The 576,716-nt window shown below is 39.1% G+C and overlaps 2 protein-coding genes, 1 non-coding gene and 1 pseudogene across 5 annotated transcripts; 1 reads left to right on the top strand and 3 right to left on the bottom strand.

Annotated features, from left to right (window-relative positions):
* Positions 1-117,960: 117,960 nt before the first annotated feature.
* On the bottom strand, positions 117,961-120,004 carry LOC149266542 (uncharacterized). Its single transcript, XM_089396868.1, has 3 exons — positions 119,723-120,004; positions 118,595-119,613; positions 117,961-118,485 (listed from the first exon to the last, which is right to left on the bottom strand). Exons 2-3 carry the CDS (start codon positions 118,941-118,943, stop codon positions 118,466-118,468), a joined length of 369 nt encoding a protein of 122 aa, XP_089252994.1. The 5' UTR covers positions 118,944-119,613; positions 119,723-120,004; the 3' UTR covers positions 117,961-118,465.
* A 6,525-nt stretch (positions 120,005-126,529) lies between these two features.
* LOC149266541 (nucleotide pyrophosphatase/phosphodiesterase-like) lies at positions 126,530-523,207 on the top strand. Of its 3 annotated transcripts, none has more exons than XM_089430684.1 (13): positions 126,530-126,695; positions 181,357-181,565; positions 285,995-286,086; positions 286,449-286,521; positions 286,687-286,809; positions 296,945-297,037; positions 377,100-377,235; positions 460,674-460,755; positions 460,956-461,088; positions 461,395-461,600; positions 461,700-461,825; positions 519,686-519,995; positions 522,366-523,207. In XM_089430684.1, exons 2-13 carry the CDS (start codon positions 181,362-181,364, stop codon positions 522,672-522,674), a joined length of 1,887 nt encoding a protein of 628 aa, XP_089286810.1. In that variant the 5' UTR covers positions 126,530-126,695; positions 181,357-181,361; the 3' UTR covers positions 522,675-523,207. The 3 variants fall into 3 exon arrangements, with proteins under 3 accessions (XP_089286810.1, XP_089286802.1, XP_089286806.1); XM_089430676.1 differs by having other exon boundaries at positions 126,531-126,695; positions 181,352-181,565; XM_089430680.1 differs by lacking the exon at positions 126,530-126,695 and adding an exon at positions 126,986-127,167 and having other exon boundaries at positions 181,352-181,565.
* A 22,399-nt stretch (positions 523,208-545,606) lies between these two features.
* On the bottom strand, positions 545,607-546,665 carry LOC149266540 (ATPase GET3B-like; annotated as a pseudogene).
* Positions 546,666-546,743: 78 nt separating this feature from the next.
* Positions 546,744-546,823, bottom strand: TRNAQ-CUG (transfer RNA glutamine (anticodon CUG)). The gene has a single exon. It is a non-coding gene; the product is annotated as a tRNA-Gln (tRNA).
* Positions 546,824-576,716: the final 29,893 nt, after the last annotated feature.

Raw genomic sequence — 576,716 nt, 5'->3', positions numbered from 1 at the left:
CCCATATATTGATATGGTTAGATTGGTGGTGGAAAACCTCACTATTGAAGACAAACAATTCAGAAACTCAAGAATGGAACTGATGGGATCATTCAAAGCTGAAGACCTGAAGAAAATGTACCATATACCTGACCCTCAGGACATATATGACAGCTCATAACTCGCCAACTTTGCAAAGAAGAACGAAGAACCTTTCAAGACGATCCAAGGTTGGAGGGTATTGGAGAACAAGTTCAAATTCAATAAAACAGGTATGTATCCTATAGCCTCTTTGGATAACCCCTACAACAATGCAGCTGCTATGTTATGTAGGCTATATGGATTACCTAATAATGCTAAGTTTTCCATAGAATGGATTCCTTTAATTGATGCATGTGTCGATTCCCACAGTATGAATTGGGCCACTATCCTATCTGATAACCTAGCCACTGTCATCACCGAGTATTGTCAAAAGAGATCTTCCTCCATAAAGAACCTTCCTCCATTCTATTTCAGTGCCTACATCATGGATGCCATCTGTTTCTGCATTAAATTTCCAATCATGGGTTGGAAATGGACCTTGCAGGATCCCTACCCTATCCATCTCAACCATAAATAGATTTGGGAATCCCATTACATACCTCATTTCTATAAAATATGCCATGCCATTATTTTTCCATTACATCAATTAATTTTTAATAAGCCCCCAGGTTTTTCTAAAGAAGCTGCTACAAACCTTCTAGTAGTGGGCAAGTATTTTGTTGAAACATGGTTTACATACATCAGGGTTTTTGGCAATACAACAAACCTGCATGTCCTCCCATTGTATGTCACTGATAAATTATTAACAAGAGAAATAGCCCACCATACTATGGGAAAAGGCTTGACCAAAGTCCTGAAAGAAAGCAAGAATTTATGGCCACCTTTTCCTATTCGATGCGGTTCCTTTTCATTAGCAAATTTTAACCATGCAACCAAAGAGTTAGTAAGCCTAGAAAGCCTTAGGCTCCATACTTTGCTGAAAAGGCATTTCGATCCAGACAAATTAGCACATAACATTAATACTGCAGTAAAGATAAAGCCTTATAACCATGAGGCTAATAATTCTGAATACCTTTTATAGTCAGTTGAATCCTTCGAACAAGCATTCGAGTGGGCAAGAGAAAATCTAAGTCCTGGAGATTTTGAAGGCTTTCAGGAGTTCAAAAACAAAAGGCTCAAAATAATTCCTCTACATTTGTTAAAAATCGAGGACAAACCTACACCCAGTGTGACTATCAACAACGAGGGACCTAATTCTCGCATAGAGTCTCAAATAGATACAGGGAAAACACTGGATACATGGAGGGCCCAAGACACAGAGAATACAACCGAATCCAATAGGAGGTCAGCCAAAAAACAGGGTATGAGCAACCCACCTAGAGATATCGGTTCTGAGATCAAAAGTAGCAGTTTGGAATAGGAGTGGGACCAATTCAATAAAAAACTACAAAACACTCCCAAGATGACAGATACCTAGGAAACCATGGAGTATCAAAATCCTCTGCATATTCAAAAAAATACAGAGTCTGAACTGATGGATGAGCAAGCGACAACGTCTCAGCAAACTGAAATCATTCCCGCTTTGCCCACATCAGAAATTGTCTTAAAGGTGACTGAAATCCCTCCTCTAGATGTTTTCTACAGTCCACTGCACAAGGCTGTAGTAAGAAGGCAGAGAAGAAGAAGGAGGGTAGAGACACCAGAAATTCCACCTGGGAATGAATCAATGGACATAGTCTCGAAGGACATCCCTTCCAATCCAGCTGAAAACTTGACCAGACTGTCACAGTTTACAAGGGCATATGCAATGACCACCATGGATAAAGCTACCGAGATATCTATTTTGTTGAAGGAAAAGGAAGAGAAGATTGCACAACTCGAGCAACAGCTCGAAACAGAGAAGGAAAGTGTGAACAGGCAGGCCGCTGAGCAGCTAGCCCAATTGCAACAGAACATGGAGCTGTTGAAGATAAGCCATGAAGCAGACATATTGGTCAAAAACATGCAACTCCAAGACTTGCAGAAAGCCATGGAAAGATATAAGGATGTTCCTATTGTCGATGAATTCATTAAAGAGGTGCTAGAGCTAAATTCTCTCTTATTAAAACAACAAGAACAATTTTGCCAAAAGATGTCACATATCGCTCCTTATTTGATCACCAGTGACCAGCTAACGGATAAGATGATTGACCAAAGAATTGCCCAATCTAAATGACTTGCATAAAAGATGGAAGGAAAGAGTGGAAGTCCAAAGGGAAGCAGTGGTAAAGATAGCAAAGACTGAGTGGGAGGTGTATTAGAAATCCCTTGTCAAGCCACATGGCCAAATCATGACCCTTAACTTCTCACTCCATTCAACTCAGCGGATGTTGCCACCTCTCATAGATGCAATTTTCGCAAGACAGGCCAGAACACAGTTTGGGGCACCTCCTCAAGTCAAACTGATGGCCGATATATGTGATTTAAAAGACAAGCTAGCAGACATAAAATCATTATCATAGCCTCTGCTCATCAAGTCACTTTAATTTTTGGAGTTAGTTAACTACTTAGGAGGAAGGTTGTTTGAAACCTCCTCAAATTTTTGTATAATCTATTTTTGAACATTAGCTAGAATAGTATTTATACCTTGCTCATGCATTTAGAGAAGGGTCCAGAATTTTATCAAAAACATTTGCAAAGAATGCGCTTTTGTAAGTTTGTGGATGCTTTGGTCAAATTATGGAACATGGTCGTTTCTTTTAAATATCATACTACTTTCCTTTGTTGATGCACTATTGTATACTTGGAAGATAATTTGATCTAAAGAAAGAAGTTAGTCTATGTCATTATTCAAATGAGAAAAACTTCACATATATGGTACTTCTATCTTGTATGATTGGTTTTGTTTCTATTTAATTAGTGATAACACTTTATTTTCATGAATTGCATATGATATATGTTATTTATGTTAAGCATTAATTGCACTATTGTGTGATGCCTAGCTGAAATTGTTTATTTTCATATATGCATCATCAGATATATGCAATACAGTTTATACATTTCTTTGACTAACTATTTAGTCAAATAAATTATCTTTATATTTTATCACCTATGTTTTATGCCTGATTGATATTTATTATCACATGTTAAACAAATATATTTTCAGATCTCATTCACACAGAAATACCCGGGTTTATATTAGATTAAGTTAGCTAGAGATTTGCAAGACAGAATAGGTCATTTAGCTATCATTATTCTATTGTAGTCACTTGAAAAACACCCACTCTCATTTTAAAACCCACACTGGCAAACTGGTCCCATCATCCCCAATCGGAGCCACCACTTTAAACGGAAAAGGAGTTGTCTTAAAGTCCGGACCTGGTGATTATCCCCCATGTTGGAGCAGCAGAAACCTGGGGCTTCAACATTTTGGTGCTAGAAGGAGGGCCATTCGACTATGAATGGCATATAAACCTAAAGATCAATCGAAAAACATTCATAAGAGTTAAAACCCCTCCACAACTTCTACACCTTCTAGATCTCACTCAAAATCTCTGGATCAAAAATATCAAGTTGTAGAAACATCTCCCTCATCTCATGAAGTAATAAGACAACCATCTTCTCCAGATTATGCTCCTGAGTCTCTTGAAGTTCATTCTTTGATACAAAAATTGGAATAGATATCCATTTCTGCCAAGAAACAAGAGAGGCCTGAAGCTTCTGAAGAAAGTATTACTTCCTTATTATGAGAAACCGGTGTATTAACTAGATTTCATAGTGAAAAGCTTGGAGTAACTCCTTTTGAGTTTCCCATCCCTCCACGACGTAAGAAAGTTATCACATCAAGATCTGAATTGGATACTAGCGATATCACATCACCCTTCCATCCATTCACTTCTCCATTCACTTCTTCTCAATCCACTTCTTCTCAACAATCCACTTCTCCAATTAGTACTGCTACTAATAGTACTAACCCAATAGTAAGTTCTTTGCCATACATACCAACTTCTAGACCAACCTTCCTATCTTCATAGTCCCCAACTCAAGTTATGGCCAATCAACCTGCTCAACCTTAGATGAATTATGGACCTGTTTTGGTTTCCAATCCAAATGCTCTCCTAAAAAACCCATAAAAATGGTTACCTAAGTACAATCCTGATGATGGTCTTCCTGCTGAAGAATGCCTTAATAAATTTATGCTAGCCATGAATCTTAATGGAGTTGCACATGAATATGTTGTAATCAGACTATTTCCTTATAGCTTCCAAGGGTCCGCTGGATCTTGGTATTTTCCCCTTCCAGCAGGCTCAATAAGGGACTGGGACACTTTTCAAGAAGTATTTCTTGCAAAATTTGGTGATGATAGGACCATAGCATCCTCAATCAATGATCTTTCTAAAAAGCAAACTCAGATGAAAGGATCAAAGACGTCAACTCTAGATTTAACAAGTTACTAAACAAAATCCCAGCCACGTCAAAACCTGTAGTCGATGTACAAATAGAATGGTACATAGTCTCCCTTCCTTCTAATATCATGATTTTTGTAGATAGAGCCAATAAGGCTACCCTTGTAGAAAACATTAAGGAAGCTCTGTTTGTAGAAAGAAGAATTATTGCTTTATAAAAGAGGTCACAGGCAAACGAAAGGAAGTCTAAAAAGGTAACATTCAAATATGATTCAAAAAAGAAAAATTCAAAGGACGCTTTTGATCTTGAAGGCCTTCATAAAGTGCTAAAGACCATGTCCAATGAAATGGTCAAAATCAAGAAGCAAGTCACAGAATCTTCTACTCCCAAGAAACCTTTTCGCTCGTTTAAAAGAAATTCTTCTTCTGCATTGCAACCACCGAATATTATTTCAAATGTTGAATCAGATCAAGAAGCAGAAGAAGACTCACCAGCTGAAGAGGAAGCCGAAATGGAAGAAGAAGTTGAATTAAATGGAATGTGGGATTTCATTCTACCAGTTGAAGAGGAAGCACAAGCTATGCCAGTAACTATAAGAAGTAAAAACTCTCTTGATATGTCTATAACAAATCAGAAATAGAAAAATACTACTCCTATAAAGGAGAAAACAGTAAGTAAGAAGTCTAAGACTAGTCAAACTGATCCTATTCCACTAGATCCCCCAAATGCTTCCAAAACATTGGTAATATTGGATACAGTGGAATATAACATAGTCGAAGATATGAAAAAGACCAGAGCAAATATTTCATTACATGAGCTGACTAAACTCAAACAACAACAGAAAATTCTATTAAGAGAGTTAAAAACAGTTCCTGTATCCCCTCTACCATCTGCTGTAGTTACTCAAGCTACCTACGATATGGGAAAACCTCCCTCATATTCAAATAAAGTAAATCCCACAGATTTAGTTTTAATAGGTGAGAGGTCTATTTCTCACCCACCTCCATTCCTCCTTACTTATGAGATTTTCAACAGAAATGTCCATAATTTCCTTGTTGATTCAGAAGCCTCTTCAAATATTATGCCAAGGACCGTGTGTACTAAATTGAACATTACTCCTAAAAAATCTATAGTACACATAGTTCAATTGGACAGGACAAAAGTAGAGGTTCTTGGAGAAATAACATGAGTTTCAATTAGCCTTTCGTCTAATCCAAAAGTTTCGTAGATAATTGATATTCTAGTGGTTGGTATCCCTGAATTTTATAGCTTAATTCTAAGTAGGGATTGGTCTGAAAAGTTACATGGATACTTCGCAACTGATTGGTCTCACATGTGGTTTCCACAAAATGGTAAACCAAACCAAATCAGAGTATACCGAAAGAAGTTCATGAAATACACAGTCACTGATCTCGAGGGAAGCAATGAACCTGTTGCTTTCACCAATAATATCATTGGAAATTACTCAGTTGAGTCATTTCTGGGATCTTTTAATGCCCAAAGATCTCCTTTTCCAGATAATGTTGTAGTGTCTCAAATAGAAAAAAATTTCATAAACCAATGCTTCCAAGTGTGTAAATATAGTCCATGTTGACTCTCTATTTTGATGGTTCTAAATCTGAAGATGGTGTAGGTTCTGGATGTATTTTAATCAACCCGCAAGGAGAGAAAACCACACTAACCTGCAGACTTGAATTTCAATGCACTAACAATACTGCAGAATATGAAGCATTGATTCAAGGGATGTATAAAGCCATTTGCCTTAAAGTCAAGTATTTTCAAGTATATGGAGATTCTAAAATAGTCATTAAATAGGTAAGAAACACAATTCATTGTGTGTCTGGGCACCTTAAACATTATCAATATCTAACCCATAATCTTACTTCTCATTTCACTGCTTTTAACATTTCTTCAGTTCCCAGATTGCAAAATGCAAGTGTTGATTTACTTGCTAATGTGGCATCCAAGCTTATACCTTCGGAAGAATTTAGTCCAGATAGATTGCCTATAGAATTAGTTTTTAGGCCATCCATTCTTCATAATGTAACAAATTGGAGAGTGTTTAATGATGATGTTGATATAATCAATTTCCTTACATCAAAAGGATCTTATGAGGAACAAATCATATATGAACATAAGCATGACTTGAAAATCAACCATAAACAAGATCAAAACCCGATCCCAAACTCTGTAGTTAAGATGGAAGATCTCTATGATTTAAAGGAAATATTTAAGAAAATTACCAACTCCAAAACTCAAAGCTCTACTCTAAGATTTGAAGTGGTAAACCTAGGTTCCCCTAAAAAACCACAAAATGTCAACCTAGGTCTTGGTTTGTCATCTTAAGAAAGAATATCATTCATTAAGTTGTTGAAAACATATAAAGGTGTCTTTGCCTGGGATTACACAAATCTCAAGACCTATGATAGCTTTGTAATTCAACATACCATACCAATTACTTCTAATGAAAAGCCAGTTCAATAGAAGCTTAGGAAAATTCACCCAAACCTTGAAATTCAAATCAAATCCGAATTGAACAAGCTTCTGAAAGCCAAAATAATCTTTCCTATTAGACACTCAAAGTGGGTATCAAATATGGTCCCTGTGAGGAAAAAGAATGGTGATATTAGGATTTGTATTGATTTTAGAAACCTGAATAGAGCTTGTCAAAAGGATAACTTTCCTTTGCCTACCATGGAGCAAATATTGCAATCAGTTGCAGGTTCCAAGTTAATGTCTTTTCTAGATGGATTTTCAGGATACAATCAAATTCTTGTACATCCATATGACAGATTGAAGACAACATTAAAGACCAAGTGGGTGACATATGCTTATCAAAAGAAGTCTTTCAAACTCATTAATGCAGGTGCTACATTTCAACGTGCTATGGATATTGCTTTCAAAGGTCTGATTAATAAATCAATTGTTATTTACCTAGATGACATTACAGTCTATTCTAAGGATATAAACAATCATTTAAATGACCTAAAACACATTTTTGAAAGATGCAAGAAATATGGCATTTCTTTAAATCCAAAAAAATCATATTTTGCTTTACCAAAAGGCAAACTCCTTGGATTTATAGTGTCCAAGAAAGGGATTTATATTGATCCTGATAGAGTCCAAGAAATTGAAAATATTCCTCTCCCACATAATAAAAAGACCATGCAATCATTCCTAGGCCAAATTAATTTTGTAAAAAGATTTGTTCCATATTTTTCACAAATTGTCCTACCCCTTCAAGCAATGATAAGAAAGAACGTAGTTTTCAAATGGGGTAAAGATGAAAGAGAGTCATTTGAGTTGATCAAAAAAGCCATTATCAATGCTCATTCTTTAACAACTCTTGAATTTCTCAAACATTTTGTGTTATACACTTTTTCATCCGATACATCATATGCAGCAGTTTTAACACGGTTGAATGACCAAAATATAGAGACACCCATCTCTTTTTTCAGTTCCAACTTGCAAGGTGCCGAGTTAAACTATTCAGCTGTTGAGAAACACGATTTTGCTGTTTTTAAAACATTGAAACATTTCAGACCTTTTCTTCTCAAAACCCATACAATGATAGTAGTACCTTACCCTGCAGTAAGACAATTATTAATTCGAAGAGAAGTAGGGGAGAAAAGAGCTAGTTGGGTTACCGCACTTCAAGAGTATGATGTAGAAATCCAGACAGCTAAAATTGTTAGGGGCCATAGTTTTTGCAGGATGCTACCTGGAGCTTCCCACTTATCAGCAAAAGAAGACCAAGGTAATGAAGTGAAAATATCATAGGTAAGCCTCAATAATGCACAATCACAATATGCTAATTTGAAGTTTTATTTAAAGAATATATATGCTCCTATGCATCTTAATTATAAAACAAAGTGTGCTTTAAGGTTAAAATCAAATCAGTATGAATTAATTGATGATGTATTGATTAGGAAAAACTATCATTCAGTATTATTAAGATGCCTAGAAAAACATAAAGCTGAAAAGGTCATGCAGGAATTACATGATGGACCAACTGGAGGTCATTTCGGAGGAAACACCACAACTCACAAAATCCTGCATGTAGGTTATTATTGGCCAACAATATTCAAGGATGCACATGAATATGCAAGAAAATGAAAAACTTGTCAAACTGCAGCCGAAAGAGAAAATAAACCAACATTCCCTTTGCAACAAGTCAATATCCAACAACCATTTGAACAATGGGTATTAGATATAATTGGTGAGATTGTTCCTAACTCTTCCAAGCAACACAAAAATACATCCATACTGCTACTGATTATTTCATAAAATGGGTAGAAGCTATTCCACTAAAGATATTGAATACAAAGAATATTACAAATTTCATTGATTAGTACATAATTACCAGGTTTGGCTTACCCACAGCTTTAATGTTTGACAATGCATCTTATTTTTTTGGAAATACAATGGTAGAATTTACTTTAAAGCGAGGTTTCAAATTAAAGTATTCATCCAACTATTATCCACAAGGTAATGGATTAACAGAATCAACAAACAAAAACCTTATCATAATCATCAAGAGGACTATAGAACAAAATCATAGGAATTGGCACAAAGCATTGACATTTTCTCTTTGGGCAGATAGAATTACACAAAAGGCCTCCATCAATTCTTCTCCTTTTGCTTTAGTTTATGGAAAATAATCTGTTCACCCCAGAAACATAGCAATCCCATCTCTCGCCCTAGTGCAATTCCTTGATGAAAGCCCTTCCTCTTCTCTTCAAGCATGACAATTCCAAATTCTTAAGCCTAAAGAAGAAAGAGAGAAGGCTAAAGCAACCCACTTCCATCATTAGCAATTGGTCAAAGCCTCTTTTGATACAACCTCTTCCAGTCATAAAACTTTTGAAGTAGGTGATCTAGTTTTGAAATGGGACAAAGCACACGAAGAAAAAGATAAACATACCAAATTCCAAATACTATGGCTTGGTCCTTTCCAAATCGTTGAGAAAATTGGTCAATCAACATTTCTTTTACAGGACTTGTCAGGTAGGATGGATTCCTTGCCTGTTAATGGGAAATTGTGAAAAAATACTTTTCCTAGAAGATAAACTCTTCTAATTTTGTACCATATCGCCTTTAAGATTCTTAGGAAAATAAAAGTTAAGTAGTATTTACTTTTGGCTTCTCAAAATAAAATCTTTGATAAATTTTCGATTTTTCACTTCTATAAGTAGGAAAAGTTAAAGAAATAATTAGGACATTTGAGTATCAAAATAAACCTTATTTATTCGGAAAAAATTGACCTCGCTAAAACATTTATTTTATGAAAAAGCTCTTATCTTTATAAAGTGTAGATGTTTTGTTATCAGTCAAGAAAAGAATCTTTAACCTAGTAAGGACTTTCTACAAATAAGTATCTCAAAACTCTATCATTATCATCTGAAACTCTTAAAAGAGCCAATGATTCACTCCATCTGATAAAATTTTCCTTTTTTCAGAGTGTAGTTCTAAAATATGCAAAACTTAGAAGATAATAAGTCTCATTACGAGCTTGTTTACCATGATTATAGGGGAATAGTTAAACTGATATTACCAAAACTACATACCAAAACAGGGTAATAGCTAATGATCTAATCAATCAAAAGACAAGGGGTCTCATCAAGAGCCAGTTTGTTCAGTTTAGTTACAACCAGTGAATGGCATTGTCATTATTAGGTTACCAAGCCTAGACAATGTCTTTTAAGGGACTTAAAAAGAAAGATTATATAAGAAAGAAAAAGGACAAGATCCAAATGAGTTTGAAAGCAAGAGAATATCATTTTGAATTTTGAAAATTGTGTTTAGTCAATTTAGTGTGTCCTAAACTGCTACATAAGTTATCAATCCGGGAGTCATAAACTGATGAAGTGTAGTGCACTGTATGTGCTAGACAACCCTTTTCTTACCTCACTGTTTTCAGTTTTATCTTGTTTTGGGGTTTTGTTCTTGTTGGTCTCCTAAAGTGTTTTAATGCAAATGGAAATCCTAGTCTAAAGTTTTAAGAATACTTTAAAAGATCAAGTGTGGATGTAGAATTGAAGACAAGGTTTATGCTTCTTATGATAATTTCCAAACTTAGAACTTAAAAGATCTCAAAACATGTTGTCTACAAAATCAGAACTTGAATGAGAGTGTAAACATGCAGCTACATAAATCACTAAAAAAGAAGTACTGAAAATGAGGTTACTATCTATGCTATCCATCCTATTTGCAGAATTGAAATCTAATAAACTGCTGCACTCAAAACCAAAGAGTAAAGAAACTAGAAACTAGTCAATGATTTCACCCATAATCACAATATTTCGTCAATTAACTTCTAAAACGGGGTTAAGCTAAAGACTCCGGAAATATCATCATATGGCATGAAAAGAATGACATCTAAATTGCACACTAATGAAAGCAAAGTCAATTAGTTCATCTATAATCACAATATTTCATCAATTAACTTCTAAAACGGGGTTAAGCTAAAGACTCCGGAAATATCATCATATAGCATGAAAGAATTGACATCTAAACTATCTACTTGTAGACTAATGAAATCAAATCAATTACTTCACCTATAATCACATTAGCTCGCCAATTAACTTCTAAAACGCGGTTAAGCTAAAGGCTCCGGAGATATCATCATATAGCATGAAGAACTGATATCTAAACTATCTTAAGCAATAAACAAATCTCACTAAATAAAAGCATAACAACTGGAATTGAAAACTAAAGTTCAAAAGAGGAAGCAAGTCTTAGATCGCCACTTGATGCAAAAAATACATTAAGAAGCTCGAGCATAACCAGACTTAAAGACCTATTCTAAAGTGCATTGATCAGTATTAGTAGAGAATGTAACAAGCTACAAAAACATGTACAGGATTAGAATTATTAAAATCATAAACAAAACATGAGAAATGTATAGCTCAAATGAGAGAAAATATACATGAAAAACTATACAAAACAAAAGAAGGGACCTCAGCTACGCAGGGGCCCTCTGCACAGCTTTGGACTAACACGTTGTTACTTCAAACCACGCTTAAACAACCATGTGAAAAACAGAGTTTTGTATTATGAAACAGAGGAATATGTCTCTCAGTTACACAACAGAAAAATAACGCTATATCAATAGTATCAAGAACTAACTATCTGCATTGCAAACGCTTATATTTATAGAGAAAATGGATAACTGTATCTCAGAGGAATTTGTTCAGCAATAGACACGTGAACAGGACAAAATCTGAGGATTCAGCTTCTTGGTTGCCATGAGCAGTAAATCTATGCGAGGTGGATGTTGGATTGTGTTATGGAGATGGCCTGCAGGTGGCAAAAATGGATCCACAAGTTCAGGAACGGCTTCGGGCTTCTTTTACGTGCAGGAACAGAGTCCTAGTTGACGTGGAACTCTCCGTTGACCACCCTTTGATCGGTACCTTTCCTTACAAATTTGGCTAAGCAAATAGGACCTCATCCATGTGTGGATCATTCCTGAGTTTCCCATGTGTCTCATTTCTCCTACCGACACCTATAACCTACAAAACAATGAAAACGACTGCGGAATTGTGAGTTAGCTTCGGAAAGTGGCTACATTCCGTAGCTGATAAACAAAACCTAGATCAAATAGCACACACAATGATATAATTTGAAAATCACTCAAATGCACTCCTGAAATCAACATGTAACAACTTTTGATAGCTTAGGAGGCAGTGACATGGGAAAATAGAAGAGAAAGGGTTTAAGAAAATGCGTGTAAGAGAGGTAATTTTAGGGCTCAACATACCCCCACTGTGAAGATGTTGCATGTCCTCATGCAACCAAAATTGTAACTATCCTTCCTTCAATTCATCTACTCTGAAACTTTTGCTAAGACATCTAACCTTCTCTTCTTCTTTCTTGTTGTCACTGTTATTCTGGGCTTCATCATAAGACATCTGTATTTGAGATTGATAAGGGCTCTACTCAACCTTCTATTCTTCTTCTTCAATTTTCTATTTTTCTTATGCCATAACCCTAAGTGCAGCATGGTATTGTCATGGATAACTTTGTCCAATTTGTTTTGCTCTTTTAATGTCTCATTCTCCCTTTGGATATGTCTGTTCAAGACTTCTAGCTCATAAATTTCTTGTTTTAATGACTGGATCAAAGTTTCTTGAGTTGTTCCTAGCTGATTAGATGAAGTTCCTTGTTCTGTTGTAGTCTTTTCCAATGATTCAATGAAATCATACATCTGTTGCTGAGTTTGATCAATTTTTGGTGTTGTCTTCCTTGCACTAGTTTCAAAATTTAATTGAGGAGAAGGAGAATACTGTGGACTTTGATCAGGTGGAGTGTTTTCTGGTGACTGATCTGGAGTTTCACCTCCCAGGTCTATGAAGTGAGCTCCTTTGATTTGCGTTTTCTTCAATTTTCCCTTTAATCTATAGCTTCTTCTTAGACCTTGTGAGCTTGTGTCTCCCTTTTCTATGCTCTGTTTCTCCTTTTCTTTTTGTTTTGCCTTAGTTGACTATTCTTTAAGATAAATTAATCTCTCAGAAAGCACTTGCTCTTCTTCTGAAGAAGGCTCAGGAGTCTGGTAAATGTCTTCAATATTCCTTTTTCCTTTCTGTTTTACTTGTTTCCTAATCTCAGTCAATGTTTCAGAAGGCAATTCTTCTTTACTGGTTTCCTTGGTCACACTAGTAGGAGTATCTTGGATTGTTAAATTTGTTCTTTTCCTCCTACTTTTCTTTGTTGAACTCCCCTCAGGCACTTCAGGAGGGTCTTGGAAGAAATTCCTAACTAGGAATTTTTCCCATGTATCTTTCCTCTCTTTCAAATGATTTTTAACTAGGATCCTAATAAGGCCATGATGGTAGAGATGAGGCTCCACATCATCTATATTCTTTTGCACAGTAGTAGACATTTTTCTCAAACTACTCAAAAAGAAATAAGGAAGATTGATAGTTTCATTCTCCAAGAAATTCATTAATAATTTGATATGATACATGTACATGGAGCCATACCTGCCCTCGCATGTAATGGATTTATGAATGATCAACAACAGACTAGTCCATCTATCTTTTAAGGCTGAAACAGGAATTCCTCTTTTAAAAATTGATACGTCCATACCTAGATTACGAAGAATAACCCTCTAGACCTTTTCATCAAAGTCCTTGTTCTTAAACCATCTCTCCCCTTCTTGTGGAAGCTCTGTGGCTGCTGCAATTGATGACTCTTTCACTGGAAATTTGATGTCCCCAATTTCAACTTTTACACCATTGAAAGATCTTGCAAACGTTTTTGTAACTTCCTTATTATGACCTTTGATCTTCTTAATAAACTGCAACAATCTTGCCTTCTTCAATGTGCTCTTAAGCTGCGGGTATCCCTCCATGAATTTAGCTCCTGCGGACTCTGTTCTCACTATAAGACCCATCCCTCCTTCTTATTGTGAAGATACCTCTGTAAATGATAGTTTTACGGGAGCAGAACGGTTATGTGAGCGGAAAATAGAAGAGGGTTGCGGAGAAAATCAGTGATTACAAAATGGGAGGAATGCGGAGCATGAAATGAGAGTGGGTTCACGGAGCAGAAGTTTGTGTAAACAAACAATGAACCGAGGATTGTAAAACCTGGTGTGGAAGCGTGGAGGAAGAGTGTCACTCGTGAAATTTGTGAAAATGAACGGAGTTTGAGTTCATAAAAGGCTGCAGAGTGGAATGTCAATGGAAGAGAGCCATATTCAATCAGCTCACGTCTGCATGATTAGCCATTTTAACAAGTGTAATGAGGATGTACGACTAAGTACGAGTTAAACTCGGGAGTGGATTATGAGACCATTAGGATTGATGCAGAGGATATGGTGGAGTTAAGGCAGCCATCAAGTCAAATCATTACACATTATGGAGCTTGTGATTTACAAACTATACAAATTATGCGTTTGAAATGCTATTTGAAAATGGTTTTGTTCATACCTTGGAATCATACCTCTTTCATTTTGCTAACTTTTAATTGGTTGCCTCTGTAGGTGCTTTTAGGTGCTGATGTCTTCAAAGATCTTCCTCTTCCATACCTGCATCTTGCTTCTATTATTATTTGGCTAATCACTTGATTGTCACTGCAGAGTAACAGAGGATTAGTTGCGGAATCAACAATCAGCTGCGAAATCATAATTCAGCTGCGGAAACTGACATAGTGAATGACATATGACTTGGCGAATGAATGGAAATGAAAAATGACTGTATGAATGATATATGGAAAGGTGAATATAAATATAAACTAAAAGAAATTTTATTGATGGAATGTGGTGGCGAGATGGAGCGAAATGAAATGAAATGGAATGAAACAAACTATGAGTGAAATGATTTTTTTTTTTTTTTGGAAAATATAGGGCGTCAGAATCTTCTGATTTTCGCCTATATTTTCTATATAAGACTGCCAATCAGTGATTGGTTTTCAGGCTTATACATTATTATTATTATTATTATTATTTTTTTATTTTTTTCAGATGATGATGAAAAAAACAAAGACTAGGATGGTGGAGAAGAATGATTCTTCTTCACCAGCCTCATTGCAGAATTATCTTGAAAGGTTTTGATAAACTCCTCCTTTGAGAGTGGCTTATGATAGATCTTCAATCTATGACCATTCACAATGAGAGGAGTTTGATGCTCATCAATTGTTTTGATTCTTACCGCTCCATTGCTAAAAAAAAATTCAATCTCATATGGCCCAAGCCAATGAGTCTGAAATTTACCTTGAAAATCTTTGAACTTTGAATCAAATAGCAATGCCCAATCTCCTTCTTGAAACTTTTTGTCCTTGATGTATTTGTCATGCCACTTAGCTCTCTGCTGCTGAACTAGATCAGTTCTTTGAACTGCTTCTTGTCTGATCTCATCTAGTTCATTCAACTGCTCCAATCTATGCTTTTGAGCTTCTGATAGATCCATTCCCAACTGAACTGCCATCTTGAAGGTTTTAACTTGGAACTCAATGGGGAGCAGGACTTCCTTCCCATAAACAAGTTCATAGGGAGTGTGTCCTGTTGTGTTCCTCCATGTAGTTCTGTAGGCCCATAAGGCTTCAGGAAGCCTTTCTGCCCAATCTCTTCTATGTAGATGCACAGTCTTGGTAATGATGCCTTCAATTACTTTATTTGTGGACTCCACTTGACCATTTGCTTGCGGATGATAAGGAGTGGATTTTCTATGCTTGACCTTGTACTCTTCCATCAACTTCTCTATCATTCTGGATGTGAATTGACTTCCCTGATCTGTCACAATTTCTCTTGGAACACCAAAGCGAGTAAAAATATCCTCATAAATAAAATTAACTACTGAATTTTCAATAGCAGAAATAATGCTTTGGCTTCTACCCATTTAGTGACATAATCAGTGCATACCAATATATACTTTTTCTGCTTGGATGGAGGATTAATAGGTCCAATAAAATCTAAAGCCCATTTTTCAAAGGGTTCGATGAGTACCTGAGGTTGTAATGGCATCTCATTTGAGGGGGTAGGTTTCCCTACCCTTTGGTAGCTATCACACCTTTTGAAATATTGTTTTGAATCTTTGAAGAGGGACAGCCAATAATATCCTAAAGAAAGGATTTTATAAGTTGTCCTCTTGTCAGCAAAGTGTCCACCGCATGGTTCATCATGACATGCTTTGAGAATATTAGGCATTTCATCTTCCCTGACACATCTTCTGATCACAAAGTCTGGCCCTGTTTTAAACAATTCGTTAGAAATCCATGAATATCTTGAACTATCCTGAATAATCTTTCTTATTTCACTAGGAAATAAATGTGGAGGTAGTTTCCCTGTAACCAAATAGTTAGCCATATCTGCAAACCAAGGGGTTTTAGTAGTTACTGCAAATAAGTATTCATCAGGGAACTTATCCTCTATAGGAGAATCTTCTTTGATATTCTGAATCCTAGACAAGAAATCAGCAACTGTGTTTTGCTTCCCAAATTTATCTAACATACTAATATTGAATTCCTATAAAAGCAGGAGCCATCTTGTAACTCTGCCATTAGTAATAGGTTTGTTCATCAGATATCTAATTGCAGAATGATCAGTATGAATAAAAGTTTCATAGCTTGTTATATAATGTTTGAACTTATTAATTGCATGAACAACAGCTAAGAACTCTTTTTCAGTCACAGTATAATTCAACTCAGTGGGAGTCAAATTTTTACTGGTATAGTAAATGGCATAAGGAACCAAGTCTTTTTGTCCCAATATAGCTCCTAGAGCTGTATCTGAAGCATCTGTAGAAATATGGAAAGGAAGTTTCCAATTTGGTCCTCTCAAGATAGGTGCTTCAGATATTCTTGTTTTCAAAGCTTCAAATGTTGATTGGCAATTAGGACTCCACTTGAATTCACAGTCTTTTGTAAGCAGTTTGAAGAGTGGAGATGCTATTTTGGTAAAGTTTTCTATAAATCTTCTATAATATCTAGTAAATCCTAGAAAACTTCTAACATCTTTTTGACAATTTGGAATAGGTAACTTGGAGATGACTTCAACTTTGGATTTGTCTACTTTAATCCCATCCCCTGAAATATGATGTCCCAAAACAATACCTTCAGTAAACATCATAAAGCATTTTTCATGGCTTAATGAAAGGTTTGTTTCTTTACATCTTATAAGGACTTTTTCCAAATTTTCCAAGGCTTCTTCAAACGTATTACTATAGACTATAAAATCATCCATATATACCTTTACACAATCATGGATTAGATTAGAAAAAATTCCTAGTACTGCTCTTTGGAATGTTGCAGGTGCATTACATAATCCAAAATGAAGCACTCGGTAGGCAAAAGTTCCCCATGGACAAGTAAATGTGGTTTTATCCTGATCTTCAGGTGCTACCTGAATTTGATTATAACCACTAAAACCATCCAGAATGAAAAGTACTTTTTGCCTGCTAATGTATCTAATACTTGATCGATAAAGGGCAAAGGAAAGTGATCCTTCAAGGTTTCTTTATTCAATTCCCTGTAATCAATGCACACCCTCCATTTACCATTCTTTTTGGGTACTATCACCAAGGGAGAAACCCATCGGCTATCTGAGATTGGGTAAATGAAGTTCACATTGAGTAATTTTTGGAGCTCTTCTTTCACAATTTCTCTAGGATTTGGATTCATCCTTCTCTGAGGTTGTCTGATTGGTCTATTGTTTTCCTCAATATATATTTGATGGATGCAAGTCTTAGGGTCAATACCTTTCATATCAGTATAATCCCATGCAAATGCAGTAGAATGTTTTTGTAAGATTTTGGTTAGCTCTTCTTGTTGTAACTTTTCCAAGTTTTTGTTGATATTCAATGTTTTACCTGGAAAAATTTCAACTGCAGAACTGCCAAACTCTTCCATAGAGTAGAGAGACATTTGCCTTGATGACAAGTATTCAATATCATAATCTAACTGAAATTGTGTGTGATCATATTCTGAAGATGTTTCAAAGTTTTCTAATGTGTGCGGGATTTGACTATCTTCACTAACCTCAGAGAGAGTAAAGACATGTTGTATAGCATCTTCATTGTCGACCCATTCATTATCTCCTACTTCTGTAATTGCTTTTGCTGGAGGATGCAAAGTAAATTTCTTTGTTGAACTACCATCAGAAATGTACATGTCACCAGATCTACAACTAATAAAAGCATCAGCTGTGGCTAGCCAAGGTCTTCCTAAGATGAGTGGGTGTCCTCCTAGATTATTCTTGGGAGTCAAAATCATGAAATCCACTGGGTATTCCCAAGAATCTAAGGAGACCGAAATATCTTCCAGTACGCCATTTGGTTTGATTATTGATCCATCTGCAAGTTGCAGTAAGGTAGGTGTGAAAAGAATATTAGGAAGTTTAAGTTGTTCCATAGTTTGTCTACTCATAATGTTTATAACAGCCCCTAATTCAATCAATGTATTTGGAATTTCTATTCCATTTATGTGTGTCTTGACAATTGGACTACCTGGATCCACATATTTCTACATGGTAATATTTCCCATCATGATATCTGCTATCTTTCCTACCAAGTGGATTCTTTTTTGTGTCTCTTGGTTTCCTACCTGGTCTTTTGATACTCAACTCCTTTATTGTTTTTGCTGGAATAGAATCTCTCTAATGGCTTGTAGTAAGGGAATCTTGATACAGACATTCTTTAATTCATCTAGGAAATCATAGTCAGGCAACAAGATTTGTTTTTCCACCCCCTTGTCAATTTGTAATCTCTCAGGAAAAGGAGGTGTGGATGTAGATGCAGGTTGCTCAACTATAGGAGTTGTGGGGGTTGACTCTTTTTGTTTTTCTTTTTGAATGGTTGGGTTTTGAAGGGATGCTTCTTCAAAACTTTTATTGACTTTCAGAGAATCCTCCTCAGAAGCATTTTGCTCTTGAATATCTATAGAAGGTTTTTCCTTTTCTAAAATCCTACCAGATCTAAGTTGAACATCATTAAGATCTAGAGGAACAATCATATAGGTAGGAAATTTTTGTCCTTCTACCATGTAAGCATTCTGAGGGTTTTTGTTGTTGGGATTTGGTAATGGTTGGGCTGGTAGTTGATTTGGCTTCTGTTGAAATGGAAGCAAGAGTTGAGGATTTTGATTTTGTTGAGGAGGTTGTTGTTGTGGAAATGGTAATGAAAGTTGTGGGATTTGGTTTGGAAGTTGTGGATTTTGTTGTTGGTTTTGTGGGGGAGGATAGCCCTGATAAGATGGAGGATATTGATAATATTGAGCAAATCTCCCATAAGGATTTTGTACCCCTTGTGCCCATGATTGAGATTGATACTGATTTTGAGGTTGAGGCCAAGGTTGTTGCCAAGAATTCCAATTTGGTGGGGGCTGAAAATTCATTGGATTGTTAAATCCTTGATTTTGTTGCCCTTACCAAGGTCTTCTTGAAATAAAGCAAAGAGATTCAACAGAATTTGGATCTTCCTGAAAGACAACTTTAAGCCCTGGGATTGAAGGACAATCCTTGGTATCATGACTTTCTGAGAAAATCATACATGTTTCTACAACTTTTGCATCTAAGGGACATTCTCTTAGAGCATGTTTCTTTCTAAATTTTGGGCAAAAGATGGCTAAGGCATCAACTTCTATTTTTTGCTTGTTTTGAATTTTGAGGGTGTCTAGCTGTTCACTAAGGCTCCCTAGAATGTCGGTTTTGAACTCATCAAGAATATTGCCAATTTCTGCCCTACTTACTGTCCCAGTTGCAGATTTGTTTGCTATGATAAGAGAAGGATCTCTAAGCCCTTTTCCAGTTTTAGATTTTCCCCTTGGGAGATGGACACATAGTTCTGCTATGTCACTTAGTGGAAGTTGAGAGATGTCTCCCTTCCCCATCATGTTTAAAATATCTATCCATTCATCTCTAATGGCTTTCAATAAAAGGGCTTTCAAGGTTTCCTCATCCAAATTGTTCATTTTTGCTCTCTTTAAGTTGTATTGAAACCTCTCAAGCAAATCCTCTAAGTTCTCATCTTCTTTTTGCATCATTTTGAATACCTCATCCTTATGATTAGTAGGCATACAATAATCCAGATATCTATCCAAAAATTCCTGCCTCATATCATTCCAAGTCCTAATAGATTGAGTGACTAAACCCATGAACCATTTCAGAGCAGCCCCTTTCAATGTTGAAGGGAACAATTTGAGTTTTTGAGAGTCTTCGAAATAATCATAGGTTCGGCATAAGACTTCAAACTTAAATAGAAATGTTTCAGGATCCTCGCTTCGCAATCCATAAAAGTTTGGGAGGACAGATAGTGAAATGTTTTTCATTGTTGTATGGGTTTCCTCATCTACTATAGGGAATCCAAATGAGTTATCTCCTTCCCTATTTCTCCCACTGTTACCTCTACCTCCTCCATTATTTCCTCTACCACCTCCATTATTTCCTCTACCTCTTCCTCTACCCCTTCCTCCAAATAGTGAAAATTCTCCATCTTGTACTTCTTCTGCCATGATAGTTTCTTCAGAATCTTCTGGCTCCTCTATTAATGGTTGATGAGAGAGAGTTTCTGCCTCCTCTTCTTCTCTAGGTGATTCTACTTCTTCCACTATAATAGGCTCCCCTATGGAGGTGAAGAAGGGTTCTTCTCCTAAGTCAGATTTAGTAGATGGAATGGGAGAATCTTCTAATTCAGTTGCTGCCCCTTGAATTCCAGGAATCCTAAGGCTGGGAGTATGAGTCTGGGATGGAGGTGTATCTTGTCTATTCCTTGAAGTAGTTGGAGTTGTAAAAATTGAACTTTTGCCCCTAGCTATAAACCTTCCCCTAGAATCTCTTTCTCTATGCATGTCATTTTTATTTTTTATTTTTGATGATTTTTAATTGGGCTAATAATCCTTTTTTTGATCTTCCAGATCACACTAGGTGTAAGAAGAGAGCATACTCAAGAAATTATTGAACTAATAATTCTCTTTTCTAATCCTCCAGATCACACTAGGTGCAAGAGGAGAGCATACTTCAAGAAATTATTAATTTTCCCTTCTTCTTTTTTTAATGTAAGAGATAGGTTACCTAGTTACACTTCCCCGGTAACAGCGCCAAAATGTTTAGTCAATTTAGTGTGTCCAAAATTGCTACATAAGTTATCAATCTGGGAGTCGTAAACTGATGAAGTGTAGTGCACTGTATGTGCTAGACAACCCTTTTCTTACCTCACTGTTTTCAGTTTGATCTTGTTTTGGGGTTTTGTTCTTGTTGGTCTCCTAAAGTGTTTTAATTGAAGATGGAAATCCTAGTCTAAAGTTTTAAGAATACTTTAAAAGATCAAGTGTGGATGTAGAATTTAAGACAAGGTTTATGCTTCTTATGATAATTTCCAAACTTAGAACTTAAAATATCTCAAAACATGTTGTCTACAAAATCATAACCTGAATGAGAGTGTAAAAATGCAGCTACATAAATCACTAAAAATGAAGTACTGGAAATGAGGTTACTATCTCTGTTGTCCATCCTATTTGCAGAATTGAAATCTAATAAACCGCTGCACTCAAAACCAAAGAGTAAAGAAACTAGAAACTAGTCAATGATTTCACCCATAATCACAATATTTCGTCAATTAACTTCTAAAATGGTGTTAAGCTAAAGACTCCAGAAATATCATCATATGGCATGAAAAGAATGACATATAAATTGCACACTAATGAAAGCAAAGTCAATTAGTTCATCTATAATCACAATATTTCATCAATTAACTTCTAAAACGGGGTTAAGCTAAAGACTCCGGAAATATCATCATATAGCATGAAAGAACTGACATCTAAACTATCTACTTGTAGACTAATGAAAGCAAAATCAATTACTTCACCTATAATCACAATAGCTCGCCAATTAACTTCTAAAACGGGGTTAAGCTAAAGGCTCTGGAGATATCATCATATAGCATGAAGAACTGATATCTAAACTATCCTAAGAAGTAAACAAATCTCACTAAATAAAAGCATAACAATTGGAATTGAAAACTAAAGTTCAGCAAAGGAAGCAAGTCTTAGATCACCACTTGATGCAAAAACTACATTAAGAAGCTCAAGCATAACCAGACTTAAAGACCTATTCTGAAGTGCATTGATCAATATTAGTAGAGAATGTAACAAGCTGCAAAAACATGTACAGGATTAGAATGATTAAAATCATAAACAAAACATGAGAAATGTACAGCTCAAATGAGAGAAAATATACATGAAAAACTATACAAAACAAAAGAAGGGACCTCAGCTATGCAGGGGTCCTCTGCACAGCTTTGGACTAACACGTTGTTACTTCAAACCACGCTTAAACAACCATGTGAAAAATAGAGTTTTGTATTATGAAACAGAGGAATATGTCTCTCAGTTACACAACAACAAAATAACGCTATATCAATAGTATCAAGAACTAACTATCTGCGTTGCAAACGCTTATATTTATAGAGAAAATGGATAACTGTATCTTAGAGGAATTTGTTCAGCAATAGACACGTGAACAGGTCAAAATCCGAGGATTCAGCTTCTCGGTTGCCATGAGCAGTAAATCTATGCGAGGTGGATGTTGAATTGCGTTATGGAGATGGCTTGCAGGTGGAAAAATGGATCCACGAGTTCAGGAACGACTTCGGGCTTCTTTTACGTGCAGGAACAGAGTCCTAGTTGACGTAGAACTCTTTGTTGACCACCCTTTGACCGGTACCTTTCCTTATGAATTTGGCTAAGAAAATAGGACCTCATCCATGTGTGGATCATTCCTAAGCTACCCATGTGTCTCATTCCTCCTACCGACACTTGTAACCTATAGAACAATGAAAACAACTGCGGAATTGCGAGTTAGCTGTGGAAAATGGCTACATTCCGTAGCTGATAAACAAAACCTAGATCAAATAGCACACACAATGATATAATTTGAAAATCACTCAAATACACTCCTAAAATCAACATGTAACAACTTTTGATAGCTTAGGAGGCAGTGACATGGGAAAATAAAAGAGAAAGGGTTTAAGAAAATGCGTGGAAGAGAGGTAGTTTTGGGGCTCAACAAATTGCTTCAGATGGGACAATGAATCATTGTTGGTTAACAGATAATCCTGTCGAGGTTATAAACGCCTATTGGCAACAAAGACTCTATCTGTGATAAATGAGTAAACAATAAAAACTAATCTGTGGAAGACACCTGCTATATCTTTTTAAATCTTAATATTGACTTATGCAAACATTTATATTTTTATCACTACAAGAGCAAAGTAGTTGAATAAACAGGTTGAGTAAGTGATTATGATTCCAGAGAAATGTTGTTTAGTTTATAACTCATGTAATTATTATTCCTATAACTCTTCTAATTTTGAAAGTTCTAGAAATTTCAGAAAACCATCAAAGATAACTGGTTCTCCCAAGTGAATCACCAATTGTTGTACTATGTAACAATCCCCCCATTTATATATAGTAATAGCTAATATTATACATATAAATGGGGACCCTTTTAAATTTTTAGTCTTTGAAAAATAAATCTTAACTCTAAGAAATTGTCTTGAAAACTCTTAGAAAACAATCCAAGTTTAGGATCCTTATCGCAAATCGCATTTCGCATTTTTTCATGTAAATACCTTTAAGTAATCCTGAATTACGATATGCGATCAAACCTCCCACTGCGATATTCCGATCAAAACACCTTGAGAATTCGCAATCACACTTCGCAGAAATCGCAAATAAATAAGCCTTGCCATTATGTCATCCTTTAACAATTTGCAAAATGTGATATTGCGATAATCGCAATCACATTTCGCATTATAAACAGGAAACACTATATTACATTGTTTAAAAGTTGCGATGTGCGAATAAAGCACCAAGCATGGGAAGTAATTGTGTTAATGGACGGTTTGACAGGGTAATTAATGTTTAGCAGCCCGAGGAGAAGTAATGATGTTTCAAGTTATGGCTAGTTAACGCTGAATATCTCATTTGAAATCCTCCCACGATTCAAAGTCATTTCACAGAGCTTTCAGCCTTAATTGCCCTATATCGTCTGCGTTGATATATCTCTTCCATATTAGGCGAGCTTCAAAAGACATGTCATTGCGGAAGGTGATGCAAAAACCAAAAAAACAAAGCATTACAGAGTCTGATCTATCAGAAATGTCTCCTATATTCTCTGATACAATCTGCAGCGCTAATGGGGAAGCAACAACATGGGAGGTCATAGACAACATGCTTGAGGATGATCATCCCAAAGTTACTGTCATAAAGGCAACAACTGACTCAGTAAATTCTTCGGGAGTCCAATTCAAAGATGTTGCCTATTCTTTCCTTCATAGAATAGGAGTGAGAGCGAAAATACTCCCATATACTAATATGGTCATATGGGTGGTGGAAAACATCACTATTGAAGACAGGCAATTCAGAAACTCAAGAATGGAACTCATGGAGTCATTCAAAGCTAAAGACCTGAAGAAAATGTACCATATACCTGACCCTCAGGACATATATGACAACTCATACCTCGCCAACTTTGCAAAGAAGAATGAAGAACCTTTCAAGATGATCCAGGGTTGGAGGGTACTGGAGAACAAGTTCAAATTCGATAAAATGGGTATGTATCCTATAGCCTCTTTGGCTAACCCCTACAACTATGCAACTACTATGTTATGTAGGCTATACGGATTACCTAATAATGCTAAGTTTTCCATAGAATGGATTCCTTTGATTGATGCCTGTGTCAATTCCCACATTATGAATTGGGCCACTATCCTATCTGATAACCTAGCCACTGTCATCACCGAGTATCATCAGAAGAGATTTTCCTCCGTAGAGAACCTTCCTCCATTCTATTTCAGTGCCTATATCATGGATGCCATTTGTTTCTGCATTAAATTTCCAATCATGGGTTGGAAATGGACCTTGCAAGACCCTACCCTGTCCATCTCAGCCTTAAATAGAGTTGGGAATCCCATTACATACCTCATTTCTATAAAATATGCCATGCCGTTATTTTTCCATTGCATCAATTAATTTTTAATAAGAAAGCCCCCAGTTTTTCTAAAGAAGCCGCTACAGACCTTCTAGTAGTGGGCAAGTATTTTGTTGAAGACTGGTTTACATACATCATGGTTTTTGGCAGTACAATGGACCTGCATGTCCTCCCTTTGCATGTCTTTGATAAATTATTGGCAAGAGAAATAGCCCACCAAACTATGGGAAAAGGCTTGACCAAAGTCCTGAAAGAAAGCAAGAAGTTATTATGGCCACCTTTTCCTATTCAGTGCGGTTCCTTTTCATTAGAAAATTTTAACCATGCAACCAAAGAGTTAGTAAGCCTAGAAAGCCTCAGGCTCCATACTTTGCCGAAAAGGCAATTCGATCCAGACAAAATAGCACATAACATTACTACTGCAGTAAATATCAAGCCTTATAATCATGAGGCTAATAATTTTGAAGACCTTTTACAGTCAGTTGAATCCTTCAAACAAGCGTTCGAGTGGGCAAGGGAAAATATAAGTCCTGAAGATTTTGAAAGCTTTCAGGAGTTCAGAAACAAAAAGTTCGAAATAATTCCACTGCATTTGTTAAAAATTGAGGACAAAACTACACCCATTGTGACTGTCAACAGCGAGGGACCTAATTCTCGCATAGAGTCTCAAATGGATACAGGGAGGGCCCAAGACACCGAGAATATAGCCAATTCCAGCAGGAGGTCAGCTGAAAAGCAGGGTACGAGCAACCCACCTAGAGATATCAGTTCTAAGATCAAAAGAAGCAGTTTGGAACAGGAGTGGGACCAATTCAATAAAAAACTACAAAACACTCCTAAGACAACAGATACCCAAGAAACAATGGATTATCAAACTCCTCTGCATTTTCAGAAAAATACAGAGTTTGAACCGATGGATGAGCAAGAAACAACGTCTCAGCAGACTGAAATCATTCATGCTTTGCCCACATCAAAAATTGTCTTAAAGGTGACTGAAATCCCTCCTCTAGATGTGTTCTACAGCCCGCTGCACAAGGTTGTAGTAAGAAGAAAGAGAAAAAGAAGGAGGGTAGAGACACCCGAAATCCCACCTGGGAATGAACCGATGGACATAGTCTAAAAGGACATTCCTTCCAATCCACCCAAAAACTTGACTAGACTGTCACAATTTACACGGGCATATGCAACGACCACTATGGATAAAGCTACCAAGATATCTATTTTTTTGAAGGAAAAGGAAGAGAATATTGCACAACTCAAGCAATAGCTCGAAACAGAGAAGGCAAGTGTGAACAGGCAGGCCACTGAGCAGCTAGCTCAATTGCAACAGAACATGGAGTTGTTGAAGATAAGCCATGAAGCAGACATATCGGCCAAAAACATGTAACTCCAAGACTTGCAACAAGCCATGGAAAGATATAAGGATTTTCCTACTGTCGAGGAATTCATCAAAGAGGCACTAGAGTTAAATTCTCTCTTATTAAAACAACAAGAATAGTTTTTCCAAAAGATGTCTCATATTGCTCCTTATCTGATCACCAGTGACCTGCTAATGAATGAGGCGATTGACCAAAGAACTGCCTGATCTAAATGACTTGCATAAAATATGGAAGGAAAGAGTGGAAGTCCAAAGGGAAGCAATCACAAAGATAGCAAAGACTGACTGGGAGGCATATTGGCAATACCTTGTCAAGCTGCACAGCCAAATCATGACCCTTAATTTCTCATTCCATTCAACTCAGTGGATGTTGCCACCTCTCACAGATGCAATTTTTGCAAGACAGGTGAGAACATAGTTTGGGGCACCTCCTCAAGTCAAACTGATGGCCACTATATGTGATTTAAAAGACAAGCTGGCAGGCATAAAATCATTATCATAGCCTCTGCTCATCAAGTCACTTTATTTTTGTAGTTAGTTAACTAGTTAGGAGGAAGGTTGTTTGAAACCTCCTCAAATTTTTGTATAATCTATTTTTGAACATTAGTTAGATTAGTATTTATACCCTTCTCATGCATTTAGAGAAGGGTCCAGAATTTTATGAAAAACATTTGCAAAGAATGCACTTTTATAAGTTTGTGAATGCTTTGGTGAAATTATGGAACATGCTCGTTTCTTTTAAATATCATACTACTTTCCTTTGTTGATGCACTATTGTATACTTGGAAGATAATTTGATCTGAAGAAAGAAGTTGATCTATGTTATTAGTCAAATGAGCAGAATTTCACATATATGGTACTTCTATCTTGTATGATTGGTTGTGTTTCTATTTAATTAGTGATAACACTTTATTTTTATGAATTGTATATGAGATATGTTCTTTCTGTTAAGCGTTAATTGCACTACTCTATGATTCCTAGTTGAAATTGTTTATTTTCATATATGAATCATCATATATATGCGATATATTTTATACATTTTTTTGACTAACTATTTAGTCAAAGAAATTATCTTTATAAGTTATCACCTCTGTTTTATGCATGATTGATCTTTATTATCACATGTTAAACATATATCTTTTTAGATCGCATATTACACAGAAATGCCCAGGTTTATATTAGATTAAGTTCGCTAGATATTTGCATGATAGAATAGGTCGTTTAGTTATCATTATTCTATTGGATTCGCTTGAAAACCACCCTCTCATTTTAAAACCCACATTGGGAACTGGTCCCATCATCCCCAGTCAGAGCCACCACTTAAAAAAAAAAAAAAATTGTCTTAAGGTCCGAACCAGGGGGTTATCCCCCATGTTGGAGCATCAGAAATCTGAGGTTTCAACAGTAGGAAAATTTAATTTCAAGTTATAAAGAATATGCATTGTTAGATGTAGAAGCATTACAAAAAGTTGGATGGATGACAATACAGAATTTGGTAAAAGTATTGAACAATGATCAAAGATAAATCTTGAGGTAAATTGATAGCTCTTAATTAAGCCCCATGCACATTGGTGAGTTTTCATGTAGTATACCTAGGGGGGATATTATGAGGTACAGAGGGAGGTATCCAAGGAAATAATGTAATAATCGGATGGACCATAGTAATAAATAAAGTGGTTAACCTGTATCATGTAAGGGACCACAAGTAGTTAGCAATAATGTGATAAGCCCAATATATTAGATATATGGTATTGAAAGAACCATGGTAATGACCCATGGTATTGTATATATGAATATTATATAGAGACTAGAGACTCCCAATTGAGAGATGTCAAGGAATATTGTATGGACAAGCATATGGCTTGTGGAGTGTTCTCCTTCCTTAAGGAGTGAATGTATGGTGTTGCCCTATCTCAAGGGTTTAATATTAATAAAGATCTATAGTTTATCTATTTATCTCTTTTTACTTCTGGGTATATTTGTATTTTCATATATTTCTGGGTCAAATCTATTACAAGTGGTATCGGAACACTTTCTTGGGCAAAGCGAAAAATTATTTTTGCAGGAATTTTTTGCGGTGGCAAGTTTGTAGATCACATATGTAACTTTTGTTTTAAAATTTGAAGAAAAAAATGCAGATCTAGATTCTTTGTGAAAAAATACCCAATTTCAAAAACAAAATTGGTTGAATCAGGGTTTGGATGAGGGAGATATCACTGATTTAAAAATCAGCTGTGTTGCAGAAAAATTTTGACGAAAATTCGTGGACGGCGGATCTCTAGTTAATTTTTGTCATTTTGTGGGGGAATTTTTAGAAACTAATTGAAGATTTGAGATCCTCTTGAAAAATTACCCAATTTCAAATAAAAAAATTGGTTGAATCGGAGTTCGGATGAGGGAGATATCGTTGATTTAAAATCAATTCTTTGTTTCAGAAATTTTTGTGATGGCAAGAGAGTCGTAGCGCAAATATGAAATTCTAGTTCCTAGATCAGGATTTCTATCACATGGGAAGATGCAGAATGACTGTTTAATTTCCAAAAACAGGTTATATTAAGGATTCTGAGCAATATTGACTGAACTGTGGCAATTTCAAATTTTCGCCAAGTAAGTGATTTTTGTTTTCAAAACCCTCTTCATGGCTTCTAGCAAGAATTTTTTTACAGGAAAATATGATGGCCCTACTATTAAAGAAGTCCTAGAAATACAAAAGTCATTATGGCTGATAGGTTGGAAATTTTTCATAGTGGCTAATTTTAAAGAGGAGGCGGCCACATGGTGGGAATCACTTAACAGAAAGAAGTGGTTAAACCTGCCCGATGAAGAATTTGAAAAATTATTGTTAGACAAATGGTCTCATGTTGGAAAACAAGATAATGAGAAACATGTGGGGTTATTTTCTACTGGTATCTCCTTATTACAGGTTCATGGATGTATTCAGAAGGAGAAGATCATTGTGTTTATAAATCCTAGTTGCAATCAAAATCTTATAAATGTTAATTTGGCAAAAAAATTGCAAGTTCCAACAAAAAACATGGAAAACACACAGGTTGATAATGAGGATGTTCAAGTTTATAAATATTTAAAGATTTCTATGGATCAGTATGTATTGCATTCTGTTTTTTATGCTTCAGATATGGATAATGTGGATGTTGTTTTGGGATACCCTTGGATGGAATTTGTTGGTACTATCAATATTAATGTGTAGAAAAAATTCCTGAAGCTCTGGGATAAAAGGAAGAAAATTACCTTACAGGATATTTCCATCAATAAACATGTAGAGTCCAAGGAGGCTGAAGTAGAAGAGGTTGCAAGTACGAACACATCCGATGAAGAATCAGTTGTTGAAGTAATATTGGAAGATAATCAACAACAACAGGCGCCACAACATGTACCAGATACCAATCAAGCTCCATTAAGTGGCGAATTAAAGAAAGATACATAGTTGGTTCAAACTTCAGCATATCATCACCCACATCACCCAGCAAGAAAACAACCAACACGATGGAAACAAATTAGCAACAAGGACAACAACCTCCGCACAGCAAATAGAGAGGTGTAAAGATCCAACTATAGCACATCAACACAGAGGAACTGCCAGTATCAACTTCCATCTCAAGTGAGCAAGACACAAGCTAGATCGAGGGTTCACCTTTCTCTTGGATGGCTAGATGCACGTGCATGGTACCAGTGGACAACTTTATTGAGTAGATCTTATTATGTGTTCTTCTTATGTTTCGGGGATGAAACATATTTAAGGTGGGTGGAATGTAGTATACCTAGGGGGGATATTATCAGGTACAGAGGGAGGTACCCAAGAGAATAATGTAATAATGGGATGGGTCATAGTAATAAATAAAGTGGTTAACCCGTATCATATAAGGGACCACAAGTAGTTAGCAATAATGTGATAATCCCATTATAATAGATATATGGTATTGAGAGAACCATGGTAATGACCGATGGTATTGTATGTATGAATCATATATAGAGGCTAGAGACTCACCATTGAGAGATGTCAAGGAATATTGTATGAACAAGCATACAGCTTATGGAGTGTTCTCCTTCCTTAAGGAGTGAATGTATGGTGTTGCCCTACCTCAAGGGTGTGATATTAATAATGATCTGCAGTTTATTTATTTATCTCCTGTTATTTCTGGGTATATTTGTATTCTCATATATTTCTGGGTTAGATCTATTACAAGTGGTATCAGAGCACTTTCTTGGATCTGATCGAAAAATATATAATAAAGCAAAGATACCCAAAAATAACAAGAGAGAAATAGATGAACTTCATATCTTTATTAATATCAAAACCTTTAAGGTAGGGAAACACCATACAATCACTCCTTAAGGAAGGAGAACACTTCACAAGTCATATGCTTACCAATACAATAATCCTTGACATCTGTCAATGGGGAATATCTAACCTCTATATATGATTCATATATACAATACCATGGGTCATTACCACGGTTATCTCAATACCATATATCTAATACCACGAGCTTACCTTATAACTACGACAAATTCAATTATTACATTATTCCCTTGGGTACCTCCCTCTATACCCCATACTATCCCCCCTAGGTATACTACATTCCATCCCCCTTAAACATGTTTCGTCCTCGAAACATAAGAAGAACACAAATAATAAGATATACTCAACAGAGTAGTCCATTGGTACCATGCACGTGCATCTATCCACCCAAGAGAAAGGTGAACCCTTGATCTAGCCGGTGCCTCGCTCGCTTGAGATGGAAGTTGAACCTGGTGGCTCTTCTGTGTTGATGTGTTGTGGGTGGATCGTCGCCCCTCTCTATCTGTTGTGCGGGGGTTGTTGTCCTTGTGGTTAATTTGTTTCCATTGTGTTGGGTGTTTTCTTGCTGGGTGATGTGGGTGGTGATATGTTGAAGTCTTAACCAACAATGTATCTTTCTTTAATTCACCACCTAATGGAGTCTGATGGGTATCTGGTACATGTTGTGGCGCCTGCAATTGTTGCTTATCTACTAGTATTATTTCAACAACTGATTCCTCATCTGATGTGTCCGTACTTGCAACATCTTCTGCTTCAACCTCCTTGGACTCTACATGTTTATTGATGGAACTATCCTGTAATGTAATTTTCTTCTTTTTATACAAGAGCTTCAAGAATTTCTTTTGCACATTAATATTGATAGTACCAACAGATTCCATCCAAGGGTATCCCAGAACAACATCCACATTATCCATATCTGAAGCATAAAAATCAGAATGCAATACATAATTATCCATAGAAATCTTCAAATCTTTATAAACTTGAACATCCTTATTATCAGCCTATGTGTTTTCCATGTTTTTTGCTGGAACTTGCAATTTTTTTGCCAAATTAAAATTTATAAGATTTTGCTTGCAACTAGGATTTATAGACACAACAAGCTTCTCGTTTTGAATACATCCATGGACCTGTAATAAGGAGATACCAGTGGAAGATAACCCCACATGTTTCTCATTATCTTGTTTTCCAGCATGAGACCATTTGTCTAACAATAATTTTTCAAATTCTTCTTCGGGTAGGTTTAACCACTTCTTTCTATTAAGTGATTCCCACCATGTGGTTGCCTCTTCTTTAAAATGAGCCAATATGAAAGATTTCCAACCTATTGGCCATAATGAATTTTGTCTTTCTAGTAATTCTGCAATAGTAGGGCCATCATTTTTCCTGTAAAAAAATTCTTGCTAGAAGCCATGAAGAGGGTTTTGAAAAAAAAATCACTTACTTGGCAAAAATTTGAAATTGCCATAGTTCAGTCAATATTGCTCAAAATTCTTATTATGACCTAATTTAGGAAATGGAACAACCATTCTGCATCTTCTCATGTGATAGAAATCCTGATCTAGGCACTGGAATTTCTAATTTGTGTTGCGACTATCCCGGCGTCACAAAAAATTTCCGAAAAAAATGGCTGATTTTAAATCAGCGATATCTTCCTCATCTGGACTCGGATTCAACCGATTTTTTTTTAATTGGGTAATTTTTCAAGTGGATCTCAGATTTGTAATTAGTTTCTCAAAATTCCCCACAAAAACGACAAAAATTAACTGGAGATCCGCCGTCCACGAATTTTCGTCAAAAAATTTCTGCAACACAGCTGATTTTTAAATCAATGATATCTCCCTCATCCAAACTCCGATTCGGCTGATTTTTTTTTGAAATTGGTGGTGTTGTTCATCTCGCAAGTTGAATGGTTAGATGATTTCAGGCAGAATGAATGGTAGTAGATTGAAGATACGTAAGGAAGACTATGTCGCTAGAGCTTCACACTGAAAAATGAAGGGAAGGAAGTCTTAGTGCCACTTGCAGTTAAAAGTGGGCACGAGACTATAAACTACTCTGCAGGAAGGGACTTCGCCGAAGGAATATTACTGCGTGATACTCAAGAGTATGATGAAGTCTGAGGGAGTTGCGATGAAGAAGAGGTGACTGTGCCAAAGGGGAAATCTAACGGAGTTTGCCAGAAATATGGTCATTGGAAGGAAAAAGGGAAACGTTAAAAGGAAATTACCATTGAGAGGTGCGGGATAAAAGCATTATGAAGCACAGTTGGTTGTATCTAGCCCATAACCACATTAAATGAGCTAAATCTAAGCCAATCATGAGCTTGGGAATTCAAAATTGTTATAAAAACCGCATCGCTGCCACATTTTATACTTTGTTGCCTAGAGAGATTAGAAATTGCACCTGAGTGTAGAAGAGTTATTGCATGTCTGAGAGGAGCTAGGAAGAGTTGGTTAGGATATTTACAAAGAAAGGGCTACTTGGTATCATGGATTCACAAGCTGGAAATTCTGCAGGGGTGTATGTACCCACGTCCCCGATGCGATTAAGGTCACCAAGAAAGGTGCATGTACATCCACAAGCACATGCACATGCACAACCACAACCACAACCACAATCACAGTCGCAAAAGACGAAGGAGAAGAGACCAGCTAAGGTCTCTATGGCAGAATTGAGAACATCACCGTGAAATAAGACGCAAAAGGAAGTGCAGAAGAAGAAAATTGAGGATAAAGGAAAAAATCCCATGCATAAAGGAAAGAAACTAGTGTAGCAGGAGGGACCTTAGTAGGTCCACGATAGTGAGGAAGAAGCTGAGTTTCAGTGGAAGGAGACAAAGGATGTGGAGATTCCCTCTGTGCTCCCAGTGTACATGCCACTGAGAAAGTTGGGTGCAAAGCTAGTTAGGGAACCAAAGGAAGGGAAATTTTCTACCTATATGCCACTATTGCTAGAAGAGGTGCCTTTTGAAGGAGAAGTGTTGGGGAAGATTCCCTAGCTCAAAATGGAAGACTAGGATTTCAATGACAGAAGAAAATACCCACATTTTGAGCCCAGTAGGTACCTGAAGAAAGTCTACTACCCGGAGAGCGAAGTTACAAGATTGGAACCACAATAATGGGTTGTGGGAGTGCAGAGAGAAGGCTTTTGAACATGTTGAATGTGTTGAAGTTCGGTTGAAGCCCATTCAGTAAAATTTGTGTGCAGCAGCTCCTCGAAATGGTACATGATGGTTGCATTTGGCTAGGGACAAGGATCTCGATTAATGATATGCTCATCAATAGAATAACAAAGTTTCCATATCAAGGGAAGGACCCTGTGAATGAATTCGTGGGTAAAAAAAAGACAAGGAGATGGCCTAGATGATGAAGGAAAAGTTCAAATTAGTGAATAAATCCTGCGGATATGAGATAAACTCTATCGAGGATTAGGGTGTGCGCTTCGTTGCACATATCTTAGCAAGGAATATCATTAGGAAGTGTAGGGCCAATGAGGTGCTTATAGTAGTAGTGTCATTGGCTGAGTAGTGCGAGAAAGGAGTCCAGTTCAACTGGGCTTCTTATCTATGTAAAGAGTTTTTGATGGATTGCAGGGAGGCACAGGAAGAAGGAAAGACCTTCCACTATGCCTGGCTACTAATTCTTATTGCACTTGTTGCATGGAAGGAGCCGTAGGATTCTCAATTTCTGACTGTTGAGGTAGATGTATGCGAAGCAGCTAGGTATGCCTCACTCTGGTTTACAAAGGAGCCGATGCTCGCAGCAGAAAATAAGATCTTCTTTGTAGTTGTTAGTTTCTGCCAATCATGTCAGTCATCAGTGATCAAATATGCTCTTACAAGGTTTTGTTAGGGTCTCAAGGTCAAATTTTATTATTTCATTAGGTTTCAAAATAAAATTTGGTCACTAGTTGTTGTGTCTAGGTCACTACCTCTCCCTTCACTTACTCATGGTTTTCATCACTCATCATGGTCATTGTCTTCTTTGAGGTATCATATCTTCATTCAAGTGTCTTAGCTCATGGAATGGTTAAATTCCTCATTATAGGTCATGGTCTAGGGTTTCACTCTATGTGTCATCATGATACCATATGTCAAAACAAAAAACATGTCCATCATATGAGTCAGTAGGTAAATGTAGTTAGCAGCTTAGGGAAAGAAAAATAAAGGTAAAGGTAATGTTTTATTTCAAATAAGACAATGTTGCAGTACACTACCTCATCTCATCATTTCTCAAAGGGAGATATGATGTCATGCCACTACCAAAGAAAAAATCAACTTTCAAGCTACAAAGGACCATCCAAAGAATCAAAAGGGTTTCATTTCAGCATTCACATGTTTAATCATCTCCTTGACAAGTAATTAAACATCTGGCACCTCTTATGCATCCTTCATTTTGAAGAACTCGGTGAAAATCCCTCTCCTAGGGTTTCGTTGTGCTTTTGGTCTCCAAAAGATTTTGCTTCATTGCAGTGAGAACAATCCTAGTTTTTATGTTCCAGGATCCCCACACATACCTTATATACCCCTCCCAACCATTTCCCGTACCCATTCCCTTCATTTCCCCTCATTTTCCCTAAACTTTAGCTCAATGTTGTGTTTTTGCAAATTTCTATGCTAGGACTTTGTTTTGGACTTTTTTCAGACATTTCCCTCACTATTTTCAAGAAATTCCACCTCCATACACTCCCAAAAATCTATCCCTACCCCCAAATATTTTCCCAAGAATTTAGACACCCTTAAACCCCTTCATCTCCCTCCATTTGCAAAATATTCCCTTTTCACTTTGAGGCCATTTGCTGCACAGAGGGACAATTTTTCTTCGAAATATGTTTCTGACCAAATTTAGTTGAATTTTACAAACGTGAAAGATTTTTTTGTTAAAAAATACCAAGTAATAAATACCTCCTTCATTTTATGCACAGGTGTTATGATTTGGTAGAAATTCCCAAACTACAGTTGCTATGGGAGAGTTGCTCAGTATTTTAGTGATCCACTACAAACTTGTCTTCTGAAGAAATGGGAAAGTATTTCTAAAACATGGAGGAGGTTTTTGTTTCTAATATGAAAAAATACAAAAACCTTTGTCACTTTTCACACATGTATCATGGATTGGGAAATAATATTTCCTCATTTCAACCTATTTGTCTGACTATGCAATGCTCTGTTTTAGTCACCTTTTGTTGAGAGCAAATTGTGGCCAATCATAGATGAATCTTGGAAAACAAGAAGAGGTTATTGTTCACAACATGCCAAAGAAAATAAAATTCTCTCATAGTTTCAAAATTATTTATTTTTAGAGAGATATCGCTCCACCTTTCGTCCCTATGTTCGCAAAAATTTGGTAATTTTTGGCATAGTCACCCTGCAAAAAGCATAGCATGGGCCACATTGCGCTTTTTCTAGAGAGCTCCAAATGGAAAAAACTCTACATGGTTGGATATATTTTGACCTATACATCAACTTTGGACACCTGGCAACCCAATTCATCAACTTTTACAGGGTGAAAATGGCCTAAAACCACCTAAAACACCTTTTTGCCATGTTTTTGGAGGCCACACAACGCTTTTTTACCAGTCTTGGGAAAATTGATTTTTCAGGGGTTATTCTTGGTATTTTTTAGTGTTTGAGGAGTGCATTTTATAGTAGACAGAAATATATTTCTAATGAGTTATCATGAATTCAATTTGGAGTTCAGGAAGGCCTCCAAAAGTTGCCTGCAAGTTCACGCTACGCTTTTTATAGTCCACGCTGCGCTTTTCACAGAATTTGCTACACTTTTTCCAGGAGGCTAGTTTCTTCAACAATTCAACCTAATTTGATTTTTTCACTTATGTAAATGATGTAATTAAGTAATCCTAGTGTAAATATGATGTGATAGCAAATGATTATTCTTTGTAAGTGGTTTTGATGTAAATTTGGCCTCATTTATGAGAGTGGTTGGAGTCAAAGTTAATTGAAGAAGTTGTTTTTAACTTCCCTAGACAATAGGGTTTGGTTACAACACCTCATGGAGCAGTTCCTAGAGTCATGGATTCGACCCCTGAGATCAAGGAGATGTAGTTTTGGTCTTTATGTATCATTTTCTCAGTCATAGAAGTGGTTGGACATCAGAGGTGAGAATTTTGCAGCTTGTACTTCACTCAAATAATCAGAGGAGTAGTTGCAACTATTATTCAGGAATTCATGTGTAGTGAGTTTGTGATGTAGTTTTCTTTCTGTGTTACTTTCCTATGAATCAATACATATCTCTTAAACATTCTTAGCTTCTTCAATGGTTTTCCTTATAGTTTATAAGTAGGATTCTTTGTTGTAAAGCTATGTTTTAGTGGAAAATCTTTTATGTGTTCTTTCTTTTTGATTAATGAATTCATGTTTCATGCTCATTAAGACCTTTAACTTCCTCTGAAAACCATACTAAACCAATAAACCCTAAGATCCATCACAAAAGTATTGCTACCTTGCTCCTTTATATCTTTGCTTGATGTAACCCTTTGATCCTGTTGACCTAGCTACCTGGTTTTTCTCCCATATCCAACAACAAAACCTTAAATTTTCCAAAAACTACTTGAGCCTAGCTATCTAGCCTAAAATCTATTCATTTTCTAGTCAAATCATTGGTTTGTGGTCATAGAGAGAGCCCTCTCTGGTTTGGTAGGGCTAGCTACCAAACTGAAAGCTTAGTCTGTGGTTACCTCCATCAATCTCCTCATCGACCTAGGACATTGTGGAGGATAAAAATTTTGGCGTCGTTGTCGGGGACGAAAGATCATATCTTCCTTGGGAAATAACGACAAGGATCAAATCTGATTTGCTGATGGTGAACAGTGATCAAACACAAGAAAGGTTGTGCATCTTCCACCTGGCGACTCCAATGTCGAAGAATCCAAAGGTTTAGAATTTTCATGGCGACTCCAAATCAATTTCAAATTTAATTCAAAGACTCTACTGGAGGATCAACCTTACCAACAGAAAAATGAAAGGACGATATGGGAAGATCAGGTATTCAAGTTGGAATTTCATCCAAGAACAATGTAAACTTTGAAACGGGAACTATAAACTCAAAACGGGAACTCTGGCAAAAAAAACCTTGTAAAAACATCAAAAATAGTGCTCAAAATGAAAAGTGTTGATGCTGGAATAACACATTTTTTTTTAGGGTAAATTTTCAACATGTTTTAAAAATGGTGGTGAAAACCAATTTTTTGTGCAAAAATTGTCCAAAAAACACCCTAAACACGAAAAGTGTTGATGTTCGAATAACACTTTTTTTCGATGGTGAATTTTGGGCAAAAAACACCCTCAAAACGAAAAGTATTGACAGTGGGATAACACCTTTTTTTAAGGGTAAAATTTCAACATTTCGAAATAATGGCATAAAATATTTTATCATGACCTCGAAAAACATTAAAATTTCAAAAAAAATAATGAAAACATAAAATTAAATTAAAAATTAAAACAATGAAAAAACACAAAACAAAAAAAGGTTTAAAAAAAAAAAACATAAATTAAAATATATATTAAAAAAAAAATCAAATATATAAAAAAAGACAAAAAAGAAAAAATCAATCATAAAAATGTAAAAAAAAAAAAAAAAAACAAAAATTAACCTATAAAAGATAAGAATTAAAAAACTAAAAAAAAAAACTTAAAAATTATAAATAAATAAATAGTAAGGAAAACATATTTAAATAAATAAATCTTGTAAACCATAAAAAAAATTGGCAAAAAAAAGAGAAAAATAAGGAAAAGAAAAAAAAAATTGAAATAAACTATAAAATTAAGTAGATAAAAATAGACCCCTTTGCCTAGGGCCACACCACCACAGCTGGAGGTAAAAAAAAAAAAAAAAAAATTGTTTAAATTTTTAATTTTTTTTTTTTTTTTTTTTTTTTTTTTCTAAATTAAAAAATGTAAGCTTAATAAAAAAAAATTATTATTTTTTTAAAATAAAAAATGCATATTTCTTTATAAACTTTAAATGTTTTTTAATTTGAAAATACATATATATTTTTAAAATTTTCATATTATTATTATTATTATTTGAGTTTATTTTTATTTTTTAGTTTTTTTTTAGATGTTTTTAATATTAATTTTACTAGTTTTTTAAGTTTTTTTAAGTTAATTTTTTTTTTTTTTTAATCTAGTTTGTTTTTAATTTTAATTTTTAATTTTTATTATTATTATTATTATTTTTAGTTTTTGTTAATGTTTTTTTTTTTTAATTTTTCTATTTTTACTTACATAATTTTGTACACACACACACACACACACACACACACACACACACACACACATATATATATATATATATTTTCCAAATTCTTTTATGGTTTATGAAATAACTTTTTTTTTTTAACATTTTTATTTATTTTTTGTCTTTTTTATATATATTTTTATATTTGTGTTTTTAAGTAATCAACATTTAAAAAAAGAAAAATAAAACAACCTAAAAATTCGTTTAAGTAATCATAATTTTAAAAAAAATGGACATAATAAATTTTAAAGTGTGAAAAATAAGTCCTCTGAAAAAAAGGTATGCTGCATCAACACGTTTCAAAATCAGCATGAAAATCAGTAACATTTAAAAACAAATATTTATATTTGATACATAAGAAAATTTAAAGCGTCAAAAATATGCTCCAAAAAAAAAGTGTATTCTGCATCACCACTTTTCAAAATCGGGTCATGTTTTTACTACCTCTACGAAACGGATAATCGTATCAGTGATTTAAAGTGCCAAAAACTATGCTCTAAAAAAAATATGTGTTCTGCATCACCCCTTTTCAAAATCGGGTCAATTTTTTGTTATCTCTACGAAACGAGTAACAGTGTTAGTTCCCGTTTCAAAGTTTACGTTGTTCAAGACTTCATGTTCTTTATTGTAAATTTTTTCTTCTCTTTTCCTGAGAATGTCAAGAAGGTTTTTCAGAGTATATTGTATTTGAGAAAAGATCCCATACTTGCATTTGATTCCTTTCCTTTGAAGGTTGTGAATACAAATTCTTCATACACCTTTGATCTTGGTCAAGGCCCTTCTTCTGAATCTTATGATAACCATCTTCAAGTTGATGAGCTTCAAGACATCAAGACTAATCCTACAGCTTTTGTATATACTGCTACACCTTGTAAATTTCCAAATAGATATAAGCCACTCATCTTACCTCCTATACTCCATGATTTCCCTGAAAATTATAACAAATATCTTCCTAGGTTTGATGGATAATATGGTAACATCACTGCTAAAAAACACATTCAGAATTTTGAAAATTTTCTTGACCTTTCTGAGGTTGACGAAGATGATGCTAGTATCAGGATTTTTTCTTTATCTTTGCAAGGTGAAGCCAAGAAATGGTTCAAAAACTTACCAGCTCAAGCATTTTCATTTTCCATCAGTTTGTGAAAGTCTTCCTTGATAGATGGGTGATCAAGAGAAATCCTTTTCTGATCTTAGATGAATATAATCATTTGGAAAGACAACCAAGAGAAACAGTGCAACACTTTTCAGCTAGATTCAATCAAGTGTACCATTTAATGCCTGCTGATATAAAATCGCCTCCCGGTTTAGCTCTCTTACACTACCTGGATGCCTTTGACACGGAAATGGAATTTCAATTGAGAGAAAGGGATCCTACAACACTCGAAGAAATACAAGATAGTATAATAGCTATGGAAGCTAATTTGTTGATCAGAAGGTCAAAGTTGAAAGAAGAAGCGAGGGAGAACATAGAGAAGAAACACCTGACATCTTCAAAAGTGAAGCTTGACATTTTGGTAAACACAATGGAAGAAATGATGTAAAAGATCATCATGAGAGATGAACTTGCTGTTAAAAAACACCATGTCCCACTTATTGCAGAAGAAGAAGAGGTTGTTCACCCTAATAATTTTGCTGCTAATTTTAGTTACCATAGATCAGAAAGTGATTGTTTTATGTATTCATTTATGGAAATGCATGAAGATGGATTTGTATATCAACCCATGGAGGATCAATCTCCTGATCTAATGTGTATGTTTGATGTCATTCCTTATAATGATGAGTTACCCAAGTATGATCAGTATGATGATGATTATGTTGTTGAAATAGAGGCTGACTCTACAAGGCAATCAATGACATGTTTTTGGGAGGAAGAAGCTTCATTACAACAGCTCAAATATAGCACTCAGCCTATGCATATCAATCATGACAATAATGAAGAGAATCCAGAAAATTTCAAAGCAGGTGAAAGGTCTTTGCCTTTATGTTTTACTTCATTTCAATTACTGAGAGAAAACTTTCCTAAGATTAGAAATCAGCAGTCTTTCAGTTGTGATATTGAGCATGAAGAAGACAATGAAATTCTTGATCAGGACTCCTTACCCTTATGTTTCTCCTCATTTGAAAAAATAAGAGAAAACTATAAGCAAGCAGATAAGTGAGTTATCAACAACATAAATGGGTAGCCTTCTCATGAATCAGTTGAGGAGGTCACTTGTGATATGGAAGCTTCTTTCGCTCTAGGATCACAGCCACTGAGTTACATTGAGTTTCAAATCACAGATGAAAGTTCAGAATCTGAAACATATTATGAAATGATGCAGGATAATTCTGTATCATTAAGTTTTGATTAATTTTAGTTTTTGAAGAAAATTTTTGATAATATCTCTAAAGCAAAGAAGGACAAGATTATAGAAAATCATGTAGTCCCATTGGAACCAATGTATGACAAGTTGCAGCAGTCCTCTCAAGTTCTCCTTGATCCAATAGCTGATGTTGTGGATGATATCTGTAGTCAAAGTCCTTCTCCATTAGTTAACTATGAGCTTCAAAACAAAGATGACACGAATTTGATGAGCTTTAGCAGGAATCCCGTTACAACGTTCATCCAAAAATTTGCAGTCTACATCTGTTTCGCTTGAGAATGACAAACTTCATTTTATGAAACAACCAATGTCTAAAAAGGAAGAAGATTCTTGTCTCATTGTTGATCATCAAGAAATTGAAGTCATTCACGAGTTTCAGAATCCTTTTGTGAAGCTGCTGCAATCATCAAGGGAGATGAGCTTTATTATATTTATGGATCATGTACACATGTTAAGTGGACACTTGAGTGGCCTAGCTTTTGTTTTTTCTACCTGGTCAAGGAAAGTACGAGCAGAACTCAAGTAAGTAGCCATTTTCTATATTGGTTACACTGGAGGGATCATATCGCATGATTCTATTTATATATCTTCAGCAGGTGGGTAGTTATCATCAGGATTTGAAGTCCTCAAATCTCGATGGTCTGCTGCCATAAGTAAGTTCAGTCAATATGGTTTTTTATAGTCAAGTCAATTCAGTTAGTCAATCAGTTTTTAGTTTAGTCTTTTTACATTTTGACCCCATGCCCAATGAATAAGGCTAGCTGGTCCACGGTGTTCTTGACACCTCCAAGGAGATGCCATCCCCAGTTGAACCCAATGTTAGTGCCTTCCAGTCATGTCAGTCATCAGTGATCAAATATACTCTTACAAGGTTTTGTTAGGGTATCGAGGTCAAATTTTATCATTTCATTAGGTTTCAAAATAAAATTTGGTCACTAGCTATTGTGTCTAGGTCACTTCTACTCCCTTCACTTACTCATGGCCTTCATCACTCATCATGGTCATTTTCTTATTTGAGGTATCATATCTTCATTCAAGTGTCTTCGGTCACGAAATAATTAAATTCCTCATTTTAGGTCATGGTCTAGGTTTTCACTCTATTTGTCATCATGATACCATATGTCAAAACAAAAAACATGTCCATCATGTGAGTCAATGGGTAAATGGAGTTAGCATCTTAGGGAAAGAAAAATAAAGGTAAAGGTGATGTTTTATTTCAAATAAGACAATGTTGCAGTACACTATCTCATCTCATCATTTCTCAAAGGGACATATGATGTCATGCCACTACCAAAGAAAAAATCAACTTTCAAGCTACAAAGGACCATCCAAAGAATCAAAAGGGTCTCATTTCAGCAATCGCGGGTTTAAGAATCTCCTTGGCAAGTAAGTAAACATCTGGCACCTCTTATGTATCCTTTGTTTTGAAGAACTCAGTGAACATCCCTCTCCTAGGGTTTCATTGTGCTTTTGGTCTCCAAATTCTTTTGCTTCATTGCAGTGAGAAAAATCCTAGTTTTTATGTTCCGTGATCCCCACACATACCTTATATACCCCTCCCAACCGTTTCCCATACCCATTCCCTTCATTTCCCCTCATTTTCCCTAAACCTTAGCTCAATGTTGCGCTTTTGCAAATTTCTAGGCTAGGACCGTGTTTTGATTTTTTCACTCATTTCCTTTACTCTTTTCAAGAAATTCAACCTCCCTACACTCTCTAACATCTATCCCTACCCCAAAAAATTTCCCAAGAATTTAGACACCCTTAAACCCCTTCATCTCCCTCCATTTGAAAACAGTCCCTTTTCTCTTTGAGGCCATTCGCTGCACATAGGGACATTTTTGCTTCAAATATGTTTCTGACCAAATTCAAATGAATTTTAAAAAATTGAAAGAAATTTTATTAACCACAGACCAAGGAACCAAAACCTCCTTCTTTTTATGCACATGTGTTATTATTTCGGAGAAATGCCCAAAACACAGTTGCTACGGGAAAGTTGCTCAGTGTTTAGTGACCCACTACAAACTTGTATTCTGAAAAAATTGGAAAGTATTTTTGAAATCTGGAGGATGTTGTTGTTTCTAATATTCCAAGCTACACAAAAATCTCTCACTTTTGACACAGGTATCATTTATTTGGAGATATTCTTTCCTCATTTCAGCCTATTTGTTTGACTGTGCAATGTTTTGTTTTAACCACCTTTGTTTAGAGAAGATTGTGGCCAATAAGAGATGAATATTCGCAAACGGGAGAAGGTTATTGTTAAAAACATGAAATATAGCAAAAATGTCTCTCATATTTGCAAAATTCGTTATGGTTAGAGGTATAACGCTCCACCTTTCAGCCCTATGTTTGCAGAAATTTGGCAATTTTTGGCACAGTCACCTTGCAAAAAGTGTAGTGTGGGCCACGCTGCACTTTTTCTGGAGAGCTCCAAATGGAAAAAAATCTACATGGTTGGATATATTTTGACTCCTACATGAACTTTGGACACTTGCAGCCCAAGTCATCAACTTTTACAAGGTGAAAATGGCCAAAAACCACCTTAAAAACACCTTTTTCCCACGTTTTTGGAGGCCACACTATGCTTTTTGACCAGTCTTGGGAGAATTGATTTTTGAGGGGCTATACTTAGTCTTTTTTAGTTCTTGAGGACTCCATTGTGTAGAAGACATAAATATATTTCCAATGAGCTATCATGAGCTCAATTTGGAGTTCAGGAAGGCCTCCAAAAGTTGCATGCAAGTTCACACTATGCATTTTGCAGTCCACGCTGCGCTTTTCACAGAATTTGTTGCGCTTTTTCCAGGAGGCTAGTTTCTTCAGCAGTTCGACCTAGTTTGAATTTTTCACTTATGTAAATGATGTAATTGAGTAATCCTAGTGTAAATATGATGTAATAGTGGGTGATTAGTCTTTGTAAGTGGTTTTGATGTAAATTTGGCCTCATTTATGAGAGTGGTTGGAGTCAAAGTTAATTGAAGAAGTTGTTTTTAACTTCCCTAGACAATAGGGTTTGGTTAGAACACCTCATGGAGTAGTTCCTAGAGTCATGGATTCGACCCCTGAGAGCAGGGAGATGTAGTTTTGGTCTTTATGTATCATTTTCTTAGTCATAGAAGTGGTTGGACATCAGAGGTGAGAATTTTGTAGCTTGTACTTCACTCAACTAATCGAATGAACAGTTGCAGCTATTATTCAAGAATTCATGTCCAATGAATTTGTGATGTTGTTTTCTTTCTGTGTTAGTTTCCTATGAATCAATACATCTCTCTTAAACATGCTTAGCTTCTTCGACAATTTTTCTTACAGTTTATAAGTAGGATTCTTTGTTGTAAAGCTCTGTTTTGGTGGAAAATATTTTATGTGTTCTTTCTTCTTGATTAATGAATTCATGTTTCATGCTCATTAAGACCTTTATCTTCCTCTGAACACCATACTACACCGACAAACCCTAAGATCCATCACAAAATTATTTCTACCTTTCTCCTTTATATCTTTGCTTTTTGTAACCCTTTGATCCTGTTGACCTAGCTACTTGGTTTTTCTCCCTTATCCAGCAACAAACCCCTAAATTTTCCAAAACCTACCTAAGCCTAGCTATCTAGCCTAAAATCTATTCCTTTTCTAGTCAAATCATTAGTCGTGATCATAGAGAGAGCCCTCTCTGGTTTGGTAGGGCTAGCTACCAAACTGAAAGCTTGGTCTGTGGTTACCTCCGTCGATCTCCTCATCAGCCTAGGACATTGTGGAAGATAACAGTAGTGATGGCAATGAATATGCATATGGTGTTGAATCAATATCCCATACTGTCACTAAGCTTGTATAAACAATATTATCATATCACGGAGTTCAAGGCATACTTTCATAGGGCATATGTGAAAGCAATGAAGGACCCAATGGAGACATGACATCCATTTCCATACCTAGTAACAGAAGATGATCTCCTCGTGGTAGTGCAGGAATGGCTGGAAGAATGGATGACTCCACCTAATGGAGCGGTTGGAGCAGCAGGAACAAAAAAGGGTACCTCACAAGGTGTGGGTAGGAGTAGAAAATATGTTGATGAAGAAACAAAGGAAACAGGGTGAGGATAGGAACATGAAGAACACCTAAGCGATGCAGGGGTATCAGAAGATTCACCCTTTGTGGTGAAAATGTGGCCAAGAAAGAAGCAGAAGGTAATAAGGTTAAGGGAGCAGTTCCGCTTGTCCTCACTAATCAGGACATCGACGAGATAGCGAAAAAGATCCAAGAGATCAACACAGAAACCTGGGACAAGATTGACGATCATTGCAAAGTGATCTTGGTTGAGGTGCAACAGGGCATTGCAAAGTTGAAGCCGTTGCCATAGGTAGTGAGGCAACTAGAGCAGGTAACCCAACCGTTGCAACTAGAACAAATATTGGAAACAACTTTTAGAGTTAGGATGTTACACGTGCCAGTTGGGGCACTGAAATTTGAAGCAACAACAGAAAAAGGTGAGCCAAAGAATGGCGTAGTGTCCAGATGAATGTTGTTGCACTACCCCTCCAGATGCTACATGAATTTCACCAAGGTGTTACCGCATAATTATAGGAATGAGAGTAGTGTATGTCATTGTTAAAATCAAAGGCGGAGTCAGAAAAAGCATCGATGAGGAAGGAACCAGAGCAATTGGCCAAGGATAAAGTGTTATGAAACCAACTCACAAAAAGATAGAAAAGAGAGATCAACGCCTTAGAATTCAGCCTCTTCGAGGGGGCAACCTCCTTTACATTACACAAATGAACAATTCTTGGATGATACAAATGAAAAGATCTCCTTTCTATATATAGGAGTCTAAGGGGTCATAATATAATCAAAGCCGACATAACTATAATAATGTAAGGGCACAATAATAACAATAGTGGGCTTCTATGGGGCACAATAGTAACAATATGGGCAGTACATGGGTACATCAATATAATAAGGGGGTTGTACTAATAACAATAAGGGGTTACCCTAGTAGTATAGGGGCCTAACATGTCCTTCTCCTTCAAAAAGTGTTGTCCTCAATGCTTGAGTAGTTCTTGATGCTTCTGTATAAAATTCTTATCCTCCCATGTGGAATCTTCAGTGGGTAAGTTCTTCCACTTGATGAGATACTCTAAAATTGATCGATTTCGTAGCTGCCGGGTTCTTGTTTTTATGACTGCTCCAGGTTCCAATATGATTTTCCCTTCCTCTTTAATTTCTGGCAATATTGTTTGAATTGGGATCTTTTGCAACTTTTGAATAAGTGGCCATACTTCTTCATCCTTCTTCCATTCATCCCTTGCTTCGTTTATCCAATCTGGTTGGATAATAGAAATAACACAAAACAATGCTTCCACATCCTCATCCTTTCTTGAGAGTGCATCTGCAACAAAATTTTGCTTCCATTTTCTATAGATGATGTCAAAGTCATAACCCATCATATTTGTGACACATTTTTTTCTGTTCCTCTAAAGATAATAGTTTTTCTAAAAAGTATTTAAGACTAACATGATCCATTTTTACCTTGAAGTGTCTTCCCATTTGGTAAGGTCGCCATTCCTTAAGTGCATGTAGTATTGCCAACATTTCCTTCTCATAAATAGCTTGCTTGAGATGTAGCAGTAAAAATACCCAATCACCTACATCAAAAAAAATTTCACTACGATGTTGATCTACCTGTTGTTTCATTCGATTTTGCACCAAAGTGGCGTTATCCTTTAAAAGTTGGAGAACTTGTTGTTGATGCTCGATGTGATCTTTCACTGCTTGAACCTTTTTCTTCTTGATATGTCCTTCTATCTTTAGAGTTTGAGGAGTGGTAATTTCCTCCAATCATTTACAAGATATGGTCGGATTCATTTCTTGATGCTTGATGTGATCTTTCACTTCTTGAACATTTTTCTTCTTGATATGTCCTTCTATCTTGATAGTTTGAGGAGTGGTAATTCTGACCAATGAATTACAAGATATGGTTGGATTCATTTCTTCTTTCTCAATGTGATCTTTCACTTCTTGCACCTTTTTCTTCTTGATACGTCCTTTTATCTTGAGAGTTTGAGGAGTGGTAATTCTTGCCAATGCTTTACAAGATATGGTCTGATTCATTTTTTCTTTCTCTGGAGTTGGGTCGTGGCGTATATCCTCTTCTTTTGATGTTTCTTGATCCTTTTCTTCCTCCTCTTCATACTCTATGTAAAATAATTTCTTCTCAGCACACTTATGACCTTTAGTGCATTTGCTATCACAATTGTAACAAAGCCCTTTTTCTCTTTTTTCTTCCAATTGTTGTGGTGTAACCCTTGTAGGTTGTGGAAGGCTAGGAGAAAAAACAATTCCATCTTTATAGTTGTGAGGGGTAGACATCCTTGTTTCCATAATTTTACTTTCCAATATGTAACAAAGCCCTTTTACTCTTTCCAATTGTTGTGGTGTTGCTCTAAAGAAGGTGTTGCTCTTTGTATCCTCATAATGTGCTATCATTTCCTCCGTGAAAATTGACCACGTAACAAGTTGTTTATGAGAACAAAGCCCTTTATACCATAAAAATTGATCTGGTTCTAAATATGAAGATGCACTACATACCTTTTGTAACAGTGGTACACCATGTAGATCAAAATATTGCTCCATCTAAAGTATCCAATTTACCGGATCCTTGCCATCAAACTTCCTCATATCGCCTTTTCTTGATTTTAGGAGCTTGATCTTGAAATGACTATAACTCTGTAATTTCGGTTCTTCTAGTTCTGAAATTGCGACCTGCAGTAGCCCTATGCGTCCTCTTTCCAATGCCACCAGTCTGATCCAAATTGGATTCTCCAAGGAAGAGTTATGCCAAATCTCCCACAGTGACCTGATTATAGACTAGTTCAGTAGAGCGAACTTGTACGACATTCCACGTGTCCCTGTTTCGACCTTTGGCTCTGAAAAATATATACAAGAAACTACAGTCCGTCCTCTTTCTGTACCTTCTTACGAAATTTCAATCTGATGCTTAGAGAGAAAGTTATGATGATTTTCCCCAGGTCACCTGTTTGGAATGTAATTTAGAAGTCTGCAAAAAGACCAACTTCGATAGCTCATATCTCCGCAAATATAGTGCGAAAAGCTCTGAAATTCGGATCCAAGTTTCAGTGTGATTTCATCTCAAATGGGTTTTTTTTTTCGCTTTTGAAACGTCACAGAAAAAAAGTTATAGCGAAAATGCCACGATGACCTATTTGGAGCAGTGAAACCCTAGAATCCAAAGCTCTGATACCAAATGTTATGAAACCAGCTCACAAAAAGATAGAAAAGAGAGATCAACGCCTTAGAATTTAGCGTCTTTGAGGGGAAAACCTCCTTTACATTACACAAATGAACAATTCTTGGATGATACAAATGAAAAGATCTCCTTTCTATATATAGGAGTCTAAGGGGTCATAATATAATCAGAGCAGACATAACTATAATAATGTAAGGGCACAATAATAACAATAGTGGGCCTCTATGGGGCACAATAGTAACAATATGGGCACTATATGGGTACATCAATATAATAAGGGGGTTGTACTAATAACAATAAGGGGTTACCCTAGTAGTATAGGGGCCTAACATAAAGAGGAAGCAAGGCAACAATGAGAACAACTAGAGAAGGCCATTATTGAGATTTGTAGCACTTTTCCGGACATGCGGGTCTGTGAGGATGGAGAACCAACAGAAAAGGTCGTGAAGCTCCCCCTCACAATTAAGGACTCAAAGGATACTATAGCTAAGTTGAAATTTGAATATGAAGTATAGATATCAAAGCTGCAAATAAGGTTGCAACTAGTTACGCCACCAGAGGTTCTAGAGAAGAGACAAAGGGACCTCAGCGCAACATTGAAAGGCATATCTGATATGGTGGTAGATTGTGGAAAACTGCTCGACAATATGATGGAAATTTGGACCTCACTGTAGGAGGATCCAAACATCTTGAAGATTGAGGAGGAACTGCAGGCCAAGCATAAGTGGCGCGATGAGATATTGGTAGCCGTGAAGACCTTACCAGTCTTGCAGAAGCTTGTTAGCATTACTAAAGGGAAGAACCTCTAGGTGAAAATATATGATCTTCAAAGGAAAGAACAAATCTTGCAGGAGAGGAATCACCCATGGTAGGAGGAAGCCCTACAACTTTCGCAGGCAGTGGATGAGAGGCTGAAGGAATTGAAGAGAAGGGAAGCGGAAATATTGCAAAAGACTGCTAGCCCTAATACAGAAGCTTTGTTGAAGGACGCATGCCAGGAAGAAAAATTGATGGAAGAAATGGTCCAACAGTACAACGCAGTGTACAACGGGATTGCAACAAAAATCAAGGGCACTGAAGCTAAGTGACTCGGGACGAGTCACGAGTGAGTGTTGGGGGCCTATTGGGCATGGCCCAACTTGGTCCAATTTTTGGGTAAAAGACCCCACAGAAGAAGGAGCAGACCGCGCAGAGCTGGTGAAGATATATTCATCGCGCGGTCTTTTAGGGATTTGGGGATGGGACAAAGACCTTATTTTGTAATGGGTATCAGGTATTAGTCCTTGTTTTGTGGATCCATGGTATGTGGACCATGTTTTTTGTAAAGATGAAATGTATTTCAAAATATGTAATACTTTTTAAATGATATCATCATAGAACATAATAGAAGAGATCATTCGACTATTTTATTCACATTTGTAGTCTGTAGTTTTGGGGAAGGCTCTGTAACTGAGTGCACAGAGGCTTGGAAGAGTTTGCAGTTGAGTGTGCGTGCCACCTATAGCTGGGTGTGCAGGCCAGAGAAGTGCATGTAATAGAAGATCCTTTTAATAAATAATAAAGTTTTGACAAAGTGTTGCATCTCTTTATGTGTTTATTATCTATTGTTATGTATCTGGTTATGCATGATTTTCATTGAATTATGCAAAGAACTGTAAGATATAATGTTATTTGCTAGAGTTTATGGGTTTAATGTGAATATGTTCAATTAATCATCTGCGTGAATTTTTATGCATGCGAAGTTATAAGATCAATATAAAGAACAAGTGAATACATTACGCCATTTCGCAGATATCCCTTCAGTTGCAGAAGACTAGTTCTGCAGCCCCCCATAATTACTTTGGGTGAGGCTGCGATCTTCTTATAGGTCGTTGCCGAAAGGGACAGTAGTTGATGGTTTTGTTGGTGCGCGACACACTCTAAACCTGGGTCAATCCCTCTCAAACCAACACTTATGAAGGTTGGAAAACCCCTATAAGGTCCTCTCCATGCTCAAAAGCCTTCAAAAACTACTTCAAACCACTGATTGTCCTTGGCACCCATAGAGTCAAACCTGAAGAAAAAACCTTCCAGAAGTGCTCCAATCAGTAAACATGGGCTTCCATTGGTTTCAAAATATCCCAAAACCCCTATTTGGGCTCTTCTTGATCTCAAAAAGACCAAAAACGCATGAAGTTATGGCTCTCCCAAGTTGCTCCTACTAGTTGTCCTCCAAATTGGATGAACCTGCAAATTGAGAGACATTTTTGCCCTTTTATCTGCTCGGGAGGCGACAAATTCACCCACAATAGGTGCAAATTATCACTTAGTTAATTCACTCAATAACACCTTAGGTGCAAAACCAGGAACATATGGCGCGCCATAATGCTAGGGATTAGGCCAACAGTCCACCTGCGCCAGCCTTGGCGCCTTTTCTACCAAGTTTGTGGTCGAATGTGAGAGATGTGGCCAAGAGTCGAGGCTAACCACCCACCCCTACCACACCAGCTCTTGAACCTTTAACTGGAGGTTACGCACAGGCCATGTGACTAGGGATCAGGCCTTAAATGTCACCCTCATCACTAAATCCCTTTTCCTTCTCCACCTCCGATCACATGTACTGCAATGGGACCCAGGGATAGGGCATACAACACTGCCCCCTCCGCCAAGTGCCTAACCCTTGTGCACTCGGTCCTATGGGGGTTCTGTGAACAGGGGCTAGGGGTTAGACCCCAAACTACTCCACTCCATTTGCGACCACGCCAAGGTCATGTGGGGATAATACGACTGGGGGTCAGGGCTCACAACCAGACCCCTCTCCTAAACACACCAATACCATAAACTTTAAATACAAGTGGAGATCATATGGGGTAAGGAACACCATGTAGTTGAGTTGGTAGAGAACTGGGATATGTTGTGGCAGGTTGTTGGTTCAAATCATGTTGAGGCCATCTCACCCTTAACAAAATTTTATCCAATGTGGAGGTGCCACATGGCAGCCTTCGATTGGGCCACATGGCAACCTCCCATTGGGCCACCAAACAAACTGTAACCAATTAGATTCGACTAACTCACCCTGTACAATCAAGACACATGGCAAGTTGTGGTTGGTCACATACACCCAGTTGGCATGTTGATGTCATGACATCAATAGTACAGACAACCCAGTCAACGCACCCACAAATAATTTTAACTATTGAGCCAAATTATAATAACATCATAACTTTGCTATGCGACATCGAATTGAGGTGATTCAAGTGTCGTTGGAATTAGAACGACAAACATTATGACTTGACGTTGGTTTTGAAACATTCTAGGCACTTTCATTTTTTGAGCAAAATTTTGATCTCCGTATCATACCACCCCACTAGGAACTTTTGGACTCCAAAAGTTTATCTTCTCATAGCAAACAAAATGAGGAAAAAGCTCAAAAATTTTCAAATCTCAATCCTTAATGTTCTATTTTCAATTGGTACCTTCAAGCTCCAATCGAGGTACTCCACCTATCCTCTACGTGAAGTCCTCACCTTCCTGTCAAGAATCAAGCCACAATTATTAGAACCATGCAGAAACAAAAACATCAATGGATGAAATCGTAACATTCTCTCCAAAACCATATTTCATGGTGCAAACAACTTCATCTTGAAGTTCCATTGTTGAAGACAAACTTGACTTTCCATCTTGGAAATCAAAAGAAATTCAATGCTTGCCATTCACTGATTCAACTTTGCTTTACTGTCCTCAAATTATACTTGTACACAAAAGTACTTTGGCTGCAATAATTCAATGACACATTTGGCTTTTTCCACGAAACATAGTCGTTTCTTGTACAATATTTATCAAAGATTTCATTCACAAAAAGATTCACCTTGAACACTTGTATCAGTGAGTACGTGATGCAACTATAGACATATTAGATGACAAGCATTGTTCATCCCAAAAATTCCTCAAACAATTGGACTCATAAGCAAACCAACATAACATGATATGTTAATGAAAAACATACTTGTTGCAAATAGTGATTGTTGTCACCTACTGCAAAATGTGTTTGCAGTTGCCCAAAGTGAAAAATAGAAGAAAAGTTTGCATTCATCTTCCAGACCACAGAAAGACTCAAAGTCTAAACTAGATCCTCTTCGTTGGATAGTTCTCAAAATAAGGTTTCCAACGGTATGTGCAAGTCCAAGAATGGAATTATGGATTAGAAGATATGGCATGTTGAAGTTTAAGGGTTTTGTTGCCTTTGAAATGAATGGGAAGAGCATACTGAAGGTCCAGGAGATGTCTCAAATCGAAAATCGAAGGATCAGGTAGCATGGCATATCAGAGATTTCAATATTGAAGGTCCCAACACATCGATGATTGCAATATCAGAGGTCCAGGAGATGTCGCAAATCGCAAATGGAAGGATCAGGCAGCATGGCATATCAGCGATTACAATATCGAAGGTCCTGTTAGCGCTTGAAATTTCACCTCAGGCTGAGAAAGGTAAACCTCAAGGCAACATCAAACCATTTAGCCTCGTAGCTAGCCCTACGGGGCAGGAGAAGGCTCTCTCCGGTCTATCTCGTAAAATCTCCAATAGATGAGATGACCAATAAGGTAACACTGATATTAGGCTAGTAAACTGATCAAAGAGTTTGATTTGGGGTTTTTTGGGTTTTTGGTGGCAAATTGAGGAGAGGGCAATTTTGGGTGTGGGGATTGGACACAGTTTCTGCAGGGGGTTCCTTGGGGCGAGGTAGGAGACAGTGTTGATGCCTTTGATTGAGGTGGATGATCAGGAATGAAAGGTGAAGAGCTAAAGAGATCAAACAATAACTTTGAATTCTCTTTAGACAGTAGAAAACATTGAAATTAAACAAACTTAAAAGCATAGCATGGCAAGCATGAATTCTTACTTTAACACTTCATTTGTTTAATGTGAAGAAGTAAAAGAAAGGAAATGAATCACATAAAAATCTTACAAGTACATTGAGAAACACACCATCAACACATGAGTCCACAAGAATCCCAAAGAGGACTGCAAAACCCTGGTCTTCCCTAGCCAAAAATTGCAGAGATACAGTGAATAATACAATGATAGCTTCTCCCTCAAGAGTCCAACCTTCCAACCCCTGAAAATGATTAAGAAAATACATAATATAGGCAAGCCAACCTCTTCCCTTGCCTCTAGGGGTCGAGCTCATCCTTCTAGGAGCTGTTTCAACTAATTCTAAACTGAGCACTAAAATCTAGGCAGTCAAAACAACTTGCCTCTATAAGCTAGGAAACCAATTCATTCATTTAATTTTCACCTATTTCATGAATGAATCTTCTAGAAGAGGTACATAAGTGTAAAAATGTCATAAAAGTACAATAATTACATCAAAGAGCCTAATAATCCACCCCAAAAAGTCAAACAGGGTCAAATTGTGCTTTTCTGAGCTGTACAGTGCATTTTTGGAAAAATCTGCATGACGGGTCGCGCGCCCCTGCCTGACGGGTCGCGCGCCTTTGGAGCCACTTTTGGGGTACTTGAAGGTGTCCAAATTGAGCAAGAGTAGCCTTGTTGGAAAGGTCTGTGAGTCTACTTTCCAACCCAACTGGAATTTTTGAATTTGGTGGTCATTTGCCCTGTCAAAAATCAAATCTCCCAAGGCTGCTTTCTGCAATTCAAAAAAGTGGCAGAAAGTCATTTTTTGCTAGTTTTTTGACTTTCTGGAGGGCCAAAACTTCACGAAATCTTAAGTCCATCCATGAGCATGTGTAAATTTGCATGAAAAGTCTGGAAATGCTAAGTTTTTTTCAAACGGAGTTGCCATGATGAAGGGTCGTGCGGGGGGTGAGACCCGTTAATGGGAAAAACCTGCAAATTGCACAAAAAATTCACATTTGACAAAATTTTCTCCAAATTTCTTGAAATTTGGGCTGGAAGTCCCCAATCAAGTATCATGCTCATTCAAAGAGGCTTTGGCCAAAATTTGGAGTGGATCGGGCCTTTTTCGTCGTTTTAGTGCCTTGGCCAACCTCCTTGGATCTGGCAATTGAAATTTTGACATTTCTCTAAAACCATGACACCTGTGCAAAACGTGAAGGAGGTTTTTCTTCTTTGGCATGTTATGGACCAAAACCTCTCTCAGTTTTCCAAAATTCATCTTTGATTGCTCTGGAACATCATTTGAGTGCGACTTGTCCCGATGTGTGAAACAAGGAATTTTGTCGAAATGGAACGAAATGAAGGGGATAGGGGGCTTCTAAATTCTTGGGGAAATTTTTGGGAGTGGGGAGGGATGTTAGGAAGCAGGGGAAAGTGGAATCTTAGAGATTGAGTGAGGGGAAGGGGTCCAAAAGGGCAAAACACAGGCCCAACCTAGAAAATTGCCAAGTTGTAGCTAGAAACTAGGGTTTGTGCAAAAATGAGTAATTTGGGGGATCTCAGCGATGGGAAGCATTTGATAAGGTACTTTAAGGATAGGGGAAGGTGTATGAACATCAAGATATGAGTTTTGCCGATGATTTGGCCGCCCAAGAGAAATTGCCTTCAAAACCCTAGGAGAGGGAAATGACCTTGCCTAGGCGCAACTGAAGCATGAATAAGCTGTAGAATGACCCTATGGAACTTGACATGATGATGACAACCCTCTGAATGATGATAGACTCAGCTAAATGGTGACATGAATTGGAATTTTGACAACTTTAAGCCCAAAAGCACAATGGAGACTTTTACTTGCAAATGAAGACCTTTAAAAATACAATCATGATCTTCTTGAACTGTAGCAAGCAATAATTTTTCATGATGGAGGGCCTACCTTGCAAAATTTGGCAATTTGTGGCTCCTTGGTGAATTTTCAGGCGGTTTTACAAAGAGGGCGTTGACGGGTCGCGCGCCTCACCCAACGGGTTGCGCGCCTCTGACGGGTCGCGCCCGTTATAATTTTGCACTGGCGGAGGGTGCCTGACGGGTCGCGCGCCTCTGACGGGTCGTGCGCCTAGTCTGACGGGCCGCGTGCCTGTCAAGCTCACAAATTTCACTCAAACTCTCTTGCAATCAGTTGCTCTATCACTTGGATGCATAATGAGGCTTGATAGAGGGAGATTAGGGCTTTTATAGCCTTGTTTGAATTAATTTCATGTCACAACCCACATGGTTTCCTTTTATCCTGAAATTGGTTGATTTGATGCTTTTCTTTGATAATTTTTGCAGGGACAACATCTGAGGGATCTTGGCAAGGGAGCTAGGGTTATATGCTGTCCTTTGAATCATTTTGAATTTTTACACTTTTTACAAAATTTTGAGAAATGACCTTGGCTTTAAAACAGTGTTTTTAAATCCAAGGTGAAAATTAACTGTACAAGATAGAAATTTTCGAAGAAACACCTTGAAAATCATCCCTCTGGCTTGCTGAACACTTATTGACCTTCAGAGACATGACCTTGAAGACAAACTTGACCAAAACCCTAGACCTAGAATTTTGACTTCAAGACAAGACAAGTAAGCTTTAAAAGAGTTTAAGGACTGAAACAACTTTGATCCAGCAATGCCAAGAGGGGGACAAAAACACCAGCTCCTCCATCAGGGTTATGGCATGCCTAATGGAATGCAAAAATTGACACTGATGAGACACCTACTTATGCAAATGCAAAGAGTTTTGATCGCTGATGGAGGGCTACTAGACCGACTCTAACAGGTCCCAGCACATCGATGATCACAATATTAGAGGTCATGGAATATCAGAGGTCCCACACATCGGAGGTCCCGCATATCGCAAATCACACATCAGAGCAATATGGCATATTGGCGATCACAATCGGAGGTCCCAGCAGTCAAGCATATCGGTGATTAGCGATTATGGACATGGAAGCTTTTGAAAAGTTACGAAAATGTAAAGTGTCGATTGTGCATTAAATTGTTAGGAATGTCGAAACAAGTTAACAAAGGATTTCATCACAAAACCAAAGGTGGGAAAGTCCTTTTCTCTCTCCTCCAGCAGGACATGTGGCGACACGGGATTGGCTCCGATAAATGATGTGTGGTGGCACAGGATTGGCTTAGAAAATGACACATGGCAACATATGATCGGTTCCGATAAGGACACGGGATAGCTATCACCAACATGACATGGTATAACAGAAGGACATGTGTCATGCATTTTTGGAATTTTGAGGGGGTACTATGGGGGCATATTCGGGTGACATGTGTCACCACTCATGAAGTTCCACGTGGCAAGGATGATGTCACATCAGATATCGCAAATAGGAGGTTGATGGATATCGACACTTTGCAGTGGTGGACATTTGAAAAATGTCAATAAAGGGGCTCCAAAATAGGGCTAGCGCACGGTCACAAGAAGAGACAAAGAACCAAGGGAGTGGGGCCAAAGGCAAAGCACAAAGAGCTATCGACGATCAGAGGATGAGCATTGTCACAACTCCATATTTAAATCTCTGATTCGAAATCGTCGATAAGGGAGCTTTGATATAACGTCTGGCCCATGGTCATGAAGAGTTAAAGAACCAAGGGCTAGGGCAAAGCACATAGGTCTATCGGCGACCGACGAAATGTCATATCACTCCAAATTAAAACCCTGATTGGAAAATGTCGATAAGGGGGCTCCGATTTTGTGCTAGCGCATGGTCTAGAAGCCTTAAAGGACCAGGGGTGCTAAACTATTTACAAAGGAAAAATAGCCCCTAAGCCAGAACAAAATTCACTAGCACATTAAGGCTAAGCACCAGGTCAGAACCCTCCATCCTATGGTTACAAAAGCAGGAAGGGATAAGTAGAAGGAGCTTATCATATTGAAGATCGGCAATCGACAGATTTGAATTCCGCACCACTATGAAGTTTGCGATATGGGAGTTCTTCAATATTGCACTATGGCGACACTACTGTGCATATCAGGCTCTGATAGTGTCATACAAGGAAGTATAAAGAGATGGATGAATCGGGAATTGTGATTCCACAACACCATTAAGGCCAACATAATTGATTGCTTCCAGCTCTAGAGAGTGGGGAATTCAAGCGGTTAAAGAGGAAAGCGACAGGAAAACTAGCTGAATCATTGAGGTAGATACGTGGCCTGAGAAGAGGCCATAACATGAATGGCATGGGGAATTTTTCCTCTTATCATTATTGAGTTTTTCCTTATTTCTATTTATTTTGTATTTCTTTCATTTTAAAGAAGGAATCAAATCCCAATTGTAATCATTTGGGCAGTAGAGCTATCGCACGCCGAGATAGCTAGTCGATAAGATAGTTGGATCTCTGGCTAAGATATTTTGTAACTGGTTTTCAAAGCTCTCCCTCTCCTTATAAATAAGGGGGAGAAACAATTAATAAGGGTTCCAAAATTCTGCACCTAAGGGGTCCAAATTCTATGATTCCATTTTTGGTTCTATTTCCTTGTTCATGAGGGAATTGAGCAATGTATTGCTAAATGTAATGGACTGGTGAATTAGACTCATTTTAAGTATTAATGAAACTCTTTGGTGATTCCAATCAGAGCAATGCACAATATGTTTTTCTCGTATGTATATCACTTCTTGTATGTTCTTTCTCCCTCTAAAATAGTGTAATCAAGTTACCAGTTTCACTCTTATTCATGGTTGTATGTTTGCTGCTAAGTAGTGAGAAGTAGCTGTGTAGTTATAGATTTATTTGTGTTATTTGATAGCCTACAGTACCTGTAATGTGCATAGATATACCAATTGTTATTTAGTGATAAATTTATCCATGATGCATATAGTTTGGGACCTTAATTAGTGCTCCATTGTTTCTGCCATTCCACCTCTTCATTCTTCCATACTTCTTCCGAAACATTGTTGCTTAGTATTATGTCTTGTTTCCAGCCCTATGCATCGAATTCCCTCCTCTCTTTCCTCCTCTTCACTTTTACTACAACTCCAATATTAAACTGCTTATTTTTGTGTGTCGGCCACCAGAACCAAACATTTCTCTTTGAGATTAGCCCGATTTACCCCTTGTGTATTTAGATCCATGTATTTTCTTGAGTTTACCTTGATGAAGGACCATTGAACTAAGCCCCTTGAATTATCCTTTCAATCTATGTGACAATTGGAGTGAGGAATAAATCCCTACTGATAATCTTTAAAAGCACTCCTCTCTTTAAGATGTCCTAGGCATTGGTCTCCCTTCAACCCAGGGACTGTCTCTAGGAAGCTTCCATATCTCCTTAACCACTTGTGCGACAAGTGATAGAAAAAGTGACAACATATTTTTGGCATCATTTTCGGGGAACGAATCAGAATATTTTTCCCTGGGTACAATTTTTTTTTACATTCCCTCTATCGGGGGAGCAAGGGAAGTGTGGGTTGAAGATCTCTCACCTTGGCAACTCCACTATTCCAATCTTATGGTAAACACCCTGGCGAATCCACTATCTGAATCTTATTTGTAAACACTCTGGTGACTCCATTATTAAGACATGGACGAGAAGATAGAAGAGATGGAAAGGTAAATAAAGGACTCCTTTTATTGACTGGCAAAATTGGAGTTAGAAAGTATAAACCGATAGAACTTCCAGGCTGCTAATCCAATTTTAAACACCCAATACAGAAGGCCTCCCCTACAGATATTTCAAGGGGAGAGGAAAGAACAGCAAGACCACATCTATCCTCCATTATATATAGAAGATGATACGAAGGAGCATATACTAGATGCCGATGAAGCTCAGGGGAACCCGTATTCCTCTTTCTCTAATGAAGAACAAGAAATCAAAATGCATGAAGAAGAGGAGGATGATCTCGATGCAATGCTAAATGATGATGAGATTGATGATTGTTGCGAGCAGTTCGCTTATTTCATTATGGCTCGATTGCACAAGAAATATGATCTTCGGTCATTTAGAAAGAGATTGAGAGGACACAGTCAAAACGAAGGAACTTCCTCCCAATATCCTCCCAAGCTAACTGAAAAGGGGAAGGGGCCTTTAGATCCAAACTGCTTTAAGCCTGAAGTCCTCAAATAATAGAATTCACCCTCCCCCTCCCAGCCCATCTATGAAAAATAAAAAGATCCAAGTAGTGTCATTGGCTGCCCTAACCAAGAAGATATTGGTCAGCAGACTTTTCAAGAAAATGAGGCAACTGCAATTTTCCCTCATCAATTCTATGACTCAGTAGATGACTACATGACAACATTCCTTAGTCAACAACAAATGTTGTTCCTGGGGTATGTATAAAGCTTTTTGTTTGAAGATTTTTCATTGTGCATGCCTATTTTAGTCACTAATTTTCAAGAACACAACCAAATTAGTAGGTTCATGGAGGAGATCAAAAGAACTGAGCCTCAAATATTTATTTGGGGGTAGTGATGTATGCATGTTTTACTTGTTGACTCCCAAGAGAACAATGGCAAAATGCCCAGTACTCTGATGTTGGGCTGGTATCATTGGAAGGCGGACCTCACTTTCCTGAATTGAGCCCTGTGCGTAAGTAGGAATTGTACATAAATAAGCTCACTAGTTGAGTATTTAATTTCCTGTTGTTAGAATTTATATTTATGCATTTCAGTTTTATGAGGAAAGGACTCCCAGAAAATAAAGTTCCATGGAGATCTTCTGGTTTTAAAGATTCATTATTTTTTTTACTCCATGCCTAATGGTGAAGGCTACTAGTCTGTAGGTTCTCAACACCTTGCCAACAAGGCACTATCCACAGTTAGAGCCAATGCTGTCACCTATTGCAAAATGTGTTTGCAGTTGCCCAAAGTGAAAAAAAACAGAGAATTTTGCAGTCATATTCCAAGCAATAGAAAGACACAAATTCTAAATCATACCCCCTCCATTGGATAGTGTTCGGAATCATCTTTCCAATGGTATGTGGAAGTCCAAGAATGGACTTCTAGATTAGAAGATATGGCATGTTGAAGTTTAAGGGTTTTGTTGCCTTTGAAATGAAGGAGGAGCATATCGGAGGTCCTGGAGGTGTTGCAAATTGCAAATCGGAGGATCATGCAGCATGGCATATCAGAAATCGCAATATTGGAGGTCCCGACACATCGATGATCATAATATCAGAGGTCATGGAATATCGGAGGTCCTGCACATCGGAGGTCCCCTCATATTGGCAATCACACATCAAAAAAATATGGCATATCGACAATCGCAATTGGAGGTCCCAGCAGTGAAGCATATCAACGACCAATGATTGACGATTCTGACATGGAAACTTTTGAAAATTTGCGAAATGGTAAAGTGTCGATTGCACGTTAAATCGTCGGGAATGACGAAATAGGTTAGAAAAGGATTTCATCGCAAAACCAAAGGTAGACAAGTCCTTATATCTCTCCTCTAGCAGGACACGTGGCAACACAAGATTGGTTTCAATAAATTATGTGTAGTGGCACAATATTGTCTCTGATAATGACACATGGCAATATATGATTAGTTCTGATAAGGACATGGGGAAGCTAACCTTAGCATGACATGCCAGTACATATGGACATGTGTCATGCAGTTTTAACATTTTGAGGGGGCCTATGGGGGCATATCTGGGTGACACGTGTCACCACTCAGGAAGTTCCACACGGCAAGGATGACATCTCATCAGAGATCACAAATCGGAGGTTGACAGATATCGACACTTTGCAACGGTGGACATTTGAAAAATGTCGATAAAGGGGCTGAAACACGGTCACGAGAAGAGCCAAAGAACCAAGGGCACAGGGCCAAAGGCAAAAAACAAAGAGCCATCGACAATCGAAGAATGAGCATTGTCTCAACTCCATAGTTAAATCCCTGATTGTAAATCGTAGGTAAGGGAGCTCTGATATAAGGGCTAGCTCATGGTCGCGAAGAGTTAAAGAACCAAGGGCTGGGGCAAAGCACAGAGGGCTATTGACAATCGACGAAATATCGTATCACTCCAAGTTAAAACCCCATTTGGAAAATGCCAATAAGGGGGCTTTGATTTTGTGCTAGTGCATGGTCTAGAACAACTTAAAGGACCAGGGGCACTGAAATATTTACAAAGGAAAAATAGTCCTCGAGCCAGAACAAAATGCCCTAGTGCCTCAAGGCTAAGCACTAGGTCACAACCTTTGGTCCTATGGTTAGAAATGCGGGAAGGGCTAAGCAGAAGGGGATTGTCATATCAGAGATCGAAAATTGACATATTTGAATGTTGCACCACTATGAAGTTTGCAATATGGGACTTCTACAATAGTGTAATACAGGGAATTCTAAAGATATGGATGAGTCAGAAGCTGTGATTCTGCAACACCACCAAGGCCACTATAGTTGATCACTCCCAACTCCAGATATTTGGGAATTCAAGCGGTTAAAGAGGAAAGCGACAGGCGAACTGGCCAAATAATTGAGGCAGAGATGTGACCTGAGCAGAGGCCATAACAGGAATGACGTGGAGATATTTTTCGCTTATCATCATTAAGTTTTTCCTTACTTATATTTATTTTGTATTTCTTGCATTTAAAAGAAGGAATCAAATCTCGATTGTAATCATTTGGGCAGCAAAGTTATCGCATGCTGAGACAGCTAGTCGATCAGATAGCTGGAGCTCGGGCTGAGATATTTTGTAACTGATTTTCAAAGCTCTCCCTCTCCTTATAAATAAGAGGAAGAAACACTTAATAAGGGTTCCAAAATTCTACACTTGAGAGGTCCACTTTCTGTGATTCCACTTTTGGTTCTATATTCCTATTCATGAGGGACTTGAGATATGTATTGCTAAATGTAATGGACTGGTGAATTAGACTCATTTTGAGGATTAATGAAACTCTTTAGTTATTCCAATCAGAGAAATGCATATTATGTTTTTCTCCTTTGTATATCATTGCATGTATGTTTATCCCTTTGAAATAATGTAATGAAGCTTTTGTTTTTACTCTTATTCATGGTTGTATGTTTGCTACTAAGTAGTGAGAAGTACCTACATTGTTACATATTTACTTGTGTTATTTGATAGCCTGCAGTACCTGTAATTTACACAGACTCACTAATTGTTGTTTGGTGATAAATGTACCCATGATGCAAATAGCTTGGGACCTTAATTAGTGCTCCACTATTTCTGCGATTCCACCTCTTAAGCTTTCCATATTTCTACGAGAACATTGTTGCTTAGGATTCTGTCTTGTTTCCAGCCCTATGCATCGAATTCCCTCCTTTCTTTCCTCCTCTTCACTTTTACTACAACTCCAATATTAAACTGCTTATTTTTGTGTGTCAGCCACTAGAACCAGACAATTCTCTTTGATATTAGCCCGATTTACCCCTACGTATTTAGATCCATGTAGTTGCTTGAGTTTACCTTGATGAAGGACCATTGAACCAAGCCCCCTAAACTATCCTTTCAAACTACGTGACAATTGGAGTGCAACAGAAAGCCTTATTGATAATATTTAAAAGCACTCCTCTCTTTAAGATGTCCTAGGCACTGGTCTCCCTTCATCCCAAAGACTATCTCTAGGAAGCTACCATATCCCCTGAAGCACTTGTGCGACAGGTGATAGAAAAAGCGACAACAATGATTATTCTTGTTTCACTTTACAAAATACCCAAAACAGGTAATGAACAACAAGTATTTACAATTTACAAAGCAACAAACTATTCAAAACAATATACCCAATATTTTCCTCTCCTAGACTTATGGGTTCTCTTTATGCATCTTCATTGTTCAAAGGTTTCCTTGGGAACTATGCCAGTATCCTCTTTTCCACCTATCGCTTTCGTTGCATTCAACATTCTCCATTCAAAGAGAAATTTCATCTCCTCTAACTCTTGGAGACTTTCCAGATTCTTGCCCATACCTGCAACTTGGTCAGAACCAACTTTGATACCAATTCATCTGAAATTGGAGGAGGACTTCTCCTTCCTAAAAATTGACCGTCCTCTCAAGCTTTGTAAGTCAAAATGGATCTTGTAAAAAACGCAAGTTTTTATGGTCTCTTTAAGGACACTGAGTTAGTTTTCATGTGAACTTTAAATGAGCAACATATCATCACTAAACTCACAAAATAAATCAATAAGAGATACAAAACAGAATTCGGTGACGGAGTTCACCCCTGCTGGGCTACATCTTCGGGCCTGCTAATACAGCTGGACCGCTCCATAGATTTCAGTGATAAAAAGGTACATGAAATGTGTTGACAAATGAATGGCTAGTTTCCCATTCAAGGAAACATTCTCCTGCAAATAATTTTCACGCTAAAAAGCATGACCACCTACAGTCAGTCATGAACATTCAATAAGAAAAGGGCTCTCACATCAAGACCTTGTACTCCAACTGAAAATGAGCATAAATGTACAACAAATCCACATTGAAGTACTAAAATAGAGTTTTCCTAAAAAATACACAATGAGAAAATACAAACATGAGTTGCACCATAGAATTCATAGCTGTTGCAGATAACTTATGAAGGTTGGAAAACCCCAACAAGGTCCTCTCCATGTTCAAAATCCTTCAAAAACTACTTCAAACCATTGATTGTCCCTAACACCCATAGACTCAAACTTGCAAAAAGTCCTTCCAGAAGTGCTCCAATCAGTATAAAAAGGCTTCCATGGGATTCATAATGTCCAAAAACCCCTATTTAGGCTCTTCTTGGGCTCAAAAAGACCAAAAACTCATCAAGATATGGCTCTCCCAAGTTGCTCTTGCTATTCGTCCTCATAATTTGATGAACCTACAAACTAAGTGACATTTTCATCCTTTTATCTGCTCAAGAGATGAAAATTCACTGGCAATAGGTGAAAATTGTTGCTTAGTTAATTCTCCCAATAACCCCTTAGGCGTAAAACCATGGCCACATGGCGTGCCACAAGGCCATGGGTTGGGCCAACGGTTCTCTCTCGCTGGCCTTGTCGCCTTTTCTGTCGGGATGGTGGTCGCATGTAAGTGATGTGGCAGGGGGGTGGGCCTAACCACACGCCCCCGATGCACTAGCTCTTGAAACTTTAGCCAAAGGTTATGCACCAGCCATGTGACTAGGGGATTGGGCCTTAAATGTTACCCCCGTCGCTGAAGCCCTTTTCCTTCTCCCCTCTGGTCACATAGACTATAATGGGACCCGGGGTTAGGGTCTACAACCCCGCCCCCTCTACCAAGCGCCTAAGACTTGCGTGCTCGGTCCTGTGGGAGTTTTGTGACTAGGGGCTAGAGGCTAGACCCCAAACTACTTCGATCCATTTGCGACTACACCAGGGTCATGTGGGGATAATACAACTGGGGGTCGGGGCGGTAAATGCACCAACACCATAAACTTTAAATACAAGCGAAGATCATATGGGGTAAGGAAAACCATGTAGGTGAGTTGGTAGAGCATTGCGTTATGTTGTGGAAGGTCACCAGTTCAAATCCTATCGAGGCCATCCAACCCTTAACAAAATTTAACCAGTGTGGAGGCGCCACGTGGCGGCCTCCGATTGGGCCACATGGTAGCCTCCCATTGGGCCACCAAACAAACTATAACCAATCATATTCGACCAACTCACCCTGTATGATCTAGACACGTGGAAATTTTTTGCTGGTCCTGTATTCCCATTTGGTATGTTGACATCATCATGATGTCAACAGTACAGACTGCCCATTCATCACACCTCCAATGTTTTTTAATTGTTGACCCAAATGATCAAAACATGATAACTTTGTCATGTGACATCGGATTGAGGTGATTCAAGTGTCGTTGGAGTCAGAATGACGAACACCATGACTTGACATTGGTTTTGAAACATTTTGGGAACTTTCATTTTTTGGCCAAAATTTTGATCTCTCAATCAGTGTCCATTGTGTTGATTGCTTTCATGGTTTCTGGTTTATGTTTGATGCTCTAATATTTGATTATGTGTATCAATTTATGCATGGTTAAAGAATAATTAATTGGATAAAATTTTTATAAGTGCCTTCACTACTTATTCACCCCCCTCCCTCAGTAGTGATCTAGTTTCCAACACCCTTTCAATGGTGTGTACAAGCTAGATATGGTAGTTGATAAACAAATTGGAAGAAAGAGAAAAAGAAAGGGTAAAAATATAAATAGTCGCTACGTAGACATCTTAAAATTAGAGGATGTTGACATACTTACTTATGACTTCAATTTAACAAAGAGAGGAAATATTCACTTCAAGACCATAGAGATTATGAAGAGGTTGCTACCTCAAGAAACGGTGTTAAGATGGGAGTTTGTTGAACCCAATCGTAGATCTAAAAGACTTTTAAAAGTTGAAATGATGGGCATGCATGTTGACTTAGATGGGGCATTAGTTTATGAAAGAGAAGAGTATGCATCATCTTCATCGATATCTAGTCATTCATCCAAAGATGTAGATTCTAATGGTCTCCTAGAACTTATGAGTGATTTTGAATCATTGTCTAAGACATTTTATGTAAATGATGTTTGCATGGTAACTTGAAACACATATTTTAACTTCCATATGATCTTACATGAAGCTATGAATCATTTCTATGTGTGTTGGATTATATGTTTTAATTATGAAGAATTCAATTGTTTAGAACATTCAAATTGCAACAATAACTTTGAGAAATAATTTATGTTTCATTCAATCTACCAATGTTGATATTTTGATTAAAAGTAAAAAAATATTAGAAATTAATGTTGAATTTTTAAATTTTACTTTGATATTTCGTGATATTATTTATTGCTCATTTGATATACCATAGTTAAAAAATAATAATAATAATAATAAATAAATTAAAAAAAAAAAAATGCAATTTTAATGCCCATTAAAAGGGGATACTTCGTTTTTATGGTTGATTTTTAAGTTTTTGTAGCAGTGGGACAAGTTGTCTTAGGTTAAGATTGGAAAAAAGCTATACTTTCAATGTTAAATAAAAATTACTCTCTTTCATTCACATGTTCATTTTTAAAGTTTTTTTTAGTCATATAATTTTTTCATAATTCCATAGTTGAAATATGTTGAAAACTTAAGGTTTTTTGTAGTCATGATATTTGGTTTTAATCCCATGGTTGAAAAATTGTCAAAATTTTAAGGTTTTTCTGAGTTATGATATTTTATCTTTAATGTTATGGTTAAAAATAATTAGAATTTTAGGCTTTTTAGAGTCATTATATTCTATCTTTAACAACATGGATGAAAATTATTGGAATTTTAAGGCTTCATGGATAAAAATTGTTGGAATTTTAAGGCTTTTAAGAGACGTGATATTTTATCTTTAACGTCATGCTCGAAAATTGTTGGAATTTTTAAGCTTTTTTGGAGTCTTGATATTTTGTCTTTAATGTCATGCTCGAAAATTGTTGGAATTTTTAAGGTTTTTGGAGTCTTGATATTTTATCTTTAATGCCATTGCTAAAAAATGTTGAAAATGTACCCCGAAAAAAATAAAAATAAAAAATAAACAATAAATAAACATAATAATAATAATAATAATAATAAAATGTTGTTCCAACATCAGCATTTTTTCGTTTTCAGGGTGTTTTTCATCTTTTTTGCATAAAAATAAATGTTTTTTACTATCATTTTTAAAAAATGTTGAAACTTTACCCCCCCCCCTCGCCTCCCCCCCCCAAAAAAAAATCATTCCAACATACACACTTTTCGTTTTCAGATTATTTTTTTCATGCTTTTTGGGGGTTAGGCTAGAGTTCTTGTTTTGAGGTCACAGTTCTCATTAAGTTGGTAACTTTGTTCTGTAAGAAACATTAAAGGTAAGGCATAGGTATGCATCTCTCAAACCTCACCCTTCGAACCTATTCTAGCTTGAGAAAACATTAAAAGTGTAAGAAGGAAACGTTTGATTGCCAGATTTAGTTAACAAAGAAGCCTCAGCCATATTTAGCAGTGAACTTAATTTCTCTCCATAAGACACCCACACATGTGGGAGAATCACAAGACAAAAAGGAAAAGACTCAAGAGGGTGGGTCGATTTCTTACTCATTATGGAATGTGCAGCATGACAAGGTAGGTGGGGGCCAGCTACCCATTGTGCATCGAGCCCATCACCGCAACAAATGACCACCAAAGGTGGGACCCTCTGAGCCTATTGTGCTTGCAATTCCATTTTAAATCTCCAATGAGACCCTGCCATTACTATAGGAGATCAACCCAACTACAACGTTTCCAAGCCAATGAGCTATAGGAACCTATAGGAATCTACAAGCGTCATCTATATGAGACTGGAAAAGCACTAGAGGAAGGCCAATTTTTCCTTGAACACTAATCAAAGCCTCAAGAAGCAAAGGAGATCTTCAGATGAGATGTAAGTGAAAAAATCTACTCACTTACATTTGGCATAAGTGTTCCAAAAAATCTCAATTATTAGAAAAAAACCTTTGTATTTTACAATTTGAACTCCAATAGATGTAGCAGTTGGATGGACTAATTATTTGTTAATAATATGGTGTGTAAAATAAAGGAGGGGTGTATGATGTAATTTTATCTTTCCCCAACCTTGAAAAAAATTCATCTTTTCTCTGCAACAAAATTCCCCATTATACAGGAAACACTAGGCTCCTGTAGCAACATAAGACAATTTTCCCATTCCTTGCTCCATTCTGTCAAGAGTTATATTAATCCATGGGGGCATGATTTAACAGGAGAGAAGCAACAAACACCTCGAGACTCCATCAAAGCCCAGAGGTCAAATAAATTTTTGAAAGTTTCCATAGGCTAGGGTTTTTCGAGAAGGTGAGGGGCTTTGATTATGAAGGTGTTGGAAATAATACTGAGAGGGGGGGTGAATCAGTATTATCAGATTAATCAAACTTTTTAAATGCTCAGAAACATATACGCTACTTCAGTTAAGTGAACCAGCGTGTACACGCTACTGTGACGAAGTAAAACAGCGTATAAGAAGAAAACTCACAATTTAGTTAGCTTATTCTTCAATTAAGTGCATCAGGACATTATTCATCACATTAACAGTAAACATGTGCAGTATAACAGAACAGATAAAAAGCCACACACATGAACACCAAGATATAAGGTGGAAACCCAATGTGGGTGAAAACCACCTGCTGCAAGTTGTCTCTATCTTTCTTTAATATGAAACTTCAGTTTACAATCTTTTGTACTGGTGCAGCCTTATACCAGTACGCAGGCTACAACCTGCAGAAGGCTTCAACCTTCTCTCGTTCTCCAAACTTCCTTGGAAGGGAGCTCCAACCCCCTTTGCTCTTGTACTAGCCAAGATACTAGTACGTAGGTGCTGACCTACAATCTTCCTTCTTTCAGGTATCACTTTTCATACATTTTCAGACTTGGATATTCCTGAAGCACAACATTACAATCTGAAAACCACAATTCATTCAATTTCCACAACAGATCATTGAAGCATAAAACAACCAAACTTTGAATCACTGAACCACTGAACCCTGTCAATCACCAGTTACCAGAACACAGAGCAGACTACAGAACTCTGCAATAACAGTCACCCCACTGTAAACCCAAAATCAAGCTTCAAAAGATATACGCTACTTTAATGAGCAAAACCCGCGTATACACGCTCTTTTACCGAAGCCAACCTGCGTACAGATCTAAAAATAAACTTTCTCAATTTGCAGCTGTACCAGACATTAGTTAGACCCAGAACGTAACATTGCGACAATATGCAGATCTAGAAATACGCATAATCAACCATATCATGATAGTGCATTTCAAACCATTAGATCCCGATCTATCCTTAGATCTAGTCTTCCATCAACCGATGTGATCTCTCCTTGGCTTAGATCAAGCAACTCAGAACCTGCATATCAGATCTCTTTCTCTCTTAGATATTCAAGCCTTGTCGAAAGATGATTTTGCCTAATGATCTTCTTCTCCTTATATAGCCTTAGGCCTTTCTCAATACCAAGAGCCAAAACCATAGTAACACAATACCATCAACTTTAAAACTAGGGATCGACACGCCCGTCGAGACATAATGGTCCGAAATCATAGGCACAACTTCCAAGGACTAACCACCATGAACCAAAGGAACCTTTCCACATACACGCGCTTTTTCTGAATCGAACTAGCGTGTACACGCGACTTGGGCTTAACGAAACGGCGTGTATGAGCTTCCTTGGCATGCTGTACTGAGATCTGTCTTCTGATTAAGTTGCCATCACCTGTACCAACCTGAGCACCTGTACCATCCTCTGAGTGAGTTGCCATCAAGGACAACACTTGAATCATAATGCCAACAATCTCCCCCTTTGGACTTGATGGCAACCACCACACCAAGTCACTCTCCCCCTTTGACATCAAGGGCAAAGGGCTGTGCTCCCCCTGAGGACATGCTGATACCTCTGCTTGGCTGTGCTGACTCGTGCTCCCCCTGACAGTAGGCCAGATCTGCAAAAGATGTTCTTCAACAAGAACCAAGACTTATACACCATAAGGGACCTTCCTATCACCAAAGACTCAATACATACATCCATAACATATCAGAAACAACCAATTATATTACAGCATTCATCCCAGGCATAGTGGGGAAACCAACATAGGCCGTTACATGACCTTGACACCATAAAAGAGATATGACAAGAGAGATACATGACATAGAGACAACAGATCTAGACCAAGACTTAGGAAAGGCACCAGCAGCATCTGATAAACATCTTGTTAGATCAGCAACCAGAATTTCTTTCTGAGCTCCTTCTCCTGAAACCAAAACATCTGAATGCCAACAATGCTTTATGAGACTTTTAAGCTGCTCCCCCTGAACCTGTGCCTGTTGCACTCCCTGAAACTGTGCCTGAAGAATTCTGACATTCCCATTGCTGTTCAGAACTTCAGAGTTTTTCCCTTGCTGTTCAGAACTTCATATACGCGATTTATCCTGTATAAAACAGCGTATGTACGCGGATATTCTTTCTGCAACAAGCGTCCAGCATACACGCGACTTACCCAGCATGAATCCGCGTGTATACGCGCATATCCCTTCCGTAACCTGCGTATACCAACTTTTGTGTAGAACAAACAAACTTCAACAACAGGATGAAGCATCAACTACTCCCAGCTTTTGTCTGAGATATTCAAAAGTTTCCCTGGGCAGTGGTTTGTGAGAATATCAGCAACTTGCTCCTTAGAAGGAACATACTCCAACTTGACCTTCTGCTCAAGCACTTGTTCCCGAAGAAAATGGTACTTGATTGGTATGTGCTTGGTCTTTGAGTGCATGACTGGATTCTTTGAAATGCTGATTGCACTTGTATTATCACATAAGATAGAGACAGGTGGAGTGCAAGTGATTTGAAAGTCCTGCAAGGTCTGCATCATCCAAAGAAGTTGTGTGCAACAAGATGCTGCAGCCGACATATTCTGCTTCAGCTGTAGATAAGGCAATCGAACTTTGTTTCTTGCTGAACCAAGATACTAATCTGGAACCCATGAAGAAAGCACCTCCACTTGTGCTTTTCCTATCATCCACACTTCCAGCCCAATCTGCATCTGTGTAAGCATGAAGAGTGAGATCTGTATTTCTAGGATACCATAAGCCATAGTTTTGGGTCCCTTGAAGATATTTGAAGATTCTTTTGACTGCCTGAAGATGAGTTTCCTTTGGGTTGGCTTGAAATCTTCCAACCATTCCTACTGCATGTGTAATATCTGGTCGAGTACCTGTCAAATAAAGCAAACTCCCAATCATGGATCTATAAGTGGGTTGGTGGACTGCTGCTGATTCATCATTTGCACTGAGGCTGCATCCTGTAACCATGGGTGTACATACTGGCTTTGACTCTTCCATGCCATACTTCTTCAAGATCTGCTTGAGGTATTTGGTTTGAGACAAGAAGATACCTCCTTCATTTTGTTGGATTTGCAATCCAAGAAAATATGTCAATTCTCCAAGAAGTGACATTTCGAATTCTTTCTGCATAACCAAGGCAAAGTTTTGACTCATAGTCTCTTCATTGCTGCCAAAAATAATATCATCTACATAAACAACAAGAATTAGCAATTTGTTATTTTCAACTTTTATATAGAGATTGCTATCTGCTGATCCTTTTGAAAAGCCTTGTTGGTGAAGATATTTGTCCAACCGATAGTACCAAGCCCTTGGAGCTTGTTTGAGCCCATAGAGTGCCTTTTTCAATCTGCATACAAGGTTTGGATCATTCCCAAGAATGAACCCATCTGGCTGCTCAATATATACTTCTTCTTCTAAGTCTCCATTCAGGAAGGCTGATTTCACGTCCATTTGAAATACCTTGAAGTTTTGAAAGCTTGAGAGAGCAAGGAACATTCGGATGGCCTCTAGTCTTGCCACAGGAGCAAAGGTCTCTTCAAAATCTATTCCTTCTTGCTGTGCATACCCTTTACAAACAAGTCTGGCCTTGTTTCTAATTACTTCTCCATTTTCATTTAACTTATTCTTGAAGACCCATTTTGTTCCTATTACATTCTTATCTTTTGGTCTAGGAACTAATTCCCAAGTGTTGTTCCTTTCGATTTGCTCAAGTTCTTCATCCATTGCTTTGACCCAACATTCATCTTTGCATGCTTCTTTCACATTTTGTGGTTCAATGGAGGAGAGTAGAGCCAAGTAGCTTGAAGCTTCTGCAAGTGTCCTTCTTGTTTGTACTCCTGCTTCTTTCTGCCCCACAATCTGAGTTTCTGGATGATTCTTTTGGACATATCTGGATGGAGTCTTCTCTTCTATTCTTGTCTGCTCCTCTGGTTCTTCTTGAGATTCTTCTTCTTCTTGAGGTTCTTCTTCTTCATCATTTCGCCTTTGAGAGTAACCTTCATCTTCTTCAATGTCTTCATGATGAACTTGCCTAGGAATATATCCCTTCTCATCAACCACTATATCAATACTGTCAACAATTCTGCCAAGTCTTTTATTGTAGCACTTGTATGCTTTGCTATGTGGAGAATAACCAAGAAGAATGCCCTCATCTGCTCTAGGTTCAAGTTTGCCAAGTTGCTCATCAGTATTCTTAATATAACATTTGCTCCCAAAGATTTTGAAATGCTTCACGGAAGGAGTTTTACCACTCCAAAGCTCATGAGGTGTTTGAGTGCTGTTTACTCGGACATTTGTTTTGTTAAGAATGATAACAGCAGCATGTGCAGCTTCACCCCAGAAGGTTGCAGGAGTACCTGATTCATCGAGCATAGCACGAGCCATTTGTTGGATAGTTCTGTTCATTCTTTCCACAACCCCATTTTGCTGAGGAGTTCTAGCTGTAGAGAATTCTCTTCTTATCCCATGTTCATCGCAGAAATCGAAAAATTCATTTGATGTGAACTCCCCACCTCTGTCAGATCTGAGGCACTTAATTTTGTGTCCTGATTCATTTTCAGCCAATGCTTTGAAGGATTTGAATTTTTCGAATGCTTCATCTTTGTGCTTCATAAGCCCTAACCAAACAAACCTTGAGAAATCATCAATGAATAATATCAGATATTCTTCTCCTCGAGGTGTCCTTTTCCTAAATGGACCACATACATCTGTATGGACTAGCTCAAGAGGCAAGCTAGCTGATCCTTCCTTCTCTGGAAAGTTAGTTCTGGTTTGCTTTCCAAACTGACAAGATTTGCATATGGTGTTGTCTGGAATTTTGATATCTGGAAGATCGCGAACTGCCTGATATTTGCATGCTTTCCTTATTTGTGAGAAGCTTAGATGTCCCAACCTTCGATGCCATAACCAGTGCTCTTCATCCTTGCTAAGATAGCATTGTTGTTGTCCTTCTTCAAATATGTACAGATTATTTGGAGTTCTTTTGCCTTTGAGAACTGTTTTACCTGTATCAAGATCACGAACAAGACATCCATTCGATCTGAAAATAACCTCGGTTTTTTGATCACACATCTGGCTGACACTTAGAAGATTATGCTTCAATCCATCAACATACAAAACATTTCCAGCCTTGACCTTTTCTTTCAAAGGAGCAATACCTTTTCCTTTTATAGTTGCAGGAGTATCATTTCCAAAAGAAACTTTCTTTCCCTTTTCTAAAGTAGAATAAGATTCAAGTTTTTCTTTATCACCTGTCATATGTTTCGAACATCCACTGTCAATGTACCATAGATTTTCCTGTCCTTCTGCATAAAACGCTATCCCACATCTTTCTGTCTGAGGTTCTTTTATTCTCCATTTTTTGGTGCTCGTGGCTTGTTCCTTTTTCTCCTGAAACCTGCTCCTGCATTCAGATTCTTTATGACCAAAATTATTGCAAATAGAACATTCAACTTCATTTTCAAGAACCGAAAAGTTGTTATAGGTCCTCTTTGTAATCCCTGTCATACTTCTTTGTTTTTGAGCTTCCCTAGTCATGATTGTTTTATATGCAACACATTGAGCTGCTTTGTGACCAAAGTTATGGCAAGAAAAGCATTGTCCATTGAAGAAGCTTCTGCGGTTATTGAATCTACCAGCCAACTGATTGTAATTTCTATTTTCATCTATTCTTGTGCCAAACTGAGAAGATTTTACCTGTGGTTGGTTGTAGCTTTTGTTCACCCTTAAGAAGGATTGTCCCTGATAGTTTCTGTTTGTAATTCGTCCCTGCTTTACCTGATTATCTTCATTGTTCTTCTGCTCATTTCTTCTTGCTGCATCAAGATAACTTTTTGAGGTGGATGCTTGAGAGGTTTCTCCATTATAGCCCAAACCTGTCTTGTTTAGAGGAGACCGCTGCACATTGATAATCTCATCCAAAGTTTCAGATCCTTTGACAAACTTAAGATTAATAGCTTTTTTTTCTCAATTTCTTTTCTGAGACCAACAATTTCACCTTCTAGTTTTTCAAGATGTTTTTCCTTTTCATCAATTTGAAATTGCAAAGTATCAATGATCACACTCTTTTCTTCTATGCATCTCTTGAGTCTAGTAATTTCATTATAGAGATTATCCACATCTACAGCATCCTCATAATCATCATCTTCAAATGCCATTAATAGCTTATATTTATTACCTTGTTCATCTTCATCACTGTTTGATAAGCCATCACTATCTTCATGGGTGTAGTAGCTTTTCTTATTTGCACTTTGTTTCTTATTCCATCTAGCAGGTTCTTTTCCTTTATCCTTATTAGGACATTTTGCAGCATAATGACCTACTCTTCCACAAGCAAAGCATTTGAAAGGTAGCTTACCTCTGAACCTTCCAGCACCCCTTTGAAGATTTCTGACAAAATTTGATTCTTCTTCCTCTTCTTCTGGAACATGGCTTGCTTCATAGTAATCTTCTTTTCTGATGCCTTAAAAGCAGCTTCCCTTCTGTCTGATGGACCTCCCTTTCTCATTTCATAAGCAGTTAGAATTCCATGTAGCTGAGACATAGTGAGAACTTTGAGATTTTCCTTTTCTTCTATTGCAGATACTTTAGATTCAAACTTGGGGGATAATGATCTTAGAATCTTTTGAACTACTATAGTCTCTTTTATTTCTTCACCAAATTTTTCATACAATTAACAATCTCATCTACCCGAAGAAAATAATTAGCCACACTTTCATCATTATACATCTTGAGGTCTCATATTGAATCCTGAGAGTTTGAAGTTTAGCTTGCTTTACCTGTTCATCTCCTTCATAGCTAGTGATCATTTTGTCCCATATCTCTTTTGCTGATTTGAAGTGCATGACCTTCATGAATTCTGTTTGAGATATACTTCCTAATAGAGTACTGACTGCTTTTGCATTTGTTTCATATGCCTTTTTCTCAGCTGGATCTGTAGGAGTAGCTGAAGGAAAAGCATAGCCTGTTTCTACAATGTCCCAAACTTCTGTACCAAGAGATTGAAGATATGCAGTAACTCTTACCTTCCAATAATTGAAATTTGTTCCATCAAAAACCGGTGGCCTGATTGATGCTTCTTTCTCGTAGTTGCTCATGATGAATGATCTTCCTTCAAGCGATCAAGCTTCTCTGAAGGACCTGCTCTGATACCAATTGTTGGAAATAATACTGAGAGGGGGGTGAATCAGTATTATCAGATTAATCAAACTTTTTAAATGCTCAGAAACATATACGCTACTTCAGTTAAGTGAACCAGCGTGTACACGCTACTGTGACGAAGTAAAACAGCGTATAAGAAGAAAACTCACAATTTAGTTAGCTTATTCTTCAATTAAGTGCATCAGGACATTATTCATCACATTAACAGTAAACATGTGCAGTATAACAGAACAGATAAAAAGCCACACACATGAACACCAAGATATAAGGTGGAAACCCAATGTGGGTGAAAACCACCTGCTGCAAGTTGTCTCTATCTTTCTTTAATATGAAACTTCAGTTTACAATCTTTTGTACTGGTGCAGCCTTATACCAGTACGCAGGCTACAACCTGCAGAAGGCTTCAACCTTCTCTCGTTCTCCAAACTTCCTTGGAAGGGAGCTCCAACCCCCTTTGCTCTTGTACTAGCCAAGATACTAGTACGTAGGTGCTGACCTACAATCTTCCTTCTTTCAGGTATCACTTTTCATACATTTTCAGACTTGGATATTCCTGAAGCACAACATTACAATCTGAAGACCACAATTCATTCAATTTCCACAACAGATCATTGAAGCATAAAACAACCAAACTTTGAATCACTGAACCACTGAACCCTGTCAATCACCAGTTACCAGAACACAGAGCAGACTACAGAACTCTGCAATAACAGTCAGACCCCACTGTAAACCCAAAATCAAGCTTCAAAAGATATACGCTACTTCAATGAGCAAAACCCGCGTATACACGCTCTTTTACCGAAGCCAACCTGCGTACAGATCTAAAAATAAACTTTCTCAATTTGCAGCTGTACCAGACATTAGTTAGACCCAGAACGTAACATTGCGACAATATGCAGATCTAGAAATACGCATAATCAACCATATCATGATAGTGCATTTCAAACCATTAGATCCCGATCTATCCTTAGATCTAGTCTTCCATCAACCGATGTGATCTCTCCTTGGCTTAGATCAAGCAACCCAGAACCTGCATATCAGATCTCTTTCTCTCTTAGATATTCAAGCCTTGTCGAAAGATGATTTTGCCTAATGATCTTCTTCTCCTTATATAGCCTTAGGCCTTTCTCAATACCAAGAGCCAAAACCATAGTAACACAATACCATCAACTTTAAAACTAGGGATCGACACGCCCGTCGAGACATAATGGTCCGAAATCATAGGCACAACTTCCAAGGACTAACCACCATGACCAAAGGAACCTTTCCACATACACGCGCTTTTTCTGAATCGAACTAGCGTGTACACGCGACTTGGGCTTAACGAAACGGCGTGTATGAGCTTCCTTGGCATGCTGTACTGAGATCTGTCTTCTGATTAAGTTGCCATCACCTGTACCAACCTCTGAGCACCTGTACCATCCTCTGAGTGAGTTGCCATCAAGGACAACACTTGAATCATAATGCCAACAATCTCCCCCTTTGGACTTGATGGCAACCACCACACCAAGTCACTCTCCCCCTTTGACATCAAGGGCAAAGGGCTGTGCTCCCCCTGAGGACATGCTGATACCTCTGCTTGGCTGTGCTGACTCGTGCTCCCCCTGACAGTAGGCCAGATCTGCAAAAGATGTTCTTCAACAAGAACCAAGACTTATACACCATAAGGGACCTTCCTATCACCAAAGGACTCAATACATACATCCATAACATATCAGAAACAACCAATTATATTACAGCATTCATCCCAGGCATAGTGGGGAAACCAACATAGGCCGTTACATGACCTTGACACCATAAAAGAGATATGACAAGAGAGATACATGACATAGAGACAACAGATCTAGACCAAGACTTAGGAAAGGCACCAGCAGCATCTGATAAACATCTTGTTAGATCAGCAACCAGAATTTCTTTCTGAGCTCCTTCTCCTGAAACCAAAACATCTGAATGCCAACAATGCTTTATGAGACTTTTAAGCTGCTCCCCCTGAACCTGTGCCTGTTGCACTCCCTGAAACTGTGCTGAAGAATTCTGACATTCCCATTGCTGTTCAGAACTTCAGAGTTTTTCCTTGCTGTTCAGAACTTCATATACGCGATTTATCCTGTATAAAACAGCGTATGTACGCGGATATTCTTTCTGCAACAAGCGTCCAGCATACACGCGACTTACCCAGCATGAATCCGCGTGTATACGCGCATATCCCTTCCGTAACCTGCGTATACCAACTTTTTGTAGAACAAACAAACTTCAACAACAGGATGAAGCATCAACTACTCCCAGCTTTTGTCTGAGATATTCAAAAGTTTCCCTGGGCAGTGGTTTTGTGAGAATATCAGCAACTTGCTCCTTAGAAGGAACATACTCCAACTTGACCTTCTGCTCAAGCACTTGTTCCCGAAGAAAATGGTACTTGATTGGTATGTGCTTGGTCTTTGAGTGCATGACTGGATTCTTTGAAATGCTGATTGCACTTGTATTATCACATAAGATAGAGACAGGTGGAGTGCAAGTGATTTGAAAGTCCTGCAAGGTCTGCATCATCCAAAGAAGTTGTGTGCAACAAGATGCTGCAGCCACATATTCTGCTTCAGCTGTAGATAAGGCAATCGAACTTTGTTTCTTGCTGAACCAAGATACTAATCTGGAACCCATGAAGAAAGCACCTCCACTTGTGCTTTTCCTATCATCCACACTTCCAGCCCAATCTGCATCTGTGTAAGCATGAAGAGTGAGATCTGTATTTCTAGGATACCATAAGCCATAGTTTTGGGTCCCTTGAAGATATTTGAAGATTCTTTTGACTGCCTGAAGATGAGTTTCCTTTGGGTTGGCTTGAAATCTTCCAACCATTCCTACTGCATGTGTAATATCTGGTCGAGTACCTGTCAAATAAAGCAAACTCCCAATCATGGATCTATAAGTGGGTTGGTGGACTGCTGCTGATTCATCATTTGCACTGAGGCTGCATCCTGTAACCATGGGTGTACATACTGGCTTTGACTCTTCCATGCCATACTTCTTCAAGATCTGCTTGAGGTATTTGGTTTGAGACAAGAAGATACCTCCTTCATTTTGTTGGATTTGCAATCCAAGAAAATATGTCAATTCTCCAAGAAGTGACATTTCGAATTCTTTCTGCATAACCAAGGCAAAGTTTTGACTCATAGTCTCTTCATTGCTGCCAAAAATAATATCATCTACATAAACAACAAGAATTAGCAATTTGTTATTTTCAACTTTTATATAGAGATTGCTATCTGCTGATCCTTTTGAAAAGCCTTGTTGGTGAAGATATTTGTCCAACCGATAGTACCAAGCCCTTGGAGCTTGTTTGAGCCCATAGAGTGCCTTTTTCAATCTGCATACAAGGTTTGGATCATTCCCAAGAATGAACCCATCTGGCTGCTCAATATATACTTCTTCTTCTAAGTCTCCATTCAGGAAGGCTGATTTCACGTCCATTTGAAATACCTTGAAGTTTTGAAAGCTTGAGAGAGCAAGGAACATTCGGATGGCCTCTAGTCTTGCCACAGGAGCAAAGGTCTCTTCAAAATCTATTCCTTCTTGCTGTGCATACCCTTTACAAACAAGTCTGGCCTTGTTTCTAATTACTTCTCCATTTTCATTTAACTTATTCTTGAAGACCCATTTTGTTCCTATTACATTCTTATCTTTTGGTCTAGGAACTAATTCCCAAGTGTTGTTCCTTTCGATTTGCTCAAGTTCTTCATCCATTGCTTTGACCCAACATTCATCTTTGCATGCTTCTTTCACATTTTGTGGTTCAATGGAGGAGAGTAGAGCCAAGTAGCTTGAAGCTTCTGCAAGTGTCCTTCTTGTTTGTACTCCTGCTTCTTTCTGCCCCACAATCTGAGTTTCTGGATGATTCTTTTGGACATATCTGGATGGAGTCTTCTCTTCTATTCTTGTCTGCTCCTCTGGTTCTTCTTGAGATTCTTCTTCTTCTTGAGGTTCTTCTTCTTCATCATTTCGCCTTTGAGAGTAACCTTCATCTTCTTCAATGTCTTCATGATGAACTTGCCTAGGAATATATCCCTTCTCATCAACCACTATATCAATACTGTCAACAATTCTGCCAAGTCTTTTATTGTAGCACTTGTATGCTTTGCTATGTGGAGAATAACCAAGAAGAATGCCCTCATCTGCTCTAGGTTCAAGTTTGCCAAGTTGCTCATCAGTATTCTTAATATAACATTTGCTCCCAAAGATTTTGAAATGCTTCACGGAAGGAGTTTTACCACTCCAAAGCTCATGAGGTGTTTGAGTGCTGTTTACTCGGACATTTGTTTTGTTAAGAATGATAACAGCAGCATGTGCAGCTTCACCCCAGAAGGTTGCAGGAGTACCTGATTCATCGAGCATAGCACGAGCCATTTGTTGGATAGTTCTGTTCATTCTTTCCACAACCCCATTTTGCTGAGGAGTTCTAGCTGTAGAGAATTCTCTTCTTATCCCATGTTCATCGCAGAAATCGAAAAATTCATTTGATGTGAACTCCCCACCTCTGTCAGATCTGAGGCACTTAATTTTGTGTCCTGATTCATTTTCAGCCAATGCTTTGAAGGATTTGAATTTTTCGAATGCTTCATCTTTGTGCTTCATAAGCCCTAACCAAACAAACCTTGAGAAATCATCAATGAATAATATCAGATATTCTTCTCCTCGAGGTGTCCTTTTCCTAAATGGACCACATACATCTGTATGGACTAGCTCAAGAGGCAAGCTAGCTGATCCTTCCTTCTCTGGAAAGTTAGTTCTGGTTTGCTTTCCAAACTGACAAGATTTGCATATGGTGTTGTCTGGAATTTTGATATCTGGAAGATCGCGAACTGCCTGATATTTGCATGCTTTCCTTATTTGTGAGAAGCTTAGATGTCCCAACCTTCGATGCCATAACCAGTGCTCTTCATCCTTGCTAAGATAGCATTGTTGTTGTCCTTCTTCAAATATGTACAGATTATTTGGAGTTCTTTTGCCTTTGAGAACTGTTTTACCTGTATCAAGATCACGAACAAGACATCCATTCGATCTGAAAATAACCTCGGTTTTTTGATCACACATCTGGCTGACACTTAGAAGATTATGCTTCAATCCATCAACATACAAAACATTTCCAGCCTTGACCTTTTCTTTCAAAGGAGCAATACCTTTTCCTTTTATAGTTGCAGGAGTATCATTTCCAAAAGAAACTTTCTTTCCCTTTTCTAAAGTAGAATAAGATTCAAGTTTTTCTTTATCACCTGTCATATGTTTCGAACATCCACTGTCAATGTACCATAGATTTTCCTGTCCTTCTGCATAAAACGCTATCCCACATCTTTCTGTCTGAGGTTCTTTTATTCTCCATTTTTGGTGCTCGTGGCTTGTTCCTTTTTCTCCTGAAACCTGCTCCTGCATTCAGATTCTTTATGACCAAAATTATTGCAAATAGAACATTCAACTTCATTTTCAAGAACCGAAAAGTTGTTATAGGTCCTCTTTGTAATCCCTGTCATACTTCTTTGTTTTTGAGCTTCCCTAGTCATGATTGTTTTATATGCAACACATTGAGCTGCTTTGTGACCAAAGTTATGGCAAGAAAAGCATTGTCCATTGAAGAAGCTTCTGCGGTTATTGAATCTACCAGCCAACTGATTGTAATTTCTATTTTCATCTATTCTTGTGCCAAACTGAGAAGATTTTACCTGTGGTTGGTTGTAGCTTTTGTTCACCCTTAAGAAGGATTGTCCCTGATAGTTTCTGTTTGTAATTCGTCCCTGCTTTACCTGATTATCTTCATTGTTCTTCTGCTCATTTCTTCTTGCTGCATCAAGATAACTTTTTGAGGTGGATGCTTGAGAGGTTTCTCCATTATAGCCCAAACCTGTCTTGTTTAGAGGAGACCGCTGCACATTGATAATCTCATCCAAAGTTTCAGATCCTTTGACAAACTTAAGATTAATAGTTTTTGTTTTCTCAATTTCTTTTCTGAGACCAACAATTTCACCTTCTAGTTTTTCAAGATGTTTTTCCTTTTCATCAATTTGAAATTGCAAAGTATCAATGATCACACTCTTTTCTTCTATGCATCTCTTGAGTCTAGTAATTTCATTATAGAGATTATCCACATCTACAGCATCCTCATAATCATCATCTTCAAATGCCATTAATAGCTTATATTTATTACCTTGTTCATCTTCATCACTGTTTGATAAGCCATCACTATCTTCATGGGTGTAGTAGCTTTTCTTATTTGCACTTTGTTTCTTATTCCATCTAGCAGGTTCTTTTCCTTTATCCTTATTAGGACATTTTGCAGCATAATGACCTACTCTTCCACAAGCAAAGCATTTGAAAGGTAGCTTACCTCTGAACCTTCCAGCACCCCTTTGAAGATTTCTGACAAAATTTGATTCTTCTTCCTCTTCTTCTGGAACATGGCTTGCTTCATAGTAATCTTCTTTTCTTGATGCCTTAAAAGCAGCTTCCCTTCTGTCTGATGGACCTCCCTTTCTCATTTCATAAGCAGTTAGAATTCCATGTAGCTGAGACATAGTGAGAACTTTGAGATTTTCCTTTTCTTCTATTGCAGATACTTTAGATTCAAACTTGGGGGATAATGATCTTAGAATCTTTTGAACTACTATAGTCTCTTTTATTTCTTCACCCAATTTTTCATACAATTAACAATCTCATCTACCCGAAGAAAATAATTAGCCACACTTTCATCATTATACATCTTGAGGGTCTCATATTGAATCCTGAGAGTTTGAAGTTTAGCTTGCTTTACCTGTTCATCTCCTTCATAGCTAGTGATCATTTTGTCCCATATCTCTTTTGCTGATTTGAAGTGCATGACCTTCATGAATTCTGTTTGAGATATACTTCCTAATAGAGTACTGACTGCTTTTGCATTTGTTTCATATGCCTTTTTCTCAGCTGGATCTGTAGGAGTAGCTGAAGGAAAAGCATAGCCTGTTTCTACAATGTCCCAAACTTCTGTACCAAGAGATTGAAGATATGCAGTAACTCTTACCTTCCAATAATTGAAATTTGTTCCATCAAAAACCGGTGGCCTGATTGATGCTTCTTTCTCGTAGTTGCTCATGATGAATGATCTTCCTTCAAGCGATCAAGCTTCTCTGAAGGACCTGCTCTGATACCAATTGTTGGAAATAATACTGAGAGGGGGGGGTGAATCAGTATTATCAGATTAATCAAACTTTTTAAATGCTCAGAAACATATACGCTACTTCAGTTAAGTGAACCAGCGTGTACACGCTACTGTGACGAAGTAAAACAGCGTATAAGAAGAAAACTCACAATTTAGTTAGCTTATTCTTCAATTAAGTGCATCAGGACATTATTCATCACATTAACAGTAAACATGTGCAGTATAACAGAACAGATAAAAAGCCACACACATGAACACCAAGATATAAGGTGGAAACCCAATGTGGGTGAAAACCACCTGCTGCAAGTTGTCTCTATCTTTCTTTAATATGAAACTTCAGTTTACAATCTTTTGTACTGGTGCAGCCTTATACCAGTACGCAGGCTACAACCTGCAGAAGGCTTCAACCTTCTCTCGTTCTCCAAACTTCCTTGGAAGGGAGCTCCAACCCCCTTTGCTCTTGTACTAGCCAAGATACTAGTACGTAGGTGCTGACCTACAATCTTCCTTCTTTCAGGTATCACTTTTCATACATTTTCAGACTTGGATATTCCTGAAGCACAACATTACAATCTGAAAACCACAATTCATTCAATTTCCACAACAGATCATTGAAGCATAAAACAACCAAACTTTGAATCACTGAACCACTGAACCCTGTCAATCACCAGTTACCAGAACACAGAGCAGACTACAGAATTCTGCAATAACAGTCAGACCCCACTGTAAACCCAAAATCAAGCTTCAAAAGATATACGCTACTTTAATGAGCAAAACCCGCGTATACACGCTCTTTTACCGAAGCCAACCTGCGTACAGATCTAAAAATAAACTTTCTCAATTTGCAGCTGTACCAGACATTAGTTAGACCCAGAACGTAACATTGCGACAATATGCAGATCTAGAAATACGCATAATCAACCATATCATGATAGTGCATTTCAAACCATTAGATCCCGATCTATCCTTAGATCTAGTCTTCCATCAACCGATGTGATCTCTCCTTGGCTTAGATCAAGCAACTCAGAACCTGCATATCAGATCTCTTTCTCTCTTAGATATTCAAGCCTTGTCGAAAGATGATTTTGCCTAATGATCTTCTTCTCCTTATATAGCCTTAGGCCTTTCTCAATACCAAGAGCCAAAACCATAGTAACACAATACCATCAACTTTAAAACTAGGGATCGACACGCCCGTCGAGACATAATGGTCCGAAATCATAGGCACAACTTCCAAGGACTAACCACCATGAACCAAAGGAACCTTTCCACATACACGCGCTTTTTCTGAATCGAACTAGCGTGTACACGCGACTTGGGCTTAACGAAACGGCGTGTATGAGCTTCCTTGGCATGCTGTACTGAGATCTGTCTTCTGATTAAGTTGCCATCACCTGTACCAACCTCTGAGCACCTGTACCATCCTCTGAGTGAGTTGCCATCAAGGACAACACTTGAATCATAATGCCAACAGAAGGAACCTACATGCATTGACATAGGAGATAGACATATTGCTACATGAAGACATTTTTTTTCCCAAAACAACCTCAAAAATATTCAAATGACTTAAAAGGAAAGGAGATCGTAAAAATAAATGTAAGTCATAATCCTTCCCACTCACATTTGGCAAAAGTTTTCAAATTGTCTCAGTTATCCAGGAGAAATTTTTGCATCACATAGTCTAAATTAAAACAGTAAAGCAGTGGGGTGGTCTAATTGTTTTCAAGAACATAGTTTGATAAATGTTGATGAAATTTCATGGGGTGATTAGTTAACATTCCTCTTTTTTCATATCCTTGAAAAGATAAAAGTTGTACATCTTTCCTCTGTTATATAATTCCATGTTGCACAAGAAACCCTAAACTCCTCTAGTATCAAAGACCCAAACAATGTTAGAAGAGGTGGAGATAGAGGAAGAAACAAACGTAGAAACAAAGGCAAAAATAAAGGGTGAAATAGAAGAAAAAACAGAGGTAGAGTCAAAGGTAAAAACACGAGTTATCAAAGCCAAAAATAGAGATAGAAATAACCGAAATAGAGTTCGTTGAGATTCATTTAGCAGAATAAAAGTTTCATACCTCCTGGGACTACAAGAACATCAAAGTCATGAATAAGAAACAAGGGAATGAAAATAAGTTGAGGAAAATGCAAGCTTTCATCCAACAAGGGTGTTTTATCAATCACAACATGGGATGTCAGACAAACCATGAGGGAAATGAATGAAGAAAAGAAGAGGAAATAAGATGAAATGGTTGCTCAAAGGATTAACAACAATTTCAATAGGGGGGTGTGATGGGCCTCCAAATTAGGTACAACTTAAGGCCCATCTAACTTTTTCCGGGCGCATTAAACCTCTCCTTCTACACTTAATAATGTATTTTTCACATTTAATAAGTTCTTAAGAAGGTTAGAGGATTAACATATCTTGAGTGCCTAATGTGTTTATTATGTAGAATATTGAGAATATTTGGTACAAATCACAAGGAATATAGTCAAGAGAAAAATATGGGACCTATCCCTTGCTAAAGGATAACCAAAACTCATCTGGCTTAGAGAAATTACTACTCCTCCTTGTAGTTGCAAGGTCACAGATAGCAATATCTTATTTTCTAGGGTTTTTGGAGGGAAGAAACCCTCTTTTCAAGGAGGCTACCCCTCAACTATTTTTGTATAAATAAGGGGCTTGAGTAGCCCATCAGGGGGAGAATTTTGGAAGTTAGACAACAATAGTGAAGTGAGGGATTTTTCCTAACATTTTAGTTTTGTAGTATTTCATGTATGAGCACATTTTCTGATCAATGAGAAGATTTTTTTGTTCCTAGACTATTCTTTCTTCAAGATCTAAGTCTCCTTGGGTTAGGGCCCAACCCTAGTCGTTATGCCCCCACTTTGTACTTTCATTCTCCATGCATTAGTTCAACTAGTCATTTTTGTGATATCACTTTCAAATATTGTTTTCTACAGGTTGATAAGTTAGTTTGCTTATCAATTTATTTATGCATTTTGCTTGAATTTTAACAACAATTCTTTGATATAGTTAGCATTTTTTTTCATGTAATTAGCTTTCTTATATTACCATCTCGTTGCTTGTTGTCATATATTTCTACAATCTGTTATTAAATAAATCATGTTTTGCTGACCTATAGGAACCTCCAAATTTACTCTTTTGAGGAACAGGTTGATTCATCATAGGCATAAGGACTTGGGAAGGCCTTCTTGATCTCTCCTTAACAATTCTTCAAATCAAATCTAGAACTCATTTTTCGGCTCACGATTTTTCTCCTATAACAGCCCGTAATTCACATCAAAACAACTCTAAATTTGAATAAAAAGCATGATCATCCTTCCTTAGAATATTATAATGCACAGTAGACACTGAATATGGAATTTAGAAGTTCAGACACCCCGTAGAATCCTTAACCTAGTGGATGTAGCAAATTTCTTTATTTTCTACATTTAGGGTTTATTGTTTAAATGCTCTCTTTCAGTTGCAAATTGGTTTACCATGCATAATAGAATAGATTTGATTTTGTTGCAATTTTTTTGATATGATTTGTTTTCACTTTCTGCAAGTAGAGTAGGTTTACTTATTATCCTTTGTTTTTCTACAAATAGAGTATATTTAAATGTTATTCTTTTCCTTTATGTAATTAGAGTAGGTTTACTTTTTTCCTTTGATTTTATGCAATTAGAATAGGTTTACCTGTTCTTCTTTTATTTTCTACAATTTCTAAGGATTCCCTGAAGCATAGATAGTAAAATTGGTTTTTGTACAACCCAATTCTCCTTCAGTTACATCAGATCAATAAAAGAAGAATACATTCCATGTTGTAGACATAGTCCCACTTCTCTCCCACATTTCCATGGAATGGTTATTGAAGACCCTAACACTTTCATGTTTGAATTCCTTGTAGTTTATAGGACATATGATTATACATCAGATGAGCATAAGCTCAATTTGTTTCCTTCTACCCTTAAGGATGTAGCCATGCGCTGGTTCTTGAGCTTGGAAGGACGCAACATCACTTCATGTGGATAAACACATCAAACCTTCAACACCAAATACAAGGATTATTTTAGAGTGAGAGATACAAGGGATGAAATATTTAGAATGACCCAAAGGCTAGATGAATCACTATAAGATTATAAGGAAATATTTCAATTAAGCTACAGGAGGCACATAACTCCACTCTTGATCCATATTCGTTGAAACTAGTCTTGCTCTAAGGAGTTAGAGAAGAAATGATGAAGACCCTCAATATGTTGGCCAATGGAGATATTTATCATCTCAAGTATAATCTTCTAGTGATTCATTTAGCCCTTGGGTCATTCTGAATATTTCATCCCTTGTATCTCTCACTCTGCAATAACCTATGTATTTGGTGTTGAAGGCCTGTTGCATTTGTCTGCATGAAGTGATGCTACCTCCTTCCAAGCTCATGAACTAATGCATGACTGCATCCTTGAGGGTAGAAGGAAACATTTTGAGATTCTGCTCATCTAATGCATAATCAAATGTCCCACAAACTACAAAAAATTCAAACATGAAAGTGTTAGGGGCTCCAATAGCCATTCCAAGAAACTATGGGAGAGAAGTGGGATTGATATTTTTCATTTTTGCTTCCCAGTTTTCCTCCCTAATAGGAAAAACTTCAGCCTACCTATTTCCATCCATGGTATTAGTGGGTGATGGAGGTTCTTCTCCTCCTATAAGCTCCTCATAAATCCTCGCTTGTGCACCTAAAAGGGCCTCTATATCATATGTAGATAGAGTGGGAGGCCCACAATCAACAAGAGAAGGTTGGTTGTTTGTAGGATAGCAACGACGCCAAAAAAGTGATGACCCTCAGTATTACAATAAGAATATTGTAACTCCTAATAGATCTCAACTTTAATTGTCAACCTGGGGTTGTTACAAACTTAAGAGAGGTTAGCACTATGTGTGTAACATGCAATACATTCTTCATTTATTGATCTGATGCAATTGAAGGGAAACTAGGTTTCACATATACCATTCACACTATCTATGTTATAGGAAATACTCAGAAATTGCAGAAAATGAAAGAAGAACAAGTAAACCTATTCTAATTGCAGAAAATCAAAAGAGGACAAGTAAACCTACTCTAATTGTAGAAAAGTAAAGAACAACAAGTAAATATACTATGGTTGTATAAAATAAAAGGACAACCAATAAACCTACTCTAATTACAAAAAGTGAAAGAAAATAATTTCAGTGAAGTTGGAACAATATCAAATCTATTCTATTATGTGTGGTAAACCAATTTACAACTAAAAGAGGGCATTCAAACAATAAACCCTAATTGCATAAAAGAAAGTAGTTTGCTACAACCATTAGGTTAAGGATTATAAGGGGTCTCTGAAATTTTAAATTCCATCTTTAGGGTCTCGTGTGCATTGTAATATGCTAAGGAATGATGATCATGCTTTGGATGAAAATCTAGAGGTGCTTTGATGCAAATTGTGGGTTGTTGCAGGAGTCCTTGTTTTGCTACAAAAGATAGACCTGTGAGCATGAAAATTAGTTCTACATGTGATTTAAAGGATTGATAAGGTAAAGGAGGGCTAAGGAGAGGTCAAGAAGGCCTTCCCAAGTCCTTATTCCTATGATGAATTTGTATATTCCTCAAAAGAGTAAATTTGGAGGCTCTTGTAGGTCTACAAAATAGGAATTTATTGGCTAACAAATTGTAGAAATATATGACAAGAAGTAAACATATAGTAATCTAAGAAAGCTAAATACATGGAAAAGAATGCTAGCTATATCAAAGAATTGTTTTTAAACTTCAAGCAAAATGCATAAAGAGACTAATAAACAAACTAACTTATCAACCTATAGTAAACAATATTTGAAAGTGATATCACAGAAATGACTAGTTGAACTAATGCATGGAGAATAGAAGTACAAAGAGGGGGCTTGAACATCTCAATTGGGCCAAAACACAAGGAGACTCAGGTCCTTGAAGCATGAATAGTCTAGGAACCCTAAATTATTCTCATTGATCTGAAAATGTGCTCATACATGCAAGATTACAAAACTGAAATATTAGGCAAAAGTCTTCACTTAAGTATTGTTGATTTATAACTTCCAAAATTTTCCCTAATGGACTACTTAGGCCCCTTATTTATACAAAAATAGTTGAAGGGAAGCCCCCTTGAAGAGAGGGTTGCTTCCCTCCAAAAACACTAGAAAACATGATCTAGTTTCTTGATGATTTTGTAGTTACATGGAGGAATAGTAATTTCTCTAAGCCGGCTAAGTTTTGGTTATATTTCAATAGGGGACATGTCCGATATTTTTCTCTTGGTTCCATCCCATGTTATATGTAACAAATATTCTCAATATTCTGCACAATAAACACATTAGGCACACAATATATGCTAATCATCTCTAACCTTCCTAAGAACTTATTAAAGCTGAGAAATACATTATTAAGTGCAAAAGGAGAGGTTTAATGTGCCTAGGAAAGGTTAGATGGGCCTTAAGTTGTACCTAATTTGGAGGCCCATCATACCCCCTATTGAAATTGTTGTTCATCCTATGAGCAACCTATTCATCTTATTTTCTCCTTTTCTTCAGTCATTTACCTAATGGTTTGTCCGACATCCCATGTTGCGCTTGATGAGCTATCCCCATGGGATGAAAGCTTGCATTTTACTCAACTTCTTTCCATTCCCTTGTTTATTTTTCATGGCTTTGATGTTCTTGTAGTCCCAACAACATATGAGGTATGAACCTTTGATTCTGCTAAATGAATCTCAACCAGCTCTGTTTAAGCTATTTCTGTCTCTGTTTTTTGGTTTCATAACTATGTTTTTACCTTTGCCTCTACCTTTGCATTTTCTTCTATTCCTTCCACCATTTCTGATTTTGTTTCTTCCTCTTCTAACTTTGTTTGGGTCTCTTTTGCTATACAATTTTATGGTCCCTTGTGCAACAGGGAATTCTATAACAGAGGAAAGATGTACATTTTCTTTTATTTTCAAGGGTAGGAAAAAAGAAGACTATTAATTAATCACTCCGTGCAATTTCATCAACATTTTTCAAACTGTGTTCATGAAAGCAATCAGACCACCCATTGCTTTACTGTTTTAATTTAGACTGCGTAATATAAAAAATTATCTTGAATAGTTGAGTTAATTTGTAAACTCTTTCCAAATGTGAGTGGGAAGGACTGTGACTTACATTTCTTTTGAAGATCCCCTTGCCTTTTAATTCAATCGAGGCTTTTGTGGTTGTTCTAGGCAAAAATTCGGCTTCTTGTAACAATTTGTCTGTCTCATGTAGCATTTCCTATAGGATCCTATAACATCCATCTTGCATGTTGAGAGATGTACTTTACTGTTGTGGTGATGGCAGGTATTCATTAGTTTCTTCTTTTCTTTTTTAAATATTTAATTATTTTATTTTATTTTTTAACAATATTGCACACAAAACAAGCTTGGAGTGCTTTGAGTTAACTGAGTTGGCCCCCACCTACCCCTTCATACTCTGTGTCCTTTATCATGAGTAAAAGATAACAACCCGCTTTATTGAGTCTTTTTTCACTTTTTGTCTTATTTTTCTCCCACACATTTAGGTGTCTTGGAGGAAAAGTGAAGTCCACTGCTACATGTGGTTGAGACTTCCTGCTAAATAAATCTAGCCATAAAGACCTTTCCTCCTTGCACTTTTAACATTTTCTCAAGCTTAGAATAGGTTCAAAGGGTGAGGTTTGAGAGATGCATACCTATGCCTTGTCTTTAATGCTTTTGCAGGTGACATAGATGTTATTGTTGTTGGATTTTGAGGTTCTTTCTAGTGACTTTGATGCTTGTGCTGCATATTTTGGTGTTGTTGGAGATGTTGATGTTGTTACTATGGGTGACTTTGATGCTTGTGTTGCAGATTTTGGTGTTGTTGGAGATGTTGATGTTGTTGTTGCAGTGACTTTGATGCTTGTGTTGCATATTTTTCTGTTGGTGTTGATGATTTTGTTGGAGATATTGATTTTTTTGTTGTTGTTAGTGCATAAGAGACCTTGTAGCTGCTCATAGTGGATTTTCTTGACTTGGAGCTGCTTCTGAAGATTTTAGAACCTATGACATGTTGTCACTTTCTTCAAAATGATAGAGACCTGGGCCTCTAGGGTTTCGGAAGGATGCTATAGGAATGTGTAGTTTCCTGTAGCAATAAAAAAACTCCTTAGACTCGTTACTTCATCTTTCTGGGACACCACAAAATTCTCATAATTAAAAGAGAGGCTAATGGTGGTGTTGGAAATGTTATTGTTGGTGAATAAGAGGGGAAAAATGAGGATGTTGACCTGCTGTGAATAAAAATGAGGGGTGATATATGTTGATGGAATGGATGAGTGTCAGGAAGCTTTTGATATTTTTTCCTGGCTTATACACAAAGGGAATACTCAATCTATGTATTTTTTCCAAATCTAGGCTACAGAATGTGTCCACTTCTTGCAGTAGATTTATTTAGCCAATATCTATAAAAATAAATATTTTATTCTCATGATTTTTATTGAGGTTGTTAACATCACCTTTATGCATCTTCTCATAAAAAATATCAGCCAATGGGTGCACAAATATCTAGAAAAACGAGAAATGGTTGTAGGTGGTGACAACCAATTTCTTGAAAAAGATACATTTAGCCATCACCTTTCTGCTTCTTATCATAAAAAATATTAGCCGATGTATGCATGAATCTAGAGAAAAATGAGAAATGACTATAGGTGATGACAACCAATTTCTTGAAAAACATACACTAGAATTTCTTGATTTTTTTTTGTAAGCTTGGCAGGACTACATCTTCTCCAATATATCACCCTGATCAGGGTGGGGAATTGAACCGGTGACTTCACATCAAGGAGTGCCTTAAAATAACACCTGATCATCATCTATCCAAGTCCCTGTGGATGATTTTTTTTGTATTTATTTAAACTACCATTATGCATTCACCCTCAAAATTTCTAGACCAACGAATGCATGGTTTGCAATATATGGCCAAAACAATTTATGCCCATTTTATTAGTTATGTGACTTCCTATAGCATTGCAGGGTCTTCCTGTAGAAGCAAAGAATAACGAGGAAGAATAAATTGAAAATACTTGGGAATGACGGGTTAAGGTTGTGGATGGTTGGGTAATGGTGTGGAGATGCTTCCTTTTATTTCTGGGGGTGGATACACTTGCACTCGAGGTCAAATTTGTAGGTTGGCATGCCTATAATACATGTACATTCATCAGGGTAAGAAAAACACCTTCTTCTTTTTTTTCCTTTTGAGGCCCATTAGATGACCCAGAGGAGGTTTTCACCTAGGGATCTTTAATTTTCCTCTTTTTCCTCAGACTTAGAGGATGCCTCATGGAGATTTTCAGCTTAATGAGCCCGCCTCAAGTGCCTCAGATAAGGTCTTCACTTGAGGTTTTTCTCTCTCTTTTTTCTTTTTTCTTTTTTATTTTATTTTCTCTAATTCTATCCTACTCTACTTGAAAACTAAAATCGTTTTCAAGTATAGGAATACTTCTAGTGTATCCACGTGCATATTTGAATGACAAATGAAGTCATATGCAGTATATGCTTTGATATATACCAGAATATGAGAGACATACTACTTTGATTGTGATGATTCCAAGAACTATTGAAGAAGGGAGTGGTGCTCCAACTTAATGATTGTACGGAACTAAAGTTTAATATAGTTGTGATGCCCTTGGTTCACTTGCTCGCCTGGATCATTCTATATGTCTTCTTCTTCCATGCCTTTCAAATCTTCTACTCTTTATTGATTAACCTCTTGAATGCATAAAGGATTTGATGATATGCATAGTAAAAAGTCCTCGATCTTAGGTTATAATGGCTGCTCTCCATCAATGTGGGCCATGATTCTTTAGTCTCCTTTGGATTTTCTTCTTCTGGATTTTTTTCTTAAAGAAAACAAGGGAATACATTTTTTACAATGCTCTTCCTGATCTAAGATGAATATCATTTAGATCAAGCTCTGTTGTCTGAAAATTTTGTACCTCAGCAATGGAAGTGGGTTGATTTACTTTATTGTTTGCGTTTGGAAATGATTGTGTAGGTAGTTGAGTGGGAATGAATTCTTGAGATGGTTTTGGTGGAGGTGGATCGTGTTGATATTGGAATTGAGGATACTAAGGATATTGAGGGAAATATAGATCACCCCATTGAGGAGGCTAGTGTTGATATGGCTGAAAAGGAGGAATGACATATTTGGGAGGATAAGACCATGGAGTGGGCATAGACTAAGGTGAGGTGCTAGGTAGATACCAAGGTTGAAATTGTGCATTATAATTGTATTAAAAAAGGAGGGATAGTTCATACCTCGCTGAGTTAGGTCCCTATACTACTAGTGTAACCCCTTATTGTTATTAGTGCAACCCCCTTATTATATTGTTGTGCCCATGTGGTCCCCATATTGTTATTATTGTGCCCCATAGAAGCCCACTATTGTTATTGTTGTTCCCTTAAATTATTATTGTTATGTCGGATCTGATTATATTATGACCCCTTAGACTCCTATATATAGAAATGAGGTTTTTTCATTTGTATCATCCAAGGATTTTTCATTTGTGTAATGTAAAGGAGGTTGCCCCCTCGAAGAGGCTGATTTTGAAGTCGTTGATCTATCTTTTCTATCCTTTTGTGAGGTGGTTTCATAACATATGGTTTGGGGCTTTGTGGCCTCTTTTGGTTGACAAAGTAGATTTTCTCCACTCCTTGGTACACATCTTTCAAAACTGGAAAAGATGGAAAATTTTTAGTTGAATGGTTTTCTTCAGACACAAAACATATTTCTATGACATCTAAGGGGCACACATTCTTAGGATGTCTCTTAGTGCATCTAGTGAAAAATATGACCAATTCCCTTTCTGCATCTTCTTGTTTTTTCTTCATCTATAGTGTGTTCATATGCATGGAAAAGGTGTGCAAGATATCACTTGTAAATATTGCAACATACCTCCTATTTCATTCTTAATGATTGAAGTGGAGGAGGAGGGACTTACTATATCCTTGCTAGATCTACCTCTTTTTCTAGCATCTCTAGCATGGTTTTTGAACATTGTTTTGATGTATTCATAGTTGATTTGATAAATATCTCCATTAACCAACATATTTAGGGTCTCCATCAATTCTTCTTTGACACCCCGGAGCAAGACCGATTTAAATGAATCTGAATCAAAAGTGCAACTATGTGCCCCCTTATAAGTTACTTGAAATCTTTCCACATAGTCTTCTATTGATTCATCTAGTCATTGGGTCATTTTGAATATTTCATCCCTTGTATCTCTTGATCTGCAAGAATCCTTTTATTTAGTGTTGAAGACTTGTTGTGTTTGTCCCCATGAAGTGATGTTGCCTCCTTCCAAGCTCATGAACCAGGGCAAGGCTACATCCTTGAGGTATAAGGAAACAGTTTGAGCTTCTGCTCATCTGATGTATAATCATATGTCCTGCAAGCTACAACAAATTCAAACATGAAAGTGTCAAGGTCTTCAGTAGCCATCCCATGAAAATGTGGGAGGGCAGTAGGACAACTATTTTTCATTTTGGCTTCCACATTGGCCTCCCTAATAGAAAAAACTTTAGGCCGCTTGTTTCCAACCATGGTTCTCCTCCTGAAAGCTCAACAAAAACCATTGCTTGTGCCACACCTAAAAAGGCCTCTAGGAGTGGGGATTTTAGGTAAATCATTTCCTATATTATCCCTAAATCTACGAGGAATGAAAGATATGATTTCTTTTAGATGAAAATGCTAATTCAATATTTTTTTTTTTTTTTTTGTGTTTTTTTTGGCACAAAATGAAGGAGGTGAATCAAATAAGGAAGAAATAAATCCATACTTTGACACTTCCCTGAAAACGACACCAAAAAGTGATGGCCCTTAGTATTACAACACGAATGTTGAAACTCCTAGGGTCTCGACTTTAATTACCAACCCGGGGTTCATACAAACTTAAGAGGGGCCAACACTATGTGTGTAACATGTAATGTATTCTTCTTTTGTTGATCTGATGCAACTGAAGGGAAACTAGGTTGAATAGAGACCACTTCTAGTTGTAGGAAAGCAGTTAACAACAAGTAAACCTACTCTAGGAAAACAACTAAACCTATTCTAGTTGCAAGAAAGCAACGAACAACAAGTAACCTACTCTAGTTGCAGAAAAGTGAAGAACAACAAGTAAACCTATTCTAATTGCAGGAAAGGAAAGAAAAATAATTCAAGCAAGCTAAAACAAAATCAAATCCATTCTACTATTCATGGTAAATAAACTTTCAACTGGAAAGGGCATTCAAACAATAAACCCTAACTGCAAAAAATAAAGCATTTTTTTCTTTAGCCGCTAAGTTAAGGATTCTAAGGGGTCTCTGAACTTCTAAATTCCATATTCAGGGTCTGTTGTGCATTTTAATGTGAAAAGGTAGGATAAACATGCTTTGGATTCAAATTTGGAGGTGTTCTAATGCAATCTATGGATTGCTACATGAAGTCCCTATTTTACTGTAGGAAACATATCCAAGAATAGTTTTTTGCATTCTACTCACAGTTTGAGAGATGAAGGAGGTGAAGAAGGTTTGAAGAAGGGTCAAGGACACTCTCCCAATCCTGGGTACTTTTGATGGATCGATTCATGCAACAAATAGGATAATATGGGGTTTCTTGTAACTTGTCAAGATAGAAATTTATGCACTAACATATTACAAAAATGTGACAGTGAGAAAAGAGATTATGATACAGGTGAGCTAAGTGAACAAAAATGAGTGCTACCCAATAACTATTGTCTAAATCAAGCACTACTATCTCAACTGAAAGTTGAATGGAAGAATGGACTAATAAACTAACTAACTACATAAAATAAAATAACATAAAGGATGAGTTGAATTACTAAATGAAAAGAGTATCACTGCATGAGATAAATTATTTCTAAATTCATCAAAGAAAGATGCATAAAAAAACTTAGAGATAAGCTCATTCATAATAAAAATCATTATGGAAACTAAACAATACTTTTCATTAATCAAGAAATGTGCTCATACATGAGATATTACATAACTGAAAATAACATGCAAAAAACCTTCACTAATATTGACTACAATCTCCAAAGTTTGAATCCCTACTGGGCTAATCAAGTGCCTTATTTATACAAAAATGGTTGAGGGGAAGCCTCTTTGAAGAGAGGGTTGCTTCTCTCCAAAAACCCTAGAAAATAGGATCTAGTTCCCTGATGAATTCACAACTACATGGAAGTGATAATGGCTTTGAGCTAGCCGAGTTTTGACCAACCTTTAATGGGGGACAAGCCCCATATTTTTCTCTTGCTAGACTCTTGCATGATCAATATCAGATATTCTTAATATCCTGCACAATAAATGCATTAGGCACACAGATATGTCAATCGTCTCTTAACCCTCCTAAGAACATAGTAAAGCTGAAAAATACATTATTAAGTGCAGAAGGAAAGGTTAAATGTGCCTAGAAAAGGTTAGATGGGCCTTAAGTTTTACCTATTTGGGAGGCCCATCAAAGACACTCAATTGAAACAAATACAATAACCCCAACTATCATTCTAATAGAATTGAAATAGTATTATTTAGATAGACAATAAATGTGTGCCATGATTTAATGATATGCTCTCAACAACAATGCGCATTATATAAACTTACAAAGATAGGATTATCACAATGAGTGTATGTACGGTATGTTATCACTGAAAATTCTAATGCCAAAATTTCTCAGACTAGCTTGAGGACAAAAGCACATAGATCCTTTTGGCAGTTTCGCAGCGCAGCATGTTTAGGAGGTTTCGTAGCGCATAGTTCATATTTTGCACTGACTGCGCTACGAAATTGGGGAAATACACCAAAAGCGGGAAGAACGGGCTCTGGCCACCGTTTCTTGTTTATAATTTGAAAAAATGTCTTGAAGAATAGAAAGATATCCTAAGGAGCTTGTTCTTACTGTTGACATAGAGCATTTAAATCTGTTTGTTGGCCTTGCTAATGGTGTTGAGTGTTTGGTACAAGTTCAGTCAATATTATCAGAGGATGCTAAAATTGGTTACAATTATGTGCAATAAAGGATGTGCCCCCATGTTGTCTGATTAATCTGAAGGTAATGAGTTCCTATGTAGAGAAGTGCATTCTGAAAATTATGAATCTCTTCTTTGTCTACTTATGAATGATTTTCTATCCCTTGCATTGGATTCGTTTTATGGGGTTGAAAGGGACTGTCCATCAAAGGTATCTCATTTCTTCTTAAAGTTCAGATCTCTGGTTTATCAGAAAAGTCTGACTTCAATTTCATCTTTGGAGGCATCTAAAAATGTTGAATCATTACACAAGGTCAGAGATATTCAGGAAACTAAGAACATAAATGCTAGACGGGAGTTTGATCTCTTTTCATCCTTGCCAGAGTCAAATGATCCTAATGTCAAGGATCCCTTAGCTGATGAAAGTGGCAATTCAAAACCAAATGAAGTTACTCCCTTAACACATTCCAAGGTAAAGAAACTCAAGACAGTCGGATTTTGGCAATAAGCTGTGATTTTTGAAATTACACAGCAGTTTCGCAGCGCGCTGCGAAACCCCTGTAGCAGCCTGTTTCAGCAGAAAAAACTTTGTTTTCTGCGTTTACTAGCAAATTTCCAGAAGGGATTCTGAGCAGCTGAAAACTTAATTTTGAAAACTGAAAGAGGCTTTTATTCCTAACATACCAAACTACAAAAACCTCTTTCAGTTTCTTCAAATTCGTTCTGAGGTGGGAGGAATTTATGTTTAAACTTGCGCTACGAAACTGCGAAACTGCTGTAGGTGCTGTTTTATAAGGAAGATGAGCAGTTTAATGGTGAGGTCAGCAGATTTCTGAAGGAAACGCCAAAGTAATGAAAGAGATATCACTCAAGGCTATCCTAGCTATTCAGAGAATGACAGGTAGACCTTTTGGTAAAGGTAAATTTTTTATCTCAAGTCAAACTTTTGTAAAGCTACTTTATGACAAATTAGGGTTTAGCAGAATGGCATACGAGGGATATCTTTTTGGTTCATACACCTGGCTATCCATGAGGCTTCCAACGCATTTGAAGTATGGTGAGGCTCGTAAGTTTTGGGATATTAAAGGAGCTGGGACATGTTGCTTGATTTTCTGAAGATGGTAGGAGACAGGCACCATAAAAATAGGAGTTTTGATCCTAATGATGAATGATCCATCAGCGCCTTCAGGTATCCAAAGTCAGCGTTCCTTGCACCTGTAGCTCAGTCATCTTGAGCCTAACAAACAAAAGACAGCTATCAAAGATCAAGAAAGGAATCAGGCATACGAGGAGATGAAGTTAGAGTTTTAGTGTGATTAGGACTCTTTGTATTTACAGCACAATACCTTATGTATTTAATAAGTTTGTTTAGAAATAGATAAGGTTAATTAATGGTAGATCATCGAGCTCTCCCCTCATGCTTGTTGAGGAGACTCAAGATAGTTTTAGTTTTGGTTTTCCTATATATAGTGAAAACTCTGTTGTAAGTAGGGTTGGAGATTTATGAAAAAACAGAGTTTTTATCAGCTCATGTAAAAGACTTTGACAGTAATATAAAGATTACTTTTTCTTCCCAAGATTCATCATGTGTTCAATGCTCAGAATATGTGTGGTTTTGTCATTATCCTTTATATATTTTACAGCTCACTAAATATGCAATCACTCTGAATTCACCTAGTGCTCAGACTTCCTGTGTATATTTATGAGTTGTGGTTCTTTTGAGAAATGTTTTGAGTGTTAAACATTATATGCCTTGGCTTCCATGATTGAGTGGTTAATATTTACTGCAGAAGTGTTTGACTCCATGAGCCCAATGGAAGAAGTGTTATTTTGTTGTTCCAACCAGCTTTATTTTCATGAACTGTATGAAGAGTTAGCCATCTGTTCTTGTAATTAAATCTTATCAAAAAGTTGTGAGAGAGCCCTCTCTGACTAAGGAGGCTAAGCCTTAGTCTAAAGCCTGGTTGAAATAGTTACATGAGATCTTGCTAGGTAGCAGCCCTTAGTACTGATTTTGTGATAACACGGTATATGCATCATGCATATGAGGAAATAATGAGTAATATGCAAGGTTTAATCTACTTGAGGTGGGTTGAGACATCATAGAACACAATTATATTATACCAATAATCCTATGCAAATTTAGGGGTATAAACAAGTTAATGAAAACAAGAACAATCCGGGACAAAAGCAAAAAGCATAATGATAACCCCTAGAAATTAATATGGTAGTAGACTTAGACTTGTTAACTAATGGAGCTAAACACTTAGATATACATTGCAAAGCAAATCTAAGTTTCCCTTGAGTTAGAACATAGGCAATTTGACCAACACAACAACTTAGCTCGAAAACATTACTATAGTCCAAACAATTGAGTCAAAATTCTAGAGTGGATGGGTGAGAATGATGAACCAACCAACAACCAATAAAACCTTTAAGGCACCTAATAATTACAAAAATAGGGAATGCAATTACCTAGTGAAAACGTCAAGAAAAATTCGCAAACTTCAATTTCAAAACAACAAAACCAAATTGCACAAATGAATGTTGACAAAGGATTATGACTAGGGCATCAAGTGCCTAAGATGAATCCACATTATTGAATCTTGGTGATGGTTTGATATCAAACCATGGGTGAACAACACTACCCATGCACATAAATGCAAACATTGAATTCTTAATACCATGACAAGTGGGTGGTTAATTTAGAGCTACATCCAACCATACCAAAATGATGTCACATTATGACCAATAATCAATCTCCAAAAACCATGTTTTTTGAAGCCCAAAACTCTAACAACCATCTATCACATAGGTGGGGTCAACAAAGAGCTTAAGAGGTGTGATATGATCACGTTAACCCCCTAATCCCCAACACCATTCCATCACCAATGGAAAACAAGGCCAAGTAACCAAGTAATATAAGGTGTTGCAACCACAACATAATGTCGAAATGGCATATCCAATTGTTGTTACAATCCATGATAAGGCACAAGGGAGATAAACATAATGCATGAACTCAACACTTAGAACATCATGTGTTCTAATGTTTAATATTTACTGCATTTTGGTTTTGTTATATTTATATAAAATTTAATGCTAACCATTGTTTATGTTTCAAAGTTTCCTAGCAATAATTAACTAAAACAATCAAAGGAAGAATAATTACCTCCAACAATCCTACATGGATATTACTGTGTATGTGTTATATTCTTTGCATGACTATTGTCACAAGCTATACATTGCACCAATCATAGGGAGGGGGTCATGGGGGGGCAAAGCCATCCTTTCTTGGGGGGTTCAAGAGTACCCCCCTGCCCCAAAAAATAAATAAATAAAATATTGGGCCTTTTTCTTGTTTTGCTCTATTTTTGGCATTTTTTGACATGATTTTTGCTAAAAATGGTTTTTTGGTGCATTATGGTTTTGCCCATGGTTTTGTAGTTTCGATTAAGGAACTACAATTGTATTTTAATATAGGATAAATGGATTCACAATTCATCGATGTCACTATATCTATATAGAGAGAGAGAGAGAGAGAGATTCTTGGTTTGGGTTTCCAGGATAAAATCTTTGTGTTAATGTGTGTGTTTTCCATTGCATCTTTTTTGTTTGACTAAGAATATGTTTGAAATAATTAATTATAGAAGGCTAAAACCTACATTTGGTATCATACCAATTTTGGATTCAAAGGGATGCCTTTGTGGCTAAGGGGTTTGGCTTGGGCCTGTGATAGGCCCTATTACAGTGCGAGATCTACAAAATTGATTCTTATAGTGAAAGGAAATGGCAAGTAGTTCAAAGATAGAGATCAAGAAATTCAATGGGCAGAGTTTTGAGTTATGGAAGCTCAAAATGGAAGACTTGTTGGTGGACAAAGATCAGTTGATTGTTGTGGATTTGGGTTGTGCACCAACAAGGATGTGAATATAAGACTAGGCTAAATTGGATTTGAAGGCAAAGAGCACAATACGATTGTGACTCTCAGATTCAGTATTACTAGAGTTTCACGAGAAGCTACAACAAAGGCTTTGTGTAACAAATTAGGGGCTTTGTATTAATCCAAGTCCTTGGTGAATAAATTGTTCCCATGGACAAAAGTTGTACAACCTGAGGATGATGGATTAAAACGCAATGATAGAGCATCTGAATACCTACAACAATGTGGTAAGTCAACTATTATATATTGATATTAATATTTTAGATGAGGATAAGTGCATTAGTTTGTTATGTTCTTTACCAAACTCATAAGATAGTTTGGTCGTTGCATAGATATTAATGCAACTACTTTAATCTTTGATGGAATAGTTCATCCTTATTATAAGAGGAGATGAGAGAGAAAAACATGTAAAGCTAGAATAGAGATGCCTTGTCTATAAGAAGACGCCCCAAAAATAGAAATATAAATAAGTCCTTGAGTGGGAGATCTAACTCTAGAGGAAGATCTAAATCTCCAGGAAAGTTCATAGAGGTATCTTGGAGATGTGGAAAATATGGCATTACAAGAAACATTATAGATCCAAAATTGATGAGTAAGGAAAGGGATTTGAAGATGCTCATTATTTAGAAGCAAAAACCTCCTCAAATGAAGGAGGGGATGTGTGCTTGGATTCTTCAAGTACACACATAGATCATGAGGCATGGTTGGTTGACTCAGGTGCATCCCTTCATATGACTCTTCATAGGGAGTGGTTTTGCAAGTATTAAAGATTTGTTGGTAGTGATGTTTTCCTAGGAGATTACTTGACAACCAAAATCACAGGACAAGTAAAATTCATGTTGAATCTCATAGGTGGAGGGATTAGAACACCCCCTCATGTTCTGCACATCCCAAGATTGGCATAAATTTGATTTTTGTAAGAAAGAGCTATGTAGGAGTAAAAATAGTGTTTGAAAAGGATACCTACATGATGGTTTGAGGAGCAATGGTATTGTTAAGGGGAGCTCGGATTGAAACTCTATATAAGTTGCTGGGAAGCACTGTTAGTTATGGGTGCAAAAGTTCCATTGTTCCTGTGTGTGGAGATGAAGAAGAAAAACTCCTACGATCTCTAGAGAAAAGACTATGTTGTGGCATTAAAAATTGGGACATATCAGAGAGAAGGGTCTTTGAATACTTCATGGTAATTGTATGGTAGAAGGTGCATCTAATTTCTCTATGGATTTTGATTTTTGTGAACATTGTTTATATGGGAAGAATATTTGGGTAAGATTCTCCTTTAGTGCTACAAGGTTAGAGGGAATATTATAATTTGTGAATAATGATGTGTTTGGACCTGTGTCAATTCCATCACTAGGAAAATTTGTGTACTATGTCTCATTTAAAAATGACTTCTCAAGGAAAACATGGATATATTTCCTTAGGAGAAAATCTTAAACCTTTGACAAAATTCAAAGAGTTTAAGGTTCTTGTGGAAAATTACAAAGAAGAAAATTAAGGTGCTAAGGACAGATAATGGTAGAGAATTATGTGGGAACGAATTTGAAGAAGTTTGTAAGAAGAGTGGTATAGAAAGGTAGGATACTACACCATACACACCTTAAAAAAATGGAGTTTAAGAAAGGATGAACATGACATTGCTGGAGAAAGCGGGGAACATGTTGAGTGGTGCCAGGTTAGGAAATGACTTTTAGGTAGAGACAATGGCTACTGCGTGTTAGCTGGTAATTAGATCACCCACATTAGCGTTGGATGAAAAAACTCCACATGAGGTATGGATTAGTAAGAAACCTTGTCTTAAACCTCTCAAGGTATTTGGCTATGATGCTTATGTAAATGTTCCAAAGGAGAATATGACTAAGCTAGACAAGAAAGTTGTAAAGTGTATCTTTATTGGATATAAAGATGGTTTGAAAGTTTATAAATTTCTGAACCCATGAACTAACAAGGTTGTGCATAGTAGATATGTGGTATTTAGAGAAATAAAATATGCTCTCAAATAGGAAGTCCTACAAAGAGATAAAGAACCAGAGAAGATAGATTTTAAATTGAAGGATAAGCAATCATACTCTACAAAACAAGAAGAAGAACCACAAACTCTAACATTGAGAAGATTGGTTTGGGAAAGAAGGTAACTAGAAAAGTATACTCGACCAATTTACGTTCAAATTTTACTTTGTTTATTATTGACGATGATCCTATAGTTGTTAGGGAGGCAGAGGATGGAATACTCTAGAAAAAGGCCATGGTTGAAGAAATGGTAGTCTTGGAAAATAATGAGGTTTGGGATCGAGTAGAGTTTCCAACTAGAAGAAAGTCCATTAGTAACAAATGGGTGTTTAAGAAGAAACTTAATGTAGAAGGTAGAGTGGAGAAATACAAAGCTTAGTTAGTAGCAAAGGGTTATTCCGAGACAACGGGAATTGAATTTAGTGATATTTCTCCTGTTGCCAAGTTAACTTCTATTATATTTCCTTTATTTATTGGTGTTGCTTTTGATTTTGAAATAGAATAGACAAACATGAATGCGACATTCCTACATGGGGATTTAGAAGAAGAAATCTACATGAAGCATCCATACTGGTTTGGTGTGAAAGGAAAGAAAGTGTCGGTATGTAGGATGAAGAAGTCCTTGTATGGGTTAAAAAAATCACCAAGGATATGGTATCAAAATTTTGATACTTATATATAGGGACTTGGCTTCACAAGGAACAAAGTGGATCACTGTGTGTATTTCAAATTAGTTAGTGATCATCTTATTTATTTGGTATTATATGTGGTTGATATGCTGCTGATTGGGAATGATAGGGAAATAACCAAGGAAGTGAAAATTCAATTGTCCTCTAAATTTGGCATGAAGGATCTTCATGCTGCAAATTTTATTTTGGCCATGGAAATTTAAAGAGATCAGGAAAACAAGAAACTTTGGTTAAGTTGGAGGAAGTATGTTGAGATAATATTGTAGAGGTTTAATATGCATAAATGTAAACTAGTAAAGGTTCCTATTCTTATAGCTGTAAAGTTATCTACAGATCATTATCCCAAGACACATGAAGAGGAAGAGGATATGTCATGTGTTCTATATGCTAGTACAATTGGAAGCTTGATGTATGCAATGGTTTGTACTAGACTAGACATTTCACATGTAGTGTGAGTATTGAATAAGTATATGTCAAAATTGGGGAGGGAGCATTGGAGAATAATAAAGGGGGTTTTCATGTATTTTTGTGGCACTATTGGATATAGATTGTGCTACCAAGGAAGACCAAGATTGGACAAAGAGTTGAACACACATGGTTTTGTTGATGCAAAATGGGCTAGATATTTTGCTTGCAAAATATATAGCAGTTAGTATGTGTGTAACCTATTTGGAGGAGCAATTAATAGGATGAGCAAGAGACATTATGTAGTGGCACTCTCAACTACAGAAGTTGAATACATGGAAATCACTCATGCAAGTAAGGAAGAAGTATGGTTACAAATAATGTGTTCAAGTATTGGGTTGGTACAACAAGTTGTAAGGATAGATTTTGTCAATCAAAGTGCAATCTTCTAGGTGAAGAACCCAACTTATCATTTGAAGACAAAGCATATTGATGTTCAGTACATTTTGTAAGAGATAGGATTGAAGACAAGAAAGTGTTACTAGAAAAGGTGGACACTTAAAAATGTTACAGATTCATTAACAAAATATGTGAGCACTGAAAAGTTCTCTTGGTGTAAAAAATCAATGGGCATTTTTGCCTTGGATTGTTGATGACATACTCTAACAACCCCTTATGTGCAAAGAAAACAATAAATGGGAAAACATTGGCTATGTATTATATTATTTGCATGATTATTGTCACGTGTTGTACATTGTGTTAGGTTTAGTCAGGGGGTTGCAAGGACATTTGGAGGCAATGCCAAAAAAAAGGTATATTTTTGTGTCCGTTTTTTGTGGTTTTTAGCATATGGTTTTTGTTAAAAGCAGTTATGTGGTGCATGATGGTTTTTCCCATGGTTTTGTAGTTTTGGTTAAGGAACTACGTTTGTATTTTAATCCAAAGTAAATGGATTAATGGTTCATAGATGTCGCATGATATATATATTGTAACAATGTATATATATGTTGATTTTTCTGGTTTGGATCTCTAGGATAAAATCTCTGTGTTAATGTGTGTGTTTTCCATTGCATCTTTTCTGTTTTATTAAGAATCTGTTTCCATCAATTAATTGTACCAAGGTTAAAACCTATAGATATGCCAAAAAAGAGGTGCAAATTCCATGTGAATTAAACCAAGAACAACTATTGAAAGAAGTTGTGACATATCACATAATTATCCACGTGCATTATAAATAAAACATGATCAATGAGCACTTCCATGATCATGACATCACAACCTTAAATATAAGAAAAACATCATGCACATATAATGAGTCATACCACCACATATAATCATAAATACATGCATAACACTATGAAGTTGCCTATATGTGAAATATCAGCACATGCACTGTCCAATCATCCAACAAATATTATTCCTCCAATGCGACAAGTTGGTGGTCCCCTTTGGTTTTTTCTAGGGTATGGTGTGTAGAGGGATATCAATAATGACGGGTCTAGACATAGTTATGATTGAATACTTTGGGTTATATTCTCTTATGTGTTAAATTTTTGAAATTTTACAATTACGGAGGAATTTGCAATGCTTCGTAATTCTGGTATTGTTCACCAGTTACAAATATCATTCCTCTAGTGCAATTATGGTGGTGGCCTTCAATGGTTTTCTTTAGGGTATGTTGTGAAGAGGGATGTCATTGATGAAGGGTCCAAGCATAGATAGGATTCAAGACTTCGATTAAATTCTCTTAGGTATTAAATTTTCAAAATTTTGCAATTACGAAAGAATTTGCAATGCTTTGTGGTTCTAGTATTATTCACCAATTATCATATCGTTAGATATGTGTTAAAGGGACAATTAAGTCATAAAAATGGCATGCATTCAATATGAGTATATTCATTCAAATTTAATCAAATGTTAACCTTATATATAAAATGGATTTTGGTGACAAAGTTCAATGTTATTTTATGGATTTAACTCTACTTCAATAAATAAGAGATTTTGGTGTACTATATGAGACTCCTTTTGTTTTTTTCCTTTCATTCATATTTTTTATATCCAATCATAATTGTCACACTAAATATAGTGAGTCATATAATAAATTTATGCATTATTAAAGAACTAAGTGATTCAATAAAGAATTCATATGAACAAAGAAAGTGAATTCTTCTCATTTCCTTCGATATCAATATAAATTGTTGTATTCCTTTTTAAGATAATCCACTATAGCAAATAGAGTCAATACAAATTCCACGAATGGATTTACATCAAATGATTAGATATTATTCTCTATGTTTTGTAATACAACCACTAACATTAACATGAAAACATAAATACATAACATTGAAGATCGGGATGATAATTTGAAACTAACTAGCATTTGCACCAAATGTTGCAAAGGAAACGCCGTAAGGCATAAATTGAGGAACAATTCCGACATGGGAATGGGAAAATGTACATAAGATGCAGATATGTAGCATAAATGAGATGCTAAAGATGTATAAATTGAAGTTTATTTAGGGTGCTTAAGTCTATATTTTTTTTTTAATTATTGAATTAATATTGCATATAAATCTCATAAAATTCAACCAACTTATAATTGAGGGCTCTGATCTCTAAGTTTGACTTTGGGTCATTAACATGGTAATGCACTGTCTCAACCACTAAACCACATAACAACAAACAAAAGACTACAAAATGTTACGATCATTACTATAGTAAACCCAATGACTCTACACACAATAATTTATTCTTTACTCGAAGAGAATATTGCTTAACCATATCCACAAAAAGATTGCAAGGTGGAAAGCATTATGCAGAACAGAATCTCTGTTATTATAACTTGTAAGTTGTAGCATTGTTCCAACCAATAAAACTATCTTCACATTTTGGAAGATCAAATGGAAATAAGTTTTGAAGAATTCAATAAAAAATGTCCAAGATCATTGGATCACATGATTAATGGTACCCTGTCCTATGAATCTAATATTTGTATGCACTTACAATTAAGGGAGAAAACAAGGTCCAAACAATGTATACCACAAGGACCAATAAATAGTATATTTGCTAATCCTTGCCAGGATCAGAAAAAACAACATTACTTCTCCTTAAATCCTTCACAATCAAATTATACAATTGTTGTACAACACAAGGCCCATGCTGTTGTCAATAGTTCTGATTGAGAATGCGACCAGATTCCTTCAATCTCATACAGTGATTAATGCACCAATTATACAATTGTTGTACAACACAAGACTCATGTTGTTGTCAATCAAGCAATAGTTCTGATCGAGAATGCGCCAGATTCCTTCAATCTCATATAGTGATCAATGCACCAAACACAGATGTACTAGTTGCAACGACTTTTATATCATTTTGCTGATGTTGTCATGTAAAAATCAATGTGATACAATTAAGTCACCTTTAAGAAGAACCTCATTGCAATTTCTATACAAGGATGTCTGTCTTATCATTACTCATTCTAATTTCACCTCTTTTATTGTCAGACTTCACGAATTAGCCTCCAAATGCTTGCTTCATCCACAGACCAGTGAATTACCTTTTATAAATATTTTGTTTGAGCATTGGAACTCAATAACATTTACAAAATTATAAAAAGTTTATCTCCAATCAATTTCTTTTCTTTTCTTTTTCTTTTTCTGATTTCCACTTATTATTGTTATATAAATATCTAAACTCATTTTATAATACTTTAAAAATAGAAATTTTCAGATATTATAATCCCTAAATCCTTTCTTCCCATTCTTAATGACTTTTGCAATTGGAAATAGGGCTTTGCAATTAGGTTCCCTCTGCATTAAACTCTGCAACTGACCCACCATGGTTAGTGTTGGAGTCCTTGGAGGGGTTTTATTCTCTTGAACAAAAGTCAAGTGACAAGAAAGAGTCTGGGCTCCCGGATCTACGCCGGGCCTGTACATTAATACTGGAATCTCTTGTACCTGTTTTGGAAGATCCTATTTTGGGTGTTGAACATCCAGTTCTGCCCTTAAATATAAAGGAGCAAGCCAAAAGTATTGCACATGAATGGAAGTCGAAGATAAACCTTGAAGGAGATGTTGCCAATGGCAATTCGTTGGAGGCCCAGGCCTTCTTGCAACTTCTAGCTACATTTGGAATTGCGTCAGAGTTTGATAAAGATGACTTATGCAAGCTTGTTCTTGCATTTGCACGGTGCAGGCAGACACCTGAACTCTGTCGTTCCCTTGGACTTGAATAAAAAATGCCAGGTTGGTTGGCTAGTGTTCTGTAATGTTAGCCTCAGTGGCTAGGCTGGCAAAATTTCCATCCATTTTGGTAGATAGGCTTTTTGTTGTTTTTCTGGCATTCATGGCTAGCTTGGTTTTTTTGAGGGACTGGTGGATTTTATCAGTATACTTGGTTGTGGCTGATTGAGTTGAAGATAAATTTTGGTAATCCTGGCTGTAGTAAACCTTCCCAACGTTTTTTGTTTAGTCCAGTGAACGGGTTTCTAAGTTGACGGGGTTGGTAGTCTTTTCTTTAGATCTCAACATTTCATATGCAAGGCAGATACTGAGTGGCCTCTACTAGGTAGACATCTTTTTATGAGGTAGAAAGTTGTATGTAAGTTATTTTGTTGATATTAATAAAGGCACCTGAAGATGATCAGCTATGGTAAAGTGTCATAAGGCCTTTCATGAGTGGGGAACTATTTACTTACGAAAATGGTCTCAAGTTGGCATAGCTGTTATCTTTATTTACAAATCCGTTGAAGTTGTCTGTATTGTTTTTTCTTTCACAGTAAACTGTCTTTTGGTATTTCAAATGTTTGTGACATATTCAGATTAACTGAAAATTTTGTGACAATTTCATGCAGATGTTGTAGAAACCCTGGTCAATAGTGGAAAACAAATTGAGGCAGTCAACTTTGCTCATGCAATTGGGCTGACAGAGAAGTTTGCACCTGTTCCTTTGTTGAAAACAAATTGAGGCAGTCAACTTTGCTCATGCATTTGGGCTGACAGAGAAGTTTGCACCTGTTCCTTTGTTGAAGGAATATCTGAAAGATGCTAAGAAAGCTTCTCAGGCAAGCTTAAAAAGCGGGAATAACTCTACTGTTGCACAAGTATGATTGTATTACTGTTATACAAAATGTATGTACGATTGTATTGACATTTATTTTCCTAAGGAAAGAGCTGGTGTAAAGAAAGAAATGGATATTTACCCAAATGTACCTACAACATCACTACCTATTATTGTTTCTCACCCCCTCGAGAATAGATTCACTAATGGATTCCCACAGTTTGAAATAGAATCCAAAGCATCAAAAGGTAAACCTAGGATACCCACTTATTCAAGACATGTTCTCTAGAGACTGTCACTTTGCATTTAAGTAATTTCATTCATCCTCTTATGCAGATCTCAACAAGTTTCCTTCAACCGATCATCTTGGGTACCTGCTTGAGGTATTGGAGAATAACGAAGATGAGCCTAAGCGGGACAATGATGATCAAGAAAGGTAGAGACCCTCATCCATAGTCCACAGTTCTATAAAATAAAGAACATGACAAAGATTTTACTTAGAAAACAAGTTGTCAATAATGGGTTCCTGGAAGTAGTTGAATAGAAGCTACTTTGTTTTGTTTTGGTGATTATTATAAAAAGGTAATGATCAGTGAGTTTCTTTCCTTGCAACAGGTATGGACATAACCTTCCAGAGAGTCCATTTTCAAATCTTAATGGATCCAATGGTATTAAAACAATATTATATACTACAGAGAAAACAATGGGGAACATGCCCACTATTTCCAAAGTTTTAACACAAGCATCATCAACATCTGCTATCGATAAGGAAATTACTTGTTCTATATGCCTGGGTACTTAGAATATTCGTTTTTTTTAGATTGTTATTTCAATGATATATCTGTAATCTAACAACAGACAACAAAATCTGAAACTTCTACCCATAAATCTATGTGCAGATGTCGTTGTGGAGCCGAAGCAATTAGCGTGTAGCCACTTATTTTGTTTCAAATGTGTGCCAAAGGTGAGATAAACCAAGCACTCATTTGCATTATTAAATCAATATATTTTTGAAAGAACATATATAACTGATTCAGGCTGCCATTTCTGTGAATTCTGTTGGTGCAGGTAATTAAATTGTCTGAGGAGTGCCCCGAGATACATCAAGGATTTTATCAATATACTTGGTTGTGGCATCTGTCACCTTTAATACCCTTCCAAGGCCCTATTAACGATTACAGTATGGTGCCCATTCTCAAGCTGTCAAATGAATGAAATAGTAAAAACCTACTGGTTGAAATTGTTCCATGCTTGCAGGCTGACTATTTTGTCAGTCTACTCTTCATTCTTATTCAAGACTTATTCAAGACATGTTCTCTAGAGATTGTCACTTTGCATTTAAGTAATTTCATTCATCCTCTTATGCAGATCTCAACAAGTTTCCTTCAACCGATCATCTTGGGTACCTGCTTGAGGTACTGGAGAATAACAAAGATGAGCCTAAGCGGGACAATGATGATCAAGAAAGGTAGAGACCCTCATCCACAGTCTGCAGTTCTGTAAAATAAAGAACATGACAAATATTTTACTTAGAAAACAAGCTGTCAATAATGGGTTCCTGGAAGTAGTTGAATAGAAGCTACTTTGTTTTGTTTTGGTGATTATTATAAAAAGGTAATGATCAGTGAGTTTCTTTCCTTGCAACAGGTATGGACATAACCTTCCAGAGAGTCCATTTTCAAATCTTAATGGATCCAATGGTATTAAAACAATATTATATACTACAGAGAAAACAATGGGGAACATGCACACTATTTCCAAAGTTTTAACACAAGCATCATCAACATCTGCTATCGATAAGGAACTTACTTGTTCTATATGCCTGGGTACTTAGAATATTCGTTTTTTTTACATTGTTATTTCAATGATTTATCTGTATTCTAACAACAAACAACAAAATCTGAAACTTCTACCCATAAATCTATGTGCAGATGCCGTTGTGGAGCCGAAGCAATTGGCGTGTAGCCACTTATTTTGTTTCAAATGTGTGCCAAAGGTGAGATAAACCAAGCACTCATTTGCATTATTAAATCAATATATTTTTGAAAGAACATATATAACTGATTCAGGCTGCCATTTCTGTGAATTCTGTTGGTGCAGGTAATTAAATTGTCTGAGGAGTGCCTTATCTGTGTGCAACACAAGGGAAACCAGGTATTTAAACTTTCTGCAAGGAGAGATTTGCAATTTGATTATTACCCTTAGGAAAGAGAGCCAGTCCCACACCAAATGTGTCGTAGTTATACAAAATATACATCATGATACTCAGCTTGGTCCATTTCTCAGATGGCACCGGGTCTAAAATATAAAACAATTTGAAAATGGTGCAAATGCAATCCTTTGTACCTATATGAAGATACAGATAATGTACACAGTGCCCCGGGATACATCAAGGTATCCCTTTCATTGTGGCTCAAAGTATCATTTGTTATAAAAAGTCTTTGAATAGTACAATGAATGACGAAAAGATTTTTCACATGATGTGTATACAACTTTCATACATTTGGTGCTGATGGTGATTTTTATGTGGATGAATCATATTTGGTGATATATTATTTGTTTGAATGGACTTTGTGGGACACATATATATAGATAGAAATTAGATTCTTCAATTCACAGACCAATTAACACACGTACAGTTATCACATGCTGGGCTGACCTGCACTCAGGCACCACAATTTGTAGTGCAAGAAAAAGATATTGTTCTACACGGTTCTCTTTTGAAACTTTCCGTCGTTGGGTTTGCTGCAGAAACTGAATGCGTTAGTAGTTACAAGTATTGTCATGATATGTATCAACAAGTGAGTGTGTGGTGGAAAAGGCATAGTTGAGTTGAGACTTTAGGCCTCCCTCTGGCTGTCACAAAACACCCCATGACTAAAGCACATTGAGCACCTTTGTTACATGGTTAAAACGATTGGTAAATTAACTGTCATCCACTTTTTGCAGCCACTGAAGGGACAGAATGAATCTCAACATCTCTTCTGCGTACCATCTGACCCACCTTCCACAAAGCATTCTTACCTTGATGATACCGCAGCTGGCTCTTCTTGCCTATTCAGGGAGGGTTAATTTGCATACTGAATCTTTGGTTTGAGATACGATGTAATCTCTTTTGCTAATATTCAAAGAATATTATATTTCATTAATGGAAAAAGAGATTATTGGCAATTGAGGCTTTGAATATTTTGCCATAATCCACCATTAGCATTTAGGGCTAACCTGTTTAAGGGTGATGATTTCACAAATTGAACTACTAAACCAATGTTTAGATTACAACCCTAAACACTAGGTCTAAACACCCTTTACTCTATGTCAGAAGGATATCAACTCGATATTTCATGTGCCATTCTTTGTTATGGGAAAAAACAATTCTAGCACTAACTCCTCACAAGAAAGGAAATGTCTTCAAGCAACTAAATTTGACATCAGAAACTGAAACATATATATGCAACTATTGAGAATAAGAGTGATTACTTTGTTCATTCGAGGTCGAAACTGAGCTACCTGTCTCAGACAACATGCTGCACAAATGACCATTCTCTTCATCTTCCTCATGTCATAAGCATCTTCCAAAAGTGGATCTGCAAGTTCTTTTACAGAGCCAGCTGCCAGTAATGGCCTTGCCTAAATTTTGAAATTTACAAGAGATTAAGATTCTGAACCAAGACAAAGAAACCAAAAGAATCCAAAATTATCAAATACAAAACAAGCAAGGACACTAGAGCCCTACCCACATAACCAAGCTTTCTTGGCCTTTAGGATTCTTGTCATTGATTGGTTTTCTTCCAGTTATTAGCTCTAGAAGAACTACTCCAAAGGAATACACGTCCATATTCTCATTAACCTTGCCATACATGAAATATTCTGGAGCCAGATACCTGAAATATGATAGCAGCTAGTTTTATGAAGGCTTGATTATAAATGACATTTATTTTCCTAAAGAAAGAGCTGGTGTAAAGAAAGAAATGGATATTTACCCAAATGTACCTGCAACATCACTACCTATTGTTGTTTCTCACCCCCTCGAGAATAGATTCACTAATGGATTCCCACAGTCTGAAATAGAATCCAAGGCATCAAAAGGTAAACCTAGGATACCCACTTATTCAAGACATGTTCTCTAGAGACTGTCACTTTACATTTAAGTAATTTCATTCATCCTCTTATGCAGATCTCAACAAGTTTCCTTCAACCGATCATCTTGGGTACCTGCTTGAGGTACTGGAGAATAATGAAGATGAGCCTAAGCGGGACAATGATGATCAAGAAAAGTAGAGACCATCATCCACAGTCTGCAGTTCTGTAAAATAAAGAACATGACAAAGATTTACTTAGAAAACAAGATGTCAATAATGGGTTCCTGGAAGTAGTTGAATAAAAGCTACTTTGTTTTGTTTTGGTGATTATTATAAAAAGGTAATGATCAGTGAGTTTCTTTCCTTGCAACAGCTATGGACATAACCTTCCAGAGAGTCCATTTTCAAATCTTAATGGATCCAATGGTATTAAAACAGTATTATATACTACAGAGAAAACAATGGGGAACATGCCCGCTATTTCCAAAGTTTTAACACAAGCATCATCAAAATATGCTATCGATAAGGAACTTACTTGTTCTATATGCCTGGGTACGTAGAATATTTGTTTTTTTTACATTGTTATTTCAATGATTTATCTGTATTCTAACAACAGACAACAAAATCTGAAACTTCTACCCATAAATCTATGTGCAGATGTCGTTGTGGAGCCGAAGCAATTAGCATGTAGCCACTTATTTTGTTTCAAATGTGTGCCAAAGGTGAGATAAACCAAGCACTCATTTGCATTATTAAATCCCTATATTTTTGAAAGAACATATATAACTGATTCAGGCTACCATTTCTGTGAATTCTGTTGGTGCACGTAATTAAATTATCTGAGGAGTGCCCTATCTGTGTGCAACACAAGGGCAACCAGGGCTTTAAACTTTCTGCAAGGAGAGATTTACAATTTGATTATTACCCTTGGGAAAGAGAGCCATTCCCACACCAAATGTGTCGTAGTTATACAAAATATACATCATGATACTCATCTTGGTCCATTTCTCAAATGGCACCGGGTCTAAAATATAAAACAATTTGAAAATGGTGCAAATGCAATCCTTTGTACCTATATGAAGATACAGATAATGTACACAGTGCCCCGAGATACATCAAGGATTTTATCAGTATACTTGGTTGTGGAATCTGTCACCTTTAATACCCTTCCAAGGCCCTATTACCGATTACAGTATGGTGCCCATTCTCAAGCTGTCAAATGAATGAAATAGTAAAAACCTACTGGCTGAAATTGTTCCATGCTTGCAGGCTGACTATTTTGTCAGTCTACTCTTCATTCTTAGCACTTGTGTTGATGCATAACAGATTTCACTCAGATAGGAATCCAAAGTTGACAAACAATTTCTCGTGGCTCTCAATTAAGAGTGGAGATACTCATAGGAACAGTAATCCGGGAGCCTATAAACATGGCGCTGAAGCATTATACTCAATAAGCACTCTGTTTCGTCTGGGAAGCAATCATACAGGAGAAGGTGCCCTGGAAATATTATGAACACTATCAATTTCATCAAAATTATAACTAAATGAGATTCACCAAAATTCTAACGTGAGGAAAAAGATGAGATTTGATAATTTTATTAATCTGAAACCAATGAACATAAAAGCAGGTAAATCGGACTTTAAAAGCACATCAGTATAAAACAAGTAGGATGCCAAAGCAGATCCTATACCTAGGCTATCAAACCCAAAAAAACAAAATAAGTATGTAGAAGAAAGAGGCACAAAAATGTGGCATCAAAACAAATGTATTCTAGACACAGATGAATAGAACTTACCGCAACCAATAACAGCCGCAAGCTGAAGGGTAGGTGTTGGAGCATACAGGAAGGGGGAAATAAAATGGAAGACAGTTTGTAAACGAATAGTTGAATGGTGGATAAAGATCAAATCCATCAGACATGTCAGCACGTATTCACGCATGGAACAATCCTCATGATAGAGTGCCCTCTCAAATATAGGTAGAAGCCTGAAAAAAATGAGTCTGGAATTGAAGCAGCAGGAGCATGGTAATTTAAGTGCCAACAACCTGGTCTCTGAATCTTTAGATTGCAATCCATTTCCAAGATAAATTGCTAGTCTAGACTTCATCAAAGCTTCCTCCTCCTCCTTTGCCTCTTTCTCCAGAACATACTAAAAATCACCAAAATGAAATAACCATTAACTTCTGAACATAAACATTAAACGCTAAACCCTAAACCCCCATTTTTAATAATAAATCCTAAACGTTAACACTCGACTACCTTCGAATTATAAAATCTAAAACCTGCACTCTAGAACAGAGCCGTTTGCTATTGGCGTTCTCAAGTCTAAACCCTAGACTCCTAAGTCAGATATGCAGTTTAAAATACATCATTTATACTCTAAACACAATGTGTCGTAGTTATACAAAATATACATCATGATACTCAGCTTGGTCCATTTCTCAAATGGCACCGGGTCTAAAATATAAAACAATTTGAAAATGGTGCAAATGCAATCCTTTGTACCTATATGAAATAATGTACACAGTGCCTCGAGATACATCAAGGATTTTATCAGTATACTTGGTTGTGGCATCTGTCACCTTTAATACCCTTCCAAGGCCCTATTACCGATTACAGTATGGTGCCCATTCTCAAGCTGTCAAATGAATGAAATAGTAAAATCCTACTGGTTGAAATTGTTCCATGCTTGCAGGCTGACTATTTTGTCAATCTACTCTTCATTCTTAGCACTTGTGCTGATGCATAACAGATTTCACTCAGATAGGAATCCAAAGTTGACAAACAATTTCTCGTGGCTCTCAATTAAGAGTGGAGATACTCACAGGGAACAGTAATCTGGGAGCCTATAAACATGGCGCTGAAGCATTATACTCAATAAGGACTCTGTTTTGTCTGGGAAGCAATCATACAAGAGAAGGCGCCCTGGAAATATTATGAACACTATCAATTTCATCAAAATTATAACTAAATGAAATTCACCAAAATTCTAACGTGAGGAAAAAGATAAGATTTGATAATTTTATTAATCTGAAACCAATGAACATAAAAGCAGGTAAATCGGACTTTAAAAGCACATCAGTATAAAACAAGTAGGATGCCAAAGCAGATCCTATACCTAGGCTATCAAACCCAAAAAAACAAAATAAGTATGTAGAAGAAAGAGGCACAAAAATGTGGCATCAAAACAAATGTATTCTAGACACAGATGAACAGAACTTACCGCAACCAATAACAGCGGCAAGCTGAAGGGTAGGTGTGGGAGCATACAGGAAGGGGGAAATAAAATGGAAGACAGTTTGTAAACGAATAGTTGAATGGTGGATAAAGATCAAATCCATCAGACATGCCAGCACGTATTCACGCATGGAACAATCCTCATGATAGAGTGTCGTCTCAAATATAGGTAGAAGCCTGAAAAAAATGAGTCTAGAATTGAAGCAGCAGGAGCATGCCAATTTAAGTGCCAACAACCTGGTCTCTGAATCTTTAGATTGCAATCCATTTCCAAGATAAATTGCTAGTCTAGACTTCATCAAAGCTTCCTCCTCCTCCTTTGCCTCTTTCTCCAGCAGATACTAAAAATCACCAAAATGAAATAACCATTAACTTCTGAACATAAACGTTAAACGCTAAACCCTAAACCCCCATTTTTAATAATAAATCCTAAACGTTAACACTCGACTACCTTCGAATTATAAAATCTAAAACCTGCACTCTAGAACAGAGTCGTTTGTTATTGGCGTTCTCAAGTCTAAACCCTAGACTCCTAAGTCAGATATGCAGTTTAAAATACATCATTTATACTCTAAACACAATGTTAATGGATCCTTAAAACTGAAATCATGAACCCCAACCTATCGTTGCAGTTTAAATTCTAAGATATGAATCACGAACCTCGTCGATCTCTACTAAACTTTAAAATTCAATCCTGAACCTTAAATGAGGTAAATTAAATACCTCTAAAAGACGATCTTGATCGAAAATGGAGCTGCAAATCTTCTCCTCCACAACATAAAGCATCTTCTCATTCGAGGATTTGCCAAACCCTAATTCGAACATTGCTTCCCTGAGGGCATGAAAACTGAAATCTACAATGCATTTGGCGTAATCCACCAAACCCTGGGCCTCGACAACGGAATTGGCGTTAAGGGCTCGGCGGAGCAGCTGAGGCAAAGTTGTTTGCGGGTACTGAATGACAAAACAAAACCCTCAGATTTGAGGGAATCCAAAATTCCGCTCAGGGCCCGCAAATCTTTGCACTCGGACAGAAAATTGAAGCGGTCTATCCGCACTGAAATGGGATTTTCAAACTGAGCAGGCAGCCAGGAAATTTGTCTACAGATAACTATAGAAAATTCAGAAGATGCCAAGGAAATCGAAACTCCAGCGAAGCCATCACTACTGTCTGCGAAGGGTTTTGAGCGGGTAATCTCTCCAGCATGAGATAAACAAATAGGGAGTTCAACCAGCGCTGATTAAAATTCCAACTATAATGATCTGATCCAACGACACAATCTCTTTTAATCGTCTAACACATCAGATCAATGGTCGAAAATAGGACACGGTGGCATATAAGGGAGTTCTTCCCAGAGGGAAACGCCTTACGGCGTAATTAAAAAAATTTCAGGAAAAAATCTTTAATAAATAAAATAAAAATGATGCTTTTTAATTAATTTAGAGATGAATTAAATAAACCAGGACAACCAAAGCTGTATATGAATAAATAAATGAAGTTTTTCTTTTATAGATCATTTCAACTTACGCTTTATATAACTAAAGAGTTTTAAGTTAGACGTATGTTTTGAATCAGGGAAAGCATTTTTTCTCCAAGTTAGTTTTTTCTAAATAGGTGATATATATATATATATATATATATATATATAAAGTTTTTGTATGGGATAGTTTAATATAAATATTGTTATCAAAATTATATTTAATTTTTTATTAAATTGGAATATAGTTTTCATTTTCACAATTTAGATCTCACACTCAACCTCATAATTATGAAGGCACTTTGTTTTTATCCATAAACTATGTAAATGGAAGAGGAAGATAAACAACAGTGAAAGAGGAAGATAAATAACAGTGGATCACTGGTATTCTGTTTATCTTTATTTTAATTTTTTATATATTATATTAATATTTTTGTTTATCGATTTGAATCGAATTTGAATCTTAAATCTTATAATTTACATAATACTTTATAACAGAACCATCATCCAACCACATAAACTTATAACCACATAAACTTATAAAAGATACATGTTTTATTATTTCAAAACATTACATTGCTCAGCTTACTCAGCTCTTTTAGTAGCCAATATGGATGAACCATGATATGAAATTAATAAGGTGCAAAGCCAGTGGTAACTCTTAAGAATGTGGGATGCATTATAAGCAGAGACTAATATTTGAACCGAGCTTTGAATTTCAAAAGTTCAACCCTAAAAAATTAAAACAAGATTGAGATTTGCAAACTAAAAAGAAAAGAACAATTTTACAAACTCTCATCAGAAAACATATCTCCATTCCAATATTGCAGTTCATCATTTCATACCATTATCTGGAAACATGTTTTCAAGGCATCACAGGCTTCCAGAGCATGGTGGGTTTCCGAAAATGTTACAATTTCATTAATGTAAAATTGCCCCAGAAGCAAAAGCTTAGATAACCCCGCCTCATAGAATGCGATGCACAGAAACTGTAGAGAACATTATAATGAATACTGTAAACTAAAATAAGCTTCAAAATAGTACTTCCCTGAAAGTTTTTAATAGATACAATGCTGAGAGATCTTGGTTGCTATGCTGGATAGTCAGATCCCTCTGTGGGTATCTGCAATCACAAATATGAGTAGAACTCATTTTCAGTATGTATGGGCTGAATCACATTGAATTCAGGTGGACAACAAACAAAAACTTCAAATCAAAAACTTCTTTCTTACCAACTACAGTATTGGATTGTTTGCAATAATCAATGGCACTCTGAAGGTCCTCTCTGGAGAAGCTTGGAGAAGAATTCATGGAGGGCAAGCAGCTATCAACATCAAAGTCACTGAATCCCACATGGGTTTGTCTCCCTGATTCATCTGCAATACAGGTAGCTGCAATACAGGGCCCTGCAATAAAGGGCCATCCACACCCCTCATCCATTTTTAGCCGACGATCACCAGTATGAGCACCATCATACTTCTGAGAAGAGATTCTGTGCTTCACCAGCCTCACATACTTCTTCTCCTCCACAACATAAAGCATCTTCTCATTCGAGGATTTGCCAAACCCTAATTCGAACATTGCTTCCCTGAGGGCATGAAAACTGAAATCTACAATGCATTTGGCGTAATCCACCAAACTCTGGGCCTCGACAACGGAATTGGCGTTAAGGGCTCGGCGGAGCAGCTGAGAGCAAAGTTGTTTGCGGGTACTGAATTCAGCTCTTTTAGTAGCCAATATGGATGAACCATGATATGAAATTAATAAGGTGCAAAGCCAGTGGTAACTCTTAAGAATGTGGGATGCATTATAAGCAGAGACTAATATTTGAACCGAGCTTTGAATTTCAAAAGTTCAACCCTAAAAAATTAAAACAAGATTGAGATTTGCAAACTAAAAAGAAAAGAACAATTTTACAAACTCTCATCAGAAAACATATCTCCATTCCAATATTGCAGTTCATCATTTCATACCATTATCTGGAAACATGTTTTCAAGGCATCACAGGCTTCCAGAGCATGGTGGGTTTCCGAAAATGTTACAATTTCATTAATGTAAAATTGCCCCAGAAGCAAAAGCTTAGATAACCCCGCCTCATAGAATGCGATGCACAGAAACTGTAGAGAACATTATAATGAATACTGTAAACTAAAATAAGCTTCAAAACAGTACTTCCCTGAAAGTTTTTAATAGATACAATGCTGAGAGATCTTGGTTGCTATGCTGGATAGTCAGATCCCTCTGTGGGTATCTGCAATCCCAAATATGAGTAGAACTCATTTTCAGTATGTATGGGCTGAATCACATTGAATTCAGGTGGACAACAAACAGAAACTTCAAATCAAAAACTTCTTTCTTACCAACTACAGTATTGGATTGTTTGCAATAATCAATGGCACTCTGAAGGTCCTCTCTGGAGAAGCTTGGAGAAGAATTCATGGAGGGCAAGCAGCTATCAACATCAAAGTCACTGAATCCCACATGGGTTTGTCTCCCTGATTCATCTGCAATACAGGTAGCTGCAATACAGGGCCCTGCAATAAAGGGCCATCCACACCCCTCATCCATTTTTAGCCGACGATCACCAGTATGAGCACCATCATACTTCTGAGAAGAGATTCTATGCTTCACTAGCCTCACATACTTCTTCTCCTCCACAACATAAAGCATCTTCTCATTCGGGGATTAATGATCTGCTGTGCCTCTGCCTTCGAAATACCAACTGCATAACCTGAAAATATGAAGAAAACCCTTGTTCATGCAGCAAAATATTATCGATAGAATAAATTAAATCGGTTGACGGTTCGTAAGGAAGATAGTGGACAGTTATTGCAGGATCGAACGAACAGTCGCAGTGATTGCAGGATCGAACGAACAGTCACGGCTGGCCTTGCTCAATTCAAATCAACGGATAAGGATTACCTAATCGTCTAACACCAAAATCCAATGGCACATATTTTGACACGAAAGCAATTTGGAAAGTTAATCTCAGAGGGAAACACCTTACGACGTAATTAATGAACTATTAGTTTTAAACCTTTTTCTCATTAAACTTTCCTAAAGTCCTTAAAATACATAACTTAAATTGGATAGAGGAAGAACGTATTTCATATCAAAATATTTAGTTAATCGTTTAATTCAATACCCGGTTGACCCGACCATTTATTTATTCCAACAAAATGAAGGTTGCCTATCCCTCCCCAATAATATTAAACTTGGTTTTCGTTATAAAAATGTTGATAAAGGGAATTAGCGTTGGACCAAACCTCATTAATATATTGAAGAATAATGAGAGAACCATAGACATGCTTGTTGTTGATGAGGAGGATAAGTCTCTTATTGTAAATATAACTAATCTACAATGGTAACTCACTCTCTCAAATAGTTATGAACGAGATACGAACGAGATACGAGAGGATTCATCTTAACTACAATGTTTATATAAATGGAGAAGTTTTCACATGTTTTCTCTGTCTCTCCAATACTTAATAAGTATAGGGTTAATATAGATATAAACTATTTTTAATTAAAAGCCTAGATCCATTTTAATTCTGTATCTATCAAACGCCGAGAGGGATCAAATCTCTCAAGGTGAAAACTTGTTTTTGAGTGTAAAACTTGAGAAAAGGTTTGCACCTTGAGAGATTTGATCCCTCTCGGCGCTTGATAGATATGGAGTTAAGATGGATCTAGGTTGGTTTCAGTCGTGTGCAACCAAAGAAAATCTAATGAACATATGATTAACTTTATCAGTAATATGTAAATTCATCTAATATTAATATGATTATTTTAAATATGCTAAATATGTCTGAGATTAATCTGGGCATTTTAATTTTAAATTTGCTTAGATACCTCAGTTTGTTGAGATCATAAATATTGTTAATAACTTTAATGATGAAAAATGATGAAATACAATTTTTGAATGTAAAGTGGCAATGTAATAATGTTAAATGATAGAAAATGTGAATAATAAGAATATAGTCAATTACAAATAGTCTTCATTATGATTAATCTCAAACTATTTTCTTCTACCATTCTTATTGTCACCCTTGTTACTTTTGTCATCTTTTCATATCCATTGTCATATTTCCATATCGATTATATGAAAATGACAGGTTAAATTGTAAACCATTTAAATCTTTAGCTCGAGCTATTGTAGTAAACACCATACCTTGTCTCTCTTTCTCTCCAAAATTAATAGGTTGAATTATTGTAACACAAAATTCAATGTACATTGTCAATAATTTTTTGTGCTTACATTGAAATCAATGCACAATATTAATCCAATCACTTTAAAATTAATGTACCATCATACATCCAATTACATCAATCATAAATATACATCAATCATAAATCAACATCTAATACAAGCAGTCAAATAAGATTAGAAAACAACATTTACACTGAAATCAATGCATCTAATGCAAGCAACAAATAAGATTAGAAATCAAAATTTACACTCAAGTCAATGCATCTAGTGCAAGTAAGCAAATAGGATTATAAACCAACATCTACACTGAAATCAATGCATCTAGTGCAAGTAAGAAAATAGGATTATAAACCAACATCTACACTGAAATCAATGCATCTAGTGCAAGCAATCAAATAGGATTAGAAATGACCATCTACACTGAAATCAATGCATTTCGTGCAAACAATCAATTATGATTAGAAATCATGTACATTGAAATCAATGCATCTAGTGCAAGCAATCAAATATTATTAGAAGTCAACATCTACATTGAAATCAATGCATCTAGTGAAAACAATCAAATATGATTAGAAATCACCATCTACACTGAAATCAATGCATTTAGTGCAAGCAATCAAATAGGAATAGAAATCATCTACATTGAAATCAATGCATATAGTGCAAGCAATCAAATATCATTAGGTATCAACATCTACACTAAAATCAATGCATCTAGTGCAAGAAATCAAATAGGATTAGAAATCACCATCTACACTGAAATCAATGCATCTGGTGTAAGAAATCTTCTTCCCTCCCTCCCCCTTCGATCTATATCAATATCTCCCTCCATCTCTCCTTCTTTGTCTCTCTATATCAACCCCACAAACACACACGCTCTCTCACTCCATATCTATCAATATTTATGTCCCTCCCTCCCTCTCTTGATCTCTCTCTTCTTCCCTCTTTTCACTTTCCATCTATATCTCTATCTCCCTTTGTCTCTCTGTATCACCCCTAAAACATACACTCTCTTTTGCAATCTATCTTTCTATCCCTCCCTCCTCCCCCCCCCCTCTTCCCCTTCTCTCCCTCTCCCCCGCTTCTATCTCTCTTCCCTCCTGTTGTCCTCTCCCCCTCTCTCTCCATCTTCCTTATCACTCCCTCTCTCTCTCCACCTTTCTCTCTCTCTTTCTTTATTCTTACCTCCCTCTCTCTCCCTCTCCAACTCCATCTCTCCTTCCCTCCCTCTCTCCACTCTCTTTCATCCTCTCTCTCTCTCTCTCTCTCTCTCTCTCTCTCTCTCTCTAACTCTATTACTATATGCCTTGCTCACTCCTCTCTCCTTCTCTCCCCCATTCTCTCCATCTCTCCTTCTTTGTCTCTTTATATCACCCCCAAACATACACACACTCTCTCCACCTCTCCCTTTTCACTCCCTCTCTCTCTCCACTTATCACTCTCTATGTATTTATTATTCTCTCCCTCCCCCCCTCCAACTCCATCTCCCTATCCCTACCTCTCTCCTCTTGTCTCCCTCCCTCTCTCCTCCTCTCTCTCGTACTTCCTCTCTCCCTTTCTCTCCTAGCTCCCTCTCTCTTCCCCCACCACTCTCTCTCTCTCTCTCTACCCTCCAATATTCTCTCTTCCCCATCACTCTCCTAATCTCTCTCAAGTCATGCCTCTCGTTCTTCCTCTCTCTCCCTTTCTCTCCTACTCCCTCTCTCTTCCCCCATCACTCTCTCTCTCTCTCTCTCTCCCCCTCCAATCCTCTCACTATCTCCCTCCCTCTCTCCTTCTCCCTCTCCCACCTCCATATTTGTGTCTCCCTCTCTTTATCTTACCCTTCTCTACCTCTCTCACTTCTCTCCCTCTCTCTCTCTTCATTCATCCTCTCCCCTCTCCTTTAGTTTATCTCCATCTCTCCCTTCTCACTCCCCCTATCTCTCCACTTCTATCCACTTCTATCACTCTATGTCTTTGTTCTTCCCTCCCATATATATAACAAATATATTACAAAACTATTACAAAATATATTACCATATATATTAAAATTAACATATTACAAAACTATAATATATTACAAGTAATACACTAAAATAAATGCATATTACAAATATATTACAAAACATATTAAAATTAACATATTACAAAATTATGGTAATGTGGGATTTGATAGATCCATAATTAATTCCCTTAGCATCAATGATTAATAGAGCTCCATGCTAAGATTAATACATCATAAAATCTTATAAATTATGGTATATTAACAACTCTGGTTTGTAGCTCATTAAGATTATAACCTAATCCATTGATTAATTAATCCTAATTGCTTAATTAAGTTTATTCCAACTTATCTATTAATAATTGATAAAATCTACTAATTGATAAAATCTACCTCCATTACTTAAAAACATTAAGGGTTACAATTTATTATAAATTGTAACCCTCAATGTTTTTAAGACAAGTCCAGAAAATCATCTACATCTTTTTCAGCTATTTGAAAATCCATCTAGTGAAATTTTCTTCTTCCTTTTTAAATATTTACATTCATCTAGATTAATCTTAATTTCTTAATTAAGTCTATCCAATTATAAAAGCTAGTTTTTTCATGAAAAACCAGATTTGTAATGAATTCCTAGTTTTACTATTATTCAAGAAAACTCAGTGGTAATGAATTCCCTTTAACCTAGAATTTTTTTTTGTTTGTCTCTTGCATTATTTGGTAAATTATAATATTTGGTATTAATTTCTTTTTTAAATAGTAATATTTGACTTTAATGTTTTGATTACAAGGTGAGTTACCAACTTAACTCCATATGACAAAGAAAAAACCCCAGTTTTGATAGAGGTGAAAATGTAAAAACAAAAACGTAGAAAAAACATAAAATGAGTAATCGAAATCAAACCTAGAATCAATCACAGTTCTTTCAGACACCAAAATCCTTTACCGCAAATATTATTTCCCACTTCCCACAACTCTCGAAATATTTTCTCTCAAATATTATTTCAAACTTACCACTGTCACCAAATGCTTCCTCACAAATAGAATTTGACACTTTGTTTTTGTGTTAAATTTATATAGTTAGGGAGAGACGTCGACATTAGAATAATTAGATTAAATTTTACACATTACATTTACATTTACATGTTTATGTTTTTTTCAAGAGATCTACCCCCATACGTTTACATTTACTTTTACATGTTTACGTTTTTACGTAAGATCTACCTCCATACTGGGCTTTACATTTACGTTTACATTTACATGTTTACATTTTATGAGAGATCTATCCCCATACTAGGTTGTAAAAGACATTAGCATATTTTTATATAAATGGAGAAGTTTTCACATGATTTTTTTGTTCCTCCAATACTTAATAAGTATAGGGTTAATATAAATATAAACTATTTTTAATTATAATCCATGCTCTCATGATTTTGTACACCCTTGGCTATCTAACATGGAAATGGAACTCTGTGGTTGTCTCACATAAGGGATATCAATTTTGGAGCTCATAAAGTTCTCAAATTAACTAGATTTGATTTGTTAGAGGATCTAAAAGGAATAATAATGACAATTATGGTAATCATTTGTATTTCAATGGTAGTCTTGAGAGGAAAATTTAAAATCCTATAATGAAGCATTGATTTGTTGAGGCTCTTTTATAAGATGAAGTAGTTTAACAATAACAAACCTTAGAGCATGGTTGATTGCCTTGACAAAGACCATGGTTTTGGTGTTGGTCAAGCAAGGGCCTAGTCTAGAGCATTGCTTAATGAGGGAAGGTTGTGATTATGCTCATATTACATATGTGAAGGTATGGACTTTGCAAGTCTTACTTATGCAAAGGCAGAGTCCTTACTTGACTAGCACTTGCTAAGGTAACATTAAGGCCTAGTCTCACGTGAGCAAAGTTTGATGTATTCATTTTGTTGATGGTTAAATTTTCCAAATTCTTGTTTTACATATATATGTAGTTATCTCAATATAATATCTATGACAACTATGCTTTTGGAATTCGTAAGGTTTAGGTGAAGTGTTCACTTATTCCTTCTCAAGCCTTTGTTAGAAAAGTTGGTTTTCATTGGTGAACCTTGTTAAATTTAATTCAAAATCGTCATGTTAGTCTTGATTGGAAGGTAAACCCTACTCAATTTTTGTTTTATAATGTCTCACTAGGTTGAGTCTGATTGAAAATTCAAACATCCTTAATAAATAAAAGGCCTAGCTAAGTTGATCTTATTGAATTGAATATTGTCTAACCTAATTGAAAGGAGTTTCACTATATCGTGAGGATTGATATAATAAAACTGTTTTAAGCCAAACCTTTTACTTATTGATATACTCATCACCTATCAAACAAAACACTTGTAACAAAGGTTCATAGCGAACCTACAAATCACTTTAAAAATGGCTTGATAACGGTAAGTTTACTCAAAATAACTTGATGATAATAGATTAAGTCACAATGTGCTATAACACATGCACTCTATTTGATCCAGCGCTATCAATGTCCAAAAAAATCATTGCTCATATCTAATATTAAACTCACATAATTAAATCAAATACTTCAACAAAAATTCACTACTAACTTTATTAATAAATCACTTTAAAAATACTTAATAATAACACACTATAACATACCAACAACATCAAAATGTAATCATATATCAACCATCTCCTCTCAATGAAACCAATGCTCAAGAAAACAAAACTCTTATTCAAGCATTCAATTCAATAACTTATCAAGCCAAATACCGTATAATAAAATGATTAAGGAACATCAAACTTCTAAAATAAGTTAACAGTACCCACCCTTCTAACAAGTGTTTGACCTTTCGTTATATTTCAATTAGATGCAAAATCACGCTTCTATGCACGTTGTTTGACTTTGACTAGAACGCACGCTGTTACGGAACTCCATACAACACTGAATATACCCATCATTGGAATAGAATATTTAACCGAATATATAAGCATAATTGGAACAGAATATTTACCCGAATATTAGTGTTTGTGATTGCTCGACATCATTTTGCAAATCAGAATTCCAAAAGTTATTTTCTATGATCGACACTGTCAGCTTTTGAGTTTCATGGTCCTGTTTTGCATTGGGCGATCATAGATCTTGATAATTTACCAGGTAAGCGGCTTTAGCTGCTCTTAGTTTTCATTTATTGGGAATTCACGTTACATATGCCTCTGATTGAGCTAATTGTGCTTATAATTCTGTAGCGTTTTGTTTGTTATCGAGATTAACAAATTCAGTTGAGTGTAGACTGTATTATACTTTTGTCATGACGTTACATTCGCAGGGTTGCAGCAGGCGATTGATACACGGCCCCATTTAAACGAAACAAAAATAATATCTTAGAAAGAAAACTATTCCTGGCCTACAGGGGGTCGCCTCAGTTTCATTAGCTAAAATATTTAATATAGAGCGGCGCCGTAAGCCTATCAGGGGAAACTGAAAAATAAAACTAGATAGTACTACATAGACTAAGAGCTAATCTGTTTGTCAGCAAATCCATACATTCATGATCTGTTTAACAGTCCATATGCCAGAAAACAAGCGGGGAACACCATGAGGACGCCAAGGAGGTTGATTTGAGCCGGTGAGATGCCAATCCCTTCCAACTGAAAAAGGGGAGCTGGCACCTGTTACTGTCATTGTAATTATGTGATAACTACAAAAATTCAAGACGAACTACCTGTACATATGGAGTCTTTAACTGAAATGCCAGACCAGGGATCTGGCAAGGTATCCATGTCATTGGCAAGAAATTCAACCTATGGAGCTGTATGTGGAGTTGCAGCGATGCACAGGCACTGTGGGGGATCGAACTCAAGACCATCTGCATGTGGATATTGGTACTCAATATCACTGGGCACTGTGGGGGTTCGAACTCAAGACCAGCCGCATGTTCATATTGATACTCAATATTACCTCTCCCTTGTGTCTTCCACTGAATTTTCCGCAGCCAGCCTTCGCATTCTCTGCCCCCCTATCGAGTCAACGCCCTCATTACCAGCCAAGTCAGCCATGGCAACTGAAAGGCTGTAATCTCGGCAAAGTAGCTCTTCACAGTCCAATTTCGGTGGGTAGGGGACCATGTTCTGCATCCGATTTCAAGATCAGCTGTTTCTCATTCCTCCTCCGCATGCGTATTGGCAGGTTTGTCTGTAATCGAAATTCCTGATAGGCAGATGCGCGTAAATGCTAGAGACCTGAAAAGTTTAATTAAACTATAGGCTGTTTTTAGGGCTGGGGACAATCTCCAATTCCTTAGTTGAGGGGGGCCAGTCCCTCCACCGCACATGTTATGGCAAATTTATCAGCAATCCTGATAGGTAGATATGCGTAAATTTTAGAGCCTTGAAAAGTTTAACTAAATAATATGCTGTTTTCAGGGCCGGGGAATATCTCCAATTCCTTGGTCGAGGGGGGTCAGTTTCTTATAACAATCTGTTCAACATGCCAGTGACCACCTCAGAATCTTCATCCGCTATTAGCTCAGTGATCCATATTTGTACTGCGTAATGGTGACGGCTACTCTCTGCTGCCTGGGGTTCTGCTGAATTGTTAGTGTCATAGCCAATATTGGTAGCGCAAGGAAAACTGGAGCGCCTTATGATCCCTCCGGCGCCAGCTTTTCTTGTATTCTCTCCATCAAAATCAAGGTTAAACAAAGGAGGAGATGGGCGAAACCATTTTATTGGACTAGGCCTTCTTGCTTGTTTGGATACAGGGAAAGAATGAAGTGTAGATAGATTAATTCCCCCATCCTTCAAGGATCCTCTGTTCACCTCCAGGGATTCTCCTAACTTCTTCAGCCCAACCTCAGGCTTTAATCTCTCTTACATTACGATCAATTGTTTTCCATATCACATCCATTGAGTGGCCCAGGCATTGGTCTTATGTCACACCATTCTTTGTTTATGACGTATGTATAACTGATATGGATAAAGGGTCTGCATAATTACTAGAAAGGGTAATGACATGATGCATATTAAATCTTGAGATGAATTGCATTAGGGTTTTGCAGCATACTTTACATGGTAAGAATCTAGGGTTCGTAGATCTTACATTTTTGAAGGTTTTTAGTATCTAGGGTTCATAAACACTAGATGGTACTTGGATTGAAAAACCCTAGAATAGTGAAAACCCTAACCCTAATTGGTTGTTCCCTCTAAGGAAACCCTAGCTCTTGACATCTAGGGTTTGCAAATCTAATTTTGAAAGAATAATCTAGGGTATGTGGTAAAACCCTAGCAAGGGTTGAATTGAATAAACCCTAGGGCTTGAAAGTCGAAACCCTAGGGCTAATGTTTTTGCTAAAACCCTAATAAGGGTTAGATCAAGAAATATAGGGTTTGTAACTAGAACCCTAGAAGTTCACCTTTTGAGAAACCATGGAAACCCTAGATTAACAGAATTGACATCATGCTCTTGTCTTTGTATATTTTGCTTGGTTGTACTTGTTAGTGAAAATTGTAGGTACATAATAAAGGAAGCAAAATGAAAAGGATGGAAGAATAATGTGAAAATTCCAAAGTTTGGAATCCTACTGTAGCAACTGATATTATCTCTTCTATTTAAATAAATTAGACAAATTATTTGTAGTTTCTTATGGCAAATATTGAAATAAATACAATGCAACCTTCACAAGTTAAACACTGCGGAAAAATAAATGTAAGGAAAGTTATAGAAATGCTAGCACACATATAAGCACATTAACACAATTATTTTTGGACAATCGTCCCTGGAAAAACCCAATGTGGGAAAACCGGTGCAGTAGATGAGGGTTTCTTTATTAATCTTCAACAATAATTCATGTACAAGATATCAGACAACAAAAATAGAGAAAGAAACACTGAGAGAAATTTAGCAATGAATTTCTCACTCTCCACAACGATTCTTTGACCCCGAAACGAATCCTCTGCCCTTATGCTGGTTTCACTGTGTCATCCTTTGCGCAGTGCCCTGATGGACTACTTCCTCTCTCACGATGGCCCTTTCAGAATTTATCCTGCACTCTCGGACTACTGTTGATGCCCCCTCTCTCTCTCACCTGCAACTCACCCTTTGGCTCTATCTTCTCTTGTTGAACTTCAGCCACTGAGAAAATCGATTTGTTTGGGCAACTGAGTATCTGCATTGGTGTGTGTTCTCCGAGCCCCATCGAGTTTCTTCTTATAATCTCTCGTTGAGACATCAATGACCAAGATTAAAACATAATCGATGGCTAAGATTAACTAGAACTCGATCCATGTCTTCTTCTAGAAGATTCTCACCATGACTTAATTAATACTCTTTAATTAATCAATTTTCCTAAGTTTAGACTTAAGCACCATTAAAAAAAAGAATAAAATTTTTAATTAAGTTGTCTCTAGGTGAAATTTCCAAAAACGATTTGTGGGTTTTGGAGAATACATGTATTCTAGCCTCTCCACAAAATTTCGTGGCTAGAACACATTTGATGCTACAAAAACTAACACATTATATTCGACAGGTCCTCCAAACCTTGCGACAACACAAGTTGTGTGCTAATTTGGAGAAATGCACTTTTGGTATGACCCGGGTTCAATATATGGGATACATCATTGATGAACAGGGTGTGCATGTGGACTCGACCAAGATATAAGTTATTCGAGATTGACCAGCCCCAACCACTCTAACAGAGTTATGCAACTTTCTGGGTCTTGCCAATTTCTATTGCATGTTCGTGTTGGGTTTCTCTCATATCACTTGGCCTTTGAGTCAAGTCACCAAGGGCGGAGTGAAAGCAAAGTTCTTCTGGTCTGAATCCTAACAGAAGGCATTTTCCGAGTTGAAGCATCGCCTCTGATCTGCACCAGTGCTCACTTTATCAGACCTGCAACAACCATTTGAGATTGAGACAGATGCTTCCGTCTATGCTAGCGGGGCATTTCTTATTCAGTGGGGGCATCGGTGGCATATCATAATGAGACACTTTTAGACAGAGTCCGAAAGTATCCCACCTATGACAAAGAGATTTATTCCATTATGTAGGTCTGCCGACAATGGAAGCGTTACATTTTGGGGAAGGAAATGGTCATCCACATAGACCACCGGGCCTTGCAGTTCATAGACGCAAGGAAAGTTGCAGAACGATCACCATCAGAAGTGGTACACATATCTGCAATAATTCCATTAGAACATCAAGTACAAGAAGGGCAACACCAATAATGTTGCAGACCGTCTTAGCCAATCACCGGTTATGCCGTTGACCACTGTGCTCGACTCTTGTGGATATGACACTTCTGAGTGGCTGCATCTTTACAAGAGCGACCCAGAATTCGGCAACATATACCAGATGCTCTTGGAAGGCAACCAAGTTCTAGATTTTCACCTCGAGCGCACACTGTTATGCCACTTGGGACACATCTGTGTTTCTTCAAGCGAGCATGCCAAGATGATTTGGAAAGCGCATGACAATCGGGTTGCTAGACATTTCGGAGTAAATAAAATAGTGGCAGTGCTGCAGAAGTATTTTTATTGGCCAAACCTTCGACAGGATGTTGGGAAGTACATCAGATCCTGCACTGCCTGCGCCATTTCCAAATCGACAACCAAGAAGCAAGGCCTATATACTCCTCTTCCTACTCCTAGTCGGCCTTGGGACTCCATCTCCATGGATTACATGCCAGGCCTTCCTTCTACTAAGCATGGAAACAACTGCGTTTTCATGGTCGTTGACAGGTTCTCTAAGATGGCCATTCTGGGAGCGTGCAAGAAGATTATCACAGTAGAAGCCACTGGTAAGCTCTTCTTTGAACGAGTGTGGTACACTTTGGGATCCCACAGTCCATTATCCCAGATTGGGACAACAAGTTCCTAAGTACATTTTGGTCAAGCCTCTTGTCAATGCTGGATACTCAAGTTCACTGAGTCCAAGGACCTTTCACCCCCAAACTGATGGCCAAATAGAGGTCGTCAACAGGATGATTGTGCACATTCTGTCCACACACATGGGAAGAACGTATCCCCTATGTCCAACACAACTACAACATAGCTCTCCATAGCTCAATTGGCCACAACCCCTTTTAGGTGGGATTAGGATTCTAGCCACTATGTACCATTGATGTGGCCATACCATTTGCAGCTACTCAGGCAGATTTGGTTCATGTCCAGTCCAAAGTTGATACAACTTCGTTGAGTGCATTTAGCACATCCGCCAGCAGGTCCATGACATATTGGACAGAGCCAATGCTAAGTACAAGTAGCGTTATGATCAATATCAGGTACCACACAAGTTCTAGATGGGCAACAAAGTTTGGTTACATTTGCAGAAGGAGCACCTCGTTGGGCCCCACCGCAAGCTTTTCCCACTCCGATATGGGCCATACACCATCACCAAGGCTATAGGGGACAATGCCTTCGAGCTCAACATTCCACCATTCCTTGGCCTGCACCTAGTATTTAATGTGGACCGACTGCGACCATACTTTCCCCCATTGTTGGACACATTCGACGTTGCTGAGCAACTGACACCAACAAAGCTCAACTCAAGCTGCATCGAACATGCCACAATTGATAGGATCATGGACACACATGTTGAGAAATCTAGGACATCGAGATTAGGTGATTTCTCTATTAGTGATAACTGCTTGTGAATGCTTTTTACTTCTTAGATTAGGATCTTCTTTTACTTATGTTAGTATAATGTTATTCTTCATCAAACAACTACCAATGCTTAAATCATAAAGAGACAAGAGACACAGAATATAGGCTATTAGCTAGGGCCAAAACTTCTCCCACTTGAGAGGAAACCCGAACAAATTATTCTTCTTATAGGGACTTCAATTGACGAATACCAAGACCAAGACCCTTGACCTATTTGCCACTCCAAGACCAAAACACAAAGATCCTTCTTCTTTGCTTCTCTTTCTTGCACAAGTCAACGCAAGTCAAACTTCTCCTTCTGCACTTCTCGGATACCCTAAATCTTTGACCTCTTTTCCACAGATCTGTAACTCATACTGCCATGATTCCACACATGTGGGGAGTAGGAACAAGTTTGGAGGTGATTCCTTCCTTCGCTATACTAAGAGGCTTCTCTAGATGAACTCGGCTAGCAATAGCACTGATTTGGAGACCCTTTTCTCGTCCTTTATTACAACAGATGTACGCACTACAGAATCCCTAGTTTCTGCCACACGTGTGAAGGAGATTACCCAAGAAACAATCCCAAAATAGCTCGGTCTTTCTCTTCCCTTACTTGCTGGTTAGTAGGTTGTCTTCTTGTGAACTTCGCACTTGATTTGAGACTGAACTTGCTTCACCAAAATTTTGCTTTTGAAATGAGGCCGAGCTACCTATTTATAGTTGTTTGCCCATGTATATAAGCCGACATGAGTTGAGTGTGAGTCGACATATCTATTTGAGAGATATCATTATTCTTCTTGAAGCTGACTTGTAGGAGGTGACTTTGCTTGGTCTTGGAGGGCCTTCCTATACATTTAATGACTCATACAAAAATATAACATGCCCAGGAAGGGTTCTTCATACATAACATTGACTCAATTTGACTTTTATGACTAGATGACAAAGCCTAAAGGTTCACAATGGGAACCTTAACTAAAATAAAATTCCTTGATCACGAAACCCATGATTAAAGTACTACAAAGTTAATTTTATTTTCTCCTTTTCATGAATTACATAAAATCACAATTTACACATGTCATTATGAAGACTGAACCTAGTTACACTTTTCAACACTCCCTCTTAACTAGGGAGGTATTCATAATGGTATTTGGTCATTCTCAATCTAAAGAATTCTCATAAGAAGAGTCAGATTGGTAACCCATCTGTATAGCATCATATCAACCAACATTATTACACAGCAAGGCCTTGACTAATAGCTCTATCTCTCCACAAGATTTGAGCTCAATGCTGGTGAGACGAATGATGTGTAGACACCCTCATCATTGTCTCTCCCGGAACATACCCCACCCGGATTCTCAGGGTGTGTTCCACCAGGACTATTCTTATCTTGGATTCCCAGTCCTCAAAGAATATTGGTCCTCTACGACCACTCTTATCTTGGATGCCCTAACTCATCCTCAAAGAACATTAGATGCTAGATGTTTACCCAATCCTCCATTCTGTCTTCCCAAGTGAAGACAAGAATGATGTGTCTACCTTTCCCTCTTAATTAGGGAGGACATACCTATTCCAATAAAGGAATGTACTCATTCCTACGAAAGCAATGTACCAAAGCGCTCCCTCTTGGCTTAGGAATTTTGCTTCCAAGTTTTTACCAAGTAAGAAACATTTTTCCAGGCTCCCTCTTAATTAGGGACCTACAACAGCTCCTCAGGTGGAGATGATGGGACAACCAGCTGCTTGAAGAACTCTTTCTCACGATCTCACGAACTTCTTTTCTTTATTAAGGATTCTTCATGTATTGGGACTTCTTCATAGGGCACAGACCATCCATCACTTTCATCCATGAGTTAGTCATGTCATCATCAAAAAGTGATCCATCAGTCCATATCTGGCCTTCCTTCATGCCATGCTGCCTTCTTTCATGCCATGTTTCCTTAAGGATTTTTCATCCTATTACATGGGAATTGGTGGTGGAAGATATCCATAGATCTTTCCTTAGCATCCCTGCATAAGCCCATCTAGATATTGTTCAAAAATAAAGGAATGAACATTAAATCAAAATTACCTTTGTGATGGTCTTTCATCATGACATCTTCTAGTTTGCATCAGCATCCTGCATACACATCGACACATCTCCCAAAGATATATATTGTCAAGGGTCTCTTTCTTTTTCAGACTTCATCAAAGTCTACATATCTTTCTTGGAGATATCTTAGTCAAATCTCTTGGTCTTTGGATGTTGATTTCCTTTACCATGGTTGCATATTCCACGATCTCTTCCCTTCTTTCTTTTACACATTTCATTCCCAAGAACTTCCAATCAGAGTTCCTCTAATTAATGTCAATTGCCTCATATTACATATGAGGACATATTATGTTGATATCATCTAGTGAATGTGTGACCCATGCATTCCTGCATCCTTGAAGGAGGCGATCTTTCCTTTTGATCATGCTCTCAAGATAGAGCATTGATTTATGTTACCTGCAACCATATGACATGACTATTTAATATTGAATATAAGCATACATACCTCATTTTCCTTTGGGTCATCCAGACTTCTTGCAACAACTTCCTTGATTGAAAGAGCTTCAATTATGTCATCATACCATCATCCCATCATCCATGAATTCCACAAGTTTAGAATTCTTGATGAAACACTTGCTTCCCTTCTTGATTAGTGAACCTTTCGATGAAGATTCCATCAGAGAATCTTGAGGATCTAGAGTATCCCCATCCAATGGATGTTTCCCTTTGATTGATGTATGATGAGCTTTTTTCTGGATGACCTTTTCCTTTCCATAAGTGCCACTTATGTTTCTAATGAGGCTCCCAAGAGCTATATCCTTCATAGTTGACTGCCATAGATTTTAATTTCAATCATCTTTCATGCTTCTCTCATATGATGTCCCGAGCTGTTGCTTTCAATGCTGCTATGATGCCATGATGCATCCCATCGTTTTTCTTAGTGAATCATGATAGCCATATCTTACAATAGAAGACTTAGGAAATTAAAAAAAACTTAGGTGAGGAAGACTATCTCAGTCATATTAGAGATCTTTTACTTCCTCTTTCCTGGATTTCTTCTTTTTAGCTTCCTCCACTTCTTCGGTGATATGGGCTTCTTCTCTTCGTCTTTTGTTATTGTCCTTTTTTATCTTAGGACAATCTCTTTTGTAGTGCCCATATTCTTGACACCCATAACGTTGAATTTTAGCTATGTCTCTTTTCTTTTTCCAAGAACCAAACTTCCCAACTTTTCTCTTTCTTCTCGTCATTGTAGCATAAGCTTGATTTTTCTCACCTACTCCCACATTAGATTTGGCCTTTAGTCTAGATTCTTCAGTCTTGCATAGTGACCATAGATCCTGGAATGGAGTAGCTTCTTTCTTCCCATAAATACTTGAAGTAAAGTTACCCCATTCCTCCGATAGGGCATTTAATACCACAGTAGTCATTTTTTTATTAGACATGACTTCTACCAGATCTTGTAGTTGATCCCTGATTTCATATATCCTCATAAAGTATGAGGCTATGCCATCTTCCCTTGACATATTTAGCTTGTAGAGTTCTTTCCTTAATGAGATGACTTCTCCAGCAGTGCTTACGGAATACAACTCTACCAGTTTGTCATAGATTTCTTTTGAAGTTTCGAGTTTTGATACATATGGGATGAGGGGATCCTTGATGGATTCTATGAGAATCCTTTGAGCCCTAACTTCCCCTTTCATATATTTTGCAAGAATTTGAGCATCTTCCATTCCTGGTTTAGTGATTGATCCTTTGACATGTTCCATAACCTCATTTTCAATGAGATTCAGATCTGTCCTTTTCTTCCATGCAAGATAGTTTAAAGTCCCAACCAATTTGTTGCTTTCCTTGCAAAAAGACATTTTGACATATTCAGATGTGGACATAAATATACTTACTTGATAGGATGCTCCTTCTCCTTGCTGCTTCTTTGATGTTGATGATGATATAGAGGATACAAAACTTCTCCTTGATAAATGTAGTTTTCTCCAAGAATGATCCTTGATCCCCCAAAGAGTGAGGTCTCTTTGGATCCTTTGATGGTGATGAGGATCAATGATGACTTCTTGGTGATGTCTTCAATGTTAAGGTCCTTGCTTCAACGAGAGAGAGGTCGCCTTAGATTCTTGATGACAACGCTTTTGTTCAACTTCAAAATGATTGAGAGCGGATCCCAGGAATGCTTCTTTGATTGAGCTAGGGTTTTTACTTTCTTCAAGATGATGATTCGATCTTGATCTTGAAGTGCTTCTCTTGGATGAATAGACTTCAAGTTACCTTGATTCGTAGATCTCTTCAACTTGAGTAGATGTAGGGTCTTTGAGGTCTCTTGAGATGACTTGAGGATTCCAAGACTTCTTGTTGGTATAGATTTTCTTTGATCTAGGGTTATGATGCTTTCATTGTAGATCTTGACTTCAAGATGATCTTCGTTTTGATGCCTTCGAGATTTTATCCTTGAGTGTCCCTTGATAAGATGCCTTTCCTTGACTTTGTTACCTTAGCTTTGATTCCATGTTGAGAAATCTAGGACATCAAGATTAGGTGATTTCTCTATTAGTGATAATTGCTTGTGAATGCTTTTTACTTCTTAGATTAGGATCTTCTTTTACTTATGTTAGTATAGTGTTATTCTTCATCAAACAACTACCAATGCTTAAACCATAAAGAGACGAGACAAAATATAGGCTATCAGTTAGGGCCAAAACCTCTCCCACTTGAGAGGAAAACCCAAACAAATTATTCTTCTTATAGAGACTTCAATTGACGAATACCAAGACCAAGACCCTTGATCTATTTTCTACCCCAAGACCAAGACACAAAGATCCGTCTTCTCTTCTTCTCTTTCTTGCACAAGTCAATGCAAGTCAAACTTCTTCTTCTACACTTCTCGACTACCCTAAAACTTCGGCCTCTTTTCCACAGATTTGCAATTTATACTGCTGTGATTCCACACGTGTGGGGAGTAGGAGCAAGTTTGGAGGTGATTCCTTCCTTCTCTATACTAGAGGCTTCTCTAGATGAACTTTGCTAGTAATAACACTGATTTGGAGACCCTTTTCTCGTCCTTTATTACAACAGATGTACCCACTACAGAAACCCTAGTTTTTGCCACATGTGGTGGAGATTACTCAAGAAACAGTCCCAAAAGAGCTCCGTCTTCCTCTTCCCTTACTCGCTGGTTAGTAGGCTGTCTTCTTGTGAACTTCGCACTTGATTTCAGACTGAACTTGCTTCACCGAAATTCTGCTTCTGAAATGAGGCCGAGCTGCCTATTTATAGTTGTTTGCCCATGTATATAAGCTGACATGAGTTGAGTATGATTTGACATGTCTATTTTAGAGATATCATTATTCTTTTTGAAGCAGACTTGTAGGTGGTGACTTTGCTTGGCCTTGGAGGGCCTTCCTATACATTTAATGACTCATACGAAAATATAACATGCCCAAGAAGGGTTCTTTATACATGACATTGACTCAATTTGACTTTTATGACTAGATGACAAAGCCTAAAGCATCACAGTGGGAACTTTAACTAAAATAAAATTCCTTGATCATGAAACCCATGATTAAAGTACTACAACATTAATTTTTTTTCTTCTTTTCATCAATTACATAAAATCACAATTTACACGTCATTATGAAGACTGAACCTAGTTACACGTTTCAACAACACAGATCAAGAAGCCAGTAGAGGATGCAACTATATCGAGTTGTCAAAGCAGGCCAATTCCTTCACCAGGGCAAGTGGTTCACCAGGGACCAAGTTCAACAAAAAATTCCTCACCTCATGGAGGCTTTGCACACAATGGGGACCATTGCTTCTGAAGGGGGGAGGACTGATCTAGGTGGATATTCGTGACCACCTGCCTCTTCCACCTATACCTCCAATCAGTTTCATCAGTTTCCTTGATTATAGCAGCATTTACTATTTTTAGCAGTTTTTCGGGTCTTGAACTTCCAGAGCTGTTTTGACCCCCTAAACAACTTTTTTTGAGGTTCGCAGCAAGTTTGTCGCTTGACGTAAATCCTGTAGTACTCGGAGAGATCTTTCCGATGAGGTATCGTATGTGCCAAATGAAGACCATATGACCAAGTTACAAGTCCGAGAAGTTTGCTGCCCAACTAACCCCAACGGGGCCCACAAAATCTTGGCATTCCATCTCTTGGGGTTAGGGTTTTGGTTGTTTAGGGTTTCCCTTTGTTGTTCAATAATCAAAAGGCCCTTGAGCCTCATTGTAACATAGTTCAGAGGAATGTAGTCGCCACATCTCTTCTTAGAGATAAGCTACCATCACTCGAGATAGTTTATTTCCATCCTGCTTGTAAGCATCTTTCAGTTCTTTGATATTAATGAAATGAAGATTTATTTCTGCTACATCTCTGTGTTTATGTTTATATCTGTATTCTATTGCGTTCTTGCATAAGTCTGGATAATTTGTATGCTTGAAATGTGGATTTCCTCATCATTGCTACCCATTTGACCATAGCATATGCCTTTGAGAGCTCTTTACCCCATTTTGTTCCATCATTATTCACATGCCACCTATTCATTGAAGAATGTACCAGGGACCTATCTTTCCCCTTGGGGGATGGGAGCACTTAATAGGGTAATTTATTAGCCACTCCTACCTAGGGAGGTAACACTATTATGCTATCAAAGCCCCAAATTTAGAAGGGAAGCCCCATATGAAGTGTCAAATTTCCCTTGACTAACAAGCTTGGTCCACTTAGATGCACTAATGGTTATTGTACCTAAGGGTGAAGATGCAACACTAAACATTGTGTGTAATTGGCAAGTGGTTTTCATCATGGGCTGGGCAACTTAATTGTGGCCCAAGTCCACTACAGGAGCATATGATACCCTACAGGTGAAGTGTTGAGAGCCATGGGACTCTTACTACTTGTAGAGCATCATTTCACTCCATGGGCACCTACAACAACCCCAACAGTCTGCACTTTGCCCCACATTATTCATGAAATGGTGCACTTGGACTAGTGTGCCCTAGCTGGCTTAGCAGTGATCACATGGTTTGGCAGCTAATGTGAGGCCTAGATGAAGTTTGTCTCAACCCTTGAGACATGGGAGAGCTAGCACCATTCTCAAAGCCCTCAACGTTGGAGTAGAATCAGGATATTATATCACTAGGAGACCCATGAGACCCATTTTGTGCCCCAAACACAAAATTGGGGTCCACATGATGATTTGCATGGAGATTTAGGGACCAACCCCTAGATCATGATTAATGGATCCTTCTGCACTCATTTTGACATCAGAGGAGCCTAACGAATGCCCTAGAAGTGCCTACACATGCATAATGTCAACATTTTAGCTTCTTTTGTGGGTTAATTGTTATGTTTTACATTGGCTATGAGGTTGGCTTGTAACCTCACCTAGTATTAGCCCATTATTTTATGACTTGAGGGGATTTAGGCTAAAATTAGAGATCATTAGACATGTATAAATAAGAAAGAGGTCATTTCACTCTCTCATCATCATCACTTGGAGAATTCAAACCTCATAAGAGAATTCACACTTGTTCCTTCTTGGCTATTAGAGATTCTTGGAATGCATTTTGATGTTTGGAAGCTATTTTGGATTGCCTTTGGAGCTATTTCTTTGGTGAAGGGATGGATATACTACGTTATCTTCTAAGTGCCTATTGTTGAAGATTATCTTTTTGAATTTGTCTAATGTATGGAATCGCTGCTTCTAGATATTGCTTGATTGTGCACTAATTTGTTGAAAATAAATTTTAATGGCTATCTAGTTGCGAATTGTATATGTTACTCATTGTATAACGTGTAATGAATGTTCCTTGTGGAGGAGAGTTCTTATAACTCTCCATCAAACTCCATTTATCATTGAGTGGGTAAATGTTGGAATTTTGATACGTAGGGCATCAAGTTTCGACCTCCTTAGCAACAAATTTGGCTTATCTATCACATCCCTCACTCCATATGCCTAAAAAACAAGGCACTAGTCCAAGTCTCTGGTGATCATCTCAAAATATTTTCCATAAATTTCTCTTCTTAAATTCAGTCCTTTGAAGGCTAGAGAGAAAAACTAGGATTTGGAGCGAAAATTTAGGGAGGAGGCTTTTTGGTGGTTCGAGAGCCTAAACATCATGAGGTAGGCCTTGTCTATGTGATCTATCATTTTGGTGGGCATCCACTCAAATTTCATTGATAAAGTATCTTGCCCTAGGTGTTTCCCTAAGAAGGAAACTCTAGTTTCTTCTCCCTCAACGTGAGGATTTTCTTGAGGGTTTGTTGAGCCTTGTCTTAGTTGAATATCATTGTAAGAAACCCTTCCCCTTGAGCCTTGACGTTGTAAATAATGATCACCTTCGAAAAATCTTGAAACCCTAAGTCTTGAGCTTTCTTTTCTAGGGCTTTTTGTTGAGAGTGTTTTTCTTCTTTGAAGCCTTCAACCATTATTGAGTCTCTCTCTTGAATGAGCTCTAGCTGAATCACTTTGTGCCTTATACCTAGCATATCTATTTAAGTGATCTCCTTCCTACTGGGACTCCTCCCATTGGTGAAAGTCTGTAAAGAGCAAGGGGTTTGGGTTGAGGTGACATTGGGCCTCTACCCCATTGTAGTATCTGGTCTAGCTTTTGTCTTGTAGGGTTTCCCTCTACAAGGCCTGCTAAATTTTGTGGTAGCAAGGCTGAAATTTGATGCCTTAACAATCAAATTTCAAGCATTTACCCAATCAACAGAAAACCAAATTTTATGGGAGAGCTACTAGGAGTTCACCACTAGGACAATGCATCGCATGTTATGTATGAGTAATGCATGCAACATTCATCTAGATAGCATTCCAAATTAATGTTCAATAAATTAGGGCACAATTTAGCATAAACTAGATTCAAGTATTCCATACATTAGACATTCAAGAAATAATTAACGATTAACAACACTTACGAGATAACATGTAAGATTTCCATCCATGAGGCTAAAGAATAGCTCCAAAGAATATCCAAAATCAGCTCCAAACATCAAAATGCATCCAAGATATACAAATTTTCCACAAGAGATCAAGTGCGAGTTCCTCTAAAGAGGCCAAAATTCCAATGTGTGATGATGAGAGATCACAATGACATGATACTCTAATTTATATGTGTCCTACTAAGACCTATTTTAGCCTACACGCCCCTCAAATAATAAAATAATGGGAAAACTACAAGCAAGGTCACAAGTCGACCTTGTAGCTCCCATAGAAACAACAATATCTCTGTTATGAAACCAACTCACGAAAATATGGAAAATATAGATCAACGACTTCAAAATCAGCCTCTTCGAGGGGGCAAACTCCTTTACATTACACAAATGAATAATTCTTAGATGATACAAATGACAAGACCTCCTTTCTATATATAGGAGTCTAAGGGGTCCCAATACAATCAAATCCTATAAGAATAATATTGTAGGGGCACAACAATAACAATAGTGGGCTTCTATGGGACATAATAATAACAACATGGGTTCTATATGGGCACAATAATACAATAAGGGGGTTGCACTAATAACAATAAGGAGTTACAGTAGTAGTATAGGGACTTAACATGCCCCTCTCCTTCAAAAAGTGTTGTCCTCAATGCTTGAGTAGTTCTGGATGCTTCTGTATAAAATTCTCATCCTCCCATGTGGAATCTTCGGCAGGTAAGTTCTTCCACTTGATGAGATACTCTGAAATTGATCTATTTTGTAGTTGTCGATTTCTTGTTTTTGTGACTGCTTTAGGTTCTAATATGATTTTTCCTTCCTCATCAAGTTTTGGCAATATTGTTTGAACTGGGATCTTCTCACCTATAACCTTCTTTAAGCATGAAACATGGAAAACTGGGTGCACTCGGGAAGATGCAGGAAGCTCCACTTTGTATGCTGTAGTACCAATCTTTTGTAACAGCTTGTACGGACCATAGTACTTTGGTGATAATTTATTATCCTTCTTAGCTTGCTTGAGGGACATTTGTTTGTATGGTTGTAGTCGTAGAAATACCCAGCCACCTACATCAAAACTTCTTTCGCTGCAATGTTGATCTGCTTGTTGTTTCATTCTATTCTTCGCCAAAGTGAGGTTATCATTGAAGAGTTTGAGAACTTGTTGTTGATGCTCGATGTGATCTTCCACTACTTGAACCTTAGAATTTTCTTTTAAAGATGATGTGATGGATAGTGGATGGTATCCATAAAGTGCCATAAATGGGGTCATTTTTGTTGCGGTAGGGAAGGAAGTGTTATACCACCATTCAGCCAGAGGCAACCACTTGACACATTGTCTCTGTTTATCAGATACAAAGCAAAGAAGATATCCTTCCAAGCATTTATTCACTATCTCAGTTTTCCCATCAGATTGAGGATGATAAGATGAGCTATGAGCTAATTGAGTACCCAAATATTCCACCTCTTGTAGTCTAAAGAAACATTTGGAGATTTTCGCATATAATTGTTTCTCCTCCAATAGTTTGAGCACCCTGTCAACATGTTGAACATGATCCTTCCAAGACTTGCTGTAGATTAGTATATCACCAAAAAATACTAACACAAATTTTCTAAGGAAGGGTTTGAAAATGGAATTCATCAAACCTTGAAATGTAGAAGGTGCATTGGTAAGGCCAAAAGGCATGACCAAAAATTCATAATGACCCTCATGAGTTCTAAATGTTGTTTTTGGAATGTCTTTAGTCTTCATTCTGATTTGATGATATCCTAAACGAAGATCCAACTTGGTGAAGTAAATTGCTCCATGTAATTCATCCAATAATTCATCAATGACAGGAATGGGAAATTTATCTTTAATAGTAAGCTTGTTGAGCTCCCTATAATCCGGACACATGCACCATGATCCATCCTTCTTGTGTACCAATACCACTAGAGTAGAGAAAGAACTTTGACTAGGTTGAATTATACCAACCTCTAGCATTTTTGCAACCATACGTTCAATTTCACTCTTTTGGGCATATGGATATCTGTAAGGCTTGATGTTTAGGGGAACACTTCCTGGAATCAAATGAATAGCATGATCATGATCACGAATAGGTGGGAGGCCTTTAGGAGTCTCAAATACCTTGGAATGATTGTCCAAAACTTTTTGGAGATCTGGAGAAATAGATGATTTCGATGTGGGAACCTCTAGTGAACATAATTGTGCAATTACGCCCCGTTGTTCTTTCTTTAGAAGCTTTGTCATGCTGTTAGAGATGATTATCTTTCCCGATTTCCCTGCGATACACCTTAATTCAACCTCCTTTCCTTCCCAAAAAAATTTCAAGTTCCTGAAAATTAAAAGCTATCGTACCCAAAGATTGTAGCCATTGGACTCCCAGTACAACATCCGCACCGGCCATTGGAATGGAAAGCATTGGACTATTCAAAACATATTCTCCCATGGATAGCTTGCTATTATGGCACTTTCCAGAGAAATTTATGGTTCCTCCATTTGCAACCATTACTTGACACTCTGGTGCTAGATATAGGAAGCAATTCAATTCCTTGGCTATCTTACAATGAATAAAATTATGGGTACTACCCAAACCAATCAACATTATTGCCTTCTTCTTCTTGATATGCCCTTCTATCTTGAGAGTTTGAGGAGTGGTAATTCCTGTCAATGCATTACAAGATATGGTCAGATTCATTTCTTCTCTCTCTGGGATTGGTTCATGGTGTATATCCTCTTCTTTTGACGTTTTTTGTTACTTTTCTTGCTCCTCTTCCCCATTTATGTAAATTAATTTCTTCTCAGCACACTTATGACCTTTAGTGTATTTTCTATTACAATTGTAACGAAGCCCTTTTGCTCTTTTTTCTTCCAATTGTTGTGGTGTCAACTTTGTAGGTGGTGAAAGGCTAGGAGCAACAACACTTCCATCTTTATAGTTATGAGTGGTAGGCTTCCTTGTTGCCATAATTTTGCTTTCAAATTTTGTTTTCAACCTGTATGCCTTCTCCAATGAATTAGGTTCCCAAAGGCGAACCTCATGTTGGATGTTATCATTTAAAGTCCCTACGAAGACTTCAATCCTATGCTTCTCTGGAATATCATTTACCCATATATTCAATTTTTGGAAGTCCTCAATGTGCTCTGCCATTGAACTCTTTTGTTTGAGATTTATCAATTGGCTAAAGAAGATGTTGCTCTTTGTATCTTCATAATGTGATATCATTTTCTCCGTGAAAATTGACTAGGTGACAAGTTGTTTACGAGAACAAATCCCTCTATACCATACAAACTGATTCGGTCCTAAATATAAAGATGCAATACGTACCTTTTGTGACGGTTACACATCATGTAGATAAAAATATTGCTCCATCTGTAGTATCCAAGTTACCAGATCCTTGCCATCAAATTTCCTCATATCTATATTTGGAATATGGTGGGTCTTCAATCCAACATTAGAGTCTATGAAATCATGAGTAACATTTCTTTTGTTCTCATCATGAGTTTCTTCTACTACCTTTTTGACATTAGGAAGCCTTTCTTGTACTGACTTTGTCCCACCTCCCTTCAAACTTTCCATGTCTTTTTTCAAATCTTCCAGGTTTCCATTCAATTTTTCTTCTATACCATTTATATTATTGATCATATCTTCGATCACATTCTTCAAATCATCCCTCCAATTTTGCTTACTAGGTGTTTCTATTTTCTTGATTCGAGTCATTCTTTTTCTTGCTTTTAGGAGCTTGATCTTGAATCTGTTGTATCTCTGAAATTTCGGATCTCCAAGGTCTGAAATTGCGACCTGTGGTAGCCCTCTGCGTCCTCTTTTCAATTCCACCAGTCTAATCGAAATTGGATTCTCCAAGAAAGAGTTATGCCTAATCTCCCAAGATGACTTGATTATATACTTTTTCAGTAGAGCAAACTTGTACGAAGTTCCACGTGTCACTGTTTCAACCTTTAGACCTGCAAACGATACACAGAAAAGTACAGTTCGTCCTCTTTCTGTAACTTCTTACGAAATTTCAATTTGATGCTCAGAGAGAAAGTTATGACGATTTTCCCAAGATCACTTGTTTGGGATGTAATTCGGGAGCCTGCAAAAACCCTAAATGTCTTGGACTGTATCTCCAAAAATATAGCGAACAAGATCTGAAATTCAGGCCTGAGCTTCACCAAGATTTCGGCTCAAATGGGTTTTAATTTTAGAGTTTGAACCTTCGTAGAAAAAAACTTATAGTGAAAATTCCACGATGACCTGTTTGAGATGGAATTCTAGAGCTTGCAAAAACCCTAACTTCCTCAGATCATATCTCCGAAAATATAGTGAGACAAGATCTGAAATTCGGACCCAAGGTTAAGATTTCGGCTCAAATGGGTTTTTGTTTTAGCTTCTGAAACTTCGTAGAGAAAAAGTTATAGCGAAAATGCCACGATGGCCTGTTTGGAGCAGCGAAACCCTATAATCCAAAGCTTTGATACCAAATGTTATGAAACCAACTCACAAAAAGATAGAAAAGATAGATCAACGACTTCAAAATCAGCCTTTTCGAGGGGTAAACCTCCTTTACATTACACAAATGAATAATTATTGGATGATACAAATGTCAAGACCTCCTTTCCATATATAGGAGTCTAAGGGGTCTCAATACAATCAGAGCCTACATAAGAATAATATTGTAGGGGCACAATAATAACTATAGTGGGCTTCTATGGGGCATAATAATAACAACATGGGGACTATATGGGCACAAAAATACAATAAGTGTGTTTCACTAATAACAATAAGGGGTTACTCTAGTAGTATAGGGAGCTAACAATCTCCACACGTGTGAACCAAAGTGAGGTAATTGCTCATGTCATACTAGCGGATTTCCCTTCATGGGCTTGCGTTGGGGGCCTTGAGTGCCATGACAAGTGTAGAGGTCCTCTAAAATCATGCTCTAGGGGTTAGCTCCTAGATCTCTATCAAAATCCTCTTTGGGCTCTAGTTTTGGGCTTGGGGCACAAACATGGGTCTCCAGGTGGTGAATAAGCCTGATTCTGCTCTGATGTTGAGGGCATTGAAGATGGTGCTGGCCCTCCCATGTCTCAAGTCATGAGACAAACCTCATCTGGGCCTTGGATCAACTGCCTGACCTTGTAGTACTGCTAAGCCAACTGTGGACATGCTTGTCCAGGTGTACCATCCCATAAATGATATAGGGCAAAGTGTAGGAACTCTATGGGTGTTGAAGTTGCCCATGGATACAAATGATGCTCTACAATTGTCCGGAGTCCCATGGCTCTCAACGAATCACCAATGGGTGTCAATATGTCCCTCTGGAAGACCTGGACCCTAGTTAAGTTGCCAAAACCTATATATGGAACCACTTGACAATTACACACAATATCTGGTGCTGCAACTTTCACCATTAAGTACATTAATCATAATTGCATCTATGTGAACCAAGCTTGAAAGAAATGTGCAAATTAATACTTCATAAAAGACTTCCTTTCCAAAATTGGGGTTAGAGTCACGTAATGGTTTTACCTCCCTACGTAGAAGTGGTTAATAGACGATCATGTTAGGTGCTCTCAACCCCCAAGGGGAAGTGACATGTCCTTGGTCCACCCTTCAATCAATAGGTGTGATGTGAATAATGATCTAACAGAGGGGAAAAGACTTCATGGCCAAGTGCCATGGTCAAAGGGATAGACTATGAAGGAGTACCTTTGTATAAATGTGAGGAGGGAGCAATCGTGGATGCATGAGTTACCTCGTTCTTTGTTTTTCCATCCCTCTAAACCGCCTTTTACTTTTTCTTGATTCTTCTTTGTATTATTGCTTGTAGCTCAAGCAATGAGAGCTTGCTTTGTATGATGTATAGTAGTTATTACCTCCTTAAGGATGGGGTAGTTCATCGCCCATCAGGTGTTGGGACATGCAATGGTTCCTTGTCTTCCATGCGATAGGGCAACATTGGCCCAGGAACTAGGTGATGGCCATGGAATAAGGTAGAGCTCATGCTTGGCTTTTGTCCACGTGTAATTTGTAAGTCTTGACCATCTTTTCCATTTTGATTTTTCTTTTGTTTTTTTGTGGCCATCATATGCTCTTTTTGTCTTTTTTTAGCTACATCAACCTCCTAGGGTACATTTCTAGGCCCTACCCAGGTATGAGGATGCATGAGTGCCAAATTTCGATGAACCAATGGTCAGTTGAACCCAAAGAAGGGAGGTGGAATAGGGGCTTATAATGTAAGATGGAAAGTAGTAAATATGGAATATGGAGTGATGGGGCTATGCTATCTCAATCATGGCTTCCCAAGTTGTGCCCCTCCTATACCCATTGGGCCATTAGGGAGGTCCCATTAGACTAGGATTGAAAATTAACCCCCCATTTAAGGTGAGGGAACAAGATCACGACCAAGACCCTTCTTTCTTCCAAATTACCCTATAATCCATGTGAAAATACCCAAATACAAACAAGCATAAGCACTCGATTGCAAAATGAATAAAGTACCTTTTCATCAGAATGCCACCTTCCTATATGTGCTCTTGGAAAATGGGCGAGGAAACATATGACTGATGTAGGTGTCAGAGATACGAAGGGCACGTCACATTGGCTACTAGTGGCTCTCAGGGGTTGTTGGCCACCGATTGTAAGAGATGAATAGGAGAAAATTTTTTCCCAGGGGTCACCCACTTTTGGTGGGTAACATCTGGCTCTAACTGGGACATGAGCTCACCGTAGAGCGCATGATCCATGTACTCGAACGAGGATTTCATGAGAACTCCAACAATTTCCTGGGACTGCAGACCTGTGACCTGCGCAATACAATACAACTGATTGGGAGCATGTGCACTGGGCATACTATGATTGCCCATGTTTTTTCATAAAAGAAATAATCCATAAAGTAAATCTATATGCAATTTAATCTAGCATGAGAACATGAGATGATGTTATTAGCTATGCAAAAGGGGCATGAAATGCACCTATAGTACCATGTAATGCTAGTATGCAATGTATGAGCTAATTATAATCATACAACCAATGTAACCAACATATCATCAGATCAACATTGTACTCCCTGCCCCTATGATTAATTATGAGGTAAATCCAAGAAAAAACATAATAATCATGAGACTCATATGCAATATCACAAGGGTGGAAGGGGGGAAAATAAGATGACCCTACTTTATGAAAAGGAGCCATGGATGCAAGGGAAAAAGGGGAATCATGCTCACACCACCGGATCATTCCATCAAGTTTGAATATAGAGAAATGAATGATCAAGCTCGAGCGCTTCTTCTCAAAAGCCTCGTTAGTGATGTAATGCTTCATGGTGTCCTTAGAGACATGATGGGAGGGATGAGGGGATGGCTGGCATGGAGGATCACAACAACTAGTTTGTTCATTACAAGGATCATATTGAAAAGGGGCAACCAACATAGGCTCATCAGTTGGATCACAACAACCAGGTTTTGTTAGTTTTTGATAGTAACGGATAGGTGTTAATCTCTATGGTGTCTAAGAGGCTAAGGAACATGAGATCTCCAAAACCCAAAAGGTTTTGTGAAAAAAATCCTTAGAAACACTTCAATCAGACTAATTAGCCATAATTAAATATTTCCCTAAGTCCAACTTAGGAAAATTAGTTAATTAAATCAGATTAACTAAGGGAGGTCGATTTTGCTCTAGAGACTTCCGAAAAAGTTAATTGACAGAGTAAAGATGATCTTAGCCATTGGTTACGATGTGATCGTGGTTGTTGAGAGTCCAATGAGAGATTATAAGAGCAAGTCGATGGGGTTTGCAGAATATATCGAAATCAGTTGAAGAGTTCGACTACCTAGTTGCAGTGATTTAGCAAGGGCGTAATTGAAGCTAGGGAGACACTGAGAAGTAGGATTTCAGCAAATATTTAGGAGCAGGATTCCAGAGGATATTTCCTCAGATTTTCTAGTGTCTCAGTGCTAGGAAGAGGAGGTCGAAATTATCTATAGAGGAGGCCAAATTAGCTAGTGTGAGTAGCTAGTTTGACAATGCGATTGGCAGAGGAGCTCATTTTAGTGAGCCAAAGCTGGATCTATCATCCAGAGGTAGAGTGAGTGGGCTTAGAGAAGTGTTGGAGGCAAAACGACTTGTAGGGAAGGGTTCCAAATGGCTATTGGATTTTTTCGGAGCAGCAGTACGCATTTATAGTTAAGCAGTGCTAGTAGCCAGGAGGAGTGTGAGATGCTTGGAAGAGGCTAGATCTAGGTTCAGAGGGAGACTCTGAGTCTTTAGAATATTTTGACAGTGGATAAATTGTATACTAGAGCTTTGCTAGTATCAGAAAAGTCGTTTTATCTCTCAAATTGCTGAAGAATAATAATATAAATCATCATCTGCTGCACTGGTTTTCCCTTTGGGGTTTTTCTAGGGACTACTGTCCAAAAATAATGTTGAAAATAACAACAAGAAATGATAAAAATAGAATCTGTGAATTCCAATTTAATTTGTCCTTGAATTAAACTTAGAATTAAAATCAAATTATATTCTCATAGCAACTTGTAATAGTTAACAAGAGTGAGTTGACTTAGTTAACTTAGGAATTTCAAATTGGAAGTCTTTCTGAAGTCATGTATATGTTCTCCCTATATTAGGGGTCTAGGATGAGTTAAGTATGAGTGGTAATTAGTTAACTCAGTTTACTGAGTTAAGTCCAGTTAAATTAGTTCCAAACTGTTTGAGGAACTAATAGCGAGTTAACAGTCAGTTGGTGCACTAATGCACTCAACTAGTGTTACTCCAGTGAACTGAAGATTCCCTCATTAGAAACTCATGCATGTCGATTATGAGAAAGACCCAGTTGAGACTAGAGTGCAAAGGCAGTGTACTATTTGTTGTATAATTTTTTGAGTTTGACAGATGGTGCATGCAATCAGGAACTAAACTTAGAAGGAATTGCGCAATTATGGATGAGGAATTTCCCTTTAAGTACGGGCTAATTCTCTCAGGAATTGTGCAAAGAATTAGAAGCTTGGAGGCTTGGAAATTTTGTTAAGTATTGGCCAAAGGAAGTCATCAAGGGGAGGATAGGAAATACTTGTGTAGGTTAAGCTCAAGGTTGAGCAAAGCTTATTGTATTTATCCCTTTGACCAAGGGCGCAAGGAAATAGGGACTTTGAGAGCTGGTGAATTGACTAAGTGTTGGCCTGGTGATTGCTTATGAGTTGGAGATTGATTTTACTGAGTGTTGGGATTGTTCTTGAGAGAACAAGCATTGTAATTTCATCTTGATTTTTCAGATTAATACAATACAGATAGTGGGGTTTTGAGCTGTGACTTTCCTCGGATATTTATTGTGTTATGTGCCATTGATGTTCTTCCTTTATCAATTATTGTTTGCTCGATCTTTATGTGCTTCCGCTGAAGAAGAGTAGAAGTAGTAGATTCTTGTCTCTTGTTTTAGTAGATTACATGAGATTGTGAATCTACAAGAAATTCTACATGGTATCAACGCTGAGAACAGTATACTAGATGAGATTTTGAAGTTTTGAGTTTTGGGCCGCGAGTTTGCAGAACAAATCTGAATTTTTTGTGCAAAATTTTTAGAAACAAATAGAATATTTGGATTCTTTACGAAAAAGTACCCAAATTCCAAAAAAAAATTGTCCGTATCGGAGTTCGGATGAGGGAGATATTTTTGATTTAAAATCAGCTCTTTTTCTAGAAAATTTCGTGACAGCGGGACATATGAAACAGATTGGTGTGCTAGCCAAGAACTTGTATGCTCTTGAGGTTCAAGATGCATGCAAAGCCTTGAGGAGCAAGGCAAAGGTTAGAGACTTGGTGGTTGAGAGGGAGAGTAAATTACCTCTCAACATGCAGCCCCAGAAGAAGCCTCTAAAGCAGCTTCAGGAAGTTGTGGAGCAGCCACAACTAGAGAAGCTGAGAGGAGACTGAGTGGAGAGATCCACTCAAGCAGAGAAGAAGTAGTCTCAGAAGTAGTCTTAGACAATTGTGGAGCAGCCACAATTGGAGAAACCGAGAGGAGACCGAGTGGAGGCATCTAGTCATGCGGAGACCTCCAGTAGGGGGGAATTTTGAGCCAAGTGGGCAGAGGGATCACATGTAGCCATACCTCCAGGTGTGAAGTGGGGCAATTTGAAGTGATAGTCCCAAGAGCGCTGAAATTGGGCAGAGTCCATTGAGTGGTTTTATCTCATGGATCTTACCTTGCTACGGGAGCCCAAAGTACATAGTAGCGAGAGGAATCAATGGGATCGATGTAGTCAGAGATCAAAGTGACAGAGGTTAGAGAAGTCAGATACTGAAGAAGCGTAGAGAAGGGTTGACAATAGTGCAAAAAGGAAGAGTTAACAAAGGCGCAAAGTTTTCAGTCGAAAGAGACAATAGCTGCCAGAGAATTTGATGACAGAGGTATCATTCTGATTTAGGTTGGATGTTTTTTTGTTCTGGAGTTGCCGGAGCAACAACACTAGAGAGAAGGGTTGCATGCAGAACATTCCAAATGTTTAGGACCGGGATCGAGTTGAATTCCTTTCTTGTTGAGAGGGAGTGTTGAAAATAGCAACAAGAAATGATAAAAATAGAATCCATGAATTCCTGTTTAATTTGTCCTTGAATTAAACTGAGAATTAAAATCGAATTCTATTTTCATAGCAACTTGTAATAGTTAACTAGAATGAGTTGACTTAGTTAACTTAGGAATTTCGAATTGGAAGTCTTTTTGAAGTCATGTATATGTTCTCCCTATATTACAGGGGTCCAGGATGAGTTAAATATGAGTGGTAATTAGTGAACTCAGTTTACTGAGTTAAGTCCAGTTAAATTAGTTCCAAACTGTTTGAGGAACTAATAGTGAGTTAACAGTCAGTTGGTGCACTAATGCACTCAACTAGTGCTACTCCAGTTAATTGAAGATTCCCTCATCAGAAACTCATGCATGTCGATTCTGAGAAAGACCCAGTTGAGACTAGAGTGCAGGGACAGTGTACTATTTGTTGTATAATTTTTTGAGTTGTACAGATGGTGCATGCAATTAGGAACTGAACCTAGAAGGGATTGCGCAGTTATGGATGAGGAATTTCCCTTTAAATACGGGCTAATTCTCTTAGGAATTGTGCAAAGAATTAGAAGCTTGGAGGCTTGGAAATTTGGCTAAGTATTGGCCAAAGGAAGTCATCAAGCGGAGGATAGGAAATACTTGTGCAGGTTAAGCTCAAGGTTGAGCAGAGCATATTGTATTCATCCAAATTCTTTGACCAAGGGCACAAGGAAATAGAGACTTGGAGAGCTGGTGAATTGGCTAACTGTTGGCCTGGTTGTTGAATTTTCTAAGTCTATTCATTAGAAAGTTAATATGTATTCTGCTGGTTTATTTCTTCTACTTGTAAATTCTGAACAAGTTATTTAAAACATTTAAATACCGAAATAAACACAATACAGTCACAACATTTACAGATCATCAACTGAAGGAAAACAAGCGCACAAGTGACACAGTTATTTTTTGGACAAATGTCCCCGAAAAACCCAATGCGGGAAAATCGGTGCAACTATTCAGAGGGTTATATTATTATGCAGTCTTTCTGAGTACAACTGGGTGCCTAACCGGCTCACCCGACAGAGAAAAATACACGACAGCGGTACCTTTATATTCGGAAACAGGTGTTCAGAAAACCTGTCCCACAAAACCCTCTCTGGCACAATTGAAGCTCAGCGCTGGCCCTTCTGGCCTCTGCGTCAGCCCTCTGAGGCACTGCGCAGTCTTTGGGACCCTCTGTGTCACTCTAGCAGCCTCTGCGTGGATGATGCAGTCCCTCTGGCCTCTGCGCTATCTTTCCTGGGTTCTGCATGGCCTGAACTAGCTGCTGCTCTGGCTTTCCCTGCTTCTGCGCTTGTCTCTCAGTACTGTCTTTGCCTCTCTGCCCAATACTCATTACCCGTCGCTGTTGATCACTGATTCAACTTTGCTTAGCAACCCCGCTCTAACAAAATGAATGACTGATCACTCTGGTGTGTTCTCCAATTGACCCTCAAGCCTCCTCTTATACTTTTCCTATTGGTCCTTCAATGGCCAAGATTACATCTCTAATCAATGGCTAAGATGAGATTTGGCTTGATCCATGTCATTTAAAACCTTCTAACCCAGTTTTATATTAATACCCATTAATATTTTATTTTTCCTAAGTTTAGACTTAGGAACTCCATTAAAAATATTAATTATTTTAATATCTTCTAAACCGGGTAGAATTTGTCCAAACCATTTCTGGGTCTTGGAGATCTCATGTGCTTTAGCCTCTCCACCAATTTTCATGGCTAGAGCACATCCGATGCTACCCCAAATCAACACTCCCTATTAGCGAGAATTGTGCATTAGCAATACTCCAACTGAGCATCACTCTGATTATACGGCACCAGTACCTGTGCTGATGCTAGGCTCCCCACCCAACATCCTCTGCACCACTGCATCTTGTACTGTTGCCCATGGCCCCGCCACTGTCACTTTTGCATCCCTACGACAGCTCCCTCTACATCCGTGCTGCTACCGGTCCTTCCTCCCAACACTGCATCTGCACTGCAACCCCCTCTCATCATGCTACATCGTGCTACTGCTAACTGCTACTGCACTGTAACTTAGTTACTGAGAAGTAAGTAACTAATCTACCCAACTTTTGACATCCCTGTTAGGCTAGAAACACTCCTGATGCTGAAGCTCTCTCTACCGCTATCAAGTGCTCCCTCTACTGCCTCTGCGCTGCTGCAACAACTCCCTGCCTCTCGCACCATTGCAAACCTCTTTGTGCCATCCTGCACTGTTGCAACCTCCTCTGTGCCTCTTGCACTGTTGTAGCCTGCTAGCTCTGCGCTGCCCAGGACTCCTGCATTGTAGCACTCTCCGCCGCTTCAGCCGCATCCGTTTCTACCGACATCCTCCAGTCCTGCTACTTCTCACTTCGGGGTTCCCATAGCAAGGTATGATCTAAGAGTTTGGGTACCTCAAGGATCCTGCCCCTCATTGCCTATAGTTCTCCTGACTACAACTCGATGTCTCCCCACTTCTTCTCAAGTGGCACATGGGCACTCATGGCACAATTGTCATCCTCCTCGACTTCTTTCTCCGCCCTCGCTGGCGCTGCCTTCGAGTCAAAAGCCTCTCCCTTACTCTTCTTCCTCGGACACTGGTTCGCATAGTGACCCAGTTCCCCACAATGGAAGCACTTGACCTTGGAGTGGTCCTCCTTTTTCCTCTTCTCTTGCTTTCCCGTAGATGCTAGAGCCGCATCATCTTCCTCTTCCTTCTTGATCCTGACCCCTTTGCTGCTACTTCCCGCCTTGGTCAGCTGTCTGATCTCTTCTTGACGAAGAGCCGCCCATAGTTCTTCCCAATCCGGAAGACTCGTCCTGCCCAGTATGCTCTGGACAAATGTCTCCCAATCCTCGGAGACTGTGTTGAGTGCGGTCCTTACCATCAACTCTTGATCCGACATGGCCCCTATGGAAGTTAGTTGGTCACGGATCTCCTTCAATCGACCGAGGAAGACATCTATCTGCTCTCCCTTCTGCATCTGGTATGACCTTAGCTGATTCTCCAGGAGCATCTTCCTCTGCACGGAAGTATGCTGGTACAATGTCTTCAAAGTGTCCCACATCTCCTTTGCCATTTCCTTCTCGGCAATATGTGGGACCACATGATCCTTGACCCCATCAAGGATGATACACTTTGCCTTAGCCATTGCGTCCTCGTACCTTTCATTAGCTACCGAGTCAACTGGGATAGCTATCACTCTGAAGGCGAAGCCCTTGATACGATGTCCGTCTAGAATGGACAAGTTCCTGGCCTTCCAGACCATAGAGTTGGACACTCCGTCCAGCCTGTCCTGATCTCTTAGCCCATTCACGACCATCTCGCTACTCTTCTTTGTTGACTCCTCCAAGCCTCTCTACTTTTCGCCGAGAAGTTCTCGGTTCGACTCCTACTGAGTCTCTCTACTTCTCATCTGGAAGTTCTCGGTTCAACTCCTGCTGAGTCTCTCTACTTCCCGTTCGGAAGTTCTCGGTTCGACTCCTGCTAAGTCTCTCTACTTCTCGTCTAGAAGTTCTCTTCTGGACTCCCTCTGTGTCCCGATTTCCCTCCTGGATATCCTTCTACCAATCGTCAAGTTGCCCCTCTCCAATCGTCTGTGCAACTGCAACACTGATCCGGATTCCTTGGCTAGAAATTTGCCTCGGCAGCAACTTCCTATACCTTGGTCTTGCCCTGTTAGGTACTGTTCTAACCACAGTACCCCACCAACTTCGCTCCTGCAAACTGGCCACAGCTTCCTTCGCCCCAACAACTGTAGGATTGAGCCTGTTGGCTCTATGCAATCCCGGCATTGGAAAAACAGCTCCCTCAGCCAATTGCGTCAGCCTTCCTGGCCTCTGCGTGGCTCTGTGTGAGCCTCTCTCTGCCCTCCTCAGCCTCTGCGCTGGCCTCTCTCTAGCCCAGACTGATGACGCAGTCCCTCTGTGTCAACCCTTCCTTTGTCGCTTCTGCAAGGATCAACTACTGTCACTCGGGACAACTGATTTTGCTACAAATGCTTTGCTTAGCTGATGCCTTCAGCTCTCTTGTGATCTGCAACCACACTCTGATACCATGTTGAATTTTCTAAGTCTATCTGTTAGAAAATTAATTTGTATTCTGCTGGTTTATTTCTTCTACTTGTAAATTCTGAACAAGTTATTTAAAACATTTAAATACCGAAATAAACACAATACAGTCACAACATCTACAAATCATCAATTGAAAGAAAACAAGCACACAAGTGACATCGTTATTTTTGGACAAATGTCCCCGGAAAAACCCAATGCGGGAAAACCGGTGCAGCTATTCAGAGGGTTATATTATTATGCAGTCTTTTTGAGTACAATTGAGTGCCTAACCAGCTCACCCGACAGAGAAAAATACACGGCAACAATACCTCTATATTTAGAAATAGGTATTCAGAAAACCTGTCCCACGAAACCCTCTCTGGCACAACTGAAGCTCAGCACTGGCCCTTCTGGCCTCTGCGTCAGCCTCCTGCTGACCTGTGTTAGCCCCAGGACCCTCTGCGTCAGCCCTCTGAGACACTACGGAGCCTTTGGGACCCTCGACATCACTCCAGTAGCCTCTGCGTGGATGACGTAGTCCCTCTGGCCTCTGCGCTGTCTCTGCTGGGCTCTGCGTGGCCTGAACTGGCTGCTGCTCTCGCTCTCCTTGCTTCTGTGCTAGTCTCTCAGTACTATCTCTGCCTCTTTGCTCAATACTCACTGCCCCTCACTGCTGATCACTGATTCAACTTTGCTTAGCAACCCTGCTGTAGCAAAATGAATGACTGATCACTCTAGTGTGTTCTCCAACTGACCCTCAAGCCTCCTCTTATACTTTTGCTATTGGTCCTTCAATGGTCAAGATTACATCTCTAATCAACAGCTAAGATTAGATTTGGCTTGATCCATGTCATTTAGAACCTTCTAACCCAGTTTTATATTAATACCTGTTAATATTTTATTTTTCCTAAGTTTAGACTTAGGAACTCCATTAAAAATATTAATTATTTTAATATCTCCTAAACCGGGTAGAATCTGTCCAAACCATTTCTGGGTCTTGGAAATCTCATGTGCTTTAGCCTCTCCACCAATTTTCATGGCTAGAGCACATCTGATGCTACCCCAAATCAACACTGGTGCTTTCTTATAAGTTGGAGATTGATTTTACTGAGTGTTGGGATTGTTCTTGAGAGAACAATTATTGTAATTTCATCTTGATTTTCCGGATTAATACAATATAGATAGTGGGGTTTTGAGTTGTGGCTTTCCACAGATATTTATTGTGTTATGTGCCATTGATGTTCTTTCTCTATCGATTATTGTTTGCTCGATCTTTATGTGCTTCCGCTGTAAAGAGTAGAAATAGATTCTTGTCTCTTGTTTTAGTAGATTACATGAGCTTGTGAATCTACAAGAGTTTCTACATGGTATCGGAGCTAGATTTGTACAAATTTTCTACATGGTATCAAAGCTAGATTTGTAGAAATTTTCTACAAATAATGGTGCCAAAATTATTGTGTGTGTGCATTATTTTCTCAATTCCAGTATTTTATTTTCTGAAGCATATTTTATTTGTGAAGAATTGCAATGAGGTTATTGATATTTTTCATTAATAATTAACAGAAGATAAATAAACTACATAAGTTTGGAGATAGATTTCCAGTTGCTGCAGTTCGTGCAAATTTTACATGGTATTAGAGCAGATCAAATCAGAGAAGCTCTAGATTGAAGTTGGTGCAGATCAGAGGGAGATCTAAAGCAATGAAGAACATATATGCACAGGCCAACCAGGCAATGCTTGTTTCAAATGCAACAATTTGATTTCTAGTCGAGGGAGGTAATCCGGAGGAAGTGTAAGTTGTCTCAGTGAGCAACAACATATAGTGAGGTTACCGGAAGGGATTTCCTGAGCATATCAAATTTTGTAGAGCAGATCTAGCATAAAGGGTTTGTAGTGTAAGGGTTTTGCAGTAGCAGTTCAACGTAGGACTTGGAAGAGAAAGTAAACGAGGATTTCTACCCAGTTTATTGAGTTCATAGCTTTTCTAGAGATGGCCGCAACATGATTGAGATATCAGGACAGGTTGGATAGAGCCTCCAACTTTTGCATCTTGAAGGCCAGGATGCTATTTTTATTGGACAAGCATGTTCTGAAGGAGTTTGCTACAACAATTATTGTTGTGCCAATAGATCCCATCCAGTTTTATGAATACAGAAGCGATAACGCCAAAGCCAAGGGGATGATTCTTGATGGAGACAGGGATCACATCGTTCCACATAATGTAGAAAAGGGAACAACAAAGGAGGTGTTGGATGCCATCATCAAGCTTTATTAGGATCCATTAGAGAACCCAAAAATGATCCTTGTTGACCCCTACTGGTCAACTACCCATGCAGTGCACTCCGTTTTTCTTGACAGAAAGAAGCAGCACCTGATCAGCATGTCCGTGCCATCCTGCCATCATCAGCAGTTTGATCTTTTTGATTGTAAACCCAGTCTGCATGTATTAACTGTAAATAATCTTAGCAGACATGAAGTCATGTATGTAATTTGCCTAGGTGGACCTAACTTTCTGATGATAATCTACGTCCCGGAAGGTTTTTTGTCTCACCGATCCACGGATCGGCAGAGTTTTCCTTCAAACCTGACCCCAAAGCCGGGATTGATTTTGTCATTAGAACTTTAGGAGAATCCTAGTGTGTTGATCTGCTAGATTATCGTTGCGTCGCAGAGCTGGGTGTTTTATGAGGGTCTGTATTAAATGGGTTTGTCCCTTAAGATGTAATTTTGTAAAAGTCATGATGTAATGTGTCCTGAGGGTCGAGAAATGTTTTAAATCCCCTCATGAGTCCTAAGTCCTAGGTCCTAGGTGATGTTTCCGAAGGTTTAGTTCAGTGATCCATTTTAAAATGAATTAAAAAATTAAAAAATGAATAAAAATAATAAAATAATGAAAAATAATAAAAAAATTAAAAAATCAAGCAAAAACCCTAACTAATAAAATAATAATATTTTAAGTTAATAAATCGACGGATGAGATCAAGAGATGTCTTGATCCTCATCAACGGTCGAGATCATTTTTACATGGATCACTTGAACTAGCCGTTAGGATCATTTCCTTTATATAGGGTCTTAGGGGGTCATTTCAAGTCATCTGATCTGTGAGTCTGTACTGAGAAAGCTCTCTTGTAATCTGATTTTCTGATTAATAAAAAGACTTTGGGGTTCAAAACTGGCTGGTGTTACTCTCCGGAATTGCTGTGAGATGATTGTTTTTTTTTTCTGCATATTTCAGTTTTCAGCAGTTAAATATAGCTTGTTTTTAGGGTAGTGTGAGCACAGGTATCTTGTTCACCTGCTAGGGTTTGAGGGCTGCTAGGGTTTCTGAAATAATGGCAGGTATCTCCATTATTTCCTGAGATCTAGCAGCTTTCTCTCTCTCTTTGCTGATGGTTGCTTGAGATGTGCAGGAAAACATTTTTTTGAAGGAAATTTTGTGGGCGTTCGGGGAAGTTCTCGGCTGAACCAGCCAACTCCCGCAAGCACTTTCTGTGCAGAGCCCAGCTGATTGTTCCCTGGGTTAATCATTTAAAGTTTCTTTTCTGTTTTACATTGAGAGATTTTCTTTCTGTTCACAGTGAAGTTCAAAAAATTTCTGATATATTGAAAACATTACTACAACTTATTGTTAAATCTGGCTGTGAATGGGCTCAATCTGTACATTAATCAGTTGTTTCAGGTTTTTTTAAATTTTTTATCTAGGGTTTTGTTTTCTTGTGTTTGCAGCCACAGGGTTTTCATCAAGAGCAATTTTTTTTAGAAAGAGATCAAGGCTGCCCAGATCATAGCATTCAGCTGCCAGGCTTTGGACGAGTTCTGAGATCTTTTCATACGCTGTCTCCTTCTGAGCCATATCTTGTCCCTACTTGATTAAAATCATGGTCAGAACCAATATTTCAATAATATTTTGAAGGATTCAAATACTTGTAACCCGAATCTGCACATGCCTCCTAAAATAACTGGGAAAGGGCAAAATTATGCTCATATTCTTGTGGAGACTCTGCGGATAGATCCATGTACAGGGGTTTCAGCCTCCTTAAATCAACTCTTGGCTCCACAAATCTCAGAAGCAACTGAAGGGGCCGCGAGTTAGCCAGGCACGGGGTTACCATTCGATTGATAAGCATTGAAACTGACAGTCTCTTCCTATCACCGCAAATACACCTGCAATAAAATATCGAAACTATTTCTGCGCTGTCTAGAGCCCTCACTCCTTGTTACCTGCAAGCTTAGACTGAAAAGAGACACCAAAGAGCCAAAATCGCAGGCGTGGGCACTGCGGGATTGCGTTCTACCTGCAAAACGCTCAGAAAATTGTCTTGCTGCTACGGGCCAGGTAAAATCGTTTCCTTTATGCGGATTTTCATGCTCAGTCTTTTCCCTTCGTCGCAGGCACCGTCCCAAACTGCGTTTTTTCTAAATGATATTTGCGTGGATTTCTTCTGCGATTTTTTGGATGCGTCTTAGTGGGTCATTTTATGCATTTGCGGCTTGGTTTAGTTACGTTTAGGTTAGCTTTAATTTCGGCAGCTCAGTGTTCACGCATTTCCGTCGCCACAATCACGATTTTCATTTTTTCGATTTTAATGGTTATGCTTTCATTTAGTTTTAAGCTTAACGTTCACGTAGTTTGTATTTACAATAGATTTTATGTTAGATGTTGATTTCATTAGATAGTTTTTAGTCTTTAAACTTTGGTTTAGTTTTTCTCTTAGGGTTTTAATTTATTTAGATTTTAAATTTTTTTTAATATAGTTGAACATTAATATAAAAAAATATATATATAAAGCAAAAAATGTTTTTGTTAGATTTTTTAATTAGATTTTAATTTGTTTTTATATAGTTTAGTTTTAAATTATTTTAGTTTTTTTTTTTTTTTTTTTCTTTTTTAGAATTTTAATTTTTTAGTTTTTTTTTTTTAATTTTCATTTTTATAATATTAAAAAAAACAATAAAAATTGAAAAAAGATTTAAATTTTTTTTTGAAAAAAATAAAAATTTTGTGGGAAATTTTTGCAAGTCTCATGAGCTTTCGCGTTATGTGTTTTATGCTGAGATGCTAGATTTTCAAGTTTGAGATGCGAAATTAATATCTGGTTGATGGTTTATGATTTCTCGTGGGGATTTAAAGCATTCATCTTTTCAAATTTTCAGCTGCTGGATATCGTTTTTTTTGTCATTCTAAGAGCATTGTGTTTTAGCTAATGATAGATGATTGCTGTTCATGGTCCATCTTTTTATCATTTAAAAAGTAATCATTTAAACATTAACTCCACAAGGCACTGATCTATTAAATCTCTAAACCCATCGAGCCCTTTCTATATCGTATCTCGTGTTTCCCAACCAACTGGTCGACAGTTGGCCTCATCATCTCACAGGGACTACCCCCCTTAGCTGCGGGAAACAGGGTTAAACGGAGGGATCGGGGATCAGAGTGACAGCCCCCGGTCTGAGCGTTGTCGTGTCATTCTGCGCGACAACATTTTTGGCGCCGTTGCCGGGGATACCTTTTCTCGGTGTTTCAACGACTTTTCATGCATCTTCTCATCTTCTCATCTCTCACTTGAGCTGGCAGATTCAATATTTTGGCATCTTTTCATCACATATCAGCAGCATCTCTTCGGTGTGTTTCTTGTTTGGGTGGCGACTCCATTTTCTTATTTTTTCCCAGACAAGAAGCCTACCACATATCTGTTTGTTGATTGCTTCTCGGATCTTAGAATCAGATTTGTTGTTCAAGTGGCGACTCCACTTCTTTCATCTTTTGATTTTCTTGAGCAAAGATCTAGTTCTATCATCCCTTATTGTTCATCATGGATTATTCATTTAAACCATGTCATTTTACTGATAATCTTCATGATCTTCCGAAAGAGGCCATTGGTAAATTACTTAAGTTCTCGGGTGATGATTCGGTCGCTGTTAAAAGGCATTTAAACATGTTTACTTGTGTAATGATCTTATATTGTAGATTTCCTCAATATAATAATGAAGATTTCAAGATGCGTCTATTTGTCCGTTCTTTAGAGGGTGATGCCTTGAATTGGTTTAATAACTTTCCTGATGATTTTTTCACTTCTTTACAAGACATTCTCAATGCTTTTAAAGATAGATATGATAGTCCAAACAGCTTGCCTTCTACTTCTAAAATTGTTGAACAGAAAGAAAGTAATTCAACTGTTGAAGAAAGATTTCAAGGTCAGAATGTGTCATCCACCGGAAATATTGCAGATCATCATAGTGAAAAATCAGGGATAAATGACAATGAAAAGGAGGAGCAAAAGCAAATAATACAAGATTTAAAGATGCTGGTGAAAAATCTGGAAAGCAACCAAACTAATCTTATCAATGATGTTAAAACTTTACGCACCCATCTGGAAAAACGTAATAAGGAGATTGAGGACACGCAAAATCAGCATGCTAAGGAAATTGAGGCCATGAAAACTAAACATGAAACGGAAATTGGAAACATGCAAGCGAATCATGAAGAAGAAATAAATTCCATGCAGCATTGCTTGATGAACATAAAGGAAGAAAATGTTAAAGTAATAAAAGACATGGAAGAACATCATGCCAGATAAATTAGTGCTATAAAGGTTGAACACTCTAGACAGATGGATGCCATTAGAATACAGGTTCAAAAATTTCAGCAATTGGAAAATGAAAGAAAACAGATAACATCAATAGATCAGGAGCCTTCTGACTTGTTGCAACAAGATCCATCTTATTATGAGGAGGTTATTAGTTCAGTTGAAAGATGGTTGATCGAGGATGGACTTAAGAATGATAAAGATCAGATGCGGGCTAAAGAGAGACATATCACGCGTACTTCATCTAATAGTTTCGAGACAGAAAGTTCCAGCTCATCAGTAATTCATCCTGCCAGAAAGAAAAAGCGCAAGAGGAAGAAAATGAGAAGAAGATTTGACGCATCAGACGGCCGCGAGCTGCTTGATTTTCGGATAGGAAAAAGTCCTACCATATGCAAAATTGGACGTGGCACATCCGACAAGCAGCCGACAGATTTGCCTGAAAGCAGGCAAATGCTCAGTATGCACTATATTGAAAACATCTGATGCCGTAGGGCATCCTTTGTATCGTATTTCTAACCCTACTCCTTGTTTTTTCCGCATTTTCGTTTCTGTTTTAGATAGTTAATAAATGAAGAGCTTTTATCTTTATTGTGCTTAACGTATATGCTGATTTTTGGATGGACGCTACTTATTTTTGTGTTGTATGGATGCAGATTCTGGATTCTCACATTCCTGCAAGCAGCAACGTGTCCCCAAGTAGAGCCAGATGTTGACCCCTACTGGTCAACTACCCATGCAGTGCACTCCGTTTTTCTTGACAGAAAGAAGCAACACCTGATCAGCATGTCCGTGCCATCCTGCCATCATCAGCAGTTTGATCTTTTTGATTGTAAACCCAGTCTGCATGTATTAACTGTAAATAATCTTAGCAGACATGAAGTCATGTATGTAATTTGCCTAGGTGGACCTAACTTTCTGATGATAATCTACGTCCCGGAAGGTTTTTTGTCTCACCGATCCACGGATCGGCAGAGTTTTCCTTCAAACCTGACCCCAAAGCCAGGATTGATTTTGTCATTAGAACTTTAGGAGAATCCTAGTGTGTTGATCTGCTAGATTATCGTTGCGTCGCAGAGCTGGGTGTTTTATGAGGGTCTGTATTAAATGGGTTTGTCCCTTAAGATGTAATTTTGTAAAAGTCATGATGTAATGTGTCCTGAGGGTCGAGAAATGTTTTAAATCCCCTCATGAGTCCTAAGTCCTAGGTCCTAGGTGATGTTTCCGAAGGTTTAGTTTAGTGATCCATTTTAAAATGAATTAAAAAATTAAAAAATGAATAAAAATAATAAAATAATGAAAAATAATAAAAAAATTAAAAAATCAAGCAAAAACCCTAACTAATAAAATAATAATATTTTAAGTTAATAAATCGACGGATGAGATCAAGAGATGTCTTGATCCTCATCAACGGTCGAGATCATTTTTACATGGATCACTTGAACTAGCCGTTAGGATCATTTCCTTTATATAGGGTCTTAGGGGGTCATTTCAAGTCATCTGATCTGTGAGTCTGTACTGAGAAAGCTCTCTTGTAATCTGATTTTCTGATTAATAAAAAGACTTTGGGGTTCAAAACTGGCTGGTGTTACTCTCCGGAATTGCTGTGAGATGATTGTTTTTTTTTTTCTGCATATTTCAGTTTTCAGCAGTTAAATATAGCTTGTTTTTAGGGTAGTGTGAGCACAGGTATCTTGTTCACCTGCTAGGGTTTGAGGGCTGCTAGGGTTTCTGAAATAATGGCAGGTATCTCCATTATTTCCTGAGATCTAGCAGCTTTCTCTCTCTCTTTGCTGATGGTTGCTTGAGATGTGCAGGAAAACATTTTTTTGAAGGAAATTTTGTGGGCGTTCGGGGAAGTTCTCGGCTGAACCAGCCAACTCCCGCAAGCACTTTCTGTGCAGAGCCCAGCTGATTGTTCCCTGGGTTAATCATTTAAAGTTTCTTTTCTGTTTTACATTGAGAGATTTTCTTTCTGTTCACAGTGAAGTTCAAAAAATTTCTGATATATTGAAAACATTACTACAACTTATTGTTAAATCTGGCTGTGAATGGGCTCAATCTGTACATTAATCAGTTGTTTCAGGTTTTTTTAAATTTTTTATCTAGGGTTTTGTTTTCTTGTGTTTGCAGCCACAGGGTTTTCATCAAGAGCAATTTTTTTTAGAAAGAGATCAAGGCTGCCCAGATCATAGCATTCAGCTGCCAGGCTTTGGACGAGTTCTGAGATCTTTTCATACGCTGTCTCCTTCTGAGCCATATCTTGTCCCTACTTGATTAAAATCATGGTCAGAACCAATATTTCAATAATATTTTGAAGGATTCAAATACTTGTAACCCGAATCTGCACATGCCTCCTAAAATAACTGGGAAAGGGCAAAATTATGCTCATATTCTTGTGGAGACTCTGCGGATAGATCCATGTACAGGGGTTTCGGCCTCCTTAAATCAACTCTTGGCTCCACAAATCTCAGAAGCAACTGAAGGGGCCGCGAGTTAGCCAGGCACGGGGTTACCATTCGAATGATAAGCATTGAAACTGACAGTCTCTTCCTATCACCGCAAATACACCTGCAATAAAATATCGAAACTATTTCTGCGCTGTCTAGAGCCCTCACTCCTTGTTACCTGCAAGCTTAGACTGAAAAGAGACACCAAAGAGCCAAAATCGCAGGCGTGGGCACTGCGGGATTGCGTTCTACCTGCAAAACGCTCAGAAAATTGTTTTGCTGCTACGGGCCAGGTAAAATCGATTCCTTTATGCGGATTATCACGCTCAGTCTTTTCCCTTCGTCGCAGGCACCGTCTCAAACTGCATTTTTTTTGAATGATATTTGCGTGGTTACCTTCTGCGATTTTTGGACGCGTCTTAGTGGGTCATTTTATGCATTTGCGGCTTGGTTTAGTTACGTTTAGGTTAACTTTAGTATCGACGGCTCAGTGTTCACGCATTTCCGTCGCCACAATCACGATTTTCATTTTTTTCGATTTTAATGGTTATGCTTTCATTTAGATTTAAGCTTAACGTTCACGTAGTTTGTATTTAGAATAGATTTTATGTTAGATGTTGATTTCATTAGATAGTTTTTAGTCTTTAAACTTTGGTTTAGTTTTTCTCTTAGGGTTTTAATTTATTTAGATTTTAAATTTTTTTTAATATAGTTGAACATTAATATAAAAAAATATATATATAAAGCAAAAAATGTTTTTGTTAGATTTTTTAATTAGATTTTAATTTGTTTTTATATAGTTTAGTTTTAAATTATTTTAGTTTTTTATTTTATTTTTTTCTTTTTTAGAATTTTTCTTTTTTAGTTTTTTTTTTTTAATTTTCATTTTTATAATATTAAAAAAAACAATAAAAATTGAAAAAAGATTTAAAAAAAATTTTGAAAAAAATAAAAATTTTGTGGGAAATTTTTGCAAGTCTCATGAGCTTTCGCGTTATGTGTTTTATGCTGAGATGCTAGATTTTCAAGTTTGAGATGCGAAATTAATATCTGGTTGATGGTTTATGATTTCTCGTGGGGATTTAAAGCATTCATCTTTTCAAATTTTCAGCTGCTGGATATCGTTTTTTTTGTCATTCTAAGAGCATTGTGTTTTAGCTAATGATAGATGATTGCTGTTCATGGTCCATCTTTTTATCATTTAAAAAGTAATCATTTAAACATTAACTCCACAAGGCACTGATCTATTAAATCTCTAAACCCATCGAGCCCTTTCTATATCGTATCTCGTGTTTCCCAACCAACTGGTCGACAGTTGGCCTCATCATCTCACAGGGACTACCCCCCTTAGCTGCGGGAAACAGGCTTAAACGGAGGGATCGGGGATCAGAGTGACAACCCCCGGTCTGAGCGTTGTCGTGTCATTCTGCGCGACAACAATCCTCAAAGAGAAGCTAAGGACTGTCAAGATGAACGAAGGTGAAGATGTAACCACCTATCTCACTAGGATTTAGTCTATTAGAGATGAACTCATTGCAGTAGGAGTGAAGCCGACATATGACGAGCTAGTTCGCATAACACTCAATGGGTTTACCAAGGAGTGGCGTACATTCATCTAGGAGATTTCTGGGCGAGATACACTTCCAGTGTGGGAGCGCCTATGGAGTGGTTTCACTCAGGAGGTGTTGAGGCTCAGCTTATTCAAGGGCACTACCAGCAACAGTGGTAACACAACGAAGGTGAAGGAGGAGCAAGAGAATGTCGCTCTTGCAGGAAAAGGCAAAGAGAAGAAGGTTCCTAACCAGGGACAAGACTCGAAAGGAGAAAAGAAGAAAGACTTGTTGATGGTCAAGTGTTTTGGCTGTGGTAAACTTGGTCATTATGTCAGCCAATATATAAAAAGGAAGAAGGACAAGAAGGGGAAGCAGACAATTGCTTAAGTAGAGATCGAGGATTTGTCCGCCAAGTTAGAGGATGAATTCACATTGATAGCAGCAGTACCTCCAGGAGAGTATGACACTCTAGTATGTTAGATCGAGTGGGGTCAGAGGAAGGAGCAACAAGGAGATCTAGATCATATCCAAGGAGGGCTTGATCAGTGGATCATATCCAGTTGTTGTATATGATTCCTTAGTTAGACCAATACCTTTGCTATGGCAGCCTAAGTATTAAAGTAGCAGTAAGATTGACACATAGGATTGCAATGTAGAGGTAGTGCAGTGGCATCAGTAGTGTGAGATTAGAATTGTGCAGTGAAAGAGTAGATTCGTTCAACGACAATATGTAGCAAGTGAATCAAAGTAACATGGTGGACAATGATTACTGGAGTATTTTCTTTGCAGAGGGAGGATGTAGTCTCTCCAGGAGTGCGAGTTGATTGAGACAGAGTGAGTTGTTGGGGCAATAGGGTACTTTGCTAGTCAGATCAATTTGTAGAGGAGAAGTAGTTCCTAATTTAAGGTTCGATTTCCAGTGGAGGCTGAGTTATTTTCCCAGCAGTGCAAGTTTGTCGAAGAGGATGCAATAAATTGCTGGTACACAGCTACAAAGGTCGATTCAGGGACTCAGAGGGAGGCCGAATTGATTGGGAGGGGCCGAGTAGCTTCCAGGAGGTCAGATCAGCTAGAAGGATTGAAGGAATAAATTTCCTAGTTGTATCATAGGTGTCTGTTAGGTCCATATACTACTAGTTTAACCCCTTATTTTTATTAGTACAACCCCCTTATTATATTGTTGTGCCCATGTAGTCCCCATATTGTTATTATTGTGCCCCATAGAAGCCCACTATTTTTATTATTGTGCCCTTACATTATTATTGTTATGTTAGCTTTGATTATATTATGACCCCTTAGACTCCTATATATAGAAAAAGGGTCTTGTCATTTGTATCATCCAAGAATTGTTCGTTTGTGTAATGTGAAGGAGGTTGCCCCCTCAAAGAGGCTGATTTCTAAGGCGTTGATCTATCTTTTCTATCTTTTGGTTAGTTGGTTTCATAACATTTGGAATCAGAGCTTTGGATTCTAGGGTTTCGTTGCTCCAAACAGGTCATCATGGCATTTTCTCTATAACTTTGTTTCTGTGATGTTTCAGAAGCTAAAACAAAACTCCATTTGAGCCGAAATCGTTCTGAACCTCGGGTCCAAATTTCAGACCTTGTCTCGCTATATTTTCGGATATATGATCTGAGGAAGTTAGGGTTTTTGCAAACTCTCGAATTACATTCCAAACAGGTGACCTTGGGAAAATCATCATAACTTTTTCTCTGAGCATCAGATTGAAATTTGGTAAGAAGTTACAGAAAGAGGACGGACTGTAGTTTTCTGTGTAGATTTTTCAGATACGAAGGTCGAAACAGTGAGACATGGCAGGTCGTACAAGTTCGCTCTACTGAACTAGTCTATAATCAGACCATAGTAGGAGATTAGGCATAACTCTTTCTTGGAGAATCCAATTTCAATCAGAATGGTGGCATTGGAAAGAGGATGCGGAGAGCTACTGCAGGTCACAATTTCAGACCTTGGAGATCCAAAATTATAGAGTTACAGTTGTTTCAAGATCGAGCTCCTAAAATCAAGAAAAAGCGATATGAGGAAGTTTGATGGCAAGGATCCGGTAAATTGGATACTACAAATAAAGAAATATTTTGATCTACATGAGGTGCAACTGTTACAAAAGGTATGTATTGCATCTTTATATTTAGAACCGAATCAATTTTTATGGTATAAAGGGCTTTGTTCTCATAAACCACTTGTCACGTGGTCAATTTTCATGGAGGAAATGATAACACATTATGAGGATACAAAGAGAAACACCTTCTTTAGCCAATTGATAAATCTCAAACAAAAGGGTTCAATGGAAGAGCACATTGAGAACTTCCAAAAATTGAATATAAGGGTAAATGATATTCTAGAGAAGCAGAATATTGATGTCTTCACAGGGACTTTAAAGCATAACATTCAACATGAAGCTCGTCTTTGGGAACCTGATTCATTGGAGAAGGCATTCAGGCTGGAAAAGAAAATTGAAAGCAAAATTATGGAAACAATAAATCCTACCACTCACAATTATAAAGATGGAAGTGTTGTTTCTCCTAGCATTCCACAACCTACAAGGTTGACACCACAACAATTGGAAGAAAAAAGGAGAAAACGGGCTTGGTTACAGTTGTGATAGAAAATACACTAAAGGTCATAAGTGTGCTGAGAAGAAATTATTTTACGTTGTTTGTGAAGAGGAGGAATAAAAGGACCAAGAAACGTCAAAAGAAGAGGATATACACCAGGAACCAACCCCAGAGAAAAAAGAAATGAATCCGACCATATCTTGTAAACCATTGGCAAGAATTACCACTTCTCAAACTCTCAAGATAGAAGGACATATCAAGAAGAAAAATGTTCAAGAAGTGAAAGATCACATCAAGCATCAAGAAATGAATCCGACCATATCTTGTAATGCATTGGCAGAAATTACCACTCTTCAAACTCTCAAGATAGAAGGACATATCAAGAAGAAAATGTTCAAGCAGTGAAAGATCACATCGAGCATCAACAACAAGTTGTCCAACTTTTAAAGGATAACGCCATTTTGGTGCAGAATCGAATGAAACAACAGGCAGATCAACATCGCAGTGAAAGAAGTTTTGATGTAGGCGATTGGGTATTTTTATGGCTACAACCATACAAAAAAATGTCCTTCAAGAAAGCTATTTATGAGAAGGAAATGTTTTCAATACTACATGCACTTAAGAAATGGCGACCTTACCTAATGGGAAGACACTTCAAGGTAAAAATAGATTATGATGGCCTTAAATACTTTTTAGAACAAATATTATCTTCAGAAGAACAACAAAAATGGGTCAAAAATATGTTGGGTTATGACTTTGAAATCATCTACAAAAAAGGGAAGCAAAATGTTGTTGCAGATGCACTATCAAGAAAGGATGAGGATGTGGAAGCATTTTTTTGTGCTATTTCTATTATCCAACCAGATTGGATACACGAAGCAAGGGGTGAATGGAAGAAGGACGAAGAAGTGTAGCCACTCATTCAAAAGTTGTAGAAGATCCTAGTTCAAACAATATTGCCAGAACTTGACAAGGAAGGAAAAATCATATTGGAATCTGGAGCAGTCAAAGAAACAAGAACTCAACAGCTACGAAATCGATCAATTTCAGAGTATCTCATCAAGTGGAAGAAATTACCTGCTAAATATTCCACATGGGAGGACAAGAATTTTATACAGAGACATTAAGAACTACTCAAGCGTTGAGGACAACACTTTTTGAAGGAGAGGGGCATGTTAGGTCCCTATACTACTAGTTTAACCCCTTATTGTTATTAGTACAACCCCCTTATTATATTGTTGTGCCCATGTAGTCGGAGTCCCCATATTATTATTATTGTGCCCCATAGAAGCCCACTATTGTTATTATTGTGCCTTTAAATTATTATTGTTATGTCGGCTCTGATTATATTATGACCCCTCAGACTCCTATATATAGAAAGGAGGTCTTGTCATTTGTATCATCCAAGAATTGTTCATTTGTGTAATGTAAAGGAGGTTGCCCCCTCGAAGAGGCTGATTTCTAAGGCGTTGATCTATATTTTCTATTTTTTTGTGAGCTGGTTTCATAACAATGTCGGAGACAAGTACTGTGGATTAGTTCGGCTATAGCATGCTCCCACAGATCAACAGGTTGCAGATACACTTACAAAGGCCTTGGGCAAGGCCAAGTTTGTATTCTTCAGAGAGAAGATCGGAGTAGTGGAGAACACCTTCCTTGCTAAGAGGAAGTCTTAGTTTTTGGTCAACGAACATGTGTTCTAGTCTCTATGGTGTCTAAGAGGCTAAGGAACACAAGATCTCCAAAACCCCAAAACACCTCAATTAGATTAAGTAGCCATAATTAAATATTTCCTTAAGTCTAACTTAGGAAAACTGGTTAATTAAACTAGATTAATTGAGGGAGGTCGATTTTGCTCTAGAGACTTCGGAAAAGTTAATTGACGGAGTCAAGATGATCTTATTAGGCATAAATTAAGATGTGATAGTGGACGTTGAGAGTCCAACAAGAGATTATAAGAGCAACTTCATGGGGTTTGCAGAATATATCGAAATCAGTTGAGTAGTTCGACTACCCAGTTGCAGTGATTTAGCAAGGGCGCAATTGAAGCTAGGTAGACATTGAGTAGTTGGATTTCGGTAGAGATTTGGGCGCAGGATTCCAGAGGAGATTTCCTCGTATTTTCTAGTGTCTCAGTGACAAGAAGAGGGGGCTGAAATTATTTGCAGAGGAGGTCAAATTAGGTAGTGCGAGTAGCTAGTTTGACAGTGCGAGCGGTAGAGGAGCTCGTTTTAGTGAGCCAGATTTGGATCTATCATTCGAAGGTAGAGCAAGTGGGCCTAGAGCAGTGTTGGAGGCAAAACAACTTGCAGGGAAGGGTTCCCAATGGCTGTATGAATTTTCCAAAGCAGTAGTGTGCATTCCAATCAAGCAGTGCGAGTAGCTAGGAGGAGTGCGAATTGCCTGGAAGAGGCTAGATCAAGTTGCAGAGGGAAACTTTGAGTCTCCAGTATATTTTTACAATGGAGAAATTATATATTGAAGCAGTTGTATCTCTCCAATTGCTGAATAATAATAATATAAACCCTCATCTACTGCATTGGTTTTTCCTTTGGGGTTTTTCTAGGGGCTATTGTCCAAAAATAACAGTGTCAAAATTTTTGTGTGTGCATTTATTTCTCAGTTCCAATATTTTACTTTTTGCAGCATGTTTTATTTGTGAAGAATTGTAGTGTGAGTTTATCAATATTTTTCATTAATAATTAATTGAAGACTAATAAATCGCATAAGTAAGGAGATAAATTTCCAGTTGTTGTGGTTCGTGGAAATTTCAGAGGCTGTTCATTAGAAGGAATATATTGAAAAGGGGTAACCAACATAGGCTCATCACTCTCAAGACTAGGGTCCAAGGATGGCTCAAAAATGTCAACGATCATCTCTTCTTGATGACATGGAATATAACTTATAAGGCAAGATAAGATTCCTATCAGCATCATTATCGGTATCATAAATTGGATCCTGTCAAAGGAGTGGCCACTAACATCCCATTTCTTTTCTTCTATATGCAAGAACTTGGAAATGTCAACTTTGAAGGGGTTAATGGGATCAACCTTTTCAAGGTGTTCAAGGAGCACATAATCATGGATAATATCCTTGAAAAGGGAAGGGCTATTCTTAGCTCCATTCTCCAAAGAGCCATCTTCATCATGATTCTCATGACGCCTCTTCTCAAAATTACCCTCAATCTCTCCATCAATGCTTTCATCTTGGAGATCTAGAAAGGACTCTTCATCTTGCCCTTGCTGTTCTTCTTCAACTTCTTTAGCACATTCAATGAGTCCTTCCTTTTGGAGGGCTATGTCAAAGTTTTGACAAGCTTCCTCAGTAGTTTGAAAACTTGGTCCTTTGTATGCCAAGAAGTATCAAATCAATATAGAGAAAGAGGGAATTCTTTTGGGCCCGCATGAATTTTCAAGCCAACCACCTTGCCTAGATCCAGAAGAGACAATAAATAGCCAAATGAGAACATCTTGATGAACCACATTGATGCTTGAAGTAGACTTGATGAATTTGGCTGCATGATCGGTTGTTGTAGATGGATCACCTTCAAACTGTGGTAAACCTACCAAATAATCCAACTCTAATTTATTCATATATTCAGGGACCCATGCAATGTCCAGAGCTGGGTATGGTTTTTCTCAATCCTACGTGTCTCTGAGACTTGCATATCAACCATAAGGGGAGTTGCAAGGGTGAATTTAAGATGCCTTAGTAGATGCTTGCTTCACTCAACAAGCATTGAAATTGGAGTTCAATGAAGAACAAGGGTTTCATTCTTCCAACGGAGTCACCAAATAGGATCTATATTGTCGTATCAGAATGAAGCTAAATTTTCAAATTACAGGGAGGTGTACTTGCATCGTTCTCGACAATGATGCTAAAAAATGTTACCATAAAATCTAGCAAGCCTTGGAAAGGGAAACCCTACAAAGCATAAGCTAGACCAAGAAGCAACAATGGTGTAGTGGCCCACTTTCACCATAACCAAAACCACTTGCTCTTTACGAATTTTCACCGATGGGAGGAGTCCCAGTAGGAGAGAGATCACTTATAATAGATATTCTATGGTTGATGTGTGAAATGATCTTGCTAGGAGCTCTTCAAGAAAGACACAACTTAGGTCCAAGGCTTCACAAGGAAGCAATTCACTTTCTATGATGAGACCTAGAAAAGAGGGCACAAGACCTAGGGTTTGATAAATTTGATGAGTGTTGGAGTAACCAAAGGTCAAGGCTAGGAGAAAAGGTTTCTTACAATGTATACCAACTATGCCAAGGCTCATGAAACCTTCAAGAAGCCCTTAAGTTGAAGGAAGGAGAACTAGGGTTTCCCTCTTAGGCAAACAACTAGGGCAAGGAAATTTATGGATGAAATTGAAGTGGATGCCCACCAAAAGGATAGATTTTGTGGATGGCTAGATCGTGAGACAATTGATGCCCTAGGTGACCTATAGGACTAGACCTAGAGAAGAGGAAAGGGGAGAAGGAAAATAGGTTTAAGGTGATCACCTTTGGGTGGACTAGTGCCTAATCCTTTGGGGAGATTGGAGTTAGGTAGAATTATGACTATGGACCTTTGAATTTTCTAGGTCAAGGAGGCCTCAAAGACAACTTCGCTTGGCACTAGGGCAACAACAAAAGAAGCTTCAAAGACTTTATACTTCATTTTGCAAGGTAAATGGCTTGTCAAGATGAATTTCAGTAATGAAACATCCCTAGGAACATTCATTCATTATACATGGCCCATACATGAAGCATTCACTATCTAGAAACAAAATTTCCACAACTTTGCATAAGAGATGTAGCAAATAAGCCCTAATATAGTAAAATCCCAGCAACAATGTATGAAAAAATTAGAAAGAAAGAATAGTATTAAAATGTATTTACATGTATAAGAATATATCCAATCATCCAAAAACTTGCCATCAAGAAGCTCCAAGACATGAAAATTATCCAAACATCAAAATTCATTCCATGCTCCAAAAATTCATCATCCAAGAAGGATAGTGAAAATCTTTGAAGAGATACTAGTTCCAAATCCAAGTTATGATGAGAAATGAACTCTCATCATTTGTATTTATATACTCCTAATGAATTCGATTTAGCTACTTGGGCTTAAATTAGCCCCTAAAATAAAATTATGTGCAAAACAAATAAATTTTTGTTACAACCCACCAAACTAGCTCATAAACAAAAGAATAAGCCTCTCAAGAGGTCGATGATCAATAATACATATCGTTGGGCCTTTTAAGAAGCTTGATGAAGTTCATAAGTGCTAGAATGATGAATAGGACTCCCAAAAGTAATGGATACGGGGTTGGCCCCTTGTTCTCCAAATAATAAACCTTTGGTGCTCCCAATGGGTGTGAGGGCACACAAGTGACCTCATGGGTCTCCAAGTAGGTCGAAGATGCCTGTAGACCATCTGTAAGGGTTCAGATGATGGTGTAAGTAATGCCACATCAACATACAAGTCTTGGGTCATTTACCAAGTGCATGGTACAATTGTGGGGTTGTCTGGGCATGGTGAACTAGGTGCATCTTACTCGTCCAATAGGTGAATCTCGAGCAATCTATGAACATCTCTGGGGATCCATGGAGTGTTGTCTACTGCTCTAGAGGCCCATGGCTCTCAACACACGCCCTACATGTGCCAATATAGCCCTCTAGAGGGTTAGGACCCCATATAGGGAGTCCAAATCCCTTCCAGTACAAGAAGTCATCAAGGAAATCGAGTTAACAAGCTTACAAACCATGGACAATAGGTGGGGACTTCATAATGGCATGCCCTTCCATAGTGGGCTTTGGCATGTGCTAATGTCTCCAAGCTCCAAATGGGGTTAACCACGTATCCTATTAAGTGGTTTCTACTTCTAAAAAGGATAGTATATCCAAGGTACACCCTTTAAAAGATGGTGGCATGTGATAAATAGATGAATGGAGTAGGGAATGAAAGGGGAAGCCCTGGGTCACATGCTAGAGTACAAGGGTAGCTATACGAGGGAAGCTCACACTGTGAAAATTCCTAAACCCAGAATCCCTACTGCAACAACTGATGATATTTCTCCTACTTGTTAGATTTACATGAACAAGTTATTTGCAGTTTCCTACGACAAACATTGAAATACATACAATGCAGCCTACACCATTTAAAATAATATGCTGAAACAAGAAATTGAATAAGAGAAAGATACAACACAACTGACACAATTATTTTTGGACAAACGTCCCTGGAAAAACCCAATGCGGGAAAACCGGTGCAGCAGATCTGAGGGTTTTATTATTAAGCAGAAGTTATTTCTGAATACAGTCTTTGGATGCCTTGCTGGCAATCCAGTACAGAGAATATCACTCGGCAGAAGAAATTAGTGAGATTAGCTCACTCTATACTGCAAGTCCTAGCGGATCCGATAGCTGAACCAACAAGTTCCCCGACTACTTCTGTGCTGCCCCTGCATGGGCCAGTGTCAGCCTCTAAGGCACTGTGTCACCTTTGTTGGGAATCGATTTGCTCTCAGGAGCTGACTCCAGCCCTCCCGACTCAGAACGTCAGCCTCCTCAGCAAATTCAGACCTTTGCGTGGAAGGCCTTTGCGCTGCTCTGTGTGGGTCTTGCATGAGCCCTTTTGGCTCTGCATCACCCTCTCTGCTAACTACGCTGCCTACTCTGTGTGTCTCTATGTCTCTCTGCTGAGTATTCTTGGCTCCGGAGAAGATCCTCCAGCCAAAACTCTCTCAGCCCCTCTCCGCGTGATCACTACGAAATCACTGCACTGCCTCTAGCTTCAGCGATTTGATCTGACTGATAAACTCTCTGTGTGGCTTCCAAATGACCCTCAAGCCTCCTTAAATAATCTTCTCGTTGACATTCAACGACCCAAATTAGAAGCTAATCAATGGCTAAGATCATTTTTGCTTGATCCTCGTCTTCTTCTAGAAGCTACACCCACAGTGAGATTAATACCCATTAATGATTTTAATTTCCAAAGTTTAGACTTAGGGTCCCAAAAAATAATTAATTATTTTAATAAAACTGTCTCCGGGTGGAATTTCCCAAAACGCTTTCTGGGTTCTTTGGAATACATGTGCCCAAGCCTCCCTGCAAAATTTGAGACTTAGAGCACATCCGATGTTACCAGAAATCAACACTCCTTAGCGAGGAATGTGCTTTAGCAATGCCTCCCACTGAAGCATCACCCTGACTTCATAACATCGTTCTCTGCGCTGCTGATGTCTGACATGCTGTCCACCACCGACTACACTGCTGCTGCCACTGTACTGCTGCTGACACTGCCACTATCAACCTTGCAATCGTACTACAACTCCCTCTGAATTTTTGCATTCATGCTACTACTGGCATTGCCACTGCCAACTGCCCCTGCACTGCAAACTGTTACTGCTACTGCATCAACAACAGAAAAACATCCCAAATTACTGAACATGTGTTTAGCATAGATGCATCTCGATGCTGAAGATCTGATTGCTGCTAGTCCCATGCTATCCCTCTAAAGCCACTGCGCTGTTGTTGCTACTGCACTGTGCCTCCCTGCACTACTGCTATTCTGCACTACGTTGCTCAGACTGGGCGTTCTAGCCACTGCATCTGTCGCTCCAACACTCCTCTGCACGAATTGACATTGGTCCATCCTACTACTTCTAATCTGGGCTCCCGTAACAAGGTATTGATCCGAGAGGTGGGCTCCTCAAGGATCCTGCCCATCTACAGTCCTTTTGAACTACAACTCTAAATCACCCCACCTCCCTCCTAGAGATGCCTAGGCTGTCATGGCGAAATCCTCCTCCTGGATCTTCGTGGGCGTAGCCTTCGGATCGTGCTTCTCATCTTTGTCCTTCTTCCTGAGAGGACACTATGTTGCGTAGTGACCCATTTCACCACACCTGAAGCATTTGATCTTCGAGACGTCCTTCTTCCGCCTCCATTGCTCCTGCTGCCCCTTGGATGCAAGGGTTGCATTTTCTTCCTCCTCCTTGGGCTTCGACCCACTGTTGCTGCTTCTGTCAAGCTTACACTTGACCAAGTCTCTCCTCAGCTCCTCTTGCTTAAGAGCTGCCCACATCTCATCCCAATTTGGCAAAGTTGCCCTGCCCAGGATACTCTGGACAAAGACTTGCCAATCTTCAAAAACAAAATTTAGGGCCGGTCTTACCAACTCGGACCCTTGAGGTGTAGACCCCACAGCTGCTAACTCATCCCGAGTCTCTTGAAGCTTTGTGAGGAATGGATCTATGCACTCCCCCTTCTGCATCTGCGCAGATCTCAGTTTCTGCTCTAAGTACATCTTCCGCTGCTCGGAAGATCCTTGATACAACGTTGCGAAGGCTTCCCTCATCTCCTTAGTAGTCCCTTTGCTAGAGACGTGACAAACCACGTGATCCTTTACTCCATCAAGGATCATCCTCTTGGCCTTTGCCATTTCTTCTCAGTACTTCTTCAACGGATCTGGATGTGCAGGCACAACCACCAGGCTGTCGACATAGGTCTTGAGAGAATACTCATCTAGAAGGAATGACATCCTTTCCTTCCAGATGACGTAGTTGGATGCCCCATCCAACCTGTCCTGATCTCTCAGCCCACTGGTTTCCATCTCTGCCACGAAGATGTCAAATTGATCCTCTTTGCTTCTTACTGTTGTTGCTCAGCCAATAAGAAAACGACTTCTTGGCAGGAAGTCTACTAAGGAAAAATTCCCTCACGGTGCTTCTCCTCTCTCTTCTGACGTCTTTCAGCCCAACAATCTGCCTGTCGAAAAACTGCGTTCCACCAGCTCTTCCTCACATTGAGGATCAGTGCTGCTCCCTCTGCCACGACAAGATTTCGATCTGGAAGCCCTTCCTCTCTGTCAACTCATTCAGAGAGAGACTTTCCTCGAAAATCTAGCCCTCATGGCCTGGATTGCGCAAACCCTCTGGGGATTTGAACTGCTACTATTTTGGTCTCCTTTTCTGCTCAGCGTGGGTTCTCTGGCATTGTTCTTCTTGCTTCACCTGCACTGCTCTGATACCATTTGAAAATTCCTAAACCCGGAATCCCTACTGCAACAACTAATGATATTTCTCCTACTTGTTAGATTTACATGAACATGTTATTTGCAGTTTCCTACGGTAAATGCCTACACCATTTAAAATAATATGCCGAAACAAGAAACTGAACAAGAGAAAGATACAACACAGGTGACACAATTATTTTTGGACAAACATCCCTGGAAAAACCCAATGCGGGAAAACCGGTGCAACAGATTTGAGGTTCTTTATTATTAAGAAGAAGTTATTTCTGAATACAATCTCTGGATGCCTTGCTGGAAATCTAGTACAGAGAATATCACTCGACAGAAGAAATTAGTGAGATTACCTCACTCTACACTGCAAGTCTCGACTAATCTGGCAACTGAACCAATGAGTTCCCCGACTACTTGTGCGTTGCCCCTACATGGGCCTGCGTCAATCTCTAAGGCACTGCATCACCTTTGCTGGGAATCGATTTTCTCTCGGGAGCTGACTCTAGCCCTCCCGCCTTAGAATGTCAGCTTCCTCAACAAATTCGGACCTCTACGTGGAAGGCTTTTGCGCTGCTCTGCATGGGTCCTGCGTGAACCCTTCTTGGTTCTGCTTCATCCTCTCTGCCAACTGCGCTGCCTCCTCTGTGTGTCTCTCTGTCTCTCTGCTAAGTAGTTGTGGCTCTGGAGAAGATCCTCCAACCAAAACTCTCTCTGCCCCTCTTTGCGTGATCACTACGAAATCATTGCGCTGCCTCTAGCTTCAGCAATTCGATCTGACTGATCAACTCTTTATGTGTCTTCCAAATGACCCTCAAGCCCCCTTAAATAATTTTCTCATTGACATTCAACGACCCAGATTAGAAGCTAATCAACAGCTAAGATCATTTATGCTTGATCCTCGTCTAGCCAATTATGCTTTTACTTTTATTTTCAGTAGCATCAACCTCTGGCGCATCATTTCCAGGCTTGACCCAAGGTGTGGGCAAGGAGAATGGGAAAGCTAACCCTATGTGGACCCAGTGGAGGAATGTGGACCCAGGTGGGAGAAATGGTGAATGGGTTACGATGAGTGGAAGGGGAGTAATATATACGGATGAGGGAGCATGACCAGGCAACCAAAATTAGGGTTTCCCATGTAATACCATCCCTAAAGCCAAAGGGTCAGTAAAAGAGATCCCATGGGACTAGGGTCCAAGGTTAACATCCAAAAGAGGTCTAAGGGACAAGAGCACAAACCTAGCCCACTCTTTCCGCCGAATCCCCCCATTAATCTATGCCGAGAAGTGTCCATGATAAGAAAACTACAATACTCAATTACCAAATGACAAGTTATACCTTTAGGTTCGGGAGGCCCACCTTCAAACATATGATCATGACGGATGGGTGAGAGACAACATGGTTGGCTCAATGGCAGAGAAATGGCACAACGAGCTAGTTAGTGGCTGCAAGCGACTGCTGGCCGCTGGCTGAGGACCATCTTGGAGAAATTTTTTCTCCTAGGGATATCACCCACAAAATGGTGGGTAATAGTAATGACGAGGGATGGCCACATATTTGGGTGTATAAATGTAGAAGGGAGCAATTGTGGATACATGAGTTACCCCGACCTTTGTTTTTCCACCCTTTATTATTTTCCTTTTCCCTTTTTATGAATTTTCTTTATATTACTGCTCAGGGCATTAGGAAATAAGACCATGCTATGAGAGATATGTAGTAACTATTACCCCCTTAAGGTGGGGTATTTATCACTCAACAGGGGTTGGGACATGCATGAGTTCCTTGATGGTGTGTGGGGCACTCAAAGGCGCTATGACCCAGGGTGATGGCCATGATGAAGGGGTAGAGGTCATGTTTGGCTTTTGCCGACATGCTATATTAAATGTCCTAACCATTTTTTGCATTTAATGATATTTTTTTCTTTTGTTTCTTGCTTGTGGCCAAGATATGATTTTAATGTTCTTTTAGTTGCATCAACATATGGGGCAATAGTTCCAGGCCCGACTTAGACATGTGGACAAGGGGAGGGGGTGTACCAGTGCCTTGTGGACTTAGTGGTAATGTGGACCCACATAGGGAAGATTATGAAATAGGGCTTGTAATGTGTGGAGGGGAATGAAAAATGTGAAATGGGAAAATGGGACCTTCCTACTAAAATTGGGGTTTCCCAATTAGTGCCCTTCTTGAAGCCATTTGTCAATAGGGGAGATCCCACGGGACTAGGATTGAGGATTATCCCCCCATTTAAGGTGAGAGAACAAAATTGTAGTCAAAACCCTTCCTTCTTCCAAGTCACCCAGTAATCCGTGCCCAATATGCGCAAGGAAAAACAAGCATAAGCAACCGATTGCACAATGAAAAACATACCTTTAGGATTGGATTTCGCACCTTCAAACATATGCTCTTGACAAATGGGCGAGGGGACATATGACTAGTTCAGGGAGCGGAGATCAAATGGCACAACATCGGCTACATCGGTGGCTATATATATGACTAGTTCAGGGAGCGGAGATCAAATGGCACAATACATTGGCTACATCGGTGGCTATCAAGAGCTGCGGGATGAAGAGATGCCTAGGAGAAAAAATTCTCTTATGGGGTCACCCACTTTTGCTGGGTAACAGGACAAAGGGGACCTGAAATGAACTAGAAGGCACCAGCCATTGTTTGACCAAGACATCATGATACAGGCAATGAGAACAAGGCACAGGTCTGAGACACCTAATACAAAACCTGACATGGTTGTTACAATGCTTTAACTTGTGACCTTGGGCTTACAACGGTGGTGATAAATAGTGCAAAAGTTTTTTATGTACCCCTGTTGACATGAGGGGTAACAATACCTAAAATTCAAGTTGAGGTTGAACTTTCAATGCATAATAAATATGATTACAGACCTGTTTATTACCAAAGGTGACAAATGCGTTCAACTTCTTTTTGGTATAGGATGATAAATATCTCCTTGATAATTGAAGTTGAACCCTATAGTTAACACCATTCCTATCCACAATGCCATTAAAAGGAAGTGATATTACCATGGTACTCCAATTTTGGTTCTTTGGAAGCCATTATTCATATATTTAAAAGCATGAAGATATTGACTTAATGATTATATATGATGACCTCTTCTTTTTTGATATTCATGTCACTGCATTTTGTACTTTTAGTTTACTTTTGCTTCTAAAAGATAAATGTAAATAGTATACCTGGCAACATAAATTGACTTAATATAGTCTGTCAACTTCTTTACAATTTAAATGGTAGCAGCCTTCTGGGAAGATTTTGGTTCATGTAACAGAGTTTGAAAAAATGTGTTTCTAAATTCCTTATAAATTAAATTTGATTGCAATATGTACTAATACCACATTTGTTATGTTTAACTAGGAAAGAAAAAATGGAGTTTTTGATGGAGATATATGTGATGAGGCTGACTTGGAGGTTGCTTGGGTTGATCTTCCTTTTGTCAAATATTTTAAGAATGGGTTCTTCACATCCTAATGATAATCAACCTCTTTCAAAAATTGCTGTTCATAAGGTCTCTATTGCAATTCAGAGTTCTGCTTATGTTGAAGCCAGTCCAAGTCTTCTTGGAAAAAAGGTACCAGATAGGTGAAATCTTAAATTCTTACCTACGATATTTTGGCCTTTCAACATTCTCCATATAAATGTTTATATGCATTTATAATATCTGTCTTGTACTCAAGAACAAAGCTCTTTTGCTTTATATGACGGTTTTTAAGTTTCTTCCTCTTAGTTCATGGAAGTGAAGCATGCAACCATTCTTTGAAGTCACATCTATGAGGACTAAGAGCCTCAGAGATTCACTGCTGTCAAATGCATCAAAGAACTAGACTGTCTGCTCTACATTGGTAAACATAAAGCTGTAGAACAAAGTCACAAATATTGGTTTTGCTTTACCATCAATAAGATAGTGCACAGACTGGATTAGAAAGTTGTGCAATTTAGGAAAGGGCTGTAGATTTATTGCACACGATGGACTATTCTTTACATTGTTGTTGACTCAAGTAAATCATGTCTACATGCAAAATCTTTTGTGTTTTTGTTTTTCTGATTCTTTGTCTGGTTGCACCCTTTTGTAAAGGTCTAATATTTTTTGTGGAATTAACCTTGTTAATGTAACGTAAGAGTGACCATAAGCAGTTGAGGTGCAGCTCCTGGGTGTTTTTCATGACATAGAATGCCCCTCATAGCAGAGCAGCTTAGCCAAAGGACAGCTGTAAGTTACTATAAACATCATTTCCCCAATAAAAGAGTGATATATATAGATATAAAGTTTAGGTATGCTAGTTAAATTGAAAAGCAATATATTCAAATTCAAATTTAATCTTTTTTATTAACATCCACCAAAAAAACCAAAGTAGATTAAAGGGACCAGTGATTGCAACCAATAATAATAGCCAAACTAAAATAGAGGGGTTGCGAAGGACCCCCTAAAAGGAGATGAAATTAAATGAAAAATGGGTAGAAGAGTAGTAGGACATGAAATGACATAAGCATAGTTATACAAGTAGGGTATCCCAAGAAGTAAAACTGTATAGAGTGACGGAGATCTAGTGAAGAAATATGGGTTGAACAAAGATACATTAGCCACAAGGGGAGGAGGGAGCTAGCCTGTAATGTCCCTTAACTAATTTTGTCACAGGTTTATTTGTTCTACAATTTTGACAATTTTGGAAGCCATGGGACCCATGAGATTTTTGGGAAAAGACTTAGGAAGGAAAAAGGGGCCGAAATGTTTTGTTGGTAAAGCGTGGGGGCCACCCACATGAGGGAATACACACTACCTTAGAGGGAAGTTCGAATGGCTAAGGAGAAAAAGTCGAATTGCTAGTTGGAGGGGGCCCACATGGGAAAAAGAGGCCCACGAATTATAAATAGAGGAGGCCCAACCTCATTTTGCATCTTTTGCCTATTGAACTCAACCTTAGTTGCTCGAGTTGCTTAGCCGGGTCACTTGCTGTTTAGCAACGAGCTCTCCAAGCGGAGAACTCACCCTCTCTTCGGTGGACCACGAGTGCCACCCTAGTGAGGTTCCATTCTATTATTCTGGAGGAGTGTAGAAGAAGATTCAGGGCGTTAAACTCAGCTATCATTCAACCAGTGCACTTCAGGAGGACGCAGTAGGGGAACACGCAGGAGCTATTCCGAGGGTCTTTTGAGGTGCAAGTGCCGGGGGAATTTTGGTGAAGGAAGTACAGGGAGACACTAGCCTTTGGGAGGTGTTGTCGCACAGATTGTCACAACAACGCTTAGACTGGGGGCTGTCACCCTGATCCCCGATCTCTCCGTTTAAGCCGTCTCCCGAGGCTAAGGGGGTTAGACCCTATGGGATGAATGAAGACCAACTGTGGACCAGTTGGGTTGGGAGACACAACAAGGCAATTTAGCACCTGATTGATTTAGAAATTAATGTACCAGTGCCTTATGGAGTTAATGATTAAATGATTATTTGTTAAATGTTGCAGAAATATGAACCTTGTAAAACAATCATTTATCATCGAAAATCCAAGCGATATAAGCTATTCAATAAACTCAACGCTTTAATAATGATCCAACAATTAAATTTCTAAAGATTGAATGCATTAAACCACGAAATTTAAATGCTAACCAGCTCACGAAAAAATTCACCACTTTTCAATAGCTAATCTTTAAATAAACGTTTAAGCGCATTTAACTATAGAGAAGTGGAACATAGATACCACAAAAGACACCAAAAATGAAATTCCAATTTTCAGTTAAGCTTTTCAAATATATATATATATATATATATATATATATATATATATATATTTTAATAAAACAAAACTAGATAAAAACTAAAGATTAAGAGTGAAGGGTTTGTAGGTCCGATGGGTGTTACGCAGTTTTTTCTGACGGCAAGATGGAAGAGGGCGAATGAAGCTACGTAGGGTGATGAAGAGTGAAGGGTTTGCAGGTCCGATGGGAGTTGCATAGGCGTTTTGCAGGTCCGGATGGAGATGTCAGATAATCGATTTCGATGCAGGTTGAAGAGGAGAAGGACCCGCGCGCAGTTTTTTTTTTGCGGCTATGGCAGCGTACAGGCAGTGTGGAGCTGGAATGGAGGGTAATGGCCAGCGAATAGAGGGTTTGCTTGTGGAAGACTATTGAAGCTGCGGAAGGGAATGGAGGGAGACCTGATGGCTAAGAAATGCGTGAATATGAAAAACGTGGAAGGATGGCTGAGAGATGGATTCACGATGGCAGCAGAAGTGAATGGCAGATTTGTTGAGAGCTGAAGGGTGAATGGTGTACGCAAATGAGGAAGGGAGCTGGAGAATGGATGCAGGGATAGCTATGGCGTATGCAGATGCAGAGGGACAGAGCAGCGTGAGGACGGTGATGCACTGCGGGCAGAAATGATATGGCTGCGTGGAATGGAAGGGATTGGCAGCGTGGAGAGGGTGATGGCCAGTGTTGCAGCCTGAAGAATGCAGATCTGGAGGTTTGAAAAGATCACACCTGAAACAAATTTCAAAGTCCTTTTGCAAAAAAGAAACCCTCCAGGCAGCAGCAAAAAACCCTTGAATTTCTTCAAAAATTGTAAAAAAATTTAAATCAATTTGCTTCAGATTCCCTGATGGAAACCCTGAAAAATTTTCAAAAAAAATTTGTACCTGCAACCTGCAATGGCAAAAAACAGAACACCCAAAAATAATATGTGCAAGAAACAAAACTGAAAACCCTAAATCAGCTAAATAATTACAGTATTTACAGATTAACGACTCTAAGCAGCCAGATTTATCAATAATCCACAGAAATATTTTCAGAATTTTAAATTTAATGTGAGATGCTTCAGAAAACCCTTCATGCATTCATTATAAAAAAAAATTCAAATGATAAGCCCGGGATCAAAACTCGCTGGGCTCTTTCAGAAAACGCAATCCGAGAGTTGGCTGGTTCAGCCGAGAACTTCCCCTAACACCCGGTAAGCTTAAAATTAAGGATATCCTGCACAGCTTAAATCAACCATTAACATAGAGGGAGAAAACAACAGAGAAATTTAGATCAAATGGAGATACCTGCCATTATATTTCAGAAATTAAACTATCATTCAAACCCCAAAGATCAGACAAGATACCTGTGCCTAGATCAATCTTCATCAAGCTACTATCAATGGCTGAAAATAAAATTATGCAGAAAATAAAACATCTTACAGCGTTTCCAGAAGAGTAACACCAGCAAGATTTTCAACCCCAAAATCTTTCTTTATTGCACAAAAAATAACTACAAGAGAGCTTTCTTTAGCACAAGACTCACAGATCAATCTGATCTCAAATGACCCCTAACACCCTATTTAAAGGAAAAATTCCCAACGGCTAGTTTGAGTGATCCATGTCAAAATGATCTCGACCGTTGATGAGGATCAAAATCCCTTTTAATCTCATCCGTCGAATTTTTAAATGCATTTTAATATATTAAAAAATTGAAATTCTGCATTTATTTACTCAAAACTTTGACTTATTATTATTTTATTATTTTAATTTATTTTTAAAAATTAGTTATTTATTTTTATTTTTTATTTTTTTATTTTTTTTTAATTTTTTATTATTATTATTTATATCATTATTTATATTTTTTATTATTTTTATATTTTTTAATTTTTATTATTTTTTTTATTATTTTTATTGGATCCTCGAACTTAGCCTTTGGAAAATTCACTTAGGACCTAGGACTTAGGACTTATGAGGGGATTAAAACATTTCCTAACCCTCAAGACACTTTACATCATGAACTTTACAATTTTACATTTCAGGGGGGAAAACCCATTTGACATAGACCCTCATAGACCACCCAGTTCTGCGATACAAATATAATCTAGCAGATCAAGCAATTTGTAATAACTTAACCAAATAGTTAGAATTATTTCCAAATTACTTTTACATAGACTTGAAGCACACTAGGATTCCCCTAAGATTCTAATGACAAAATCCATTCCGGCTTTGGGGTTAGGTTGAAGGAAAACTCTACCGATCATGGATCGGTGAGACAAAAAACCTTCCGAAACGTAGATTATCACTAGAAAATTAGGTTTGCCTAGGCAGTTTACATACATGACTCAGATCTGCTAAGATTATTTACAATTTACACATGTAGACTGGGTTTACAACATAACATGATCGGGCTGATGATGACAGTCGAATGGCACAGACATGTCGATCCAGCGCTGTCCCTTTTTTGCGAAAAAGGGGGTGTACTGCTATGGGTAGTTGGCACGTAGTGGTCAACAGGAGGATTTTGGGAGCAGGAGCTTGTTGTTTGAGAGCAGTGTGATCTACAACACTCAGGGCCAGTGCAAAAGCTTCTCACTGGGCACACGTGGCAATTTGTGGGTCGAATTGTGGAGCGAGTATTTGCTGGGAGAGATAAGGGAAAGTTTGGGGAGGATTGTTTCAACTATTTTGGAGTGTTTTGGAGGGATTTTTCTGGAGCTACAGGCAGGTCGTACTTTCCAGCAATTGGAGGACGACATGGCTCTTGGGAGGCCGAATTTCTAGGGTCAAAACCAGGCCAAACCCTTTTTGGGTTTTGGTGGGTTTTATTTGAGTGTGGGTTTAATTTGGTAGAATTTTCTGAGCACCGGAGGTGGGGTTTTCAGTAGCATCTTTGCAGCAGACAACACAGTTTCTCTGAGGCAATGCAGGACACCACTGCAGTAGTTATTTTCAGTGTTGTTAAAATCGCGATTTTTTCCTCTGCCCGATCAAATCGCGATTTTTATACCAAAAAATCGCGGACTTTTTTTTATAGCGATTTTTTCGGAAAAAATCGCAGAGGCACGGGGCAGCGGGCTTTTAATAGGCGAAAATCGATTTTTTTTATGTCATTTTGCTGTTTGCGCGCGGAGGAGGAGGAGAAGAGGTGAGGGAGAGGAGCTGGAGGAAATCAATAGGATTAGACTTTCATTTTATTGTATATGACATTATGACATAATGAGATACATTATCATATTTTTTGTTGATATTTTGAGGCTGAGTTGGGACTCAGGACTTACTATTCAGGACATGATTCAATGTTATGTGTGATTTTAGCGCTAGAAATGATATTAAACATCTTATATATTAGTTTTTTTATCATATTTATGTGTCAATGTATTTATTTTATGTTGTAGATGGTTTAGATATTAAAAAAATTGAAAAAAAATGAAAAAAAATGAATATTTTTGTGCCAAACGCTTTTTTCCCGCTTTTAACGATTTTTTCCGCTTTTTTCCCGGCGCCGATTAAATCCCGATCGCGCTTTGTGCAACATTGGTTATTTTTGCCATTTGGGCTTGACATCTTATCACCTGGGCTTGGTCACGTTTGCCATTGAGGCAATCCTAGGTGCACCTCTTCCACATTATTGTACTATTGCTCTAGATCGTAATAAAATGGATTAGCTGGTTATTATTTTTGGAATTTTTATGCGTGTGCACTGAATATTTTAATATTATGGTGTTGTCCTTATTGTTTGCTTTGCATATCACTGTTTTTCCTAGTTTGGGACATTATAGTGGTATCAGAGCTTTGATCTTGGCTCAGCTGCGGGAGACTTTCCTATGAACGAGGAGGTTAGGCAAAACATCACTTACGGGAGGCAGAGGTATAGCAGTAGGGAAAGGGAGTTGGAGATTACTCCCGATCTGGAGGCACGTGGGAAGACAATCGTTGTAGAAGAGATGGGGGAACCAAGGAGTAAGGAAGAAGCAGCATTCAATAACCTCTTGAAGGCCTTGAACAACTTGGCTAGGGGACAAAAAGAGATGCCGGAGGAAATCAAACAACGAAACAGGGACAAGGGCCTCCATCGTGAGTTCCTATTTGGGGAGACTTCAAGAGCGTCACAACAGTACGACCACCCTTCACCAACCACTCACCTGCCAGCCTATAGTGGGCCATACAGAACCACATTGCCTGCTTTCTTACCATCAACACCTAGTGAGCATGGAGGATCGGATGATCAGATGCCCATGGGAGATTTCTTCAGGGAATGGCAAGCCATGGGGGAAGATTTCAAAGTGGCCCTGTCATTTAGAGACTATTGTCAGCTCAAACAGAATGAGAAGGGAAGGTACAATGGGGGACAAAATTCACAAAACTCAGAGCTACAACGCACTATTGGGAGAATGTATTTCCCCACATATGATGGTTCTTCCAAATGCACAACTCGAGCTTGGGTGGAGAAGCTGGATACTTATTTCCAGCTTAATCGGATGACAGAGGTAGAGGCCATCAAAATGGCTACCCTGCACTTGGAGGGGGAGGCGCATGAGTGGTGGTTTCATGGCTTGTCCACATTGGGGCATGCCAGCGTGACTTCGTATGAGGACTTCACATGGAGAGTGGTGGAGCGATTTGATAGGAGGGATCTAAAGGCTCACTTCAGAGAATTGACCCAACTTAGACAGACTGGCCAACTGAAGCACTACATATCAGAGTTTTTGAGGGTTTTAGTTATGGTGCCAGACCTATCCAAGTTTCGAAGAGTGTACACTTTCATAGAGGAGTTGATGGAGGCATTGTATGGATTGGTGAAGTCATGCAGACCCTCGACCTTGTAGGAGGTAGTGACTAGTGCTAGGGACTTGCAAGGGGCCATCCCCAAGACCAGGGCACCATTTCCCTCACGGACTTCCTACCCACCAAAGGGAGGTGACACCAGACCCCCAGCACAGCGGGCAACCCAGGGGTATGGGAAGTTGGATGAGGAGACTAGGAGAGACCTCCGAAGGAGGAAACTATGCTTTACATGTTGGGAGCCATGGGCACCAGGCCACCGGTGCACAGCCGGCAAGGCCCACTATATAGAGGTCTTCTCAGATAGTGATTAGGAGGACGATGTGGAGTTGGAGTTTGGCGGAGGAGATAGCGAGGGTCAGACAGAGAGGGGACCACCACCACCACAACTACCCGGGGGAGCATCTTTCGCACCCACTGGGGGAGTCCTTGCTTCTTTGCATGGGGTTCCCAAGTTTTTGACTTTGAGGATATGAGGCATAGTGCAGGGACAACGTGTCTTAGTCTAAGTAGACAGTGGGGCCACCCACAATTTCATTGATGCCCAGATGGTCTAGAGGAGGGGCATCACTACAAAGGAGTTTGAGGGATTCTCGGTCCTGGTGCTGGGGGACATGACTATGCAATGAAACTGGTATGTTTCCGCATTGATAGTGACCATCGGGAACTATTCGGTGATAGATCATTTCTTCGTTGTGGATGTACCGGACATCAACATGGTGATGGGTGTCCAGTGGCTTTACTCCCTTCATCGGGTCACCACTTGTTAGTGTCAGTATATGCATACTTCCATCAGGGATCAAATCTGCTCTTTGCATTTTCATTTTAGGTGTCTCATACTGAATTTTTGATCATTCCACTAGGTCATGCCAAAATGGTCCACTGATGGTTGTCTTCTTCTCAGAAAATCAAATTTTCCCTCATAAGGTACATTTGCTGACCCATCTCCATGTTGCATTCAGTTATGTTATTTTTAGAGTCAAGGCAGTTATGTTTCCATTAGGTCTTAGGGTTCATTTCCAAGGTCAAAAGTATAGTTTCAAGTGTAAATAAAGGGCAGCAAAGGTATGAGGAAGACCAATAAACAAAGAGTGATTGGTAGGAAGTCATGGTTATTGTACAAAATTTTTATTTCACTGATGTAATTTTCATCTCAAAAACATGTTTTTAAGATGAAAATAGAGTAATATATTAATATTATATATATAATATTAATAAAACAAATTAATATAATTAAAAATTTTAAAAAATTAATGTTAAATTATATAAAAATAAAAATAAAAATAAATAAAAATTATTATTTCAGCCGACAGTTTGTTAATCCAAAAGTTTTATCCGCATCACTATTTATTATTTCTTCGCTGCTCTTCTGTCATCATCATTCTCATATCCTGAAGATGGATCCCATTTGGGATTTGAAACGTTGGTACAAAAATGATAAAACTGTGGATTCTCCGGTCAATGATTCAAAAGAAAATAGAGTATTTTAGTTGATTTTTTTTTTGATGTAATTCAAGTCATTTCATGTAATAAGTGTTCCCATAAGCTGCCCAAGCATTTCTCCTTGCTGCAAGTAATGAAAGCCATTGAAGAAATCAATTCAATCCAAGCATCATCCACCTGAAAAGAGACAAAGAGAGAAAAGTATTAAACAGAGATTTGGAGGAAAGTAAAAATTCCAAAAAACATTATAAAGTGGGTTTTTTTAAAGAAAAATCAAAATCACCCTCTATATAAGATTTCAAAATCCTTTTTCAAATTCATCATATTCATTTGACAAAGAGAAAGAAGAGAGTTGAAGGAGAGAAGGGAGTTGAAGCCAATTGGTGGCTGAGCAAAGAGGAGGCATTGCGCATAGAGCAGGAGGCGTTGCGCATAAGGCAGATTGTGGAGGCGTTGCGCATAGAGGAGGGAGCGTTGCGCATACAGATAGAGCGCTGCGCATAGGGCCTGTTTGCCAGTGCATTTTTGCACGGCGCTGCGCATAGAGCCGGAGTGCTGTGCATAGGGCCAACAAACACCAAAACCACCCTATCAACCATCTAAATCGCTCTTTTGCTATCTAGAGCCTCTAAACAAGTAAGTACACTCCTTGAACTATCCTCCCGACACTCATTTCATGATTTTGAAGTTTGTTTGCTATTTAAATTTTCAAACCCTAGGTTGCCTAAAAAACCCTCCCTGCTTATCATATCCTTTATTCCCACATTCTGTTGACAAATCCCTCCACCTATCCCCTATACCCTAATTCCCTCAAACAAAATCCCTCTACCTATCCCCTATACCCTAATCCCCAAAACAAAATCCCTACACCTATCCCCTATACCCTAAATCCCCAAAACAAAATCCTTAAACCCCTATTTACTAAACAGTCCCTACCAAAAAATACCCTCCTTCTCACTCTCACATCATATATATCTCATCCTACATCGCACAAACTCCTCTCCCCTTCCCCTATCCCTATTCACCATAACTCACTTCTTGATTACCTTCTCTAGGGTTTCAAAGCTTCAAATTCAAAAGACATGGATAAAGAGGATAGAGATTATGAGGAGGAGGAAAACAGTGGCAGTGAAAGCATAGGAGATGAACCTCAACATTAGAGAAAACCACATAAGGGAGGCAGAATTATCAGAGAGGAACCATCAAACATCAGAGAGTTACAGGCTTCTCATATGACTGTCTCTTGTTTCAGGCATCTAGGGTGTTATGAGTTTTGTGAGCAGGTACAAAGAGTTCAACATCATCCTGAGCTGACTAGGCTTTTTGTAGCCAATCTCCGTGATAACAAGGTAACTCTTGCCGGGGTGACATTTACAGTTTCATCCTCCATCATTGTTGATGCTACAAGGATTCCAAATGTGGGGGAAAATGGTATAAATAACAAGATTTGGATGAGCACTACTATGAGCCATACATCAAATCTAGGTACAGGAATGAAAAGAAGAGGACCTTTCCTTTCAGGTTCCTTGAAGACAAGTATGCCCCTATGATGAGGATCATTATGAAGTATTTTACATGTGAGGGCAGATTTTCTAGATTGTACACCTATCATATTAGGCTTCTTATGCACTTCACAAGAGTGAAAATGTTGAACATCCTGTATTTCTTATTCAGGAACATTGAGAAGATGGCCTACATTGTACAGAAAAAGCCATACCCCCAGCAGATGAGTAGTATCTATCACTATTCCTTGATTAAGATGATTGTGCTACATCATCTCAACCTCCTCAACATCTCCTGGGATACATTTATTGCCAATGACATCTTCAATGGTCCTCAGATTCCTCCACCGGTGCCCCAAGAAGCAGAAAGGCCTTCCAGCAGTGCCAAAGTAAAGAAAAGTGAGAAGGCTAAAGAGACTAAAGTTGTTGAGAAGCCAGAAGCCTACAAAACATATCAGAGAGGGGCTAGAAAGTTGTTTGCAGCGGATAGGCAAGTGTTTACTCCACTTGATGTGGAAGGGGCCTTGCCTTCTTCATCAGCTCATAGGCAAATGCTTGCTCCACAAACTGTGGAAGGGGCTTTGCCTTCTTCATCAACACAACAGGTACAACAGGTGCATAAAGGGAAAGAAAAGATGCTGGAGGAAAGCCTCAATGATGAAGAGGAAAGGGAATTTGATTTGATGGAACATGATGGACTAGAACAACCACACGTTTATCATGGCATTAAGATAGTTGACTTGGAGGCTCAAGATGAGGCAACAAATGAAAATATAACCATAAGGGAAAAAGATGCACAGATCCAAGCACTGATGGACAACTTGGTGAGAGCTAAGTATGTCATTTCATACCTTGAGCAAGAGAACAAGCAACTAAGTGACAAACAAGTCCTCATGGAGCTGGAACTTCTCAAAGCAAAGAGGCAAGGTGACAAAGGCAAGTCAGTAATGCAAGAGGAAGAAACCCCAGCCACCTTGACTATAAAACAAAGGCTTGAGAAGGAGATCGAGGAGGATAGAGAAACATGGCTTGACAGGGTCAATTTGCATTTGGAGAAGTTGCTACAAAGGGCCAACAGGGACAATCACATCATTAGGCACATGGCTCGCCATTACAGGACCCAGAACAAGATTTGCAACATAAGAGTCAAGCAAATGAAGACAAGGCTAAAACAAGCACTCAAAGGCAAAAAGGAGGGTGATAGGCTTAGGTTGCTTGCTAAAGCTTCCTTGGCTAACCCAGACACTTGGTGGTGTTCTCCACAAATTTTGAGTAGGTTTTGAGAATTTTTTCCTTTTTGAAGAATTTTGCAATTTTTGACTCAGGAAAATTGGCTCTATGCGCAACGCCACTGGCGCTGTGCTTTTCCTAGGGGCATCTAAATAGGAAATGGTCAACATTTTTGGATTCACAATGATGAGTACATGCACCCTGTGCATTTGCTAAGCTTTTGGAGCAGAACTGGTCAACCAAAAGGTCAAAAAACACCCAAAAAATGACCTTTCTGCCTTCTTTTTGAGCCACAGAAGCAGTCTTGGGAGAATCAGTTTTTGAGGGGTCAAATCAACTCCAAATGGGAAACTAAAGGCAGATTTGGAAAGTAGATAGGACAGGCTTTCCAATGAGCTATCATGAGCTCAATTTGGACATCGGGAAGACCTCCAAAATGGTCCTGCAAAAAGCGTTGTGCATAGAGCTTGGGCGCTGTGCATAGGACAATTTTATGCTGAATGTTCACTTCACTGTGCCATGACTGTAATTTTGAGTTTTCTCTCATGGATGATGTTTTTACTGATGTAAATGGTAACTAGGCATGTAAATAGGATGGGTAGTAGTTGCTTGAAGGTAGATTCATTAGACCCTCCCTTTTAGAGGCAAGTTGTTAGGTTGCCTAGATTCCAGTTTCTTGTTCAGTTTTTGATGGATTAATTCCTTATCCTAAGGATTCGACCCCTGAGGATAGGAGGAGGATTCTTCTGGTTGGGCCTGAAACGTGATATCGTTCAATTTGTTACAAAATGTTTGGAATGTCAACAAGTAAAAGCAAATCATTGTCATCCAGCGGGTCTTTTACAACCTCATGACATTCCTATGACCAAATGGGAGATCATTTCTATGGATTTCATCACTGGACTACCTCTTACTTCTCAAAGACACAATGCCATTCTGGTAGTAGTGGATAAGTTAACAAAAAACGCACATTTCATTTCCGTAAGAGATACTTACGAAGTTGCTGACGTAGCTCGAGTATTCATAAATGAAATTATCAGGTTTCATGGAGTACCTAAGAAGATTATATCCGATAGAGATTCGCGATTCACTTCAAGGTTCTGGACTTGTATGCAGTCACCCTTAGGAATTCAACTAAATTCGAGCACAGCTTATCATCCTGAAACCGATGGGCAAACAGAAAGGGTAAATCAAGTACTTAAAGATATGTTGAGAATGTATGTTATGGATTAGCAATCACACTGGGAAAAATACTTATCCTTAGTCAAATTCGCATACAATAACAGTTACCACAGTTCGATTGGAATGCCTCCATTTGAAGCATTATACGGCAGACCTTGCAGAACACCGTTAACTTGGGATAAGTTAGAAGATCGAGTGATAATAAGATCAGAATTAATCCAAGAAATGGAAGAGCATGTAAGACAAATTAGACAACGGTTAAAGGAAGCACAAGATAGACAAAAGAGTTACGCTGATGCTCACAGAACTGATAGGAAGTATGAAGTAGTGGATCAGGTTTTCATCCGCATCAAACCAAATAAGAGTACTATTTGATTCGGAAAAGGGACAAAGTTGTCACCCCGATTTATTGGGCCATTTAAAGTCATGGAAAGAGTTGGACCTGTTGCCTATCGTCTTGCACTGCCACCTCATTTGCATAAAATTCATAATGTATTTCATGTATCTGTATTAAGACATTATATAGTTGATCAATCTCATAACCTTCAATGGAAGGAACTGCAGGTATCGGACGAGGGAATCATATTGGTTGAACCATTACGTATACTGGAACGTAGAGTTCGACAACTCAGAAATCGTCTAGTAGACCAAGTTAAGGTCCAGTGGGACAAGTATAGCCCTGGATTAGCTACTTGGGAGAACATATGTCAAAAATACCCTAATCTGTGTCAATTTTGAAGAACTTTAAACTATGTTTTGTATATATTTACTTTATTGTAAATCAGAGGCTCAGAACCATTTTGAATGATCATATATAAACATGAATTTTATGACATAATAACTGTTTAAATTCCACTGGTACATGGATACCAAGACGGAATATGTTATTGATCTTACCAAATTATAGTTGTCATAGTAAAGTTTAAAATATTTAAGTGATTTTGCTTCTAATAGGAATTAAGATATTATAATTCTGTTTAATTTATGCGTATCAATATGATTGATGAGATAGAAATCAAAGAATAATTACATTTTAATATGAAAGTCAATGACATGACTAGAATATGGAAAAGTATGTTATACTGTAGTTGACATGTGTGAATTATACATAAGCTATTTGTTTTTGAATATGTTAATGCACATTTTATAAATGCATGGACAGGTGTTTATGATTGCAGATAATATTCGTTACTAAAATGACCATGTGATGACAGAACCTCAGAACAATTAAGGCTCCAAGAGATTCTATGATAGGGCATTAACCCTAATTCTATCGGGAGGGGTGGAGGTGTTTCCCACCGTTTATCCTCCAAACCCTGGAGTTAGGGGAACACTGTGCGAATCACGCTCCCCTAGACATGTGATGATGACTGCCGGATGCCTACTGGGAATCAGGTCGATATAGCCGACGCTATCATCTTTAGAGTTTATGAATGGTTAGGTCAGTATAACTGACGCCATGGCATACTCTAGTAGAGGACGGATAGGATGGAGCGGAAGAGGTTAGAAAGGATAGGATGATTTTAGAATATCCTGGGAACCTGGTTAGGGCAAGGCATGACCATTAAAATCATAAACCTAAAAGTATTCAAGACACCAATTTAATAGTATCCTTACATAAAAAATAAATAAATAAATAAATAAATTTAAACCCGATTTACAATCCTAAAAAGAATGTACTAATTGCTATCATAAGTAATCAGATAAGATAAAAACTCTAACTTCGGGACAAAGTTTTCTGAAGGGGGAGTATGTAATGACCTATCTATAAATATAAAGAACACAAGAATAATAGCAAGCATACGGTGCATGCATATGATAGCTACATATGCATGTGTTGCATACCCCGCACTAGTATTTATATACTAAATTAACTATAAGTAGCAAATATCATGACACTTCTTCAAATAGAGGTTCTACTTATCCATCAACACCCATATTGCTTAATGTATCATGATTAATGGGTAAATACTAAAAACTAAAAGAGAATTATATAAATTATATATTTCAGATTATAAATAAAAATTATATTAATAAATTAATAAATTGATTAAATATATATATATATATATATATAAGAAATTAATTAAAGGAGTATTTAGTATAATGTTTTAATCTTAATATTAAAAGTACTTGAATCATAAAGAAAAATAATTAATCAAACTATAAATGAAATAAACATTTACATAACCATAACAGAGATATGTGATGTGCTACATGGGAGGTGTCATGAGAAGGTTGAGTGGTGGTTTGCTGGTGGAAGAGTGGCCACCGCCAAGAAATCAGATAAAACCACCGAATAGAAGTTTAGAGGGAGAGCGGGAGGAAGGTAAAGAATGGAAGAACTGAAGGAGGAGGAGGATCATAAACTGAAATTATCCACAGGAAGGAAGAGCGCAAATTGTTATGAGGTTCTGGGCATGGGGGAACAGTCTGCTTCGACTCAGAAGCTTATTGGATTGGGTAGCCAGGTTCTACTCAGTTTGGCTGGGTGGATTCGGTCTTTTGGTAACCGTAGCAGAGCAACGGGAGACATTAGCAACCGCAAGTGCACAGGTAAGTACCTTAATTAATTCTGTTAGTTAATTCTGCAAAAACAAAAATTGAAGAAATTAGTTACAGGTTCATGAATCTGCTTTAATGGCCCTTACAGAATGGACAAGCTACATAGGAGCACTCGCAGAATCACATATAAGAATTCTGGATAGAGACAATGAACTTATTTGTGCCTACTCTCAACACGGTATATAATATATATACCCCGAAGGATGGATACCCTATCATTTATGCAAAACACTAGGTTCCACGAAATGGGGAAATGTGTACGAGTTTCTGAAACGGGAAGCGATACAAAACGCGACCTCCCCAAATTTTGGAAACAGGGAAATGCGAAATATATATATATGTGCAATCATAAAGCATAAATGATACATTATAATTTATTACATTTAAACATTAAGATTAAATTTACATCGCATTTACTCATGAATGATCACATAATGAAAATAAAAATATCGGAATATTCAAAAGCAACCTTTATTATATATCCAAATCTCAAAATCAGCCTTTATTTATATTAATATATGAGGCTGCAAGTACAATAAAGACTATAAGGCTGCAAGAGAGAGATCCAAATCAGGATTTTCTGCATCCACATCCCATTCTTTAGAAGGAACACTGTTGTATTGGTAGTCTCCTCCTACATAGTCGAACGACCTTAGTGCTCTTGATTAAATACAAGTTTCATACCCTAGTACCCTACATGCTCTTGATTATTGGGAGTTTCCCCTGCATAGAGGGCTTGGTTCTCTTGATTAAATACAAGTTCCATACCTTAGTACATGATAAAATCCAATGGAAACATTGCAATCCTCCCAATCCTGAAATCCTGAAAAACAAATAAGTCTGCTGGATTTTGAGTGAGATCTAAAATTCTACTTTCTCCATATGAAATCCAATGAGGGCGAAACCACTCTCAAACATCCTGAGTCATTTCATGGTATTGTTAAAAATTTAAGTAAAAGGATGAAAATGAAAAATTTAAGCATTTAAGTAAATTTAAGCATTTAACATTACCATGAACTGCATATGCCTCAAACTTCCTGATGAACTGCATATCAACACTAGGGCAAAAATTCACTTTTATAACTTTAGACACGCATCTAGAAGCAACTAGAAGTCACTAGCATACCCTAAAAATAAATTAAAAACAAATTAAAAAAAACACAAGTAAATGTTGAAACGTGGGTCGTACGGCCATGAAATGCGTTTCCGGCCGTACTGGCCATGTTTCAGTTTCGTGAAACGTGGCAGTACGGCCGGAAACGCATTTCACGGCCGTACCAAACGCGTTTCACCGTTTCGTACCAGTTTCCGTAAGGAAACATACCCCTGCCCCACGTTTCCTGCAACATAGGCAGAACATTAGCCTCGTGAAGTGGTATGGTGGTCGTGCCCTCTCTGGAAATTAAAATGCCCACGAAAGGCCAAGCTATTTATGTTGTGTATATTGCGCAACAAGGCACCCACATGTGACAATCTACAGAAGCGATCTCTTCATGGCCCCTCCTAGTGTGTCCTTTGCAAAAATGCGAAAGAAAGCATTGATCATCTATTTTTACACTGCCCCTCTACTATTACATTCTGGCACAATATGCTTAATCTTTTGAATACAAATTTAACTTGGACTGGACAGACAATTACATCAGCCTCGGAAGCGTGGTGGAATCAAGCTATCCCCACCAAGCTTCGAAATCTCCCTCCTCTGATTTGTTGGGGTATTTGGATATGCAGGAATATGCTAATATTCCATGAGAAGAATCCCAACTGGAATATTATCTCTGCACATATCTCCACCTTATATCATATGATACCCGAGGATGCACCCAAGCGATCGCACATAACTATCATAGCAGAGACCATCGACAAATCTTATCCTTGGGCATTTTTTGATGGATCTGCACAAAATGATGGATGTGGAGGAGGTGCTATTTTATATCTACAAGAGGATCATTACTTCAAATTAAAAATTGGGCTTGGACGAGGCACTAACAACTTTGTTGAACTTTCCAGTGTTAAACACCTTCTCACTTTCTCACTTTTAAGGCTGCAGGCAGCTTCAAATATTTGGAGACTCTAAGCTTATCATCAATTGGAATCTTTACGTCACATGCACACACTGCGGAACCTATTGGATGAAGTTTTACTATTAAAATCTCAATTTGATATCATTTCATGTCATCATATTTACAGGGAGAGGAACCACCTTTCCGATCTACTTTCCAAGGAGGCAATGCTCCAGCCATACAACCAATGGATGATTCAGGAACATAATGGACATGATTACTATCAGTGCTTTCACAGAACTTTTGACGATCAACACTCACAGCGGGATGAACAAACCTTGTTATGGGACGGATATGGTTTATGATAGCACTTTTTTGCTTATTTCAGACTTATGTTTATAGATTATCATTTTGTATATTTATGGGATAGGTTACAGAGATGTAACAGACTTCTTTATAGTATGTGGCTTGCCACCAAATTTTGATATATTCTTTCTATAAAGAATCTACAACATGTAATTTTCAGATGTATTAATGAAAGTTACGATTTTTCCTTGCGGAAAAAAACCACTGGTCAGCAAGCGAATGATACCAAAAATAAATGCCAAAAAATAGTAAAATTGCACTAGAACTTGAAAAAATGCAATTTTAGGGTTTTAGAGGGTTTGATTAAGGAATTTTCAGAAATGATATGTTTATTACAGTAATGAAACAATGATAGATCAACAAGCTAATCAAACCTAGGACAATGCCCAATATATCCAAAAATAGAAAAATTTTGCTGGAAATTGAAAATTCAAAATTTTAGCCTTCTTTAAGTATGATATTCAGAAAATTTTAGATCTAATTCAGAATTTTATGCAGTAAATTCCAGCAAACAAAAAAATCAGATCTAGGCTAGATCCTAGATGCCCAAGAGGCCAAAATTCATGAAAATGAAGATTTTGCAATTCTAAATGATTTTGACCATTTAATTTGTGATTTTAGGGCTTATATATTATTGATTTGACTGCTGTAATAAAACAAGATAAACTAGGGTTCAGAGATCAAACCCTAGGCCTTAAGCCTTTGAAGAAGCACTTGTTCAAGTGACCCAAAATTATTGGATCAAGATGCCACTTGAAAATCAAGATTTTTGAGCCTCAAATCCTGCAGAACCACCAAGTATTTAGCCTTACAAAATTTCAGATAAGGGTTTAGGGCAGATTAGGGCAAAAAGGGCCAAGAAGAGGCAAAACAAGGCTAAGGAAAGCCAATTATTGGGGATAAAAGGGCTAGAATGATAGATTAGGGCTCAAAGATGAAGGAGAAGGCCACAAAGGGCCAACACTATGCCTAATAAGGCTAGCGTTGGGGAGGATAGGGGCCTAAAGGCTTAGAAGGAAGCCCTAGGGCCTATGGCCTAGGGTTTCAACTTTCAAGGCCACAAAGGGTTGCCGCAAGCCCTTAGAGGGATGCGGCTAGGGGAGAAGGGAGGAGAAAGGAGGTTGTGAGAGGAGGAGAGACCGAGGAAGGCTAGCGGAGGAGGGACCAGGGGAAGGAGGCCAAGGGAAGGAGGGATGAGAGGAAGAGAGGCCTGTGGCAGGGCTAAGAGGGCTGAGGAGGAGGCCACAAGGCTTTTTGGGTATGTAGTTAGGGCAAAGAAGGGAAGCCGCAATCCCTAAGGGTCATGACTAGCCCTGGGAGGGATAGAAACCAAGACGCTGAGGGCTAGAGGAGAGACACTGAGGCTTAGGAGGGAAAAACCAGGGCTAGAGGCCTTGAATGGCTTGAAACCCTTCCTCAAATTTTTTTTTTTCAGCTCTTTGATTTTCTGAAAATTCTTTTGTGGGTGACCTTGCAAATTTTTCAAGAGGCTAGATCTAGAGATATTACCCTCAAGGGCCTAGATCTAGCTCTTCTTCCACTTGATCCAACTTGCAAAAGTAAAATTACAACACCCAAACCCCAAATCTATACAAAATAAATCCAACAAGATAGTAAAATCCTTTTCTTCTTTCTTATTTTTGAGGAATTTTCGAATTTATCATTTAATTCCTTTTTAATTAGCTCAAAAGTAATTATTTGGAGCTAATTTCCTCAAAAATTTGACTTTGACTTAACCACCAAGGTCCAAGGGTCCAAATTTTCTTGAAATATACAATATTTCCTTGGTGGAAGACCTTTAAAAATTGATTATTTTAAGACCCACGAATTTTTCCATTTGGAGAATTTATTTTCCTAAGACAATTTAATTTGACTCTAATTAATTAATTTTTTGTCTTAGGATTTAATTTTATTTTGCCAGAAAAATTAATTAATTTACACATGAGGGGATTTAATTATTTTTCCAACCCTCTAATACATAAGATTTTTAATTTCCAAATCTCAAAGAGAGTACAAATTTGGCTTAGATCCTCAAGACACATAACCCATCTGCGACAAAATATGATTTAGTAAACCAAGTGATTTGTAATAAAATAATTAAGTCAACTAGCTTAAATCATTCTCAAACCACTTTTACATCAGAGTCGACTAAAAACACTAGGACTTGCCTAATAATCCGACAATAAATTTCACCCTAGCTTTGGGGTTTAAGGTGGAGGGAAAAAACTCTTCTGATTAGCCGTGTCTAGATACATAGGTAATCAGCGAGGTTAAAAAGCCTCGTAGGATGGAATTCGTCATCAAATTATAGGCTTAACTAGGTTGTTACACAGGCTCACGGTTTTACTAAGATCATTTATATTACATGACTTGTAGAATGGGATAATCATGACACATGGACTGCTGATATGTGATCCAATTTTTATTGAAAAATTTGATACTTTTGTTTCCCTAGAAATTTGACAATTTGAGTGCAAGAGGTAGCAAAAATTTATTGAATATTTGAGTCATTGGATAGCTTCTTCACAAGATGTCATGTCTTGTCTTCATCAACATCCTTCACGACCTTCCTTAAAACATCTAAACAAGCAGGGTCATCATCATATTAGGCTTATTGTGTCAAAGCTTCTGCAACTCCCTCTCAAGTCAACAATTTTCCATACTTTACAAGACCATATCAAATGCTGATCACTGTCCTCGTGTCTTCATCCGGAAGAGCCCAAAAGGTCCATCGCACATCAGGCTAATGCAACCAGACATATGCCATCAACCTGCTTTTCCTACAAACTGAAAACATGAGTTTAACTAAATCAAGTTAGAATCTTAAAACATACATACTTTTTACTTCAATTGGTTGTCTAGTCTTCTTCAAAATGCTCCCCATCTTGATGATGAGGCTTCATCATGTTGCAGCTGTACTGGAAAACTTCTAGGAAGCTTGCACTATATCTAAGAGAGTAGAAAATCTCTGCAATATCATCATGGTCCTTCCAAAGAAATCTTCTCGTGAAACCGGTCGCTGCATGAACTTCTTTTCCTTTTTTCTAGATGACTACTATCAATGCATCGGAGCAATGTATAATGGATTCTTCTGTATGCTACTATCTACGCTGCCAATTCTTTCTATCCATTAATTAGCTTATAATGATGACCTTCTCAACCAGACATCAAGATTCAAAACATAGGATCTGCTTTACTTATCCATCTTCCTTTGCTTTCTTCATGATGTACCTGCAATGTTCATTGACAAGTACTACCAAGCAAAACATGTAATAATTAAAGTATGATGTCAATCTGTCAATCTAGGGTTCTCATGGATTTTAGAGGATGAGATCCTAGGGTTTTCAAGTACGAACCCTAGCTCATGATATCAAATTCAAATTATCATCCATATCTATCCACACTAAGGTTTATCATATACTCTAGACTACACAAAAGTGATAGGGTTTTATGAGGGAACAAACAAATTAGGGTTTGGGTTTCCATATGGCTAGGGTTTTTCATGAACCATCTAGGGTTTACAATCCCTAGACATCACCAACCTTTAACAATGAAGTCTGCAACCCCTAGAACCATATAAACAACTAAAACCCAAACATTTCAAACAAATGGATATGTTGTACATACCTCAAGTTCACAAACCTTTGTACTTCAGGTCACGATCTCTTTGTTGCTTTCAAGAGTGAAGACTTCAAAGCCAAAATTTGTCCATAAAGGTACTGCAACCTTCATTGATGTCATGAGCACTACCAAAAATGTTTTTCACAATGTAACCAACTGTAGCTTCTTAATCTTCTGATGGCAATCTTCCAGCATACTTCATTTACCATTTTTCACAATGTAACCAACTGTAGCTTCTTAATCTTCTGATGACAATCTTCCAGCATACTGATGGTACATGAAGCCGCTAACACATCCTCGAGCATGGAGTCTTCAAAAAAATTGCAAGTACACTTTAGTGGTCAACAACACCCACTAGAGTAAATGATGAATTATAGATCCGCTAAGATCTTTTCGTGGATCTGTCCTTAGGTCCTTTAAACACCCACAAAAATTGGTTTTCTGCCAAACCTTTGATTGGTATGGTCTCCTTATCTCCCTCTTAGAAATGACCTTTGCCAATCACCGTTGGTTGCAAGTGGGTATGATCATTCATACCTCACTATGACAATGTTTCTGCTTACTGTGTACCTTATATGACTCAGCCATCACTTGCATCGACTGTACTATTTGTGCACTCTTCTCCTCCACTGTTTTCCATATGGCCTTGTGCACTCTTCTCCTACACTGTTTTCATGTTATGTTGATTATTTTATGGCTCTAAAATATCCTCTGTAAAATTTGTCAGATGGTATCCATAAAGGAAACTAGAGTTACATTCCTTGATTTTAAATCTCCATTGGATTTGACAGTTGATAGGGTTTGATTGAGAGTATACTCTCTCCAACTCGCTCCAACCAACGTCCTTTGCCTTTGACCTTTCCCTTCTTGACTCTATATACCCAAGGTGGATGGTAGACAATTTAATTAATTAAACTCCGTTACATTAAATATCAAACTAGGATTGTATGCTTATGAAGTGCTTACACTATCTGTGTAGGATAGGGTTATACCTGGTTCCTAAATAAATAAATGCAAGACTATTTTCCTACTGAACTGCAACATAAATGATTGTAACTCTTAATACAAAATGTCTACTAGATAACCAATTGAAAATTCCTTTTACAATTGGCGGATGGAAGAGGGTCGATGGAGCGAAGGGAGCCGAGTTCAGGGAATTGGCGAGGGTTTCTGAAGCATTAGGGTTAACAACGGAGAGGCGGAAAGAGAAGCAACAGTGGAGATAAGGGCAGGGGACGAGCATCCTGCGCGCAACCAAGCCAACAACAGCACAAAAGAGAGAAGGGTAGGTTCATAAATCAAGGAGGAACTGAAAGGCGCCATGGCAGGGGATCCAGGGAGGGGAGAGATCCCCTCCTACAAGAACGTAACGGCGGGAGAAGCAAGTGGAAGCGGACTACGAAGAGAATCAAAGGAAGACAGTAGGGATGCGCCGGTGATGGGAAACCAATGGCAAACAAGATTAGGAGGTAGATGCCTTCCCAGAGCCCTGAAAAAGCCGAGGTTTGTGATCCCAACAACAAACTTGAAGAGTATAGATGCTACATGAGGGACCACGCCCTAATATGTAAGTTTGTGGGGTTCTGGCCGGCTGAAAAAGACCTGGCGAAGTGGATACAACAAAGATGGAAACCGAAAGGACATATAGATCTGAAGCTGGGGGCAAAGGGCTTTTTTACAGTGATATTTGCTAATCTAGAGGACAAGGAAAGAACCTTTGAAGGGGGTCCGTATTTCATGAATAACGCTGGTTTATTCATGAGGCACTGGGAAGACTGTTACAATCCAGATCAAGAAAAGATGTTGGCAGCACCCATCTGGGTTAGATTGTTTGGTTTACCAATAGAGTTTTGGGACCCCGAGATCCTGGAAGGAATAGGCAATACAATAGGGTCATTTGTCAAAGTAGCAGAGACCACAAAGAGAGGGAGATACACATCCTATGCTAGGATATGTGTATACATGAACATATCAGAACCCCTGCCGGAGTACATAGAGTTAGAATACCATGATGAAGTATGGCAGCAACCGATGGATTACGAACATATACCCTTCAGGTGTAGAAGGTGCCATGAATATGGCCATCTCTTTAAACAATGCCCACTGAACGTTGCAGAGGAAACATCAAGGAAAGAAGAAGTAGAAAGGAGAAGGACAGAAGACACAGAAGGAGTGGAGGAGGGTTTCCAGGAAATCCCAATAAAAAGAAGGCCCGGGAAAGAAACGATAAGAAGGCCACAAACCGCCAAAACAGCGCCAGTAGAATGTCAAAACAAGTTCAATGTCCTCCAGGAAGAAGAAGGAGAGATGGAAAAAGAAGAAAGCGCAGAAGAACCTATGGATTCTACCAAAGATACAAAGGAGACAGACTCAAACCAAGGAAACATGGAAAAAGAAGGGATAGAGGGGAACACAGATATATCAATAGAACAATCGCAGATGGAGATTGACCCTCAAAAGGAGAGTGGAAATGATGAGGAGCGAGTAATGAAAAGGCTGTTACAGGACTGGAAGAACTTGGATGAGAGGTTCATCCCGGAGGAGCAAAAACAGTTATACAAAGAGATGTTCCAGAAATACAAGGAGAAGAAGGGAACCCTTCTGACAAGTCAACTGGAACAAACAGGAACGCAGGGAACACAGAGTATGGGAATGGGTAGTTCTGGCAAAGGAGGTAGGAAAAGAGGAAGACGGCCAATGAGCGAAACTATTCAGGTGGTAGGGGAAACTCTGGTAAATTCAGGTAGAGTCATACCTCTCTCAGAGGTATTTCAACAACCATCCAAAAAGTTATAAATGATTGTCACAAGCTGGAACATCAGAGGTCTCAACAGTAAAGGAAAACAGAGGTATCTGAAGGATAGGGTGAAGAAAGACAAACCTAGTATAATGATAATCCAAGAGACGAAGATCAGCTCTCAAAAATTAGAAGAGATAATGAGAAAATATAAGATACACTATGAGGTCATGGGTCAAGATGCGACAGGCACAGCTGGAGGACTGGCAATCCTGTGGAACCCAGAGGAGGTGCAATTCAAAAATTGGGTCAGCCTCCCCCGAATCCTCTCAGGTTCATTCAGAATGATAGGGTCTTCTGAGTGGATACTCATCACCGGAGTCTATGGCCCGCACATCCCAAGGGAACGCAAAAATTTCCTTAAAAACATGCAAACTATCCGCAGGATCTTCCCTGGGATTCCGTGGATTGTAGGAGGAGACTTTAATATGATTAAAACCCTAGGAGAAAAGAGAGGAGGAATAAGTAGACCGGACCAAGACATGGAGGCTTTCAGCGAAATGATAACAGAGCAAAGATTGGTAGATATTCCGACGATAAATGGGGTCCATACTTGGAACAATAGAAGGGGAGGCAGAAATCAAATAGCATCCAGACTGGATAGATTCTTAGTATCAGAACAGATCTTAAACAGGGATGTATTCGTAGAGGCAATGATTCTACCTGCCATGGGTTCTGACCATTGGCCTATTAGATTGGAGATAGATATTAAGAAGAACCCCTACAAACGCCCATTCAGGTTTGAGGCCTTCTGGCTCAGGAATAATCAGTTCATGCCGAAGGTAGAGGAATGGTGGACCCAGAGTCAACAAAGAGGGAGATGTAAGATGCATACCTTTCAGCTAAAGCTCAAGGAACTCAAAGGGAAAATCAAAAAATGGAACAAGGAAGAGTTTGGGAACATTTTAATGGAGAAGCAAAGATTAGAGCGGAAAATGGAAGAGCTACAACAGAAAATTATAGCAGAAGGACGAAACGAGGAGAAGAGTAGAGAAGAAGGAATACTGATTAGTCAAGTAGAGGAACGGAGAAAACAGGAAGAAATTCTATGGAGACAAAAGTCCAGGATAAACTGGCTCCGCGATGGAGAAAGGAACACAAAGTTCTTCCACCAAGCCATGGTTCAACACAGGCAAAGGAACAGAATCTTCTCTATTTTAAACGAAGAAGGGCAAAGAATAACAGAACATGAAGGAATTGAACAGGTATTAGTTGAGTATCACAAAGATTTGCTGACAGAGCCACGAGCCAATAGAGATGAGGCAATAGGAAGGATCTGCAATGAAATTCCCAAGATAATAACTGAAGACCAAAATAAAGCTTTGATGAGGGCAGCAACGCTAGAAGAAGTGGAGGAAATAGTAAAAGGAATGAAGAAAAATAAAGCCCCAGGACCGGATGGATTTACGGCGGAATTTTATCAAGCAGGCTGGCATTTCCTGGGACAAGATATTCTGGAGGTGGTAGAGGAGTCTCGTAGACAGCAAAAGGTATGGCCGAGTCTCAACTCTACCCTGTTTACTCTTATTCCTAAATCGGCTAAATCTGAGAACGCCCAAGGTTTTCGCCCAATAGCCCTTTGTAATGTAATTTATAAAATTATTGCTACCTTGATGGCTAAAAGACTGAAGCCAATTCTTTCTAACATAATCTCCCTGGAACAAACTGGTTTTGTGGAGGGGAGACAAATCCTAGATGGGCTGGTAGTAGCCCAGGAAGTGATCCATTCTCTAAAACAAAAAAAGGAGAGAGGAATGATGATAAAGCTGGATCTGTCAAAAGCCTACGACCGCCTAAACTGGAACTTCCTCAAGGCAACTCTCAGGGCATTTGGTTTTAGTAACAGATGGATAGACTGGATTTACAACATGATATCAACGCCTAACTTCTCTATTCTGCTGAATGGGACGCCAACTACGACTTTTAACGCCACTAGAGGATTAAGACAGGGTGATCCCTTATCTCCCTTCTTGTTCATTATGGCGGCAGATGGTCTGGGAAGATACTTCAAAAAAGAGATGAGGGAAATAAAGATCAAGGGACTAAGGTTATGGGGAAACAACTTGCCTATCACCCACCAGCAGTTCGTAGACGATATCATGCTCTTCTGTGAGGTCTCCCTAAAGGAAGTGAAGAGAGTAAAAAGGATTTTGGATCTGTTTATGGAAGCCTCGGGGATGGAAATTAATAAAGACAAATCATGCACATTTATCTTTAACACCCCAGAGCCGATCAAAGCCCACTTGACCAGAACGTTGGGCTTTAGATCTGGAGAGCTACCAACAAAGTATCTGGGAAATCAACTAGCTCTAAACCCTATAAGAATAGAAAACTGGCAACAAACAATAGACAAACTCAAGAACAGACTTGAGAATTGGTCCTTCCGATCGCTAAATATAGCAGGAAGACTTGTGCTCCTGAAATCAATTCTCCAGGCCATTCCAATATATCCTCTATCGGTGATGGCAGCCCCCAAAGGAGTTTGCGCAAAAATGAAGGAAATTTTTGGAAAATTCATATGGGGAGGACCCAAACAGGAAAAAAAATGGGCCCTAGTGTCGTGGAAAGGTATATCCAAACAAAAAGATAAAGGAGGACTTGGTCTCAGGGACCCGGGCATTTTAAACCAAGTTCTAGGGGCAAAGCTATGGTGGAGGTGGATGAGGGGAGGAAATGACATATGGAAACAAATATGGACTCAAAAATATAACATGCCCTCAACAACAGAAGGTATCCTCAGAGTGGAAGAAGTCCCAAAAGGATCTTCAATCTGGGACCTAGCAAGCCAGAACAGAGATATTATAAGCAAATATGCCTTCTGGGAAATCAGGAACGGAAGTATAGCTAAATTTTGGGAGGAGGCATGGCAACAAAGGGATAGAATGGTTGATATTCAAGTTCTGCAAAACACTTATCAGAAGGCAGTAATGGAGGGATTAAAGGTTGTTAAAGATTACTGGAAAGAAGAGGAGCTGGATGAGACCTGGCGAATCTGGAGGAAACCTGAAGAATGGGACGATAATATTGATCAAGACCAGAAAGAGATACTGATAAAAGAGATGGAATCAAGAAGAATTAAAAATAGAATGGGACCAGATATTCTCAGATGGGGAAAATCTACAAGAGGAACCTTTACAGTCAAAGAAGCTTACTATTTAGCCACTCGACAAGAAGGAGAAGAGGAAGCCTTAGATTGGAAACAAATATGGAGGAATAAGTGGTGGCCGAAAGTAACAGTGTTTGCATGGCTAGTAGGGAAAGGAAGAATCCTGACGTGGGACAAGTTACAGAAAAGAGGCTTCCAGGGTCCCCCCAGATGCAGCCTATGTAAAAAGGAGAATGAGACTCAGGAACACCTCCTGAACTCCTGCCCCTTTGCCCAGCATCAATGGGATGAGGTCAGGAACCTCTTTGGAAAATCTAATAGGGACCCTATGGATATAAAGCAGACCATATTTCAATGGGGAAAGGGTCAATTTTCATGCTCTGTAGTAAGGAGAACATGGAGTTTAGCTGTAGGTTTCGTCATCTGGCTTCTGTGGAAAGAGCGAAATCAAAGGATATTCCAGGACAAAAACAATCCACCAGAAAAGATTTGGGAAAAAACACAAAAATTAATAAGAGAAACTGTTCTGGCTGAGACCTGGGAGGAGGAGGATTGGAAGACGAATCCTGAGGAGGGACGAATCTTAGCCAACCTTAATATAGATTACAACATGATGTATCCCCAGAAGGAAAGACACCAAAGACCGCAGATACAGAGCCATGCGCAGTTCAGATATCCAGGGGAAAACTTCATTAAATTGAATTTTGACGGGGCTTCCAAAGGAAACCCAGGACCTGCAGGTTTTGGTGGTATCTTCAGAGACAATAAGGGACGCACCAGATGGGTGTACGCAGACAGAGGAGGCATAATGACCAACAACGAAGCAGAGATGATGGCTGTATACCAAGGTATTAAAATAGCAATAAGAAATGGATACATGAACCTGGAGATCGAAGGTGACTCGCAGATAGTAATTGAAATGCTTAGGAATCTCAACAATGGGAGGAATTGGGAACAGGTTGCTAAGAGCTGGAGGACGGCAGGGATAATTCAAGACTTGGCAAACATACTGAAACGTATTGAATACAAAATTATTAGTCATGTTAAGCGAGATGGAAATAAAGCAGCAGACTTCCTGGCAAATTGGGGATGCAAAGAACAAGAAGGAAAGGTGGATAGCATCTGGCCAATAGTCATGAACAAACCTGGATGGGAGACTCTCAACCTAATAATCACTCAGGATAGTAATGAATCCACAGATTGATAAAAAGAAGTACCAAGGATCCCCGATCGGGGTGACTAAGGCGGCGAAACGGGAGATTAATGTGAGGACAAGGGGGGGCTATGATAAGCCACCTTGCACAAGGAGAGCATTGCAGGTGGACAGGACGGTTGGCAGACTGGGCATAATTGCAAAGAGCAGCGAAGAGGGAACTATGAAGGCCAGAGGTGGTGGAAGTGACGGCGCTCTAGTGATGGGACAAGGGTCAGCTCGCACAAAGGCAAGCCGAGGAGGAGTGGGTTATTATGGCAAATGCAGGCGACAGAGGGAGGCGGTGCAGCAGCACAAGAAAGGGCGGCAAGAGAGAGGAAGCGGATACGGGTGGAGGCATAAGGGTAGGTATGCAGTTAACGCCCTCGGTGTGAGCGGAGACAAGGGTAAGAAGGTGGAAACCAGAGCAAGAGATAAAGCAGAGAGGGAACAACAGCGGGGTCGACCTCCCGTCCCTAGAAAAACTAAGTGCAAGATAACAGAGAGAAGAATGAGGATGACTGCGACGGTTGAGAGCAGGGGAGGAAGACCTTCGGGGACCGAAGGCAATACGGTAGACTCCTGGGAAGAAAAGGAACAGAACCAGGTGGGCATGGAGGAGGCGCACAACCCAGAACAGGACAGTCAAATGCAGAAAAGGAGGAGCGGAAGGGGGAAAGGGAGACCTTTGGAGGACATGCAACCAGAAGAGGCAGACATTAGAGAAAAGAAAGCCAGAGGGAGAGGAGAGGAAGGCTGTATGGGATCCCCCTCAAGCGCAATTGGTCAGGGAAGTAAGGTAAAGGAGGGCAACAAAGTTGGCGCAGGACGTGGAAGGGGTCATAGAGGAAAAGGGAGAAGACGTCAGGCGGGAAACCAGGAGCGGAGCTTCCCTCCACCGGCAGGAAAAAGACGAGGCAGGAAGACGATGAAGCGACAGGTTCAGTATGCGGAGAGGGCGTATAGTGAAGAAACGAATGCGGATATTAGGAAGATAATCCAACAGTTGGAGGAGGAGGCGACTCAGGAACAGTCGGAAACTGAAATGGAAGACTGGGAGTATCTGCTGCCAGACCCAGGAAATACTAGAGGACGTATGTCCCTGTACAAGCAGGCTCTCCATGTGTATTGGGTAATGAAGAGGCTGCTAGCAAAAGCTATGGAACAGGTGGCTATGGAGATGGCAGAATTGGCCCAAGGCATCCCAAACCTGAAGAAAGAGATGAACAATCTCCAGATAACCCTTCTGATGCAGGATAGTAAGCTTGATGAGATACAGCAACAGTTAAAGAAGCTTATTCCTGAAGCAAAGGAGGAAGATTATCAGCCGGGCGCCATGGCAGACTGATTTTTCAAGATATGTTAATTGTCTCCTTAGTTAGGAAGCTGAGAGCCTGCTCTCCCTTTTGTTATATTTTATAATGCAGATAGGAAACAGTGATAGTCTCTTTGAATGTGTAGTATATTTAGCATGGACAAGTAGACTCAGTAAATTTTGTTTCTGGATGGCAATTAAAAACTTAAGATGGCCAACAGACCCGGTTTCCCTTCGGGGCAGGTTGAGGCCACTGTATGTCTGTACAGGCTTTAACTTGATTTAATATGAATGGTACCATGTTAGCTTACAAAAAAAAAAAGAAAATTCCTTTTACAATCTTTCAGTCATCTCAATGAAATAAAGGTTCTTGTAATCACTAAGGTAATCTTTATTTAATAACAAATTGTGCAATAGTTTCCTTGTGTTATTGAAAGAAAATAACTCATTAAACGTATTGTGTGCTTATACTGAAAGGATAGAAATGAAACTATGCAATATTAACTAGAAACAAAAATATGTAGTATATGTTATAACATAATCAAAACTAAGTAAAAGAAACTATGTAGTGTTATCCATGCACAAGGGGTCCTCTTGGCTTGGACTATGCCACTGGAAATACTACAAACAAAAATTCAAGTTTATATACACATGTAAACGATAAACGTTCAAAATGTTTATATTAAACCCAGGATTGCATTACATTAGAATAGAAATCATATTATATTAGATATTCATTCCCATAGACTTCAATTTACTTGTTTATATAGTTTTACATTGCACAAGCCTAGATCCGTACCCTACAGATTATACAAACAACAGAACTGAAAAATAGAGTATGTGGACCGAAAAGGGAGCATGTGGATCGATCTATCTTGATTGTTGCCTATTAAATTGTTATGTGATCCTCATATCGAGAATTTCATGAGAAGCATACATGAAATTCTTTACATGATCGATTGACTTGGCATTGCCAGATCTCGAAATCTCTGCCACAGTGTCTTGGTTGACTCAAGCATTGAATTGGCATCCTCGCTGGCTCTGTTAATTTGGCAGGTCAGGGACAAATTCCCTCCTTTGGACAACCTTCCTCATCTAGAGAAGACTCTCTTTGCCCTTGGAAGAATTTAATTTGGTCAAGTAAAAATATATTCTTTGAAAACCTACATGTCACAAAAGTATAAGTCAGCCTCGAAATGGAAAAGCCACCTGCAGAACCTTATATAAATACAAGTCAAGGCAACCTCATTTGGACATCTTCACACGCATTTTCTTCAGCTCTTTGGAGGTTCGACTAATTCTGAAATTGTAGGTCTTTTCCCACATGTGTGAGGAGGAGAGAGAGTCTCTTTGATTGGGCCGAAATCTGTCTTTGATCAGCCTTTGAATAACGATGATGTTTTTTTGTTTGGGAAGAGTTTGATTTAGTTTGACTTCAGATTTTGGATCTGATTTCGAGGCTGAATTCTTTGGTAAGGAGAGCGAAGTTTTCTGGGCAATTTTACCATGGTTGACCGCAGATTTGACACTGCCATTTGACCGTAGAATTTGACTTTGATCAATTTTGGAGGTATTTTTGGGACTCTTTTGACTTGACTTTGACCAGCAAAAGAGGCTGAATTTTCTGCTGCCAAGATCAAACTTTTGGAGGCTCTTTGATTGCTGAACATTGACTGGTTAGGGCATCATTTGCTGTTGTGGACTGTTGTTGACTTTGACCGGATTTGACTTGTTGATCAGATTTGACTTTTGGGCTCATTTCTTGGATATTGGTTAGTAAATTGTTGGATAAGTCAAAGGATTGACTTTGACTCTTTTGCTGATGATTTTGGAACATTGCATCTATCTACTGAACATTTGATGACAATCTAATAGAAGAAGAATTTGAAAGGCCTTTCCCCTTTGTGGGGTTTTTCCCTTGTCTTTGACCAAATCTTGTGTCTCTTGTTACTGCTCTTGATTGTCTTCTATTGTAGATTGCATTTTCTATTCTATCTACAATTGCTATTTATCATTGGAAGATTAAATTTGTTTATAAATGATTGCTAATTCAAGAAAGAATTGGGCTAAGTGATTACATAGAATAGTGGAAAATTAACATGGTACTAGAGTCAAGTTGAAGACAAGCCCAAGGAGACAAGAGACTAAAGCAGTCATCTTTGGAAGAAGTTGAAGAAGCCTATTTGACTTGGTCAAGATGTCTACCTATCACTTCAAGGATTCTGAGAAGCTAGGTGACTCAAAAAATTTTGTTGCTTGGAAGATAAGGTTGGAAGTGATATTGGATGAAAATGACGTCTTGGAATATGTGGAAGAAAAAGTACCCGAGCCACCGGAAAATGCTTCTGTTGATGCCAAGTCCAAGTATAAGAAAGGTGAGGTCAAAGCTAAGAAAATGCTTATTAATTCCTTGAAAGATCATTTGCTTACTTATGTTGGAAAATTGAAGAAGTCTAAAGATATCTATGATAGGCTGGTTGGGATGTATGAAGTCAACAATTTAAATCTTATCCTCTCCTTGAAGAATCAACTCAAGGATATGAAGATGAACAAAGGAGAATCTGTCCAATACTATGTCATGAGGTATTCCAACTAAGGGATCAATTGCAGACTATTGGAGAGCCTATATCTGACAAAGAGTTGGTGCTTGTTACTCTTCAAGGTCTTCCTCCTATTTGGGAAACCTTCATTACTACTATAAGCAATAATGACAAGTTCCCGTCATTTGATGAGCTCGTTGGCAAGTGGACTCAAGAAGAAACCAGGATAATCTCTAGAGGGAGGATTCAAAAGCATGAAGAAGGAGAGCCCTCTGCATTTTCCACCCAAGACAAGAAGAGGAAAGGAAAACGAAGACCATCCAACTCTAGAAATCCTTCTCCAGATTCCAGGGATTCTAATAGAAGATTCAAAAGGGAATTTTCAAAAGTTGAATGTTACAACTGCCACAAGCATGCTCACTATGCCCGAGGCTGCTCGGAAAAGAGAGATGATCCAATGTCCAAACGTGGCTTCACAAACAACACGTTTACTAATAGAAGAAGAGGCGATGATAGAAGAAGGGGTGATGATAGAAGAAGTAGAGATGAAAAAGAGATGCTCTTGATGATCGTGAAGAAGGCTATCGTCCGCAAAAGAGATCAAGGAACTCAAGGTATGAAAATAATGCTGCTACTACTCAATTTGAATATATACTTATTTCTTCTCTTTCTAGTTCCTCTCCTTCAGATTCATGTGATAGCTGGTTGGTAGACAGTGAGGCTTCTAGACATTTCTATGGGTACAAGGAAGTCCTCTCAAATCTGGTTGAGAGGGAGTCAAATCTAAAGTTCATCCTTGGGGACAACACTACTCATCCTGTAAGGGGTTTTGGTTCTGCCAAATTTCATTTGGACTCTCGAAAATCCGTTCTTCATGTTGTTATCTATGTTACAGGACTAAAGAAGAACGTAGTTTCTATATCTGCCTTGGAAGATAAAGGGATGAGAGTAGCCTTCATAAGAGGAAAGGTCCTCATCTAGCCTATGGAATCTCGCATGAGGGATGCCTTCACCTTGCGATCTAGAATTGAAGGACTCTGTAGAGTCAATGCAAGACCACTGTGAGTAATGGTCCACGATATCAATCATCAAAGTGAGCTATGTAACGAAGGTTGGCACATCTACATTATGAAGCCTTGCCTAAACTAAGAAAGTTGGTCTTTGGTATGCTTGATGTTCAAGCTAGTCATGATGGAGTATGTCTGGGATGTGCCAGTGAAAAGAAGACAAGGGCTCCATTTCCCTCTAGCAAAAGCAAGACTAATGATATTCTACAACTCATCCACTCTGACCTATGTGGACCCAAGCCTGTGCACTCTCTTGGTGGTTACATCTATTATGTGCTCATTATTGATGACTTCTCCAAGAAATCATGGATATTCTATTTGAAGCATAAGGATGAAGCATTTGACATGTTCAAGGATTTCAAGGTGCTGATAGAGAATCAAACAGGGAAGAGAATCAAAGTTTTCAGGTCCGACAATGGTGGAGAATATTCTTTAAATAAGTTCGTTGATTTTTGCAAGGAGGCTGGAATCAAGAAAGAGACTATTGTGCCATATAATCCTGAGTAGAATGGTGTGGTTGAAAGAAAGAAGAGGTCTATCATGGAAGTTGCCCAAGCTATGTTACATGATCAAAATCTCCTAAAGTTCCTTTGGGGAGAAGGCACAAATACAACGATTTATGTTCAAAACAGGGTTCCTCATCAAACTGCTGATTTGGAGTAGCATCAGATGTGCTCTAGCCACGAAATTTGGTGGAGAGGCTGGGGCACATGAGATCTCCAATACCCAGAAAAGGTTTGGGCAGATTTTAAACAGTTCAGGAGATATTAAAATAATTAGTATTTTTAATGGAGTCCCTAAGTCTAAACTTAGGGAAAATAAAATATTAATGGCAATTAATATGAAACTGTGTTAGAATGGTCCAAAAGACATGGATCAAGCCAGATCTAATCTTAGCCGTTGATTAGGGACTTAATCTCGGTCGTTGATATGTCAACAGGAAAAGTATAAGAGGAGGCTTGAGGGTCACTTGGAGAACACATCAGAGTGCTCAGTCGTTCTATTCTCTAGAGTGAGGTTTGCTAAGAGAGATAGAATTAGTGATCGGGAGTTGCAGCTGAGGGGCGTTGAGTACAGAGAGACAGAGAGGCAGAGATAGTGTCGGGAGAGCAGTGCAGTAGCCGGGGAGAGTGACGCAGAGCCATCTAGGGCTCACGCAGGGCCACGCAGAGGAATCCGAGAGCTGTGTTGGAATTTCTAAGTCTGACACGTTAGAAACCCTTCATGCACTTTACTGATTTATTCCTACCTACTTGTTCTGTTAATTAACAAGTTATTTACCATGTAAATACTGGAAATAAATACAAGTACATGCTCAACACATTACAGATCATCAACTGAAGGAAATAGAAACAAGCACACAAGTGACACTGTTGTTTTTGGACTAATGTCCCTGGAAAAATCCAATGCGGGAAAACTGGTGCAACTATCTGAGGATTTGCTTTATTAAATAGTTTCAGAATACAATTTGGGTGCCAAATCCAGCTCACCCAACAAAGAAAAATCTCGACAACAGTACCTCTCTACTCGGAAGCAGATATTCTGGCTAAAACCTCGAATAAACACTCAGCAGCTCCATAGCTCCAATTTGCCACACGAAGCTCGAACGTCAGCCTCTCTTTGGCCCAATGTTAGCCCAACATCACTCTGGCTTGGCCTGTGTCAGCCCCCTGGCTCTCTGCATCACCCACGCTGGCCCTCTAAGGCACTGCGCAGCTCCTGGCTGCCTCTGCGTGAACCCTTGGTTGCTTCTGTGTCCCTCTCTCCGGCTACTGCGCTGTCCTCTCGGTGCTATCTCTGCCTCTCTGCTTCTGTATTAACTGCCCCTTAGCTGCGACTCTGATCACTCTCTCAACTTTCTTAGCAAACCCACCCCCAGAAAGTCGAAATCTTGATTTCTTGGTGTGTTCTCCAAGTGACCCTCAAGCCTCCTCTTATACTTTTCTCGTTGACCAATCAACGGTCGAGATTAAGTCCCTAATCAACAACTAAGATTAAATCTGGCTTGATCGATGACTTTTGGACCATTCTAGCGCACTTTTATATTAATTCACATTAATATTTTATTTTCCCTAAGTTTAGACTTAGGGACTCCATTAAAAATATTAATTATTTTAATATCTCCCAAACTGTCTAGAATTTGCCCAAACCCTTTTTGGGTATTGGAGATCTCATGTGCCTTAGCCTCTCCACCAATTTGCGTGGCTAGAGCACGTCTGATGCTACCCAAAATCAACACTCCCTCTTAGTGAGGACTGTGCTCTAGTAATACTCCTCACTGAGTATCACTTTGATCGTCCGGCATCGGTCCTTGTTCTGATGCTAGGCCTGTTGCCCATCATCTACACTGCTTCATCCTGTACTGCTACCCATGGCCCTACCACTGCCACTTCTGCATCCGTACTGCAACTCCCTCTGCATCCGTGCTGCTGCCCATGGCCCTGCCACTGCCACTGTTGCATCTGCACTGCAACCCCTCTCATCATGCTGCATCGTGCTGCCCATAGCACTACCACTGCTAACTACTGCACTGCAACTCAATTACTGAGAAGTAAGTAACTGATCTCCCAACTCTGACATCTCCGTCAGGCTAGAAACACTCCTGATGCTGAAGCTCCCTCTGTCACTGACAAGTGCTCCCTCTCTGACCTCTGTGTTGCTGCAACAACTCCATGCATCTCGCATCGTTGCACACCTCTCTGTGCCATCCTACACTGGTGCAACACTCCTGTGCCTCTTGCACTGTTGCAGCTTGCTAGCCTTGCGCTGTCCTGGGAATCCTGCACTGTAGCTCCCTTTGTTGCTCCATCCACATCTGTCTCTACTGACATCGCCAGTATTGCTACTCCTCTTTGGGGCTCCCATAGCAAGGTCTAATCCAAGAGGCTGGGTACCTTGAGGATCCTGCCCCTCATCGCCTGTAGTTCGCCTGACTACAACTCGATGTCTCCCCACTTACACTCAAGTGGTGTGTGTGCACTCATGGCACAGTCATCGTCTGTCTCCACTTCCTTCTCTGCCCTTGCTAGTGCTGCCTTGGTCTCAGAGGCCTCTCCCTTACTCTTCTTCCTTGGACACTGGGTTGCATAATGACCCAGCTCTCTACAGTGGAAGCATTTGACCTTGGAGAGGTCCTTCTTCCGTTTCTCCTGCTTTCCCTTAGATGCTAGGGCAGCATCCTCCTCCTCCTCCTTCTTGATTATGATTCCCTTGCTGCTGCTTCCCGCCTTGCTTAGGCTTCTGATCTCTTCTTGGCGAAGAGCAGCCCACATTTCCTCCCAATCTAGAAGGGTCGCCCTGCCCAGTATGCTCTGGACAAACACCTCCCAGTCTTTTGAGACTGCATTCAGGGCTGTTCTCACCATCAATTCTGGATCCGGCATTGCCCCTATGGAAGTTAGCTGATCTCGGATCTCCTTCAATCGACTGAGGAATGGGTCTATCTGTTCTCCCTTCTGCATCTGGTATGATCGCAGCTGATTTTCTAGTAGCATCTTCCTTTGCACGGAAGTATGCTGATACAACTTGGTCAGGGCCTCCCACATCTCTTGTGCCATGTTCTTCTCGGCAATATGTGGTACTATATGATCCTTGACCTCGTCAAGGATGATACTCTTGGCCCTCGCCATTGCATCCTCGTACTTGTCGTTATCAGCCGGGTCAACTGGGATTGCTATCGTCTTCAAGGCGAAGTGCTTGACATGATTTCTGTCAAGTACGGATAAGATTTTGGCCTTCCAGACTACGAAGTTTGAGGCTTTATCCAGTCTGTCTTGGTCTCTTACTCCGTGTAGTGCCTGTTGTCGCAACGAGTGTCTAGGTAGTGCGACAACACTCAGTGTAAGGGTTGTCACTCTTAATCCTTACTCACTCTGTTTAGACTCTCTCTTAGGCAAGTCAAGGGGGGTAGTCCCTGAGGTAAATGGATGAGGATAGCCTGTGAAAAACAGACTCTAGGAGATTTTAATGATGAACAACTTGATGAATCTTGATTAAATTAGAACAATAGATTAACTGCCAATGCAAACAAGACACGATCACAAGATAGAAACAATTATAGATCAGTGCCATCAATAAAACAAGCTATCTAGAACGATTTTCAATATGTGACGAAAAGTGACAATCATAAATAATCCATATGCAAGAAATTTTAGATTTAAAATTATTTTTGCTGACTACCCAAATCTAGATTTAATAAATTTTCTTCAACAGCCAAATATGATTAAAAATGTTTATCGCACCTTGACCATAGGAAAATCATAAAAATTGCATTTAATGACACTAAGGAACTTTAGCTTAGAATTTTAATTATTTCTTGGGCAATAATGTTTAATGATAACTGAAAAACTTAAAATCTTTTAATGTGACGGAAAAATGAATCAAAAGGGCTAAAAATAAAAATTTCAATGGGCCATAGGCCACATTTAAATTTTTTTTAACGTTAAAGCACAAATCCCTTCGATTTATTTTAAAATCCTTAGTCACCAAAATTTTAAAATTTTTATGATTTTCTAAATGTTTTTTTTTAATAGAATTTTTAGGATTTTGATAAAACAATGAAAAATATAATCAAAATAAAACAAAATAAAAACTAAACCAAAATCGAACTTGGATTTTTTATTTATTTATTTTTTATATGTTTGAAATTTTAATTAAAACAAAACATAACACATTTCATAAAAAAAAATTAAAGCTACCTATCTAACCCTAAACTAACTGGCATACATAAATAAATAAAATGAATAAAAAAATTGATTGTTTTGGCTACGTGTAGGTCAGGCGGAAAGAGAACTAGCGGCGGAAGATAGGATGAGAAGCTTCGACACGGACAAGGAGGATCGATGGCGAGGGAGAGTAGAAATAAGTTCAACGGATTTGTTGCAGGTTGGAAAAGGCTGCGGATGGCAGCGTGAATGCTTTCTACGGGCTATGCATACCTTCGAGGGTTTATCGCAGGTGTTGAATGGAGAAAAGGTTTGAGGCAGCAATGGTGAGATGTGTGGATCTGGACAGGGAGGAGTGATGGAAGCGGAAGGGAGTTTTTTTTTTTTTTTATCTTGCAGGTGGTGATGAACGCAGGGTGCCAGCTCGATGGATCGCAGGGATACGATGGCAGCGAGGAAGCACACTAGCTCGAATGGGTTTTGTATGCAAGTTAAAGGAGCAGTGGAGCCGGGCAGCTGTGTGAGAAGACCGCAGGGAAGAGTGGATGAATGTTAAAGGTAGCCACGGATATGAAGGCCGAGGGAGTAGAAGAGGCATGCAAGGGCAGTGAGATGGAGGTGAGACTGCGTGAGGAAACTAGGAAGAGGGGTTTAGCAGCAACGTCGAGGGTTTTAAGGAATGCGTGGGTAGCGTGGAGGAGAAATGCGTAGAGCTAATGGAGCATGTGTGGAGCTGGACGGATGAGGAAGGCAGCGAGGGTTCTGAGCGGAAGACGCAAAGGGTATGGTAGCCAAATCAGAATGAGAAGGGGAAGCGGAAGGCTGATACTGCAACGTTGGAGATGAGGGACAACTGCCTGAAGGCGAGGGTTTGGAGGTAAATAGTAAATACGCAGGTTTTGAGGGAGTGAGCTGCGAGTGGAAAAGCGTGGATGGAAAGGTTGATAGAATGAGGGGTTTCGAGCAACAAGCATGTGTTTGTCCTTTTGAAGAAGAATGGATGGGCTACGGTGATGGCTTGGAACTTTGACGTGGGTGTTTGCAGCGAATGAAAGCGTTTGAGGAGATCTGCAGGGAGGAAACATACAAGAGAGGGAACTTGTGGCAGCACGCAGGTGAGGGGAGGCAGCAGACGGAACTCAGGCAGAAACTTAGATTTCTCCAGATCTAATTTTTCAGTTTTGAAACTCTTAAAATAATTTCGAAATTCTCCTAAAAGCAACAGTAAAAGACAAATTCGAAATTTTTCTGCTCAGGAAACCCCTTTTTAATTAAAAATTTTAAATTTAAAACCCTGGACTGCAAAAGGTTGAATAATATTCCCTGCAAAATTTGATGGTGTTGAACCCCAGAGACCCAGATCTTACCCTCCAGGGCCTAGATCTGGACTCTGCACAACGTTCAACTTCAGATCTGCAACTGAAATACAACAAAAAACACCCAAACGATATACACAATGACCCAAAAAACACTAAAACCCCAAAAACCCAAGTTAAAAAACTGAAAATAATTATAGATCTATGTACATAAATGGCAAATTTATCAGATCTAGGGAGTGTGAGTCCGACTCCGCTCCCAGATGTGATGATCTGCAGCTTTCAACAGTTAGATCTAACGATTTAGCACATAATTTTTTTTTGTTTGGATTTTTAGAGGAGGTACTAAGCTTGAAACCCTTTATGCATCACCCATAAAAATCTCTTATGATAAGCCTGGGATCAAATTTAAACTGGGCTCTTTAGAAAACACGGATCGGGAGTTGGCTGGTTCAGCCGAGAACTTCCCTGAATGCCTGATGATCAAATAATCAAGGATTTTCTTGCAAAACTCAATTCAGCTGTCAAAATAGAGCAAGAAAACGATAATAAAATTCAGATTTATTAGAGATACCTGCTATTATATTCAAAACTTAAATTACCATTCAAACCCCGGCGACTGAGCAAGATACTTGTACTCAAATCGCTCTTCAGAAAGCTATATCAATGGCCAAAAAGAATATATGCATGAAAATAATCCATCTTACAACAATTCCACGAAGAGTAACACCAGTAGAAATTAACCCCAAAGTCTTTCTTTATTGCTCATAAAAAGATTACAAGAGAGAGCTTTCTGCTTAGTACACGATCAAAAGATCAAATGACACTGATTGACAAATGACCTCCTATTTAAAGACAAATCTTCCAATGGCTAGTTCGAATGATCCTTGTCAAAGCGATCTCGAATGTTGATGAGAATCAAAATTTCTTTTAATCTCATCCGTCAAAATTTTAAATATTGAGGAAATTTCGAATTTTTCAATTAAATGCATTTTAATAAATTGAAAAATTAAAATTTTGCATTTATTTCCTCAAAATTTTGACTTTGACTTAACCCCAGGGACGCAAGTTATAAAATTTAGCAAAATAATCAATTAACCTTAGTCCCTGGACCTGTTAAGATTTATTTTTTTAAAGGATCCACAAATTTTACCTTTGGAATATTTAAATTTACCTAGGACCTAGGACCTATGAGGGGATAAATTATTTTTCTAACCCTCAAGACACTTTACATCATGATTTTTACATTTTTTACATCTCAAGGAGGAAAAACCCATTTGAAAAAGACCCTCATAGACTACCCAGTTCTGCGACACAAATATAATCTAGCAGATCATGCAATTTGTAATAAAATAACCTAACCAAATAGTTAGGATTATTTCCAAATTACTTTTACATAGACTCGATCTAGCACACTAGGACTCCCCTAACATTCTAGTGACAAAATCCATTCTGGCTTTGGGGTAAGGCTAAAGGAAAACTCTGCTGATGATGGATCGGTGAGACAAAAGACGTTCCAAAATGTAGATCGTCATCAAAAAATTAGGTTTACCTAGGCAATTACATACACGACACAGATCTGCTAAGATTATTTACAATTTACACATGCAGAAAGGGTTTACAATATAATATGATCACGCTGATGATGATAGTCGAACTGCACAGACATGTTGATCAAGCATTATCCCTTTTGCGAAAAAAGGGGGTGTACTGCTATGGGTCGTTGACATGTAGTGGTCAACATCTGGCTCTATTGGGGACACGTTGCTGCACTGGAGGAATGTGAGAATCCAGAATCTGCATCCAAGCAACACACAACAAAACATAAGTAGCGTCCATCAAAAAATCATCATACAGGAAATATATAAGCTCTTCATTTATTAACTAGTCTAATAACATGAAAAACACAAATCTAACTACAAAATGAAATACTGAAATAATAGGGCATAAGGTTAGAGATACAATACAAAGATGCCCATGGCATCAGACGCATTCAATATAGTGCATACTGAGCATTTACCTGCTTTCAGGCAAGTCCGTTGGCTGTTTCTCGGATGTGCCATGTCCAATTCTGCATACGGTAGGACTTTTTCCTATATGAAAATCAAGTTGCTGTCACCCTGATCCTTGATCTCTCTGTTTAAGCCATCTCCCAAAAGCAGGCTAAGGGGGGTAGACCCTATGGGAAAAAGGAAGACCAACTGGGAACCAGCCGATTTGGACGACACAACAAGGCAATTGAATACTCGATTAAGGCTCAAAATTTATAATTTAAAAAAAATGATTAATACCAGTGCCTTATGTAGTCAATGAAAATCAAGTAATTAATTAGCTGCTGCTGCTTGTGAAGTGATTTAATGATTGCTTGAAAATATTTACAAAATATCAAACATGTCATGTGCATTATATAATCCAAGCAACGATTAATTTCACTAGATGTAGAATATAGATGCGCAATGTCTTAGCAATTAAACTTCAAAAGATCAAAATTCATTACTCAACCATGAAATTCAAATGCTAACCAACCCACAAAATGATTCACCACTTTTCAATAGCTAATCTTGAAATAAACATTTAAGCACATTTAACTATAGAGAAGTGGAACATAAATGCCACAAAGACACCAAAATGAAATTTCAATTTTTAGTTAATCTTTTTTCAGAATTTTTTAATTTTTATATATTTTTTAATTTTTATAAAATTCTAAGATTAAAATAAAACAAAACTAAAGTCTAAATAAATAAAATTTAAATCTAAATGAAATAAAAATCTAAACTATAAAACAAAACTCTAAATAAAAGCCTAAGGATTTAACTTTTTATGCTTTTGGGATTTTATATATATATTTTTATATATTTTGTTGATATATATATATATATATATATATATATATATATATTGTTTTTTTTTCAACCCCAAAGTCTTTCTTTATTGCATATGAAAAATGACTACAAGAGAACTTTCTTTAGCACAAGACTCATAGATCGAAACCATCAAATGACCCCTGACACCCTATTTAAAGGAAAATTTCCCAACGACTAGTTCGAGTGATCCATGTCAAACAAATCTTGACCGTCGATGAGGATCAAAATCCCTTTTAATCTCAACCATCGAAATTTTAAATGCATTTTAATATATTAAAAATTAAAATTTTGCATTTATTTTCCCAAAACTTTGACTTATTATTATTATTTTTTTTTTTTTATTTTTTTATTTTTTTTTAATTTATTTATTATTTATTTTTTTTAAATTTTTTTAAATTTTTTATAATTTTATAATTTTATATTTTTGGATCCTCGAACTTAGCCTTTGGAAAAAACACCTAGGACCTAGGACCTATGAGGGGATTAATTACTTTCTAACCCTCAAGACTCTTTACATCATGACTTTTACAATTTTACATCTCAAAGGGAAAAACCCATTTGACAAAGACCCTCATGGACTACCCAGTTCTGCGACACAAACATAAGCTAACAGATCAAGCAATTTTTAATAACCTAACCAAACAGTTAGAATTATTTCCAAATTACTTTTACATAGACGTGACCTAGTACACTAGGATTCCCCTAAGATTCTAATGACAAAATTCATTTCGGCTTTGGGGTTAGGCTGAAGGAAAACTTTGTCGACCATGGGTCGGTGTGACAAAAAACCTTCCAAAACGTAGATCATCACTAGAATATTAGGTTTACCTAGGCAAATACATACATGACACAGATCTGCTAAGATTATTTACAATTTACACATGCAGACTGGGTTTACAACATAACATGATCGGGCTAATGATGACAGTCGAATGGCACAGACATATCGATCAAGTGCTATCCCTTTTGCGAAAGAGGGGGTGTACTGCTATGGGTAGTTGACACGTAGTGGTCAACGTCTCGCTCTACTTGGGGACACGTTGTTGCATTGGAGGAATGTGAGAATCCATAATCTGCATCCACGCAACACACAACAAAACATAAGTAGCGTCCATCCAAAAATCATCATATAACATCAAGCACAAGAAAGATATAAGCTCTTCATTTATTAACTATCTAGTAACATGAAAAGTAAATCTAATCCTAAAACAGAAATAAAATGCTGAAATGACAAGGAGTAAGGTTAGAAATACAATACAGAGGATGCCCCATGGCATCAGATATCATCTTTGAAGAACAGCTTGAGCATTTGGCCATTTGCAGGTAAATCAAGTGGTTCTCCATCTAATCTGCTCAAGTGGAATGAGTTTGGTCTAGCAATATCTCGAATAATATATGGTCCCAGCCACAAACTATCGAACTTCTTATGTTTTCCTGGATTTTCATTCTTGCGATTCCAAAGAAGTACCATACCTCCAACCTGCAAAGATCTAGATCGAGAGGATTTATCAAAGCTTTTATTAATGTTAGATTGATTTTTACATATAGTATCAAACGCTGTCCTACGAGCTTCATCTAACTCCACAATCTGATCTATTCTATTTTGAACAACATCTTTATTAGTAGAAAAATGCTGAAGGAGCTGATAAGCTGGCAATTTCAGGTGCACAGGTAAGGTTACATCCAAGCCATAAACCAATTCAAAGGGAGATTTACCAGTAGCTTTCTTTTTAGTGATCCTATCTGCCCATAAAGCATACTTGATTTTGCTATCCCATGATCTCTTATTATCTCCTACTATCTTCTTGATAATGGTTATGAGATTCTTGTTACTTGATTCAGCCAGACCATTACCCTGAGGATAGTAATTTGATGAATGAGATAAGACAATGCCATACTTGAAACAGAAAGACGAAAACTCTGAGGAACTAAAAGCCTTGGCATTATCAGTAGTGATCTTAGCAGGGACACCAAATCTAGTAATGATATTATTTTCAATGAAATCCATAATAACCTTTTCAGTGGCATTCTTAGCAGGAATGGCTTCAACCCATTTAGTGAAATAATCAGTAGCAGTCAAAATCCATGAGTAGCCATTGCTAGAATTTTCATGGAACTTCCCGATGAAGTCCAGACCCCAATGCTGAAAAGGTGCCTCCACAATGACAGGTTGTAGGGGCAGGGCAACAATCTTCTATTTCCCAGTGAATAGTTTATAGGCTTGACAACTTCTAACAAACTTATGCACATCAGAAAAAATTGAAGGCCAATAATAACCAGCTCTTAGAATTTTGTGGGTGGTAGTTCTAGCTGCATAATGACCACCACAAAATCCTGAATGAAATTCAGAAACTAATTTCTTGGACTCAATTTCAACAACACACCTAAGTACTATGCCCTCAGCATTTCTCCATCCAAGGCCATCCTTCATAAGGCAATACTTAGTGGCTTTTAATCTAAGAGCCCTTCTCTTATGAACAACTAAATGGTTAGGACATGTAAGATTTAACAAGTAATAAATAATGTCCTTGTACCACTCATGCTCTCCTAATCTCTGCAACTTAGGCGAAGATAGATTGCTAAGACAAATCAAACCAAGAGCCTTTTCATTACCCTCGGTCAACATTTGAGCCAAGCCTTGGCCTTTGACTAGCTTGGTGGGTCTGATCTCTAAATCATATTCTTGTATTTTAGTAACCCACCTAGTGCGAGTCCCTAAGCAATCGGTTTGAGTTAACATATCTTTAACAGCAGAATGTGGGACAAAAGCAATGATTTTGGAATAACCCACATAGACTTCGATTGAGGAAGCATTGCATCAGAAAAGGGCTTCAGCAACTATCAGAAGAATCAAAAGCGTTGCATCAGAAAAGGGCTTCAGCAACTATCAAAAGAATCGAAAGCGCTGCATCAGAAAAGGGCTTCTGATAGTAAAGGCCTTATGTTGGCGCCATTATCACCATTACCTAAAAAGCATTGGATTGTCGGATGGACTGACATTTCAGATTTCGGCGCGAAGAAGAACGTCAATGCTTCCTTATGTTGGCGCCATTATCACCATTACCTAACAAGCATTGGATTGTGGGACGGACGCAAATTTCATATTTCGGTGCGAAGAAGAACGCCAATGCTTCTTGAACAGAGAAATTTTCCATGCATGGCTAAACCGCCATGTGGTCTAGCCAGTGACGTGTTGTACAAGGAAACTACCATGAAACCAGTTATGTGCTTTACAAGGAAACCGCCATGTAGCTAGTGACGTGTTGTGTTGTGTTGTGTTGAAATGCTTAAGAGATTTGACTAAGGCATAGGCTTGCTTTTCCATGGTATTGTACTTTAATTCAGAAATTTGAAGCGCTCTACTCATTAAAGCAATAGGCTGCTCGTGACCATCTTTGTTTTTCTGTAATAAGACACCAGCAATGGTATCTTCAGAAGTGAAAGAGAAAATCATGAAATCCTTAGAGTAGTCGAGACTAACTAAGACAGGGGCTCTTGCAATAGCGCCTTTTATTTCCTGAAAAGCCTTTTTACCGTCTTCTCGCCAAACAAATTTTACATCTTTCTTCAGAAGACTTTGAATAGGCTTAGCTACTTCTGCGTAATTTGGAATAAACCTTCTAAGAAAATTTGTTTTCCCAAGAAAAGACTGAAGGGACTTAAGATTATGGGGAAGAGGAATCTTTTGGATTGCCTTAACTCTTTCAGGATCAATCTTGATGCCATCTTTAGAAATGATATGGCCAAGTAATTTCCCTTCGGTTACTCCAAAAACAGAGCTAGCCGGATTTAAAGAAATCCTGTACTCTCTAGATCTATCAAAAACTTGCCGAAGATCACTTATATGACTAATACCATCCTTAGAAAAAACAGTAAGATCATCTTGGTAAATTTCGATAAATTTCCCAATTAAACCCTTGAAGGCATAATCCATAGCCCTTTGAAATGTAGCTCCAGCGTTGGTTAATCCAAGCGACATTCTAATGTATTCGGAAGTACCCCATGGTGTGGTGAATGTGGTTTTGTGACGACCCTTTTTTTAACCCATACCTAATTATATCCAGAAAAACCATCTAGCAATGACATCATTCCAGAACCAGTTACTCTTTGCAATAGAGTCTCCATGTTTGGCAAAGGGTAATTATCCTTCTTACATGCTAGATTAAGATTTCGAAAATCGACACAAAGCCTTATTGTACCATTTGTTTTCCTAACAATCACAAGGTTGGAACACCATGTTAAATGCCTCGTTTGAGCGATAATTGCTGCTGCAAGCATCTTTGAAAGCTCTTTTTGAACCAAAGGGGCTAACTTAGGATTAATCTGCCTAAGTTTCTGGCGAAAGGGTTTAGCATTTTCATCTTTTAAGGGGATAGTATGTTCCATGACATCTTCCCTATAGCCTTTCAATTCATCATAAGAAAATGCTAAAACATCTTGATATTCGTGAAGTAAATTGATTAACTTTTTTCTTTCTTCAACACTAGTACTTTTACCAATTCTAACAATCTTTGGGTTCGCATGAGTACCAATGTTTATCTCGACGTATTCGCCTGGGTCCATTTTATTTTCCTCTTTCAACTTTGTGGCATCATGCCGATCAAAGTGTTGTTCTAAAATAACCACATTCCTAGGAGTAGGATTTATGATATGCTCATGATTACCAGATCCATCCTCCTCAGAACTTATCTGAAAATTTTCAAATTCATCCAAATTATCAAGAAAACGAATCACTTGCTTTTCATCATTAAAGACCTGCCAATGCTTTGAGTTATCTGGAACAGAAGGCCTAAATATAACTTCCATTTTAATCTTTTCCTCAATTAGCCCATTAGAGAATTGCAAAGTAGAAGCAGCAACGCCAAGTTCATCTGCCAAACTATTATGTTCTCTTGGGATAGCTTCAAGGTCAAGGGCATCAAAGTATTCCATAGTATCCCATACAACATTTCGATAATTCCTTAATCTTTGATTTTTGCATGTAAATTTGTTTTTAAGCTGCATGATAATTAAGTCAAAATCCCCCTTAATGCTAAGCAACTTAATTCTTAAAGATTTTGCCAATTCAAGACCCAACAATAAAGCCTCATATTCAACGACATTGTTGGTTGCTTCAAATTCTAATCGATAGGCAAACTTGAAAATATGACCAAGGGGAGATTTTAACACTATTCCTGCACCTTTACCATGCCTAGACGATGCACCATCAAAATACATGTACCAAACTTTATCATTGAGATCCCTAATCTTTTTATCAACCTTATCATCAGGAGGAACTATGAAATTAGACATGATAGCATAATTCCCAATGTCGGATTGTTCTTTAATTATCTCGTTATGAGGTCTCTTAGGATCTTCAACATGGAATTTTCTCTTGAGCTCTCTATTAAGTCTCACAAAACCATCACCTCTAGGAGAAGGAATCATAGCATATGACCAATTCATTTGAATACTCCCTCCTAGATCAGAAGCCCACTTTCTGGATAAAAGCATACCCCAGGCATCAGGCACATCAACAACAACAATGTCCATAACAATCATGATGTCCGGGTAAATAGATAAATGAACCTGTAAATCTTTGATTAAACCATGAACTTCAATCTTTTTAGAATCCAATGCACATATATTGTAATAGGGTCTAGAAACTCTTAAGTTAAGCTGTTCCATGACCCTCTTAGTCATGACACAAGTTGATGCACCAGAATCCAACATGCAATTATTCAATTTATATCCATTAACCAACAAGGTGATAAAGAAAGGCTGGTGATCTTTGTTATCTGAATCTAAACTTTGCAAATATATGGGAGCATCGTGATAATCAACTTCTGGGGTCTTCTGTTGAGAAATATTTACTTGAGGACCTTGAATAGCTTTTAGTAACTTATCTCTTTGGGAAGGGATTTTCACAATCTCGGAGACAGGAACCCAGATTTTCGCATTGTTAAACCAACTTCCCAAATCGACATCTAATCCGGAATTTAAACCTGGGTTAAAGGTTCGAGGGGGAATTGGATTCCCGCTCTGATCTTTATCCCTTCTTTGATAAGTTAGACCTTTGTCTCTAGCAATTTCCATTATTTTCTCTGGAGAGGGTTTTTCGCCATACAGCTTAGCCAAAATGTCATCTTCATTTTCAAGATTATTTATACCAAAAACTGATGAAGGATGCATAACATCTCGACTATTTTCCTTAACCTCAATCCAGTCGTTCATGGACAAAGGAAACTCTTTACCCACTACGTTTATTTGATCACCTGCCCCAAACATTCCATTATCCAAAATTCTTCTAACGATGGGGCAAGTAGCCTCTTCATGAAGAGCATCACAAACCCGACAGTAAGGCGGAGCATCATCGACCAAATTAGTAAGTGGATTAGGAGGTCTTTGTTCACTAGATTGACCCTTCTTTTGCCAATTATTATTTCGATTATTATTATTATTTATGGGCTGGAAATTCTGCGTTTGCGCTCTTTCCATTTGGACCAACCTATTCTGCAAAGTAGCTATCTCCTTAGCATGGTTAGATGTTAATTTCGCTTGATTAATTTCCATGCTTTCGATCTTTTGGAGCAATTTCTGAACAAGCTCGCTATCAGGTTCTTGAACCGCTTTTCCTTTAGGTTCTTTTAGTTTCGTAGTAGCCCTATCGAAACCTGGGATCTCAGACTTCCCAGATGCTGCCTTGTCCTTTTCAAGTTCTACTGCTAAGGCTTGGCAATCCCTATAATCATGAAGTTTAGCGCGTCTCAACTCATAGGAAGGCTCAGGGCTAAAGGAGTCAATATAAAAATCTCGAAGAGATTTGTTGGTAGGTTTATAATATTGAGATAACTCTTTAATAATATCATTAAACCTTTTATTAAATTCTTCAGCGGTTTCATTCTCTCTCTTTTTGATTATGCTGATAGCTTTCACGAGGTGTCTTCCTTCTCTCTTATCTCCATACTTTTTCTTAAAGGCACTAACAATCGATTGTAAGGAATCAAATGAATTTTGAGGCTTTTTTGTAAACCAATCTAAAGCATCACCCTTCAAGGTTAGAACAAAAAGGGACATTTTAACATCTTCATGATTAAAATCAGTAGCCCTTGCGTACTTCCCCAGCCATGAACTAAAATCTTTCAGATGCGAATTAGCACTAATTGTGTTATCTCCCTGAAAGACAGGCAATTTATCCATCCCATGCTTAGGAATATCATTGGGATAACCCTGAATGTTAGAAAAGTTACACGGGGCGAATATGTCCATGATGTCATGCTCGACTGGGCTAGTAAAGAGCAAGCGGATATCAGAGAGGGCTTCTTGTCCGAGGTTAACAAGAAGTGTACGAGAAGAGAGTTTGTGTAATCGTACCCTGAGAGGCCTTTCAGGATCAGGAGCAGGATTAAACAAACTGCATGGATGTCTTCTAGTATACACTCTTGCAGATGATATATGAAGTGGAGTTGCCACTCGGATAGAAAGTGAAACAGGGAAAAGCTCGAAAGGAAGGAGCTAAGGACATGAAAAGACGAGAGGAAAGAAACGAGACGAATGTCGAAGGAACCAAGGACAGAAAAACTCTATCCCCGACAACGACGCCAAAAAATGTTGTCGCACAGATTGTCCAGGCAGTGTGACAATGCTCAGACCGGGGGCTGTCACCCTGATCCTCGATCTCTCCGTTTAAGCCGTCTCCCAGAAGCAGGCTAAGGGGGGTAGACCCTATGGGAAAAAGGAAGACCAACTGGGAACCAGCCAGTTCGGGAGACACAACAAGGCAATTGAATACTTGATTAAGGCTCAAAAATTATAATTTAAAAAAAAATGATTAATACCAGTGCCTTATGGAGTCAATGAAAATCAAGTAATTAATTAGCTGCTGCTGCTTGTGAAGTAATTTAATGATTGCTTGAAAATATTTACAAAATATCAAACATGTCACGTGCATTATATAGTCCAAGCAATGATTAATTTCACCAGATGCAGAATATAGATGCGCATTGTCTTAGCAATTAAACTTCAAAAGATCAAAATTCATTACTCAACCATGAAATTCAAATGCTAACCAACCCACAAAATGATTCACCACTTTTCAATAGCTAATCTTTAAATAAACATTTAAGCACATTTAACTATAGAGAAGTGGAACATAAATACCACAAAAGACACCAAAATGAAATTTCAATTTTTAGTTAATCTTTTTCAGAATTTTTTATAAAATTCTAAGATTAAAATAAAACAAAACTAAAGTCTAAATAAATAAAATTTAAATCTAATTGAAAATAAAAATCTAAACTATAAAACAAAATTCTAAATAAAAGCCTAAGGATTTAACTTTTTACACTTTTGGGATTTTATATATTTTTTCTTTTCTTTTTAATATTTTTTTGATATTATTTTATATATATATGTATATATATATATATATATATATATATATATATATTTATTTTCAACCCCAAAGTCTTTCTTTATTGCATATGAATTTTGACTACAAGAGAGCTTTTTTTAACACAAGACTCGCAGATCGAATCCATCAAATGACCCTTGACACCCTATTTAAAGGAAAATTTCCCAACGGCTAGTTCGAGTGATCCATGTCAAACTAATCTTGACCGTCGATGAGGATCAAAATCCCGTTTAATCTCATCTATCGAAATTTTAAATGCATTTTAATATATTAAAAATTAAAATTTTGCATTTATTTTCTCAAAACTTTGACTTATTATTATTTTATTTTTAAAAATTTTTAATTATTTAATTTATTTATTAATTTTTAATTTTTTAATTATATATATATATTTTATAATTTTATATTTTTGGACCCTCGAACTTAGCCTTTGGAAAAAACACCTAGGACTTAGGACCTATGAGGGGATTAATTACTTTCTAACCCTCAAGACTCTTTACATCATGACTTTTACAATTTTACATCTCAAAGGGAAGAACCCATTTGACAAAGACCCTCATGGACTACCCAGTTCTGCGACAGAAACATAATCTAGCACATCAAGCAATTTGTAAGAGCCTAACCAAACGGTTAGAATTATTTCCAAATTACTTTTACATAGACGCGACCTAGCACACTAGGATTCCCCTAAGATTCTAATGACAAAATTCATTTCGGCTTTGGGGTTAGTCTAAAGGAAAACTCTGCCGACCATGGGTCGGTGAGACAAGAACCCTTCCAGAATGTAGATCATCACTAGAAGATTAGGTTTACCTAGGCAAATACATACATGACACAGATCTGCTAAGATTATTTACAATTTACACATGCAGACTGGGTTTACAACATAACATGATTGGGCTGATGATGATAGTCGAATGGCACGGACATATCGATCAAGCGCTATCCTTTTTGCGAAAAAGGGGGTGTACTGCTATGGGTAGTTGACACATAGTGGTCAACACGACTATCTGATGCATCAAATCGCTTTCTCGTTCTCTTTATCTTGCGTCTTTTCTTTGTGGCAGGCTGTATCACTGATGACGTGGAACATTCTGCTTCAAAACTCACATATGAAGTATGTAAGATATGCGTGACACGTCTTTCTTCATTTTGCATCTGATTTTTTTATCGTTTTCAATTTTATCTGGGTCACCTTCAATTAACCACTTTTCAATGGAACAAATGACCTCCTCATAATAAGATGGAGATTGTTGTAGCAGATAAAGAGGCTTATGATCTATTGACGTCTCCTTGTTTCTTTCATCCCCTGACCAATGCTGAAATTTCTGTACTTGTATTGTTATGGCATCCATTTGGTTAGAGTGTTCAACCCAGTGTTGATAATATCGCCGAGATATCAGTGATATTTGGAAATATCGCGATATTTTCGGCGAGCCGATATATCGCCGACAAAATATCGCGATATTTTCGGCTTTTGAAAATATCGCGTGATTTCCGAAATATCGCCGATATTTCGGAAAATATCGCGCGACAATCGAAAATATCGCCCGGTGACTGTAAAAAATTTCTGCACGGCCTATAAAAATCCGATTTTTGTTTTTTTTCATATCATTTTCATTTCTGATTGCTGGAGAAGGAAGGGGAGAGCTATGTGGTTGCTGCCAAGGAGGGTTTGAGCGTTCTAGGCCCTAGTATTGATATGCTATTCATGGTAATGTTAAATTCTTAAAGTAAAAGTGACTTTCTCCTTAATCTTCATTTTCATCATTTTACTTAAATTTTTAACATTACCATGAAATGACTCAGGATGTTTGAGAGTGGTTCCAGCCTCATTGGATTTCATATGGAGAAAGTAGAATTTTAGATTTCATTCAAAATGCAGCAGACTTATCAGTTTTTTAGGATTTCAGGATTGGGAGATTGTAATGTTTCCAGGTGACACCACCTGCCCGGGCTACCCCTGCCACCAGTAGAGGACGTGGTCTACCTCCTATAATTCCTACTTCTAGTTCTTCAGCTTCTAGAGCATAGCAAACTCCACTGCCAACTCCACCAGCACCACCATCTACATCTAGAGGGAAAGGGAAAGCTGTGGCATTTTCTCGCAAGAGGGGCAGAGGAAATCAATAGGATTAGACTTTAGTTATTTTCTTATGTGCTTGTAAGTTGTACATGAACAATGAACATTGAATATTCAAGAATGAAGACCAAGCATATCACATTCTAATTTCTAAATAGTAAATTTTGATTCTATTTATTCTTTTAAAGTGAACTATGAACTTTGAGAAGTAATTATATTTTAATTTGATTAGATAAGCTGCAACCTGCAATTTAATATGGATAAAAAATTATATTTTGGTATATATATATATATATTTTGGTATATATATATATAAAACGTGTCCCCCGTGTCTTGTTTCCAGGTCGTTGTGTTTCGTATTGAATACTCGTATTTACGTGTCCTCCGTGTCTCGTGTCCTCGTGTCATGTGACTTAGCTTAGACAATATTGATGTATTGTCTCCGTGGAGGGTGGAGTCTGAGGAGCCCCTCTTGGAGGAGTCACCTTCATGGTTAGAGCCAGTGGCAGATGATCCATTAGAGCAGGGGCAGCAAGAGGACTCGGAGTCAGAGGAGCAGCAGCACTCAGAGGAGGAGCAGGAGGAGGAGGAGGAGGACACTGCGGGAGCATCAGCATCAACACCATCTGCTATAGATATAGGAGAGCATAGCCCCATACCTAGCACTCATTATTTGACATTAGGTGCAGAGGCAGGGTCAGGGCCTCCTACTACTAGGGGCAGGCCTGGCAAACAGCCCATCATGTTTTCCCGTAAAAGGGGGAGAGGGCAGTGATTTCAAATAGATAGCTGCTAGTTTTATTTGTTGTGCTACATATAACTCATGATGATGAGATACTTTTATATATGTGATGTTATTTTGTATTGGTTCTCCACATTTGAGTCCTTGAATGGACAATTATCAAGGATCAGCAGGATTTGGTATCGCCTTTGATGTATCATTTCTATTTGACATCATATATATTAGTGTTTTCTTCATATTTATGTGCCAATGTGTTTATTCATGTTATTATTGCTTTATATGTTTAAAAATCTGAAAAAAATGAATATATTATGCATTTTTTTATGCTTGCCGATATTTTGCCGATATTTTCGCCGATATTGCCGATAAGATATTTTCTGGACCCTCGCCGATATCTTCCCGATACCGATATTATCAACACTGGTTCAACCTTCATAGCACTGACTTCCCTTGCATGGTCCTCCTCCATGCTCAATAACTTATTTTGAAGACATATTTGACCAGCTTCCACATCTTCTATTACTTTTTCATTCTTTGCTTTCATGCCCATGAAACAATTTTGCATATAGTTTATCTCTTTCTTATGATTTGCTTGCATGGTAGCCAACTGATTATTATAATCGAATGTCATGATGGTCATTTCTTCATCCATAGTTAATAACTTGTTTTGCATAGAATTAATTTCCTTGTCATGATTAGCTTTCATGGTTTCCATCTCCTTATCTCGCTTTTCCAGGTGGGTGTATAAAGTTCTCATATCCTTGACGTAATCAGTTACAAATTTTTCTTGATTAAGCTCCATATTTTTTACCAGCCGCATTAGTTCTTCTATAATTTGCTTCTCATTTTCCCTTTCATTGTCGACACTGATTTGATAACTTGTTCTTGCTTTTCCACTATCATGGATTTGATCTGCAATGGTACAGGTGGATGGCACATTCTGATATGGAGAATTGTCTTGAAATCTTTCATCGACAGCTCGATCATTCACAAGATCACTTTCATTCTATTGCATAATTTTAGGGGCACAAGGCGAGCTATCTTGATAACCATATCTATCTTTAAAAGCATTGACGATGTCTTATAGAGAAGCGAAAGAATCTTCGGGACAATTATTAAACCAATTCAAAGCATCACGCTCTAAAGAAAAGGCAAACAAACACATTTTGACATCTTCATGATCATACTGGGGAGAACTACAATATATGAGCATTATACGAGAAAACCTGCATAGATGCTTTTTAACAGTGACTGAATCACCACCCGAGAACAAAGACAATTTATGAATGGCCACTTCCGGAATATCATGGAGAACATTAGCAAAATGACACGGGGTAAACGAATAATCCATGATGAATAATGAGGGACCAAATGGATGATAGAGAGAGACCCTTGTTCAAGAAAATCAAGAGATCCACAAGAAGCGAGCTTCTAGTAGAAATTCTTGTAATAAATGAAAGAAGTGGAGTCGCCACTTGAACATGAATCTAACTCTAGGATCCAAAAGGCAACAAACAACCAGATATAAGGGAGGGCTTCTCGTCTGAGATAAAATAAATGAAAGAAATGGAGTCGCCACCCAAACAAGAAATGAATAGAGATGTTTAGGTGCTAAAGGTGCAGATGAAATGATTAACGAGATAACGAAAGATAGGGCGATGAAAAGATCGAATGACGCCAGGAAATGTTGTGCCTCTTGACAGGCTAATGAATGGCAGAAAATATGAGATGACTAAAAACGATGAGGAAATGTCATGATGACCAAGGACAGAAAAAACTCTATCCCCGACAACGGCGCCAAAAATGTTGTCGCACAGTGTGTCTAGGCAACGCGACAACACTCAGAGTAAGGGCTGTCACTGTTAATCCTTACTCCGTTTAGACTCTCTCCTGGGCAAGTCAGGGGGGGTAGTCCCTAAGGTAAATGGATGAGGATAGCCTGTGAAAAACAGACTTTAGGAGATTTTAATGACGGACAACTTGATGAATCTCGATTAAATCAGAACAATAGATTAACCGCCAATGCAAACAAGACATGATCACAAGATAGAAACAATTATAGACCAGTGCCATCAATAAAACAAGCTATCCAGAATGATTTTCAATATGTGACGAAAAGTGACAATCATAAATAATCCATATGCAAGAAATTCTAGATTTAAAATTATTTTTGCCGACTGCCCAAATCTAGATTTAATAAATTTCCTTCAACAACCAAATATGATTAAAAATGTTTATCGCACCTTGACCATAGGAAGATCATAAAAATTGCATTTAATGACACTAAGGAACTTTAGGTTAGAATTTTAATTATTCCTTAGGCAATAATGTTTAATGGTAACTGAAAAACTTAAAATCTTTTAATGCAATGGAAAAATGAATCAAAAGGGCTAAAAATAAAAATTTCAATGGGCCATAGGCCATATTTAAAAAAAATTTAACGTTAAAGCGCAAATCCCTTTGATTTATTTAAAAATCCTTAGTCACCAAAATTTTAAAATTTTTATGATTTAATTTTTTTTTTTTTCATATAGAATTTTTAGGATTTTGATAAAACAATGAAAAATATAACCAAAATAAAACAAAATAAAAACTAAACCAAAATCGAACTTGGATTTTTTATTTCTTTATTTATTTTATTTTATTTTTTTTATATGTTTGAAATTTTAATTAAATCAAAACATAACACATTTCATAAAAAAATTAATGCTACCTATCTAACCTAAAGTATCTAACCCTAAACTAAATGGCATACATAAATAAATAAAATGAATAAAAAATATTGATTGTTCTGGCTGCATGCAGGTCAGGCGGAAAGAGAACTGGCGGCGGAAGATAGGATGAGAAGCTTCGACGCGGACAAGGAGGATCGATGGCGAGGGAGACCAGAAATAAGTTCAATGGATTTGTTGCAGGCTGGAAAAGGTTGCGGATGGCATCATGAATGCTTTCTATGGGCTATGTAGACCTTCGAGGGTTTATTGCAGGTGTAGAATGGAGAAAAGGGTTGAGGCAGCAATGGAGAGATGTGCGGATTTGGACAGGGAGGAGTGATGGCAGCGGAAGGGAGTTTTCTTTGTTTTTGTTTTTCTTGCAGGTGATGATGAACGCAGGGTGGCAGCTTGATGGATTGCAGGGATACGATGGTAGCGAGGAAGCACACTAGCTCGAATGGGTTTTGTATGCAATTTAAAGGAGCAGTGGAGCCATGCAACTGCATGAGAAGATCGCAGGGAAGAGTGGATGAACGTTAAAGGTGACCACGTGTATGAAGGCCGAGGGAGTAGAAGAGGCACACAAGGGTAGCGAGATGGAGGTGAGACTGCGTGAGGAAATTGCGCAGGAGAGGAAGGGTTTAGCAGCAGCATTGAGGGTTTTAAGGAATGCGTGGGTAGCATTGAGGAGAAATGCGTAGAGCTAATGGAGCGTGTGTGGAGCTGGACGGATAAGGAAGGCAGCGAGGGTTTTGAGCAGAAGACGCAGAGGGTATGGCAGCCAAATCAGAATGAGAAGGAGAAGCGGAAGGATGATACTGCAGCGTAGGAGATGAGGGACAGCTGCCTGAAAGGTGAGGGTTTGGAGGTAAATACGCAGGTTTTGAAGGAGTGAGCTGCGAGTGGAAAAGCGTGGATGGAAAGGCCTGACAGAGTGAGGGGTTTTGAGCAACAAGCATGCGTTTTTCCTTTTGAAGAAGAACAGATGGGCTGCGGTGATGGCTTGGACCTTTGACGTGGGTGTTTGTAGCGAATGAAAGCATTTGAGGAGATCTGCGGGGAGGAAACATACAATAGAGGGAACTTGTGGCAGCACGTAGGTGAGGGGAGGCAGCAAACGGAACTCAGGTAGAAACTCAGATTTCTCTAGATCTAATTTTTCAGATTTGAAACTCTTAAAATAATTTCGAAATTCTCCAGAAAGCAACAGTAAATGACAGATTCAAAATTTTTCTGCTTAGGAAACCCCTTTTTAATTAAAAATTTTAGATTTAAGACCCTGGACCGCAAAAGGCTGAATAATATTCCCTGCAAAATTTGATGATGTTGAACCCCAGAGACCCATATCTTACCGTCCACGGCCTAGATCTGGACTCTGCACAACATTCAGCTTCAGATCTGCAGCTGAAATACAACAAAAATACCCAAACGATATACACAATGACCCAAAAAACACTAAAACCCTGAAAATCCAAGTTAAAAAACTAAAAATAATTACAGATCTATGTACATAAATGGCAGATTTATCAGATCTAGGGAGTGTGAGTCCGACTCCCCTCGCAGATCTGATGATCTGCGGCTCTCAACAGCCAGATCTAATGATTCAGCGCAAAAAATATATATTTTTTTTGGATTTTTAGAGGAGGTACTAAGCTTGAAACCCTTCATGCATTACCCATAAAAATATCTTATGGTAAGCTCGAGATCAAATTTAAACTAGGCTCTTTAGAAAACACGGATCAGGAGTTGGCTGGTTCAGCCGAGAACTTCCCCGAACGCTCGATGATCAAATAATCAAGGATTTTCTTGCAAAACTCAATTCGGCCATCAACATAGAGCAAAAAAACGAAAATAAAATTCAGATTTAATAGAGAGACCTGCTATTATATTCAAAACTTAAATTACCATTCAAACCCCAGTGACTGAGCAAGATACCTGTACTCAAATCGCTCTTCAAAAAGCTATATCAATGGCCTAAAAGAAATATATGCATGAAAATAATACATCTTACAACATTTCCATGAAGAGTAACACCAGCAAAAATTAATCTCAAAGTCTTTCTTTATTGCTCATAAAAAGATTACAAGAGAGAGCTTTTTGCTTAGTACACGATCAAAAGATTGGATGACACTGACTGACAAATGACCTCCTATTTAAGGAAAAATCTTCCAACGGCTAGTTCGAGTGATCCTTGTCAAAGCGATTTCGACTATTGATGAGAATCAAAATTTCTTTTAATTTCATCCGTCGAAATTTTAAATATTGAGGAAATTTCGAATTTTTCAATTAAATGCATTTTAATAAATTGAAAAATTAAAATTTTGCATTTATTTCCTCAAAATTTTGATTTTGACTTAACCCCAGGGACCCAAGGCATAAAATTTAGCAAAATAATCAATTAGCCTTAGTCCCTGGACTTGTTAAGATTAAATTTTTTAAAGGATCCACGAATTTTACCTTTGGAAAATTTAAATTTACCTAGGACCTAGGACCTATGAGGGGATAAATTATTTTTCTAACCCTCAAGACACTTTACATCATGATTTTTACATTTTTTACATCTCAAGGGGGAAAAACCCATTTGAAAAAGACCCTCACAGACTACCTAGTTCTGCGACACAAATATAATCTAGCAGATCAAGCAATTTGTAATAAAATAACCTAACCAAATAGTTAGGATTATTCCCAAATTACTTTTACATAGACCCGATCTAGCACACTAGGACTCCCCTAACATTCTAGTGACAAAATCCATTCTGGCTTTGGGGTAAGGCTGAAGGAAAACTCTGCCGATCATGGATCGGTGAGACAAAATACATTTCGAAATGTAGATCGTCATTAAAAGATTAGGTTTACCTAGGCAATTACATACACGACACAGATTTGCTGGGATTATTTACAATTTACACATTCAGAAAGGTTTTACAATATAACATGATCAGGCTGATGATGATAGTTGAACGGCACGGAACTGTTGATCAAGCGCTATCCCTTTTGCGAAAAAAGGGAGTGTACTGCTATGGGTCGTTGACACGTAGTGGTCAACAGTGCCATTTCACTGCTCCTCTACTTCCCTCCTGGAAGTTCTCGATGTGACTCCCTCTGAGCCTTGATTTCCTTCCTGGAAACCCTTCTGCCAATGTCGAGATGCCCCCACTCTGATCGTTTGTGCAGCTGTATCACTGATCCGTATTTTTCGGCTAGAAACCCTCGGTAGCAACTCCCTCCTCGTTGGCCTTGCCCTGTTAGGTACTGTTCTGACTACAGTACCCCACCAGCTCCACTCTGCAACTTACCCATAGCCTCCTAAACCCCAACAAACTGAAGGTTAGAGCTCCTAGGCTCTGCGCAATTCTGGCACCAGCAAATCAGCTTCCTTAGCCAACTGCGTCAGCCCTCCTCGCCTCTGCGTTAGCCTAACTTTGCCTCCCTTAGCCTCTGCGCAACCTCTTCTTGGCTTAATCTTGATGACGTAGGCAATGTGTCACCCCTTCTTTACTGCTACTCTGCTAGGAACAACTTTTGTCACTCGGGACAACTGTTTTCTGTTGTTGCTGCTCTTGCTTGGCTGATGTCCTCAGTTCTCCTGTGATCTGCAACCACGCTCTGATACCATGTTGGAATTTCTAAGTCTGACACGTTAGAAACCCTTCATGCACTTTACTGATTTATTCCTACCTACTTGTTTGGTTAATTAACAAGTTATTTACCATGTAAATATTGGAAATAAATACATGTACATGCTCAAAACATTACAGCTCATCAACTGAAGGAAATAGAAACAAGCACACAAGTGACACCGTTGTTTTTGGACTAATGTTCCCAGAAAAACGCAATGCGGGAAAACCGGTGCAACTATCTGAGGGTTTGATTTATTAAGCAGTTTCAGAATACAATCTGGGTGCCAAGTCCAGTTGACCCAACAGAGAAAAATTTCGACAGTAGTACCTCTCTACTCAAAAGCAAATTTTCCGACTGAAACCCCAGATAAACACTTCGACAGCTCCACAACTCCAATCTGCCCCACGAAACCCCAGCGTCGGCCTCTAGGGACTGCGTTAGCCTCTCTCTGGCCCAGTGTTAGCCCAACGTTAGCCCAATGTCACTCTGGCTTGGCCTGCGTCAGCGTCTGGAGGCACTGCGTCAGTTCTTTGGCCTTCTTCGTCACCCAAGCTGGCCCTCTGAGGCACTGCGCAGCTCATGGCTGCCTTTGCGTGAGCCCTCGTTGGCTCTGCGTGCACCCTTTGTTGCTTCTGTGTCCCTCTCTCCTGCTACAACGCTGATCCTCCCGGCGCTATCTTTGCCTCTCTGCTTCTGTATTCACTGCTCCTCAGTTGCAACTCTGATCACTCTCTCAACTTTCTCAGCAAACCCAGCCCCAGAAAGTCGAAATCTTGATCTCTTGGTGTGTTCTCCAAGTGACCCTCAAGCCTCCTCTTATACTTTTCTCGTTGACAAATCAACGATCGAGATTAAGTCCCTAATCAACGGCTAAGATTAGATCTGGCTTGATCCATGACTTTTGGACCATTCTAACACAGTTTTATATTAATTCACATTAATATTTTATTTTCCCTAAGTTTAGACTTAGGGACTCCATTAAAAATATTAATTATTTTAATATCTCCCAAACTGTTTAGAATTTGCCCAAACCCTTTCTGGGTATTGGAGATCTCATGTGCCTTAGCCTCTCCACCAGTTTTCGTGGCTAGACCACATTCGATGCTACCCCAAATCAACAAGTTGTGCAGAGCCTCAGAGAGGCTAGCGTTGCTGACGCAGAGGGCCAGAGGGCTGACGCAGGGCCTCCTAAGGTTGATGCAGACCCATCCGGGGTGACGCAAGGCTAGTGTTGGGCAGAGAGGGGCTGACGCAGTCCAGAAAGGGCAGACACTGGGGTTTCTAGGGCAGATTGGAACTGAGGAGCTATCAGAAGGATATCCAGGGTTTCAACCAATAGATTTGTCGGAAACTAAGAGGTATTACTGCCAAGGAAATTCTTTGTTGGGTAGGCCAGTTTCGACACCTAGATTGTACTCTGATATTGCTTAATAAGAAAACCCTCAAATAGCTGCACTGATTTTCCCACATTGGGTTTTTCCGGGGACATTGGTCTAAAAATAATGGTGTCATATGGTGTGATTGTTTCTGTTTCCTTTAGTTGTTGATCTGTAATATGTTGAGCATGCACTAGTGTTTATTTTTAGTATTTACATTGTAAATAACTTGTTAAGCGAAATAAGAAGTAGGTAGGAATAAATCAGATAAAGTGCATGGAGGGTTTCTAACTAAGTAGACTTCGAAACTTCAACATGGTATCAGAGCGTGATTGTAGATCACAGGAGGACTAAGGACATCAACTGAGCGGAGAAATAGCAACAAAAAGCAACTGTCCCGAGGTGACAGAAGCTGTTTTTAGCAGAGCAACAACAAGGGAAGGGTGATGCAGTGCCCGCGTCATCAAGGGTGAGCTGGGAAGAGGTAGCGCAAAGGTTAAGGAAGGCAAAGGGAGCCACGCAGTAGCTGGGAGGGCTGACGCAGTTGGCTGAGGAGGCCAGGTTGCTGGTGCTGGGATTGGGCAGAGCCTAGGAGCTCCCACCTTCAGGTTGCTGGGGTTTAGAAGGCTGTGGGAATATTGCAGAGTGGAGATGGTGAGGTACTATAGTCAGAATAGTACCTGACAGAGCAAGGCCAAGAGGAGCTGCTACCGAGGGTTTCTAGTCGAAGAACTCGGATTAGTGGTGTGGTCGCACAAGACGATCAGAGTAGGGGGCATCTCGACAGTGGCAGAAGGATTTCCAGGAGGGAAATCGGGACTCAGAGGGAGTCTAGAAGAGAACTTCCAAACGAGAAGTAGAGACTCAAAGGAGTCGAACAGAGAACTTCCAGGAGGGAAGTAGAGGAGCATCATGGCACTACACGGAGTAAGAGACCAGGATAGACTAGACGAAGCGTCGAACTTCGCAGTTTAGAAGGCCAGAATCTTATCCGTAGTTGATAGGAATCGTGTCAAGAACTTCCACTTGAAAGTAATAGCTATCCTAGTCGGCCCCAATGATAACGACAAGTACGAGGAGGCAATGGCGAGCCAAGAGCATCATCCTTGATGGGGTCAAGGATCATGTAGTAACACACATTGCCGAGAAGGAAACGACATATGAGATGTGGGAGGTTCCCAAGAAATTGTAACAACATACTTTTGTGCAGAGGAGAATGCTACTTGAGAATCAGTTGAGGTCGTATCGAATGAAGAAGGGAGAACTGATTGACACCTTCCTCGGAGGACTGAATGAGATTCGAGATCAGTTCACTGCTATAGAAGCCACGCCGGATCAGGAGTTGATGGTGTGGACAACCCTGAATGTTGTCTCAGAAAAATGGGAGGTATTTGTCCAGAGTATACTGGGCAGAGGGACTCTCCCACCTTGGGACGAGATGTGGGCGGCTCTTCACCGGGAAGAGATCAGACGACAGTCGAAGATGGGTAGCAGCAACAAGGGGATCAAAGTCAAGCAGGAGGAGGAAGATGTTGCGCTAACATCTAAGGGAAAGCAGGAAAAGCGGAAGAAGAAAGATCTCTCCAAGCTCAAGTGCTTCCACTCTGGGGAGCTGGGTCATTATGCAACCTAGTGTCTGAGGAAGAAGAGTAAGGGAGAGTCTTCTAAGACTAAGGCAGCGCCAACACGGGCAGAGAAGGAAGTTTTGACAGAGGATGACTGTGCCATGAGTGCACACGCACCACTTGAGAAGAAGTGGGGAGACCTTGAGTTGTAGGCAGGCGGACTACAGGCGATGAAGGGCCGGATCCTCGAGTTGTCCAGCCTCTTGGATTAGACTTTGTTACAGGAGCCCCAAAGAGGAGTAGCAGGACTGACTGATGTGGGTAGAGACAGATGCGGATGGAGTGGCAGAGAGAGCTACAGTGCAGGAGTCCCAAGACAGCGCGAGGCTAGCAGGCTGCAGCAGTGCGAGAGACACAGGAGTGTTGCACCAGTGCAGGATGGCATAGAGAGGTGTGCAACGGTGCGAGATGTAGGGAGTTGTTGCAGCAACGCAGAGGTCAAAGAGGTAGCACTTGTTAGCGGCAGAGGGAGCTTCAGCATCATTGGGTGTCTCTAGCCCAACAGGGAGGTCAGGTTGGGAGATCAGTTACTTACTTCTCAGTAACTGAGTTGCAGTGCAACAGTAGGCAACACGATGCAACATGATGAGAGGAGGTGCAGTGTGTATGCAGTGCTAGGAGAAAGGACTAGCAACAACACGGATGCAGAGGGCGCTGTTGTACAGATGCAGCAGTGGCAGTGGCAGAACCATGGGCAATAGTATAGGATGCAGCAGTGCAGAGGATGTTGGGCAGAAAGGCCTAGCATCAACGCAGGTACCGATGCCGGATGATCAGAGTAATACCAGTGAGGAGTATTGCTAGAGCACAATCCTCGCTAAGAGGGAGTGTTGATTTGGGGTAGCATCGAATGTGCTCTAGCCACGAAATTTGGTGGAGAGGCTGGGGCACATGAGATCTCCAATACCCATAATGGGTTTGGGCAGATTCTAAACAGTTAAGGAGATATTAAAATAATTAATATTTTTAATGGAGTCCCTAAGTATAAACTTAGGGAAAATAAAATATTAATGGGAATTAATATGAAACTGCGTTAGAATGGTCCAAAAGACATGGATCAAGCCAGATCTAATCTTAGCCGTTGATTAGGGACTTAATCTCGGTCGTTGATATGTCAATAGGAAAAGTATAAGAGGAGGCTTGAGGGTCACTTGGAGAACACATCAGAGTGATTAGTCATTCTATTATCTAGAGCGGGGTTTGCTAAGAGAGATAGAATTATTGATCGAGAGTTGCAACTGAGGGGCATTAAGTACAAAGAGACAAAGAGGCAGAGATAGTGTCGAGAGAGCAGCGTAATAGCCGGGGAGAGTGACGCAGAGCCAGCTAGGGCTCACACAGGGCCACGCAGAGGCAGTCGGGAGCTGTGGAGAGCGTCAGATAGGCCAGCGTTGTTGACGCAGAGGGCCAGAGGGCTGACACAGGGCCTCCTAAGGCTGACGCAGACCCATTCGGGGTGACGCAGGGCCAACGCTGGGCAGAGAGGGGCTGACATAGTCCAGAAAGGGCAGACGCTGGGGTTTCTAGGACAGGTTGGAGCTGAGGAGCTGCCAGAAGGATTATCCAGGGTTTCAGCCAGTAGATTTGTCAGAAACTAAGAGGTATTACTGCCAAGGAAATTCTCTATTGGGTAGGCTAGTTTCGGCACCCAGATTGTATTCTGATATTGCTTAATAAGAAAACCCTCAAATAGCTGCACTAGTTTTCCCACATTATGTTTTTCCGGGGACATTCGTCCAAAAATAATGTTGTCATATGGAGTGATTGTTTCTGTTTCCTTTAGTTGTTGATCTGTAATATGTTTTTTTTTCTCTCTAAAAACTAGCTATGCATTATATTATATGTACAAGAAAAATTACAAACTGCATGACATGCCTTCCAGGGCCTGAAGAGTCACCCTGGGAATCCTGACTGTAGACCTTACAGCTCCCTCGCAGGGGCAGCTTCGCCAAAACCAAACAGAATTATCCATGAGAATAAAAGCTCCCACACAGGGGCAGCACTGAACCATATTCTCAAAACAGTAGCCAGATTTATCAAATTCCCTGAAGACCAGACACATTACTGCCCACGCAGGGGCTAACCGCTAAGATAGACTGACCCCTATACCAGACAGATGTAAACATGACTGAGTCACTGGTGTCAGTTATCAAATTCGACTTCCCAGAGTTAAGGCTTGACCATAGACTTGACCATAGACTCAACAGAATTAAACATGACAGAGATAGAAGAAGCAAATGCCAGTAGACATGACCCAATAACAAAATCAAGACATTACCCGCCGCTGCGTTAATCTTGGAGACGAGCTGAAGATGGAAGGAGGGCCGCGAGGTGTGCATCCGCCTCTTCACAGAGGCTCGTGTCTTCAACCACATAAGCCCACCCATCGCCTTCTGCGCGTCCTTCCCACATTTTCCGCCATTTTTCCTCGTCCACACCTGGGGGGGGTGGCCCCACTGGAGGACAGCGGTCGTGCAAGCTTGTTTCCCCCAAGCTTCCAGCTTCAGACGCTGGAGGCACCACAGCGGTTTCCTTTCCGGTAGTCGATTGTTCTCCGAGGTCAATTTCCTTGCCCGGGCCTTCCAATTGCTTCTCCTGCGGGTCCTGGGGGTTTTCATCCTCACCGCCTTCCGGAATTTTGGTAAACAGGATTGAGATGTGGGCATTAACGCCTGCGTTGTCCTCAGTGCTTGGCAGGGTGAATACCACAGAGCCAAAGGAAGGGAGCTCCGGTTTCCCTTCACTGGAACTCCCGACCTCCACAAATTGTCTGATGGGTAGCGGGGTTGCTCGAGCTCTCCTGTGACAATAGCAGCAGCAGCAGTGGTGATGCTCATCTGCTGCAGGGGTTCTTGAGGAGGACCCTCTCGATGGACCCCTTCTGCATGGCTGTCATTCTCGAAATTTAACCATGGTAAGTCTAATGTTTCCTCGGTATGCTCGGGGGTGAGCTTGAAATTGGTAGCAGAAGCAATTTCCTTCCAATTCGCTCTCAGTTGCCCAGCTTTCACCTTGGCTTCCTTCCCTTGAAAACCGACAATTCCATTTCCAGAATTGTCGCGGCAAATTCGCAAATTGCCGTCTCCTTCCAACCCAGCAACCCGAATGGCGGCAAAGACTAATTTCCAGGCCACCGGGTAATGAAAACGTCCTCGACCGAAGCTCGCTGTGCTTCCGCGTCCACCAACTCTCCTCAGACCAGAATACCCTGCTCGACCCATCAAGCCTGTAATATTCTTCTCCATTCCCTCGTTGCAGGCGCTCATTAACTCCGCCCTGCTCCTCCATCTACCTCTCCTCTCCGGCATTGAATGCATTAACAGTTTGGGGGGCTCAATTGCCATAAGACGGCCTTCTTCGGGGAGCCGTGGGATTTACACGAGGCAGCCCATGCGTAGCATGTGGCATGCTCGTCCTTCTTGATTCGACACCCGCATCCGGGGTTTCATTGTCCCTGAGGATGAGACTCTCACATTCCTGCTTGAGTTGATTGCTGGGAATGATGTTCAGGTGTCCCTCAATGAAGGGCTGGTCTGAGTCTACCCCTATATTAGCAAGAAGATCGGCTATCTTATTACCCTCTCTTTTAGTGTGATGAAAAGAGATGGCATTGTAGTTGCATATTTCCTCAGCCACGCAGCTGAGCCTGGCCTCCAATCTCCAGCTATTGGCTACCTTCCTGGCTTGCGACCCACTCTGAATGCGAGTGGCCATGTTTATGAGAATTTGAGAGTCTCCTTCCACAATTAACGGTTGAAGATTGTGTCGTCTAGCTGTAAGTAATCCTTGCCACATACCCTCCAGCTCTGCTGAGTTGTTGGTGTCCCAGCCTAGGTTGCCAAAGTAAATCTGTTGCAAGATTCCTTGGTGATCCCTGATGATTCCTCCAAATCCTGCAGTACCCGGATTACCTTTAGAAGCTCCATCAAAGTTGAGCTTGTATGAGTGCATAGGTGGAGCTTCCCAGTTTCCAACCTCCTTGCCTTTGCAATTTGTTGTCTGCTGTGTGGTTGGTTCCTGTGGCATTTGCAATCCCCAGTTGTTTAGGATATTTTTCTCATTATCTTCAGTGGGGAGATCCTGTTGAGTCCAAGTCTTCAATAGCATAGTTTCTTGGATGTTGGCGTGCACTCTGTTCCATATGTCCTCCTTATTCGAGCTAAGGTTTTTGAAGATGCGCCTATTCCTTTCCTTCCATATGTTCCACAGCAGAATACCTGGGATTATGTTCCATAGGTGGTTGAGCAGCCCACTGTTGTAGGGGCTTTTCGGCCATTGCCGTATGGTGTCTATTATGCCTCCCGCCTCTCTGCATCGTCTTTGACTTCTGAATTCTACCTTCTCCCACATCTGAGTAGCAAGCGGACAAGTATCCAGTAGATGCTTCAGGGTTTCTTCATTCTGATGGCAATTGTGGCATAACGAAGGTCCTTGGAAGTTGCGCTTCTGCAGTTTATCCCATGTAAGAATCTTTTTATGCCCCACCATCCAAAGAAAGTGAGTTATTTTGGGCCAGGTTTTGAAGCTCCATATTCTTGCCCAGAGAGGATCCGGAATGGTGGTGGCACCTTCTAGTAGATTATAGGCTTCAGAAGTGGAGTAAGAACCTTTGGGAAGATAGCCCCATCTGAGTATGTCCTCACTATTGTTGTACCTGATGCTCCTTTTTTTTAATTCGCTTTCAAGAGCTGCTGCTTCCTGTGTACTGCTGGTGTTGGATATATGATTACTTGATTGCCATTTCCTGAAGCCCGTACCCGTATCCGGACTCCAGAATTGATGAACTTTGGCTTGCTGCTGCTCTTGTCGGCCTGGGATTAAGGTTGCCGGAAGAACAGCTGAGAGTTTAGGTAACTGATTCCAAGCGTCGTTCCAAAATCTAGCACTATGTCCATTTCTTATTTCCCAGAAGCTGTGTTTCTGAACCAGCTGGTGATGAAGTTTAGCCGCATTCCAAATGAGTGAACCTGTGCTTGTAGGCGTAAATCTAATAAGCTCTGCTTGGGGCATGTTGTTGGTGTATTTGGCTATCCATACTTTGGCCCATGGTTTGTCCGGATTTGTCAGCCATTGCCACCATATTTTGGCGGTCATGATGATGTTACTGTGCTCAGGATCTCGGATACCAATACCGCCTTTGTGCTTGGGCTTGCAGGTAGTGTCCCATTTTACTAGTGCCCACTTGCGGTTGATCTGTAATATGTTGAGCATGCACTAATGTTTATTTTCAGTATTACATTGTAAATAACTTGTTAAGCAAAATAACAAGTCGGTAGGAATAAATCAAATAAAGTGCATGGAGTGTTTCTAACTAAGTAGACTTAGAAACTTCAACACAAGCCCTGGGCAACAAGACTCCCAAAGAAGTGTTTACAGGTGTGAATCTCGATGTTGGACATCTAAGAATATTTGGCTGCCCCATATACTTTCATGTGCCAAAGGACAAGAGGAACAAGCTGGAAGCCACCAGAAATAAATGTATGTCTCTTGGATATTGTGAAAATTCTAAAACCTTTAGAATATATATATCTGGTGAAAGGAAAATCGAGTTTAGCAGGGATGTGGCCTTCGATGAAGATGCTTCCCTTGGAAAAGCAAGGGACCTTCCTCCGCCTGCTCCTGTTGAGAAGTGTTAAAAATTGTAACGAGGTTCGGTTTTCATAATGACCTAATTGTAATCGCGACATTGTATATTCTTTATAAAGAAAGAAAATAAACTATATTTTTTTTTGGAGTATGGGTTTCATACTCAAGTTTGAGTCAAAAGCATGTTCTCCGTGCTTTTAGGTTTTCTAGGTATTTCTAGGTCTTTCTAGGATAAAGAATAATATTGGTCATGTGTCATAGTCCCATTTGGACTTGTTGTTATAAAGAAATATATTTAGTTTATCAAGAAAAAAATCCACTTTTGTATCGCAAGACCAAGTCAGCCCAAGAGCAGATCAAGTCAGCCTAAGCGTGGGCTATTTGACCCCTCAAGAAGGCTATAAATATAAGGAGCTCGACCTCATTTGAGATACTCATCCAAGTCAAGTTCGGTTTGCAATAACGAAGGAGAAGAAGAGCTAGAAGTGTTGAAGAATGTAACGAGTGTCGATCTTCATAATTGTATTTGTCAAAAGAAAAGAAAAAGAAATTTTATTGCAAAAGAAAAATACTTTTGAAGCACGGGTTTCGTGCTCTTTTATTTATTTTTTAGGTCATAGCCTCCATTGAAGGCTTCTAGGTTTTGTCATGAGTCAAAAGAGTCTTTGTCATATTTATTAGACCCTTCTTGGGCATTTGTATCATGTAAAGAAATTTATATTTGACTCAAAAGTGTCATTTGTCACCTTCTCACCAAGTCGGCCCTGCCCTGGAGAAGTCGACCCGGAAAGAGGGAATTTGACCTTGTGGAAGCAATATTCTCGAATCGTTTGAAGCACACGCTGACAAGTTTGATCTACAATAGAAAGAGGACGAAAAAGATAGTGAATTGCAGGAGAAGAAGACCTAATTGAAGGAAGAAGAAAATTCGAAGTTTGGAGAATCTCTCTCTCACACGTGCAAAGTTTTTAGGGTTTTTGGGCTAGTAGCTAGGGCCAAAATTTCTGAAGTTATTGTAGGTCCGAAATTATGTAGTTGGGGGTGTTGACAAATCTAGGGCATAGAGATTAAGTGATTTCTCTTCTATTAGTAACTGCTTGTGAGTAACTTTTACCTACTTAGATTAAGATCTTCTTTTACTTAGGTTATTAGTGTTCCATCAAACAACTACCAATGTATAAACCAATGTTGCACGAAGCGGGAGCGAAGCGGAAGCGGAAGCGGAAGCGTGGAAGCGTCATTTTCCAAAAATCTAGGAAACGAAGCGTCCGCGGAAGCGTCTGCTATATATATATATATATATTTTTTATTTTTTTGCATTTATATTCAAAACAAACATTCCAAATACCAAATTAATTGTAGAAGACATGAAAACATGCATATTTTTGCATAAATCAAGATAGATATAACATCCATTGTACATTAATGATCTAGAATCTAGATTCTTCTCCTCTTGTCTAGCCTTTGCCTCTACCTCGATTGTCTAGGGATATTAGTCAACATTGCCCAATTTTGATCAAACTACCTAATTCAAGACTTAAAATATGGTAGAAAAAGCTTAACATGTTTGATCGATGATTTTGACTTGATTGAAAGGTAATTTTTTGCTAAGGGTGTGCCGCGTGACAAAGGAGTTCAACAATTAACACCACCAACACCAGGGTACATATAGGGCTTGGTGCTCTTGATTAAATGCTAATCGCATACCTTCATACTTGATATAATCTAATGAAATGCCACAATCCCATTGATCCTGAATACCTGAAAACTGTTAAGTCTGCTGAATTTTGAATAGGATATGAAATTCTATTTTCTCCATATGAAGTCCAATGAGGCTGGAACCACTCTCAAACATTCTGAGTCATTTCATGGTAATGTTAAAAATTTAAGTAAAAGGATGAAAATGAAAAATAAAGGAGAATGTCACTTTTACTTTAAGAATTTAACATTACCATGAGGGAGCATCTGCTATATTTATATTTTTTTTTGCTTTCATTTGTCACCCTAACCCAAGGTGGACCCACCCCCAACAAGCAAACTCACCTAAAATTTAAAAAAAAATTGAAAAAAAAAACGATTTTCTAAATGCTTTTCCGGAAGCTTTTCTGGAAGCTTTTCTGGAAGCGTCCTGGAAGCGTCTGGGAAGCGCCTGGGAAGCGTCTGGGAAGCGCCGTACGAAGCGCGCTTCGGCGCTTCGGAAGCGCCAACGCTTCCAAATTTCCAGGAAGCGTCTAAAAATTTCGGAAGCGCGCTTCCGGCCAAGCTTCCTAGGCGCTTCCGTACGGGACGCGCTTCGGGGCTTGGAACCGGGGGGGGGGGGGGGGGGTTGCTTCGTGCAACTATGGTATAAACCATAAAGAGACAAGAGACACAAAATATAGGCTATCAACCAGGACCAAAACCTCTCACTCTTTGAGAGGAAAACTCGAACAAATTCTTCTTCTTATAGAGATTCCAATTGACGAATACCAAGACCAAGACCCTTGACCTATTTGCCACTCCAAGACCAAGACACAAAGCTCCCTTGATGAAGTCCTTCTTCCTTGAGTCAACAATAGTCAACCTTCTGCTTTCTCCTTCTTCTCGGCTTCTCTTTAACTTCGGTTGCTTCAGACCTTTACTAGTTTCGGTCTCCTTGAAATAGGCCCTCTTTGCAAGGTGATTCCTTCTAGCTTCCCTCGGCTTCCTCTTGTCTTGACTTTCTTCCAACTCGGCTGCCTTATTAGGACTGGTTCTTTCTGCAGCAAGTATCTTTTACTTCCTTCGTATGTGTGTCTTCAAAACAGACCCAAAACAGATCCAAGAGATGCCCAAAAATAACTTCTCTCTTCTTTCTATTTTACGCTGGCCAAGAGGCTTTCCTTTCTGACATTCGCACTTTTGGTTCCCTTCAGACCTATACCTCGCACTTTAGACTGTGATGAACAAAAATTTGCCTCTGAAATGAAGCCGAGGACTCCTATTTATAGTTGTTTGCCTCTGTAATTAGCTGACATGAGTGTATGTGAGCCGACATGTCCTTTGGAGGAGTTAATTAATTCAATAAGGAAGCTGACTTGCAGGGGTGGTCTTATGCTTGTCTTGGAGGGCTTTTATACTAATTTAATGACTCATACAAATGTGTAACATGCACAAGAGGGTTCTTCATACATGACATTGACTCAATTTGACTTTATGACCAATCCTACGGACTCACTATGGGAGTCATACTAAAAATAAAATTCCTTGCTCATGAAACCCATGAGACAAGCATTACAATAATATCTTTATTTTTCTTCTTTTCATCAATTACATAAAATCACAATTACACATGTCATTATGAAGACCGAACCTAGTTACTTTTCAACAGGGGGGTCAAAATTCTGGATTGAAGCTGCATCTAAGATGCTGACACTTGGAGACTTTGGCTGAGATCATCTACTTGAAGGAGGGGCTGACTTGGTGATTGGAGGAGGTCTTTGTCTAGGTCAAAAAAGTCTTGGATTGTCTCATTTTGATTTGAATCTACCAGTGGAAGAGTTGCACTAGGTTTTCCCCTAGATAGGGGTTTTGCCTTGGCTGAGTGCCTACATCTTGTGTTCCTTGTTCTCATGATCGTCATACATTTAATTTGGTAATTGCTTGATGGAAGACAACATAATAAAGAAGTAAAAAAAGCCAACATAAATCACAAGTAATTATCAAGAAAAGAGGAATCCAATGCTAATTCATACATACATTGATTTCTCAACATGGTATTACAGCTAAGGTGAAAGAAGGACTATTTGAAGATCACTTTGTTGGCTATCATTTGAAGGAAGGATAAGCAATCTTGGAAGAGAAGATCACCCTATCAATGGAAAGTTATTTGAAGATGGGACTCAATCTCATGAAAATTGCAGGAAGCTTGGTTGAAAGGATCTTCTACAATCTATCTAGGAATGTCAAGAGTGGAGGATTCTTGGCTGCACTTACAAGTACACTTGATGATGACAATGCATGGATTATTGATAGTGGATCCTCAAGACACATGACAGGAGAAAGTGGACAACTTCATACTCTATCAAAAGGATCATCATCACATGCAGTGGAGCTTGGAGACAACAACAACTATGTAGTCAAGGGCCTTGGATCTACATCATTGAAGCTAGAAAGTGGAGCAAAGATACACCTCAACAACATCCTCTATGTCCCAAGTTTGAAAAAGAATTTACTTTCCATTTCTTGTTTAGAAGATAAAGGAGATAGAGTTTCTTTTGTAGATGGTAAAGTTTTGGTTTGGGGAAAGGATTCTAGTTTTGAAAAGGCAAGGGTTATTGGGATTTGTGAAGGAAGATTATATAGAGTTATAACTCCATCTCCTCAAGCCCTTGTTCATATGGAAATTAGTCCCATCGAACTTTGGCATAGAAGATATGGACACATTCACTATAAGATAATACCCTCTCTAAGTCAAATGGTGAAGGGCATCCCCAACATCAAGGAGGACCATGAAGGAGTATGCAAGGGATGTGCCTTGGGAAAGAATACTAAGAAACCCTTTACAAGTAATGATACAAGGTCTAAGGAGATATTAGACCTCATTCATTCTGATGTATGTGGGCCATGTCTAATAAATATCTTTGAGGCCACAAATATTATGTGACCTTCATTGATGATCACTCTAGAAAGACATGGCTCTATCTTCTCAAGACAAAGGATGAAGTATTTGAAAAGTTCAAGGAGTTTAGATTCGAAGTTGAGACCCTGACCGAAAGAAAGATAAAAACTTTGAGATCCGACAATGGAGGTGAATACACTTCAAAAGAACTTATAGCATATTGCAAAGAAGCAGGCATTAAGAGGGAGCTCATTGTTCCCTACAACCCCGAACAGAATGGAGTAGCAGAAAGGAAGAATAGAACCATTGAAGAATGCATAAGGACTATGATATTTGATCAAGACCTACCAAAATTTCTATGGGGAGAAGCAACCATGACAACAATATACATACAAAATAGAAGTCCTCATAGAATCCTTGATAATATGACACCAAAAGAAGCATTCTTAGGGAAGAATCCATGTGTAGACCATCTCCAAATATTTGGATGTCCTGCATACATTCATGTTCCAAAATACAAGCGAAAGAAGTTAGACTCTACAAGTATAAAAGGTATCTTCGTTGGTTATAGCCTTTCATCAAAGGCTTATAGAATCTACATCAAAGAAGATAGATGAATTGAAGTTAGCAAAGATGTTATATTTGATGAAAATCATGCCTACAAGAGATCCAAGGATATACCAATCGAGTCCGATGAAGAAGATGTACCACTATTTGAAGAAGAAGAGCAACATGACAAGTCACCTACAAACCTAGAGGAAGAAGGACCAAGTGAACCTATTCAACCTACAATTATTCTTGAAATAAAGAAGAGGCCAAATTGGTTAAGAGCTACACTTGAAGATGCCGAAGGACATGGAGCAACAAAAGGAACTTTTAGAGAAAGCAAAAGACCGAAAAGATACTCAAGGTATGCAACATACATGACAAGTTAATCGAAGCAGAACCAACTACCTTTGAAGAAGCCGCTCATCAAGAAGAATGGAAGAAAGAAATGCAGGAAGAATACCAATCTATCATGAAGAATGGGGTTTGGGAAATTGTTCCTAGACCTAGTGACAAATCTGTTGTCACTTCCAAATGGATTTACAAGATCAAACATGCCGTTGATGGAAGCATAGACAAATACAAGCAAGATTTGTTGCAAGGGGTTTCTCTCAAAAGGATGGTATAGATTATGAAGAAACCTTTGCTCCCATTGCCAGGTACACTACTCTTAGATATTTGGTTTCGCTAGCTGCAACTATGGGATGGAATATCCATCAAATGGATGTCAAAACAACCTTCCTAAATGGAACCATGGATGAAGGAGTATATATTGAACAACCAAAAGGATTTGAGATAAATAGCACGGAAACTCATATTTGCAAACAAAATAAAGCTCTATATGGCTTGAAGCAATCTCCTAAGGCTTGGTACGCAAGAATGGATCCCTATATTTTAAGGATTGACTTTGTCAAAAGTTCTGTTGATGCAAACCTCTACATCAAGATAGGGAAAAATGAACCAGTGATTATACTTATATATGTGGATGATTTATTTATTACAGGTCTTGACCACAAAATTCTAGAATATAAGAAGTTGCTAGCAGCTGAATTTGAAATGAAAGATCTGGGACTCATGTACTACTATTTGGGCTTGGAAGTTTGGTAGAAATCCAGTGAGATATATCTTGGTCAAGGAAAGTACATAATCAAAATGTTACAAAAGTTCGGTATGATGGATTCCAAGCCTATGACTACTGCCATGATCACAAATCTAAAGAAGTTGAGAAGCTCCAACTCTAGTCCCATTGATCCTACAAGCCATCGTAAATATGTGGGATCTTTGATGTAATTGGTGAATACCAGACCTAACATATGCTTTGTTGTAAACATTCTTAGTCAATTTTGTTGAGAAATCTAGGGGCGCTAGATTAGGTGATTTCTCTTACTTGATAACTGCTTGTGATGTTGTTTTACTTAACTTGATGTATTTGATATTCGCTTCTTCTTTTACTTGATTAATATTATGTTCTTATCATCAAACAACTACCAAACTATGAAGATCAAAGAGACAAGAGGACACAAAATGTAGGCTGCAAGCCAATGCCAAAATCTCTCCTCTTGAGAGGAAAACCCGCATGAAATTATTTTCTTATAGAATCTCCAAATGACGAATTCCAAGACCTATGACCCAAGACCAAGATCCCTCCAAGACAAGTCAAACCTCTTCTTTGATCAACTTCTCTTCCACAAAGTCAACACTAGTCAAACTTGCTTTCCAACTTCAATTTTTCGGCCCTTACTTCAGAATTCGGTCATTGCTGCAGTACTGCTCTTTTCAGCTTGCCTAAAACTCCTTCAATTTCACATGTGTGGGATGTCTTACGGTAGATTCTTAATCCTATTCTCCTTCGCTTGAAATCCTTCTCCTTCCTTAGCAATGCAGATCCTTTCCTAGATCCTTTGGCTCCCAAATTTCTGCTTCTTGATTGTTTTGAAATTTTGATCTTGCTACAATCACAGTGATGCCCTAGATTCGCACATGTGATGTGATTTAGCCCTAGAACAGTCCCAAAAATTTGATTTTTGCTTCTCCTTTTCTTTCCTAGGTATTAGGCTCCTTTTTCTTTCTTGATCAAACTGTTTCTTGCTTGAATGTGTCAATCTTCAAATGAGGTCGATCGCCTTATTTATAGGCTTCTTGTCACTGCTTGTAGGCTGACTTGTTACTGCTTGTAGGCCGACTTGTCCTTTGCTAAGGACGACTTGTCTTGGAGGAGGTCTTTGACTTGATACGTGATGCTCAAATGGGTCTTATACATATTACAATGACTCAATTGACTTCTTTGACACAATGACAAAACTTAGAAGCATTCAATGGGTGCTTGATCTACAAATAAAATAATCTTGAGCATGAAACCCATGCTACAAAATAACAATAATAAAATTTCTTTTTCTCTTTTCATCAAGTACATAAAATCATGCTTACATTAGACATTATGAAGACCAGATCTAGTTACACATTTCAACAAATTTCAGTCAGAGCCTCGTCATGACCATTGGATAGCTGCCAAGCACATTTTGAGATACCTACGTGGAACAATTCATCACTGCCTGAAGTATGATGGGAAGGAGATTAAATTGATAGGTTTTACCGATTCCGATTGGGGTGGCGATGAGACTGATGGAAGAAGAACTACCGGTGGCTGTTTTAGTTTAGGATCTGCAATGATTTCATGGATGAGTAGAAAACAAGATCATGTTGCTTTAAGTAGTGTTGATGCATGTGAAGTAGGAAAATATGTCGTTTGGTTAAGAAAACTCTTGTTAGATTTGTTTGGAAGGCTATTGGATCTTACAGTGATAAATTGTGATAATCAAAGCAACATCAAGATGTCCGAAGACCCCGTGTTTTATGCCAGAACGAAGCATATCAATAACATGTACCACTACATTAGAAGTTTGGTGCAGGATGGGGTCGTGAAGCTACAATATATTCTGACAGATGAACAAGTCGCTGACATGTTAACAAAATCTCTTCTAAATAAGAAGTTTGAATATTTCAGAAGCATGCTTGGATTGGTTGATATTACAGATTTAGTAGATAGGGAGAGATGAAGCATCTTGAGGCGACAAGATGTTTGGGAGGACATTTGGCTAGCTTGTTAAAATTTGGGTACTAGAGGACAAGTGGTTCCCTAAGGCTTTGATCTTTGGCCTAGGGAAAAGTGTCCAAATTTATTTGTACTTTTGTCCTAAAGTGACTTTATAAGTGGTAAAGTCAATTTAATTTAAAAGTGACTTTATAAGTGGTAAAGTTACATTCTAATTTAAAAGTGACTTTATAAGTGGCAAAGTTACATTCTAATTTAAAAGTGACTTTATAAGTGGTAAAGTTACATTCTAATTTAAAGGTGACTTTAAAAATTTTTGTTTTTGTTGTTTGCTGATTGGCATGATTTTCGAGGTGGAGTTCAAGCACGAAAATCGAGATAAGTTGTAATTTGTGGTTGCTGGAATTTTTACTGTGTATTCCAGTTTTTCTGTAAAAGCATTTTCAAAAATAAAGAAGAGCTCTCAAACTGGTTTTCCCCAAGAGTTGTAGGGGGTTTTTCCAAGGTCACATTGACCCAAAATCATTGTGTTATTTTTTGTATCACTGTCATAATTTTGCTGTGTTTTATTTCTGCAATTTCAGCAGTTGTGAAATCTCTAAATTTGTGTTTTTAGAAAAATATTATCATTTTCAGATTTTAGAATTTTATCGTGATTGGATTTAAAACTAAATGCATGGAGTGATAAGGAAAACTGATAACCAGAGTGGGGGTTGAAATTTCTTCATGGTATCAGAGCTTTGTTGGCTGAAAATTGCAGTTTGGGATAGCAAAGTGAAAATAAGTTGATTTTTACACAGAAAACGGAAACCTTTACCACAGATTTGAAAATTTTAGTTTGATAGGACAGTGAAACATATCTTTGAGTTTGAGAGTTGAAGATAGGTTGGATGGGCAGAACAACTACAATGCATGGAAGTAGAGAATCCAGAGCATCTTTGAAGAAGCAGAAGTCTGGGGCATTATGGTAAATACCACGCAGAACCCAGTAACAGTACCTACTGACCCTGTACAGTTGCCAGAGTTTAACAAAAAGAATGCTAAGGCAAAAAGATTGGTTCTGGAAGGAATCAAAGATCATATCATTCCTTATGCGAGAGGAAAGACTTATGCACATGAGATGCGGACAACCTTGATCAGTCTTTACCAGAACTCAAATAAAAACAAAAAAATGGTCCTAAAGGAAAAACTGAAGGCCATTAAAATGGCTAAGACTAACAGTGCTACCACATACCTCACAAAAATCACTTCAGTGAGAGATGAGTTGGCAGCCGTAGGTGAGATCATTGCACCCACTGAGTTGGTGAGAATTGCTTTGAATAGTCTTCCCAAGACTTGGGAGAATTTTGTGGATGGCATTGTTGCACGGGAAAACCTTCTCGATTGGGAGAGGTTGTGGGATGATTGCATTTAGAGTGAGATTAGAAAGAACCATCTTGGGGCAGCCAAACAGGTGGAGGAGGATGACAATGTGACATTGTTAGCAAGAGGCAAGAAGGGTAGAGCAAAGAAGCAAGCTTCCAACAGTGGAGGCAAAAGCAAAGGTAAAGGCAAGCAATAGAACAAGGAGAAGGATTATTCCAAAGTCAAATGTTGGAATTGTCAAAAGTTGGGACACTATGCTATTGTGTGTCCGAAGAAGAAGAACAAGAAAGGGAAAGACAAACCCATGGCAGCTTCTGCAGAGATAGAGAGCTTCTCAGAGAGATTTGATTGGGAGTTTGGGTTCATAGCTTGTGAGGCCACTAGTGCAGGATCACCTGCCATACAGGTTCAGAGGGAGTGTGCATTCCCCGCTACTAGCAGAGCATCTTCTAGCATTTGGTATGTTGACAGTGGTGCTTCCCGCCACATGACAAGAGTCAGAGAGTACTTCTTAGAGCTTTCAGAGGGTGATATTGATATGGAGGTAGTACTTAACATTGTTAGAGCAATCGGTGTGGGGACATTGAAATTTGATAGGGCACCCAAACCTCCCTTGAAAGTGTCAGATGTTCTATATGTGCTTGGAATGGAGAAGAACTTGATATCTGTCTCAGCACTTGAGGATAGAGGGTATGATGTGTTGTTCAAGAGAGTGCAGGTGCTTATATATCCCAAGGGAACTCCAGCTTCTTCAGCTAGAGAGGTTGGTGTGTGCCATGCCAAGGTGTACAAGTTCTCATTCCAGCCCCCGATGGCATTGAGTAGCAGCACCCGAGACAGGACTGACATCAAATCTAGCAGTTCAGAGTTGTGTGAGATTTGGCACCGCAGGATGGGGCACATGTATCATGGGGCCTTGAGTACATTGTAGGAGATTACCACTGGTGTGCCAAATTTCAGTTCTGATCACCTTGATGTATGCAGAGGATATGCGATGGGGAAGTTTGCTAGATCCCCTTTTCCCAGCAGTGACAGTAGAGCGACCGGTATCCTTGACTTGATTCATACCGATGTGAGTGGTCGGATGTCTCATGTATCCTTGAGTGGCTATGAGTACTGTGTTTTATTCATTGATGACCACTCCAGGAAGACCTGGATTTATTTCTTGAAGATCAAGAGTGAGGTCTTTAAGCGGTTCAAGAGTTCAAAGCTCTTGTGTAGACCCAGACAGGTAGGAAGATCAAGGTCCTCAGGTCGGACAATGGAGGGGAGTATACCCTTGTTGAGTTTGTTGATTTTTGTGCTGAGGCAAGCATTAGAAGGGAGTTCACCGTTCCTTAGTACCCCCAGCAGAATGGGGTTGCAGAGAGAAAGAATAGATCCATTGCTGGGGCTGCCAAAGCCATGCTTCATGATCAAGGATTACCTTTATTTTTGTGGGCAGAGGCCTGCAACATTGCTGTGTACGTGCAAAACAGGAGTCCACATCGTGCCTTGGGGAATGTGACTCCAGAGGAGGCTTTTTTTGGAAAAAAGCCTGATGTTGGGCACTTTCGTATCTTTGGGTTCCTTACATATTCCTGTGTCTCCAAGGAGAATAGGACCAAGCTAGAGCCCACTGCAGACAAGGGCATCTTTGTGGGTTATAGTGAGACCTCGAAAGCTTATCGGATTTATATTCCTGTGCAGAGGAAAGTGGTTGTCAGGCGGGATGTGAAGTTCGAGGAGGAGAGAGCTTTCAGGAGGTCACGGGAGTTAGAGTATCCAGAGTCACCAGACCCTCAGGAGCAGCTGAGTCAGTCACAGGGATCCAGTGGTCAGGGATTAGGAGGTACATCGATTACAGTGTCAGGTCCATCAGTGAGCAGTGGCTCTCAGAGTCAGGTGGGTGGTTCTTCGGGCAACATGTAGGGCAGTCCGCAAAGCAGTTCATGGGGTAGTCCACTAATGGATAGTTTGCACGGTACTTCAGCATCTACAGGCACAGATTTAGGCATGAGGTCAGTTGGTAGGCCTTCAGGAGTTAAGACTTCTAATGATGATGAGGATTCTTTCACTCCAGTGGGAGAAGTATGCTCAGGGAAGAGGAAGCCCAAGTGGCTTCAAGATACCTTGCGCGAGGCCATATTAGTTGCTGGGCCAAAGAAACAGGTTGGAGAGAGTAAACCACTTGAGCGGTTCTGTAGTTACATGGCATTGGTAACAAGCATTGTTGAGTCTGAGCCTTCTAGTTATGAGGAGGTAGCCAACTAGCAGGTCTGGAGAGAGGCCATGATGGAGGAGTATTCTTCTATTATGAAGAACGATGTTTGGGAGGTAGTGTCGAGGCCTGAAGGTAAATCAGTTGTTACTTCCAGATGGCTCTACAAGATAAAGCATGTTGCAGATGGCAGCATCGAGAAGTTCAAGGCTCGATTTGTGGCGAGAGGGTTCTCACAGGTAGAGGGAGTTGACTATGAGGAGACCTTCGCTCCCGTAGCTCGGTATACATCTATTCGCTCCATTATATCGATTGCAGCAGAGATGGGTTGGAAGATCCACCAGATGGATGTGAAGACCGCATTTCTCAATGGCTTCATTCAGGAGGAGGTTTATATTGAGCAGCTGTAGGGCTTTGAGGTGCATGGGAAGGAGTCCCATGTATGTAGATTGAAAAAGGCACTCTATGGCCTGAAGCAAGCTCCTAGAGCTTGGTACTCGAGGATTGATACATACTTGCAGCAGTTGGGTTTCACAAAGAGTGAGGCTGATCTGAACCTATACTTCATTGTGGTGGGTGAGGAGCCTCTCATTCTGGTGTTGTATGTTGATGACTTGATCATCACTGGTGCAGAGAGACTCATTGAGAGCTGCAAGAGAGATCTTGCTTCAGAGTTTGAGATGAAGGATATCGGCTTCATGCATTATTTTCTGGGATTGGAGGTGCGGCAAGAGGAGGGGCATTTCTTCCTGGGACAAAGGAAGTACATTGTGAATATTCTTAGCAGGTTTCACATGGAGGACTGCAAACCCATGCCTACACCTATGATCACTAACTGGAAGAAGCTTCACGCTTCTGATTCCGAGTTGGTGGATCCTACTCTATATAGACAGTTGATTGGTTGTTTGATGTATTTGGTCAACACTCGACCATATATATGTTTTGTAGTTAACACTATGAGTCAGTTCATGTGTGAGCCCAGGAGAGTGCACTGGGTGGCTGCAAAACACATTCTTCATTACTTGCAGGGGACTATGGATTTTGGTTTGGATTATAGACAGGGTGATGGAGTGAGACTGGCAGGGTACACGGATTTAGATTGGGTAGGTTGTGCTTCAGATAGGAAGAGTACTTCTGGGTGTTGTTTTGGGTTGGGTTCAACAGTTGCCTCGTGGATCAACCAGAAACAACAGTCAGTTGCATTGAGTTTAGCTGAGGCAGAGTATATGGCTGCTAGTTTGGCTAGTTGTGAGGCCATATGGCTTCGCAAGATGTTGTTTGGTCTATTTGGTCAGGCATTGAGACCTTCAGTAATTTACTGTGATAATCAGAGTTGCATAAAACTCACGGAGAATCCAGTTTTTCATGACAGATCAAAGCATGTTGAGATCAAGTATCACTTTATTAGAGACTATGTCCAAAAGGGAGCTGTCAAGCTTGAGTACATTTCCACAAATGAGCAGGTAGCGGACATTTTCACCAAAGCCTTACCACGGGGAAAGCATGTCTACTTCAGAGACAAGATGGGAGTGGTGAGGAACACTTTCCTCGGTAAGAGGGAGTGTTAAAATTTGGGTACCAGAGGACAAGTGGTTCCTTAAGGCTTTGATCTTTGGCCTAGGGAAAAGTGTCCAAATTTATTTGTACTTTTCTCCTAAAGTGACTTTATAAGTGGTAAAGTCAATTTAATTTAAAAGTGACTTTATAAGTGGTAAAGTTACATTTTAATTTAGAAGTGACTTTATAAGTGGTAAAGTTACATTCTAATTTAAAGGTGACTTTAGTAAACTCAATGAAGAATTAGAAAGTGAAAAAGTGACTATGGAAATAAAAGGCTAAGTGGGTCTTTATTTAAGTGGGTGAGTTAAAAAATAGAAAGTGAGAATTAAATGCACATTTATTCTCATCCCTAGATCTAAATGAATTTTAGCCATTAGATCTTAGGGTAACCCAAAAGGTCATTTAGAGAATAAAAGGAGAAGAGAAGAGGGAAAGATCATTCATTCTTTCATGAGCATTTGAGAGAAAGAGAAGAGAGAGCAAGGAGAAAATTTTTGAGTAGTGAGGAAGTGAGAGAGAGTAGCAAGAAGACATTTCAACAAATCTGGGTACCAACATTTATTGGCACACATCCCAAGGAAAAACCGTACAGCAGGAAAATGGCACAAAAATCGAGGAAGAGGAACAAGTTTTGGGCACATTTTTTGAGGCTGGCCGTACAACATTTAATGCTGTTTTATTGCTGTAAATTTTTTTGTTTTGGCTGTTTGCTGATTAGCACGATTTTTGAGGTGGAGTTTGTTGACCACTACGTGTCAACTTCCCATAGCAGTACACCCCCTTTTCTTCGCAAAAGGGATAGCGCTTGATTGACGTGTCTGTGCCATTTGACAGTCATCGTCGACTTGATCATATTATGTTGTAAACCCAGTCTGCATGTGTGAATTGTAAATAATCTTAGCAGAGCTGAGTCATGTATGTAAATTGCCTAGGTGGACCTAATTTTCTAGTGATAATCTACGTTCCGGAAGGTTTTTTGTCTCACCGATCCATGATCGGCAGAGTTTTCCTTTAGCCTAACCCCAAAGCCGGAATGAATTTTGTCATTAGAATCTTAGGGGAATCCTAGTGCGTTGATCTGCTAGATTATATCTGTGTCGCAAGACTGGGTGGTCTATGAGGGTCTATGTCAAATGGGTTTTCCCCCCTTGAGATGTAAAATTGTAAAAGTCATGATGTAAAGTGTCTTGAGGGTTAGGAAATGTTTTAATCCCCTCATAGGTCCTAAGTCCTAAGTCCTAGGTCCTAGGTGATTTTTCCAAAGGCTAAGTTCGAGGATCCATTTAAAAATAAAAATTAAAAATTGAAAAAAAAATTAATAATAAAAAAAATAAAAAATAGAAATAATTAAAAAATTAAAAAAATTAAAAAATTATTTTTTTTTAAAAATTAATTAAAAAAAATAAAAAAAATAATAATAATAATAATAAGTCAACTTTTTGAGTAAATAAATGTATAATTTCAATTTTTTAATATATTAAAATGCATTTAAAAATTCGACGGATGAGATTAAAAGATATCTTGATCCTCATCGACGGTCGAGATCATTTTGACATGGATCACTCGAACTAGCCGTTGGGAATTTTTCCTTTAAATAGGGTGCTAGGGGTCATTTGAGATCATTCGATCTGTGAGTCTTGTGCTGAAGAAAAGCTCTCTTGTAAACTTTTTCTTGTTCAATAAAGAAAGACTTTGGGGTTGAAATCTTGTTGGTGTTACTCTCCTGAAGTGCTGTAAGCTGTTTCATTTTTCTGCATAAATTTAGTTTTAGCCATTGATAATAGCTTGATGAAGAGTGATGTTGAACACAGGTATCTTGTTCACTCACTAGGGTTTTAATGGTAGTAGAATTTTTGGAAATAATGGCAGGTATCTCCATTAGATCTAGAATTTAGTACTGTTTTTTTCTTCTTTATTGATGGTTGAAGTGAGCTGTGCAGGAAGTCTAGATTGAGAAGATCAATGGGCGTTTGGGGAACTTCTTGGCTGAACCAGCCAACTCCCACAAAGCATTTTCTTGAAGAGCCCAGCCAGTTTTTAATTCTGGGTCTATCATTTTAATTTATCTTCTGAATGCATGAGAAGTTTTCTGAAGTGCCTCATAGTAGATCTAAAGTTTTGAAAATATTTCTGTGGATTACTGACAAATTTGGCTGTTATAGAGTCATAAATCTATAAATTTTGTAACTGGTTTTTAGGGTTTTTAGTTTTGTTTCTTGATGTTTTGTTTTTGCCATGACAGGGAACAAGTATAGATTTTAAAAGTTCTTCAAGGGTTTCCATTATGCAATCTGAAGCAAGAAGGGTTTAAAGAAATATTTTTAAATTTTTCTTGAGGCTGCAGGCATTGCTGCTCCCTTCAGCCTGCACAAGACTGGCGTATTCAGTGTTCCACGCATCTGCATGCAGCGTCATTTCATCACCCTTCTCAGCGTTTCTCAAATCTGCAAAATCGCAGCTCTAAGCTGCTGTATGCATCCCTACCTCTGCGTATCTCCTGGCTCTGTCCCTCACACGCAGTTTTTCTCTTCCTCGTTGTTGTCCATCCTCCACGCAGCAGCCGTCAGCTCCTCTCTGCGCAGTCTTTTCTTTCCTCATCCCTGTACCTGCAAAAAACGTTGCTACACTCAAATCCGCAGCAGCTTCCTCCACGCCAGCCTTCCTTGCTGCCTGCGTTCATTTCCAGCCACCTGCGTCCCATCCTCATTTCCTATCTGCCCTCATCCACGCTGATTCCTCTTTTGTGTCCCCTCTTTCTGTTGCATCCTCCCCTGCCAAACTCACAATCCCTTGCTGCCTCAGCTCCATTCCGTTGTCCAAACTAATCCGCAAATTTGCAGCTTCAAAACTTAACGCAATTTGTTCCTTTCTTCCTCACGTGGTCTACGCATTCTTTCAACACCTGCAAAACTCACATTCAAACTCTACGCAGTCCATCGCTCCCTCTCCATTACGCCTACCCTCTTCTCTCTTGCCAAGACTGTCACGTCTTCATTCCGCCGGCTATCCAACCTGCAAGAAGAACAACGACGAGTCACCTGCTCAAACGATTAAAAAAAAAGCGTTTCGATTTTTCTCATTTGGTTTGTATTGGCATATCTTAGTTTAGGTTTAAGTTAGATTTAGTTTCAGTTTTAATATTTTATTCCTTTTTTTTATTTATTTTTAATGAGGTTTCATAAAATAAAATAGAAAATATATATATATATATATATATATATATATATATATATATATATTCGACTTTCATTTTCGTTATATGGAAGCTTTTGATTTCTCTTATTCATTTCTTTTAGTTTTAGAATTAGATTTTAATAGGTTTTAGTTAGGTTTTAAATTTAGATTTTAATTTTATCTTAGTTAAGCATTTTCGATTTTTATTTTTATCAAGTTAGAGCTTAGTTTTAGATTCACTAAGTCTTAGTTTTAGTTTTAAATTTAAATTTCTCTAAATTTAGGTTTAGTTTTTTTCTTTTTCTTTTTTTAAATAAAAATAAAAAATGGGGGCATAAAGTAGTTTTCTTTTATTCAGTTTTAGAGCTAGATTAATCTAAAAATTAGATTTTGAATTTTAATTTCAGTTTTAGATTTATTTAGTTTTGTATAATTTTTGACCTTTTAAAAAAAATAAAATTCTCAAAAAGCATAAAATGTATGTTCTATAGTTTATTTTTAGATTTAAGTTTCATCTATTTAAACTTTAGTTTTTTGAGTAGCTCAGTTTTGTTTTATTTGAAAATATAAAAATACAACAAAAAAAATTTGGAAATTTTTTGCCAGATTCAGTCTTGGCTCAAGGGGTTGTCATTTTTGCGATTAATATTTATCATTTCTTTATGTGGTTAAACATGCTTAAACGTTCATTATAAGATTAACTATATGAAAGTGATAACTGGTTAGCATTTAAAATTACGTGGTTATTTAAAGCATTCAATCTTTCGAATTTTAATTGCTGGAATATTGTTAAGCCATTGAGCATTTATCGATTATCTCGCATTTTGGCAAAATTAATCTTTGTTGGGGTTGTTTGATGGTAAATGATTGTTAATGAGTTCATATTTCTGCAGTGTTTGATAAACAATTATTTTGTCATTAACTCCATAAGGCACTGGTCTATTAACTTAATAAAATCAAATAAGTGCTTGTTTTCCCTCGCATCTCCCAACCCAACTGGTCCACAGTTGGTCATCTATTGTCCCATAGGGTCTACCCCCCTTAGCCACGAGAGACAGGCTTAAACGGAGAGATTGGGGATCAAGGTGACAGCCCCCGGTCTGAGCGTTGTCGTGACAATCTGTGCGACAACATTTTTTGGCGCCGCTGCCGGGGATAGAGTTTTTTCTGTCCTTGGTCCTTTCATTTCGAGTTTTTCCGTGTTTCACTTCCTGTTCGGGTGGCGACTCCACTTCATATATTATCTACAAGAGTGTATACTAAAAGACATCCAAGCAGTCTGTGCAATCCTGAAAGGGTCCTCAGGGTACGATTACACAAACTCTCTTCTCGTACACTTCTTGTTAACCTCGGGCAAGAAGCCCTCTCTGATATCCATTTTCTTTTTACTAGTCTAGTTGGGCACGACGTCATGGATATGTATGCCCCTTGCAATTTTTCTAACATTCCAGGGTATCCCAATGATCTTCCATCACTTGGGATAGATAAGTTGCCTAGCTTTCAGGGAGATAATGCGATTAGTGCTAATTCACATTTGAGAGATTTTAGTATATGGATGGCTAAGTACGCAAGGTCTCCTGATTTCGATCATGAGGATGTTAGAATGACTCTTTTATTTTAACCTTGGGGGGCGATGCTCATGAGTGGTTTATTGAAAAGCCTCGGAATTCATTTGATTCCTTACAATCGATCATTGATGCCTTTAAGGAAAAGTATGGAGATAAGAGAGAAGGAAGACACCTCGTAAAAGCTATTAGCATAATAAAAAAAGAGAGAGAATGAAACTGTTGAAGATTTTAACAAAAGGTTTAATGGTATTGTTAGAGAATTACCGCAAGACTATAAACCTACAGACAAATCTCTCCGAGATTTTTACATTGATGCCTTTAGTCCTGAGCCATATTATGAATTAAGGCGTGCTAGACTTAATGATTATAGAGATTGCCAGACCTTAGCTATAGAGCTTGAAAAGGACAAGGCAGCATCTGGAAAGTCTGAGATCCCAGGTTTCGATAGGGCTGCTACGAAACTAAAAGAACCTAAGGGAAAAGCAGTTCAAGAACCTGAAAGCGAACTTGTTCTCAAATTTCTCCAAAAGATTGAAACCATGGAAATTAATCATAATAAGGAGATAGCTACTTTGCAGAATAGGTTGATCCAAATGGAAAGAGCACAAACGCAAAATTTCCAACCTCGAAATAATAATAACAGAAATAACAATTGGCAAAAGAAGGGTCAATCTAGTGAGTAGAGACCTCCTAATCCGTTTACTAATTTGGTTGATAATGCTCCTCCTTACTGTCGGGTTTGTGATGCTCTTCATGAAGAAGCCACTTGCCCCATTGTTAGAAGAATCTTAGATAACGGAATGTTTGGGGCAGGTGATCAAATAAATGTAGTAGGTAACAAGTTTCCTTTGTCTATGGATGATTGGATAGAGGTCAAGGAAAATAGTCGTGACATTATGAATCCTTCATCAGCCTTTAGTATAAATAACGTTGAAAATGAAGATGACATTTTGGCTAGGTTATATGGTGAAAAACCCTCTCCAGAGCAAATCATGGAAATTGCTAGAGATAAAGGTTTAACCTATCAGAGAAGGGATAAAGATCAGAGTGGGAATCAAATTCCCCCTCGAACTTTTAACCCTGGTTTAAACTTTGGATTAGATGTCGATTTGGGAAGTTGGTTTAACAATGCGAAAATCTGGGTTCCTGTCTCCGAGATTGCTAAAATCCCTTCCCAAAGAGACAAGTTACTAAAAGCTATTCCGGGTCAAGTAAATATTTCTCAACAGAAGACTCGGGAAGTTGACTATCATGATGCTCCCATATATTTGCAAAGCTTAGATGCAGATAACAAAGATCACCAGCCTTTCTTTATCACCTTGTTAGTTAATGGATATAAATTGAATAATTGCATGTTGGATTCTGGTGCATCAGCTTGTGTAATGACTAAAAGGGTCATGGAACAGCTTAACTTAAGAGTTTCTAGACCCTACTATAATATATGTGCCATGGATTCTAAAAAGATTGAAGTGCATGGTTTGATCAAAGATTTACAAGTTCATCTATCAGTTTACCCAGACATCATGATTGTTATGGATATAGTTGTTGTTGATGTGCCTGATGCCTGGGGTATGCTTTTATCCAGAAAGTGGGCCTCTGATCTAGGAGGAAGCATTCAAATGTATTGGTCATATGCTATGATTCCTTCTCCTAGAGGTGACGGTTTTGTAAGACTTAATAGAGAGCCTGAAAGAAAATTCCATGTTGAAGATCTGAAGAGACCTCACAACGAGATAATTAAAGAGCAATCTGACATTGGGAACTACGCCATCATGTCTAATCTCATAATTCCTCATGATGATAAGATTAAGGATCTCAATGATAAAGTCTGGTACATGTACTTTGATGGTGCATCGTCTAGGCATGGTAAAGGTACTCGAATAGTGCTTAAATCTCCCCTTGATCACATTTTCAAGTTTGCCTATCGATTAGAATTTGAAGCAACCAACAATGTCACTGAATATGAGGTTGTATTGTTGGGTCTTGAATTGGCAAAGTCTTCGAAAATTAAGTTGCTTAGCATTAAGGGGGATTCTGATTTAATTATCATGCAGCTTAAAAATAAATTCACATGTAAAAATCAAAGACTAAGGAATTATCGAAACGCTGTATGGGATACTATGGAACATTTTGATGCCCTTGACCTGGAAGCTATCCCAAGAGAGCAAAATAGTTTGGCAGATGAACTTGCCGTAGCTGCTACTACCTTCTAGTTATCTAATGAGCTAATTAAGGGTAAGATCAAAATGGAAGCAATATTTAGACCATCTGTTCCAGATAACTCAAAACATTGGCAAGTCTTTAATGATGAAAAACAAGTCATTTGTTTTCTCAATAGTCTGGATGAGTTTGAAGATTTCCGGATAGATTCTGAGGAGGATGGATCTTTAAATCATGAGCATATCATAAATCCTACTCCTAGGAATGAGGTTGCCTTAGAGCAACATTTTGATCAGCATGATGCCACGAAGTTGAGAAAAGAAAATAAAATGGACCCAGGCGAATATCTCAAGATAAACATTGGTCTGGATGAGTTTGAAGATTTTCGGATAGATTCTGAGGAGGATGGATCTTTAAATCATGAGCATATCATAAATCCTACTCCTAGGAATGTGGTTGCCTTAGAGCAACATTATGATCTGCATGATGCCACGAAGTTGAGAGAAGAAAATAAAATGGACCCAGGTGAATATCTCGAGATAAACATTGGTACTTCTGAAAACCCAAAGATTGTTAAAATTGGTAAAGGTACTAGTGTGGAGGAAAGAAAAAAGTTAACTAATTTACTTCGCGAATATTGAGATGTTTTAGCTTTTTCTTATGATGAATTAAAGGGCTATAGGGAAGATGTCATGGAACATACTATCCCCTTAAAAGATGAAAATGCTAAACCCTTTCGCCAGAAGCTTAGGCAAATTAATCCTAAGTTAGCCCCTTTGGTTCAGAAAGAGCTTGCGAAAATGCTTGCGGCGGGAATTATCGCTCAAACAAGGCATTCGACATGGTGTTCAAATCTGGTGATTGTTAGGAAAAAGAACGGTACGATAAGGCTTTGCGTCGATTTTCGAAATCTTAATCTAGCATGCAAGAAAGATAATTACCCTTTGCCAAACATGGAGACTTTATTGCAAAGAGTAACCGGTTCTGGAATGATGTCGTTGCTAGATGGTTTTTCTAGGTACAATTAGGTATGGGTTAAAAAGGAAGATCGTCATAAAACCACATTCACCACGCCATGGGGTACTTTTGAATACATCAGAATGTCGTTTGGATTAACCAACGCTGGGGCTACATTTCAAAGGGCTATGGATTATGCCTTCAAGGGGTTAATCGGGAAATTTATTGAGATTTACCAAGATGATCTTACTGTATTTTCTAAAGATGGTATCAGTCATATAAATCATCTTAGGCAGGTTTTCAATAGATTTAGAGAATACGATATTTCTTTGAATCCAGCTAAGTCTGTTTTTGGAGTAACAGAAGGGAAATTACTTGGCCATATCATTTCTAAGGATGGAATCAAGATTGATCCTGAAAGAATTGAAGCAATCCAAAAGATTCCTCTTCCTCATAATCTTAAATCCCTTCAGTCTTTCCTTGGAAAGACAAATTTTCTTAGGTTTATTCCAAATTACGCAGAAATAGCTAAGCCTATTCAAAGTCTTCTAAAGAAAGATGCAAAATTTGTTTGGCAAGAAGATGGCAAAGGGGCTTTTCAAGAAATCAAATGCGCTATTGCAAGAGCTCCTGTCTTAGTTAGTCCCAATTATTCCAAGGATTTCATGATTTTTTCTTTCGCTTTCGAAGATACCATTGCTGGTGTCCTGTTACAAAAGAATAAAGATGGTCAGGAGCAGCGTATTGCTTTCATGAGTAGAGCGCTTCAAAATTCCGAATTAGAATACAATACCATGGAAAAGCAAGCTTATGCCCTGGTCAAGTCTCTTAAGCACTTCAAAACTTATGTGGGTTATTCTAAAATCATTGCTTTCGTCCCACATTCGGCTGTTAAAGATATATTAACTCAAACCAATTGCTTAGGGACTCGCGCTAGGTGGGTTACTAAAATACAAGAATATGATTTAGAGATCAGACCCACCAAGCTAGTCAAAGGCCAAGGTTTGGCTCAAATGTTGACTGAAAGTAACGAAAAAACTCTTGGTTTGTTTTGTCTTAGCGATCTATCTTCGTCGGAATTGCAAAGATTAGGAGAGCATGAGTGGTACAAGGACATTGTTTATTACTTGATGAATCTTACATGTCCTAACCATTTAGCTGCTCATAAGAGAAGGGCTCTTAGACTAAAAGCCACTAAGTATTGCCTTATGAAGGATGGCCTTGGATGGAGAAATCCTGAGGGCATAGTGCTTAGGTGTGTTGATGACATTGAGTCCAAGAAATTAATCTCTGAGTTTCATTCAGGATTTTGTGGTGGTCATTATGCTGCTAGAACTACCACCCACAAAATCTTGAGAGCTGGTTATTATTGGCCTTCAATTTTTTCTGATGTGCATAAGTTTGTTAGAACTTGTCAAGCCTGTCAACTATTCACTGGGAAACAGAAGCTTGCTGCCCTGCCCCTACAACCTGTCATTGTAGAGGCACCTTTTCAGCATTGGGGTCTGGACTTCATCGGGAAGTTCCATGAAAATTCTAGCAATGGCTATTCATGGATTTTGACTGCTACGGATTATTTCACTAAATGGGTTGAAGCCATTCCTGCTAAGAATGCCACTGAAAAGGTTATTATGGATTTAATTGAAAATAGTATCATTACTAGATTTGGTTCCCCTGCTAAAATCACTACTGACAATGCCAAAGCTTTTAGTTCTTCAGAGTTTTCATCTTTTTGTTTCAAGTATGGCATTGTCTTATCTCATTCGTCAAACTACTATCCTCAGGGTAATGGTCTGGCCGAATCAAGTAAAAAGAATCTCATAACCATTATCAAGAAGATAGTAGGAGATAATAAGAGATCATGGGATAGCAAAATCAAGTATGCTTTATGGGCAGATAGAATCACTAAGAAGAGAGCTACTGGTAAATCTCCCTTTGAATTAGTCTATGGCTTGGATGTAACCTTACCTGTGCACCTGAAGTTGCCAGCTTATCAGCTGCTTCAGAATTTTTCTACTAATAAAGATGTTGTTCAAAATAGAATAGATTAGATTATGGAGTTGGATGAAGCTCGTAGGACAACTTTTGATGCTATATGTAAAAATCAATCTAACATTAAGAAAAGCTTTGATAAATTCTCTCGATCTAGATCTTTGCAGGTGGGAGATATGGTACTTCTTTGGGATCGCAAGAATGAAAAACCAGGAAAACATAAGAAGTTCGACAGTTTGTGGCTGGGACCATACATCATTCGAGATATAGCTGGACCAAACTCATTCCACTTGAGCAGATTGGATGGCGAACCACTTGATCTACCTGCGAATGGCCAAATGCTCAAGCTGTTCTTCAAAGATGATATCTGATGCCATAGGGCATCCTTTGTATTGTATTTCTAACCCTACTCCTTGTTATTTCAACATTTTATTTTTGTTTTAGGATTAGATTTACTTTCCTTGTTAATAAATGAAGAGCTTATATCTTTCATGTGCTTAAATGTTATATGATGATTTTTGGATGGACGCTACTTATTTCTGTTGTGTGTTGCGTGGATGCAGATTTTGGATTCTCACATTCTTGTAGTGCAGCAACGTGTCCCCAAGTAGAGTCAGACGTTGACCACTACGTGTCAACTTCCCATAGCGGTACACCCCCTTTTCCTCGCAAAAGGGATAGCGCTTGATTGACGTGTCTGTACCATTCGACAGTCATCGTCGACTTGATCATATTATGTTGTAAATCCAGTCTGCATGTGTGAATTGTAAATAATCTTAGCAGAGCTGAGTCATGTATGTAAATTGCCTAGGTGGACCTAATTTTCTAGTGATAATCTACGTTCCGGAAGGTTTTTTGTCTCACCAATCCATGATCGGCAGAGTTTTCCTTCAGCCTAACCCCAAAGCCGGAATGAATTTTGTCATTAGAATCTTAGGGGAATCCTAGTGCATTGATCTGCTAGATTATATCTATGTCGCAAGACTGGGTGGCCTATGAGGGTCTATGTCAAATCGGTTTTCCCCCCTTGAGATGTAAAATTGTAAAAGTCATGATGTAAAGTGTTGTGAGGGTTAGGAAATGTTTTAATCCCCTCATAGGTCCTAAGTCCTAAGTCCTAGGTCCTAGGTGATTTTTCCAAACGCTAAGTTTGAGGATCCATTTAAAAATAAAATTAAAAATTGAAAAAAAAAATAATAATAAAAAAACAATAAAAAAATAAAAGATATAAATAGTTAAAAAATTAAAAAAATTAAAAAATTTAAAAAATTTAAAAAAATAATTAAAAAATTAAAAAAATAAAATAAAATAAAAATAAAAATAATAATAATAATAATAAAATAATAATAAGTCAAAGTTTTGAGTAAATAAATGTAGAATTTCAATTTTTTAATATATTAAAATGCATTTAAAAATTCGACGGATGAGATTAAAAGATATCTTGATCCTCATCGACGATTGAGATCATTTTGACATGGATCACTCGAACTAGCTGTTGGGAATTTTTCCTTTAAATAGGGTGCTAGGGGTCATTTGAGATCATTTGATCTGTGAGTCTTGTGCTGAAGAAAAGCTCTCTTGTAAACTTTTTCTTGTTCAATAAAGAAAGACTTTGGAGTTGAAATCTTGTTGGTGTTACTCTCCTGAAGTGCCGTAAGCTGTTTCATTTCTCTGCATAAATTTAGTTTTAGCCATTGATAATAGCTTGATGAAGAGTGATGTTGAACACAGGTATCTTGTTCACTCACTAGGGTTTTAATGGTAGTAGAATTTCTGGAAATAATGGCAGGTATCTCCATTAGATCTGGAATTTAGTACTGTTTTTTCCTTCTTTATTGATGGTTGAAGTGAGCTGTGCAGGAAATCTAGATTGAGAAGATCAGCGGGCATTTGGGGAAGTTCTCGGCTGAACCAGCCAACTCCCACAAAGCATTTTCTTGAAGAGCCCAGCCAGTTTTTAATTCTGGGTCTATCATTTTAATTTATCTTTTGAATGCATGAGAAGTTTTCTGAAGTGCCTCATAGTAGATCTAAAGTTCTAAAAATATTTCTGTGGATTACTGACAAATCTGGCTGTTATAGAGTCATAAATCTGTAAATTTTGTAATTGGTTTTTAGGGTTTTTAGTTTTGTTTCTTGATGTTCTGTTTTTGCCATGACAGGGTGCAAGTATAGATTTTAAAAGTTCTTCAAGGGTTTCCATTATGCAATCTGAAGCAAGAAGGGTTTAAAGAAAAAAATTTAATTTTTTTTTTAGGCTGCAGGCATTGCTGCTCCCTTCAGCCTGCACAAGACTGGCGTATTTAGTGGTCCACGCATCTGCATGCAACGTCATTTCATCACCCTTCTCAGCGTTTCTCAAATCTGCAAAATCGCAGCTCTAAGTTGCTGTATGCATCCCTACCTCTGCGTATCTCATGGCTTTGTCCCTCACACGCAGTTTTTCTCTTCCTCACTGTTGTCCATCCTCCACGTAGCAGCCGTCAGCTCCTCTCTGCGCAGTCTTTTCTTTCCTCATCCCTGTACCTGCAAAAAAAAACGTTGCTACACTCAAACCCGCAACAGCTTTCTCCACGCCAGCCTTCCTTGCTGCCTGCATTCATTTCCAGCCACCTGCGTCCCATCCTCATTTCCTATCCGCCCTCATCCACGCTGATTCCTCTTCTGAGTCCCCTCTTTCTGTTGCATCCTCCCCTGCCAAACTCGCAATCCCTTGCTGCCTCAGCTCCATTCCATTGTCCAAACTAATCCGCAGATTTGCAGCTTCAAAACTTAACGCAATTTGTTCCTTTCTTCCTCACGTGGTCTACGCATTCTTTCAACACCTGCAAAACTCACATTCAAACTCTACGCAGTCCATCGCTCCCTCTCCATTACGCCTGCCCTCTTCTCTCTTGCCAAGACTGTCACATCTTCATTCTGCTGGCTATCCAACTTGCAAGAAGAATAGCAACGAGTCACCTGCTCAAACGATTCAATAAAAGGCATTTCGATTTTTCGCATTTGGTTTGTATTGGCATATCTTAGTTTAGGTTTAAGTTAGATTTGTTTCAGTTTTAATATTTTATTCCTTTTTATTTTTATTTTTAATGAGGTTTCATAAAATAAAATATATATATATATATTCGACTTTCATTTTCATAGATTAGAAGCTTTTGATTTCTCTTATTCATTTCTTTTAGTTTTAGAATTAGAATTTAATAGATTTTAGTTAAGTGTTAAATTCAGATTTTAATTTTATCTTAGTTAAGCATTTTCGATTTTTATTTTTATCAAGTTAGAGCTTAGTTTTAGATTCACTAAGTCTTAGTTTTAGTTTTAAATTTAAATTTCTCTAAATTTAGGTTTAGTTTTTATTTATTTATTTATAAATAAAAATAAAAAAGGGGCATAAAGTAGTTTTCTTTTATTCAGTTTTAGAGTTAGATTAGTCTAATAATTAGATTTTGAATTTTAATTTCAGTTTTAGATTTATTTAGTTTTGTATAATTTTTGACTTTCAAAAAAAAAAAAAATCTCAAAAAGCATAAAATGTAATCTTTAGATTTTGTTCTATAGTTTATTTTTAGATTTAAGTTTCATCTATTTAAACTTTAGTTTTTTGATTAGCTCAGTTTTGTTTTATTTGAAAAAAAACTGGAAATTTTTTGCCAGATTCAGTCTTGGCTCAAGGGGTTGTCATTTTTGTGATTAATATTTATCATTTCTTTGTGTGGTTAAACATGCTTAAACGTTCATTTGAAGATTAACTATATGAAAGTGATAACTGGTTAGCATTTAAAATTACGTGGTTATTTAAAGCATTCAATTTTTCGAATTTTAATTGCTAGAATATTGTTAAGCCATTGAGCATTTATCGATTATCTCGCATTTTGGCAAAATTAATTTTTGTTTGGGTTGTTTGATGGTAAATGATTGCTAATGAGTTCATATTTCTGCAGTGTTTGATAAACAATTATTCTGTCATTAACTCCATAAGGCACTGGTCTATTAACTTAATAAAATCAAATAAGTGCTTGTTTTCCCTCGTGTCTCCCAACCCAACTGGTCCACAGTTAGTCATCTATTGTCCCATAGGGTCTACCCCCCTTAGCCGCGGGAGACAGGCTTAAACGGAGAGATCGGGGATCAAGGTGACAACGCCCGATCTGAGCGTTGTTGTGACAATCTGTGCGACAACAGAGTTCAAGCACGAAAATTGAGATAAGTTGTAATTTGTGGTTGTTGGAATTTTTACTGTGTATTTTAGTTTCTGTGTAAAAGCATTTTCAAAAATAAAGAAGAGCTCTCAAACTGGTTTTCCCCAAGAGTTGTAGGGGGTTTTCCCAGGGTCACATTGACCAAAAATCATTGTGTTATTTTCTGTGGCTGTCATAATTTTGCTGTGTTTTATTTCTGCAATTTCAGCAGTTGTGAAATCTCTAAATTTGTGTTTTGAGAAAAATATTATCATTTCCAGATTTTAGAATTTTATCATGATTGGATTTAAAACTAAATACATGGAGTGATAAGGAAAACTGATAACTGGAGTGGGGGTTGAAATTTCTTCAAGGCCTGTGATGATGTCTAGATCCCAAAGTAGGGAGGGTGGCATTGGTCATGGAGCTCCAACCTTGGATACGCACCTAGTTCCCTGGGTTGGTGTTAGAGCTAAAGCTTGATGGTACCTAGAGTGGTTAAAGCTTGGAACGCACCTTAGTCCCACCTGGTTAGATACCTTGGTTAGGTATCTAATATGTAGCACTGCGTGTGCTATGACACTTTATAGAGCATATTCTATATATATGTAATTATGAATACCTCCCTAGTTAAGGGGGAGTGTTGAAGAATGTACCTAGTGTCGGTCTTCATAATTGTATTTGTCAAAAGAAAAGAAAATGAAATTTATTGTAAAAGAAAAATAGTTTTGAAGCATGGGTTTCATGCTCTTTTATTTATTTTTTAGGTCATAGCCTCCATTGAAGGCTTCTAGGTTTTTTCATGAGTCAAAAGAGTCTTTGTCACATTTATTAGACCCTTCTTGGGCATTTGTATCATGTAAAGAAATTTATTTTTGAGTCAAAAGTGTCATTTGTCACCTCCTCACCAAGTCAACCCTGTCTTGGAGAAGTCAGCCCAAAAAGAGGGAATTCGACCCTGTGGAAGCAGTATAAATAGAGGCAACTCGACTCATTTGAAGCACACACTCACAAGTTCAATATATAAGAGAAAGAGGACGAAAAACATAGCAAATTATAGGAGAAGAAGATCTAATTGGAGGAAGAAGCAAAATCAAAGTTTGGAGCATCTCTTTCTCTCACATGTACGAAGGTTTTAGGGTTTCTGGGCTAGTAGCTGGGGTCGAAATTTCTGAAGTTACTGCAGGTCCGAAATTCTATAGTTGGGGGCCGAAATTCTAGATTGAAGCTGCATCTAAGAAGTTGACACTTGGAGACTTTGGCTGAGACATCTACTTGAAGGAAGGGCTGACTTGGTGATTGGGTGAGGTCTTTGTCTAGTTCAAAAAGGTCTTGGATTGTCTCATTTTGATTTGAATCTACTAGTGGAAGAGTTGGATGAGGTTTTCCCCTAGATAGGGGTTTTGACCTGGCTGAGTGCCTACATATTGTGTTCCTTTTTCTCGTGATCTTCATACATTTAATTTGGTAATTGCTTGATGAAATATAACATAATAAAGAAGTAAAAGAAGCCTACATAAATCAACATAAATCACAAGTAATTATCAAGAAAAGAGGAATCCAACCCTAATTCATACATACATTGATTTCTCAACAAGAAGGACGAGGAAAGGAAGAAGTAGAGTTTCTTGGGCTAAATCTGTTTCTCTCTCTCTGTCCGCATGTGCGAAGTTAGGTTTTTTGTAAAGCTACAGTTGCAGGAGGTCAAAATTGCAAGTCCAAAATTTTGAGGAGTAGTTGCAGCGCTGAAATTCTGGGACGAAGTTGCAGTAGGTCGAAGTTTGGAAGCTTCCTTGGAGAAGACCTTGTTGGGGACTGACTTGGTGCTTGGTAGGGTTGTTGGCTTTGGTCTTTGGGTGTTGGAAGTCTCTTTGTAAGCAGATTCTATAGAAGAAGAGAAACATTTTTCTGGGTTTTCCCCTTAGGGGGGTTTTTCCGTGGCTTGGAACCTATATCTTGTGGACTTTGTCTTGTTGTGATCTTCATTGTTTTTGGTAATTTCTTGATGAACAAGATCTAATAAAGTATTAAAAGGCCAACACATATCACAGGTAATTATCAAGTTAAGGAAAATCATCTATAATTCTTAAGTCTCATGATTTTCCAACATGGTATCAGAGCTAAGGGGCAAGAAGGAGATTGAAGATCACATCTTAGTTGACACTATGGCAAGGGTTATAAGGCAAGGTTTCAAGTTTCTTGGGAATCTCGCTACATCTATTAAGGATTGCATATTGAAGATCATCTCCAAGATTGTGAAGGAAGTAATAGATGGAAGTTTGTTCTTCGCTCTATCTAGAATTTTCAAGGACGAGAATGTATGGGTTATTGATAGTGGTGTCTTTGTAGATATGACGGGAGAATGCAACCAACTTCAAACCCTATCTAAAGGAAACTCCTCTCACTCAATCGAACTTGGAGATAAGAAGAGCTATCCAGTGAAAGGCATTGGATCTACTTCATTGGAGCTCGAGTTTGGTGGAAGCATTCACCTCAACAATATATTATATGTTCCAGGTTTGAAGAAAAACTTACTTTCTATTTGTTTTCTAGAGGATAAGGTGATAGAGTTGCTTTTGTTGATGCCCCCCCCCGAATCCGCTCCTGCCAAAAAAAATTCGCTCCTTGCTTTTCTTCACAAAAAAAATTCGCAAAGACATTTTGAACACAATTTTTTTTCAAAGAAACAAGAATTTTTTAGTGGGGCAGCCTGATACTCTAGCCTATGGCCCTAGTATTGATATGAAAATCATGGTAATGTTAAATTTTTAACATTACCATGAAATGACTCTAGATGTTTGAGAGTGGTTCCGACCTCATTGGATTTCATATGGAGAAAGTAGAATTTTATATCTCACTCAAAATCCAGCAGACTTATCAGTTTTTTAGGATTTTAGGATTGGGGGGATTCCAATGTTCCCATAGGATTTTGTCATGTACTAGGTTATGGAACTTGTATTTAATCAAGAGCACCAAGACCTCTATGTAACTTGATGTTAGTGACATTGGTTGTCGAACTTCTCTCTCATGACTCTACTAAAAATGTACCCATCACTCAAACAAAATCTTGACTTGACATGCTGCATTTTTTCTATCTTATGTTAATGCTTAAAGAGTGATGTTAATGACAAAGGTCCTTGTTACCCACCGTTTTGTGGGTGATATCCCTGGGAGATTTTTTTTTTCTAAGATGGTCCTCAGTAGGCATCCAAAAGCCCATTGCAACCACTAGCTAGCTCATTGTGCCATTTCTCTGCCACCTGAGCCAGCGATGTGGTCCCTCGCCCATCTGCCATGATCGTATGTTTGAAGGTGGGCCTCCCAAACCTAAAGGTATGCCTTGCCATTTGGCAATTGGGTATTGCAGTTTGCTTATCATGGACACTTCTAGGTATGGATTAATGGGGGGATGTAGTAGAAAGAATGGGCTAGGTCTATGCTCTTGTCCCCTAGACCCCTTTTGGATATTAACCTTGGATTCTAGTCCTGTGGGAATTCTTTTATTGACCATTTGGCTTTAGGGAAGGTATTTTACAAGAAACCCTGATTTTGGTTGCGTGGTCCCGCTCCCTTATCTGCATATATTACCCCCTTTTCCACTCATTATTACCCCATTCATCATTCCTCCCACCTGGGTCCACATTCCTCCACTGGGTCCACATAGGGCTAGCTCACCCCTTCCCCTTGCCCACACCTTGGGTTTGGCCTGGAATGATGCCCCAAAGGTTGATATAGCTAAAAAGAAAGATAAAAGCATATTTGGCCACATTCAACAGGAAAATGTACCACAAAATGAAAAAGATGGTTAGGACAAACACATTTAGCACGTGGGCAAAAGGCAATACATGAGCTCTACCCCATCGTCATGGCCATCACCCCGGTTCCTACAGGTTCTATGAGCCTCTTTCATCATATAGGAACCCCTGATTGTCCTAACCCCCTGGTGGGCAATGAACCGCACTACCCTAAAAGGGGGCATCCACTGTTATATCTCATACATCATGCTCTTACCCCTTGAGCCTTGACCAGTTAATCAAAGAAAATCATAAAAAGGAAAAAGGCATATAAATAAGGGTGGAAAAATCAAGGTCGGGGCACCTCATGTACCATGATTGCTCCCTCCTATACATTATAAACGCAAGTGTGGGCTTCGCTTTTATTGGCTACCCTTGTACCTCAACATGTGGCCCAGGTATGCCCCTTTTCATCCCTTCCTTGATTCACCTATTTGTCACATGCCACTACCTTTTGAAGGATGTACCTTGAACATATTATCCCCTTTAGAAGTAGAAACCACCTAATAGGATACTTGGTTAACACCATTTGAAGTTTAGGTGACATTGGCACATCCCAAAGCCCATTATGGAAGGGCAGGCCATTATGAAATCCCCACTTGTGGTCCATGGTTGGTAAGCTCATTTACTTGATTTCTCTAATGACTTGTTGTATTGAAAGGCTAGGGGACGCATTGGATCTTATGCAGGATTGCAAATGGTCTCCATCTTGGGTTTGGTCTCCCTATATGGGGTCCTAATCCTCCATAGGGCTACATTGGCACATGTAGGGTGTGTGTTGAGAGCCATGGGCCTCCACAACAGTAAACAATACTCCATGGATCCCCGAGGATGTTCAGAGATTGCTCGAGATTCACCTATTGGATGAGGAAGATGCACCTGGTTCACCTTTGCCAGCCAACCCCACAGATGTACCATACACTTGGCAGCTGACCCAAGACTTGTAGGATGATGTGGCATCACCTACACCATCATCAGATCCCTTGTAGATGATCTACAAGCATCTTCGACTCATTTGGAGACCCATGAGGTTGTTATTGTTCCCCCACACCCACTAGGAGCACCACATGTTTATTGTTTGGAGAACAAGAGGCCAACCCCTTGACCATCACTTTTGAAGGTCCTCTTCTTCATTATGGCACCTATGTACCTCATCAGGCCTCTTGGAGGGCCCTACGACATGTATTATTCATCATATGACCTCTTAAGAGGCTTATTCTTTCATTTGTGAGCTAGTTTGGTGGGCTTGTCACCAAAAGTTAGATTATTAGCACATTATTTTATTTTTGGGGCTTATGTAGGCCAAGGAGACTAATTTGAACTCCTCATTAGTGTATAAATACAAGTGAGATGAGTTCATTTGCTCATCATCACTTTGGATTGGATCTCTTCTCTCTCTTGAGAATTTCGCACTTTTTCTTGGAGGATGAATTGGAGCTTTATGGATGAATTTTGATGTGTGGATTTGATTGATCGTTTCTTAGAGCTTCTCTATTGTCAAATTGTGGATGGTTGGATATGCTCTATTACATGTAAGTACATATTTTTAATGCTATTCTTGTTTTACTTTGTCATATACATTGAATTGGGATTTTCGCTATTTTTAGGGCTAATTGTTGCATGCATTTACTACTTAAATTGTGGAATTTTGTCTCTATATAGAATCTCTCAATGTATGGACCATGTAATTTGAATGAAATCTCCTAGGGATAATTCTATCAACGAATTCATCTTGATAAGCCATCACCTTTTGCACATCGAAGTATAAAAGCTGCAAGATTGCTTCTCTTTGTCCTAGAAGGCTAGCGAGGTAGTCTTGAGGCCTCCTTGACTAAGAACCAAGGTCCTCATTCATATTTATCATAGACTCCATTCTCCCAAGACTAAGGCACTGATCTACCAAGAGGTGGTCACCTAAAATCAACTCTTTTTCACCTTTTCCTAGGTCTAGCCAAGTTGGGTCACATAGGGCATCATTTTCCCGACAAAATAGCCCTCCAAAAAGTTCGATCTCCTAGCCTCTTCGCATTGGTGTCTCCTCAAGGCATCCTCCAATTTTGAAGCCATTCCGACAGTGGAGTTGTGAGAAAAGCCAAGCCCTAGCTCTGAGAGCAAACTTTGCCCTAGTATCCCCACAACTAGTGCCTCATAGGATCAATTCAACACCTTTAAGTGAAAATTATTTCTTTGATCTTTTCCCCCTCCTTGTCTAGGTTAAGAACATCATTGGTTGTTAAACTCTTACCTCCTAACCTAGGCTGGGTCCACTTGGTCTCGTATGGTCCCATTTCTTTGAAAAGACAATTTTTCAAGAACCATCCTAGATACCAATTTCAATAAGGACTTTAGGGATTAGGAAACTCTTTCACAAGTCATATTCCCTAAACCTAACCCTCAAATCCTCCCATCCTTCTCCTAGAAGACATTGTATCTTGCTTAGAAAGCAAGCAAGCTTTATCCTTCAACCTCTTCTAGAAAGGGATTATTTGGGTCACTCTATATTCCATTTGGTGATTTATTCTTCATTTGTGACCCCATATTTACTGGGTCTCCTCCCATTGGTGAAAGTCCGTAAATAGTAAGGAGTCTTCGCTGAGGTGACAGTAGGCTAAGTCTCCATTTGTTGCCCTTGGTCTAGCATTTGCCTCTTTAGGGACCCCCCTTCAGGTTCCCTGCTAGTTTGAGTGGTAACAGTCCCAAGATAGGCAATGATTTTGATGATATGTAGGTATTTGTTGTAGCATATTTTTTTGGATGCTAGAGTCCATCTAGAGCCTATTTGTTGATGTATTTTTGGTTTAGAGATGGATTGCACTTGATGCTATTTTGGTTTTGTGCACCCTTACATGCTATATAAATGAGAACTTGTAATTTGTGGACCTGTGGTTGATGAAGTAGATGAATGATGTTATATGGTTTAATCCATGTTTTTATGTTTTTTTATCATTAATTCATCATTCTACATGCTTTTTGTTGACATACCTGCATCAATATATATTATATAAAATTCGCTCCCAAAATCGCTCCCAACCCGGGGGATTTTGAAAATGTCACTCCCCGCTCCCGCTTCCTGCTTCAGCGCCTGCTCCCAAGCAACCATGGTACAAAATATAATTATAGTTGGTTCATAAATAACTAAATGCAATCCTATTTTCCTAATGAATTGCTACAAGAATGGTTGTAACTCTTAAAATAGAATCAATAAATGCCACAACGATAATTCTAGTTACTTTAGTGTGATATCTATTGGATCGTCAATTGCAAATTTCTTTTATAATCTTTCAATCATCTCAATGAAATGAAAGTTCTTGTAATAACCGAGGTAATCTTTATTTAATAATAGATTGTGCAATAATTTCACTATGGTATTCAAAGTACATTATTCATTAAACATACTGTGTGCTTGTAACTGAAAGGATAGAAATGAAACTATGCAGTATAAACTGAAATTACGTACTGTATGCTAAAACATAATCAAAACTAATTAAAAGAAACTATGAAGCATTACCCATGCACAGGAGGCCCTCCTGGATTGGACTACGCCACTGGAAATACCACAGACCAAGACTCAAGTTGATATGCACAACATGTAAACAATGAACAATTAGTGTTTATATCAAACCCAGGATCACATTACATCATAATAGAAATGATATTATATTAGATATCGGTCCCTGCAGAATTCAATTTACTTGTTTATATAGTTTTACATTGCACAAACCTAGATCCATATCCTACAGATTCTACAATCAACACATATGTATGTGGACCGGAAACAGAGCATGTTGATCGATCTATCTTGATCGTTGCCTATTAAATTGTTTAAGTGTTCCTCGTTTCAAGAATTTCATGACAACTATATACATGAAATTCCTTACATGATTGGCTAACTTGTCACAGCTAGATTTGGCATTGCTGCATCCCAGAATCTCTCCCACAGTCTCCTAGTTGACTCAATCTTTGACTTGGCATCCTTACTAGCTCAGATATCCTCGAATCTTGGATGATAGGTGTGCAACCATCTTGTAGATTTTTAGAACCATCTCCAAGTTGCAGTTGTTCCTCTAGGTGTACACAACCGTACAAAACTACAAAGCTGCTACAGAAATATACATAGTCACTACAAAATCTATGATTCTTGTAGCAACTTCTTAATAAAATGAGTTTTAATTAAATTTCATGTAAAAAGGTGTAAATATGTGAAGGCAGACAAATTTACCTTAGATATCCTTCTGGTATACATACCTTGGTTATAATGGTATATTGAGGCAAAAAGATCTGATAAGGGGTGCTGAAACAATATAGAGCATGAGTTTAGGTGATAAATGTATAGGTGAAAGTGACAAAAAAAGTTAAAAATAAGGACCCAATTATAGATAAGGCACTAACCTTTGTGTGCCAATCCTTTAATTTTTTTTATCTTTTTCTCTTTTGCATGGTAAACTAGGGTTATGGTTTGGAAAAATCTGTACTTGATAGCTAAAATTTAACTATACATTATTTTGCTAGGGTTAGGATTTGCATATCTCAAATTGAAAAAGGAAAAATATCATTTGTATGCATTTTTCAGCCCTAATTTTGGGCTGACGTCTAGGTTTTGCTAGCTGTTTTGTGCATTTTCAGCCATTGAAAGTTGCTAAAATCTCATTCATTGTTTAATATTTAAATAACCTTTGAAAATTTATTGTATATCATATTTTATGGGATGTTTTTTTTAATTTATGTCATAAATTTGCATGTTGTTAAATTGTCTTCATGTAAAACCCTTATTTATAACAGAAACCTTTAAATTGAATGGTGGTGTGTTTGGAATTTATTTGAGCACCATCAGGACTTATCTTATCCCTTTAGACTTAGCCATAGGTACTTTCAACTCGTCACCTCTTTTTCACCTTGAGTCATTCCTCATTGAACATCATTCTAGGGTATAAATTTAACAGATTCCTAGGATGGTATTTAGCCTGGGATTTCTTGGGTTACTTAATATCTGAGGCTTGTTGGGGAAGCTTTCCTTGTGGGGATAGCATCCAACCACAAAACAGTAGGAGAACGGCCACTAACGTGGCAACAGTGGCTGATCTCATTGTTTCCCTAGACCTAGAGTAACTAGTGAGGCTTTGCACTAGGTTGCTAGATTTTGCAGTAACAACCACAAATGTTATGTTCTATATTTATTGTTTCTAATTTGATTTATGATATCCTGTGATTCTCAAATGAGTTTGAGACATTGTGTTGACTTATACGCATTGATGTTTATATTTAGCTTGTATCTTGTTTTATTGTTTTGCCAGTTTTATATTTTTCTGGTTTCCCATTCATATAATGTTATACAGACAGAGAGGGTGAACAGTTATCTAAAAATTTGGGATCTCTTTTGCAGAAAAACAATTTGAAATAATGTTTCTTGTAAACTGCTTGTTCTCTACTTACATGATTTATTCCACAAATATTGCAGGGAGAAACAGTTCAATGGGTGAATGTGAAATTTGGATGTGCTTCTCCAGCGGCAACAGACTGGATTGGAGTTTTCTCTCCTGCAAAATTCAAGTAATAGAAGGGTTCTTAGATGATATCTGCACTATTGGGTTTGCGTACTGTAGTGGCTATTGCTAGTATTCTACCATTGTATTTTGAAATTCAAACAATGTTTAACTGTGCTTATCACTGCTACTTTGCTTTAAACATTTATAATAGGCACCATATTTTTCCTTATTCTTTTTACTACTGTGGAGGATATTTTAAGTTGAGCTGAAATTCATGGAAATATTGGTGCGAATGAGTGTAGTATTTTCTTATGAGGTTTCTGGTGAAGTTAAACATATTCTCAGATTAGGTTGTTGTTATTGGCAATAGTTGTTTCTCCAAGGAAGAAGTTGAGACTAATACTCTTGCATCGGGAATTGTTTCAGTGGCTCCACCTGTTTTCCGGAAAGTGGACCAGAGGAAGATCAGTCTCCACTATTGTGCACTGCACCTATAAAGGTTGCAAGTTTGTTTCTGTCATCTCTTTCTGCTTTTATAATCAGCGAGGATAAACCAAATAGTTATGAGCTAATTGCATTTCAATATCATATGTCCTTTAGACAGAAAATAAATCATGCCAAAGTTCTTACAAGAATTAGTTGGGTGAATTCTGTCAATTTGCAGTTTCAGTATGCAAATTATTCGACAGCAAACTATGTGAAAACAGGAAATGGATCTTTAAAGCTCCGATTGATCAATCAGCGAGCCGACTTTGCCTTTGCATTGTTTGCAGGTGGACTCACAAATGTAAGTTCTCATCCATTAAGAGAAGATATCTACATATAGTGGATAATAAATTCAAAAATCTCTTCTATAGCAAGTAATTTTGACTTAAATAGAAGTTAGAACTATATTCAAACATTCATACAGCCTTTTCCAGTTAAGTCAAGGTGATGGAGACAGACCAATTATGTAATTTCAAAGCCCTTCTCTATTACTATTTAAAACATGCATCATGTAACTTTCACTGGCTATCTTCAAAACTGTTAAAAGACCTCTTCTTCCTACAATGCGATGAGGGACAGTGGCATTTTGGCTCTCAAGCTCCCAAACTTCGAAATGATGGAGTACCCCACCATTGAAGTTGTCAAGTAGTATGATCATAACACATGGGACATGGTTGATCAGTTCATATGCATTACTTTAACTAGGATCAAGCAGGTGATGAGCCTACAGAATGAGGGCATGGAGGCTGAAAAGGAAAGTGCTGAGTCTACTACTATGTATCCTGAAGTGTTACTGCAAAGGTGTCCAGATGTTTTGGTTGAAATTAAATATTTCAAGTATAGTTAAGTGGTATCCATATCCTTCATTTCCATTATTGTGGTTAAGGAATCTACAACTGTCTTTTGTGTGTGCACACACACCGACTAGATATCTCCTAGACTTGGCATTGAAGTTACTGCAATTGGTCATACACAATGTCAAACCCATATATAGGGTCCAATTTTCCGTACAACAAATTGCTTGTGCCATATATGACTCCAAGTTTCATGTGCACCCGTTCAAAATGGGTTCCCCTTTGATGCTGGTGTTATATGATGTCACCAGTGTCAACTTGTTGAAGAAGATGGATCAGAATTGGATTCTAGCATTCACATCGTTGTTTGTTGATTCAATGTAGGCCCCATGATGAGTCTTTGTCTAGTGAACATATATTATATTTGTACTCTTATATTTTGTGCTTTAATAGACTTTGTACCTTATTCTTATCTTTTTTGGGTGTCTTAGTATAGACTCAATCAATCAATTACCAACTTAATTGCAGTTTATTGGAGACTTGGTAAACTTTGATCACTTTTCACATATTTTTTAAAAATGCTTCATACATTACTTTTGAGAACAACTAAGTATATCATGATGCAAAATAATTATTGGAGAAATCTTAGTTTGCATAAGCTAAAAAGGCTAACATATGAACCTATTGACCCTGCCGCCTACACCTACCTACGAGTTAGTGAGAAAAGCCTTCAACCCCACAAGGTGTGGTTGGTGGCAGGGAACTCAGAGAAGGGGCTGTCACATTAATCCCGACTCTCTCCGTTTGAGCTATCTCCTAGGTTAGCTATGGGGGGTGGTCCCTAATGTAAAGTTAAGTTAAAAGATGTGAGTTTCTAGGAGAGTGTTATAGTGAAAATGAATTACTTTTAAGGATTTATGAGCAAATATGAAGTGAGCAACTTGAAATAACAATGCCAGTCATTAATATGATTAAAAACCATAAAACTAGTGCCTTGTAAGGAATTTTCTCAACAATTTTAAAGATATCTTTGCTCAAAGTAAAATGCAATGCTCTCAAAAGAGAAAACAAAGTCACCCTGAAATGTAAAGAAGAATTGTTAGCACAAGATATGTAAGATACAAAATGCTTTTGAGATAATCAACTTTATAAGTCAAAACATGTGAAACATATCTTGCCAAAACCCAAAAATTAGTAATTAACTTGGAAATGTAAAAGAAAGGAAGTGCTAAACCAAGACATCAATATGCAATTAGACTTGAAACATGGAAAGAAAACACTTGTTTGAAATGATTACAATACTTGCTTTTGGAATAAACTTTTCATGTGAAAACTCAAACCATCAAGATACAAATAAAGTAAATGTAATGGAAAGTGCTCTTGGTTAATTTTATTAATTATCTCTAGAACGAGATTACAATTTAACTCTTCAATCCTCAGACCTCACCCTCACTCAATGATATGGATCTCACAATGAGGAGTCAATAGAGGAGTAGAGGATCCCTAAGATGTCTACTTCAACCAACTTATATTGGAGGTAAAATTTTAATGAGGCTTGGGGCCTTCCTACACTAAAATGCCTAGATGAAATGCAAATTGTGTTAATTCCCCAAATTAAAATAATGATACATGCAAATGCTTCAAAGAGATTGATTTGCAATGCTTGAAAATGAAATAGTGTTCAACATACGTTGCAATTATAACTTCAACTGGAGGAATAAAATTAGCTTACGAGTGTTGCATGTGTTTCATCAATGAATTAAAATGATACAAGTAATTTGCTTGAAAGTAAAATTTGTTTCAAATAGACAATGACAATAAATTGCTCCAATATTCAAGATAACAATGTAGCATAAAATTGAAGCATGTATTCAAGTGCTCATGAAACAATTTACCAAGGTAATTGCTCTTCAAAATCTACCACACAAGAGTTAGCAAACAATCCAAACAATGGCTGCAAAATAAGTTAAGTATTAATGGAAAAATCAACAAGATAAAATGTATATGTACAATTATAATTCACAAAAGGCTAAGCTAAAGAGTGAGAGTAAACTCTCCTCTTTTCTTAGCCATCTTCAAGTTCTTAGATAGCAAATGAAAAAAATGAAGTACAATGTTTTTTTTAAAAGAGATTTAAATTTAGAAGTTCTCGGCTTGTGCACAAGCTATGTGCCGAAATCCCTGCAAAACCACTTTGTAAGATAAGACTATGAAGGTTCAAAGAACAAATGAGAGCTCCTTTATGAATGTATCAAGAGTGGGTTGGTCTCTCCAAAGATTTCCCCTCACGCTTGATTCTGTAATCCGATGTTCCCTCTACAAAACTTCAATCAAGAATTAGTTCCATATAGATTTAGCAATAAACAATGAAAAGAAACTCTAGAGATTTATTTAAAACCAACTAGGGCATTCTATACCTAGAGCATACTTCTAAATCAAATGTCAATGCAAGATAGCTCTACATTAACAAATCTACAAGAACATATGGAAGCAAATTAGATCAAAGCATGAGTAAAAGGAATTATATCAATGCTCAACAATTCATCACAATCGAAAATGAGGAACAACTCATGAATGAAACCCCAAAGTTTTTATTGATATTTTTGAAAGTGTACAAGGCAGCAGCGCTTCCGCAACCACAATAGCTAGTAACAATCTTCTATAATGTGAGAGCCCATGGCTCTATTATATAGAGAGTTGGGAGCAAATCCCAATGAAGAATGACAATGACAAATGGCATTGGAGCCAATCCCAATGTAGAAGTGATTAAACAAGTGGCATGAGGTGACAATCCCAAAGAGAAATTCGAATTTGTTGAATAGAGTTCCAGTGCCAAGTGTAAAAATCGAATTCTGGCAAGTGGACATCATTTTATTCTTCCCTTATGTGTCAAATTCGAATTTTATGGTGGAATGACAAGTGTATATGGGTGGTAACCCATGTGGGGACAATTTCCCACAAAAATCTCCACCAAATATTCTTCCAAATCCTCCCAAATGTGCATTAACTTCACAAATTCGAATTTCCAAGCAGTTTTTTCATTTAATACCAGAAATTCGATTTTATTTGAGCACATGTCCTTTCCTTGATTTTAGGAGTCCACATCACCTCAGGACTTCACTTTAACTCCCCCATAATTTTCCACCTCATTTAGCATGTGTGGATATTTATTTAATTTTTGGCTTAATTAATTGCTAGATTTCCCACTAAACTTAGGAAAAGTGGGTTTTGAGGGTCCAAAACACATTATTAACCCCTCAAAGTGTGTTATAGTAGAAAGTTGAGGGTGAGAGGTGTAATTTTGATTACTCATACCCCATACAACTTCTCTAGACTACACTTATTACAATTTAAATACAATTTTATTTGCAATTTTTGACCTGCGGGAAATCTTAAAAATGACTACTTAGACCTAACCAAATTCCACGAATTTTTTTGTGTGATCTAGTATGGTAATATACATCGACTCTAGACACTAAGATGTGTCAGAGGCTCAACCTTCAAATTGTCACCCCGGCTTTGGGGTAAAACGTGAGTGAAAAAACCTAGAAAATTATCCGCCTCTGAAAAAGAAGGGATAATTAACTAGATAAAAAAAAACACTTTAAGGTGTACTCGTTTGCTGATCAAGTCCCAACATCCTAGGCCTGCTACAGACTCAAAACTCATCATTACTAGTATCACTTATTACAATTCCCCCTAGGGTGTGGAATCTGGGTACAAAAAAGATGATGAAAAGATAGAAGTAGAGTTAAAAAACTCTGTTGACTGATGATATTTGATGGTACAAGTGTTCTCTGGATCATCTTTGGGCATGGAGTCTTCATGTAATCATCAGGTGCCACTCTAGTGGTCAACAAAACCTAGGCTCCCGTAGAGAGTGACTCAACATCAAAACAAAATGCACCAAGGTTAACTCTTAGGACCAAAGCCAATTCTTACTCGAAGCTCCTCAATTCCCGGAAAGGGGGAATGTAACGTTACATTCATGTTTCCACACAGAACCAATTGTAGCCAAATGACCTATGTGCAAAAGCAGTTTGCAGTTGTTCTTAACCATCCAAGAGTCCTCTTGAAGGGGCCCTGTTACAAGATCTATCACCTAGTGCAAAGTTTTACTAGGTGACTTGTTGTTGCACAGATTGTCACGACAATGCTCAGACCGGGGGCTATCACCCTGATCCCCGATCTCTCCGTTTAAGCCTGTCTCCTGCGGCTAAGGGGGGTAGACCCTATAGGAAAATGGATGACCAACTGTGAATCAGTTGGTTTAGGAGACACGAAAGGAAACCAGCACTAAATAGATTTTATTAAATTTATAGACCAGTGCCTTATGGAGTTAATGTTTAAATGATTACTTACTAAATGTTGCAGAAATGTAAACCATGTAGAGCAATCATTTATGATCAAATAATTCAAAAAAATATTAAATTTTATCAAGTGCGACAAAATGCTTAAATGATACTCCAGCAATTTAAAATTTCGAAAGATAAAGCTCGATACACAACCATGAAATTTTAAACGCTAACCAGATATCTCATTTATGTAGCTAATCTTCGAAATGATCATTTAAGCATACTAAATCTCATAAAATGATAAACATTAATTCCACATCAAAACTTTAGCTTTAGCAGAGAAGATAAAACGTGATAAATCCCTGAGCAAACACTGAATCTGGCAAAAAATTTCCACAATATTTTTATGTTTTTCAGCTAAAACAAAAATTAAATCTAAATGAAACCTAAAAAAAATCTAAATGATATTAAAATCTACACTTAAAAGAAAAGAAAAGAAAATTATGTTTTTTAAAACTTTAAACTTAAAACAAAACTAGAAAAAATGAAAAATAAAATCTAATATAATCTAATCTAAAACTAAAAAAAAATCAAATCTAAATTAAAGTCTAAAGCTTTAAACCTAAAAAAATAAACAAAATATAAAACCTAAACCCTAACTAAAGTCTAAAAAGGGACCTTTTTTATGAATTTTTTTATTTTTTATAATTTTTATGATTTTAAAATTTTAAAATTTTAATGTTTTTTAAAGCTTTAAACTTAAAACTAAAAAAAGAAAAAATAAAATTTAATCTAATCTAAGACTAAACTATAAAAAATTAAATCTAAATTAATAAAAGCTTAAATCTATTTAAAATAATATTAACTCAAAGCTTTAATGAAATTCTAAATCAAATAAAACAAAACCCTAAAGAAAAATATAAAATCGATTTTTTTTTATTTTTTATTTTTTATTTTTATTACAATGTAAAGAATTTAAATTTAAATCTAAATAAGAAAAACGTGAACTAAACTAAAGCAATAAAAGAACTAACGCTTAACTTCTAAACCTAAAACTTACGACTCATATCAAAACCAAAAAAAATCGAATTGGTTATGTGGTTGCAGGCTTGCGTGCGGGCTGTAGAGTTTGACGGCGGCAGCGAGGAGTAGCAGCAGCATGAAAGAGAAGAGGCCCACGCAGGTTTGCAGGTGGCCCGTCGATCAAATAAACTGCGTTAACCCTTGAAATCGAACAGCAGGAGAAAACGGGGCGGCGACAGAGATCAAAAATGATGCGTTTGGCAAGGGTGCAGCGAGATGAGGCTGTATGAGGACGCGAAGAAGGCTGCAAGTTGAGCAGCAATGATGAATGCATGAAAAATGAACGCATAAGAAATCCAGTGTATAATGAAACTCAACTCAGAACCCTGGCCCGTAAAAATTAAAACGTGGTCTTGTCTTTGCAGGCTCGTGACGGCGGAGAAGGGAACGATTGTAGGATGGTAGCTCGAGAAAAAAAATGAATGCGTGAGGATGATTGAAAGACTGCGTGCAGATGAGAAAGCAATGGACACAGAGAGAGGGATGACGCTTCGAGCAAAGGGAGCTACGGATTAGTAAGATTGAACAAGAGCTGCTGGAGGAAGTGTGAAAATAGACGCAGGTTGAGAAGGGCCTCAAACAAGAATACGGCTGCAATTTTTCTTTGAAATGCGGATTTGTATAAATGAGTAGCGATTTGATCAGCTGAATGGGCAGCGTGCAGGCAGAGTTAGAATTTGATGGAGAGCACATAAAAATAAACTTCCTGCAAATAATGAAACCCCAGATCTGAAAACAACTGATATTTGAAACCCTTGGACAACAAAATAGCTTAGACAGACCCTTGGAAATCTTCAGAAAACCCTGCAACTTGTAATGGAAAATCACCCAAAAAATAATATGTGCATAAAAACAAAACTAAAACCTATATCATCTAAATAATTACAGATTAACGACTCTTAAACAGCCAAATGTGTCAATAATCACAGTAATATTATCAGAATTTAATTTTAATGTAAGACGCTTCAGAAAACCCTGCATGCATTCATAAAAAATATTTCGAATGATAAGCCCGGGATCAAGAACTGGCTGGGCTCTTTCAGAAAACACAACCCGGGAGTTGGCTAGTTCAGCCGAGAACTTCCCCTAACGCCCGGTAAACTCAAAACTAAGATTTCCTGCACAGCTTACAATCAACCATTAACATAGAGGGAAAAAACGATAGTGAAACCCAGATCAAATGGAGATACCTGCCACTATATTTCAGAATCTAAACTATCATTCAAACCCCAAAGATCAGACAAGATACCTGTGCCTAGATCAATCTTCATTAAGTTATCCTCAATCGCTGAAAATAAAATTATGCAGAAAAATAAAACAATCTTACAGCATTTCCAGAAGAGTAACACCAGCAAGATTTTTAACCCCAAAGTCTTTCTTTATTGCACAAAAAATGACTACAAGACAGCTTTCTTTAGCACCAGACTCTCAGATCAAAATCTGATCTGAAATGACCCCTAGCACCCTATTTAAAGGAAAAAATTCCCAACGGCTAGTTCGAGTGATCCATGTCAAAACGATCTCGACCGTCGATGAGGATCAAGATATCTCTTAATCTCATCCGTCGAATTTTTTAATGCATTAAAAATTGAAATTCTGCATTTATTTACTCAAAAATATTATTTTGTTATTTTTTAAGTTTTTATTTTATTTTGTTATTTATTTATTTTTTATTTCTTTTCAATTTTTCAATTTTTAATTTTTAATCTATTTTTAAATGGATCCTCGAACTTAGCCTTTGGAAAAATCACCTAGGACCTAGGACTTAGGACTTATGAGGGGATTAAAACATTTTCTAACCCTCAAGACACTTTACATCATGACTTTTACAATTTTACATCTAAAGGGGGAAAACCCATTTGACATAGACCCTCATAGACCACCCAGTTCTGCGACACAACTATAATCTAGCAGATCAACATACTAGGATTCTCCTAAGATTCTAATGACAAAATCCATTCCGGCTTTGGGGTTAGGCTGAAGGAAAACTCTGTCGATCATGGATCGGTGAGACAAAAAACCTTCTGGAACGTAGATTATCACTAGAAAATTAGGTCCACCTAGGCAATTTACATACATGACTCAACTCTGCTAAGATTATTTACAATTCACACATGCAGACTGGGTTTACAACATAATATGATCAAGTCAACGATGACTGTCGAATGGCACGAACACGTCAATCAAGCGCTATCCCTTTTGCGAAGAAAAGGGGGTGTACTGCTGTGGGAAGTTGACACGTAGTGGTCAACATGACCTAGACAATGTGCAACACATAGGAGTGTTACCACTATCACTTTAGTAACTACTCCCCTCTCTTTAGTGAAGGGCACATTTCAACACAAGGAAGACTTCCCTAGTAGGGCTTAGGGATCAAGCAACCCGAGGATCTTTTAGGCTAAATGCCCCCATAAGGACCCTACAACAAAAGTCCACTGGATAAGGGCATGACAAACTAGGTACAGACTTGCAATAGATGGATTAAGTTCAAGATTTTGGTTCAAAGGACCTATGGGTCAATCTAAACACTAGTGGTTAACCTAAGGAGTCTCAAATAGGTTACTCCAACACACCAAATAAAAGAAAACTCAAGGTTGCTATAAAAAAGGGTTTTAGATCAGCAAATGGTAGCAGAACAATAGTTTATAATAGTAGCAAATTTACTGGCTAAAATTGTGTAAAAATTATATGATATGAAGGCTAAATTTAAGAGTTAACTAAGGACAAAATTACAACAAATTTTGACAGTTAATAAAGCATGTGACAAAAGATAAGGTTTGACATCAACACTAAAAAATGGCTGATAATGCATACAAACATTTAAATTACCTTTTCTAATGCACTTTTAAACAAGACCTAACCCTAGGGCATACATCAAGTCATTAAATTCTTAAAACGCAAGATTTTGCTGCAATTTAAACGTAATTTACCATGAGACAAAAGAAAACTTATTTTAGTGTTTTAGAAGAATGCCACAAGTCAGATAGACTAGTGCCTTCTCAATCTAGGAAAAATGGAGTCCAGGATACAAACTATTCTAGGGTTTCTTTGGAATGATTCTAAATCCAAACAAAATTAACTCACCCAAGGGTTTGCAATTTAGGTTCTCAATTTTTCAGACAATTAAGGGAAAAAAAACCTATCGCTATTCTTCAAATACTTGGACAAAGTGTTTAGCTCCTCAAGTCCACTTTAGAGATCGCCAGATCTTCTCCATGCATGAGTTTCCAAGCTTGCCCCCTTACCTTTAAGATACATTGATTGATGTATGTAACATGTACGGAAACCACTAGACAAAGGCAAACCACCAACTAATTGGTGTGCTGCAAAGGCATCTTACCTAATGATGCTAAGTGGCTGTCCCAATCAGCTTTTTAATAGCATTTCCCTCATCTACAATAGAATTTGAGGAAAGTTTTATCGAAGCCGGGGGGAAATGATGAGACTGAGTCAAGGGTATGTTATATCTGTATTTTATATTTTGTATATTTCACTTACCTTGACTATTGGTTTCAAATATCCAACTAATGCTTCTTAGGAATGTTAGTCAAATATGATCTCTTGAAAAAATAGTCTTCAAAATTTGTACTTGTATATTTACCTAATGAAAATAGAGTGTACAGCATGTTTACAATGCTGCGAATTCTGTCTTGCATATTTTACTTTCTATGTGTGTTTCATTTTCTCACACATCAGGGATAAATTAAAATAGATGACATTTGTATCATTTATAGGTTTGGTTTAGAAAATGTTAAATGATATATATTTTCAGAGTGGATAAACTGAAACGAAAGATGTATCATGTACATTGACTTAATTAGGTTAAAGTTTGTGGTAAACATCTTCATAGTGAAAATAAAACTCTTAATTTAATAAAATGGAATTTGTATTCTTCCCATCTCTATCTCTTTTGTTTTTACCATTTTGATTCCTGAATAATAGAAATTAAATATAATTCCTTCAATTTGTTTGCCTCAATCTCTTGCAATAGTTGTGGTTTTAGTGAACACGTGAAACACTGTAAATATATTTTGTTTCAGGCAGTGGGAAATTGGATATATATATGCAATTTCTTTCCACTGGACTAAGTTTTTGACCTTTTAGATTAAACATCATTAACATGGAAAATGAAATGAAATTTTGTGCTCTTTTTTTTCTTTTCTTTTAAACTGCCTTAGCTTTCATAAGTAATGTGAAAGCTGTGAAATTTTGTGGCTCACTTCATTATTGACTAATCCTTTATGCCTTGATTGTTGAACAACAGCCGGTGTTACTGGCAATTTCCAACACAATCAGCTTTTTAAACCCAAAAGCGCCTGTTTATCCACGCCTATCTCAGGGGAAGTTGTGGAATGAAGTAAGTAATTATGTTTTTTAATCTAATGTGGATCTTTGTGCACAACTTCTATTTATCATTGCATTATATCTTGCATGAGTATATTCTACAGAGAATTGATAAAGCATGTTTCTTATTGTGGAATTGAGTTTCAACATATTATTTTCCAAGGTTTCCAACCATTTTTTATGGTAGTGAACATTTTTATCTAATTAAAAATACATCTTATATTTACAAATATTAAAGCAGAAAGTGGAAAGGTATATATAATGGATGTCATAAGCTCTTCCACAGTGCTACTAATACAGAGAAATTAAAACAAGCTATCCAGTCTAGAGATTGGGCATCTTTGATCAGCGGATCATCCTTTGCTAAGAGCCGATGGTGTACCTCATCACCACATATAATAAAAAATAGACTGTGAGCTAACCTCATGTTCAAAAACAGACTTGCACCTTATCATCCATAGAATGAATAATGCCGAAATCTGCAGGCGCTGCCATATCCTAGAGAGGGCAGTACGATCTAGAAAATGACATTCTCCAAACAATCTGTTACTCATGATTATTTGGAGATGTTTCTGGTCCCCTTTTTTGCGTTATTTCAGCACTGTTACAGCAGATTTAAATCTAAGAAAGAAATCTGATCTCTGATTTAGAGACTCTGGAAGCTTTTAACTTCAACTTGCATATTGCAAATGTTTTGACAAAGGGGATCTTCAAGGTGAAGAGTTTGGGCAATGTTATCTCTCGGATTCTCCCTAGAGGAAAAGTCCTAACTTTTCTAATAGGAAAACCTAAGGACAGAACAGGGAGGCTGCCCACTGTCACCTCGGCAGCCTTGCCCCTCACTTTTAGGTCTTGGAGGATGGTTTCCTATCTAAGGGGGCATTCCATAAACCAAATCCTAAGTTTATCGTTTTAGTACAAATGAGTGAAGGTGGCTAGGATTTGATTAGGAGATTTAACTTACAGTGCTCTCACCGTGTAAATGCGGCTAGTGTTTCCCCTATTTGACTCTAAAGAAATGAGGACAACTGACAAAATGGACATTGAGTGGGTTCTATGTTACTTCACTGTTTTGGACACCCTCAAGGTAGGTGAACACGTAAGAAGACATAATGCAAGGAAGAGATTGCCTAACTATACACACTGCACACTGCATTTATAAAAGTGAATATATTCCTAAATTGGAATGATGGATCAATCAATGGAGTATTTAGTGGAATGATCAATGGAGTGGTTAGTGGGTGGTTTATTACAGTTTGTCTCCTCGATTGAGGGATTACAATTAGAAACATACAATATGATACATTGCCACTTGTCAACTGCTAATTCTTACCATATATGATACCACCCCATATGGGGCCCTATTGGCATGTTTCTATATTCACCAACACCCATATAGAATATTGTTGATGTGTTCAAAATGATGAGCACTTTCTTAGCCTTCTATTTCCTCAGCTTAACCCTCATGTACTATGGTTCATTTTATTCAAATGCTCTAAATCATAATTAGAATCGAACCACAGTTAACAAAATTACTGATTTCACTTATGAGCCAATGCCCACATGTACCTATGGGAAATTAATTCCACTTGTAGCTGATGTTCTGCATGCAATGATAAGGTAAATAATCAATATTATACCAAATTGAGGATGCTGATACATGGGGAGGCATCTTGGCCATGTGTGGAGGGAAGCCATAAAACCTCAAGGGATATCACAAGGGATATCAGGCTTCTTGACATAGCGGACCCTACCCCAAATACTAAATGTATAAAAGGATTGCAATACAAATATTTCTTCTTGTTTTTACGCCAACTTTTAATTGCTCGATTAATTGACGCCAACTTTTGATTGCTTGATTAATTGACTACCTCAGTATTGGTACTAGTATTCCTTTGTTTTTATTCGACTACTTGTAGGACAAACTTAGACAACATCTATTTGCTTAGTTTAGTTATGTTTTGGCTACATTCTTTGTAAGGAAATTACTTAGTTCAAATATTGAATAATTGAAAAGATTTAATAGAAATAAAATTGGAATCCTCGCAAACATTAATAGTAAATGTGAATATTAATTAAAACGTCATGGCAACTTCTAGGAGATGTCTGTTTTATAATTACACCAAACATTTGGTGGGGTATGAGTCATTTCAATAACTTGTATGTATTTTCAAGTTTTTATTTTACATCATAATATCAAATCAGTATGTTATTGCCCAAATTGTATGTGATGAAGAAGGGCCTAATCTACAAGGTATAATTTGAGGGGCAATTTCTAGGAAGGGCAACACCACCACCTTAGCAACCTATCCTTTGCACTTTAGACTGGTTCTCCTCCAACTCAAGGGGTATCCCTATTGGGATTCTTGAGACCAAGCAATAAAGTAGAAGGTGAAGTTGAGAGTAGCCTTAGTGAAGAAAGGTGTGGAGTTTTTTGGGTTTTTACAATAAGTAATGGAAGAACATAGAGATTAGTGCCAAATCCAACTAGGGAAATGGAGTCAAGGTGAATCAAATGGTGATGAAGTAAATAAGAAGCTCTCCAAAGGCTGACCAATTTTCTTCAAGGATTAGGGTTTGAGACTAGAACCAAGAAGAAGAATAATCCCTCATCCAATTAAGATCAACAATGAACTCATGGTCTACAATAAGGTAACCTTAAATGGAAAAACCTTCACCGTCCTAAATAAACTATGACTTGATGAAATTACATAATACTTCAGCCAAAGAAACATGAAGAAAGACAAAGGAAGAACAAGGACAACCTCTAAACTTCTTCCTTCCAACTGATAAAAGTTATTCTTCAATGGATTGATTTTGAAAGGCATGTAGAAAACTTTAGCATTATGCCATTAATCCTTATGTATCAAATAAAATAAGTAAATAGAGGCTTCAAGAATTGAGAAGATTCATCCACAAAGAGAAAACCACTAACCCCATAAATTCTCCCAAAATTCCAATCATGAGTACAAATGAGGAAGTGCATGTCTTAAATAAATGATGTTAAACTTCCTTTACAATAAAATAATATTATCTCATGTGCTTCCTTAGATCTAGCCTATGAAAAATAAAATTACAACTAACTATTCTAAAACAATAACAAAATAAAAGTGGTCAACCCACATGTTCAATGAATAAGATGAGATAAACCACCAAAGAAGGGTCATTTCCTCCAAAGAAAACAAAAAAGAGGAGGATGAATAATGCCCCTACGATGCCAAATTTAGCCTCCAAAGGCTCCTAGATACATGTAGATACTCAACATCCTCTTCAAAAGTAAATATATACCCTTATAGAAATCCTCCAAGGTGGTTGAATAGGCCTCCAATGGTCAAAACATTCCCAAAGTGGTGATATAAGAGCCTCCAAGGGGTTAGGTCTTTCAAAGCAGCTCCATAAAAGTGTGCTATAATATTTTATAACCTCCAAAATGAGTCTCAAGTGAGTGCCCCATGGCCATACTATGTTAAGGCACATTCATGAAGTATAGGAATGACTTTCCAAGTCAAACACTAGTCATAAAACCCCCAAACTAGCATATTGATGTCCAAGTGCATGGGGTTGACCTTTAAGCTCAACTCATGATAAAAATAAACTCCTCGAGCTAAGGAAGGTGGCCCTCCACATCAAATTATGCCATGACAACACATGAACATCATGATGTCCGCACGTGCGTCAGTGTTATGAACACAAATATATATAAAATAATAATAATCATTATCTTAATGAATTAGTGATTAGGAAAGGACATGTTCCAAAGGACACAAATCTTCATGAAAGGGCATTTGCCTAGATATATATACAGGGCCCTCATTGTACAATTAATCATATCATATCTCTTTTGTACTCAAACATTTATGCATAAATATTATTAATCCCGTGATGGATATTCTCATAGTCTAGATATTTTGAATATTTGTTGTTGATTTGGGGTAGCATCGGATGTGCTCTAGCCACAAAAATTGGTGGAGAGGCTAAAGCACATGAGATCTCCAACACCCAGAAATGGTTTGGGCAGAATCTAACCAGTTTGGGAGATATTAAAATAATTAATATTTTTAATGGAGTCCCTAAGTCTAAACTTAGGGAAAATAAAATATTAATGTGAATTAATATAAATTGAGTTAGAATGGTCCAAAAGTCATGGATCAAGCCAAACCTATTCTTAGCCGTTGATTAGGGACTTAATCTCGACCGTTGAATTGTCAACGAGAAAAGTATAAGAGGAGGCTTGAGGGTCAATTGGAGAACACACCGAGTTGATCAAGAATTCGATTTTCTGGGGCAGGGCTTGTTGAGGAAATCGAAGGAGTGATTAGAGTTGTAGATGAGGGGCAGTGAATATAGTAGCAGAGAGGCAGATATAGTACTGGGAGCGTCAGCGTAGAAGCTAGGAGAGGGTTGACGCAGAGCCAGCTAGAGGCCACGCAGAGGTAGCTAAGAGCTGCGCAGAGCCTGAGGAGGGCCAGCGTGGGAGATGCATAGGCTCCAGAGGTTGACGCAGAGCCCCGAGAGGCTGACGCTGGGCCAAATAGGTTGACGCTGGGCCAGAGAGGCTGATGCAGACCCTAGAGGTTGATGTTGGGAGGTTTCGTGGGGCAGATTGGAGCTGATATCTGTCTTCGACTGAGAGGTGCTACTGCTTAGGGCATTCTCTGTTGGGTTAGCCATTTCTGGCACCCAGATTGTATTCTGAAACTGCTTAATAATAAAAACCTCAGATAGCTGCACCAGTTTTCCCGCATTGGGTTTTTCCGGGGACATTGGTCCAAAAATAACGGTGTCACTTGTGTGTTTGTTTTGTCCTTCAATCGATGATCTGTATGTGTTGAGACTGTACTTGTATTTATTTTCAGTATTTACATGGTAAATAACTTGTTAATTAACAAAACAAGTAGGAAGAAATAAATAAGAAAGTACAGGAAGGATTTCTAACAGTTAGACTTAGAAATTCCAACATTTGTGTGATAACTTTTGTTCATATCATTTGGTATTAAAGCCACTGTGATTAGGCCATTAGAGAAGGTTAGATTAAGATTGGAGTGAATATAGCCTCTAGGGAAGACCAAAATGAATAAATTATTAAATAATAAAAGATTTAGAGTTGAATTCAAAATTATAAAATATTGAATTCAAATAAACTATTAAATAATAATAGATTTAGAAATGGAGTCAAAAACATTTAGAATTAAATGCAATTAATAAATTTGGATGGGAATGTCAGAATGATACTGATATTTAATTATTTAATATTGACTAAAATAATAAATTATTAAATAATAAGAGATTTAGAGTTGAATTAAAAAATAATAAAATATTGAATTCAGATAAATTATTAATTAATAAAAGAGTTAGAAATGAAGTCAAAAATATTTAGAATTAAATAATAAAAGATTTAGAGTTGAATTCAAAAATAAATTATTGAATTCAAATTATTAACTAATAAAAGGTTTAGAAATGAAGTCAAAAACATTTAGAATTAAATGCAAATTAATAGATTTGGAAGGGAATTTGAATTAAAACATTGAAAAATCAAGATGGAGAAATTTAAAATAGGGAATGATTAAATTAGTTAAGAACCTTTTGTTTTTTAATTGTCAAGAGGTCTAAGTTCATCAAAGATTACATCAGGCTTGACCTGTGGCTTGAGAAACCATGACCCAGGGGCATCTAAGCCATCAAAATCACCCGGGGATCGCACCCAGTCTAGGCCACACAACCCTTAACATGATTGGATTTTTTCCCACGGAGTTTCAAACTGGTGACCTTCACATCACAAAGTGACTTAACAATACACCCCATCACCATGTATTCTACGCCCCATGGGAAAATTAGTTAAAAATTTGATTTGAAGGAACTAGTCAAAAATTCTATTTTGTAATAAAAGGCTAAAATTAATATTAATTCAAATTTATATTTGGAATTATAACTTATTTTATTAATTAATTCAACTATAGGAAAATATTAGAGATAAGAAATAACAAAATTTAATAAAGTTTTATTAGAATATATTATTAAAATTTTTATTAGAATATATTATATTATATTATATTATTAAGAGATAAGATTAGAAATAAGTATTAGCAAATTTTAATAATTTTTTTATTAGAATATATTATTAAAATTTTATTAGAATATATAATTAAAATAATAGAAATGAGAATGATTTGGGTCAAAGTAAGATATAAAAAAATTGAATAAGGTGGCAAGATTATATATAACTAGAGTAAGAATGAGAAAGGAATAAGATTAATTAAGGATGCTAAGAGTTAAAGAGATTTAATTAGAAGAAAAAATAATCTTAAAAATGAATAGAAATAAAGTTGTACATGAAAGGAGGGCTGAGGAGAAAGGGATAAGAAACTGTTAGAGAGGAAGAAGAGAGGGGGTACGAGGCTTAAGAAGGTGTTGTCGCACAGAATGTCTAGGCACCACGACAACGACCTAGATTGCGGGTTGTCACCCTGATCCCAATCTCTCCATTTGAGTTGTCTCCCAATAGCAAACTAAGAGGGGTAAACCCTATGGAAATGGAATGAGGGAATATTAGTTGGGAACCAACCAATTTGGGGGACATAGTTAAGCAACCAATACTTGTCTAGATTGCGCAAGAATTTGAAGGATTCAATTTGATTAGAGGAAAATGATACCAGTGCCTTGTGGAGTGAACTATCTTGTGAAGGAAATAAAGTCCAAGTAATGGATGGGAAATTGTTGCTGAATGTTTCTACTATCTTATATGCAAATGCAAAACTTAAAGCTATGTGAAATGTAGGGACTTGGTTAATTTTAGTTAAATGTCTGTTCTAAGTTTGATCCCTTAATGTTTCTATCGACCAAGCTTATACTTGGAAGTAAAATTTTAATGCGCAAGAACTAGCTTAGTATGCAAATGAAAAGTGAAATGATGTGATGGCGGAAGGAGGACCTAAAAAATGAGTTATTTATGAGATATTTCGTGAGTGTTTTTTAACTTAAGGCTCAGAAAAATGCTATTAATGTGAAAGCAAATACTTATATCAGCAATGTAAAATATGAAGTCTGCACAAGTAATTTCGGAAATCACAATAGGAAACCAATGTAAAATGTTGGAAATAAAACACTTTATATTTAGAAATCCATTTGTTATGAGGTACTCAATCAGAGATCATTAGATGCATAAGTAAAACTAAATTAATGCTTCTTGAATGAGCACGTAAAAACAAATGTACTTCAAGAATTAAATTAAGTGTTTAAACTCAGATCACAACAATTAGATGCAAAGTCTGAAATATCAGTTCTAATAAGCTACTCTTAAAACAGATGACAATGCCAACTATTTATTTTAAACCAGTGATCCTATTACCATGCAAGATTCATAATTTTTCTATGCGTAACAGCAAAAAATTCAAATGACAAACTGACAATTAATAATTTAGAAAATTTCTAAGTTAAACTATTTCCAATCTAGTGATGCATTTGATCTTAAAACTCAGAAATAAAATACTAAAAAAGCAGTGAAATAATGTTCAGAAATTTGTTAATTAGCATGCAAAAGCTTCTGAAAATGATTCTATTTCTGAAATGTACTGCTGTAAAAGATGGAAACTAAATTTGCTACTAAACTTCAACTAATTGATACTCTATGCCAGTATTAGTCTTTCTTTCAATCAAATAAATGAAATGGGGTAAGGGTTTAGAGGATGTGCACCAGTCAACCCTTAGGGGCTTGAAGATACTTGGAGATAAGCTGCCCAAGTCATTAAAGATCTTCAAATCCAAATGCCAACTGAAATTTTTTTTTGAGAATTTTTTTGTTAAAAATTTTTAGGGAGATTTTTAGTAAAAATGTATGGTGAGAGAGGGTAAAGGAAGAGAGACTTGAGGGTGAGGGCCGAGAGCTAAAATCCCTTGAGGCCGAGAGGTGGGATGGATAGCGAAGGAAGGGGAGGTCGAGAAGAAGGGGAGGCCGAGAGTTGGAGGGCGAAGGAAGAGAGGGCCGAGAAGGTAAAGGGCCGAGAAGGTAAGGGGCCGAGAGTGAGGGTTGAGAGTGAGGCTGAGAGGAGGATGAGGGAGAAGAGGTAGTGGTGGAGAGGATGCTATGAGGGAGAGAGGGAGGTCGTAAGGCTGGAGGGATAAGGGAGGTCGAGAGCAGGCCGAGAGGAAAGAAAGGGAGGGCGTGAAGGAGAGGGAGGCTGAGAAAAGGAGGCCGTAAGCGAGGCCGAGAAGGAAATAAGTGGGCCGAAAGCTGGAGAGGGTCAGTGCAGGGCCTCTAAGCCCTAAAAAGAAATTTGCCCACGATCTTTCTGAATTTTTTTTTCAACCTGCAAATAAAATGGAGATCAGATCATTCCCTATAGGGCCTAGATCTGTCTCTGAAATCCACAGAAATCATCTGCAATCTTTAGATTTGTTCCTGCACAAACAAAAGATAGAAAACCCCAGAGCGTGTATATACAAAAATATGAAATACCCAAAACCCCAATGAATTAAAAAATTTGAAATTTACAAAGCTACAATAATATTCTATAGAGATAGCAGATCTGCAGATCAAAACCCATTATTAGCTAGATCTAAACAATTTTATACAAATTTGTAAATAAACCGGAGATTTTTAAGAGGCACAAGCCCAAGAAAAACCCTGCAAATACAATATTTTGTAAGATGACTTCAGAAATTAAAAACAATAGGCTCTTTAGATTCTGTGATCTAAGAGTCAGTTGGTCCAGCTGAGGACTTCCCCAAACTCCCAAATCCTAAATAATAACTTCTGCACACTTAGATCTGATTGTTAGATTAATAGAGATTCAAAATAATCATAAAATCATCAAGAAATAGAGATACCTGCTAGTTCTATCAAATCAAAATGATATTTTAAAAACCCAGAAATCTATGCAAGATACGTGTGCATAGATCAATCCTCAAAGGCTATTATCCAACAAATACGAATGGAAGCAGTTGAGTATTAAGAGAAATATTACCACATAAATCTGAAAGAGGAACACCGCGGTCTGAAGCCTTTGCCTTTTATTAACCAGAAAAAAATTACAACTTTCTCGGAGTAAGTACACGATTCAATAATCGGATCCAAATAATGGAAAGAGACCTCTAATATATAGATAAATTCTCCAACAGCTAGATGGCTTGATCCTTGTCAAAGCAATTTCAACCATTGATGAAGATCAAATGATCTTTTAATCATCGTCGTTGAAATTAAGTTACATTTTGAGGAAATTCGAATTTCACTTTTAATTTCTTTTTAATTAACTCAAAAATGATTATTTTGAGTTAATTGCCACAAAAAAGTTGACTTTGACTTAACTTCTAAGGCCCAAGGGTCCAAAATATCTTGAAATTTTCAATATTCTCTTGGTTGGGGATCTCCAAAAATAAAAAACTTTAAAACCCACAAATTTTAAATGTTGGAGGATTTAATTTTTCCTAGGACCTAAATTAATTAAATTTCTAGCTTTAGCATTTTAGTTTATTTTAGCCAGAAAATTTAATTAATTGATTCATGAGGGGATTATTAATTTTTTCAACCCTCTAAAACTTTAGCATTATAGCTAAAATATTATTTACATCAAATATTACATTTCTAACCCATGAAGGGGGAACACCCGTTCGTTATAGACCCTCAACATTTACCCATTTACGCGACACAAAATATGATCTAGTAGACTAAGTGACTTGTAATAAAATAATCTAACCAAATAGCTAGGATTATTTCCAAATCACTTTTACAGAGACTCGATAAATAACTCTAGGACTCATTTAAGATCCTGATGACAAAATCCACCATAGCATTGGGGTTAGGCTGGAGGGAAAAACTCTACCGATCATCTGTGTTTAGAAACACACATGAATCGGTGAGACGAAAAACCTCTTAGGATAGAAATCATCATCAGAAAAATAAATTTACCTAGGTTGTTACTAAAAATTCCTACACTCGAAGGAACCCCTACTGCAGCAAATCTGAATCTACTTCACCTACTTGATTTTAAATTACATTCATCAAGTTATTCATCTGAATACTGAAGCAAATTACTTCTGTAGCCTACACTAATTAATTATTTGATCTCATGAAACAAAAAACAGAGCAAAGAACAAGATACATAGGACACTTATTTTTGGACACAATAGTCCCTGGAAAAACCCAATGCGGGAAAACCGGTGCGACAGTTCTGATGGTTTATTATTATGCAGGAGAAATATTTGAATACAAATCTAGGATGATCTTCTAGCAATCCTTTATAGAGAAAATATTGGCGGAAAATTTGAGTGAGTTTTACCTCACTTCACTCGGCATAATTCGACTGATCTGACACAAGACTAGCTAACCCCGGCTATTTCTGCGTTGACTCTGCATTAGCCCTGCATCACCTTCTTTGCCATCTGCGTTAGCTCTCCCGGCTGTTCTCGCAGTTCGCGGCTGTTCCGGCAGTTTGCGACAGTTCTGGTAGTTCCCGGCAGTGCCGACAATTCTCGACTGTTTCGGCAGTTTGCGGTAGTTCCGACAGTTCTCGGTAGTTCCAACAGTTCTCTGCAGTTCCCATTGTTCTTGACAGTTCTGGATTCTGTGTGACAGGCGAATTTTCTGCATCAACTCTCCTGGCTACTGCGCTGCCTTTGTGTCAGCTCTCCCGACTGTTCCAGTAGTTCCCGACAGTTTCGACTGTTCTGGTAGTTATGGATTCTGCGTCAGCTCTCCTAGCTACCACGTTGCCTCTCTGCAAGCTCTCTCCGCCTCTCTATTCAGTATTTTCCGGAAAGTCCTTCTCCCAGATTCTCTCTGCCCCTTAGCTGCAAGATCTCAGCAATCGATTTTCCTCCTGAAAACTTCTCACCTCAGAAAATCGATTTCCTCAATCTCTCTGTGTGTGTTTCCAAATGAACCCCAAGCCTCCATTTCATACTTTTCCTGCTAAGTCTTCAATGACCGAGATTAAGTCTCTAATTAACGTCTAACATTAAAAGATGACTTGATTCGCCTTCTAGATCATTCTCACCCATATTTTGATTAATACGCATTAATATTTTAAGTTTCCTAAGTTTAGACTCCATTAAAAATATTAATTATTTTAATAAAATACAATGCAGGTGAATTTCACCAAACGGTTTCTGGGTTCTTTAGAACTTATGTGCCTTAGCCTCTCCACCAATTTTCAAGGCTAGAGCACTTCCGATGGTGCCAAAAAATAACACTCTCTCTTAGCGAGGAAAGTGCTCTAGCAACAATGTCCACCTGCATGCTGCTTTGTTTCTGAAGCATCTCCTTTCTGTTGAAGTTTCTAAGTTTACTTAATTTAGAAACCCTTAATGCACTTTTTCTGATTTATTTCTACCTACTTGTTACTTTTATTTAACAAGTTATTTACAAAGTAAATACTGAAAATAAACACCAGTGCATGTTCAACATATTATAGATCAACAACTAAAAAAAACAAGAACAAACACATCACATGACACCATTACTTTTGGACCAATGTCCTCGGAAAAAAACCAATGTGGGAAAACTGGTGCAGCTATCTGAGGGTTTTCTTATTAAGCAATATCAGAGTACAATCTAGGTGCTAAAACTGGCCTACCAAACAGAGAATTCCCTTAGCAGCTATACCTCACAGTTTGAGAGAAATCTCCTGGCTGAAACCCCGGAAAACCCTTTCGGTAGCTCCTTAGCAGAAAACTGCTCTTGCAACCCCAACGTCTACCCAATTTGGATTGTGTCAGCCCCTCTTTGTCTCACGCTGGCCCTGCGTTAGCCTTTGTTGGCCTGCGTCAGCCCCAAGGAGGTCATGCGTCAGCTCTGGGAGCCTCTGCGTCAGCTACACTGGCCCCTCTGGTGCTCTGCACAACACTTGGCTACCTCTGCGTGAGCCCTTGCTGGCTCTGCGTCACCCTCCTTGGTTGTTGCGTTGCTCTCCCGGCACAATCTCTGCCTTCTCTGTTTCTCTGTACTCAATGCCCCTCAGCTGCTCTCCTGATCACTGATTCTATCTCTCTTAGCAAACCCCGCTTTAGAGAATAGAATGACTGATCATCTGGTGTGCTCTCCAAGTGACCCTCAAGCCTCCTCTTATACTTTTCTTGTGGACATCTCGACGGCTGAGATTAAGTCCCTAATCAACAGCTAAGATTGGATCTGGCTTGATCCATGTCTTTTGGACCATTCTAACATAGATTCATATTAATACACATTAATATTTTATTTTCCCTAAGTTTAGACTTAGGGACTCCATTAAAAATATTAATTATTTTAATATCTCCTGATCTATTTAGAATCTGCCCAAACCCTTTCTAGGTATTGGAGATCTCATGTGCCCCAACCTCTCCACCAAATTTCGTGGCTGGAGCACATCAGATGCTACCCCAAATCAACACTCCCTCTTAGTGAAGACTATGCTCTAGCAATACTCCTCACTGAGTATTACTCTGATCATCCGGCATCAGTACCTGTGCTGATGCTAGGCCTTCCTGCCCAACATCCTCTGCACTGCTGCCTCCTGTACTGCTACCCATGGTTCTGCCACTGCCACTACTGCATCTGTACGACAACTCCCTTTGCATCCGTGCTGCGGCTGGTCCTTCCTCCCAGCATTGCATCTGCACCACAACTCCGTCTGTATTTGTGCTGCTACTGGTCCTTCCTCCCAACACTGCATTTGTACTGCACCTCCTCATCATGTTACATCATGTTGCCCACTGTTGCACTGCAACTCAGTTATTGAGAAGTAAGTAACTGATCTCCCAACTGACCTCCCTGTTGGGCTAGAAACACCCACTGATGTCGAAGCTCCCTTTGCCGCTGACAAGTGCTCCCTCTCTCTGACCTCTACGTTGCTGCAACAACTCCCTGCATCTCACACTGTTGCACACCTCTCTGTGCCTTCCTGCATTGGTGCAACACTCCCGTGCCTCTCGCACTGTTGTAGCCTGCTAGCTCTGTGTTGTCTCAGGACTCCTGCACTATAGCTCTCTCTGCCGCTCCATCTGCATCTGTCTCTACCTGACTCAGCCAGTCCTGCTACTCCTCTTCGGGGCTCTTGTAGCAAGGTCTAATCTAAGAGGTTGGGTACCTCAAGGATCCTGCCCCTCATTGCCTGTAGTCCACCTGACTACAGCTCGATGTCTCCCCACTTTTGCTCAAGTGGTGCGTGTGCACTCATGGCACAGTCATCGTCTATCAAAACTTCCTTCTTTGCCCGTGCTGGCGCTGCCTTAGTCTTGAAAGACTCTCCCTTACTCTTCTTCCTTGGGCACTGGGTCGCATAATGATCCATCTCCCCACAGTGGAAGCATGGAGAGATCTTTCTTCTCCGCTTCTCCTGCTTTCCCTCAGATGCTAGGGCCACATCCTCCTCCTCCTGCTTGACCTTGATCCCTTTGCTGCTGCTACCTGTCTTTGATTGCCGTCTGATCTCTTCTTAGCGAAGAGCTGCCCACATCTCGTCCCAAGGTAGGAGAGTCCCTCTGCCCAGGATGCTCTGGACAAACACTTCCCACTCTTCTGAGACAACATTCAGGGCTGTCCTCACCATAAGCTCCTGATCCGGTGTCGCTCCTATAGCAGTCAACTAATCTCGGATCTCATTCAGTCCTTCGAGGAAGGAGTCAATTGTTTGACCCTTCTTCATCTGATACAACCTCATCTGGTTCTTGAGCAACATTCTTCTCTGCACAGAAGTATGCTGGTACAGGTTCTTGAGAGCCTCCCACATCTCAACTGCCATTTCCTTCTCGACTATATGTGGTACCACATGATCCTTGATCGCGTCAAGGATAATGCACTTGGCCCTCGCCATTGCCTCTTCGTACCTGGCGTTATCATTGGGGTCGACTGGGATAGCTATAACCTTCAAGGCGAAGTTCTTGACACGATTCCTCTGAAGCACTGATAAGATTTTGGCTTTCCAGACTGTGAAGTTCGATGCTCCGTCCAGTTTATCCTGATCTCTTACCCCGTGAAGTGCCATGACGCTCCTCTACTTCCCCCTCCTGGAAGTTCTTTGTTCGACTCCTCTGAGTCTCTACTTCTCGTCTGGAAGTTCTCTTCTGGACGACCTCTGAGTCCTTCTTTCCCTCCTGGAAATCCTTCTGTCGCTTGTCGAGATGCCCCCTACTCTAATTGTCTTGTGCAACTGCACTGCTGATCCAGGTTCCTCGGCTAGAAACCCTCGGTAACAACTCCTTTGGCCTTGCTCTATCAAGTACTGTTCTGACTACAGTACCTCACTAGCTCCACTCTGCAATATTCCTGCAACCTTCTAGACCCCAGCAACTGCCTTTCCGTGAATTGCGTTAGCCCCTCTCTGGCTCACGCTGGCCCTGCGTCACCCCGGATGGGTCTATGTCAGCCCTGGGATGCCATGCGTCAGCCCTAGGATGCCATGCGTAAGCCCTCTGACCCTCTGTGTCAGCAACGTTGGCCTCTCTGAGGCTCTGCGCAACTCTCGGCTTCCTCTGTGTGGCTCTGGCTGGCTCTGTGTCACACTTCTTGGCTTCTGCGCTGCTATAAGCAACTTCTGTCACCTCGGGACAGCTGTTTTCTGCTGCTATTGCTCCGCTCGACTGATGTCTTTTAGTCCTCCTGTGATCCGCAACCTTGCTCTGATACTATGTTGAAGTTTCTAAGTTTACTTAATTTAGAAACCCTTCATGCACTTTTTCTGATTTATTGCTACCTACTTGTTATTTTTCTTTAATAAGTTATTTACAAAGTAAATGCTGAAAATAAACACCAGTGCATGCTCAACATATTACAAATCAACAACTAAAAGAAACAAGAACAAACACACCACATGACACCATTATTTTTGGACCAATGTCCCTAGAAAAAACAAAATGTGGGAAAACCGGTGTAGCTATCTGAGGGTTTTCTTATTAAGTAATATCAGAGTACAATCTGGGTGCCGAAATTGGCCTACCCAACAGAGAATTTCTTTAGCAGCTATACCTCACAGTTTGAGAGAAATCTCCTGGCTGAAACCTCGGAAAACATTTCCGGCAGCTCCTCAGCACAAAACGGCTCCTGCAACCCCAACGTCTGCCCAATCTGGACTGCGTCAGCCCCTCTCTGTCTCACACTGGCCTTGTGTTAGCCTTTCTTGGCCTGCGTCAGCCCCAGGAGGCCCTGCGTCAGCCCTAGGAGCGTCTGCATCAGCTGCGCTGGCCCCTCTGGTGCTCTGCGCAGCACTTGGCTGCCTCTGCGTGGCCCTGTGTGAGCCCTTGCTAGCTCCGCGTCACCCTCCTTGGCTGCTACACTGCTCTCCTGACACAATCTCTACCTTCTCTGTTTCTCTGTACTCAATGTCCTTCCGTTGCTCTCCCGATCACTAATTCTATCTCTCTTAGCAAACCCCGCTTTAGAGAATAGAATGACTGATCATCTAGTGTGCTCTCCAAGTGACTCTCAAGCCTCCTCTTATACTTTTCCTGTTGACATCTCAACGGTCGAGATTAAGTCCCTAATCAATGGCTAAGATTAGATCTATCTTGATCCATGTCTTTTGGATCATTCTAACACAGATTTATATTAATACACATTAATATTTTATTTTCCTAAGTTTAGACATAGAGACTCCATTAAAAATATTAATTATTTTAATATCTCTTGATCTGTTTAGAATCTGCCCACACCCTTTTTGGGTATTGGAGATCTCATGTGCCCCAACCTCTCCACCAAATTTCGTGGCTAGAGCACATCCGATGCTACCCCAAATCAACACTTTTTGCACTGCTGCTGCCACAAACACTGTGCTGCTGCTGCTACTGTACTTTTGCTCATGACACTGCCACTGTCATTGTTGCATCTGTACTACAACTCCCTCTCAAACGCTGCATCTGCTATGTTGCTAGCACTGCCACTGCTAACACTGCATCCATATTGCAACTCAGTTGTTGAGAGAAGCAACTGAAAAACATACAAAATTAGTTGAACTTAACTGTGTTCAACATAATACAATGAATGTTGGAATCTAACTGCTGTTGATTTTGACCCTCAGAAATTTCTGTGCTACTGCTGACTCTTGCACTGTGCCAACTGCATTGCTGCCAACCTTGCTCTGCGCTGATCAATTTTTGGTCCCCAGCTACTGCATCTGTCCTCCAAACACTCCATTGCACCATCTGAGACTAAGTCAATTTCGCTACTGCTGAATCTTGGGCTCCCGTAGTAAGGAATTCCAAGAGGTGGACTCCTCAAGGATCTTGCCGGCATGTAGTCCTCCCGACTATAGCTCAATCTCGCCCCATCTCCCTCCTGGAGATGCATGGGCACTCATGGAAAACTCATCCTTGTCAATCTTTGCTGAAGCAACCTTAGGATCATGTTTCTCATCCTTATCCTTTTTCTTCAAAGGACACAGGGATGTATAGTGGCCCATCTCGCAACAACTGAAACATTTCACCTTCGAAATGTCTTTCTTTCGCTTCGGCTTTTGCTGTCCCTTCGATGCTAGAGCTACGTTCTTCTCCTCCTCCATCTTTGTGTCACTCCCACTGTTGCCATTGAGGTTGACCTTTACTAGGTCCCTCCTTAACTCCTTCTGTTGAAGAGTGTTCAGTTTAGCTATGTTCTATGCTTAGAGCAATTTATTTCAATTTTCACAGTTAGCTCAATATCTTTCCAGATTAGCAATCACATTAGTATTAAATTAAATTGTAGATAGAACATAAACATAAATCACAGAAGACAAGCCAAGACAAGAGGACACAAGATGTGGCACTAGCCAGGGACAAACCTCAATGTGGGGAAACCCTTGATCAATTCTTCTTATATGTTCTTCAATAGTTCAGCAGAGAGAGAGAGATAGTACATTTACAATAGAAGTCAACACTTTGACTTATCTAGATAAGAGCATAGATCATCTCTAAGAAGATGATACGTGAGATCAGTTGAAGACGTGCTGCTTCAACTGATTCTCCAAGGTGACTCCCTCACCTATCATAGTGCTGCATCTCGTCAACATGCTGCACCTCACCGTGCTGCACCATACTGCACCCTATGTTGCACTGCTGTCACATCTGCCACTGTAGAAACATGTTGTCATACAACATGTCTCATGTGCTTGCCACAACTATCCATGCTGTCCATGCTTGCCATGCTGCACCATGCTTGCCATGCTATCCATGCTTGCCATGTTGCGCTATGCTGTCCATGCTTGCTGCCCCATTGTGTCACTGCTGCACAATGTCATTGTTGTCCCATTGTGCCACTGCCTCATCATTGTGCTGAACATTGTGGCACAATATTATCTCTATCCCATCATTGTTCTGTCTCATCATACTGCTATCCCAACATCTTACAGTTGTCCCATTGAACATTGCAGCATTATATCACACTGCTGTCCCAACATCTTACAGCTGTCTCATTGAACATTGCAACACTATATTATATTGCTGTCCCAACATCTTACAGCTGTCCCATTGAACATTGCAGCACTATATCATACTGCTGTCCCATGCATTTTAGCAGCGCTATGTAGCCCAGCTGTCCTATAGCCCAACTGTCCTATTTACTTCGCTGCTGTCCACAACACTGTTGTTCCAATGCTGCCTTTACTGCTGCTTATATGGTGACTGGTTAGGGCATCTAGCAGCGCTTACACACCCAGTTATCTGTCCACAAATAGTAGCATATTGCTTCTATTCTCCTCGGCCTAGTTGCTTGCTTATGGTGCACTTAACTGTCTTGTCCCCACGCTGTCCCTTTGACCCTTCACATCAACGTCCTCCTTCTTCTTGAGCTGCCTTAGGATAGCTTCGTTAGGGCTGCCTTTAGGTTTTAGTGAGGGCAGCCTTTAGGTCTGTGTTAGTAGGGACCAACGTATAGGTTTAGGGCTCCTCCATAGCATTAGGGATTTTATTCATGACTGCGTCCTCTAGAATCTAGATTAGGGCAGCGTATTTCTTCTTGACTGCGTCTAGGGCAACTTCTTATCCTCCAACGTTTAGGGCTTCTACTCCTAGATTTCTCTTCCACTAAAACCCAAGACAGGTGGAGAGAAATCAAGATAGAAGTGTGTGTGAGAAATGAATCTCAAGTCATCTCCTTTCATACTAAAACGTTGAGCACATGTGGGGTTTATTTGGTTGCTGGCCAACCTTGACGAATTGTTTTATAACACAAATAAATTCATAACTCCATGAATACTTATCAGAATCAGATGATCTTTAGATCAATCCTACACCTCTCAATGAGAGGGATCCAAAAAAAATATCAGCTGTCATAAATAAGATGACCCACATGGAGTTTGGCCCTAGTTGCCAATTTTAACACTCTCTCTCAACTAGGGAGAACTCCATCCGCTGATCCATATGTCTGACTGTACTATCTCTGCCATCAGTGCCCTGCACTGCTCTGCTCTGCTCTGCTGAACCATGAAGAAGAAGAATTGATCGAGAATGTCTCATACCATTCTCTACTGACCCGAAGTCAGTTTTATTGATCCCAGATCAATATCACAAGAGAGTGTCTCAAACCACTCATACTGATCCCAGATCAATGGAGGTCATCCTAGCATAGGGAGTACGGTAGATACAACGATGCGTCCATCGATAGTACTACTATGGTCCCTAACCCCATTTCCCTGCTCATTGGCCAGATGAGAGGTACTTCCCATGAGTCCCAGACTGCATGGGTAGGATGCCTCGACAGGAGAACCATTCATCCTATCCCTAAGTTGCCTCGGGGTATCACAGGGGAAGGCTAAGCCATTCACCCTGTACACAGTGCACCATTAGGGGAGGGTGAGTCGCCCTATGGTCACTGGTTGCTCCAATAAGTACCCCAAGCCCCCCAGAGCTCCCAGAGCTCAATGCATGCAACATGCAGGACCCTCATAAGAGGGTCTCTCAATGACTCCAAGTTGTTTGGGAAAGTCACAAATTTGACCTTTCCCTAGGGCTTTGACAAAATGTCCGCGACCTGTACATCAGTCTCAATGTGATGGAGCCTCCTCGCTTATCGACGTACCATATCCCAGATAAGATAGTATATGATGTCTATCTGTTGGAGCAATCATAGAATACGGGATTCCTCAAGAATCGAATCCCCCCTGGTTGACACAGAGGATCACGATGGTATCCGTCATGTATACAAACAGCTTGCTGAAGAGCTTCCACAACTAGGCAGCTTCACACGAGATCATACTCGTAGCTATGTATTCGGTTTCAACGGTGCTTATAGCCATCGACTTCTACTTCCTACTCATCCATGATATCGAAGCAGAATCCAAAGAAAACCAACACTTAGAAGTGCTCTTGCGATCCTCCACACTGCCTACCCAGTCAGCATTCAAATTAATCATGTAGCTTCACATTTCCAATAGTGTATCTCAATCCATTAGAGATTGTGCCTCGAAGATATCTCAGAAGATTCTTGGCACAAATCTAGTGAGGCTCAACCATATATGAGCTCATCATCTAATTGCAAAACATATGTCCGGACGGAAGTTCACCAAGAACATCAACGCAAATGAGTTTATGAAACTCATAGGCATTTCCCAAATCAGGTCCGACATCACTACCATATAACTTCTGAATGTTGATTTCGGGTAGCATCGAATGTGCCCTAGCCACGAAATTTGGTGGAGAGGTTGGGGCACATTAGATCTCCAATACCCAGAAAGGGTTTGGGCAAATTCTAAACAGATAAGGAGATATTAAAATAATTAATATTTTTAGTGGAGTCCCTAAGTCTAAACTTAGGGAAAATAAAATATTAATGTGTATTAATATGAATCTGTGTTAGAGTGGTCCAAAAGACATACATCAAGCCGGATCTAATCTTAGCCATTGATTAAGGACTTAATCTTGGCCGTTGATATGTCAACAGGAAAAGTATAAGAGGAGGCTTGAGGGGCACTTGGAGAACACACCAGAGTGATCAATCATTCTATTCTCTAGAGCGGGGTTTGCTATGAGAGCTAGAATCAGTGATGGGAAGAGCAGCTGAGGGGCATTGAGTACAGAGAGGCAGAGATAGTGTCGGGATAGCAGCAAAGCATCCAGAGAGAGAGACGCAGGAGTAGCCAGTGCTCACGCAGAGGCAGCTAAGTGCTGTGTAGAGCACCAGAGGGGCCAACGTAGCTGACGCAGAGGCTCAGAGAGCTAACGCAGGCCAAGATAGGCTAACGCAGTGCCAGCGCTGGGCTAGGAGAGGTTGACGCAGTCCAGATTGGGCAGACGTTGGGGTTTCTGGGGCAAATTGGTGTTGAGTAGCTGCCGGAAGGATTATTCGAGGTTTTAGCTAGTAGATTTGTTAGAAACAAAGAGGTATTATTGCCAAGGAAATTCTCTGTTTGGTAGGCCAGTTTCGGCACCCAGATTGTACTATGATATTGCTTAATAAGAAAATCCTCAGATGGCTACACCAGTTTTCCCACATTGGTTTTTTCCGGGGACATTAGTCCAAAAATAATGGTGTCATATGGTGTGTTTTCTCTTGTTTCTTTTAGTCGCTGATCTGTAATATGTTGAGCATGCACTGGTGTTTATTTTCAATGTTTACATTGTAAATAACTTGTTAAGGAAAAAATAAAAATCTCTAATGTGTGACAACAATCTCCACCTTGACAACAATTAGCCTGATGCCCTTGAGATTTTCTGTTTCATAAATTAGGCAAAAATCTCTAATGTGTGACAACAATCTCCACCTTGACAACAATTAGCCTGATGCCCTTGTGTTTCCTGTGAATGAATCAGATAAAGTGCATGAAGGGTTTTTAATTAAGTAAAATTAGAAACTTCAACATGGTATCGGAGCGTGATTGCAGGTCATAGGAGGACTAAGAGACATCAGCCGAGTGGAGCAATAGCAATAGAAAACAGCTGTCCCGAGGTGACAGAAGTTGTTTCTAGTAGCGCAGAAGCCAAAAAGTGTGACGCAGAGCCAGCCAGAGCCACGCAAAGGAAGCTGGGAGCTGCGCAGAGTCTCAGAGAGGCTAGCGTTGTTGATGTAGAGGGCCAGATGGCTGATGCAGGGCATCCTAGGGCTGACGCAAACCCATCCGGGGTGACGCAGGGCTAGTGTGAGGTAGAGAGGGGTTGACACAGTTCACAGAGAGGCAGTTGCTGGGGTCTAGAAGGCTGCAGGAATATTGCAAAGTGGAGCTGGTGAGGTACTGTAGTCAAAATAGTACTTGACAGAGTAGGGCCTAAGGAGTTGTTATCGAGGGTTTCTAGCCAAGGAACCTAAATGAGCAGTGCAGTTGCACAAGACGATCAGAGTAGGGGGCATTTAGACAAGCGGCAGAAGGATTTCCAGGAGGGAAATCAGGACTTAGAGGGAGTGTAGAAGAGAACTTCCAAACGGGAAGTAGAGACTCAGAGGAGTCGAACAGAGAACTTCCAGGGGGGAGTAGAGGAGCATCATGGCACTACACGGGGTAAGAGACTAGGATAGATTGGACGAAGCATCGAATTTCGCAGTCTGGAAGGCCAGAATCTTATTAGTGCTTAACAGGAATCGTGTTAAGAACTTCGCTTTGAAGGTAATAGCTGTCCCAGTTGACCCCAGTGATAATGACAGGTACGAGGAGGCGATGGCGAGGGTCAAGTGCATTATCCTTGATGGGGTCAAGGATCATGTGGTACCACATATAGCCGAAAAGAAAACGACAGTTGAGATGTGGGAGGCTCTCAAGAACCTGTACCAACATACCTCTGTGCAGAGAAGAATGCTGCTCGAGAATCAGATGAGGTCGTATCAGATGAAGAAGGGGCAACTGATTGACACCTTCCTCGGAGGACTAAATGGAATCCAAGACTAGTTGACTGCTATAGGAGCGACACAGGATCAGGAGCTAATGGTGAGGACAACCCTGAATGCTGTCTCAGAAGACTAGGAAGTGTTTGTCTAGAGTATACTGGGGAGAGGGACACTTCCACCTTGGGACGAGATGTGGGCAGCTCTTCGCCAGGAAGGGATCAGACGACAATCGAAGACAGGTAGCAACAACAAGAGGATCAAAGTCAAGGAGGAGAAGGAAGATGTGGCCCTAGCATCTGAGGGATAGCAAGATAAGCGGAAGAAGAAAGATCTCTCCAAGATCAAGTGCTTCTGTTGATTTGGGGCAGCATCAGATGTGCTCTAGCCACGAAATTTGGTGCAGAGGTTGGGGCACATAAGATCTCCAATACCCAGAAAGGGTTTGGGCAGATTCTAAACAAATTAGGAGATATTAAAATAATTAATATTTTTAATGGAGTCCCTAAGTCTAAACTTAGGGAAAATAAAATATTAATGTGTATGAATATGAATTTGTGTTAGAATGGTCCAAAAGACATGGATCAAGCCAGATCTAATCTTAGCCATTGATTAGGGACTTAATCTCAGCTGTTGAGATGTCAACAGAAAAAGTATAAGAGGAGGCTTGAGGGGCACTTGGAGGACACACTGAGGGAGACCAGTCAATTCAATTTCTGGAGTGGGGTTTGCTGAGAAATTGAACTAGTGGTCTAGAGAGCAGTCAGGAGGCAGCAAGTACGGAATAGAGAGACGGGAGATCAACGCAAAAGAGGCAGACGCAGAGCCAGAGGAAGCCACGCAGAGGCAGCAGAGACTGCATAGAGCCAGAAGGGCCTGCGTCATCCATGCAGAGGCTGCAGGAGTGATGCAGAAGCCCAGAGAGGCTGCGCAGAGCCTCAGTAGGCTGACGCAGAGGGTTTTAGGTTGATGCAGAGGGTTTCAGGCTATAGCAGAGGTCAGTAGGGCCTATGCTGGGTTTAGAAAAGTGCTGGAAGTTTGTCTATTTGTGGGTAAGCCAGTTTGGCACCCTGTTGTACAAGAAAATTGCTGAATAATAAAATCCTCCCTTGCTGCACCGGTTTTCCCACATTGGATTTTTCCGGGGACATTAGTCCAAAATAACTATGTCAATGTGTGCATATGTTTGTTTCTGTATTACAGTGTGATATCTGCAGCAATATTTATTTTAATGTTTGTTGAAATAATTTCATGAATAATTTATGATGAAATAAGTAGGAAAAATAAATCAGTTGCTGCAGCGATAGAATTTTCATAGCTTCCATTGTGGGGAGCTGGGTCATTATGCGACCTAGTGTCCAAGGAAGAAGAGTAAGGGAGAGTCTTCCGAGACTAAGGCAGCGCCAGCATGGGCAGAGAAGGAAGTTTTGATAGACGTTGACTGTGCCATGAGTGCACACACGTCACTTGAGCAGAAGTGGGGAGACATCGAGCTGTAGCCAGGAGGACTACAAGCAATGAGGGGCAGGATCCTTGAGGTACCCAGCCTCTTGGATTAGACCTTGCTATGGGAGCCCTGACGAGGAGTAGCACGATTGGCTGACTGGGTAGACAGATGCGGATGGAGCGGCAAAGAGAGCTACAGTGCATGAGTCCCGAGACAACGCAGAGCTAGCAGGCTGTAGCAGTGCGAGAGGCATAGGAGTGTTGCACCAGTGCAGGAAGGCACAGAGAGGTGTGCAACGGTGCGAGATGCAGGGAGTTGTTGCAGCAACGCAGAGGTCAGAGAGAGGGAGCACTTGTCAGCGATAGAGGGAGCTTCAGCATCAGTGGCTGTTTCTAGCCCAACAGGGATGTTAGTTGGGAGATCAGTTACTTACTTCTTAGTAATTGAGTTGCAGTGCAGTAGTGGGCAGCACGATGCAACATGATGAGAGGAGGTGTAGTGCAAATGCAGTGCTGGGAGGAAGGACTAGCAGCAACACGGATGCAGAGGGAGCTGTCGTACAGATGCAACAGTGGCAGTGGCAGAACCATGGGCAGCAGTGCAAAGGATGTTGGGCAGGAAGGCCTAGCATCAGCATAGGTACCGATGCCGGATGATCAGAGTAATACTAAGTGAGGAGTATTGCTAGAGCACAGTCCTCGCTAAGAGGGAGTGTTGATTTGGGGTAGCATCGGATGTGCCCTAGCCACGAAATTTGGTGCAGAGGCTGGGGCACATGAGATCTCCAATACCCAGAAAGGGTTTGGGCAGATTCTAAACAGATCAGGAGATATTAAAATAATTAATATTTTTAATGGAGTCCCTAAGTCTAAACTTAGGGAAAATAAAATATTAATGTGTATTAATATGAATTTTTGTTAGAGTGGTCCAAAAGACATGGATCAAGCCAGATCTAATATTAGCCTTTGATTAAGGACTTAATCTCGGCCGTTGATATGTCAACAAGAAAAGTATAAGAGGAGGCTTGAGGGTCACTTGGAGAACACACCTGAGTGATCAGTCATTCTATTCTCTAGAGCGGGTTTTTCTAAGATAGATAGAATCAGTGATTGGGAGAGCAGCTGAGGGGCATTGAGTACAGAGAGACAAAGAGGCAGAGATAGTGCTGGGATAGCAGCAGAGCAGCCAAAGAGAGAGACGCAGTAGCAGCCAGTGCTCACGTAGGGCCGCGCAGAGGTAGCTAAGTGTTGAGCAGAGCACCAGAGGGGCCAGTGTAGCTGACGCAGAGGCTTAGAGAGCTGACGTAGTGCCAGCGCTGGGCTAGGAGAGGCTGACGCAGTCTAGATTGTGCGGACGCTAGGGTTTCTGGGGCAGATTGGTGTTGAGTAGCTGCCGGAAGGATTATCTGGGGTTTCAGCGAGTAGATTTGTCAGAAACAAAGAGGTATTACTGCCAAGGAAATCCTCTGTTGGGTAGGCCAGTTTCGGCACCAAAATTGTACTTTGATATTGCTTAATAAGAAAACCCTCAGATCGCTTGCATCGGTTTTCACACATTGGGTTTTTCCAGGTACATTAGTCCAAAAATAATGGTGTCATATGGTGTGTTTGTTCTTGTTTCTTTTAGTTGTTGATCTATAATATGTTGAGCATGCACTAGTGTTTATTTTTAGTATTTACATTGTAAATAACTTGTTAAGGAAAAATAACTTGTAGGTAGGAATAAATCAGATAAAGTGCATGAAGGGTTTTTGACTAAGTATAATTAGAAACTTCAACACTGAAAGTTAAGATCCTCAAGGTAGTCACGGGCTTGCAGTGTATCATTCCACATCCAGAATACAACTCCCTCTTGCTTCTGCAAATGAGAGGGTCTTCACCTGTCAGAAATAGGTCGTCCTCAGAAGGTGCTGGTATAAGAGGTCTATCATCCACAACCTTCAAGCAATGGTTTGGATCTTCTTCACTCCTAGTGAATCTCAGCTTCATCAAACAACTATCAATCCTCTCATACTAAGCCCGGGGTGTTTTGCTTCAAGCCATGGAGGGCTTTCTTCCACCTACACACATGAGATTCCCGATCATGAATCTCAAACCGCTCAGGTTGTTCCAAACCTGTGGACCTGCTACATGAGGGGAATGGTCCCCTTGTAAGATTTTCCTTCAGTACATCTTGGACATGTACCTTGATGCTCTTCTTGAATTCAGGCATCCTTGTCACCATCTGACTCACATTGGGTAGGGCCCCATAATAAGTAGACCTCCAATGCTATAGATGAGATGTGACAACTGACATGGTCCCCAATGGACCATCTTGCGATTTGATACAAATTACCAAACTTGAACCCATGAGAAAAAGCATCTTTGAAAATTGTATTTTTAAACACGTACCTTTCCATCGATGAATGCCACCCTGAAACCTTTGACTTCCATTGTTGAAATGGACATCAGGTTCTTCTAGTGATCATGTACACAAAAGCGATTCTTGTAAATGAATCGAGTTACCCTTATTCAATTGAGGGGTAACATTCCCTACACCCTTTGCGGGATAGGTGGCATCGGCTCCAAGTATCATCCCACAATTGTTTCCATCTCTGCTAAATTTGAGAGAGCACCCTTCTATTTGATGAAGTGCCTTGAAGCACTACAATCAATAAGCCAGATTCCCAAAGAATCTGAAGGAGAGGGCCAATACAAGATAACGGTTCTTTATCTTATCATAAACAACTTTTGATTCTTCATACCTGGGGTTCCATGCTTTCTTTGAAGAGTTGGTTGTTTCCTTGATGACCTGCATTACCTATCATTCCTCCGATCATTGAGGATGTCCCTTGGAATGATTGTTATCTTCATCAAGAGATGTGTCCTTGCGATTCGGACACTCCTTCGTATAATGGCCAAACTTATTACAAACAAGGCATTTGCCTTTCCTTCTGCCCTGAGATCCGGTCTTGCCAATGAAGTGATCTTTAGGTAGGCCATCAAAAGCTTCCCCTACGCCATTCTGATAATATTCACTGCTTAGATTTCACCCTCGATGAATTTGAAGAGGGATGAGGAATCCACTGATCCTTTTGTCCTTTCCCAACTGTATTTGGTGATTGCTCTTTCACTCTTTCTTGGTCTTTGTCTTCACCTCAGCTCTGATACCATGTTAAGTTTAGGTATGTTCTATGCTTAGAGAAATTTATTGCAATTTTCATAGTTAGCTCAATATCTTTTCTAGATTAGCAATCACATTAGCATTAAAATAAACTACAGATAGAACATAAACGTAAATCGCAGAAGACAAGCCAAGACAAGAGGACACAAGATGTTGCGCTAGTCAGGGACAAACCCAATGCGGGGAAACCCTTGATCAATTCTTCTTATATGTTCTTCAATAGTTCAGTAGAGAGAGAGAGAGAGAGAGAGATAGTACATTTACAATAGAAGTCAACACTTTGACTTATCTAGATAAGAGCATAGACCATCTCTAAGAACATGATACACGAGATCAATTGAAGACATGCTGCTTCAACTGATTCTCCAAGGTGACTCCTTCACCTATCATAGTGCTGCATCTTGTCATCATGCTGCACCATGTTGCACCCTATGCTGCATTTCTGTCACATGTGCCATTGTAGAACTATGTTGTCATACAACATGTCTCATGTGCTTGCCACAAATATCCATGTTGTCCATGCTTGCCATGCTATCCATGCTTGCCATATTGCGCCATACTATCCATGCTTGCTGTCCGATTGTGCCACTGCTGCATAATGTCATTGTTGTCCCATTGTGCCACTGCCTCATCATTGTGCTGAACATTGTGGCACAATATCATCTCTATCCCATCATTGTTTTGTCTCATCATACTGTTGTCCCAACATCTTACAACTGTCCCATTGAACATTGCAGCACTATATCATACTGCTGTCCCAACATCTTACAGCTGTCTCATTGAACATTGCAGCACTATATCATATTGCTGTCCCAACATCTTACAGCTGTCCCATTGAACATTGCAGCACTATATCATACTGTTGTCCCATGCATTTTAGCAGCGCTATGTAGCATGTTGTCCCATTTACTTTGCTGCACTAGTTAGCAGCACCATGTAGCCCAGCTGTCCTATTTACTTTGCTGCTGTCCACAACATTGCTATTCCAATGCTGCCTTTACTCCTACTTATATGGTCACTGGTTAGGGCATTTGCCAACCCTTACACACCCAACTATCTGTCTACAAACAGTAGCATATTGCTTCTATTCTCCTCGGCCTAGTTGCTTGCTTATGGTGCACTTAACCGTCTTGTCCCCACGCTGTCCCTACAGCCTCCACAATGTCCCTTTGATCCTTCATGTTGCGGCTAAGGCTCCGTTGTCCACACAACCCTTCACTCTGTCTAGGGCAGCCTCCACGTTGTCCCTTTGACCCTTCACATCAGCGTCCTCCTTCTTCTTGAGCTGCCTTAGGATAGCTTTGTTAGGGTTTCCTTTAGGTCTCAGTGAGGGCAACCTTTAGGTCTTAGTGAGGGCAGCCTTTAGGTCTGCATTAGTAGGGACCAGCGTATAGGTTTAGGGCTCCTCCTTGATAGCGTTAGGGCTTTTCTTCATGAATGCGTCCTCTAGAGTAGGGTAGCGTATTTCTTCTTGACTGTGGCTAGGGCAGCTTCTTATCCTCCAACTTTTAGGGCTTCCACTCCTAGATTTCTCTTCCATTAAAACCCAAGACAAGTGGAGAGAAATCAAGATAGAAGTGTGTGTGAGAAATGGCTCTCAAGTCATCTCCTTTTATACTAAATTGTTGAGCACATGTGGGGTTTATTTGGTTGTTGGCCGATCTTGACGAATTGTCTTATAACACAAATTAATTCATAACTCCATGAATACTTATCGAAATCGGATGATCTTTAGATCAATCCTACACCTCTCTATGAGAGGGATCCAAGAAAAATATCAGCTGTCATAAATAAGATGACCCACATGGAGTTTGGCCCTAGTTTCCAATTTTAACAAAGAGCTGCCCACATGTCATCCTATGAAGGTAGGTTTTCTCTGCCCAATATGCTTTGGACAAAAACTTGCCATTCATCTTAGGCTCCATTTAGGGCTATCCTCACCATCGCGGTTGGCTGAGGAGTGGACCCCACTGCAGCAAGTTGGTCTCTAGTGTCCAGAAGACGCGAAAGGTAGAGGTTCACCCCTTCTCCTTTCTGCATCAAAGTCCCCTGCAACTTCTGCTCTAAATACATCTCTTGTTGCTCGAAAGAGCCTTCATACAGAGAAGACAAGGCTTCCCACATCTCTCGGGTTGTATCCTTGCCCTGCAATTGTGAGACCACATGATCTTGAACTCCATTGAGAATGAGCCTCTTCGCCTTCTTCTAGTCGGCTTTGTACCTCTTCTTTTGACTGTTGTCAACAGGAACAACTACAACACTATTGACGTAGGTCTCAAGATCATATTCCTCTAAAGCAACTAAGATTCTAGTTTTCCATATGACATAGTTGTAAGCACCTTCCAACTTGTCCTGATCTCTGAACCCATGCGATGCCATCTCACCCAACTGTCGACCTGACTCCTCTAGTCACTGCTTAGCACTATTCAACTACTTAACAAGTGAGAAATTCGAACTTTCTGGCAGAAAGTTCTCTGAGGAGAAAATTACCCTTCTATGTGTCTTCGTTCTTTTCCAGCGGATGTCATCCCCGACGGAAACTGCAGCTTTCAAGCACTGCAATGAGGCTCTGCGTCACTACCTCTGCCTCTGCAAACTCATGAACTGGAAATCGTACCTCTCTGTCGTCTCACTCAGAGAGAGATTACCTTGGATCTGCTTTCCGACAAGGACTGTGCAATCCCTTCAAGGGGATTCAAATTGTTGCCAAGTGCAGATTTCGGCCTCACTGCTTAGCACTAGATCTGCTCTTTCTGTTTCAAAATCAATGCTCTGATACCATGTGAAAATTCCTACACTCGAAGGAACCCCTACTGCAGCAAATGTGAATCTACTTCACCCACTGGATTTTAAATTACATTCATGAATTTATTCTTCTGAATACTGAAGAAAATTACTTCTACAACCTACACTAATTAAATATTTGATCTCATGAAACATAAAATAGAGCAAAGAACAAGATACATAGGACACTTATTTTTGGACACAATAGTTCCTGGAAAAACCTAATGCAGGAAAATCGGTGCAACAGTTATGAGGGTTTATTATTACATAGGAGAAATATCTGAATACAAATCTAGGATGCTCATCTAGCAATCCTTTACAGAGAAAAAATGAGCGAAAAATCTGAGTGAGTTTTACCTCACTTCACTCAACAGAATTACAGTTGATCCGACACAAGATTGGCTAAACCCTGGCTATTTCTGCACTGGCTCGACATTAGCATTGCATCACCTTCTCTGCGTCAGCTCTCTCGACTGTTTCGATAGTTCGAAGCTATTCCGACAGTTCACGACAGTTCCGGCAGTTCTTGATAGTTCTAGTCGTTCCCGATTGTTCTGGATTCTGCGTGACAGGGGCTTTTCTACGTCAGCTCTCCCGGCTACTGCGTTGCCTCTACGTCAGCTCTCTCAGCAGTTCTAGCAGTTCCCAGCAGTTCCATCAGTTCCCGATAGTTTCCACTGTTTCGACAATTCTGAATTCTGCGTCAGCTCTCTTGGCGATTGCACTGCCTCTCTGCAAGCTTTCTCCGCCTCTCTGTTCTGTATTTTCTGGAAATTCCTTCTCTCGGATTCTCTCTGCCCCTTAGTTGAAAGATCTCCCCAATCGATTTTCCTCCTGAGAACTTCTCACCTTAGAAAATCGATTTCCTCAATCTCTCCATGTGTATTTCCAAATGAAACCTAAGCCTCCATTTTATACTTTTCCTGTTGAGTCTTCAACAGAAGAGATTAAGTCTCTAATCAATGGCTAAGATTAAAACATGACTTGATCTGCCTTCTAGATCATTCTCATCCATATTTTGATTAATACCCATTAATATTTTAATTTTCCTAAGTTTAGACTTAGGAACCCCATTAAAAATATTAATTATTTTAATAAAATACAATGTGGGTGAATTTCACCAAACAGTTTCTGGGTTCTTTAGAACTCATGTGCCTTAGATTCTCCACCATTTTCAAGGCTAGAGCACTTCCGATGCTACCAAAAACTAACAGTTACATACATTTGTCTTACTAGGATCATTTACATTATAAAATGTAGAATGGGTTTACAAAACTCCAGTATACATATAGCTGATAACGATGAATTTGTGGGGCATCTGAGTGCTCAGACATGATGAAAATCCTTGTGCGAAAAAATGTACAGCGATGGGGTAGTTGACATGGAGTGGTCAACATTTGGCTCTACTTGGGGACATGTTGCTTCATCAAAGGAACGTGAGAATCTAGAATCTGCACCCAAAGAACACACAGAATGACATAAGTAGCGTCCATCCAAATATAATCCAAAAATCATCATATAACATTATATTTATGAAATAGAAGCTCTGTAACAATTCTACAAACATGAAATGTAAACTTAATCTAAGAACATAAATAAAATGCTAAAATGACAAGGTGTAGGGTTAGAAATATGATACAAAGGATGCCCCATGGCATCAGATGATTTCTTTGAAGAACAACTTGAGAATTTGGCCATTTGCAGGTAAGTCAAGTGGTTCGCCTTCCAATGTGCTCAAATGGAATGAATTTGGACCAGCAATGCCTCGGATGATGTAAGGTCCCAACCACAAATTGTCAAATTTCTTATGCTTTCTTGGTTTTTCATTTTTGCGATCCCATAGTAAAACCATATCTCCAACCTGCAAAGATCTAGACTGAGAAGATTTGTCAAAGCTTTTCTTAATGTTACACTGATTCTTGCATATACTATCAAAAGCTTTCCTGCGCGTTTCATCCAACTCCACGATTTGATCAATCTTGTTTTGGACAACATCTTTATCACTAGAAAAATGCTGAAGGAGTTGGTAAGCTGGTAATTTAAGATGGATAGGTAATGTCACATCCATGCCATAGACAAGTTCAAAGGGACTTTTACCAGTAGCTTTCTTTTTAGTTATCCTATCTGCCCATAAAGCGTACTTGATTTTGCTGTCCCAGGACCGCTTGTTATCTCCTACTATCTTCTTGATAATGGTTATAAGATTTTTGTTACTTGATTCAGCGAGCCATTACCCTGAGGATAGTAGTTAGATGAATGGGATAACATAATGCCATACTTAAAACAAAAAGATGAAAACTCCATAGAACTAAAGGCCTTGGCATTATTGGTGGTGATTTTAGTTGGGATATGAAATCTAGTAATAATATGATTTTCGATCAAATTCATTATGATCTTTTCAGTGGCATTCTTAGCAGGAATGGCTTCAACCCAATTAGTGAAATAATCGGTAGCTATCAAGATCCATGAGTAGCCATTGCTAGAATTTTCATGGAATTTTCCAATGAAATCCAGACCCCAATGCTGAAAAGGTGCCTCAACAACAACAGGTTGTAGGGGCAGGGCAGCTAGCTTTTGCTTCCCAGTGAACAGTTGGCAAGTTTGGCAACTTCTAACAAATTTATGAACATCAGAAAAAATAGAAGGCCAATAGTAACCATCTCTAAGGATTTTGTGGGTGGTAGTTCTAGCAGCGTAATGACCACCACAAAATCTCGAATGAAACTCGGAAATCAACTTTTTAGACTACACATCTAAGTACAATGCCCTCAGGATTTCTCCATCCAAGGCCATCCTTCATAAGGCAATACTTAGTGGCTTTTAATTTAAGAGCCCTTCTTCTTTGAGCAACTAAATGATTAGGATATGTAAGCTTTAACGAGTAATAAATAATATCCTTGTACCATTCATGCTCTCCTAATATTTGTAGCTCAGGTGAAGATGAATCGTTAAGACAAATCAAACCAAGAGCTGTTTCATTTCCCTCAGTCATCATTTCAGGCAAACCTTGACCTTTGACTAACTTGGAGGGTCTAATCTCTAAATCATTATCTTGAATCTTAGTAACCCACCTAGCACGAGTCCCTAAGCAATCAGTTTGAGTTTATATATCTTTAACAACAGAGTGTGGGACAAAAGCAATAATCTTGGAATAACCCACATAATTCCTCAAATGCTTAAGAGATTTAACTAAGGCATAGACTTGCTTTTCCATGGTAGTATAATTTAATTCAGAATTCTGAAGTGCTCTACTCATGAAAGCTATAGGTTGTTCGTGACCATCTTTATTCTTTTGTGACAGGACACCAGCAATGGTATCTTCAGAAGAAAAAGAGAAAATCATGAAGTCCTTTGAATAATCGGGACTAACTAAGATATGAGCTTTAGCAATAACACCTTTGATCTCCTGAAAAGCCTTTTTTCCATCGCCTTTCCATAAGAATTTAACATCTTTGTTCAGAAGACTTTGAATAGACTTAGCTATTTCTGCATAGTTTGGAATAAATATTCTAAGGAAATTGGTTCCCAAGAAAAGACTGAAGGGATTTGAGATTATGAGGGAGAGGAATCTTTTGGATTGCCTCAACCCTCTCAGGGTCAATCTTGATCCCATCCTTGGAAATGATGTGACCAAGCAACTTCCCTTCTGTTACTCCAAAAACAGAGTTAGCAGGATTCAAAGAGATTCCAAATTCTTTGCATTTATCAGAAACCTTCCTAAGATGACCTATATGACTAATACAATTCTTAGAAGACACTGTAAGATCATCCTAATAAATTTCAATAATTCTACCAATTAAACCCTTGAAGGCATAGTCCATAGCCCTTTGAAAGGTAGCTCCAACGTTAATTAATCCAAAAGGCATTTGAATGTATTCGAATGTACCCCATGGTGTGGTGAAAGTAGTTTTGTGTCGATCCTCTTTCTTAACCCAAACTTGATTGTACCTGGAGAAACCATCTAGCAGGGACATCATTCCGGAATCCTTTGCAACATAGTCTCCATGTTTGGCAAAGGGTAATTATCCTTCTTACGTGCTAGATTAAGGTTTCTGAAATCAACAGAAAGTCTAATTGTTCCATTCTTCTTTCTAACAATCACCAGATTGGAACACCATGATGAATGCCTAGTATGAACAATGATTCCAGCGACGAGCATTTTTGCAAGCTCTTTTTGGACTAAGGGGGCCAACCTAGGGTTTATCTGCCTAAGCTTCTAATAAAAGGGGTTATCATTTTCATCCTTTCAAGGGATAGTGTGCTCCATACCATCTTCCCTATAACCTTTTAGCTCATCATAAGAAAATGCTAAGACATCTCGATATTCATGAAGTAAATCGATTATATTTTTCCTTTCTTTCTTACTAGTACCCTTACCAATTTTAACAATTTTATGGTCACTATGGGTACCTATATTTACTTCAATAAATTCGCCAGGATCCATCTTATTTTCTTCTCCTTTATTTGTGGCATCAGTTCGATCAAAGTGTTGCTCTAAGGGAACAACATTCTTGGGAGTAGGATTTATAATGTCTTCATAGTCATTAGATCCATCCTTCCTACAACTTACCCGAAAATTCTCAAACCCATCCAAGTTATTTAAAAAGTGAATCACTTGCTTTTCATCGTAAAAAACTTGCTAATGCTCTAATGAATGAATGAATTGAATTGATTTACAATGAGCAATGAAGCTCAATAAATAATACAAATGTATTTACAGAAATAGAAACAACAAGTTTCTACTAAGAAATAGAAACAACAAGTTTCTTCTAAGAAACTGCTAATAAGATCACAGACGATCTTATTCGAATGAGCATTAAACACTAAAATAGCATTATTCTAATACCCTCCCTTAATGCTCAATCTATTTACAACACCTATAGACCCTCTGAATTTTACAAACTTATCAGGACCAAGGGGCTTGGTGAAGATGTCTGCTGGCTGCTCCGTTGTGGGAACATACAACAACTGAACGGATCCGTCTTCAACAAGTTGTCGAATGTAGTGACAATGGGTTTCCACATGCTTTGTTCGTTCATGGAAGACTGGATTCTTGGCAAGTTTGAGCACTCCCTAATTATCACAGAACAAGGGAGTAGGACTTGCCTGGGAAACATGCATATCCGCAAGCATACGTCGAAGCCAAACTGCCTCACAAGATGCCTTAACTGCTCCCCGATACTCTGCTTCTGTCAAGGAGAGAGCCACTGCCTGCTGCTTCTTACTAGTCCAGGTGACAGCACCGGATCCTAGACTAAACACATACCCAGCTGTAGATTTACGGTCATCAACCGAACCGGCCCTATCAGAATCTGTGTAACCACTGAGTGTAGGATTGGAACTCCGAGTGTACAAAAGTCCATAATCAGGAGTGCTACACACATAACGCAGCACACGCTTCGCTGCTATCCAATGATCAGCCTTAGGAGCTGACATGAAGCGTGAAATGTAGCTTACTGCAAAACTGATGTCAGGTATAGTGGCAGTAAGGTAGATGAGGCTGCCCACTAATTGCTTGAATAAAGTTTCATCCACAAGAGGTGAGGATGACTGCGCTGAAAGTTTGAGCCCTGGTTCCATAGGAGTCGTGGTGGGTTTGCAATCCTACATTTTGAACCTGTCCACAAGATTTCTGGCATACTGGGACTGAGAGAGAAAGATGTTGTTCTCAGTCTGCCAGACTTCAACCCCCAAACAGTAATGAAGAAGTCCCAAATCTGTCATATCAAAAGTGCTGCACAAATCCTGTTTGATCCCATGGATCAAATGCGCTGAACTGCCAGTAATGATAAGGTCGTCCACATAGACAACCACACGCAGAATATCATCACCAGTATGCTTGATATATAGGTTTGCATCAGATCGACTCCGCTGAAAGCCATGATCTGTTAGGTACTTATCAATTTTCATGTACCAAGCCCGAGGAGCTTGTCGTAGACCATAGAGTGCTTTGACTAATCTACAGACTTTTTTTTCTTGACCGACAACCTTGAATCCTGGAGGCTGCGTCATGTAGAATTCTTCCTGTAAGTCACCATTCAGAAAAGCACTCTTTACATCCATCTAATGGACTTTCCAACTAAACTGAGCTGCTAAGGCAAGGACGAGCCATATGGTACTCATCTTGGCTGTAGGAGCAAAGGTCTCCTCATAGTCTATGCCTTCCTTCTGTGAGAACCCTCGAGCAACAAGGCGAGCCTTATACTTGTCTAGGGTTCCGTCAGCTTTGTATTTCACTTTATACACCCATTTGCAGCTAATGGGCTTCTTCCCTGTAGGAAGATCAGAAAGGGTCCAAGTGTGATTCTTCTGAAGACTTTGGAATTCAGCTTCCATAGCTTGTTCCTGCTTAGGTATACCCTTAGCCTCTGAATAGCTTTGAGGCTCAAAAACATTGTGTAGGTTAGCCATAAGAGCAAAATTGACTGTAGGTTGTTGTTTGCTCTTATTTCTGGAAGTTCTACCTTCAAGGAGCTCATTATCCTGGAGATCACCAATAGTTTTAGCCCACCATTTAGGCCGGAGAGTAGAAGAACCAATATCAGGAGTAGGTGGAGGAGGCTCAGGAACAACAGGCGCAGCAAGAGGAGGATTATTTTCCGGAGGAAGCTCAGGTAGTGCATCATCAAATACTGATGCTACATCATCCCTCCCATCAGGTGGACCTAATGGAAGAAGAACATTGTGAGGCTGATCCTCAGAGCACTGCTCAGAAGGAGGAGACTGAAAGAACCCTTTGTCTTCATCAAATACTATGTCCCGACTGAAGCTAAGATGACCATTGTCTATATCTATCAGCCTATAGGCCTTGTGGTGATCACTGTACCCTGTCATCATGAGTTTCTGGCTTTTGGAATCCAACTTAGAGCGCTTAGCAGCTGGAATCCAAACATATGCAACCGAGCCAAACACTTTGAGATGACTGATCTTAGGCTTATGGCCAGACCAAACCTCTTCTAGAGTCTTCCCCTTAACAACCTGAGTAGGTGATCGGTTAAGAAGATAGACAGCAGTAAACACTGCTTCAGCCCAAAATTTGTTCGGAACACTCCTGTGTTGTAACATGGAACGAGCCGTTTTAACAACTGTGCGGTTGCGACGTTCGACAACATTGTTCTGCTGAGGAGTGTAGGGTGTAGTGAACTGGTGTTTGATGCCATGGGTATCACAGAAGTTAGAGAAAGCAGAAGAACAAAATTCCCCCCCGTTATCTGTCCTAAGAGTTATGATATTACAACCAAACTCTTTTTCAACTAAGGGCTTAAACTTCTGAAAGATACTAAATACATCAGATTTATGTTTTAGAAAGTACACCCACATCTTTCTACTGAAATCATCTACAATAAGCAAAAAATATTTGCAACCAGTAACTGAAGATGTATTCATAGGACCACAAATATCAGCATGAATTAACTGGAGTACCTTAGATGCGCGCTAAGATTCTCCATCCTTGAATGAAGACTGATGTTGCTTGCCAGCTTGATAGGCGCCACACACTCCCAACTCCTGAGTCTGAATATCAGGTAACCCTGACACAAGTCCCTCCCGAGATAGCTGAGAGAGATACTGAATGTTTAGATGCCCATTTCTTTGATGCCACAAAGTGTTGATGGGAGAAACACGCGCTGCTAGAGCCACTTCTGGAGAATCACCAGTGTTAAGAAGCCTGTATAAGCCATGATCTTCTAGGCCAACAACAACTGTAAGACGAGTTTCCCTGTCAATAATGGAGCACTTGTGTGCACTGAACACCACATCGAGCTGAGGAGAGTTCCTCATAATCTGGCTGACAGACAGCAGATTAATTTCCATACCAGGAACATAGTACACATTCAAGAAGATGAGTGTGCGCCCACCAGACTGGATTTGAACTGTACCTTTTCCAACCACTGTGTACTCCTCACCTCCACCGAATACCACGGAATCACTAAAAGATGAGAAGTCAGTAAACCAGTCACGCCTGTGAGAGAAATGACGTGATGCACCAGAGTCAATGTACCAGGCAGAAGACGGGGCATGCTTTGAGGACCTCTTAGCCATAAAGGCGTAAAAGGCAGATTCCTTCTGTTCGGAATGTTTTGCAACATTCGCTGTCTGATGAGACCCTCCCTGCTTCTTCTGTTCAGAAGTAATTCTCTGTATTCTGGGGTTACTTCGCATACATGGCATCCTTTTCCCGGTGTTGTTCCTGGTGCTTATTCCGATCAGATAATATATTCTTCCCAAGGATTTCAATACTAAATACTTGTGGGAACTTGATGCAACCGAGTATGAAGAAGCTCCAGGAATATACCGTGAGAAAAAAAACGGATACAAAATTATCTCACACTCATAGCACCGTGGAAAGCCTGCCCGACGAAAACAAAAAAACAACTGCGTTTGACTGGACTTTTCCAGTGGCAGCGGCAACAGCTTGGATAGACAACGAAGATATAAAAAAAATTCTAACTGCGTCGTGACACCAGATAAGGGTTCGGGCTCAAATGGCCATATAACATAAAAATTACTCCGACAGAGGAAGTGTTAAAATGTAAACCTGGAAAACAAAATCTAGACCGGCCATAAAAAACCAGTTGCCAAGCTGTGCTGAGGAGGGGCGGTATGTAAGCAAACCTCTAAAGCCACGAGCTCTTATGTTCTCCAACCAATGACTTGGACTCCGACAAGAACTTGACACTGAAGAGACGTGCAACGGATTCCAGATTCCAAAAATCGGAAAGAAGAGGTAGATTTTCCAACCACGACGTCCCAAAAAAAAGAATTCAGAGTCCAAGAGAGCAATTTCGAAATGAAGCACAGAATTTTTCAAGCAATGAAAAATTATTTCGAAAAAAATACCCGAGCTCTGATACCATAATGAATGAATGAATTGAATTGATTTACAATGAGCAATGAAGCTCAATAAATAATACAAATGTATTTACAGAAATAGAAACAAGAAGTTTCTACTAAGAAATAGAAACAACAAGTTTCTTCTAAGAAACTGCTAATAAGATCACAGACGATCTTATCCGAATGAGCATTAAACACTAAAATAGCATTATTCTAATATGCTCTAAGTTATCTGGAACGGAAGGTCTGAAAATAATTTCCATTTTAATCTTATCCTTCACCATATCGTCAGACGACTGCAAGGTAGATGTGGCTACAGCAAGCTCATCGACCAAACTATTCTACTCTCTTGGGATAGCTTTGAGGTCAAGAGCGTCAAAGTATTCCAAAATATCCCACACTGCATTCCAATAGTTTCTCAATCTCTGATTCTTACAAGTAAATTTATTTTTAACTTGCATGATAACTAAATCAGAGTCTCCCTTGATGTGAAGCAATTTAACCCTTAAGGCATTTGCCAACTCAAGGCCCAACAACAAAGCTTCATACTCAGCCACGTTGTTGGTTTCTCCAAATTCTAATCTATAGGCAAATTTGAGAACATGCCCTAGGGGAGACTTTAACACAATCCCAGCTCCTTTACCATGCCTAGATGATGCACCATCAAAATGCATATACCATACTTGACTCTTTAGATCACTTATCTTTTCATCAACCTTAACTTCTGAGGGGATTATGGAATTAGACAAAATAGCGTAATTCCCCAAGTCAGGTTTGTTGGTGATCACCTCATTATGGGGTCTCTTAGGATCTTCCACATGGAATCTCCTTTCTAGCTCCCTATTTAGTCTAATGAACCCGAAACCTCTAGGAGAAGGAATCATAGCATATGACCAATTCATTTGGATACTTCCTCCTAAATCAGAGGCCCATTTCCTAGACAATAACATACCCCAAGCATCAGGAACATCAACTACAACTATGTCCATTACGATCATAATTTGAGGGTGGATAGACAAATGGACTTGTAAATCCTTTATCAACCCATGAACCTCGATTTTCTTAGAATCCATGGCACATATGTTGTAGTAAGGCCTGGAAATCCTTAAATTTAGCTGTTCCATGACCCTCTTGGTCATAACACAAGATGAAGCGCCCGAATCTAACATGCAATTGTACAACCTGTAACCATTAACCATCAAGGTAATGAAAAAAGGTTGATATACTTTGCAAATACACAGGAGCATCCTGGTAGACAGTCTCAGGAGCCTTTTCTTGAGCAACATTAATACGAGGATTCTCAATGGCATTTAACAACTTAGCCTTTTGGGAAGGGATTTTCAAAACCTCGGTGACAGGAACCCAGAATTTGGAATTGTTCAACCATCCACCCAAGTCAATATTCATTCCAGAGGCGGGGCTAAAATTTCGAAGGGGAGCATGATTATCACTTTGATCTTTATCCCTTCTTTGATAAGTTAGCCCCTTATCTTTTGCAATTTCTAAAATTTGATCAAGAGAGGGCATTTCACTGAATAATTTAACCAGCATATCATTGTCATGGTCAAAATTATTGATACTATAGGAAGATGTGAAAGGCTTGACACCATGACTATCCTCCTTAACCCTTTCCCAATCTTCATTTGATATGTGATATTCCCTACCAATGACATTAATCTGGTTACTTTCCCCAAACATCCCACTTTCCACAATTCTCTTAATAGTGGGGCAAATAGCTTCTTCATGCAAGGCATCACAAGCCCTACAATATGGAGGAGCATCCTCAACAAGATTGGCAGATTCAAGGGGATTTGGCGGTCGATGTTCATTAGATTGCCCTTTCCTCTGCCAAGCATTATTATTTCTAGGTTGGGAACTTTGAGCTTGTGACCTTTCCATTTGGACCAACCTAGATTGCAGAGTACTTATCTCTTTAGCATGGTTAGAGATTAATTTTGCTTGGTTAAGCTCCATGCTTTCAAGCTTTTGAAGTAACTTCTGCATAGGATCATCTTCAGATTCCTTAACTTCTTTACCCTTAGGCTCTTTTAGCTTTGTGGAAGCTCTATCAAAGCCTGGAATCTCAGATTTTCCAGATGCCTTCTTATCCTTCTCAAGCTCTTCGGCTAAAGTTTGACACTCCTTATAATTAGGAAGTTTAGCACATCTTAATTCATAAGAGGTATCAACGTTAAAAGCATCAATGTAGAAGTCCCAGAGATATTTATCAGGAGGTTTATAATCTTGAGGTAATTCCTTAACAATACCATTAAAACATCTATTAAATTCCTCAACGATTTTATTTTCTTTTTTCTTTATGATACTTATGGCTTTAACCAGATGCCTTTCTTCCCTGTTATCTCCAAACTTCTCCTTGAAGGCATTAGTAAGAGCTTGTAATGAATTGAAGGAATGATTAGGTTTTTCAGTGAACCAATCTAAAGCATCCTCTTCTAAAGAGAGCATAAAGAGCTTCATCTTCACATCCTCATGAGCAGCGTTAGCACCACCCCATTTGTTAATGAAATGCCTAAAGCAATTAACATGATCTTTAGTGGTTACCGGATTATTGCCTTGGAAAGAAGGCAATTTATCAATACCTGTATTAGGAAGGTCATGCAGGTAACCCTGAATGTTAGCGAAATTGCAATGCAGATACAAGTCATCCATGATGTCTTGGTGAATGGGATTTGAAAAAAGCGAATGGATGTTAGAGAGAGCTTCCCGTCCAAGATTATCAAGGTGTGCACGGGAAAAGAGCCTATTTAATCGAACTCAAAAAACATTTTCAGGATCTGGAGTGGGATTAATCAGGGTACTTGGATTCCTTCTAGTGCAAACCCTTGCAGGAAGTGAATAAAGTGGAGTCGCCATTGGACAGAAATCTAACTCAGACACTTGAGATGAAAGATAAAGGATAGAAGATGAAAGATGAGAATTGTCGTAAATCCAAGGTCCAATAAATCGATCCCCGACAATGGTGCCAAAAAATGTTGTCGCATAGATTGTCTAGGCACCATGACAACGGCTCAAATCAGGGGATGTCACCCTAATCCGCAATCTCTCTGTTTGCGCTGTTTCCACATAATCAGACTAAGGGGGGTAGACCCTATGGAAATGGAATGAGGGAAGATTACTTGGGAACCAACCAATCTGGGAGACACAGTTAAGCAACCAATACTTGTTTAGATTGTGCAAGGTTTTGAAGGATTCAATTTGATTTGAGTAAAATGATACCAGTGCCTTGTGGAGTCAACTATCTTGCGAAAGAAATAAAGTCCAAGTAATGGATGGGAAACTGTTGCTGAATGATTCAAATATCTTATATGCAAATGCAAAACTTAAAGCTATGTGAAATGTAGGGACTTGGTTAATTTTAGTTAAATGCCTGTTCTAAGTTTGATCCCTTAATGTTTCTATCGACCAAGCTTATGCTTGGATGTAAAATTTTAATGTGAAAGAACTAGCTTAGTATGCAAATGCAAAGTGAAATGATGTGATGTCGGAAGGAGGGCCTAAAAAATGAGTTATTTTTGAAATATGTCGTGAGTGTTTTTTAACTTAAGGCTCAGAAAAATGATCTTAATGTAAAAACAAATACTTATATCAGTGATGTAAAATATGAAATCTGCACAAGTAATTACTGAAAACACAATAGGAAACCAATGCAAAATGCTGAAAATAAAACACTTTATATTCAGAAATCCATTTGTTATGAGGTACTCAATCAAACATCATTAAATGCACAAGTAAAACTAAATTAATCCTTCTTGAATGAGCATGTAAAAACAAATGTACTCCAGGAATTAAATTAAGTGTTTAAACTCAGATCACAACAATTAGATGCAAAGTCTGAAATAGCAGTTCTAGTAATCTACTCTTAAAAGAAATGACAATGCCAACAATCTATTTTAAACCAGTGATCCTATTACCATGCAAGATTCAGATTTTTTCTCTGTGTAGCAGCAGAAACTTCAAATGACGAACTGATAATTAATAATTCAGAAAATTTCTGAGTTAAACTATTTCCAATCTAGTGATGCATTTGATCTTAAAACTCATAAATAAAATACTGAAAAAACAATGAAACAATGTTTGGAAATTTGTCAATTAGCATGCAAAAACTTTTGAAAAGGATTCTATTTCTGAAATGTACTGCTGTAAAAGATGGAAACTAAATTTGCTGCTAAACTTCAGCTAATTGAAACTCTATGCCAATATTAATCTTGCTTTCAATCAAATAAATGAAATGGGGTAAGGGTTTAGAGGATGTGCACCAGTCAGCCCTTAGGGGCTTGAATATCTTGGAGATAAGCTTCCCAAGTCACTGAAGATCTTCAAATCCAAATGCCAACTCAGAAATGTTTTTGAGAAAATTTTTGTTAAAAATTTTTAGGGAGATTTTTAGTGAAAATTTATGGTGAGAGAGGGTGAAGGAAGAGAGACTTGAGGGTGAGGGCTGAGAGCTGGGATGGACATCGAAGGAAGGGGAGGCCGAGAGCTGGAGGGCGAAGGAAGAGAGGGCTGAGAAGGTAAGGGGCCAAGAAGGTAAGGTGCCGAGAGTGAGGGATGAGGGGAGGCTAAGATGAGGGCTGAGGGTTGAGAGAGAAAGGGAGGCTGAAAGGAGGGAGGTCGAGAGGAGGATGAGGGAGAAGAGGCAGTGGGGGAAAGGATGCCGTGAGGGAGAGAAGGAGGCTGTAAGGCTGGAGGGATAAGGGAGGCAGACAGCAGGCCGAGAGGAAAGAAAGGGAGGTCGTGAAGGAGAGGGAGGCCGAGAAAAGGAGTCCGTAAGCCATGCTGAGAAGGAAAGAAGAGGGCCGAAAGTTGGAGAGGGCCAACGCAGGGCCTCCAGGCTCTAAAAAAAAAATTTGCCCAGGATCTTTCTGAAATTTTTCTTCAATTTGCAATTAAAATGGAGATCAAATCTTTCCCTCTAGGGCCTATATCTGTCTCTAAAATCCACAAAAATCGTTTGCAATCTTCAGATCTGTTCCTGCAAAAACAAAAGATAGAAAACCCTTGTTGACCACTACGTGTCAACTGCCCATAGCAGTACACCCCCTTTTTCACAAAAGGGATAGCGCTTGATCGATATGTCTATGCCATTCGACTATCATCATCAACCCGATCGTGTTATGTTGTAAACCTAGTTTGCATGTGTAAATTTTAAATAATCTTAGCAGATCTGTGTCATGTATGTATTTTCCTAGGTAAACCTAATCTTCTAGTGATGATCTACGTTCCGGATGGTTTTTTGTCTCATCGATCCATGATCGGCAGAGTTTCCCTTCAGCCTAACTCCAAAGCCGGAATGGATTTTGTTATTAGAATCTTAGGGGAATCATAGTGTGCTTCGAGTCTATGTAAAAGTTATTTGGAAATAATCCTAACTATTTGGTTAGGTTATTACAAATGGTTTGATCTGCTAGATTATATTTGTGTCACAGAACTGGGTGGTCTATGAGGGTCTATGTCAAATGGGTTTTCCCCCTTGAGATGTAAAATTGTAAAAGTCATGATGTAATGTGTCTTGAGGGTTAGAAAATGTTTTAATCCCCCCATAGGTCCTAGGTCTTAGGTAAAATTCCCAAAAGGCTAGTTCGAGGGTCCAAAAATAAAAATATAAAAAAATAATATAATAATAAATAATAAAAAATAATAAAATTAAAAAAATAAAATAAAATAAAATAAAATAAATAAATAAATATTTTTTTTTAAATAAAATAAAATAACAATAAGTCAAAATTTTGAGGAAATAAATGCAAAATTTTGATTTTTAATATATTAAAATGCATTTAAAATTTCGACGGATGAGATTAAAAGGGATTTTGATCTTCATCGATGGTCGAGATTAGTTTGACATGGATCACTCGAACTAGCCATTGGAAAATTTTCCTTTAAATAGGGTGTCAGGGGTCATTTGAGATCATTCGATCTTAGAGTCGTGTGCTAAAGAAAGCTCTCTTGTAGTCGTTTTTTGTGCAGTAAACAAAGACTTTGGGGTTGAAATCTCGCTGGTGTTACTCTTCTGGAAATGTTGTAAGATGTTTTATTTTTCTGCATAAATTTATTTTCAGCCATTGATGATAGCTTGATGAAGAGTGATTTGAAACACAGGTATCTTGTTTGGTCGCTAGGGTTGAATGGTAGTTAAATTTCTGAAATATTATGGCAGGTATCTCCATTACATTTGGATTTTAGTATCGTTTTCTCCTTCTTCGTTAATGGTTGAATTAACCTATGCAGGAAATCCTTTTTTTAAGATTACTGGGCGTTCGGGGAAGTTCTCGGCTGAACCAGCCAATTCCCGGATTGCATTTTCTGAAGAGCCCAGCTAGTCTTGATCCCGGGCTTATCATTAGAATTTCTGTTGTGGATGCTTGAAGGGTTTTCTGAAGCACCTTATCTAAAATTTAAAATTCTAAAAATATATCTGTCACACACTGACAAATCTGGCTATTTAGAGCCTTTAAACTGTGAATATTGTAATTATTTAGCTGGTTTTAGGGTTTTTAGTTTTAGTTCTTGCACATTTTATTTCTCTGTGTTCGGTTTTTGTTATTGCAGGTTGCAGATCGAAGAAAACATCTTATCTGAAGCCAGATCTAGGCCCTGAAGGGTAAGATCTGGCCTCAGGTTCAGTTTCGGGCAGGAATATTTACTTCATATCTAGAAAATTTTGTGGGGTTTTCATCAGACAATTTGAAGCAGCTGATTCAAAATTTTAAGAGTCCTGGTAAATTTTAAAAGGGTTTTCCGGCCATTTGTTTTCTGATCGGTTTCTTCAGATTTGTTGTCTACAGGTTTCATTTTGATTACAAGAAATTTCGAAATTTTTTTAGGGGGCTGCGGCCTTGCCTTGCGTCCTCTGCTCCAGCGTTCTGCCAGATCCATGCTATCTCTTCATTTACTGCCAGATCAGCACACAGTCCCAACTCCTACGCTGCAGTCCCTCAACTTCTTTACGCTGACCCTTTCTCACCCCTCTCATCGCTGCCCCTCCTGCGTTTGTCTCCACTCCCAAAGTGTTTTCTCCCATCCTCACGCAGTCAGCCAGCTCCTTTCAATCTTTTGCTATCCCATTCCGCGTCCATTCAACTTCAAAACCTGCAAAAAATCGCAACCATCCTTGTGGCTCTCCCATCAAACCCTCTGCGTGATTCCTTTTCCCATCTACGTGCTACCAGCAAACCCTCATTCCCCACGCTGCATTTCATTGTCTATTCCAGTTTCATGTGGCTCTTTGCTCCAACCTGCAGATATCTCCACGTAGCTACCTCTTTCAAAATCAGTCCACTGAACCCGTGGCTCTCTACACTTCACGTTTTTTTTTATTTCTTCCGTTCCAGCTCTCCTTCATGCTGCTGCAAACTGTCATTCCCACCGTTGTCTGCACTTGCAAAATAATTTACTTGCGTCCAACTTTACCTTTCTCCTCTCTGCTAATCTGCGGTTCCATCCTTATGCATTTTACTTCTTCATTTGCCCTTTAACGCTGCCATCAAATCATTCTTACCTGCACACACAGTGAAGCATAAAAAAAATCGTTTTTTGTTATGTATGGGTGAAGATTAGATTTTCTTCGTAGGTTAGTGTTAAATTCTATTTCATCGTAAGTTTTCATGTATGGTGGTAGCTTAGGTTAATTCCTTTAATTTATATTTTAGATTAAGCCTAGGTTTGCAATAAAAATCGATTTTGTTTCATTTTGTTTCATAATAGTGTAGGTCTCGATTTTGTTTATTTGGTTTGATTTATAAAAATTAAAATAAAAATAAAAAGTTCAATTTTCATAATTAGATTAGACTTTGATTTTTTTTAGTTAGTCTTTAGTTTTAGTGTTTCGTCTAAATTTCATTTTCTTTTAGCTTAGTTTTTAATCTTTAAGTTTTAGTTTAGTCTAGTTTCATATAAATATAAAATATAAAATATAAAAAAATAAAAAAAAGCCCAAAAGCATAAAAAGTGAATCCTTAGGCTTTTATTTAGAATTCTGTTTTATAGTTTAGATTTTTTTCATTTAGATTTAAATTTTATTTATTTAAACTTTAGTTTTGTTTTATTTTAATCTCAGAATTTTATAAAAAAAAATATATTAAAATATATAAAAATTAATTTTTTTTTGAAAAGATAACTAAAAATTGAAAATTCATTTTGGTGTCTTTTGTGGTATTTATGTTCCACTTCTCTATAGTTAAATGTGCTTAAATGTTTATTTGAAGATTAGCTATTGAAAAGTGGTGAATCATTTTGTGAGCTGGTTAGCGTTTAAAATTTCATGGTTTCTTGAAAGCATTTGATCTTTTGAAGTTTAATTGCTAAGGCATTGCGCATCTATATTTTGCATCTGGTTTAATTAATCGTTGCTTGGATTATATAATGCTCGTGACATGTTTGATATTTTGTAAATATTTTCAAGCAATCATTAAATTACTTCATAAGCAGCAGCAGTTAATTAATTACTTGGTTTTCATTAACTCCATAAGGCACTGGTCTTAAGCATTTAAAGATCTAATCAAATTCTAAAATCGATCAAGTGCTTGTTTCCCCTTGCTGTGTCTCCCAACCCAACTGGTTCCCAGTTGGTCTTCCTTTTTCCCATAGGGTCTACCCCCTTAGCCTGCTTCAGGGAGATGGCTTAAACGGAGAGATCAGGGATCAGGGTGACAGCCCCCGGTCTGAGCGTTGTCGCGCTGCCTAGACAATCTGTGCGACAACAACCCCAAAGCATGCATATACAAAAATATGAAATACCCAAAACCCCAATGAATGAAAAAAATGGAAATTTACAAATCTACAATAATATTCTACAGATCTAGCAGATCAGATCAAAGCCCTCTATTAGCCATATCTAAACAATTTTGCACAAATTTGTAAATAAAATGGAGATTTTTAAGAGGCACAAGCCCAAGAAAAACCTTGTAAATACTAAATACAATATTTTGTAAGATGACTTCAGAAATTAAAAACAATGGGTTCTTTAGATTCTGTAATCTGAGAGTCAGTTGGTCTAGCTGAGGTGTTAAAATTGGCAACTAGGGCCAAATTCCATGTGGGTCTCTTATTTATGGCAGCTGATATTTTTCTTGGATCCCTCTCATCGAGACGTGTAGGATTGATCTAAAGATCATCCGATTCCGATAAGTATTTATGGAGTTATGAATTTATTTGTGTTATAAGACAATTCATCAAGGTCGGCCAACAACCAAATAAACCCCACATGTGATCAACGTTTTAGTATAAAAGGAGATGACTTGAGAGCCATTTCACACACACTTCTATCTTGATTTCTCTCCACTTGTCTTGGGTTTTAGTGGAAGAAAAATCTAAGAGTGGAAGCCCTAGACGTTGGAGGAAAAGAAGGCAACCCTAACGCTATCCTAAGACAACCCTAATGCAGTCCTAGAAGGCATCCCTAATGCTATCCTAAGGCAGCCCTAACGCAGTCCTAGAAGGCAGCCCTAACGCTATCCTAAGGCAGCCCTAATGCAGTCCTAAGAAAGCAGCCCTAGCCACAGTCCAAGCAAGCATCACAAGAACTCATTAAAGGAGCCCAAGGAACTTGGTTAAAGGAGAAAAGTAACTATATGGAAGCCACAACAAGAAGGCTAGGACAATGAGGGAGATAAGGGCTAACCAAGTTGCTGTTAGAGGGCCGAGGAGCTGAGCTTGGAGGCCGAGTTGAAGAAGGATGAACGCAGGTATCTTTGGGGCAGCGAAAAGGTAAGGGAAGACTGTTTTGAGTGGGCTATAGGTGACAATGTGGGATTGTGGTAGGCCGCAATCCCTACCACCTCAAAACAGGGACAGCGTGGAGAGTTTGAGGGCTCAAACATGCCCAGAACAACAACGTGCTAGGGGAGGTGTACTATGAAGGTGTTTTGCAATCCTTGAGGGTTGTTTATGGACTGATATATAGGTGTGTGAGGTCTACCAAATACCCTAACCAGTCACAATATAGGCAACAATGTAGGCAGACTTGGAATAATAGTGTTGAAGGGACATCAGTGCTAGTAAATGGGACAGCGGGGCTACATGGTGCTGCTAAGACACATGGGACATCAAAAAGGTATGGTAAGACACATGGGACAGCAGCAAGGTATGGCAAGGCTATTGGGACATCAACAAGTTATAGCAAGTTGTGATGGGAGTCGGGACAACAACAAGGTATAGCAAGTTGTGATGGGACAACAACAAAATAATGGGACAACAAGCTAGCATGGAATGGCTATGTCACTAATAGTGGGACAACAGTGGCTAGCATGGTGCAACAATGGCACATGGGACAGCAATGCAGCATAAGGTGTAGCAATGTGATGTGTACAACATGGTCATGAGGTCCAGCATTGTGAAGATCGGTGCAGCACAGTGAGGTGCAGCGTGATGATGAGATGTAGCACAATGATAGGTGAAGGAGTCACCTTGGAGAATCAATTGAAGCAGCATGTCTTCAACTGATCTCATGTATCATCTTCTTAGAAATGATCTATGCTCTTATCTAGATAAGTCAAAGTGTTGACTTCTATTGTAAATGTACTATCTCTCTCTCTCTCTCTCTCTCTCTACTAAACTATTGAAGAACATATAAGAAGAATTGATCAATGGTTTCCCCACATTGGGGTTTGTCCTTGGCTAGCGCCACATCTTGTGTCCTCTTGTCTTGGCTTGTCTTCTGCGATTTATGTTTATGTTCTACCTGCAGTTTACTTTAATGTTGATGTGATTGCTAATCTGGAAAAGATATTGAGCTAACTGTGAAAATTGAAATAAATTGCTCTAAGCATAGAAGATACCTAAAATTAACATGGTATCAGAGTTGAGGTGAAGACAAAGCCCGAGCAAGAGTGAAAGAGCAATCACTGAAGACAGTTCGGAAATGACAAAAGGATCAATGGATTCCTCATCCCTCTTCAAATTTGCCAAGGGTTAAATCAAAGCAGAGAACATTATCAGAATGGCGCAGCGGAAGCTTCTGATGGCCCACCTAAAGATCACTTCAATGGGAAGTCTTGATCTAAGGGTGGAAAGAAAGACAAATGCCTTGTTTGTAATAAGTTCGGCCATTATGGGAAGGAGTGTCGGAATGGTAGGGACACATCTCTTGATGAAGATAACAACCATTCTAGGGACATCTTCAATGATCGAAGGAATGACAAGTAATGCAGGTCATCAAGGAAATGACCGACTCTTCAAAGGAAGCAAGGAACCCTAGGTATGAAGAATCAAATGTTGTTTCTGATAAAGAAGCGTTATCTTGTATTGGCCCTCTCCTTCAGATTCTATGGGAATCTGGCTTATTGATGGTAGTGCTTCAAGGTACTTCATCAGATAGAAGGGTGATCTCTCTAATTTAGTAGAGATGGAAACAATCGTGGGAATATACTTGGAGCCGATGCCACCTATCCTAGAAAGGGTGTAGGGAATGTTACCCCTCAATTAAATAAGGGTAACTCGATTCATTTACGAGAATCTCTTTATGTATCTAATCGCAAGAAGAACCTGGTGTCCATTTCGGTAATGGAAGTCAAAGGTTTTAGGGTGGCATTCATCGATGGAAACGTACGTGTTTGAAAATGACATTTTCAAAGATGCTTTTACTCATGGATTTTGGGTTGGCAATTTGAATCAAGTTGTAGGAAGTCCATTGGGGACCATGTCAGTTGACACATCTCGTCTACTTTATGGGGCCCTACTCGATATGAATCAGATGGTAACAGGGATGTCTGAATTCAAAAAGAGCATGAAGGTACATGTCTGAGATGTACCGTAGGAAAATCTTACAAGGGGATCATTCCCCTCATGTAGCAGGTCCACAGATTTGGAACAACCTAAGGGGTTTGAGATTCATGATCGGGAACCTCATGTATGCAGGTGGAAGAAGGCCCTCCATGGCTTGAAGCAAAACACCCCGGGCTTAATATGAGAGGATTGATAGCTGTCTGATGAAGCTGAAATTCACTAGGAGTGAAGTTGATCCAAACCATTGCTTGAAGGTTGTGGATGATAGATCTCTCATACTGGCACCTTATGAGGACGACCTCTTTCTGACAGGTGCAGACCCTCTCAAGTAAGAGGGAGTTGGATTCCGGATTTGGAATGGTAAACTGCAAGCCCGTGACTACCTCGATGGAACTTAACTTTCAGAAGTTATGTGGTAGTGATGCTGGACCAGATTTGGGAAATGCCTCTGAGTTTCATAAAACTCATTCGCATTGATGTTCTTGGGGAACTTCCGTCCGGACATATGTTTTGCAGTTAGCATGATGAGCTCATATATGGTTGAGCCTCTCTGGATTAGTGCCAAAAATCATTTGAGATATCTTCAGGGCACAATCTCTCATGGATTGAGATACACTGCCGGAAATATGAAGTTGCATGGTTATTCGAATGCTGACTGGGCAGGTAGTCTGGAGGATCTTAAGAGCACTTTTGAGTGTTGATTCTCTTTGGGTTCTGCTCGATATCCTGGTGAGCAGGAAGCAGAAGACGGTTGATTTGAGCACTACTGAGACCGAATACATAGCTACGAGTATGACCTCGTGTGAAGTTGCCTGGTTGTGGAAGCTCTTCAGTGAGCTGTTTGTGCACATGATGGTACCACCGTGATCTTCTGTGTCAACCAGGGAGGGATTCGATCATTGAGGAATCCCGTATTCCATGATTGCTCCAGCACAATGTTGCACGAAGCGGGAGCGAAGCGGAAGCGGAAGCGGAAGCGGAAGCGTGGAAGCGTCATTTTCCAAAAATCTAGGAAGCGAAGCGTCCGCGGAAGCGTCTGCTATATATATATATATTTTTATATTTTTTTGCATTTATACTCAAAACAAACATTCCAAATACCAAATTAATTGTAGAAGACATGAAAACATGCATATTTTTGCATAAATCAAGATAGATATAACATCCATTGTACATTAATGATCTAGAATCTAGATTCTTCTCCTCTTGTCTAGCCTTTGCCTCTACCTCGATTGTCTAGGGATATTAGTCAACATTGCCCAATTTTGATCAAACTACCTAATTCAAGACTTAAAATATGGTAGAAAAAGCTTAACATGTTTGATCGATGATTTTGACTTGATTGAAAGGTAATTTTTTACTAAGGGTGTGCCGCGTGACAAAGGAGTTCAACAATTAACACCACCAACACCAGGGTACATATAGGGCTTGGTGCTCTTGATTAAATGCTAATCGCATACCTTCATACTTGATATAATCTAATGAAATGCCACAATCCCATTGATCCTGAATACCTAAAAACTGTTAATTCTGCTGAATTTTGAATAGGATATGAAATTCTATTTTCTCCATATGAAGTCCAATGAGGCTGGAACCACTCTCAAACATTCTGAGTCATTTCATGGTAATGTTAAAAATTTAAGTAAAAGGATGAAAATGAAAAATAAAGGAGAATGTCACTTTTACTTTAAGAATTTAACATTACCATGAGGGAGCATCTGCTATATTTATATTTTTTTTTGCTTTCATTTGTCACCCTAACCCAAGGTGGACCCACCCCCAACAAGCAAACTCACCTAAAATTTTAAAAAAAATTGAAAAAAAAACGATTTTCTAAATGCTTTTCCGGAAGCTTTTCTGGAAGCTTTTCTGGAAGCGTCCTGGAAGCGTCTGGGAAGCGTCTGGGAAGCGCCAACGCTTCCAAATTTCCAGGAAGCGTCTAAAAATTTCGGAAGCGCGCTTCCGGCCAAGCTTCCTAGGCGCTTCCGTACGGGACGCGCTTCGGGGCTTGGAACCGGGGGGGGGGGGGGGGGGGGGGGGGCGCTTCGTGCAACTATGCTCCAGCATATAGACATCAGATACTACCTTATCTAGGATATGGTACGTCGATGAGCGAGGAGGCTTCATCGCATTGAGACTAATGTACAGGTCGCAGACATTCTGTCAAAGCCCCGAGGAAAGGACAAATTTGTGACTTTCCCGAATGAATTGGAGTCGTTGAGAGACCCTCTTATGAGGATCTTGCATGATGCATGCATTGAGCTCTGGGAGCTCTAGGGGGCTCGGGGTTCTTGGAACAACAAGTGATCATAGGGTGACTCACCCTCCCCTAATGGTGCGCTGTGTACAGGGTGAATGGTTCAGCCTTCCCCTGTGATACCCCGTGGTGACTTATGGACATGATGAGTGGTTCTCCTGTCGAGGCATCCTACCCGTGCAGTTTGGGACAGTAACGAATAAAATATATAAATAATATAAATATAATGTAAAAGATAATAATCATAAATAATAGTTAGTTAAGCTAGTAATTAGGTTGAAGAGGCATGTCTAATAGGACATGACTCTTCATGAAGAGACACTTGCTTGGTATATAAGCAAGCCTTTCGTTCTCATTGTAAATCATTCATTCTTATTCATTTTATTTAATATAATATTTATATCCTAAATGGATATCTTGACATTCCAAGTCTTTTTGGAGTAATTAATCTGTAGAAGGAACTTTGTTCGCTTCATTTGGTATCAGAGCCACGTTTGGCTGATCACCAAGCCTTTGGCTATCAACCTATCATCAACCTTGTTGCTGTCATAATTGAAGCATTTCGCCACACATTGGGAGATTCTCCATTTTTTGGGTCTTTGGCCATTTGCTACTATTTAAAAAAAAATAAAAAGAACAAAGAATAAAGAAGAAGGGTATATGAAAAAAAGAGGAAAGGAAATAATATACTCTGAACAAACAAACAAAAAAGTGAAATATATATATATATATATATATACAGAAAAAGGTTTTACATTATTGATAAAAAGTGCATAATAAAGATAAGCGGGAACCCTTTTCAAGTATATTTGATACTTTTTACATGGAGAAGCCCGTGGTTTTAGAAACCAATGGTAATTGCCCGTGGTTTTAGAAACCAGTGGTAAGTTTTACATTTTACATGGAGAACATTAACCGAGGTTTTAGAAACAACCCATGGTAATTGCCCATGGTATTTTAGAAACCAATGGTAATTGCCCGTGGTTTTAGAAACTAGTGGTAAGTTTTACATTTTATGTCGAGAACATTAACTGAGGTTTTAGAAACAACCCATGGTATTTTAAAAGTAAAAGATATTTTGATAACATTGGAGAAAAAAGGTGTGATCTAAATAATTTTAATCGTTCAAATCTAAAGATTGTGACCGTACCAAGAGTCACGTCTCATCCAAATTTTTTGAAAAAAATAAATAAATAAATAAATAAAATAAATAAATTATTATAATTATAAAAAGGGTCACTATATAAGCCTTATATAGTTACATATAAAAGGAAAAGCGGGTCTTAAAAAAGTATATATAAATTTTATATAATTATAATTTTATAATATATATATATATATATATATATATAAATTAAAATTATATAATATATATAATTTATAATTATATATATTAAAAAAAAATATTATTATATAAAAAATTTATTAAAAGAGTGAACAAAAAAAGAAGAAGAAGAAGAAGAGAATGTTTGAAATATATATATATTAATATTAGATTATTTTAAGAGAGAAGTGGAAATATATTTTATAGATTGAAAAAAAAGAAGAGAGATTATATAAAAAGAGAGAAAAAAAAGGAGAGAGAATATATCATATAAAAATTAAAAAATATATATATATATATCGAGAGAGAGAGAGAGAGAGAGAGAGAGAAAAATAAATTGTTGAAAAAAAAAAGGAATATAAAAGAAGTGAAGAAAAAAAAATATGGAATCCATGAGTAAGGAACAAAGACAATCAATCACAAGAGATATAGAACAATTAATTACAATATTTGAGCGACAGATTGAGAAGAGAAAGAGAATGGATTCCTTCTTCGATTCTCTACATCCATCATCACTTCCACAGAATGATGTTATCCAGTGTACCGAGAAAGTGCAGCTAAAAGATCAAGAGAATGACAAAATAGCCAAAATTCAACAAAGCAAGGAAGTGTTAGAATGTGAACATAAAAATCTTGTGGATATACATTACAAAGAAATAATGGAAAAGGACGAAGAAATTTCTCGTCTCAAGGACCACGTTGAAAAATTATTGGCACAAGTGAAGAAGACTAAAGTCTCAAAGAAAGAACTCAAGCAGCATTTATCAGAACAAGAAGAGGAAAATTTACGTTTAAAGAACCTTAATAAAAATTTATTAGAACAAATCAGAGATCTAAAAGATGAAAAAATTAAAATTCAAAACACTGAAAATAAGGTTGATGAATCAAAAAACAAAGAACTTTTACGTCTGAGAAACCATAATCAAAGTTTGCTCAATCAAACCAAGAAACTTAAGGAGGATAAGAAAGCATTAAAAGATAAGTTGGAACAAGTCACTCAAGAAGAAGTATTGAAATCTCTAGTCACAACAGTTCAAGTTGAAAATAAGGGAACGAATACCGATCCTGTGAATATGACAGCTCAAGAAGACAAGTCAGTTGAAGAAACGACTCACGTAGATGTTGTAGTTCAGACAATGGACATCCCATGTAAATGTTCCATAACCAATTCAACAACATCTTCGCCAGAAGAAAATCTAAAAACTTTATATCGGCTTCCGAATCATGAGAATCGACAAATCAACCAAGCTGTGTATCAGGCATTGTTTTACAACCCGGCCGAGTCAACTCCGAAACGGTCGTTTCGAACCGAGCCATTACCAAAATCTTTGACCCGGCCAGCAACCCGGCTCGGTTGACCGAGTCAACTATGACTCGGCCGAGTCATCCAATGACTCGGCCGAGTCATAGTTGACTCGGTCAACCCGGCCGGGTCATGTATTGACTCGGCCGAGTCAATGAAACTACAGCTGGGCAGCGTAAAACATGAAATTTATTCATTTTTTTGTGATTTTTGGTAAAGTTAAAGAACTACAAGTTCTTTTTGAGACAATATTTCAGGATTATGAGAGTTGAGACATAAGATCTTGATAAATTACACCTCAGATTTGAAAGAAGCTTAAAGTCTGTACATAAAATGTTTGTATTACCAGTTTACCACCAATATTATATTGAGGGCAATAAGAACCACTACAATTACATATTGAAATTCAGATCCTCATTATTCCTTAAGGTGATTTGATTACTCGTTTTCTAATTGCCTCCCTTTAAGAAATGAGTGGATACTATCAATGCCTGTGACTCTGTTCACTGCTTGGCTCAGCATGATGACAGTGAAGTGTATTTCTTGCCTATTTGACTCATATTTCAATAGTGAGCACTAGGAAAAGCTTGTTTGAAACTTTTATCTATATGTCACCTCAAGAGATTGGAATTCTTTTATCGTTCAATAAATTTTGGTAAATATCGAAGGAACCATTTCAATTACATGCTGCACTCAAATACTGCCTTGATGCATCTTTCCATGCACTCTGCAACAAATGATATTGATGCAATTTGGATTAGAATTCCAAGGTTCAGGGAGACACTGATAAAGAACTGAAGTTTATCTTTATAGTTCACACCCATTTATTGGAGACCAAGGCCTGATTACACTATCAAGATATTAATGAAGACTAAAAGTATCAGTCCTCTTCCTCTTAACTTCATCGACAATTCATATATACAATTATATTAATTTCCTAATGACTCATCCCCTTCCTGCTTGCTGCTTGCCCAGCACCAGAATAATTGTCCATCCCCATCAATATTTAAAATTATGTTTTTTTATAAAAAAAATAAATATTTAATGTATTTTTTACAATGACCGAGTCATTGAAATCGAGCCGGCCGAGTCATTACCGAGTCGGAGTCGGAGTCGGAGTCGATCCTCGGCCGAGTCGGAGTCCGAGTCCGAGTTGTAAAACACTGGGTAAAAGTATAATCTCCAATATTTAGGAACTCATGGGAAGTACCTCTCATCTGACCAATGAGAAGGGAAATGGGGTTAGGGACCATAGTAGTACTATCGTTGGACGCATTGTTGCAGAGTTGCGGGGGAGCGCCCCCCCCTCGAACCCGCTCCCAATCCGCGCTCCGGGCGGGAGCGACTCGGGAGCGGGTCGAGAGTGCGCTCCCGATAAAAAAATTTGCGCTCCCTGCCAAAATCGGGAGCGATATTGGGAGCGTCGCTCCCAGAGAAAAAATTACAGCTCGGGAGCGATCAAGGAGCGATCGCTCCCGAGTGTTAAAATTTTGCTCTAGGAGCGATTCGAACGATGACGGGAGCGTTCCGCACGGAAAAAAAAATCGCGTACGCGAAAAAAAATCTAATTTTAAAAAAAAAATTATGTTTTAAAATCAGTTGAGTTTAGCTGGAGAGCAAGAGCAAAGGAGCGAGGAGAAGCGAGGAGCAAGCACTAAGGAGCAAGGAGCAAGCCTGCAAAGAGGTTAGTGACTTAGTAATTTAGTATTTTAAACCTTAATTAGGTAGTAACTTAGTTTAGTTTAGTTAGTTTAATTTAGTTTAGTTTAGTTTATTAACTTTATTTAGTACAAAAATCATGAATCTAAATTAAATTAATTAATCTAAATAAATTAAATTAATTTTCATATTCCCATTCCCATTAAATTTTGCAGATTCAGAAGCCTATAAATATCAAACATTATGGACCTGGCTATATGTCTTGGCATTTTCCTCTTCTTGGTCCCTTTTATGGTTATTATGGTGCTGGAGAGTAGGAAACGGAGGGACCAAAATGAAGAGGGGGATGAAGAAGCTGGAGAAAGTGGATTTGATGAAAACCCCGGTGAGGAGGCGCTGGAGGAGGGTGAACATGACTCTCAAAAAACCAAACAAGACCAAACCCCATTGTGGAAATATGTTAACAGGCCTGAAGCAGGGAGAGGGGGTGGAACCACTAAATTTCATTGCCCCCATTGCAACAATAATTATACAGGTTCATACATCCATGCCAGAAAACACCTCTCCGGGAAAAGGCCATGGGATGGAGATAAACAAATAGGAATCAAAACTTGTCCAGCGGTGTTAGCAGCGAATAGAGCCAAATACATAAGGGAAGAGGAGGAAGCCCAATACAAATCTAAAAAATCAAGGGGTTTCTTTGAACCAAGCTCACAATCACAAGCACAAAGAACTCCTTCAGCATCCTCCCAAGGCAGTGGATATGGAGGCACAGGGTCATCAGCTTTAGGGCGTAGAACCATATCAGATTTCCTTGATGAGGGGTGTAGGAATGATGTGGATTCAAAGGTTTACAGGTTTCTCTATGCATGTGGGATACCATTCAATTTTCTTCTCTCACCTTATTGGCACGAAACGGTTTCTGCCATAAATGATGCCCCTAAAGGATAAAAGAGCCTTGGGTATGACAAGGCAAGAACCGTTGGACTTGATTATGAAAAAGCAAAAATATCACATTCTTTGAATAGAATGACAAGTTCTTGCACTGACCATGGGGTGTCCATTGTATCTGATGGATGGACAAATGTAAAGGCAAGCCATTGATAAGTGTTCTTGCTGTGTTTGTTAGTGGTGCCATCTTTCTAACTGCACATGATTACTCAGACAAGTTCAGGACCGCCATCCACATTGTAGAAGCATTACTTGAAACAATTGACCGTATTGGGCCATACAATGTCATCCAAGTCATCACTGATAATGCTCCTAATTGTAAGGCAGCGGGAGCAATTATTGAGGATAAATACCCCAACATATTTTGGTCTGGAAGTTTGGTTCACACATTGAACCTTCTGATGCATGATGTTGTCAAGAACAAAAATGCACAATACAAATGGATTGGTGATTTGTACAAGAAAGGCAAACAAATGATAATATTTATTACAAATCATAGCAATACCCATGGCCTTTTCCACAGTCACTCGAGATTGGAGTTGTTGAAGATTGCGAAGACCAGATTTGGTAGCTATTACCTCACCTTTAGGCGCCTTTTGAAGGTAAGAGAGTCATTGGCTAGCATGGTATCAAGTCCACATTGGCAGGTATTAAAGGAATGGGCTACAAATGCAGCTGACAGGCGAGGTTTTGAACTAGTGGAGGAGGCCGCTCTTGATGGTTAGTTTTAGACAAGTGTGAGGCAAGTATTGGATTTCACCAAGCCCATTTATCACATGATTTGGTTTGCAGATACAGAAAAACCAGTGATTGGCGAGGTGTATGAGCAGATGGATACCATGTTGGGGCAAATAAAAGATATTGCTCATAACAGAGATCTCGACTTGTACAAACTGATTCACGATTGTGTGTGTGAATGGTGGAATAGACTTAATCTTCCACTACGTTGCTTGGCGTATATCCTTACGCCAAAGTACTACTCTACATCTTGGTTGGGCCACCCTGCACCAGGGGGTGGGATTAGGACCAAACCCCATTTAGATGCAGAGGTAACTAGTGGATATTTGCAAGCATTAGAAAAGTTGATACCTGACAAGGAGGAATGTGCAGCTGTCCACCTTGAAATAGGCAAATACTTCAGTGGCACTGGTTTGTTTGGTACCTTCCATGCAATGGAAGACAAAGACAGATTTGATGCTCTCACATGGTGGGAAACATATGGCGGCCATGGACTTTTGCCAAAATTGGCAAAAAGAGTTCTATCACAGGTTGTAAATACTTCTTCTGTAGAGAGGTGTTGGAGCACCTACAGCTTCATACATAATGTGAAAAGAAACAGACTCAATGAAAACCTTTCAGAAAGCTTGGTTTATGTGTACTACAACTTGAGGTTGTTGAGTCATCACTGTGATCGAGCTTATGAGGATCCCACATATAAAATTTGGGACAATCACCCAGAGGATGACAATTTGGAGGATGGTATAGTGCATCTTGAAGCACTGGAAGAGGAACTTATAAGGGATGAAGATGAAGCAGCTGCAGCAGCCATGCCACCTCCACCTCCACCATCTAGTAGCAGTGCTCGAGTTCCGAGTCTTGTTCCTTTGCTGTAGCCACCTCCATCTACACCCTCATGTGGAGGGCATGTGCCTTCTAGTTCTGGTCGTCGGTCTGTGCGGGACACTCCTAGAAGACCACCACGACCTGTTTATACTTTATACTCCTGGAGACTCTCGTGGCAAGGGCCACATGTAGATTTACAGTTTACTTGTCTTTTCTAGTTTCTATTAGTTTTCATAACTGTTGAGTCTTGAGTCCTTGACTCTTGACTCTTAACTCTTTCATATCATAATGATATTTTTTGTAAACAATATATGACTGTGATAATGAAAATTTGAAGTTTGAAGTTGGCAATTATAACTCATTGGTAATGATTGTGAATTATGAATATGATGCTTCGTGAAAGACTAAAGTTGTTTCATTTCATTTCATTATTCATTTTTCATTTTATAACATTTCATTTCATGTTAACAGTTAGAAGTTAGGACTTAGAAATATCTAAGATATTATTTCTTGTAATGGTTAAACTTAGCTTACAAGCAATGTGGAAAAAGTCGAAGTCGGGATTAATTCGGCAAGGATCCAAAAGTTGAAAAACTCGTCAAAGTCGGGAGTTTTTTGAAAAAGTCGGCAAAATTAAAAAAGCACAAAATTATTCATTTTTTAAAATCTTTTTTAACATCTAGAGTATCCACAACATCAAATAAATGCATTTCCACATAAACATGTAAACTAAGCTAATATATAATATGTATATGAAGTCTAGTGCTACATCACATATCAAAATAGTGAATCAACTCCTAAATCTTGAGTCCTGTCTGAGTCTCAACTCTCAAGAGTCAAAATATCAACAAAAAATATAATAAATGTATATCATGAGTCATCTAAAAGTCATCAAGTAATCAGTCACTGAGATCCTCTTCCCCTTTTAATTTTTGTTTCCGCTAACTGTATTAAGAAATAAGTCATGCATTTCTTCAGTGGATTGTAATCTGCTTGGGTAATAAGGTGTCAGGTGGTAGGTCCAATGAAAATTAACAGTGAGTATCACAGTAGATGTGAAAATTAACGCTTGGTGACTCCAAGCTGCTTATTTTCTGAGAAAACAGTAGATGTCAAATTACTAACCTAGCCTTGGCATCTATTATTCAAAAATTCTTGGAGGTAAAATCCACTTCTGATACATAACCTTTCCCCACATTTACAAGGAGTTCACCACTAAAGAAGATTCCCTTTTAAAACGTGCTCTCATTGTAGGAAGGATCTTCGCTGTCACAAGATTTCACAAGTACTTTGTTCCTGTCTGAAAATGGGTTCTTTTTTGAGGCACTGGTTTTGTTTTTTTTGGACAGGTTGTTGTTATTTGATCTTCATGACCTCCTCTTTGTTGTTTCTTCTGGAAGCATTCAACAACTATAACAATGTTTTTGATGGTGTGGGGTTCTTTCTACAGAAGACTGTTGTATGCCTGTCCTTTTGGTACTTTTGTAATCTTTTGAAGGGGCAGTGGTTGTTAGAGTCTGGATCACTGAAAGCCTGGAGGCTTAGCCAATATATACTTTGCTTTCTAACTAGAAATATGAAGTATAAAGATTTGTTTTTCCTTGGAAAACAAAAACATATCTTAACCTCAAAACTAACAGATTACAAATGAGACTACTATGCTCGCAAGAAGTATGACAAACAATACAATGGAATAACTTGAAAATGCATGGATGGAAGCTTCAATTTACAGTATTTCACCTTTGCGGCCTCTTTATCCATGGCCTGGGAAGGGAGGCAGACTTTTCGGGTCGACTCCCAATTAAATCGGGAGTATAAGGAAAAAAATCGTGATTTTTTCCTTTGTGAAAAAGTCGCCAAAAAGTTGGGGGATTAAATCGTTTAGTTCAAAAAATCGCGTTTTTAGGATTAAATCAGGATTTTTTGCAAACTTTTTCCACACTGCTTACAAGTACAACTTTGGTGACCAATGATGATAAATGTTATATATTGAATTTTCAATTTTGAAAGCTTGAGGTTGAAACTTTAAGATTGAATTTGATGAATCATGATTCACGAGACTCAACATGTTGCAGTTGTAATATGTATTTTACTAACTTGTGGACATGGTTGATGAAGATTGTAACTTCTAGATGATTGATGTGATATGGTTCAATGATCAATTTATGTTTTTTATATCTAATTCATCATTCTACATGTTTTTGTTGACATATATGTATCAAAAATTAAAATATATATATATATATATATATATAAAATCGCTCCGGGATTCGCTCCCAAACCGGGAGCTTCTGAAAATGTCACTCCCGCTCCCGTTTTCGCTCTTGCTCCCAAGTAACATTGCATTGTTGTATCTCCCGTACTCCCTATGCTAGGATGACCTCCATTGATTTGGGACCAGTATGAGTGGTTTGAGACACTCTCTTGTGATATTGATTTGGGATCAATAAAACTGACTTCGGGTCAGCAAGAGTAATATGACTCACTCTCTTGGAATTGATTTGGGATCAGTAAGAGTGGTATGACACACTCTCTTCATATGAAACTAACTTCGGGTCAGTAGAGAATGGTATGAGACATTCTCGATCAAGTCTTCTTCTTCATTGTTTAGTAGAGCAGACTAGAGCACAACAAAGCTCAGCAGAGTAGAGCAGTGCAGGGCACTGATGGCAGAGATAGTACAGTTGGACAAATGGATCATCGGATGGAGTTTTCCCTAGTTGTGAGGGAGTTTTAAAATTGGCAACTAGGGCCAAACTCCATGTGGGTCATCTTATTTATGGCAATTGATATTTTTCTTGGACCCCTCTCATCGAGAGGTGTAGGATTGATCTAAAAATCATCCGATTCCGATAAGTATTCATGGAGTTATGAATTTATTTGTGTTATAAGACAATTCGTCAAGGTCGGTCAGCAACCAAATAAACCCCACATGTGCTCAACGTTTTAGTATAAAAGGAGATGACTTGAGAGTCATTTCACACACACTTCTATCTTGATTTCTCTCCACTTGTCTTGGGTTTTAGTGGAAGAGAAATCTAGGAGTGGAAGCCCTAGACGTTGGAGGAAAAGAAGGCAACCCTAACGCAGTCCTAGAAGGTAGCCCTAACGCTATCCTAAGGCAGCCCTAACACAGTCCTAGAAGGCAGCCCTAATGCTATCCTAAGGTAGCCCTAACACTAACCTAAGGCAGCCCTAACACAGTCCTAAGAAAGCAGCCCTAGCCGCAGTCCAAGCAAGCATCACAAGAGCTCATCAAAGGAGCCCAAGGAACTCGGCTAAGGGAGAAAGGTAACTATATGGAAGCCGCAACAAGAAGGCTAGGACAGTGAGGGAGATAAGGGCTAACCGAGCTGCTGTTAGAGGGCTGAGGAGCTGAGCTTGGAGGCCGAGTTGAAGAAGGATGAACGCAGGTATGTTTGGGGTAGCGAAAAGGTAAGGGAAGACTGTTTTGAGTGGGTTGTAGGTGACAACGTGGGACTGTGGTAGGCTACAGTCCCTACCACCTCAAAACAGGGACATCGTAGAGAGTTTGAGGGCTCAAACATGCCCAGAACAACAACGTGCTAGGGGAGGTGTACTATGATGTGTGTTACAATCTTTGAGGGTTGTTTGTGGACTGATAAATAGGAGTGTGAGGTCTACCAGATACCCCAACCAGTCACAATATAAGCAACAGTGTAGGCAGACTTGGAACAACAGTGTTGAAGGGACAACAGTGCTAGTAAATGGGACAAATGGGCTACATGGTGCTGCTAAGACACATGGGACAGCGACAAGGTATGGCAAGGCTATTGGGACATCAGCAAGGTATAGCACGCTGTGATGGGACAACAGCAAGGTATAGCAAGCTGTGATGGGACAACAACAAAACCATGGGACAACAAGCTAACATGGAATGCATATGTCACTAATAGTGGGACAACGGTATGCCACATAGGGCAACAGTGGCTAGCATGGTGCAACAATGGCACATGGGACAACAATGCAACATAAGGTGCAGCAGTATGATGTGTACAACATGGTCATGAGGTCCAACATTATGATGATGGGTGCAGCACGGTGCGGCACGGTGAGGTGCAGCGTGATGACGAGATGCATCATGCAGCACAATGACAGGTGAAGGAGTCACCTTGGAGAATCAGTTGAAGCAGCATGTGTTCAACTGATCTCATGAATCATCTTCTTAGAGATGATCTATGCTCTTATCTAGATAAGTCAAAGTGTTGAATTCTGTTGTAAATGTACTATCTCTCTCTCTTTGCTGAACTATTGAAGAACATATAAGAAGAATTGATCAAGGGTTTCCCCACATTGGGGTTTGTCCCTGGCTAGCATCACATCTTGTGTCCTCTTGGCTTGGCTTGTCTTCTACGATTTATGTTTATGTTCTATCTGTAGTTTAATTTAATGTTGATGTGATTGCTAATCTGGAAAAGATATTGAGCTAACTGTGAAAATTGAAATAAATTGCTCTAAGCATAAAACATATCTAAAATTAACATGAGGACTTCCCCAAATGCCCAAATCTTGAATGATAACTTCTGCACACTTAGATCTGATTGTTAGATTAATAGAGATTAAAAATAATCATAAAATCATCAAAAAATAGAGATACTTGCTAGTTCTATCAAATCAAAATGTTATTTAAAAAACCAAGAAATCTGTGCAAGATACCTGTGTACAGATCAATCCTCAAAGGCTATTATCCAGCAAATACAAATAAAAGTAGCATAGTATTAAGAGAAATATTACCACATCCACGGTCTGAAACACTAACGTCTTTGCATTTTATTAACCAGAAAAAAGTTACAAGAGCTTTCTCAAAGTAAGTACACGATTCAATAATCGTATCCAAATAATGGAGAGAGACCTATAATTTATAGATAAATTCTCCAACAGCTAGATGGCTTGATCCCCGTCAAAACAATCTCAACTGTTGATGAAGATCAAATGATCTTTTAATCATCACTATTGAAATTAAGTTACTTTTTGAGGAAATTCAAATTTCACTTTTAATTTCTTTTTAATTAACTCAAAAATGATTATTTTGAGTTAATTGCCTCAAAAAATTGACTTTGACTTAACTACTAAGGCCCAAGGGTCCAAAATATTTTGAAATTTTCAATATTCCCTTGGCCGGGGACTTCCAAAAATTAAAAGCTTTAAAACCCACGAATTTTAAATGTTGGAGGTTTTAATTTTTCCTAAGATCTAATTAACTAAATTTCTAGCTTTAGCATTTTAATTTATTTTAGCTAGAAAATTTAATTAATGGACTCATCAGGGATTATTAATTTTTCCAACCCTCTAGTACTTTAGCATTATAGCTAAAATATTATTTACATCAAATATTACATTTCTAACCCATGAAGGGGGAACGCCTGTTCATTATAGACCCTCAACATTTACCCATTTGTGTAACACAAAATATGATCTAGTAGACTATGTGACTTGTAATAAAATAATTTAATCAAATAACTAGGATTATTCCTAAATCACTTTTACAGAGACTCGATAAATAACACTAGGACTCATCTAAGATCCTGATGACAAAATCCACCCTAGCTTTGGGGTGAGGTTGGAGGGAAAAACTTTGCCGATCATCCGTGTTTAGAAACACACATGAATTGATGAGATGAAAAACCTCCTAGGATAGAAATCATCATCAAAAAAATAAATTTACCTAGGTTGTTACATACATTTGTCTTACTAGGATCATTTACATTACAAAATGTAGAATGGGTTTACAAAACTCCAATGTACATATAGCTGATAATGATGAATCCATGGATCATCTGAGTGCCTTGACCTGATGGAAATCCTTGTGTGAAAAATTGTACAACTATGGGGTAGTTGACATGGAGTGGTCAACAGAAGGGTTAGAACTTATATTAGTGGAACAAGGCTTAGAGGTTAAGAAATGGATGGTGGGTTTCCAAGAATGGCTTAACAGGTATCCATCTTCTTGGTTAAAATTGTTAGGATGTTTTTCAATTTCTAGGGCTTCCCTAATGACATGGTTGGAGTGGAAGGGGGCAGAGGCTAAGATTTTCATTTTATCAAAACAAATAAGATGCTTGGTATTATGGGAATGCTCAGCAATGGCATATTTTGAAATGCGGTTATGGTAGGTATCAACCATATGTTCTTTAAGTCTCTATTTGAAGGATCTACTAGTTTTCCCTATGTAAGACATTTCGCAAGAGTTGTATTCACTCCAATATTAATCTAACCTACTCTAATGGTAATATTCACTCTTTCTCTATTTAACTTGGTCTAGTGCTCTTCACATCATCTGTCAAGCTTTATGTCCCTGAAGATGGGTGAAGTGTTCACCTGAAACATCAGGCGCATTAACAACAACACATAGTTTACCAGAAGTTATCAACATAAAATAGAAATAAAAAAATAAAAATTGGGTAAAAGCCCAACGTTGTCATTGCCATTGTTAGGTGCAATCATTAGTGCTCCATCCGATGTTGTGGCCTTCCAAGCAGCCCTAGTGCAGTTCGTGTGTCGCCACTATCCAAGTCTCCACCATCCACACTACCTCTTATATTTCAATTCGCACTACTGGTAACACCATACAAGTCACTGCCATCCACCGTACAGTCCAAATGCCATTAGCACAACATTCTTTTTTTAACAATTTGTATGATTTGTCATACCATATGTCGAGATGCCCCCACTCCGATCGCTAGTGCCATTGCACCACTGATCCAGATTTCTTGGCTAGAAACCCTTGGTAGAAACTCTCTCCTCCTTGGTCTTGCCCTGTTAGGTACTGTTCTGACTACAATACCCCACCAGCTCTACTCTGCAACTTACCCACAGCGTCCTAAACCCCAGCAAATTGAAGGTTAGAGCTCCTAGGCTCTGCGCAATTAGGCACTGGTTGAAATGCTCCCCTAGCCAACTACGTCAACCCTTCCGGTCTCTGCATGGCTTTGCGTGAGCCTTTTCTGCCCTCCTCAGTCTCTGCGCTGGCCTCTTCTTCGCTCAATATTGATGATACAGGCACTACGTCACCCCTTCCTTGCTGCTACTCTGCTAGGAACAACTTTTGTCACTCGGGACAGCTGTTTTCTGATGTGGCTACTCTGCTCGGCTGATGTCCTCAGTTCTCCTGTGATCTGCAACCACGCTCCGATGCCATGTTGAAGTTTCTAAGCCTAACCGGTTAGAAACCCTTCATGTACTTTATGATTTATTCCTACCTACTTGTTCTGTTAATTAACAAGTAATTTACCATGTAAATACTGGAAATAAATACAAGTGCATGCTCAACACATTACAGATCATCAATTGAAGAAAACATAAACAAGCACACAAGTGACACCATTGTTTTTGGACTAATGTCCCCGGAAAAACCCAATGCGGGAAAGCCAATGGAGCTATCTGAGGGTTCGATTTATTAAGTAGTTTTAGAATACAATCTGGGTGCCAAATCCAGCTCACCCAATAGAGAAAATTCTCGGCAGTAGCACCTCTCTACTCGGAAGCAGATATTCCGGTTGAAACCCCGATAAACACTTCGGTAGCTCCACAGCTCCAATTTGCCCCACGAAACCCTAGCATCAGCCTCTAGGGACTGTGTCAGCCTCTCTCTGGCCCAGCGTTAGCCCAACGTCACTTTGGCTTGGCCTGCGTTAACCTCTAGAGGCACTGCGTCAGTCCTCTGGCCCTTTGTGTCACCCACGCTGGCCCTCTAAGGCACTGCACAACTCCTGGCTGGCTTTGCGTGAACCCTTGGCTACTTCTGCGTCCCTCTCTCCGGCTACTGCGCTAATCCTCCTAGTGCTATCTCCGCCTCTCTACTTCTATCTTCACTGCCCCTTAGCTGCAACTCTGATCACTCTCTCAACTTTCTCAGCAAATCCAGCCCCAGAAAGTCGAAATCTTGATCTCTTGGTGTGTTCTCCAAGTGACCCTCAAGCCTCCTCTTATACTTTTCTCGTTGACAAATCAACGCCCAAGATTAAGTCCCTAATCAACGGCGAAAATTAGATTTGACTTGATCCATGACCTTTGGACCATTCTAACACAGTTTTATATTAATTCACATTAATATTTTATTTTCCCCAAGTTTAGACTTAGGGACTCCATTAAAAATATTAATTATTTTAATATCTTCCAAACTATTTAGAATTTGCGCAAACCCTTTCTGGGTATTGGAGATCTCATGTGCCTTAGCCTCTCCACCAATTTTCGTGGCTAGAGCACATCCGATGCTACCCCAAATCAACATGTTTGGGGTCCAAAGTTAGCTGTGTCTTAGGCCAATATTATTGGGCAGGAGTCCAAGGTCAAGACGACAACATAGGACTATGTTTGAAGGTTGTTTGGGTTGATTTGAGGGAGGCTGAGAGCTGGAGTTGTTTCCATGGCAGCACTAAGGTAACATTGCAATATCTTCGGCTTATTTGATTTAAGATTCAGATCTATATTTATACCTTGTGTTCAGAACTGGTTAGGGCTCGTTTCAGATTAGTGGATAAGGCATATCATCAAGGTAAGTAGTAAGGCTTGCAACAATTTTTAGGGCACAACTTGTAGGCCTTTAAGAGCCAGTTTTAGGACTGTATAATATCTAGCTCATGTCAGGGATAGTGTCATCAAAGGGGTCAAGTGTAGGTCTGTCTAGTGTCTAGCAAAAGTTTTAGGATCACCCAAGAAGAGTGAAGTCTGAGCATCATTAAGATTTCAGTGCCATCAAGAAAAGAGACAGGTATGTATTGTTATATTTCTTTTGTTGCATTTCTATTTCTGCTAACATAAATTTTAGTATGTTTATTACTATTGTACTAATTCTCTTTGCAGGTAGAGGTAAGTTTTGTTAAAGGGGTGTTGTGTTTATTTGTTTTGCTTTGGGATTGGGTTCCGTTGGGCAATTTGCATGCAACCTGCAGGTAGAAGAAGACTCAAGGACAACATCAAGAGAGCATTCAAGAGCTGAAGTATCAAATCAAAGGAAGCATTGCAGCGGGACATCCTTTGAAGACATGACAGCCATCCGTATATTGTGAAGAAGTGTCAAGGCCAAGAGTCATCATTGTAAAGTTGTAAAAGAGTCATTTGTAAAAGTGCCATCATTGGAAGAGTCATTATTGTAAAAGAGTCAATCTGCCTAAAGTCAAAAAGGCATTATTGGGATGCATAGGAGTCTTTGTTGGGATGATGTCATGGCTGGGTTGCAGGTCATAGTGTGATTGGGTGTTCAGTCATAATCATTGTAAATCATATTGTATCGTGGATCGTTGTCCTTGGTACAGGAATCCACACTCTTGTCTCATTTTAGTCATTATAGGGTGGCAGGGAGGTGCTAGGCAGGTGCATGAAGTTCCCTACAGGTTGGACCCTGTGAACACTTCAGGGTGGTAGGTTGGTCTAGGTTTTTGGGGCATCCATTCAGTTGATTACTGAAGAAAGCAGGGCGTTGGGGCATCCTTCCAGTGGGAGCTAGAGAAGAATGCTTTTCTAGAATTCTAGGAAGTTGTTGCTTTCATTTCAATTGGGGTTGAAGATTAAAGAATTTATTAGAAAAGCATTCAGTGGGTTTTGACCCGGAGGGTCTTTTCCACCTAAAATTTTTGTGCCTACTGTGTTCTTTTATTTACTGTTATTACTGCATAAACATTAATAATAATTGAATATTAACTAATGCTCTGAAAAGATTTAAAAGTGCTAAATTGCTAATTGATAAGAATTACTGATTCACCTCCGTCTCAGTATTTTCCAACAGGATGGTGCTTCCAACTATGTCATCTGGAAGGCAAGGATTCCCTTCCTTCTAGATGAATATGGCCTGAAACCATTCATAGATGCAGTGGTAGCTATCCCCACAGATGCGGACCAGCTGAAGGAGTACAGAAAGGAGATGGTTGGGGCAAAGATGTTGATCCTAGATGGTGTACAGGATCATGTTGTATCACACGTAGTGGCCAAGGGAACAACCAAAGAGATGTGGGAAACACTTTCCACGCTGTACCAGGGCACTTCCGAGCAGCAGAAGATGTACTTAGAGGAGAAGTTGAGATGCACCAGGTGCAGAAAGGGGAATGCATAGACCCCTTCCTCACTAGGATTCAGGAGATCTGGGACTAGTTGTCAGCTGTTGGGGCAGCACCTCAACCCACAGAGCTAGTGCGATTGGCACTAAACAATGTCTCCGAGGAGTGGCAAGTATTCGTCCAAAGCATTTTGGGTAGAGAAACCTTGCCAAGGTGGGACAGGATGTGGGCCGATTTGCAGCAGGAGGAGTTGAGACGAGACCTAGTGAAGAACTCCATCAGTGACAACAACAACAGATTGAAGTAGGTGAAGGAGGAGGAGAATGTGGCCCTCGCATCAAAGGGTCCTAGTCAGGGACAGGGGGAGCAGCGAAAGAAGAAGAAGGACCTGTTGAAGGTCAAGTGCTTCAGATGTGGTGAGCTCGGTCACTACAACACCAGTGTCCTCTCAAGAAGAAGGATAAAGAGGAGAAGCAGGACTAGTAGGCAACATCAACAGAGATCGATAGGCTTTCCTCTAGGCTAGAGGAAGACTTCGCCATGTTTTTTGACATACCCCTAGGAGTGAAGTGGGGTGACTTGGTTTTGTAGCCTCAGAGTGCTACAGATGGGCAAGATTCTTGAGGAGGTCCACCTCTTGAATCAATAACTTGCTACAGGGGCCCATAGTATTCAGTAACAAGATGGATCAGTGACAGTTGATGCAGTCAGATGCCAGAGTGATAGATGCAGAGACTAGTAGCAGTCAGATGCTGGGGAGCATAGTGCAGAGTTGGCAACAATGCAGTTGGCACAGTGTAGAGTCAGAAACAATGCAGATTCTTCAGTGACCGTGCAGAGACTAGTAGCAATCAGAGACTCAGGTGACAGATGCATTATACTAATCACAGTTGATTCAGTGTTTAGGATGCTTTTCAGTTGTAGATGATGCAGTTGCAACAACAACATATGGAGAGGGAGTTGCAGTGCAGATGTAGTGTTGGCAGCAGTTCAGCAGAGTCAGCAGCAACACAAATGCAACACATATCAGAGTTGCGCAGTAGTTGGTGGGCAGCAACAGGTCGACATCAGTAGCGCAACAGGAGATGATGCAGAGACAGGGTGTTGCTATAGGGGGTATCAACACTAGAACACATTCCTCGCTAAGAGGGAGTGTTATTTTTTGTAGCATCGGATATATTATAGCCTTGAAATTTTGTGGAGAGGCTAGAATACATGAGATCTCCAAAACCCAGAAATCGTTTATGGAAATTCTGCCTAGAAATGACTTAATTAGATTATTACTCAGTTTTTTAAATATTTCCTAAGTCTAAAATTAGGGAGTATGACTAATTAATCATAATTAATTAAGTTAAGGTGTGAATGTTCTAGAAACTCACACAGATCGACTTCAAGTTAATCCTATCCATCGTTTAAGATCTAATATTGGCCGTTGAAGTCTCAATAGAGGATTATAAGAAGAAGTCGATGGCGCTTGGAGAAATCACTTGAGTGGTTCGATTTCTTGGCAGATCGATTTCCTGAGTAGCAACAATCATTTGCTGGAGAGAGTGGTAGTGAGATCGAAATAGTGAGAGAGGGGCAGGGACAGTGAAACTGGAGGAAGGATTCCAGATCCGCTGAGTGCATTTGCATAGAGGCAAGAGAGCCACAGTGAGGTTGACGCAGAGCAGCGCAGTAGCCTCTAAAGGCAATTTCGAATTTGCTGGGGAATAGTAGAGTTTCAGTTCTAGAAGCTGGGTAGATGTTCCGGAGGCCAGGAGAGACTTTTTCCCAGAAAACAACAAACCAGATGGCTTGAGGAGATGCTGGTTCTAGATGAGTGTAGAAGTGACTACGATAGGGTGACGCAGTATCTGCGCAGAGCCAGTTTAGATGGCTCAACTTGAGCTGAGGTCAGAGCCCAGATTTGCTTGTGGAGTGAGGAAATTCCTCACTAGATTTTTCTTGCCAATTTTTCTCTATAGGATTGCCAATTTTGACATCCAGTTGTACCCAAATTATTTCACTGTTGCATAATAATAAAACCCTCAACTGCTACACCTATTTCTGTGTTGGGTTTTTCCGGGGACATTGGTCCAAAAATAACTGTGTCATTTTATGTGCATGTGCTAGTATTTCTTCCAACGTTTATTTCTACAACAGTTTAATTTGTGTAAGTTGCAATGTAATTGATTTAGTATTTGTTGTAGAAAACAATAAACAAATTGTTATTAATTAATTTAACAATTAGGATAATTATTTCCAATTGCTAAAATAGGAATCGGGTTTCCAAATTTTCACAAAGCGAAGTAGAAGAGATCCATAGATCGATTTTTTTTTGTGGAGCCATCCATATTTTTTGAGACCTCTCTCTTGGATGCAAGCATAGAAGAGGGTACTCTCTCAGTTGGTGCGAGATTTCTCTTGGACGTCAAAACTTAAGTGAAAATCTTTTGAAGGGAAAGTGAAATTTTCCTGGAGAGATTTCCTTTGTAAAATTTTCACTATAAATTTTGTAAATAATTTTTCTGTATTCGCTTATCTCTTGAGGAAGGGTATTAGCTCATTGAAGCTCATATTTTTGTAAACCCTCCTCTAGATCTAAGCCCTCTCTTTTTTCTAAGAGGGTTTCAATTTTTAATAATAATAAAAGAGAACTTAATTTGAGGGATCTTGGGGTTTTATCCCCTTGGTATCCCACCTCCTCATTTGGTAGGAGAACCTCTTGGATAGCTAGTCACTAACTCATTTCATTTTCTTTTTCTATCTTAGTCATTAGATCTAACTCACTATTCTTGCTTATCTTTTTGCATTGGTAGCTTAGTTCATTTTCTTGCTAATTTCATCATTTAATTTCTAGATCTAGCCTCCAATCTTTCATTGTGCAAGTAGTTTTCATCACTCATCATTTACTTGATCTAACTGGCACTTTCATTGAAGTAGTTTTTAGCAATGTTGCACTAATCGTTATCGGGATTAATTCGGCGTGGGGAAAAAATCGGAAAAAAATCGTACTAATCGGGAAAAAATCGGTAATAATCGGGAAAAAATCGTTTGGTACAAAAATATTCATTTTTTTCAATTTTTTTAATATCTAAACCATCTACAAGATAAAATAAATACATTGACACATAAATATGATAAAAGAACTAATATATAAGATGTTTAATATCATTTCTAGTGCTGAAATTACACATAACAGTGAATCATGTCCAGAATAGTAAGTCCTGACTCCTAAGTCCCAACTCAGCCTCAAAATATCAACAAAAAATATAATAATGTATCTCATATAATGCGTCATAATGTCATATACAATGAAATGAACCAAATAACTAAAGTCTAATACTATTTAGTATTGATTTCCTTTGCCCCTCTAGATGTAGATGTCGGTGGAGTTGGCAGTAGACTCTGCTGTGCTCTAGAAGCTGAAGAACTAGGAGCTACAAGAGGTAGACCACGTCCTCTACTTGTGATAGGGGTAGCTTGGGTCACCTCCTCCTCCTCCTCCAAAACAAAAATAATAATAATAATTTTTTTTCCATGATTTTTTCATAAAAATTGGCCAAAAAAAACCCTGATTTTATCTTCCTTTTGGCGATTAGTGCAACATTGGTTTTTAGCTTCTTGATCTACTTGTCATTTGCTTCATTGAATAAATTGAATTTTCTTCATTGGTCATTTAGCACTCTAAATGCACTCTTTACTAATCAATTAATTTGATCATATAAGTGGAATGGTATTTGCTATTGATAAATCTTAAGACATTTCATCTTTGAAGCTAAGTTGCACGAAACGGGGAAACGGAAACGAGTTTCCGAAATGGGAAGCGATACGAAACGCGACCTCCCCAAATTTTGGAAACGGGGAAACGCGAATAATATATATATATATATATATATATATATATTAAAATATTTAAAAATTATTATTATATATATGTGCAATCATAAAGCATTAATGATACATTATAATTTATTACATTTAAACCTTAAGATTAAATTTACATCACATTTACTCATGAGTCATGAATGATCACATAATGAAAATAAAAATATAGGAAAATCCAAAAGCAACCTTTATTATATATCCAAGGGCAAAATCTCAAAATCAGCCTTTATTTATATTAGTATATGAGGCTGCAAGTACAATAAAGACTATAAGGCTGTAAGAACTATAGAGACAAGTCACAAAAGACTAATCCTCATCATAACAATCCTCATCAAAAATAGAAGCAGCACAATGCTCAACAGTGGATGGTAGTGCTGAAGAAGATGATGCACCAATTCCACTTCCAGATTCGGCCTCAATATTTAGGGCAGCAAGAGAGAGATCCAAATCAGGGTTTTCTGCATCCACATCCCATTCTTTAGAAGGACCACTGTTGTATTCTGGACCCCTACGAGATGCAAGGCGAAGGTTGGAGTGCACATAAACAAGATCCTCTGCTTTCTGTGAGCCCAACCTATTGCGCTTCACAGAATGAATAAAACCATAAGTGCTCCAATTCCTTTCTGCTGATGAAGAGCTTGCCACTTGTGAAAGAATACGAATGGCAAGGTTTTGCAAATGTACACCATTTGCTCCATGACAAATCCACCACCTAACTGGATTCATGGTGCTTCTCTCCTCCAAAGCTGATATATCTGCATAATCATCTATTCCTGCAGCAAAACTGGCAAATTCCTCCTTTACCTCCCTATGTAGATGAGAAGGAAACATTCTCATAAGGGCTTTTTTCACCCCAGTAGCCACCTCTCTATCCTTATGGGGTGCCTTCCTCTTCCCATTGCTTTTAGCAATAAGCTCCTCATCATAAAATTTGGGGTTCAAAGCATGTGCTAAAGTGTGCAATGGAGTATTGAAATTGTTCCACCTATCAACAATGATTTTCTTGATCAAACCAGCAAAATGATCATCAACAAACAAAAGTTGTGGAGACTTCTGCGAAATGATTTCCATAGTTTTCTCAACCATGGAATCCATGCCATCATATACCTCTCCCAAGAAAGTTTGGTCAGTGTCAGCACTCTGGAGAAGCTCAAATGCACGGGTTGTGAACTTTAGCAAGAAATCTACCTTGCTCCACCAATCCTCATCAAGGCACAATCTACGCACCATAGATCCCCGCTCTGAATTTGCTTGTCTCCACTCAATCCAAAGTTGACTCACCACCATAGAAACTAATGCATGCTTAACCTCAACAAGGCGGCGCAACATCACAAAGTTTGAGGCATATCTTGTCTCAGCAACTTTTAACAACTCCAATTTGGAGTACTCTGGAAATATGGCCTGAGACTGGTGGTGGTTGGTGATGAATTTGATAATCTCCCTTGCTTCCCCTGTGAGTTCCTTTATCCAGGAAACTTTGTTGTCAATCTCCTCTAAGATCAGATTCAGATTATGGACAATGCATGGTGTCCAAAAGATGTGGTCATACCTCCCCTCAATAATTAAACCTGCAGCTTTGCAAACCGGTGCATTATCCGTGATAACTTGCACCACCTTGTTAGGCCCTATTTGTTCAATAGCTTTTATAATAACATCAGCAATGTACTGTGCATCTTTCACCTCTCCTGAGCAGTCTTCTGCCTTGATAAACATTGCTCCTTTGGGGGAAGTGGCAATGATATTTATCAATGGTCTGCGCCTTATATCTGTCCAACCATCTGAGACTATGGTAACCCCAGAGCTACTCCAGGAAGAACGAATTGGAGCTAAAATGTCCTCCACAAGGTCCTTCTCATTTTTGAGAAGCTGGGTTCTGACTTTCTCATAGTTGGGCCCCTTGTACCCTTGAGGAGCTTTGTTAACTGCCCTTATCATATCTTGCCAGTAAGGAGAGCGAACAACATTGAATGGGATACCACATGCATAAATGCACCTAGCCACTCTGGAATCAGTTTCTTCTCTTGCTTGCACATTCACCAATCTAGCAATTCTGCTATCCTGAACTGAAGGGGATGCCCCTGGGCCTCTGGTATTTTTGGGTGCTGGTTGTTCATGTTGTTGAGTGTGACCAGCTCTCCTCTTTCTTGCTTCAGCTACAATCCTTGGCTCAATGTTAGATGGAGCTTGAGTAAGGTCATCATGCCTTCTCTTAGTACCATCCGCCTCATCTTGCTCTCTTTGATATGCTCTCCTTGCCAACGGATCTGATGTTTTTGTGCAACCTGAAATCCCCTGTCCTCCTCCATGCAATAGATGTGCCTTCACTCTTGGGTAGGAGCCCTTGTACGTATTATTGCAAAGATTGCATCGCCATTCCCATGAACCACCACCTCCACATCTTTGAAGCTTCGTTACATGCCTCCAAAGAGGATAATATTCAGCCCTTGGGTTGGCCCTAGGGCTTGAACTTGCAGCTGCACTTTGGCTGGAAACCATTGCTGCAAAAATAAATTAAAAAAACAAATCTGTAAATAAAAAAGTTAAATAATAAAAACGTTTTCATATTTTTGGCTGTATAAACCCTAGAAAAATTGAAGAAATAGTAAGAAAAAACTAAGAAATGAATGTGGCTTACCCAAATTAATTTTCTGTGGCTGAAACTACCCTAAAATGCCAGAAAAGAGGAGAAATATGGCTGTAGCTGAGCCAAATCTGCTGCGAAAATAAATTTAAAAAACAAATCTATAAATAAAAAACGTTTTTCATATTTTTGGCTGCATAAACCCTAGAAAAATTGAAGAAATAGTAAGAAAAAACTAACAAAATGAATGTGGCTTACCCAAATTAATTTTCTGTGGCTGAAACTACGCCGAAATGCCAGAAAAGAGAAGAGAAATATGGCTGTAGCTGAGCCAAATCTACTGCTACTGAAATCTCCTGCTGAAATCTCTTTCTTTTGCTGCTGAAATCTCTTTCTCTTGCTGCTGAAATCTACTTTGCTCACCGCTCAAAACACCCTAGCTGAAACAACTGCCAGTCTCCAAGAGAAACGACTTGTTGAATAGTGTGATGAGAGAATGAGACAAACTTCTCTTTTATAAGTTTAGAATAGGCTTCTAGAATTTACTGGAAACCTAAAAAAAATAATAAAAAATTAAAATTAAAAAAAACACATTACAACTGGGAAACGTGTTTCTGGCCGTACTGCCACGTTTCCGTTTCGGGAAACGTGGCAGTACGGCCGGAAACGCGTTTCCTGGCCGTACCAAACGTGTTTCCGCGTTTCGTACCGGTTTCCAGCCGGAAATGCCCTCCCCCACGTTTCGGGAAACGTGGCAGTACGGCCGGAAACGCGTTTCCTGGCCGTACCAAACGTGTTTCCGCGTTTCGTACCGGTTTCCAGCTGGAAATGGGCCCCCCCCCCCCCCCCCCCACGTTTCCTGCAACATAGCTTTGAAGCATTTTGGTTTTAATTATCAAATCTCACTTGGAGCACTTAAGTCTTATGATAATTTAGTGTCTTACTTGCATTTTAGATCTCTCTAAAATTTACCTCCAAGCATAAACTTGGTTGATAGATATTTATGACCAACTTCTCTAACTGTCATTCAGTCTCCCTTAGTTTGAGTTTGGAGCAAAGGTTAAAACGTGTGAACTCGCAGTTCTCTTGTGTCTGATCCCTTGCACGAACAAAGGCATGCAGGTTGCATTGAAGTCCTAGGGGGCTATCATTAATGAGGCCTTAGCCTCCTCATCCTAGCCTTCTTGCAACAACCCCAGTCCTTACCACGTATAAGGAGTTGAGGGGAAGTAAAAACTTAGATTAGACATTTAATTAAAACCAAGACCACTTTGCCTCTCACACTTCTCATACACTTATTTGCATCTTTCACCCATTTGGTTATTGTACAATTTAGATTGTGAGCTTATCATTTACTTGAAGCATTGCATATTCTTGTACTTGTTTATCTCATTGCTAATTGTCCTTTAAATGTTATATCATAATTGAGCATCTTTCCTTTAAGTACAAGTTTTACTTTCTTGCAAGTTCTATTCCATTTTGTTGCTCATATCTCAAATTGGCATATAATCTATTGTGGTTCGATTCACTAACACTTGTCTTGGACTCTTGCAGCTTGCTATTATTGTAACTTGAAAATCATATCTTATTTGCAAGTATTGTGATCTTGTTTTGAGCATATATTTCTTGCAAGTAATATTTAAAGGCACTGGTCTCTCATAATTTGTCTTGTAGGATATCTTGTTGAACTAATTGAATTTACATTGTTAATGTTTATATGCTCATAAACATTTGTACTTGTAAAGTCAATCTCCAATTTCATTTCAAGTTATATTGAATGGTGATGGTCTTACTGACCATCTCCTATAGCTTGTTATCCTTAGCAAGTTTTCCTCTTAGAATCATCTTTAGGGACCACCTCCCTTGGTTTAGCTAGGAGGGAACCTAAATGGAGAGAGTTGGGAATAGATGACAACCCCTTCTCTGAGCGTTTTGCCTTTAAGACCACACTTGGTGGGATTTGGAACTTTTCCCACATTAATCTAGGTGTGCATCTGAGGTGACAACAGGGCAGAAACATAACAGATGAGATCATTTCATTGCAATATTTAAGAAGTTTTATTATGTGTGTTTTTATGGGGATGCCCTTGTAGGGGATGTACATACTATGGACATCCCATTTCCAAAAGAGATGCACTCAATGAGCTACCCAAGTCCAAATAATGTAACATCCCTAGGGTAAAAGTTCATGTAATAAAGTTAATAAAGGCAAAATAAGACCCAAGGTCATGGGTACGTATTCCAATTTGAATGTTAAGAAAAACATCCTAGCGGGTGTTCATTTGGTTTATTATGTCTAAGGGGAAATTGACAAAGGCAATGGCAAAGGCTTTGAAAAGGCAAGAGGCATTAGTTGGCATTTTATTTATGAAAATAATGGAAATTAGGAGAAAAGGAAGGTGAAAGGTCACAGGTTGCATGTGAGGAGGAAAATGAAGGAAAAATAATGGAAATTGAAGAAAATAGAGCCTTTACTAATAAAAAGGCTTTTGAGGATCAATTCACAGTTTTTGTCTGTTTAGTTTTGGAGGTCTCTCTCTATTCTCTTTACCCTCTCATACTCTTGCACACTTAGAGCATTTTTGGAGCACTTTAGCATTGGAGAAAGGAAAGCAGAGGAAGGACAAGGAAGGCAAAGAAAAGCGAAGATCAAACAAGTAATAATTGGATCAAGGGGCTACAACGAGATTACTTGCAGGTATTGAGTTGCATGTATGATTTCCTTGCTAGTTTTGGCATGCATGGTACATGCATGTGTGTATTTGGTTCTCTTGCTATCATTGGCATGGGTTTTTCCAAGTGTGACAATGGTTTTAGCCTTGTCTTGCCATTTCTGGATAGCCATGGTGTGATGGGGTTCTTTTACTTGGTTGAGCTGGATTATCGGATGGTTTCGAAACTGAGTGGGGTGGTCTCAAGAAAATTCTCAAAGGCCTAGGAATCCCTTGACTGGTAAATGGAGGGATACATGGTAAAGCCTGAGGGTGGAGACGGGAAAATTCTTCACGATTTAGGTGGAGAGATCCGAAGGCTTCCATGCTTGTTTAAGGCCTAGTGATCCCTTGATCAGTATATGGCGGGATTGCGGTAAAGCTCGATAGTGTATGTTTATTGTTTGGGCCTAGGAATCCCTTGACCGGTATATGGTGGGATACATGGTAAAGCCTGGTTGTATAGATGAGGATTTTGGGCCTAGGAATCCCTTGACCAGTAATGGCAGGATACATGGTAAAGCCTGAGGAAGCCCTAGTTGTTTTTGTTGTGAGTCCCACATTCATGCTTGGAATATGGCACGAAGGGTGATTGGATGAAAGAAAGATTTGGTTCAGCCCAATCTATGGTCGAGTGGTACGTGGAAGTCCCTAACTTGGCTGCCTTTTGCATATGTTAATAAGAGCTGCTTTTCCCTTGTATTTCATGAGCAAATATACTTGCTATTATGTGGCTTTGATGGCTATTCTATCATTGTTATTCTGCTGGTTATATGTTGGATATAAACATGGTTTTATGATAGACTTTGTTTATGATTCTCATCATGTTTTGATTAGCAAATGAAATGTAAATGAATGTATGACCTAATAGATGATAATGCAGTTATTGTGAGAGGGCATTAGACCTTCTTGACGAATCTCAGATAAGTATGAGGCCCCTATGTTCATATGTGTATTTATAACCTGTACATTACATGTTCATGATGTGTTTGACGAAATACTTGTCATGGTTAGGATGAGTCAGGTCAGGTCCTTGTTCAAGTTTTTCACTAGAAGCCTTGTCTTCTTGTTATTTATCATTTCTGAGGGTTTCATTAAGTTCTAGGCATAAGCCTGGGTCCTAGCCCTAAAAAGTGGCTTAAATCCTGTGGTTGCTGGCACAAAACTGGTTAAAAAAGTCTACAATCACATGGAGGCCTTTTTGTGGGAGAGACTAGAGGGTTTTAGTCGCATAGAGGGCTTGTCATGGGAGTGACTGGGGTTTAGTTCACTTAAAAAGCAAGTTAACTTAGTTGTTGGGCACTTGGAGTGGTTGGTTAGCCTTTGGGGGTCCTGTAGCTCCTAAGAAAGGTCAGTTTGGTTTTGGTTTGTCGATTCCACTTCCTTAACTGTACTTGAGGAGTTCAATCACATCATAGTAACTCTTCGTCACATATTTTTTGACTCTAACAACATAATTTCTAGGGTTTGACATGATTTCACAATTCATTCAACAATGGAGATAATTCTTGCAGCCGCTTACGATTTTTGGAAATAATTAATCTTCTTCGTTTGTTTTTTTTTTCCTTGAAATGGAACTTCATCAATACAAAATACTGGACAAGAAAAGAAAATTGAATGAACTTACTGATTAGTGTATCAGTTGTCTGTCACATGCCCTTTTTCAAAAACTGGTGCCAAGTCTGTGTGCTTTTGATCTATTATTTTATGCACTGGTTTAGTGTTTCTTTCGCTTGATTTCCAAACATTTGTTATGAGAGATTGCTGTTGAAAATTTTCACTCCAGTTCAATTGAGGACTTTTCCTCTATTTTCTTCTACGTTCTACATGTTTCTGAAACCTTTCTATTTTTCCTTTTCTATCTTCCTACGTTGCCGTTAGCCTAGATTTGTTACTTTTTATGAGATGCACTGGGCAAACCTTATTTGCTGTTTGTATCGACCTACTCTCGAATCCCATTGACTTTCTCTGGTCATAAGTGGACATCCGTATAATTGTGATTTCCATTTCTTTTTCTCCAAAACAGAAGTCCAAAATGTATAAGTGACCTTAGCAAAATCTGAAATGATCTAATCAATGCTGCATTTAACAAATGTATAGTGAAAGCAACATGTCATGAGTTTGTAATTGCTTTTATAGGGTTGTTAGAAATCCATGCTTAATGAATTAAAACTTTATTAATTGCATTTTACAGATGGCAGTCACATGGACAAGTGGATACAATATTGATGAGGCAATCCCTGTTGTTAAGTGGGGCCCAGAGGAACAAGAAGAGATGGCATTTTTGTCCCCAGCTGGAACATTGACATTCAGTCGTAACAGCATGTGTGGTAGAGATATACTCCATCCCATACATTTTCTAAAAATTCATCTTCTGGATATACAAATAAGAATGATATCTCATAAATTGCTACATACATACTCTTTCATAAGCTTTCATCGATGTTTGCAGACTTGTAAGTACCAAATTTTGGCATCAGGTTGTGGACAAATTGAGTAGGTATTAATAAAGAAAACAGGAGAGTTGAGACGCACCTCACTTGCCGATACTACTTACTGATCTTGAAATTTTTATGATGGTTACCTATTGTGTTTCTCCCAGGACTGATTAAGAAGAAAAAATTTAGCAAGCTTCTACGCTGAAATAAAATCTCATGTGAAAGCAGGTGAAATGAATGCAAAATAGAATCAATGAAAATTTGTAATTGTTGTAAAGTTATGATACGGCCAGAGACTTTATTCTCTGTAGCATTCTTTTCCATATATTCTTCGCATTATATGTATTTCTAAGTCCTCTTACTCAGCATTGGTTTGCAACTCACAGACCATAATTTAAGCACTACTGTAGTGAATATGCATCAGTATGTCAAACTAGATGATGAGAAATGTTCACTTAAATTTCAATATTCTACTGTTCATATTGAGAAGTATGCAATCTTGCTCTGGATAGCCTCTTTACCCCTAAAACACATAACAACATTTAAATGGGCTCACAAGGTTCGCATGAATGCAGAACTACTCAAGCAATAAATATAAGTGGTGATCAAATCAAATATTGTTTGTGCAATGAACAGTACCGCCCATAGAGAAGGCTGCATGGCCAATCAAACCTCCCATGGAGATCCTCCTCCAAAGGTCAACGTCATATTGTCATAGCACACGGCAACCTTAATGATGCCTTTCATGCGACTCCACCACTTTGTCGGTCAATGAGCCTGTTATCACCCAGAAATTCTCATTTCCTCAAAACCTAAGGGAGTCTGGATAACATTACAAGTCAAGCCACTGTCACCTTGCTTGACCTCTCTCACTTCAAAGTTATTGTTGTCTAACTTAAGGGGGTATCCTTAATTGATGTGTGTATCATATTCAAGTCAATAAATGATTAGAAATACCTCATTTTCATATATTCTTTGCATTATATGTATTTCTATGCCTACTTTTTCAGCTTCACTTTGCAACTTGAAGATCATAATTCAAGCACTATTAACAATTATGCATCTGTATGTCAGACTGCATGATGAGTGTTACCTCTTGAACTTTTACTTATATATGTAAAAGTCCTAAGCACAAAGTGAAAAATCAAGTGCAACTTAGAGGGGCTGCCCACTGTCACCTTAATAACTCCCTCTCTCACTTCAGGTTAGCTCTTTTCCTATACATGGGGGGCTTCCCTGAGGTAGGATTACTAAGGCTATAACAACTAGGCTCAAGGTGAATGTCAAGAGCTAGCTTTAGTAAAAAAAATATATTGTAGTAAAGAAATAAAACAGGGTGATGAAAGACAAGGGACTACTGCCTATCAAATCTTGGGCAGATGGAGTCAAGAAATACCAATCTAAAAGAGGCAGTTTTGTGAATAACTGAGGGGGAAGGGGATGCTAACATCATGCCACAAGCTTAATAATGCTGAAAACAAATACAGAAATAAGTCCTGGGTAGCCCTATTGGTGCCACTATTGAACAAATTTATGAAGGTGCTGTCCTACTATGACATATTAATTCTAGCAACAACTTATTTGGTGGATGACAGATTAATATGTTCGAAAGTACAGAAGCCAAAGGAAATAAGAGGGAGAACCTCCTCACGTTACTCCTATCCAATTGGCAAATGTTCCTTAACAAGGTCTTCAGAATAAGTTCTTTACAATAAATCTCTAATTAATCAACAAATTTTAAAAGCATCAAAACTTTCAGCTTCACATATGATAGAATGAAATCTCCATCATTCTGTTAAGGCTTACAATAGGAACTGTTACAACAAAATCTAACACCCACAAAGTGTAAAGTCCCAAGCACCAAGGTGTTAGCTATGTGTAACCCTGGAAGGATACCTACTGTCACCTTAGTAGCTCTTCCTTTTTGTTTAGGTTGGCTTTTCTCCAACAGAAGGGGGGTATTGTTAAGTAGGATTGCCAAGGCTATGGAGTGGAGGGTCATCACCAGGCTCCATTAGGTGTAAACAAATGTCTTTCTAGCTTAAGAACTGTAAACAGGTTACCTCACTTAGGTATGGGAGGGTCATCACCAGGCCCTATTAGTTGCTTCAAACCTCAAGGAGAGGAACAATCCCTAGGCGTACCCATCAATCAGAAGGTGTAAGTGAAAGACAAAATGGTCTTAGGATTTGACTTCATGGAAGATGCCACTGTGATGTACCATCTATGCAACCAATGTCCTTGAGTAATATAATGTTAAAAGAGAGCAATTGTGGGACCTAAGTTACCCCTTTCCTTGGCCTATTTTTACCACTCCTAGTGTGCGCCTTCTTCTTCAATAATATTATTTTCTTTGCATGGATAGCTTGGGTTACAATCTCTAATAAATGCACAAATACCCCCTTAAGATGTAGCAATTCATTGCTTATTGAGGCTGGGACATTCATAATTTGCTTTTATTTAGATAGGTCATGATATGCCAAGAACTAGGTGAGGGCTAATGAGGGGGGTAGAGCTTAGGCTAGAATTTTGTCGACGCACTTACACATTTTACCAACCATCTTTTTCATTTTTCAATTTTTCTTTCATTGTGGCTACAATGGCTTTTATCTTTTTTCATTTGCATCAACCTCTTAGGGTCAAGTTTTTGAGCCCTTACTCAAAGACATGGTACATAGGGGAAACCAAGAAATGTGAGCAGTAAGCAATCATCCCAAAGAGGGGAGATGGAATAAGGGAAAAGGTGGAAAGTGGAAAACATGGACATGAATCATTAGTCGAGGCCTCCTATTTGTGCCCTTTGTAGACAATGGAAAGAAAAAGCCTCAAGGAGGGTCACACTAAACCAGGGGCAAGTGATAACCACCAAGGTGAAGTAGGGGCACAAGAATATCGTCAAAAGCGGTCATCTATCCAATTTAAATTTTAAACTATGATCCATACTAGAATGCATTAAACCATTAAATGAAAGCACTTGATAAAAAATGGTTACCATACCTCCTATTTGAAGCCCTGCCTTCATAGGATGAACTAACTAGATTAAAGAAATTGTTGACTGAAGAGTGGATGAGAGGCATCTGAGAGTGTCTAGTTGAAGATCAATTTGGGTTGTTGGATAGCAAGTTGGATCAAATGGGGCAAAAATTTTCCCTGCGGGTTAACCACAAGTTGGTGGGTAGCATGCCTAATCCCACACATGGGCGACAATCAAGGAACATACCAAAGCAATACATATATAATGTTTTCACAAGAAGGTTGTCCCAACATTAGTGGGATTGTATGTCAAGGATGCCTAACGGAATGAACACAATGGTGGAAGAATGGCAATGCCCAGTCAATCCGTGGTGTTCACAGAACCTTCACATCAAACTAGTCCCATGTGGCATGACTCACTGGCCTTAGGGTAAACAATATCCATCTTCATCCACAATAATGCTCATCTTAATGCAATAAATATAATGGTTATTTAATAATGTACTCGATTTAGTAAGTCACTTTATATTTATAAAATTATATTAAGATCTAATTGACTTCATGAATTAATGATACAATAAGCAAATAATATGCAATAGTGATAGATGGTTTCGAAATTAGATTTCATCCAAGTAATCCCAATTCCTCTTTATCTTTTTTGATAAAAAAATTGTTAGATTTTGGTCGCATTGGATAGGGGTTCTAGTCTTTATTTGTGTCTAAGAGACTAAGGAACACGAGATCTCCAAAACCCAGAAAAGGTTTCACGAGATAAGCTTGTGAAACACCTTAATTAAATTAATTAGCCATCATTTAAATTTTTCCTAAGTCTAACTTAGGAAAACTGGTTAATTAATGGGAATTAATTAAGGAAGATCGAGAATGCTCTAGAGACTCACATGGATCGAGTCTAAGATGATCTTTAGCCATTGATGAGGATTTAATCATGGTCATTGAAGCTCCAACGAGAGATTATAAGAGCAAGTTTATGGGATGGAGAGAAATATAGTAGTGAGACAATTGACACAAGAGGGGAGCGAGTTCCTCGGTAGATCAAGCTATCTAGATGTAGAGATTCAACAAGCAAGAAGAGTTCGGCCAGAAGGAGAGCATCAGTGATTGAGGGAGCAACAATAGAGAGTTATAGAGGATTTTTGCAGTGCGGGAGAGCTAGCGGAAGGGAGGCTGAATTATTCCGCAGAAAAGTCATCCAGTTATTGCGAGTGAGCTAGAAACCCTAGTGCAAGTGCTGGGAAGAGATCGATTTAGTGGTTGAAGGCCGAGAGACCACCTGCAAGGCAGAGAAAGTCATTCTGGAGCCAGAGGGAGGCTAGACGGCCTAGTTGGAGGTAGTTTCAAGGGTTGTCTTGACTTGCGCAGGCTAGCAATGCAAGCAGGCTAGAGGGAGGCCAATTGATTTGTAGAGGGAGAAATTCTCTCCGAGAAATTTTGCCAGATTATTTGCTAGAGGATTGCTAGTTGGGAATCCATATTATTGTACTTAGATTTTTACTGTTGCATAATAATAAAATAAACTCTCATCTGTTGCACCAATTTTCCCTTTGGGGTTTTTCCGGGGACTTTTCAGTCCAAAAATATTGGTGTCTATTTTATTGTGTGTGTGCATTATCTTCTCAACTTCTAGTTTATTTTTTGTAGTGTATTTTATTTTTGGTAATGATCACAATTATGAGTTTATCGATATTTGTTGTAATAACAAATAAATTGTAGAACAATTAGGAGATAAATTTCCAGTAATTGCAATAAAGGAATTTTCACATGGTATCAGAGAGTTGAAGATTAGATCAGAAGCTCAGAAGTGAGAGGAGAAAAATTGTGCAGCTTCAGAGGGAGATCTGGGCACAATTTATCCAGATCTGTGCAGGTCATCCAGAGGTGCAAATTGCAAAGGCAAAATGTTTGATTTCCATATCCAGGTGGAGGAAAAGTTTGAATATCCTGAGAAGCAGAATTTCCAGGCAGTGAATTTTCCAGATAGAGGGTTCTTGTGAGCAGATCAGTTAATTTGTTGAGCAGATCTGGGCGTAGTAATTTTGCAACAAGGGTTTATAGCTACAGATCTGTGCAGAGAAGGAAGAGAAAAAAACACAGAAAATTATATCTAGGATGTCTTCAGGAGATTTCTCAGATTTCTCTAGTATGTCCCGTTACCGCTCAAACTAGGAGGGGGCCTAATGGGGATTCCTAAAGGGTGAAATGCTAGACCAAGGACAACTAATGGAGACTTAGCCCACTGTTGCCTCAGCTAAGGCTCCCTATTATTTACGAACTTTCACCGATGGGAGGAGACTCGGCATATATGGAGTCACAAATGAAGGATGAATCAACAAATGGATATAAAGTGACCCAAACAATCCCTTTCCAGAAGAGGGTAAAGAATGGAGCTTGCTTTCTTTCTAAGCAAGGTACAATGTCTTATAGGAGAAGGATGTGGGGATTTCGGGGTTAGGTTTAGGGAATATAACTTGTGAAAGAGTTTACCAATCCCTAAAATCCTTATTGAAATTGGTATCCCAGATGGTTCTTGAAGAATTGTCTTTGCAAAGGAGTGGGACCACATGGGACCAAGTGGGCCCAACTTAGGTTAAGGGGCAACAATTTAGCAACCAATGATGTTCTTAACCCAGATAGGGAGGGGGAAAGGATCAAAGCAAGAATTTTCACTTAAAGGTGTCAAATTGATCCTATGAAGCACTAGCCTTGGGGATGTTAGGGCAGAGTTTGATCTCGAAGCTAGGGCTTGGGTTATCTCACAACCACACTGTCAGAATGACTTCAAAATTGGAGGAGGCCTTGAGGACACACTAGTGCAGGAGAGGCTAGGAGATCAAACTTTTTTGAGGGATTCTTTGTCAGGAAAGTGATGCCCTAGGTGACCCAACATGGATAGACCTAGAAGAAGGTGAAAAAGAGTTTATTTTTGAGTGACCACCTCTTGGTAGATCAGTGCCTTAGTCTTGGGAGAAATGATTCTAGGATAAGTATGAATGAGGACCTTGTTTCTTGGTCAAGGAGGCCTTAAGACTACCTCACTTGCCTTCTAGAGCAAAGGGAAGCAACCTTACAACTTTATACTTTGACTTGCAAAAGGTGATGGCTTATCAAGATGAATTTGTTGATAGAATTATCCTTAGGAAATTTCATTCCAAATTACATGGCCCATACATTGAGAGATGCTATATAGAGACAAAATTCCACAATTTAAGCAGTAAATGCATGCAACAATTAGCCCTAAAAATAATGAAATTCCGAATCCAATGTATATGACAAAGTAAAATAAGAATAACATTAAAAGCATGTACTTACATGTAATAGAACATATCCAACCATCCACAATTTGATAATAGTGAAACTCCAAGATAAGATAAACCAAATCCAAACATCAAATATCATCCATAAAGCTCCAATTCATCCTCCAAGAAAAAGTGTGAAATTCTCAAGAGAGAAGAGATCCAATCCAAAGTGATGATGAGAAAATGAGCTCATCTCACTTGCATTTATACACTAATGAGGAGTTTGAATTAGTCTCCTAGGCCTACATAAGCCCCAACAATAAAATAATGTGCTAATAACCTAATTTTTGGTAACAAGCCCACCAAACTAGCTCACAAATGAAATAATAAACCTCTTAAGAGGTCAGATGATAAGCAATACATGTCGCAAGGCCTTTCAAGAGGCTTGATGAGGTTCATAGGTGCCATAATGAAGAATAGGACCCTCAAAAGTGATGGACAAGGGGTTGGCCCCTTGTTCTCCAAACAATAAACCTGTGGTGCTCCTAGTGGGTGTGGGGGCACAATAATAACCTCATGGGTCTCCAAATGAGTCGAAGATGCCTGTAGATCATTTGTAAGGGCTCTAATGATGGTGTAGGTGATGCCACATCATCCTACAAGTCCTGGGTCAGCTGCCAAGTGCATGGTACATTTGTGGGGCTGGCTGGGCAAAGGTGAACCAGGTGCATCTTCCTCATCCAATAGGTGAATCTCGAGCAATCTCTGAACATCCTCGATAATCCATTCAGTGTTGGCTACTGCTGTGGAGGCCCATGGCTCTCAACACACACCCTACATATGCCAATGTAGCCCTCTAGAGAGTTAGGACCTCGTATAGGGAGACTAAACCCAAGATGGAGACCATCTGCAATCCTGCATAAGATCCAATGCGTCCCCTAGCCTTCCAGTACAACAAGTCATTAGAGAAATAGAGTAAATGAGCTTACCAACCATGGACCACAGGTGGGGACGTCATAATGGCCTGCCCTTCCATAATGGGCTTCGAGATGTCCCAATGTCTCCCAAACTCTGAATGGGGTTAACCAAGTATCCTATTAGGTGGTTTCTACTTGTAAAGGGGATAATATGTTCAAGGTACATCCTTCAAAAGATGGTGGTATGTGATAGAGAGGTGAATGAAGTAGGGGATGAGAAAGGGCAACCCTGGGCCACATGTCGGGGTATAAGGGTAGCTAATAAAAGGGAATCAGAGGGAGCAATCGTGGTACATGAGGTGCCCCGACCTTGATTTTTCCACCCTTCTTTATATGCTTTTTGCCTTTTTATGACTTTTCTTTGATTAACTGCTCGGGGCTCAAAGGGTAAGAGCATGATGTGTGAGATATAGCAGTTAATACCCCCTTGTAAGGTAGGGTGGTTCATTGCCCACCAGGGGTTGGGACAATCATGAGTTCCTATTTGATGAAGGAGGCTCATAGAACCTATAGGAACCAGGGTGATGGCCATGATGATGGGGTAGAACTCATGTATTGGCTTTTGCCCACGTGCTAAATGTGTTTGTCCCGACCATCTTTTGCATTTTGTGGTACATTTTCGTGTTGCATGTGGCCAATTATGCTTTTATATTTCTTTTTAGTTGCATCCACCTCCGAGGCATCATTCCAAGCCTTACCCAAGGTGTGGGCAAAGGGAAGGGGAAAGCCAACCCAGTGGAGGAATGTGGACCCAAGTGGGAGAAATGATGAATGGGGTAGTAATGAGTGGAAAGGGGGTAATATATGCGGATAAGGAAGCGGGATCATGCAACCAAAATGAGGGTTTCCCGTGAAATACCATCCCTAAAGCCAAATGGTTAGTAAATGAGATCCCATGGGACTAGAATCCAAGGTTAATATCCAAAAGGGGTCTAAGGGACAAGAGCAGAGACCTAGCCCATTCTTTCCACTGAATCCCTCCATTAATCTATGCCTAGAAGTGTCCATGATCAAACTACAATACTCAATTACCAAATGACAAGGCATACCTTTGGGTTCAGGAGGCCCACCTTCAAACATACGATCATGGCAGACGGGTGAGGGACCACATGGTTGGATCAGGTGGCAGAGAAATAGCACAATGACCTAGTTGGTGGCTGGTGGCTGCCGATTGAGGACCATCCTGGAGAAAAAATTTCTCCTAGGGATATCACCCACAAAATGGTGGGTAACATCTGGCTCCAACTGGGACGTGATCTCTCGGAGAAGTGGACGAAGCTACTTGAATGGGAGGTCATGAGAACTCCAACAATCTCTTGGTTACCGTAGACCTGTTACCTACACATATAATATATGAAGAATATGGGGCAGCATGCTTTCATGACGCCTTATGATCGCACATGCTAAATGTTAGGCGATAAAATCAACAGAAAAAATAAAATGTGCAAAGATGCATATATTCTACCATGAGAAATATCATATGACGTTAGTTCTAATGAAAAAATCAACATGCAATGCATCCTACTCTACAATGCATATGATACAATATCAAGTCCCATGGAAAGAGGTGATACGACTTAATTTGACCGGCTCAGGCCAAACTTCGTCGTTGAGTTTGGCAATGTAATAATAATTATCCCCAACCTTTCCATGAATCTTGATAGGTATTGGGTCTCTATCAACCAAGACTAAATCCCCAACCTTATACTCTTTTTTCAGGCTTCCACCTTTTGCTTGCTTTAGAGATTGGCCGCTTGAGGATACAGACTTCTTGAGCCAGGAGAATAGGAGAAGGCTTCTCGATTTCACATGTTTCATAGTATGGTCCAGGCTTGATCACATGAGGTAAGTAGGTAGGTTCCCTATAAAGGATAAAAGGGGTGCCATCAAATTGTGAAATGGTGGCATATGATAAGTCCATTTGAACATGACCCCCAATGGTAGCCCCCCATTTCCTAGATAATAGCATTCCCCACACATCAAGAATATCAATGACAATAACATCCATGAGGAGGGATATATCGGGATTCCTAGCCAAAGAAACCTTAAGGTCCTTGATGAGACCTTCCACTTCCACAGGTTTGGAGTTAAAACCACAAACCTTTTTGTACGGTTGAGTGATGCTAAGAACCAATTGCTTCATAACTATTAAAGTCATGATATTTGTAGAAGCCTCTGAGTCTAACATACAATTGTGTAAGAAGAGATCATTGATAGCCAAAGTGAGCAAGAATGGTTCATGCCCAGGGTTTCGGTCAAGAATATGGATGTTTTGCAATTCTTCAGGTAATTCTTCTTCTTGAATTCCCAGGGACTTCTTGATTTGTTGTTCTTTCTCGGGAAGTTTCGCAATCTCTTTCAAAGGAACGGGTATAGTCATTCTTCCTACGGCAACTCCTATGTCGATGTCACATTTAACCTCTTTCCCCTTTTCCTTCTTCTTGACGTTTTCTTTCCTTGGAGGTTCCATTTTTGATTGGATTTTGTTAGGGGATCCTTCTTGGGAGGAATTTCAAGGAGAGACTCTTTGGGAGGGGCTTGCTTAGGTGATGGATCTTCTTTAGATGGTTCCTTAGGAGTTGCGGGGTCTTTGTTATTTTATTTTCGTGAGCATTGGACCCCTTTGAAGCTTCCCTTGCTATCATAGTTAAGAATCGATTCTTCCTTTTCCTCTTTAAGGGTGACCTCACTAATGGGAGGATGTGTATACGACCCCCCTAGCAAAATGTTGAAGATGTCAGATTCCACAAAGTTGGCCTGCTCCTCAGTTTGTTCATCCTCACTCTCTTCCTCTTCACTTTCCTCATCCTTAGATGAAGGGTCTGGCTCAACAAGCATTAGTTGGACCCAAAGTGTTTGGAAAATGAGAAGAGCTTGGCCTATCTTCTTCACTTTGATTTTTGGGAAAAGACTTTCCTTTTGGGATATAACTAGATTTTTGGGCCCTTTCCAAGGCGGTGATTTTGTTCATGATAACCTTGTCACGTGCATTGGCTTCTTCAATGAACTTCTCCATCTTGAGGATGGCAAGGAGAGTTTCCTCATGTTGATCTTTGGACTTCTCCTTCTTGATCTCAACTTTGTGAAAATTCTATCACTGCAGCAACTGATTTATTTTTCCTACTTATTCCACAATAAGTTATTTATGAAATTACTTCAATAAACATTAAAATAAATACTGCTGCAGATATCACACCGTAATATAGAAACAAACATATGCACAAGCATTAACACATTGACACAGGTATTTTGGACAATAGTCCCCGAAAAAACCCAATGTGGGAAAACCGATGCAGCAAGGGAGGATTTTATTATTCAGCAATTTTTTTGTACCACAGGGTGCCAAATTGGCTTACCCACAGAGAGAAATAATTCTCCAACACTTATCCCAATCCCAGCGTCAGCCCAACTGACCTCTGCGTGCATCAAAAACCCTTTGTGTTAGCCCCTGCTTGTCTGCGTCAGCCCTGGGCCTCTTTGCATCACTCACGCAGGCCTAGCAAGTGACTGTGCAGTCTTCTGCTACCTCTACGTCTGCCTAAAAAGCCTTGCTTCTGCCTCTCTTGCCTCAGCATTGATCTCCAGTGGTTGATCTCGCCTCTCTGCTCCGTACTTGCTGCCTCCTGATTGCTCACCAAACCACTGGTTCAATTTCTCAGCTAACCCCGCTCCAGAATTTGAACTGATTGGTCTTCCTCATTGTGTTCTCCAAATGATCCTCAAGCCTCCTCTTATACTTTTCTCATTGAAAAATCAACGACCGAGATTAAGTCTCTAATCAGCGGCTGAGATTAGATCTAGCTTGATCTATGACTTTTGGACCATTCTAACACAATTTTATATTAATACACATTAATATTTTATTTTCCCTAAGTTTCGACTTAGGGACTCCATTAAAAATATTAATTATTTTAATATCTCTCAAATTGTTTAGAATCTGCCTAAACCCTTTTTGGGTATTGGAGATCTCATGTGCCTTAGCCTCTCCACCAATTTTCGTGGCTAGAGCACATCTGATGCTACCCCAAATAAACACTCCCTCTTAGCGAGGACTGTGCTCTAGTAATACTCTTCAAGGAGTATCACCCTGATCATTCGACATCGGTCCCTGTGCTGATGCTAAGCCTCCCTGCCCAACATTCTCTGCACTGCTGCATCCTGTATTGCTGCCCATGGCTCTGCTACTGCCACTGCTGCATCCTGTATTGCTGCCCATGGCTCTGCTACTGCCATTGCTGCATCTGTACGACAACTCCCTCTGCATCCGTGCTGCTAGTCCTTCCCCCAACACTGCATCCGCACTGCAACTCCCTCTGCATCCTTGCAATTATCACTCCCATTTCTGCTACTGAAATGCGTTCGTTACCATCCCCATCTTTCTCTGAGGTAGTCAAATTTTGTCCTTCCAAGGGCCTTGGTGAGGATGTCTGCCACTTGTTCTCTTGTAGGAGTGTAGCTCAACTGTACAACTCCACAGTCCCTGACAAAGTGACATCGGATATCAATATGCTTCGACCTATCATGAAACACTGGATTCTCAGAGAGCTTGATGCAACTCTAATTATCGCACATGAACCTGGTCGCCTCCATATTCCTTCTGAATAGGTTCACAAGTAGTTTTCTAAGCCATATGGCCTCACACGAAGTTGTGCTTGCCGCCATATATTCTGCCTCAGACGAGCTCAGAGCCACGGACTTCTGTTTCCTACTGCAACAAGAGGTCATTCCTGATGCAATGTTAAAACAGTACACAAAGGTACTTTTCCGATCCACTAAACTTCCTACCCAATCTGCATCAGTAAATCCACTCAATCTGATATCCTTACTCTTGGTATACAAGAGTCCATAACCGACTGTTCCCTGTAAATACCTGAGAACATGTTTGACTGTTGCCCAGTGCGCCCTCTTCGGTTCCACCATGAACTGACTAAGGGTGTTGATAGAGTAGCAAATGTCTGGCCTGGCATTGACCAAATACATCAGGGACCCTATGAGCTGCCTGTATAGGGTGGGATTGACATCCTTGTCTTCTGATACATCAATCTGCTTCCAGTTGGTGATCATTGGCATAGCCATAGATCTACAGTCCTCCATCCCGAATCTTTTCAAGATTTCTGTAGCATACCTCCCTTGCCCAAGGAATATTTCTCCCTTTTGCTGCCAAACTTCCAACCCTAGAAAGTAGTGTATTCGTCCCAAATCCTTCATATCGAATTTTGTGGCTAGATTCTTCTTGCAGTCCCCAATGAGTCTGGATGATCCAGTCAAAAAGAGATCATCCACATACAATACTAAGATTAACGGCTCGTTCTCTACAAGCAAATAGTAGAGATTCAGGTCTGTGTCACTCTTGACAAACCCCATGTTCTGCAAGTAGTCATCTATTCGACCACACCATACTCTCGGTGCCTGTTTCAGCCCGTACAAGGCTTTCTTCAATCTGCATACATGAGACTTCTTCTCATGAGTGTGAAAGCCCTTTGGTTGTTCAATGTATACCTCCTCTTCTATTACCCCATTCAGAAATGTTGTTTTGACTTCCATCTGATCGATCTCCCATCCTATCTGGGCTGCAAGAGATATCACGGTCCTAATAGATGTATACCTGGCTACTGGGGCGAAGGTCTCCTCATAGTCAATCCCTTCCTTTTTAGCATACCCCTTGGCCACAAACCTGGCCTTGTATTTCTCAAAACTGCCGCCTGCAACGTATTTGATCTTGTAGATCCATCTTGAACCTACCACTAATCTATCTTGAGGTCTTGGCACAACCTCCCAGACATCATTTACCATTATGGAGTTGTATTCCTCTACCATCGCATCTAGCCAAACCTGATGTTGAGCTACCTCCTTGAAACTAGCAAGCTCTCCATCCTGAGCTACTAATGCTTGATATCTATCTGGCTGTTTTCACTCCCTCTTATTGTTTCTTGGTGCACCGATGAAGCCCTCTGCATCTCGCAGAATTTGACGAAGTTCCCTGTTAGTTCTTCCTCTGCCAGCAGGTGCTTCTGTTCGCTCCTCATCCTGAGAATCTTCCTGTCCTGAGGAAGAATTCTTTACTTTTGTTGTTGAAGAGGCTTAACCAATGGCTCCTCTTTCGACTGCTCCTCGAAAGGCATCTCGCAAGATCTTCTGAAAGTCCTGTCCTCCATGAACTTTACATCTTGTCGTACTACTACCTTCCAGCTCCCTGGAAGATAGATTCTGTATGCCTTAGTGTTCTCGCTATATCCTACCAGATATCCTTTTTCCGCAGTCTGATCTAGCTTCTTTGTCTTTTCTTCGAGTATGCAGCAATATGCTAGACTCCCAAAGATCTTGAAATGACTAACTTCAGGTGTCTTCCCTATGAAGACTTTCTTTGGAGTAATCTTGCCCACTGCTCGATGAGGAGTCCTGTTTTGAACATAGACTGTTGTGTTGCATGCTTTTTCCCACAGGAATTTTGGCATATCCTGATCATACATCATGGCCCTAGCTACTTCTACAATAGCCTTGTTCTTTCTTTCTGCTACCCCATTCTGCTACGGATTATATGGAGTTGTCCACTCTCTTCTGATGCCCTCCTTAGCGCAAAAATCAGTGAAGTCCTTATTGACGTATTCTCCACCATTATTTGAGCGCAAAACTTTGATTTTCTTCCCAGTCTGATTCTCCACTAGAGCCTTGAAATCCTTGAATCAATAGAAAACCTCATCCTTGGTTTTCAGAAAATAAACCCAAGTTTTCCTTGAGTGGTCATCAATGAAGGTAAGGAAATACTCGGCACCACTAAGAGCTTTGACAAACATAGGTCCGCAGATATCAGAGTGTATCAATCCTAGTACACTCTTGGCCCTGTGTTTGCTCCTAAGAAATGTTGCCTTGGCATACTTTCCTAGAACACATCCCCTAATACATCATCTCGTTTTGTACTCAGATCCGAAACTCCTGTTACAGTGCTCTTGAGAATTCTCAGAGCTCCATGGTGCAAGTGACCCATTCTTCTGTGCCATAGTTCATTCAAGTCCTCGTCTCCATGACTGCCTATAGTGCCATTGTTGATTCTAGTTGCAATCTATACAACCGATTACTTTTGATCTCGATCTGCACTTTCTTTTTCCAGCTCTGATGTTTGACGTATACCTTTTCCTTGATGAAGTAGACGTCATAGCCCTTGCCTTGTAGTTGCGACACAGAAAGTAAGTTCATCCCCAATCCTGGTACATGCAGTACATTTGTAGCACGGAACCGTTTTCCCGATTCTGTTTGAAAAACTATGGTACCCTTCCCTACTAGAGTACATTTTGCCTTGTTCCCCAGGTGATATGAAAGTTCATCTTCTCTTCTCGATATTCTGAGAAACACTCCCTGATTCCCGTCATATGCCATGAAGCTCCACTGTCTATATACCATACTTCTGATGATGCAGCAAAGTCATACACGCCACTTCTTCTTCCAGCCGGGAAGCCAACATAGAGAAATCGAAATCTCTTTCTCTTGTGCAATCTTCTGAAAATCTATGAGTCCCCTGACGTGGATGCCTCTGCATCGTGGTCTCGACCCATAACTGATTTTCCCTTTCTGTCTCTGATTACTTCCTCTGATACCATGTGAAAATTCTATCATTACAGCAACTGATTTATTTTTCCTACTTATTCCACAATAAGTTATTTATGAAATTACTTCAATAAACATTAAAATAAATACCGCTGCAGATATCAAACCGTGATACTGAAACAAACATATGCACAAGCATTAACACATTGACATAGGTATTTTGGACAACAGTCCCCGAAAAAACCCAGTGGGGGGAAATCTTTGCAGCAAGGGAGGATTTTATTATTCAGCAATTTTTCTGTACAACAGGGTGCCAAGCTGGCTTACCCACAGAGGGAAATAATTCTCCAACACTTCTCCCAATCCCAGCGTCAGCCCGGCTGACCTCTGCGTGCATCTCAAACCCTTTGCGTTAGCCTTGGGCCTTTCTGCGTCACTCACACAGGCCCAACAAGTGAGTGCGCAGTCTTCTGCTGCCTCTACGTCTGCCTTAAAAGCCCTGCGTCTGCCTCTCCTTCCTCAGTGTTGATCTCCAATGGTTGATCTCGGCTCTCTGCTCCATACTTGCTGCCTCCTGACTGCTCACCAGACCACTGGTTCAATTTCTCATCTAACCCCGCTCCAGAAATTGAACTAACTGGTCTCCCTCAGTGTGTTTTCCAAGTGACCCTCAAGCCTCCTCTTATACTTTTCTCGTTGACAAATCAACGATTGAGATTAAGTCTCTAATTAGCAGCTAAGATTAGATCTGGCTTGATCCATGACTTTTGGACCATTCTAACATAGTTTTATATTAATACACATTAATATTTTATTTTCCCTAAGTTTAGACTTAGGGACTCCATTAAAAATATTAATTATTTTAATATCTCCCAAACTGTTTAGAATATGCCCAAACCCTTTCTGGGTATTGGAGATCTCATGTGCCTTAGCCTCTCCACCAATTTTTGTAGCTAGGGCACATCCGATGCTACCCCAAATCAACAAACTTTAGCTCTAGGGTGGTCATTGATATCAACCTTCGAGATTCGTATGTTTTCTTCAACGTCCGTTGTTGTCTCTTTAGTTTCATCCAAAGTGGAAGGTTTCTTATCCCTTAACACATAGGTGAAGTGGGCACCCACTGCTTTTATGAACTTATCAAGAATATTGGCTTTGGATGGCTTCAAATGATCAAGTATATCTTTGACTACACAATCAAAGTTTTAAACGAATACTTGTAAATCTTCCCTTCCCTCGGTTATTTGGTAGAATTTTTTGATATTGAAGGTGCCTTGGGCATTGCATGACCACCTCTTTATGAATAGGTCTTCAAATTCATTGGAGTCTTGTATGCATGCAGGGGGAAAGCTAAGGTACCAATCTCTTGCTTGTCCCTCAAGTGATAAATGAAAAAGCATCATGAGCCTATCTTCATCAAAGATCATTCTAGGGGACATTTGCCAATAGAATTCTTCAATAAAACCATGGGCAGTCCAAGTAGCATCCCCTTTGAATTTGGGTAACCATCGGTTATATTTTTCAGGTAGTGGTTTGGGATCATTACTCAATTTCAAAGGGGCAAAGACACTAACCAAGTGTCTTTCACTCTTGGTCATCTTGGGTTGATCTTGTTTTGGGTCAGTGTTAGAACTAGATGGCATCTTTGGAGATGGATCACTGACCTTCTCAAATTCAAGGAAGAGAGTGGTTCCAACAGGTGATGGAGTTCGCTCTCCCCTTTTTGCAGCAGCCCTAGTTAAAGGAGGAATGTTGTCACCTTCAAGTAAACTAGGGGTTTGGACAATAAGTGGAGTCGCCAAAGGAATGCTTTATAGATGTCATCAATGAATCCATTCCTCAAGGATTCACTAGGGAGGTAGACCTTCTTCCTCCTCGACAACAACGCCAAAATGTTACCGCTCAAACTAGCAGGGGACCTAAAGGGGATTCCTAAAGGGTCAAATGCTAGACCAAGGGCAACAAATGGAGACTTAGCCCACTGTCACCTCAGCTAAGGCTCCCTACTATTTACAGACTTTCACCGATGGGAGGAGACCCGATATATATGGAGTCACAAATGAAGGATAAATCAACAAATGGATATAAAGTGACCCAAACAATCCCTTTCCAGAAGAGGGTCAAGAATGGAGCTTGCTTGCTTTCTAAGCAAGGTACAATGTCTTCTAGGAGAAGGATGTGGGGATTTGAGGGTTAGGTTTAGGGAATATAACTTGTGAAAGAGTTTCCCAATCCCTAAAATCCTTATTGAAATTGGTATCCCAGATGGTTCTTGAAGAATTGTCTTTTCAAAGGAGTGGGACCACATGGGACCAAGTGGACCCAGCCTAGGTTAAGGGGCAAGAATTTAGCAACCAATGATGTTCTTAACCCAAACAAGGAGGGGGAAAGGATCAAAGCAAGAATTTTCACTTAAAGGTGTCAAATTGATCCTATGAAGCACTAGCCTTGGGGATGCTAGGGCAAAGTTTGATCTCGGAGCTAGGGCTTGGGTTATCTCACAACTCCATCGTCGGAATGGCTTTAAAATTGGAGGCCTTGAGGACACACCAACACAGGAGAGGCTAGGAGATCGAACTTTTTGGAGGGTTGCTTTGTCGAGAAAATGATGCCCTAGGTGACCCAACTTGGCTAGACCTAGAAGAAGGTGGAAAAGAGTTGATTTTTGAGTGACCACCTGTTGGTAGATCAATGCCTTAGTCTTGGGAAAATGTGTTAGTATTTGTAGCATTGGATGTGTTCTAGCCACGAGATTTGGTGGAGAGGCTAGAATATATGTATTCTCCAATACCTAGAAATCGTTTCTGGAAATTCCACCTAGAGACAACTTAATTAGATTTATTAATCAATTTTTAATATTTCCTAAGTCTAAACTTAGGAAATATGATTAATTAATCAGAATTAATTAAGTCATGGTGTGAATGTTCTAGAAACTCACATGGATCGACAGGGAAATAATTTGGGCCATCGATTATGTTTTAATCTTGGTCGTTGATGCTCCAACAAAAGATTATAAGAAGAAGTCGATGGATAGATGGAGTACACACCAGTGCAGTTATTTAGCTGCCCAGGCAGATCGATTTTCTCAGTGGCTGAAGTTCAGTAGAGGAGATCGAGCTAGAGGGTGAGTTATAGGAGAGAGAGAAAGGGTATTGGTAATGGCCCGAGAAGTGCAGTACGAATTCAGGAAGAGACAACGTGAGGAGAGACGTAGTTCACTAGAGCACTGCACAGTCATTGCGTAGAGGGTGATGCAAAGACACCAATGTATGGGCAGAGGGTCCATCTTGGGGTCAGGTAGTTGTTGTGGAGAGAGAGAAATTTGTTACTAAATTTCTCTTAGTATTTTTCCTCTATTTTGTTGTCTAAATTCTTGTACTTGATTTACTGTTGAAAAATTAATAAAGAAACCCTCATCTACTACACTGGTTTTCCCACATTGGTTTTTTCCAGGGACAATTATCCAAAAATAACTATGTCATATCTTTATGTGTGTACTAGAATTTCTCTAATCTTCCAGCATTTATTTTTCTTCCGCAATATTTGTTTTGTGAAGGCTGCAGTGTATATGTTTCAATATTTTCTGTAGGAAACTGCAAATAATTTGTTTAATTAATTTAACAAATAGAAGAAATATTATCAGTTGCTGCAGTAGGATTCCGGGTTTTAGAATTTTCACATGGTATCAGAGCGCAGATAGAAGCTAGAGAGCTCATTTATAGAGAGAAAAAGGAGCTCCGTAGCACTGTGTAGGCAGCTGCTTGAAACCCCAGAGGCTACGTAATCCCCTTGGCCAGGAGGGTAAGTTCTTGAGGAAAAGTCTATTTCCCTGAGAGAGTCGATAGAGAAATTAGATTTTCCAGATCAAGGATTGCCAAAGGTAGAGGGAGCAACAGTATTTTTTCGCAGAGTAGATTTCCAGCTGGGACGCAGTATTTTGCAGCAAAAAAATCAATGTTAGGAAGGAAAGGAGAAATAACATAGAAAATCACGGAGAGAATCAACAGTCAGGAAGCCTCAGAATTATCTTCCAGGTTGGAGGATGATTTTGCATGCTTGTCAGGTTTTGCATCATCTGGTGTCTGGTATATTGATAGTGGAGCTTCAGCTCATATGACAGGAGTTAGAGAATATTTCTCTAGCTATCAAGAGGAGCAGATGGACTTCCAGATCACTATGGGCAACAGAACTAAATGTACTCCGGTAGGGAGAGGCACCATAGAATTTCAGACAGAAACAGGAACCAACACCAACGCTACTAATGTACTGCATGTGCCAGGATTGGGTATGAACCTAATTTCAATGTCCCAGTTACAGGACAAGGGGTACAATGTACACTTTGTGGGGAAGAAAGTGTATGTCAAACACTCTAGCTAGAAGAAGGTGAGACAGATTGGAGCTCAGAGCAACAGGTTATACAGGTTGCAGCTCGATTCTCCAATGGCACTGATAGGCAGTGATAATAGTAGTGGGAAGGAGCTGAACGAACTATGGCATAGGAGGATGGGACATTTACACCATGGAGCACTTAGGATGCTCAGAGAAACTGTAACGGGAGTTCCAGTTCTCAGCACAGAGCACGATGATGTGTGTAGAGGATGCGTACTTGGGAAGTACGCAAAGGCAACATTTCCTAGAAGTGACAGCAGAGAAAATGGCGTGTTGGGATTGATACACTCAGATATTTGCGGCCCTATGTCCACTAGAGCTCTTAGCGGTGGCGAATATTTCGTCACCTTTATTGATGATCATTCTAGGAAGACCTGGATCTATTTCTTAAAGACCAAAGATGAGGTCTTTGATCGGTTCAGAGAGTTCAAGGCTCTTGTAGAGAACACGACAGGGAAAAATATCAAGGTGCTACGTTCAGATAATGGTGGAGAATACACAAATAAAGACTTCACAGACTTTTGTGTGAAGGAAGGCATCAAAAGAGAATGGACAGCTCCATATAATCCTCAGCAGAATGGAGTAGCAGAGCGAAAGAACAGAACAATAGTTGTGATTGTAGAGGCTATGATGTATGACGAGGATTTGCCTATATTTTTATGGGCAAAGGCATGCAACAAAGCGGTGTACATTCAAAACAGAACACCTCATAGAGCATTGGGGAAGAAAACGCCAGAGGGGGTCTTCACAGGAAAGAAGCCTGAAGTAAGTCATTTGAGGATATTTGGGAGTGTGGCTTACTGCCACATACCAGATGAAAAGCGCAGTAAATTGGATCAGACTGCAGAGAAGGGGTTCCTCATAGGGTATAGTGAGACCTCAAAGGCATACAAGATCTACATTCCTAGTAGCAAGAAGATTGTAGTGAGGCGAGATGTAAAGTTCATGGAAGACAGCTTTCAAAAGATCTCGAGAAATGCTTGCAAGTGATCAGTCACAGAAGTTCTATTAGTCTAGTAGCAGGGACAACAAGTGGGACAAGCAGGAGGATAGTCACAGGGATCCAGTACGGTGACCAGTACCAATATCTCCTCAGGGGTAGGAGATCCAGGGAGTTCTCAGCAGACGGAGCAACAGGAACAGGATGAGGAATTGATTGAACCTCCCACCATGAGTGGAAGAGCTAGTAGGGAAGTGCGTCAGACCTTGAGGGACACAGAGGAGTTTGTCGTGTTGGAATTTCTAAGTCTAACCCGTTAGAAACCCTTCATGTACATTCTGATTTATTTCTGCCTACTTGTTCTAAGTTATTTACCATGTAAAGACTGAAAATAAATACAAGTACATGCTCAACACATTACAGATCATCAACTAAAGGAAACAAAACAAGCATACAAGTGACACCGTTGTTTTTGGACTAATGTCCCCGAAAAAACCCAATGCGAGAAAACCGGTGCAGCTATCTGAGGGTTTGTATTATTAAGCAGTTTCAGAATACAATCTGGGTGCCAAAACTGACTCACCCAACAGAGAATAATCTCGGCAGTAGTACCTCTCTACTTGGAAGCAGATATTCCGGTTGAAACCCTGGATAAACACTCCAATAGCTCCCAGCTCCAATTTGCCCCATGAAAACCCCAACGTCGGCCTCTAGGGACTGCGCCAGCCCTTTCTGGCCCAGCGTCTTCCCTGCGTCACCCTGGCTTCCCCTGTGTCAGCCTCTGGAGGCCCTGCGTCAGCCCTTAGAGCCTCTGTGTCACCCATGCTGGCTCTCTGAGGCACTGCACAACTCCTGGCTAGCTCTGCGTGAACCTCTGGCTGGCTTTGCGTCCCTCTCTCCTGGTACTATCTCTGCCTCTCAGCTTCTGTATTCACTGCCCCTCAGCTGCAACTCTGATCACTCTTTCAACTTCCTCAGCAAACCCTGCCCCAAAAAATCGAAATATTGATCAACTTGGTGTGTTCTCCAAGTGATCCTCAAGCCTCCTCTTATACTTTTCTCGTTGACAAATCAATGGCCAAGATTAAGTCCCTAATAAACGGCTAAGATTAGATCTGGCTTGATCCATGACTTTTGGACCATTCTAACATAGTTTTATATTAATTCGCATTAATATTTTATTTTCCCTAAGTTTAGACTTTGGGACTTCATTAAAAATATTAATTATTTTAATATCTCCCAAACTGTTTCGAATTTTCCCAAACCCTTTCTGGGTATTGGAGATATCATGTTCCTTATCCTCTCCACCAATTTTCGTGGCTAGAGCACATCTGATGCTAATTTACATGTCGGAGCTCCTAAGACAGACAAGAGACAGCGCAGGTAGCTTGAAAGATATCAAGCTTTGGTAACTCAGGTTACAAAACCCTCCAGCTTTCAGGAAGCCGCACAGCATCAGGTGTGGGTGGATGCCATGGTAGAAGAATGCAGTTCTATCATGACAAATGATGTTTGGGAGGTAGTGCCTAGACCAGAAGATAGATCAGTTGTAGCTTCTAGATGGATCTACAAGATCAAGTACACTGCAGATGGCAGTGTAAAGAAGTAAAAGGCTAGATTCGTGGCGAAGGGGTATGCATAGAAGGAAGGGATAAACTATAAGGAGACCTTTGCCCTAGTTGCCAGATATACCTCCATCAGATCTGTTATATCCCTAGCCGCGCAGTTGGGATGGGAGATTCACCAGATGGACGTCAAGGCAACATTCTTGAATGGGGTGATAGAAGAAGTGGTATATATAGAGCAGCCTGAAGGCTTAGAAACTCATGAGAAGCACACTCATATATGCAGGTTGAAGAAAGCCATATACGGGCTCAAATCGACACCAAGGGCATGGTATGGTCAGATTGACAGTTATTTGCAGTAGTTTAGATTCATCAAGAGTGATGTAGATCCTAATCTCTACTGTTTGATGGTGGAGAAGGAGCCTCACATTCTGATTTTGTATGTAGATGACCTGTTTTTGACAGGATCATCAGGGCTCATAAAGGACTGCAAAAGGAACCTTGAAGCAGAATTCGACATGAAGGATATGGGGTTGATACACTATTTTATAGGATTGGAAGTATAGCAGAAGAATGGGGAGATCTTCCTTCGGCAAGGGAGATATGCTACAAATATTCTGAAGAGATTCAGAATGCATGTTTCTGACCCATGACGATGCCCATGATCACCAATTGGAAGAAGATAGATGCATCAGGGGACAAGGAAGTCGACCCCATCTTGTACATACAACTCATTGGGTCGCTCATGTATATGGTTCACACTAGGCCAAACATTTGTTTCACTGTCAATACCCTTAGTCAATTCATGGTAGAACCGAAAAGGGTACATTGGGCAGCAGCTAGGCACATTCTTAGATATGTGCGTGGAACAATCAGATATGGGTTGAAATATACTTGAGGAGATGACGTCAGATTATGTGAATTCATAGATGCAGATTGGGCAGGTAGTTCTGTGGATAGGAAAAGTACCTTCGGGTACTGCTTCAGTGTTGGATCGGGGATGGTCTATCTGTTTAGCAGGAAGCAGAAGTCAATAACACTGAGCTCAGCAAAAGTTGAATATATGGCAGCCAACACAACTACGTGCGAAGATATATGGCTTAGGAAGTTGCTTGTGAGTTTGTTCAGGAAGAAGATGGGAGCAAGCAGTGTTTACTGTGATAATCAAAGTTGCATAAAACTCTCTGAGAATCTAGTATTTCATGATAGGTCGAAGAACATTGATATCAGATGTCATTTCATCAGAGACTGCATTTAGCATAGGGCAGTCCAGCTACAGTATGTTCCCAAAAGAGATCAGGTAGCAGACATACTCATGAAAGCTCTAGGGAGAGCTAAGTTCATCCAGGAACAGATGGGTATGGTGGAGAACTCGTTTCAGTAGCAGAAACAGATAGATTCTCAATTGCAGCAGCAACAACAGATGAGAGGGAGTTGCAGTGCAGATGCAGTAGATGGCAGCATTACAGCAGGGTCAACAGCAGCACAGATGCAGCTCATATCAGAGTTGCGCAGTAGTTGGCTGGGTAGCAGTAGCTAGACATCAGCAGTGTGATAGGAGATGGTGAAGAGACAGTGTGTTGTGGCAACAATTGAAGCCCTAGAACACTTTCCTCGCTAAGAAGAAGTGTTAGTTTTTGCAGCATCAGATGTGTTCTAGCCACGCAATTTGGTGGAGAGGCTAGAATATATGTATTCTCTAATACCCAAAAATCATTTATGGAAAGTCCACCTAGAGACTACTTAATTAGATTTATTAATCAGTTTTTAATATTTCCTAAGTCTAAACTTAGAAAATATGATTAATTAATCAGAATTAATAAAGTCATGGTGTGGATGTTCTAGAAACTCACACTACACACCATTGCAGTTATTCATCTGCCCCAGTAGATCAATTTTCTCAGTGGCTGAAGTTCAGTAGAGGAGATAGAACTAGAGGGTCAGTTGCAGGAGAGAGAGAAAGGGTATCAGCAGTGGCCCGAGAAGTGTAGGACGAATTCAGGAAGAGACAGCGTGAGGAGAGACGCAATCCACTAGAGCACTGTCCAGTCACTACATAGAGGGTGACGCAAAGACACCAACGTATGGGCAGAGGGTCCATCTCGGGGTTAGAGAGTTGTTGTGGAGAGTGAAAAATTTGTTACTAAATTTCTTCAGTATTTTTCCTCTGTTTTGCTATCTGAATTCTTGTACTTGATTTACTGTTGAAAAATTAATAAAGAAACCCTCATCTGCTGCACCAGTTTTCCTTCATTGGATTTTTCCTAGGACAATTGTCCGAAAATAACTATGTCAATATCATTATGTGTACAATATCAGCACCACCCATTGGAATGGAAAGCATTGGGTTATTCAATACATATTCTCCCATGGATAGCTTGATATTATGGCACTTTCCAGAGCAATTTATGTTTCCTCCATTTCCAATCGTCACTTGACACTCTGGTGTTGGATATAGGAAGCAATTCAATTCCTTGGCTATATTACAATGAATAAAATTATGGGTACTACCCGAATCAATCAACACTATTACCTTTTTCTTCTTGATATGTCCTTTTATCTTTATAGTTTGAGGAGTGGTAATTCCGACCAATGCATTACAAGATATGGTCAGATTCATTTTTTCTTTCTCTGGGGTTGGTTCCTGGTGAGTATCCTTTTCTTTTGATGTTTCTTAATACTTTTCTTCCTGATATTTCACTGCTTGAACCTCCTTCTTCTTGATATGTCCTTCTATCTTGATAATTTGGGGAGTGGTAATTTCAGCCAATGCATCACAAGATATGGTCGGATTCATTTCTTTTTTTTTCTAGGGTTTGTTCCTGGTGTATATCCTCTTCTTTTGACATTTCTTGTTCCTTTTCTTCCTCCTCTTCACAATATATGTAAAATAATTTCTTCTCGACACGCTTATGACTTTTAGTGTATTTGCTATCACAACTGTAACAAAGTCCGTTTGCTCTTTTTTCTTCCAATTGTTGTGGTGTCAACCTTGTAGGTTGTGGATGGCTAGGGGCAGCAACACTTCCATCTTTATGATTGTGAGTGGTAGACTTCCTTATTGCCATAATTTTGCTTTCCATTTTTCTTGCCAACCTGAATGCCTTCTCCAATGAATCTGGTTCCCAAAGGCGAACCTCATGTTGGATGTTATCTTTTAAAGTCCCTATGAACACATCAATCCTATGCTCCTCTGGAATATGTTTTACCCTTATATTCAATTTTTGGAAGTCCTCAATGTGCTCCATCATTGAACCCTTTTGTTTGAGATTTATCAATTGGAAAAAAAATATGTTGCTTTTTGTATCCTCATAATGTGCTATCATTTCATCCATAAAAATAGCCCAAGTGAAAATTGTTTACGAGAGCAAAGCCATCGATACCATACAAATTGATCTGGTTCCACATATAAAGTTGCAATGTGTACCTTTTGTGTGTTTTGCGCATTATGAAGATCGAAAAATTGCTCCATATGTAGTATCCATGTTCTGGGATCCTTGCCATCAAACTTCTTCATATCGATCTTTGGAACATGGTGGTTCTTCGATCCAACGTTAGAGTCTATGAAATCATGATTAACATTTATTTTGTTCTCATCATGAGTTTCCTTTACTACCCTTTCGCCATTAGTAAGCATTTCTTGTAGAAACTTTGTCAAATCTGTCTTCAAATCTTCCATGCCTTTCTTTAAATCATCCATCTTAGCTTCCATGCCATCCATCTTAGCTTCCATACTGTCCATCTTAGCTTCCACATCATTCATCTTAGCTTCTACGCCTTTCTTTAAACCATTCATCTTAGCTTCCACACCATACATTTTAGCTTCTGTTACTTTTTGTGCGAGTGAAATTTGTTGCACTTGGTCTCGTAATTTTGATATATCATGTTGCATTTCTTTCTCTTCTTTATGAGTCATGCTAGAACTTTTAGGTTGCTTACTAGGTGTTTCCATTTTCTTTCTTCGGGGCATCAATTTGAATTCCTTCAAACTAATTTTTCAAACCAAGCTTATGCAAAAATTAAAAAAAACTACCCACCTTTTTTCACTTTGTAAGAGCTCGATATTGAATCTGATGTATCTCTGTAATTTTGGATCTCCAAGGTCTGAAATTTCTTCGTGCGGTAACCCTCCGAGTAATCTTTGTAACCCCGCAAGTCTGATCAAGATTGGATTCTCCAATGAAGAGTTGTGCCAAATCTCCCACGATGACCTGAGTATAGACTGGTTCAATAGAGCGAACTTGTACGATGTGCCTCGAGTCACTGTTTCAACCTTAGGTTCTGAAAATGATACCCAAAAAACAACAGTCCATCCTCTTTCTATAACTTCTTACGAAAATTCAATCTGATGCTTAGAGCGAAAGTTATGACAATTTTCCCAAGTTCACTTGTTTGGAATGTAATTTGGGGGTCTGCAAAAAATATAACTTCCTCAGATTATATCTCCGAAAATATAGTGAGACAAGATCTGAAATTTGGGCCCGAAATTCAGACCAATTCCATCTCAAATGTTTTTTTTTTAGCTTTTGAAACTTTGTAGCAAAAAAGTTATAGCGAAAATGCCACGATGACTTGTTTGGAGCAGCGAAACCCTAGAATCCAAAGCTTTGATACCAAATGTTATAAAACCAGCTCACAAAAAGATAGAAAAGATAGATCAACGACTTAGAAATTAGCCTCTTCGAGGGGGCAACCTCCTTTACATTACACAAATGAACAATTCTTGGATGATACAAATGACATGACATTCTTTCTATATATAGGAGTCTAAGGGGTCATAATATAATCAGAGCCGACATAACAATAATAATGTAAGGGCACAACAATAACAATAGTGGATTTCTATGGGGCACAATAATAACAATACGGGGACTACATGGGCACAACAATATAATAAGGGGGTTGTACTAATAACAATAAGGGGTTACACTAGTAGTATAGGGACCTAACATTCAACCATCCACAATTTGATAATAGAGAAGCTCCAAGATAAGATAAACCAAATCCCAACATCAAAACTCTTCCATAAAGCTCAAATTCATCCTCCAAGAAAAAGTGTGAAATTCTCAAGAGAGAGAATAGATCAGTTCCAAAGTGATGATGAGAACATGAACTCATCTCACTTGTATTTATACATTAATGAGGAGTTCAAATTAGTCTCCTAAGCCTATATAAGCCCCAAAAATAAAATAATGTGTTAATAACCTAACCATTGGTGACAAGCCCACCAAACTAGCTCACAGATGAAATAATAAGCCTCTTAAGAGGTCATATGATAAATAATACATGTCGTAGGGCCCTTCAAGAGGCTTGATGAGGTCCATAGGTGCCATAATGAAGAATAGGACTCTCAAAAGTGATGGACAAGGGGTTGGCCCTTTGTTCTCCAAACAATAAACCTGTGGTGTTCCTAGTGGGTGTGGTGGCACAATAATAACCTCATGGGTTTCCAAATGAGTCGAAGATGCATGTAGATCATTTGTAAGGGCTTTGATGATGGTGCAGGCGATGCCACATCATCCTACAAGTTCTAGGTCCGTTTCCAAGTGCATGGTACATCTGTAGGCCAGCTGGGCAAAGGTGAACCAGGTGCATCTTCCTCGTCCAATAGCTGAATCTCGAGAAATCTCTGAACTTCCTCGAGGATCCATGGAGTGTTTTTTACTGCTATGGAGGCCCATGGCTCTCAACACACACCCTACATGTGCCAATGTAGCGCTCTGAAGCGTTAGGACCTCGTATAGGGAGACTAAAACCAAGATGGAGACCATCTATAATCCTGCATAAGATCCAATGCATCCCCTAGCCTTCCAATACAACAAGTCATTAGAGAAATCGAGTAAATGAGCTTACCAACCATGGACCACAGGTGGGGACTTCATAATGGTCTTCCCTTCCATAATGGGCTTCAGGATGTGCCAATGTCTCCCAAACTCCAAATGGAGTTAACCAAATATCCTATTAAGTGGCTTCTACTTCTAAAGGGGATAATATGTTCAAGGTACATCCTTTAAAAGGTGGTGGTGTGTAATAGAGAGGTGAATGAAGTAGGGGATGACAAGGGGCAACCCTGGGCCACATGCTGGGGTACAAGGGTAGCTAATAAAAGGAAAGCCCACACTTGGGTCTATAATGTATAGGAGGGAGAAATCGTGGTACATGAGGTGCCTTAGCCTTCATTTTTCCACCCTTCTTTATATGCCTTTTTCTTTTTTATTATGTCTTTTATTAACTTCTCGGGGCTCAAGGGATAAGAGCAAAATGTATGAGATATAGTAGTGAATACCCCCTTTTAAGGTAGGCTGGTTCATTGCCCACTAGGGATTGGGACAATCATGGGTTCCTATTTGATGAAGGAGGCTCATAGAACCTATAGGAACCAAGATGATGGCCATAATGATGGGGTAGAGCTCATTTATTGGATTTTTCCCATGTGCTAAATGCATTTGTCCTGACCATATTTTGCATTTTTGTCGTACATTTTTCTATTGAATGTGGCTAGTTATGCTTTTATCTTTCTTTTTCACTGCATCCACCTTTGGGGCATCATTCTAGGCCTAACCCAAGGAGTGGGCAAGGGGAAGGGGAAAGCCAATCGTATGTGGACCCAGGTGGGAGAAATGATGAATGGGGTAATAATGAGTGGAGAGGGGGTAATATATGTGGATAAAGGAGCGAGACCACACAACCAAAATCAGGGTTTCCCGTGAAATACCATCCCTAAAGCCAAATGGTCAGTAAAAGAGATCCCACGAGACTAGAATCCAAGGTTAATATCCAAAAGGGGTCTAGGGGACAAGAGCACAAACCTAGCCCATTCTTTCTGTCGAATCCCCCCATTAATCCATGCCCAGAAGTGTCCATGATAAGCAAACTACAATACTCAATTACCAAATGACAAGGCATACCTTTAGGTTCGAGAGGCCCACCTTCAAACATACAATCATGGCAGATGGGTGAGGGACCACATGGCTGGCTCAGGTGGTGGAGAAATGGCACAACGAGCTAGTTGGTGGCTGCAAGTGGTTGCTCACTGCTAGCTGAGGGCCATCTTGAAGAAAAAAATTCTCCTAATGATATCACCCACAAAATGGTGGGTAACATCTAGCTCCAACAGGGGCGTGATCTCTTGGAGAAGTGGACGAAGCTACTTGAACGGGAGGTCACGAGAAATCCAACAATCACTTGGTTACCATAGACCTGTTACTTGCACATATAATAGATGAAGAATACAGGGCAGTATGCTTTCGCAGTATCTCATGATCACACATGCTAAATGTTAGGCCATAAAATCAATAGAAAAATAAAATATGCAAAGATGCATCTATTCTACCATGCGAAATATCATATGATGTTATTTCTAAAGCAAAATGGTGGGTAACATTGCCACAAAAAGATTCAACATTTAGGAGGCTATGGATTTGTCTTCGAGATTGGAGGATGAATTCGCTTAGATAGCTTGTCTCTTTAGCTCAACTTCACAGGGTGTCTGGTATATAGATAGTGGAGCATCAACTCATATGGCAGGAGTTAGAGAATACTTCTCCAGCTATAAGGAGGAGCAAATGGACTTCCAGATTCAGATGGGAAACAAAAGTAAATGTACTCTAATCGGAGTAGGTACCATTGAGATTCAAAGGGAGTCAGGAGCAAGCACCAGTGTTACAGATGTGTTACATGTGTTTGGCTTGGGTATGAACCTAATTTCAGTATCCCAGTTACAGGATAAGGGATATGATGTTCACTTTGTAGGGAAGAAGGTGTTCATTAAACACCAAAGTTGGAAGAAGGTGAAGCAGATTGGAGTTTGCAGCAACAGATTGTACAAGTTACAACTCGATTCTCCAAAGGCACTAGTTAGTAGCAACAACAGTAATAATAGTAATAGTGGGAGAGACCTGAATGAGTTATGGCACAGGAGGATGGGACATTTACACCATGGAGCACTTAGAATGCTTAGGGAGATAGTTATTGGTGTTCCAGAATTAAGCATGGAACACAATGATGTGTGTAGGGGGTGCGTACCTGGAAAGTATGCTAAGGCAACATTCCCAAGAAGTGACAATAGATCAAATGGTGTGTTACAAATTATACACTCGGATATTTGTGGCCCTATGTCCACTAGATCTCTTAGAGGGTACGAGTACTTCATTACCTTCATCGATGACTATTCCAGGGAAACCTAGATTTATTTTTTGAAGATCGAAGATGAAGTCTTCAGTCACTTCAAGGAGTTCAAAGCTCTAGTAGAGAATGTGACAGGAAAGAAGATCAAGGTGCTTTGCTCAGATAATGGAGGAGAATACACTAATAGTGACTTCATTGACTTCTGTGCGAAGGAGGGCATTAGGAGGGAGTCAACAACTCCATAAAATCCCCAACAGAATGGGGTAGCAGAGCAGAAGAATAGATCTATAGTCAAGGTTGCAAAGGCTATGTTATATGACTAGGACTTGCCCAAGTTTATATGGGAAGAGGCATGCAACACAATTGTGTATATATAGAACAGAGTTCCTCACAGGGCATTGGGGAAGATAACACTAGAAGAAGTCTTCTCAAGGAAGAAGCCAGAAGTAAGTCACTTCAGAATCTTTGGCAGCATAGCTTACTACCATGTCCCAGATGAAAAATGCACTAAGTTGGATCAGATTGCAAAGAAAGGGTTCTTCGTTGGGTATAGCGAAACCTCGAAGGCATACAGGATATATATTCCTAGTAGCAGGAAGATTATCGTGAGATGGGACATAAATTTCATGGAGGACAGAGCCTTCAAGAGATCTCGTGAGTTGCCAGCAGATGATCAGAATGAGCCAGCAAAAGCTCCATTGGTCCAGCAGCAAGGGCAGTCACAGGGATAGTTGCATAGATAGTCACAGGGATCTAGTACAGTCACTAGTACTAGCATGACCTCAGGTGGAGGAGATCCTATGAGTTTGGAGCAGTAGATGCAAGATGAGCTGGCCGATCCTCCCACCACTAGTGGACGTACCAGCAGAGAAGTTTGTCAAATGTTGAGGGATGCGGACGAATTCATAGGAGCTCCTAGGACGATCAAAATAGGATGCAGACAGCTAGACAAGTACCAAGCATTGGTGGCACGGGTTGTAGCACCTTCTAGCTATCAGGAGGCCGCACAACATCAAGTGTGGGTAGATGCCATGGTGGAAGAGTATAGCTCCATCATGACAAATGATGTTTGGTATGTAGTGTCGAGACCTGTGGATAGGTCAGTTGTGGGCTCCCGGTGGATCTACAAGATCAAGTACGCTGCAAATGGCAGCGTGGAGAAGTACAAGGCTAGGTTTGTGGCAAAGGGGTATGTGCAAAAGGAAGGCATAGACTATAAGGAGACCTTCGCCCTAGTTGCCAGATACACTTCCATTTGGTCCGTCATATATCTATCTATGTAGATGGGATGGCAGATTCACCTGATGGACATCAAGACAACATTCTTGAACAGATTGATAGACGAAGAGGTATACATCGAACATCTAGAGGGCTTCGAGACACTTGAGCAGGGCACACGTGTGCAGGCTAAAGAGAGCACTATACAATCTCAAACAGGATCCCAAGGCATGGTATGGTTTGATTGACAACTACTTGCAGAAGATGGGATTTTTCAAGAGTGACGTAGATCCCAATCTCTACTATCTGATGGTAGCGGGTGAGCCACTCATCCTAGTGTTGTATGTGGATGACCTCTTTCTAACTGGGTCATCAAGGCTCATAGAGGACTACAAGAGGAACCTGCCAGTAGAGTTTGATATGAAGGATTTGGGATTGATGCATTACTTCCTAGGCCTAGAAGTATGGCAAAAGGACGGGGAGATTTTCCTTGGTCAATGGAGATATACTACAGAGATTTTCAAGAGATTCAAGATGCATGATTGTAGACCTATGCCCATGCTTATGATTATGAATTGGAGGAAGATAGATGCATCAAAGGACGAGGACGTGGACCCAACTTTGTATAGACAACTCATTGGATCGCTCATGTATCTGGTCAACAATAGGCTAGATATCTGTTTTACGGTCAATACTTTCAGCTAGTTTATGGTGGGACCTAAGAGAGTGCATTGGACAATAGCGAGGCACATTCTAAGGTATTTGCACTACACGGTCGAGTATGGGTTGAGGTATACTCAAGGTGTGTTAGATTTTGTAGCATTGGACACGTGTTCTAGTTTCTACTCGTGTCTAAGAGACTAAGGAATACAAGATCTCCAAAACCCATAAAAGGTTTCGCGAGATAAGCTTGCGAAATGCCTTAATTAAATTAATTAGCCATCATTTGAATTTTTCGTAATTCTAACTTAGGAAAATTGGTTAATTAATGAGAATTAATTCAGGAAGATCGAGGATGCTCTAGAAACTCACATGAATCGAGTTTGAGATGATCTTCGTTGTTGATGAGCTTTTAGCCATGGTCATTGAAGTTCAAACGAGAGATGATGGAAATTGACACAAGAGGGGAGCGAGTTCCTTGGTAGATCGAGCTATCCAATTGCAGAGATTCAACAAGGAAGTGAGTTTGAGCCAGAGAAGGAGAGCATTAGTGATTGAGGGAGCAACAGAGAGAATTCCGAAGGAGTTTCCCAGTAATTTTCTAGTGCCAGAGAGGCAAGAAGAGGGAGGTCGAGATTATTTTGCTAAGAGGCCAAATAGCCAGTTCGAGCAGCAAGAAATGCCAGTGTCAGTGTCGGAAAGGGAGTCGTTTTAGTTACTGGAGGCTGGGAGATCACCTAAAAGGCAAAGTGAGTCATTTCCAGAGGCAGAGGCAGGTTGGACAGCTCAGTTGGAGTCCAATTGCAGGCAGTACAAATTTCCTAGGCCAGTTGTGCGAGTTTCAGGCAGGTCGTGTTGGCAGGGAGAGAGAACGAGCAAGCCAAACCGAGGCCGAGTTTGTCTACAGAGGGAGAATTTTCTCCATATTATTTTTGCCAAATTATTTTACGGAGGATAGCTAGTTGGGTATCCAGATATTGTACTCAGATTTTGACTGCTGTATAATAATAAAATAAGCCCTCATCTGTTGCACTAATTTTCCCTTCAAGGTTTTTTTGGGAACTTTTCAGTCCAAAAATATTGGTGTCTATTTTATTTTGTGTGTGCATATTTTCTGAGTTCTAGTTAATATTCCGTAGCGTATTTTATTTTTGGTGAAGATTGCAATTGTGAGTTTATCAATATTTGTCGTAATAACAAATAAACTACAAAACAGTTAGGACATAAATTTCCAGTAATTGCAATCAAGGAATTTTCACATGATATTGCAGATTCAGAGGGAGATATGGACACAATTTCTCCAGATCTGCATAGGCCAGCGAGAGGTGTGAATTGCAGAGGTAGAAGGTTCGATTTCCAAATCTAGTTGGAGGAAAAGTTTGAATAGCCTCAAAAGTAGAATTTGCAAGCAATGGATTGGTCAGATAGAGGGTTCCGATGAGCAGATCAATTGATTCGTAGAACAGATATGGGCATCAAAGTTTTGCAACAAGTATTTTAGTTGCAGGGGCAGGAAGAGAAAAGCACACAGAAGAATTTCCAGAATTTCTCAGAGGGTTTCTAGATCCAGTTTTCAAGATGAAATATGGGATTTCTAGTTGCAATAGGCCATAACAGTTTTTCCAGTCAGCTGTTGATTTTGGGTAGTATCAGATGTGCTCTAGCCACGAAAATTGGTGGAGAGGTTAAAGCACATGAGATCTCCAATACCCAAAAATGGTTTGGGCAGATTCTAAATAATTTGGGAGATATTAAAATAATTAATATTTTTAATGGAGTCCCTAAGTCTAAACTTAGGGAAAATAAAATATTAATGTGAATTAATATAAAATTGTGTTAAAAGGGTTCAAAATAAATGGATCAAGCCAGAGTTAATCTTAGCTGTTGATTAGGGACTTAATCTCGACTGTTCAATTGTCAAGGAGAAAAGTATAAGAGGAGGCTTGAGGGTCACTTGGAGAACACACCGAGTTGATCAAGGTTTTGATTTTTTGGGGCAGGGTTTGCTAAGGAAGTCGAAATATTGATAAGAGTTGCAGTTGAGGGGCAGTGAATACAGAAGCAGAGAGGCATAGATAGTACGAGGAGGATCAGCGCAAAAGTCAGGAGAGAGGGACGCAAAGCCAGCCAAAGGTTCACGCAGAGCCAGCCAGGGCTCACGCGGAGGCAGCCGAGAGTTGTGCAGTGCCTCAGAGAGCCAGCGTGGGTGACGCAGAGGCTCTAAGTGCTGATGCAGTGCCTCCAGAGGCTGACGTAGGGTGAGCTAGGGTGACGCTGGGCTAGAAAGGGCTGACGTAGTCCCTAGAGGCTGACGTTGGGGTTTTCGTGGGGTAGATTGGAGCTACGAGTTGTTGGAGTGTTTATCTGGGGTTTTAGCTGGAACATCTATCTCCGACTGAGAGGTACTACTACCGAGATTATTCTCTGTTGGGTGAGCCGGTTTTGGCACCTAGCTTGTATTCTGAAAATGCTTAATAATTAAAACCCTTAGATAGTTGCACCAGTTTTCTCGCATTGGGTTTTTCAGGGGACATTGGTCCAAAAACAACAGTGTCACTTGTGTGTTTGTTTTGTTTCCTTCAGTTGATGATTTGTAATGTGTTGAGCATGTACTTGTATTTATTTTCACTATTAACATGGCAAATAACTTGTTAATTAATCAGAACAAGTAGGAAGAAATAAATCAGATAAGTACATGAAGGGTTTCTAACAGTTAGACTTAGAAATTCCAACATGGTATCGGAGCGTGGTTGCAGATCACAAGAAAACTGAGGACATCAGCCGAGCAAAGCAGCAGCAGCAGAAAACAGTTGTCCCGAGTGACAGAAGTTGTTCCTAGCAGAGAAGCAACAAGGAAGGGGCGACGCAGTGCCCGCATCATCAATTTTGAGCCGGGAAGAGAACCAGCACAGTGGCAGAGGGGAGCAAACTCGACCTACGCAGTGCCCGGTCATCTTTCTTAGTTAGGAAGGATTGACACTCGTGGCCAGGAGGTGCGGATTTTGTTGGTGTTGGGATTGCGCAGAGCCTAGAAGCTCTAACCTTCAGTTTGTTGGGGCTTAGGAGGTTGTGGGTAAGTTGTAGAGTGAAGCTGGTGGGGTACTGTAGTCAGAACAATACCTAATAGGGCATGACCAAGGAGGAGGAGTTGTTGCCGAGGATTTCTAGTCAAGAAATCCGAATCAGTGGTGCAGCTGCACTAAGGATCGGAGTGGGGGCATGTCGACATTGGCAAAAGGGTTTCCAGGAGGGAAGTCAAGGCTCAGAGGGAGTCACACCGAGAACTTCCAGAAGGGAAGTAGAGGAGTAGTGAGATGGCAGTGAATGGGGTAAGAGACCAGGATAGACTGGACGGAGCCTCAAACTTCGTAGTCTGGAAGGCTAGAATCTTGTCTGTTCTAGACAGGAATCGTGTCAAGCACTTCGCCTTGAGGACGATAGCGATCCCAGTTGACCCAGCTGAGAACGACAAGTACGAGGAGGCAATGGCAAGGGCCAAGAGCATCATCCTTGATGGGGTCAAGGACCATGTAGTACCACATATTGCCGAAAAGGACACGGCAAATGAGATGTGGGAGGCCCTAAAGAAATTGTACCAGCATACTTCTGTGCAGAGAAGGATGCTACTAGAAAATCAACTGCGGTCATACCAGATGCAAAAGGGAGAACAGATCAACACCTTCCTCGGTCGATTGAAGGAGATCTAGGATTAGCTGACTTCCATAGGGGCCATGCCAGATCAAGAATTGATGGTAAGAACAGCCCTGAACGCAGTCTTTGAAGACTGGGAGGTGTTTGTCCAGAGTATACTAGGCAGGGCGACCCTTCCAAATTGGGAGGAAATGTGGGCGGCTCTTTGCCAAGAAGAGATCAAAAGGCTAAGCAAGGTGGGAAGTAGCGGCAAGGGGATCAGAATCAAGGAGGAAGAGGAGGATGCTGCCCTAGCATCTGAGGGAAAGCAGGAGAAACGGAAGAAGAAGGACCTCTCCAAGGTCAAATGCTTCAACTGTGGGGAACTGGGTCACTATGTGAGCCAGTGTCCGAGGAAGAAGAGCAAAGGAGAGGCTTCTGAGACCAAGGTTGCGCCAGCAAGGGCAGAGAAGGAAGTGGAGACAAATGATGACTGTGCCATGAGTGCTCACACACCACTTGAGCGGAAGTGGGGAGACATTGAGCTGTAGTCAGATGGACTACAGATGATGAGGGGCAGGATCCTTGAGGTACCCAACCTCTTGGATTATACCTGGTTACGGGAGCCCCGAAGAGGAGTAGCAGTGCTGGCGGATGTCAGTAGAGACGGATGAGGATGGAGCAACAGAGGGAGCTACATTGCAGGATTCCCAGGATAGCATGAGGCAGTAGTGCGAGATGCATAGAGTTGTTGCAGCAGCGCAGAGGTAAGAGAGGGAGCACTTGTCAGCAACAGAAGGAGTTTTAGCATCGAGGGTGTCTCTAGCCTGACATAGATGTCAGAGTTGGGAGATCAGTTACTTACTTCTCAGTAATTGAGTTGCAGTGCAACAGTTAGCAGTGGCAGTGCTATGGGTAGCATGATGAGAGGGGTTGTCATACAGATGCAGCAGTGGTAGTGGCAGGGCCATGAGTAGCAGTACATGATGTAGCAGTGCAGAAGATGTTGAGCAGCAAGACTAGCATCAACACAAGGACTGATGTCGGATGATGAGGGTGATGCTCAGTGATGAGTATTACTAGAGCGCAGTCCTCGCTAAGAGGGAGTGTTGATTTGGGGTAGCATCGAATGTGCTCTAGCCACGAAAATCGGGGGAGAGGCTAAAGCACATGAGATCTCCAATACCCAGAAATGGTTTGGGCAGATTCTAAATAGTTTAGGAGATATTAAAATAATTAATATTTTGAATGGAGTCCCTAAGTCTAAACTTAAGGAAAATAAAATGTTAATGTGAATTAATATAAAACTGTGTTAGAAGGGTCCAAAAGTCATGGATGAAGCCAGAGTTAATCTTAGCCATTGATTAGGGACTTAATATCGATTGTTGAATTGTCAACGAGAAAAGTATAAGAGGAGGCTTGAGGGTCACTTGGAGAACACATCATGTTGATCAAGATTTCAAATTTCTGGGGCAGGGTTTGCTAAGAAAGTCGAAAGAGTGATCAAAGTTGCAGTTAAGGGGCAGTGAATACAGAACTAGAGAGGCAGAGATAGTACTAGGAGGATCAGCGCAGAAGCCGGGAGAGAGGGACGCAGAGCCAGCTAGAGGTTCACGCAGAGCCAGCCAAGGCTCATGCAGAGGCAACCAGGAGTTGCGTAGTGCCTCAGAGAGCCAGCGTGGGTGATGCAGAGGCTCTAAGGGTTGACATAGGCCGAGCTAGGGTGACATTGGGCAGACGCTGGGCCAGAATGTGCTGACGCAGTCCCTAGAGGCTGACGTTGGGGTTTTCGTGGGGCAGATTGGAGCTGGGAGCTGTCAGAGTGTTTATTCGTTGTTTCAGCTGGAACATCTGTCTCCGACTAAGAGATACTACTGCTGAGATTATTCTTTGTTTGGTGAGCCAGTTTTGGCACCCAGATTGTATTTTGAAAAGTCTTAATAATTAAAACCCTCAGATAGCTGCACCGATTTTCCCACATTGGGTTTTTCTGGGGACATTGGTCCAAAAACAACGTGTCACTTGTGTGTTTGTTTTGTTTCCTTGAGTTGATGATATGTAATGTGTTGAGCATGTACTTGTATTTATTTTCAGTATTTACATGGTAAATAACTTGTTAATTAATCAGAACAAGTAGGCAAAAATAGATCAGAGAAGTACATGAAGGGTTTCTAACAGTTAGACTTAGAAATTCCAACATCAACTAGTGCGAGCTTCAAGAGCTGCAGATTGTGTGCCAGATTCTGAAGGACTTCCAGAAGGTTGAACGAGTTGCCCAATTGAGGTGTAGCAGGAAGTGCGAGTGTCGGAGCACTTCCAGAGGCAGGAAGTTGCAGATCCGCACATTCTTAAGGGAGTGTGAGTCGCAGAAGAGAGGCCAAGCAGGTGTTGGAGAATGCAGTTGGGCAGCTATTAATTCAATTTATCCTTATTCCTTCATATTTTCTTGTGAACTTTATTTATCTTCTTGTGTTTATTTAGTAGATATTTTCATCAAACATATATCGAGAGCAAAATAGTAAAGACAATGGACACATAAGGTAGGCTCCAACCCAGGGCAAAACCCCTCCAAGGGGAAAACCCAAAAAAACTCTTCTCTTCTTATAGAATTTACTTCAAATGAGATAACCAAGATCCAAACAAGACCAAAGCCTCCTCCTTGCACCAAGTCAGCCCTCCAAAAAGACCTTCCAATTAGGTCAAAGTCAAACCAAATCAATAAGAGACAAATCCTTCCAAAACTGCACCAAACTCAGAATTTTGGCCCCCAACAACAAGATTTCGGATGTGTAGTTATTCTGCGACTTCGACCACCTTTAACAACACAACTACTTCGCACGTGTGAGAGAAAACTAGGGAAAAACTTAGATTTTCCTCCCTTCCACCTTCTGCTTCCTTCTTCCTTGCTTTTCTTGACCACCTTCTTGATCTTTGGACTTCAGATTGAGCTCCTTGATTGCAGATCGAATTTGTGAAAAATGAGGTCGAACAAATTCTATTTATACTCTTCTGAGTGGGTTGAATACCCCTCTCTAGGCTGACTTGTCTTTGGCATGGCCAACTTGTGCTAGGAGGCTTATTTTGACTTTTTTGACTCAAAATAAATTTTTTTATAAGGTAAATCTTGCCTAGATGGGTCTTATAATCATGATGTTGACTCTCTAAACTCATGACAATAAATCCTATGACCTAACAAATCCTAGAAGCATGAGGAACACACTTTTACCTAGAAAACCATCAATAAGAAGCATGAAACCCATGCTCTAAAATAACAATTTTTTTTCTTCTTTTGTTTATTACAAATGATATACATATTGACATGAATACAATGACAATTATGAAGACCGAAACTAGTTACATTTTCCAATTTTCCAACACTCCCTCTTAACTAGGGAGGTATTCATAATTGTGCACCTAGTACAACATCATTCTCAAACTGAAGAGTTCTCATAAGAGGAGTCAAATTGATAAGCCATCTTTAAGCTTCAACATTATGACTCACATTGTCAACATAGTAAGGCCTTAACTTGACAAGCTCTTTCTTATACAAGAGCATCATGCTGGTAGGCTTTACGTGAGATACCACACTACCTCTAGAAGGCACATACCCCATCCGAATGTTCACTAGGTATGTCCTTCTTAGGACTATTCATGTCTTGGATTCCTAGTCCTCAAAGAATATCGGTCCTCTTCGACCACTCGTCTTGGATACCCGTCCAATCCTCAAAGAGTGTCGGTCCATTTCCTATCTTGGATTTTTCAAGGAAATCACAGATGCTTATCCAATCCTCTATCCACCATTCTCCCTCCATAGCCTTCACTTAGACTTATGGTTGTTAGTCTTGGTCAAGTGCATGACACATGAAGAAGAGAATACAAAAATGATGTTCAACATCACTCCCTCTCAACCAGAAAGTAGATTCCCATTCCCTCTTTATTAGGGAATATATCCTTGTTCCTATTTAAGGAGGCTCCTTTACTCCCTCTCAAATATAGAGGAGATTCTTCCACTTCCTCTCAATTGGGAAGTCATAACCACAAGCTCTCTAGCTTGTCTTAATAGCTTTTCATATTTGCATGGCTCCCTCTTTCTTGTTTGTATCTCATCATATTGAGCTTCTTCCTTCCTGGATATTATGGAGCCATCTTCTTTCTTTAATTTAGTGACAGGGTTCAGGCCATCAATTTTGCTCATCACTTTCCTCCAATCATCATTAATGAAGACATTGTGTTGAGCCTTGTCAAACTTCGAGCTAGTCATAACTTCCTCTAAACATGAAAGTGATATTTGTTGATGAACATCAGGTTATCTTATTTCACTCCTACCTCTCAGTTCTAAGGTGATGATGTGAGCACCTTGATTTCTTAATAGCCAAAACCATATACTCAATTCATATGTTTGTTGAATTGAGTTTAACATCCACAATTGAACTTGCCTCAATTGTCATCATGCATTCCTGTAATATTCTCCCAGGTAGCAAAACAATATGTTAATCAGATAACCAATATCAAAATGTTAAATATCAGACTTACCTTGTCATGATGGCCCTTCTCATCAAAGCATAAGTTTACTTGAGTTCTTTGAGATCAACATCCTTTCGCATGATCCATCTCCATATGAATCTTTCTCCATGCAGTCATTTTAATCAGGGTGCCCATGGATCGAGCTTGATTACCAAGCTTTAATATCTTCTTTGGAGTTGTCATTGTTAACTCTCTTTCTTTCTTCTGGAAACTATGCTTGATGTTGATCAACATTGTTATTATGCCATGCAATCTTGTGAGAGAGTCTTGATCTCCATCCATTTCACAGCATGTGAAATTTCTATCGTCATGTAGCCTTATGGAAGACTTGCCGAACACATAACTAACTCTTCCTTCATGATTCTTGTAGATCATACCCTAGAGAAGAGTTACTTAAAGTATGCCTACCTTTGCTTCCATACAATCATCTAGCCATCCTTTGCACGAACTTGTTTCTTGTACCTGTCAAATATAGGTTTCTTTTCCAAAGAGGAGAAAGACTTTTATTATGTCTTTCATACTGCAATTTGACCATCAACATTCCTTCATCCTTCTAGAGTATTGTTTCCATATTAGTCATGTCATAATTCTCCTTCCAGGAACCTTCCAAAGATGATGGTTCTTATAGGATCTATCTTTGTAAAATGACTACCTCTAACATAATGTTAGAAAATGCTTGGATGAACAATAATATGCAATATGGTCCCGATCTTCTCATTCTTTTAAACTAGATGATTTCCCTCAAAGAAACTTGATTATGTAGATTCTAATTTCTCTACTATCACATGCTTCTATTTATGATGCCATGCATTTACAAAAACCATGACTCTTCTAGAGTAAACAACAATACATGCTACTCTACTTTCTACTTAATAAAAGAAAGACAAATATTCACAAAGAATTTCACTGAGATGAGACTTCCTTCAATAATAGTGATCCTTAGGATCTTCTCCCATTAGGGGAATTTTGAAGTCTAAAATGGGTCTCCTAAGGAAATTATAAAATAATAGTGAAAATAATAAAATAAGATTAGATTACATCATCAAATTTTAAAGGGAAAAAAAAAAGAAAAAACTATTTTTTTAGCTTATCTCCCTATGGGTTTACTCAAATTTCAAGTGGCAACACTCGTTGGATGCAAAATTTGATTCCTCATCCAAGGAGTACCCATGTCACATACTTTCAATGGACCCTTCTACATGAAAAATGAGAAATACATGAAAAACGTGATTGCAATCACGTTTTTCATGTATTTCTCGTTTTTCATGTAGCAGGGTGTTGATTTGGGGTAGCATCGGATGTGCTCTAAGCCTCAAAATTTGCAGGGAGGCTTGGGCACATGTATTCCAAAGAACCGAGAAAGTGTTTTGGGAAATTCCACCCATAAGTGATTTTATTAAAATAATTAATATTTTTTATGAGGACCCTAAGTCTAAATTTAGGAAAATTAAAATATTAATGGGTATTAATCTAATCAGGGGTGAAACTTCTAGAAAAAGACACGGATCAAGCCAAAATGATCTGAGCCTTTGATTATGATTTAATCTAGTCCGTTGGTTGTCCAACAGGAAGATATAAGAAGGGGCTTGAGGGTCATTTGGAAAACAAACATAGAGATTGAGGAAATCGAGTTTCTGAAGTGAAAAGTTCTCAGGAGAAAAAATTGATTGAAGAGATATCTTGCAGTTGAGGGGCAGGGATAACAGCTTCTGGAGAGAGAGATTCTCAACCGGAGATATATTAGCAGAGAGAGGTAGAGAGTGATCCAGTGGCCTTGATGCAAAGGCTAACACAGGGCCAGAAGGGCCACGCAGAAGCAGCACAGAGGGAGAGAGAGAAAGTCAAAAATCAGAGTAGAGGGTCAGTTTCAGCAGTCGGAAACTGGGTTGTGAGACCGGGAGGCTGAGAGCAGTGACTCTAGGCCACTGATCGATTCCCCAGTTGGGTGAGAGAGGGTTGACGTTGGGACAACAGAGAGGCAGCACAGAGCTAGTGCAAGGCCTGCTAGGGGCACCTCATCCAACAGCCAGAACAACGAGACTTTTTCTCAGTGATTGTGTGAGGTAAAACTCACAAAGCTTCTGCCAGTATTTCTCTCTGTAACTAAATAACCCTGTGAGGTATTTAGTGACGTATTTAGAATTTTCTATTGCTTAATAATAATAAACCCTTAGAGCTACTACACTGGTTTTCCTGCATTGGGTTTTTTCGTGGACTTTTGTCCAAAAATAACTATCCTATGTGTTTCTATTTTCCTTGCTCAGTTTCTATGTTTCATAATCATATTTAATTTGGTGTAGGCTACTTCTATAATTTACTTCAATGTTTCATGAAGAAATCTGAAATAATCTTGCAATGTAATTTACAATCTAGGTGAAGTAGATTTAGTTGGTTGCAGTAGGATTCCTGAGATTGTTAGATCTAGGAATTTTTACATGGTTTTAGAGTTGTTGATGTGAAATAGGAAGAGCAGATCTAGCACTAAAGTAAGGGCCAACTTGCTACAGCAAGCAGCAGTTCGAATCCCCTAAGGGATTGTGCAGTTCTAGCCAGGAGGGCTATATTTTTGTGGGTCTCTCTCTCAAAGTGAACCGACAGAGAGGTAAGACTACCGGATCAAGAACTTGTCGAGGTAGAGGGAGGTACGCAGAGCCATGCAAAGCTAGAGGGACACAGTTTTATGCAAGCTGAGTGCTAGGTAGAAAGGTTGTCAGAGGAGGAAGCAAATCACATAGTGAGGGAATACTTCCTCAGTGATTTCTTGCCGACGAAATGAGTATTTCTCATGTGCTGAGCAGTAGAGGACAAGTAGACTTACTAGCTCCATCAAGGAGTGCGTAAGGCAGACTAGGAGATATGCAGTAAGGAGAAAGAGGGAGTTGTTCGACATTTTTCGGAAGATAAGGCAACAAGTGGCTTGAGGGATCAGGACAAGTTGGACGGGGCTTCCAACTATACCATCTGGAAGGCTAGAATGTCTTTCCTTCTAGATGAGCATGCCCTCAAGACGTATGTTGATAATGTGTTAGCTGTCCCTACAGATGCAGATTCGTTGCAGAAGTACAAGGCTGAAATGTCAAAGGCCAAAAGGATGATCTTGGATGGAGTCAAGGATCACGTGGTGTGCCACGTTGCCAGCAAAGGAACTGTTAGGGAGATGTGGGATGCCTTGGCCAAATTGTATCAGGGATCTTCTGAGCGGCTGAAGATGTACATAGAACAGAAGTTGAGGTCTGTGCAGATACAGAAGGGAGAACATGTGGATCCATTCCTCACGAAACTAAAGGAGACCCGTGATGAGTTGTCGGCTGCAGGGCACACACCTCAGGATTCAGAGTTAGTGAGATTGGCTCTAAATTCCATCTCGGATGAATGGCAAGTCTTTGTCCAGAGTATCCTGGGCAGAGCAGCATTACCAAATTGGGACAAGATGTGGGCAACTCTGAAACAAGAAGAGTTGAGGAGAGACCTACTCAAGGTCAAACTTGACGGAAGCAGCAACAGTAGTGGGTCGAAGCCCAAAGTAGAGGAGGAGGATAACGCAACCCTTGCATCGAAGGGACAGCAAGGGCAACAAAGACGAAAGAAGGACGTCTCCAAGGTGAAATGTTTCAGATGTGGCGAGATGGGCCACTATGCATCCCAGTGTCCTCTCAAGAAAAAGGACAAGGATGAGAAGCATGATCCTAAGGTCGCAGCCGCAAAAATTTAACAGGAGGAGGAGTTCGCCATGACAACCAAGATACCTCCAGGAGGGAGGTGGGTTGATATAGAACTGTAGTTCGATAGAGCTACAGATGGGCAAGATCCTTGAGGAACCCACCTCTTGGATCATCACCTTGCTACGGGAGCCCAATAAAGATCAGTAGTAGCGGGATGGAGGAGTTTTCAGTCGGTGCCATGGAGTGTTGATTCGATAGATGCAATAGTTAGTAGCGCAAGAATGTGAGCAACGCAGAGCAGAGAGGCAGCAGTGTGAGGAGGCACAGTGCAATGCTTCAGCAATGCAGTGCGGGACTAGAAGTAGTCAGGATTTCAGTACCGAGGTGTATCCACTGGATACTTGTCCAGTTTTTGGGTGTTTTTAGTTGCTTCTCTCAGCAACTAAGTTGCAGTACGGATGCAATGTTAGCAGTGGCAGTGCTAGCAACATAGCAGATACAGCGTTTGACAGGGATTTGCAGTATATATGTAGCATTAACAGTGGTAGTGTCAAAGGCAGCAGTATAGTAGCAGCAATAGCGTAGTAGTTGGTGTACAGCATGTCAGACATCAACAACACAAAGGACGATGCTTCAGAGTTAGAGCAGTATGCAGTAGTAGTGTATTGCTGGAGCAAATTCCTCGCTAAAAGGGAGTGTTGATTTCTGGTAGCATTGGATGTGCTCTAAGCCTCAAATTTTGCAGGGAGGCTTGGGCACATGGATTCCAAAGAACCCAGAAAGTGTTTTTGGAAATTCCACTATGAAGTGATTTTATTAAAATAATTAATATTTTTAATGAGGACCTGTTGCAGCAGCTGCAACACCCTCCAAAATTTTGACCTGCATCCAATTTCGAAGCCTCCCTTAGATTTTTATTTGATGTTTGCAAGCACTCGGGCTCACCCTGTGGGCTCGTGTTGAGTCTTTGCACCCTCCTCACTTGATCGTTCAATGAACAACTTTTTGCATGTTGGTCACAATGTCACTCTTGCAACCATGTTCTGGTCATGCACAAGGGCGTGCTTCGTGTGTACAAGTTGTATTTGCTATGTAAACATCTGTCGCACTCACACGAAGTTGTATGCACTGTCGCGCAAGCATCGTCGCGGTCGTTCAACGATCTATCACAAGCATCGCGCTTGTCGCTCGCACCGTTCATGTTGAGTATATGTTGTCTTGATGGTTTGAAGCATCTTGTCGTCGAGTCATGTTGAGTGTGTGTTCACAAGGTCGCGTATGCACAAATTCACTTGCTCACACACTTAGTCGTGTTGCTGAAGTTTTGACGATCGGATCACCCTCTAACAGCCAGACCTCCACACCAGAATCGACTTGACCTGCTGTCACCCAGAACAGCGCAAAAGTGTCCAACAAGCCATCACTCAGCAACATTGCAGCTCGACATGGACACCACTAGCAGCATGAACATACCAGCACTGTCGTGTCGAGTCGTGTCATGAGTCATGTCGGCCACATCACTACTGTGGGCCATACGGTGTAAATCAATGTAATGTAACATGGAAGTCCAAGAGACCCACATGTCATATGAAGAGTCATGTAAAGTTGAAGAGTCAAATAAGTCAAACAGTCATGAGGGAAGTCGAACAGTCACAAGGGCCAGTTTTACCCTTGGCTATAAATACCCCCTCATTTGTACATGCAAAAGACTTTTCACCTTGGCTCCTCCCACATACCCTTGAGAGTTTGTAGTCTTTTGTTTGGGGAACAAGTAGTAGCACAAACGCCCCTTTCACGGGGCTAGTTAGTGATGTATGGTGTATCAATGTGTCTTGGAACTTTCGCTTAATTCAGAAGCCTGATAACAGGCCAGCACGTTTTCACACATGTATTGTAACTGTTTGTAAGACTAATTTTGAACACTTGTAATGCATGTTGCTTTAATCTGTGTTAAACAATTGAACTCTTTCGGTTGCTCTACCACATATATTGATGAAAATTTGTTGTATAAGTTGTTAACGTTGTCCTGTCTACGTGGGTTGCCTCACCGGACATCGGACAGAACCTTTCCCATAAGCTTGTTATAACAACCATCGCACTCGCGCAGACTGCCCCGCTGTGTGTTGTACGTGCTATCTCCTCTTGTGTGTTGAGACTATCGCATCCGTGTGGATTTCTCCTCCAGAAGCTGTGCAAGTCCTGTTGTGTTGTGTGTCTCCGACAAAGTTGGGATTTCCTCCCTTTCGACTAGAGACTCACCTCCACCCTCTCCCCCTGCGGTGAAAGAACCTTGACACAAGTAACACTAGCATTCACCAGGCACGCGAACCTCGAAGATAAAACAGACCGCTGTCAAGTGTTGACAAGTAAGAGCCAAGGCAAACCTTTAAGATAATGGCAACCGGGCCATCATATCGAATGGGACTCCTACACCAAACGGTGTGAGGTCTATTTGGGACTTCATACCGGGGAGATTTGCTAGATGTTGGCGGGCCCAACACCATCAACATTTCTGGCACTAGAAGGAGGGTCGCCAAGTGTTTATTGTTGAATGTCCTCTCACCCCCAGTCATCAATCATCTAGTCAAGGCAGTAACTCGCACTCCCGGTCACCTATGCGCGACTCTGAAATTGGTTACTACTCACCTCCCAGGATTGAATAAGAAATTTCGTATCAGCACCTTCACTCCATCCATCCCATCACCTGTCAGTTCGCAAAAGCAGTCAGACTGATCCCAGGAATACAACATCTTCCATACGCATCAAGAAAGCCAAAAACCACTCCCACAGGGGTTGTTGTATCATCGGTGGAAGAAGCAGTTCTTGCCACACTTGAAGGTCTAGTAGAAGCTGTTGAGAACAGAGAGGAACCTTCAGTCTTCCAACAGGGAGAACGAGACACCCTTGTGATCTTGGGCTCAGACTCCGGTACAGGAGGTGGAGGGGAAGGCAGCGGAGGAGGCGGAGGTAGAGACGAACCAACAAACTCAGAGTTGGAACCGTCAGATTCTGAAGAAGAGGAGGAGGACGAAGAGCAAGAAGACACGGCTGACCAAAATCTAGAATGGTTGACTCAAGGACCATTGGCTCTCTCGGGTGCTTTGCACAAGATGTTGAAGCGGTCAGAGAGAATGATCACAAAGTTTGACCCTGACAGCACAGTGAAGGCAGAAGATCACTTGGACAACTTCTACCTACAGCTGCAGACCCTTGAGGTACGGTACGATGATGTTGCATGTAGATTGTTCCCATGTACCTTGGATGGTCGCACAACAGCATGGTATCACAACCTTCCTGTCAACTCCATACATAACTGGGGTATGTTCAAACGTATGTTTCTGGAAAAGTTTGTTGATGACAAGACCCCAGCCATGTTACTCAAAGAATTGGGAAGCTTGAAGATGGAGGGGAAAGAAAAGGTAAAAGATTTCAATTAGAGGTTTCTACACATATTGAATAAGTTTGCAGTGGACACGAAACCTCATGACTCCATCACTGTCGACTACTACACGTCCGCACTGCTGACCAGCATTGCGCAGTTCGTCAAACGAGCTGTGAAACCAACACTGTTAGAAAACTGCGAAGAGGCAATCGTTGTTGAAAAGGACCTGCGCGCAATTGGAGTCATCAAGGATGACGAACCAACAAAGGACTCTAGAGATGCGAGCAGGAAGCCACAGGCTGCGGCAAGCAAGGGTAAGGACAGGGAAACAAGTGATATTGAAACCCTTACTTGTCTTGTCAAAAACTTGACAACAGAAGTGTCCGAGCTCAAACAACAAACAATTGACACATCTACGAGCAGCCGACTGCCCAGACAGAGACAAGGAAGCATGTCATCAGGCAACAATCGCTTCTCGACTAAAACTACACAAAGCTCAGTGTTCTAGCTCGAATAGTGCGCGAACAACGAATTCTGTTCATTTCATGAAGATGATCATTCATAAGGGTCTTGTTCGGACCAATGTTGCACGAAGCGGGAGCGCGAAGCGGAAGCGCGGAGCGCGGAAGCGTCATTTTCCAAAAATCTAGGAAGCGAAGCGTCCGCGGAAGCGTCTGCTATATATATATATTTTTTTGCATTTATACTCAAAACAAACATCCCAAATACCAAATTAATTGTAGAAGACATGAAAACATGCATATTTTTGCTGGACAATGCTTGTACAATGCTTGTTACCAATAACCTATTTTGCTTGACATTAGGGTTTCAGCATATAAATATTATCCCTGCCTCTGAATTGTAATGATGCCATACATACAACTGAGACAAATTATGTCATAGTGCCAAGATCAACACTGTGTACTGTGCGAGATCATGAGCATATATATTACTATGCTAAGGGAGACCATACATAATACTGAAATACTACCAAGGTGCCATACAATGTTGAGATGCCATACATATTTGATAGTGATGACATGAATAACTCCACTGATGTCAATGATGCCATAATTCTGAGGTGACATACATAGCTGGAATGATGATAATGATGTCAAATGTACAATAGTGAAAATTATGATGCCAACGAATATGTATTGCATATGAAATATCAACGTATATTATTGTGCCTAGACCATCCAAAGATACTGTAGAGACCATACCAGATAATACAGGGCGATTCCAACAAGGTTGTAGATTATACGCAGAGAAGAGTCATAGGTATTACAGTGATGCTGAGATTAACAGGCTGGGAGGAACCATACAACAAAGACAACAAATGTAACATATATACATGTGCTCTACTGAACCCAAACTACATACCCCCGTATACATAAAATTGTGTGGAGACTTGCGTATCGATTGTGCCAAGATTTATATGTCATAATGCCAAGGTCATAATATATATAATACACAAAATTAACCATAAGAAAAGCGCAGAGCCGAGACTATACATTAGAGCGTTAACAATAATGAACCTCTGTGATGAATCACAATGTAACAAACCTCCGAGATGATGAACCATAATATAACCTCTGCGAAACAAATATATGTGATGATGTTGTTACAGTCATGCAAGATTATCTATTCGGTGTAGCGACCCAAGATCAATGTCGAGATCATGTCTGGAATAGCAGAGCGAGACCAATGCAAGGATGCGAGACTGTGTAAGGTGCGAGGTTATGATTCAGAACAACAAATGGCAATGGGAGTGTTGAAGTAGATGCGAGAGTCGTTTCTATAGGAGAAAGAGATCACATGCCAATCCAAAATGAGAACTTTGTAGTCATCCGAGCGAGAGAAAGAAATTAAAAAAAATTTAAGTTTATTTTGCTGCCCGCGCGGAAATTTCCGGAAGCGCTCGGGTTGCGTGCGGGTTGCGTGCGCTTCCGGGCGGGTTGCGTGGCGCTTCCGGATGCCCGAATCGCCCTCCGAAGCGCGGATCCGGGGCAACGCAACCTAAAAACCAGGAATCGTTTTTAAAAAACCGAATCGCGCCTCATAAAAATTGGAATCGCGCTTCGCCTGGAGATTCCGGAACGATTCCGTACGGGTCGCGATTCCGGCTTAGGATCCGGGGGGGGGGCGATTCCTGCAACTATGGTTCGGACTGGAAGCGAGTTGCAGTCTCAGTATGCAACCACGCACTTGATGTAGCGAGCAGTGCGCAGGGACAGTCGGGAGATAGAGACAGTGATGAAGATGTTGTGCCTGATGAGGCATCAATGTCTAGGCATGTGGTGAACATGTATCAGTGCTTGCAAGCAGCGCAAAAGACAAACACCAAGAAGCAGCCCCAAAAGCAAAATGATCGTTACAATCTCAGAAGTAAGGGGGCTCCCCCTACACTTGGGGAAGTGAAACAAAAGCTTGAACTGCTGAGGAAGGTTGATCCACTAGTCGTCCAAAAGCAGAAAACAACAAACCAAGCCGAAGAAGACAGCGGCAGACAAGAGTACGTACATGAGCGGCAAACTGTAGAACACTTCGCCCGACAACACGAACACTAGTCTTACCCTGGACATCTCGGTAAGTCTACCCCCTCTGGATTACAACATTGTGGAAGACATGAATAAAACTCGCGCAAACATCAGTTTGTTCGAGTTGGCTAAGATCCAGAGTCAGCGGGACATCCTGTTGCGTGCACTGGGGCAGACATCAACGGACAACGCAGCCTCTACCAGCAAGGGAGCAAGCACACCTCCTGGATCACTTTCAACTATGCTAAACACACTCCGGATGGAAGAAGAAAACTCTGTTTGCCCTCCATTCTTTCTTTCATTTGAAATATTTAACTGTAATGTTCACAACTGTTTGGTTGATTCTAGCATGGCAGCCAACATCATGCCACTCTCCATTGCCAAAAAGATCAATGCGCAATGGAGCAAGACATCCGCACAGATCATCCAACTTGATCAAACATTTGTACCAACCATTGGTGAACTTCGGGATGTGATCATTTGACTATCTCATGACAGCCGAGTTCACCAGTGCATAAACATTGTTGTTGTGGACATACCAGAAGCGTATGGCTTACTACTCAGCAAAGACTGGTCTAGCAAGCTGAATAAATACTTTGCTACAGATTGGTCGCACATGTGGCTCTGTACAAGGGAAAAAACAATCGAATCCAGGTGTTATCCGAGAGATACATGAGGCACAATGTCACTCTCGTCAATGGCGAGAACGAACCATTGGCCTTCGTAGAGCTCATGTTCGGCAACTGCCTCTTGGCAACAACGCTGGTGTGTTATCCCGCACGGCCAACTCCAATCCCACCAAACACGTAGTTGGGTCTTCTTCCTTGCCCAACTGATGGAAATGAAACATGTACAATACATTGTAGCATTAGTAGCAGTAGCAGTAGCAGTAGCGATAGCAATAGCAGTAGTGCAAGTGCGTTGGATGGTCCATGTACAAATGAGTTGTGGACCCTGTACTTCGACGGATCAAAGACACAGGATGGCTTAGGAGATGGATGTGTCTAGATTGATCCAAAAAACAAAAAACATTTGATTTCAAGCCGCTTGGAGTTCGAGTGCACAAACAACGTTGCTGAATATGAAACACTCATGTTGGGCTTGCAGAAATCCATTAGCCTCAACATGGTCACGCTCAAAGTGGTAGGTGATTCAGAAATAGTGGTATAGTAGGTACGTAACACCATTCATTGTTTATCACCTCATCTCAAAAGTTACCAGCAAGAGGTATGGCGACTAATCTCTAACTTCCAAGCATTTAATATCATTGTTGTACCAAGAACGCGTAATGCAGCTGCCAATGCTTTGGCAAACACAGCTTCTAGAATGTCACCACTTAGGGATAGATTTACTGTTGAAATTTTGTATAGACCATCTATCCCAGATAACATAACTAATTTACGCGTGTTTGATGATGATCAACAGATACTGCATTTCATGGCCAATGCTGATATCTTCAAGGATGCAGCGATAGACGAAGATGAGCACGAGCGATCTTTGCAAGTTGGGAGGGAGATTAAGAAGGGCCACCTCATCCCCAAAGGTGTGGTGTCTTTGGAAAAAGTCTATGACTCGAAAGAACACTTTCAGGGGCCAAGGAATAGTGAAACCCATAGCTCTACTATGATGCATGAATTGATTAACTTCGGGACAGAACAAGATCCGAAGTTTGTCAATCTCGGTACATGTTGCATGCAGCAGGAGTGGCAAGCCTTTGTCTGCTTGTTCAAACAGTACTGGGATGTGTTTGCGTGAACATATGATGATCTGAGAACTTATGACACTCTAATCATCCAACACACCATTCCGATCAAAGAAGGGGTTAAACCATATCAGCAGAAGCTGAGGAAAGTACATCCGTCACTTGAACCCCTCATATAGAAAGAGCTCACCAAGCTGTTGGATGCACGGATCATATACAGAGTTTGTCATTCTACATGGGTTTCAAACCTTGTTCCTGTACGTAAGAAGTCTGGGGAAATCCGCTTGTGTGTTGATTTCCGGAACTTGAACCGCGCCTCGGACAAAGACAACTACCTTGTGTCGTCTATGGAGCACATTTTGCAAACAGTATCTGGGGCACAGATGTTTTCCTTACTTGACGAGTTTTCAGGATATAATCAGGTTCTGGTAGCGGAACCTGATAGACTCAAAACTACCTTCCGTACCAAGTGGGGTATGTTCGCATACAGACAAATGCCATTTGGGCTCGTGAATGCAGGCGCAACCTTTCAGCGCGCCATGGACATCACCTTCCGCAGACTCATCGGACAGAGCGTAGTGGTGTACCTCAATGATGTGACTATGTTTTCAAGAAAACGGGAAGATGTTATGAAACCAGCTCACAAAAAGATAAAAAAGATAGTTGAACACCTTAGAATTCAGCCTCTTCGAGGGGGCAACCTCCTTTACATTACACAAAAGAACAATTCTTGGATGATACAAATGAAAATACCTCCTTTCTATATATAAGAGTCTAAGGGGTCATAATATAATAAGAGTCGACATAACAATAATATTGTAAGGACATAATAATAACAATAGTGGGTTTCTATGGGGCACAATAGTAACAATATGGGCACTACATGGGTACATCAATATAATAAGGGGGTTGTACTAATAACAATAAGGGGTTACACTAGTAGTATAGGGGCCTAACATGCCCCTCTCCTTCAAAAAGTGTTGTCCTCAACGCTTGAGTAGTTCTTGATGCTTTTGTATAATACTTTGTCCTTCCATGTGGAATCTTTAGCGAGTAAGTTCTTCCACTTGATGAGGTACTCTGAAATTGATCGATTTCGTAGCTGTCGGGTTCTTGTTTTTGTGATTACTCCAGGTTCCAATATGATTTTCCTTTCTCTTCAATTTCTGGCAATATTGTTTGAATTGGGATCTTTTGCAACTTTTGAATAAGTGGCCATACTTCTTCAGCCTTCTTCCATTCATCCCTTGCTTCGTTTATCCAAACTGGTTGGATAATAGAAATAGCACAAAACAATGCTTCCACATCCTCATCCTTTCTTGAGAGTGCATCTGCAACAAAATTTTGCTTCCCTTTTCTATAGATGATGTCAAAGTCATAACCCAACATATTTGTGACCCATTTTTTTTGTTCTTCTAAAGATAATAGTTTTTCTAAAAAGTATTTAAGACTATCATGATCCATTTTTACCTTGAAGTGCCTTCCCATTCAGTAAGGTCGCCATTTCTTAAGTGCATATAGCATTGCCAACATTTCCTTCTCATAAATAGCTTGCTTGAGATGTAGCAGTAAAAATACCCAATCACCTACATCAAAACATTTTTCACTACGATGTTGATCTACCTGTTGTTTCATTTGATTTTGCACCAAAATGGCGTTATCCTTTAAAAGTTGGAGAACTTGTTGTTGATGCTCGATGTGATCTTTCATTGCTTGAACCTTTTTCTTCTTGATATGCCCTTTTATTTTTAGAGTTTGAGAAGTGGTAATTCCTTCCAATCCTTTACAAGATATGGTCGGATTCATTTCTTGATGCTCGATGTGATCTTTCACTTCTTGAACATTTTTCTTCTTGATATGCCCTTCTATCTTGATAGTTTGAGGAGTGGTAATTCCGACCAATGAATTACAAGATATGGTTGAATTCATTTCTTCTTTCTTGATGTGGTCTTTCACTTCTTGCACCTTTTTCTTCTTGATATGTCCTTCTATCTTGAGAGTTTGAGGAGTGGTAATTCTTGCCAATGCTTTACAAGATATGGTCTGATTCATTTCTTCTTTCTCTGGAGTTGGGTCCTGGGGTATATCCTCTTCGTTTGATGTTTCTTGATCCTTTTCTTCCTCCTCTTCATACTCTATGTAAAATAATTTCTTTTCAACACACTTATGACCTTTAGTGCATTTGCTATCACAATTGTAACAAAACCCTTTTTCTCTTTTTTTTTTCCAATTGTTGTGGTGTAACCCTTGTAAGTTGTGGATTGCTAGAAGAAACAACACTTCCATCTTTATAGTTGTGAGGGGTAGACTTCCTTATTGCCATAATTTTACTTTCCACTATGTAATAAAGCCCTTTTACTATTTCCAATTATTGTGGTGTTGCTCTTTGTATCCTCAAAATGTGCTATCATTTCCTCCGTGAAAATTGACCATGTAACAAGTTATTTACGAGAACAAAGCCATTTATACCACAAAAATTGATCCGGTTCTAAATATCAAGATGCAATACATACCTTTTGTAACAGTGGTACACCATGTAGATCAAAATATTGCTCCATCTGAAGTATCTAATTTACCAGATCCTTGCCATCAAACTTCCTCATCTTGCTTTTTCTTGATTTTAGGAGCTCGATCTCGAAACGGTTGTAACTCTGTTCTTTCGGATCTTTAAGTTTTGAACTTTCGACCTGCAGTAGCCCTCTGCGTCCTCTTTCCAATGCCACCAGTCTGATCCAAATTGGATTCTCCAAGGAAGAGTTATGCCAAATCTCCCACAGTGACCTGATTATAGACTAGTTCAGTAGAGCGAACTTGTACGACGTGCCACATGTCACTGTTTCGACCTTTGGCTCTGAAAAATATACACAAGAAACTATAGTCCGTCCTCTTTTTGTACCTTCTTACGAAATTTCAATCCGATGCTTAGAGAGAAGGATATGATGATTTTCCCCAAGTCACCTGTTTGGAATGTAATTCATGAGTCTGCAAAAAGACCAACTTCCTCAGATTATATCTCCGCAAATATAGCGCGAAAAGCTCTGAAATTCAGACTCAAGGTTTAGTGTGATTTCGTTTCAAATGGGTTTTCTTTTCCGCTTCTGAAACGTCGCAGAAAAAAAATTATAGCGAAAATTCCACGATGACTTATTTGGAGCAGCGAAACCCTAGAATCCAAAGCTCTGATACCAAATGTTATGAAACTAGCTCACAAAAAGATAGAAAAGATAGTTGAACACCTTAGAATTCAACCTCTTCGAGGGGGCAACCTCCTTTACATTACACAAAAAAACAATTCTTGGATGATACAAATGAAAATACCTCCTTTCTATATATAGGAGTCTAAGGGGTCATAATATAATCAGAGCCGACATAACAATAATATTGTAAGGGCATAATAATAACAATAGTGGGCTTCTATGGGGCACAATAGTAACAATATGGGCACTACATGGGTACATCAATATAATGAGGGGGTTGTACTAATAACAATAAGGGGTTACACTAGTAGTATAGGGGCCTAACAGAAGACCACATATGCCATCTAAAGAAAAAATTTGAGCGATGCTGTAAATACGGAATTTCCTTGAATCCCAAAAAGAGCATATTTGCATTGTCTGAGGGGAACCTCCTTGGGCACATTGTAGCAAAAAACGAGATCAAGGTTGATCCAGGTCGGGTTCAAACTATTACACAGATCCCTCACCCAGCCAACAAAAAAGCAATGTAGTCCTTTTTGGGAAAGATAAACTTCCTCCAGAAGTACATCTCTGATTATGCGCAGATATTAAAACCAATGCAAGCGATCCATGATCAAGAAGGATGCAGTTTATAGTTAGGGCAAGAGGGAAAAGTACGCATTCACCCGTATCAAACAGGCTATTGCAAAAGCGCCTGCACTCTACAACCCAGATTTCAACAAAGACTTCTTGCTATCCACCTCTGCCTCCGACGACTCACTTGTTGTAGTACTCACTTAGAAGGATGAAATGAACGACGAATGACCCATCTCCTTCATGAGCACAAGCATGCAGGGACCCAAACTCAACTACCTCGCCATTGACAAACAAGCATATGCAGTATACAAGGCGGTGAAACACTTCAGACCCTACTTGCTGAAAAATCATTGCATAGTCTATGTGCCTCACCCAGCAATCTGCTCATTGCTCGTACAACAAGAGTTGGGTGAACGACGTGCAAACTAGAACAAGCTTGCAAGAATATGATATTGCCATGAAGCCAGTTGACACTGTCAAGGGTCATGGTCTTTGCAAACTCGCAGCTGAGGCAGTACACACACAGGAGGAAGAAGCAGAGCTCATCGGTTGGGAGCATGAAATTGAAATGTATGATGTAGTGCGAGCACCACCCACTGTAAATGGAAACTCTTGGTACGAAGATGTGTGCCAGTACCTTGAGCACGACACCATGCCCTCTCACTTTTCCATCAGACAGAAAAGGGCACTGTGCCTCAAAGCTTTAGCCTATCAAATGGTGCACGAAGTGCTTTATAGAAACCACAGTAATGGAATCTTGCTCAGGTGCCTAGAAGCACATGAATCAGAGAAGGTTTTGCAAGATTTGTGTTGATTTGTGGTAGCATCGGATGTTCTCTAGCCACGAAAATTGGTGGAGAGGCTAAAGCATATGAGATCTCCAATACCCAGAAATGGTTTGGGCAGAATCTAACCAGTTTGGGAGATATTAAAATAATTAATATTTTTAATGGAGTCCCTAAGTCTAAACTTAGGGAAAATAAATATTAGTGTGAATTAATATAAAACTGAGTTAGAATGGTCCAAGAGTCATGGATCAAGCCATGTTTAATCTTAGTCGTTGATTAGGGACTTAATCTCAGCCGTTGAATTGTCAGCGAGAAAAGTACAAGAGGAGGCTTAAGGGTCACTTAGAGAACACACCGAGTTGATCAAGAATTCAATTTTCTGGGGTAGGGCTTACTGAGGAAATAGAAGAAGTGATCAGAGTTGTAGCCGAGGGGCAATGAATACAGTAGCAGAGAGGCAGAGATAGTACCGAGGGCATCAGCGTAGAAGCCAAGAGAGGGTTGACGCAGAGCCAGCTAGAGGCCACGCAGAGGTAGCCAGGTGCTGTGCAGAGCCGAAGGAGTGCCAGCGTGGGAGAAGCAAAGGCTCCAGATGCTGACGCAGAGCCCCAAGAGGCTGATGCTGGGCCAAATAGGCTGACACTGTGCCAGAGAGGCTGACGCAAAGGCTAGAGGTTGACACTGGGAGATTTCGTGGGGCAGATTGGAATATCTGTCTCCAACTGAGAGGTATTACTGCCAAGGGTATTGTCTATTGGGTGAGCCATTTCTGGTACCCAGATTGTATTCTGAAACTGCTTAATAATAAAACCCTCAAATAGCGGCACCGGTTTTCCTGCATTGGGTTTTTCTGGGGACATTGGTCCAAAAACAACGGTGTCACTTGTGTGCTTGTTTTTTCCTTCAGTTGATGATCTGTATGTGTTGAGACTGTACTTGTGTTTATTTTCAGTATTTACATGGTAAATAACTTGTTAATTAACATAACAAGTAGGAAGAAATAAATCAGAAAGTACAGGAAAGATTTCTAACAGTTAGACTTAGAAAATTCCAACATGGTATTAGAGCCAAGTTGCAGATCATAGGATAATTGAAGGCATCAGCCGAGCAGAGTAGCAATAGTGGAAACAGATGTCTCGAGTGACAATAGCTGTTCCTAGCAGAAAGCAGCAAGAAAGGGGTGACGCAGTGCCTGCGTCATCAGATTGAGCCAGGAAGAGGATCAACGCAGTGGCAGAGAGGAGCAGACCTGACCTACGCAGTGCCCGGTCATCTTTCTCAGTGAGGAAGGATTGATGCCCGTGGCCAGGAAGTGCGGATGTTGCTGGTGCCGGGATTGCGCAGAGTCTAGAGGCTCTAACCTTCAATTTTCTGGGGCATTAGAGGTTGTGGGTAAGTTGCAGAGTGAAGTTGGTGGGGAACTGGGGTCAGAACAGTACCTAACAGGGCAAGACTAAGGAGGAGGGAGTTGCTGCCAAGGATTTCTAGCCAAGAAATTCATATCAGTGGTGCAACTGCACTAATGATCGAAGTGTGGGCATCTCGGCATTGGCAGAGGGGTTTCCAGGAGGGAAATCGAGGCTCAGAGGGAGTCACACCGAGAACTTCCAGTAGGGAAGTAGAGAGACTCAGAAGAGTCAAAAGAGGAGCAGCGAAATGGCAGTGAATGGGGTAAGAGATCAGGAAATACTAGACGGAGGCTCAAACTTCGTAGTCTGGAAGGCCAGGATCTTGTCCTCAGGAATCGTCTCAAGCACTTTGCCTTGAACACGATAGCAATCCCAGTTGATCCGACTAAGAATGAAAAGTACAAGGAGGCAATGGCGAGGGCCAAGAGCATCATCCTTGACATGGTCAAGGACCATGTAGTACCACATATTGCCAAAAAGGATGCGACAAATGCGATGTGGGAGGCCCTGATGAAATTGTATCAGCATACTTCCGTGCAGAGGAAGATGCTACTAGAAAATCAGTTGCAGTCATGCTAGATGAAGAAGGGAGAACAGATAGACACCTTCCTCGGTCGATTGAAGGAGATCCGGATCAGCTGACTTCCATAGGGGCCACTTCGGATCAAGAATTGATGATAAGAACAACCCTGAATGCAGTCTCAAGATTGGGAGGTATTTGTCCAGAGCATATTGGGTAGGTTGATCCTTCCAGATTGGGAGGAACTGTGGGTGGCTCTTCGTCAAGAAGAGATCAGAAGGCTAACCAAGGCAGGAAGCAGCGACAAGGGGGTCAGAATCAAGGAGGAAGAGGACGATGCTGCCCTAGCATTTGAGGGAAAGCAGGAGAAACATAAGAAGAAAGACCTCTCCAAGGTCAAATGCTTCCATTGTGGGGAACTGGGTCACTATGCGAGCGAGTGTCCCGAGGAAGAAGAGCAAGGGAGAGGCTTCTGAGACCAAGGATGAGCCAGCAAGGGCGGAAAAATAAGTGTAGACAGATGATCACTGTGCCATGAGTGCTCATATGCCATCTGAGAGGAAGTGGGGAGACATCGAGCTGTAGTCAGACGGACTACAGGCGATGAGGAGCAGGATCCTCGAGGTACCCAACCTCTTGGATTATACCTTGCTACGAGAGCCCCGAAGAGGAGTAGCAGGACTGGTAGATGTCGGTAGAGACAAATGCGGATGGAGTGACAGAGGGAGCTTTAGCATCAGGTGTGTTTCTAGCCTGACAGAGATGTCAGAGTTGGGAGATCAATTACTTTCTTCTCAGTAACTGAGTTGTAGTGTAGCAGTTAGCAGTGGCAGTGCTATGGGCAACATGATGAAAGGGATTACAGTGTAGATGCAGCAGTCGCTGTGGTAGGGCCATGGGCAGCAGCACAGAGGCAAAGGGAGTTGTCATACAAATGCAACAGTGGCAGTGGCAGGGCCATGGGTAGTAGTACATGATGCAGCAGTGCAAAGGATGTTGGGCAGTGAGGAGTATTACTAGAGCACAGTCGTCGCTAAGAAGGAGTGTTGATTTGGGGTAGCATCGGATGTGCTCTAACCACGAAAATTGGTGGAGAGGCTAAATCAAATGAGATCTCCAATACCAAGAAATGGTTTGGGCAGAGTCTAACTAGTTTGGGAGATATTAAAATAATTAATGCTTTTGATGGAATCCCTAAGTCTAAACTTAGGGAAAATAAAATATTAATGTGAATTAATATAAAACTGAGTTAGAATGGTCCAAAAGTCATGGATCAAGCCAAATCTAATCTTAGCCGTTGATTAGGGACTTAATCTCTGTCGTTGAATTGTCAATGAGAAAAGTATAAGAGGAGGCTTGAGGGTCACTTGGAGAACACACCGAGTTGATCAAGAATGCGATTTTCTGGGGTGGGGCTTGCTGAGGAAATCGAAGGAGTGATCAGAGTGGCAGCTGAGGGGCAGTGAATACAGTAGCAGAGAGGCAAAGATAGTATTGGGAGCATTAACGTAGAAGCCGGGAGAGGGTTGACGTAGAGCCAGCTAGAGGCCATGTAGAGGCAGCCAAAAGCTGGGCAGAGCTTGAGGAGGGCCAGTGTGGGAGACGCAGAGGCTCCAGAGGCTGACATAGAGCCATGAGAGGTTGACGTTGGGCCAGAGAGGCTGATGCAGACCCTAGAGGTTGACGCTGGGAGATTTCGTGGGGTAGATTGGCGCTGATATCTGTCTCTGACTGAGAGGTACTACTATCAAGGGCATTCTCTGTTGGGCGAGCTATTTCTGGCACTCAGATTGTATTCTAAAACTACTTAATAATAAAACCCTCAGACAGTTGCACCAGTTTCGCCGCATTGGTTTTTTCCGGGGACATTGGTCCAAAAATAATAGTCTCACTTGTGTACTTGTTTTTTCCTTCAATTGATGATCTGTATGTGTTGAGACTGTACTTGTATTTATTTTCAGTATTTACATGGTAAATAACTTGTTAATTAACAGAACAAGTAGGAAGAAATAAATCAGAAAGTACAGGAAGGATTTCTAACTGTTAGACTTAGAAATTCCAACAATTTGCATGACGGACCAGTCGCAGGTCACTTCGCGCGAAATACCACTGTACACAAAGTTATGTGAGCTGGTTTCCACTGCCCCACATTATTCAAGGATGCACATTCTTACGCCCGCAAGTGCCTGGTCTGTCAGCGATGTGCCAACAGAACATGAAGGTCAGTAGCCCCACTGCACCCTGTTGCATTGACTAAACCATTCCAACAATGGGGCTTGGACATCATCGAGGAGATTTTCCCACACTCATCAAAACATCACCGCCACTTTTTGACAACAACTGATTACTTCACGCGATGGACAAAATCAGTTCCACTCAAGCAAGTGAACGACCAGGAAGTCATTAGCTTCCTCCAGCAGAACATCATCTCACGCTTTGGCGTTCCGATATCACTTGTATTTGACAATGCAACTTACTTTTCATCTTTGAAGCTTTATGATTTTGCATTGCAAAATGGTATTGTGCTGAAACATTCATCTAACTACTACCCGTAGGGAAACGGTCTCGCAGAATCCACAAACAAAAACCTTATCCGTATAATCAAAAATATTGTTTACTCTAAGCAGCATAACTGGCACTCTGCCTTGACGAATGCTTTATGGGCTGATCGCATAACACCCAAACCCTCTTTGGATACTTCACCATAATTCCTAGTGTATCGTAAAGAAACCATCCTACCGCTCAACATCTACTTGCTTGCGCTTTAGTTGTCTCAAGAATACCAAGGCAAGCCTTGCATGCTAGTTCAACGTAGGATGGATACACTTCACAAACTGCAGGAAGAAAGGATGAAAGCAAAAGAAAAGTTTACACTCCACCAGAACCGTATCAATAGATGGTTCGACAAGAACTCTGCAGGGAAAGCTAACTTCAATGTTGGTGAGTCGGCTTTGAAATGGGATAAACCCCATGAAGACAAAGGAAAGCATACGAAGTTCCAGTCCCTATGGATTGGTCCATACATAGTCCATGACAAGATTGGCCCACACACCTATCGTCTGCAATCACTTGATGGGAGGATTGACAATCTTCTTGTCAACGACCAAGATCTCAAACATTATTTTCAATAGGCCGGACTGCGCCCCTTGTCATGTACATAAGTCTGTCTTCTTCTTATTGTTTTGCTTTTTCACTTTGCTTACTATTTATGTTTCGTATTGTTTCATTTGTTTAGTAGCCTACTATTTTTGGTTTTTGTAAATAAGTGTTGCCCTTTACTAAGTTCTGGCTTTTGAATGAGTATGTGGATGAGATCTAAAGAGTCTTGTGACACTACAACACTTGGCCTATCCTGCGTCCGTCTTCTCTGTGCTTGGTTATAACCTTCGGCCAATGAAGTCTTAACGGAAAATACAAGCCGTCTGCAAGGGAAGCTTGGGTCCAACCATGAACCTGTGTCCACACTGGGAAACCCCATGCCTATACTCAGCCTTTTTCTCTATGTGATCAAGCTCATCCAACTAGTAGAAACAAAGAAGGGGAAAATCTAAACAAGAAAACCTATGCTAGAGGTCTTACATGCTTCTCTGAAGGAACAACCTCTTCTGCTCTCAATAATTCGGGATCCCTCTTCCGCCCCAAAAATAAATAAGTGCCTATGCATAATCCTCTTTAAAAAACACAAAGGCGAAAGAAGAGAAAGGAATCCTGGGGAGAGAGGTGAATCATGCAACTCCACTGGGGTACTGACTAGGCCCGCTGGCAGTGTAGCAATGTGTGTGTTCTTGCATGACTCCGTTGGGATACTGGCCAAGCCTACTGGCAACGGAGCAACACCAAAGATGAAAACTTATACTCTGAAAATTTTTAACTCGCGAGCCAAACTACCCTTCCTGATTTTGAAACATTGTGATCAAGCTGAAACTTTTGTTGTGTTTTGACTGAGTTGGTGAAAGGTGAACCATATCTGTTCATGGGCTAAGTGGGGAAAGCCGAAGTAACTTTCACAACGATTAAATACTCCCTGAAAGTCCAAGGCGCAATGTTGTCAATGAACCAAAACAAAGAAGCTAGAGTTCAACCAGTGTGTCACCAAGTGTTGTAGTGGCTACAACACCCTCCAAAATTTTGGCTTGCATCCAATTTCGGAGCCTCCCTTAGATTTTTACTTGATGATTGCAAGCACTCGAGCTCACCCCGTGGGCTCGTGTTGAGTCTTTGCACCCTCCTCGCTTGATTATTCAATGAACAACTTTTTGCATGTTGGTCACAATGTCACACTTGTAGTTATGTTCTGGTCATGCACAAGGTCCCGCTTCGTGTGTACAAGTTGTATTCGCTATGTTAAGTTTAAACATCTGTCGCAGTCACACAAGAAGTTGTATACACTATCATGCAAGCGTCGTCGCGATCGTTCAACGATCTATCACAAGCATCACACTTGTCGCTCACACCGTCGGTCAGTCATGTTGAGCATATGTTGCCTTGATGGTTTGAGGCGCTTGTCATCGAGTCATGTTGAGTGTGTGTTCGCAAGGTCGTGTATGCACAGATTCACTTGTTCACACACGTAGTCGTGTTGTTGAGCTTCTGACGACCAGATCACCCTCTAACAGCCGGACCTCCACCCTAGAATCAACTTGACCAACTGTCATCCAGAACAACGCAGAAGTGTCCAACATGTTGAAGAATCTAGGGAAGGCATAATTACATTGATTCTTTGCTACATGATAACAATTTGTGAAGTATTTAAACAAATTATCTTAGCTTGATGTTTACTTCATTATTAGCATGTGTATATTGACTTCATCAAACTGTTATAAAAAACAAAAGAGACAAGAACAAAAATGTTTGGCTATCTGCCAGGGCCAAAACCTCTCCCTCTTGGAGAGGAAAACCCATGCATAAATTCTTCTTATAGAGATTCCATTGACGAATACCAAGACCATGACCCTTGACACACTCTGCCTCTCCAAGACCAAGATATCAATCCTCCTCGTGTCACTGTTGTTGCACCACAGAAGTCATCACCATTATGATCTTCATCATTGCTACAACACCATGCCCTTCATCACTACTGCAACACCTTGCTCTTCATTACTGCTGCACTTTGATCTCGTGAGATCATAATATCATAGTCTGTAGCTACTATGATTATGGTTATCCTAGGATTAGATTACTACGATTACACTGCATCACACTGAGTCCGAGAGCCTGTGGTAATCAACAAGACTGTGTGTCTTCTTTCATATATATGTTGAGGATCTCTCCCATCATAGATCATCTTCATGTAACCTTAACTAATACATTATGTCAAGGCTGCTACAGGTATATCACAGTATGTGAGAAGGCCGAGAGTATTCATGAGAATCATTACTTCATTACATCCTGCCTGATCTACTCTTATTCATTGAGGACACCACAAGTATGCCGAGAGTATTAGCTCTGCTGTTGAGATATATCTTCATGAATCCATGTAAAGATGTCGACGCTGCAATCACAGTGTTGTGTCTCTATCCACAACCTTACATGTCTAAGGATATCTCCTTCTAGTCACAGGTATGTCGAGAAGATATAGGATTGGGTTATGCTACTCCTTATACCCATTTGAGGAGATAGTTGAACCCTACCTTACTGTGGATCTGACTGCGGCTTCTTCTCCCTCACTGTCTGCGGCTCCTTTCTCCTTGATTGCGGTTCCTCACTTGAATGCGGCTCCACCTTTTATGCGAGTTCAGTTCTGCTCCTTTGCGGATACCCCAACGAGGTATTTATAGTGGTTGTGTCATATATGAAAGCCGACGTGAACCTCTTGAACTGACGTGACGTTGTGTTGAGCCGACGTGTCATTTAAATATATATTTAATTTATTCATTGAAGCCGACATGATGTATTTCCTTATCGCTTTACTTGCAGACATCGGAAGGCTTGTTTGAGGCATAGATCTTGGTCTTGGAGGGTTGTTAGACACCTTTGAAGACTTGTACATATTTACATAAACTCATGAAGATTTGTATATACATGACATGACTCTTTGACATATAAATAAATCCTAAAGACATCAAGAAGAAGTCTTTCAACTAGAGACACTTCTTGCTTATAAAACCCATGTAGCAAGATTACAAAAATAATTTATTTCCTTTTATTACATCAAATACAAAGATCATGTCATCATGAAGATCGAACCTAGTTACACTTTCTTCAACACAACAAGCCATTTCAATCCGTGTTGCCCACAAGCTAATCAACCAACCGTCTTGTTGGTCAATCGGAGAGTTTGACCGGGCAGGCACCTTGGGGCTCACTCCCCGAAAAAATTGCGCAAAAGCTGCAGACCTTGCCCACTTTGCTGACTGAGGAAATTTCCAGATAGGTCGGACAAACACCCAATATCCGTCCCTGTCTCCCTCAAAAAATTGCACAGTTTTTCCTGTCAACCGACCGACTGCTCACCCAGAAAACTACGCGGATTTCATGAGTAGTTCCTGGGCTGCCCAACAACTCGCCCAGCTTAGAAACTGCGTAGAAGTGTTCAGCAGGTCAGCGTCCCAACAATTGCATAGTTTTTGTCACTAGCAATCCCACAGCCCGTTGCCAACTCCCTCCAGGAATTTGCGCAGTTTTTGTTGCCAAGCCTCCTACAGCCCACTGCTTGCTCCCTCCAGGAATTGCGTAGTTTTTGCTGCCAAGTCTTCTGCAACCCACTGCTTGCTCCATCCAGAAATTGCACATTTTTTTCTTACAAGCCCCTCTGCAGCTCGCACTACTTCCCTCCATAAATTGCATAGATTTGTCCTCCAGCCAAGCCAGATCCCGCAGACAGTCATTGCTGATCAGGATAGTCCATCTCAGTCTCCTAGTGAATTTTGCACAATTTTCACCAGTAGTGCCTAAAGCCCGCATCCCAGCTTGAAACTTGCCTTGTGTAGTTTCATAGCCTTGTCCTCTCTCTCGGTCACCTGCATCTGAAAGCAAATAACAATGCATCATGGTAGACTAGGAGGTTTATGGATTTGATGTCGTCTCGTCATAAGTGATTGCAGATATAGGTACATGAATAGGACATGACACGACGACGGACGAGATGAACAAGGAATGCAAGGAGATGTGTTCGCAAACGGACGAATGGACGATGCATGCGAGGAGAATTTTTCACGAATGGACGAACATGCGAGGAGATTTTTTCGCGAATGGACGAACATGCGAGGAGATTTTTTCGCGAACGGACGAACATGTGAGGAGATTTTTTCGCGAACAGAGGAACATGTCAAGCATGCCAAAGTACAAGCAAGCGAGCGACGTGCACATGCAACATCAAGCGAACACCAAGACCATCGAAGACTCTGCACACCTTGCCATGCGGAGGTGAAGTTGTGATACACCAAGAGCACATCCATCACTCAGCAACATTGCAGCTCGACATGGACACCACCAGCAGCATGGACATACCAGCACTGTCATGTCGAGTTGTGTCATGAATCATGTCGTCCAAATCACTATTGTGGGCCATGCTGTGTAAATCAATGTAATGTAACATGGAAGTCCAAGAGACCCACATGTCATACGACGAGTCAAATAAGCCAAACAGTCATGAGGGAAGTTGAACAGTCACAAGGGGCAATTTTACCCTTGGCTATAAATACCCCCTCATTTGTACATGCGAAACACTTTTCACCTTGACTCCTCCCACATAGCCTTGAGAGTCTGTAGTCTTTTCTTTGAGGAGTGAACAATAGCTCCAACGCCCCTTTCACGGGGTTAGTGATGTATGGTTTATCAATGTGTCTTGGAACTTTCACTTAATTCAGAAGCCTGATAACAGACCAACACGTTTTCGCACATGTATTGTAACTGTTTATAAGACTAATCTTGAACACTTGTAATGCATGTTGCTTTAACCTATGTTAAACAATTGAACTCTTTCGGTTGCTCTAACACATATATTGATGAAAATGTGTGGTATAAGTTGTTAACGTTGTCCTACGCGCGTGGGTTGCCTCACCAGACATTAGACAAAACCTTTCCCATAAACTTGTTATAACGACTGTCACACTCGCGCGGACTGCCCCACTGGGTGTTGTATGTGTTATCTCCTCTTCTGTGTTGAGACTGCCGCATCCGTGTGGATTGCTCCTCCAAAGGTTGTGCATGTCCTGTTGTGCTGTGTGTCTCTGAGAGAGTTGGGATTTCCTCCTTTTCGACTAGAGACTCACCTCCACCCTCTCCCTCTGCGGTGAAAGAACCTTGACACCAGTAACACTAGCAATCACTAGGCACGCGAACCTCGAAGACAAAGCAGACCACTCTCAGGTGCTGACAAGTAAGAGCTAAGGCAAACCTTTAAGATAATGGCAACCAGGCCATCATACCGGATGGGACTGCTACACCAAACAGTGTGAGGTCTAGTTGGGACTTCATACCGGGGAGATCCGCTTAATGTTGGTGGGTCTAGCACTGTCAACAAGACCCTAAGTCTAAACTTAGGAAAATTAAAATATTAATGGGTATTATTCTAATCAGGGGTGAAACATTTAGAAAAAGACACGGATTAAGCCAAAATGATCTGAGCCTTTGATTATGATTTAATCTAGGTTGTTGGTTGTCCAACAGGAAGATATAAAGGGGCTTGAGGGTCCTTTGGAAAACAAATAGAGAGATTGAAGAAATTGATTTTCTAAAGTGAGAAGTTCTCAGGAGGAAAAATCGATTGTAGAGATCTTTTGTGGTTGAGGGGCAGGGATAGCAACCTCCGGAGAGAGAGATTCTTAGCCGGAGATACATCAACAGAGAGAGGTAGAGAGTGATCCAGTAGCCTTGATGTAGGGCCAAAAGAGCCACACAAAAGCAGCGCAAAGGGAGAGAGAGAAAGTTGAAAATCATAGCAGAGGGTTAGTTAGCAGCTGAAACCAGGGTGTGAGACCGGGAGGCTTAGAGAAATGAATCTAGGCTACTGATTGATTCCCTATTTGGGTGAGGCTATTTCTAAGAGGGCTGACACTAGGACAACATAGAGGTAGCGCAGGGCCTGCCTAGGGCGCCTCATCTAGTAGTTGGAACAGGCGGGACTTTTTCTCAGTGATTGTGTGAGGTAAAACTCACAAAGCTTCTGCCAGTATTTCTCTCTGTAACTGAATAACCCTATGAGGTATTCAATGATGTATTTAGAATTTGCTACTGCTTAATAATAATAAACCCTCAGAGCTGTTGCACCGGTTTTCCCGCATTGGGTTTTTCCGGGGACTTTTGTCCAAAAATAACTGTGTCCTATGTGTTTCTATTTTCCTTGCTCAGTTTCTATGTTTCAGAATCATATTTAATTTGGTGTGGGCCGCTTCAGTAATTTACTTCAATGTTTCATGAAGAAATCTGAAATAAGCTTGTAATGTAATTTACAATCTAGGTGAAGTAGATTCAGTTGGTTGCAGTAGGATTCCTGAGATTGTTAGATCTAGGAATTTTCACACGGGATCCATCGAAAGTATGCAACATGGGTACTCTTTGGATGAGGAATTAAATTTTGCATCCAACGAGTACTCTGCTCGAAATTTGAGTAAAACCTTAGGGAGACAAGTTGAAAATACGAGTTGAAAAAATAGTTTTATGATTTGATTATTTTTTAATCTTTTTATTTTTTTACTCCAAAAATGGTGAATCATCCCCCATGGTTGACATCATCACCTTGAATCTTATTGGTTCTTATAAAGTTTATTTTGGTCGTACATTTTTCTTAGGAGGCTCGTTTTAGACCTCAAAATTCCCCTAATATTTCAGTTTCTTCTCAGGTTCTTCTCTTTTCTAAGCTATGTGAGTTTCACTTATTTCCTTCCTTTTCTTGTTCACTTTAATGTTTGGACAATCCCTTTTATAGTGTCCATACTCATTGCATCCAAAGCATTGAATCTTGGACATGTTTGTCTTCTTCTTGGACTTTCCAAATATTCCACTCCTCAACTTCTTGGTTCTTGCAATGAAGGCTTGAGACCTTTCATTTGATTCGATGTCATCCTTTGCCTTGATCCTAGATTCTTTCAAGATACATTGAGCTCATAATTCATGAAGGGGTGTAGTATCTTTCTTTGAGTAGATGATATTGCAAACTACTCCAATCAGGTGGCAAAGCATTCAATACACAGAGTCATTTCAAAGTCGGAAACAGTCTCCCCAAGCCCTTGTAATTGATCCCTTATTTGAGAGATCTTCATCAGATAGGTGGCCATGTCTTCATCCTTAGATTTCCTTATTCTATATAGTTGATTTCTCAAGGAAACCTTTTGACCTGATGTACTTATAGAGTACAACTTTACTAGCTTATCATACATAGCCTTAGATGTCTTCAAATCAGCAACAAAAGGAACAAGATGATCTTTTAATGATTCCACAATGATTCTTTGTGCTCTTACTTCCGCTTTCTTATACTTTGCTAATTCTTGAGTCTTCTCTTTGCTTGATTTTGGAATTTCACCAAGAACATACTCCATGACTTGGTTTTCTATATGTTGTTGCCGCCTCACTTGCACACCTAGTTAATGTGGGAAAAATCCTCAATCCCACAAGCTGTGACTTGGTGAAAAACTAAGAGATGCGGCTATCACCTATTCCTAACTCTCTCCGTTAAAGCTCTCTCCTAGTCAAAGCTAAGGGGGGTGGCCCCTAAAAAAGGTTAATGAATGAAATGTGAGTTTCTAGGAGACTAAAATGAATGGAGAACCTATCACAAACAATTTATGAACAAGTAATTAAATATTTATATGAGAAACATCCAATGATTCATTCAAAAATATATAATCATAGACCAATGCTTAAACCAATAATTACTCAAATAAATAGTATGTACTTGTTCAAATCAAAATATGATGGCAAGCAATCCTACAAAAAAGAACAATGTTAGATCAATAATGAAATATCACTTGCAAGATATAAATAGAATATTGTACTTGTAAGCAATGCTCAAGTAATAAGAGAATATTTTCCAATAATCATGAGCTAAACATCAATTACATGAAATAGAAACTTAGCAAGTAAAATAAAGATCGCAAATGAAGGATCCACACTACTTGCAAAATAAGGAGAATGTTCTTGGAAAGAGAGACAATGATTGCAAATGTGATTCAATAGATCCAAAATATTACTGGAAAAAATATAAATAAATGTTGCACTTGCTAAAGGAATTACTTAATAACAAGAGATAATTACATGAAGAGATAGTGAGGCCATCCATCATGACAAGTACATGAAACCAATAAATTTGCAAGTAAATTTAAAGTGCTCTAAGTTGAGTAAATTGGAATGATATGCAATCTATTTAATGTGGAATGCAATTATCTTGGTAAATTTTAAGTTAAATGTCTATCTAGATTCATGTCTAAGAAACTAAGGAACGAGAGACCTCCAAAACCCCACAAATGTTTCGCGAGATAAGCTTGCGAAACACCTTAATTAAATGAATTAGCCGTCATTTAAATTTTTCCTAAGTATAACTTAGGAAAACTGGTTAATTAATGAGAATTAATGAAGGAAGATCGAGAATGCTCTAAAAAGCCACATGGATCGAGTTTGAGATGATCTTATCTGTTGATGAGGTTTTAATCATGGTGATTGAAGCTCCAACGAGAGATTATATGAGAAAATCGATGAGATGGAGATAGACACAAGAGGGGAGCGAGTTCTTTGGAAGATCGAGTTATCCAGTTGCAGAGATTCAGCAAGGAAGTGAGTTCGCACTAGAGAAGGAGAGCATTAGTGATTGAGGGAGTAGTAGAGAAAATTCCGGAGGAGTTTCCCAGCAGTTTTCCAGTGTCGGAGAGGCAAGAAGAGGGAGGTCTTGTTTACTCTGCAAAGAGGTTGAATAGCCAGTTTGAGCAGCCAAAAACCCCATTTCGAGTGTCGAAAAGGGAGTCATTTTAGTTTCTGCCAACTAAAGGCTAGGAGATCACCCAAAAAGCAGAGCAAGTCATTTCCAGAGGCAGAGGGAGGTTGGACGGCTTAGTTGGAGTCGAATTGCACACAGTACAAATTTTCCAAGCCAATTGTGCAAGTTTGAGGAAGGTCATGTTGTTGGGGAGAGAGAATGAGTAGGCCAGAGGGAGGTTGAGTTTGTTTGCAGAGGGAGAATTTTCTCCATATTATTTTTGCCAAATTATTTTGCGAAGGATAGCTAGTTGGGCATCTAGATATTGTACTAATATTTTTACAGTTGCATAATAATAAAATAAACCCTCTTCTGCTGCACCGGTTTTCCCTTCGGGGTATTCTTGAGGACTTTTTAGTCCAAAAATATTGATGTCTATTTTATTGTATGTATGCAAATTTTTCTTAGTTCCAGTTTATTGTCCGCAACGTATTTTATTTTTGGTGAAGATTGCAATTGTGAGTTATCAATATTTGTCGTAATAACAAATAAACTGTAGAACGATTAGGAGATAAAATTTCGATAATTGTAATCAAGGAATTTTCACAAGGTGATGGTGTCAAGTTGTGTGGTTTCATAGATGTAGATTGGGCAGGCAGTTCAGTGGATCGAAAGAGCACATCAGGGTGTTGTTTCAACGTTGGATCAAGCATTGTATCTTGGTGCAACAAGAAGTAGAGATCGATGGCACTGAGCTCTGCAGAAGTAGAGTACATGAAAACTAGCATGGCCAAATGCGAGGCTATATGGCTTCAGAAGCTGCTAGTGAGCTTGTTCAGTCAGAAGATGGAGGCGACCAATATCTAGTGTGATAATCAAAGTTGCATCAATCTTTGAAAATCCAGTGTTCTATGATAGGTCAAAACATATAGAGATACAATACCATTTCATCAGAGATTGTGTGCAACATGGAGCAGTCCAACTACTAATATTCCCACAAAGCATAGGTTCCTGATATACTCACAAAAGCTCTAGAAGTTTGTCTATTTTAGAGATCAAATTGATATAGTGGAGAACCCATTCCAATTTCAGGGACAATAGATCAGTTCTCAGTTGTAGTACTTGCAGCAGCAACATGAGATCAGATGCAGCGTAGGCAGTGTTGGCAACAGTGCAGAGTGGCACAGTGTAGTGTCAATAACAGTGCATATGTAGAGTGGTTCAGCTACAGGGTTGGTAGATGAATCAAAGTATGCACAATAACTTGGTGGACAGTGACAAGTTGTTACAGATGTCAGACACTAGTAGCATGGTCAAGCTACAAAGAGGAGTTGTCTATGAGAGAACACCTTCCTCGCTAAGAGGGAGTGTTATATTTTAGTAGCATCGGACATGTGTTCTAGTCTTGACTTGTGTCTAAGTGACTAAGGAACACAAGATCTCCAAAACCTAGAAAAAAAATTTCGAGATAAGATTGCAACACCTTAATTAAATTAACTAGCCATCGTTTAAATTTTTCCCAAGTCTAACTTAGGAAAACTAGTTAATTAATGGGAATTAATTAAGGAAGATCGAGAATGCTCTAGAGACTCACACGGATCGAGTCTAAGATGATCTTAGCCGTTGATGAGGATTTAATCATGTTCATTGAAGCTCCAACAAGATATTATAAGAGAAAGTCGATGGGATTGAGATAATATAAGATAAGAGAATTATATTTATGTCCAATTAATGACCGCAAAGTAGGTCAAAGGGACTGTTGAGTACAGTGATGTCCATACAATGCGGGAGAAACAAACGATCTCCTATGAAAAAATATAATGCATGAATATAAAAGGTACAATGCAGGAACATAAAAGATACAATGTATGGAATTCCCTGACAGAGAATATCCAGGAGCTAATGGGTCTGAGGATCAGACCCATCTCTCCTAACATCCGAGGTTGATTGAAGAACACTAAAAAAAACTCCACAAAGTTTGTTGGCCCGATGAAGGGCCGGTGGGAAGTGTAGACTGTCCACTAAATCATTGTCTGGGGGAGTTTGCGCACTACTGAGGTTTGGAGGACCTAGTCCGTCTCCCAGGGACGGATCTGAGACGGATTTGTCGCTGAAATCTCGTGTGGCGGGGTGAGGTCCCACGAATCCTCACTGATCTAGAGTCTGGATATGAAACAGTATCAATCGGTCTCTTGGTGCCCCTGTTTGAAGGTAGTACCCTGAAAAATGTCGTGATCCTCTGTGTGGGGTCTGGTCTGATGGGAGGCTGAAGAATATGCACTCGAAACCTAAGAGCCTCCTGCATATATAGGGCCAAACATCTCTAATTGGGATACCTGAAAAAGTCTGCGAGGGTCTGAGAGTCTCTAAACAAGCAATGAAACCTTCCTCTGATCTCGTAGTAGATAGGGCATCCAAAAATGAAGTGCACCTCGGTCTCTACTTCCTGTAAATGACATACCTGGCAGATTTTGTCTGGTCTATCAATCTAGTGGTCTGTCTCTACCCGAAGTCTATGAGAACCTACTTTGAACTGGCCTAGAGGAATGTGAAGAGCATGCATCTAGTGGTGAAACGTATACTGGGGTCGAACAATGAACCCGTCTCTCAACTCCAAGAAGTGCTCAGCATAGAAGGCCATCTTTGGGAACAACCCTCTCGAAGGATTGACCCAGGTAACCTAGACGAACTGCCTATAGATTTCCTCCCTGATGATCTTGTTCAACTCCTGTCTAGTAGGTAGAAGGTGACCATGAGCATCCAAGGAATATCAGAAAGGAGGGAAGGAGGGAGATGATCCAACTAAATGCCCACTGACTCTAAGAGATCTGAAACTCCTGTAAACCAATATGTAGCCCGACCCAAGGGAGTGGAATAGGTAGTAGTCTCATAAGAGAAATATGCCAAGTAAGGATATTGGTCTCTACTCTTTATCGAGTTTGCAAAGTCCCAGACACGATGCAAGAATGAGATCAAACTAAAGACTGTGTCAAGCCGAAAGGGCTGAGCTCCAAACTTTGCAAGGATGATGTGCTGAGGTACTATCTGTTTGCATATGGTGATGCAGCAGAGAAGAAGAATTTGGACTCTCTCAATTGAAGCCCAATCTGACTCAAGTAAAGACGGTCCCCAAATCTCTGAGCCATATAGAACAGTGGGACTTGTTGACCCTGCCGCCTACACCTACCTGCAAGTCAATGAGAAAAGCCTCCGACCCCACAAGGTGTGGTTGGTGGCAGGGAACTCATAGAAGGGGTTGTCAAACTAATCCGGACTCTCTTCGTTTGAGCTATCTCCTAGGTTAACTGAGGGGGGTGGTCCCTAATGAAAATTTAAGTTAAAGAGATGTGAGTTTCTAGGAGAGTTGTTAGAGTTATATAGATTATTTCTTTAACATTTATAAGCAAAAACGGATATGAGCAATAACCATCAATACACAAAATAACCCTGAAATACATAAACAACTAGTGCCTCCAAAGTATTGCTCTTTAAGAAATGAGTGTATTTTCTTAAAATGAAGTGAAATGCTTTCAAATGGAAAGCCAAAATAATCCTAAAAAGTGAAACAATAAATTGTTAGCATAAGATATTATAAATGCTTTCAAGATGAATAAGTCTACAAATCAAAGCATGGAAACTATCTTGCTAAAAAAGATACAAAAATAACTCAAATGTTAGACCAAGATGACAACATGCAATTAAGTTTGTAACCCAAAATAATGGTACTTGAAAGTGAAATCAACCATTTATGACAATAATTAAACCACAAGATGAGTCAATTTCCAAGTACAAGAAAAATTAAACTTGTTGCAAAATTAAAAGGAATTACAATGCTTGTATCCAAAGTGCCTCTTGAAATAAGATTTGCATGTGAGACAAACTATCAAGATAGCAAGAAATTTAAGAACTTTGCAAAGAAAGTAAATATGATGGAATGATTTCTTGGTTTATTTTATTAATTAGTACTAAGGCAAAGTTACAATTGAACTCTAGTCCTCATACCTCATCATCGTCCAAATATTTGAATATCACAATGAGGAGTCAATAGAGGTAGAGGGTCCCTAAAAGTCTATTCAACCAACTTAAGTTGGAGGTAAGTTTTAGTGAGGCTTGGGATCTTCCTATACTAAAATGCCTAGATGAAGTGCAAATTGTGTTAATTCCTCAAATTAAACTAATGCTTCATGCAAATGCTTCAAAGAGAAATAGTTTGCAAAATTTGAGAGCGTATGCATGTGGGAATTTAAATACAAGATCAGTAAAAATTTCCATGTGGAGTGAAATGTATTGATTTTAAGCATGCACAATATGGAATTTAAAATCTAGAAAACTAAGAAAAAACTAAAAGCAAGATTAGGCCACCCACAGGAATCCCTCCTCTAAATGAGGAAGGGGCATGCCATGGGAAAAATGCCAAGCTCCCTCCAACAAAATCTTTTATCATTTATTAGCGCTTAAAGCGGTTAAAAATGCCTCTTAGAGGGCAGCCCGCAATACGAGAGAGATCTTTACAAAGATATGACTCTGACAAAGCTAGATTCTCTCCCCAAAAATATAACAACAATCAAACTTGAAGATGGAAAAATATCTCCAAAAGAGATTCACAAGGCTTAAAAGGCCCACGGCCTATATGAGTTTGCAACTCTCTTCCAAGTGCTTATGGCCTCCCTAGAAATCAATCTTTGGACAGCGTGAGGGGGTCCTGTATACACATAAGTGAGTAGTTTTCCAAAGCTTCTCCTCAAGCTCTTTGTTGCCCAATGCTCAAGCCTATGGGCTGCAAAACACAAAAAAATACCAATTGTTAGTGTAAAATTAAGAAAAAGAAACCAAAACTAAACTGAGAATTTAATTTACAAAGTACTAGCTCAAGTAATGGGAGTGAACCCCCATAGTTACCTAGCTTTAGAAATGACTATTGAATAGGAGATATAACTTTGAAAGAAATATAATCAAAAAAGTATTTTGAATTTTAAATGGATGATCAAGTAGCTATAGATTAAGAAAACTCCCTTTTGCTCTTCATTGGATTGAAAACTTGAAGCGAAAAAATGGCTGAGTCTTGGATAGTTGTGATTCTAAGAGTGAGTTGATCTAATTGAGATTTCTCCCACTTCCAGATGGATTCCTGCACACAATACAAAATATCTTTCCTACACACTTGAACACGTATTAGTTTGCACAAGGTTAGAACAATGTAATGAATAAGATAAACCAAGCATTCCTCCTAAAATGAATTAGCAAGCTTCTCCCTAAATACTACTCTAAATCAAAGATATGTGCAAGATAGCTTGCACACATCAATCCAAGCAAGATAGCAAGCATAAATTAATATTAATTCAACATGCGAAAAAATTAAACACAATAGCAGTAGTATGAAAGGACATTACCTCATAATGGCAAGAGAACACCAGTCAGATAGCCCCAAAGTCTTGATTATATTAAAAAAGTATGCAAGTACAAAATGACAGAGTTTCCTCAATCCCAATAGCTTATTACATGATACAATATGAGAGCCCATGGCTCTATATTATATAGAGAGTAGGGAGCAAACCCCAATGAAGAATGACAATGACAAATGGCATTGGAGCCAATCCCAAAGAGAAATTTGAATTTGTTGAATGGAGCTCCAAATGCCAAGTGTAAAATTCAAATTCTGGCAAGTGGACATTATTTTGTTTTTCCCTTATGTGTCAAATTCGAATTTTATGATGGAATCACAAGTGTATATGGGTGGTAACCCATGTGGGGACAATTTCCCAAAAAAATCTCTACCAAATATTCTCCCAAATCCTCCCAAATGTGCATTAACTTCACAAATTCGAATTTCCAAGTAAGTAGCTTTCTCCTTTAATGCCAGAAATTCGATTTTATTTGAGCACATGTCCTTTCCTTGATTTTAAGAGTCCACATCACCTTGGGACGTCACTTTAACTCCCCCATAATTTTTCACTTCATTTCCACAACATTTAGCATGTGTGGATATTTATTTTTCTCCATTTATTTAATTTCTAGCTTAATTAATTGTCGGATTTCCCACTAAATTTAGGAAAACTGGGTTTTGAGGGTTCAAAACACATTTTTAACCCCTCAAAGTGTGTCGTAGTAGAAAGTTGAGGGTGAGAGGTGCAAATTTCATTACTCATACTCCATACAGATTCTCTAAACATCACTTATTACATTACAAATACAATTTTTATTGTAATTTCCTCGGTGCGGAAAATCTAAAAAATTAAAAAATGACTACCTAGACCTAAACAAATTCCACAAATTTTTTTGTGTTATCTAGTATGGTAATTTACATTGACTCTAGACACTAAGATGTGTTAGGGGCTCTACCTTCAAATCGTCACCCCGACTTTGGGGTAAAACGTGAGTGAAGAAAACCCAGAAAATTATCCGCCTCTGAAAAGGAAGGGATAATTAACCAGATAAAAAAACATTTCAAAGTGTACTCGTTTGTTGATCGAGTCCCAACATCCTAGGCCTGTTACAGACTCAAAAACTCATCATTACTGGTATGACTTATTACAATTCCCCGCAGGGTGTGGATTTGGGTACAAGAAAGATGATGAGAAGATAGAAGTAGAGTTAAAAAACTTTGTTGATTGATGATATTTGATGATACAAGTGTCCTTTGGATCATCCTTGGGCATGGAGTCTTCATATAATCATCAGATGCTACTCCAGTGGTCAACAGGACTGATTAAGGCGTCCATGAGGCTCATCTTGGATGAGATGTCTTGGAAGTGATGTCGAAAGCACTCTCTCGAGAAGGGCTAAGAATCCATATCCTTTGTTGATCTAAGGCTGAAACGTTGGTCGCAAACTGAAGCGAGGACCTCAGAATTGCACCCCCAAGTACGTATACATGCTAGTGACGTCAACCTCCTCCCCTCTGAATAGGAAGTGAAGGTCAGAAGTTTTCTTCACCCCATTGAAGATCATAATCTTGGTTTTACCCAGGTTGACCATCAACTGTCAAAGATCGCAAAACAAAGTTAAGGCATCCAGTTGCCTCTGTAATCCTTCTAGAGATGAGCAGAGGATGACCATGTCGTCAGCAAAGAGTAGAATAGATATCAAAACCTGGTGAAGAAGGTAGCCATCAGTGTCATGGATATGCTCGTGTAGAAAAGCCTCCAATTCATCAATATAGATCCCAAACAAGGTAGGGGACAATGGACAACCTTGCTTAACACCAATAGTACTTCGGATGAAATCAGACATCCCATGAGCCATGTGAAGACGACCAAGGACAGACTCATATAGGCATGTAATAGTTGTCAATAGGGTCACCGAGATGCCAATATCTCTGAGCCTCTGTAGTAAGGCTTCCCTCGGAACGAAGTCAAAAGCTTTCCGAAAATATACGAAACAACAATAGAATTTCGAAGAGCGGTGTCGTGCCTCCTCAATCACGGCGTGAAGGGTGAAGATGTGGTCAATGGTCCGATGAGCTGGTCGAAAACCTACTTGTCCCCTAGCTCTGAGTTGTCTCTACTCAAGCTCACTGGAGAGCTTCCTATGTAGAACAATAGCATACAACTTCGAGAACATGTGGCCCACCATGATCATTGTTATTGGGATTTGAATTGGAGCCTGATTTGTGGATCAAATGGATGATGTGGTGTGACCATGCCACTGGAAAACCTTCGCGGACTACATGGTTGAAAAGATCAGGCAAGTAGCTAACCAAAGCACAAAAACCGTGTTTAAATAACTCTGCTTGGTAGCCTTCCTCATCCGCTGATTTGCTATTGTTCATCACCCAAATGGCCTCTCTAATATCTTTGTCTGAGAACAGGTAACAGGAAGGGGGTGGGGAGGTAACATGAATTTGGCCTTGCCCCGGAATATCATAAAGGTTGGAAGTGTGAGAGAACATGGATGTAGGGTCGAGGTTAGATGGAAGAGGGGAGCGTCAAGGAAGGATGGTATGCCAGAATTGTTTAGGGGAGTGGGCAAGGAGAGCAAAAAGTTCTCGTCTTCTATGAGAGACAAAGAGTTGTTTCTTGTGACGAAGGAGACGATGATAAGAAGCTTTGAGGTCAGGGTAGAAGGGTTGAGAGTGGGTGAAAGCATATCGAAGTTCTCGATGTAGAGTCTTGCATTCATCATCGTACCATTTGTTCATGGGGCAAGATCCAACTTTTCGGGAGATGGAAGTGGAATGAGTGGAGTGGGGGAAGGATTTGAGTGTTGCTTCCCAAATGGCAGATGAAAGATGGGTGTATTTAGTGGAAGCAGAATCAAGCAAGGAGAATTGGGTCTCTGATGGGAGCATCTTGCGTAGGGTAGAGGAGAAGATGTCAGGGTTGCCTTCATCAAATCGAAAGGTGGTTCAAGGTGGGCCCCGAGGGGAAGGATGGGGTGGAAAGGGAAGGTCAAACCGAAGAGAGAAGGAAAGAAGTGCGTGATCAGCAAGGGGGATGAGGGATACTGAGAGATGGAGGATAGAAGGGAGCAAGTTCTAGCTCGCGAGGACATAATCAACTACACTCGCACCCCCGCCATATGGACGACATGTGAAAAAGCAGGAGTCAGGGAAACAAGGGAGACCATTTAAAATTAAAAAGCCCTGTAATTCCCCCAATTGCAATAGATGCTTACCATAAACTGTAGTGGGCCCCAAAGCATCATTTGACGTCTGGTGAAGCCCTACTGAATCTGGATCTACCCCCTAGGTACAAAACACATCCTCTGATCAATTGTGGAGAGGGATCTGGAGATCTCTAGTATGAGCATTGAAGTCACTTAGGAGGATGACTTCCCCAACAACAGAGTACTGAGTGATGTCGGTGTACAAGTCTATAAAGGGTTCCCCATTTTAGCCATTATGGATGGCAAATGGTGAAGAGGCTAGGGGAAAGTAATTGACTGCAATGTAGATGTCCCTCGGAGGAGAGACTCTGACGCTAATCTGAATCCACATAAACTTGGCAAAATCATCTTTGGCTACCAAAGATACCCTATTCCAGAGTGTCACTAGCCAAAAAAGCAACTCCACCTTATCCTCTGACCCCTCCCGAGTTCTTCGTCTCCTGCCTACAAACTGAGAACCAACAGTAACCTACAATATTTGGGAGAGGTCGAACAGGGTTTGTATGAGTCTCGGTGACAAAGAGGATGTTTGTTGATTCGAGAGCGTCATACAAAAGTCCCGGCGATGACTAGAAAGATCTGTTGCCATTCCAACAATGGATAGAGATGTATGTACCATGTCGTCTCCCCAAGTGGGCCCATCATTTGGAACCTCCAGTTCAAGGTTCCCACCCAAGTGGGAAGGAGTCCCAAATGACTGCCGGAAGATTCCTGATGACTGCCCATTTCCCTAACTACCGTGCTGCCATAACCTGTTCTCTAGATTGTTTGAGTTCCACAACCTATGCTCGAGTGAGGTCCTCATCCAAGAAAACCCTCTTGGGGAGAGAAAACAACTTCCGCTTAGCCCCGAGGGCACAGAGTCGATCGGATGCAGTCTAAAACCTGAGGAAGAGAGTGGAGTTGTAGCCCAACCAAGCTCTGTCCAGAGCTATATCGGAGAGGCTAAGGGTATCCTGAAGGAACCTAGCCCCCACTTCCATAGGATCTAGAGAGGAGTGAGGTAAGGGGAGACCTCTCACCTTGAGATTCAATTCTCTCACTCGTCTGGTGCGTTCTTCCACAAGTTTTTCTTGCACCACCTCCTCAATTGTTACAAGAGGGGTAGGAGTTTTATTCTTTGCCCAAACCACCTGTGCCCAAAAATTGATGTGTGTCTCAATTCTTGTTTGAAGGTGGCCTGTTGGGATCAAATTTCTTCCTGCTTGCTTTTAAGGTCGAGAATTTCTGCATGCAACATATCATTTGGAGGATGGATATTTTCCTGCTCTTTGCTTTCATGTAATATCTTCTTAAGGGATAAATTATCCCCTTCCACCTCCGAAACTCTAGTAGAGAGGGTGTGTATTTCTGAACGGAGCTTGTTGTTTTCAGTTTCCAGAAATTCCATTTTCTGCAGCATTTGTTTTACCTGGGCTGTCCAGAATGAGAAATTCGACTCCATGGCTTTTTCATGGACCCCTACCCCTTGACCCTCAGCCACTATTACTGCGGGTTTAGGCGAAGCTGGGGGCTCTGACAGGATTTCAAGGAATTGGTTGACATCCATGTCTAAGTCCATCAGAGGTCCTTTAAAAATACTGCACAAACATGGACTATTACTTCAGTGGTTATACAGTTGATTCATGGTATTTGTCAAACACTTAGCGTGCATCCCAAAAGCACGTTGCAACTCTCTTCCTTTCCTGGTCTGCGCCTTTGTTGTTGCTGTCTACAGTGGGCTATAAACTGTGGGCAATCTTCCTTAGGATAGTAACCAATTGTGCAAACTTTTGACCAAAGCTCTAACCTCAAATCTGCCTCTGAGTGCACCACTGTCTCAGGAGCCAATACTGCCTTAGAACTCTCGGACATGCCTTGAATACTAATTAACCCTGAGTATCCTCATGAACACTCGCTGACAAACTAGTAGTGAAACCATTGACACAAGAGGGGAGCGAGTTCCTTAGCAGATCGAGCGATCAAGATGTAGAGATTCAACAAGGAAGAAGAGCATCAATGATTGAGGGAGCAGCAGTAGAGAGTTCCAGAGGATTTTTCGAATGGAGAGCCAGCAGAAGGGAGGCCGAATTATTCTATAGAAAAGTCATCTAAGTAGTGCAAGTGAGTGAGAAATCCTAATGTGTGTGCCAGGAAGAGATTGATTTAGTGGTTGAAGGCCGAGAGACCACCCGGAAGGCAGAGCTAGTCATTTCCAAAGGCAGAGGGAGGCTATACGGCCTAGTTGGAGGCAATTTCAAGGGTCATCTTGACTTGCGCAGACTAGAAATGCGAGCAGGCCAAAGGGAGGCCAATTGATTTGCAGAGGGAGAAAATTCTCTCCCAGAAATTTTGCTGGAGGATTGTCAGTTGCGCATCCATATTATTGTACTTAGATTTTTACTGCTGCATAATAATAAAATAAACCTTCATATGCTGCACCAATTTTCCCTTTGGGGTTTTTTCGGGGACTTTTCAGTTCAAAAATTTTGATGTCTATTTTATTGTGTGTGTATTATTTTCTCAGCCTCCAATTTATTTTCCGTAGTGTATTTTATTTTTGGTAAAGATCACAATTGTGAATTTATCGATATTTTTCGTAATAACAAATAAACTGCAAAACAGTTAGGTGATAAATTCTCAATAATTGCAATCAAGGGATTTTCACATAAATAACTCACATAACTAATTATATAATAAACTTTTACAACATAGTTCCATTTCATATTATGCTTTGTTCATGTCACATTAAGTTTATTAAGCTATTTTAGAATTTATGTAAATTTATGACTTAATTATATAATAAGAAAATAATACGTTAGAGAATGGTCTTGTATGACTTTTACATGGTTTTTATACCTGCCCAAGGCAAGGTATATTGTAATTGGTTTTTAGTCAAATTGCTATGACTTTCAATATTTGTTTGTTTTGCAATAAAGTTTTGTAAAGTTTTTAAAAATTATCATATTAATTCTATTTTTTTGAATAAAAATATATTTTGTATTTTATGAAATTCATTATTTTTAATTTTCTATTGGATAAGTACAATAAAAAGACATTTTTTTATAGGGTTTTAATTGGAATTATCAATATAAAATATAAAATTAAAAAATATAAATTATTTTAAAATGCCACATGTTTATAAATTGTACCAAGATGATTAAATGCAAGTGGTACTTACATTAATCTAATTCTTAAAAAAATCTTAAAAAAACTTAAAATACAAACAAATCAATTTTTTTTTATTATTTGCAAGGACTCTATCATTCTCATTCTCGGGGTTTGACAGATCTAACTTGCCAAGGTGTATCAAACGGTTCTGGATCTGATTTTGGATGTGTGACAAGGCGTGATCTGATATGTTATTAAAAGCTTGAAAAATTCTTTTTAATTAAACATTAATATATAGGTTATCAAGTTATGAATCTGCGGTTATCAAGTTATGAATCTGCGGCCCCTTCAAGTGCTCTGCATCTCTGCCCCATACAACCTGCCATAGAGATTTTAATGACATAAAAACAATGAATGTGCATGTGACTCACATTTCATGGGATCTATTCAACACACTATTTTAAGTTGATGAACCCCTTATAATTAATAAGAAAGTGGGATCATAAAATAATCATTTAATATAATATAAAAAGTTGGTTTATAAAGTTCATAATACACATAATATCAAAATCAATGCAATTAAATTTTATAAATTTTATTTTTATATGCATAGTAAAAGTTTTTCACTAATCTACATGATATGTGAACCGTCCATTAATGACAAGATGATAGACCATGGCAGATCCGTGCATGGGTCATATCAAAGTTTTATTTTTTTATTAGATAGTTAATTTATGTGGATATTTGGTAATTAAAGATTTTTTTTTATTTTTTTTATTCCTTTAAATAATGCATCACATTTATGTATTTAATTTTTTTATTGTATAATTAATTTATGAAAGCAGTTGCTTTTCATAGGTTTTCTTTTAATTTTTAACTCTGACAAATTAGTTGGATTTTTTTTAGTTTAGATTTGTCAAAATATATATTTGCGAATATAAATTAATTTATGAGATGTTTAAAGGATTGGGGATTTTCAATTTTCTTTTATTTTAGTGAGAGTAGACAAAAAAAAATAGAAGTTGCAAGTTGCATGTATGGGGATGTTCGTGATAAATTAACAAGTTGTGAAAATAAGCCATTATGTATGATAATTAAAAATGCAAATTTATCAGGCAAATTTTCCAATCATATTTAAAATAATAATAGTAATAACACATCAACATTTTCTCCTCCATAATATTTAACCATTTTCCTCAATAATATCCTCTCTTTTTGGTTTATTTTCATAAAAATAATAATAGCTATAGGAATATATTAGCAGTTTTCTTAAAAAAAAAACTAATTATAATTTTCAATTTTTCACTGTTGTTAAAATCATTTTAATATGCAAAAGCATTAAAATTAGTGAGATATAAATGATTTATTATTGGATTTATTAAAAAAACCAATTATATAAATAAAATTTTAAAACAATTCAAACATTTTCTTTTTAAAATCCATCCCCAAATTTAATAATATTAAACAAATAATATTTTTATGTTTAAAAATAATAATATTATTTTTTCCTATTTAAAACATAATTTTTTTTTTAAATATCATAACATTTATTTTATCTCAGTTATGATAACTTCTTATTTTTTTTATTTTTTTTTTCGGCTTGGAGTATGCCGTAAAACTGCTTCTGCTTGGCTAAGAGCTCGTCTTCCTCGGACGTAAGGAAACAGGTTAACGGCCCAAGACCCAGAGGCATCTGGCAGGAGTGAAAGCCTGCTCCCTTACGGACCACCAGCGGGTTATTACAGGTGGCGTGGTTTTCCTTGATAACAGTGATGAGTCAAACCGACATTCGCGGATAGCAGCCAGAGATGGCTGTCCTCACTGTTGGTTTGACACCTGAGTTTGATAGGTTTTGCCACCTTAAAAAAAAAAAAAAAAAACAAACAAACAAACAAACAAACAAACAAACAAACAAACAAACAAACAAACAAACAAACTAACTAAACTTCTTATTTTTTACCTACAAGACAGCAAAGCTTCCTATTACACTTGTTTTTTCTTATTACTGAGTCAGAGTCCGATAAGCCTCTAACATGAGAATGAGTCAGTTAGATATGCATAAAATGTGTGCACCTTACATAAATAACTAGCTCTCTACATCTGCTTTTTTATTTTTCTGTGATTTTGACACGTTAATGTTAAAGCAAATATGGTAATTAATGTATACTTAACGACGGCAGATTAGGAACTTGAGCTTTAGATTTCTTCCACAGGTTCACCAGCACGTACAGTTGGTTGGCGTGATCCTGGTTTCATACACACAAGCTTTTTGAAAGATTTGTGGCCAAACACCAAGTAAGGGTTCTCTATGTTATAACATTCCTAAGTCATTTTATTTCTAGGCATTTCCTAGCACACTTATATTTATCCATTTTGTTTTGACTCAAGTAGATTAAGGGAACCGTCAAAATTTTCAAATGGAATTATTTCGTGCCTTGTATCCAGTGTCAGATTGTTTACTTATTGCTGGTTTTCATGTAACCTCATTGCAACAGATACTGCTACATGGTTGGCCATAGGCTATTAAACGGTTCATATGTGTGGAGTCCAGTTTATGTTTTTCGGGCTTCTCCATATCCCGGCCAAGATTCTTTACAGCGTGTAATTATTTTTGGTGACCTAGGGAAGGTGAGGTATATTGCTATAGTGCTCAAGCAGTTTTGCATGTATATTTTCCAATGAGCATAGATTTTCTTACATATAAGGTCATTCGTGATGGAAAGTTTTATTTTAGTTAGTGATATCACTTCTGTTTTTAAATCCAAATCCTTGACACACAAGTATAAATTAAATGTCTATCTACTTCTGTTTTTAAATCCAAATCTGTGATACACAAGTATAAATTAAATGTCTATCCTTTCATTCATCATGAAAAGGGTAATACAAGATCATTGAAACACCAAGCTTTAATTTGTTGTAATTCCTTATTTTCAGGCAGAGCGTGATGGGTCTAATGAATATAGCAATTACCAACCAGGTTCTCTTAATACGACTGACCGGCTTGTTGAAGACTTGGATAATATCGATATAGTGCTTCATATTGGAGACTTATCTTATGCAAACGGCTACCTCTCTGAATGGGATCAATTTACATCACAAATAGAGCCAATTGCTTCTCGTGTTCCATACATGGTGGCAAGGTTCGAAAATTAGTATTTGTCAATATATAATAATATTTGAAAAGCATCAGTGATGATCTTGTCAGTATGGTTCTTATGATTGTTTTGTTTCGCTTGCAGTGGTAACCATGAACGCGATTGGCCTAATACAGGTTCCTTCTATAAAAACACTGATTCAGGTGGAGAATGTGGTGTGCTAGCTGAAACGATGTTTTATGTTCCTGCAAAGGACAGGGCTAAGTTCTGGTATGGAAATGTGTATGATTTTAACAAAGTTTCTACCTTGGTTTGATAATATGGGAAAAAGATTAGTTTTATGGTTTCCTATCCATGCACAAATGTTCATGAGCAACACATATCGAAAAGATCGTACTTATATATATTTATGACCCCCAGACGTATTATATGACATGTAAGTTGTAACTTGTAACTACATAACACTAACACTAGGACTTCAGTGCAGTGGATGCTAATATAATTATGAAACTGTCATTCTGGCTTTAAAGGGGATTCCTCAGTAGATAATCAGCCAAGCGAAAGTCCACAGCTTATAAAATATTTAAATGGACCAAACACACTGAAGTCTGCACACCTACCTCTCCTCCAGATCAACCTACACCCACCTCGCATTGAGAACCAGGCTAATGAATGTCGTTGAAGCAACAATGACTAAAGCTGATGAGAGTCATATTGCTGTAAGATCTTACCAAAACTCCACCCCCAATCCCTACAAAACGGCCTTGGCATCCTCACATTCATTTTGGACTATTGCTTGGTTCTCTTTTAGGGCCAGTTTATTGATGACCAGATTTTTTGGTGACTGCAGCTATCTAGTTCACTCCTCAATTGGGATTTGCTAGTGCTTGAGAGTTTCGGTATTGTTTCCCCTCTGGAAGCTTTGGTATATGTTTGTTTTTTAGATTGACGTTAGCTCTTGTCTGCATCTTATGCTATGCGATGTGATGAGATAGATCAATTATTAGCCAAGGGTGCTTTGTTGATCAAGGATGCTCTAGTCTTAGATTCTTTATTTTAGCATTGTTTGCTCCTTTGGAAGCACAGATAAAGTGCTCTTGATTTAATTTCTGTAAATATAAGAGGTGTTTTGTAAAATAAAATAAAAAATTATGAAACTGACTTATCATTTGAGTTGAATTCTCTCAATAAGAATGTGCTATCTCAGTAATAGTAACAATAATAATGTAGCAATGCATAAGTATCCTGGATCTTTACTGTGGATCATCTCCAAGATGTCATTCTTGTTAGAACTGGCTTACTTGTAATGGGGTTCTTGATTTATCAAGGCTTCCTGGTATTCAGAAAATCCTGTCAAGTTCATTTCATGATAAAAATGTCAACAAGATTGATTTGATTTGGCAGCTGCTATATGACAGAACATCCAGGTTTGACTATAGCGCTGATGGCATATGAACACCATCTATCATCAGCTTCTACAATCAGGTGGGTCATTCCAACTGGAAGACATAGCAAAGCTAATGTATTCTATTGTAACTCTAGCTTCAAAACTTAGATTGGTAATCGAACCAAAGTGTGCAGGGATAGCTGGTTCAGTTTTTATTGGTCTATGCTCACATGCAGAAGAGTGAGAGAAGACAGAATAGAGCTTTGATTAATTGCTTTCATGATTCACAGAACACTAGGAGATGTTTTATGTGCTTAGGGGTTGTGATGGCCCAAACTGGCAGTCTCATTAAGGTCTTTACAAAATGCTAAGGTGGCACCACACAAGACAAGTGTCCACTATCACCTCGGCACTAATCCCCACTCTTTAGGCCAACTCCTACAGAACCATGAGAGGCATCCCTATACTAAAATATCCTCCACCATAGGTTAGTAGACCAGTGTCTTATAATACCTCTTGGCAGATGGAGTCTCAGAACAAATTTTAGATTTTTTGCCAAGCTGAAATTGAAAATCTATCACAGGAAATGCAGACCAGCAAGTGAAAGACATTCTAGTTATGAGAAAGAAACTTTGAAATGGCACAATAATTGAGTGTTGAGAGCCCTTACCAAGCTTGAGATAAAATACCTCACTGTTGACCTTGTTATGTGGTTGAAAGTAAACAATTAGTTATATGTTCTGGTGCTTCAGACCTGCAAAACTGCATAAAAATGCAGAAAGCAGCAAGCTAAATCCCTTTTTGGGGCCATCCAAAACCCTAGAAATGCTTAAATAAAGTATGATTATTGGGTGGAGGTGTTAGGGAACTGAAATATGATCAAAATGAGCAGCCCAGCACTTAAAAAATATGAGTACATGGAAGAAATTCAAATTTGAAAATATCACTCATGAAGAGAGGTCAAAACCTATATTTTATTTTATGCAGAAATCTAATTTCTAGCAAGTTGGAAAATGATTATTCACCTCAAAATGTTGAACTAATACCTAGAAGTGAATAAAATTGAAAGGTTTGAAGATATGTACCTTTAGGCTCAAAACCCATGTGAGAGGATTTCACTTTCCATGCAAATCTGTGGCTGTAAATTGAATTTACAGACCTTGTAAAACCCTTGTACAACTCCTTGAATTGCTTAAGATCAGTCCTCTTGCACAAGACAAACAAGTTACACCTTCCTTGGGTCAATTAGATAAGATTGAAGTGCAACTGAAGTGATGAAACTAGCTGAAAGATTTGAAATTAAGCTCAAGCTAGTGAAATATATTTGTATTTTTATATTTTCTTATTTTTATACTGTTAAATTTTAATAAAATAGAATTTTGGAAAAATGTTTTGGATTTTTGAATAAATGGTGGTGAGGTGGGGCTTACTTTTGTCATACTATTTGTTGAAAAATGTAACTAGGTTCGGTCTTCATAATTATCATTGTACTTGTATGAGTATGTATTTCATGTAAAAGCAAAAAGAAGAAAAATAAATTTATTATTATTATTATTTTCTAGTCAAAACATGTTCTTCATGCTTCTAGGGCTTATTGAGTCAAAAAAAAATTGTCATGTGTCAAAGTCTCATTTGGACTATTTGTAAGAAAAAAAAATATGAGTTAAAAGAGTCAATTTTTTCACCACAAGACCAAGTTGGCCCTCTAGATGGACAAGTCGGTGTGAAAATTCCTTGAAATGCAACATATGGATTTTATTCTTCTAACTGATTAATTATGTAGTTTATTCGCTACAACAAACAACGAATAAATCACACTGCAATTTCTTCACAATAAAACCTATGTTGCAGAAAATATCACACACACACAATAAAATGAGACCAATATTTTTGGATAAAAGTTCTTGGAAAAACACCACTGGGAAAATTGGTGCAGCAGATGAGGTTTATTTTATTATATGTAGCAACAAAATCTGAGTAAAATATTTGGATGCCCAAACTGGGAATCCTCAGTAAAATAATCTGATCAAATAAATTTGGAGAAAATTTCTCCTTTCTGCAAATTATCTTGGCCTCCCTTTGACCTGCTCGAACCCCGTTGCGAAACTCGGTCTCCAGGAATTTGCATTCCCTGGCCTGCGAAATCGTACGGCCTGCTAGTTGGCTCCAAATGAGTCGTCTTGTCTCCCTATGCCACTGGAAGTAATTCACTTGGCCTTCTGGAGCTCGATCTAACCTCCGACAACACTGCAAGCCCTCTTCCAACAACTTGCAGTGGCTTTTCGGCCTTCTTGCAGAAATATTTCGGTCACCCTGTTTTGTTGTTGGGAATCTCTGTTGGAATACTTTGCTACTGCTCCCTTTATCTCACTCATGCTTTCCTTTTGGCTTGAACTCTTCTCCTTGCTCAAATTGTGCCACTAGATAGCTCGATCTGCCAAGGAACTCACTTTCCTTGTGTCTCTGATGTGTATATCTCCATCCCCATCGACCTGCTCTTATAATATCTCGTTGGTGAACCAACGACCATGATTAGATCTCCATCAACAACTATGATCATCTCAAATTCAATTTGTGTGAGTTTCTAGAGCATTTTCACCTTTCCCTAATTAATTACTAACCAGTTTTTCTAAGTTAGACTTAGAAAAAATTTATATGATGGTTAATTAATTTAATTAAGGCCTTTAATAATGTTATCTCACGAAACCTTTTTTGGGTTTTGAAAATCTTGTGTTTCTTAGTCTCTTAGATACAAACCGAAACTAGAACACTTGCCTGATGTTACAAAAACTAACACTCCCTCTTAGCAAGGAAGGTGTTCTGTCTTCTCCCATAACATCTACCCTCGCGCTGTTGATGTCTGATATCTATAACAATCTATCACTGTCCACCAAGCTCCTGCGTATACTCTGATTCATTTGCTAACCCTGTAGCCGAACCATCCTGCATCTGCACTGCTGCTGACACTGCACTATGCCATCTTGCATTGCTGCTAACACTGCATGCGCTGCAAACGATCTCATGTTGTTGTTGTTGCAACTACTGTAGCTGAGAACCAAATCTTAGCAACTAGCTTTGCAATTGTCCACTGAGTCTCTAACTGTTAAAATTGGCAACTACGGCCAAACTCCATGTGGATCACCTTATTTATGGCTTCTGATATTTTTCCTAGATTCCTCTCATTGAGAGGTGTAGGATTGATCTAAAGGTCATCCGATTCCGATAAGTATTTATGGAGATATGAATTTATTTTGATTATGGACAAATTGTCAAGGTCGGCCAACAAACTTATGTAAGCTCAAAAGCCCAACAGTGATGTCTATTCAACCTCAATGTTTGCATATAAATACAAGGAGCATTCACCTTATTTGGACAATTCAATTCACTCATCTTCTCTCTCTCTGTCCTACGCATAAAAAGAGCCTCTCTCTCTCTCACACTTGTGGATGAAAAGGAAGACGTCCTAGGGCAAAGAAGACGCAAAAAGAAGGACGCTAGGGCAGCAGGTCATCTCTTTGACCAGCGTTGACCTTCCAGAAGTGCGGATTGGGTGTGGTTGCCTCTCCTAGGCAGGCCGCAATTTTTGGCACAAAAATCGAGGTGATCTGACCTTTGGTTTGACCGGTATTGACTGCCCTAGTTTAGGGTTGCAGTTGACTTCAGAAATCTGCAAATTGACTGAACTTTTGGGGCTGTTCAAGGGTTGTTTCTTCAGGTTGTTCGAGGACAAGTTGACTGGAAATTGACCAAGTATTCTAGAGGTCAATTTCAGCTAGTTTGACCAAGTTTGACTTTTCTGATCTAGGGTTTGCTGCTGCTGATATAAAATTACAGAATTCAGATTTTGTACTATTTCTCTCTGCTGAACTATTGAAGATAAAAGAAGATTTGATCAAAGGGTTTCCCCGCATTGGGGTTTGTCCCTGGCTAGCCGCCACATCTTGTGTCTCTTGTCTTGGCTTGTTTTCTGTTGATCATTTAATGTTCTATCTGCACTTTACTTAATGTATATGTGATTGCTAATCTGTGGCTAATAAGAAGAAAAATAAGTAAACTGCTCTAAGCATAGAACATACCATAATTTAACATGGTATCAGAGCTGAGGTGAAGACAAAGCCCAAGCAAGAGCAAGAGCAATCACCGAAGAGAAGGTTGGCAAGGCTATCTTAAAAAGAAATCATGGGGTCCTCAACACACTTCCCTACTGAAGACAAACTCCGTGAGAAGTTTGACTATCACGGATGGAAGATGTCTCTCAATCTAACATTAGAAGAGCAGGAAGTGTTGGACCATGTGAAAGGCGGGATTGTTGAGCCTCCATCAAATGCATCCGCTGCTGCTAGGAACAAATGGACCAAGGGAGAATTCAAAGCAAGGAAGATCATCTGGGACTCTATCGACAAGCGCTTGGTGGCCTATGTTTTCGAGCTAAACACCTACAAGGAAATCTACGATACACTGGCGAGTTTATTTAAAGTTAATGATGCAAATCAAGTCTTGTTTCTTAAAAATAAGCTGAAGGAAATTAAGAAGGGCAAAGATGAGAGTATGCAAGCATATTTCGTAAGGATCACCTAGATCAAGAATGATCTCCTATCTATTGGGGAAGTAATTCCTGACAGGGAAATGACACTCACAACTCTTGGAGGACTGCCATCTGAATGGTATATATTTAGGACTACTCTTCTAAAAAATAACGTAATTCCTGGATTTGAGGAATTAATGGCCAGATGCATTCAAGAAGAAACGAGGATGGAAGAGCAAGAAATGCCCATACTTAAAAGGTCATCCCTCTGCCTTTTCTTCTCATACTTAAAGAAGAAACAATTCCGGGGCTAAATTCAAAGGAAAGGCTAGACCAAAGGGTGGAAGAAAAGGACGATGTTACAATTGCAATAAAACGGGTCACTATGCAAGGGAGTGCCATGATAAAAGGGACTCACACCAGGATGATGATCAAAATTTGTCTCAAGGCAATCAAAGGAACGGCAGGTCAAATGGCAGAGGTAAAAGAAGTGTCGGAAATCAAGGAAGAGGACAACCATTCAAGAAGGCAAGAAATTCTAGGTATGAATCTAACACTGTTAACAATAAGCAAGATGAATATTATCTACCAGCAACTCTATCTACTACTGCTCCCCCGGACTCGCTGGGAAATTGGCTTATTGATAGTGGTGCCTCAAGGCACTTCACTGGTTACAAAGAAGCTCTCTATAATCTGATAGAGAAGGAAACCAACTTGGAAATTGTTCTTGGAGATAATTCAAAATATCCCGTGAAAGGCGTAGGAAATGTCACTCTTCAATTGAATCAGGGTAATACCATCCACTTACAAGATGTATTATATGTACCTGATCTCAAAAAGAACCTGGTGTCCATTTCGGCAATGGAAGACAAAGGCTACAAGGTGGCCTTCAGCGATGGCAAGGTACGTGTATGGAAAAAGAACTTTAAAGATGCTTTTACTCTTGGGTTTCGAGTTGATTCATTATATTAGGTCGAAGGAAGTCCGTTGGGTGTCATGTCTTGTGACACATCTCTTCAGTGCGAACTATGGCATCGGAGGTTTGCTCACCTTCATTATAAAGCTCTACCCGATGTAAGAAAAATGGTGACCGGGATGCCCGAGTTCAAATTAGAGCAAGAAGGTGTATGTCCTGGATGTGTCGAAGGAAAGCTCAAAAGGGGGCCATTCCCCTCAAGCCAAAGCAAGACCTCCGATATATTGCAGTTGGTTCATTCAGACATATCCGATATGATGCCTGTGAACTCTTTGGGAGGATATCTATATTACCTCACTTTTACAGATGATTATTCTCGCAAGACTTGGATATACTTCTTGAAAAAGAAGGATGAAGTGTTCCCCTGGTTTCAGCGCTCCAAAGCCTTGATTGAGAATCAAATCGAAAAGAAGATCAAGATCTTAAGGACTAATAATGGGACTGAATATGAATCCAATGAGTTTCATGACTTTTGCAAAGAGGCTGACATTAAGAGGGAGACTACTACACCATATACTCCTGAGCAGAATGGTGTGGCGGAAAGGAAGAATCGTACAATTGTGGAAGTTGTCCATGCTATGCTCCATGATCAAAGACTTCCAAAGTTTCTATGGGCCGAAGCTGCAAATACTGCCGTATATGTACAAAATCGATGCCCTCATCAAGCATTGGGTTCTAAGACTCCCGAAGAAATGTTCACCGGTAAGAAACCTGACATATCTCATTTTAGAATTTTTGGAAGCCTTGTATATTTTCATGTGCCAAAAGAGAAAAGGAATAAATTGGGTGCATCTAGAAAGAAAGGAATCTTCGTAGGCTATAGCGAAAATACTAAGGGCTATGGAATCTATGTAGTTGGTCAAAGGGAAGTCGAGATTAGTCATGATGTCACCTTTGACGAAGATATGGCTCTTAGCAAGGTAGACAATCTTCCTACTTTAAGGGGATCTAAAGAAGCTGACACCGAGGAACCGAAGGAAAAGGAAGATGAGATGATGCCCGATGTGGAAGAACCTATGGATCCTATTGATCCTCCTCCGCAAGAGCCTTCCTCTTCTAGGAAGAGGCCTTCATGGCTTAGGGGGACACTTGATGATGCTGAAGGACACATTGCACCCTGAGGAACCTTCCGTGAAATTAAGAAGCCGAACAGATATCAGGGATATCTGACCATCATGAGCACGATCATCCAAAATGAGCCTTCGTCATTCATAGATGCCGTCAAGCATAAAGTATGGAAGGATGCTATGACAGAGGAATATGAGTCCATTATGAAAAACAATGTTTGGGATGTGGTCCCTAGACCCCAGGACAAAGCAGTTGTCACTTCAAAATGGCTTTACAAGATAAAGCATGCAGTTGATGGAAGTGTGGAAAAGTATAAGGCTCGTTTTGTCGCTCGTGGCTTCTCCTAGAAGGAAGGTATAGACTATGATGAGATATATACCACCATCCGCTCGATCATAGCCCTTGCTGCTTCGCAAGGATGGAACCTACATCAGATGGATGTCAAGACTGCGTTCTTACATGGTTCGATCAAAGAGGAGGTCTATGTAGAACAACTCAAAGGATTTGAGATTTATGATCGAGAATCTCATGTGTGCAGGTTGAAGAAGGCCCTATATGGGCTAAAGAAAGCACCCCGAGCATGGTATGAGAGGATCGATAGCTACTTGATGAAGTTGGGATTCACTACTTTAAGATTATAGATGACAAGCGTATCATACTGGTGCTATATGTTGACGACCTCTTTCTAACAGGTGCAGACCCTCTCATTCACGAATGTAAGAGGGAGTTTGCTTCTGAGTTCTAGATGAAAGACCTAGGACTTATGCACTATTTCCTAGGACTGGAAGTCTGGCAGAAACCAGGGGAGATTTTCCTATCTCAAGGAAAATATGTGGTGAAGATATCGGAAAGATTCGGCATGGTGGACTGCAAGCCTGTAACTACCCCGATGGAGCTTGACTTCAAGAAGTTAAGCGGTAGTGCTACCAGACCTGTTTTACGAAATGCTACCGAGTATCGTCAACTCGTCGAAGCATTAATGTTCTTGGTGAACTCCTGTCCACATATATGCTTTGCAGTCAACGCATTGAGTCAACATATGGTTGAGCCTCACCACTCACATTGGATTGGTGCCAAGAATCTGTTGAGATATCTTCGTGGCACAATTACTCATGGGTTGAGATACACTGCCGAAGATGTGAGACTACTTGGGTATATTGATGTGGATTGGGCAGGCAGTGTGGTGGACCGAAAGAGCACTTCCGAGTGCTATTTCTCTTTGGGATCTACCTCGATATCTTAGATGAGCAGGAAGCAGAAGTCGGTAGCTTTGAACACCGCCGAGGCAGAGTACATTGCTGCTAGCATGGCCTCCTATGAGGTAGTCTGATTGCGAAAGCTCTTCAGTGAGTTGTTCGGATTTACATTGTATACCACCGTGATTCTGCGTGACAACCAGAGTGGGATCTGTTTATCAGAGAATCTCGTATTTCATGATCGCTCCAAGCATATCGATATCAGGTACCACTATATTCGAGATATGGTGCAGCAAGGAGCAATAAGGCTCCAACATATCGGTACAGATGAACAGGTCGCCGACATTTTGACAAAGCCCCTAGGAAAGGTCAAATTCCTGACTTTTCGAGAACGACTTGGTGTCGTTCAGAGACCCTCTTATGAGGGTCGAGTATGATGTATTGAGCTTTGGGAGCTCCAGGGGGGTGCGGGGTACTTCTTGGAGCGACATGTGACCACAGGGCGACTCACCATCCCCTGGTGGTGCACTATGTACAGGGTAAAGGTTCAACCTTCCCCTGTGACACCCTGTGGCGACTGTGGAATAGGATGATTAGTTCTCTTGTGGGCCAGGATGATTTGTTCTCCATGGCGACTGTGGAGCAGGATGATTAGTTCTCCGTGGCATCCACTAGACAAGATGATTCATTCTCTTGTGGATAGGATGATTAGTTCTCCTGTCGAGGCATCCTACCCATGCAGTCTGGGACTCATGGGAAGTACCTCTCATTTGATCAATGAGCAGGGAAATGAGGATAGGGACCATAGTAGTACTATCGATGGATGCATTGTTGTATCTACTGTACTCCCTATGCTAGGATGACCTCCATTGATCTGGGATCAATGATGCTAATCTGGGATCAGTGAGAGTGGTTCACACTCTGAGACTGACTTTGGGTCAATGGAGGATGGTATGATACATCCTCGATCATTTCTTCTTCTTCATAGTTCGAGCAGAGCAAAGCAAAGCAGAGCAGAGTGGGGTCAAACTATACAGGACAATGCATTTAATGGATGGATAACAACGACGAATTGCAGATGAAGTTATCCCTAGTTGAGAGGGAGTGTTAAAATTGGAAACTAGGGCCAAACTCCATGTGGATAACCTTATTTATGGCTTCTGATATTTTTCCTTGATTCCTGTCATTGAGAGGTGTAGGATTGATCTAAAGATCATCCGATTCCGATAAGTATTTATGGAGATATGAATTTATTTTGACTATGGACAAATTGTCAAGGTCGGCCAACAAACTTATGTAGGCTCAGAAGCCCAATAGTCATGTCTATTCAACTTCAACGTTTGCATATAAATACAAGGAGCATTCACCTCATTTGGACAATTCAATTCACTCATCTTCTCCCCCTCTCTCCCCTAAGCATAAAAAGAGCCTCTCTCTCTCTCACACGTGTGGATGAAAAGGAAGACGTCCTAGGGCAAAGAAGACGCAGAAAGGAGGACGCTAGGGCAGTAGGTCATCTATTTGACCAACATTGACCAAGCGTTGACCTTCTAGAAGTGCGGATTGGGTGTGGTTGCCCCTCCTAGGCAGGCCGCAATTTTTGGCACGAAAATCGAGGTGATCTGAACTCTAGTTTGACCGGTATTGACTGTCCTAGTTTAGGGCTGCAGTTGACTTCAGAAATCTGCAAATTGACTGAACTTTTGGGGCTGTTCAAGGGCTATTTCTTCAGGCTGTTCGAGGACAAGTTGATCAGAAATTGACCAAGTATTTTAGAGGTCAATTTCAACTAGTTTGACCAAGTTTGACTTTTCTGATCTAGGGTTTGCTGTTGCTGATATAAAATTACAGAATTCAGATTTTGTACTATTTCTCTCTGCTGAACTATTGAAGATAAAAGAAGATTTGATCAAAGGGTTTCCCCGCATTGAGGTTTGTCCCTGGCTAGCTGCCACATCTTATGTCTTTTGTCTTGGCTTGTTTTTTATTAATCATTTAATGTTCTATCTGCACTTTACTTAATGTATATGTGATTGCTAATCTGTGGCTAATAAGAAGAAAAATAAGTAAACTACTCTAAGCATAGAACATACCATAAATTAACACTAACTGCAACTAGCTTTACTCTGTCAACTGAGTAATTGTTTGTGTCCAACTGGCATTGTGCCCCTTAGTAACTCACTGCTACTAACTCTGCAATTGTCCCTCAGAATCTGAATACGCTTGTTGAATAATATGGTCCAATTGCTACTAAAAAGGGTTCTCCACTATACCCATTTGTTCTTTGAAGTAGACGAACTTAGCTCTCCCTAGAGCTTTCATGAGTATATCTGCGACTTGCTCTTTTGTGGGAACATGTTGTAGCTGGACCACTCCACACTGCACACAATCTTTGATGAAGTGATATCGGATGTCTATGTGTTTTGACCTATCATGAAACACTGGATTTTCAGAGAGTTTGATACAACCCTAATTATCATAGTAGACATTGGTCGCTTCCATCCTCTGACTGAACAAGCTTACTAGCAGCTTCCAAAGCCATATAGCTTCGCATGTGGCCATGCTAGGCGCCATGTACTCTGCCTCTGCAAAGCTTAGTGCCGCGGACTTTTGCTTCCTACTGCACCAAGAAACCACCTCTGATCCAATATTGAAGCAGCACCCTGATGTGCTCTTCTGATCCACTAAACTTCCTACCCAATCTGCGTCTGTGAATCCACATAACCTGATGCCATCACCTTGCGTATACCTCAATCTATACTCGACTGTGCCGCACAAATACCTTAGAATGTGCCCTGTTGCTATCCAATGCACTTTCTTCAGCCCCACCATAACTTTACTGAGAGTGTTGACCGTGAAGTAGATATATGGCCTATTGTTGACCAAATACATGAGAGAACTGATAAGTTGTCTATACAAGGTGGGGTCAACATCCTCATTCTTTGATTCATCTATTTTATTCCAATTCATAATCATAAGTGTAAACATAGGTCTACAATCCTGCATCCTAAATCTCTTCAGAATCTTTGTAGCATATTTCCCTTGACCAAGGAAGATCACTCCGTTCTTCAGCCATACTTGTAGTGTTAGAAAATCAAAAAGGCAAAAAGATTTTCTTATACTTGATAATTACTTGTGATGTTCTTGACTTCTTATTAGGTTTCTTTATATCTTCTTTCTTTTAGTTCATCAAGCAATTACCAAAGCAATAACACAAAAAAATGGACACCAGATGTAGGCTCACAACCAAGGCAAAAACCCTCTCTAGGGGAAAACCCAGTCAGTAATTCTTTCTTCTGTTGATTTCTGGTAGCATCGGATGTGCTTTAAGCCTCAAAATTTGCAGGGAGGCTAGGACACATGTATTCAAGAATACCCAGAAATCGTTTTGGGAAATTCCACCCAAAAATAGTTTTATTAAAATAATTAATTATTTTTAATGGATGCCTAAGTCTAAACTTAGGAAATTAAAATAAATAAAGGGTATTAATTAAACTGGAGGTGAAACTTGTAGAAGAAAACGAGGATCAAGCCAAAATTTTCTGAGCTACTGATTAGAATCTAATCTGGTTCGTTGATTGATCAACAAGAAGATTATAAGAAGAGGCTTGATGGGCATTTGGAAAACACATCGAGAGAGGGATCAGAGATCGATTTTCTCAAGAGAGCGGCGCAACAGTTGTCAGAGAAGTCATCGAGGAGATTTCTTGCAGTGAGGGCACGGATAGTTTTTTGGTTGGAGAGTTTCATGATCTGGGGATACATTGCAGAGGAGGCAGAGAGAGATCTAGAAGAGGCAGCGCAAAGCTATGCTGGGCAACATAGAGCCACACTGAGGCAGCGCAGAGCCTAAGAGGAGATTCACAGTTTCGCTGAGAAGCAGATCAGATCCAGTGTCAGGAGTCGGGGTGTGAGACTGGATGGCCAAAGCATTGAGCATCTAGCCAACAAATCGATCATCCAGGAGTGACACAATCACCATCAACTGTGACACGGAGCAGCGCAGTGATTGCGCAGAAGCTGCGCAAAGACAGCTTGGGGCTAGCCATTCAATGGTTGGATCAATGTCGGATCTCCTATGATAGTGTGAGGTACTTCTCACTAATTTCTTTGCCAGTCAGATTCTCTGTATCGGATAGCCAGTAAGGCATCCAAAGATTGTATTCAAAAACTACTGCATAATAATACAAACCCTTAGCCACTACATCCATTTTCCTGCATTGGGTTTTTTTCGGGGACATTTGTCCAAAAACAATGGTATCACTAGTGTGTACTATTTCTTTCTTGCTCAGTTCTTGTTTCCGCATATTATTTAAGTTGTGAAGGCTGGAGTTGTATTTATTTCGATGTTTACCATATAATACTGTAAGTAACTTGATTCAGTAGGAGAAATATAATCAGTTGCTGCAGTAGTGATTCAGGGATCTGAATTTTCACATGGTATCAGAGCATAGGTGAAGCAAGAGAGCAAACCGAAAGAGCCCAACGTTGAAGAGAAGGAGGGAGATCAAAGTGTTGTGTAGACAGTAGATTGAATCCACAGAGGGATTGCACAGTCCAGGAAAGGAGGGAAAGATTCTCAAGGAAAGTCTCTCTCCGAGTGAGTTGACAGAGAGGTAAGACTTCCAGATCGAGATTTGTCAGCGGCAGAGGGAGAAATGCAGCAGAAGCTTCAGTGCAGAGCAGTCTTCAAGTGAGACGCAATTTTCTACAGCAGTTGCTGGGGTAGAAAAACATCAAAGAAGGAAGGAGACACTTTTTGAGGGAATTTCTTCCTCAGAGAATTCCTAGCCAGGGAATTTGATTTCTCAATTGCTGAGCAACAGTAGAAAGGAGCAGATCTACTAACTCCAGCAGGGAGTGCGTAGGCCAGCCTAGCAGCAACGCAGAGGAGAGAGGAGGAAGTTCGACATTTTGTTGGTAGAGATGGCAGCTAATGGGCTGAGAGATCAAGATCGGTTGGACAGAGCATCCAACTATGTGATCTGGAAGGCTAGGATCTCCTGCCTTCTAGATGAACATAATCTCAAAGCCTATGTCGATAGTGTGGTAGTTGAACTTGCAAATGCGGATCCACTCAAGAAGTACAAGGTTGAAATGGCGAAGGCTAAGCGATTGATCCTTGATGGAGTGAGGGATCATGTTGTGTGTCCCATTACTGGCAAAGGGACTGCCAAGGAGATGTGGGATGCCTTGTCTACGTTGTATCAACGATCTTCGGAGCAGTGGAAGATGCACTTGGAGGAGAAAATGAGATCCACGAGGATGCAGAAGGGGGAACGCATTGATCTATTCCTATCGAAGCTTTAGGAGGTCCGAGACTCGTTGGCAGATGTAGCATCAACACCTCAGGCACCGAGATGGTGAGGTTGGCCCTAAATTCAGTCTCAGAAGAATGGCAAGTGTTTTTCCAGAGTATTCTAGCAGAGAGAGATTGTCGAATTGGGAAGGGATGTGGGCCGCTCTTCAACAGAAAGAGATGAGGCGAGACTTAGTAAAGTGCAAACTTGATAGCAACACCAACAGTGGGACAAAGCCCAAGGAGGAGGAAGAGAATGTTGCCCTTGCATCAAAGGGGCAACAGGAGCAGCGGAGGCGGAAGAAGGACGTCTCAAAGATCAAATGTTTCCAGTGTGGTGAATTTGGTCACTACGCTACACAATGTCCTCTCAAGAAGAAGGACAAGGACAAGAAACATGATTTGCAGGCTGCAACCGCAAAGATCAAGGAGGAGGAGTTTGCCATGGTTGCCCAGATACCTCCAGGGGAGAGGTGGGGTGATCTAGTACTATAGTTCGAAAGAACTGCAGATGGGCAGGATCCTTGAGGAGTCCACCTCTTGGATCAATACCTTGCTACGAGAGCCCATATCAAAAGTAGCAAGATGGACCAGTGTCAGTTGGTGCAGAGGAGTGCTGGAGTGACAGTTGTAGTGGCTAGGAGCGCTAGAGACTGAGTAGCACAGTGCAAAGTCAGGAGCAATGTAGAGGCTTCAGAGGATTAGCGCAAAGACTAGCAACAGTCAGAACTCCAGCAATAGATGCATCATGCTGAACACTTGTTCAATATTTTGGATGTTTTTCCGTTGCAGTTGTTGCAGAAGGCAGCAGTAGTAGTTGGAGCAGAGTTGTAGTGCAGGTGCAGTTGGCAGCAACATGCAGAGTCAACAGCAACACAAATGCAACTTTTGCGCAGTAGTTGGTGAGCAGTGATGTCAGACATCCGCATCGCAGAGGGAGATGTTACAAAGTCAGGGTAATGCTTCAACAGGTTGCATTACTAGAGCACATTCCTCGGTAAGAGAGAGTGTTGATTTCTAGTAGCATCAGATGTGCTCTAAGCCACAAAATTCCCTGGGAGGCTAAGACACATGTATTCCAAAATACCCATAAATCGTTTTGGGAATTTCAACCCAGAGACAATTTTATTAAAATAATTAACTATTTTTAATGGATGCCTAAGTCTAAACTTAGGTAATTAAAATAATTAAAGGGTATTAATTAAACTGGGGGTGAAACTTCTGGAAGAAGACGAGGATCAAGCCAAAATGATTTGAGGCACTAATTAGAGTCTAATCTGGGTCGTTGATGGATCAACGAGAAGATTATAAGAAGAGGCTTGATGGGCATTTGGAAAACACATCGAGAGAGAGATCAGAGATTGATTTTCTCAAGATAGCAGCACAACAATTGTCGAAGAAGTCATCGAGGATATTTCTTGCAGTGAGGGGCAAGGATAGTGTTAATTTTAGGTATGTTCTATGCTGAGAGAAATTTACTTCAATTTTTCACATTAACTCAATATCAATTCCAGATTAGCAATCACATTTAGCATGATAGTAAAATGCAGATAGAACAGAAACATAAATTGCAGAAGACAAGCCAAGACAAGAGGACACAAGATGTGGCGCCAGCCAGGGACAAACCCCAATGTGGGGAAATCCTTGATCAATTCTTCTTATATGTTCTTCAATAGTACAACAGAGAGCGATAGTACATATACATCAGAAGTTAGCATCTTGACTTATCAAAATAAGAGAAGAGATCTTCTCTAAGAAGATGTCACATGAGGTAGCTGATCTGGACATAGGTGATTCCATCACCTTGCTATACCTATCATTGTGTTGCACCATGCTGCACCATCATACCATGTCCATCATCACTGTGTTGCACCATCACATCACTGTGTTGCACCATGCTGCACCCTCATACCATGTCCATCATCACTGTGCTGCACCATCACATCAATGTGCTGCACCATGTTGCACCATCACTGAGTTGTATCTCATCATGCTGTACCCAACATGCTGCACTTCATCATCATGCTGCACTATGCATCATACTGCACTATGCATCACTATGACTGTTGTACCCATCATTGTGCACTATGTTGCACTATGACTGTTGTACCCATCACTGTGCACTATGTTGCACCAATGACTGTTGTACCCATCACTTAGTCTATCTTCAGACCATTTGATTACAATTCGAATTATTTTTGCCTTCATAAGAATCATGTCATATGTATGTTTGCCATACAAATGTTTGCCATCAACAAAGGGTCTGCACATCCGAATTACATCATCGTCATATAAGGTCTGCTATCATAGGCCTGCCATCTAAATGCCATCATATAAAGGTTTGTCATCATCATACAAACCATTCAAGGGCATGTCTTTCATACTAAGATCATCAAAAGGTCATCCAATAAATCTGGTCTGCCATGCGAATATGTATGGCCATAAAATCATGTATGTGAGCCAAGGTAAATCTGGTCTGCCATGCGAATATGTATGGCCATAAAATCATGTATGTGAGCCAAGGTAAATCTGGTCTGCCATGCGAATATGTAACCCTACACAAACATGCATAAGATCCATCCCAAATCTTGGTCTGCCATGCGAGGCTATGGAGCCATGAAAACATACATAAGGATTATACCAAATCTGATCTGTCATGAGTAGGAAATACATCCAAATCTGGTTTGCCATGCGACTGTATCAAGCCACAAAATTTTACATATGAATCCATCCAAGTCTAGTATAAGGATCATGCCGAGACTGTCTGCCTTGCGAGAATAGAGACCACAGAAATATGGATAAGAACCGAAAACCTGTCTGCCATGCGAAGATATATGAGACCTCAGACTTACAAGATATCCAAATTCTTTCATGACTGCTTGCAAGACTCCTCCTTTGACTGCGTTAAGGACTTGCTTCATTAACTGAAAAGTAGGGCAACGTAGGATCTACAAGAAGACCCTTTTTCTTCCACGGCTAGGGCACTTCATGGCAGCGTATATCCTAGAGCACTCCCTCTAGATCTCTTCTTCATCAAACCCAAAACAGAATGAAGAGAGATCACAAGAGTGTGTGTGGCAAATGACTTAAAGTCCCCTTCTATTTATACTAAAACGTGGAGGATAAGTGGGGGCAATTTGGTTGTTGGCCAACCTTGATGAATTGTCACATAACACAAATAAATTCATATCTCCATGAATACATGTCGGAATCGGATCATATTTAGAACAATCCTACACCTCTCGATGAGAGGAATCCAAGAAAAATATCAGCCACCATGAATAAGAAGACCCACATAGAGTTTGGCCCTAGTTTCCAATTTTAATAGATAGTTTTTCGGTTGGAGAGTTTCCTAATCCGGGGATACATTGCAGAGGAGGCAGAGAGAGATCCAAAAGAGGCAGCGCAAAACCACGTTGGGCAGTGTAGAGCCATGCGGAGGCAACGTAGAGCCTAAGAGGAGATTCGAAGTTTTGTTGAGAAGCAAATTAGATCCAGTGTCAGGATCCGGGGTGTGAGACTGGAGGGCCAAAGGATTGAGCATCCAGCCAAAAAATCGATCAACCAGGAGTGACGCAATCACCATCAATTGTGACGCAGAGCAATGTAGTGATTGCACAGAGACAGCATGTGGCTTGCCATTCAGTGGTTGGATCAGTGTCGGATCTCCAGTGATAGTGTGAGGTACTTCTCACTAATTTCTTTGGCAGTCAGATTCTTTGTATCAGATAGCCAATAAGGCATCCAAATATTGTATTCAAAAACTACTGCATAATAATACAAACCCTAAGATGCTGCACCAGTTTTCCCGCATTGGGTTTTCCGAGGACATTTGTCCAAAAACAACGGTGTCACTTGTGTGTGCTATTTCTTTCTTGCTCAATTCTCGTTTCGGCATATTATTTAATTTGTGAAGGCTGCAGTTGTATTTATTTCGATGTTTACCGTATAATACTGTAAATAACTTGATTTAGTAGGAGAAATATAATCAATTGTTGTTGTAGTGACGGGGATTCCGAATTTTCACACCTTCAATAGTTTTCCGGAGATATTCCAAGACTCTAGACCTTGACACAAACTTTCCTCCACACCAAGTCAGCCTTCCTCTTCTCTTGGAGATGATCCTTCTTGACCTGGCAACAATGGCAACGCTTTCTTCAACCTAACAACTTCTATCTTGCCTTGGAGACTTTGATGTTCACTGGAATACTTCGATCTTCCCTTAGAAACTTCAATCTAGGCCCAATACAACTTCTAGAGGCATCAACATGTAGCAATAGAAACTTCGACCTATACTTTGATCTGAAAGCGGCAACATACGACAACTGGCGACGACATTAACAAGAGAACTTCAATCTTCCAAACCAAGGCACGAGAGAGAGATATAAGCGCCAAAATTTTGATTTCCCCTTTTCCTTCTCCTAGGCCATACACGCACTTCCTTCTCCTCCTTCTATTTCGCACTTTTTCCCCGCTTCGAGAGATATTGAACTTGCTTGTGAGCGAGTGTGCTTCAAATGGAATTCAAACTGCTTCATTTATAGTCCTTTGGTGAGGTCAAATAGCCTTCTTTGAGGCCGACTTGGTGTGGAGACAACTGTTGATTTGGGGTAGCATCGGATGTGCTCTAGCCACGAAAATTGATAGATAGGCTAAAGCACATGAGATCTCCAATACCTAGAAATGGTTTGAGCAAAATCTAACCAATTTGGGACATATTAAAATAATTAATATTTTTAATGGAGTCCCTAAGTCTAAACTTAGGGAAAATAAAATATTAATGTGAATTAATATAAAACTGAGTTAGAATGGTCCATAAGTCATGGATCAAGTCAGATCTAATCTTAGCCATTGATTAGGGACTTATCTTGGCTGTTGAATTGTCAACGAGAAAAGTATAAGAGGAGGCTTGAGGGTCACTTGGAGAACACACCGAGTTGTTCAAGAATTCGATTTTTTGGGGCAGGGCTTGCTGAGGAAATCGAAGGAGTGATCAGAGTTGCAGCTGAGGGGCAATGAATACAGAAGCAGAGAGGCAGAGAGAGTATTGGAGCATTAGCGCAGAAGTCGGGAGAGAGGGACGCAGAGCCAGCTAGAGGCCACACAGAGGTAGCCAGGAGCTGTGCAGTGCCTGAGGAGAGCCAGCGTGGGTGACGTAGAGGCCGACACAGGGCTAGTTGGGCTGATGTTGGGCTGACACTAGGCCAGAGAGGCTGACGCAGTCCCTAGAGGCAAACGCTGGGAGATTTTGTGGGGCAGATTGGAGCTGAGAGTTGTGGGATTGTTCATCTGGGGTTTTTAGCTGGAATATCTGTCTCCGACTGAGAGGTACTACTGCCGAGAGCATTCTCTGTTGGGTGAGCCATTTCTGGCACCCAGATTGTATTCTAAAACTGCTGAATAATAAAACCCTCAGATAGTTGCACCGGTTTTCTCGCATTGAGTTTTTCCGGGGACATTAGTCCAAAAATAACGGTGTCACTTGTGTTCTTGTTTTTTCCTTCAGTGGATGATCTATATGTGTTGAGCATGTACTTATATTTATTTTCAGTATTTACGTGGTAAATAACTTGTTAATTAACAGAACAAGTAGGAAGAAATAAATCAAAAAGTACATGAATGATTTCTAACAGTTAGATTTAGAAATTCCAACATGGTATCAGTGCGTGGTTGCAAATCACAGGAGAACTGAGGGCATCAACCGAGCAGAGCAACAACAACAGAAACAGCGATCCTGAATGACAGAAGTTGTTCCTAGCAGAAAAGTAGCAAGGAAGGGGTGACACAGTGTCTACGTCATCAAGTTTGAGCTAGGAGAAGGATCAGCACAGTGGCAGAAAGGAGCAAACCTGACCTATGCAGTGCTCGGTCATCTTTCTCAGTCAGGAAGGATTGACGCCCGTGATCGTGAGGTGCAGATTTTGCTGGTGTCGGGATTGTGCAGAGTCTAGAGGCTCTAACCTTAAGTTTGTTGGGGCATAGGAGGTTGTGGAGAAGTTGCGGAGTGAAGCTGGTGGGGTACTGTGGTCAGAACAGTACCTAACAAGGCAAGACCAAGAAGGAGGGAGTTGCTACCGAGGATTTCTAGCCAAGAAATCCGGATCAGTGGTGCAGCTGCACTAACGATCAGAGTAGGAAGACATCAAGTTGTAGTCAGACGGACTACAGGCAATGAGGGGAAGGATCCTTGAGGTACCCAACCTCTTGGATTATACCTTGCTACGGGAGCCCCGAAGAGGAGTAGCAGAACTGACGGAGATGCCAAAGTTGGGAGATAAGTTACTTACTTCTCAGTAACTGAGTTGCAGTGCAACAATTAGTAGTGGCAGTGCTATGGGTAGCACGATGCAACATGATGAGAGAGATTACAGTGCAGATGCAGCAGTGGCAATGCTATGGGTAGTATGATGCAGCATGATGAGAGGGATTACAGTGCAGATGCAGCAGTGGCAGTGGCAGGGCCATGGGTAGTAGCATGGATGCAGAGGGAGTTGTTGTACAGATGCAACAGTGTCAGTGGCACGGCCATGGGTAGCAGTGCAGGATGCAGCAGTGCAGAGGATGTTGGGCAGCAGGCCTTGTATCAACACAAGGACCAATGCCGGATGATCAGGGTGATGCTCAGTGAGGAGTATTATTAGAGCACAGTCCTTGCTAAGAGGGACTGTTGATTTGGGGTAGCATCGGATGTGCTTTAGCCACGAAAATTGGTGGAGATGCTAAAGCATATGAGATCTCCAATACCCAGAAGTGGTTTGGGCAGAATCTAACCAGTTTGGGAGATATTAAAATAATTAACATTTTTAATGGAGTTCCTAAGTCTAAATTTAGGGAAAATAAAATATTAATGTGAATTAATATAAAACTGAGCTAGAATGGTCCAAAAGTCATGGATCAAGCCAGATCTAATCTTAGTCGTTGATTAGGGACTTATCTCGACCATTGAATTGTCAACGAAAAAAGTATAAAAGGAGACTTGAGGGTCACTTGGAGAACACACAGAGTTGATCAAGAATTTGATTTTCTGGGGTAGGGTTTGCTAAAGAATTCGAAGGAGTGATCAGAGTTGCAACTGAGGGGTAGTGAATACAGAAGCAGAGAGACAGAGAGGGTACCGGGAGCATTAGTGCAAAAGTCGGGAGAGAGGGACGCAGAGCCAACTAGAGGCTACGCAGAGGCTATCAGGCGTTGTGCAGTGCCTGAGGAGAGCCATCGTGGGTGACACAGAGGCTCCAGAGGCTAACGTGGGGCTAGTTGGGCTGACGCTGGGCCAGAGAGGCTGACACAGTCCATAGAGGCAGACGATGGAAGATTTTGTGGGGCAAATTGGAGCTGAGAGTTGTGGGATTGTTCATCTGGGGTTTTTAGCCGGAATATCTGTCTCCGACTGAGAGGTACTACTTCCAAGAGCATTCTCTGTTGGGTGAGCCATTTCTGGCACCCAGATTGTGTTCTAAAACTACTAATAATAAAACCTTCAGATAGCTGCACGGGTTTCCCCACATTGGGATTTTCTGGGGACATTAGTCCAAAAATAATGGTGTCACTTGTGTTCTTGTTTTTTCCTTCAGTTGATCTGTATGTGTTGAGCATGTACTTGTATTTATTTTTAGTATTTACACGGTAAATAACTTGTAACAATGTAAACTTTGAAATGGGAACTATAAACTCAAATCAGAAACCCTAGCCAAAAAACCCTAAAAAAATATGAAAAACAGTGCTAAAAACGAAAAGTGTGTATTGGAACGATGGTTTTTTTTAAGGTCAATTTTGAACATGTTTTAAAAATGGCAGTGAAAATGGATATTTTCTGCAAAAATTGTGCTAAAAACAGCGTGAAAATGAAAAGAGTTGATACTAGAACGATGACTTTTTTTTTAGGTTCAATTTTCAACATTTTTAAAAAATGCCAATAAAATCGAATTTTTATGTGCAAAAATTGTTCAAAAAACACCCTCAAAACGAAAAGTGTTGATGCTGGAATAACATTTTTTTTCTAGGGTAAATTTTCAACATTTTGAAATAATGGTGTAAAAGATTTTATCATAACTCTGAAAAACATTAAAATTTCAAAAAAATAATGAAAACATAAAATTAAAAAATAAATAAATCATAAAAAAAAATAAAAAATAAAAAAAATAAAAAGTAAAAAAAAAAATCAATCAATCATAAAAATGTTAAAAAAAACAAAATTAACCTATAAAAGATAAGAATTAAAAAATATAAAAAAATGAATAATAAGAAAAACATATTTTCAAAAAAAAAACATATATATATATATAATTTTTTATTTTTTTTAATTTCGTAAACCATAAAAAAAATTTGGAAAAAAAAAAAACCAAATTTTAAAAAAACTATAAAATTAAGTAAAAATAGGAAATTTTTAAAAAGCATTAATAAAATCCAAAAAAATAAATTAAAAACAAACTAGATTAAGAAAAAATATAAAATTAACAAAAAAAAAATTTTTTTTTTTTTAAAAACTACTAAAATTAAGATTAAGAGCATTTAAAAAAACCCTAAAAATACAAAAATATTTAAAAAAAAGCCCGAAAAACAATTAAAATTTTAAAAAATATACATATTTTCAAAAAAAAAAAAATTTAAAATTATATATATATATATTTGATTTAAAAAAAAAATAATAATAATAATAATAATAATTCAAATTTTATATTAAAAATTTTAAAATTTAAAATTTGGATTTGATAATGATTTAAAATTTCGATTAAAAATAAAAAATAAAAAATAAAAAAAACATTTAAAATTAAAAAAAGCTAAATATATATATATATATATATCTATATCTATATATTTTAAAATAACATTTAAAATATTTAAAAAATATATATTTTACAAATATATATAAAATAAAATAAAAAACATTTAAAATTTAAATATATATATATTTTTAAATACAATTAACATATTTAACAAAATTTATTTTTTTATTTAAAATAAAAACAATTTTATCGGCCACTGTCCATGGGGGCGCGACCCTGGGTAGCGGGTGGTGGCTATTTGATTCTGAGAATCAGATAGCCACCGCTCGACCGCCCATGGGGGTGGCTGGAGGGTCGCTAATCGATTCTCGGATTTCGAGAATCGGATAGCCACCCCCACGAGCAATGGATATCCGATTTTGAGAATCGAATGGCCACTGCCCAACATAGCCCAAGAATCGGATGGCCACCACCCAACCGCCCTTCGTGGTGGCTATGTTGGGCGGTGGCCATCCGATTCTCGGAATCGGATAGCCACCGCCCATGGGGGTGGTATCTGATTCTCGAAATTGGATAGCCACCGCCGGACCACCCGTCGGGGTGGCTGGGCGATGGTTATTTGATTCCGAGAATCTAATAGCCGCCCCCACTGGCGGTCGGACGGTGGGTGGCTATGTTGGGCGGTGGCTATCCAATTCTCGGAATCGGATAGCCACGGCCCGTGGGGGTGGTATCTGATTCTCGAAATCGGATAGCCACCGTTGGACCACCCGTGGGGGTGGCTGGGCAATGGCTATTTGATTCCGAGAATCTAATAGCCACCCCCACGAGTGGTCGGACAGTGGGTATCCGATTCGCAGCGGTGGCTATCCGATTCCGAGAATCGAATAGCCACCCCCATGGGCGGTCGGGCGATGATTATCAGAATCAGATAACCACCAGCCGACCGCCCGTGGGGGTGGTTATTTGATTCTCAGAATCGGATAGCCACCGCTCGGCCGCTGCGTGTGTATATGTTTTCTAAAGTTTTAATCGTAAATATATGTTTTTTAAAGTTTTAAATGTTTTTATTTTTTAAAAATCGAAAATATATGTTTTTTTTAATTTTTAAATGGTTTTTTTAATAAAAAATATATATATTTTCTAAAATTTAAAATGTTTTTATGTTTTATTTTTTAATTATATATATATATATATATATATATATATATATATATATATATATTTTAATTTATTTATTTTTTTTTTTTTTTTTAATTTGAGTATATTTTAGTTTTTTTAGGTTTTTAATCTTGATTTTAATAGTTTTTTAGATTTTTATTGGCTTTTTCTTTTAATTTTCTATTTTTTTTTAATTTAGTTTGTTTTTTATTTCTTATAGTTTTTTGTTATTGCTTTTTTAAATTTTTCTATTTTTTATTTTTTTTGTTCCCAAATTTTTTATGGTTTACGAGATATTTTTTTTTTTTTAACATTTTGTTTTTTTTTTTAATCTTTTTTATATATGTTTTTTTAATGTTAAAAAAAAATTGACATAACAAATTTTAAAGTGTAAAAAAATGTAACATTTAAAAAAAATATCCACAATACATTAAAAAATTTAAAGTGTCAAAAATTATTCAATTAGAAAATAATTATTTACATTTCATACATTATAATTTTAAAGTCAAAAAATAGGTCTTTAAAAAAAAAAGTCTGATGCAAAATCACCACTTTTTAAAATCAGCATGCAAATCACTAACATTCTAAAATGTAATGTACATAAAAAAATTGAAAGTGCCAAAAATTATGCTCTAAAAAAAATGTGTGTTCTGCATCGCCCCTTTTCAAAATCAGGTCTTTTTTTTGCTGTCTCTACAAAACGAGTAACAGTATCAGTTCTCATTTCAAAGTTTATATTGTTTTGTTAATTAATAGAACAAGTAGGAAGAAATAAATCAAAAATTACATGAAGGATTTCTAACAGTTAGACTTAGAAATCCCAACAACGATTTGAATGCCATAATATAAATGTTTTTCGTCATCATACAAACCATTCAAGGCATGTCTTTCATACTAAGATCATCGAAAGGTCATCCAATAAATCTGCTCTGCCATGCAAATATGTATGGCCACAAAATCATGTATGTGAGCCAAGGTAAATCTGGTCTGCCATGCGAATATGTATGGACATAAAATCATGTATTTGAGCCAAGGTAAATTTGGTTTGCCATGCGAATATGTAACCCTACACCTAGGTTGCATGAAACAGGGAAACAAGTACGAGTTTCCGAAACGTGAAGCGATACGAAACGCAACCTCCCCAAATTTTGGAAACGGGGAAACGCGAATATATATATATATATATATATATATATATATATATGTGCAATCATAAAGCATAAATGATACATTATAATTTATTACATTTAAACATTAAGATTTAATTTACATCACATTTACTCATGAATGATCACATAATGAAAATAAAAATATTGGAATATCGAAAAGCAACCTTTATTATATATCCAAATCTCAAAATCAGCCTTTATTTATATTAATATAGGAGGCTACAAGTACAATAAAGACTATAAGGCTGCAAGAGAGAGATCCAAATCAGGATTTTTTGCATCCACATCCCATTCTTTAGAAGGACCACTGTTGTATTGGGAGTCTCCTCCTACATAGTCGAACGACCTTAGTGCTCTTGATTAAATACAAGTTTCATACCCTAGTACCCTACATGCTCTTGATTATTAGGAGTTTCCCCTGCATTGAGGGCTTGGTTCTCTTGATTAAATATAAGTTCCATACCCTAGTACATGATAAAATCCAATGGAAACATTGCAATCCCCCCAATCCTGAAATCCTGAAAAACAGATAAGTCTGCTAGATTTTGAGTGAGATCTAAAATTCTACTTTCTCCATATGAAATCCAATGAGGGCGAAACCACTCTCAAACATCTTGAGTCATTTCATGGTAGTGTTAAAAATTTAAGTAAAAGGATGAAAATGAAAAATAAAGGAGAATATCACTTTTAAGAATTTAACATTACCATGAATTGCATATGCCTCAAACTTCCTGATGAACTGCATATCAACACTAGGGAAAAAATTCACTTTAATAACTTTAAACACGCATCTAGAAGCAACTAGGAGTCACTAGCATACCGTAAAAATAAATTAAAAAACAAATTGAAAAAAAAAAAAAAGAGTAAATGCTGAAACGTGGGTCGTACGGCCGTGAAACGCGTTTCTGGCCATACTGGCCACGTTTTAGTTTCGTGAAATGTGGCAATACGACCGGAAACGCGTTTCACTGTTTTGTACTAGTTTCCGTACGGAAACGCACCCCTGCCCCACGTTTCCTGCAACATAGCCCTACACAAACATGCATAAGATCCATCCCAAATCTTGGTCTGCCATGCAAGGCTATGGAGCCATGAAAACATACATAAGGATTATACCAAATCTGATCTGTCATGAGTAGGAAATACATCCAAATCTAGTTTGCCATGCGACTATATCAAGCCACAGAATTTTACATACGAATCCATCCAAGTCTAGTATAAGGATCATGTCGAGACTGTCTGCCTTGCAAGAATAGAGACCACAGAAATATGGATAAGAACTGAAAACCTGTTTGCCATGCGAAGATATATGAGACCTCAGACTTACAAGATATCCAAATTCTTTCATGACTACTTGCAAGACTCCTCCTTTGACTGCATTAAGGACTTGTTTCATTAACTGAAAAGTAGGGCAGTGTAGGATCTACAAGAAGACCCTTTTTCTTCCACAGCTAGGGCACTTCATGGCAACGTATATCCTAGAGCACTCCCTCTAGATCTCTTCTTCATCAAACCCAAAACAAAATGAAGGGAGATCACAAGAGTGTGTGTGGAAAATGACTTAAAGTCCCTTTCTATTTATACTAAAACGTGGAGGATAAGTGGGGGGCAATTTGGTTGCTGGCCAACTTTGACAAATTGTCACATAACAAAAATAAATTCATATCTCCATGAATACATGTCGGAATCAGATGATCTTTAGATCAATCCTACACCTCTCGACGAGAGGAATCCAAGAAAAATATCAGTTGCCATGAATAAGAAGACCCACATGGAGTTTGGCCCTAGTTGCCAATTTTAACAGATAGCTTTTCGGTTGGAGAGTTTCCTAATCTGGGGATACATTGCAGAGGAGGCAGAGAGAGATCCAAAAGAGGCAGCGCAAAGCCATGCTGGGCAGCGTAGAGCCATGCTGAGGCAGCGCAAAGCCTGAGAGGAGATTCGAAGTTTTGTTGAGGAGCAGATCAGATCCAGTGTCAGGATCTGGGGTGTGAGACTGGAGGGCCAGAGGATTGAGCATCCAGCCAGCAAATCGATCAACCAGGAGTGACGCAGTCACCATCAACTGTGACGCAGAGCAACGCAGTGATTGTGCAGAAGTTGCGCAGAGACAGCGTGGGGCTAGCCATTCAGTGGCTGGAACAGTGTCGGATCTCCAGTGATAGTGTGAGGTACTTCTCACTAACTTTTCTGGCAGTCAGATTCTCTGTATCGAATAGCCAGTAAGGCATCCAAATATTGTATTCAGAAACTACTGCATAATAATACAAACTCTCAGCTGCTGCACCAGTTTTCTCGCATTGGGTTTTTCGGGGACATTTGTCAAAAAACAACAGTGTCACTTGTGTGTGCTATTTCTTTCTTGCTCATTTCTCGTTTTCACATATTATTTAAGTTGTGAAGGATGCAGTTGTATTTATTTTGATGTTTACCATATAATACTGTAAATAACTTGATGAAGTAGGAGAAATATAATCAATTGCTGCAGTAGTGACAGGGATTCCGAATTTTCACACCTTCAATAGTTTTCCGGAGATATTCCAAGACTCTAGACCTTGACACAAACTTTCCTCCAGACCAAGTTAGCCTTCCTCTTCTCTTGTAGATGATCCTTCTTCTCCTGGCAGCAGTAGGAGCAGTGGCAACACTTTCTTCAACCCAACAACTTCTATCTTACCTTGGAGACTTTGATGTTCACTGGAATACTTCGATCTTCCCTTAGAAACTTTGATCTAGGCCCAATACAACTTCTAGAGGCATCAACATCTAGCAATAGCAACTTCGACCTATACTTTGATCTGAAAGTAGCAACATACGACAACTGGCTATGACATCAACAAGAGAACTTCGATCTTACAAACCAAGGCACGAGAGAGAGAGATATAAGCACCAAAATTTTGATTTTCCCCTTTTCCTTCTCCTAGGCCATACTCGCACTTCCTTCTCCTCCTTCTTCTATTTCGCACTTTTTCCCCGCTTCGAGAGATACCAAACTTGCTTGTGAGTGAGTGTGCTTCAAATGGAATTCAAATTGTGTCATTTATAGTCCTTTGGTGAGGTTGAATAGCCTTCTTTGAGGCCAACTTGGTGTGGAGACAACAAAATTCATATTTGACTCAATACTTAACCTTTTACATGATTCAAAAGCCCAAGAAGGGTCTCTTTAAAAGTACAATGACTCTATTGACTCAAAATAATTTCTAGAAGTCTTCAATGGGGACTTTGACCTAAAACATGATGACGCAAGCATGAAACTCGTCCTTTATAAGTCAAATAATAATAATAATAATAATTCTTTTCTTTATTCTTTTGACAAGTACATTACAAGATGACTCAAATACATTAAATGAAGAACGAACCTAGTTACATTTTCCAACACTCATTCTTAACTAGGGAGATATTCGTCATATACAAGTACAAGTGTAATATTCTATTCGATTTTGCTTATTTTTGCCTTCCATAGTTATTTATGAATAAAAAGGTGAGGAAAAGGGGACATGACTCACTTTTAGAGTAAAAGTCACTTCCTAGTAGCACAACATTGTGACTTAAAGGGGAGCCAAGGGGGGCCAAAGGGGGACGCAGAGATGGAGCCCATGCGGACACTTGGAGGGACTACGCAAAAGAGAAGAAACACGTGGCAAGAGAGGAATCACGCTGGAGAAGGTGGGCCTTGGGATTGAGAGAGGCAAAGGTTATAAAGGAGAGAGGAGCTTCTTCATTTTGGCATTCGATTATGTGCATTTGAGCTAGTCACTTTGACTTAGAGCACGCTGGCTGTTTAGCTAGTCTATAGCACTGTTTAGTGCATTGAGTGTCTCCGTTCGGAGATCTCACCCTTAGCCCCGGGGGACTTCGAGTGCCTGCTCGGGCAAGGTATTTCCATCAGTGTTTTTGTAGTAGTTTCATTAGCATTTTGGCAGGAGGATTGAGCATCTTGGATGACTGCGCAGTCTTGAGAGGGAAGACGCAGTTCTTTCTGGCAGGAGTTCTGGATTGAGGTTTTGTAGGAGAATTTGTGCTGGGAGATTGAGCAGGGGATCAGCCCTTGCATATTGGAGGATTTTGGCGGAGTTTCAGGCAGAGTTTTGGAGGGGTTTCTTCAGTGGCAGCACAGAGCATTGAGGGACTGCGCAAATCCCCAAGGGGGGTGATTTTCGGGGGTCAACTATTTCAGGAAAGCTTTCTGGGTTTTTCTGGGTTTATTGAGTAGAGGCTGATTCCAGAGTTTTAACATTTTATGAGGAGGGGAGCAGTCCCAAATCCTCACTTGATTCCAATAGTAGCAGCAACACAGCAGTTCTCCAGCAGCTTGGACGTAGTTCAAAGAGAGGCCATTTCGTTGCTATTTTGGGTGTATTTCTTCACTTGCCTTGTGCAAGTTGAGGTGCTATCTTTCTGATCACCTCTTGTACTCTGTCCATTACTCAGTATAATAAAATGGCTTAGCATTTCTCGCTGCATTTCTTGAGTATCTGTTATATTTCATGTATACAATATTGTTTGTTGCACTACTGTTATTTTATCTCTGTGAGTTTCCCGGCTACTATACCACTTGTGCGTTTTTCTGGTTGGGGTTTTGCTGGGGTTTGAGGAATATTCCTGGAAAGGGATATTACAGTGGTATCAGAGCATAGATCTGGCTCAGCCTATGGAGCTAGCAATCTATGACACCAGGGGAAAAGCCCTACATTTGTTACAGAGGTAGGAGATACCGAGACACTGGGCGTAGGTTGGAGAACACCTATGGAGGGGGAGACTGTGTTTCGGTGGTGGACGCAGAACAGGAGGAGCCTGTGGTGGACGCAGAACAGAAGGAGCCTGTGGTGGACGTAGAGCAGGAGGATCCGATGGCAGATGAGGACGAGAAGAGATTTGCGGATATGCTCCTCAAATCGGTGCAGGATCTGTCGAGGCAGATTGAGGTGATGGGGCAGAGATTCACGATAGTAGAGGCTAGACAGCGTGAGAGCCCACGAGTTTTCCAAGTTGGTGAGGGATCGGATGCATCCCATCATTTGCCAAAGCAGCGTGATACTACTCAGTAGGTGGCCTCACATGCCCCTACACGCTCTACCATGCCCACTTTCTTAGGAGCAGACACGGGGGCCAGAGCCCAGCAGGAGGCAGAGCCCGATCATATGGGAGATTATTTTGCAGAGTACCAGGCCTATGGGCAAGAGTTCAGGGAGGCTCTCTCATTCAGAGATTTTGTTCAGCTCCAGTGGGATAGCAGACCCCGCGACCATCACAGAGGGTACCAACATTACCATGATGGTGACACCTACCATGCAAAGAGTAGATTCCACTTGTCTACATTTGATGGTTCATCAAACAGTTCGGCAAAGTCTTGGGTGGAGAAGCTGGGCATTTATTTCCAACTTAACCAGATGTTGGAGACAGAAGCCATCAAGGTGGCAACATTGCATTTGGACAGTGAGGCTCAGGATTGGTGGTTTCATGGGATGGTTACACTCGGACACTCCACAGTGACGACATATGCCGAGTTCACCAGGGGATTGATGGAGCGATTTGATCGGAGGGATTCAGAGCAGCATTTTGTTGAGCTGGCGAGGCTCAAACAGATAGGGAGCCCAGGGACGTACATTGCAGATTTCTTGAGGGTCTTAGTGATGGTGTTAGATCTATCCACGGCACAGAGGATCTATATGTATGTTGAGGGGTTAGCAGATCCACTTCGGGGTTTAGTCTGATCCACTAGACCAGCCACACTCCAGGACGCTATTAGCAGGACTCGGGACTTACAAGATGTCTTACCCAGGACCCGGACACCTTACGCCCAGAGACCGACTTTCCAGTCTAAGGGGAAGAATGTGAGGATTCCACCTCCAAAGGGGAATCCGGTACGAGCACAGATTGACAATGATGCGAGGAGGGAGCTGAAAAAGAAGCGCTTGTGCTTCACCTGTCAGGAGCCGTGGGCACCAGGACATAGATGTGTTGCTGGCAAAGCACATTTTATTGAGGTCTTCTTTGAGAGCAGTGGGGAAGAGGATGATGAGGATGATGTGTAGGCAGGAGATAGTCATGCCGTGCAGGGACCTTTGCCACCTCCCTCGCCAACACCAGGTGGTGCATCTTTTGCACCTATCGGAGGGGCCCTTGTAGCATTGCGAGGAGTTCCCAAGTATCTGACGCTACGCGTATGGGGGACCGTACGTGGCCAGCGAGTATCAGTTTTGGTTGACAGTGGGGCAACCCACAACTTCATTGATGCACAGATGGTTGAGCGGAGAGGTTTATACTTATAGACAGAGAGCTTCGATGGGTTTTCAGTCTTGGTCCCAGGAGATCAGACCGTGATGTGTGCTCGTTATGTTCCAGAGCTGTCAGTGACGATGGGCACCTACACATTGACTGACCACTTTTTCTTGGTCGATATTCTGGACACCAATGTGATACTAGGTGTTCAATGGCTTATCACTCTAGGGAAGGTCACGACAGATTGGAAGACCCTAGAGATGGAGTGGGATGATGAGAAGACAGGGAGGCATGAGAAGATACGGGGACAGCACACATATCCACCTCAGACTGTTTCGGCTCATCGGATGGAGGCAGTCTTCCGGAAGGGAGACATAGAGTGGGCAGTGGAGCTGCGTGCATCAGAGGCAGGGACTACAGGGCAGACGGTACATCCAGAGATACAGTCCATCCTTGACCGGTATGCCATAGTGTTTGGGGAGATTCCACCAGAACAACGACTGGACCAGGGGTTTGAGCACACCATTGAGCTTGAACAAGGCATACAGGTAGTGATTACCACCCCCTATAGGCACCCCAAGGCCTATCGGGATGAGATTGAGCAGGCTATCCAGGAGTTGTTGGCTCTTGGGCACATTCGGCCGAGCACGAGTCCTTTCGCTTCTTCCATGGTGTTGGTGAAGAAGAAGGATGGCACATTGAGAATGTGCATTGACTACAGGGCCCTGAACAAGAAGACACTGAAGAACAGGTACCCCATACCCAGGATCGACGAGTTGATGGATGAGTTGAGAGGAGCACGGTTCTTCTCAAAGATTGATTTGAGATCTGGGTACCATCAGATTCGCGTGAGGGAGCAGGACATTCCCAAGACCGCCTTCAAGTGTCACTATGGGCACTTTGAGTTCTTGGTGATGCCCTTTGGGCTAACCAACGCCCCCGCCACATTTCATTTCTGCATGAATCACATCTTCCACAGTCACTTGAGGAAGTTTGTGTTGGTATTCTTTGATGACATTCTCATTTACAGCAAGACTTGGGAGGAGCATCTCTAGCACATTGAGACAGTGTTGCGTATCTTGCAGGAGTAGCAGTTCTATGCCAAACTCTCCAAGTGTGAGTTTGGGTTGACGGAGATGTTGTATTTGGGGCACATCATAGGGGTGGACGGAGTGAGAGTCCACGAGGAGAAGATCAGGGCCATTAGAGAGTGGCCGGAGCCGAGGAACGTGACAGAACTCCGGGGATTCATTGGCATTTGTACTTACTACCGGAAGTTCGTCAAGAGTTTCTCACAGCTTGCTGCACCCCTGACAGATTTGACGAGGAAGGGGGCTTTCAGTTGGTCGGATACAGCGCAGCGAGCCTTTGACAGGCTCAAGGAGGTTATGAGCAGCTGCCCAGTGCTTGCATTGCCAGATTTCACGCAGCCATTTGTTTTGGAGTGTGACGCGTCGGGAGAGGGGATCGGCGCAGTATTGATGCAGGGAGGTCACCCTATAGCCTATGAGAGCCAGAAGCTCCTTCCGCATGAGAGTTTGTATTCTATATACGACAAGGAGATGTTGGCCATCATGCATGCATTGGCCAAGTTCCGGCAGTATTTAGTGGGTAACAGGTTTAGGGTGAGGACTGATCACAACAGCCTCAGATTCTTTTTGGAGCAGAAGCAGCTACAGGAGAGGCAGCAGAAGTGGATCAGCAAGATCCAAGCATATGACTTTGACATTGAGTATGTCAAGGGTAAGAACAACGTGGTATCATATGCTCTTTCACGTAGACCAGCCATGTTGCCTCTTATGAGCTTGGACACAGACTGGAGAACTCGACTCTTAGTAGAGTACTCCAAGGACAGGTTTGCATGTGAGGTTTTGGATGGGCAGGTGACGGATGACAGGTACAGGGTGGTCGATGAGATCATCTACTACAGGGATCGGATCTTCTTGACTGAGGGATCTTCTTCACATGATTCACCATTGGCCGGCCATCAGGGGTTTACCAAAACCTACAGGGCCATCAGAGAGAGGTTCTCATGGAAGGGCCTCAAGGAGGACGTACTCCAACATATCTGGGAGTGCGACGTTTGCCAGAGAAACAAGGGGGAGATGAGCCATCCCGCGGGTTTATTGCAGCCTCTTCCCATTCCGGAGGGGAAATGGGAGAGTATTTCGATGGACTTCATCACAGGGTTGCCCATGGTACAGGGCAAGGATTGTATCTTTGTCGTCGTTGACCGACTGACGAAGTACGCACATTTCTTTGCCATATCTGCACACTACACAGCAGCACAGGTGGCCGAGCTGTTCTTCAGAGAGGTCTTCAGGCTACATGGTCTTCCTAAGACCATCGTCAGTGACAGGGACAGCCGTTTCATGGGCGGGTTTTGGCAGGAGCTTTTTCGGCTAGTGGGGACGGAGTTGACACCGAGCACCAGTTATCACCCACAGACAGACGGACAGACAGAGATAGTTAACAAGTGGCTGGAGGGCTACTTGCGTAACTATGTCAGTGGGCAGCAGAGAGCATGGCTGAAGTGGCTGCATCTAGGGGAGTACTGCTACAACACTACACATCACATGTCCATTGGTATGTCACCATTCTATGCTTTGTATGGGTATCATCCTTTATCTTTTGTTGACATGATGTTTGGTGATAGCAAGGCTCCGAGAGCCAAGATTTGGATCCAAGAGAGTCAGGATATCCTCCGAGCTCTCAAGGATAACATGGCTACAGCGTAGAATCAGCAGAAGCTGTATGCTGATAGGGGTCGAGTGGAGAGACAGTTTGAGGTAGGGGACGTGGTCTACCTATGATTACAGCCATACCGACAGTCGTCACTGAAGCAAAAGGGGGCTGAGAAGCTCAAGCCCCGCTTTTATGGGCCATACAGGGTGATACGCAGGATTGGACAGGTTGCATATGAGTTGGAGCTGCCCCAAGGCAGCAAGATTCATAACGTTTTTCATGTATCATGCCTAAAGAAGGCATTGGGGCAGCAGGTGACAGTGACAAATGAGCTACCACCCATGGATGATGAGGGGAATTTGGTGTTGCAGCCAAAGGCTATTATTGATACTAGGGAGAGGCAACTGCAGAGTAGGACGGTCCGAGAATTCTTGGTGAGGTGGAAGAATTTGCCGGATGAGGATGCCACTTGGGAGAATGAGAAAATCTTGCAGCATCCATCACTTCAGTTGCTTGAGGACAAGCAACATTTTGCCGGGGGAGACTGTAATATTCCTAATTAGCCATGGCTAATTGGAATATTCGATTTTGCTTATTTTTGCCTTCTATAGTTATTTATGAATAAAAAGGTGAGGAAAAGGGGACATGACTCACTTTTAGAATAAAAGTCACTTCCTAGTAGCACAACGTTGTGACTTAAAGGGGAGCCAAGGGGGCCAAAGGGGGACGCAGAGATGGAGCCCACGCAGACACTTGGAGGGACTGCGTAGAAGGGAAGAAACACGTGGCAAGAGAGGAATCACGCTGGAGAAGGTGGGCCTTGGGATTGAGAGAGGCAAAGGTTATAAAGGAGAGAGGAGCTTCCTCATTTTGGCATTCGATTATGTGCATTTGAGCTAGTCACTTCCACTTAGAGCACGCTCGTTGTTTAGCTAGTCTACAGCACTGTTTAGTGCATTGAGTGTCTCTGTTCGGAGATCTCACCCTTAGCCCCGGAGGACTTCGAGTGCCTACTCGGGCAAGGTATTTCCATCAGTATTTTTGCAGTAGTTTCATCAGCATTTTGGCAGGAGGATTGAGCATCTTGGATGACTGCGCAGTCTTGAGAGGGAAGATGCAGTGCTTTCTGGCAGGAGTTCTGGATTGAGGTTTTGCAGGGGAATTTGTGCTGGGAGATTGAGCAGGGGATCAGCCCTTGCATATTGGAGGATTTTGGCAGAGTTTCAGGCAGAGTTCTAGAGGGGTTTCTTTAGTGGCAGCGTAGAGCATTGAGGGACTGCGCAGATCCCCAAGGGGGGTGATTTTAGGGGGTTAGCTATTTCAGGAAAGCTTTCTGGGTTTTTCTGGGTTTATTGAGTAGAGGCTGATTCTAGAGTTTCAGCATTTTCTGAGGAGGGGAGCACCCCTAAATCCTCACTTGATTCTAGCAGTAGCAGCAGCACAACAGTTCTCCCGCAGCTTGGACGTAGTTCAGAGAGAGGCCATTTCATTGCTATTCTGGGTGTATTTCTTCACTTGCCTTGTGCAAGTTGAGGTGCTATCTTTCTGATCACCTCTTGTACTCTGTCCATTACTCAGTATAATAAAATGGCTTATCATTTCTCGCTGCATTTCTTGAGTATCTGTTATATTTCATGTATACATTATTGTTTGTTGCACTACTGTTATTTTATCTCTATGAGTTTCCCGGCTACTATACCACTTGTGCATTTTTCTGGTTGGGGTTTTGCCGGGGTTTGAGGAATATTCCTGGAAAGGGATATTACAACAAGGAAGATCTCAACTATATGAACCATGAAGAGCTTTTTGGTACCGCAATTCCATGGACTACATTCCTGACCAGGGCAATCTATCCATTGGTCTCTCAATAGTTTAGGCACCGCAATGCCACGAACTAGATTCCTGACGAGGGCAATCTATCCGGGTTGTACTAAGATGGACACAAGCTTTCAACCTCTCTAGGTACCATCAGGTTTACTTGCTAACCATCAACCCAAGGATCCAGGTGTGTATCCAAAAACAGAGCTCTATAACCAACACCACCTTTTCCAACTTCGGGACCTAGACATCAACACAAAGTGTCGGCCAGATGTCCTCCCAGGCAATGCTTCACTCACAAAGCCTCAACACTCCTTGATCCAACAGATCAAGGATAACCAATCTCTCCCAATCAAATTGATTGGTAACCAACATGCTATCAAAAGAAAACCTTCGAGATATTCACCTGTACAAACACAACCACAATCAATAATATACATTCACATGTACATAATCAAATACAAACCTTTGGGGTCTTTCAGACAACAGATGTTTCCTCTCAACACAGTAGGAATATCAACCAAATTCTTGACAGAAGATTCCTTAATCTTACACTTTCCTTTCCTACTACATATATAGCAACATATCTTCAAAAACATTCTCCAATGAAAACTATGCTATGCCCTCCCTCTCAACTAGGGAGTTTCCCTTTATCCAAGCTCCCTCTTAATCTCATGGAGATCAACTTCTTTTCTTCAAAATTGGAGAATCTTTTGCGACTTCCAATCATTTCATTAGAGTTATCATCATCCACATCATGCTCATCACATCAACGAATATCTTCACCATATTGAATATTGTGTACTTGCACAACTTATATAGCAAGTACAACCAAATTTTTAGAAGCATGAAGTTAGCCATATCAAAATCTTATAATAACGGAAGCATTTCAATCAAATATCCAACCAAGAGGCACATAATTTTCAATATCTTGCTATGGTCATAAACCCTAGACTACTTCATAACAACTTTTCATTACATTTAAGGTTTCAATGTTTCTTTCAAAGGTATGACATACCCTACTACAACATATAGCAAACTTTAGTGTAGGTTTTAACCCTGTACCGAAATTACTTGCATACAAATTCTAAAAACAGAAAATAAACAATGGTGAGAGCATAAAACATAAAATAGATATACATAGAGAGTTTCCCTTGGATCCCAAAACCAGGACTACCAGATTGATTTTTCATTATATTCCTTTCAATGTTACAATACATGTATATACATGTCGAAGCATCCATAAACCTCAATCCATTAACCCTAGATTAGAACATAACTGTAGCTCCCTTGACTAGATCTACAAAATACCATGGGAAGAAAGCCATCATGCCCAAAACCATGTGCAAAATCTATGCACAAAACCATAGGTAGGTTCGCCCATCTAATGTAGGGTCCAAAAAAAGATTCACGGGGTGATGCCTCGGACCCTGTGCAGGGGGCTACCGCCCCCCGCCCCCCTCCCCCACTGCACCTGGCACAATAAAGGGATGGTTGCATGCCCCCCCTCTAATCCCTCGGCTTCACGCGTGCGGCTAGTCATGGAAAGAATATAACACACACCCAACACTTACAAAGAATTTCAAACAAATATGGATCTACAAGGTATCTAACAGCTTTCAGAATTCATATGTTAGACTACTCACTAGGGTTTCATCCTAGCTTTTTATATATGAGAATTAATTAGTCAAAACCAATTACAACTTAGTTATCAACATGGTCAACTTCCACTAGGGTTAGTTGCAAACGCTAAATTTTTCAATCAAACATTAATCTCAACTAAAACTTACATAAATCTCATTATCACATTGTCATTAGAGATTTTGACTTCTACTAAGGTTTAACTCCAAAACCCTAGAATTTCACAAATACTATCATCCTAGAGAAAGAAACTTTGACTAGGGCTTAGTTCCAAACCCTAGGATTCATGGTCACCGATAAACAGGTCAACTCATACATCTGGTCAGTCAAACCCAACTTCACAAATATCAATACATTAAACTTGATTAGACTAGGGTTTGATCAGACAAACACACATTCCAAGGAAATTATTTCTAAGAAATTATAAGGGTCTTGCTTACACATTCCATCAAACCCTAATGAGTTAGTGTTTCAATATAAGAACATAGCAAACCCAAAACTTCAAAGGTTCAAGATTTTAGACTTTATCATTCAACCCTCACAAGTTATGTCTTCTTCATCATACCAAAATCCCAAACATGATATCATCAATAAAACTTCAAATAGCATTTCTCAATAACCCTAAGTAGTTTAGGATTTTAGACATTCACAATAGCATACCCTTAGGTTAAGGTTTTCCAAAGAACTTGTCTAGGGTTCTATAAAAACAGTTAAGAATTTGAGTGGGGTGGATTTATCAAGTGATGAATCACCCAAAACAAGAATCAATATGATTCAATTATAGCTAGACATAATAAATGTTAGTGATAGATTGTCAAATGAATAAACATTTATTATAAAGAAATCAACGTTTTGTAGTTTAAGGCATACCTTTGTTTTTTGACAAACCCTATCTAGGGTGGCTCTCATCCATACTCCTTGAGGATATAGCAGATGTTTTCCTAATCAAGACAATAGAGGGAGAATGGTGATTAATATTCAATATAATCAAAACTTAAATAAGTACATAAAGCCAAAAAACTAAAAGAAAATGAGATACTTATCTTTGGGAGATGTTGGGGGCTCCCTCCAAAGCTTTAGGGATACCTATAAACACATAAAAACAAAGAAAATTTCTTTTTCCAAAAGCATTTTAAAACCTATAAATTCTAAACATCAAAAATACAAAATAGAATATCTAAGACTAGAAGCAATAGACTTAATATTGTAAGTCCCTTATATCAGATTCTTCGGGTTTGGCTTTCTTTAGGTCTTCTTCTTCAACAACATTGGCTTGATCTCTTTCTCGCTTCTTGTTCCTTGGATTGTTGGGACAATCACTCCTGTAGTGACCCTTCTTATGGCATTGAGAGCTTTATACTTTGGACATGTCTACCTTCCTCTTTCATCCTTTCATTTTCTTGAAGTTCCCTTTGTGATGAGCAGTGTAGGCATTTAAAACTTCTTCAGGATAGGCAACTAATGAGATCCTTAATTCTTCTTGACTGCAAGCGGTCCATACTTCTTCAAAAGTGGGAGCTTCCTTCCGATTATTGAGCCCTGCAGCAAATGCACCCCAAGTAGATGGAAAACCTAATAGAGCAGTGATCACGAGTTCTTTGTCTGGAACAATTTCATCGATGGCCAAAAGATGTTGGAAATACTAAGAGGGGGGGTGAATCAGTATTCCTTAGCAATTAGCACTTTTAAATATTTTCAGAGCATTAGTTAATCTTCAATTATTATTAATGTTTATGCAGTAATAATAGTAAATAAAAGAACACAGTAGACACAAGAATTTTAGGTGGAAAACCCCTTCCGGGTCAAAAACCACCGAATGCTTTTCTAATAAATTCTTTAATCTTCAGCCCCAACTGAAATGAAAGCAACAACTTCCTAGAATTCTAGAAAATCATTCTTCTCCAGCTCCCACTGGAAGGATGCCCCAACGATGGATGCCCCAACACCCTAGCGAGCCACAACTCACCCTAGCACCACCCTACCACCCTAAAGTGTTCACAGGCCCCAACCTGTAGGCGACTTCATACACCTTCCTAGCACCTCCCTACCACCCTATAATGATTGAAATGAGACAAGAGTGGATTCCCGTACCAAGGACAACGATCCACGATATAATATGATTTACAATGATTTTGACCAAACACCCAATCACACTAGGACTTACAACCCAACCATGACATCATCCCAACAAAGACTCCTATACCTCCCAATAATTCCTTTTCGACTCTAGGCGGATTGACTATTTTACAACAATGACTCTTCCAATGATGACACTTATACAAATGACTCTTTTACAAGTTCACAATGATGACTCTTGGCCTTGACACTTCTTCACAATATACGAATGGCTGTCATGTCTTCAAAGGATGTCTCGCTACAATGCCTCCTTTGATTTGATACTTTTGTTCTTGAATTCTTGCTTGAAGTTGTACTTGAATCTTCTTCTACCTGAAGTGTGCTTGTCACTTTTGTTGTTGACTTCTTGCAGCAATAGACAAAGACTCCCACTCTTGATATAGATCTAGACTCTATGCAAGACTATATCCAAAACTAACCTAAAGATATATACAATAGAAACTGATGACAGACCCTAGACTTGTGATGAACCAAGTTCTAAGTACAACAATAGAGACCATTCTATTAACTATGACAAGACAAGTAACATGAACTTACAACATCATATAGATTTAGCAGACTTGGTGTAGCACTAAATGTGTAGTATCAAGAATAGGACACCCGAAATGTGGTATCAAAACTCATTGTGACATATATAGACATAGAGATATAACCGAGACCTTGTATATGTTTACATTGTCCTGCAAAAACATATGTCAAAGATGATACTCAAAATTCAAATGTAAACACTTAATCATACATACCTTGTTGTAGGAGACTTACCCTTGACTGTTGATGTGTGGTCCTTATTGCAGTGATCCTTGAATGCATGCTTTTTCTTGCCTTCTAGGAGATCGATATTGAATCTGTTGTATCTATGTCATTTCGGATCTCCAGGGTCTGAAATTTCGTCCTATGGTAGCCCTCTGAGTCCTCTTTGCAACCCCACAGGTCTGATCAAGATTGGATTCTTCAAGAAAGAGTTATGCCCAATCTCCCATGATGACCTGATTATATCCTGGTTCAGTAGAGCGAACTTGTACGAAGTGCCACGTGTCACTGTTGCGACCTTTGGCCCTGAAAATGATACTCAACAAACTACAATTTGTTCTCTTTCTACTACTATTTATGAAATTTGAATCCAATGCTCAGAGAGAAAGTTATGATGATTTTCCCAACGTCGCCTGTTTGACATGGAATTCGGGAGCCTGCAAAGACCCTAACTTCCTCAGATCATAACTCCGAACATATAGCGAACCAAGATCTAAAATTTGGTCATGAGGTTCGTCAAGATTTTAGCTCAAATGGGTTTTAATTTCATCTTCGCAGAAAAAAATTTATAGCGAAAATGTCACGACGACCTGTTTGAAGCCACAAAATCCCTACTAGAGGAGGATATGAAGGTCATTATTTATATGAATGTCTTGAGTTGAGAGGGTCCTCAACAAGTGAACGTTGGAAGGATTTTAGGAGCAAAAAATAATTTATTAATTATTGACTATTCAATGACCACAACCAATTATGAGTGCCATGCCACAACCCCATAGGGTTTTAGCCCACTAACTGGGTTACTAACTTCAAACATGAATATCTTTCAAACTGTGAAGAATTACTTGGTGTTCCATATATCAATGGAAACATCGCGTCAAGTAGAATCAATCTAGAAGATCCTTGACTCAGAATAGAGTAATTTGTCAAGTCAAAATGCCCATGCAAGATCAGGGTAGCCTCTGGTGCTGCTTGGGTTGACATCAATGACAACCACTAATCAACGATCTCCCCCATTGGCATTGATGGCAACTTCTAGTAATCCTACTGCCTTCTCTCCCCTTTTGTCATTAATGGCAAAGGGTAACTCCCCCTAACAAACAGCCATCCTGCGGATCTGTACACACCTCCACTCCCCCTTTCTACTCGAGTAGATAAGAGAAAGAGTCTAATGAAAACTTGGGAGAAACCCAAGCTTTTGGTGAAGATACTCAAATGCTTCACGAGGTAATGGTTTGGTAAAGATGTCAGCAATTTGTTCCTTTGTACCAACATATTCAAGCTTGATATTCTTTTCGGCGACCTGCTCTCTCACGAAATGATAGTTAATCGGAATGTGCTTCGTTTTGGAATGCATCATAGGATTCTCGGAGATACTGATGATGCTAGTGTTATCGCAAAAGATAGGAATAGGCTCATCAAACTTGACTTGAAGATCTTGCAAAGTTTGCTTCATCCAGAGAACTTGAGTACAAGAAGTTGCTGCCGTGACATATTCTGCTTTTGCTATGGATAACAAGACTGAATAATGCTTTTTACTTAACCATGAAACAAGACAACCACCTATATAGAATGCTGCTCCACTGGTACTATTACGATCATCAACATTTCCTGCCCAATCTGCATCTGTATAAGCTTGGATAACTAGATCATTTCCTTTGGGATACCATAGACCATATTCGATTGTGCCCTTAAGATACCGAAGAATTCTTTTGACGACAATAATATGAGATTCTTTTGGTGCTACTTGGAATCTTGCTTCTTGTCCAACTGCCTACATCACATCAGGCTGGGAGGCTGTCACATATAGGAGACTACCAATCATGGATCTATACAACCTTTGGTCCACATCTTTTGACGAATCTTCTAAACTTAACTTGCAACTTGTTATCATGGGGGTAAGGACTGGTTCGCAATCTTTCATCTAGAATTTTTGAGCATTTCCTTGGTGTACTTAGTTTGATATATGAATATTCCTTTATCTTGCTGAGAAATCTAAAGCCCTAAAAAGTATGTCAGTTCGCCAATCATAGACATTTCAAACTCACTTTGCATTTTTATTGCAAAGTCTTTACTTAATCTATCATCACTGTTTCCAAAGATTATATCATCCACATGTACTTCGATAATTGTTAGGTTATCTCGATCCACTTTCACATAAAGATTGTTGTCAACACTTCCTTTATTGAATCCCTGTTGATGTAGATATTTGTCAAGACGAGCATACCAAGCCCTAGGAGCTTGCTTGAGACCATATAGAGCCTTGGTTTGATATATGAATATTCCTTTATCCTGCTGAGAAATCTAAAGCCCTAAAAAGTATGTCAGTTCGCCAATCATAGACATTTCAAACTCACTTTGCATTTTTGTTGCAAAATCTTTACTTAATCTATCATCACTGCTTCCAAAGATTATATCATCCACATGTACTTCGATAATTGTTAGGTTATCTCGATCCACTTTCACATAAAGATTGTTGTCAACACTTCCTTTATTGAATCCCTGTTGATGTAGATATTTGTCAAGACGAGCATACCAAGCCCTAGGAGCTTGCTTGAGACCATATAGAGCCTTGGTTTGATATATGAATATTCCTTTATCCTGCTGAGAAATCTAAAACCCTAAAAAGTATGTCAGTTCGCCAATCATAGACATTTCAAACTCACTTTGCATTTCTGTTGCAAAGTCTTTACTTAATTTGTCATCACTGCTTCCAAAGATTATATCATCCACATATACTTCGATAATTGTTAGGTTATCTCGATCCACTTTCACATAAAGATTGTTGTCAGCACTTCCTTTCTTGAATCCCTGTTGATGTAGATATCCGTTAAGACGAGCATACCAAGCCCTAGGAGCTTGCTTGAGACCATATAGAGCCTTCTTTAATCTGCAGACGTAGTCTTCTTTGTCAAAGAGCAGAAAACCTTCGGGTTTTTCAATGTAAACTTCTTCCTCCAATTCACCATTTAGAAAAGTTGACTTAACATCCATTTGGTAGACCTTGATTTTTCTCGAGCAAGCATAAGCGAGAAACATCCTGATAGCTTCCATTTTGGCAACGGGAGCAAATGTTTCTTCAAAATAGATTCCTTCAACCTGTGCATATCCTTTGCAGACTAATCTTGCCTTGTTCCTGGTAACCTGTAATCCTTCAACTGTTTGCTCCCCTTGAACCTGTAATGAAGCTGCCAGCTTGTTCAAACTACCTTCCTATCAATCATAGACTTGTGCCATATACTGCTGCATAGACTCCTCCTCTACAAACATTAAGGAGTCAACAAGCTAGATTGTTCAAAATAGTGAGTCACCTAACAGGCCATCTTGACTTGAGTCATTATCTGAAGTAACTGCTAATTCCTCATGACCTTTTGCTTTTACAAATCTTGAAAGCATAATTGTTGAAACCTTGTTATCTACTTTGTCTTCCTGTCCTTGTTTCCTTTTCCAGACCTTCTTATTCCTGCAATCTTGAGCCATGTGCCCATAGTTATGACACTTGAAGCATTCAATGTTGTCCATAGGTGATTCCATCTGATATCTGCAACTGCAAGCGCTATGGCCATAGTTATGGCATTTGAAACATTCAATGTTTGGCCCATCTAGCACGTATTCTCTTATGAAAAATTCGTGGAACCTGTCTCGTGATCTCGCAAACTTGCTTCTAGGGTTTTGTAGATAATGATTGTACCTGTCAAAAACTTCACAATCCCTAGCCATATGTCCATAGTTAGCACATAAAAAGCAATAACCATTAAATAAATGTGCGTACTTGAATGGTTCATTCGGATGCGATGGTCCTTGATAGTTGTACCTGGAAGATTTTTCATTCTTCTTTGGAGGCAGTGTTGTAGTTTGTTGTGGTCCTTTGTTCTTGATTGCTTTGGTCTTGTTCTTTGGAGTTGCAACATTCTTCTTTGGCTTTTCACTTTGATCAACTTCCTTCTTAGAATCATCCTGCAAAGATGTGGAGCTTGTACCTTCATCAACTGGAGCTTTACCATCTTTAATTGCCTTCATTTTTGCTTCTTCATCTGTCTTATCTTGTAAGTGTTCTTTTTGCGATCCCTTGAGTTTGTTGATCTCATCATGGGTTGCATCAAGTTCTTCTTGCTTTTGAGCAAGATCTTCTTGAAACCATCTTTTCAAGATCTTCCTTCTTTTTTTGCCTCCTCAACCTGTAGCTTGAGAATAATGGTCTTCTCTACTTCTCTGTTGAGAACCTGTATCTGTTCCTTCTGCTTCTCATTTTCAATCCTGAGCCTGCTTATTTCTACTGAAGATGTTTCTAATTCCTTTTGCTTTTGGTCAACAGTAGATATGTATCTTTGATCAAATTCCTTCCTTTCAATTTTTGCTTCTTGCATTTGTTGTGTGATCTTGCGAATCTTTGCAAACGCTGTGTCGAGTTCGTGTTGCTTCTATTGGACTTCTCTCTTGAGGTCTCGTGTCGTTGTATTCTTGATTTCTTCCAATTGAGTTCTAAGACTACTAATCATCTTTTCAGACTCTTCATTTTCTTTGATGAGTTCTTTTGTTGTCTTTAATTCTGCTTCCAAAAGTCTTGTCTTTTCCTTTTGACTTTTGAGTTCCTTTATCACCTTGATCACTTGATTTTGAAACTTTTTTTTACTCATTTCTCCCATTTCTTCATCATAATCAAAAGGATCCGAATTTTCAATAACATCTTGACCTGATTGCTTTGTTGAATAGAGATTATGAAGCTTTTCCCAAAGAGCTTTAGCTGTTGAACATTGACCAACTTTTGTTTTCACAGAATTTGGCAAAACATTCAAAATTACATTCATGGCCTTTGAATTGTACCTTTTAGCTTCGTCGGTAGATGTGTCTCCAGAAACAATTGATTCCCATACTCCATGTGCCTACAAATGTACTTCCATCTTGGATTCCCATATCCAGTAATTATCTGCATCAAAATCAGGGGTTGGTACACAATACTCACTTTCTTCAGATTTTGTTGTACTTGTACCTTCCTTTGAAATCCTTGTAACCTGCTTCTTTGACTTTCCCATCTCTATGCTCTAAAAACTGACTTCCAGCGGTTAAGTTGTTACTAAAGGAACCAAGCTCTGATACCAATTGTTGGAAATACTGAGAGGGGGGGTGAATCAGTATTCCTTAGCAATTAGCACTTTTAAATCTTTTCAGAGCATTAGTTAATCTTCAATTATTATTAATGTTTATGCAGTAATAACAGTAAATAAAAGAACACAGTAGACACAAGAATTTTAGGTGGAAAACCCCCTCTGAGTCGAAAACCACCTGACGCTTTTCTAATAAATTCTTTAATCTTTAGTCCCAAATGAAATGAAAACAACAACTTCCTAGAATTCTCAAAAAACATTCTTCTCCAGCTCCCACTGGAAGGACGCCCCAACGCCTTGGTTTCTTTAGTAGTCAACTGAATGGATGCCCCAACACCCTAGCAAGCCACAAATTGCCCTAGCACCACCCTACCACCCTGAAGTGTTCACAGGCCCCAACTTGTAGGCGACTTCATACACCTTCCTAGCACCTCTTTGCTACCCTATAATGATTGAAATGAAACAAGAGTGTGGATTCCCGTACTAGGGACAATGATCCACAATACAATATGATTTTCAATGATTTTGACCGAACACCCAATCACACTATGACCTGCAACCCAACCATGACATCATCCCAATAGAGACTCCTATACCTCCCAATAATGCCTTTTCGACTCTAGGCAGATTGACTCTTACAATAATGACTCTTCCAGTGATGACACTTTTACAAATGACTCTTTTACAACTTTACAATGATGACTCTTGGCCTTGACGTTTCTTCACAATATATGGATGGTTGTCATGTCTTCAAAGGATGTCTCACTGCAATGCTTCCTTTGATTTGATACTTCTGTTCTTGAATTCTTGCTTGAAGTTGCACTTGAATCTTCTTCTACCTGAAGTGTGCTTGTCACTTTTGTTGTTGACTTCTTGGAACAGTAGACAAAGACTCCCACTCTTGATATAGGCCTGGACTCTATGCAAGACTATATCCAAAACTGACCTAAAGATATATACAATAGAAACTGATGATAGACCCTAGACTTTTGATGAACCAAGTTCGAAGTACAACAACAGAGACCATTCTATCAACTATGACAAGACAAGTAACATGAACTTACAACATCATATAGATTTAGTAGAATTGGTGTAGCATCAAATGTGTATTATCAAGAATAGGACATCCGAAATGTGATATCAAAACTAACTGTGACATATAGAGACATAGAGATACAACCGAGACCCTGTATATACTTACGTTGTCCTGTAAAAACATATGTCAGAGATGATACTCAAAATTCAAATGTAAACACTTAATCTTACATACCTTTTTGTAGGAGACTTACCCTTGACTATTGATGTGTGGTCCTTACTGCAGTGATCCTTGAATGCATGCTTTTTCTTGCCTTCTAGGAGCTCGATCTTGAATCTGTTGTATCTATGTCATTTCAGATCTCCAGGGTCTGAAATTTCGTCCTGTGGTAGCCCTCTGAGTCCTCTTTACAACCCACAGGTCTGATCAAGGTTGGATTCTTCAAGAAAGAGTTATGTCCAATCTCCCACGATGACCTATTATATCCTGGTTCAGTAGAGCGAACTTGTACGAAGTACCACATGTCACTGTTGCGACCTTTGGCCCTGAAAATGCTACTCAACAAACTACAGTTCGTCCTCTTTCTGTGGCTATTTACGAAATTTGAATCCAATTCTCAGAGAGAAAGTTATGATGATTTTCCCAACGTCACCTGTTGGACATGGAATTCGGGAGCCTGCAAAAACCCTAACTTCCTCAGATCATATCTTCGAACATATAGCGAACCAAGATCTGAAATTCGGGAGCTTAAAAAAACCCTAACTTCCTCAGATCATATCTCCGAACATATAGCGAACCAAGATCTGAAATTTGGTCACGAGATTCATCAAGTTTTTGACTCAAATGGGTTTTAATTTCAGCTTCTGAAGCTTCGCAGAAAAAAAAGTTATAGCGAAAATGCCACGATGACCTATTTGAAGCTACAAAATCCCTACTAGAGGAGGATATGAGTGTCATTATTTATATGAATGTCTTGAGTTGAGAGGGTCCTGTTTGAAGCCACAAAATCCCTACTAGAGGAGGATATGAGTGTCATTATTTATATGAATGTATTAAGTTGAGAGGGTCCTCAACAAGTGAACATTGGAGGGATTTTAGGAGCAATAAACAATTTATTAATTAATTGACAATTCAATGACCACAACCAATTATGAGTGCCATGCCACAACCCCATAGGGTTTTAGCCCACTAATTGGGGTTACTAACTTCGAACATGAATATCTCTCAAACCGTGAAGAATTACTTGGCGTGCCATATATCAACGGAAACATCGTGACGAATAGAATCCATCTAGAAGATCCTTGACTCGGAATATAGTAATTTGTCAAGTCAAAATGCCCATGCAAGATTGGGGTAGCCCCTGGTGCTACTTGGGTTGACATCATTGACAACCACTGATCAACAAAAGATCATCTCTGATTCTTGTTATCTTCACAAAGGAGGCCACTATATCTTCTTTAGTCGTCTTTGTGGTCCTTAGTTCATTCTTCAAACTTGCCACTTAACCAATGTTTTTAATCGTGAATAACTTTGACAAGGCCTCGTACATTTCCTGAGCATGTTGATGTTGGCTATAAATGGGACAAGGTTTTCCTTTATTCCTTCTACCATTAGAGTCATGGCCACCAATTCTAATTCTCTAAATTTTACTTTTTCAACATCACTGGAGAAATCTGTAGGCTTCTTGACTTTTCCTTTGACCAAGTTTAATACCTTGTTCTTTTCAACGATGAGGTCAATCCTCTTCTTCCAAGACCTGTAGTTTGAGGTTCCTTTAAATTTGTTCTCTCCCTTGATTGTGTTAGACATTGTCTTTGTAGATAGTAGGCTTCTTCCTTTGAATAATCCCTTTGAATGATTTTTGATCAAATGCTTGAGAATGCGTTTTTCTTCTTTCTTCACCAAAGCTCTGAAACCATGTTAGAAAATCAGAAAGGCAGAAAGATTTACTTATACTTGATAATCACTTGTGATGTTCTTGAATTCTTATTAGGTTTCTTTATATCTTATTTCATTTAGTTCATCAAGCAATTACCAAAGCAATAGAACATAAAAAAATGGACATCAGATGTGGGCTCACAGCCAGGGAAAAACCCCTCTCTAGGGGAAAACCCAGTCAGTAATTCTTCCTTTAATAGTTTTTCGAAGATATTCCAAGACTCTAGACCTTGACACAAACTTTCCTCCACACCAAGTCAACCTTCCTCTTCTCTTGCAGATGATCCTTCTTGACCTGGCAGTAGCAACAGTAGTGGCAACACTTTCTTCGACCCAACAACTTTTATCTTGCCTTGGAGACTTAGATCTTCCCTTAGAAACTTCGATCTAGGCCCAATACAACTTCTAGAGCATCAACATCCAGCATTAGCAACTTCAAACCAATACTTTGATCTGGCAGCAGCAACATATGACAACTGGCTACGGCATCAACAAGAGAACTTCGATCTTCCAAACTAGGGCACGAGAGAGAGACATAGAAGCACCAAAATTTCGATTTTCCCTTTTTCCTTCTCCTAGGCCAAACTCTCACTTCCTTCTCCTCCTATTTGTTGATGTTTCTAAGTCTACCAGTTAGAAATCCTCCATGCACTTTATCTGATTTACTCCTACCTACTTGTTTCGTTCCTTAACAAGTTATTTAGAATGTAAATGCTGAAAATAAACACTAGTGCATGCTCAACATATTACAGAACAACAATTGAAGGAAACAGAAACAATCACACCAAATGACACCGTTATTTTTGGACCAATGTCCCTGGAAAAACCCAATGCGAGAAAACTGGTGTAGCTATCTAAGGGTTTTCTTGTTAAGCAATTTCAGAGTACAATCTGGGTGCCAAATCCGGCTTACCCAACAAAGAATTTCCTTGGCAGTAACAGCTCTCAGTCTAAGACAAATGCCCCAGTTGAAACCCTGGATAATATTTCCGACAGCTCCTCAGCTCCAATCTACCCCAGAAACCCCAACGTCTGCCTTTCTGGACTGCATCAGCCTCTCTTTGCCCAGCGATGGCCGTGCGTCACCCTAAATGGGTCTGTGTCAACCTCAAGAGGCCCTGCGTCAGCCTTCTGGCCCTCTGCTTCAGCAACGCTGGCCTCTCTGAAGCACTGCGCAGCTCCCGGCTGCCTCTGCATGGCCCTGCATGAGCCCTCGCTGCTACTGCGTCACTCTCTCTGGCTCCTGCGTTGCTCTCCCGGCACTATCTCTACCTCTGTCTCTCTGTAGTCAATGCCCCTCAGCTGCAACTCCAATCACTAATTCTATCTCTCTTAGCAAACCCTGCTCTAGAGAATAGAATGACTGATCATCTTGTGTGTTCTCCAAGTGACCCTCAAGCCTCCTCTTTATACTTTTCTCGTCGACATCTCAATGGCCGAGATTAAGTCCCTAATCAACGGCTAAGATTAGATCTGGCTTGATCCATGTCTTTTGGACCATTCTAACACAGTTTTATATTAATCCACATTAATATTTTAATTTCCCTAAATTTAGACTTAGGAACTCCATTAAAAATATTAATTATTTTAATATCTCATTAACTGTTTAGAATCTGCCCAAACCCTTTCTGGGTATTGGAGATCTCATGTGCCCCAACCTCTCCACCAAATTTCATGGCTAGAACACATCCGATGCTACCACAAATCAACACTATTTCGCACTTTTTCCCAGCTTCAAGAGATATTGAACTTGCTTGTGAGTGAATGTGCTTCAAATGGAATTCAAACTGCTTCATTTATAGTCCTTTGGTGAGGTCGAATAGCCTTCTTTGAGGCCAACTTGGTGTGGAGACAACAAAATTCATATTTGACTCAATACTTAACCTTTTTACATGATTCAAAAGCCCAAGAAGGGTCTCTTTAAAAGTACAATGACTCTATCGACTCAAAATAAATCCTAGAATTCCTCAGTGGGGACTTTGACCTAAAACATGATGACCCAAGCATGAAACCCATGTTTTAATAAGTCATAATAATAATAATAATAATTCTTTTCTTTATTCTTTTGACAAGTACATTACAAGATTCAAATACATTAAATGAAGACCGAACCTAGTTACATTTTCCCACATCTAGACCTAGGAAATAATGCATGACCAGTGATCATTCTTCTATATGTAGATGACCTTCTCATAACAGGTGTGGAAACTCGTATACAAGAATGCAAGAAACAATTGATAGCAAAATTCAATATGTAGGATCTAGGGCTTATGCCCTATTACTTGGGGTTGGAAATTTGGTTTTTCTAGGTCAAGGAAAGTATGTAATTAAGATGCTACAAAAGTTTGGCATGATGGATAGCAAAACGATGACAACTCCCATGGTCACAAATTTCCAGCATTCACGTGGTATCATAGTGAACACAGTTAGTTCAATAATTTTGGATGTTTTTGAGTTGCTTCTCTCAGCAACTGAGTTGCAATACGAATGCAGTGTTAGCAATGGCAGTGCTAGTAGCATAGCAGATGCAACATTTGAGAGGGAGTTGTAGTGCAGATGTAGCATTGGCAGTGAAAATGTCAAAGGCAGCAGTACAGTTGCAGCAACAACGCAGTAGTTGGTGGACAACATGTCAGACATCAACAGCGCAGAGGACGATGCTTCAGAGTCAGAGCAGTATGCAACAATAGTATATTGCTAGAGCACATTCCTCGCTAAGAGAGAGTGTTGATTTGAGGTAGCATCGAATGTGCTCTATGCCTCAAAGTTTGTAGGGAGGCTTGGGCACATGCATTCCAAAGAACCCAAAAACCGTTTTGCAAAATTCCACCCAGAGAAGATTTTATTAAAATAATTAATGTTTTTAATGGAGTTCCTAAGTCTAAACTTAAGGAAAATTAAAATATTAATGGGTATTAATCTAGTTGTGGGTGTAACTAAAAGAAAAAGACGAAGATCAATTCAAAACGATCTGAGCCTTTGATTAGGAGTTAATCTAGGTCGTTGGTTGCCCAACAGGAAGATATAAGAAGGGGCTTGAGGATCATTTGGAAAATACACACCGAGAGATCAAGAAGTCGATTTTCTGAAGTGAGAAGTTCTCAGGAGGACAATTCACTTGTGAACAACTCTCAACTGCCAACTGTTGCTCCTCAGCTACTTAGGGACTTCATCCCACTATGGTCTTCCTGTGTTGCACCGATGAAGACCAACATAGGGCATGGAGGACTGCCGCCTATCACTGCAAGATGTCCATCTCTCACAATGAACACGGGCTAGGAGGATTGCCCATCATCTGCTGTAGAAGTCCTTCTCAACACACACGTCTTGGGCTACACAATTGCTCCTGGTTGATCAGACTCTTGAACTCAACAACTGCCTCTCTCGCAACTACCTTTACCCTCAAGGTGTTGCTCACCGGGCTCCAACTTGGACACTATCATGTTGTCCTCCAGCAGACCATAAGTGCCCAATCCACATTCACACTTGGTCCACTCTCACGCTGCCCTCCAACAATCCATGAGTGACCAAGTCCATGTTGTAGCATCTGCACCTAGTTAGGGCATCCTCACACCTAGGAGACCCTTACACACGGCTACCCACAGACTTCTCATCAACTGCCCTTTGCTTCTGCAATAGAGGAGCTATTGCACAAATCTAGGCTCCAAACTTCACTGTGAAACTGCCCACTGGTTAGGGCTTCTAACATGCCATGTTAGCCCTACCTCCTTGGCTTCCACAAGCTGCAACAACTCTGTCCACACTAGGACACCTACATCACTCCATAGTGGGATTTGCTCCTAGTTGGAGTTTCTTCATGCCCAAGGCAACTCCAACAAATGGCTCCCAACAAACTGCAATGTAGACTGATCCAAATTCGGTCAAAGCAATGACCCAACACAAGGCAAACTCAACTCCAAGTCTAATGTACAACTATTGTTCATGGACTGAGTTTTGGATCACTGGTTAGGGCTTCTCCTGTAGTCCACAATTGCCCACTAAACAGACCAAAACTCACCTTGTTTGTTGCGGCTTCTCTCCCTTCACAATGTTGGACACCTTGTTTCTTGAGAAGACTCCTACAGCTCCCTGTTTAGCGTTGTTTGTCCCTCAAGCAAGCCACTACAGGCCTGCGGTCTAATCAGTACAACAGGGTTATAATTTCGGCCTGCTTTGGGGAGGATTCTCCTTGTTTTACTAGCCCATAACAACCTTCTGCTATGCGACCTTCTTCATTCAACCTCCACGTTGTGATCTAGGCACTTATTGCCCTCAAACAAACCCACACAACCCTGCAATAAAGTGTGTAATGTGGCCTACTCACATCTCCTCTCTGTGCTTACGGCCTACCTGAAACAGAGGTTATCACACTTCAATTATGCCACAATTAGCCCAGAACATGTCTCTCCTTGCTCGGCCCTCCTGCAAGATAGATTAGGTCCCAAGACAGTCATGAAAAGAGCCTCTCCAACCCTTTCTCCCTTCGTTGGTTCTCCTCTTCCTATCTGCGGCCAAACAAAAGTATAATCCTTTCCCTTGAACGAGCTACTCCACTCTTTCTTCGTTGCCTTTGTTGCACCAATGGATGATCAAATGAATGCTCCCTCACCTTCTATTTATACCAAATCCAAGGGCTCCACGAATTGATGAAGAGACATGTCCCTTAAACGAGTTCACTTCAAGCCTACATGACTTGATTGTCCATAATTAATTGTCAACTTCAAAAATTCATAACTTCATTTCTAGAGCTTCGATTTGAGTGATCTTTGGAGTGTTGGAATCGGTTCCCCAAGCTCTATCACCTCAAATTTTCTCAAGCTCAAATTCAACATGGTTTTGACCCAAATCTCGATGGGTGCAAAACCCCATGCTTGGGTTCCAAGCCCACAAGCCTACTTGTGGTGCTTTTCCCTCCAAGCCAGAAATTTAATTAATTTAGGTCTTAGGAAAAATTAAATTCTCCAACATTTAAAATTCGTAGGTTTTAAAGTTTTTAATTTTTGGAGGTCCTTGGCCAAGGGAATATTGAAAATTTCAAGATATTTTGAACCCTTGGGCCATAGTAGTTAAGTCAAAGTCAACTTTTTGCGGCAATTAACTCAAAATAATCATTTTTGAGTTAATTAAAAGTGAAATTCGAATTTCCTCAAAAAGTAACTTTATTTCAACGGTGATGATTAAAAGATCATTTGATCTTCATCAATGGTTGAGATTGCTTTGACGGGGATCAAGCCAACTAGCCGTTGGAGAATTTTTCTATAAATGAAAGGCCTCTCTCCATTATTTGCATCCGATTTTTGAATCGTGTACTTGCTCTAAGAAAGCTTTTGTAACTTTTTCTTGGTTAATAAAACACAAAAACTTTGAGGTTTTAGATCGTGATGTTCCTATTTCAAATTTATGTGGTAATATTGTTCTTAATACGTTGCTGCTTTTATTTGCATTTGTTGGTTAATAGCCTTTGAGGATTGATCTGTGTATAGGTATCTTGCACAGATTTCTGGGTTTTTAGAATATCATTTTAATTTGATAGAAGTAGTAGGTATCTCTATTTCTTGATAATTTTATGATCATTTTTTAAATCTCTATTAATCTAACAAGCAGATTTAAGTGTGCAGAAGTTATCATTCAGAATTTAGGCATTTGGGGAAGTCCGCAGTTGGACCAACTGATTCTTAGTTTATAGAATCTAAAAGAGCCCACTATCTTTTTAATTTTTGAAGTCATTTTATAGAAGATTTTCCTTGCAAGGTTTTACTTGGGCTTGTGCCTCTTTAAAATTTCAAATTTATTTCTAAATATTGTGAAAAATTTGTTTAAATCTAGCTAATATAGGGCTTTGATCTGCAGATTTGCTAGATCTGTAGAATTTATTATAGATTTGTAAATAGAAAATTTTTAATTCATTGGGGTTCTGGGTATTTCATATTTTTGTATATACATGCTTTGAGGTTTTCTGTCTTTTATTTGTGCAGGAAAAAATCTGAAAATTGCAGGTGATTTTTGTGGATTCCGGAAAGAGATCTAAGTCTTGGAGGGCATTTCCTTTTGTTTGCAGGTTGAAGATAAATTTCAAGAAGATCGCAGGCATTTTTTTTTAGAGCCTTGAGGTCCTGCACTGGCCATCTCCAGCCTCTTTCTTGGCCTCCCTTTCAGCCTTACGGCCTCCCCTCTTTGACCAAAATTCTCTCACTAATTTTTCCTAAAAATTTCCCAAAATTTTTTTAACAAATTTTAACAAAAAAATCTGAGTTTGGCATTTGCATTGGTGAATTTTTAGTGACTTGAGAAATCCATCTTCAAGTGTCTTCAAGCTCCTAGGGGCTGACTAGTGCACATCCTCTAAACCCTTACCTCTTTCATTGATCTGATTGAAAGCAAGATTAACACTGGCATAAAATTTTTGTTATCTGAAATTTAGTAGCAAAATAGTTTGCATCTTTCACTGCATTACATTTCAGAAATATAATTACTTTCAAAAACTTTTGCATGTTATTTTCTGAATATTATTTCACTGTTTTTTTATAGTAATTTTTTGAGTTTTTAGATCAAATACATCAACATATCAGAAGGAATTAAACTCAGAATTTTTCTGAATTTAGCAGCAGATTTAATTTACATTTTTACCATTGTATAATTGCTGAAATAGAAGTTAGTTTCAGTAACTTTTGCAAACAAATTTCTGAAAATTGGTTTACTGTTGTTCAATAGTTTATTTTTGAGTTTTTTAGATCAAATACATAATAGATTAGAAATAATTAAACTCAGAAATTTTCTGAATTGTAGTTACCAGTTTGTCATTTAAAACTTTCTGTTGTTATACATAGAAATTTCTTAATATTGCATGGTTACATGATTGTTGTTTTAGAATATATTGTTGGTTATGTAAGAGCAGATTACTAGATTGATATTTCATTAATGTGATCTGAGTTTAAAACATTTAATTTAATTTCTGAAGTTCATTTGTTTTTTTACATGCTTATGCAAGTAGGACTAATCTAGTTTTACTTATGCATTTAATGATCTTGATTGAGTATTTCATACAAATGAATTTTTGAATTTAAAAATGTTTTATTCCAGCATTTTACATTTCAGTAATTACTTGTGCAGAATTTACATTTGGCAGTGCTGGTATAAGTATCTGCTTTCACATTTAAATCACCACCTTTCTGAGCCTTAAGTTAATTAACATTTAAGACATATTTTAGAAATAATTTTAGGCCCTCATTTAACTAAAATTAACCAAGTCCTTGCATTTCACATAGTTTTAAGTTTTGCATTTACATATGAGACAGTCAAGTCTTTTAGTAGCAGTGTCTCATCCTTTACTTGAACCTTATTTTCCTCGCAAGATAGTTGACTCCACAAGGCAATGGTATCACTTTTTTCAAATCATTTTGAATCCTTAATATCTTGCGCAATCTAAAACAAGTATTGTTTGTTTAACTGTGTCTCCCAGGTTGGTTGGTTCCCAACTAATCTTTCATTTTTCCATTTCCATAGGGTCTATCCCCCTTAGTTTGTTATTGGGAGACAACTCAAACAGAGTGATTGGGGATCAGTGTGACAGCCCCCGATCTGAGTCGTTGTTGTGGTGCCTAGACAATTTGTCTGACAACACATCATACTCAACCCTTCTCAAACTCGGCCTGCAAGAATACAAGAAAATATAACAAATTCATCCTTCTTCTCCACCACAAATTTGCTCCTAAAAGTCTCGGTTGCCTCAAAGATAAACGCCACATAAGTCCGAGTTGAATATGCCAAATGGAGGAGGATAGGTGTCAATTTATAGTTGTCTCTTCATGTGAAGGGTCACGACCTTTGGGCTGGCTGACATGAAATATTATGAAGCCAACTTGAAAATTTGGAGGGAAAACATAAATTCAAATTTGCCTTGATATTGAAGCCGACATAGATGCTTGCCCAAATAATTTGTCACATCAAATTAATGAGAGCAGTGCCAAACATAATTTTCCTTTGTCCAAATTAGATTCTTATATGGGGCAAGATGGTTTCTCCTTGGGGTAGATGGGCTTCTCCATGGGGTAAATGGATTTATCTTGGGGAAACTCATACGAAGCTGCCCCAAATTTCAACAAGAACCCTCTGAAATCATGAAGGGACAACTAATCATAGATCATCAAGCTCCAACTTTTCCTCGAAAAGGACATACAGCAGGATCGACATTGCTGCTAGGACAACTGTGAAACTGGATTACCCTAATGTAATGTGAGGGGGAACAAACTGAAAAATGTTAGTAGTTGTTCTTCTAGGAAAATAACTTGTCCCTGTATCAAATGGAGGAGCTTAACTTACCAAGCTTCTCTTTCCACATTATGTATCTAACATATCATATATATAAGAGAAATAATGGCATGTTTGAATTCATGTACCAATCATGTCATCAGTTGACCACTGCATTTTTCGTCACAGTAAGCATTCCATATCATGATTCTATCTTGTGTCCAAGGGAGAGTAAAGAAAGTTGTTAATATTTCAGTAAGTTAGGGCTGTTTGGCTTAAGCTAAAACCAATGTAGATCCATTTTAATCCTGGATCTGTTCAAGCACTGAGATGTAGGTGCAAACCATTTTTATGGTGCCAAAATTTGAGGGAATATTTGCACATTTAATGATTTGATCTTTGTCATGGCTTGATAGATCTGAGATTAAGATGGATTCACACTAGTGTTATTTTTCTAATTTCAAGAAACCAAATGATATTTTATAAAAATAACGTAGTCAATTGAAGTTTGTAAATTGAGCAATTTAATGTGGATTATATGAAGAGTTTATGTAATTGATATTGTTGCTGTTTCATTATATTTTGGTGGCCTCATACGTAGCTTTAACAATATGAATTATTTTAATTCAATATTATATGGGTTGACATGTCCTCAAGGTTACATATGTTACAACATTTTCCTCATACTGAGTTGTAGAAGCACCTCAAGGTGCAATGAGAATGCATTTATTGATCAGAGGAAAAAGAAAGATCTTTCTCAAGTTCATCTTGTCCAATATGATGAAAACTAAAACATTGTTTCAATTGCAGGTTTTGACATCCTTCATGAATAAATTTACTAAAACTCAATTGTATAACTTCCTTTTTATAATAAAATTGTGTCTAAAGAAAATCAACCAATTAATTAGATTGGTGAAATATTTAAGTTAGACTTTGAGAATCTGTCCATAGTTGCACACAAGCTCGAATATATAGTTCAATTTTCTCTAATAATTAATAACATTTTAATGTAAAATTATTTGTCTAAGTGTTAACTGTATTGTTTGTATAGGTATGCTACCGACTATGGTATGTTTCATTTTTGCATTGCTGATTCAGAACATGATTGGAAGGAAGGAACAGATCAATATAAGTTTATTGAGGAATGCTTAGCTACTGCTGATAGGCAAAAGCAACCTTGGTTGATTTTTATAGCACATCGTGTTCTAGGTTATTCCTCAGATTCATGGTATGCTGAAGAAGGCTCATTTGAGGAACCAATGGGAAGGGAGAGTTTACAAAAGCTTTGGCAAAGGTACAAGGTTGACCTTGCGTTTTATGGCCACGTTCACAGCTATGAACGAACATGTCCTATTTATGAGGTAGGTTTATTTTTCGATTTCTAATTTGATTCTAATGTGAAATTATTGATTTTCTTTCTTTTCCTTTTTTTCGGAGCTTATCATCTCTAAATTCTAGCTAGGAATATCTTTGTGCCTTTATAAGATTTTGTTCTTTGAATATTTGTTCTTGTTCTTTCTACTTGTAGAAAGCATGTAAGCACCTTCCCCTTAATATACATGTATGCATATAAATAGATATATTCTCCACAATCGGTTGCTAAAAAGGATGGTCAAAGCGATAATGATCCTGCTTGCATTTAATATCTCTCTTCCATGTTATATCTATGTGTAACAGTTCAGTTACTCATTTTCAAAATAAACATGTAGATTTGGACTCTAGTTGATATGTGCCTTTATAAGTTTTTGTGCTTGTTCTTTCTACTTGTAGAAGGCATGTAAGCACCCTCCCCTTTATATAAATGCATGCATATAGATAGATATATATCCTCTACAATTGATTTGCTGAAAAGGACAATCGAAACAATAATGATGCTACTTGTATTTACTATCTCAAACTACACATTTAGATTTGAAATCTAGTTAGTAACATCTTTGTGCCTTTATAAGGTTTTGTTTTTGATCTTTCTACTTGTAGAAAGCATGTAAACACCCTCCCCTAAATATACATGCATGCATATAGATAGATATAAATCCTCTACAATTGATTTGCTGAAAAGTACAGTCAAGACAATAATGGTGCTGCTTGCATTTACTATCTCTCTTCTATGTTATATCTATGTGTGACAGTTCAGTTATGCATTTTCAAACTAAACATTTAAATTTGAAAACTCACTTGCATACTAATCTCTCTCCATGAGTGATTGGTGATTAGTTTAATATGGTGATTAGTGAGACATATTATTCTTTAATAAGCATGGGAGAACATTTACTATTTCATGTATGGATAAAGGCTGTTGTCAATTGAAGAATACATTGATATTGTTGATATTGTCAACTTGTGTACCCATCCTCTTATCGAACAATATGATTTTCTGTTTCATGCAAATGACATGCAATCTTTTCCTAGCTATAGCACTACAACCTAAGTTTTAAATAGCAATCGGTTCTGACTCTCATTCCTTGATGGTGGCTAGTCAATTTCTGTTGATCAACTCCATTTTTATGTTCATTCCGATGCGGTGATTCCTGTCTCTGATGGATGGCAGCTTATCAAAAAGCATACAAACCCAATTTATTTAAAAAGTGTCGCTGCTTCTCATATGGTAGCCAATACGATGTTATACTTTTTAAATATGACTCCACGATTCCTCTTAGGATGACTTCCATAATTTCGACAGCCATGGTTCAGTTATTGTTTGCAGATTCGATGTTGTTATGGGCAACCTATAAGTTGTAGACTTGTTGGTTTTTGTGGGGTTTAGTCTTTACTAAGCCGCAAATTAAAACTTTATAAGAGGAATAGAAGATGGAAGTCACCTTGAGAAATCAAATTTCTGAAAGGATGTCTAAACTTGACCAAACCTCACACAATCCTGTTGATAAACATGGTAGATCAGACCATCCAATAAAAGAGTTAACACAAACTTACGCTCAACCTAATCCCACCTTTAAAAAAAAAACTACAACCCTATGTTTTTGTCTTTGTACAGCGGCTCACTTAAAATCCTTTATCACCCTAGACTAACACCTTTACGATGGTGGCTTTTCTTTTAAAAACAAATTTCCAACCGTGCCATTAACCTTCATGGGCACTCCGCGATTCTGATACAAACCGCTATTCGGCAGCTCTACTTTACAAACCGATAACTGTCGATCTTTCTAATCGACACAGGAATTGACCTGTAGCCACAATCTTTGAGTGTCCTTACCACGATGGCCTCACAGCATCCCCAACACTCCACAGAGGTTAATTCTCCCTTTCTCGTTCCCTTGATTAGGATTCTGCTTGCCCTTTTTATCAGCCGTCCATTGTGTGTTAACAGTAACTTGGTGCATTCTTTGATCATAGCAGTCCCTTGGCTTCCTTTGCTTCTCCTTACCATGTGATATGTACACTCACAAGCATGGAAAAATACACAAAATTGATGCCAATGAGTGGATTGATTGATTCATATATCCATAGTATGAAAGAGAATTACCTTGCATACCAAAACTTAATTCTTAATCACTGCGTTAAATTCCCAAAATTACATCGCTTAAATTATTAACCACTACGCTAAATGCCTCAAATTACATTACTTTATTAGTGAATTCATCTTGGTTCCAAGTTCTAAATATGGCTATAATCTCCCACTAAGCAAAACTTTTCAGTTAAGATATAAATGTCATGTGCATATAATTGAAAACAAGAAACTTATGTGTACTTCACTTAATTATGTGATTATGCAGAACAACTGTGTGAGTTCGGAAAGATCATCCTATTCGGGCACTTTCAATGCAACGATTCATGTAGTTGCTGGAGGTGGAGGTAGCCATTTGTCGGACTTTACTACTTTGCAAACCAGTTGGAGTTTCTTCAAAGATTATGATTTCGGGTTCGTGAAGCTGACTGCATTTAATCATTCCACTCTGCTATTTGAGTACAAGAAAAGTAGGGATGGTAAAGTGTATGATCAATTCTGGATTCACAGAGATTATAGGGACATTCTTGGGTGTGATACCATCGGGAGCTGCCCATCTACCACTTTGGCTTCGTAACATGAAGCGTATCACGAATGTTCACGGACCGTTGCATATATCTTATCCATGGTTGTGACTGGAGGTATTATTTCATAGTTGACTAATAAAATTTATACATACTTCATAAGATGACTAATAAACTTTATGCACAGTTCAAAACATGAATCATATCTTGAAGTTTGATGGGATCAATTGCACAAATTTTATCCATGGCTGACTAGAGGCACTATTTCATATCTGACTGTAATAAACTTTATTCATGCTTCCTAACATGAAGCATATACTGAATGTTCACCGGTCAGTTGACTAGCTGTATCATTTCATATCTGACTAAAAAATAATTTGCGTGCTTCGTAACATAAAGCATATCCTGGATGCCAATTGATCGGTCGCATAAATCCTATCCATGTCTGTGACTGAAGATGATATTTCACATATTACTGTAATAAACTCTATGCAGATACTTCATAACATAAAGCATATCTTGAATTTCCATGTATCAGTTGCATAAATCTTATTCATGGCTTACTCAAGATATTATTACTTATGCATTCTTTGGAGTCTTGATGTCAAACTAAGAGACCTGTCTGAAGCAGCTATTTTGTTATTTCTTTTCACTATGCTTCCAACTGAAAAAAGAAACTTAGAAACAGCATATAGATAAAAATTCATTGGATTGAGCTCTAATGTTATCTTTAGTTTATTTTTTATAAGATTTTATAATTGTACAAGTTGAGAAAAACAATGTTCCACCAAGTTTCCAAGACACGGAAAGTTAGGAATGGGAGACTCACAAAGAGATATGTAGGAGCACCCCCAAATTTTAAGGAAATTCGGCAAGAATAGGGGGTGTCGGTGTGTATGACATAATTCAATTCAAATTCAATAATGCAATACATTGATTCATATTGATTCAATGGAATAGAAATAATAAAATATTCTATACATTGATTTAAATTCATCATTCATCAGTCTAAAATTTACATTGACTTAAATTCATCATTGATTGTTCTAGAATCTGTATTGAATTAAATTCATCATTGGTTATTCTAGAATTTGATTAGTACTAAGAAAAATACTAAATAGTAGATACTGAAGTTTGAACACTGAAATAGTAAATTGAAACAACTTAAACTAAAAAATAATAAAGAGTGACAAGTCAAAGGCTCAATAGGTTATTTGTATCTAGAGTCAAGGCTCAAAAGTTAAAACTAAAAATGAACAATGGACAATGAACCAATGTTATTAAAATTGGACTTGTCATCAAACTAGTCAGCCGTAAAATCGAGAACGGAAAGGAAAACTAGACCAAAAAACTAGTTGACCAAAAAATGCATAAATATTCAAATTTTGAAAAAAAACATACTTAAAAATTCATATGCATCCATATGAATCCAAACCATTATACACAATATATTCAAAGTTTTTCATATATATGTGATATGTTGAAACATGTAACTAGGTACGGTCTTCATAAATATGAAATGTACTCTTGATTCTTGTATGTTGTAAAAAGAAAGAAAAGTAATTATTGTTATTTTTGTAGCATGGGTTTCATGCTCAAGTTCATTTTATTTAGAAGTCAATTACCCATTGAGTGCTTTTAGGGTTTGTCCTAGTGTCAAGAAGCCAATAGAGTCATTGTCATATGAAAAAGACCCCATTGGGCATATTGTAATATGTCAAAATACCCCTCCAAGACCAAGCCGGCCTCATTAGGGCTTGTCGTCCTCTTTGGAAGCCTAAATATAGGAGAGAACTCGACCTCCTATGGACACTCACTCATTCCTCATAATCCAAGGGAAGAAGAGGCAGAAGAAAGGCAAGCGAAGAAGGATAGAAGGACGAAGGACAAAAATTACAGGTTAATTCTCTCTCTCTCACGTGTGAAGATAAGGCTAGGATTTTTGTAGCTGCAAGGACAAAGTTGTCAAGTTGCAGAAAGAAGGTCAAGGAAATGACTTTTAGGTCACCTTATAGACCTAGAAGGAGAAGCAACCCAAGCGAAGGAGCAAGGAAGCCTTGGAAGCCCTAAAATCACTCACACGTGTGTAAGCAACAGCTGTTGCAGTGGCCGAAAATTTCAAACCTACAGTGGAGGATGAAACTCTGTAGTTGCGGGTCGAAATGGTGTAGCTAGAGGAGATTTGACTAGGTTTGACTTGGATAGAAGAAGCACATCATCTGGAAGGTCTGGCTTGGTCTTGGAAGGGTATTTCTTGGTCTAAAGGTCTTGGAATTCATCATTTGAAGAATCTATAAAAGAGGAGATTTGTGGGTTTCCTCTCAAGTGGAGAGGTTTTGGCCCTGGCTTGCAACCTACATCTTGTGTTTTTGTGTTTTATTGATCTTCATTTTTTTTGTAGTTGTTTGATGATAAGAACATCATAATAATAAGTGAAGAAGCTAATAATCAAGAAAAATTAAAAACACATCACAAGCAGTTATCAAGTATAAGAGAAATCATGTTAATTGCAACCCTATAGATTTCTCAACATAGTGTCAAAGCTAAGGTTGACAAAGGGCATGATGTAGATCACTACATCTTTGAAGAAGTCATTAAAGCAGTTCTCTATGATGACAAGTCACCTCAAGCAAGGCATCAAAGCATTTTGGAATCTCCTATTATCTATGAAAAATCATATGACCAAGACTTCTACTACAAAAGACGAAGGGTTATTCTCAGCACTTACAAGTACGTTTGAAGATGAAAATATATGGCTAATTGATAGTGGAGCATCCAAGCATATGACAGGTGAATACAAACAACTAAAGACCCTATCAAGAGGAAAATATTCCTGCTCTGTTGAACTTGGAGACAAGAAGAGCTATCATGTAAGAGCGATTGGATCAAGTTTGCTAGAACTAGAAAATAGTGAAAACATACATCTTAACAACATTTTGTTTGTACCGGGTTTGCAAAATAATTTACTTTATATTTCATGTATAGAAGATAAAGGAGATAGAGTCGCTTTTATAGATGGAAAGGTTATGGTATGAGATAAAGGCTTTAGCATCAACAACACAAAAGTCATTGGGAATCTTGAAGGAAGACTCTACAGGGTATTGACACCTCTCTCTCAAGCCTTGGTTCACATTGAAGTTAGTTCACGTGAACTTTGGCATAGAATGTTTGGACACCTTCACTACAAAATTTTACCAACTCTAAATTCAATGGTGAATGGCATCCCTGAACTTAAGGAGGATCATGAAGGAGTATGCAAGGGATGTGCATTAGGTAAAAATGTTAAGAAACCATTTGGAAACAGTGCTTTAAGATCAAAAGAAATCCTGGATCTTATTCACCCTAATGTTTGTTGTCCTATGTCTACAAAGTCTCTTGGAAGTTATCTATATTACGTAACTTTCATTGATGATCACTCAAGGAAAACTTGGATCTATTTGTTGAAGTCCAAGGATGAAGTATTCGAAAAATTTCAATAATTCAAAGCGAAAGTAAAAAATCTTACAGAAAGAAGGATAAAGGCATTGAGATCTGACAATGGAGGAGAATACACATCAAAAGAGATCATAATTTTTTGTAAGGAGACTGGAATTAAGTGGGAGCTGATAGTTCTTGTTAGTTATGCCACAGATTGCTGATAATTCAAAGAACCCTATGCCAGGGTTCCCGCCACCCCCCACCTCGTTCATCCTCATTTCTGCTTTTTCCCGGGTTTCCTTTGTTTAAAACTGCATATAAGAGTTTTTGCTCTTAGCCCCGAGCGTAGTGTTAATGTTGCCATATAACTATTTCCTCACAACCGCGCGCTTCCACACAGTTTTCCCCATCACATCAGTCGGACAAAACATATATGTTAGACCCCGTCGTCCGATCGTTCCTGCCATGTGATCCGACGGCATTCGCTGATCCTGATCCCGCAAGCCGCGCACGCAATAACCCGCGAGAAAAGTGGTTTATACCTTGTCACATCCACCATGTGTCGCCCTCCTACTGTGATCGCTGGTTGTTGTACGAATACCGCCGCACACCAAAAGCGGTGCGATAATTACCACCATCCGCCCTAAACCACTTTCCCGGCTGTTAAATTCCCCGCAGCTTCCGCGCCCGTTGACCGTTGGATCTCCCCGCCCAAGATCCAACGGCACGCGATCTCCCTACTCCCCTATCTTCTGATATCCTCTGTACACTGATCTCCGCCGTCCATATATGTGATCCGACGGCTCGTAGTCACTCCGCCTCGCGTCTTCCCATCGCCTCCTACCATGGGATCTCAGTCATTCGTCAGTTCCATCCAACGGCTAACATTCATTCCCAGCCCTTCGTTCATTTTCGATGCAGTGTTCGTGTGTTTGGCCTATACCATGCTTCCAAGGGATGAAGGCAAACGTCTACCAGCTCTGCGCAGTTAAGCTTCAACTACTGCATTCAATGCATTGTACATCCGAAGGATGAGAAGGACAACCTTGAGCAGATAAACACATTTACCAGTTATGGAACTTTTTCCATATGACATTCCACCTGTTTGAGAAGGACAACAAAGTACCAAAGAAGGTCAAAATTCATTCAAGGAAGCAGCAGATTGTAGCAAAGGCCCATATCAGAGAGTTAAGCTGGTTGGTGGTCCATTATGACCCCTCCACGCATAGAACAACAGGATATTTTTGTAAACAAACTCTATATATACCCAGAATCAAGATGTAATGAAGGTGGATAGATATTGTTTTGATGTAAGGTTCAACTTCTGGAGACTGTAACCACTGTGATACCTGCAGCGTCTGGTCTTCATTTTCAGCTAATACAAGCTTCTTTTGTTGTTAATTGCTCACTTTCCACTTCTTCTTTGTTCTAGGCTGTGCCTGTTATGCATTTTTCAAGTGCTCTTGATATTTAGCATTAGAGGGGCTGTTATCCCACCTCTGTGTTAGAATCTAGTATGTATCATTGAATATGTTATGCAGGTTTCTGTTTGCTTAGTGCCAGAGAGCTGTCATCTTGTCTGTGCATTAGGAAATAGATCTACAGACCTTTTATTGGTTGTAGCGGGCTATCACATGGTCTTGTGCATCTGTTGGTGTGGTCAGTATTCTCCATGTTCACTTATTCCTCAAACTGTGAGTAATTGGTGGTCTAAAGCCTTGTGGTCTAGGAATGTTCACCCATGTCTGGGGTTAAGCATAGTAGAAGTGGTTATCTGGCTTGAATGTGCATCATTCCTTCCATTCATCCACCATTTTCCAACATTTTTTTTGAGTTTGTAATGTTCCCGAGCATCTCTAATATACAACCTAAGAGAGTTTCTTGGGGTGATAACATTAATTGGCGCCGTTGCCGGGGAGAGGAGATTGAAGCTCAGCTTTCCTGGGAGAACGACATAGTTCTAGCTTTGATGATAGACAAGGTTTGGACACATATTTTGGTTGTAATCATCTATCTGGCGACTCCACTGGGGGAAGACCAACCTTTGGCGACTCCACATTGAAGTTTTGGCTCAGTTTGTAAGACATACTCGAAGAAATCCTCAGAATTCACCAGTTCAACTAGTGCCTAACCCTGAGAGGACTGTCAAATCGAAGAAAGCATCACAGAAAGGGGCATTGGGATCAAGTAAGCCTAAGAAAATTCATGCTTCTCTGAAAGATAAAGTTATAGCTGAAGATATACAGTTTGAAGATTTAAAGCTCAGCACTGTTAATAAGGAAATTCCTTCAGAGATTAATACAGCCCCTTGTCCATCTAGTTCCCCTTTGAATCTCAGTCCAAAGAAAGCTTCCCATACAGTCCAAAACATCCCTTTGTCTCTGTCATCTATTTCATTGTTTCAAACTGCTCAATCTGCTAGTATCCTTCCACATATCCCAATCATGGCAAGCCAGCAAGCACCCACGAAGATAGAAAGAATTGTTGCTGCTAGATATGGACCCTTGGTCTTGCCTGTTCCTTTGAATCCTATGCCTGTGGGAGAATATTAAAAATATATGCCTAAGTTCACTGGCACAGAGGGAGTAACAGCATAAGAACACCTTGAAGCTTTCTACAGTTATGCTGATAACTTAGATATAAGTGAAAGTGATGTGTGGATGAGAGTTTTTGTCCAGAGCCTTGATGGAGAGGCTAGAAAGTGGTTCAGAGAACTAGCTCCTAGATCTATTGCTGATATTGAAGCCTTAGATGATGCATTTTTGAAGCACTGGGGAGATAAAAAAGACTTGTTGTTTTACCATACTGAGTTTGGTAACCTGAAGAGGGAAAATGGGGAATCATTACCTGAGTTCAATAAAAAATTCAATCGTATGTATAGTAAGATACCAGTTGAGGTAAAGCCTACACCCACCTCTACCAAACTCACTTATGACAATGCTTTCTGATTTCTGCCTGTTAATGAGAGAAAGAAGATGTGTCACTCTAGCTGACATGCAGGATGCAGCACTAGAGGTGGAATCTAATATTATAGCTGCAGAAAATCTTAAAAGTCATGCTGATAGAAGGAGGCAGAGAGGTCAAGCTTCTACCTCCTCTGCATCATCTTCAGAACCCAAATTAGACAAAATGACTAAGATGATAGAGTCATTGGCTGCTGAAATATCTAAGCTGAAGGTTGAGCAGAATTCAGGAAAGACAAGGCAGCAGAACACATTTGCTCCAAGAAATCCAAATCCATTCAGAAGAGCAAATGAGCAGTTACAAATAATTCAGAGGGGTAAAGAACCAAATGAAGAACAGAAAGTTAAAGCTCCTTTCCAAAATGTAGTCATGGAGGAGGAACAATTTGAAGATGAGGATGAAATTCACTGCATGGAAGATAAAGGCAGCGCTGCATTTTTTACATTGACTGCTTATGAAAAATCTTTGTTGCAGAAACAAGACAGTCAGGAGTGGGACAGAGAGGCTATTCTACAAACTGGTGAGCAGCAAAGATACAATCCGAGGTCAAATGCAAAAAATGTCAAGGAGAATACTGCCCGAAGAGCTACTGTCCAAACAGAGTCACACAATATCAGACAGAGAAGGCCAGCAGTTGACCCAGTCATCCTCAAAGCTCCAGTTCAAGAGGTAAGAGGTTCTGATAAGTTGCCTTCCTCTTTCAGCTTTGAATCAGAAGTCCAGAAGATGAAAATCTCTGTGCCTCTGGTAGAGTTGGTAAAGAGTGAAATGTTTAGAAAGCCTATCCTTGAAGCCCTTGAGCTGGAAACCACACAAACCTCCACTGACTCTGTCAATTTGCAAGATGACAAGCCTGTCATTGTGCTTAGCCCCATGATTGAACCTGTTGATAATAATTCTCCATCTTTTTATGTCTCCTTGACCATTCATGACAAAATCCTCCACAACTGCCTACTAGATACAGGGGCCAGCCACAATTTGATGCTTAAAGCTGTCATGGAAGAGTTAGGCCTTGACATCACCAGACCATATCATGATTTGTTCTCTTTTGATTCAAAAAAGGTGAAATGTTTGGGATTGATCAAAGATCTAGCCATTACCCTAACTCAACTGCCCATGAAGAGTATGATGATGGATATTGTGGTAGCAGATGTCCCTCCTAAGTTTGGCATGTTGTTGTCTAGGGGATGGATTAAGAGACTAGGTGGGACATTACAGAATGATCTATCTTATGCCACTGTCCCAGTTTTTGGAGGAGAAAGCAGGAGATTGTACAGAGAAGCACAGTTGGCATACATCATTAGTGATGAGAAGAATCCTACTAATCATCCCATATATGCAGTGGACACTGATTTTGGAGCATGTATCCTCCAAATAGAAGAATCTCAGAAGGCCTCAATGCAGCTCAGGAAACCAACAAATCAGGCCGAGAAAGAGCAAGGAAGTCAGGTTTGGGAGATGTTCTTTGATGGAGCATGTTCCAGGGAGACTGCAGGAGTAGGGGTGGTGCTGATATCTCCAGAACAAAAAAGCACGCATCTGTCTTTTAAGATGGCTTTTCAAGTCACAAACAATATAGCAGAATATGAGGCTCTGCTGTTGGGCCTTAATGCAGCAAAAGACAGAGGAATCAGGAACATAAAGGTGTTTGGAGATGCCGATCTGATTATTCAGCAGGTAAATAAAACATTTCAAGCAAAGCACCCAAAGCTGAAAGCATACAGAGATGAGGTATGGAGAATCAGAGATTCTTTTTATTATTTCTGTATTTCATATATTCCTAGAGCCCAAAATCAGCTTGTTGATTCCCTTACTGTGTCTGCTAGTCTATTTATCCCTCCCATGCCTCCCAGACTGATTTATGAAGTCCAAATGAAATATAGACCATCCTTGCCTGATAATGTCCACCATTGGAAAGTTTTTGAAGATGATTATGAATTAAATAGGTTCCTTCAAGTCATTGATGAGTTTTCCGAAATGCAAATTGACCAAGAGAATAAAGCCTTGGAGGAAAGACCCAAATCCCAGCTTAGAAATAAAATTGGTAAAAATAGCATTGTTCAGCTTCCCAGCAATCATATTCCTAAGGGTTTAATTCCTCTAGAAAGATTGTTTGACCAGAATGATGTGCTTTACAAAGTTGCCCAAAAAGAAGACCAATTTGCAGTTTGTAAGCATGATATAGGGAGTCCAGGTCAGCCTAGATACATAAATTTGTCCACTCATCTGTCTGCTGACCAAAGTTCTAAATATTGCAAATTAATGAAGCAATTTGCTGATGTGTTTGCCTGGGAGTATAGTGATCTGAAAACATATGACAAAAAGATTATTCAGCATAAAATCCCTCTAGAGAATGACACCATACCTTTCAAACAGAAGTTGAGACCAATAAATCCTATGCTTCTTCCTCTGATTGAAAAAGAAATAAAAAAGTTGTTGGCTGCCAAGATCATAGTCCCTCTTAGATATTCCAAGTGGGTAGCCAACCTAGTAGTGGTGAGGAAGAAAAGTGGAGAAATCAGACTGTGTGTTGATTTCATAAACTTAAACAAATGCTCTAAGAAAGACAACTATCCTCTACAAAAGATTGAGCATTTGCTGCAAAAAGTCTCAGGAGTCAAAGTAATGTCTTTGTTGGATGGTTTTTCAGGGTTTAATCAGATTGTTGTGCATCCAGATGATCAAGAAAAGATTGCATTCACCACTCCTTGGGGTACTTATATGTATGCCAAGATGCCTTTTGGATTGATGAATGCTGGAACAACCTTTCAGAGAGCTATGGATATAGCATTTGTAGGAGAGAAGGATAAATTTGTCCTTATCTACCTTGATGACATAACAGTATACTCCAACAGCCATCAAAATCATTTGCAGCATTTGAAAAAAGTGTTTCTGAAGTGCAGAAGGTTTGGGATTTCAGTCAATCCTAAAAAGTCACAATTTGCTTTAGAAGAAGGTAGGTTGTTAGGACATGTTGTTTCTGCTGCAGGTGTTCAAATTGACCCAGAAAGAGTAAAATCAATACAGACTTTGTCTGTCCCAAGATCAAAGAAAGATATCCAATCCTTTTTGGGCAAAATTAATTTTGTAAGGAGGTTTATACCAAATTTTGCAGAACTGGGGAAGCATGTTACCTCCATGTTGGGTTAGAGGTTAGATGGACTGATGCAGCAAGAGGATCTTTTGAGTCCATTAAAAAAGCTATTATGGAGGTTCCCACTTTAATAAGTCCGGACTACAGCAAGGAGTTCCATGTATTCTCATTTGCCTCTAAAGACACCATTGCAGCAGTTTTATTGCAAGCAGATGAAGAAGGCTCAGAGCATCCGGTGGTCTTTTCAGCAAAAACTTAAGGGATGCTGAGCTGAGGGATGACATTATTGAAAACAAGCATATGCCCTTATCAAATCCTTGAAAGCGTTCAGAGTTTATATCTTGCATTCCAAGATAATTGCATATGTACCCTCTGCTGCAATAAAAGATGTCTTAACACAACCTGATGCTGATGGAAAAATGGCTAAATGGATTGCAAAGCTAATTGAATTTAATATAGAACTGAAGCCCACCAAGATGGTCAGAGGTCAGGGTCTTTCCAGGTTGTTAGTTGAAGAAAATTGCAGATCATTGGATATAGATTTCATGTGCACAATTGCAGAAATTGGTCAGACAGATGAAGAAGAGGAAGCAGTTGAACCAGACAGAAAGCAGTCAGTGGCCGAAAATCTAGCTTCTTGTGATTGGTATTCTGCAATAGTTAAATTCTTGCTGAAGCTAGAAATCCCTTTAGGATTTACTCAAAGTCAAGCCAGAACTATTAAGCTTAGGGCAGCTAAATATTGCATTAATGAAAATCTGCTCTACTGGAGGGATCCATCTGGAGTGCTTTTGAGGTGTCTGGACAAAGAACAATCAATAGAAGTTATGCAGTAGTTGCATTCCAGCATGTGTGGAGGGCACCATTATTGGAAAACTACAGCCCATAAAATTCTCAGAGCTGGATATTACTGGCCCTCTTTATTTTTTGATGTATTTTCATTTGTTAAATCTTGTGACAGGTGCCAAAGATTTGAAGGAAAACAGCAGTTGAAGTCCCTGCCCTTAAAACCAATACATGCAAAAGGACCTTTTCAGCAGTGGGGCATGGATTTTATTGGAGAGATCAATCCACATTCCAGTGGCCAGCACAAATGGATATTAGTAGCCACTAATTATTTTACCAAGTGGATTGAGGCAATTCCTACCAGAAAGGCTGATCATAATGTGGTCATGAAGTTTTTGACAGAGAATATCTTCAACAGATTTGGTTGTCCACATAAACTAGTCACAGATAATGCAGCAGCCTTCAGGGCAAAAGAATTGGTGGAAATGTGTGATTCAATGGGTATTAAACTGGTTCATTCCACCGCATATTATCCTCAAGGCAATGGTCTAGTAGAATCTTCAAATAAAAGCCTGATAAGGATAATTAAGAAGTTGTTGGAGGACAATAAAAGGAATTGGGATGCTAAGCTCAAATATGCACTGTGGGCTGACAGAGTAACCATTAAGAAATCCACAGGCAATTCTCCATTCAGGCTAGTATATGGCACTGAAGCTGTATTCCCCATTCAGTTAACTCTCCCTGTGGCAAAATTCCTTCAAGAAGAACAGAATGAGGAAGGAGACATGGCAAAGAGGATCATTGATTTAGCAAAGGTACATCAGATTAGAGAATAGCTGGTTGAAAAGGCTGCAACACATCAGAAAAAGATCAAGGATGCTTTTGACAGGAAGACAAAGACAGATAATTTTCAGGTTGGAGACTTGGTTTTGAAGTGGGATGCGCTAAAAGCAAAGAAATGCAATCATGGGAAATTTGATGCTTTTTGGACAGGGCCTTTCATCATTTCTCAGATTCAAGGGAACAACACCTTCATACTGAAAAGTATGGGAGGAGACGCAGTTTTTGATGGCCCAGTTAATGGGCGTTTTCTGAAAATTTATGTGACTTAAGGTCTTTTGGCCTTAAAGTTGTAAATATTTTGTTTTATCAGTTTTAGTATAGGTTCAGTCAAACTCCATGCCCAATGGAACACTATGAATTTTGATAATTGGCTTTCACTGGAAAGGCATTGATTTACAGGTTCTTGAGACCTCACAGGGAGGATCTCATCCCCAGAAGGAGCCAGTGTTAGCTATGCTACAGATTGCTGATAATTCATAGAAGCCTAGGCCAGGGTTCTCGCCACCCCCCACCTCGTTCATCCTCATTTCTGCTTTTTCCCGAGTTCCCCTTGTTTAAAACTGCATATAAGAGTTTTTTCTCTTAGCCTCGAGCGTAGTGTTAATGTTGCCATATAACTATTTCCTCACAACCGCGTGCTTCCACACAGTTTTCCCCGTCACATTAGTCGGACAAAACATATATGTTAGACCCCGCCATCCGATCGTTCCTGCCATGTGATCCGACGGCATTCGTTGATCCTGATCTCGCAAGCCGCACACGCAATAACCCGCAGGAAAAGTGGTTTATACCTTGTCACATCCGCCACGTGTCGCCCTCCTACTGTGATCGCTGGTTGTTGTATGAATACCGCCACACATCAAAAGCGGTGCAATAATTACCGCCATCCACCCTAAACCACTTTCTCGGCCGTTAAATTCCCCGCAGCTTCCGCGCCCGTCGACCGTTGGATCTCCCCGCCCGAGATCCAACGGCCCGCGATCTCCCTGCTCCCCTATCTTTCGATATCCTCTGTAGACTGATCTCCGTCGTCCATATATGTGATCCGACAGCTCGTAGTCGCTCTGCCCCGCGTCTTCCCATCGCCTCCCGCCATGAGATCTCAACCATCCGTCAGTTCCATCCAACGGCTAACATTCATTCCCAACCCTTCGTTCATTTTCCATGTAGTTTTCGTGTGTTTGGCCTATACCATGCTTCCAAGGGATGAAGGCGATCGTCTACCAGCTCTGCGCAGTTAAGCTTCAACTACTGCATTCAACGCATTGTACATCCGAAGGACGAGAAGGACAGCCTTGAGCAGATAAACACATTTACCAGTTATGGAACTTTTTCCATACGACATTCCACCTGTTTGAGAAGGACAACAAAGTACCAGAGAAGGTCAAAATTCATTCATGGAAGCAGCAGATTGTAGCAGAGGCCCATATCAGAGAGTTAAGCTGGTTGGTGGTCCATTATGACCCCTCCACGCATAGAACAACAGAGTATTTTTGTAAACAAACTCTATATATACCCAGAATCAAGATGTAATGAGAGTGGATGGATATTGTTTTGATGTAAGGTTTAACTTCTGGAGACTGTAACTACTGTGATACTTGCAGCGTCTTGTCTTCATTTTCAGCTAATACAAGCTTCTTTTGCTGTTAATTCCTCACTTTCCACTTCTTCTTTGTTCTAGGGTGTGCCTGTTATGCATTTTTCAAGTGCTCTTGATATTTAGCATTATAGAGGTGGTCATCCCACCTCTGTGTTAAAATCTAGTATGTATCATTGAATATGTTATGCAGGTTTCTGTTTGCGTATTGCTAAAGAGCTGTCATCCTGTCTGTGCATTAAGAAATAGATTTACATACCTTTTACTGGTTGTAGCCGGCCATCACATTGTTTTGTGCATCTGCTGGTGTGGTCAGTATTCTCCATGTTCACTTATTCCTCAAACTGTGAGTAATTGGTGGTCTAAAGCCTTGTAGTCTGGGAATGTTCACCCATGTCTGGGGTTAAGCATAGTAGAAGTGGTTATCTGGCTTGAATATGCATCATTCCTTCCATTCATCCACCATTTTCCAACATTTTTGTTGAGTTTGTAATGTTCCCAAGCATCTTTGATATACAACCTAAGAGAGTTTCTTGGGTTATAATAGTTCCATATAATCCAGCACAAAATGGAGTAGCAGAACGAAAGAATCACTCAATTGAAGAAAGTGTTAGAGCTATGTTACATGATCAAGACTTGCCTAAATTTTTGTGGGGTGAAGCATCCAAAACCATTGTCTACAGTCAAAATCGAAGTCCTCACAGATCACTAGACAACATGACTTCTGAAGAAGCATTCACTCGGAAGAAACCATGTGTGGACCATCTCCTGATATTTGGTTGTCCTATCTACATTCATATTCCGAAAGATAAAAGAAAGAAGTTGAATCCTATTGTAACAACCCCGAAATTAAAACATGCAACTAATTAGATCAATTATGTGATTTACAATCAACACACCTCTATTCAACCAATTAGCATAGAATTTTTTAGAAATAGAAGTAAAAACAATTTACTTATAGCGATGATATTCCTTACTTGTAATTTTGGAGTTGAACGTTATTTGAATCTCGCTAACTGTAACAAAGTTTTGGGGACGACTCTCTACCCAATTGTAGGCTCAACTGCATATAATGTTTCTACAACTGCGCACCCCCGAGCCCTCAATCAACGTACCACTGCCAAGGAATCCCTTGTCTCACCACACTTTTCTCCCCAGAAAATGGATAATGGAATGATGAATCTCATCTTCTTTATCGTCTATTAATAGACCAAACATTGGAAAGGGAATCGCATGCACACATTCCATGTGTCAACATGCAACTTTTATTTTAAATTTTACTTAAGTTAAATTTTCTATTAATTTATTTTTTTCTTATTTTATCAATTTTTACTTTTTGATAACTTTATTTATTTTTTATATTTTTATAGTTCTCTTAGTTAACTCTTTTTTTTGTTAACTTTACTTATTGTTACTATTTTATATTTTATATTTTATATATATATATATATACTTATTTAGAACTTTACTATTTTATTTATTTGTTATTATTATATTTCTTCATTATTTATTATCTATTTACTATTATTATATTTCATTGTTTATTATTTATTTGCTTATATTTTAATATCATATTATATTATTTATTATTACTATTATTATTATTAGAAGACATTACATACTCCCCTTCTTTAAGGAAATTCATCCCAAAGTTAAATTGAATCATTTAACATTTTATTTATTTAGTTTTTTATTACTTCATGTTTGCCCTACATCCTCTGTTGAATTAGTATAACTAGCATGCATCGAAAGTTTTCACAACACCCGAGAAATCTCAAGGAATCTCTGCCATTTTTCCCACTTTCGAAACCAAGCATAAGCCTCATTGGTCTGTATCCTAGTCTAAGGCTGGCCCCAAGGATCACACTTGACGACCTCATCTGCCCCAAGGCAAAGATCCGGTACACGACTCAATGACTCTGGGTATCTCACAAGGCTGGCCCACTCCCTCCACACCTACTAAGGCACACAACCCTAGGCATTGAAGTCTTTACACCCCCACCAAAATTCGGCATCCCAATCCAATATCAGGCACTTGGCCTCCTCAAGATGGTCCCACAGTCCCTCAAGAGCTATCCGTCAAGAGTTATACAAGACAAAGGAACCATTGGCATATGTAGTGTTGATTGAGTTTGTCCCCAACCCATATGGTGTTACTTATTCTCCCTCGCAGGTATGGGCTCCTACGAGATCATCAAATAAACTGGCCCTCTCAGCCCATTTGTGGATTTCCTGTCCATCACCACATCTCAACATGCATCCAATGCATTAGTTATAATCATAACATCATAACAAAAATAATCCATATGCCAAATCTTACATGTCGTCCTAATAACATAACATCATTGTTATCACCACATTTTGAATAGTAAAGTACTGCATACTCTTGCATATCATAAAATCAACATGCGATTACCACATAAAGTACCCTCATAAATTATAACATCAACATATCAACATCAAAGACATATCATGACATCACATAATAAACGAAGCACATGTCAATATAACCTCATATCATAACATCATTATCCCTATGCATATCATATTCATCATAAACATATATCATTATTATAACAAATTAAATAAATAAACACTACTTATATACCATTAACCTCTCTTAGTTTTAATTTTTTTTTTCATTATTAAAAAATAAACAAAACTCCTTAAAAAGAACTCTCTTATAAAACTTACGAACCTTTATTTATAAGCCCCTTATTATTTTTCTTCCTACAACACCACTTTATAAGCTCCTTATTAAAACACATTTTGAAAAAGCTTAGAAAATAAAAACTTTTGAAAAGGAAATGTCACGTATTAATTAAGGACTCATAAATCTACGGGGACTTTAACTTTCCTTTAGCTCTTGCTTTTTAACTTGCCCTTAGTCTTTTGCTTTTCGATTAAAATATTTTTATGAACCTTTGACGTTGTTGCATGTGATTTTAACCTTGTTGGGAATTAAAAAACCTTTTAAACTTGTTGCGTGATTTTTACTTGCTTTCATAGACTTCTTGTGCTCTGCGTTTAATTAAACGAACGCTCGCAGTTCAAACTCGTTGTATTGTATTAAATAAGAATTTTCACCTTTAGTAATAACAAAATAGTTATTTAAATTTTATATGACATGTTTAATTTGAGGTATATAGTTTCAGCGGCATATAATTTTTCTACCACTAATCACTCTTGAGCTCTCAATCAACGTACTACTGTCAAAAATCCGTTGTCTCACTACACATTTCTCCCCAGAGAATGGATGATGGAATAATGAATCTCATCTTCTTCACCATTTATTAAATAGACCAAAGATTGGAAAAAGAACAGCATGCACATATTCCATGTGTGTCAACATACAACTTTTATTTTAAGTTTATTTTTTATTTTATGTTTTACTTAACTTAAATTTTCTCTTAATTTATTTTTTTCTTATTTTTATCCATTTTTACTTTTTTATAACTTTACTTATTTTTATAGTTTTTTCTTATTTTATTTTACTTTTTGTTAACTTTACTTATTGTTACTATTTTATATTTTACTTTTATATATATACTTATTTAGAATTTTACTATTTTATTTATTTGTTATTATTATATTTCTTCATTATTTATTATTTATTTACTATTATTATATTTTCTTTATTGTTTATTATTTATTTGCTTATATTTTAATATATTATTATTATTATTATTATGGGACATCACACCTACAAGCATGAAAGGTATATTTGTTGGCTACAGTAACACTTCAAAGACATATAGGATCTACATAAAAGAAGGGCACAAAACCGAAGTAAGCCAAGATGTGATCTTTGATGAAAGTGTTGCATTTAAAAAATCTAAAAATCTTCTGATTGACTTTGATGATAAAGAACTTTTGATATTTGAAGAATGCCCTATGGAGGAAGAGGATTCAAATCATGAAAAAGAAGGTCTCAGTGAACTTGTGCAAGAAGTCATCATTCCTGAAAATAGAAAGAGACCTAATTGGTTGAAGTCTACTCTTCAAGATGCGGAAGGACATGGAGCAGCCAAGGGTACATTTAGGGAAAGCAATGTTGAGAAATATATAGGGTAATGATTAGAGTGATTTCTCTTTTCTTGATAACCCCTTGTGATGTCTTTTTGCTTTTTCTTATTTGTTAGCTTCTTTCACTTATTATTATGTTTGTCTACTATCATCAAACAACCACCAAAACAAGAAGAACAATAGTACATAAGAACACAAAATGTAGACTGCAATCCAAGGCCAAAACCTCTCCACTTGAGAGAAAAACCCGTAAGTCTCTTCTCTTCTCTTCTTATAGATTCTTCAATTGGCAACTTCCACGACCTCTAGACCAAGACCGATACCCTCCAAGACCAAGACCAACCCTTCCGAATGATGTGCTTCCTTAGATCAAGTCAAACCCAGACAAATCTCTTATAGCAGCACAACTTTGACCCCCGCTTCAAAATTTTGACCTCTAGAGTAGGTCTGAAATTTTGCCCCCCCAGCAGCAATTGTTTCAACACGTGTGAGCTTGTTCTTCCCACACAAGGCTTCCTCAAACCTTTGCTTGGCTTTATCCTTCTTCTAGTGCTTGAGGATGACTCAACTTGACCTTTACTGACCTTCTTTCTCTTCTTTCTACAAGATCGAACCTGCAGAAGAAAAACCTTAGAACAGCAGTAGAAACCCTAGCCTTCCTACGCACATGTGAGAGAGAAATAGCCTAGAAACAAGTCTTCTTTGTTGCCTTCTTCCTCTTTCTTCTTTGCTTGAATGAGCGAGTGATGATTGTCTTCCAAGGAGGTCGAGTTCCCTCCTTTATATAGGCTTCTTAAGGTGGACGTGGCTCCTCAAATTAGGCTGACTTCCCAGCTGCTAGGCCAAATTGATCTTGAAGGGTATTTTGACACTTTTAATGACAAAAAAAATCTTTACAAGTTACAATGTGCCTAATGGGGTCTTCAACTTATGACAATGACTCTTTTGACTTCTTGACCTAGGACTGATCCTAGAAGCACTCAATGGGTGCTTGACCTCTAAAATAAAAGACCTTGAGCATGAAACCCATGCTTCAAAAATAATAATAATTTTTCTTTCATTTTACAATATACAAGAATCAAAAGTATATTTCATATTTATGAAGGCTGAACCTAGTTATACATTTCAACACTCCCTCTTAACTAAGGAGGTATTCTCAATCTAAAGAGATCTCATAAGAATAGTTGGATTGGTAACCCATTTGTTTAGCATCATATTAACCAGCATTGTCATATAGCATGGCCTTGACTAACAACTCTATCTCTCCACAACATCAAAGCACAATGTTGCCGAGACTAATGATATATAGACACCATCATCATTGTCTATCTCGGATTATAACCCACCCGGGTTCTCTCAAAATATTTTCCATCGGGGCTATTCTTATCTTGGATGTCTAGTCCTCAAAGAATATCGATCCTCTACAACTACTCTTATCTTAGATGCCCTACCACATCTTAAAAGAGTATCAGATGCCAGATGCTTACCCAATCTTCCATTCTTTCTTCTCAAGTGAAGACAAGAATGATGTGCCTATCTCTCCCTCTCAACTAGGGAGGATATATCAACCAAACCAAGCTTGTCACTCAAATACACAAGCTTCTTGTTAGGAAGATATTTTGTCAAAATATCAGCTACTTATTCATTAGTGTAGATATACTGTAGCTGCAATACACCATCTTGTACTAGCTCCCGAATGTAGTGATACTTTATGTTTATATGCTTTTTCCTTTCATGAAACACTAGGTCTTCAGACAATTTTATACAACTAGTGTTATTACAATGTATCATTGTAGGGTCCATTGGTCCTTCAAACAAGTCAGACACAACGTCCTCAACCAAACATCTTCTCTGCATACTTCATAGGCTACAACATATGCAGCTTCAACACTACTCAAAGCAACCATATCTTGATTTCTGCTCATCCATGAGATCATGGAGGATCCCAAACTAAAACATCCTCATGTAGTGCTTCTTCCATCCTGCTCACTACCTCCCCAGTCGAAATCTATATATCCAATCAAATGGACATCATCCCTCCTATCATATTTCAGGTAGTAGTGGATTGCTCGTTGTAGATATCTCAGTATATGTTTTGTTGTTATCCAATGAACATGATTTGGCTCCATTTAGAATTGACTGAGAATTTTTAATGCAAAACATATGTCTGGTCATGTATTCACGAAGTACATCAATGAGTCAATCAATTGTCTATACCTGGAAGGATCTACAAGGCTCAATTTGAAACTCCTTAGTCATTTCAAGTTTGTGATCATCGGGGTTGTCATTGGCTTGCAACCCATCATGTCAAACCTATCCAACATCTTGATCACATACTTTCCTTAACCTAGATAGATCTCATCAAGTCCTTGCCAAACTTTCAGTCCCAAATAGTAGTGCATCAACCCTAGATCCTTCATGTCAAATTTTTTTGCTATTGCTTTTTACATTCTTCAATTCGACCATCCACACCTGTGAAGAGAAGATCATATATGTACAGAAGAATGATTACCGCCTCTCGCTTCACAACCTTAATATAATGGTTTGGATCAGCAAAACGCTTTGTGAAGCCTAATCTTTGTAGGTATGCAGCCATCCTAGTATAACATGCCCTTGGTGCTTGCTTGAGGCCATATAGTGCCTTCTTCAATCTATAATCATATGCATCTCTATCTTTAACTTCAAATCCCAATGGTTGCTCTTTATAGACTTCTTCATGAATTGTGTCATTTAGGAATGCAATCTTGACATCCATTTGGTGGATGTTCCATCCCCTCTATTTAGTGCCCTAACTGTGCAATTTTAATGAGACGATGTAAAGCCTTAATTATGAAATTTTAACTAGACAATGATTGAAATTTAAAATTTTAATTACAAAGGAATACATGGAATTAGTTGAAGGTGTCTTGGACTGTCGTTGTTCTGGCTGCTGCAGTTACCAAACCGCCCTTTACCTCCCAACCTATTTGGGGTCTTCATGTATGGTCCCTAGATCTAGAAGACAAATCTTCTGGCCCCCATGCCCAAAACCCCAAAAAAAATCAAGCTCAATATCTGTGACTCTGTTAGAAATTCCCATATCTCTATAAAACTCCCCGAAATTTCCTCCCTGTTATGGTCTTCTCCACTCCCTTATATGATCAACTCTACTGCCTCCCTACCTCCTTGTTGTCGGCCTCCTTCCTCCAACTTTTTCCCTTCCTTCTCGATGTCACCCCCAATTTTCTCAACCCTTCTCTTCCTTTTATATAGAGGCGGTGGTCCATTTATTTAGTTTAGGTTTTAATAGTATTTTATTAAATTAATTTCCAATTAATTAAATTGATTTATTTATAGTTTTAACAAAGATTGATTTATTATAATATTTAAATAAATGATTTTATTTGTTTTAATTAAATATAAATTAAATAAATTTCATATAAATTTTATTATCTTTATAATATATATATATATATATATATATATATAAGGGTGGTATACATATCAAGGCCTCACTCGATATATTTATTATATTGTGGTGAGATAGGAATTAAGTTCGATAATCAATTCATTAACCTAAACTTAGACATTTTCCATGTTAGCCAATATGTATACTAGTGCAATACATGTGGTTCATGCATATGTAGCTATCATATGCATGCTTTGTATGCTTGCTAATATTCCTATGTTCCCAGTAATTTGATGGGTCATTACATTATACCCCTCATTCAAAAAAACAAAAAAAAATGTCCTGAAGTTAGGGTTTATGTAGTATATCAACAATTATTTAGTGATTAGTATAATTATGTAGGATTTGTGTTTTGATCATTTATAGTTTTAATCTTAATAGTCGTATTCTGCCCCAGTTGAGCTCCCAAGGTATTCTATAATCATCCTATCATTCTGTAATGCCCTACTTAATCTTATCATGCAAATTTTATTTACCTGAAAATATTGACTTATAATTATCAAGAAATATTGGTATATACTTACATTTGTGACACTGTAATTTTTATTTACTGATATAAATTTTATTATTGTTATTATTCAATTCCCAATTTGTCTTCTCAAATTTAATTTTGGATAGGATATGGTCTTCTTCCATTTATTCCAATTTAAATATCCATATCCCCAAAATGTCCTCTCAAATCTACTTGGGAGAAGATATGGTTTTCCCCAATTAATTTCCAAGTTAAATATCTATATCTTATCCCCAAAATGTCCTCTCAAATCTACTTGGGAGACGATATGGTCTTCCCCAATTAATTTCCAAATTAAATATCCATATCTTATCCCCAAAATGTCCTCTCAAATCTGCTTGGGAGAAAATATGGTCTTACCCAATTAATTTTCAAATTAAATATCCATATCTTATCCCTAAAATGTCCTCTCAAATTTACTTGGGAGAAGATATGGTAAGAAAAGTCAAGGGTACTAAATGAAAGGATGAGGAGGTTGTCATGACATTAATGATAGGTGGTTGAGGTGGATGGGAGGAAGAGGCATAAAAGGGGGGAGGATGATGAGAGGAGGGGGGGAATTCCTTGGTCTTGCTTTTGTTTTGGAGAATTGTGTTTGCGGAGGAATGTGGAGAAAGAAAAGGGAGAGAATGGAGAGATAAATGAGGGAATACAAACTTGTATTTGGAGAGTGTTGTAAAACTTGGACACACTACATCTGGTTGGACTTGGGTTCGGAGGGCTAGAAAACCTGTAGAAGTTTACTAAGCTAGGAAATACTTCCCAGTTGGCTGGGAGGCAAATCCAGTCGAGTAGTCAAGAGGAGCATCCCAATAGACTCAGGAGCTCATGAGCATCTCAACTAAGTTATTAGAACAGGTATTCCTCCATTTATTGATTACTTATGTAAATGGTTGCAATGAAATTCTTACTTATTTAATTTGTGGTAAATAAATTTTAATGGTACGTTGTCATCAAATAAATGTTTAGATATAAATAAATTATTTCCATTGTTATTGTGTTTAAAATTAGATAAATTTAGTTTTAATTAGAGGGCCCTAGGAGGGATCTTCACACGTGGTATCAGAGCTAGTTTCAAAATCTGGACCTTAAACCCACCAAAACTACGAGCATTAGATATGTGAAAATTACATGAATTATAATTATGTCGCATTTGTTAGAAAACTTCGTCAAAAAGTTGTATACAAACAAACAAACAGCGTCCACATGACTAGGACAACTGTTTACTAACCATAATAGCATCAAATGCCAGGAGAAATCAACTTGGTGTGTTACAAGGATCACTGTCTTGTTTGATAGTGCTCCCATTAGGTATTCCTACACATCAAAATCCGTGATTAATAAGAACTGAGGAAGCTAAGGAAAATGAAAATCATTGTTGTAGAAAGGTGTAACGTACAAATTAGTACTAGTTACATATTAACTGTAAAACCCATATATCAATCACCATATTAACCTTAAACAGGCTAGTAGCAGTGTGACCATCAACAACACTGAAAGGATCATCCAAAAGATAAATATCAGAATCTTGATATAAGGCACAGGCAAGTTGTATCTGCTGTTTTTGGCCACCGCTGGATTTACACCTCTTTCTCCTATTTCAATCCGATTGCCAAAGGGAAGATTCTGGAGGTCTTTATCCAGTGAAGACTTGAGGATAACTTCCTGATAGTTCTGCTCGTCCATGGAACACCCAAATAATATGTTGTTTCGTATTGTTCTAGTTTGAATCCATGCAATCTGAGAAACATATGCGACGGTGCCATAGACTTGCAACTGCAGAGGCAGGGTTGAAAACGTTAAGAAAGAGAATCCATCAATTTAAACGGTTGACAATGTTAAGGTAAGGGGGTAAATAATTCATACTCACACTGCCCCTCAACTTTGGTACTTCTCCGAGTATTGCAACTAAAAGAGTTGATTTTCCAGACCCAACTTCTCCACAAATTGCCAATTTTTGGCCATGCTTAACCTCCATATTTATGTTTCTCAATGTGGGCTTTGATGAACTGGAATCCCAACTTAGTGTTGCAGAACTAATAAGAAGAGAGATGTCAGAGTTTTGATGAAATACCATTACCCGCTCAACCAACCCATCCTTTAATTCGGCAGCCTCAATAAGTTGATGATACAACTTAATGAGACATTGGTTTGAATGATAACAGCGACTACATTGGGAATTAGTTGAATAGGTTCTTGAACGATGCGCAAAGTGGCTATGTACGAGAAGTAGAACTAGAACCAGCTGTATCTGAAGGAGCAGTTGCAATCATGGATTGACCCAGTGACAACTGCAATAGTGCACTTTTTGACCTACCATTCTTTCCTTAATTTCATGTTGATCACATTTACCGCCACACAATGTCACCCATGAATTTTAGTGTTGGGACACCCCTGATCTCAACATCAACTAATGGTGATTGGAACAACTCGAGATCTGATAAATTTGGGTCTTTTTGGATCATATCAAGAGCCCTTAATTGATCCTTTCTTTTGATTGCACAGAATTTGCAGTCAGATGAAGATGGCGGTAGAACTTGGTTCACGATAAGTCTCTTCACAGGAATACCCTCCTTCTTCAATGCAGAGAACAATCTTGAACTCTCGCTCACAGCCATAACCGTAGGAATGGTGACAATAACAAATTCTGTAGATTCTTTGTCACATAAGAGTTCTTGAACCATTGCCATCCTCTCTTTGAGTTGCTCAAGTTTGTCAGTAGCACTTTCACGACCTTCCCGAGCTTGACCAAACACAAATTTGATTGCATCAGTTGCTGATGCCAACTTTTGTTTTAACTTTATTATTTTTCCTATAGAGGCATCCAAGAAATCTAGAAGAGACAAAGCTGAAGTGTATGACCAGTTGGTGCGGTATCAAATATAATGCAAGTGAACATATTGTATTCTTGTGCTTGAATAAATTGTGTAACCTTTGAGATAGTAATAGCTTCATCAAGACCAGGAGGTGGCGTATCAAGCAACTCTCCTAATTTCAATTCACCTAACTGTTATGCCAATCCTCCAAGGCCCATATTGTCCATAAAGTCCTTGACACCACTGCCACTATCATTCTGAGGTGATGAATGAAATTCTGCTCTTGCTTGCTCAGGATCTATCTCCAATGAAAACAAAGGTGAATCAGTCCCTTCAACAACAACTAGCTTCCCTCCACTTAAATTCTGATCAAAGGAGTCACTCAGAGAATGAGCAGGATCAGTGGACACAACAAGTGTAGGATGCCCACTATTTGCAAATTTAACAGCAAGAGATGTTGCACAGCTTGTTTTTCCAACACCTCCCTTTCCACCTAATAAATAGTATCCCTTTCCACCTAATAAATAGTATTTGCGCTTCATCTCAGTAATCATATTGTCAAAGCTTGTCTCACTTTCTGTAGGGGTTGTAAGGGCGTGAGATTAGCAGGCCATTTAAATTGACAACTGTGGGATTTGAACCCACGCCCTTTCGGGCCAGAGCCTAAATTTGGCACCTTAGACCACTCGGCCAAACTGTCATTAAAAATTCAAGCCAACGCCATTCAGCCCAAGAAATTCTTTCACATTTTCAGCCGGATCTGAGATTACCAAACCTGGAATGTGAGGGTGAGAAACTGCTATCATTAATGGCTTGCATAAAATTACCCTCTGAGATTTCCTGTGTGAGTCCACCAATGGCTAGAGTTAAAAACAAGAATATCGGCTCCCCTCCATCCTCTGCCATTACTCTCGGCCGAGTCCAGACGAAGCACCACTTTCTGGTGTCCTTGAACTGTAGTGGTCACCATATCCACCAGGTACGGAGCTCAATAAAACTACACTGTAACTCAGTAATCCTGCCAATACCCAAATCATAAGACTGTTGCCAACTCTTCCTTCTTGCTCTGTCTCCCCCTCTTGCAAAGAAGCTGAGAACTTGTCACAGTCAAAATCAAATCGATTTTTACAAGCCCGGCGAGGGTTTGAGTCTCAAAGACTTGTAGTGCAAAAAATTATGGAAACATCTGATAAAAGGAAGGGAAATGAGGAGTTACAGAGTAAGAGCGTAGCGGGTGCACAGGGTAATGTAATGGGAGGCGGAGGATGAACCGTGGCCGTAGGCGGCAAGGAGGGATCCTCTAACCCACTAGACCCAAATATTCACTAAAAAAAGTTTATAACCCTCATAATTACTTGTAAGCATTTTTATTATAAAAAAATTATGTGGAACTGATTTCATTTAAGACTAATTTAATGATTTTTTTCCATTTTATCGACAATTTAGAACTTCTTGTGTCACTACCATGTGTATCCTTAACTACATCACTCTGATCTCTTGTTGGAAGCTCATATTCCTCATGTTTAACCACTATATGCTTCTCCTTACTCTGTCGGTGCACAACATTTGGTTGTTCCTTCAAGTGAAGGATACTTCCCTGATTACCAAGAGGAATGTTTCCGTTTGAAGATGGCTCAGTAAACAACGCTTAGTCCAAAACCATTTCACATATATTATTACAATTCTCTTTTTATAATTTCAGAGCATATGTTGATCCAATGCTCTTATACTAAGTTTCACAAGCCCACAAAAAAAAAGATGCCAAGGAAGAGAGATAACAACCTCCATAGAGATATTTGGGCAAAAAGATGCATCAAGAAGACGAAGATTTGGACAAGCAGCAGCAATTTCCCGAAGTGTTTCGTCACTAACATAAGAGCAATTGGACATGTCCAAAGATGTTAATAATGGGCATGAAGTTGCCACAACACGAACGCCTGCATCTGAAAGCTTGTGGCAAGATGCCACATCAATTTCATGGAGTTGAGGGCATTGCAAAGTGGCAGAAGCCATGCATGAGCGTCTAAGGGACAAAGTTTCCAACTATGGACACCTGATAGAGATCTGAATTACACGACAATGTGTAATTTGGAGGTGGCGCAACGAATCATGTTTGACCTGAATCTCTTGCGAGCCACTTCCTAGAGATGCTTCAGCAATGTTTAAACGATCGAGTACAAGGAAATCTACTAATCCGTTGAAAAAAACCTTCACTTAAAGGTCGCCTTCACCGTTTCAACAAACTGTTACCCTTTTTATACTATTACAGATTTTATATAAACACAATTTAGGAGTGTAGCAAGTATATTTCATTTTGGCCTTTACATAAATCATGCTTTTTCCATAAAGTTGAATATATTTTTGAATCGAAATTTGGCCAAGTGTTTCACTATTTTAATATTAGATATGGATTTAACTTTATCAAAAATTTAAAAATCAAACTATAAAAAAATAAAAATAAAAAATTGTGATATTCAGTAGAGAAATGAAGCTACTAAAAATCATGTCCCAATATTGCTTGGAACTGCCAGGACTTAATACAAAGGACAAACTCTGCCTTGCTAGCTTGATGTTTGTGTATTATGTAGTTGGGTGTTTATTATGTGAACATACTTTGTATGCACGTTAACTATTTCCTGCAACTAGCTATTATCTATTTCATACTCATGGGATAGAGAATGTGAAAGCATGAAGATATAACACTTTTTTTGTTTTCTTGAGGTGAAATGTGCACTGATGATGCATTATGTTTCTTTCACAGTTACACATTTTGGTAAAATTTCACATGTCAAATATTTCTTTACTTGTCTCTCTTGCTAAAATCTTAGTAAATTAGTCTATGTCATATGGAATCCAAGAATTGTCTACGACATATGACTTACAGGTCTGGCAAGACAAGTATTACCATTTAGCCCCCCAATGCCTGATTGGGGTAAACAAATTTTTTAGTGGAATATGCACCGAGTCTCGTAACAGATTCAAGAAAAGTTTGGGATGTGTTTGCTAAAATCTATGTTTGTACCTTCATTCGAGATCATCAACATTCTTGACCTTACATGTCATTCTTTGGTCCTCATCCAAGAATTGAGAGTCTCTAAGCAGTCTGTGACAATCAGGGTTATGAAACCAAGTTTTAATCACGTGGATTGGGGCACATTGTCTGGATCACAAGTCATTGTTGCAATTTGTTTTATAGTTGAAATATGTACAGGTGCAGTGTTGATGTCAGTTCACGAAGATTAAGGGTGATGAATATAAGAAGGCCAAATCTTGGAGGTTAAAAATTAAAATAAAACAAAAAGTAAAAGAATGGAAAATTATTTGGGATTAAATTTCAATCTTTGATTTAAATAGGTAATGTTTAAAGGGGGTTAATGTTTTATCTGGTTAATATTTCATGTTTCAAAGGTATTAAAATTCTTTGATTACAAGACAGGTGGCAGCATAATATTTGGCTATGTAGGTATCTTTGGCATATTATTCCCACGCATCTTAGCCATTGATGATTGTTAAATGATAGCATTTGACCTTGATCTAGATCTGATCAGTTTGTTTGGCATCGAATGCTTGAAGGCAATGCGAGAATAGATTTGACTCGATCTCAAGGGCTTTGCAATGGGCTAAAGTTGAATGGAACATGAGGGCTTCATGTTTGTTGCAAGGACGTTTGTCCGAATTCGAAAGATTTTAAAGCTTGAATGAAAGGCAGTTGATGACTTGCCTTGAATAGAAGTCCTGGAAGAAGTCAATACTTAAAGCATGTGACCGACAAAGATGCAAAAAACATGGAAAATGGTTGTTAACTAAACTGATCAATAACTAAATCAGTTATTGCAAACCCAACACAAAAGGGAATTGGTTCCATTTGATCCATTTGGAATTTGATTCCTTGACTTCCATATTGAATTTACTTCTCTGGGATCCAATTCAGAAATAGTTCTGGACGGTACATTAGAAAGACAAATATTAGAGAGAGGTTATGGTAATGGTCATATGTTAAATGTAATAATATAATTTTGTGCTTTAATTTAATAAAGATAAGTGGCTTAAATTAATAAAGTCACATGTTATAAATAATATTAAGTTAAACCGGGTTAGTCATGTCTTAATGAAACAGGGTGGTTGTACGGGGTAGTCTCACTCCTCTTTATATATCGAGTCTTGATATTTTCCATATTAAGTTATAACAAGCAATATCTCCATTTCTTTTGTCTCTTCTTTTTTTGCAAATATTATGCTATTGTGTATGTCCATTACCCAACAACAATGGGTCCAAAGACCAAGGTAACATGAGAGTTGAGTGTATTTAATCACCAGAAAAATATAGAGTTGCGTAGAGTTAGAAGAAATCAAACTAAGAAGGGAATAAAATAGTAGGTGACCGAGTCAAGATATTGCCTAGCATCCATGGACTTGAGATTGAGCTGATCATATTCACTGAAGTATTAAAGAAATTATATGCATGAAACTTATACTAGAACTTTCTAGTGGAATTGATAGTGCACTAATCCGTTGTTTTCCAATATTGACCATATCACAAGTCGAGCTAAACCTGTAGAACTCTTGATTGAGGTTTAAGAAAATAGTTAGCAATTAAACTTATAAATCTAGATAAGAAAGCCTTGAAAAGTTAGGTTTAGGCCTTGTTCCTGGTCTTAAATTTTGACAAGCTTGTGAAGATAGAGAATAATACTTTGTAGTTTGTAGTTGTTGGAAGAATTGTAAGTTGGTTGCATTTTAATGTACAGCGTGTGATTGAGAGTGGAAACACCATATTGAATGAGGCAATTTCCATTTTGGAAATTTAGCCAACTCGACATAGTGGTTACTTGGACCTTAAATCCAATTCAAGTAAAGCCATTAAACCTTACAAGAATCAACTAAGAAGGCTGAGAGAGATTTCTAGTGGGATCTGAATTTGCACGCCAACAAGTGGAAGTTCAAATCGTAAATGTTTTATTGAAGTTCAAGGAAGGATGAAAGTGAGTTGACAAAAATTGATGAACTTGTGTCTTTGGTGATGGGGATCAGTGAAGTCCAAGTGCAATTTGAAGGTTTGACAAAGTCCAATCATAATTTGAAGGATCATTTTGGTATCAAATACTAGATCTTTGGTAATTAAAATCAGATAAAATCAAATTTCGGTATTGAAGTTTGTTTCATGCTGATGGATTCCAAGAACTTACAACTTGAAGGCCTAAGCCAAGAAGGTTGAGAACAAAGTTGAAGATTAAAAAGGGACAAACTATGGGTATGAAAAGAAACCAATAGATTGTAACATGAGAAACACTACAAGAGCCTGAAAATATTGGAGAAGGAAGACAGCTAGGGTATCGTCCCAAATTAAATAATCGGACAATATAAAATGTCTTTGAGACTTGGCAATAAGCTAGAAGATGAAATCCTAAAAGCCTACATCAAAACTCTGCTAAATTTTGAAATTCACCAGAAGAGAAGATCAATATGCTTCAATGATTCATGCTGACTAATTTGAGTAAAATGTTGGAACCAATTCCATGATGCCAAACAACAATATTCTTACTAGTCAAATGCAAATGACATGATACAACTATATATGTTAGTTATGGAAACGAGACTTGTGATCCTAGTTGTTTCAAGTTGATGGAAATTTGGAAATCCATAGCTTTATTTGAGATATAGATGCCGATAGACTTGATTATTGGTTAAGACAGCTTGATATGTACTTTGAGACACAAGAATATTCAAACTTGCAAAAGATAATTTTTTCTAAGCTGAATATGAGTAGAACAGCACGAATAACTTTGTTGAAGACCAATGATAGTTAGGTACTATGTCTATTAGCAACTAGTAAAACTTTCAGCAGTCATGGAGCAAGTTTTCTATAGTAGAGTATGAGAGAAGTTTGAAGATTAAAGGGTAATTTTTGAAGTAGAAGTTGGGCCAAGCAATATCATAATATATTGAATAGTTGCATTGATACATACATTATAAAGCTTCAAATCTGTCATGTGCCTAATTGCCCATTTATTCAATGGGGCTTGCCAATATTTTGGTATTTTTTTTACTTTGGTACCACCTTGTAGCATATCCAGGTTCAAATGCTATTTTTCATTGCAGAAAGTTGAATTTTGCTTCAACTCTAAATTGTTTGTCGAAGGGTTTCACAAGGTTGTCACATGAGCATCTGTGATGCCCATTTTGACTTAGATAGCTACCTATGCTAAGGCTCTATTTTGTAGTTCCGTGTTATTTATTTATGAACACTATGTAATATTGATGCATTTAGTTGAACAGGTGAAACTACTTATATAAATCATTAGATGGATTAGGTATTGATGATGGAAATGTTTGATGTATGACCTAATGTATGACTTACTTGGTTATGATTTATCTAGTGCATAACTTATCAGAGTTATTGTTCTTTCATGTATGGCTTAAGTGGATATGATTTCTCTAATGAATGACTTAGTGAAATTATGATTTATCTAATGTAAAATTTATTTCCAGTATGAACTACAAAATTGACACGTGGATACTAGACTTATTAACATGATGTTTAAGATCACTTATCTATATATATTTTGTTGTTATATATACGCATGAATGAGAACTAACCTGCAGATTGGAAAGAACTATATGATAACCAAGATCTACTCTTCCATTGGGGAAGGTCGAGACATCTAATGAGGAAAGGTATGATGTACATTGTTCTATTATATTTTGTATCTACTTGATATGCACTCTTATGACATAGGTAAAATGTAAATGGCAGGTGAAAAGACTACCTAACTGGATTATTCGATGACAAGTATCCAACTAGCACTATAGTGTGGTCCATATTAGGGTGTTGACCCTAGTGTAAGGATGGGTGGAGGTATTTCCCACCATGTAACCTCCAAACCTGGAATCGTGGGAGGGCAGTGATGGACACGCTCCCCTAGACGTGTGATGACGATTTCCAGTTGGTGTTGACCCTAGTGTAAGGAGGGGTGGAGGTATTTCCCACTATGTAACCTCCAAACCTGGAATTGTGGGAGGGCAGTGATGGACACACTCCCCTAGATGTGTGATGACGATTTCTAGTTGCCTGTTGGGGAAGTTAGGTCAATATAGTCGACGCTTCCGCCATATTGGTTTTATCAGTGGTTAGATTGGTATAGCCGATGCCATAGTATATAACAGCAGAGGATGGATAGGGTGGGAATGGAAGTAGGTTAGGAAGGATAGGAGGATATAGATTAGTTGGAGACTCTTGATGGGAAGTGGTGTCATTGTCTGACTTATCAAATTTTACTACTATAACTCTCTCTCTATTTTGTTATGCCTTATTGTCAAACTGCTTTCGAACTCCTTGTATCTTTTTTACTCTAACTTTGAGACGAAGTTTTCTGAAGGAGGGGTGTATGTAATTCCCTACTTAATCTTATCATGCAAATTTTATTTACCTGAAAATATTGACTTATAATTATCAAGAAATATTGGTATATACTTACATTTGTGAAACTATAATTTTTATTTACTGATATAAATTTTATTATTGTTATTATTCAATTCCCAACTTGTCTTCTCAAATTTAATTTTGGATAGGATATGGTCTCCTTCCATTTATTCCAATTTAAATATCCATATCCCCAAAATGTCCTCTCAAATCTACTTGGGAGAAGATATGGTCTTCCCCAATTAATTTCCAAATTAAATATCCATATCTTATCCCCAAAATGTCCTCTCAAATCTACTTGAGAGAAAATATGGTCTTTCCCAATTAATTTCCAAATTAAATATCCATATCTTATCCCAAAAATGTATTCTCAAATCTACTTGGGAGAAAATATGGTCTTCCCCAATTAATTTCCAAATTAAATATCTATATCTTATCCTCAAAATGTCCTCTCAAATTTACTTGGGAGAATATATGGTAAGAAAAGTCAAGGATACTAAATGATAGGATGAGGGGGTATTCATGACATTAATGATATGTGGTTGAGGTGGATGGGAGGAAGAGGCTTAAAAGGGGGAAGGATGATGAGAGGAAGGGGGGGGGGATTCCTTGGTCTTGCTTTTGTTTTGGAGGATTGTGTTTGAGAGAGGAATGTGGAGAAAGAGAAGGGAGAGAATGGAGAGATAAATGAAGGAATACAAACTTGGATTTGGAGAGTGTTGTGAAACTTGGACACACTACATCTGGTTGGACTTGGGCTCGGATGGCTAGGGAACCTGTGGAGGTTCCCTGGGCTAAGATATACTTCCTAGTTGGCTGGGAGGCAAATCCAGTCGGGTAGTCAAGAGAAGCATCCCAATAGAGTTAGGAGCTCAAGAGCATCTCAACAAAGCTATTGGAACAGGTATTCCTCCACTTATCGATTACTTATGTAAATGGCCGCAATGAAATTTTTACTTATTTAATTTGTGGTAAATAAATTTTAATGGTACGTTGTCATCAAATAAATGTTTATATATAAATAAATTATTTCCTTCTGATTGTGTTTAAAATTAGATAAATTTAGTTTTAATTAGAGGGCCCTAGGAGGGATCCTCGCGCATTCCTAATCTCTTTAGATATCATCTTATCCGTCCTCTAGTGGAATATGACATGGCGCCAGTTATACTTTCATAACCATTCATAGACCCTAAGGATGATGGCATCGACTATATCGACCTGATTTCTCAAATAGACATCTGACAACCATCATCACACGTCTAGAGGAGTGTCACTCGCACAAGCCTCCCATGACTCCGTGTTTTGAAGGATAAACGGTGGGCAATACCTCCACCCCTCCTAATAGGACCAAGGTCAACAGTCTATCATGGTATCTCATTAAGTCTTAATTGTTCTTGGAGTTTTGTCATCATGTGGTCGGTTTGGTAACGATGTTATTTGCAATGTAAACACTTATCCACACATTAAAATATATGCATCAATATATTCAAATCGTATTTAAATAACAGTTTATGTGTAACTCATATATGTTGTTATCTATGACATAACATACTTGGCCATGTCCAGCCCATATATTCTATAAGTTAGCTTTCATATTAAAATGTAGTCATTCTTTTATTTTCATCTCATTAATCACGTCGATATGCAAAAATGAAATAAAATTATATATATCTTCATCCATAACATAATTCATGATTTAGATTTCAAAGCAAAGTTCAACAAATACTAAACTTCATAGTATTCATATTCCAACAATGCTAATTAAATAACATATTTCATATTGATATCCACGTACCAGCAAAGTTAAACAAATAACATATACCATGTACCAGCAGAGTTAAACAAACAACATATTCTTATTGGTATCCATGTACCAGCAAAATAAAATTCATTTTTACATGTGATAGTTCAAAATGATAGTCTTAAGTATCTAACTAAAATAAAGTAGTCATATACAAAATAAGGTTTTAAGTTCATCAAAATCAACACAAGTTGGGATATCTTCGACATATGGTCTTTGTATCTTCCCAGATAGCCGATCCAGGGCTATACTTGTCCCACTAGACCTTAACTTGGTCTATCAGATGGCTCTTGCGCTGTCGAACTCTACATTCCAGTATACATAATGGGTTGACTTAAATGGTTCCCTTGTCTAATACCTACAGTTCCTTCCATTGAAGGTTATGAGATTTTTCAGCTATATAATGTCTTAATATGTATACATGAAAAACATTATGAACTTTATGCAAGTGGGGTGGTAGTGCAAGATGAAAGGCTACAGGTCCAACCTTTTCCAAAATTTTGAATGGTTCAATAAATCAGGGTGACAACTTTGTTCCTTTTTCCAAACCAAATGGTGCTTTTGTTTGGTATGATGCGAATGAAAATGTGATCCCCTACTTCATAATTCATATTTTTCTAGTGAGCATCAACATAACTCTTTTGTCTATCGTATGCCTCTTTTAATTGTTATTTTTTTTACATGGTCTTCCATCTCTTGAATTAATTTTGGTCCCACTATCACTCAATCCTCTAACCTATCCCAACTCAACAGTGTTCTGCAAGGTCTGTTATATCATGCTTCAAATAGAGACATCTCGATCGAACTATGGTAATTGTTATTGTATGCAAATTCAACTAAGGGAAATTACTTTTCCTAGTGTGTTTGTTGGTCCATAATGTACGTTCTTAGCATATCTTCTAGTACTTGGTTCACCCTTTCTGTTTGTCCATCAGTCTTAGGATGATAAGTTGTACTTAAATTTAATTGAGTTCCGAAAGCTGACTGCATACAAGTCTAGAATCTTGAATTAAATCGTGAATCTCTATTTGATATGATATTCTTAGGTACTCTATGAAATCTAATAATTTCATTTATAAATAACCTAGCTACATCGACAACTTCGTAAGTATCTCTTATGGGAATAAAATGGGTGTTTTTCATTAATTTATCCACCACAACCAGAATGACATTATGCCTTTGTGGAGTAAGAGGTAGTCCGACGATAAAATCCATAGAAATTACCTCCCATTTGGTCATAGGAATGTCGTGAGGTTGCAGGAGACCTGTTGGATGGCAATGGTCAGCCTTCACTTGCTGACATTCTAGACATTTTGCAATGAATTTGACAATATCATGTTTCATGTATGTCTAAAATAAGAGTTTCTTTGTATCAACATACATTTTCCTTACACAAATACAAACAAAGTTACTGATCAAATGAGAACTATTACCTAAAAACGATAACTCTAGCCAAAAAGCCCCAAAAAAACATGAAAAAACATCCTGAAAATGAAAAGTGTTGATTCTGCATCACCACTTCTTTTTTTTCGAAGTAAATTTTCAATATTTTTTAAAAATATTAGTAAAAAACAATAAAATCCTTTTTTTGGTGCAAAAAACATCTTGAAATCGAAAAATGTTATTGAAAAAGTGTTATCGAAAAGTGTTTTCGATAAAGTGTTATCGAAAAATTGCTCCACGTGCTCCCATGCATCCGGTTATTGTCGTTGGACCTTTTGCCAAATGAGGCATTGACTTCATGAATTGTAACACTCATTCAGTAGGGGGGTATGGCTACATTATCATTGTTCTAAAATATTTTAGTAAATAAGATGAAGCGACGCCTATGTTTGACAACGATGAAAAAACTATTGCATTATTCCTTTTCAACCATATTATTGCCAGATTTGGTGTGCCTCAAACCATCACACAGACCATGGCAAACATTTTCGAAATTACATGATGTCTGAACTTACTGCCAAGTTGGGACTTTAGCATGATAACTAAACTCCCTATTACCCACAAGCTAACGCACAAGTAGAAGCCATTAACTAGATTTTGAAAACCATGCTCCAACGCATGGTGGGGATTCATAAGATGAATTGGCCAACCATTCTTTTTTCTTCTTTATGGGCATACTAAACATTTATCCAAACAACAACTGGATTTACACCCTTTTAGTTGGTGTATGGTCTAGAAGCAGTTCTCCTGATTGAATGTGAGATTCCATCTTTAAAACTAGCCATCAAGCTTCTTCCCACAACTTCCACAGAAGAAGAACATTTTTTTCATCTAGCTCGCCTAGATGAGACCCAACATGATGCCAGAATGGCCAACGAGGCTCACAAAAAATGTTTCAAAGCACAATTTGACCAGAGTGTTAAGCGACATCCCTTATCTAAAGGTGACCTAGTCCTTTTATATGACTAGGAAGTTGACAAATTAGGAGTTGGGAAGCTTGAACCATTATGGTTAGGTCCATATATAGTCAAGTGTGTACTAGCAAAAGGGGCTTATGAACTAGTTGACTTTGATGGAATTCCTTTGGTGCAACCCTGAAATGGGTTGTACCTGAAAAAATATTATGCTTAAGATTTCTTCTGCATAGTCATTGTGTACATATTGTATAGGTTTGCTAGTGTGTTTACAATGTGGTTTTCTAGAGTCTTCTACCACATTTGCTAATATTGGGTTTCATTTTATTTGTAGATGTCGGTGTTCCCTCAGCTATATGTTGGTTATGTTGATGGCGCTAGTCGTAGTACTCAAAACCTTTCTTCGTAAGCGTGGGCAATCTATGCTCTGGATGATGAGTTAGTTAGTCTACAAGGGATTTGTATCAGTTCCTCGACTAATAACACTTTTTAGTATAACATAGTGATGGAATTGTTATATGATGTTATTTCATGTGGTATTCATCACTTAGTTGTCATAATCGATTCACAACTTGTGGTACAACATTTGAATAATGTATATTTGGTAAGAAGTCCAACTTATTATGCATGTTTTTAAGGGTTCGTCTTGTAGGGAACAACCCTATGATTTTATTTTATTTTTTGAAAAAATACAGTAAACTAAGAATACAACCATAAGCAGATAGCATTGATAACTCCAAAATATTAAGCACTTTTATAAAACATCCATGAAATTCACTGCATTACACATATCATCTATTATACATGTTGTTAACTATAGTCACAATGAAGTCATATAAAAGAACATTATGATAACATAGGTATCATTCACCAGGAGACGAGATTCAATCTTGAATTGCTACTACTTGCACTCCCTTATTTGTGTTCGCCTCCAAGTGTGAATGTTGACGTGCTAAATCCGAATGTAGTGACCCACCGGTTGACCTCCTAGCCTACTCCTTGGGTACTCTCCTTCCCCGCGGACCCCCGAGCTGCAATGGGGTTGTACAATGGAGGAAATGTGCTAGCTGGTAGAGGAGAGCACTCCTTGGCTCAAGATTCCCCTCTCTAAAGTCCTCTACCTCACCAAACTCAACTATAGCTCGTAGTCACTATTATGACATAGTCTCATCCATCAAACAATAGGGTGAAAAAAGTCCCTTCTCCCATGGTTTGCCCCTTCTTTTATAGGAGGCTTCATAGTTGACACTTGCCATTTCATGCATAATTATTTATTTATATTAATCCAAAAGTTTGATTATTCACCCACCCATGTGTCAGTCTCTTACCAAGGATCTATAAAATTATTTACTTAAATTTTAATTTAAAAATAATATTTTTCCTCACCTTAACAAGACTTCCAATTTCTTCTCCCAGTTGTCTCTTGATCCCCATTTTCTACTCCTTAATCTGTGTTCATTACTAAATTCAATTGATAAGTCTCATATTTGGTCCCCTAACTATTTCCTAATTTAACTCAATTTGCCTCTTAGATGGATATTCTTATGATGGCTCTTGCCACATGGAGGTTCTCTAATTTTCTCTAAAATTAATTTATTAATATTATTTTAATTCACCACCCTCTTCTCTTATTGAAGTTTTTAAATATTTTAGAATTAATTTTTATACTTACATATATGTCCCTTATGTACATTATATACCTAATATTTTCCAACATGGGAAGGGTAGAGTTCTCAAGGTAAAATATTTTATTTCTTCATATTCTCCCCTTACCCCAAGTTTTATTCTTGATTTAATTGCCTTGATCATAACATCATTTACCACTTGATGTTAATTTGTAGGATTTGCATATATTGATTATATTTATTAGTTTATTTTTAATGATGCCAAGGATGCCAAGTTGGTTGTGACATTCGAGAACTTCCCTTGAAGTTCCAAGGGTGTCAAGTCGGTCATGCCCTTCAAGAACTTCCCTTGAAGTTCCAAGGATGCCACGCCACTTTCCCTTCAAGCATTTAATGACTACGATGGGAAAGTCTAGGTGCAATGACAGAGACCACTATCATCTCTTATGTTGTATGCTATAATGAGACTACTGGTGTCAGGGATCAAGGAATTTGCCTTGATGCGTGACCCCCAGTAAAATCCTCATGAACGACCCTAATTTGGGACCTGCACCCATGACATCGTGATCTTCAAGGCAAAGGTGTTTCGACTTGTCCAGCCCAAGTCACGTGGGAGTGCTAGAGAGTGAGATCAGGGGCACTGTCCCACCCCTCCCATGTAGTTCCATCCAATTGTACAACCCCATGACCCATATGTGAGTCATTCAACCAAGCAACTAACCTATGCATGCAACCACTAACATACCATCAGAATATATATATATATATATATATATATAGTAGGTTTCATACTAGACTTAAAATTTCAAAGACAAAACTCATCATATGCAAGTGTCTCTGGTGGTTTCATGTCATACTCAATAATCATCACTAACAAAGTTTCTTAGTGTTAGTCATTGTCATAATAGCATCATCAACATGACCTAGTCATTTGCATTAGTGTTCATTGTGAATCAGAACTAATGTAAGTAGCTAACATAAGGGACACACCCATCATGGCTATCATCATCATCACATCAATGGGAAACAAACAGATCCATCAAAGCTATCATCATTGTAACATCAATATAAAACATACCTATCCATCAAAGCTATCATCATCATGATATCAATAGAGAACATACATATCATTTATTGTTATCATCATTTACTTGTAGTATGGTCTCTGTCCTATCTGCTACTCCCAAGTCTTCCAGCTCATATTTGTTTCTTGCATTCAGACACTTGATAATTCTATTTGTTGTTGCTGGCATATCTCCCAACTCTGTATTGGTGGCTGAAATGGCTTATTTGGATTTCTCTACTAACTCTTTCTATTCAAAAATAATTTGCATGCTAGGCCAAATTTCATTCATACGATCTATCACTTCGTGCCAAATGATCTCCTTAACCCTCCCTAGCGTATTTCCAATGGAGGATTATTTTTCTGACCTCTGAATATTCTCTATCAATGCCTTTGCTCTCTGCATCTCTACCAAGTGATTGTTTTCAGCTCTTTTAATCTAATCTTGTAGAACACCAACTTGGGATTCCAGCCTCTTGATTTCTTCATTCTGCAGATTCATTCCTTCCATAGATCTTGCCAACTGTTCTGCATTGCTTCCTACTCCTGTGGCTGCACCTACTAGAGTAGTCATTGGTAGGGTTATTAGAGGAAGGGCCTCCATTGTTGTGCGAGCCATCTGTGTTGCATTTTCTTTATCCTGCACCATATTTTGCATCTTTGTCTCCATTTTTTTGACTTGGATGGACTGCTCCACTATTAGTTTCATCATGTCAGCCTTTATTCTCTTTTCCTACTCTATTTCCTTGGTCAGTGGGTCATGTGTAGTAGGCAGCTTGAGTTTCTTCTTCAGCGCTGCAATGTCTAACTCTTTCTTCTTTATTACTTCTTTAGCTACTTTTGTATCTGAGGGACCATATCCAATTTTTATTACTAAGGCTTTCAAAGACTTGATCCTGGCGTCCTTGATAATGATGAAATTCTCTCCATCTTCAATTGAGACTGAGCTTTTGAGAGGGCCACCTGCGTTTTGAATAAATTCATGGAACTGATGGTTAAAGTAAATGAAATCATTTCCCATGTTTTCTTGTGCATCTCCAGTTGATCTATTCGATGGACATTCTTGACATCAAACTCAAAGGAAGTATGCTTGTAGTCTACTAGAGTTTTGGGCTCTGATGTTTGTACCTCCAAAAATCCATATGCATTTTTCCCTTCTCTGAGTCAAAGGAAGAAAGAAGTCTGCCTTGTGCGGTTGCACTCTGCTTCCAAAACTAAGCATAGGTGCTCTTCTTTAGTATTTTGTTTTTTATTTTGATTTCTATGATGGTATAAAAAATTGTCTCTTCTTTCTCTTTAGTCATCTTTGAAGATGAGGATACTTGAAGAGATTGTTGTCTTTCTGAAATCGGAGTAGAAGGAAATGATTGTCCTCCAACTGGGGATGAATCTGGAATATCAATTATGTTGATCACCGTCTACTATGGTGATCCTTTATCTATGTCCATAAGTTTCCTAGGCTTCTTCCTGTACTTCAACCTAAATTCTTTCATGTAAATATCAGCTCCTGGTGACTGATCTTCTCTGGACCTCTTCCATGTTATTCCTTGCTCTTGTTCTTTTCCTTTTTCAGTGCTTTCTTCAATAATGTGTTTCTCCTGCTGCCTTGGAGTCTGTGCACTGGAAGAGGAGATTGCTTGCTTCTCGGCCTCCTGTAATGTATCAGGCATCCATTCTATCTGATTCATATATTTCTCGATTTCGGGCCTTTGAGTGTGGATGTAGGCAGTGGACTTGTTTTCCACCCTCTTCTTAGAAATAATGCCCCATGGGTCATAAGACCATGTGAAGCTATGAGAAAAATTCATCTCCCTTAATCTTTTGTCTGCCTCCTCTCCTGCAGCTCTGTTGTTGCAAATGAAGGGACCAATTTGGGACTTGATCCTGAATTGGGATTTCTTCTTGGCTGATACAAAATGCATCTCATCTGCACTAATCATCTGTCTAATGTACTCCAATGCAAAGATCCTCATGGGGAGGAACTTTGGTAGCTTGTAGGGGGCTAACTCACAGCCATACACTCTTATTTCAGTGTAGTTTTAGTTCTGGCTTGATCAGATAGTTGCATAATTCTCTTTATATCTTCATTTATCCTTGGTTCTGTTGTCCCACTGAGGAGGCTCATTGCTGGGTGGACAAACATTTCCACAAATTTCTTGTAACTGAAATCCTTTTGATCTTTCATTACCAATGTTGTCCAAAATATTATTGATTGAGGTTCACCTTCCTCATTCATTTTGGTTAATGAAAATTGGAACCTGTCTGCCTGAAAATACAAAAACATGTAAACCAACACTGAGGAGTAATGAAAAACTTCATCTGTGAAGAAATTGACCAGTTGTTCATGGATTGCATTTGCTAGAAACTGGCTAAAGTTGAAAAGGACAGAAGGCTTGGATTCAGTTGAGAGGATAGATAGGAAAGTTATAATAGCTTCGTCAATCCATTGGTCATAATAATAGCCAAGTAAATAGGAAAGAACTGTGGCAATATGTCTGGTTTTGTCAGGGAAAACAAAGGAGGAATAAGGAGGGTTTTTGCTTGGCAGAGGTGTGTTCTCAGCCATGAAAAGTTCTAATGTCTTAGCTCTCTTGGAGAAATCAATCTTTTGATACATTTCAATCAGAACTTCATGTGAAAAAGGAACAACTCCTTCAATAACTAGGGCTTGCATCATCGGCGTGATGGATTGAGCATCTATTATGAATAAAATATGTCATGTTGGGGCCATCACTGCTCTTTGTTGTGGATTGTAACACGAATGACACTTCCTTATCAATTATGGGAAACTATGTGTTTTAGGGAAGATATAGAAAGGTAGATTGCTGTCCCAAAGACCTATGTCATCCATTTCCTCCATGAATTTGTCCTCCCACCAGCAATATATATTAAACAGATCAAATTCTGAGAGGGTTTCATGGATCTTTTAATCCCTGTCATCTAGTAGTAAATGATCTAAATCTAGGGGTGGGTGCACCTTTGGGTTAAATATTTATGGTTCTTTCTTCTTTGGTGTTATTGTTGTTCTGTTTTCTCTGCAACTTTACTCTGAAAATTGCCCTGTGCTAAATCTGTAACAGAAAGGGATAAAAGAAGTGGGATTTCGATGAGGGAGAAAGAAAAGGGATTTAAACATAAATGGGATTCAAGAGTGGGAAATGTTGATCTCTGCAAGAAAATGAGTAGTTCTGTACTGTATAACTATGCTTTGGCTTCACTGTGTGTTCTTGGTAATGTCTGGATGGAGTGAAAAAATGCCTGCAAGTGCACAATAACAGTTAAAATTCGAAATCGACGTAAACTGGTGGTTTTATGATTTTTCATCGTGTCATTGGATTGGCCTGATTTGGCGCGGGTCCGTTGGCTAATGGCCCAACCCATTTATTTCCCAACGGCGAGAATGGAAGTGATTGGGTGGATGGGACAACTTGGCGCAGTGAGGTGGCAGGTGTTCCAACGGTCGAATGGGTGAGCGGTTTGTGGTATCAAATACAGCTTTTCGGGGGGTCTGGGGAGCGGTAGGCGATATGATGGGGGGGTGCGAATTCACGAGGGCATGACACGTAGGGGAGCGGAAACTGTTGGCTTCGGACCCCCCCCCTCCCCCCCGGTCGGGATTAACTTTCAGAGGGTGAGGGGGGCCCAAAAGAGGACATGGGCCATTGGATCAGGCATAGTGAGCAGGGATGGAGTGATAGCTGGTGGGTGGATTTATCAAGATGCGACAGGTGAGTGCGTGATGGGTTTAGGTGATAAATGAGGGGAAGACTATAGGTACAAGGGGGTAAATATTTAAAGTTTAGGGGAATAATGATATCAAAGTAATATAATGCCCCTTCCTTGGTTTTTCTTTTGATTTTCCTCTCCGACCTTAGGACAACATTAGCATATGTCCTTCTATTCTCAATCTACCTACCCTTGTTCTATAGCCTAACATTTTTGTTCTTTTCCATTTGCAGGGTGCACTTAGACTTGCAGACCCTTTCCTCTTTTTTTTTCATCTCTTTTTCTTTCAAAACCTAACCTACTCTATCACTTATTTCTCCTCTTGGTCCAGATTAAACAGTTGAACCAATTTTATTTTCTACCTAGCTACTGATTTGCCAAGATTAAGCTGTTTGGCATATCTTTATTTTCTAACCTATCAACATAAATTGAAATTTGTTCAATCATGCTTAGACTGTATGATTTGAACAACTTTTTGGGGTTTTTCTTTTCTCCTTTTTTTCTTTTTCTTCTTTTTTTCTTTTTCTTCTTTTTATATACCCTCTTTTCATTTATTTTCTCTTTTTCTTTTTTTCTTTTTAATGAAATCAATTGAAAATTGACATTTTATGAACAATTTGAAACCTGCAAACTGTGAAATGCTTAATCACCTTGAGATCCTATAGATTATAGGACCCTAACAGGTCCTCCCAATTGGGATTTTTTGTGTTCAGTGGTTTCAATCATTTCTAATGTTCATGAGGATCAAACTCAAGATGGAGTTAGTGTTGACCAGCCAAGTTATGATATCATTTACAATGAGTACATGTGGGATTCTATTTTTGAACAATAATTTGTGATACATGTGGGATTCTATCTTTGAACAAGAATTTGCGATACAAGTTGAGGTTTCTCCTTGTTCACCTCTCCCTCATTATCCTGACATTTTCTATGATTCTGTCATTCCTGTTGAATCTTCTGAAGAATTAGTTTCTGACGATGTTAATTCTGATGACACTCAGAACTCATGGAATATCAGTTTTATAAATGAACATGGAGAGGAAGAATTTTCTTTTTCAGATCTTTAAATCAGTCGTTTGAATATTTTGGAAAAAACAAAGGGTGAAATTTCTTGTTTTCAATATTCCCCTCTTTATGATTCATCAGATCAAGAGGATGCCTCTGTTTACAATGATGAAATTTCTAATCATGTCTTTCATGATCTATTCATTGACTCTTCCAGTCACAACTCTAATTTTTCTGCTGTCGACCTTTCTAAGCCACCGATTTTCGATGATCCACCTTCCAATTTCATGGAAATTTTGCAAGTTTTTGAGGCACTGTAGCCTCAGCTAATGGTTATGTCAGGTTCTCATAGTCTTACGGCCAGTACAACTTTGATCAGAATAGTCTTGTATCTTCCAAGGATCATCATCATTCGATCACGCAAATTGAAAATCCACCCATATCTCAATTTTCGCACCCTCCATATGTTTTGCATGATGCCATCTCTCAATCATTGGAGGAATCATACCTAGAAAGATTTGTTATGAAATGTAAGTTTTTCTCTTTCTTTATGTTTTCCAAGTTAAGAAGTTTGAAATATCGCTCTTGCATGTCTTGTTGTTGTGATGTGCACAAACACCATAATGCATCCATAGAGTGTCTTGCATGTGCTTTCTTTTTCTATTTTTCTACATGCACTTTCACTCTTCGAATGTCAAGGTATGTATCGTTTTATCTTTCTTGTATGTTGTTGTGCTTGAATATATTTCTTGATATGGATTCCCTCACCCATATAGGTCAGCCTATGCATCAGTGGTTACACTGGAAGTTTCATTTTATGTAAGCCTAGCCTATTCTCGGTTATTTTAGGAGTAGTTGTTTGTTTATTTTCTTTATTTGTCTTGTTTTGATTTACTTTACATCCTACCCCTTACCTTTCCTTTTTATTGTAGGATAGTTTTCACATGAGACCGTGTTTGGTTTATGAAGAAAGCATGGTGAAGTTTGGGAGAAAATGTTGCTACTATCAATGCTTGGTTATCTTTTTATTCCCAATCTTTGCGTGAATATTACATCTTTAAGTCAATGATACATTGATGGAAAATACGTTCTTTTTTGGATAAAACCATAGTGGAATCATGATGCTTACTCTATAACTAGTACCACCTACTCTAATCGGTTTTATAATTGTTCAGTTTCGTCTTGTCAACTAAATCGAGTAGAGTAAGGGGGGAGGAGGGGGGGGGGGGGGGGGGGGTGGGGGGGGGGGGGGGGGCATGGGGAATTTAACAAGTGAATTGTATTCCAAAGGTGTATAAATATCCTCCTCTAAAGGGAAAACCTCTACTACTCTCAATAAGTCAGGATTCCTCTTCCGCCTCATTAAATCAATAATTTCATATGCACAGTTCTTTGAACAAACAAACAAAAAAGAAAAAAATAATAAAAGGCGAAAGAAGAGAAAGGATTCCTATGTAGATAGGTGAAGCAAATAACTCTGTCAGGGTATTGTCTAAGCTCGCTGGTAGCGGAGAAATGTTTATGTCCTTGAAGTGACTCTATCGGGGTACTGTTCATGCCTTCTGACAGCGGAGCAACACCAAAGATGAAAAACAAGACTCTGATAGTCCTGCTTCACTTGTGTATCTATATACTCCCCATCCTCAATCGAACCAACTGAGTTTGGCTTGTCTTTATTAGTGTGTCGCTGATGAAGAGAATGGTAGGGACTATATATTTAAGTTAAGTAAAAAATATATGGTGATTAATGAACTGAAAAATACTTCCTGAAGAGATAGACCTATTTTACATGAGCTAAGATCCATACAAAGTGTTGGAATCCTACCAGTGTATCGCCAAGTGTTGTAGTGGCTACAACCACCCTCCAACATTTTTCCCTTGCTTTTATTTTGGAGCTTTCCTTCTATCCACTGAAAGGATACCACTGAAAGCATGACCAAGGAGGAAGTTGAGAGTATGCCAATGGACTTCCCAGTTTACTCAAACACTCAATTGTTCATAGAGAAAGAATCAGGTATCACATGGGAGAAAGTGAATGAAGCATTATTATCATGAAGCTTCAAATTAGACCTTGAAGACTGACAGGTTTATATTAATGTCCAAAGGTCAAGGTTACATAAGGTTGCATGCAGGTATCTGGATTTCCCATGTGCATACATCATCAAATGGATGGTTTCTCATACATATCCAAAGATTATGACTCTGAACAATGCCAACAGACAAAGGCTTGCTTCTTTTCTAGAACCGAATTATCATCTCATGCACCATTTTCCGGAGTCAAAATCGGCCATGGATTCTTACTTCTATGTTGCCACCAACTACTTGAGCACAAAGCACATTTTCAAAAGTTGGGTGAAAGATTCAACAAAGTTCCATCAGACACCCACCAACACCTAGGTGACAAAATCTCTCAGGAGGGCCTTTCAGCTCTTGATAGTTCTATGTTGTAGAATCAATGGTCATCAGAGCACTGATACCTTCCCTCAAGGGTGGGAATTCTTACTGAATCAGGTTGTGAATCAAGGACTACCATTCAATTGGTCAGACTTGTTGGCTCAACGGCTGAGGATCCATGTAGCTAATTCCCTCAGTCCTCCCAAGGGAAAGCAAGCTATATTTTACATGTTTGTCTATCTACTAGATGAAATCTGTGCCCATAATGCATTCCCTGACATGAATTCGACCTGGACACCACGAGAGCCTTCCATGCACATTTATTGCAAACTACTTTCAGAGTGCAACCATAGAGAAGTAATGGAAAAGTTGACTGATCACTTCCTCATTCTGTTGTACAAGTTGATCTTTGAGGAAGATCCACCTTGCATGTCATGTGGGGCAATGGAAGCAGTGTCAGAGATAGCAGATTGGTTTGCCTCACCGGATGGCACTTTCCTCAGAGTTTTCGGCAAAGAGAAGTCTCTGCATATTTTACCGGGGTATGCCACTAATAAATTAGTCATGAAAGAAGTTGAGTATAATCTCTCCATAGGGTTGTCAGCTTCTTTGCACAGGAAGAAGAAATCACCTTGCCCCACTCATCCTATGCAGATCGAATTGTATGAAATCAAGAATCTCAAATTTGTAGACACCGAAGGCAAGGAAATAAATAAATTTGCATTTGGTTGTTTGGACTTCAATCTGTACAATCTAAGGAATGTTTGCAAAGACCATTGTGCAAGGATTCATTATCAATGGCTAACAGGACCTTTCACGGGTCTGAGGAGGAAGCATGGAAGAATTGTTATCATGCCTCCAAGTCCCGCAAACCATTCAGCTTGGCTAGAACATCACAGGTTTCTTCGCAGAAGGAAGTCACTCTAGAGGCAGTACCAATGGAAAGGCACAACCTAGTGCACAAAAAGGAAAAGAGGAAAGTTTTATACAGTCCCAAGGGAGAGTGAAGCTAGAAGATGAAATTAGATCCAGTCATACTTAAAGCGACTATAGCAATAGAGAATAAGAGAAAAAAAAGGATGCAGGAAGCAGAACAGAAGCATAGGGAAGAACGAGAGCAGAATAAATTGGAGGAAGAAAGGTAGAATCGGGAAGAATAAGAAATACGAAGAGTAGAAGAAGAAGAAGTCGCATGAAGACAAACTGAAGAATAGGAGCAGAATCGACAGCTAGATGAGGAGAGAAAATAGATGTAGGACAAGGAGCTCACTCAAGAGATTAAGAGAGACATGGAGGTGGAACCAGAGCCGCAAAACCAAGATGTTATGCCAAGTACACAACAAGTTACCATTCAATCTCCCCATCCAATAGAAGTAGAGCAAGCTCCAAGAAAGGAAGAGGAAATTGTTCCTCTTGATGACGGTTCGGTTATGGAGATGCACAGTCTAACTTATGATGAGCTTCAAAAAAAAATTGTACAAGCGAGGAAGAAACATTTTCTAGATGAGCTTGCATCTCCTGCATTCATAAGAGAAAGGGAGATTGTGATAGACACCAGAAGAAATCTAGGTGCCATTGTCGCAGCCAACTTGGCCTTCGCAAGTGCTACAAAGTCAAACAAGGATTATCTGATGGCCAAGAACAAACAGTTAGCAAAGAAATTGTAGGTTGCAAGGAAAGAAGCTGAAAATATCTGAGCATAGGTTCAGAACACATCTCCCGCGCAAGTTCATCAGGAACAACTTAAGGCAGTTATACTTGGTGAAGTATCGACATTGGGAGAAACTATGTGGAGCTTGTATGAAGAACTTGTCACCGTGCATAAGGCAGGTTTGCACTTGCACTCCATGCAGCAGAAGTGTAAGGATAATGCCAAATATTTTAAGGTTTTCCATACATCCATCGCTGTCGTGCATGAATGGTTAATGCAATACAAGGGGGAACCACCTAAATTGGCGAAGAAAACAAGGCAGCAGGCATAGTTGGAGAAAGTGCAAGTGAGAAAGATCATTCAGAGCAACAAAAAACTCACCTCATTCATCTCCAATATTCAGGCCTCATATGCCGTATTGTCTAAGAGCATGGATGTCATGGTGAAATCACACAAGATCCCATCATTTGGATCACTCATTCAAGCCAAATGTAGGAATTGGGTCAGAGAGGAGGTGGAAGAATACTTGGACCGATTTAGATAGATCGCTACTAAGGAAGATCTTGAAGTAAACAAGAAAAATATGCAGAAGTACATTGGCCTTGTCCAAATAAATACTATGATGCTCCTACTAAAGAAGGAATTTAGATTGGTTCCAAATCATTGTACTTGGATGTCATGGAGGCTAGAGTATGCTATCAGCCTAATCACATTGCAAATTTTGGGGAGGTGATCGTGCAGTACAAATCTTGGCACCATCATGTGACCGAGAATCTACAAGTTGAATTTGCTGAGCCGGAGTTTCCCCAAACTCAAGCTTGACTTTTGTCTTATTAGGTTGTCTAGTTGCCTCTACCTAATTTTGTCTTATATGGGTAATAGTGTATTGTAATATTATTTTGTAATTAATTTGTAAGTGAAATTCCAAGTGTTAATTTTGGAATATGAAGAGTCATGTTGTAAAGAAGTTGAAGAGTCATCTTGTGAAGAAGTTGAAGATTCATGAGGGAGATCCAAGAGTCACAAGGGGAAGTGAATAGTCACCCATTTTGTTATAAATAAACCCTCATAACTCATAAAGGAATTTTGGGAGGCAAGATTTTGGCTAGGCTTTTAGCTTAGAATCAAGAGCTTGGGAGTTTGTTGAGAGCCTCCATAGCATAAAGGGAGTATCTTTCTTTGGAGGATCAGGTTTGTCAATGGTATATGTATGCTTGGAACTTTCGCTTTAATAAAAGCTCAGAGCTCGCACGTTTTCATGCATATGTTGTGAATATAGTAGGACTATTCTTGTTATGTTTGCAATATATTTTACTTAATTTACGCTAACACTTATGAACTATTTCATTTGCATTATTATGAATCTTGTTGAATGTGTGTTGTATATTTTTGTCATGGTTAACGTGTGAACTATTTCGCAGGATAACTCGTGATGTCTTTATGCTCGTGTGTTCCTTTCAAGTTGCGTACTATTATAGGCTTCTAAGGGGCTCACTCATTTTCCCCTTGTGTGTTAGAACCTTTCATACATCGCACTTGACCCTCCACAGAGTCATACACTTGTTCACCAAAGTCACGATTACACCACTCTATGCGTTATTGTAGCCAAGGCACATCATTAAAACCCACTTCTTTGGCAACTGGGTTGTATTCCAGATGGGGCTTCTACACCAAACGGTGTGAGGTCTAATTGGGACTTCATATCGAGGAGACCCCCTAAATGTTGGCGGGTCCAGCACCATCAACAGATTATTAAATTGGATTTATCTAAGGCCTATGATAGAATAAGTTGGACATATTTATTACAGATTCTTTGGCTTATCATTTCTCAGAGCAATGGATAGATTGGGTGTCATCCCTTATCTCATCATTTTTCTTCTCTATCTTGATTAACGACTCACCTTCTCATACTATTCATCATTCCAAAGGGTTGAGGTAGGGTGATCCTTTATCACCATTCCTCTTTATTTTAGCCATGGAAGGACTTGGTCGAATGTTCCAAAAAGTAGGTGAATTAGGACACATATATGGTCTCCACCTATATGGCTCTAATATTCCTATCGCTCATCAAAATTTTGTTAATGAAGCTATATTATTTGGTTTACCTACTTGGAGAGAGGTGAGAAGAATGGGTATGCCTTTACAAATTTCTATGGAAGCCTTGGGAACAATAGTGAAAAATGATCAAATACAAATTTTTTCTTCAACTATTGGGAAATGGTTCAACTCAGGTTAAGTTGAACTCTAGGTTTCAATAGAGGTTACCTTCCTTCTAAGTATTTAGAAGTACCGCTAGTATTTTTATACAATAGGGTCTCTACATGGGAAGCACTTTTAGAAAGAACTGGTCGTAAAGTTAATAATTGGGCTTTCAGTGCACTCAACTTTCCAAATTGTGTAGTATTGATGAAAGCAGTATTACAAGCATTACCAAATTATTAGTTATCGGTAATGCCCATTCCAACGAACGTGTGTCGGAAATTGAGATCAATTTGGAGTAATTTTTTATATAGAGACTTGGGTAAAACATGTAAGTGGGCATTGGTTGGGTGGAATAAACTGGTTACACCAAAAATGAATGGAGGATTGGGTCTTTGGGACCCTCTCCTCATTAGTAAAGCTTATGTTATGAATTTGCGGTGGCTTTGGATTTAGGGAGGTCCTCAAGTTTGGAAGAAAATATGGTCCCCAAAATACTTGTCTCTACATTCATAGGTTGACAGATAATGATTTGAAGGAAGAATCAAAGGGTCTAGTGTCTGGCATTGGGCTAAGGAAACTAAGGGATGGTGAAACAATTTGCTTTATGGGAGGTCAATCAAGGAAGGAATACATCCTTTTGGGAGGATTATTGTTTGCATTATCCACCATTAGAGGGGAATGAGAATCTACAACCTATAAAAGTATTAACACAAGTCCAAGGAGCCTTCAGAGTGGAGGAATTTTGGAAAACTCCTGACAAGGAGCATGGATGGAGACAATGGAAAACAAAAGGAGATTGGGAGCAATCAAGGGATTCTCTCCCATGGGAGGAATTTCATCAAATTCTCCATAGTAGAATGATATGAATTTCTATAAAACAGGACATACTTCAGTGGGGGAGGCAATTAGCTGGATTGTTCACCATAAAAGAAGCTTACTCTTTGATAGCAAGTTTTCACTCACATGAAGACACCACTCTGTGGAAAATAATTTGGAAGGAATGTGGTTGGACAAAAATTTCGACCTTTTTATGGCTGATAGCTTGGGGGTGTTCGTTAACTTGGGATCATATTCGAAGGAAAGGATTTGAGGGCCCATTGATTTTCACGCTATGTTCTCAAGTGGCAGAATCAATAGAACATCTTTTAATCACTTATTCTTCTGCAAGGAAAATGTGAGAGTTTGTCCAACAAATCTTCAAGTGTGCTTTTACCAAGTTCAACAAACATAAAAACATGGTTAGGTGATTGGCTCGGGAGAAAGTTTAAGCATCCAGTGATAGTGATAGCCTGGCATCTAGCTCTAGGATTTTCTCTATCGAATTTGTGGAAGGAAGGAAATCTAAATATATTTGAGGGGAAATATATGTCTTTGTCAACTCTACAAGAAATTACTCTTAAAAATATTAGAGAAATGTTGTTAGTGTTCCCTCTTTCTTCAGGGGACTGGTGAGTTGATGAATATGAGGCTCTCATTCTAGAGGGACTCAATATACAAGCTAACATAGTCACCACTTCACCTTCCATGGCTCACAGTCGAAGACTCTCTTGTGAGAGTTCGTTCTCCCCTCCTCAAAAAGCTTTCATCAAATTGAGCTTTGATGGAGCCTCGAAAGGTAACCCAGATGATGCAAGTTTTGGAGGAATTTTTAGGGATGAGAAATCAGATTCCATTCATGTTTATGTCTTCTCCTATGGGATGGAAACAAAAAACCTTGCAGAATTTTGTTCATTAGAGAAAGGTCTTCAAATAGCTATTAGAGAAGGGTTTCGTTTGACTCAGGTTCATGGTGATTATCAAATAGCAATCCATTGTGTAAGCAAGTTATTACTGTAGGTTTTAACCCCGTACAGAAATTACCTGCATACGAATTCTAAAACACATAAAATAAAAAATGCAAGAGCATAACACATAAAACACATATACATAGAGATTTTCCCCTAGGTCCCAAAACCAGGACTACCAACTTGATTTATCATTCTGTTCCTTTCAATGTTATAATACATATTTATACATGCTGAAGCATCCAATACCATGGACCGAAAACCATCGTGTCCAAAACCATGGACCAAAAACCATCGCGTCCAAAAACATGTGTGAAATTCATGCACAAAACCATAGGTGGGTACACCCAACCTAACATAGGTTCCAAAACCAAAATTTTCTAGGGTGTTGCCCCGGACCGCATAGAGTGGGGTTACCTGCACCTCTCAAACCCCCTATGACCCCCCGCTACGCAATCGGCGCAATGAAGGGGGGACTCCACCCCCCCTCTAACCCCTCAGTTAACTATGTGGGCTAGTCATGGAAAGAATATAACACAACCCAACATTCTCCCACTTGTTGTTTTCTTTCCATAGGGGGCCACAAGAGAGCTTAGTCATTTATCCATCCCCATAACGCCCATTGTTTCTCTACACCAAGAGAACTTCTCAGAGCTCACAGATTTTGTTTATGCATCTATAGTATTCTTCAAAGTGTCCACCTTTACCAGCAACACCTTTTTGTCTTCTATCATATCCCTCACAAAGTGATACTGAACATCAATGTGCTTTGTCTTTGAATGATATGCAGGGTTATTTGCCAAGAAAATTTCACTTTGGCTGTCACAGTCTATCCTTATAGCTCCCTGTACTAACCCCATACTTGAACACAATATCTGAAACCAAATTGCTTCCTTGCTTGCATGAGTGTTTTCCATGTCTGCCTCTGTAGTTGATAGTGCCACTACATATTGTTTCTTACTATTTAAAATACACACAGTCTATCCTTATAGCTCCCTGTACTAACCCCATACTTGAACACAATATTTGAAACCAAATTGCTTCCTTGCTTGCATGAGTGTTTTCCATGTCTGCCTCTGTAGTTGACAGTGCAACTACATATTGTTTCTTACTATTTAAAATACACACAGTGATCTGCTTTGCTTCTAGTGAAGCCAAGTCCCCATATAAATGTATCAAATTTTTGATACCACATCCTTGGTGACTATTTTAACCCATACAGAGACTTCTTTAACTTGCATAGCAGTTCTTTCTTACCCTTCACCGCAAAGCCTTCAGGTTGCTTCATGTAGATTTCCTCTTCCAGATCCCCGTGAAGAAATGTTGTCTTCACATCCATCCGTTCTACTTCAAAATCAAAAGCAACAACAACAGATAAAAGTAATCTAATAGAAGTTACCTTGGCAACAGGAGAAAAAATATCACCAAAATCAATTCCCAGCACCTAGGAATAACCTTTTGCTACCAACCGAGCTTTGTATTTCTCCACCTTTCCTTCTACATTTGTCTTCTTCTTGAACACCCATTTGATGCCAATGGGTTTCCTTCTAGCCAGCAACTCCACCAGACCCCAAGCCTCATTTTTGTGCAAAGATGCCATTTCATCAACCATGGCCTCTTTCCAGAGTTTTCTATCCTCTGAATCTATTGCTTCCTTCACAGTTCTAGGATTATCATCAGTAATAGATAACGCAAAATTTGAATAGAAAGAAAATGGACTATACCTTTCTGGCTGCCTTCTTTCTCGAACTGATCTTCTCACACCCGAAGTTTGTGGCTCTTCATCTTCTGATTCCTCCTCTGTTGTAGAGTCTGATTCTTCCTCATGTAGCTCAAACTCTATCTTCTCAGGTTCCTTTGGTTGGACTTCATGTTTAATAACATCTTTCACCTCTCTGAACACCACATCTCGATTGTACACAACCTTCCTTGTTACTGGGTTCCAAAGCTTATAACCCTTTAAACCATCCTTATACCCAATAAAGATGCACTTTTCAAATTTACTATCCAAATTGGTTCATTTCTCCTTTGGAACATGTACATATGCATCACATCCAAATACCCTCAGATGTGAAAGAGAGGGTTTCTTACTAGTCCATATCGCTTGTGGAGTTTTATCCTCCAACGTTGATGAAGGTGATCTGTTGACCAGGTAACATGTTGTCTCCACCGCCTCTACCCAAAATTCATGTCCTAACCTGACACCACTGAGCATGCTTCTTGCCCTTTCCATCAACGTCTTGTTCATTATTTCTGCAACTCCATTTTGTTGAGATGTATATAGAGTAGTCTTTTGCTGTGTTATACCACACTTCTTATAGAATTCTTCAAATTCCTTACTACAAAACTCTCCACCATTATCTGTCCTCAGCACCTTTATCTTCTTCTTTGTCTGGTTTTCCACCAGAGCCTTGAATTCTTTAAACCTATTAAAGACTTCAGATTTTTTCTTAAGGAAATATATCCATGTATTCCTTGAGAAGTCATCTATAAATGATACATAGTACACAGACTTACCCAGTGATGGAACCTTCACAGGTCCAAACACATCACTATGCACAAGCTCTAATATATGTTTCGCCCTCTTACCACCAAAGGGGAAACTCACCCGATTATGCTTCCCATATACACAATTTTCACAGAAATCAAAATCTAGAGAGCTGTTACTCATACCTTCTACCCATAGTATTCAAAACCGGCCCAGCTAACCGGTTATCGATCTAACCGATTGGTTAGCAGGCCCACCGATTGGAACCAGTCAAAAAACCTAGTCAGACACCCTGGTTGGCCAAAAATTGGAGCTAACCGGTCCTAACTAGCTGGTTTAGGACGGAACCAACCGGTTTGTGGTCAAACCGGCCGATTTTGTCCTAAACCGGATGGTTTATTGCCATGGCAAGTATAACCCCCACAAAATGCATTTTTGTGAGTTTTGAAGCTGTTTTGAGGGAAATTTGGGGTTTTTTTCCTCCAAAAATAGTCCCTCCAAGAAAAACATGTCTACCCTCTCATTTTCCTGACACATTTCAACCCTAACAATGTTGGCAATTAATGGTAATGTTAAATTGTTAAAGTAAAAGTGACATTTCCTTTAATTTTCATTTTCATCCTTTTACTTAAATTTTTAACATTACCATGAAATGAATCAGGATGTTTGAGACTGGTTTTGACCTCATTGGATTTCATATGGAGAAACTAGAATTTTAGATTTCACTCAAAATTCAGCAGACTTAATGGTTTTCAGGATTTCATGGTTTCGGGGTAAACAATAAATGCAATCGGAGCTCCAAATGATGAGCAAAACTCCTGATCTAGATCCCATTGTGTTGGATGATATTGATCCAACATCAGAATGGTTGGAGGAGACTGAAGAACCTATGTTTGAGGCTGATTTTGATATCGACATGGCTTTAGCGGGGGCTGAAGCAGATTATGTGGCAGCATCAGAACCAGGATCAGTAACGGCATCAAGGAAAGGCAAAGAACCAATGGAAAGCACTAGTCATGTAGGTTGAAAAACTCGTGCTTCCATTAGGCCCACTTCTATTGTTATTGGTGGCATTGA

The sequence above is a fragment of the Pinus tabuliformis genome, chromosome 6 (assembly GCF_031772625.1).
Source record: "Pinus tabuliformis cultivar Carrire ecotype Pingquan chromosome 6, CPIR1, whole genome shotgun sequence".
In the NCBI taxonomy this organism is placed as follows: Eukaryota; Viridiplantae; Streptophyta; class Pinopsida; order Pinales; family Pinaceae; genus Pinus; species Pinus tabuliformis.
The sequence above is the reverse complement of the archived record's forward strand: the minus strand, read 5'-3'. Positions and strand labels throughout refer to the sequence as shown.

Bases quoted from the DNA above. Each gene is read 5' to 3' on its own strand.
- LOC149266542 (XM_089396868.1), bottom strand. From the start codon at position 118,943: ATGTTCGAATTAGGGTTTGGCAAATCCTCGAATGAGAAGATGCTTTAT. The intron at 118,486-118,594 runs GTAAGAAAGAAG...TTGTGATTGCAG, and splicing joins ACAATCCAATACTGTAGTTG to ATACCCACAGAGGGATCTGA.
- LOC149266541 (XM_089430684.1), top strand. From the start codon at position 181,362: ATGGAGTTTTTGATGGAGATATATGTGATGAGGCTGACTTGGAGGTTG. The intron at 286,087-286,448 runs GTAATAGAAGGG...GAATTGTTTCAG, and splicing joins TTCTCTCCTGCAAAATTCAA to TGGCTCCACCTGTTTTCCGG. The intron at 519,996-522,365 runs GTAGGTTTATTT...GTGATTATGCAG, and splicing joins GAACATGTCCTATTTATGAG to AACAACTGTGTGAGTTCGGA.